The following is a 462,785-nucleotide window of genomic DNA, read 5'->3' on the forward strand; positions in this document are numbered from 1 at the left end:
CTGGGGCGGAGCCCCAGCCGCCGGAGGCAGCGAGGGAAAGCAGGAAATACCGTCTATAAATAGGATTTAATGTCTACCCGACCGCTCTTTATCGTCGTCTACGAGGTCGTATGCCGGCCGGAATGTGGGTTTGCCGGACTCGTCGACCTGGCCCGTTTCTAGATATGGGTTCTTAGCTGTGTTGTTGGTCCCTCCAAGGGAGGTATATCCCTGGTCGTACAGGGGACAGTAGGGGATCTCCAGAGAGCGAAGGAAGTCCCAGACTTCAACAAAATGCCATTCAAGGACTGGGTGTACTCGAACAAAATCGGGCCATCCGTGGTCCGTGCGTTGAATGTATTTCAGCTCACTGCCGTACGGGTCGGCTCTTCTGATGCCTACTAAAATGCTCTTTATGGTGGGTCTGTCTCGTAGATACCCTTCGAAAGCCTGTTTCATAGCCATCTGTGTACACACAGACTCGAGACCGTATCTTTGGCTACATTCAGCCACAAACTGATCCACCTCTGGGAATGAGTTCTCCGAATGGACGTATACTGAGGGGATATGCTTTAGTGACTTCAATGGTGGCGTGGTACCATCTGTCTTCTTATATGAGTAGTAAAGAGTAGCCAGGAATATCACCAGCATCACCAGACAGTCTTTACCACCGTTGAAAGATAATGCAATTTCGTTTATACTGAGGTTTGTTAGTTAAAAACGTTCGCATGAAAAAATATTGGGTACCCTGTGATTGGGAGACTTTCCATAGTCAATTTCACGACTTCGTTTTGTAATCAAGTAGCATAGGCTCTAAACAGAGAGCACCCGAGAGGAATATTCGAGATAGACTTACTCATGTTGCCTGAGAGCATCCTCGACTATGGATATGCTGAGTCGAACCTGCTTTTGGCCCGAGATACGGGTCTCAGGATGCTTTGATTTCGAGGGATCACTGGCCAGATATTTATCAACTAGAGAAGCAGCTTGCTCACAAATTGATACCATCCCGGACTCAAGTACTTCTGAAGCTATGGTTCGGGTTGATCCAGCTGGTAATTCTTTGATGGCTGAGGAGGCAGCTGTTACACTGGCGCTATCTGTAGTCATCCTCTTAATCTAAATCAGACCAGGTCGGATCTGAAAACAAGACAAAATTCTCAAAAATAAATGAATAATAGTTGGATCCACGTATCTATCTATCTGGGTATTCGGGTTCCGGGTCAAAGTGGCGGTCCTAAAGCTGGCTGACAGTTTATCCGAGACTCGCAGCGGAATAGTTGCAGTGGTCTTGGTCTGAGTATAAGCAATATATATATATTTAGTGAAAGGACCAAGTTTGAAATTGAGAAATGAACAATAAATTCATCTACCAAGTGGGATGGATTTGATAGTATATGGTTGCAGATCTGGGGAAAGATTACGAGATGTAACTCGGTTAAATGCCGGTGATGGCTCGGTATATGGTGCCGTATGTGAACAGATATCTCGGAAGCTGCATGAACATGACATTAGTCTGGATCAGTAAGCCGTATGGAGTAAACGTTTAGCCGAGATTAATTATTATATACATAATTATTTTATCTGATCTGGAAAGGTAGAAATTGAGTTCTAGGATTAGAATTCTGTTTTCTTGTCATTTCATGGGCAGTAGGTGGTGTGACATTCTTCACACTAAGAAGTTGCTTTATAGTGGGGGGTACCCACATTCCAGGGGAATCTAATTATGAATATGTTTATATATATATATATATTAAATATGGAAAATGTTTATCACACGAAGCTATCCGAAGATCAAAAAAAATTGAATTGTAAACAGGTCATTATCATTAAATATTATATACAAAGGCCATCAGAAGTAGAATCAGCTTGAAAACGTCATCATGCCAAGCTATAAATAAATTAGCTTTAGACTAGCTAAAATCGTATCATACCGCCCAGCTTAGATTACATATTGGCATGCCCATTTATTGCAAGATTTCATCAAGCTACAAATGGCAAGGTAAAACCTTCGAGGGAAGCAAGCGTTGCCGTGATACGTAGTCGATACTGGTTTAATTTACGAACACGTTCATCGTCTTCTTCTGTCCAAAGAGGAACACCATTAATACCGAGGATACCATGCTTAGCATCAATAGAGTCTCTAGATATGTTGCCAAGAATGTCGACGGTACGATTGTTGCCTTGGACAGCATTGACGTGCATCTCGGACACAAGCGATTCTACAGCATACAAGTCTCGGAAAAACTCCCAGCGAATTTGAAGCATCTCATTGTATACATCTACTGAGCATGCACAGGCGTAAAATTCTATGCCCACTCTTTTCGAAAGTTCAAAAAGACAAATGGCTTCTGAGGGGTCGTCAAATGAGGAGCATAGAACAGACATGCATTTGACAAGATAAAACGGTAGGTACTCTTTAGTTAATGGTGGTTCTAGTGGATTCACTGGGGATGTTAAGTTAGTTGATGCAGTAATTTGAGACGTACTGGCATCGGCAGCTTCTGATGATGAGTTGCTGCCAAGCCCATTCGATATAGACTCTGGGGTAAATCTTTCTGTAATGTGTTTAACATAATAATCGACCACTTCCTGATCGGTTTCCAAACTGTCAATATAGTCAAGCACAGGTGAAATATGCGATAATAGTCGTTCTTTTTCTTGTTGTTGAATTTGCAAGCTCTTCGATTGATTTCGTTCACCGGCATCTTTTTGAATCAAGGATCCATATGAGAGAGGCATTTTACGAACGTCTTCAGTAGCAATTTCTAGTTTGACATTTGGCAGATGTCTAGAGCCACCAAATAATGGAGAGCTATTTTCATGAGCTGTGCTAGAAGTCGATGCTGAAGATGCCAATTTTTCCAGATTATCGTTACTTTCAAAAAGAGCTTGAAGACTGGATGTGACTGATTTAGTAGATCCTTCCGAAGAAGTTCCAACGCTACCTTTTCGTCGTTGTTGTTTAGAATTATTCCTGTCTCGTTGGTAGAGAATTGAATCGAGGATCTTGGTAAATATCAATCTTTCCTTTTCAGTTGTGGTTGTGCCATCGTTTTCCGACTGAAATGGTCTTTGAACATGGAATGTATTTTCAGAAACATGAGTATCTCCATCTACGCCATTGCTAGGATTATTCAACGGTTCTGAAAATAAATCCACCGTACCTTTAGATTTACTAGTTGAAGAAGTTCTGTTGTAATCCCATGGCTTGGCGGTTTCTTCCTCTTCGTCTTCAAGAGAATTCTTCAAACTTTTCCATGGTACACTTCGCGGGTATAAGCGTGACGGCCCCGAATGGATGAAGCGGGTTACTCCACATCCACCAAGACAAAAATTAAAAGCAGTTCTCGAGAGAAACGGCCGATGTAATGACATTAGAGATCAAATCAGAGATAATTGACTAACTTTCGAAAATATAAAATTCTAGATCTACTCTCTGATCTGAAAATAGCCTAACCCTATTCATCCTGCATGTTCGTGCAAGTTCAGAATCTTGCAAATGCAAAATATATTCTTAATATTAGCTCTTTTTCTGTAAAAATGCTACATTTATGATTGTTGAACTAAGCTGGAGACTTGAAATGTGCATCAGATGGTTCAGCTAGTTTTCTGGTCCATTTTAAATTCACAGAAAAAATCAATATCATCCATATCAATTTATGCAGTGACATGTAGGACACATGCATTATATGTTAACGAAAAGTCCATATGTTTTTAAAAAAGTTCAGGCTTGTAATTAATTCCTGTGCCATGAAGGTTGTCATTGGCTGGTTATAGCTCAGCTAATTTCATCACCCTTTTTAACTGTTCTTCTCTTTAGCTACACAACTCTAATGTTAATCAGGAGATGGGTGGTGAATTTTGAAATGTTAGAGAGCTCTAACTCTGGATAGTGGAACTAAACGTTACGTAAAACAAACTGAAGCAAGTATCAAGAATACAGTTTGAATAAGTTTTATTTTAGGTAAAGTTAATCATCAAGCCAGACATTTGAGGCTGATCCCATTGAAGGCATTATTCATGTGTCTCGTCAACTACAGCGGGCCAAACCTACTTCACAACAGAGTCCACTGGTCTAATTTGTACGTCATAAACTATTAAATATATTACTTGCAATTTTTGGAAATTTATAATTGACCTTAAATATTAATTTTTGGGGACTAGCAACAGGAGCATCAGCGATTTACAACAATTATCAGGGGAGACAATTATGCATGAACCCATGCAGGGTCAGAGGATCTCTGCATTTGAAAATTGCACCAGATATGGGCACTGTGCTAATTGTTTTTTACCATATATTATCAACCTGGAAACCTTCTTCCAGACCGAAAGCAAGCGATTAATACTTACAAGAGATCTCGGGGGCAGAAATTCGTCTGTCGTTCTAAGATATACAGTCTCAGTGACTGTGCTACACAGACAACACCTGGGTTAGCAGGTCCCCAGCTTTCGATAATTTAGGATATATGGCTGTTTTTTATTGCTTAATAAATGAATTTATTTTCATTATGACGATGATGATGCAGAGGTTGCTGCGAGCTGCCAAGCAGGAATTCCAGGTCTGGTAGTTCCGGCGACCGGAGAAGTTCCTACGGTTGACGGGGATGATGCACTGGGCTGTTCAGAGGAAGGTGCTCTTGTATGACCACTGGAACTCGGAATTGGAGGTACAGGGAAAGAAGGAGGAACCGAAGGAGCTGCAGAAGATGCTAATGGTTTCTGTACTGGCGATGTTGAAGAGGATGCTCCTGCTGGTAAAGGCGACGATGCTGTAATTGGTTTGGATATAAAGGAGGGCACTGATGATGCTGGAGGTGGTCCACTTGAGCTACCAGTGGTCTTTATGCGATTGGAAATCAGTTGTTTCAATGATTTGAGCTCGTCTTGTAGTTCCTGGAGCGCTTTGTCCTGCAATTCTCTGTGTTTATCAACGGCTTTAGGAAGCGATTCTTTGATGCTATAAACATGAGACTTGATTAGATCAACATCTGACTCGATATTCTGTGCTTGGCCCTTTACAGTTTCAATTGCGTCGTGAGCCTCTTGGATCATAGATGAAAATTGTTCTTTTCGTTTAGCCTCCTCTTCCTTGATCTCGTTTGTGTCCTTCTGTAGCTGTTCCAGCAGGGTTTCTGTTCTGGCAAATTCAACTTCTAATGCTGACTTGTCTGCTTCTAGAGAAGAGGGAGTAGCTGGCAATATCATTGGCAAAATGTATCGTTTCGAAACTTCGTAAATGCCATAAGCTACTCCCACGCTTACAGTAGCCATGATAAAATGGTCTTTCCAGTCTCTTTCTGGGATTGAAGGTGGAAGAGACAATGGCGGCGGTAGTTGAGGACCATTTGAATATGACACTGGACTGTTACTGTTTGTTGAAGTTGTTTTCTGTGATCCTGCTTGTTCGTTCTGGCGAAGCGCTTCTTCGATCTCTTCCTTGGTCAGCCCTTTGGACTCTAAAAACTCGACCCGTTTGGCCAGACTGGCACCAGCCACTTCCGGGTCATTCAGAAACGTAATCGCGGATCTCACTAACTCGTCTCTCATTTCCTACAAAATTCGATGAGAAACTATTGACCCGTTATCGCAAAATCGCTAGCGAGAGATTATGTCTGCCGCCAGTCATTTCTGTACATTTTGAGAAAGTGCATGCGACCGTTAGACGGCTAGCGAGATCGCCCTTTCTCCAATCTGGATCTGATCTGATCTGGATCGTGAAATTTAATTTAAAAACAGCAGACATATTCAAATCTTCCGCTAAAAACTTCTTCTTAGTAGATTCCGCGTTACGATGGTAGTCAAATTTTTCTTACCATTTCAGTTTCCTTATATAAACCAATGGGTTCCTACCTCCCATAGCACGTTTGCGACACATTTAACCGCTTCATGCACTGTCGAGACATGGTCTCCTTCCACGCACTCTCTGTCCTACCGTGACATTGTGATTTGAAATTGCGCCTCCGGCGGCTGGGGCTCCGCCCCAGACCCCAATGCTCCTCTCGCTCCGCTCGAGTCGGGTGTCGGGAGCAGGCAATTCGCGGTCAGAACTCCCCAGCACCATCCAAACCGTCTCCCCAAACAAACCCCGTCCCAGACGCCCGACTCGAGCGAAGCGAGAGGAGCAGCGGGGTCTGGGGCGGAGCCCCAGCCGCCGGAGGCATCGCCACGACTACAATTGGACCCTGAATAAAGGCCGATTTGGCGGTGGCTAGCATCCAACGAGGTTTCATAGTGTAGCTGGTTATCACTGCGGTCTCTGAAACATTCAAGAAATCCGCCGACCCGAGTTCGAATCTCGGTGAGACCTTTTTTGCCGTCCAGGACTTGGTAACGGTCTATTTTTTATCACTTTGGCTTTTATAAATACTATAATTACAGGAGCTGACGGCCGGGGGCCTGCCTCCGGCGGCTGGGGCTCCGCCCCAGACCCCGCTGCTCCTCTCGCTTCGCTCGAGTCGGGCGTGGGGCCGGAAGTGACAGGGGAGATGAGAAGTTCTATTGGGGACAAGCAAGGTTCTCTATTCGAAGCACGCCTGAACTGAGTCCCGCGACGTACCAGGAGCCAGCGATTTGGTTCTGATTCCACTCTACACTTGAAACAACTGCTGTTCGAGGATATATGAACTGTCGCTCGATGGCAGGTGCTTTGGGGAGATCTTTTGCCTGGAGAATGTCCACGAACTTGCATGTATCAGGGAACTTTTCTGGAGCATCGAATTCCCAGAGTATGGTCTCTTTATAAATAGCGTTCGTCTGACGTTTGCTTACTGTCGACCGCCGAATGGCATTACCGATATGTAGCGTGCCATCAGCACCTCCAGAGATGATCATGGGATGCAAATAGGAGCCAGACACACTGGATACCGACGCTTCGTGCCTAGTAATGTTCGTGGCTCCTTGAAGAATGTTTAATCTCCGTATGGGCGTGATTTTGGTGGTGAAAGTGTCCTCCAGTGACACAAACGAACTAAGTTGAGCGCAGTAGGAAGCACACGTGGTGTATCCTTTGAATCGGGTGGAAATCGTTCTACTTCGCTGAATGTCCCGGACATCTACTAACCTCGTGAATCCGTCTGCAGAAGATGTGAATACTAGGTTCTCATAGAACGGAAAACACGTAACTATCAGATTGATGAACGAGTCGTGCACTGGAATATAGAATGATGGGTAGATGCCGTCTATGGAAGTATCACTCACATCAAATTCGGCTATGAACCCATCCGCTGTGCCCAATACTATTGTATTCAGAGTTCGCCATGCTATACAAGTGATTTTCGAGTCTAGTGAGTACTCACGAAGAAACTTGTCTACTTTCACATACAGTGGTTCCCGACTCTTAGAGCCAGATGGTCCTGAAGGCGGCGCGTTTACTTTAACATCCAATAAACGGGCTTTACCATCTTGGAAACCTGCTGCCAGAACTCCAATATGGGTGATATTATTTGCTACTCCTTTTCCCTTCGTCTTGGATGTTTTATTTGTCTTCGTTTGAGCCAATTCAGTGTCAGGTGCAGAGGGAGATGGACCCAGGGGTCTCCAAGCAAGTTTGGTGATCGGACCCGATTCGGTTGCAAACACTGCTACAAGTTGGAAATAGTCTTCTGGAGAAGTACTTCCGTCTGGGATGTTGGTATTCAAGCGATATACTTGAATTGAAGTTGGTGATGGCTGGGTTGCAAACGCTGAGATTTGTGGATAGATGGATGTGGCCTCGCCTGAGCTATTCTCAGGCAAAGTGGCCACTGCTAGATATTGGTATTCACCATCAAATCCAGGTGCCCAAGAAGATGCACATATAAACGAACCGGCATTTGCTATAATACCAGCTTGGGGGTGTGATTTGTGAATGAAAGTTGGTTCGAAACATGGTAATTGAACTGGTACATCGCACGCCTTATCTGTGAATATTTTCATAGTTTTCAAGCTACCAGGCACATAACTTGCCATTTCCTGGGAATTTATGTGAATAAGCACTTGCTTCTCTGATACTTCTTCTTCAGTAAACAGATAAACATCGTCCTCTGGCTCTGAATCACTATCAGTTGAGGTTTCAACATTTCCAACACCAGCGTTGATATATTTTTGATGCAATCGTGTCACTCTTTTGGGGACTTCAAACAACTCCGGTTCAGGAATAAATGGCCGCATTCCCCATTTAATTCTCTGGTTAATCCCATATACAAAAGCTGAATCATTATTGCCATAAAAGAGCTGAAATCGCTCTTTTAAACTCTCTGCGCGAACCCCCGGGGCTTTCGACGGTCGCAGAGCCACAGGTTTTGGCATTTTATTTGATTTCAGAGCATTCCGATTGCCATTGACATATGTACCATTCTCGAGGTATGTGTCTTCATCTTCCGATCTCGGCTTACTCTTCTTCGTCTTGGCCTTAGTGGTAGTTCTTATAATATCTACGTCATCAAGATCCTCTTCAGCTTCTCCATTATGATCATCATCTTCTTCATCTTCGGCTGCGAGATCTATTTCTTCGTCGTCATCCTCTTCAGCATTCTCGTCATTCTTGTCATCGAGTTCAAACTCGTCCGACTCGGACTCTACTTCATGTCTCTTTTGTTTTCCGGCCAATTCATCATCAGATATCCCATCAATATCGCCAATCTTCGAATAGTCGATCTGCTTTTTGGTTCGTCGCGAGCTCCTTCGAGTCGACATTGCTTTTAATGAACTGACAATTCGATACTTGTTGCCGTTAATTTATTTATTTTCATGTACCTTATTTGGCGCGTCTGGTTTCCTACTGTACCTTATCGCATTAGATTAGGGCAGGGGTTGTTTTGAACCCTGCGTGCTCATTGTAGATTATTTCCCAGTCATTAGGTCATTTAAGGATTGAATTAAATTCGGGATGGAGTCCAGTATATTTTATCTGTTGGATTCACTTGATAGTACTATAATACATTAGCAGTTACAAAAATAACCCATGAATGTCAGGCTTGTAATTTCTGGTCGAGAAGTGCCCATGAACCCAATCGAAGTCAACGCAAAACATTTTTTTACGAAGAGATTGAAATTTAAACTGAGTTACAGCTAGCTAGATAGTAGTGTGGTCAATTTGTCTCTTGATGGTCAATAAATACCTTTGATAAAAGAAATCGAGGACAGCGACACAAAAGCATGCTGATTCCACAATATGGTACTCGTTATCAATAGCGAGGAAAATCTGTGTCGATTTGCAGACTCCAAGAGTTGAGGCCGCCAATAATGTCTTTCACATCCTTCACATTATACTTCTTCTTGATGAGCTCTACTCCACCCTGCGAATCATTGCCATACCGACATACCACATATACAGGTTCCTTGATATCAGAATCAGTGAGATCAACAGTTCCAGCCTTGAGCTCCAAGTATGGAGCGTCTAAACAGCGTTAGTATCCCAGTACCACGACCCGACGTTTCGACTCGAGCGCAGCGAGAGGAGCAGTGGGGTCTGGGGCGAAGCCCCAGCCGCCGGAGGCAGCATCACCAACTTACTAATCGATCCCGGTAACGAACAGATATCAAATTGAGACGATTCACGGACGTCTATCAGAGTGTGTGGCATGTCCCGTTCTTTTGAATATGTCTCGACAGTCACTCTCTCTTCTGGTTTCAGATACACCTGACTGGCTCGACCACAGAACTCTTCGTAAGAGTACTCGCCAAACTCTATTCCCTGCCGAGTTATCGAGGGATTCGATCCACAAACCGCACAAGTGTCCTTTTTGCCTCTCATCCTGATATATCTCCACTGAGGAGCCGAGTAAGCGCTGAACAGCGTCATCGAGGGAGTGTATTTGCTGAACTCGTACGCACCAGTTATCACCTTAATAGCTTCAATAGACTGTAAAACGCCCATAATTCCCACCACAGGGCCCAAAATTCCACCATCGCCACAAGACAAGACGCTATCTGGAGGAGGTGGGATGGGAAACAGGCATCGGTAGCATGGTCCTGACAGGTAGTTCAAAACCAGCAGCTGACCCTCGGTCTTCAGAGCAGATGCTGAAACTAATGGGATATTCAGCAGAACTGCAGTGTCGTTAATAAGATACCGGGTCGAAGGTGTATCAGTACAATCCAAAACAAGATCATACCCCGTGAAAATGTCAAACGCATTATCTCCAGTCAACCGAGTTTTATATGTAACAGTGTTTACTTTAGGATTCAGGTCCCGAATAAATTTCGCAGCCGAATGGCATTTCGGCCAGTCGACTCGTGGTGTGTTGTGAATAATCTGTCTTTGTAAATTTGACGACTCGACAGTATCATCGTCCACGATACCGATGGTGCCAACACCAGCTCCTGCTAAATAAGCCAGTGCAGAACTTCCCAGACCACCAGCGCCAACTACTAGGATTTTGGCTTTTTTGAGTCGCAGCTGTCCTCTGAGTCCTATTTCTGGTACTATCAGCTGTCGTCCATAGCGTAAATACTCGTCCAACTCCAGTTTTGTGTTATCAACATCGCCAGACCCCCTGGATCCACTCTCAGACCTATTCTCTGTGATCTCAGAAAATCCTATTGTATCAGCCTTATCATCGCCAAAATTCTGCCTCTTTAAACTGGCATTCTCTATCCGCAGTCTCTCGACCTCTTTCCGCAGCTCTTCCAACTCCCGATCGCTATCGGAAGCCATATTCACCGTCTTTCAACCGTTTACAACTGCTGACAAAAGATTCAAAGTGATCGGCACAAACTTTCTGGCTATTATTCCACTGCCGTTTCCGGGAACTTACCCCTACCTGCATCAGGACTCAGGGTCCGGGGATTGTGCCTCCGGCGGCTGGGGCGCTGCCCCAGACCCCGTTGTGCTCGCTTCGCGAGCGTCTAAATGATGATATGGTCCAGATGTCAGGGGATTTTTTTTACACCTGTGCGGTACTTTTCGCTCGGGTTGATTAGCCGGCATCGTTATGGAACGGGTAATGTGTTCTAGAGCATACTTAATTAATTAACTATAATGTCATGTTTCTGCATGATTTTACCCTGAATAGTTAAAACTTTTTTGGCCATTGAGTTAGCATGTGACAGGCTATTGTAAAGTATACATTTGTCCAACATTCCCATATGCATTCTGGTAGTCTAGGCTTTGGAACATTCTGTCTACCCCACGAAAATGAAAGCGGGTTCTGACATATGCAGGCGAGCCAATATTGACATCAGGCTTTTTAGGTCCCAGTTGAAGAAAATTAGGCCTTCACTGCGAGCAGTAACGTGGGATAATACCGATGTTCGGGTGGGGTGAGCAGATGCCAATGCATGTTCTTTCTGCAAGTCGACTGTTAGTAAAAAATTCAAAAATGCTTCAATCTATAAATCTGGTTTATCGACTGTCGTTCTATCCATATATATACCATTTAACATCTTCTTGGTTAAACTATAATTATATTATCATCCGACATCTGATAATATGGTACACAATTTGTATTTAGATTATAGTGTATTATAGACATCTATGCATATGCCGATCATGTTTTAAAGATAGCTAGTCAACCGTCAGATCCCCGCATTTACCCCCACCTGAACATGGTGGGGAATGGAATCCCCAATATCAGCTTCAGATTCTCAGGCACGGCATCGCATGCTGAACAATTGAGATATTGATCCAATTTAACCGGGGATTCTTGCTTCCCAGCGAAAGAACCAATTAAGCACGAACATGGGGTACATAGCAATGCGTCAAAAATTCACATACATCAGACACTCACGCAGCTACTTCCTACTTCACCAGACTCAATTCTAGTCTCAATTCTGGTCTCATTCTGGTTTTAGTTTCTCTCTACCATCCCTAAAAACCGCAAACCAACCACAACCACACACTCCCGGGACCCCAATGCCCGACTCGAGCGAAGCGAGAGGAGCTACGGGGTCTGGGGCAGAGCCCCAGCCGCCGGAGGCAGGCCCCACCACGCCCTATAAACCCCGGGTAAGGGCAGCTGCAAGGTCCAGGAGATCCCTGGCGATCGCAGCCGGTTTGGGGAGGACGCAGAATTTGCTTATTTAACCGGTCGGGTATGGGGTTCGATGGTTGGTGAAGTGGGCCGGGATACGGGAAGTCCAGGAGCCGATAGATATCAAATATTATCCAAATATGGGGGACGGACGGGGGAGGGGATGTTAATGATCAACGGATCAGCCGGTCATTTCAGCCGATTGACTGGAGAACGGTCCAACGTTGGATGGATTGTCCATGTTTACTACCCCACGGTTCGGAAGATCTCCTTCGAGACTGATTGTATATAAAGTGAGCCATGTTTCTGATACGGATTTGTACTTGTTTTCTTCTTTGTTCTATAGCAGTTTCTCTAGTTTTTCTTGAGTATCTACATCGATCAAAGTAGAAAATGAAGCTGTCTTTGACTTTCTTGACTTTGCTGTCTACAGCATTGGCATCTGCCCCGGCCCCAGTGGCAGTAGACATCAACCTCGCTCAAACCTACCAGGAAATCGATGGTTTCGGATTCTCTGAGGCTTTCCAGCGTGCCAATGATCTCTATCATATGCCAGAAGCTGGTAGACGCAAGGCTTTGGATTTACTCTTCCATCCTACCAAGGGTGCTGGTTTCTCCATTATCAGAAATGGTATTGGATCGTCTCCCAACTCGTCCAGTAACTGGATGAACTCAATTGAACCTGTTAGTCCTGGTGGTCCTAACAGTCCTCCTCACTATGTGTGGGATCGTAATGACAGTAGTCAATTCTGGTTTGCTCAACAGGCAGTATCGTATGGAGTCAAGACCATCTATGCCGATGCCTGGAGTGCTCCTGGTTTCATGAAGACAAACGACAATGAAAATTACGGAGGATATTTGTGTGGTGTTAGAGACACCAACTGTGCCAGCGGTGATTGGAGACAAGCTTATGCCAATTACCTTGTGCAATACATTAAATTCTACAAGGAGTCAGGTATTGATATCACTCATGTGGGATTCCTTAATGAACCCGAATACAACCCCGGTGGATACGCTGGTATGTTGAGTTCCGGTTTCCAAGCAGCAGACTTCATTAAGGTTCTCTACCCAACTATCCAACGTGCCGGATTGTCTACTCAAGTCAAGATCGCCTGTTGCGATTCTGAAGGTTGGGACAACCAAGTCAACATGACTGCCGAGATCCAACAAGAAAATGTTGAGGATCTTCTTGGAATAATCACATCTCACTCGTACACGAGCTGGCCCACTTACCCCATCAACACTAAGAAGAACGTCTGGATTACTGAGAGCGCCGACCTCAACGGTCTGTTTGCTGCTCCCTGGTACAATAACAGCGACGCGGCCGAGGGTCTTACCTGGGCTCAGAATTTGCACACTGCTATTGTTGACGGTCACGTCAGTGCTTACCTTTACTGGGAAGGTGTTGAGGTTGCCAGTTCGTCGTCTTCTCACTTCATCAATGTTGCCAACGGCCAGCCCGTCACCTCTAGCATTTACTGGGCCCTGGCTCAATTCAGTCGTTTCATCCGACCCGGTGCTGTCAGAGTAGGAACCTCGAGCGGATCCTCGTCACTCAGCACCAGTGCCTACCAGAACAAGGATGGCTCTCTCAGTGTCCAAATCGTCAACAACGGAGCCGCCACGCCCATCCAGCTCCAAGTCAGCTCCAGATTCGGAAAGAACAACCTCGGCCTCAACTTCAAGGCCTACGTCACAGACAACTCGCAAAACATTGCTCCTCTCGCTATCAAAAGAAACTTTGACGGCACTCTCACCGTCAACGTCCCCGACCACTCCCTGGTCACCGTCACTGACCTGTGTTAAACAATTCACTACTTATGAATATATTTCTTTACGCTCAACTCCACCTGCCTCCGGCGGCTGGGGCTTCGCCCCAGACCCCGTTGCTCCTCTCGCTTCGCTCGAGTCGGGCGTGGGGATTCCCCACTGGCTGCTTTCTCTCAAAATAGACCCCCATCCCGACGCCCGACTCGAGCGAAGCGAGAGGAGCAGCGGGGTCTGGGGCGCAGCCCCAGCCGCTGGAGGCACATGGCACGTTCACAACGGATATATTAAACACTAAACTAATTTTTGTTTCATGAAGAAACCACGGAGGTGGTTCAGTTGCCAGGCACAGGTGATGCCGAGGACAAACAGTTGGATGAACGTCCAGCGCACCACACGGGCATTAGTCGACTCACTCTGGTCTCTAAAACTGGCCTCGCGGTCTCTCATGAGCGACTGTTCACGGCGGACAAGAACGAGTTTCTGGTTCAAGTTACGAACACGCTCGGCCAGGCTGCTGATCTTGTGCTCGTTTCTGCTGTCGAAAGTCTGGCCCTCGCCAACAGCGAAATCAATGTCCATCTTCACCTTCTTCTGGTGGTACCACGATCCCGATAGGGCTCGGTAGCAGATTCGGTGCTCGCCGCTGTCGGCAGCAGTGAAAATGAAGTCTCCTTGGGCATTCAGTTTCTGGAACAGCACTCGGTGGTCGTTATCAAATGTCTCCTACAGACTGTGTTAGTACTGGGATGGGGGAACATGCCTCCGGCGGCTGGGGCTCTGCCCCAGACCCCGTGGCTCCTCTCGCTTCGCTCGAGTCGGTAACGTCGGTGTCTCGGTGTCTCCAGAGGTTTTTAAACCTATTTTTCCGGATTGTAGGACTGGGAAAGCACTGGCTGGAGCGAACGTGAGAAGAACTAAGTGGTCTGGGTCTTGGTCTGACCGCAAGAGAGGGTGTAGGTTCAACATACTTCAATAGAGATTTGAATGGCAAGAGAGTCGGATCTGACCCAGTTGTTGGTAGCTTCTTCTAATTCCCATGCACTGTGTTTAGCTGTTCACTGTTAGTCAACTGTAAAATGTGGGATGTGTTTTTTAAATCAATAGATTCTAAATTCTGGATATGAATTGTCATGAACTTAGTACCACTGAATGGCCCATGGCCGCGACAGAGTCCACATTTTTGATCCAGAGATAGAATAAAATCATTGGAATACGATTGGGTACCTGAAACCGTATGTCTGTCGTTTACTCACCTGCTAGAATCGTGGTTTGCTGTAAATCCTGGTAGAAACACTTTTGCTTGTCACCGTCTCCCAGGTAGAAATGCAGGGCCGAGACATGGCTCATGAGAACCGCCAGGAGCGCAATGAACCCAATTTTGTTCACAAACATTCTGTTTTGATATATTTTTCTGGTGCCAAACCTGTTTCCTCGATATCTGGTTCTTATGAGGTCTTTTTCTACACCTTTGGCTCAGCAGATCTCGTTTGGCGCGTATGAAATGTACAAGTGTTCGGTGGGATCTGGAGATGCAGAAAACGCGAGGTGTTCATTTTTCACGCTATCGCCAGTTGCCGAAGCGCGTAGCCGTGTAACTACCTACCGCAAGTATGCTCTAAACGGGGTTTACAACGTATTTCTGATTAGTGTTCCCGGAAATAATGCTTTTACCGGGCGATGATTTTCGACCGAGAGGGAATGAGAAGTGTTGATCCTGTTCTCAGGGGTGGTTCATCCCCGGGTCGGGTCCTGCCTCCGGCGGCTGGGGCTCTGCCCCAGACCCCGTTGCTCCTCTCGCTGTGCTCGAGTCGTTGCATGGGGACCCCTCGTTATCTCCTGCGAAGCAGGAGCTACGGGGTCTGGGGCGGAGCCCCAGCCGCCGGAGGCATGACCCGAGCCTGTAAGAGTCCAGTCTATGAAACAAAAGAATTACAGAATCCAGAATTTAAAGTGTATCCGAGTTGATTTATGTCATTCGGGGTCGTTTGGGCTGGCGGTGGGTGTGTGAAGAGGAATTATCTGGTCCGCATGGCGAAGGTGGCCGGTCTAGTAGTGTGGAGGATGTGGAGTTGACGGATGGAACTGGGGAGGAGGGCCGTTTCGCCGGTCGAGTGTATATGGGATCTAAGGCGTCGATGATAGAGATGCAAGACAATCGTACCCCGGGTGTGGTTTTGGCTATAAGTTTGTGGGTGTGCATGTTGTAGATGCGAATGCAATTGTCAACACCGGATGTTGTATAGATAGGAATGGTCGGTAAGTGCACTGATGTTGTAGCAGGTGTTGGTGCTGTTGTATTTTCTAGTTCGGAAGTTGTGACCTGTCTGTTGGAATCTTGTGCGATAGTTGCAGATTGAGGGGTTATAATGGATGTAGTGGTTGTGGTGACGGTATCTACTGTTATGTCAGCTTCTGGAAGAGAAGTGGTGGTTGCTGTTTCCGGCTCAAAAGTCGGCGATAGCGAAATCGTTTCGTTTGATAAACCATCTATTGCAGCTGAAGTCACTGTGGACTGAGACGCTGTATCACTTGCATTCACCAACCGTGACTCCGAGTCCGAAAGTACTGGGGTTGAAGTTTCTAGTGGAGAAGGCAAGACGGAAGACGTAGCAGATGGTGGTTCTAATGAGTCTATTAAAGTGAAGTTGGACTCTTCGCCACCTTCTTGTTCAATGGCGCCATAGTCGTTGAATCCAACAATGTCTTCCTCTACTTCTCCATCACTGCTGCTCGAAGAACTGTCACTGTCGTTTTTATCTTCTTCCTCGCTGTCTATATCCATGTCAACAGTTGCATCTCTCGTAACTCTACTACGAGTAACATGATTTATACCTCGTACTCGATCTGTTTGCTCATGTCCAGATGGTCTATTATCTCTTACCTCCTGTTGGTAATTTCCTGTTTCTGCTGCACAGACCCACGCTGTTCCCGGTGTACACTTATTAACTTGTTGAAACTGACCAGTCCGCGTGTTAATCATACCTATTGTATCTTGACTGTTCGTATACAATATGCTATTGGCGCTGCCCAGACCGTAGCATAAGCTCGTTACCGGACTAGGGCCCACCTGGACATTAATTATTGCTCGAGAGCTGAACGCTGTATCATATATTCGGATTTCGCCATATTTTGTACCAACAGCCACCTTCCATCCCCGACCAATGGGTCTATCAAGGTCCAAAAACCGAATGTCACTGATCCATACAGGTACTCTGCTACCCCTTCCCGTGTACCAACTACTGCTACGGGCAGCTTTAGCATGCCACATTCTTCGCAGCATTCCGTGTGGGCCTGGATGTCCTATCGTTTGTAAAACTAGCTCGCGACATTCCATGAGTTCATAGGCTCTTTCAGGTGCCTGTCCTGGTAGAGGGAATGGGTAAACCCATGAAACTTCGAGCTCTCTATCTTTCCCGCCATAAGCTGCAATTCCTGACTGTCTTGGATGCAGTCGAAACACTGATATCGGTTCATAGACTGACTTAGAAGCTGTTAGAATAATTCTAGACAAGAAGCTATTTACTAGCAAATTGATATCAAAGTTCAATCCAAGAGAGAAGTACTCACACTAAGCCAATAACTGGATTCAAGATTATTGTCTTCTAAATCCCGAATTATGAGGTTTCCTAAAAATGTACAAATGTATAAAAGGCCCGACACAAATTCTAATCCCACCACTGGATGGGTAAACGAATGAGATACTGGCTTCCATTCTTTGTGCAGTTGGTACGTATCAGCATCATACATCTGAACAAGTCCTCCGCGTCGTGCCACTACAATCTGTAAAACCATGCGTTAGGTAAAAGGAATCCATCTGGTCTCTTTAAGCAGAACCTACGTATTTCTTTTTATTTCGTAATTCAATAATGATCATTTTCTGGACATAAGATGCCCTGCTTTCATTCGCAAACTGAATTTCTTCAGGAGCCCCATCTCTGTCGAAGTTGAGAACTGACATATTGTTAGCACGATCAAATTTCTCATGGCTCGGTCCATGTAGTTTACAAGGCACCAACGGTCTATCAAAAATACAAACTCGAGTCACAAACACTCGTCTCGAAATAGCTACTTACCACTCAGACTACCAGTATCGATTGTCGCCGTAAGTATCTTCATGGTGATAACGTGATAATGTGATAATTTGTAAATTGTGAGGCCAAACAAATATACAATTGGAGTTCTATCCCAGTGACAACGAAAAGTCACCACCTTAAGTGTTAAAACTCCGGTAGGAGCTAAAAAAAGAATAACCACAATAATCTAAGGGGTAATTGAGATATATGGTGACCTGGGCAAGCTGCCCCTTGAAAAGCAGGATTTATAGCAACCGAAAATTTCGACTAGCACGTGTCACGCTGCCACCAGCATAAGCCAATTTGAATCACTTCTGCAAACGTCCTTAAGCCTGGTTCGTGAAAATATTCTTGACGTTGTCCCAGCAAAGTCTTGCACTAGAATGTAATTAAGTTTATATCTCAGAACTATGAACCTAAATTAATACCTATCTTATCGTGCATATAAGCCGTGCGAGATATTTTAATAACGCATACCGTAACGGCGATCACGCAGGGACTCATCCTGTCCAGTCTGTAATATTTTATTGTTAAGAATTCGCTTTTTTCACATATAAAGGTTTGAAGACTCTTTTTCGAGAGGAAAGAGGAGAGATATGTTGGGGTCGACTTTCGTTAATTTTAAGGGCCGAAATTGCAAAGTTGCCAGCCTGGTTGGACTATTGACGCTAAGCTCTTTTTTTTTTGTTACTTTTCTATTTTGAAAAATCACTCAAAATGGCAATCTCATGGTGGCAGTGTTGGATGTCTCGATCTTCTGATCCCTTGTGTTAGTCAGCTCGTTCAATTGAAAGATATCGCTCATTTAACCAGAGACCAGGTTCACGGTTGACTTGTGTGCGGCTAATTTTCACGTCTCACAGATTCCATAGCAGCAGAAATATATCGCATCGCAGATACTACAGAATAATCTGCTGCAGAATTCACCTACTTTCTGTTTATATATTTATTGTTGGGGATTGGATTTAACCATGCCCGAGTCAACAAAATCAGATTTGGCTTCAGCATCGCCACAAACAGCTCAGGGAGCTGATAAAGACTCTGGAAATGGCGCAGAAGCCAGTTCTTCGAATGGCGCTCCCGCAGGAACTATTATCCCACCTCCAGATGTCCGAGCAGTTGTGGAAAAGACAGTAGACTACATTGCTCGTAGAGGTGATGCATTTTTAGAAAGAATCAGGAACAGTAATGACAGTGCGAGGTTTAGTTTTGTCAAAGAAAATGATCCTTACTATAACTACTATAACTGGAGACTGGAGCAGCACAAATCCGGTCAAGTCAAGGCTCAAACTTCCAATGGAAAAGATGGTGATTCAACAGAAGATTCTGGTTCTACGGTTGCTACTAAATCAACAACTCCAAAAGAACCGTATAAATTCGAATTTTCGACACCACTTCCGCCTATTTCAGCACAAGATCTTGAAATTATCAAGATAACTGCTCGATATGCTGCTAAAGCTGGTAAACAGTTTATTACATCTCTTTCTCATAAAGAGAGGTCGAATTTCCAATATGATTTTCTTAAGCCAACGCATTCACTTTATCCATTATTCACAGGTTTAATAGACCAGTACCGACTTGTCATGAACCCAACTGAAGAATTAAAATCCCGTATCAGTGCTGGCGCTGTCAACAAATATCAAGTACTTGAAAATGCGAAACAGAGGGCTGAATACTTGGCTTATCAAGAAGAACATAACAAGAAAACAGCTGAAGAAGCTGAGAAAGAGAGAATTGCATATGCCCAGATTGACTGGCATGACTTCACTGTCGTCGAGACCATCCTTTTCACCCAGGCTGATCTTGACACAGAGTTGCCACCTCCAATCACTCTTTCTCAACTTCAGTTTGCTTCTCTTGAACAGAAAAGAACCGGCAAATATCGCATCGAAGAAGCTGCTCCTGACTACGTTCCCGAACCTCCAACCAATCCGGTTAATAATAAATCCAGACCCAGTCCTCCTCCTACGACAGAAGACGACAAAACCAAATCAATCACTGTACCAGGTGTGGGCACCATCGACCTGTCATCCATTCCTGGTCTCAGTACGAACACAGACTCGGACTCTACAAACATATCTACAACACCAGCTGCCCGTCCTACTCCTCCTGCCTCTGCTCCTGTTCCCGGTATGAAAATCCGACCTGCTGGTGCAAGTGTGAGAACCAGACTACTGAACAAAAAAGAAGAGCCTACCATTCAATCCCCCTATACAGGAGAAGCAATTCCCCAATCGAAATATGACGAGCATATGCGTATCATGAGTCTCGATCCACAATGGAAAGAGCAACGTGCTATTGAACAGGAACGTCAGTCCACAACCAACCTTTCTACAAGCGAAGTGAGCATAAATCTCAAACGGTTTGCCAGCAGTCGTAGCGATCTTTTCGACACTGATAATGTGCCCCAAACCGAGGAAGAACGTGACCGTATCAAACGTGCTGCTCGCGAACCCCAGTGGGACGGCCGCCAATCCACTAAACAGGCTGCTATCTCTCAGGCTGATGCTAATCGTGCTGCCGACGAACGTGATCGCAGAAACAAATCTTCTTCCCATAGACGCGGTGGTCCTTAATTAAATTATTTACAATTACTTCTCTATCCCGGTCATCTGCCTCCGGCGGCTGGGGCTCCGCCCCAGACCCCATGGCTCCTCTCGCTTCGCTCGAGTCGTGAGTCGACTGTCCCTCAATTTGAATATTCGGATTAGAGCAATTCAGATGTAATTCACAGTCGCTATAATTGGTTCTTCTGTGAAGAATGACTCCGGAGGAGTATAATCAGATTCATGCTTGACCAGTATGGGCAGAGCCCAGTCTGGAAACATGTCAACTGATACTGCTTTCAAACTCGTAGTCAAACTTTCCTGTTTTATGAGCCTCAGATAGTTAAATTTGTGAATGGGGTTCTACACTGAGCAGATTCGCGACCCTATAATTGATTCCATCGAGCCATCCCGAGAGATGGCTGGCCCGGAACCGCGGGTGCAAATACCGCATATTCAGATTTGCAGAATTTATAACTTCATCAACGGCAGAACAGGAAATTATCACCATTAGTTCGCTAGCAAAGTATTGTCAGTATCGTCGAGTCTGATTGGAGTGTTAATTCATAAAATTGTCATTAGGATTTCATAACAGATAGTTAGTTGGTCTTGTGTATGGTATGCATGTAGAAAAGGAACCCATCCCATTTACCTGGTCAAATTCAAAATTGGGGGAAAAAGGAGGCAAAAAATTGATTCTAAGCCAATCTAATCTATTCAGAGCCAGCGTTGCCACCCGAGCCAGCTCCACCCATAAAATTACGGGCCATATCTTGCAAAGAAGGATCAGACATGAGCTCACTCAGGTTTGGCATTTGACCGCTCTGAGCTCTTTCACGCATTCTTTGAAGAGAGGGGTTATTCATGAGTCCAGCAAGAGCAGATGGGTTCGACATGAGGTTTTGTGCCATTTGGCTGATAGTAGGATCACTCATAAGCTGACTGAGATTGGGCATACCGCCGCCACCGCCAAACATATTGCCAAGAGCCGAAAGATCAGGCAGACCACCGGCACCAGCACTGGCACTGGCTCCACCAGCAGAGGCTGTGGCAGCTGATGAGGCATCAACCGATCTTGAATTTGACGTGGAGTCTGAAGATCCGCCAGGAACTGAAGCTTCAAGCTCTTCCTCAACTCTCTTTTTAGCAGTCTCATAACCCTTCTTCATACCATCACTAGGAGAATCACCCTCGCTCTTGATACCGTTAGCATATGCTTCCATAGCACCTTGAGCATCGCCTAGACTATATAAAGCCAGACCAAGTCTAGAATATGCCTTGGAATAGGTGGGATCAATCTCAAGAGCCTTTCTAGCATCATCTGCAGCCTCGGTAGATTTCCTCAGTGAGCTGTAAGCAGCTGATCTGTTTGAAAAATATACCGCATTACGAGGTTCTTTGGCAATTGCTTTAGTATAAGCCTCGACTGCTTCCTCGAATTTCTGTTGAGCCATGAATCGGTTACCTTCAACCTTCAACTTTTGAGCTTCTTTCAAGTCCTCTTCAGAAGGTGTGGATGGAGACGAACTGGACACCGAAACTGAGATAGGTGTTCCATCCTTAGAAGAAGCTGCCGCCGCCACACTGACACCTCCAGGACCTTTATTTGTGCTAGTAGTAGCTGAAACACCTGATTGAAACTTTTCAACAATCGAAGTTAACGACTCATCTCCGAGAAGTTCTTTCTTATCGTCGAGGCTGACGTTAAATACCTCGGAAACGCATTCTAAAGCCACTTGAACTGAATCAGCATCTTCTGAAGAAACTGTGCCATTGGCAATGGACTTTGTCAAAAAATCAAGAATACCAACCGCAACAGTGCGACTCGTTTTGCTGGATGACATCCTGTAATTTCTATATTCTGTATGGATGGAAGGATAAATAACTTGCCAAGTTTTCAAAACGCAGATGTGGTCTATTTTATAGGCACATGCACTTTCCCCCTACCATGCTTCTCAACTGTTCTATTTGATTGGAGTTTAGGGTTTTCCCATCTCTAGTGGCTCTTCACCCCGCAACTTGCATACTCAGGGGGATCAACCTGTAGTCCTGGCGGGGTCTATGAGGGGGGTCTTGGTGGGGCTCCAAGCGGAGGGGTATTCTCTCGAACCAGGGGTAAATTATTTTTTGATGGGTGTTTGCCTCCGGTGGCTGGGGCGTTGCCTCAGACTTCTTTGCTCTTCTCGCTTCGTTCAACTCGGTCGTAAAAGATTATTCGCTTACCCGAGGTAGTCGTATTAATCTCCCTCTGCTATCAACCCAAACATAACCCATTTTCTTTCTCTTTATAGATAGTTATATAAGTGTGTGTTTGGACTTCAAATTCTGATTCTCTTACTTTCGTGAAGGGGATTAAACAGCATTTTTTTGTTAAATTTCTATTTTTTTTTTGGTACCATTTACATATTCTTCAGATTCTCGCTTTGTGATGCTAAACTGACACTCGCATAATTAGCTACTGGTCACTGAAAAGACTTCAATTGATTTCCAAAACTTTTTGCTTTCACGAGAAGGGAAATAACAAATATCAGAACAAAAGAAAATGACTATTAGTGAATATTGGATAAAGAATAAAAGATATAAATAAAATAAAAACTATGGTCGGCTGAGAGACCCATCAAGGACCCAGATAGCTCCGTTATCGACTTGCTTGACTTGAGTAACATTCACGACGATTGGCGACTCTTGGTCCGAGCTTCCAATGGTAACTGTAAAAACTTTGTCATCAGGTGATTCAACAGACTGGCGTTTAACTATCAGGTCATCTCCACTCTCGGCAAGAAGATGAAACTCGTCATCATCAGTAGACAGAATTCGGTCTTTACTGGTGGCATCGTTCTCATCACCACTTCGGACAAGGTTCAAATGGTGGGCAATAAATGACATGACATTATGTCTTGCAATCCTGTCTTTTTCTTCCTCGGGTGTATTATGGTCATTGCTCACAGGAGTGGGGAATTCCCATGGTTTGGATGATAATGATGAAATAGCAGCGTTGGATGGTGCGAGAACCAACGAGAATTCACTGTTATCGTTGAATCGAGCTTCAAGAGAAGCAAAGTCACGAACATATGAGGCGAAAATGGAAATGTCCCGGTTGACTGCTAGCTGCGTTCTCAGCAGAGTAGGTCCGGCTTGAGGTGACTCTCCATTTGGCATGTCTTCAACAATCTGGGGTGTAGGAAAGTCTTGGAACAACAGAGGATGGGCAACAACGTCCTTTTTAGAAGCAGCAGGTTCACTGACTACAAGTGCAGCAGATACAGCGATGGAGAGCAGACCACAAGCAATATATGAAGCACGTTTCATGAGAGCGGTTCAGTAATTAAAGAATCAGTGGCAACACAGGCACTGGTACCAACTATGGTTCAATACCAGAAGTAAGCAACAGTACGTAAAAAAAAAACCCAACTAGTTCAAAACACTAGAAGGAAATAATAAAAAGACAAGTAGTGACTAGAAAGTCGAGAAACAAATTGATATTTCAATAGAAAAAATACCGTCTCGATGATGGAACCTCGAAGTGGGACCTGTCGTGCGGCCAGGTATTTTATTTCAAAGAAAAGGTAGCTGAAATTAGCAGAAATGCGAATCTAACAGCCAGTTTTTGATAAGATAAGCCCAATTAAGCAAACAATTCAACTGAAATGCAGATGATCAAGCGGGTAGAAGCAGCAGGTTTGGTGCGAAGCAGCAAAATCAGGCGGCAGAATTATTATCATTCTCTGCTCATCTGCACCTGATCATCTGCGTCTGTGAACTCTATGCTGCGACTCGGCTGCACCATCCGGCTCCCTACGGAACGACGAGCCGAAGGGTAAGATCATCACGTGACACTATAAACCTGAATCCTTTGAAACTTCGACTCAGATGGTATAGATACTGGTCTATAAATTCATAAATATAAAGAGAAGACTCTAGATATTGAGTATGATAGACTGGAATAACTTATAAGCTCGAGCAGGGTGCACAAAACGGCCTGAGGCGTGATCTTACGCCCGTTATCAGCAGAACGAGACCCACTTATAACCGATTCGGCTCTGAGTGGTCCCCGTCCCAACGCTTGCTTCTCGTACCCACCAAAAAATGTCAAGTATCTTATGAGCCGGTTAGAATCAAAAAAGACGTAATAGGAGATTCAATTGGGTTTAAAAACTAGAACGAGTGTACACTCTTGATACCGTCCAGGAAGGTGGGGCGTGCGGCGCGCGGCGTTGGACCTGTTTCATCGAGGTGCTTGTTTGATAAGGGTATATGATTTTGTTCGGTTTGATTGTGTTATTCTAAACGTTTTGATATTTCTGTTTCTTTTTTGATTTTTTTTGTTGGTAGGTGTGGAGCTCGCGAATAAATGGGCTTAATACGTTGTTAATCGCAGCGACATCCTGTTTAGGGTCCAGATTCGTTTGATTTATTTTCGACTGTGAAAGTTAGTGAAGATAGCAACACGGAAGAGGATAAGCAAGCACGCGAGCAGTAGCGACATTTGGATTTTGAAAGTTTTGTTAATTGGTTGATTTTTTTTGGTTTGATTTGTTCTGTATACGTTGATGAACCTGTTGTTGAATCAGATGTGGGATTTATATTGAAAAAAAAAAATTCTAAATATCATCAATCAAGTTTCAAATATATCGACATGGACCGCAGGCGGATAGCGTTGGGGCTCCAACAAGGGCTTGGTTTCGAGCCAGAATTCAACGGGTTACAAAATACCTCGAGGGGAATGCCAGTTAATGAATCTGGTCAATCTACAAATGCTGTTGGTATGGTTCCATCGGGAAATATTGGTAGCAATGGCCAGTTTTTGAGGAGGTCATCAAGGAAGTCTATGTCTCGTGGCAGCCTTGGCTCAGGATCAGGGGCTGGTTCCGCCGGTAATGGGGTCATAGGACCAAGTAGTTTTGACACTGATCTAAATTTTGCAGACGACGGAATTTACCTCAGTGATTTAGAAATGGCTAATATCACTTCAGAACTAGAAGAAAGTGAGAATCGTCGACAAGCTGGTGTAGGTGTTGGTAGACCCTCTCCGCTCGACCGGAATGGCTTAGAAATGGCAATGAGTCTTGGTCAACAGGGGCCCATAACTCGAGGAAGAGCATCTATCTCTCGATCGAATGCAAATTCTTCTCAATACTTGGATACTACTGGTAGTGGAAGAATGTCCATTGACAGGTTAGAATCACCTGATACTCAACCAGTTACTTCTCAGCCCCTGTGGTCTTTATCATATGATCCTGTTACAACACTTGATAACAGCAGCCGAAGATCATTTGGTCGGACAAGTGATAGCAGTGCTAGTGGCTCGAGAGTGCAACCTATTATCGGCGGCAGTGGTGGTGCTGTTTCTGGCGGCCGTAGTAACTCTGGAGGTGAGAACTTGACCCGTGCGTCTGGAGGAAGTGTTTCTAATACACCTGGTGGTGGCCATGAAACAGATTCGTCAAATGATGAGTTTCTGTCCTTTGCTGGGGAATCTCAGCAGCAACGAAGGTCACTTCTGTTACAGCAACAGATGACTCCTTATGATAACCAGCCTCAACAAATACGTTTTCCCACGTCGAACTCTGTTATGAACTACGACCAACCTAGGGGTCGCTCAAGAGTGAGTAACTCGTCAATGGCCCAACAGCAACAGCAGCAGCAACAGCAGCAACAAAGACAGCAAAATGCTTTACTTCAGCAGCTTGATCCATTACAATCACATATGCCACATCAGTCTTTAACTCAGTCCCATCTACAAAACCAGAACCAGAGGATTGTTCAACCACAGTACCAACGAGTTCAACCTTTAATATCTGTGCCTGTAAGGTCGTCATCTGTTGATTCCCGAAATCAGAGACCTCATAATATGATATCAGCTGGTCATATCCACCAGCGACAACCTAGATACCCTTCTCATCCTCACACTGAGCAACACTCCCACTCGACTCCATATTATGACAGGGAAGGATCTGGGTCTGGCGACGAGCAAACCCAGCAAGTTCGCCCCGAAGACCCTATTTCTATTAGACGGAAAAAGTACAAGCCCAAGTCATCTATACCTCCGGATCTTAGTAGCTCGAACTATGCTGAACAATGTGCAGCAGCAGCCATCTCTTCACGACTTAATCCCTACCGATTACATGTTGATGAGTATAATATTCTGCGATCTCATTTGAGCTACGTACATGTCACTACTTATCTGAACATTCGTAATGGAATCCTTCGATTATGGCTTTCGAACCCAATTGTCAAGGTGACTATGTTCGAGGCAGCAGGATGCGCGAGAGATGAGCGATTTTATGGACTTGCTGAATTTGCGTATGAATGGCTCGTTCGAAATGGCTATATTAATTTTGGCTGTTTAGAGTACCCACTAAGTAACATCGAGCAATCTGTGGACTACGAACATCCTTTGAAACCTCGACCTACCATTGTTATTATTGGAGCGGGTATTGCTGGTTTAGGATGTGCTCGCCAGCTTGATAGTTTGCTTAATAGATACGCTCAGAACTTCACTGGTGAGTACGAAGACATCCCTCGAATTATTGTGTTAGAAGGTAGAAGACGAATCGGAGGGCGTATATACTCCGCCCCACTTAAAAGCGATCATAATTGCATGGTTGATCTCGGCGCACAAATTATCATGGGTTATGGTGATGGTAACCCACTTGGAGTTCTAGTTCGTCGGCAGCTGGGTCTTCCTATTCTGCCAATGGACCCACCTTCCGGTTTATGCGACAGTGTCAACAATGAACAGGTACCTGAAGAAATAGAAGACAGAGCCCATAGATTATACGGGCATTTGCTAAAAAAGATGGCTCAGTTCAAGAACGGTATGCCTGAACCAAGTACTGTTCAGGGTGATGAGGTACTGATGAATGCAGCTAAGGACCCTAGTACCCGAGACGAATTCCAGGAAAGCCAAACAATTGCAAAATTAGAGGAAAACGGCGAATTACCTAAACCATATGAGGATCCTGGATTTATTGACGAGGGCAGTAAATATGGAACTGATGAACAAGAAACACAGGAAGAGTTCAAATTTCTAAAAAGCATTGGAATTGATTCAAAAAAGATATCATCTCGCAAGACGATTCATGTTGCACCTGAACCTCAAGGCGAAATGTACCCGTCTCTCGGTGAGACTTTGACTGGTCTCCTTGGTCAACTCAACGAACTGGCTCAACTGACTCCTCAAGATATCCGTCTTGTTAATTGGTATCTCGCTAATCTCGAATACTCTACAGGAACTAATTTGAATAATTTGAGTCTTTCCAGTTGGAATCAAGACGATGGACATGATTTTTCGGGCCGCCACTCGGTGATTCGTAACGGATACATGTCTCTTCCGCGTGGTCTATACGTTTACCCAGAGAAACTTGACGTAAGATTTAAAACCAGTGTGAAAGTGATTGAGTATCATGACGACTACTCAGATGTGTTCTTGGAAAATGGTGAAAAGATTCAAGCTGACAGAGTTATTGTAACTGTGCCGCTAGGTATTTTAAAGGATAGAACGATCCAGTTTATTCCAGACTTGCCTCAATGGAAAACTGATAGTATTGAGCGATTGGGATTTGGTGTTACAAACAAGGTATGTATACTGAAAGAAGGAATCAAGATTGGAAGTAAACGATACTAACAGAATTACAGGTGTGTTTGGTATTTGATGAAGCGTTTTGGGACGAGTCGAGAGATATATTTTGCGTTGCACAAGGACCAGAGACTCTTGATAGCATGAATCAAGAAGACTTTGAAAATATCAGAGGAGAATTTTATATGTTCTGGAATTGCTCGAAGGCTGTAGGTAAGCCATGTTTGGTTGGTCTACTCACGGGAAACGCTGCAGTTGCAGCGACCAATGAGCCTGATGATATCATAGTAGAAAAAGCCCGAGCAGCTGCTAGTCGTTTGGCATCCAAAGCTTATCGGGGATCAGTAAAAATCGTGGAATCGGTAGTTACGAGATGGCAAATTGATCAGTTTTCTCGTGGATCCTATTCTTATGTTGGATTGGAAGCTACTGGTGCTGATTTCGATGTCTTGGCTAGACCTATTGGCCACTCTTTGTTTTTTGCAGGTGAAGCTACTTGTCGTACTCACCCTGGTACTGTACATGGTGCATATATTTCTGGATTAAGAGCTGCTAGTGAGACATTAACAAGTCTAATCGGTGAGATTGAAATTCCTTATCCATTGATTCCATCTAAGGACGGATCAGGCAGTAGAAGTCACTATGCTACAGCTGCGTCAAGTCAAGTTGGCTCATCAATGGTGACTCCAATTCCACCTATATCTAAGAACCTGTCGCCTTTAGGCCCCCAATATGGAATCAGAAGTGGCGGAGATCATAATCACCACTCATCATCATTAAGAAGTTCAACTGTTCCAGACTTGCCACATAGTGATGTTCCTCATGACGAGTACTACGACGACAGTAGTGACAGCGGTGCTCCCAGCAAACATGTGGACCATAGTAAGCTTGACCTAGTGGAAAGTGCTTTAATGAAACTGCGCGAAGAAAGAATAAGCCACGACAACGAAAGAATGCGCCATGATTTGGTCATGGAGCTCGGGGAGAGACCTGTTAAGCCAGAAAGACTTGGCGCTAATCCGTTCTTGATTTTCCAAAAGGATTTTTGGGAAAAATGCCGTCAGGAAACCGATCTTGCTAAGCAGAAAGCTAGCGGTGATGCCAATGCCAAAGCAGCACGTAACGAGGTTCGCGCTGCTCTGGGTAAGATGTGGAGAGAATTTCCCGAGGAAAAGAAAATCCCTTATCTGGAAGCAACTAAAAATATTAAGGACGAGAACAATAAAAAGTCCGATGAGTTCCGTAAAAAGCTACGACAATATGATTCTGAGGCAGAGGATTTCCGTCGTAGATGGAAGGAAGAGAATGCCACTGAGCCGTCAAGTGAAGAACGAAGATTGGAACGCATTTTGGACGATGCTAATTATCATAACCGCACTAAAAAGAGGAAGCGATAATAAGTTCTTACCTTATTTCTACCCTGTATAATTACTAATTAATTTATTTCATTTATCATTCTTCAGTAATTACCACGATCAGTTGGTCAGAAACATTGATGTGACAATCTATTTATTTAACGTTTGCTAGACTATCTTATAGTATTTAACACGAATTATTGACATGCGCACAATCTTACCAGGCAATAGTGGTCTTGTCAAAGTTGTAGAACTTACCGTTGTCCTCCTTGGTCAAACCCTCAGCAAGCTTAACAATAGCTTCGGCACTTTGGTCGGGAGTGATAAGAACATTCTTAACGAGATGGTCAGCAACACCGGGGTTAACCTTTCTAATGGTTTCAACCAAACCATTACCCAACTCGCTGCTGACCAAACCAGGGTGGAAGGGAACGACAATGAAATTCTGCTCAGCGAGTTCAACACTAAGCTCCTTAGCAGTGTAGTTAAGTGCAGCCTTTGATTGACCATAAGCGTTGCTGCTGACAGTCTCAAGGTAGTCTCCCTTGGATCCAAGAGTACTGCTGGTAAAGAGAACCTTACGAGTAGAGCGCTTGAGCAACAAAGGATAGAAAGCATTGAACAGAAGAATTGGGCCAAGAACATTAATTTTGTAAAGGCTGGTCCAATTAGCCACAGGAGTATCAATCACAGTACCCAAAGTCTCACCAGCACCAGCGTTGGCAATCAAAACATCAACACCATCAGCGACTTTCGAGACTTCATTGGCGAAAGTAGCAGCATCGCTTTCGACAGTGGCATCGTACTTGAAGAGATGAACGTTGTTGTGAGTCTTGATCCACTCTTGAAGTTCAGTTGCTTGCTCAACATTACGAGCAGATGCAATGACAACGTTATTGGAGGAAGAAGAGAGCTTCTTAACGACAGCAAGGCCAATGCCTCTATTACCACCGGAAACAACGTATACTGTAGACATAGTGTAAAAGTTAATTAGTCGAGATTGTATCAATTAACGAGGATGATTGTGATGAGAACGAAGATGGTGAATAGGTCAGGGAATGCTCCATTTTATAGTGTTTTGCAAAGCAAGGCGTCAAAAAACTGCTCTTCTACAGACTTCTTCTCCGCGGACAAAATTCTATCAAGCAAGAACATGCTATTGATTGGAAACGGAAAATGAATGTCAAGCTGTGCATGCCCTTGTTTACTTTTTATTTAAAGTTGCATTACACGTCCGCGGGTTAACACGGCTGGCTAGCCTTAATAGGCAATAATTTACCTATCGGCGATGAAAATAGGATGATAATTCGCTGACCATAGCTTGCTAAGGAATTCGGTTATTGATTATAAATTTAGTTACTAGCCTGATGAAGCGTTTGTAGGCGGGGTAGAGGTGGCATTCGTAGATTACTAAGAGACGGGGGCGCTGACGTCAGACAACTAAACACACGTTTACGGTTAGAAGGATCTAATGGAACACTCATACCTAAGCAGTGTGTAAGCGATTTAAATTAGAGCCTATACACGAGATTACCAGAAGGGTTATGAACTATCGTAATCATCCCAAGTCGCCACAAAAGGATTATCATCCTACCATACCCACAACAGATTAGAGTGATTTTAGAGCAGCTACAAAAATTTTTGCTTTCGCTCCCTAACATAGCTAGATTCCGATACTAATTTACCGCAGACTTACCTTACCTTAATAGTACTACAATGCTGTGCTGCAAGAGTGGTGATGACTATAGTCTAATAAACACGTATGTCCGCCAGCTCAACAATCTCTTGACATTTTGAGCCTTGCCAAATCACTCGTAAAAAACATGTGAATTTGATACTGATTCTCTTGAAAACAAAACATTTATTGAAAATTAAAAATACCTTATTCTAAATTACTCGTAGAACAAGCAGGATCTGGAAAAAGTACAAAATCAGATAATAACACGACTACCACTCGATAGGGGTCTTATCATAGTTGTAGAATTTACCATTATCCTCCTTGGTCAATCCATCAGCAAGCTTTGCAATGGCATTGGCACTTTCTTCAGTACTGATCAAAATACTGTTGAAGAACTTTCCAATATCAGGGTTTGTCTTGTTCACGACCTCCACAAGTCCGTTGCCAAGATCACTGGCAACCAAACCAGGGTGGAAAGGAACGATAATGAAGTCCTGGGAGGCCAACTCAACGCTAAGTTCCTTGGCAGTGTAGTTGAGAGCAGCTTTGGATTGACCATAGGCATTGCTGCTAACAGGAATGTAACTACCTTTGGATCCAAGGGCAGTACTAGTGAACAAGACCTTACGAGTAGAACGCTTCAGCAACAATGGATAAAACGCATTGAAAAGAAGAATAGGACCAAGCGTATTAAGTTGATAGAGACTAAGCCAGTTGGCGGTAGGGGTTTCAACTACAGGTCCAAGCGTTTCTCCAGCTCCAGAATTGGCAATCAAAACATCAACACCATCGGAAATCTTAGAGACCTCTCTTGCAAGCTCCGCAGCATCAGTTTCTACGGTAGCATCATATTTGAAAACGTGAACATTGCTGTGTGATTTGACCCAATTTTGCAACTCTGTAGCTTGATCGGGCTTTCTGGCAGTGGTGATAACAATATTGGTAGGGACAGAGGAGAGCTTCTTGACTACTGCAAGACCAATACCCCTATTACCACCGGAAATAACATAGACTGTAGACATAGTAGATGGAAGCTTAGATGAAATGTTTCTAGTGTTTCTTCGAAAGACGCTTTTAATTGCTGATGAGAATGAAGGCATTTCAGGAAGTTTGCTGAGTATTTATAGTTAATCTTCGTGGAAAAGTTTATAGAGTAATAGAATTGATCACAAATACAACTGCAAAGCCGGGGTATTTAATAATCAATAAATTTCGCCAAAATATGACAAACTTTGTTCATAGGGCCCTGGGTTTCTTTTCTTTTTGCTTAAAGTTGCATGCGCCCGCGGTGATGCACGGCTCTTTGCACTATGAAAATAAACAAACGAGTTCGTAGATAGTGTTTTGTGGTTACGTTCGAAAGATTACGAGATACTTGTCAAGCGTGAGATTGATGACGTCCAATCTTGCCACTCTTAGTCAGATAGGGCAGTGTTTTGGATTAGTAAGTAATTTTTTGATAAATTAATAATCTGATAGCAAAATTCGATGAAGTAGTTTTTAATTTCGATATTTTAGCTACGCTACAAAAAACTTCGTATCCGCGGAGATGAAAACATATCAAATCATGATCAGGTAAGCAAAACGCCCCCGTCTTAGAAGCTCTCAACTTGGGGCCAACTGGGGTCAAACTAATTCCCCCAGGCTTGACATGCGAGTCCAAACTCAATAGTTCAAGTAGTAAACATGTTTAAAATATAATAATAAATTAAATAATGCAAATTATAAATTAGTCGTTAAATCATTAATCAGAGTCCTCATCATCATTCGACATGTCAATGTCAGAATCAGACTCATCAGAATCAGTATCGTTTTCGGCTTCATCGTCTTCATCACTGCTACCATCAGAAAAGTCTTCTGCAACCTCTTCCCACTCTACATATAATCCATCTAGGTAGTGACGAGCCTTAGGCAACATAAGAGGATCAAACGGAAAGTAGCCTTCAAGAGCAACAAACTCTTGGCTCTTTGTCCAAAAAGTATTACCAGCCCCGAAATAAGAATTGGAACTATAGTTACTAAGGGGACTTGGGAGAGCACCGCTATCACTGATGTTGCCGCTACTGATACTGCTTGAAGATCTGAACCCACCTAATCTGTTCTGTTCTATAATAGTGAAACAGTAGGCGGCATTCTCTTTTTGAGCAATCTGTGCAAACATAGCAACAACAGTGTGTTTACAATAACGAAGAGGATTGAACTTGGTAAGAATGACTCTTTGGAAAAGATGATCCAAATCACACTCCCATTCTGAAGAAGGAGAAACAGCCCGTTTCGTGGAGGGAGCTGGAGTGGCAACAGAGGAGCTTTCTACATCATCAGTTTTGCGCAAAATAGAATGGCGAAAGCAGAAAATGTAGAACAGGGCCTGGCTTACTGAGTAGAACATTTTGAATCTACCCATTCCTCCCACGGCGTTGTCAACTTCTATTTCTCTTTCACGTATGTATCTGTCTAACCAGCCAGTCAAGAAAGAGACCACAAAGATGATCTGTGCTCTTGAAAGACCCTTGGCACGAGCAATGAAAGATGAAATGTATTGCATGGCCTTTTGACGTCTCTCGACATTTTCCGAAGGAGACAAAGCCAGCTCAATCATAGACACAAGGAAAGCATCAAGAAGGTCTGGATGAGCATGGCAAGTACGAAAGATAATGTACTGTACAGATCTTGTACGATGGGTTGAAAGAATAAAGGCTTTGAAAAGATCTACAAGTGTGGTGAATAGCTGAACAGTTTGTGGGGAATTGAGCTTCTCTGCATTAAACTTAGTATCAAGATAGTCGAATAAAAGTGTAATTATTGAGTCAAGCTTACGCTTAAGGCTCTTGACATCAGTAGTGATATGGTCTTCAACATCGTATTCCGACATATCAGACGCATTATCATCCCAGTCATCACCGTCATCCTCATCATCACTAGACTCTTCTTCAAGCTTAACGGCCAATTCACTTGTATAGCTAGTACCGTTTTCATCCTTATCTTGATCGAGATCAACATCATCGTCATCATCATATTCATCATCATCGTCATCTATGTCGTCGTCTTCATCTTCCAATTCTTCATACAGCTCAACATCAAGTTGGACAGTTCTCTCAAAAATCAGGGCCCACACTGATCTTTCGAGTTCGTCACAATATTCAACAGTTTTAAGTAAATTCTTCACATAGCAGACTAAATGCTTGCTAGTGTCTGACTTGTGAGGAAAGTTTTTAATAAATATACCGCTCACGGTGCTAGATGCAGTGGGAATAATTTTTAGGATGTAACTAAGCACAGAATGATGGGCAGTGGTTTCCTTCATAGTAAACTCAGAAATAACTTTATTGGCCACTTCGGTCCACCATTTAGGAATGGAACTGACTAGTACACCTAGAAACCGCACATAAGCACTAACAAAGTCGGCATTTTTGTTTGTCCATTTCATTTTTAGAATGGCATTGATCAAAGGTGCACATGAAGGAGAATCCAATCTGGAAACTTCGCTCGTTAAAGCTTTCACCAAATAAAGAGACTTTTCAGGAGTTAATGATTCACTAGAGTTACTAGGAATCTCCAACTGAGCAACCAAATGGTTAATGGGGTTTGCATTTTTGTGAAACGTAAGCTGGTCCAAGGCATCTTGAACTCGAGCCTTGTAGACCGTTTCCGAGAAGTTCAGGTTGTTCGACGACATTAAAGAGCCATCACTACCAATCGAGGAAGATTTCTTCAAAGCAGACTTTATCGTTTTAATCGAAGGGGACGAAGCCCTAGAAAGAGGCGGAGTTGGGGTACGATTGCTATTCGAGTCGATTACCGTCATTGAGGGGACAACAGCAGGCATTTTTAAGGGCACATTAGCTGCAAAATGATAAAAAACAGAATATAAAAGTAGACAGCACTAAACAGTCATCAAATCGAACAATCCAGAAAGTGTATTGATTGTTCTGATAAGGGGGCTTGCAAACCTCTTTGGTACGATCCAGTCGTACAAAGTATACCCTAGATAAGCCAAATACTAAGTATAAATATAATCTAACTGGTGAGAAAGAGTGAAACCAAAACCTTGATACCAGATTTCGGACCAACTGCTCAAACTCTCTACACCGTATACAGCACACCTCGTAAACAATGCTCGGTGTACTACCACAATCAACAAATGAAATTCTAATTTTCTGTAAATCGGGTGGATACCAAAGAGAAGTATCGTTTACTTCCAAAAAACAACGGACTTTTTAGTGTGTTGAACAGAATCCAGTTGTTCGTTGAAGGATACCCAAAAGTAGTTGTGTGTCGAAAGTTAATATAATACGCTACTGTGGAAAATTTGGAGGGGCTAAGAAAAAAAAAAAAAAAAGACGGTACCCCAACCCTTATACATAATAGATGCATATCCCACACGAGAGATTGCCATACAAGGGCAGTATATCGCAATAGAGCACGTCATATGTGTGAAAGTCAATTGGAAAGGGAGTTATGATCAATCGAACAAAGAATAGAGTAAAATATCCATGAAATAACTTGATCCTTGTCAAAATTGTCTGGAGAGAAATTGATTTCTTTTTAAATTTCACCAGCACTTATATAGCGCGCGCGCGGATGGCCCCTCCAATTGAGATCTCTGCACTCTCGCCGGTGGTGCTCGCATATCCCACTGCATGACCAACGGTTTGGTTTAGTGCTCGGTTTCATATCCCGAGGGTGGGGCCTAATGGCGGGGTGCGGGGCACCTGCCAGCTCAGATAAAGCTCTGCTAATTATATACCATAAATCACTTTATGTCGGTGAATGAGGTTGACCAGCTCGATCAATGGTGCTATAACCTCCTGCCAAGCCGAAGCCATGGGGTTTGGGACATGCAAGGACGTGATGAGCCCGGAACTCAACTCTGACTGGCTGGTCTACAGTCCAGAGTCCACAACTTTTAGTAAAATTTTATAGAAGTAAAGAGAACTGGGCGAGAGGACTCTGGAAACATCAACTCAACGCATTAGAATTGATGATCGTGAGTTGTGAATTATCAGATAATATCGGAAATAAATGCAGTAACTGAGCTTGCAGATAGCTTCCATGATTTCTGAACATGTGCACTGAGAGGATATAGACTCTCCAAGGATATGAGAATATAGGAATTACTCTTTGAAACCAAACCAATCAAAAAGGCCAGTTTAGCCAATTGAGCTGAAAAGTGAAATAAATAATATTTACAGTATAGTACACTTCCGATTCCAGACACCAGTCCAACCACAGAAATCTGCGATCCCCGCAGACGACTCGAGCGTAGCGAGAGGAGCCACAGGGTCTGGGACGGAGTCCCAGCCGCCGGAGGCATGTCAACCATATAACAAATCAGTCTGCCCGTAAAAAGAGGCAGCCACCGAACTGATAATGTCTGCAGTGAACTTGGTAGCAGCATCAGGCGATCGTTGCTGGTCATTTCTAGCAATGTGAGTTTTTCTAGCAGCTTCTCGTAACAAAGATATATCATCGCCGTTAAGAACTGGTGGGAGACGAGTCAGAAGAGCAAACACCCACCTTGACAATTCAGGTGCCAGATTAGGTGTCATCCACTTGTGGCAATGACTTAATATGAATAGTGCGTCTGGAAGACTGACAGACCGCACATTCAAGGGAGTAGGAAGACAGTTCATCAAATACAGTCTCCATTCTTTCAAAGACTGTGGTTTCGCAGTTGTCGATGCAGCAGTCTTTCCACCTGCCTGACCCTCACGAGACTCGTCAGCAGACCATACCTCTCGTATCGATTTCATTTTCTCACTAAATTCAGTATGCCATTCCAGATCAATCCCTACCGGAGATACAACTGATACAGCGCTGGTTTTCTCAACGTCCACCACAGCTTCCACCACACTCCCATGACTGATATGATCAGTCGTTGGATCAAGCTCTTCACACTCCATTCCATTGATCTCCATGTTCTCTACCGACTCCAAATCATCACCAACAGCAGCCGGTACCACGCTCACAACCGACGGCCTTGATCTCGCCTCGAACCTCACGCTCTGAATATACTCCAGAGCACTCAGCGGCGGTCCTCCAGCACTCGGAGCACTGATATTCTGCGGTATTCCCGGAAACACAGATCTCTGACCTGCATCCAGATCAATCTCTCCAGCAGTATTAGCACCTTCAGACTTGTCATCAAACCCATTTGCCCCTTTCTTCCTCTTCCTACTCTTCTTTTCACTCCCTCGCCCACCCCGACCAGAGTCTCCTGTCGCCAATTCCTCCTCAACCCGATCACTCCCACCTTCTTCCTCATCGTCGTAATTCAGCTGAACACTCCCACTATCATATCTTCCCCTACTACCACGCTCATCATACCGGTTTTCCCGAAACCGCTTTGACATAGAATTTCTGTTTAACCTCAATTCTCCAACATGCCAAACCTGCCGATCTCAAGTCACTTCACACATCACGTGACCCAGACCCTGGGGTGGTTCATTGCCTCCGGCGGCTGGGGCTCCGCCCCAGACCCTGGTTGCTCCTGCTTCGCAGGAGATCCTGTAACCGGCGACGAAACGACTCGAGCGAAGCGAGAGGAGCCGGGGGGTCTGGGGCGCAGCCCCAGCCGCCGGAGGCAGCGCCCGACCCCCTAACCAGAACCGGAACCCCCCGAGCCCTTCTCCGTGGACCCTGGAAGCCCCCGGTATCAGTAGACTCCCGTTTGGAGGAGTTTGGAGGGTGAAAGGGTTCGAGAGATGGATCCCTGCAGGGTGCGGCCCCTGAAAGGGATTGGCCAACGGTTTAAACGTGCAGCATGCACGGCTGCCACTCTTAATTGTTCTGTGAAAAAAAGTTTAAATATCGCATGCTTGGAGGGGGTGATTTTTTTTTTTTTCTTTTCTTTCCGCAAGTTCACAACTTTTTTCGCATTTTCAGTTTGGATCACAGAAAGACCACTTTGGTGATTTTGGGTCTTTTTGTCGCACGAAAAATCCCCGTTGTAGACTATCTTAAAATACTTGCTGCCAGATCATTTACCAGTGCCAGAATCACTTTGCCAGAGCTTGAAATTCATGGAATCTATTCTCAGTATGGACCAATCTAATTATAAAACTATGGACGAAACGTCCAAGGACCCTTCGTCGCCGACCTATGATGTCGAGGATCTCACTCCAGTGGGATCAGAATCGCAATCAGTGGCTCCAACTGGTACACGAAGATTGCTTCGTCCGTTCCAGTTCTTACTGACTCCTCATTTCTGGATCATTTTCATCCATGGCCAGATCCTGTCGATGAGTATTGTGTCCACCAACACTCTGTCGTCGTTTTTGGCTAATGGAGGTAATAGTATTCCTGCTTTTCAAACTCTGTTCAATTATGTGATTCTGGCACTTATTTTCATTCCGTTCTGCATGTACAAGTACGGAATCCGCAAATGGTTCACCACTTTGTGGAAAGATAGTTGGAAATATTTCATTTTCGCTTTTGCCGATGTCGAAGGTAACTACTTTGTCGTCAAAGCTTATGCTTATACCAACATTCTAAGTGCTGCTTTATTAGATAACTTTGCCATTGTAGTAGTTATCATCCTTTCGTTTTGCTTGCTGAAGGTCCGTTATCACTGGACCCAGCTTCTTGGTGTTGTTGTTTGTATTGGTGGTATGGCACTTCTAGTTGTGTCTGATTTCATCACCGATAAAGACTACCCTGCTGTCAATATGGTTAAAGGAGACTTGTTTGTGCTATTAGGAGCTGCTTTCTACGGAGTATCCAACACTGCTCAAGAGTACTTTGTTTCCAAACGTCCTGTGTACGAAGTTCTAGGATTTCTAGGATTCTGGGCCGTGATTATCAACGGTGTCCAAGTAGCCATTTTCGAGCGTACCAGTATCCAAGAAGCTGCCTGGAGCGGTCCTGTTGCCGGATACTTTGTCGGATACACCCTGTCACTGCTACTTCTGTACATGACATGTCCCATTCTGCTGCGAATGTCGTCTGCCGCCTTCTACAACCTGTCACTGCTGACCAGCGACTTCTGGTCCCTTCTCATCGGAATCCGCGTGTTCGGTTACTACGTCTACTGGCTGTACCCCGTCGGATTCGTCTTCACAGTCCTCGGCATGATCATCTACTACGCGGCTCCCCAAACGGCCCTTGGCGAAGCCATCAAACCCTGGCTCGGCGAGAACCAATCCAAGGGCATTGTCGGCCTCGGAACCGCCCGAAAACACGTCGACGGCGAGATAGAAGAGCCCTCCGACCTCTAATCCTCCAAAATCCTGCAATTTAATAATTAATACTTATAATTTTCTTTCTGCGGCACTGCCTCCGGCGGCTGGGGCTCCGCCCCAGACCCCGCTGCTCCTCTCGCTGCGCTCGAGTCGGTTCGTCTAGGTCCCGACCATCTCCTGCGAAGCAGGAGCAACCAGGGTCTGGGGCGGAGCCCCAGCCGCCGGAGGCATGTCCCCTCCCGGAGTTTACAGTTTTTCCACGGGAGTGAGCTCCACGATCTGGTCGAGTCCTTTGTACGCTGGCACGTCGAAGCCGTATTTTTCGGCGAATTTCTTGTCGATGAAGCGGCCGCCAACGAAGTGTCGGCCCGTGAAGAAGCGTGAGCATGGTTTGGGTGCCGTGAGACTGATGAGATTGTCCGGGTGGAACTTGATTTCGGGGTTCGGACCGTTGTCGACGTCCCAGGAGGACGGGATATCGACGCTGGTGACGGGGATTTTCGATTGGATCATGAGCTCGATGGCGGCGGGAAACGGGTCTCGTACAGGCGGTTTGAACGAGAACCCGAACAGAGCGTCTACAACGTGATCCTGTTTCGGGTATACTTTATCCACATCTTCGACAAATGGGATATCGAGATTCTTTAATTGAGTTTCCAATCGACTGAACAGCTCGCCTTTCGACTTCTTCGGTTGCCAGACCGTGAGGTTATATCCCAGCAGATGCAGATGACGCGCTGCTACCAGTCCGTCTCCTCCTGATCTCGTTAGTATCACACCTCTCCACACCAAATTAACGGTGTTTCCGAGTTCATTAACCCATAAACCGTCTCAAAACTTACCGTTATTGCCAGGACCAACCAAAACCAGCACATTTGGGCCCTTCTCGAGTGGATGCGCTCTATACACAGCCTGAGCTACCGACAGTCCTGCCAGCTCCATCAGCTGGTCAATCGAGAACCCGCCCGACGACATCAGCTCCTTATCCACTGCAGCAGCCAATTCGGCACTGAGAGTCTACTTTGTTAGGGGAATTCGGGGGAATTGGGTCTGCCTCCGGCGGCTGGGGCTCCGCCCCAGACCCCGCTGCTCCTCTCGCTGCGCTCGAGTCGGGCGTCGGGGGTTGCCAGGGGCGCAAATTTCGGGGGTGGGGCTGCTACGGGGGCAGGGAGGAGGGTACTCACTCGCACGACTGAGTTCATTTTGCGTTTTGTGTGAATGGGATCAAGTGAAGTTGTGGTCTGATGTCAGTTGCAGTTTGCTATATATTTATGCACCGTTCAATTTAACCAAATAGGCTGCCAAAAGATAAGATAACCCACGCCGCCGATCCACATCAATCTCGGAGATCTAACTCCGAAACCACCCTTTTCCCCTGAAAATCCAAACTTCCACCCACACAACCAACAGTCGCGACCGCCCACGCAACGACTCGAGCGCAGCGAGAGGAGCCGGGGGGTCTGGGGCGCAGCCCCAGCCGCCGGAGGCAGTCTGACACGCAAAAAATAGGTTACTTTTCGTTAAATAAAGGAAAAAGAGAGCTGTTTAGAGCTTTCTGGGAGCACCGCCGGCTTTGGCGGACTCGAGGAGCTCTTCGACGATTTGGAGATCGCTGAGAGCCTCTTCGGGAGCTTGAGCAGCGTCGAGTTTGCCGGCGTGGATGCCCTTGGCGAAAGCGTCGACCTCTTCGTGGACTCCGTTGCCGGTGTACTCGACAGAGTCGACTTGCTTGCCATCAATGACAATCTCGGCCTTACTTGGAGTAACAGAAACATAACCGTTTTGGTATTGGACAGTGTTGTCGTATCCACCCTTGATATCGGCAAATGACATGGTGATAGTACCAGTGGTACCGTCTTCAGTCACACCAACACCGTTGACAGTGTCGACAGGAGCCAAGTAATCGTAGTTGAGTCTGGAAAAGGCAGAAACAGTGGTAATTTTGTTATCACCGAGCAGCTTACGAAGACCGGCAATGAAATGAACACCTCCATCAAGCAAGAAACCTCCTTGGTAGTCGGGGACCTTACGCCACGAGGTCTCGTAGTACTTGTCACCGGGCTTGACGAATCCACCCATTTGAAGTCTGAAAGAAAGGGGCTTGCCGAGCTTCTCTCTGTACTCAACAGCCTTGGTCCAGGTGGGGTAGTAACGGAAGTTCTCAGCAACTCCCCATAGAGCACCGGTCTTAACACCCTTGGCATAGGAAATCAGCTCCTTGGCAGCAGCAATATCCTTGGCAATGGGCTTCTCAGAAAGAACGTGCTTACCAGCATCAAGCGATTTCTTGATAATAGTGGGTTGAATGGGGATAGGAAGAGCCACAATGACAGCATCGATATCCTTTCTAGCCAACAAATCGTCTAAGCCCTTGCCAGAACCAGAATCGTCGGAGTAAGTATCAACCTTGGAGCTGATAGTAGCACCCTCTAAAACAGCTTTGACCGACTTGATGGATCGCGAGTAGATGGCCTTCAATTCTGAGTTGGGCGATGCCAAAACGGCAGGAAGGTGCTCTAAACCTCTGTTAGTACCGACTTATTCCACTGACTGTGTATTGTGTCAATTTGATCAGACTACAATCAAACTACCAGTTCCTCGAACAGACAGAATGCAAAATCCAAACCTAGCAATAACAGTATCAAAAGTAATATCCACAGCCAAAAAAATCTTTTCGCCCTTTCCACAACCAATTGAATAACATACCTTCCTTGACAAAAATACCTGCACCGAGAATAGCAAATCTAACAGGAGAAGACATTGTTGTATGTGTAATAATAAATATAAATCTATCTAACTTTTTCAGTCTAATAAAGTATAATGGGCCAAACACAAAACTTGGCGACCCGAGCCCTTTTTATAGGGCCCTGACGATGGTGCACCCCCGCTGGCACACCCCTCGTCCCCAGGTTACCAAATTTCACCGGTGGGGTAACCAGGTGGGGGTGGCTACATATGTAAATAGAACCAGACGCACCATGCACCTCTACCGGGACAATGGCCCGTTTGCAGCCTAGCACAATGCACGGATAATTCCTCGGGTACCAGCCGGGAACGGGGTTTTCTGGAGAAGCGGTTGTGCCTCCGGCGGCTGGGGCTCCGCCCCAGACCCCGTGGCTCCTCTCGCTGCGCTCGAGTCGGGTATGGGGTGACGGGCTGGCGTTGGGAGGGGTGGATGGCGTGGTTTGTGGGTAGTGGGAGAAGGAGAGACTGGGGAGACTGGGAAACGGTCAGGGTGGGGGTGATGTGCCCCCAATATGGGTTGAATCTTATAACAATCGTAGTGAATAACCAGAATAATTATAATTGGCGGTTATTGCCGCCATCCCAGCATAGGTATGGTCCTTCTCTTTTGCTTGTTACGCAGCTGCTATGTCTCGGATGATGAATTGGCTGAGAATATTATGTGTACGATGACCCCCTCAGATCCATATGACCCCCACGCGGAGATTAGAGCGGAGTTTTTTTCCCACCTCGTTCACACACCCAGCAATACACGCTCATTATCACCACCAATTTCCACACCAAACAGCTACTGAGTGCCCCCCTCAACCACACTCTCCACCCCCAACACCCCGAACACCACCGACCCCCCAGCCAGCCCACACCCCCAAGCCCGACTCGAGCGAAGCGAGAGGAGCCACGGGGTCTGGGGCAGAGCCCCAGCCGCCGGAGGCACATTCACTCCCCCGGAAGAACCCCCCCTCGTGGAATGGCGCAAACGGTGTTATCACGTTACCAGCAGGCACGCGGGAAGATAGATATGCATCACGCATAATCAGGCTAAATCGCGGAAATGCAGTATTCACCCGACGCTGCAGTGTTGATGCTTGACAAACGGCGGTCTGCTGCAGACTCTGAAAGTCACAGGTCGGGGGGTCAAGTCCGGGCTTTTCATATATATAGGCCGATTCCTTCGCATTGGGGTTTTGTCGTCCTTTTGCTTTTACCCCAGATCTTGGCTGGATTCGACCTGTATTCACAGCAACAGCAGTAGCAGCAGCCAACTGACAAAATTGACTGAGAATTTGTCACGGTCCACTTCGCTCCGGTCCTGTTTTTAAGAACCAGAACACACTCAGTAGGACCAGTTTTTCCCTTTTTTAAGAAGCTATTACAGCACCACCGGCAAATTGTCTTCATCAGTTAAATTACAGGCGTTCCAGCCGCCTTCGCTGGTGTTACTTGTTAACGCGCCAGTCAGTATGATAGTGGTATTTGGCAAGTCGGTGTTTGGAGTAGCCCGGTCACTGATCAATTTCGCTTTCGCGCTCATGGTAGGTCATTTTGTGGGAATGTTTTTACAGGTGTGTTTTTTCGACCGGTTTTCGGTGTTTCAGGGCTGATCTGGTTGGGTTGTGTCAGATTATGCTGCGACTTCTGCCCTGAGAATGAATGGCGTACCTTAATCTTTCATTCTATTATTTTTTTTTGGAAGTCGTGCATCTCGGGATACGCCCGACACTCCGCAGCATCGAAATGCGGAGACATGCATGGACGCATCTCGCATATATGATCCGGCTCTTTTGTCCGGACGACGCCATCCTCACCCTACAGCAACAACAGCCCTACAGCCACCCCCAAACTGCCACATCCAGCATCCCAGCTTCCTCATCCATTTCATACGACCACGACTGGGTATCAGACTTCGACTACCGAAATGGACCCGGACCACAATCATCGCTGGTGCTGGACGAGCATTTCGACCCCCGACCTCCAGCATCCGCGAAAATAGACCCCCGCATTCTCGGTCCCCGTCGCCCGGTCCACCGCAGCCACGACTATATTTATCTCAAAAGTTAATAAATTGCATTTCCTGGACACTGACGGCTGGGACGTGCCTCCGGCGGCTGGGCTCCGCCCAGACCTGGTTGTGCTCGCTTCGCGAGCTTTGTCGCGTGCCCACTGCTGTGGGGTAGGCCTGCCGACAGTTGGGGACCGCCCCCAAACCATCTCAACTGAACCGTGAGTGTACTCTGAACCCCCGGACAGAGCTCCTGGACACCCCGCGCCGCTCGCGAAGCGAGCACAACCAGGTCTGGGCGGAGCCCAGCCGCCGGAGGCAGGACCCCCCTGGCGCAGGTGGGGGTACCATAAGCGGCCGTTTTTGCGCTTCGCGACCGGTGATGCAGGGGCCGGTGATTGTCATCTCGGGAGTGGAAAGCTTGGGGGTAGAGAGAGACAGAGATGATTTCGGCAATAATTGTGTATAATCAGAAGGGCGAGGTGCTGATATCGCGGCTGTACCGCGACGGGCTTCGACGGACTATCGCGGATGTGTTCCGGATCCAGGTCATATCCAATCCAGAGGTACGTGGCATTTGTCGCGGAGTCACCGGTTGACGGGAGGAAGACTGCCTCCGGCGGCTGGGGCTCTGCCCCAGACCCCGTGGCTCCTGCTTCGCAGGAGTTGTTTGGGGAGTTGGGTAGAATGGGGTATTGGGATTCTAACTCTGGGACAGGCAAAGTCTCCGGTGCTGACGCTGGGGTCGACTTCGTTTTTGCATGTTAAACATGAGAACTTGTACATTGTAGGCATCACTCGGTCGAATGTCGATGCAGGTCTGGTTTTCGAGTTTCTTTATAAATTTGTTGCATTGGGGACGAGCTATTTCAATAAGTTCGATGAAAATGCTGTGAAGAACAATTTCACTCTGATTTATGAGCTTTTAGACGAGATCATTGACTTTGGTTATCCTCAGAATACTGAAACTGATACCTTGAAACAGTATATTACAACAGAAGGCATCAAATCTGTTAATTCGTCGAGTAGTGCTGATTCTAAGATTACTATGCAAGCTACTGGAGCTATTTCGTGGAGAAGACCCGATATCAAGTATAGGAAGAACGAGGTGTTTGTGGATGTTTATGAAGATGTCAATTTGCTATTAAGTGCATCAGGTGCTATTTTGAAAGCTGATGTTAATGGCCATATTCAATTGAAAACTCAATTGTCAGGCTTACCAGAGTGTAAATTTGGTCTTAATGACAGTCTGCTGCTGGATACTGGTGCGGATGATGACGATTATTATGGATTGGATAACAGTGACAGCAGTAGTTCTAGTAATTCGGGTGGTGGTGGAAGTAGACTGTCTAGAAGAGGCAGTAGAATCGGTTCTTTTGGTAATGGAGGTAGTAGTAATGGATCGAGTGGCAGTAATGGCAGTAGTGCCTTGTCGAATCGATCTACTAGTGGCCGAGCAGCTGCTGGGTCAGTTACTTTGGAAGACTGTCAATTCCACCAGTGTGTTAAACTGGGTTCGTTTGACGAGAACAGAATTATATCATTTATTCCTCCTGATGGAGAATTTGAACTTATGAGATACAGAGCAGTTGAGAATATCAATCTGCCCTTCAAACTAGTACCTCAAGTGACAGAAATCGGTCAGACAAAGGTCGAATACGAAATTGTCGTCAAAGCCAATTTTGGATCAAAACTCTATGCCACTGACGTGGTCATCAAAATCCCCACTCCCTTGAACACTGCATCCACATCGCAATCATGCTCTAACGGCCGAGTCAAGTACGACCCATCTGAAAACCAGCTCGTATGGCGCATCAACCGATTCACCGGCGGCAATGAGTGTTCACTGACTGCTCAAGTCGAGCTCACCCCGACCACCAATCGCAAGCCCTGGTCACGGCCTCCCATCTCCATGGACTTCTCGCTCAACATGTTCACCAGCTCGGGCATCGTCGTGCGATACCTCAAGATATTTGAGAAATCTAACTACACTACCCTCAAGTGGGTCCGATATATAGTTCGGGCCGGGTCTTACGAGATCCGGTTCTAAATACGTGATTTTGCACTACTGACGGCTGCCTCCGGCGGCTGGGGCTCCGCCCCAGACCCCGTTGCTCCTCTCGCTGCGCTCGAGTCGTAGCGTGGAGGGCCCTCGCAATCTCTTGCGAAGCAGGAGCCACGGGGACTGGGACGCGATCAGCTGGAGACCCTACTTCGTTATATTATTCGAGATATTTATTCTGGACAGCTTATTGAGTGATCCAATTCATACTGTCCTCTGGAATTACTGATATCAAGGTCGACTCAACTTTATCAATGCCAGATCCTCTGCACGATCAGATATTAGTCGGGCAAACTTGTATCGAGTCATCTACATCCATGCCAGACCCTCTGCACGATTAGATATTTGTCGGACAAGCCCATGTTGAATTATCTACATCCCTCGCCAGATCCTCTGCACGATCAGATATTAGTCGGACAAGCCCATGTCGAGTTGTCTACATCCCATGCCAGATCCTCTGCACGATCAAATATTAGTCGTCGAGTCATCTACATCTATATCAGATCCTCTGCACGATCCATCAACATGTATTTTCTTATTTGTGGAGATTTGTTTTCATTTCTATTTCCGTTTTCTAATTTTTCTTTTTCTTTTAGACGAATTCAAGGATTTTCAAGAATATTCCAATGAGATAATAATTGGAAAGCTAGGAATACTAACAATGAACCTAAAAGTAATCTAAAGAGGAACAGGAAAAATGTTCATGAGAAAGTACTTAAACATACATGTACATGAAATAATGGTTTATGCATCGAAAGCACTGAAGCAGAATGTCAAGGCAATACACTGGCCAATTGTGCTCAGTTATAAGCTGATCCGGTATATCGAGTCTTGGTCATTCACAGTCACCTTCCAAACCGCTATACATGGTGATATGGCGTAATTTCTAGTGATCAGAGGTGAATATAAGCAACTCCAGGTTAAAGCTTAAGTGGTTGGATTACTTTATTGATTCTCCTGGATTGATACCAAGACTTGTATATCCAACTACTTGTGCCAAACTAGTGTTCACTTCCTGTCCCAAGGGCTGTCTCGTGTAGGCATTTAACGAACTAATATTTCCAGATATTCGAACTTTACTTGACGGATAGAAGTCAGAGTCATTCAAATTCTCAAGTTGATATTAGAGGTATCTTATCAGATAGTAGTTAGTCAATAGAGCTCAGTGTCCATCTAAAGTATTTATTGTGCCCCTGAAATTACTAGATGCATCACTATGCAACGACCTTGCATGATAACTTTATATCGTGCATTGTTGTGTTTCAGTGAGTAGCTATTTCTTGTCCATAAAATTTACCACATCACTTTGTATTTAGCATATTTTGATATGCATATGGTTTATTTATTAGTTCCTCCCTCAAATGTCTTGGGATAGGCTGCTCTCTGTTATATTTGACCTATATCTGGTTCATGCATATTGAGCCCTCTTCAGATTCTTAGTCTTAACCGCTTTTTTGACTCTTCTCAGTAAGAAACAGTCTCGAAAAAGAACCTCAAAATTGAGCAAAGTTGCAGAGACACGTTAACAAACCCTCCTTCTAGCTTGAATTAACCAGCTCTTATATCTGTCAGGGCCATATATCCCAAAATCATAGAACATGTGATCTTAGTGTGCATGTTTTGTCACGTGATGCTTTCACGTCGACGAGGTTCGTGAAGTGAACTGTAAACATTCCCCTGAGATTGACTTTTATGTAGCACTTCCGGTTATTTTAGTAGTCTGACTGTTCGTCTTCAAGTTTTTTCGAACAAATAAATACCCAAAAGCCAAAGAAGTATCAACCAAAATGTTATCCCCCTCTTAAAAACTAAAAGTTATGGGGGCTGTGCAACCCAGCTTAAAAATTATGGGACTCTGGGCTTGGTCTATATAAGCAACAGGAGTCGCTGCAGACTTCTCTTCCTCTTCTTCTTTTCTCTTCGTCTATTCGAACAATTCTGCCTGCTAAGTCTGCACACCAGTATTGTTTTAAGATCTTTTTAACCAGCGTTTTTCAACTCGATTATTCTTTTATTTTATTACTGCCTGTTTTTATTTACAAAATGGGCAGTTTCGGTCAACTTGATTCCACCTTTCGCTTCCCTCTTGAGCAGGGTTAGCTTGAGTCTAAAAGACCGGTTCGCAAGTTTCCTCGTCGCCCTGTTTTGAATGACGTTCGCCGTCCTGGTTCTGGCACTTATTATGGTAACTTGGGTGAGATAGAGAATCGTCGTCCTGCTAGACGTTCTGCTTTTGCTTACCACAAGACTATTCAATTTCCTATTGGTTATGACTTTTCCGCTGAATCAAGCAAGCCCCTCACAGTATCTACCCAGGTTGTCGAAGATGATGAAGAGACTGATTGTGAAGAGCTTTTGTTGAACTTTGCTCCTGATGATTATTCCGCGTCTAAAGACTCTAAAGGCTTCCTTTGTGGTGAGGTGCCCACTTTGCTTCCTGACGATCCATTTTTTACTGGCATCCCTGATTGTGCTAAAGAAGACGATGACGCTTATTTAAACCGTGTGTTTATTAATGCCTCTGACGACATTGAAACTATTAATTCTATGAATGCTCCTGATGCCCCTATTGCTTCAGTTGAGCTAGAGCTCGAATGTGCTCTTACCCGGGTCGACAAAACTTTCGAGAACTTGGGAATTATTATTGAAGAGATATTGTTTGATATGCCAGAGAAAGTATCCAAAATGGCTTCTTTTAAATCCAAGTTGGCATTTGGCAAACGCCCCTCTATTTCTGGATCCACTCTATTTACTGGAATCCTTACTGGTCTTTGTGCCAACCCTCCATTGTATGCTCCTGGGGTACCTCATTCTTCCGTCTATGAAGTTAAGAAGTACCAACTTCAGAGTGGTGCCATTCTTGGAGTTCATTCGCCCGTTGTTTACAATCAAATCCGGGCCGTCTGTGGAGTTGACCACGACGAATTGATGAGTTCATTTGATTTACAGTCTTTGGATGCTGCTATTACCGAGAGAACTGGCTCCGAATTTGTTACTACTGATGGAAAATTCAATATTAAGACGCTCAAGCGCAAGGAGTACCAGATGATCTCTGATTTTAAGTTTCTCGATGACTACTACACCCATGTCAGAGACTTATTGACACGACTTCCTCCCTACCTGGGACACTACACTATTTGGGAGAATGGAAAGGAAACACATTTTGTTGTCACGAAAAGTTTAGTTGACAAGAACAATGACACTTTGTTCAAACTCAGGGCATCGACTGATGGCGACCTTAATGGATTCCCTCGTGTGGTTATCAAGGATCTCAATCGCCTTAATGACAAGTATTTTCATTTGCCAGAGAATGTGCGAGAGCATATCGTTGGTCAGGTTCGTGGTGATGCCAAGATGTTGAAGAGACACAATATTCTAGATTATTCATTACTGGTTGGGCTTGAGTGTGACCCTCTTACTGGTGAAGAAAGATCCTCAGTTGGCCTTAGTATTGCCCTCTGCCCCTCTAGTCGGGTCAAGAGAGTGGTTGGTAGTATCAGATCACTAATTTCTGGACACTCCACTTTCAAGGATCTTCGCCAGTTTGCCTCGGTCAATGGACCGAGCAGACCTGTGGTCACACGCTGTTGAGTTCATTCTTTCAATATTTGCGGTCAGCTGGTCAGTTTAGCATTATCCAAGGCACCCAATGCCTTGTTTGTCATTTCATTTCTTTATGGTACTATTGGATTGGTAGTCACTTTGATTTCCTTTCGGATTTGCGATTTCGGTCGAGGTCATCCCGAGTCCCGGCTATTTCGCACGTCATTCATTGGTTCACAGGCTCCTTGTCTTGCAATTCGCTCATCGTCCCTTGTTGTTCACTACATCAGTCGCCTCGCACACCGCGAGCAGACGACGATTTAGACCGTTAGACTATTGTAGACCTGGCTCCTTGCCAGTTTACTCCTGGAGATTCTTGATCCTTCCAATTGCGGCGCTTCCTTAGCGACATTTTGGAACTGGAGTCAAGGCTCAAATTTCTATGGACGGACGATAAGCAGAACAGACATTGAGCCCTTGGTGTTGACACTGGCACCTGATCAATGAACTTTGAATAGTACCCCTTACAATGACATGGCATTATCCAACATTCTACACTTACTGGTGGTAACCGCACTCGAGATTGATTGAACTTGACAGCCCATTTTTTATTTTATTTTTATGATTGTGATGACTTTGTATGAATTTGGAGTTTGGGTTTATTGTAATTATGTCTATGTTAATAATTAATATTAATTTTTGTCTTACTTTCTGCCTCACCATAATATCAAGGTGCTCAGACCCCTCCCTGCCATCGGCGGCAGGGGCTTCGCCCCAGACCCCACTGCTCCTCTCGCTGCGCTCGAGTCGTTGCGTTGAGGGTCCTCGCGTTATCCTGCGAAGCAGGAGCTACGGGGTCTGGGGCAGAGCCCCGGCCGCCGGAGGCACTAGCCCAGCTTTGAAGTATGTACAAATGGTCTATGGAGTCTATGCAAAAAAATATCCGGCATCGTAGTTTTTGTCAGCAAAAGTTGTCATCCAGAGCAGCAATTTGGTGCGAAGCTCGTCGTCTGTCTTGCCGGTGATGGAGACTCCTCGTGCGTGACAGGCCAATCGGAGCTCGCGACTGTCAAGAGCCCTGGTGCTTCCGAATCGGCTAAGAAGGATGTTGTCGGCCCGAATTTCATCGATTTGGGCCTTGATTAACAAACGCAATTTGGTGTCAGAGTACAGTTTCTGGAGTGGTATGGAGGATGTAGGAAATACTAAGGCACTAGATAGTGACTCTAGTTCCGCACGAGAAAGCATATAAACAGATCTTGAGTACATCTTGTCCAAATCTAAATTTGAAATAGTGGATTCTGCATCAGCAGTACTTTCGGTTGTACCTGTAGTATTCTCTGTCAAAGTGGAGGTATTACTAGTAGATGGCTTGAGAGAGATAATCTTATCCTCGGTCTTCTTGATCTCCTTTTCTATATATGAAGGAGACATACACGTGGATGGAGCTAGTTTTGGAAACAACATCAACAGTAGCGGGGTTGTTTCAAAGAATACTGCAAATACTACAGCAAAAAGTGGCACTTTGCGAATGTCGCGAGCGGTTCGCTGAAGGATCATATACTCAGAGCGAGTTATATGAGTCTCAGATACTGATAGTGGCTTGACTGGTTCCTTTTCTATCGACTTGGTTTTGGATTGAACATCTTGGGCAAACCCGCTATCAATGATATACTTCGTGAGTTCTGGAAGATTTTTGAATTTGTACTTCATTTTCAGTGCTCGACATGTCTTGTGGTTCTTATATACATTTGTAATACCTGACTTGTACAACTTGACGAATCTCTTTCCCGAAGCCAATATCTTGCCAATAACATTGTTATGTTTATTTGCAGCAATTTCCTCTACCGATTCAATGAGTGCTAAACTCTCTGGGGCATTGACTTTAGAAGGGTGGCTTGGACTGTTGACATGCTGTTGATAGATCCAACTATGAATTACACTAGCATTTGCAGTGACTTTCGAATCGTTCGCAGCTGCAACTATGCTTGTATGAAGATTCCTCAAGCGAAGAGCTGTATTGAGCGTCCCTGGTACCATTATCGTTCTGGATCGTGCTAATCCATATTCAAAAGTAGTTCCAAACATTGAATTAAGCCGGATGTTTACAAGATGAACCAGCTGCAGGTCACGTATTTTTCACTTCTGATCCGATTATCCCAGCGAACTTACTTTCCAATAACCCGATAATCACCCTCTTATCATATCCATATAAACAGAATAAACTATGAAAAAAATATATAATATGGTTACCAAAACTCTAATGTCATTTGTGATAGAAATTTAGCTTGAACTCACTTGAGAGCTAATAATTTTGTTCGCAGGTTCAGGGATGCTGGTTTCGTAAGGGTCCATGCAGGGTCTCGGAAGCCGCATGACAAAAATTCATGCAGGCTGTGATCTGATCAAAGATATTTAGCAATCTTAGAAGCATTCGTTAAAGTAAACAAAAAAGAAACCAATAATTACGATGAAGTATATCATTGAGCATATGGAAGAAGGATTCTCTGAGTGGACTCGTCTTGAGTACCTCGCAATTGCCAGAGATATTGGCGGAGAAAATCTGTTCCTCACCTCTATCGCCCAGTCGGTCGAAGTACCTCAAGAGTTAATTGCCGCAGGTATTCAATGGACGCATCACGATATTACGAAATTTGCCAATATTGACCCAGCTTTCACTGCCGAAAGAGTGTGTTTGCTTGATCCAGCCGCTACTCAAGAATTGGTTCCCGAGGATAATGAAAAATTCGATTACTTCCTGTTTGGAGGAATTCTAGGAGACCATCCTCCACGAGACAGAACTGGTGAACTAAGGAAGCATGGTTATGTTGGTCGTCACCTCGGCAAGACCCAAATGACCACCGATACTGCCGTCCGAGTGACCAATATTGTTCTCAGCGAGCAAAGTACGTATTTATGATTCTATTGAATGGTTAACATTATCCATGTCATGTCCAACAGTTCACTAACATCTGACAGAACCACTTGACGACATTGACTATATCGATTTCCCCGAGTTGAAATTCAACAAGCACGAGTCGACTGAGATGCCATTCAGATATGTCAAAGATAAGACGACCGGCCAGCCAATCCTGCCCAAAGTAAGTCCAACCCCCAAAAAGCACCTTCACCAAACTAAATATATATGGCCTTTCCCGACGCACGACTCGAGCGAAGCGAGAGGAGCAGCGGGGTCTGGGCGGAGCCCCAGCCACCGGAGGCATATTTGGCAAGACCAAAAGTATTAACATTAGCAGGGAATGTTTGAAGTCATCAAAAGAGACTCGCAAAAGTCTTTGGATGATCTTCTTTAAATGAGAGACGGTTTTTTGTTTATAGTACATTATTTACATTATTATTTTGCATGCTTGTATAGAATCTGTAGAACGAAGTTGGCGATGTCCTCGGTCTCGAAGTATGATACATGGCTGGCAATTGCCGATAGGATCGAGATATCCAGCACGCCCTCTTGTAGCACATAGTCTAATCTGCCCGCAGGGTTTAGAGCTTTTAGTTTCGTGTTGACCACATCCAGTTGTTCTGAAGGTAGGTCCTTTTGTCGTTGTTGGGTATCGGATTTAGCAGAAGAGTCGTCCGAGTCTTCTTTCGATTCGGCCTTTGCACGTAGAGCGGCGGCAGCAGCAGCGACGGCTGCCTCTTCTTCGTCTGTCTTTTTGATTTGTTCAAGGAGATCCGACTTTGTCAGCGAAGATGTGATATTGCTCCACATCATTGATGCACTTTGGCTAATTTTAGATCCCAGTTCACTTAGTTCCTGGATTTGCGTCGTCAATCCTCCTTTGGTGAATGGTATTGGCACAGGTTTCAGTTTCGCAGCATATGGTGTAACTAGAGGTTCTACTCGGTAACTAATAGGGTCAGATGGATGAAACAAATTGTACATGGCCCCGATATTGAGTTCTTCTGGTCTAATGGTACTACCTCCAATCAGCAGGAACAGTCCTAGTGGACTGCCAATGGTGATATAATTTGATACTTGAAACTCAAGATATGTGCTTGATGGAGGTGCTGGCGGTAATGACGAGTCCTTAGAGCTGCTGCTGGTAGTGAAACTGCTGGGCGGTGGTTGTTTACGCTGTTTCTGGACTTTGTGGGCAGCTCGCAGTGCTTCGTAGCCAATGACTGATCCAAGTGAGTGTGCTATTATGGACACCTTGGGATTCTTTGCAAATATCGGGTTGTGTTTGCAAAATTCGCGATAGATTCTATTAAGTTGGTAGGTGACGATTTCCAGCATTTGTTTCTTGTGAACAGGCTCGCTGAACAGTAAGAAATCTGCTATTACGTCACTGAACAAGGTTCGTATAGCTGGAATGCCTTCTACATTGATGTCCTGAACTGACAAGAACTCTTTTTGATCCGAGCTTGCTTTTCGTCCAAAGCTCATGTCATGTCTCCAGAGCACCGGAAGAACCTGAACGCGATTCCGCTTCCGTTTAGAGTTCCCCGTACTGGTTTTAGTAGGATTATCTTTTGAGTTTTGGGAAGAACCATGTTGTTTTTCTGGGTCTTCTTTCTGCTTAGTTGAATTAAAAGTTTCGTCTGCTTTCTGACCTGCTTCACTGTTATCAGCATTCTGGTGGACATCTCCATCTTCCCCATCCTCTTCTTCGCCCGTTATTGGGGACGAAAAGTTGATTGGAGAATCACCTGACTGTAGCGTCTTAGTGAGTTTACGGAACATGTTTATATCGTGAACAAAATTCACAGAGTCGACTTTCTGACTGAGTTTCTGGCCAATACCATGGATACATAAAACCAAATGATCAACTGGACCCTCAGGGCCATTTTCGTGGCCATCATTTGACTCATCATAGTCGTTTTTCATCTGCTCTTCCATTTTTGACTCTGAACTTTTCGCTGACCAAGGAAGAAAAGTGTCTTCGATTTTCGAAATTGTGTTAGTTGAAGCTCCCGAATTAGCCATGGCAGTCAACAGGGGTGAGGAATATGTAGTAGTTTTAGGCTCATCAGCAAGAGACTGTGGCTCTTTCTCTTTGTCTCGCTCATCTCCCTTTGACCGGTATCCTCGTAACAACTTCGTCGACGATCCTCCTAAAGTGGATGCTATTTTTTGAAGCACGCCGGACGACAATGATTTGTAACCGTATGCAACAGATGGCGACTCATCAGAGAACTTTACAACATCGATTTGTGGATCTTCATTACACTCGATAGCATACGAACCCTTTGCCTTTTCACTTTTTAGATCTGAACTGAGCTTGGAAATTACCAGTTTCCCAGACGTACCTGTTTCAACAGGTTCGACATTGTCATTATCTTTCGCGACATCATCATTCTGATCTCCTTGGCTATTCTTTGTCTTTAATTTTTCTGCGTTCGCTAATTGGGTTTCTAGAACCTTGAGTCTCTTCAACCGACCGAGTTCTTTCTGGTACGCAGATTCTAAATCAGCAGCCAGATTTTCTGGACACGGTACAAGTTTCGACCCTGAGTAAAACCAAGTACCTCGGCGAACATCGTACACAGGACCATCCCAATAGCATGGCCGTAGCTCGCGTTTGTCCAGATCCACTAGAAACAATCCATCTTCCTTAACCGGTACAGGAGGATGGTCAATTGGTCGAGAAGTTGGCGTTGCTGACCCAATAGACTGTTTATCTACAAACTCATCATCTTCATCCATATTAATATCTAAGAGTTTTGGATCTAATTTCGAGTCTTCGGCCCGTTTTCGTTCGAGCTTGATCCGCTGATACGCTGCCTCTAAGCGCGCGGAATCCTTTTCTGAAAACACGCTAAATTTCGAAGCAGTAGTCGTTGGAGTCCAATTGAAATATTCTGGCTTGGACTTCGGCACATCTGTGGCATAATACCAGGCCACCTTGAGCACATCTTTGTCATCTGAAGTTAACCTCGGCCCTGATCCACTCAGTCCACGGCGGTCGAAAAGACGAACACAGACTGGAATCACACGATTGGCTCCAGTCCTCGTCGTCTTTCGCACAACCCGAGTTGCTGAAGTCACCAGTATTCCCATTGGCGCGATATCATAAATACAGGGACCTACCCTACACCAGTAGAAAATTAAACGTCGACCAGTCCTATCTGATGAGATGAGATGATCTCACTTCTCCCCGCATATATCACATACCTTCCGCCAGCGCGGCCCAACGAATTACCCCTGGGTTCAACAACAGCTGGTTCAGGGGGTTGATGCCTCCGGCGGCTGGGGCTACGCCCCAGACCCCGTGCTCCTGCTTCGCAGGAGATGGCTGGGATCGTAGAGGTAACGACACGAGCGTAGCGAGTGGAGCAACGGGGTCTTGGGCACAGCCCCAGCCGCCGGAGGAAGGCCCAGACCCCGAGAAGTGTTGTTGTTATTATTATTATTTTATTTCAATGAAACGTGCTCTTTAAAACATTTGAATTCGTTAAAATAATTAAATACAGGACATAAAACAAAAAAAAGCTTTTATTTTTTGGGGTTCATGATATACATAAACTAAACAATCGGTAGTTGGCGATTAATTTAGTAAACGAAACCAAGGATCTTACCGGCAACGTGCTTTCTACGAGCCTCCTCGTGGTCCATGATACCAGCAGAGGTGGTCAAGATGATGTAACCGAATTGTCTGGAGGGTAGGAGGTTGGTGACCCACTTCTCAATGTCGTCGATACGGACGTTGAAACGGGGGGAGATGACACCGACCTTGTTAAGACGTCCGTTAAGTTGGACAACGATCTTACCGGAACGGTGGTCGTCAACGAACTCGAAGTCGTCAATGTATCCTATCTCTTGTTAGTATTGCTGACCAGTATTGAACTAATTATTTGGTGATCGAAATCCATCCACATTCACCATCAAACAAGATGAACCAGAAATGATAAGGGAGATACCAGAAGAGAAAAAAAAATAAAAAAGCAAAAAAGATGTCAAGAGAAAGTAAACGTCCAAGCCGCTAGGAGAGCAGCATCAACGTGTAAGAAGCATTCTCCCAAATTATTATTTCGAGCACTTAAAAGACAGAGAGAGATGGTCAACTGACAATCCATCCAGTTATCAGCTCGAGTGGAACAATACAATCAATACATAGAAAAAATTTTCTCTTCTGATAAATCCCTCTTTCAATTTTGAAACCACATTCAACAGTAAAATGGATAAACCTAGAAACACCAAAACTCATCAGAAAAAACTTACCGTGCTTTTGGATGACAGTGAGGAACTTGATGATGACCTTGGAGGAAGGTCTGAGGAGAACTTGTCTCTTACCAGCCTTCTCGGCGTTGGTGATGGTCTTAAGAGCGTCAGCGAGAACGGAAGTACGGGTCATTCTTATTAGTTAGTATTGCATTCTACCAAAGGTAGTTGGCTGGACAGCCAAGCTCCGTTAACACATTAGGCCAATCAAAGTATCAAATCAACCTTGCACTCGTCTTAAAACTATAATCCACTGATATTCCACAAGTATTTCTAACAAGTTCGTACAAAGAGTGTCTACAAATCTTTCATTGTAGAGTCTTTGCACTTGGCTAGTATAACCTAGGGATACCGGTGTATCAAAGCCTCTTGATCTATAAATTGATAAAACATCGAGCAGTCACTATTAAACTGAATGCTCCACATCTCATCACCTGAATATATCAAGTGCAGAGAGACCGATACCTATCATTGCCTACCGTGTTCAGTCTGTCGAGTCGACTTACTTTCGGTATATGAAGGACTTTGTCGATGAGAAGAGAAAGAAACTGAGAACCTGAAGAATATAACTGTTTATGCACTCTGTAAATTTCACTTGCCTCGTGCATCATTGAGTCTATTGCGTGACTTCAAATTACCTATTTAGGAAATACTTAGTTTTCATCAATGTCACGTGATATAAGATCTATGTGACCCCTTAGGACCCCTTTTTTGAGGGTGGCAGCAGCCTCCGGTGGGTGGGGCTCTGCCCCAGACCCCGTAGCTCCTCTCGCTTCGCTCGAGTCGTCCTTCGTCCCGTCCCAAAATATCTTCTACCCGGGACATAGGTACTCTAAGTTTATATAGAGATTCCTTTTCAAAGCAATCGGAGCTGACCTGCCGTGATCTTTTTTTTAATTCGTATAGCCAGTGGGAGATGTAGTAGCCACCATCGAGAGAGCTCTTGAGGTAGCCAAACTTATTCATTTCAAAATCGAGGACTTTAACCTCTCCCGCTTCCAAAATTATAGCTCCCTGGCTTCGAGTTACGAAGCGTAAGTACTCACTAACAAGACGCACTTGGTAAAATGGATCATGTTCTTTGTTCATATTGGGCTTTGAAATTGAAGTTTAGAAAATGAACGATTCTCTCACAACAGATATGCATATCTATATAGATAATGTATTAAAATATGTGGTAGGCCTGACTTATCATTTCCAGTGTTTATCGGGCTATGGGTGAATTTTGCCTCATATAAACGGCGTGGTCCCTGCAGATAGCCAATATGCATGCAGTATTTAAATTGCATCCTAGTACGTAGTGCTTAACTGAGATTGGAAAGGATCGGAGCTAAGTTTAGTGGAGTGGTCTTACTTGGGCCCGGAGTTATCCGAATAGCTCCTAATCTACAGCCGTTCATATCCGCTTTAAACCTCCCTTGCATGTACTATTTTGAGGTAACTCTCTTATCGGTCAGTTTTGACATCCTGCACTATGTGAGACTGTTTTGATTATGTGCCCCAATAAGTAAATCATCGTCGCTTTTGTGCATTACTATTATTTGATCCAATAGGGTAGTTGTTGCCATTGCTTATAAATTGAATGGCGGGAATTTCATAAATAATATATGGGATTACTCTCGAAGTGTATACTATACTGGTCGAATCAATAATATTCTATATCTACATGACTCATACATTGGTTCGAATTCTTCTCAGATAGTACATTTCTCTCTATAATACATCTGGGCCAGCTGCACTCTCTTGTGACGCATCTTTTGTAACTGGAATTGTAGGTAAGGATAACGTTTTGCTGTTGATATCATTCCAGTCTAATTTTCATTGCGCATAAGCTATAGTTCTTTAGTTTCTCGATACCAATAACATGTAATAATAGTCTCGGACAGCATATTAGTTACAAGTCTCATTGCTATTCCGTTAGACTCTGTTATCTTTGGCTTGTATGCTATTGCTCCTTTCCGTAAACATCTTATAAGCTCTCTAACAGCCACGTGTTGAATTATGTGCAGCTCACTATGGTATTTAAATTACTATAGCGTTAGCCTCATTTATATAGACTATATACGTCCTCTGAGAGAAATAGTTCAATTTCTAAACATCAACTTCAAGGCCCAATATGAACAACCAAGATGATCCATTTTACCAACTGGGTCCCGTTAGAAAGTACTTAGGCTTGGTAGCTAAATCGTATCAAAATAACCTTGGGAGTTGGAAGAAGAACCGATTGCAAGAGCTCTGCGAGAATTTGTATAAATTTGGCTACGTCCAAAATCTAAGCAACATGACCTACGTTATCACCCTCAATGTATCTGAGAACGCATTACCAAACGACCCCGATACTTCAGCTTTGGATATTTTGAAAAGGAATTTCTATATAAACTTAGACTTCCTATGTCCCTATGTGGAGTTAATTCCTTGCATACTAGAGTTCTTGACTTCTCAGCGGCCCGAACTGCAACCATACCGGGGCAGGAATATCACTGCTGTGATAAAAGACATCTGTCATAGAAATAATGTACAAGTTGATAATAACTGGCAAGCAGATAGACCGTACAGCAATTTTAAAGACATTGTGGAATTTTTTGTATCGGCAAATGGCCCTCCCCGGATTCAACAGAAATTAGCTCAATTGTTTGAAGTGAGACACATGGGCCCATCGTCTCAGCCTGTTTTCAACTTCATTAAAGAGACAATTCGGAACGTATCTGAGGGTTTCCCCCGTGTATATTCGCCTTGTGTTTATATCGTTCAAAGCAGTATGTACGGTAAGTCTAGATTGATCAAGGATCTAGCTTGTCATCACGTTTACATAAGTTATATGTGCTTTCGCGAGGAATTGATTTCTGGCTATCCTAGGGCTTGTTTTGCTCGCAGCATTGACAGAGGCAATACATCGGGATATTTCAGATATTCAAATGATTCCGCCTTCGCTTGTGATGTTGTGCTATTCCTTATTTGCACGCTTGAAGTGATCGTCGAAGGACTTGAACGGAATGATGATGACTTTACAACAGTTGAGAAATTTTGGAATTTACAGGAAACATCATTAGTCTTTGAGCAAAATGTAGAGATGAGGTTTTTAGAAAAGAGAGATTCGATAGATTATATATGGGAGACCATCCGTGATCAAAGCGCGGTCAGAATTACAGAAGACTCTGTGGAAATATCTGAAGATGTAAAAGACCTACTACGAACAGGATGGCACAAATACTGTTCGGCACTGAAGAGGAACAAGGACCCGAAAATTAAAGAGTACTTCGTGCTCGCCATAGATGAAGCTAGATCACTGGGCATCCAAAGTAAGCCTGATACAATGAGTGAACCTTTCCTAAAAATATTCAAGAGAGTGGCGCGTTTCCTTAATACTGAAATCTTATGGAGGGGTTTTGCTATAATTTTTGCCGGTACGCCAGAAGCTATTAGTGATATATCTCCAGGGCAGGGAGATGATAGTACTTTAATAGCTACGGATACAATCGACGCTTATCCCTGGTACGACCTAGGCACCTTCGATTTGCATGTAAGATGGGGTGAAACACCGCTTACATTAGACTTCACCGAGATCGGAACTTTGAGATCCTATGCCAAGTTTGGTAGACCCAGTTGGAAGCTGTACACTGACAGTGGGCATGAAAACGAACTTCTGGCAGACGCCACTGCTAAGCTCGTGGGAAGACATATTGACAGGCTATCAAAGCATCAACTCCTTTACGTAGTATACGCTCCACTCACGAGTTACGATTACCGTATAGCGAAAAGCTCTGTAGAATTACGAATGGCCACGCTCCAATGGGTGTCTGATTACCATGATAAAATCGAGGTGGTATACCCTAGTGAGCCCATTCTGGCATTAGCAGCCCATAGGCTTTTGGAAGGCGAACGCGACGATTATCTTGTCTTCGCTTTGCTTGCAGAAAGGGGAGGTTTGCCTAGTGGGGATGCTGGTAAATTTATTGTTAGATGGATGTTGCTTGATGCTTTGAAAACCGCAGGTCTGCGAGATGGCGTGCAGAGCAATTACTGTCGTGTTCGGGATCTTTTCAATGGCCTTCAGGAAAAATATCTCGTCACATGTAGTTCCAATCATCCAAATCAACATCCCTTACTTAATGGGAGAATACATATCAACCACTGGAAAAAACTTGAATCTACGTGTACTCTCAATGACTTGGCTGAAGGATTCTTGAGAGGCTGTGGATTTTGCTTCCAAGAAAACCGACTGGCTTTTAATCTCGTTATCCCCATATATTTGGAAAGCGAACACGTAGATCTTACGAACATCAGACTTTTTGAAGGGGACAAGAATAGAGAATGGGAGAAAGAAGAGAAGGATGCAGTACGGCAAGCATTTAGCGTTATCGTCATTCAAGTTCGTAACAATCAAAATTCGCGTGACGGTAAATACAAAACAGTTCACGGCCGTATGGTTCGCCACAGTCAACAAATCTTTGAAAAGAAAAGGCCGTATATAATTACGGCCTATTTCCAACTAGGCGAAACACCACCTGTTGGTTATAGAAAAAAGCCTAGTTATAAAACGAATTTGGCAAGATTCTTTTCAATTCAAAAAGATAGTGGTTATATCGCTCATCCAGAAGGAAGTGCTGTGCTCAATCCAGACTTCGCTCTTGCCTACGACATTCGAGTCACAGTCACCAATACAAACAAGGAGTTCATTGACAGGTATCGGGGAGTTACTAGTTATAGTAAAGAGAGAAAGGGATAGTAGCTGCGGTGAAATCAATGCTAGTCAAGAGGCTCTTAATGTTCGTGCAGATGATGCGGATGGCGGTGAGCAATCTGAAGGGGTTGAAGAGCGGGAAATTCCCGACGCTCCTAATGTTCTTCTACAACCTCAAGTTGCAAATGAAGACCAGGGACATGAAGGAATAGAATGAGAAGTTCCCTCCGTTCTAACACGACTACGTCCCTGGCCAGCGATCCGCCCTAAATAAATATTTAATAAAATTATTTTTTGACTATTTATACATTACTCCAGCATCATGTTGGACTACTGGTCTACTCTGCCGTAACCACAAAATTGTCCAAACCTATAGGGTCTTTTCTACTATCTCTATTTGATGCCCTTGTGGGAATAGCTACTTCTATCAAACTCTTAAACTACCTTCAAAGGCATCAGAGTATTAGTTATGATATTCTGACCATAGGACTAGAAAATTAATAATAAAACTTTAAAAGGTTCATAGGTATCAAGTTTGACCATTGGAAATGCTTTCTTCATCACTATGTTAAACATCTCGGTAGGAGTTTAGTGCACTTCTGGCAATTACAAGTTGCAATGTGTTTCTGATCACTTTTCCATCTTCGTCGTAGATGGGTCCCAATGAAGCGAGCATGCTTCATAAAAGATCCTTAGTGTTTCTCTGAAAAGCTGAAGAAAAGATCCAGAAGAAAGCTTTAGTATTTCGTGGACCCTAATCTCATTCCCGGAGAGAAGGGAGTCGACGTAATTATGCTTGCCAAAAAGGTCACATTGACAGATTCTATTTTGGCTTGGTGCTTCAGCCAGTTGAAGTGCAACCCCAAGCGCCAGAAGTATGGTCAAACCATTGGCACCACCAAGAAGATCGACAGTCTGGTTACTGAGGTTTAATAGAATGACCGAACCTTCCGTGGGAATTCATTTTCCAAATTTCCCAGACCTCCACAATAACGTTGAGATCTGCTACCACGTATTATTCATCTGTATGCACAGCAGTCTTCCCACGCTTTTTTAGAAGCCGCCGGAGGCACACTCGTGAACTGGAGTTTGATTGGTTGAGTTATATTACCTGTCAAATAAGCTAATAATTAACTTTTATTTAGTCATCGCTGTCATATCTTACTTCTTGATTGTGTCTTTTTTTTTCTGACATTTCTCTCATATTCCATACTATATAGCTCGTAATTACGGTCCCTAGGTATAAGTCTGTCTTATTAGTTATTTACTTTTATAGATAATTGAAATCAGTTCATTGTATTGGAAACGATACTCCTTCAGACTCTAACGATACTGGGACCTGATAATTTGGTCCAAGAATCACTTCTTATTTTCCGGTACTTAATTGTTCCTCTCACCTTCTCCGATCATGTCCGCATTTGCGGATATGAACCTGCAGCGTATCTTGGGACACAAGACTAGCAGCCCTAACCGCTATCAGTACCGGATAGGGGGATGCAGTCTCGTCATGTAGACAGCCACCTGATAATATTTTTGTTTAACCAAAATAATAATATTGAATACAGTATTCTGTGATCTGGATGATTCTGTGATTTTTAGTATAGTTCGTAAACTGATTTGGTCGAAGCTTTGAGTAGGCTGAGTGAATAATAGCCGGCTGTGGCATGATGACCAAGAAGACAGACTTGCCTCCCCTGCCGATTGCTGGAAGTGAAGGTGGTGGCCGTGAACGTGACTATAACCTGATTAATCCATTCTTGGACATTGTATTTGCCAGAAAAGCCAATGGAAACAATTTTACAAATGGTGTCAAGGCACCACTGTCTGCCAGGTTGAAGGAACTTCGACATAGCCTGGTAATGTCGAATAGCTACACATTTGTAGTCCCAACTACTAAGATCCTAGAATGGTCTGTAGATAGAGAGACATTGTTGCCATATCGTGATCTATTTCTACAGGATGATTGTATTTTCTCACATATAATCCAGATTCCTCCAATGTCTAGAAACAATCAGAGGGCTCGGTATTATCCAACAGTCAACGGTAAAACTATTATTATCAAAGATGGTTATGTTCATACTCATAAGGGATTCAACAGATATGTTAGATCGGCTATTGTCAGTGAATATGTATTTTATCCAGCTTGCGACTTTTTACCACCGGGAGCAGAATTCCTGGTATATGAAGTAGAAGTGCCATTAATTGGAACGCCGATGTTGAGTGCTGAGATCAGCCCGACTATAGCCACCAAATATGAGATGGCCGTGCCAGCTAAAAACACATTCACTAAAAATTCGGAGGATAATCCGTCTTATTTGCTGAAAAATACAGCTCCAGCCGATCTAGAACGAATGCTGTCGGCATATCCACAGCTAAACCGTCAGGTTCTAGGACCGATGCTGATACTAATAGAAGAGTTTGACTGCTCTAATTGTACATCAGAAGACGAGGTTTTATCGCTTTTTGATTCAGTAACTGAAGAATCTATGCAGAAGTTTAAACAAGGAGACGCCTCCTCAATACAATCTCTGGCAAGAGATAACGATCTCAATGGAGATGATATTACAGACAGTATATATCGGTTTGTGGAGAACAGTCTCAGTGATCAGATCTGGCAGAAACTGATTGAAATTCGTGAAGAAGCAGATTCGAATCTCACGAAAACAATTAGTACTATTGAGAATATCGATATATCGCAGATCGGACTCCCTGAAGACTTTTCCACGGAAGAACTTTTTACATTGGATAGGAAGGTTTGGAAAGCTGCAAAAGAACTAGGGACATTAAGTGAACTATCGTCAGCAGAAGATAAAATAGAAGTCATCCTCAAAGTCATTCATATTCTGAGTAGTTCAGAACCTGATGAAAGTATGAAAGCAAAAACACTACACGAACATGGAATCACTGGCACTCTCCAGTCTACAGTTTCTTCAGTTAATGGAGGTGGGGGAAATGGCCGTGGTACCAGCGATACTGGCAGTACTCAGGGCCAAGCAATTACCGTTGAACCGAAAATGCCTGTAATGCAGGGTCCTAATGTTAATGCCGATATCCTGGTGAGCCTTCTGCTGGTAGTTGTTTGTCGGTCAGGGCTGAAATATCTCGATACAGACCTATTCTACGTCAGAAACTTTACATATCGCGATTCGGAATCTGGTCAACTTGGATATGCGCTGTTGACTTTAGAAGGCGTCTTGTTTCACATTGTCAACGAGCACAAGCAGATCTCTCCGTTGTCAGATCAGAACCTGAGACTATGGCAGTTCATCAAACAGCCACCTAATGCATCTACCTGTACCGAGACATATCTTCGCACGCTGTCAAAAGAGCAGACCTCGTGGAAGACTATTGTTCGAAGCCGATCACCTACTGGCGAATCGAGTCTCATGTTAGCTATCCAGAACAAACATATGGGTGCTTTTCAGGCACTTCTATCAATAGACGAGTCAGGTAACTCTATTGATTTTAAAGATCGCAAGAAAGGCGATACGAAGATGGTGTTTTCTAAGGAGTATTTATTAAACGACACAACTGACAGTGGCACTACGTTACTCATGGCTGCTGTTCACACTGAAGACAAGTCTATCATCAACCAAGTTCTCGAGGTATTTCTTGAACTGGAAGAGCAGGACATCAAGCGATACCTGTCGTTATCAGACAGCTGGAGCCGGTCAGTTAGCCACTACTTTTTTAATGCCCCTTGGTTAATCGAGAGAATCGGACATCTGATATGTTGGGAGCAAAGAGATCAGAACGGGCAAACACCACTGTTTGCACTCTGTAGAAGCTACGACCATGCCGATTACAACTATCTCATGACAGCCGGATTCAGAGCCTGGAGCGAAAGTGTTCAAAAGTTGCGACCTGACGAGCAACCCAGCATCCTCGACCATATGGACAACAAAGGCAACACTCTCCTCCACATAGTCAAAGACCGGCACGCAGTAGAACAGGTGCTGAAGTACGACGTAGCCATCAACTGGCCCAACGAAAAGGGACTCACACCACTCATGGTCTACAGCAAATACTCGCGACTCAGTGCCATCTTGTCACTATCCCAACAACCGCTCATCGACCTCGAACGAACCGACTTCCGCGGTCTCAATGCCCTGGATCTCGCCAAAGAAATCCAGACCCTGAACATTCTCGACGGTAAGTGCTGTGGACTTGCTTCCGGCGGCTGGGGCTCCGCTCCAGACCCTGGTTGCTCCTGTTTCGCAGGATATGGCGGGTCCGAGACGCAACGACTCGAGCGTAGCGAGAGGAGCCGGGGGGTCTGGGGCGCAGCCCCAGCCGCCGGAGGCAGTGGTACTAACAGAAGTAGAAATCTTGGCGTTTTCGAAAGATCCTATCAACGGACGGGTGACGTTGATCACGCGAGTGTCGTTTGTTAATGGCCAGTTGCACTACGTGATCAAGTCGGGAACGCCGCCAAATTCGGCCAGTATGAGCACGGTGAGGAGGACGGTGGAAGATTTCATGTTTTTGCACAAGTGGCTGGCGTATGAGAACCCGAACTCGTGGATACCGCACCTGCTTCTGCCAAGGAACCCGTTCTCGTTGCCGACAATGGCGTCGCGGCAGATGATTCATGAGATGGAGGTCAGACTCAATACTTTTCTTCGCACGCTGATTTCTCATCCTACTTTCGGGCAACACGAGTTGCTATGGGAGTTTATTCTCATTCAGGATATGTCGCAGCACCAGTGTATTGAACGGAGTCGTCGTAAGCTCGAGAGCCGTAAAGAGTTCCAGTACGAGGACTTCACTTTGTATGGACCAGCTGATTTAGAGTCCATTGAAGTGTTTTTTGATCACGCTCGTCAAGAGACACAGAAAATATCGTCTTCTTTAGAGAGGCTGGCGAGGATTATTGGCCAGCTCAGAAACAAGTATCTTAATCTGGCAGAAGCAGTTAAGATTTTTGACGAGAGGTTCTCGCAAGTGCAGTTCTTGCGACCCATTTATGACCAGGTGTTGAAACGAGACTATGTTCTATCACAGAGTATCCAGCCATTGGGATTCTCAGTGTTCTCATTAGAAATACTAGCAGCGGCCAGTACCTCAGATTCAGTTCTATCTGCTCTAGACAGACCAGTAGCGATGATCCAGCAATTGAAACAACAGGACTCGATTCTCATTAATAGTCGAGCTCTGTTAGCCAAATTGACAGCCAAATCTGGCTGGCCATTGGGTATGTTTGAGGAGAAACGAGAGCGAGATATCAATGCAGTTCGAGACCGCATCTACCATACCCAGAACGAGGTTGAGCGACTGAGCAACGATGTAAAATACGCACACATATCACTGGCATCCGAGCTAGGAGGGTTCCACACGTCCCAAGGAGCCGAACTCCACCGACTCATCCAGACATTCACCCAACGAATGATCGAGCACGAAAAAGAGCGTCTCAACTACCTCGAACGACTCGCTGCCACTACACGTCGGTTCACGGCCAGCCACCACCCGTAGCTCGGGTGTTCTCTGTACTTTTATTTATTATATTATCTCTCACGAGTGGGGACGGGACTGCCTCCGGCGGCTGGGGCTCCGCCCCAGACCCTGGTTGCTCCTGCTTCGCAGGAGGTGGCGGGGACCGAAGACGAAGCGACTCGAACCTTCTGTAACAACGGAATCATGGTAACGTATCTGGAGAAATTATCTGTAACAGTCAAGAACAACTGTCCGGATTTAAAAGGGCTAAAACTTGTTAAAATGAGAACATGGTTGGCTCAGCTATAAAAATTTTTATTATAAGAATGAATTTGTTCGTTAAGAGCTGGAATCACCGATACCCCCTTGGACATGAGCGTGTGAAGCTTAGATCACACCACTTCTGGTGTAGTTTCAAATTTTCCTTATCCTTCCTTGCTAACCACTGTAGAACTAACCTCAACGATTTCATCGTTATTATAATCCGTCCACAATTCAACAGTTGAATTACTGTCAGTCAGACTCAGTATGTCCAGCTTAGTATTTCTGACCATAACGAAAATTTCAAGTTACCTTGAATCTTAGTGATTTTCATGAGACAGGTGTAATTAGTGAACTTCTTACTAGAGATCAAGTATTTCTTGGCTTTAAGAATGTTAACTAAAGAGTACTTGGGCATTTGACTTTTCTAGCCTTTCGACAACACGCCTACCATCATCTGGGACACCAATCCTGTCACAAAATGGCTCAACAAAATCCCGTAGCATATCTCTCGACAGTACAACATGTTTAGTGTGAGCATCATACAGTTCATAAAAACACGATCTAGGATATAAGCATCACCATTCGTATCTCAGGTGGCCTTCCCAGGTTTCTCACGACTTTTCACAGAATTAAGACAAATATTCTTCTTGTCTTCTTGAGATTCACGTCTGTTGACATGACCTGTACCAGGCTTAGAATAAATTACCTTTTGGAAAAGATAACGAGAAGCTACATTTCTCCCACTTCGTAGGAGATTGTGCGGACCGTCGACGAAACGACTCGAGCGTAGCGAGAGGAGCAGCCAGGGTCTGGGGCGGAGCCCCAGCCGCCGGAGGCAGGCCAGAAAGGTATTAGAAAGTCGTCTGTTAGCTACAGAAGGGGGATTATTGGTGGCCGATGATGATTTTGGGCTCGTAGGGCTCGTCGATGTAACTGATCTCCTCGTCAGTGAGCTTGAGGTGGAGAGCGGCAATAGCATCGTCGATACGAGAAGGTTTGCTGAATCCAACAATGGGCACAGTACCCTTAGCAATAGCCCAGGCGGTAGCGACAGTAGCCATGCTGGTGTTGTGCTTCTTAGCGAGCTCCTCGACTCGGTCAATAGTAGTCTTGTCGGCTTGAGAAACACCGAATCTCCTTTGAGGACTGTCGGCCTCCTTCTTTCCTCTAGCAGTAGCAGCCAGATCCTTATGAGGACGGGTCAACACACCAGCAGCAACAGGTCCCCAAGGAATCAAACCAACTCCGGTCTCCTTACAGTAAGGAATCATTTCACGCTCCTCCTCACGGTAGATAGCCGAATAGTGGTTTTGCATGGAGATGAACTTGGTCCAGCCATTTCTCTCGGCAGCAAATTGGTATTGGGCAAACTGATAGGCGAACATAGACGAAGCTCCAATATAACGAACATCGCCAGACTTGATAACGTCATGAAGAGCTTCCATAGTCTCGGCATAAGGAGTGCTCTTATCACAACGGTGGATCTGAAGAACATCGATATAAGTACCCAGACGCTTGACAGAAGCAGCGACAGAGTCGAAAATGTGTTTACGAGACAATCCGTGTCTGTTAATACGATTAATATCATCAGGACCCGAGTCAGGAAGTTCAGGATCAGCATTAGTAAACCCGAAAACCTTGGTCAGAATCACCACAGTCGAACGAGGAATATTATATTTCTTCAAGAACTTGCCAATAAGAATCTCCGACTCACCTGCCGAGTAAACATTAGCAGTATCCCAGGTTCTCAAACCTGAGTCATAAGCCTTCTTCAAAATAGCGAAAATCTCCTCCTCGTCATCAATAACCCAGTCAGCCCAAGTGGACTTGCCAAAAGACATACCACCAAGAATGATATTGGACACTGGACCCTGGTTAGTAGTGTCTACGTGGGGGCCGGGTGGGGGCCATGGGTTGTGCCTCCGGCGGCTGGGGCGCTGCCCCAGACCCCGTAGCTCCTGCTTCGCAGGAGATTGCTAGAATCGTTGACGGCGAATCGACTCGAGCGAAGCGAGAGGAGCAACCAGGGTCTGGGGCGGAGCCCCAGCCGCCGGAGGCAGTCCCCGTCCCCGGAAAAAGTCAGACATACCCTTGAGGCCAGAGTTGCCGAGATTGCTGAAAGTGATGGACATTTTGCGACGGTTTTGTGTTGTTCGAGATTACCAGTGATCAATTGAGTTGAGTCAAAAGCAATTGAAGAAAGAAAGAAGAGAAAAAGGACCGGAGGTGGTCTGGCGTGGGGTAGTGCCCCCTTTTATAAACTTTCCAGTGAGCCAGCCAGCGGAGCAGTCGCTGGCTGATAGCGGGGGGTGCTGCAGGACTGCTGCAATGCACGGATCGATAGATTATTATCTCCGAAATTTCATTCAAACCGGACGGGTTTCTGATTGTCTTTACAGCAGGCAGACGGAGGGCTCGTTGGATTGGTAACCCGTCGGACTTTACTGATCGGCGCGGCAGGACCTTGCTGCGTCATCCCCTCCCCCTCCACAACCACCACCCACAGATATCTTACGATGTGCGGAGATCTGGCTTGTTTCCCCGATACCACCCAAACAGCCTAAACTACCCCCCTTTTCTGCCATTTTTTTTTTGACTGTAACGGCCGGTGGGGCATTGAAGGTGGGCGGCGTGTCACCAGCAGCAACGGCAATTGAGTCGTTAGCAGGAGCACACTGACAAAATTAAAGGGAGGAGAGGGGGTTCGACTGTAGTTTTTGCGAGCCAAAGATAGTTCTCCATCGTTCAAGCGCACAGTCGTATTTAGCGGGGTGATTGGCAAATTTCAGCGGCCGATTACCCCACCACTGGTAGCTTAGCATGCATGCATATCTGACATGCTTGTATCGCATTACTAATTCGACCAAAGGGTAAAATCCGTCGTGCCACTCCTGCCACCCGAGTGGGATGTGGGTTATCCACCGCCGCTGATTGGGGGTTCATACCCCGTCGACCCCCACGCACGCTATCGGCCCCAGCAACCACGGCAAAATAGACGGGAAAAACAGGGTCTGCGGATTGTTGGCCTGCCTCCGGCGGCTGGGGCTCCGCCCCAGACCCTGGTTGCTCCTCTCGCTGCGCTCGAGTCGGGCGTCGGCGGGGCCAGTGCGTGCTGTGATGCCCTGAGGGCCAGAAAATTCGCTGTTCGGCGCGAAATACGCACACAGGGGCCCCACGCCCGACTCGAGCGCAGCAGCGAGAGGAGCTACCAGGGTCTGGGGCGGAGCCCCAGCCGCCGGAGGCAGCTCCGACCCCCAAACACTTTGGGGGTGACAAGCGCCGATCGCAGCCGCAAATGGTGATATCAGGGGTTGTATGAAGTACAGGGAAATTATTTGCCGAAGAGGACGTTTTCGGGGCCGGCGGGGACTCCCGTAGATGGAGGGAGGCCAGTGACGTAGGCACGGGTGAGTCCGCCGTCGACAAGGAAGTCTTGACCGGTGACGTATGAGGCGTCGTCCGAGGCCAGGAACACGGCCGCCTTGGCCTGTTCAATGGCCTCGCCAAATCGGCCCATGGGGAGATGGACGGTACGGCGAGTCTTCTTCTCTTCGGTGTCGAGGAATGCTTGCAGAAGAGGCGTGTTAAGAGGTCCAGGGCAGAGAGAGTTGACTCGGATCCCGGACTGGGCGTAGCATACGGCCAGTTCACGGGTGATAGCAAGAACTGCTCCTTTAGAAGCGGTGTATGCGATTTGAGGAGTAGCTGCTCCCATGAGTCCGACAAACGATCCTGTGTTGATGATTGAACCCTTTTTCTTGTTGGCGAGAAGCGAGGCAATGGCGTGTTTACAGCCGTAGAAAACACCCTTGACGTTGATGTTCTGGGTCAAGTCCCAGATACTGTCTTCGGTGTTGAGAGCTCCGTCGTCTTTAGGGTGCATGATTCCGGCGTTGTTGAACATGATATCAACACCTCCCCACGACTCGACATGGTCAACAAGGGCCTTGACATCAGTTTCTTTGGATACATCTGCTTTCTTGTACTCGAGCTTGATTGCCGAGACAAGCTTGTCACCGACTGCTCCCTTGACCTGTTCAATGGCTTTCTTCAGCCCGTCTTCGTTGATATCCGACATGAGCACATTGGCCCCTTCCAACGCAAACTGGACGGCCGATTCAAGACCGATGCCTCTGGTTTTGTTAGTTTTATGGCTGGAGGGTCGTGCCTCCGGCGGCTGGGGCTCCGCCCCAGACCCCGTGGCTCCTCTCGCTTCGCTCGAGTCGGGCGTGGGAGGTGTGACTGCTCGTGGGGATTCAATTGCAAGATGGTTCCACTGGCCAATTGGGCAGTGGTCTTTGAACAATTGCACAAATCATGCTTCACACACACTCAACTTCAACATAGAACCAATTGGATGTTGCGACTTACCCAGCAGCTCCTGTGATAATAGCGTTCTTTCCTTCAAGACGACCAACCATTGTGTACTATGTATACTATGATGTTTGTGATTCTGACTGCGAATGTGAGACTGATTCTGATGGTGAATGTGATGTAGAATGTGAGAAATTGAAATGATTCAATTCAACAGATGGATTGTGTGAGTTGTTCTGTTTATAAAATCTAGACAGATTCCCAGATCGTTAACAAAAAATGTCCAAATACAACTGATCAATCGTGGACGGATGGTGCTACTTTTCTATGCCAATCAGTGGATATCTTTCGAGCGGCAGCGATACCCGAGTTGGGTTTGACCGATGGGTTACGTGTCTGGCATGGAGCACGATAAAGCGCGGCTAATGCTGCTTTTGGCGGGTTATCAGCACCAATCTGCGACACATCGCATCTCCTGCTGCGAGGCCGGTGTAAGCGCGGTAGGTGACCTGGGTCAACTGTGTTCAGATCTCGTTTTCGTTTTGGTGATGTGTAACTCAGGTCACCATAATCCTACTCATATGACTTCATTTGTTCTAGTTCAGATCATTTGATCGAGCTGACTTACTCAGTTCCTCGGGTACTGGTTCCTATTTGATGGTTCTGAATACTCGATAAGAACCGGGCTCGCAGCTCTAGCTTTATCGGCTATCTGTATTGGGTCCTGGGTCCTGGGTCCTGGGTCAACAGGTCAACTTATCGAGATCTATCTAATGTGGCTGACCGATGGCCCATGAATGTGGGCGATAAGCATATATCGTCACTACTGACGTATGTATTTGAGGGGTTAGATCTTCCAGGTACATAGTACATGTATGACAGTTGAACTCAGGACCCTGAAGAAGGGGTTACAGAGCATTGGCGTTGGCCCGAGTCAAATGTACTGGGTTAGAGCTGCCTAAAATCACCGCCATGCATTATCTCGCCCATTATCTTACATGATAGGGTTTCTGGGTTTCTATATTTACAGAACCGGAAACTGATCCCGTGTCAATCATTAATTGACTTTTTTTCTATACCCTGGCTGAGAGATAGTCTGCTGGCTGACTGGCTGGCTGGCTGACTGACTGACTGACTGGCTGCCTTTTTTATAATCCGGCCAATTGCCCTGGCCAATTTCAAAGTCATATATCTTACACAGCTTAAAATTATGTTGTTCTATTACCCTCCGATGATAATTAGTTCGTAGCTCAGTTTATAGAAGTCAATTGTCTAAAGGAGCTAGTCAGGGGTGGGGGTAGCATTGAGCAGTCTCTTTTCGAATTACCAATTATCTCCTTATCACTTGAATACCAGCGACAATAAAGCTGGACGCCCGAGTTAGTAACGGAGTCCCCTGCCACGATAGGTGACATCTGTCTGTATTAGGTTGACAACATATCAGCTTATAAGTTAATCAGTTTATTAGTTTATTAGTTAGTATTTTAAATAGTTAATTAGTTTACTAATTTTAGTTAATTACAAGTAGCAGAAGTAACTTTTATTCATAACAGCGGCTATAGATACTGGCAAACCCGGGCTGAAATGAGAGAGACCCTGGCCAGACTAGTTCCCGCCAGCTGCTACCCCGGGCCAGGTACCAAGCCCCACTTTGACTGAGACAGATGCAGACCGGGCTGCAGCAGACCTGCCCATTTCTGGTGACGATGCGATCTGCATAGTTAAGACTCGGTTCGCAGCTCAGCTCATTGCACGGATCCTGCTGACTTGGGTCACTGAATAACGATCTTCTACATCTCACTCTTATCTCGACATTGGCATTTATAGATAGACTTTGCCAACCACTGATCCCGTTATCCGACTGCTTCGATAAGAATTTCACCCTATCAATCAGCAATCATTCACTCAATTCTGTTAGATCATTGGCGATAACTGACCAATCTCTACTTATCACTATCACTATCGGAACAGCACAAGCATGACATCCTCAGTGAGAGCAGAGTGGACAAGAACGCTCGAGCACGACCACGCTGTCAAAGTGGCGGGAATCGATGCCGACGGCATTGTCCGCGGCAAAATCATCTCCAAAAAGAAGTTCCTCAGCGTCATTGAAGAGGGATTTGGCTTCTGCAGGTGAGTGTACACGTCCTGACGAGGGTCCTGCCTCCGGCGGCTGGGGCTTCGCCCCAGATCCCACGGCTCCTCTCGCTTCGCTCGAGTCGTCACGTCCACGGTCCCAGCCAACTCCTGCGAAGCAGGAGCAACCAGGGTCTGGGGCGGAGCCCCAGCCGCCGGAGGCAGCACCTCCACCTGTGAACATGAACTAACAGTAGACAGTGTCATTTTCGGATGGGACATGCACGATAGGACTTATAGCAAGGAATTGACGGTGTCGAATGCCGAGAATGGATATAGGGACTTAATTGCCAAGATAGATTTGACTAGTTTTAGGCGGATTCCTTGGGAGGACCAGATGCCGTTCTTTTTGGTGGAGTACTACGACTCGGAGACTAATGAACCTATTGCTCCGTGTCCAAGAGCTCTTTTGAAAAGAGTGTCGGATCAGTATAAGAAAGTGCTTAATGCTCTGCCAACGGCAGGTGCCGAGCTCGAGTTTTTCCAGTATAAAGAGACAGCTCAGTCGATGCACGACAAGAACGGGGTAAATTTGACTCCTCTGACCCCGGGTATGTTTGGGTACTCGGTGCAACGACCAGTGCTCAATCAGGAGTATTACTACGATATTCTCAATAAATGCCGCGAGTTTGATGTCGAGCTTGAAGGCTGGCATACTGAGACTGGTCCTGGTGTGTTTGAGGCGGCTATTGCGTATGGATCTGCTGTGGATATGGCCGATAAAGCAGTTCTGTTTAAACTCATTTGTAAATCAATTGCTCCTAAATATGGAATTCTGCCTTGTTTTATGGCCAAACCGACTCAGGGCTTGCCAGGTAACTCGGGTCATATTCATTTGTCGCTTATTGATATCAAAACTGGCAAGAATCTTTTCTCCCGAGACACTCGTGATGAGAACGCGCCATGGCCAGATGTAGTTTATTTCAGCGAACTTGGTCAGTCGTTTCTGGCCGGTGTACTTGACGGCTTGGCTGATATTATGCCGTTATTAGCTCCTAATATCAATTCATATAAGCGATTAGTGGAGAATTTCTGGGCTCCTGTGTCGGTGAGTTGGGGTCTGGAGCACCGAATTGCGTCGATTCGACTGATTTCGCCTGCCGAGCCGTCTTCAAAAAGTACCCGTCTTGAGATTCGTACTCCCGGTGCCGATGTACACACCCATTATGCCATGGCAGCCATTCTGGCTCTTGGATTCAGAGGCATTGAGAAGAATCTCAAGCTGACCATTCCACCCATGTCGAAAGAAATGACTACCACCGAGGGTCTTGAAAAGCTACCCCGGTCATTACATGAAGCCACCACACGGTTCGCGGCTCCAAAAAGTCTCGCCAGAGAAGTGCTCGGCGATGCGTTCGTCGACCACTTTGCCGGTACCAGATTCGAGGAGATTAATCTCTGGAACGATGCCGTCACCAATTGGGAGGTCACGAGATATATTGAAACGGCCTGATCTCACTGCCTGTACACGTTATCTAATTGCCTTTTTACACACGTGTTGTGCGCAATCTGCCTCCGGCGGCTGGGGCTCCGCCCCAGACCCCGTGGCTCCTCTCGCTGCGCTCTAGTCGTGACACTGATTGAATTCAACCATCTGGGAGATATTAATTGGGAAAGCTAAAACGGCGCTTTAGCGCACTCAGTCAGTGCTCCTGGATTTACGAGTCAGAGCCCTAGCAACGGGACGCAAATAGTAGTTGGACACAACTAACTGAATTTTTTAATCTCAATATTCATCCTAGACTGGTTACCGCGCGATCAAGTCCGTGATCTCTGCTATAAATGGGAAACTTAATGTCTGCACTGGAGGCAACACGTGTTACCCGGCGAATAAAAACTCGCCAGTTCGCGAAAGGCCGCCGTCGACCCCCAAATTTTTCTTGGTCGTTCCTTTTTATAGCTCATTTAAGCAAATATCAAATGTTATACTATCAAGGCGGGATTTACTGGCAATATATTCCGATATATTTATACCACCAGTCACTAGATTTTTAGGGTTACCCGGCATAGATCTGTGTAAAGTCCGGTCGCATGTCGTGAAATATTGCATTTTGTGAACGAAAACATGGCGTTGATATCGTGGACTAGAAAAAAACAAACATTAATCAAATAAAATCATGAAGGTATTGGTTTAGTAAGTGACCCCATAACCATTTTCTATTTCGCTTTTAATTTGCTTTACGCAAACCTTAAATTCAGGACTTTACCGGAGAGTAAAGATATGAATTTTAAGTCCGGGTAACAGAGAGTAAAAGTAATTTCTTAACGGCTGGTAACAAGTGTTGGGCTCTACTCGCATTAGTCACAGGCCCTAGTTGTAATGGAGTTTCAGTTGGAGATATACTCCGATTGAGCTGCAGGACAAGTCAGAAAACGGAACAACTGAAATTACGGATAACGGCCCGGTCGAATAGTAGAGTTGAAATCTGAATCAAATTATGTTTCTGATAATTATGACACTATCTCGTCCCAGCTTCGATGGTGTCTATCATCCGATACCTTTGTCGTATTTATCAACCTTGTTACCGTCACCGGCCGTCTTCTCACTACCAGTACTAGTGGTATTTAATTCTCTCACCATTTTTTTCGAGTGGAACTCGTGGTTCTAGTCTCGATTATCTCATCCTACACGGTCTACCTTAATTGCCAATGCTTATGCTCTAAGTGCGACTTCCAGTAAGCAGTTGTCATTGGCAAAACTCGTCTGATGTTTTTAATCTATTGCATTGCCATTACTGCTCATTCTTGTAGCCCGTAATTGACGAACCCAGATCGGAGCTGGTACCTGGCGATCGTCGATTAGATGACCGGACCCTGCAGCTGCGCTAGTCTCCACTGGTTTCAGAAAAATAGCCATGAGACCTAGGAGACAGTTTAATTTCATCTAAAATATTCTGAATGACAAATTTATCTGTACTTCTGGCCCGCTGAAAACTTTGCTGCCAATGGAGTCCGCCAGGGATCCTCATCAATCGCTGCTACTGTCCAAGTAGTTTTTAATTCTATTCTCTCTCTATGTACTAAATGCTATACATCTGTTCTAATATAACTTATTTTTTTGCATCTGTACCATTCTCCTATCCTTTACGAAATCTTCAGTTTAGTCAAGGAATTCTGCTTAATACCCAGATACTTTTAGTGAGGCCCAACCGTCTACAGATCTGACTTTTGCAGCACTGGATTGAAGCTTTGACCCAGTATCCCTTTAGCGATTTGGGAGCTCAGCAATATCCTTAGATTGGATGCTAATGAATTAAAATAGAGCTTCAAACCCCATCTGAACTGCATTGGGCTCTAGATCCCACTGGTACCCGGTGCTCTGTCAGACGGAAAGGAACATCGCTATGTGGAGTTATTTCCTTTCACAACAGAGTTCTTGATTTCTCAGCGGCCCGAACCGCAACCATACCGGGGCATAAATATCACTACTGTAATAATAGACATCTGTCGTACAGACTCTGGACTGTGGCAGATGCATAATTAGTGCGTATACTGAACCGTCCAGACTGAACTTCCAAATGATCACAGTTAACCGGAGATATTAGCCTGGGTACTGATCCTAGATAGTTTACTGAATCAAGTCCACATAGAGTGTTATACAAGCAAACAATCTCTTGTTTTCAGTATTCCGACAGATTTTGCAGTCTAAGCTGTGTTACCCGGTGTTTCTGCACAGCTATACTCCGGGTAACCCCTGAATGTTACAGTGGGAAACATATTTTTTGGTAATTTTTTAATTCAATTTTTCCTTTCATAGATGATGTGCTAGTGAATTGTTAAGAAAGCTGCAATTAAATGGATACCTAGAATGAGAAGTAATTCAAGCACATATCACTAGCCTGGCGCACCAGGACTGGCGATATATATGATTTAACGAATATCGAACCATTAGAATCGAGGGAGAATTCATCCATATCTAACTTACTCATGGCTTTGAATGCATGTAATATTAGTCAGTAGAAGGTAACTGATCTCACTTGTCTAGAGGAGCCAGCTTTTACGACTACATGAGCCAGAGTCGGACCCACCACGACCGGAATATTAGCTGAGAAAATTACCCGGTGTTCCATGCATATGTCGATAGGGTAAAAAAAGTAAATAAACGTCGCGTATGCATAATCAGTTCTTTCATGGCCCTGCCCTGTAAAACGTATATCGTGCTCATAAAATATGGGATTACTTGCCAGGTATATACTATACCGGTCAAGTTGATAACGTTATGTGTATATGACTCATGCATAGTTCAGTACACGTTGTCAGATAACATGCTTCACTTTACAATGCATATGGACCAAGTTCTCATATCATATCTTATCTCGTGAGGCATCTTTTTTTGTAAGTAAAACTCTAGGCAAGGATCATTGTTTGCACTTGATACCAGATTAATTCTCTCTGAGTAGCTCAGTAGCTTATGGTCATACTACCTCTATAGTTATATTTTATCTCTCCCAGAATACTATTGGGTGCTCCAAGTAAAAATGTCTCATTGCTATTCCACTAGACTCCATCATCTTGGGTTTCTTATGCTATTTTTCCATTTTCGTAAACATTTTTTAACCCCTCCAATAGTCACGTGTTGATTTATGTGCAAACTCACTATGGTATTTAATTGCGATAGGTTAGCCTCATATATTTATTTACATATCACCTGTGAGAATAGTTCATCTTTTAAGTACCAATCTCAAAAACGCAATATGACTGAACCAGATGATCCGTTTTACCTACTGGGTCCTGTTAGAGACTATTTGATCTTCGTGGCTCAATTTGATGATAATTCGCGTCCCGATGAGTTGGAGGCAAGGTTGGAAGGGATCATTGAACTATGTGACGACTTGTCTCAGTTTGGCTACCTCAATTGCGAACACGACGGTATCTACAAACTCCCCCGTGGGATTCACGAATTACGAAAGGATCGTGGCAAATCATCTCTGGCTATTTTAAAGAAGTATTTCTACATGAACCTAGAGGACCTCTGTCCCGATGAGGAGTTTTTTCCTTGCATATTCGAATTCCTGATATCTAGCCGTCCTGAACGGCAACGAGTCCGGTTTATGAACAGCCTCTGTAGGAAACATAAGGTGCGAACAATTAAGAGCTGGAAAATAGATGAACCATACGACAATTTTAGAAAGATCGTGGAATTGATTATAAAACAACATCGCCCTCCACTAGTCCAAGAAGAGTTAGCCCAATTGTCTGAAGAGCGACACATGGGTCCATCGCCTCAGTCCTTCTTCAGCATTATTAAAGAGACGATTCGGAAAGTAAAAGATGGATTCCCCTGTATATATTCACCTTGTGTCCACATCCTTCAAAGTAGCATGTACGGTAAGTCTAGATTGATCAAGGATCTAGCTTGTCATCACGCTTACTTGAGCTATATTAACTTAGGCGAGAAATTGAGTTCTGGAAATCCTAGTACTCTTTTCAGTCGAAATGTTGATAGGGGCTTTGCACCGGGATACATAACTTCAGCAGCCGATCCCAAGATTGCTCAAGATGTTCTGCTATTCCTTATTTGCACACTTGAAGCAATCGTCAAAGGACTAGAACACAATGAAAGTAGCTATACAACAGTTGAGAAGTTTTGGACTTTCCAGAGACCGACATCAGTCTTCGATCGAATTGTAGAGGAGAGTTTTGCGGATAACGTACGAGGGGAAACTGATATATGGAAAATCCTCTCATTTCCCGATGCGATTACTGTTATGAAGGATACTGTGCTACTATCTCTAGAAATAAAAGAGCTACTAAGAGGAGAATGGAAAAAATACCGTTTGGCACTAAAGAAGAATAAGGATGCAAATATAGAACAATACTTTATCCTCGCCATCGATGAAGCTGGAGTCCTAAATATGAAATATACGCGAGGTGCCATGAACTTCCCATACTTTCAGACGCTCAAAAAGGTGGCCCGTTGCCTTGTGGCCGAGGAGCTATGGAGAGGGTTTGCTATAGTTCTTGCGAGTACATCTGGTATTCGTGATTATGAATTTTTTTTTGAGTGAGACCGGTGTAATCGACGTTGAGCCCTGGTACGACCTAGGTACCTTCGACTATCACGTACGATGGAATGAAAGACCGCTTACATTAAACTTCAGCGACATCGGAACCTTGAGATTTTATGCAAAGTTTGGTAGACCCGCGTGGAAGGAGTACATTGACAGTGGCCGTGAGGATAAACTTCTAGCGGACGCCAGTGCCAAGCTTAGGGGAAGAATCAATGATGGGCTATCAAAGCATCATACCCTTCTCGTGATATACGCAGTACCCATGAATTTCGGTTTCCGTACAAAGGGAAGATTAGTAGAATCACGCATGGCCACACTCCTATCTATGTCTGATAAACGTCATGATCTCAAAGTAGGGTATCCTAGTGAGCCAATTCTGGTCATGGCAGCCCATAGGCTCTTGCAAGAGGAAAATGACCTTGATCTTATCTCACTTCTTCTTAGGGAAAATGTTATGTCTCCTGGGGAAGCTAGTGAGCTAATCGCGAGATGGATGTTGCTTGATGTTCTGAAAAGCGTAGGTTTGCGCAATGGCTTACAGAGCAATTACTGTCGTGTTCGGGATCTTTTCAATGGTCTTGAGAAAAAATATCTCGTCACCTGTAATTGCGACCATCCAAATCAACATCACTTGTTTAACGAGAGGATTCACATCAACCACTGGATGACCCTTGAATCTGAGTGTACGATTCAGATGTTGGCGCTCGGATTCTTGAGAGGCTGTGGATTTTGCTTCGAAAGAAGAGACAGAGATTTTGATATCATTATTCCCATATATTTGGAAAGCAGAAATGTTGACCTTACGAACATCAGATTCTTCGAACGGGGTGAGGATAGTAAATGGGGGTTAGCAGAGTTGGATTCAGTATCCCAAGCATTTAGTGTTATTCTCATTCACGTCAGCAACAACGAGAGTTCTCATGAGGGTCACAACGCTGCCATTCATGATAGAATGGCAGAAGAAGTACAACTGATCTTTGGCCGATTCAAGTCATTTATCGGTTTGCATATCATACTGGGAGGAAAACCACCTACCGATTACGAAGAGAGACCCAGGTATAATAAGGATTGGGCAAATGTCTTTACAAGTCAAGAAGATTGGGCTGATATCCATCCGCTAGAAAGGGAGGCTGGGTTAGCCCAGGACTTTAATCTTGCCTATGACCTTAGTGTCGTAGGCAACAAAACTTCGAATAGCGACTTCATTGATAATTTGCAGCAAGTTGTTCATTTGGCTAGAGAAGGTAGTGGGAATCCTCCAAAGACTGTTATGTTGCAGAGGTATGCTTCGGCACCTTATCTTAATCAGAAGATTATTTCGGAAGCTCATCAAAGAAATAGACAACAGCAGTTGCAGCACAATCAAAAAGAAGCTAATGAAGGCCAGCAACATGAGACACAAGGATTGGAAGTTCCTTCTATTCAAAGGCGACTACGCCCTCGCCCCGCAACCCTATTGGATAAGCCCAGCTCTCTAGATGAGTCAGACGTACCATGGGCTCCCGATCTCTCGAAAAGCAAAGAACCGGCCAACGCTACGAAAAGGCTTAAGCGAAAAGCAACTCCAGTAAACCGTCCTAGAAGACGTCGAGGTCCCGGTCCTAGTTAAATGTTTACAATTTATAGTACACATTTAGTATCTGTTATCTTAGTTGTTTGTTTAACACTCAAGAATACTTAGTCGATTATTTACCGATTTTCGGACAATACTATTAACGTATATGTCTTGTTCATCGTTATCATATGGATCGCAAAGGAATCAAATTGCTATGCTCATCGAGCATGCGCAGGGAACTTTGCAAGCGATTTTTGGATTCATCTGCGCTCAGCATCTGACATGTTCCCCCTGGCAGGTGACGAGGCTATTGAATCCCAGATCCAGGGATGTATCAACAATCCTTTTGCTGCTATAATGTTCCGAGTGAATCATCTGTCTTGCTGTTGACTCCTAGATCGGCATAATATATTTAGGTCGGCCTCCTTTGGCAAAATCCAGCAATTTTGCTAGGTGTGAATGACGCAGCATTGACTACATCAATGAAGAGGTGATTTGTTCTGCGGCTAGATTTTGTAGGCATCTGGTGTAGTCATTTGGAGCTCGTTAACTAATAAAAGGCGGTCTGAAACAGATCTTGTAGCTTCTTCCAACCAGTTGATGTTCACCGCGATTTTCATTATCCTCAAATATATAGTATAATATAGTAACTATACTCATTGAGCCTTACGGTGAAACTATACAAACTACACCTCTCGTCTTCACTTATCTTATTCTTGATCCGAGTAATATATCTCATATTATTATCAGTCGCGATCACCCAATAGTTGTCTAAATCTGAATTGATAAAACAAAATAAAATAAAATCAGAATCGGAGGTGAGCGGAGTAATATCTCGCACGCCTCACATATATTTATATATCCACGTTAGGGGTACGTCAACATTGATCTTATTTCAGTTTGAGCCACAACCTCCTTAGAGGTCACTGCGAGTTACATATATACATATTAATATAATAGGGTTAGGTAATAGTGTCCTGGGAGCCCTTGCTTGTGCCTTTGCCTGTGTCTAACACTCATACCAAGGCATCTAGATGATTCCTTCCTCAAAAGCGTGGGAAGACTGCTGGGCATACAGATGAATAATACGTGGTAGCACATCTCAACGTTATTGTTGAGGTCTGGGAAAAAAATGGAAAATGAATTCCCACGGAAGGTTTGGTCATTCTATTAAACCTCAGTAACCAGATTGTCGATCTTCTTGGTGGCGCCTGTGGTTTGACCATACCTCTGGCGCTTGGGGTTGCACTTCAACTGGCCGAAGCACCAAGCCAAAATGGAATCTGTCAATGTGACCTTTTTTGGCAAGCATAATTTCGTGGACTCCCTTCTTCCTGGGAATGAGATTAGGGTCCACGAAATACTAAAGCTTTCTTCTGGATCGTTTCTTCAGCTTTTCAGAGAAACACTAAGGATCTTTTATGAAGCATGCTCGCTTCATTGGGACCCATCTACGACAAAGATGGAAAAGTCATCAGAAAATTAACACATTGCAACTTGTAATTGCCAGAAGTGCACTAAACTCCTACCGAGATGTTTAACATAGTGATGAAGAAAGCATTTCCAATGGTTAATACTTAATACCTATGAACCTTTTAAAGTTTTATTATTAATTTTCTAGTCCTACTTGGTCAGAATATCATAACTAATACTCTGATGCCTTTGAAGGTAGTTTAAGAGTTTGATAGAAGTAGCTATTCCCACAAGGGCATCAAATAGAGATAGTAGAAAAGACCCTATAGGTTTAGACAATTTTGTGGTTACGGCAGAGTAGACCAGTAGTCCAACATGATGCTGGAGTAATGTATAAATAGTCAAAAAATAATTTTATTAAATATATATTTAGGGCGGATCGCTGGCCAGGGGCGTAGTCGTGTTAGAACGGAGGGAACTTCTCATTCTATTCCTTCATGTCCCTGGTCTTCATCTGCATCTTGAGGTTGTAGAAGAACATTAGGAGCGTCGGGAATTTCCGGCTCTTCAACCCCTTCAGATTGCTCACCGCCATCCGCATCATCTGCACGAACATTAAGAGCCTCTTGACTAGCATTGATTTCACCGCAGCTACTATCCCTTTCTCTCTTTACTATACCTAGTAACTCCCCGATACCTGTCAATGAACTCCTTGTTTGTATTGGTGACTGTGACTCGAATGTCGTAGGCAAGAGCGAAGTCTGGATTGAGCACAGCACTTCCTTCTGGATGAGCGATATAACCACTATCTTTTTGAATTGAAAAGAATCTTGCCAAATTCTTTTTATAACTAGGCTTATTTCTATAACCAACAGGTGGTGTTTCACCTAGTTGGAAATATGCCGTAATTATATACGGCCTTTTCTTTTCAAAGATTTGTTGACTGTGGCGAACCATACGGCCGTGAACTGTTTTGTATTTACCGTCACGCGAGTTTTGATTGTTACGAACTTGAATGACGATAACGCTAAATGCTTGACGTACTGCATCCTTCTCTTCTTTCTCCCATTCTCTATTCTTGTCCCCTTCAAAGAGTCTGATGTTCGTCAGATCTACGTGTTCGCTTTCCAAATATATGGGGATAACGAGATTAAAAGCCAGTTTGTTTTCTTTGAAGCAAAATCCACAGCCTCTCAAGAATCCTTCAGCCAAGTCATTGAGAGTACACGTAGATCCAAGAGTTTTCCAGTGGTTGATATGTATTCTCCCATTAAGTAAGGGATGTTGATTTGGATGATTGGAACTACATGTGACGAGATATTTTTCCTCAAGGCCATTGAAAAGATCCCGAACACGACAGTAATTGCTCTGCACGCCATCTCGCAGACCTGCGGTTTTCAAAGCATCAAGCAACATCCATCTAACAATAAATTTACCAGCATCCCCACTAGGCAAACCTCCCCTTTCTGCAAGCAAAGCGAAGACAAGATAATCGTCGCGTTCGCCTTCCAAAAGCCTATGGGCTGCTAATGCCAGAATGGGCTCACTAGGGTATACCACCTCGATTTTATCATGGTAATCAGACACCCATTGGAGTGTGGCCATTCGTGATTCTACAAAACGTTCCGCTACACGGTAATCGTGACTCATGAGCGGAGCGTATACTACGTAAAGGAGTTGATCCTTTGATAGCCTGTCAATATGTCTTCCCGCAAGCTTAGCAGTGGCGTCTGCCAGAAGTTCGTTTTCATGCCCACTGTCAGTGTACAGCTTCCAACTGGGTCTACCAAACTTGGCATAGGATCTCAAAGTTCCGATCTCGGAGAAGTCTAATGTAAGCGGTGTTTCAGCCCATCTTACATGCAAATCGAAGGTGCCTAGGTCGTGCCAGGGATAAGCGTCGGTTGTATCCGTAGCTATTAAAGAACTATCATCTTCAGGCGGTGGAGATAAATCACTAATAGCTGCTGGCGTACCGGCAAAAATTATAGCAAAACCCCTCCATAGGATTGCAGTATTAAGAAAACGTGCCACCCTCTTGAATATTTTTAGGAAAGGTTCACTCATTGTATCAGGCTTACTTTGGATGCCCAGTGATCTAGCTTCATCTATGGCGAGCACAAAGCACTCTTCTATTTTCGGGTCCTTGTTTCTTTTCAGTGCCGAGCGGTATTTGTGCCATCCTGTTCGTAGTAGGTCTTTTACATCTTCAGATATTACCACAGAATCTTCTGTAATTCTTACCGCGCTTTGATCACGGATGGTCTCCCATATATAACCTATCGAGTCTCTCTTTTCTAAAAACCTCATCTCTACATTTTGCTCAAAAACTAATGATGTTTCCTGTAAATTCCAAAATTTCTCAACTGTTGTAAAGTCATCATCATTCCGTTCAAGTCCTTCGACGATCACTTCAAGCGTGCAAATAAGGAATAGCACAACATCACAAGCGAAGGCGGAATCATTTGAATATCTGAAATATCCCGATGTATTGCCTCTGTCAATGCTGCGAGCAAAACAAGCCCTAGGATAGCCAGAAATCAATTCCTCGCGAAAGCACATATAACTTATGTAAACGTGATGACAAGCTAGATCCTTGATCAATCTAGACTTACCGTACATACTGCTTTGAACGATATAAACACAAGGCGAATATACACGGGGGAAACCCTCAGATACGTTCCGAATTGTCTTTTTAATGAAGTTGAAAAAGGGCTGAGACGATGGACCCATGTGTCTCACTTCAAACAATTGAGCTAATTTCTGTTGAATCCGGGGAGGGCCATTTGCCGATACAAAAAATTCCACAATGTCTTTAAAATTGCTGTACGGTCTATCTGCTTGCCAGTTATTATCAACTTGTACATTATTTCTACGACAGATGTCTTTTATCACAGCGGTGATATTCCTGCCCCGGTATGGTCGCAGTTCGGGCCGCTGAGAAGTCAAGAACTCTAGTATGCAAGGAATTAACTCCACATAGGGACATAGGAAGTCTAAGTTTATATAGAAATTCCTTTTCAAAATATCCAAAGCTGAAGTATCGGGGTCGTTTGATAATGCGTTCTCAGATACATTGAGGGTGATAACGTAGGTCATGTTGCTTAGATTTTGGACGTAGCCAAATTTATACAAATTCTCGCAAAGCTCTTGCAATAGGCTCTTCTTCCAACTCCCAAGATTATTTTGATACGATTTAGCTACCAAGCCTAAGTACTTTCTAACGGGACCCAGTTGGTAAAATGGATCATCTTGGTTGTTCATATTGGGCCTTGAAATTGATGTTTAGGAAATAAACTATTTCTCTCAGAGGACGTATATAGTCTATATAAATGAGGCTAACGCTATAGTAATTTAAATACCGTAGTGAGCTGCGCATAATTCAACACGTGGCTGTTAGAGGGCTTATAAGATGTTTACGGAAAGGAGCAATAGTATACAAACCAAAGATAACAGAGTCCAACGGAATAGCAATGAGACTTGTAACTAATATGCTGTCCGAGACTATTATTACATGTTATTGGTATCGAGAAACTAAAGAACTATAGCTTATGCGCAATGAAAATTAGACTGGAATGATATCAACAGCAAAACGTTATCCTTACCTACAATTCCAGTTACAAAAGATGCCTCACAAGAGAGTGCAGCTGGCCCAGATGTATTATAGAGAGAAATGTACTATCTGAGAAGAATTCGAACCAATGTATGAGTCATGTAGATATAGAATATTATTGATTCGACCAGTATAGTATACACTTCGAAAGTAATCCCATATATTATTTATGAAATTCCCGTCATTCAATTTATAAGCAATGGCAACAACTACCCTATTGGATCATATAACAGTAATGCACAAAAGCGACGATGATTTACTTATTGGGGCACATAATCAAAACAGTCTCACATAGTGCAGGATGTCAAAACTGACCGATAAGAGAGTTACCTCAAAATAGTACATGCAAGGGAGGTTTAAAGCGGATATGAACGGCTGTAGATTAGGAGCTATTCGGATAACTCCGGGCCCAAGTAAGACCACTCCACTAAACTTAGCTCCGATCCTTTCCACTCTCAGTTAAGCACTACGCACTAGGATGCAACTTAAATACTGCATGCATATTGGCTATCTGCAGGGACCACGTCGTTTATATGAGGCACAATTCACCCATAGCCCGATAAACACTGGAAATGATAAGTCAGGCCTACCACATATTTTAATACATTATCTATATAGATATGCATATCTGTTGTGAGACAATTGTTCATCTTCTAAACTTCAATTTCAAAGCCCAATATGAACAAAGAACATGATCCATTTTACCAAGTGCGTCTTGTTAGTGAGTACTTACGCTTCGTAACTCGAAGCCAGGGAGCTATAATTTTGGATGAGAAGCGGGAGAGGTTAAAGTCCTCGATTTTGAAATGAATAAGTTTGGCTACCTTAAAAGCTCTCTCGATGGTGGCTACTACATCTCCCACTGGCTATACGAATTAAAAAAAAGATCACGGCAGGTCAGCTCCGATTGCTTTGAAAAGGAATTTCTATAGAAACTTAGAGTACCTATGTCCCGATGTGGAGTTATTTCCTTTCACAACAGAGTTCTTGATTTCTCAGCGGCCCGAACTGCAACCATACAGTGATAGCAAGAGTGTTAAACCTGTCGGAATTATAACTTTGACTCGTAATGGGATTGTGGCAAGTTAGCGTGTCTTCGTAGAAGTGTATAAGTTTAGAGGGTTTTGTCAGGATTTGTTTTCGTTAACTAGACTTCATGTGAAGTCATACTTTTCCCTCATATTATATTGATTAAGTAGCCACCTTTAGAACTGGGGATCACTATGTCCACAAATGTAGTCCTGCGATGGCGATCGAAGAACCCCAGCCCCACACTATGTGAGCTCAGTTGATGCTGAAATGCAAAAGCTGTTTAGACAGATATGCGGAAAACTAGGAATCACATGACTTAGCTGGAACAAGCAACATATGTCTGTGAGTTATTCCTGTCTATTGCAACATCTTAAGATTGCACTTATAAGATTACGACTTGATAAGGTTGATAACCAACTATTATAAGAGAAGGTCAATGTCCCTGAAGTTCACAGCTAATGAACTAATGAACTAGTAGAGGTAACATAATTCTACTAGAAACAATTATCTATCCACTTTCACCTCTTTATAAAATATTATTCTGCTCTTCTTCTCTTATACATCAAAAATCTCCGCCAGTCACACTGCGGATGATTTTGCCCGAGCCTAAACTATTGAGAGGCTGAAGAGCAGTATGGAAGATACTACACCACTCACCTCCGATTCGTTTTATTTTATTTAGTTTCATCAGTCCAGACTGTACTGGTCAGGAATAATGATATTGAAATAATGTTTTAATAGGATGAGAGGTTTTGTGTTCGCGACTGATAATAATATGATATAACTGTGTAAACCGGATAAAAAGTACGATAAGTGAGAGACTAGAAGTGTAGTTCTATAGTTTATTTCACCTTAAAAAAACTTAGCCCCCGTCGATCAATGAGAATGCTTTGGAGCAATGTTTTAGTTATGATGCTAAGGTTGCCAGGAAATAATTATCATACGATTTTGGTCAATTACAAACTTGAGATAAGATGGCGCCAGACACTGTCAGGTGTGGTTTCCCAAGATGCACGGCTGTTTCATGTCCGAGATTATCGGAATACTTTATCCATGTGGTTTGCGAAACCATTATCTAGAAATAAAAATTATGAGAATAATCAGGTTAACCTTTAAGAGATTCATATATCTTTGCCCTAAGATAAAGTTATATGACAGTTGGTTAAGTACTGGGACAAATCGCAATTGAAGGAGCTTTATAAGGATAGCAGATGTTTAATATCTAAAGAATTAAAATGAAAGAGCAAAATAGTACCCTTTATATAATAATTAAGAACAAGAGGAAAAAATAGAAAAGAATCCTATGAGAAGAAGAAGAAAATGAAGAAAAGAAAATGAGGCGAAATTATTAGATGAAACAAAACGTGGGTCAAATGACCAAGGAGAAGCGAGTGCGAAACGAGCTAAGGCAAACTGGGAACGAAGGAAGCGGAGCAGATGACATTAGCTTCAACATGAACTAATCAAGAAGAAGTTATAAAGAGAGAAGTCGGCGAAATCGATATGAGATGCAGAAGTATGCATTAGGAGTGTTGGAGAGCGGCAGGAAGACGGCTCACCTGCGGAAGTAGTCGGTAGACGTCGGGAGATAGCGAATAAGCTATCGGGAAGCCGGAGTCGTGAGAATTTCTGGTTATCTTGTCTCGTATAGTAAATGAGTTGTCATTGGTTGCAGATTAACTGATTGAGCCTTACTGTGAAACTATATAAACTACACCTCTTGTCTTCACTTATCTTATTCTTGATCCGGCTTACATATTAATATATCTCATATTATTATTAGTCGCGATCACCCAATAGTTATCTAAATCTGAATTGATAAAACTAAATAAAATAAAATCAGAATCGGAGTGAGCGGAGTAATATCTCGCACTGCTCCTCGGCCTCACATATATTTAATATACATCCACGTTAGGGGTACGTCAATATTGGTCCGAGATGTTAACATAGTGATGAAGAAAGCATTTCCAATGGTTAAAACTTGATACCTATGAACCTTTTAAAGTTTGATTATTAATTGTATAGTCCTATGTCAGAATATCATAACTAACACTCTGATGCCTTTGAAGGTAGACTTCCCATTTGTTAAGAGTTTGATAGAAGTAGATATTTCCACAAGGGCATCAAAGAGAGATAGTGAAAAGACCCTATAGGTTTGGACAATTTTGTGGTTACGGCAGAGTAGACAAGTAGTCTAACAGGATGCTGTGTAAATAGTCAAAAATAAGTATTTTACTAAGTATATTTAGGGCGGGTCGCTGACCGGGGGTATAATCGTGTTAGAATGGAGGGAACTTCTAATTCTATTCCTTCATGTCCCTGGTCTTCATTAGCATCTTGAGGTTGTACAATAATATTAGGAGCGTCGGGTATTTCCCGCTCTTCAACCCCTTCAGATTGCTCACCGCCATTCCCATCATCCGCATGAAAATTAAGAGCCTTTTGAGTGGCACCCCTTTGATTTCGCCGCAGCTTCTCTAGCTTTTCCGGTTGACAAGAAAGAGCAACTCTCCGATATTTGTGAATGAACTCCTTGTTTACATTGGTGACAGTGACTCGAATGTCGTAGGCAAGAGCGAAGTCTGGACTGAGCACAGCATCTCCTTCTGAACGAGTGATATCACCACTATCTTTTCGAATTGAAAAAAATCTTGTCCATTTCGTTTTATAACTAGGCTTATTTCTATAACCAACAGGTGGTGTTTCACCTAGTTGGAAATATGCCGTTATTATATACGGCCTTTTCCTTTCAAAGATTTTTTGACTGTGGCGAACCATATGGTCGTGAATTTTTTTGTATTTAGCGTCACGCGAGTTTTGATTGTTACGAACTTGAATGACGATAACACTAAATGCTTGATGTACTGCATCCTTCTCTTCTTTCTCCCATTCTCTATTCTTGTCCCCTTCAAAGAGTCTGATGTTCGTAAGATCTACGTGTTCGCTTTCCAAATATACGGGGATGAGGAGATTAAAAGCCTGTTGGTTTCTTCCAAAGCAAAATCCACAGCCTCTCAAGAATCCTTCAGCCAAGTCATTGAGAGTACACGTAGATTCAAGAGTTTTCCAGTGGTTGATATGTATTCTCCCATTAAGTAAGTGATGTTCATTTGGATGGTCTGAACTACATGTGACGAGATATTTTTCCTGAAGGCCATTGAAAAGATCCCGAACACGACAGTAATTGCTCTGCACGCCATCTCGCAGACCTGTGGTTTTCAGAGCATCAAGCAACATCCATCTGGCGATAAATTCACCAGCATCCCCAATACACAGAGCCCTTTCTATAATCAAATGGGAGACAAGAATATCGTCACGTTCGCCTTCCAAAAGCCTATGGGCTGCTAATGCCAGAATGGGCTCACTAGGGTATCCTACCTCGATCTGGCCATGGTTATCAGACACCCATTCGAGTGTGGCCATTTGTGATTCTACTAATCTTTCCGCTGTACGGTAATCGTGATTCATGAGCGGAGCGTATACTGCGTAAAGGAGTTGTTGCTTTGATAGGCTGTCAATATCTCTTCCCCTAAGCCTAGCAGTGGCGTCTGCCAGAAGTTCGTTTTCATGCCCACTGTCAGTGTAAAGCTTCCAACTCGGTCTACCAAACTTGGCATAGTATCTCAAAGTTCCGATCTCGGTGAAGTCTAATGTAAGCGGTGTTTCACCCCATCTCACATGTAAATCGAAGGTGCCGAGGTTGTACCAGGGATGAGCGTCGATTGTATCTGTAGCTATTAAAGAACTATCATCTTCAGGCGGTGGAGATAAATCACTAATAGCTGCTGGCGTACCGGCAAAAATTATAGCAAAACCCCTCCATAGGATTGCAGTATTAAAGAAACGTGCCACCCTCTTGAATATTTTTAGGAAAGGTTCACTCATTGTATCAGGCTTACTTTGGATGCCCAGTGATCTAGCTTCATCTATGGCGAGCACAAAGCACTCCTCTATTTTCGGGTCCTTGTTTCTTTTCAGTGCCGAGCAGTATTTGTGCCATCCTGTTCGTAGTAGGTCTTTTACATCTTCAGATATTACCACAGAATCTTCTGTAATTCTGACCGCGCTTTGATCACGGATGGTCTCCCATATATAACCTATGGAATCTCTCTTTTCTAAAAACCTCATCTCTACATTTTGCTCAAAAACTAATGATGTTTCCTGTAAATTCCAAAATTTCTCAACTGTTGTAAAGTCATCATCATTCCGTTCAAGTCCTTCGACAATTACTTCAAGCGTGCAAATAAGGAATAGCACAACATCACAAGCGAAGGCGGAATCATTTGAATATCTGAAATATCCCAACGTCTTGCCTCTGTCAATACTGCGGCCAAAACAAGCTCTAGGATAGCCAGAAATAAATCCCTCGCGAAAGCACATATAACTTGCGTAAACGTGATGACAAGCTAGATTCTTGATCAATCTAGACTTACCGTACATACTGCTTTGAACGATATAAACACAAGGCGAATATACACGGGGGAAACCCTCAGATACGTTCCGAATTGTCTCTTTAATGAAGTTGAAAAAGGGCCGAGACGATGGACCCATGTGTCTCACTTCAAACAATTGAGCTAATTTTTGTTGGATCCGGGGAGGGCCATTTGCCGATACAAAAAATTCCACAATGTCTTTAAAATTGCTGTACGGTCTATCTGCTTGCCAGATATTATCAACTCGCACATTATTTCTAAGAAAGATGTCTTTTATCACAGCAGTGATATTCCTGCCCCGGTATGGTTGCACTTCGGGCCGCTGAGAAATCAAGAACTCTAGTATGCAAGGAATTAACTCCACATAGGGACATAGGAAGTCTAAGTTTATATAGAAATTCCTTTTCAAAATATCCAAAGCTGAAGTATCGGGGTCGTTTGGTAATGCGTTCTCAGATACATTGAGGGTGATAACGTAGGTCATGTTGCTTAGATTTTGGACGTAGCCAAATTTATACAAATTCTCGCAGAGCTCTTGCAATAGGCTCTTCTTCCAACTCCCAAGGTTATTTTGATACGATTTAGCTACCAAGCCTAAGTACTTTCTAACAGGACCCAGTTGGTAAAATGGATCATCTCGGTTGTTCATATTGGGCTTTGAAATTGATGTTTAGAAATTGAACTATTTCTCTCAGAGGACGTACATAGTCTATATAAATGAGGCTAACGCTATAGGAATTTAAATACCATAGTGAGCTGCACATAATTCAACACGTGGCTGTTAGAGAGCTTATAAGATGTTTACTGAAAGGAGCAATAGCATACAAACCATAGATAGCAGAGTCTAACGGAATAGCAATGAGACTTGTAACTAATATATGCTGTCCGAGAATATTATTACATGTTATTGGTATCGAGAAACTAAAGAACTATAATTTACCTACAATTCCAGTTATAAAAGATGCCTCACAAGAAAGTGCAGCTGCCCCAGATATTTATAGAGAGAAATGTACTATCTGAGAAGAATTCGAAGCAATATATGAGTCATGTAGATGTAGAATATTATTGATTCGACCAGTATAGTATTCACTTCGAAATTAATCCCATATATCATTTATGCGATGTATGTTTTGTTTTACAGGGATCATATAACAGTATGCACAAAAGCGACGATGATTTACTTATTGGGGCACATAATCAAAACAGTCTCACATAGTGCATGTCAAAACTGACCGATAAGAGGGTTAGTTACCTCAAAATAGTACATGCAAGGGAAATTTAAGGCTGACATGAACGGCCGTAGATGAGGAACTATTCGGATAACTCCGGGCCCAAGTAAGACCACTCCACTAAACTTAGCTCCGATCCTTGCCAATCTCAGTTAAGCACTACGCAGTAGGATGCAACTTAAATACTGCATGCGTATTGGCTATCTGCAAGGACCACGCCGTTTATATGAGGCAAAATTCACCCAAAGCCCGATAACCACTAGAAATGACAAGTCAGGGCCACCACATATTTTAATACATTATCTATATACATATGCGTATCCGTCGTAAGAAAAATAGTTCATCTTTTCTAACTTCAATTTCAAAGCCAAGTAAGAACGAACAAGATGATTTTACCGTACAAGCAAACAATCTTTTGTTTTCAGTATTCCGACAGATTTTACTGTCTAATCTGTGTTACCCGGTGTCTCTGCACAGCTGTATTCCGGGTAACCCCTGAATGTTACAATGGGAAACATATGTTTTGGTAATTTGTTAATTTAAGTTTTCTCTTTTCTTAGAGGATGTTAATGATTTGTTGAGAAAGCTGTTAATTAAATGGATGCCTAGAATGAGAAGTAATTCAAGCAGATAGCACTAGCCTGGCACACCAAGACGTGCGATATATATGATTTAATGAATATCGAACCATTAGAATCGAGGAAGAATTCATTCATATCTAACTTACTCATGGCCTTGAATGCATGTATTATTAGTCAGTAGAAGGTAACTGATCTCACTTGTCTAGAGGAGCCAGCTTTTACGATCACATGTGCTAGAGCCGGACCCATCACGACCGGAATATTAGCGGAGATAATTACCCGGTGTTACATGGATGTCTAAATGAAACTTAGTGTGCTATGTCGTTTATATTGCAAATTCATGCACTATGAAATAATACTATACTCACTATTAAACTTGATTTTTATTATTAATACTTCAATAGCTGGTTTTACGTAACTAGAAAGACTACAATTTTCGAAACACGGCTTTGATGTCGTGGACCGGATAGATAAAGCGAAATTGAGGAGTTTAATTAACGAAGCTTTAAGGATGAATTGGCCGAATAAGTGACCCAGAGCCATTTTCCGACAAAAATCTGTTCCATACCATCACTACGCCTCGCAAGAACCGAATTGTAGAATTTACCTCGTAGTTTTGTTTTCCTCGCGCTATAAAAAAATCTACTATGGAGGAAAGAGGTGGTCACCTGTAAGAACGGACTCCCTTTGCACCTTCAGTATAACTCAGCCATCTTCTCCGTATCTGTAAGCTTCTCGAGATCAACAATGCCTCCGGCGGCTGGGGCTGCGCCTCAGACCTCGTTGCTCCTGCTTCGGGAGATGACTTGAACCGCTGGGAACCGTCTTGGCAGTAAAAAGGGTACGGTAGGGACAAGTTTTGTGATTTTGAGCAGCTATCAAAAAATATCTGAGGTTCGATATTTTTATCCGATTTTTTTATATATAGATATTTGAGATCACTGCCACTGATATCTTCGTGCGAGTGGCGTATTACGCTGTTTTTCCTTATTATACCATAGAGCAGTTGGGACAAGGTTCAAAAAGCCATCCTTGAGTGGGATGTCGGGCCACTGAGTGGGTGCCAGCCCGACCAATTGTTTACCAGTTAATCGTACTTGGCCCTACTACAAATCAAGGAGCAATTAAGTTTTAGGCAAACTCCCCTATGGACGTCACAACAATCATTAGAGCTTCTGAGAGTCTATTAAGATAACTGTAATTTGGATGCATTGCCTTCTGGAATGAGCAATAAGCAGTTAATATCCATTCATAGCTTCATGACAGAGACCATTTCCACGCACAATCCTAGTAAAGAATAAGGTACTGGCCGTAAACACACTTTCCTACACTGATATGAATGTATTAAGTTTGTGCATTATGTACATTGGGTAAAAAAAGGATGCAAAGGGGTGAAATAGAACAACAACAGAGGAAGTATCGATCCAAATGTGGTGCAAGGCCATGAAACTCCGAGGATAGCATTTATATTACAGTGCAATCTAATCCTCACGAGAAGGCTCATAAACAGATTCGTTATATGCTTTAATGTAAGATCCAGGTTTGGTAGAAAAGGATCCACACTTGTCGGCAAGTAAATGACATGAGTTTTCACGAACGATAGACTCGATAGAAAGTTCTTGGTCGACCCACTCACGAATTGCATCCTCTGCAGATTCAGGTGATTTCCCAAAGTCTCTTGCTCGATAAGCATCAATTCGAGGGTCAGGTGGTACTCGTAGCGACTCGGAAAGTCCTGGTGGCAACACAGCAGTTGCGCTTCTCGAGTCCAAATCGCCATTGCTATTGCTATTGCTCAAACCACTATTTCTCACAGCCTTCCGACCCTGATCCGAGACTCTTCCACAATAATCTAGCAAAGTATCACGAGCCAACCAAGCTGGGAACAGAACAGTTGAGATGTGTTCAGCGCATGATCCAGTTCTCGGCAGATGAGTAGGAAGACTGTCGTCCGATTGTCTACGGGAATACCTCAAAAACGCGCGAATGGCCTCCGGAGAATAACACGACCCCGGATTCAGCAACTCCCGAATCTCCATAGGAGGAAACGGCTTGCCATTATTTATTGTCCCTGTCATGTTACTGGTTGAAATACTTTTGCTCCGCCATGATCCGTACTTCACTCCTCTGCATAACTGGCGGATATTGGCTCAGGGGTGATGTGTGGGGGGGGCCTCCGGGGGCTGGGGCTCCGCCCCTGACCCCGCTGCTCCTCTCGCTTCGCTCGAGTGCGGCTTGGGGGTCCCAGAGTTTGCCGGGGATGGTCTGACGATACTGGTAGGGGACCCTCACGCCCCACTCGAGCGAAGCGAGAGGAGCAGCGGGGTCTGGGGCGGAGCCCCAGCCGCCGGAGGCAGTCCCTCAAGCCGAGAAAGAATTCGAAGAATATAAATAAGTTGAGAGTGGCTCGTGTGTCTAGAGAGCGTCTATGAACTCGCCAGTCGGTGTGGAGGAGTCGGTTTTATGACCTATAGAGAATTGGTGCTTGGCTCTGAGGTCGAGACCCAACCGTTGTCCCTTGGTTAGAGCAGCTGCGAGATAGGCTGTTAGTGCTTCAAATTGCTGTTTGTCGAGAGCATTTCCTAGTTCTTGGTAGTTGGGGTCATGGTCTGTGTTTCGTGAGAGCTGGATTATACAGGCATTGATCTGCCGTAGAAGAGAGTGGTCGGCCTGGATCTCGCCTGCTCGTACTGATTTTATGTAATCGCGAACGATAACTAGTCGGTTACGGAACATTTCGACTGCGTTCGTTTGTTCTGTGATACGATTGGCAAACTCTGATTTACCAATTGCCTGGGATTTAGAGACTCTCGTTGCCGATGATGTACCAACATCAGCTTGTGAGTCAGAGTGATCATTTATATCATCGCTCTGGTGGCTTTTACCATGTTTCATAATATCTTCCACACCGATTCTTTCAGCCTCCTCAGACTCAATTTTAATATTAACGATCTCGACAAACGATGCCACAGCCACGTTTGTTTCAACAGTTCCGGTAGTAGGGATATCTCCAGCACCTCTATAGACCACTTCGTATGCTTTCATCGGCAATTGCGACATGATCTCATTCTTGCGAATTACTGGATCAAAAACCATCAGCGTGCCTACATCGTATATTTCAGTGATCTGCTGCTGGATTTTCAGCAGAGTGAAATCTGGTGCCAGTGATGTCAGTGATCTGTTGATATAAAACAGACCCAATAAACTATGATCAGGGAAGTTGACTTTGTCTAATAATCAGTTAAAATTTGCAACTAAAACAGTAATAAGCCCGATCAATAGAGCCAACGAAGCTCAATGGGTTGTAACTGAAACTCTGAACATGCGACCATGGGACATAAAAATGGCAACTTACATAGTTCGATCTTTCTGTTCAAATAGGACATATCGACATTCACTGTGGATGATCCAGATTCCCCACCTGTCAGGACATTTATCACCAATTCACTGGCGTTGTGAATAGTGACATCTCGACCCGTTCTGGTTCCAAATAGCGCTCCTAGAACTGCAATTGTTAGAATCCACCAATCAACTGCTCAACTGATACCTCAGCATTCGTTCATACACCACCAAAAACCCCGAAAACAGGGCACCCCTACGCCGGACTCGAGCGAAGCGAGAGGACCCACGGGGTCTGGGGCGGAGCCCCAGCCGCCGGAGGTACTCTGACCAGCACTTACAGATATCCTGACCCCTCAATCTTCCTCGTGTGCAGTAGTCCGAGATATTGAGAAGAGGCAGAGGATGGACAATCAGCGTTGATTCGCTGAACTCTGTAGCTGGTGCAACCATTGGACCGTCTCTAGAGAAGATACAAGTCGACGTCGGTTCACAACTGTCTCCATTGCCATGTTCAGCCGTGTGGAGATCGAATCATGATACGAAGTTCTCAAGTACCGGGGACTAAGATTCAAATTGTAACGGATTTTTTTGGGATTAGAAAAATATACTCACTAGACACTGGCAATGCCCTTTTACGGTGTACACTTTGCATTCCTCATTGGGGTTACTGCTGGACCCTCTACAGGTGCTCCTGCAGGGTCTAACTTGTGGAATCAGACTGCCTCCGGCGGCTGGGGCGCTGCCCCAGACCCCGTGGCTCCTCTCGCTGCGCTCGAGTCGGATGTCGAGCGTCCAGAGGCTCGGCGAAGCGGAGCACAACGGGAACTGGGGCAGCGCCCCAGCCGCCGGAGGCTGTCCGATTCCTGCAGGGTCTGATATGCAGGGTCCGACATTTGCCAGTGCCTGAGGTGGATCCGCTAATATTCAATTTGTTGGAGTGGTGCTAAAATAGTGAGAGTAGTACTGTTGACTACACCCAAGTGGCGAGTGAGAGGAATGTTTCTCTCATGCAACGAATGTTTAACTCTGCAATTACATGTCGCTATGAATTCAAACACCCAGCCTGGCAATAAACTCCCCACTACTAGAATTAACTAGTGCTGTTAGTGGTTATTGATATAGTCTCTCTATATTTCGTCACCATTCAAACTGTTCATAATGGGACTGGCAGAAACAGGTACACGGTAGCTCAATCACCTGTATCACATTCTGACCTTGTGTATAGATACGGAACGAATAATCCTTAAGATAGATTCCGTTCATTTTCTTACTCCCAATCGCTAATTTCTGTTTAGATCTTGCAATAAGATTAAATAACTATCTATTAGCAAAATACACGGCATACTCTTCTTGTTGTCGAGGATATGTCAAAAATATCGATTACTGAAAGTTGGTTCTGGCAACATGTATAAAGTGAAGGCAGAGTTGTGGGCGATTTGTTAGAGGTATTTCGATCACAACCCCGAGAAAAATTTCTATTCTATTTGTTTAGCGCACCTGTTGAACAAATAGACAAATAGGCTTGCTCACAAGTAATATCTTTTGTAGTGTATTACTCCGATCACTCAGACCTTCACCCTCCGCCGAGAACATAGTCAGATTTCGATCGCCGATTTTAGTAGTCAGAGCTGTTAACTTCCTCAAAATTATATGTGAAGTTATATTTCCAGTTGATAGTGATTAGAACTCAGATTCCATCTACAGAATTTTTAATTGTGCCCCTGGAATTACTCGATCCATCGCAATGCAATTCACACTGCATGATAGCCCCCTTTGATAGTTTATCGTGCATTTAGGGCCTCTGTGGTTACTTTCAGCCTCTGGCAGTCATCATTACGCAGTAAATCTTGTGTATTTTCACATGGGTACAGCTTTGTTTGAACTCTGTTTTAACTTTACTTATCGGACGAGTCACGATTTATTATTTCGATTAACGTCTAGTTATCCCAACTGTGGTCTTTTTGGGTGTTAGTTTGGACTGCTATTGACTACTGTTTGTGAGAAACGGTAAGAGACAGAGTCCCAGACTTAGCAAAAGTTGAAGGAACAGATTACATATCGTATTTTAGGCTCGAATCATCCAGCTCTTAAATTTCTGACAACTGAAGGGTCCCAAATTAACAAAACAAGGCGTTAATAGTTAGATAGGCATTGTCACGTGATGCATTAACCTCGCGCGGAGTTCGTGAAGTAGCTTCTAAACATTCCCCTGAAATCAACTTTTGTGGTGCACTTCAACTCATTTTAGCAACCTGACACTTCTTATTGGACTATTTTTGAACAAATAAATACCAAAAATCTCAAAAGCATCACCCGAAATGTTACCCACATTTAAAAAATTTAAAAGTTATGGGGGCTGTGCAACCCAGCTTAAAAGTTATGGGACTGTGGGCTTGGTCTATATAAGCAACAGCAGTCGCTGCAGACTTCTCTTCCTCTTCTTCTTTTCTCTTCGTCTATTCGAACAATTCTGCCTGCTAAGTCTGCACACCAGTATTGTTTTAAGATCTTTTTTAACCAGCGTTTTTCAACTCGATTATTTTTTTTATTTTATTACTGCCGATTTTTATTTACAAAATGGGCAGTTTCGGTCAACTTGATTCCACCTTTTGCTTCCCTCTTGAGCAGGGTGAGTTTGAGTCTCAAAGACAGCTTTGCAAGTTTCCTCGTCGCCCTGTTTTGAATGACGTTCGCCGTCCTGGTTCTGGGACTTATTATGGTAACTTGGGTGAGATAGAGAACCGTCGTCCTGCTAGACGTTCTGCTTTTGCTTATCACAAGACTATTCAAGTTCCTATTGGTTATGATTTTTCCGTTCAACCAAACAAGCACCTCGCAGTATCCACCGAGGTAGTCGAAGCTGATGAAGAGACTGATTGCGAAGAGCTTTTGTTGAACTTTGCTCCTGATGATTATTCCGGCTCTAGAGACTCTAAAGGCTTCCTTTGTGGTGAGGTTCCCACTTTGCTTCCTGATGATCCATTGTTTACTGGCATCCCTGATTGTGCTAGAGAAGACGATGACGCTTATTTGCACCGTGAGTTTATTAATGCCTCAGACGACATTGAAACAATTAATTCTATGAATGCTCCTGATGCCTCAATGGGTCCAGTTGAGCTAGAGCTCGAATGTGCTCTTACCAGGGTCGACAAAAGGTTCGAGAACTTGGGAATTATTATTGAAGAGATATTATTCGATATGCCAGAGAAAGTATCCAAAATGGCTTCTCTTAAATCCAAGTTGGCATTTGGCAAACGCCCCTCTATTTCTGGATCCACTCTATTTACTGGAATCCTTACCGGTCTTTGTGCCAACCCTCCATTGTATGCTCCTGGGGTACCTCATTCTTCCATCTATGAAGTTAAAAAGTACCAACTTCAAAGTGGTGCAATCCTTGGAGTTCATTCGCCCGTTGTTTACAATCAAATCCGGGCCGTCTGTGGAGTTGACCACGACGAATTGATGAGTTCATTTGATTTACAGTCTTTGGATGCTGCTATTACCGAGAGAACTGGCTCCGAATTTGTTACTCCTGATGGGAAATTCAATATTAAGACGCTCAAGCGCAAGGAGTACCAGATGATCTCTGATTTTAAGTTTCTCGATGACTACTACACCCATGTCAGAGACTTATTGACACGACTTCCTCCCTACCTGGGACACTACACTATTTGGGAGAATGGAAAGGAAACACATTTTGTTGTTACGAAAAGTTTAGTTGACAAGAACAATGACACTTTGTTCAAACTCAGGGCATCGACTGATGGCGACCTTAATGGATTCCCTCGTGTGGTTATCAAGGATCTCAATCGCCTCAATGACAAGTATTTTCATTTGCCAGAGAATGTGCGAGACCATATCATTGGTCAGGTTAGAACCGATGCCAAGATGTTAAAGAGGCACAATATTCTGGATTATTCATTATTGGTTGGGCTTGAGTGTGACCCTCTAACTGGTGAAGAAACATCCTCAGTTGGCCTTAGTATTGCCCTCTGCCCCTCTAGTCGGGTCAAGAGAGTGGTTAGTTGTATCAGATCACTAATTTCTGGACACTCCACTTTCAAGGATCTTCGCCAGTCTGCCTCGGCCAATGGACCGAGCAGACCTGTGGTCACACGCTGTTGAGTTCATTCTTTCAATCTTTGCGGTCAGCTGGTCAGTCTAGCATTATCCAAGGTACCCAATGCCTTGTTTGTCATTTCATTTCCTTATGGTACTATTGGATTGGTAGTCACTTTGATTTCCTTTCGGATTTTGCGATTTCAGTCGAGGTCATCCCGAGTCCCGGCTATTTCGCACGTCATTCATTGGTTCACGGGCCTTGTTTTGCAATTCGCTCATCGTCCCTTGTTGTTCACTACATCAGTCGCCTCGCAAACCGCGAGCAGACGACGATTTAGACCGTTAGACTATTGTAGACCTGGCTCCTTGCCAGTTTACTCCTGGAGATTCTTGAATCCTTCCAATTGCGGCGCTTCCTTAGCGACATTTTGGAGCTGGAGTTCAAGGCTCAAATTTCTATGGACGGACGATGAGCAGAGTAGACATGGAACCCTTGGTGTTGACACTGGCACCTGATCAATGAACTTTGAATAGTACCCCTTACACATGACATGGCTTTCTCCAACAAGATACACCGACTGGTGGTAACCGCACTCGAGATTGATCGAACTTGACAGCCCATTTTTTATTTTATTGTTTACGATTGTGATGACTGTGTATGAATTTTGGAGTTTGGGTTTATTGTAATTATGTCTAATGTAATAATTAATATTACTTTTTATCTTATTTTCTGCCTTACCATAATCTCAAGGTGCTCCGACCTCTCTCTGCCTCCGGCGGCTGGGCTCCGCCCACACGCCCGCTGCTCCTCTCGCTGCAGTCGAGTCGGTTCGTCGACGGTCCCAGTCGGGCTGTTGATACTGTCGAGGGTTTTATGAAACATCGACTTAGCAAGTAAGCCCATATTTTAGTTTACTCCCAGTTCATAAATGATTAATCAAGCAGAAGATGGGTGCCGACCCACTAAGAATTAAGATGGTAATTAATCTGGCAGCTTGCCGAAGAAATGCCTCTGAGGGGAGAACATGTATCTGTTCTTGCTAAAAGAGTCACAAGCCCATGAATTACTCACAGAGAAGTTATCACAGAACTCCGAGTGATTTTTGTTATTTAATTTAGATGCTTAAAAGTCCATGAAAAGTTCACTGGGTAGTTGTCTCGCTATACACAGCTTTTTCGACTCGTTTTACTGACTGGTTACTGGCTGTCAGAAACCTGCTGCCAATGTATTCCATTTCTCCCGCGTCAAACAGCTGAAAGACAAGCTCCTTTTCTATCATCCCAGACGGTTGGCAACCGTCTGGGATGTCCAGACAACTCCGCGAAGCGGAGCACAACGGGGTCTGGGGCAACGCCCCAGCCGCCGGAGGCAGTCCCTCTCACCCGAGAGACGGGGACACTGCCGTAAACACACGTTAATAAATAGAGGAACGAGGCTAATGGACCCGTTTCGAGGTCAGACCCGTCGGAAACTGCTCGTCGGGTTCGCGTTGTCGTTTGGGTTGTACGCTGGACGGCGACTGGACGGCATTTTGGGCCGAACAGAGTGATTCGTAGGCTTGGAGATAGTAGATCGTTTGTGAATCGGAGTGAACCGAGAATCGTGATGAATGTACATGTTGAATGGCCTGGACGGCTGTGAACCCACGAGTCGAGATAAGATGAGCAGCCACAGCAGCAGCAGCCTTTTCGTTGCCGGTCTCACAAAATACAAGACTCGAGACATGATCAGCTCTTGCGAGATTGATTTCCTGTGACACCAGCATAAATTCGTCCATACTGATTTGAGCACTTAGCGACGAAGCTGGCTCGGTATGAACATACACTACTTTTAATGCCGGACCTAGGTCCAGCTGGGCGGATCTCTTATCGACAATATTAAACAATCTGGGATCCACCAGCGATATCAGCACTCTAATGTTGTTCTTTATTATAAACTGCTTGTCTCTCAAAACCGACATGGGTCCTAAATATAAGTTGTCGGCCACAAGCTGGGCTCTATTCCGGTCCTCGTGCTGCCAATTCTCTAAAGAACTGTACTCTCCATTCGATGAAATTTTAATATCAACCCGTGGAAACGACACTTGCCCACCATCTCCACAAGACACAGTCCGGTCGCTAGCAATTCCCGTCATCGCATGCTGAAACGACCACTGTACAACAATCTACGACCTGTTCACGACTCCGAGATCACCCCCATCCACTTTCCAACATTTCTCAGCGCACGTGACTAAATGCTATTTTCACTCAAAACTCAGAATTATCTCTTGACTGACTTCGAAAATAGTCCACAGTGAATTAGGTCGTCGGGTCGACTGGTTTCACCTTTGACTGTCCTAAAACCACAAACTTTGGGCCATATCTGAAACCGTTCACACTCTGAAACTGCAGACGCAGGGACTGGACCCTGCGTGCCTCCGGGGACTGGGGCTACGCCCCAGACCCCGTGGCTCCTGCTTTGCAGGAGTTGGCTGGGACCGTCGGCGGAACAACCGACTCGAGAGAAGCGAGAGGAGCAGCGGGGTCTGGGGCGGAGCCCCAGCCGCCGGAGGCAGGACACCCCCCCCCCCCCATCCCCCTTTCTATTCCGTGCATGCTATCTTCGGACATGAACTTCCAGATCCGGGTAACCGCACCCTCACATAAAGCTTTAAACTCCTGGAAGCACCGCTGAGTCAACTGTAGACCCTGAATTGAAAGCTACAGTGGCAAAATTGAGTTCTTCCACTGCATTTCGGCCGGCTCAGCTGACCTAGAAACAGCTGCCCGGCGAACCACGAGGGACCCTGAATTGAGACATGCGGCATGATATTTCAGGTGGGGGTCTGCGAGGCTGACTCACGAAGTTGGCTAGGAGAAAACCTGCGAGAGGAGCAACCAGGGTCTGGGGTGGAGCCCCAGCCGCCGGAGGCAGACCCCTCACCCCTGGTAATTTGGTGGTGAGAACGGAGATTTGACGGCCGGTGTTACCAGGGTGACCATTAAATTAGCCCTAACCCATTTATAGCAGAAGCTGCCCTGAAGAAGACCTAGCCCTTAAAACCCGTGCCCTGAGAAACCTGCGTGGTAAATTTTTCTTTTATCTTGAGATGCATTTTTTCCTCTTCTTTTTTTCTCTTCTTCTCTTGATAACCAACTTCCCCCCCTTTTTCCTTTTTTTTTAATTTATCTTTTCTACCAGAACCGTATCGTCCGTGGTATCGATTCTGTGGGAGGATTCTTTGATAAAGTCGAATTAAAAAACTCTTAAAAGGAAAACAAGTGTTCAGCACTATAAACATCATTCACAATGGGTAAGTTTTTTTTGCCAAGTTTTGCTTGGTCAGACAGTAGTGATCTGGTTCTGGTTTTCAGTTTTTGTCATCATTTCCGAGACCAATCGCTTTAACAATGAATAATTACTAACAAATTTGATAGTTAACTTCACTGTTGATGTAAGTTTACGATCTGGTTGGGTCTTTGGATTAGTAATTGGCCAGTCGCCGATGCTGGTTTAGTCCTGCGTATTGTGTGTCTATTTTGCAGTTCAGGATCTACTGAATGCGCTTTCAAACAAATGGCAGTGGCAATTTTTGGCATGAATACAATAGCTACGTAATACGATGGCACCAACACTGTTCGAATCTACTGGCAATCTGACTATCTGGACTGCGGTATGGGGTTTATTTCTGTCTCGAACATTTGGTTTGCATCGTCAATTGCAGAATTTCATGACGATTGAGTGGAATTGAAAATCATGAATGGCATTTGAAACGATTGTAAATCCAATTGCGAAATCCAGGTTGTCCAGTTTGTTCGTTCGACCGATGCTGGTGCCATTGTTTGCGTTCTGTTTGGTGGGGTTTTGGCACGGCTTACTCCATGGGGACGAAAAAAATTTGTCAAGATCGGGATCAGCCGCATGTCCTTACCCTAGCCAACAAAGATAAGGATCGAGGAAAAACCAGGGGTACCTAAGGGTTACTTCGGGGTTATCTCAGGGGTGCTCATCTGACGGACAATGGTCCACTCCAGAACCTGTCTTCTCTCAATTCTTCGAGTTTCAGTCGCCATCGACGTCCCGACTCGAGCGAAGCGAGAGGAGCCACGGGGTCTGGGGCGAAGCCCCAGCCGCCGGAGGCAGTACTTCCCCCTCCCCCTGTCCTCTGAACTCCGTTGCTGTTTTCTGAACCCATTAAAAATTTTAAAAAAATTTGAAGAAGTGAGAACTAACAAAAACTAGCAAATGCGCGCCCTCATGGACAAGGTCACTAACGTCCGTAACATGTCGGTTATCGCCCACGTCGATCACGGTAAATCTACTTTGACCGATTCTCTTGTCCAACGTGCCGGTATTATTTCCGCTGCCAAGGCCGGTGAAGCTCGTTTCACTGATACCAGAAAGGATGAGCAAGAGCGTGGTATTACTATCAAGTCTACTGCCATTTCTCTTTACGGTGAGATGACTGAGGAGGATACTAAGGAGATCAAGCAAAAGACTCAAGGTACCGAGTTCTTGGTCAACTTGATCGATTCGCCCGGTCACGTTGATTTCTCTTCAGAAGTCACTGCTGCTTTGCGTGTTACCGATGGTGCTTTGGTTGTCGTCGACACTGTTGAGGGTGTTTGTGTTCAAACCGAGACCGTTTTGAGACAAGCTCTTGCCGAGCGTATCAAGCCTGTTGTTGTTATTAACAAGGTTGATCGTGCTTTGCTCGAGTTGCAAACCACCAAGGAGGATTTGTACCAATCTTTTGCCAGAACTGTCGAGTCTGTTAACGTCGTTATCTCTACTTACTTTGACAAGTCTCTTGGTGATGTCCAAGTTTACCCTGAGAAGGGTACTGTTGCCTTTGCCTCTGGTTTGCACGGATGGGCTTTCACCATCCGTCAATTCGCCATCCGTTACTCCAAGAAGTTCGGTGTTGACAGAGAAAAGATGATGGAGAGATTGTGGGGAGACTCGTTCTTCAACCCCAAGACCAAGAAGTGGACCAACAAGGAGAAGGATGCTGATGGAAAGGTTCTTGAGCGTGCTTTCAACATGTTTGTTTTGGATCCTATTTTCAAGATCTTCAATGCTATCATGAACTACAAGAAGGAGGAGATCCCCGTTTTGCTCGAGAAGCTTGAGATTAACCTCAAGTCGGACGAGAAGGAGCTCGAGGGTAAGGCTCTTCTTAAGATTGTCATGAGAAAGTTCTTGCCTGCTGCTGATGCTCTTATGGAGATGATTGTTATCCACTTGCCTTCTCCTGTCACTGCTCAAGCTTACCGTGCTGAGACTCTTTACGAGGGTCCTTCTGACGACCCAGCTTGTCTTGCTATCAAGGAGTGTGATCCTAAATCCGACCTCATGCTCTACGTCTCCAAGATGGTCCCCACCTCTGATAAGGGTCGTTTCTACGCTTTCGGCCGTGTTTTCGCCGGTACCGTCCGTTCGGGTCAAAAGGTCCGTATTCAAGGACCTAACTACATTCCTGGTAAGAAGGATGATTTGTTCATCAAGGCCATTCAACGTACTGTTTTGATGATGGGACGTTTTGTCGAGCCTATTGATGACGTTCCTGCCGGTAACATTGTCGGTTTGGTCGGTGTTGACCAGTTCTTGCTCAAGTCTGGTACTTTGACCACTTACGAGAACGCCCACAACTTGAAGGTCATGAAGTTCTCTGTCTCTCCTGTCGTTCAAGTCGCTGTTGATGTCAAGAACGCCAACGATTTGCCCAAGCTTGTCGAGGGTCTTAAGCGTTTGTCCAAGTCTGATCCTTGTGTTCTTACTACCATGTCTGAGTCTGGTGAGCACATTGTCGCCTGTACTGGTGAGTTGCACTTGGAGATTTGTTTGAAGGATCTTGAGGAAGACCACGCCGGTATTCCCTTGAAGATCTCTCCTCCTGTCGTTTCTTACCGTGAGACTGTTGAGGCTGAGTCGTCTATGACTGCTCTTTCCAAGTCTCCTAACAAGCACAACCGTATCTACGTCAAGGCCCAACCCATTGATGAGGAGCTTGCTTTGGCCATTGAGAACGGTACTGTTAACCCCAGAGACGATTTCAAGGTCCGTGCCCGTATCATGGCCGACGACTACGGTTGGGATGTCACTGATGCCCGTAAGATCTGGTGTTTCGGACCTGACGGTTCCGGTGCTAACTTGGTTGTCGACCAAACCAAGGCCGTTCAATACTTGCACGAAATCAAGGACTCTGTTGTCGCTGCCTTCCAATGGGCTACTAAGGAGGGTCCTATCTTCGGTGAGAACATGCGTGCTGTCCGTGTCAACATTTTGGACGTCACTCTCCACCCTGATGCTATCCACAGAGGAGGTGGTCAACTTATCCCCACCATGAGACGTGTCACTTACGCCGCCACTCTTTTGGCCGAGCCCCGTATCCAAGAGCCCGTCTTCCTTGTCGAGATCCAATGTCCTGAGAATGCCATTGGTGGTATCTACTCTGTTCTTAACAAGAAGCGTGGTCAAGTTCTTTCTGAGGAGCAACGTCCTGGTACCCCTCTTTTCACCGTCAAGGCACACTTGCCCGTTAACGAGTCGTTCGGTTTCACCGGTGAGCTCAGACAAGCCACTGGTGGTCAAGCCTTCCCTCAGATGGTCTTCGACCACTGGCAAGTCATGGGTGGTGACCCACTCGACCCCTCTTCCAAGCCCGGTCAAATCGTTGCCGATGCCCGTACTCGTCGTGGTATGAAGCAAGAGGTCCCCGGTTACGAGGAGTACTACGACAAGCTCTAAACGGCCTGTCCCGCTTGTTCTTAATGTGTGTATTTGATGTCTGGGCCCTTATCCCTATCAAAGTCTTTAAAAATAGTTTCAAGTTATATACAAAAAATATAAACTCATAAAATTAACTCCCATCTCCGGGACGGGCTCTGCTGGAGATAACGGACCTGCCTCCGGCGGCTGGGGCTCTGCCCCAGACCCCGTAGCTCCCGCTTCGCGGGAGTTACCGGACGACACTGGCCCCGCCGGGATTACAGGACACTCTGGAAGCCCGACTAAGCAGAGCCCAAGGACCCTCGATGCCCGACTCGAGCAAAGCGAGAGGAGCCGGGGGGTCTGGGGCGCAGCCCCAGCCGCCAGAGGCATGAGGAGATACCGGAGTTACCGGGGCTCTCGACATCCGAGTCGAGCGGAGCGAGAGGAGCCTGGGGGTCTGGGGCACAGCCCCAGCCGCCGGAGGCCCGAGGGGACACGAGAAAAGAAGAGGTGATTCATTAGAGATATGTTCAGTTGACTTTCTTGTCATCGCCGTAGGAGCGCGAGGCGTAGTGGCCGTCGATGACGATGATGTCTTCGGGACGGTAGTCTTTTTTGCCGCTGATGTACGAGGCCAGGATGTTCTTGGCTCCTTGGGCGTAGCGTTGTTGGGCGTCGAGTGAGGTGCCGGAGATATGTGGTGTCATGGCATTACCGGCTCCGTACTTGTTAGCCATCTTTCTCCAGGGGTGGTCTTTAGGAGCAGCTGCGAGGTGTTAGTGTCAGATTGTGGGGAGGGGAGTATGCCTCCGGCGGCTGGGGCTCTGCCCCAGACCCCGTGGCTCCTCGAGCTTTGCTCGAGGAGTGCGTGGGTGTGGGTGTGACTTACGTTGGGGGTAGGAGACGTCTCCTCCGTATCCTCGGAGTTGGCCGGACTTGACAGCGTCGGCAACGTCTTCGGCGACACAGATGGCGCCACGAGCAGTGTTGACGAGCCAGGCTCCTTGCTTCATCTTAGAGATCAACTCTTTGTTGAAGAGACCGCGAGTGCTCTCGTGAAGAGGACAGTTGATGGTGACAATGTCACATTGAGCAAGCATGTCTTCGAGCTTGTCAACTCGTCTGGCACCAATTTGCTTCTCAAGTTCAGGTGCAAGTGGTTGGTAATCAAAGTACAACAACTCCTTGGGATCAAAGGGCTTGAGTCTTTGAAGAACTCTGGATCCAATTCGGCCGACTCCGACGGTACCAATGACTTTACCCTCGATATCATAAGAATCCTTAGCAACAGCAGCGACATCCCAGCCACCATTGACATATTGGTCGTGAGCAGGAACAAAATTTCTCACCAAAACCAAGATAGTCATGACGACGTGCTCAGCAACTGAAGTGACATTGGATCCAGTGACTTCCAAAACAGCGATCTTGTGCTCATTAGCAGCAGTCAAGTCAATGTGGTCTGATCCAACACCGGCTGTGATACAAAGTTTCAAGTTCTTGGCTTTCTCAATTCTCTCTCTGCTGATATAACCAGGGTGGAAGGGGGTAGTGATGATAACCTCAGCATCCACAATGTGCTTATCAAGCTCTGAATTGGGTCCTTCCTTGTCAGAAGTAGTGACAAGTTCGTGACCCTGGTCTTCTAACCACTTGCGAATACCAAGCTCGTTCTCAGTACATCCAAGAAGTTTGGGCTCGTCTTGAGCATGGCTGCCAGCATCATATAACACGAGTAAGACCTTCATTTTGTGATTGTGATTTTGATTTGTGAATAATATTCTTTTCTTCTGATAGATCAATAAATCAAGTGATCAATGAAATTTCAGACCAAGTTCTCAATTCAATTCAGAAAGTAATAAAAACAGAACCTAATGAAAACAGAACTGAAAAAAAAGAGAAAAGAGAAAAAGAATACAACTTAAAACGAGATCGATGCCATTTATATAGATTTCCAAGTCCACTGCCCCGCACCATCGGATATCTGTTGCTACCGGAGCGACGCTGCGTTCGTATTAGGTGGGGTATCCAACAAGGTAACAAAATAACCCAATCTGCGATGATCATCATCGACACCTGCATCAATATGTGGGGTTGACCTGCGATTAAACCTAATGCTTATCGACGCCGCGCATATCCCACCCGTCCCACTTCCGGACCACTCTATTTTCCGGATCATGTGCGACCCCTGGTGCGGCTCCTGTTTACCCCTGACCGGACCTGTTGCTGTTGGGTCGCACATACGAATTTCCGAGAGGCTAATTCTGACTCAGGCCTGTTGGGGAGTTTCCGGTTGCGGGCCAATGCCTCCGGCGGCTGGGGCACCGCCACAGACCCTGCTGTTCCTCTCGCTCCGCTCGAGGCGATATCGGCGAAGCGGGAGCTACCGGACTTCTGTCGACCTGCCCGTGGTTTGGTTCGAGGATTGTTTCTGGACTGGGGCTGTGCCTCCGGCGGCTGGGGCTCCGCCCCAGACCCCGCTGCTCCTCTCGCTCCGCTCGAGTCGTTGCATGGAGGGTCGCTGGCCATCTCCACCGACCCAGGAGCTACCGGACGTCGGCCCCCGTAGTTCCCAGTCTGATCCGGGTTCTCCTGCGAAGCAGGAGCTACGGGGTCTGGGGCAGAGCCCCAGCCGCCGGAGGCATCTGTCAGGCCACGGAGATATGACCCCCAGAGAGAGGAGGGGTAGTATACACCAATTCTAGATTACATAAATAGAGGGGAGGGGAGGGGCGTTAGAAGCTCGTGGTGAAGATGGCGTCGCATTTGTCGATGAGGAGCTGGGTGCTGTCATTGCGGGCTTGCATGTCGATGATTTCGCGTTGGCCACTGAGGTCGCGAGCGAGGGTTGGTGCGAAGACGACGGCGATGTTTCGCGTGGTCATGAGGTTTTGGGACGCGAATTGCGACACTTTGAGCAGGTGACGAACCACGAACTCGAGACAGTCACGGTGAGAAGGTGGCAGTGAAGTCACTACTGACCGTAGAGCATCGATTTTCTTGTCGTCAGAACTGGCAAAAGGGGCTTTAATGTACTCGTCATAGGCATCAAACGTGATTAATGGCACGGGGAGGTAACGAAGATACTGCTTGAGTGCACTGGTGACTCCGCTGATATCTCCAGAAAGCTCCTCGTTGAAATCGCCTTCGATGGTTTTGGCGAAGGCTTCTTCAATAGCAGTCACTTGCGATTTGGCTCCGGATTTACGGTAGATTCCTTCAAAAGTCATACCTCGAGCCTCGACTTCTTCGATACATCGGGTGACAATAACGGGTATTTTGTTTCCTTCAAAGGCCACTCGCCATTCAATTGATGCTCCCATCAACTCTGGTTCACCGTTGACATTGGTGTTGGTGGTGGTAGAACCAGCAGTGTTGGTGAGATGTGCACTTCCATTGCCGACAACAGTGGATCCAGAAGAGAGTGACGAGTTAGATCCTCGGAGATGGGCATTGTTACCGCCTGGCTGACCAAGTGTAGCAGTGGCAGCAAGAGCGACTGCGGCAATAGCACTTCCTCCTGATGACGATTCGCTGTTCTTGAACCATCCGTTTCTAGAATTCTTGGTCACAGTAGCAGTAGCTGATGATGACCCGTTGCTGTTTAGACCACCATCGGTGCTGGAGTTGTTATGACCTTCATAGAATTCCGGTCCTGCTTCAAAATCGTTGGCAAATACTTTGTTGAGTCCCTTGGCAACAACAGCTCCAGGACGTTTCCAGAACTTTCGTGCTGTAACTCGGTCTTTACGAGTATCTACTACTTGACCTGCGTCAAGAACTGTGACCATTGGCTCGTCAAAACCCATATCACGTTCCTTTTCCCGTTCTCGCTCGCGTTCTCGTTCTCGTTCTCGTTCAAGTGCACGATCTCGACCGCTGTCTTTGGGAGGAATTTCCACTTTGATGTTACGAGAGGGTGATTGTGGAACCTCTTTACGACGTACTGTATGACTAGGTGGAGCCTTATGACCATGATGGGGGAAAGCATATGGACCAAACTTATCAATCATTTGTTTCGATAGTTCATTATTCATATCAGCCAGTTGTGAGTTTTTAATGTTCAATAGACTGCTTTCTTCGACAGCTTTGTCTCTGATTTGGGTCAGTTTAGCAGTCTCGGCTTTGAGATTGTCTCGTTGGATGACGAGATCAGTGATTTCTGCCATGAGTGAAGATTTCATTGTCGCCATCTCGCTTGTAAACTCGTCGAGAAGTTGACTTTGTGATTCAACCGTGCCAGCGTCTTTAGCGTTTTCTAGAACCAATATCTCTTTTCGTACTACTTCACCATGTGCTTCTAATCCAGCAATAGTCTTGCGTTTCTCCTGAATATCGGACTCGAGATTTTGTAAATGAGGTGCAGCCGCTGCTCCTGCCTCGTCTTTCTCTTTTAACAATCGTTCGAGTTCGACAATTCGCTTGTTTGCTTGAACTAGTTCTCTTGTCAGACTGTCGACATTGGAAGTGATGATAACAGGTGGTGTAACAATTGGCGAATCAGAAGCGGTGATATTAGCAGCTGCTTCGAGGGGCAGTCGAGTGGTAGGACGACGGGTGTCACTAATAGACCGTCTATGGCCAACAATTGGAGAACTAGCTGATCCCAAACTTGGCGAGGTGATATCTGGAACAAACGAGTCGATAGCTGGATAACCATCTAATCCAATATTAAGCAGGGGAGACGAAGCAGCCACTGCTGCGAGACTTGGGGGTGATACAGGCGACGCACCAGGCGATAGTTTATTCAGCGACAGTCGAGGAGGCATGTTGTTTCTAGGGGTAACAGTATGTGTAGAATTGTCGTAAGCATCTGCTATGGATGAAAAAGTATCGTCACCAGATGATTTGGGTGTTACAGGAAGTTCAGTGTTGCTAGCAGGACTAGAAGGTCTGTTATTGTCTGAGTTCATTTTTTGTTGTTGACGAAAAACAGCACTTGGACTAGCAGTTCTGCCTGACGAATCGCCCATTGGCGGTCGTGGAGAGATGGATCTTAAAGCTGATCTGTCGGGTACCACGACTTCAGGACGAAGGGTCGAACGAGACTGTCGCAATGGCTCTTCTTCAATCTTTGATTTGGCTACATAATCAGTTGGCGAGGGGATTTCTGGGGACGTTGTAGCAGTGTTTTCAGTGTCATCAGTAGTATACTCTCCCAAAGACCAGCTTGACGGGAGGTTAGAATCGCTTAAATAAATGGCGTTTCGGGGAGAAACCGACTCATGAGGAGGCTCATGATATCCCTCGACCGATTTGTATAGTTTGTCTAGTGGTTGAGGTAGAAGCTGTTGAGAAGCAGCAGCAGGCGACGGTGAAGATAATGGTACACTAGTGGTTTGCGATTGCGATTGTGACTGTGATTGCGAATGTGGTAGTGATTGTGATTGAGAAGTTCCGTGAGTTGCAGTATCTGGAGATACAGCACTGGAAGACGACAACGTACCAGCACTGGAAATCGATGAAGACGACTTAGTAGGAAGCATTGAGTTTCTTGTTGCCACAGGCTTTCTCCTTGTGAGTTCGGGGGACGCCAGGCTATTATTATTGCTATTCTGCTGACTCGAACTACCAACACTGCTTCCCAGACTGGTGGAATCACCAGTAAAACTGGCCGAGGCACCAGTAAAACCGGTTAACTCACCTTGACTAGGACTGGTATTGGTACTGGTAATTTCAAGAGGATTCAACAGCGGAAGTGACGAAGTGTCCAGTTTTATCGGGACAAATCCAGAGTCTGGCGATGCAGCAGAGAAATAATCGTCCAAATCAGTTGCTCCATAAGACCCAGCTGAACCGAGTCCAGATGGAGACTTATCATTTGAACTTCTCGCAGCACTGGCTATAGACATAGGACGAGTATTCGACCGAGTACTTCCTGTGCTATTGGAATGAGTATGACCATGGCCAGTGCCAGTACCATTTGATCGGGAACTTCCGGTACTAGTATTAGCAGCTTTATCCTTCAAAGACGACATGGACGAACTGCTCGACAGTCTACCGCCATGAGAATGTCCTTTTGTCTGATAAAATGGAGGTGGAGGTGGAGGAGGTCCTGAAGTCGATGAATTCGATGCCGATGGCGTAGTAACCGCCGAAGACCCACCTGACGAACCTACATGAGCTTCGCCAGGAATCGACGGCAGCGATTTGTCTTTATTATACGCCAAATACGACATTCTGTTGCTGTGATGGCCGCCCTTGGCACTGTCAAGAGACTGCACCGACGACGAAGACGGCAGACGGCCCATTTCTGGGAATGCCTGTGACAGCGAGCTCTTTTTATAGCTCTGCGAGTGGCGATTCGAGTTCGAGTGAGAATGCGAGTGGCCATGAGAATGAGAATGAGAATGCGAATGCGAATGCGAATGGCCATTCCCGGTTTCTAAACCAGTTCCACTGATGCCATTAGTACCAGTAGCACCAGTAGAACCAATAGCACCGCCATTAGTAGCTGCAGCGGCCGCGGCAGCAGCAGCAGCAGCAGCTTTTTCACGTCTGGCGGCACTTCTCTTCTTCTTAGCGAGCATCATATCATGACACGACATACAGAAAATGCCCTGTGAAGTTCGCGCATACTTCAAATCACTGATCTTCTTCTTACAATTGCGACACACAAAACAGCTCGAGCAAAATGCCTGGTCGCCCGTCAAAATGGCCAAATCCTCGATCTTCTTCTCGCAAATATGGCAATGATACGAGCAATTATTGCATATCAAATCGCCGTTCGCCAGCACCAGCAGATTCGTGTCCGCGTCCAGCTGCTCGTCACACGTCGAGCACCTAAAACACTCCACGTGCCACCTGTTTCCCGCTGTTTCTGTTAGTACTCTGCGGTCCTCCTGGGGTCGCTTCCGGGGGGACACATGCCTCCGGCGGCTGGGGCTCCGCCCCAGACCCTGGTTGCTCCTGCTTCGCAGGAGTCTGCTAAGATCTGCTAAGACCGTCACGCAACGACTCGAGCGCAGCGAGAGGAGCAACCAGGGTCTGGGGCGGAGCCCCAGCCGCCGGAGGCACACCCCGTCCGGGAGTGGTACCTACCCAGTTCAAAGGCACGGCCTTCTTCTAGTATCTGGAGCAGTTAGTGGGGGGAACGGAGGAGACAGGGGAGAGGGGGGACTTACTTTGTCGCAGCGGCGGCAAGAGATGGTCTCGTCGTCGTCGGCGGTGATGACCGAGTTTCGGGAGGACGGTTCGGTCAGCGTCGTGGTTGTCATGGCTGTATCTATGTCGTGACGTCGTGAAGTTGTGCGGTCGTTGAGGTCGTGGAGGTCGTTAGAGCGAGAGTACGGTTGTTAGTACCGTTAGTAAGGAGTGACTGGTGTTAGTTGCTTGTCCTATAGCTGGGTGGTGGGTCCTGTCGTGAAGGGCTGAAAGTTGCGACGTCACGAATACTATTACGGTGCGGGATCCAGGTTCTTCCAAGTTCGGGGTATGGTGGTGACGGCAGCAGCTACAGTATCATTCGAGCTTCTTTGGGTGGCCACTGTATCGGTGTTGGTATTGGAACTGGAATGGATTTGGTAGATGGTGGAGACTCTTCTTCTTCTTCTTCTTCTTCTTCTTCTTCTTCTTCTCCTGTATTGGAATTGGAAGGGATTCGGTAGATGGTGGTGGAGATTCTTCTTCTCCTTTCTCTCCTTCTCCTTATTCTTATTCTTAGTTCACCAAGCTAGTCTCAGGTCTCGGGTCTCGAGGTAGTCGACAACAGACAAGTACCGAACCAGTTGCTGGTCTGTGTTTCCAGAGGAAGATTGTATTCACAAACACCACAGCCAAGTGGTTTGGTATGGTTGTTTCGTCTGAAAAACGACGAAAAAAGACAAGAAAAAGTTCCGAAGTAGAATCAAACGACTGAAAAATCTAAAACAAAGTAAAAAGTAAACGAAAGCAGTCGGATGTCTCTGGAGCACCGTCTGATACTACCGTTTTGGAGTAGCAACCGGTGAATAAAACAAGCTTGGAAAAATGGTCAGTAAACAATAATCAGAAGTGACAGTGAATGAGAACAGTCAGCAGCTGAAAATGAAATGCGGATAAAATGCGGTGTACGAACCAGGTACCAAATTGGCGGGTTGCCTTGTTCTGGTTCAAGTGCGACGCTTGTTCGGTCGGTAGATAACGATTTAGGACTGACTGACAGAGTGAAATGGTGTCCAACTGAAAGAGAACCGACTGACTTTTGTCTGTATAGAACTGGGTTTACACACACACACGCACCAGCTGGTTGGTGGTTCTTCCTGGGATTCTCACTGTACGTACCGTGCCTGGTTAAGCTTTTGACTTTTGGGGCCGACTTTGCTTTTTCCGACGATTCAAGGTTTTAGCTGGGTTATCCCTTGCCAAAGTTCGATCTGGGCGGTTGGCCGGCTGGTATTTTGTTGTTCAGCTGGCCCTGTCGACTGTTGTTTATTGTATGAAGAGGATTGGTTTATTTTTGGGGTACAGATATTTTTATTATTTATTTGACGTGATAATCGGCCTCTCGCGCCCACCCACAGGCAGGCCGGCAGGCCAAGCTAATTACGTCCAAAAGGGACTTTGGCAGGGTTAGTACTAGCAGCCCCACGGGCTGACTGCCCTGACCGCCACGGACTAACCCTGCCAAACGGGTCACCAAACGTGATTTTCTGGCTGCCGCTGACGCTGCCGCTGCTCCTGCCGATGCTCCTGTCGCTGGCTGCTGCTGGCGGTGCTCTTGAAAGGGAAAATAATATTTTTCTCCCCTTTGAGCCTGGTACGGGGGTCCAGGATTTAAAGTTAGACTCCGATCTCACTCCCCGCTAGCCCCAACCGGCCACATGCGTTCCGCAGCTTGTCAGAGCTGCAGCAGCCACGCTCGACGCGCTTGAGCCTCGTGAGTGGGGTCAGGGGCCAGCCTCCGGCGGCTGGGGCTCTGCCCCAGACCCCGTGGCTCCTCTCGCTGCGCTCGAGTCGGGCTTCGGGGGTCCCTGACCGGCTTGAAAACTCCTACCAAGCAGGAGCAACCAGGGTCTGGGGCGGAGCCCCAGCCGCCAGAGGCACATGCCCCGCTGCCATCGCCGAGACAACGCAGCCTCGCGCGTCGAGGCGGGCCTCGTTCGCCGCACGGCGGTGTCTGGCCGCGAGACAGGCAGTCGGGGGGGGGGGGGGGGGGGTGTGTGCTGGCAGTTTTCAGATGGGAGATGTGGAAATGGCCCGTGGTTTTTGAGTTCCAGGTTCGTTTGGTATCAATTGTGGCGCTGGTCCCTCCCCCTGGTGCCCCTCGTCGACGCTCTTGAGCTTCTCCTGAGCCCCTCCCCCTGAATCTGCGATCACCCAAACCAACGCCCATGCACGCACGACGAGGGGCACCAGGGCCTCGGGAGATAGACCCGCAGCCTGCGTCTGCCGCTGATGCCACTCTTCGCAGCCACCGGTCGCTGCTGCAGTTAGCAAAACGGCCGCTTCTGACCGGCTATATCTCGAGCTGGGTCGCCTCTGCCTCCGGCAGCTGGGGCTCCGCCCCAGACCCTGGTTGCTCCTCTCGCTCTGCTCGAGTCGTTGATAGACGGTCCCAGCAGTCTCCTGCGAAGCAGGAGCTGCGGGGTCTCGGGCAGCGCCCCAGCCGCCTGTAGGCTGTCCTCATCCCCTAGCGGGTTAGCGAAAGGGGAGGAAGTGGGAGAGGTGAACTCTGTTTAGGGGGTTCGGGTGGATCGCCCTGACAACTACAGACAGCGTTAGTGACGCCGCCGATCGATCTGGTTGTATGTAGTCAGTAATTAACGGTTGAGGGCTAGCGCTGTTTTACAGGTGTGGCGTCAGGGGTGCGGTTGTGGGTTCTGGTGGGCGGACGGACGGGAGGAAAAGTGCCATAGATTCCAGCCCGTTCTTTGACGGTGCGGGCGCTGGTGGTGGGGGCCGCGCGACACCCGACTCGAGCGAAGCGAGAGGAGCAGCGGGGTCTGGGGCGGAGCCCCAGCCGCCGGAGGCACCAGCACCCACTCATCCAAGGACAGATGAAACAGCGAGTCACCGATCCACCGGCGGCCCAGTGGCCGTCTGAGACAGCAGCAGCAGCAGCAGCTAAAATACCGGCGTCAGAGCGTGGACCAGGGGCTGCACCGTCGTTGTCTTCGTATGGTTAGACTCGTACCAGGTGAGTCTGTCTGTGACCCCCTCGCCGCAGAAGAGGGTTTGACAACTGTAAAAGAGGTAAAGGAGAGAGACGAACACGACGACGTAGGCCCAGGACGCGACCGACGACGCTGGTGGCCCGTTTGGGTGATGAGGCGACTTTTATCGCTCGTTTATAGTTTGCATGCCTGTAAGAGCGCTTGTTGCTGCTGCTGACAGGCAGGTATCGCGTGTCTGGCGAGCGAACATTCGTTCAGGTCATAGGACTTGACAGAGAAAATACGGATAACAAAATAATGTCTGCCACTGGCGTGGTTTTCCCAGGTCGTCCTGGCACCGGCCGTGCGTTTGCTGTGCGTTAGACGTTTCAGATTGTAATTAGCCCAAACAGGCTAGCCAGGTCGCTGATGCCCCGATCGGCGCTTCGTGCCAGATTAGAGTGACTGGTCAGGGGCTTCTGGCCGGGGTTCTGCCTCCGGGGTCTGGGGCGGAGCCCGTGGTGCTCGCTTTGCGAGCGGTGGAGGAGGGGGGGGGTGCCTGGTTTGCGTGTCGCGTGGTGGAGGGGGGGGTTTTACGGGTATAGTTCGTTGGACGGATGGCGGTGGGGGCGTGGCGCAAGCAAAAGCTATGAAAGACGACGAATGCATCCCTGAAAGGCGTGCTCTGTTGATCGTTAATGTATGACACTCTTTCCTGCTTTCGTTTGAGCGTTTCTGGGATGTTATTATTAGTCTTGCTTCAGTCCTGAGTCTATTGTCGCACCCCTCCTCCAGTTGGTGCGCTCACCCAATCCCCACGGTCCCAGCAATCTCCTGCGAAGCAGGAGCCACGGGGTCTGGGGCAGAGCCCCAGCCGCCGGAGGCAGCGCCACCACCAACACCACCACCACGGGACCCAGTCAAGCTAGGATATTATATCATGAAACAGATCTGCGGTGCTGCTGCTGGTCTATGCATGCTGCTGCTGCGATAAAAGATAAGAGAATTCAGGGGTTCAGGGGGTGGGTGGTGTGCCTCCGGCGGCTGGGGCTGCGCCCCAGACCCCGCTGCTCCTCTCGCTGCTGCGCTCGAGTCGGGCATAGGGGTCCCAGCGTGACTGGGATTCGCGGGTGTTGGGGTGTTGATGGTGCAATTGTGGTCAATTGTAAATTTATACAGTTTTAATGCCATCGATTCCAAGGACCATTGTGGTAGTTGCTTGACTGCAGGCTGTAGTATCTTAATGTATTGCCGATACTGGATTCCCTTGTCGTTTTATTTATCGCCAGTAGGACTATCCTCTAGCAATTATCTGATTGCACGCTGTTTGTTTAGCTATATAGAATTCCCTGTTAAAGAACAAGTATGCCACCTGGAGATCACCTGGAGACCACGCTTATATTCACCTGACGACTGGCTGTTTGCTGTGGCTAGATTTCAGCATGTTTTATGCCCGTGCACTTCCATACTTTATATATCAACAGGAGGACCCCCTGTTGTAGTTGCACGATTTCGGGCAGTTTGTTGTGGCTTATAAATTTCAACATATTTGACAATTCTAAATTCACGTCTTTATATACCACGAGGAAGGTTACTTGACTGTAGGTTGCTTGCTCTTCTATATTGTATGTCAACATATTTCATGCCAGTAAAACGTATAGATCCTAAAAATGAATATTTGCTATTAGTACTTCAACCTGATAATAATGGATTCTCATCTTTGTATATGATCAGATTTACCAGATTGCAGGATATTTGCTATTAAGTTCAATATATTTGACATGGCTGTACTCCTTAAATGTCAGGTATAGAGCTTAGGTAAAATTATCGACTAAGTTGCAAAATTTTGCTCGGCAACTTAGATGGGGTCTCAGAGTCTCTGATCCGCTTCCGTCCTTGCGATCAGGATAAATAAGACAAATCGTCGGATAGTAATGCTCGAAAATCGGCAAAAACTCAACTGCCGAGTTATTCTTGCGTGACGAATAAGTAAAACTCCTAAGATCAAAAATAACTAATTTCGTACTATAAATTGTAAACTTGTATCTAAAAGCGGGCACTCAACGTCTTCTACGACGTTTTACTGGAGTTGCCCTTCGCTCAAGCGGGTTTCCACCGTCTGTCGGTCCTTTGCTTCCTGAGTTCTCGGGTACCGATGATACACCTGATTCATCCGGAGAACTGAACTTATCCGACAGTTCGTTTGCGGGCCTAGGGTGCAATTGCCTTTCAACAGATAGAACTTCCAATACTTGTGCCTCATGCCGCTGGTCATCAATAACATCTTGCTGTTGTAGACAAACATCATGACCCTCAACGTTTTCCCGTTCACCGCCAACCTCATCATCTGCAAGTAGATTAAGAGCCCTTTCATTCTCTAGTAATTCTACATTACCGGATGATTCTTTAGCTCCTCTTTGATGGTGTTTTCTTTTACGAGCTTCTTCAATCACTTCCATCTGTTTGAGATAAGCACCTCTAGAATACTTCTGCAACGTGACATTCCCTGAAGGATCCTCGCTATCTTCTTCAGCCAAATGGACAACTTGTTGTAATCTATCAATGAAGTCGCTGTTCGAAGTTTTGTTTCCTGTGACACGAAGGTCATAGGCAAGATTAAAGCCCTGAGCTGACGCAGCCTCCCTTTCATGCAAATATATATCAGCCGAATCCTCTTGATTTGCGAAGACATTCTCAATATACGTGGGTGTCTGATCATAACCGGTAGGTGGCTCCGCTCCCAACTTCATATGCAAACTGATAAATGGCTTGTATCTGCCGAAGATCAACTGCTCTGCGTCTACCATTCTATCATGAATGGCGGTGTTATGACCCTCATGCGAATTTTCGGTGTTAGTGACGTGAATGAGGATAACACTAAATGCTTGGGATACTGAATCCAACTCTGCTAACCCCCATTTACTATCCTCACCCCGTTCGAAGAATCTGATGTTCGTAAGGTCAACATTTCTGCTTTCCAAATATATGGGAATAATGAGATCAAAATCTCTGTCTCTTCTTTCGAAGCAAAATCCACAGCCTCTCAAGAATCCGAGCGCCAACATCTGAATCGTACACTCAGATTCAAGAGTCATCCAGTGGTTGATGTGAATCCTTTCGTTAAATAACTGATGTTGATTTGGATGTTCCCAATTACAGGTGACGAGATATTTTTTCTCAAGACCATTGAAAAGATCCCGAACACGACAGTAATTGCTCTGTAAGCCATTGCGCAAACCTACGCTTTTCAGAACATCAAGCAACATCCATCTCGCGATAAGCTCACTAGCTTCCCCAGGAGACATAACATTTTCCCTAAGGAGGAGTGAGATAAGATCAAGGTCATTTTCCTCTTGCAAGAGCCTATGGGCTGCCATGACCAGAATTGGCTCACTTAGATATCCTACCTTGAGAATATCACGTTGATAAGACACACTTAGGACTGTAGCCATTCTTGATTCTACCAAGTTTTCCGCTGTACAAAAATCGAGATTCATGACCGGAGCGTATATTACGAAAAGGGTATGATGCTTTGATAGCCCATCAGCGTGTCTTCCCCTGAGTTTAGCACTGGCGTCCGCTAGCAGTTTGTTCTCGAGCTTACTATCGATATACAGCTTCCAAATGGGCCTACCAAACTTGGCATAGAATCTCAAAGTTCCGATCTCGGCGAAGTCTAATGTAAGCGGTCTTTCACCCCATCGTACGTGATAGTCGAAGGTATCTAGGTCGTACCAGGTAACAACGTCGATTAATCCGGAATCACTCAAGGAAACATCATAATCACGAAGGCCGGACCTACTCGCAAGAACTATAGCAAACCCTTTCCATAGGTTATTAGCCACAAGGCAATGTGCCACCCTTTTGAAAACCTGAAAATGTGAGAAACTCATGATTTTTTGGCTATTTTTCAAATTCAGAATTTCCGCTTCATCTATGGCGAGAACAAAGTAGTTTTCTATATTCATGTCCTTACTCTTTTTCAATGCTGAGCAGTATTTGTCCCATTCGCTTCGGAGTAGCTGTTGTACTTTTTGAGATAGACACAAAGTATCTTGTGTAATAATTACCGCCCCTTTCGATGTGATGGTCTGCCATATACCACTTTTCGAATCTTGCTTGTCTCCAAAACACATCTCAACAGTTTGATAGAAGGCTGATGACCTTTCCTGGAAATCCCAAAATTCCTCGACCTTCATATAGTTATCATCGTTGCATTCGAGCCCTCTGGTGATCACTTGAAGGGTGCAAATAAGGAATAGCAAGACGTGTTCAGCAAAAAAGCCTTCATCCTCAGAGTACAAATATCCTTGCGTCGTGCCGCTATCAATGCTGTAACTAAAACGAGGCCCGGGATAGCCAGAATTGTCGTTTTTGCGTAAGCACATATAACTCAGGTAAACGTGATGAGAAGCTAGATCCTTGATCAATCTAGACTTACCGTACATGCTGCTTTGAAAGATGTGCACACAAGGCGAGTATACACGGGGGGATCCCTCAGATACGTTCCGAATTGTCTCTTTAATGAAGTTGAAAAAGGGCTGAGACGATGGACCTATGTATCTCTCTTCAAACAATTGAGCTAAATTTTGTTGGATTCGGGGAGGGCCATGCGCTGCTACAAACAATGCCACGATGTCTTCAAAATTGTTGAACGGTCCATTCGTCTGCCAATCATCATCAACTTGCACATTATTTCTGCGACAGATGTCTTTTATCACAGCTGTGATATTTATGCCCCGGTATGGTTGCAGTTCGGGCCGCTGAGAAATCAAGAACTCTAATATACAGGGAAATAACTCCACATCGGGACATAGGTACTCTAAGTTCATATAGAAATTCCTTTTCAAAGGAATCAGAGCTGACCTGCCGTGATCTTTTTTCAATTCGTATAGGGTGTGCGAGATGTAGTAGCCACCATCGAGAGAGCTATTGAGGTAGCCAAACTTATTCATTTCAAAATCGAGGGCTTTAAACCTCTCCCGCCTCTGATCCAAAATCACAGATCCCTGGCTTCGAGTTACGAAGCGTAAGTACTCGCTGACAAGACGTACTTGGTAAAATGGATCATCTTGTTTGTTCATATTGGGCTCTGAAATTGACGTTTAGAAATTGAACTATTTCTCTCAGAGGAGATATGTAGTCTATATAAATGAGGCTAACGCTATAGGAATTGAAATACCATAGTGAGCTGCACAGAATTCAACACGTGACTGTTAGAGGGCTTATAAGATGTTTACGAAAAGGAACAATAGCAGAAGAAATCAAAGAAAACGGAGTCTAAAGCAATAGCACTGAGACGTGTTTACTTGGAGCACCAAATAATATTCTGTCCGAGACTAGTATTTACATGTTGTTGTTATTGGTATCGAGAAACTAAAGAATTATAGCTTGTGCACAAAGAAAATTAGACTGGAATCATATCAAGAGCAAAACGTTATCCTTGCCTACAATTCCAGTTACAAAAGATGCCTCACAAGAAAGTGCAGCTGCCCTAGATGCATTATAGAGAGAAACGTACCATCTGAGAAGATTCGAACCAATGTATGAGTCATGCAGATATATAATATTATTGACTTGACCATGACCAGTATAGATACACTTCGAAAGTAATCCTATATATCATTTATGCGAAGGTATGTTTTGTTTTACAGGGATCCTATAACAGTATGCAGAAAAGCGACGATGATTTACTTATTGGGACACATAATCAAAACAGTCTCACATAGTGCAGGATGTCAAAACTGAACCAATAAGAGGATTACCTCAAAATAGTACATGCAAGGGAGATTTAAAGCGGACATGAACGGCTGTAGATGAGGAACTATTGGGATAACTCCAACCCCAAGTAAGACCAGCCCGCTAACTTAGCTCCGATCCTTGCCAATCTTAGTTACACACTACGCACTAGGATGCAACTCAAATACTGCATGCATATTGGCTATCTGCAGGGACCACGTCGTTTTTTATTTGAGGCATTCCCCCCATAGCCGGATAACCACTAGAAAAATGTGACAGGTCAGGGCCGCCATATTTCTTAATGCATTATATTTGGATATACATATCTCTTGTGAGAGAAATAGTTCATTTTCTAAACATCAATTTCAAAGCCCAATATGAACAACCAAGATGATCCATTTTACCAACTGGGTCCTGTTAGAAAGTACTTGGACTCGGTAGATAAATGGGATCAAAATAGTTCTGGGGTTTGGAAGAAGAACCTATTGCAAAAGCTCTGCCGGAATTTGTATAAATTTGGCTACGTCCAAAATTTAAGCAACATGACTTACGTTATCACCCTCAATGTATCTGAGAACGCATTATCAAACGACCCCGATACTTCAGATTTGGATATTTTGAAAAGGAATTTCTATATAAACTTAGACTTCCTATGTCCCAATGTGGAGTTAATTCCTTCCATATTAGAGTTCTTGACTTCTCGGCGGCCCGAACGTCAACGAGACCAGGGCGAGAATATCTCTGTTGAGATAAAAGACATCTGTCGTAGAAATAATGTGCGAGTTGATGATAACTGGCAAGCAGATAGACCGTACAGCAATTTTAAAGACATTGTGGAATTTTTTGTATCGGCAAATGGCCCTCCCCGGATCCAGCAAAATTTAGCTCAATTGTTTGAAGAGAGACACATAGGTCCATCGTCTCAGCCCTTTTTCAACTTCATTAAAGAGACAATTCGGAATGTATCTGAGGGATCCCCCCGTGTATACTCGCCTTGTGTTTCCATCGTTCAAAGCAGCATGTACGGTAAGTCTAGATTGATCAAGGATCTAGCTTGTCATCACGTTTACATAAGTTATATGTGCCTACGCCAGGAATTGGCTTCTGGCTATCCGAGGGCTTGTTTTGGTCGCAGTATTGACAGAAGAGAGACATCGGGATATTTTAGATATTCAAATGATTCCGCTTTTGCTTGTGACGTTGTACTATTCCTAATTTGCACGCTTGAAGTGATCGTCGAAGGACTTGAACGGAATGATGATGACTTTACAACACTTGAAAGATTTTGGAATTTACAGGAAACATCATTGGTCTTTGAGCAAAATGTAGAGATGAGGTTTTTAGAAAAGAGAGATTCGATAGGTTATATATGGGGTTCTATCCGTGATGAAAGCGCGGTCACAATTACGGAAGATTCTGTGGTAATATCTGAAGGTGTAAAAGATCTACTACGAACAGGATGGCGCAAATACTGCTCGGCACTGAAGAGGAACAAGGACCCGAAAATAGAAGAGTGCTTTGTGCTCGCCATAGATGAAGCTAGATCACTGGGCATCCAAAGTAAGCCTGATACAATGAGTGAACCTTTCCTAAAAATATTCAAGAGGGTGGCACGTTTCTTTAATACTGCAATCCTATGGAGGGGTTTTGCTATAATTTTTGCCGGTACGCCAGCAGCTATTAGTGATTTATCTCCACCGCCTGAAGATGATAGTTCTTTAATAGCTACAGATACAATCGACGCTCATCCCTGGTACAACCTCGGCACCTTCGATTTACATGTGAGATGGGGTGAAACACCGCTTACATTAGACTTCACCGAGATCGGAACTTTGAGATACTATGCCAAGTTTGGTAGACCGAGTTGGAAGCTGTACACTGACAGTGGGCATGAAAACGAACTTCTGCCAGTCGCCAGTGCTAAGCTTAGGGGAAGACATATTGACAACCTATCAAAGTATCAACTCCTTTACCCAGTATACGCTCCGTCCATGAGTCACGATTACCGTATAGCGGAAAGCTTAGTAGAATCACGAATGGCCACACTCCAATGGGTGTCTGATCACCGTGATAAAATCGAGGTAGTATACCCTAGTGAGCCCATTCTGGCATTAGCAGCCCATAGGCTCTTGGAAGGCGAAAATGACTGTGAGCTTGTCACCGATTTGATTACAGACAGGCCTATGCCTAGTGGGGATGCTGGTGAGCTTATCGCCAGATGGATGTTGCTTGATGCTTTGAAAACCGCAGGTCTGCGAGATGGCATGCAGAGCAATTACTGTCGTGTTCGGGATCTTTTCAATGGCCTTCAGGAAAACTATCTCGTCACATCCAACCACCCAGATGAACATCACTTACTTAATGGGAGAATACATATCAACCATTGGAAAATACTTGACTCTAAGTGTACTCTCAATGATTTGGCTGAAGGATTCTTGAGAGGCTGTGGATTTTGCTTCAAAACAAACCAGCCGGCTTTTGATCTCGTCATCCCCATATATTTGGAAAGCGAACACGTAGATCTTACGAACATCAGACTCTTTGAAGGGGACAAGAATATAGAATGGGCAAAAGAAGAGAAGGATGCAGTACGTCAAGCATTTAGTGTTATCGTCATTCAAGTTCGTAACAATCAAAATTCGAGTGACGATAAATACGAAAAAATTCACGACCAGATGGTTCACCACAGTCAACAAATCTTCGAAAGGAAAAGGCCGTATATAATTACGGCCTATTTCCAACTAGGTGAATCACCACCTGTTGGTTATAGAAATGAGCCTAGTTATAAAATGAATTTGGCAAATTTCTTTTCAATTCAAGAAGATAGTGGTGATACCACTCGTCCAGAAGGAGATGCTGTGCTCAATCAAGACTTCGCTCTTGCCTACGACATTCGAGTCACTGCTACAAATGCAAACAAGGAGTTCATTGACAAATATCGGGAAGTTGTTCTTTATGGTCGAAAGCGAAGGCAGCTGCGGCGAAATCAAAGGGGTGCTAGACCAGAGACTCTTACTGTTCGTGCGGATGATGGGGATGGCGGTGAGCAATCAGAAGGGGTTGGAGAGCGGGAAATTCCCGACGCTCCTAACGTTCTTCCACAACCTCAAGATGCTAATGAAGACCAGAGACAGGTAATTCCCGACGCTCCTAACGTTCTTCCACAACCTCAAGATGCTAATGAAGACCAGAGACAGGTAATTCCCGACGCTCCTAACGTTCTTCCACAACCTCAAGATGCTAATGAAGACCAGAGACAGGTATTACAGATTCCCTCCATTCTAAGCCGATTACGCCCCCGGTCAGCGATCCGCCCTAAATATACTTAATAAAATTATTTTTGACTATTTACACATTACTCCAGCATCATGTTGGACTACTTGTCTACTCTGCCGTAGCCACAAAATTGTCCAAACTTATAGGGTCTTTTGCACTATCTCTCTTCGAATCCCTTGTGGAAATATCTACTTCTATCAAACTCTTAACAAATGGGAAGTCTACCTTCAAAGGCATCAGAGTGTTAGTTATGATATTCTGACCATAGGACTATACAAACAATAATAAAACTTTTAAAAGGTTCATAGGTATTAAGTTTTGACCATTGGAAATGCTTTCTTGATCACTATGTTAAACATCTCGGTAGGAGTTTAGTGCACGTCTGGCAATTACGAGTTGCAATGTATTTTTTTATGATGACTTTTTCCATCTTCGTCGTAGATGGATCCCAATGAACTGAGCATGCTTCATAAAAGATACTTAGTGATTCTCTAAAAAGCTGAAGAAAAGATCCAGAAGAAAGCTTCAGTATTTCGTGGACCCTAATCTCATTCCCAGGGAGAAGGGAGTCCAAGTAATAATGTTTGTCAAAAAAGGTCAGGGTGACAGATTCTAATTTTGCTTGGTACTTCGGCCAGTTGAAGTACAATCCCAGGCGCCAGAGGTATGGTCAAACCACTGGGCCGCCAAGAAGATCGACAGTCTGGTTACTGAGGTTTAATAGAATTATCGAACCTTCCGTGGGAATTCATTTTCCAAATTTCCCAGACCTCCACAATAAGGTTGAGATCGGCTACCACGTATTATTCATCTGTATGCCCAGCAGTCTTCCCACGCTTTTGAGGAAGGAATGATCTAGATGCCTTGGTATGGGTGTTAGACACAGGCAAAGCAAAGGCAGGCAAAGGCTCCTAGGACACAATATCACCTAACCCTACTATATGTGAGCTCTGCGAGCTACCCGCGGATGAAGAGTCCCTAACCCATATTATTTCCTTCCCCGCTCTCAACAAATTATTTTCTTCCCCTCTTTCTCAACAAATTATTTTATTCTCTAGTGCCAGAAGACCGGAAAGATGGCGAAATTTAGAATTCACCATTGAATTATAAATACGACTCTTTCTCCCTACTGGACATATATATATTATGGAATTTTCTGTCACAACTATTATCAATATATTTTTATTACCTATTGTTTCGTCACTTGCATATTAACGTCTTCCGAAAGTAGTAAATCATCAGAGAACCAGATAAACAAAAACCCGAATCGGAAGTGAGTGCCGCTCAATAAACGCTTATTGCGAGGAGTCAGCCTCACATATTAATATATATAGATGTATATCGCAGAGACCTCTAAGGAGGTTGGGATTCTATCTGAAATAAGATCAATATTGACGTACCCCCAACGTGGATATATATTAAATATATGTGGGGCCGAGGAGCAGTGCGAGATTACTCCGCTCACCTCCGATTCTGATTTTATTTTATTTAGTTTTATCAATTCAGATTTAGATAACTATTGGGTGATCGCGACTAATAATAATATGAGATATATTACTATGTAAGCCGGATCAAGAATAAGATAAGTGAAGACAAGAGGTTTAGTTTATATAGTTTCACCGTAAGGCTCAATGAGTATAGTTGCTATATTATATTATATATTTGAGGATAATGAAAATCGCGGTGAACATCAAACTGATTGGAAGAAGGTACAAGATCTGTTTCAGACCGTCTTTTATTAGTTAACGAGCTCCAAATGACTACACCAGGTGCCTGCAAAATCTAGCCGCAGAACAAATCACCTCTTCATTGACGTAGTCAATGCTGCGTTCTTCACACCTAGCAAAATTGCAGGATTTTGGCAATGGAGGCCGACCTAAATATATTATGCCGATCTCTAGGAGTCATCAGCAAGACAGATGATTCACTCGGAACATTATAGCAGCAAAAGGATTGTTGATACATCCCTGGATCTGGGATTCAATAGCCTCGTCACCTGCCAGGGGGAACATGTCAGATGCAGAGCGCAGATGAATCCAAAATCGCTTGCAAAGTTCCCTGATAACGATGAACAAGACATATACGTTAATAGTATTGTCCGAAAATCGGTGAATAATCGACTAAGGAAGTATTCTTGAGTGCTAAACAAAAATCAAGATAACAGATACTAAATTTGTACTATAAATTGTAAACATTTAACTAGGACCGGGTCCTCGACGTCTTCTAGGACGGTTTACTGGAGTTGCTTTTCGCTTAAGCCTCTTCGTAGAATTGGCTGGTTCTTTGCTTTTCGAGAGATCGGGAGCCGATGGTACGTCTGACTCATCTGGAGAGCTGGGCTTATCCAATAGGGTTGCGGGGCGAGGGCGTAGTCGCCTTCTAATAGAAGCAACTTCAAATCCTTGTGTCTCATGTTGCTGGCCTTCATTACCTTCTTTTTGATTGTGCTGCAACTGCTGTTGTCTATTTCTTTGATGAGCTTCCCCAATAACCTTCTGATTAAGATAAGGTGCCGAAGCATACCTCTGCAACATGACAGTCTTTGACGGATTCCCACTACCTTCTCTAGCCAAATGAACAACTTGCTGCAAATTATCAATGAAGTCGCTATTCGAAGTTTTGTTGCCTATGACACTAAGGTCAAAGGCAAGATTAAATCCCTGAGCTAACCCAGGCTCCCTTTCTAGCGGATGGATATCAGCCCAATCTTCTTGACTTGTAAAGACACTTGCCCAATCCTTATTATACGTGGGTTTCTCTTCGTAATCGGTAGGTGGTTTTCCTCCCAGTATGATATGCAAACCGATAAATGACTTGAATCGGCCAAAGATCAGTTGTACTTCTTCTGCCATTCTATCATGAATGGCAGCGTTGTGACCGTCATGAGAACTCTCGTTGTTGCTGACGTGAATGAGGATAACACTAAATGCTTGGGATACTGAATCCAACTCTGCTAACCCCCATTTACTATCCTCACCCCGTTCGAAGAATCTGATGTTCGTAAGGTCAACATTTCTGCTTTCCAAATATATGGGAATAATGAGATCAAAATCTCTGTCTCTTCTTTCGAAGCAAAATCCACAGCCTCTCAAGAATCCGAGCGCCAACATCTGAATCGTACACTCAGATTTAAGAGTCATCCAGTGGTTGATGTGAATCCTCTCGTTAAATAAGTGATGTTGATTTGGATGGTCGCAATTACAGGTAACGAGATATTTTTTCTCAAGACCATTGAAAAGATCCCGAACACGACAGTAATTACTCTGTAAGCCATTGCGCAAACCTACGCTTTTCAGAACATCAAGCAACATCCATCTCGCGATGAGCTCACTAGCTTCCCCAGGAGACATAATATTTTCCCTAAGGAGAAGTGAGATAAGATCAAGGTCATTTTCCTCTTGCAAGAGCCTATGGGCTGCCATGACCAGAATTGGCTCACTAGGATACCCTACTTTGAGATCATGACGTTTATCAGACATAGATAGGAGTGTGGCCATGCGCGATTCTACTAATCTTCCCTTTGTACGGAAACCGAAGTTCATGGGTACTGCGTATATCACGAGAAGGGTATGATGCTTCGATAGCCCATCATTGATTCTTCCCCTAAGCTTGGAATTGGCATCGGCCAGAAGTTTATCCTCACGGCCACTGTCAATGTACTCCTTCCACGCGGGTCTACCAAACTTTGCATAGAATCTCAAGGTTCCGATGTCGCTGAAGTTTAATGTAAGCGGTCTTTCACCCCATCGTACGTGATAGTCGAAGGTACCTAGGTCGTACCAGGGCTCAACGTCAATTACACCGGTCTCACTCAAAAAAAAATCATAATCACGAATACCAGATGTGCTCGCAAGAACTATAGCAAAACCTCTCCATAGATCATCAGCCACAAGGCAACGGGCCACCTTTTTAAGCATCTGAAAGTATGGGAAGTTCATGGTACCTCGGGTATATTTCATATTCAGGACTCCAGCTTCATCGATGGCGAGGATAAAGTATTGTTCTATATTTGCATCCTTATTCTTCTTCAGTGCCAAACGGTATTTCTTCCATTCTTCTCTTAGTAGCTCTTTTATTTCTAGAGATAGTAGCACATTATCTTTTATAATAGTAATAGCATTGGGAAATGAGAGGATTTTCCATATATCAGTTTCCCCTCGTACCTTGTCGGCAAAACTCTCCTCTACAATTTTATCGAAGACTGATGTCGGTCTCTGGAAAGTCCAAAACTTCTCAACCGTTGTATAGTTACTTTCATTTTGTTCTAGTCCTTTGACGATTGTTTCAAGTGTGCAAATCAGGAATAGCAGAACATCTTGAGCAACCTCGGGATCGACTGCTGAGGTTAAGTATCCCGGTACCAAGCCCCTATCAACATTTCGACTGAAAAGAGTACTAGGATTTCCAGAACTCAATCTCTCGCCTAAGTTAATATAGCTCAAGTAAGCGTGATGAGAAGCTAGATCCTTGATCAATCTAGACTTACCGTACATGCTACTTTGAAGGATGTGAACACAAGGTGAATACATACGGGGGAATCCATCTTTTACTTTCCGAATCGTCTCTTTAATAATGCTGAAGAAGGTCTGAGGCGATGGACCCATGTATCGCTCTTCAGATAATGGAGTTAATTCTTCTTGCACTAGTGGAGGGTGATGCTGTTCTATAATCAATGTCACGATCTTTCTAAAATTGTCGTACGGTTCATCTATTTGCCAGCCCTCAGTTGTTCGCACCTTATGTTTCCTACATTGAGTGTCCATGAACCGGACTGGTTGTCGTTCGGGACGGCAAGAAATCAAGAATTCGAATATGCAAGGAAATAACTCCTCATCGGGACAGAGGTCCTCTAAGTTCATGTAGAAATACTTCTTTAAAGTAGCCAGAGATGATTTGCCGCGATCCTTTCGATATTCGTGAATCCCACGGGGGCGTTTGTAGATACCGTCGTGTTCGCAATTGAGGTAACCAAACTGAGACAAGTCGTTACATAGTCTAACGAGCCCTTCCACCCTTGCGTCCAACTCATCGGGACGCGAATTATCATCAAATTGAGCCACGAAGATCAAATAGTCTCTAACAGGACCCAGTTGATAAAATGGATCATCTGGTTCAGTCATATTGCGTTTCTGAGATTGATGCTTAAAAGATGAACTAGTTCTCACAGGTGATATGTAAATAAATATATGAGGCTAACGTTATCGCAATTAAATACCATAGTGAGTTTGCACATAAATCGACACGTGACTATTGGAGGGGTTAAAAAATGTTTACGAAAATGGAAAAATAGCATAAGAAACCAAAGGTGATGGAGTCTAGTGAAATAGCAATGAGACATGTTAACTTGGAGCACCCAATAGTATTCTGGGAGAGATAACATATAACATAGAGGTAATATGACCATAAGCTATTGAGCTACGCAGATACAACTAAGCGGGAATCAAGTGCAAACAATTATCCTTGCCTAGAATTTTAGTTACAAAAAAAGATGCCTCACGAGATAAGATATGATATGAAAACTTGGTCCATATGCATTGTAGAGTGAAGCATGTTATCTGAGAACGTGTACTGAACTATGCATGAGTCATATACACATAACGTTATCAACTTTACCGGTATAGTATATATACCTGGGAAGGAATCCCATATTTTATGAGCACGATATACGTTTTACAGGGCAGGGCCATGGAACATATGATTATGCATAACGCGACGTTTATTTACTTTTTTTACCCGATCAGCATCTCGGCGATCCTGCACCTGCTGGGTCGGAGGCCCATAAGGACGACCCCTTTTTATTTTCTTATTGGAGGAAGCTTACTTTGGATGTTCCAGATTTCAGAATATTTTGCCAGTTGTTTCCCTATTTCAATATATTATCAGAATGACCACTCTTTAATTTAACTGGATGCAGGCTGTTTCCTTTGGCTATTGTATTTTTAGCAGATTTGATGGTAGTCGGTTCTTCACCAATTATATTACCGGGAATAGCACTTTTGTAACTGTAGTCGGACAGCTCACATCGTTCATTGCCTGTACGAGAGCCAGACCCCCGCCACCGAACATAAATGACAGCTGAGGTCGATTAGTTAGGACACTAGTCTGAATTCATCTCCTGGATAGTTTCTTGCATGCCCATCATGTCTGCTGGAAATAATAATATTTATGAGGGAACCGGACTTTCGTCTGTTACCCGGTTTTGAGAATCAACCTTGTCCAAATGTTCTCAGCTGGCTGCTTACTTTTGTTTTTTTTATATGTTCTTTTTCCGATGCATTTAGCCAAGTCGACGTTAAGTGCTTGACGACCAAACGGACTTTGTTTTAATATTCTGACAAAATGTTTCTACTTTCCAAGCTTTTAGTGGTACTTGGCATAGTGATCTCGGCTTACATTTCATTGAAACCGGTGTTACCCGGAGTTCAGCCGCTAAATTCCTGCAACTTTGCCAAATTATCCGGGTAACCCCCAATTTCACTATTGGGGAAATGTTTTTGGTGCTTCTACACCTTCAGTTGACCAGTAGTATAATCCGGCTACGTTCTGTAAGCTTGTCGAGGTCATTAGTGCCTCCGGCGGCTGGGGCTGTGCCCCAGACCCCGTTGCTCCTGCTTCGCAGGAGATTGGCTAGGACCGTATGGGACGATCAGTAAGGTCAATTTTTGGCTTTTTGAGCAACTATCAGGAAGCGAGAGTTATTAGCAATCTACAATTAACCCATGCTAAGGATGAGTATTGCTCACAGCTTAATTATCCAAAATATGGATGTTCCATACAACAAAAATACCTTAGATCTCATTTAGAAAAATGTATTGAGCGATATAACGATATAACAATTTGGCTACAATCCCTTGGTCCTAGGATACTACAGCGGCCATTCCAAGATGAGATGAGCTGTCCAGGCTAATCTTCTGGACTGTTAAATTTGGCTGGTTGTTGTAGATTCAACGTGTACCATCGTCACTTACCTGATTGCAGGTTGTTCACTATCTGCTCTATATCTCAGATATTTGATTGATACTGAACTTCATTCGTTTATACATCGCCAGGACATTGATGCCAGTGCACTTCACATTATTTCCATTGACTGACAGTCCATACTTCAACCTAGAATATCTCCCATGGGGCGCCAACTGTCAACTCATTCTGCCGCCAGGCTCCAACAGTGAGCGCAGATCCTTTGCTGCGTGCCTCCGGCGGCTGAGGCTCTGCCCCAGACCCAGGTTGCTCCTGCTTCGCAGGATATTGCGGGGACCCGTCGACGAAACGACGCGAGCGAAGCGAGAGGAGCAACCAGGGTCTGGGGCGGAGCCCCAGCCCCTGGAGGCAGTCCCCACCCCCAGAATTCAAAGGCGGTTCTAATAAAGACTATGTACATGGGGTGTATAGAGGTTAGAGGACAGAGAGCATATCGTTGACGGAGGTGAACTTGGCGCGGGGCTTGCCTTGGGCGGCACCACGACTGGTTTCCTCCTGGTCGATTTTCAGCCAGTCGGTCCAGGAGACGGGCTGCGATTTGATTTCGGGGAGAACGCCCTCATAGCCGGGTTTGGACGAGGTGTCGAGTTTGTGGGAGTAGAGGTCTTCGAGCACGGTCTCGGCTACTTCGAATGCATCCCACATGGTCTTGGCGATGACACCCGTAGGCCCGTTTTTAACCCATCCGCTGACGTAGAATCCAGGCACCCCGGCAATACGACCGAGCTCGTTCGGAATCCGGCCGCTTTGTTCGTCAAATGGAATTCCCAGTTCTGCACTGCCAGGAAGGGGAAGTGATTTGTATCCGATACTTCGGAATGCCAACTCCGTTTTAAACGATTTAGTTTCACCGGTTCCGCGGCAGACAGAGGGTGATTTAATATCTTTCTGTAAAAGTGTGTTCACTTCAAACAGGGTTGAGGAGAGGATATTGGGATTCGATGAAGAAGCATAGAACCGTTGTGGAGACAGTAGGTACTCCAAGGACCATTGTTTGGACGGAAGTGAACCCTGTCCTTGATTAGCTTTAGCAATTTGATCATTGCTGTTCGTCCTGGCTTTTTCAACGATTTGTACAAGTCTTTTTATTGGCCTCTCCAAAAACGGCACAAATGGTTTATAGTGGTTAATATACACATCTGCCAAGGGTTTCATCATCGTTCCTGGCTCGTTTATAAGTTCACGGATCTCTTTATTAGTGAATGCACTTTGTAACAGACCTCTTCTGCCGACGATTCGAACATTTTTGACTTTGCTTTTTCTTAACACATCATAAGCATGTTCACCAATATCGGTTGATTTGAGTCTAGTCGGGTCAGCAAGAAGAATTCTCGCTACATCCAGAGCCACATTTCCATTACCAACAATAACAACATCTTCTGCATCTTGTAATGGCGGGTTCAAAGCTCTTAATTCAGGAACGCCATTATACCATCCCACAAACTCTCTTGCCGAAAACACTCCTGGCAGCTCTTCTCCAGGTACATTCAGCAGTCTATCCTGACTTGATCCATACGCAAACACAACTGAATTATAATTGTCTTTCAACGACTTCAAAGTCAAGTCTCTACCAATACACACATTCCCCACAAACCGAAAATGAGGCGCCTCCGCCACCTGAACAAACTTATCCTGACAATTCTTCACCTCCGGATGGTCAGGTGCCACCCCGAACCGACTCAACCCAAAAGGCACCGGCAACGCCTCATACATATCCACCACGGCATTCGGCACCTTCTCCAGTAGCCTGCTCGCCGTATAAAACCCGGCAGGCCCCGATCCTACTATTGCCAACTTCAACGGTACCATTGCTCACTGGACGTTCATTTCCAACATGACTCTCACTCGATCTCACTTCATGGGTTAGGGTCACGTGACCGGTGGGGTGCTGCCTCCGGCGGCTGGGGCGCTGCCCCAGACCCCGTTGTGCTCGCTTCGTGAGCTGGCAGGGACCGAGGTAGGGCCGGGAGAGTTGTTTTAGTAGAGTTAGAGCTGTATTACCGCTTCTCAGTTTCTTTTATACCCCCGTATCAGCAAGAGAAGTGCATATGACTGATAATTTGCAGTTATATAAACCCCCGAAACGCCAATTCTGTCCCCAGCTCCCTTGAGCCGACACCCCCAAGCCCGACTCGAGCGTAGCGAGAGGAGCAGCGGGGTCTGGGGCGGAGCCCCAGCCGCCGGAGGCCGACCCCCGCCAGCGCCAGGGTCCAGATGCAGGGACCGACAATAAACCGGAGCAGCTGCTGGCGCCAACGGCGGGCGAGGCGAGATCTCTGCAGGAACAAGCCGGAGCCTGTGGTGGGATTGGGACCAGTGGTTGGGAGACGCACGGCTGGGTGGGATGGCCCGAAAGGGCGGATCCATCGTGTGAGCCTTTTGGGGAAATCATAAATGCTGCTGGCAGGAGAGGCAACAGGAGCATCAAAAGCCAGATTCAAGCCGGTTGCGTGAAAAAAAATCAAAAAGAATCAAAAGTATCCTGGTCGGACCAGTTTCGCTGATACCTTTGTTCACTGGCAGGGCTTGATCCGCATCTGCGATAGCCCTTAAATACAGCCAAGAAAGGAATTCTCCAAGGGCTGGATTCTCCTGAAAAAAGAGCCGACCTGTGAACTGACCGGCTGCTGCTGCTTCACCTTTGTACAGCAGTAAACGACGTCGACACCGGTGCAACGGTTTTGATTTCTGTTTCATATCCCAGAGAATATTGGCATTCCCTGGAATTTATTACTGATATCTGTCAATTGACTGGTTTGTGCTGTTATTGACCTCGCTGACGGCGGCTACTCGGAACTCTGAATCAGTCAGTCAGTCGAGCTCTCCAGATCATACAAATAACAACAATCGGTTGTTGTTTTTTTGAGCGGTAACTGCAATTGAAAACGGTCTACAATGAGCGCTACAGATACTGGCACGGGCATCACGCCTGATCTGAGTCGCGTGTCCCGCGAGTCCAGTGCCGAGGCCCGCTTGTCGGACGGAGAAAAAAAGGTATGCTTCAATGGAGCCAAGGTCTGAGGTATTGGGGTGTTGCCTCCGGCGGCTGGGGCGCTGCCCCAGACCCCGTTGTGCTCCGCTTCGCGGAGATTTGCCGGTTGTGGTTGGTTTGAGGGTTTCTGAAGGTGCTCGATCCCGGTCGGTCGTGGAGTTGGGGTCTGTTGAACGATATTTCTGGGTCCATTGCCTTGGAATCGACTGGCGGCTCTTTTGCGAGCTGAATGAGGTCCCTCCGAGGGGTTTTGGGAAGGTGAATGAGGACTAACTCGGTGACAGGACGACCAGACGACGGTCAAGAAGACATTTAAATCGCAGTCGTTGAACTCGCTGTTCAGGAAAGCCGACTCGCCCACACCCACAAGCCCACCTGTGAGTGTCACTCCCAAACTCATGAAGGGTGAAAAGGTGTCGTTAAGTATGTGTGCCCACGACCTGCCTCCGGCGGCTGGGGCTCCGCCCCAGACCCCGCTGCTCCTCTCGCTGCGCTCGAGTCGACCGTCGACGATCCCAGCGACCTCCTGCGTAGCAGGAGCTACGGGGTCTGGGGCGGAGCCCCAGCCGCCGGAGGCAAAAGCCACCCTGGTGAAATACTAATCGGTGTTGCAGGTAAGAAACCCAGTCCGAGCCCGTCAATTGTGGCTCCCGTGAAAGCGAAAGCATCGGTGACCTCGTTGGAGACCGCTACGGGTGCCTTTAAGCTGGGGACCATGAAACGGGATGCTCGCCACGGCAGCAGCGAGCCTTCGAGCTCGAATAATAGCCCGCGGCCCGAATTTGCCACGGTTTGGAAGAAACCTGCGACCACAGCAGCTCCAGCGTCTGCAGCTTCTGCTGCGGGTACAGTTGGTGGTGGAAGTAGAGAGGACCAGATGTCGCAAGCAGCGGCAGAAACAGCTGTTCCAGCTGGACCAGCGACGACTGGTTCAGCAGATGTTGCGAACCCGTCGCCATCGGCACCAGCACCAGCTCCAGAGCCGGTCTCTGAGGAGGAGCTGTTGAAGAGTGGGATTGCAATGGCCCATCGCCTGTCGACTGCCGAAATTTCACAAAGGCAGTTTAACTGGGATGACGACGATGATGAGGACCAGTGGCAGAAAGAACTTGAGTCAATGGTTGCTCCGATGATTCGCAAACAACATGAACAGCAACAGCATTCAGAAGAACAGAAGCGTGCCAGAAGTGAGCTTGAACATCAGCAGGCGTCGCAGTCTCAGCAGCATAATCTTACTAATAACAGGTCTCAGGACCACCAGCATCAACAGACATCGTCTCAGTCTTCATTATTTAAACCCAAGGCTTTGCTGTCAGGAGCCACCACTCTGGGTGGTGGTTCGCCGTCTTCAGCGAATGCCGCTCTTAATAGAGGATCTAATGGCGACTCGTCATCATCGAACAGCTCTGGTCCAAGTCTGGCTCCCTGGTCAATGGCTGCTAGTACCCAGCAGTCTAATGTCGTGCCAATTGGAGAACAGATTAAAGAATTATCAGAAAGAAAGCTAAAAGAACAACAACGTCAGCAAAGGCAGTCAAATACTCCACATTACAGCTATAGATTAAGTGAGCACCAGAACTTTCCTGGTCCTGGTGGAGGAGGTGGACCTGGAGGTGGTGGTTATGGTGGATACCACAATATGGACCCTCGATATGGGGGTCCTTCTGATGATGGTAGGTATCGGTATCACGACTACGAGCGTAGGTATCGCTCGGATGCTCCTCCTCGACAGGAGCTGTATAATGCGAATAATGGCAATTTTGAACCTGTGCCAATGAGAGGAGGTCCTGGGGGAGGTCCTGGAGGCGGTCCTGGACCTATGGGTGGTGATTTCCATGGTCCACATGGTCCACATGGGCCACACGATCTTCATGGTCCTCATGGTCCTCATGGGCCACACGATCCTCATGGTCCTCATGGCCCACATGGACCAGGAGACATTGGCGGTGGTCCAGGATATGGTGGAGGTAGAATGCAATATCATGGCCATCCAGATGATGATTTCATGGGTGGTCCTAGAAGGAGAGGACCTCCCTTTGAAAGATCTCGTTCTCCAATACATAATATGCCTCCACCAGGACCATATGGAAGGAGGAGACTGTCTATTGATCGGTATTCGGGACCTGAACCAAGGAGATTGAGTGTAGGCGGTCCAGGAATGGGTCAAGAACCGGGTCCTCCCTCTGCAGCCAGTCAGGATGCTCGCATGGATGGTACTGGAAGAGGACTTAGTCCTGGCAGACCTGGTCCGGTTGCAGGACCAGGACCAGGACCAGGACCAGGACCAGGACGCTCCCCCGTACCCGGACCAAGATCAAACAGACAGGGAACTTCACCACTTCCTTCACAAGACCGACGGTCAAGCACAGTGTCAAGCACATCAGCTTCAAGCCAGCCTCAAGGAAAGTCTATTTTAGAAGAGCAAGAAGAAATCATGAGACAAACAAGAGAAAGGGCACGTAAGAGAAAAGAAGAAGAACTTCAGCGTGAAAAAGAGCGAGAACAGCATGCTAAAACAAGGGCTGAAGAACTGGCAAAGAAGATGGAAGAAAAAGAACGCCAGGAAAAAGAACGTCTGGAGAAGGAACGAAAAGAAAGACAAGAAAGACAGGAGCGACACAGGAAAGAACAGGCTGAAAAGAAACAGCACAAGCAACAGCAACAACATACTTCGCATGCGCAAGTGGCCAACAAGACTACACCTAATACTAATATAAGCAACGCCGATGATGGAAGTCATGAGTTGCTGACTGAACGACATGTGTTGAACTCGCTCAATTCTATTATTAATGATGACGATACCAAACAGGACAATTCTATTAAAACTTCTTCTAATAATCTATGGGATAACAGGACATCTACAGCCAGCGCCTCGTCGCCGTCTTCTGGTACTACTTCAAGCAGTACAGATAAAGTATGGGGCAAATTCGCTCCATCATCACCAACATCTAGTGCCCACGGACAATCTGGTGCACCAGGCGATAGTCGCAATAACCTGTGGGGTCCTGTTCGTAGCACCAGTAGTGGATCTACAAGCAGATTTTCAAGCGGCATTTATCCTCGTGACGGAAGTACAAATGGTCTATTTGATGATAATAGCAGTATATTTTTGTCGGGAGCCAATCAACGGCAGGATAAGTCGAACACAAGTACTTCGGTAGTAGGTGGTGGTCCATCAAGACGAATCATGCAGAGGGAAAACGACCAACAACCAGTTAATAAGTGGACTGATAGTAGACCGTCATGGCGATCTGTTTCAGCAGGTTCATCTATCGATACATCTTCTACTTCAAAAGGTATTACAGCTTCATCAGCTCCCGTTGGATCGAGGATCAAAGATGCAAATAGCTCTGGTCAACAGTCTCAAAGCACCCCACTATCACCAGTCACTGGGTCATCGCCATTTGGTACTCATGAGACAACTCCAAATGGTAGCAGTAGAGAGATGTCAAGGTTTTTCCCGTCGTCTCAACAAGATAGTCACCCTGACAATTTCCTACTTGCATCGCCAAAAGCTAGCTCTAAGGCCAAGTCATTGCCATATTTAACCAGCATCAGCGGCGGTCCTGCTACTAGCAGTAATAGAGAGACTAGTGGAAGCAACGGTAGTGGTGATTTATTTAATGGCTACAGTGAAAGAGGAACCCATGGCAAGAGGTCGTCTCCACCGCGGGTAGTTTTCCCAGCAGCTCATAGTAATGGAAGCTCTGACGAAGATCTGAATTCGTTTAAACATCCTCCATCGCTTAATTCTATCGAGGCTGTACAGACTAGCATTGCTCAAAAGTTGGGTCCCAAGATGCGATTCTCCTCAAATGCTGTTGGGGGACCATCTAACTCGCTGCCAGTTCCGAAATCCCCTGTAATTTCTAGTCTGCCTGTCGAGGATAATATTGAGATTCCTACATTATTAAGAGAAAAGCATCGCTCCGAAGCTCTTACCAAACAACAGGAAAATCTCGATTACACTACTCTTACCAGTGGATTATGCACTCAAACATATGATGAACCTAAAGTCGACGATTCATCATCACCAGCAGTCAGAACATCAAAAATTAAGCTTGGCACACTCACTAATACAGGACCAGCTTCAAACTACAAAAACGATTTAAGCATATTTTCGACGGTGATAATCCCACGGCGAGAGTTCTCCACATCAGCATATTATAGAGACTCGTATGGATACATTCACCGAAGAGAGTTCGAGGCCGACGAAATAGCAACAACCCAGTACACACTAGTTCAGCTACCTGGACATGATAAGATTACTATATCTAACTGGCCGCATGGCGGCGGACGTAGCTACGTGGGGAACCGACATCCACATTCGCATTCTCATTCTCATTCCCACCCTCACTCATCACACTCGTATTACCAATCTCGAGGCTGGTCTCGTCCTAGTACAACCCGCCGAGTGGTTAGATAGACCGGAGACTTCATATAACTTTGTTAAATCCTGCTATACTATAAATAAAAGTATACGTATTCTAAGTAACCGGAATCGCGTTTCCCGATTACGCTGCAATGCGTGTCGGGGAGACTAGGACTTAATATGCATCATTGCTGCAGCTATTTTAGTCTGCATGGTAATGGCTGATCGCGAAGAGACCTAATGGACTACTAAAACATAAACAGAGGGGTAAAGGCCAGATGGGGGTATTTATCATTTCCGCAAATGTTTTTTATTTTCTTCTCAATTAATTTCTACAATTATATACTATACCGTCGGGAAGTTGTTTCCAGGAAGTAAAGACCTAAGACCTTCTTTTATCTGACAGTAGATTATTGAATGTGAAGCATTTTAGACTACCTTGATAGTTGTTTGATATCTGGTTGAGAATAAGCACATTTATCCAAGTAATACCTGAATCTGATAATACCAATCGGTAACAAATACATTGCGAAACAAACTCATTTATCAGAGAATATCTGGAAATTTGATGCCTACTGATTCACAAAGAACTTAGCGGGAAAGACACAGTACCACACTGATCTTGGCAATAGAATGTTACCCATTAAAACAAAATATAGTTTTCTAGGTTAACGGAATGACAAGATTAGTATCTGACATATGATATGATATGATATGATATGATGAAGTATGATACCCATAGACTATTGAGACTTGATTTAATACCGGAAAAAAGATGTTAGCTACTATCCACTATTGAACACTATAAGATCAGGAACAGATACACAATTGATATTTGTTCACTCTTCGTCTTGGAGTCATTGACTTCATTCACTTGTAATATTTACAATCAATATAGTATGATGTTGAATCAAGTATGGATGACGGTGGATGAATATCTCACCGACTCTAACGCAAGAGAGAGCAGTCTATACCTGAAGAATAAATAGCTAGTTACAAAACGTGACATAGGACTTCTTCAATGGCCCATATCCAGAGCCTTGAATACCAGATTGTGATATTCTACCATGGCGCCAGTGACTGCCAAAGAAACATGATATCCATATCTTATTCTTCAGTCAAACTTGAAGTTTGGAAGGGAGTTATTCTGGAAATGATGTAAGAAAACATTCTGACCTCCGTGAAGTTATAACGCAGCTTTTACCGTGGTGAGTTCCAAGAGATAAGTTACCGTATTGTTGGAAGATTATTTTGCGATGTCTTTACTTTGATAATGAAGTAGAGAGTTCTGACTCTTATGACCAAATTACGACGCTGTTTCTAATGTAAGTGCCAAGACATAGGATATGATATTCTTCAATCAAGGATGAGGTTTGAAGGGAATAATTGTGAGAATGTAGTTGGACAGTACTCTGAGCCTTATGACTAAGTTGTGACACTGATTTTGACGCCAATGTAGGGGCCGAAGAGATAGGATGGCGGAGAACTTATACTTCAATAAAAGACTAAACTTCTAATATAATAGAGAACAATGAAGACCGTTAATGACCAAATTATATCGGTGATTTTGGCCATAGAGTGGAAACCAGAGAGAGAGAGCCTTGTTTTTTTAAGCGCAAACTTTGTAATAGCATTTTGGCGAAAGTGATGTTTAGACAGTTCTCTCGCTCTTATAATTGACCGGCAAAACCTTGGTTACAGAGTAGGACAAAGTTTATGTGGAGTTCGTATCTCTGACACAGAGGCTAATTTATCTTAAAGAATATACCAGCAGTTTTACAGGAATAGTTTCTTTGGAGTGCATCTTGATTCTCTAATATGATTTATTGGGTAATGTATGGAAAATGATTCGTACAAAACTTTAAGATATTCTTCAGAGTTAGCCCTCGACTTCGAACGACTAGCTTTATCTTTTAAGAACTAAACTTCTGGACAAGCAAATTATTGTCCAATGTCAATGCCATGTTTAGCTTCTTGCCAATAGTTGGAAACACATGTGAGCATCTGGCTTTGAGCTTATTTTAGGGGTTGCTCTTTTCTTTAAAAAGTTGAAACGGATATTGAACGTATTGAGACAAGATTTCGCATTTTGAGAAGAGTGACGGTAACCACGAATATGTCATAAGGGGGCCAGACAGTCTAGAACATATTTCTAGATATTATATAGTGTTACGGTAAAACTATATCATATATTAAAACCAGACTGAGTTCGTCATTTAAGTCTCAGAATGGCAGGATACTTGCTTAAGGGAAAAAAGAAGACATCAAAATTAGAATAGATATATCCCTTAATTTCATACTTTGGTTCTTGAAACTGAGGGGACTTTATAAATGACAATACATCGATAATGCTATTGGAGAGAACCAGCTTCAGGCTGTCTCAAACCATTGAAATTTTAATTTTAATTTTAATTAAAAGATTCTGGGGGTGCCGAGCGGAACCCGAGCGAAGCGAGGGCAACGGGGTCTGGGGCGGAGCCCCAGCCGCCGGAGGCAGATCCACCCGGGGAGTTGAGATCCACACCGGCGCTGCTGCCACCTGACCAGGTAAAATTCGGTACGTGCTCGTAGAAAGGATGCATGTCGGTGATGTGGTGGGGTGACCCTTCAGGGGCGGTAAGTCGGTCAGTTCTATTTACCGTTCTGGAAATCTTGCATAGACCAGAGGTACCCCGGGAAGATGCCCGAGCTAGGTAGTGATGGATGTACGTGCTAGTGGCAGGAAGATCCTGATACGTCCCCGCAGGCTGTGGCTCGTCATGTATAGTCCATTTCAAATAGTCCGCAAGTTATTCCGACATCAACGTGAAGAATTTGAGACCATATGGCTGAGACTGGAGATTTTTAAGAAAGAATAATGGCCAGTTTGTACTTCTTGATCTTTCACATGTAAAGTAATAATTTGAAGCGTTAAAATATTGCTTCAGTGGGACCAGAACACCCGGATGCTATTGCTAATATTACTTGGTGGGTGGCCCATTTTTTGATCAGTCTAGTCTGGGATTTTCCCACACTTTTCCCCTTTCTTTATTTTCTTTTGCTATACATGTATAATTAGTGCTGACAACAAACTTTCGTTTAAATTTAAATTGCATCTGACATTTTCATCTATGCTAGATTCGTGGTTAATAGCGACCGCTCCCCGTTGAGATCGCTTAGAATCTGCAGGTGGTAGGAGATTTTGTGACGATATGCTCATGGGTTCAACAGATTCATCTACCCCGCACTACTAGTTAGAGGATCAATTAACTCCTTGTTCCAGACAATTGTTTCTCATCACGTTCGGTCGATGAATCGTATATCTGGTAATTGTTGCATTTCGTCGGGGCTATAGACTACTTTCGAAGCTAGGATGCATACTGCATCGCGGAAAGAAGGCACTTTCTTTTGCAGGTAGCTGCAGCAGGTCATGCAGCGAGATACGATACCTTAGAAACCAGAGTTTTGAATTGTAGGTTAATCATGACCAGTACAGTATAGATCACCAGATCTAATTTGCAATCTAACGTTGAAAAATGGGGTTTTTCTGGAGACAGGTCCAGCGTGATATCTTACAGGAGAGGGTGTGGGACATTTGCCGGATATTGCACCACGGTTAGATTAGGTCAAGCGGATAATTGCCGGATCAATAAATCCAAAACCCCCACTCGAAATATTGCATTTTTATACACACAAATGAAATGACAAAACGAAAATATCAACAGAACAACAGACCCTTTGATAAAGGGAAAGGTTTAAGGTTCATAAAGAAATATAAGCTTCTGTGCCTTTGCTGGATACCGGCAAAAAAAAAAATTAGGCGTTCGAGTGTACAGAGTAGAGCCCAGACCCCCACAAAGGAGGGGCATGCATATTTTTCCAGTACAGGGGCGCACACCCCACATCGCAATTTTGACATGCGTCTGGAGTGCATATTAGGAAGGATTGGCGTATCACAGTTCGGGGAAATGTATTTTTGACCCCCTAACCATTTGCATACGGAGATATCCCAGTAGTAGAGAAGAGATGCATATGCAAATCGGGGACCTTTCGCTACAACTTGTGATCCCGTTATGCATGTACTGCAGGGGGATGACCAGTTTTGAGCATTACCCCTCCATGCTTCTGTACGCGGGTAACCCCAGTTGTTAGTTGATTTGGACCTGGTTCTGGTCTTGAATTCCGGCTCATGGTGGGGTTTCATTTGGGGGATTATTTTGGGATCTTGATTGAGTTCTTTCCAGGTTTTTCAATTATATAGCGGAAGTTTTAGGTTTTTAAAAGTACTTTTAGATACTCAATGAGATTCAATAGGTATGAAGGGACACCTGATTCTCGTAGCTATATAGAGAATGTCTCAACTAAAGACCTTATCGGAAGACAGACCCTTGATTGTTTCGCTTCGCCCATATGATCCGGTCATAAGAAGCAAATAAAACAGAAAGCAAGCACATATTGTTGACTGCCCCACTCCGCCCGTCAACGGCGTTTCTTTCCATTTCCTTACTAGTGAAATGCCAGTTGCGAGATGCAGCGACCAATTTTTGTTTTTTTTTAAGCGTTTACATAAATGAAGGTGATCGACTAAAAAGTACCCCGCATCACCTTTTACGGACGCATACTGTGGTTCATCATCTCCAGGTGCCGTTCACCATGCAACACAAAAGTCCATGACCAACGTCCGAAAAATATAAAAGGGGACTGAAATTCCCCAGATTTATTCCATATCAGATCACCAGACAATCAAAGAATTTTTTATTCACCGAAAATTCTTTTCGAATAACTTGGACATCTTCATTAATAATGTCTGCTAAGGAAGATCAAACCGCAGTTCACTCTGAGCCCGTCGAGCTCGACCACGGTCCTACTCTACTTGATGTTGCTCCCAAGCTTGAGAAGCCTTGGTTCATGTACCCAAGACTTCTTCAACTTAACTTTCTTCTTTTAGGAAGTTTATTAGCTCAAGTTACATGTGGTTATGATGGATCCAGTTTAAACGGTCTTCAATCGGTCTCTTCTTGGAATAAGTTCTTTAATAACCCAGCTGGTTCCAAGTTGGGAACTATCGTTAATGGTATGACTATTGGTAGTTTGATCATGACTCCTTTCGTTACTTATATTGTTGATTACCTTGGACGTCGTTGGTCCAACATCATTGGTTGTTTCATTATTGTTATTGGTGCTCTTATTCAAGGTTTGGCTAAGAATGTTGGTATGTTCATGGGTGGTAGAATCCTTCTTGGTGTTGGTGGTATTATTTCTCTTACTGCTTGTCCTCCTCTTATTACCGAGTGTGGTTTCCCCTCTCAAAGACCAGTTCTTACTGCTCTTCTCATGCCCTCTTGGCCCTTTGGTGCCTTGATTGCCGCTTTGGTCACCTGGGCTCCTTACATGTCTATGCAAAACAACAACTGGGCTTGGAGAATTCCTTCTTTGATCCAGTTGGCTCTTCCTTGTGTCCAAATCGTTCTTGCTTTTTTCGGTCCTGAGAGTCCTCGTTATTTGATTTCTATTGGTCGTGAATCTGAAGCCAGAGACTTCTTCATCAAGTACCACGCTTTTGGCGATGCCACTCACCCTATTGTCGAGTACGAGATGGCTGAGATCACTGCTGCTATCGAGGAAGAGAAATTGAACAAGGTCGGTTCTTGGTTGACTTGGTTCAGTTCCAGATCTTTCATCCACATCTTCTGTTTGTGTATCATCGTCCCCTCTTTCCAACAATTGGCCGGTAACTCTGTCATTTCGGTAAGTATTTTTTTACCTCCTCCACATGTGCTTGGGGGCACATACCTTCCCCCCACTCTGCACAGATATGCATACTGTACTGCAATGCTTGCCCCGCTTGATCTGTTTAACCGGATCAATTATCGTGATCTTTATTTTTTTTTCGAATGATGTTTACTAACAAATTTCCTAGTACTATCTTGCCAAGGTTTTGGATGGTGCTGGTATCACCGACCCTGTTTCCCAACTTAAGATTAACTTGGGTCTTTCTGCCTGGACTCTTATCTGTTCCATTGCCGGATCTATTTTGGTTGGTCAGTTCCGTCGTAGACGTCTGTTCTTGACCGGTTATGCATGCATGTTCGTCGTTTACATCTGTTTCACTGGTGTTTCTGGCGCCAATGTTAACCAAGACTTCAAGAACGTTCCCCTGCGTAACTCAATTGTGTTCTTCATTTTCTTGTACAACATGGTCTACCAAATCTGTTCTCCCATTGCTTTCACTTATACTATGGAGATCTGTCCTTTCTCTCTTAGAAGTAAGGGTTCTTTCTTGTACCAATTCTCCGGTGCTATTGTTGGTTTCTTGTAAGTATCTGTCACTGCAGCAAGTCTATGATAGCAGGAATAGGGGATTGTGCAGCAGCAGTATGTGTGTTGCGGGCGGAAAGCTTCTCCGATGTCGCTCCTGCCCGATTACTCATGCAATCTCTTGTCTCTCTCTATTCTTTACTATTCTCATCATGGCTTCACTGTCTGTTCTGTATGATTTCGAAGTCCAATACTAACTATTTCCAGCAACAACTACGTCAACCCTATTGCCCTTCAAAACATCGCTTGGAAGTACTACATTGTAAGTTTTCAGTCTAAAACATGGGGTTCTGGGGGATCTCGAGCACCCATTGTCTATCATCTGAATGCAGTAGTTTACCCTATTGCATCAAAGTGCCGTAGCTCGTCCCCCATATTACCTAAATCAACACTACAATCCCCCAACCATTTACTAACAGATTCCAGGTCTACATTGTCGCTCTTGCTGCCGAGTTCACTACCGTCTGGTTCTTCTTCCCCGAGACCTCTGGTTACGACTTGGAGTCTATCTCCGGTGCTGTCTTCGGTGAGAAGACTGGTCAAGCCGCTATCAACAAGTTCCAACACAAGTTGGAGGAGAAGGGAGGTGTTGAACATAGCGAATTTGCTGTTTAGTTATTTCTTATAGTTTGCGTTATTGAATATATTTGATTCCTGTTAATAATTTAACGAGTAGGGGGATGCCTCCGGCGGCTGGGGCGCCGCCCCAGACCCCGTTGTGCTCGCTTCGCGAGCTTGAAAACTTTGTTCATTGGTTTATAGCTTTTTTTTTATAACTCTTTTTTATTTGAAATATCTGCTTCAAATCACGAAGGACCTGGTAAAAGCGGTTTCGATGCACATGAAAACGGGGTTGAAAAATGGGCGACGGTAGTGCACGGCGTAGTATATATATTAAGATTCCAAGATACGGCATTTGCAAAGCAATTTGATATAAATTCGTGACAGAATGGGATATGGAACTTTACGTTATTTATTTTATTTTTAGATCATATATTAGTATATAATAAATAAATAAATAATAATAATAATAATAATAATAATAATAATAATAATAGTAATATATAATAATAATATATAATAATAATATATAATAATACATAATAAATTAATCACGATGTATACAGCGACCAAGCCGTGCACTGCACAAATGCAAAAACAGCTGCTGCATAGAAAATTACTGGCCAACCAAATTGTTGATTGAAAAGCCTTGCAGTGGTAAACCGAGACGCAGTTAGAGGTCCTTGAAAACTTGGAGGTTCGTCTCGAATAACGAAATAAATATACAAAATGGGTAGCTTTTTAAGACCACAGGTGGCTCTCGCTATCCGAAGACCATTAGCCAATAGCAATGTTCGTCTGTTATCGACCAGCCGGATAGCTTTTCAAGAGGCCAAGACCTCTGCTGTTACCGAAGCTGAGAAGACTGAGGAGGTTCAAGAATTCGAAACTATCAGTGGAGCTCCAGCCGATTTGACCACCAATAGAATTGTCAGAATTTTCCAAGAAAGTAAAGCGGCAACTCAGAGTGGTACCTGGGGTACTGGCGTTTGGAGAATTGACTGGGATATTGTCCCACGCGCCAACAGATGGGAGAACGACTTGATGGGTTGGGCTTCCAGTGGTGATTATATGTATGTATTAGAGGATGTGGAAGAGAGTGGGGAGTGAAGACATGTAGGGAGTTTAGATTTTGATTTCCAGGTTGAAAGAGGTAAAGAGTATGTTCGCGATCGTATCGAGATAATCCAACAAGAATTGAGTTACGAGAAGATTAAAAATCGATATGGAATCCAAATGGAATCGAATTGAAGAAGTTTGGGCTGGAATTTTCTGAATTCAACTGAAGGTTTTGAGAATATTTCATATACAACTGGCATTTGATAAGATTTCGAACTCAGTTTTGGAAAGTATATCTTTGGCATACGCCAAGAACTCAGATACAATACCAGTCGAAAGCTATTTCAAGTAACAGGAGAGTGAAAGAGCCAACAAAGCAACAACTATAATTTCGGCAAAAGAGTATAATTATCTTATGTCCGCTCACTTTAGTCTATCGCGTCCTATTTTCTGGATCTACTTAGATCAATCTACTGATATCATTATTGGTATCCTCCAATTACTTTATTGTGGAACCTCGCTCTTGTCATGTGGTTATAATTCTCGAGAAACTGTCAAGCTCTTGCACTCACTGTCATTCTAAACTCCTGATTCATGATTCATGATTCCTGGTTCATGGTTCAATTTATCTGATAACATACCCACTGCACTGCAATATTTCTTATACTAACTTTTCACAGGCAAGCCACCCAAATGAAGTTCAGAACCAAGGACGACGCCATCAGATTTGCTCTTAACCAGGGCTGGAACACAGTGGTCCACGAGACCAACAAGAGAGACTTCAAGGTCAAGGTATACGCCGACAACTTTTTCCACAGCTCCGGCAAGCTCAAGCATATTCGTACTAAATAAGTAGCCAGTCTTCTTACCTGTACGATCTATTTACATTATATTATAATAAGACCATTTTTTTGTCCGTAAAGTTACATGGCACTGTTCTCTGTCAGCTGAGACTCATCTCCAACCCATCAAGACCCATTATCCCAGCCGAAGTTCGAATATTTTAGTCTTGCGGGACTCAACACGCCCGACTCGAGCGAAGCGAGAGGAGCAGCGGGGTCTGGGGCGCAGCCCCAGCCGCCGGAGGCATCCTAGTCCAACTATTTTATTTATATTTTGGATCAGATCATAAATATATCATACTGGAGAAGCGATGGTGCGGCTCTTGCGGAGGAGAAGCGGGGCTGAAAGTCGCGATGCCAGTGCAGTATATCGATGCAAGATATTGTTGAAACCGGAGGGGTGAATAATTGGCATCATACATTTTTCGGCCATAGATTTCGTTTTCCTGCTTGTTTTGGACGGTACCTGCAAGCCTGCCGAGAGACTGGTTGTAAGTAGAGAGGACCTTTAAAATGGGTATTGTTTTGAAGTTGGAAGTTGTAGGTTTGGAGTCAGATCAGATTTGCGGCTGGAGGAGTGAATGTGGAGCGAGACCCAAACTTGCGAGTTGCAACTTTCGTCAGTTTTACAGAACCTGCTTTTATTGGTTTGGAAAGAGGTACTATCATTTGCTGAAGAGCTGGTAGTTGAGATTCTTTTAGCTAGTAAAGTGGCAGAAAGAGTGAATGCTGTTGGATGATATTTTTTTGATTTCGACATGTTTATTCAGCTGAGTACAGTTGATAGTATCGTTGATGCTAACTAAAGGTTTGTAGAGTTTAACAAAGTCGCATCAAGGAAAATGAACGGCCATAGCAAGTCATCTATGGCGGTGTTTTTCCCTGATCGCGTGGTGCGGGACCGAGAACGGGACCGAGAGCGTGACCGCCATGGTTACGACCGGGCGGGCAGCTCTAATCGCGATGGAATAAACCGTAGCCATGAAGATAGGCTGAATGGTGAGTCTGTGTCCGATTATGATAGACATGGATCCCGTTCGAGAGATATAGACAGTCGTGACACACGTTCGAGCAGAGATAGCAGAGATAGTGGATGGCACCACCATAGTTCTAGTAGTAGAAACTCAGCAAGTGAGCGAGATTATAGACGAGATCATGATCTTGACTACAGAACTGAATACAGTAGTAGTCGAAGAGGATATGATGAGATCAGTGAACGAGAGAGATCAAGTGACTGGGGTCGCAGCAGCGACCGAACCCGAGATCGCGATTACAGAAGTAGTGACAGATATCCTAGCCACCAATCTCGTGAACATGGATCAAGGCATGAAAGAGATGGAGAAAGAGACAGAGACCGGGACCGGGACAGAGAGAGGGATAGGGACAGAGACAGGGACAGAGATAGGGAGAGAGACAGGGAGAGAGAAAGAGATAGAGGTAGAGACAGAGAGAGAGACGGGGACAGAGACAGAGAGAGAGACAGAGATAGACACAGAGCGAGGGACAAAGACTCATCGCCTTTTTCAACTCGAAGCTATGACTCTCACCCTGATTCAGCGCATTCTCATCATAGGGATTACCGAGGTCGGGACAGAGACTATGATCGGGGTTGGGATCGTGACAACAGTCGTACACATAGTCGGGTTCAGAGTCCGCATGGTCACAGCAACAATTCTCACTCGACTAGATCAACTTCTGCTACTCCTAGCAAAGCTGTAAAAAGTTCAATCGTATCGAAATCAACTGTCCCCTCTTCTAGCATCTCTAGCACTAGCATACCAAGTAATGATTCATCAACAAAACGGCATTCAGAAAATGGCTCTGTTGAAGTAAATGGCAAGATGCATGAAGAGCACAAAGTCGAAAAAGCATACAGTACATATTTAGCATCATCATCCGGTTCTTCTAGCGTGTCATCTACAACAACTAGCATTGTATCATCTTCACCTGCTACCAGTCCTGACACGGTCATTAGTGTATCCCCTCTGCAGGGCGACAAGCCAGGCATCACATCTATTAATGATACTACATCTACGGTTGCTACTGAAAGACCTCCACCACCACCAAAATCACCGCCAGTTTCGAACCTCAATGGTCCTTCTCGTCAACCTCCTCCACCACCTCCCCCGTCTATTGCTGGTATGAAAGGAGCTTCGCATTCTTTACCGCCCCAACCAGCTACTGGCGCACCAGGATTAACACTTAACTCAGTCAGAGAACACACACCACAACCACTCCCTGCCTGCTTAATTCCAAAAGAAAAAGACCCCCAAGCTGTTTTCAGCAAACGAAAAGAATTCAGAATTGTATATGATCCCGAGCTCAGTAAAGACAAATCAAAAGGTAAACAACCAATTTACAAGTACCGGTCCAAGGACGAATCAGACGAAAAAGAACGAAAACCTGTTAATGACCCTCGAAAGCGTGAAAAGTACCATAAATATGCATCAGTTGGTAAGCGCTCTCCTTTTAACAGTCTGCCAGTTCCCAGGTTTATATATGACGAGAACTGGCTTGGTAAGCCACCAGCCACTCGGATTCTTGTTTCTGGTTTGTCCACTCTTACTTCTAAATCATCCGTAGCTGCGGAATTCAAGATCTTTGGTGAGATTGAGTCTTGCGAATTGATCTTAAATCCTGACACGGCAGCATCTTTGGGGTTGTGTCACTTGCGATTCAAGGGCTCTCTTGACAAAGCGCATAAAATAGCTGAGCGCGCTATTTCAGAGTCTAAGAAAACAAAAATAGATTTCCGCCAGATCAAGGTTGATTTTGATGATAACGGCTCTAAAGCACAGGAAATTGTCGACAAAGTCATTGCTGAGCAGAGGAAAAAGGCCGACGAAGCTGCTAAACAAGCTGCCAAGGCCGCTGCAATCGCAGCTAAAGAGGCTCAGGCTGCGAAAGCTAAGCTCAAGCTGCAAAAGCCGTCTAGCAGGGTATCCACCCCACAGCCAGCATCAACTGCGTCTTCAAGTACACCAACAGCGCCACCTGCATTGGTTGCTGGTGCCCCATTGTCTTCATTTCCATTAATAAAACCAGCTATTATGAAAATCATAGACCGAAGGCCGTACATTATGATTTGTCATGAATTCTTACCGACAGATGATGTTTATCCGTCAGATATCAAGCGAGTTCTTCGCAATTACGACTGGGTTCGTGTGTTGTGTGATGATAATGGGTTCTATATAATTTTCGAGAACGCGAAAGAAGCTCGTCTGTGTCATAATGAAATGGATGGCAAGAAATTGTTTGAATTCAAATTGGCAATGGATTTATATTTAGAAGGTTTTGCCCCCAGAGTCAAAGGTGCAAGTGCTTTATCATCTTTCAGAAGTGACAAGGGCTGGTCTAAGAAGGCTGCTGAGAAGAAACCACGAGATCCTATCAAGGATGCCACTGAAAGGGTTATCAAAGATCTTCGTGACCTGCTTTGGAAAGATGTCAAGGAACGAATAGTCGCGCCAAAAATCTTTGAATCGCTTGATCCTAGCAGATTCGGTCATATCAAGCGTGAAGTTGCCGCCAAACCCACTCCGAACTCGGTGGCTCCGTCATTCACGAATGGTGCTGCTGCTGATAGCAATGAAGCCTTTTCAGTTGTGGAGAGAATATCTTTTAATAAGCTTCCTACACTTCCAAGATTCAAGAAAAAGACAGTTGCTGTTGGTGACGATTCAGCCAAAGTTGCAATGAAAAAATTCAGAAAAGATGCTAGACCTATGAACCATCGGTTGAATTTTGATGAGTCTGATGACGAGAAAGACAGTGAAGTTTCGACTAGGAAACCATCTCCCATTGCAGAGTCAATAACACCTAGTGTTGAACCTGAACCAGTGCCCAAGAAGAAGAAATCTAAATTAATAAAGAAGAGAGATTTCGACTTTGAGAGCTCTGGTGAAGATGATGAGACTGGAAATGAACAGACATTTGCTGTGAAGCTTCTGGACGAAACTATCCCTCCTCCTGAGAAGAAGGTGAAAGTCTCAAGAAAGAAGGCTGTTAAAGCTATACCTTCACCTGTTAAGAAGAAGGGACGACCAAAGAAGGCAGATGAGGAAGAGCTCGTTGATGAAGACACTGGAACGAAGCCTGCTGAGGAGTTGGTTGCTGAATACGAAGAAAAGACTATGGATCAAGGCATTTCTGATTCGGAAATCAACATACCCCATATTGTAGACGCCAAGAGCGGTGTTGACTGGAGTCCCACGGAGACTCCCGGACCATTGACGGTTTGCGGCAAGGAAGATCTAACTGAAGAGGTTGAGTTGCCTGAATTCAAATCTTTTATAAAAGATGATGAGGACTACGGATTACTTCAAGAAGTTCTACGCGATACTGAACCTGATCCATCAATTGGAAATGCCCAGTACTGGGCATGGAAAAATCTCCAGATCAAGAAAATTGAATACGAGAGCAGGCAAAAGCTGGATACAGTTTCTGGTACACCGCCAGATATGTTGGTTGGAAAATGGGATGCGAATTCTAATGACAGCCGTAGAAGTATTGGCTATTATGAAATCCCCGAGACTGATAAATTCGAATACCTCGAGCACAGACGTAAAATCTCGAAGCCAATTGATACATTACAGCGATATGATCGAGATACATCTCTGGCTGGTGCTGGTGGATCGTCTCGTATGAATCGTGTAAATAACAGACGACTGGCGGCTGATATCACTATTCAAAAGCAAATGCTCAGCAGTGAGACGGATATTCTCAATTTCAATCAACTCAAAAAGCGAAAGAAGCCCGTTAAGTTTGCTCGGTCTGCCATCCACAATTGGGGATTGTATGCAGTGGAGCCTATTGCTGCTAATGAGATGATTATCGAATATGTGGGTGAAGTCATTCGTCAGCAATTGGCTGATTTGCGAGAACGAAATTATATTCAATCGGGAATTGGATCTAGTTATTTATTCCGTATCGACGAAACTACAGTGGTTGATGCTACTAAAAAGGGTGGTATTGCAAGAGTAAGTAGACTCTTTTCTTCAAACTTTTCTCATTGGAATCTTTACTAACAGATTAGTTTATAAATCACTGTTGCACCCCCAGTTGTACAGCAAAAATTATAAAAGTAGAAGGGCAAAAAAGAATTGTCATTTATGCATTGCGTGATATAGCAGCTGGTAAGTTTAGCGATTTGGAGGTATAAAGGCGAGATTCTAACTATTTTAAAGACGAAGAATTGACTTATGACTATAAATTTGAAAGAGAAGTTAATGGCGAAGAGCGAATCCCTTGTTTATGTGGCTCAGCTGGCTGCAAAGGGTTCCTCAATTAATGTGTATATTTATATATGATAATGGTATGACTTTATATATATAAACGGGAAATGACGAGTCACTCTCTGAAACGCGGGTTGACCACCAAATCGCGAGTGTCACGTGAGAACTTGATGTACTAGTTAATTAATAATTGCCATGGAAAACTTGAAGAACCAAAGCTAATAGAAAGAATATAATAATTTGTTTTATAGTAGAAAAATGTGAATATTCTTCTCGGTCTGGACTTCAATAATCTTCCTGAACAATTTATTTTCAAGTGTGATTTGGTATTCACCACTTCAGCTATATCCGCTCTAGCGGCTTCAAGATCATTTGTCAACAATAACTGTGAACCTTGATTCCACCCGGCTGTTAGGCAGTCATGCTATCTAGGTTATTTGGGAATAGTCGATCAAATCCCAAGTTTCCGAAGTACCAAGCTGGTGTCTTGACCTTTCGGAGGAGCATTTCTTGTTCTTTTACGAGCCATGCTCGGCGACAACTTTTAACTCTCTCGGAATTTGACACCGAGAGTAAGAAGAACATCAAAAATGTGGCACCCCTGAATTTAGAATCTTTAAAACAGGAGCTAGGTTTTGATCCCAAAACCAAGGCTGTTAGTAAACCAAAGGCGAAGGCTGGTGATATGATCACGTATATTTATTCGGTAATGCAACAATATCCAGAAGCTGTCATTCTCACAAGGGTGGGTTCATTCTATGAGCTTTATTTTCATCAGGCTATTGAACTCGGACCAGTTCTAAACTTAAGAATCGGTCGAAAAAACCAACTTTCGCCTATAAATGGCGAATCATTTGTTCCTATGGCTGGATTCCCTTTCTACCAATTGCAGACATATTTAAAAATGATGGTGGGAGATTTGAAGAAAACCGTAGTCTTACTGGATCAAGTTCCCACTGAAGTTGCTGCTGGTTCAACTGAAGCAGACAAAAGACCAGTTACACGAATCATTACAGCTGGTACTCTCGTGAGTGAATCGTTCTTAAACTCTTCGGAGAACAGCTTTATTGCTGCCATTCATTTTTCGAATTCTCATTTGGAATCTATTGAAACAGCTCCAGCCAATTCTCCTGTAGGAGTGGCATGGCTTGATATCTCAGTAGGCAGTTTTTATTATCAACTGACTACGGTGTCGGAATTGATGAATGAAATCGTTCGTATTAACCCTAAAGAAGTTTTATTGGACTCTGCTGCCAAAAAACTCAATGTCGTTGGTGGGGACTGGGCCCCTCAACTAAGTGAATTATCCAACTTCATGATCACATACAAGAAATTCCCTTCATCGACTAGTTTTGTGGACTATATGTCTCGGTTTAATCAACCTCCAGCAGAAGTGCTATACTCAGTCAAAGATGCAGATGAGAAGAGTATAAGTGCAATGTGTGTATTACTTAAATACATGACAGAGAATCTGCCTGGGTCAATCATCAAACTGAAAACCCCAGAGCACCAAACTACATCAGAATACATGAAAATCGATAGCACGACAAGAAAGAGTTTAGAGTTATTTGAGTCCACTCAGAATAGTGAATCAGTTCGGGGGACATTGTACAACGTCATTGATCGAACGGTAACCCAATCAGGAGCAAGGCTCTTACGATCGTGGCTTTCTTCTCCATTACTATCAGTTGAGAAAATAAAGACAAGACAAGATTATGTCGAATACTTTCTGGAGCGTCCTACGCTCACTGCCAGATTGATACACAGCATTGAAAAGCTAGATGATTGCCAAAGAACTGTTCAAAAATTAGGAATGCAAAAATTTGACGTAATGGACTTGGTAGCTGTATCTAGGTCCATCTCAACGATAGCAGATATACACCGGCTAGTGACTGGGGAGATTAAGGCAGCCGAAAAGGATACGTCAATTTCGATTTTGAAAGAATGGTACCATATTCTGGATAAAAGACTGCCTGCCCTTCAGAAATTGAGTAAAAGCATAGACAAAAGTATAAATATCGAAGTTCTTGAAGCCGATTCCAACGACGAAGGTTTGGTGGAGGGAGAGCCAGGCTATGGCGCAATATCACCAGAGCTATTGGAGTTACAACGTGGCCGGAAAGCCAAGCGCGAGGCTGCGGAATTCAGATCAATTCTCAAGCCCACGGCAAGTAAAAAACTTGAGAAACTGGATTTGATGCAGGGAGAGTACTTATCAGAGATGGAACAGTTAGACCAAAAGTTTAAAACTCTACATGACAACTTAAAAGTCTCACTGAAATGGGCTCCCCAGTATGGTTACCATGTTCACATCTCAGGAACTGAATCTAAATTAGGATCTATTTCGAACTTAATGATTGATGGCCATCGAATCAAACCTACAAAAAAAACAATCGTCATTCAAAATGAAGAGTGGATCCAATTGGGCCTAAAGAAAGATTACATTCAAAGTAAAAGGGAAGCAGAGGAGCAGACTATTTTGAATAAACTGCGAGAATCGGCTCTTCTTTTAGCAGATTCACTGCGTGAATGCTGCGTTGCTATAGATGAGATGGATGTGACGAGCTCGTTCTCGATTTTAGCTCGAGAGCGATCGCTTGTGAGGCCTACTATAACAGATGATGATGCATTGTGTATCACCAGTGGACGTCATATGACGGTGGAAGCTGGATTATACTCAACAGGATCTCAGTTTGTGGCAAACGACTGTGACTTGGGAGGAAAAGAAAATCCCGTATGGATGATCACGGGTCCCAACATGGGTGGAAAAAGTACATTCATTCGTCAAGTGGCTCTTATTACTGTTCTTGCTCAAATTGGATGCTACGTCCCAGCATCATCAGCAACAATAGGAATTGTTGACAGGCTCTTTTGTAGAATTGGAGCTGGGGATGATCTTTATAGAGGAAGGAGTACGTTCATGGTAGAGATGTTAGAAACAGGCAACATTCTGAAACACGCCACGAGTAGATCATTGGCTATTTTGGATGAAGTTGGAAGAGGAACTAGCGGTCGTGATGGATTGGCAGTTTCTTATGCCACAATTGCACATTTACTTGACGTAAGCAAGTGCCGTTGTCTCTATGCTACTCATTTTGGCATCGAGCTTGCCGATTTGTTAGCGAAAAACAGCAAGGGTCATAATATCAGCTTCTACCGCACTTCAATTAGGTCTGATTTTGAGGAACAATTTGCTAATGCGAAGAACGGTATGGATTTCTTGTTTGATCACAAGTTGGAAAAAGGCATTTCGCAGAACTCTCACGGTCTAAGGATTGCGGCATTGGCTGGCTTTCCGGCATCCGCTCTGGCCGTTGCAAACTCAGTATGGGATGGTCTTGGTAATCCTAATAATCAATAAATAAATACGTACGTATACTATGTAGAATACTACTTTTGCATCTTGAAATAAATAATGATTACTCTAGACGGACTGGTTTTCAGGCCATGTTAGAGTTATGGTACATAAGGTTCGTCGTATCCATAGGGAAGACCACTCGTGTTTCCTGATGGGCGATTCTGATTGTCCGAAGGACGTGGTCTCTGTTGTCCCTGCTGTCCTTGCTGTGCTTGATATTGATTAGAAAGGTGCGACATCATAGGGGGCATCATTGGTACATTGGTCATATTTGGCATGCCTGGCATGTTTGGCATACCTGGCATACTTGGCATACCTGGCATTCCTGGCATACCTGGCAAACCTGGCATACCTGGCATTCCTGGTAGTGGTGGCGGAACAGGGAATCCGTAATTGAACTGATGCGGAGCATACTGGTTGGGTAGCCATGGCATAGGTGGAAAATATTGTTGTGACGGTGCTTGAGGATATGGGGGCATGTGTCCAGGATATGAATTTCCATGACTAGAGTTCTGATGTGGTGGATTTCTACGATTCTGCCAATTATGCTGAGTATTATTTGGCTTGAAATCTCTTGACCGGTGGCCAGATTCTCCGCTATGATTCTTTGGAGAAGGAGGTGCATTTTCATCACGCTCCTTCGCTTTATGCTGTCTCTTTCTCTTCTTTTTATTTTGCTGTTTGCTTTCTTGCTCCTTCTCGTCATCGGAGAAATCTCGCTCACGTTCCGAAACTTCTTCGTCATGCCAATTACTTGCATCTGAACCCTTTACAGCCCGTACGGTTTCAGTCAGGACAAATGATGAGGCAGGAACAACATAGTAAACCTTTTGACCTTTTCTTGGCAAGAGTGACTTTACCTCTTCTTCAGAATTGAACTTTACCGAATACACAGGTGCTTGTACACGTCCAAAAGTTTCGAACAAAACTCCCAGAAGTTGTCGATCTTCAAAGCAAAATATCGAATCGTCGCCAAGGATACGAAACTCTCCGGACATCGCTGCTTTGATGATTGCTGTTTTTTCTACCACCTGTGTCAGTTCACCAACATACTGGATAGGCATGTCAGCAGTCAGATGAAAATCAGTCGGGACTGTGGGTGCTGGTACGTCCAATATCTCATTCTTCGTTTTTAAAGGGCCACTCTGATCATTATCTTCCTCATCGCTGAGATCAATATTAGCATCCTTCTTTTGTTTTGAGGCGTTGTCATTATCGTCATCCGAGTCAGATTCGGAATCTGAGCCTGAAGATGAGCTGGATTGGCTTTCCGAGTCTTCTTCCGACTCCGATTGTTCATCCATTTCCGAGGCTGTATCAGAATCAGCTGATTTAAGCTCTGAGCTTAGACTATCGGCTGTTTTGCTTTCCTGCTCCTCGTCAGAAGAGAATGCCAAGTCTTCTCCTGCCAATGCACGGTCAAGGAAATCGGTAGTTTTGGTCGAGTCCACAGTTTCCACTGGAACAGGGTCTACATTGCTAGCCACAGGTAATGCAAGATCAACACTTGGGGTTGACTCTGGCTGAGTTTTATCTTCTTCCACTGTTGGGGGTACAGTATCCAAGTTTTCTGTATTATCTGATACTGGAGGCACTTGCGCTTTTAAAAGTCCATTATTTTCAGCTATTAAATTAGTGCTTGCATCAATTTGTTGTTCAGTTGTGGACATTCCCTTGTCAGATTGTTCAGAAAGCTGTACATCAGTAGATTCCGTTGGAAGCACTTCGGAGAAAACAGAATTAGGACCGGAAATAATATTTGCCTTGTTCTTGTCACAGCTGACCGTTTCTGTCATTTTTTCGCTCGACGAATGAATCTAAATCACTGAGCACTGGAAGATGGAACGGTGTTATGGTTTTAGGTGCCAGGGTTCAAATAATTTTTCGAATGGAGATCCAGACTTGCATATATGTGATTTTCCCTAAAAGGAAACGTTAACTGACGATCCAACGTATTGTCACTGTCAGCACAATGAATTCAATTTGTATTTACAAGTCACATTTACTAATAATATACTTCTAAATATAAGACAAACCAAATTTGAATTTGTGAAGCTTGGCACCTTGAGACATTTGGCTATACCAATTTAGCTTTGCTATTGAGAGTGAGCTTACAAAAGTCGTCGATGGAAATCCATTTCCGACTCATTTCTTTGCTTCGAAAACCAGCCGGGGGTCGGTTAAAACCCTCTATAATGGTATCAAATAGTAGCTTGACGGAATGGCAATATTCAAGCAGATTCTTTTTTAACATTTTATTGTATCCTCTAAAAGGATATTAGACTTCATATATTAATAGGTAGACAGATGATCTTCTTTCTGAAACAATTATTCGACAATGGTTGCTTACGTTGTTCAGAAGCAATGGCGTTACAAACTAACAATTTAAGTATATATATAGCCAGATAATGAAAACATGAACGTATGTGACTAGATAAAACAATAGGATAGAAACAATTCTTATCGACAAAGTATGAAATTTTTAAGCCCATTAGCGGTGGCCTTCCTGGCTGCTACTCCATGTTTAGGAGAGCAGTTCTCGACTTCACTCTCTCCATATGCTCAATCTGTTTTGAACCGACTGGGACAAGACGCTAAGATCAGTTCCTTGGTTAAAGTCTATTATACTGCTACTGGCCTTGAGGCCAGCGCAATATACACTCAGGTTCTTAAACAAGCTAACAAAGTTGTTCCTGGAGCTGCAGATATTATCGGAGAAAACCCCACTGCTACTCTTCAACCTCAAGTCAACCAAGGTAAGTGAAAACTGGCCAGCTATGTGCTTTGTCCGCGAAGAAAACTAACGATGATCTCCTTAGATAATGTCCAGCAAGGTAATAATGCTCAGCAGCCTCCTACATACCATATCGTTCAGGCAAGTAATGACAACAATCATCTCAACTCCGAGCATGATGACCAATATCAACAACACGATAGACAACCTCAAGGATATCAAGTAGCTCAGGGTCAACAGGATCAGCAGTCTCAGGAAAACAACCACCAGCGTCAAAACAGCCAAGGACAATATAATGCACAATATCAGTCAAATCAGAACAATCAACAGGGTCAGAATGGGCAGGTACAGCATCTGCCACAAGCTCAAGCTATTGATGTCAATGAAAAGGTTTACGTCACGGAAAACTTGGGCTCTCTATCTACATCTACTTCTGACGACCAACAATCTAGTCAGACAGATTCCCAGCACCCTATTCAAACTGGTGGTCAACCATCACAACAAGGTCAACAATCACAAGGCAATCAGGGTCAGCAGTCAGGACAGCAAACTAACCAACAATTTGGTCAGTCTCAAGCAGGACCGTCTATGGATCCTCAAATGGCAGCAGCTGTCAGTAAACTGGAAGTGGATCCAGTTATTGTATCCCTCATCAATGAGTATAATACAGTTGATGCTGCCGCTGCTAGTTCCATCTACACTGAAGTTTTGTCTCGTGCTAATCATGTTGTCAGTGGAGCTGCTACTTTGATCCAGCAAGCTGCAGTATACACCGGAAGTGCATCCGATAACTCGTCTCCATCATCTACTGATTCTTCAGGCGATAGTATGCAAACCAATCAAAATGGCCAATTGCAACAGGGAATACAAGGCCAACCTACTCAGATCCAACAACAACAGGGCCAGCAGGGTCAACAAACTCAGCAATCTCAGCAAGGTCAACAAGACCAACAGACACAGCAAGCCCAGCAGACAGAACAGGGTGGGCAGACACAAACAAAACAGACTGATCAGAGCCAGCCGCAAACACAGCAGGGCCAACAGACTCAACAGGGTCAGCAAACTCAACAAAGCCAGCAAACTGATCAGAGTCAGCAAACTCAGCAGGGTCACCAGACACAACAGGGTCAACAGACAGATCAGAATCAGACTCAACAAGGTCACCAAACACAACAGAGTCAACAAACTCAGCAAGGACACCAAACTCAGCCGGGCCATCAGACACAACAAGGATCACAAACCCAGGGAAGTGACTCTATCCCAGGCTCTGACATGGCCAGTTCTATGCTTATGCCCGCAACTGAAACACAAGTAAGTAACTTTCTCAGCTTTAGGACAAAAATTGCTAACAAAAAACAGTCAGGATCAGGTGGCAACGATGCCGCTGGCACCAGCGTCGGTGAGAACTCTACGGGAGTATCAGGATACTCTCCAAGTGATGCAGCCGCTGCTAGTAATGGTAACTTGAGACCCCCCTTCGCTCTCTTTTCTTTCTCTTTCTCAGCGTTATTTACTATGATTCTCTTCGTTGTTCTGTTCTAAACTATTGTTAGGTTCGACTCCAATTAAGGACTAGATTAGATTTTATTTTTATTTTCTCCCAAGAGAATATCAATAAATACTGATCATTGTTTCACCAATTCTTTCTTGTGTATAAGGATATAAAATGAAATCAAATACGTAACACGTACTTTTAGCTGCTATGGTCGTCATAACTCCAGTAATAAAAGGACTATGTGCTTCACTGAGCACTTTTGGAGATATCTCGGTCCATGTTGGCAGCATCAATATAAGTTTTCTCGTACTCATCGCTGCTTTTGGCAGATTCCGCTTTATTGAAATACTGCAATGCAGTTACAACTTGCGAAGCACATGAATCTGCACTGACCCTCCCGACTCCAGTACCTAATCCCGGCAATAAAACACGATTAATTTTAGTCTCTGAAACGACATTATTCTGTTTAATGGAGCAAATAATATTCCACATACAATCGAAAATAACTCGCGATCCTGGCGGAATTACAGTAGGTAGGGCCATAGTAGGGGTATGTATCAATTGTGGAATGGAATTTTTCAATTGACCAGCTGCTTCCATAGTCTTTGGAAAAGATTTGAGAGCATCACTCATGTTCACCACTAATGCGTGAGATACTGGGTTATATCCGCCCATCTTTTCCAGTAAAACGTCCTGAAGACATAATGTGATGTCGTTGGCGGTGATGGAGATATTACCGCCCGAAACCTCACCACTATAATAGGACGATATAGCAGCATCAAATCCCCCATTTAAAAACCCATATGAGTTTCCTGGAGATATAATAGCATCAATTGAGTTCTCCCTTATAACTTGTGCAAGGTCTTTGTCTGAGCTATATGGCAAGATATCTATAGTGAGCTGATTAGTGCCCCTATTTACCTGAGGTAAGAGAGATCTCAGGCTATCTGCCACTTTTCCTGATCTATCATATACCAGAAATTTTACCAGAACACCACTAGCTGAGGCCATTTTCAAAAATTTGAATAATTAGAAGGATGGTCCCAAAAAACCACTTATTTATTTTGTTTCAAAATGTGGGGTACTTAATGCGCGATAACTTTCCGACCAGCTATGAACTTGGCAGCTTTGACGCCGTTCAAATAGTCTACTAAATGTCTTTTGTGAAACCATATCTGTTCATATAAGCATCTTTGTCAAAGACGAGGAAGTAGGACGATTGAAATTCTTCTGTCAAGCCCAGATTCCTATCGGAACTTAACCATCTGCATTGCATCATAACTGCCGGAAACGGAAAATGAACAATAGCGTATGTAATTTAAAAGTTGCACACAACTGATGCACGATACTTTAATATAGAACCGGATATCGGTAAACCATTTTGCTGCCACGAGATTCCTCTAATAATTCCAATTGTAGAGCCGTTAGTAATCTATTTCCTAATCTTCTAGTGAATATACCAAAGTTACTTCCCTTGCTGTCGCATATAGCAATCGTATATAGCTTACATACGAAGCCCTCAATCCATTATAAAAACCTCACTTGAAAAAAAAAATAAAGAGCTTCCTACTAAGCCTTAAATAATGATTATTGAACATTTAAAACCTTAACTACTAAGGAATTGGACTTAGAGATTTTAAAATAAATAATAATCGTAATATATGTGACATTTTTCAACGTTTTCGGTTAGCCTGCTGATTGTCCATTTACTTTTTGCTTATCATGCAGGCGGGGATCGCCCTTTGTATTCTTTGTGCGCAAACTTATCGAGGCGGATAATTGACGATTAGATTTTCCGATGATTTGAAGCTTCTCAAATCTCTTGTTATTTGGATTCATAAGGTGAAAGCTCTAGCATTGGTTAATTCGTAAAGGGGGGGGCCCATAGTGGATTATTTGTTTCAGTCACTCGAGATTTGGCAGTGTCCGTTTCCACCAGATTATTCCGACAGAACCGGCATTTCTATGTCGTATACGCCATCCAGCTTATTTCATGACACTTGGTAGAATGATAATGCACTGGGCTTCCATTGGGGCGTTAGCTGTACAAATCCTTGGAACAGCAACTGCTGCAGTTACCAACCCCTCGCCGAAATATGTCAACTTTGACATCAAAGGCTCAAAATACTACCCCGGCGAAGTGAACTCCAATCCTCTGATTTCCAGGGAATACGGGCTATTTTCACGGTCTGTGATAAATGAAAGTGTCGGTACTGCTCTCATGAACGATTTTTCATCGTACCTAGTGTCGGTATCGATTGGAACCCCTCCGCAAACCTTCGTGGCTGCAATTGACACAGGATCCTCCGACTTATGGGTTAGTTCATCCAATAACCCGTATTGTGCAGTGAACTCGACTGAAATAAGACAGGGTCTACTCAATTGTAGCAATAGCATCTTCGACCAAAACAGTTCTTCTACATTCCAAGTGAACAATTCTGACTTTCTCGTTAACTATGCAGACTATACCTTTGCTCAGGGTCTTTGGGGATCCGATGTTTTGGACCTTGGAGGCGCAGTACTTCAGAATTCTACGTTTGCAGTGGCTCAAGAAGCCAACACAACAAGTACATTTGGCATTGGTTTCCCGGCTATAGAGGGAACCGAAGGTAACGACACATCATCCAATACCTACCAAAACATTCCAATGATCCTCAAAAGCCAAGGATTCATAGAGAGCGTAGCTTATTCCCTTTGGCTTAATGACCTTAGATCCAAGACGGGACAGCTTTTGTTTGGAGCTATTGATACTGCCAAATTTCATGGACCACTATACACTGTTCCTTTAGTGTCATCAATTCTAAGCATACAACACCCCTCTAGTATGACAGTTGTTCTTAGTGGCTTGTCCTTGACAGGGTCGAATGGGGACAACTCTTCGGTAACTTCAGGGTCCATACTGGCATTGCTAGACTCAGGTACAACTTATACCTACCTTCCGAGTAATATATTTGACTCAATTTCCTTCAGTCTCAATGCACAATTGAACAATGAGCTAGGAATTTACCTTGTTCCGTGCTCTGTTCGAGATGGTCAAAGTGCGCTTGTATATAGCTTCAGTGGAGCAAACATCACTTCCAATTTATCCGATATTCTTGAAGAAGCCACCGACGGGAGCAACAATGTAATAACAGATTCAAGTAATAACCCACTTTGCGTCCTACCAATTCTTCCATCGGATGATATGACAATTTTAGGAGATTCGTTTTTGAGGAGCGCATATGTTGTATACGATTTGGAGAACTTTGAGATTTCGATCGCCAACACCAATTTCAACGCAAGTTCTAGCAGCATAGAGACTATTAACTCAGCAGTTCCAGGTGCGATTAAAGCACCAAATTATAATTCTACTGAAGTTGCGACTTCAGTTCAGGCTCTTACTGCCACGGCGTCCTTCTCAGGGGTGAAACTTATCACAGCCACTCGTGAGTATTTAGTAGAGATCTGATATTTTCTCTGTTATTTGGCTCCTAACATATCATTTTAGCTACTTCATCTCAAGCTAGCTCTTCCACAGCTGCATCTACTACGACGGGGCATGCCAAATCAGCAGCGTCAAGTCTCAGGGGTAAGTTATTGTATGCGAAAAAACGACTGACGTTTGATTCTAACCGCCGCAGGCGAATATTACATTATTTCATATGCATGTGTTATTAGCATTTTTCTGTTTATAATATAGTCTTTTAATATATAGGGAAGAAATATATAGACATCATATTCTAAGAAAAATTGCTAAAAATCGCTTAGAATACTCATCATTTAAGACCCTAAACCTGGAAATAATTTTGAGTCATGTGCCAATACAGCGTTCGTATTTCAATAAACCAGCGACATGGCGCAATGGAAGCGCGCAGGGCTCATAACCCTGAGGTTCCAGGATCGAAACCTGGTGTCGCTAGACTTTTTTGTGGCTCAGTGAAAAAACCATGAACCAAATCTTTTTTCTATAATTCCTTTTCTTTTTGAAGACTAGACAGACATTCACTTCTACATGTAGATGTATATTTATTCATATAATCATATCGACATTACATAATCATTAAATTAAATCCTAATACAAAATAAAATAAAAATAGAGTTTATAAATAAGTTAATTTCCTGCACCAGACAGGAACTTTGATGGGTTCGACTTGAGGGTCCGCTGCCAGTTAGTCAGGCTGAGAATGCTGCTTTTACGATGAATTTTCAGTCGTTCCTTCGAGGACGACACCGTAACAGTAGATAACATTGGCGCCAAAGACAGTCGATCTTGGGCATCACTGGTTGACTCAGAATCTGAAGTGCTGCTATTACTAAGAGCAACATCATCTCCACCATAAAACGATTCTCTACAAATACCCAACTCAAGAGCTTTGTTTCTTATAGCTTCTGTTTCCCTGAACTTTGCGACAATTGGGTCATGATCTAATCTTCCCTCTGCATCTTGAATATCGTTGACTTTCAGATTGAAGACAGTGGCCATAGAATCGACTGTCATTCTGAACCACTGTCGCTGGATTTCGATATACTTTGCAAAGCAACATTCTACCATTCTATCAGTCAATCTGAACAAGTCAGGTAGACCGTCTTTCAGACTGTTATGATACTTGAAAAACAGGTCCGCTCTTTGGCGATCTAAAGCCGAGAAAGAATGGTGCTCTCCCGTACTAGTGGGACTAACAACATATGGAAGGTCACTCTTAGAAGCAACATATTTTGCATAAAATACATGGAATCTAAGACGATCTGCTGCCAATAGTTCGGTTCTTTCATACATTGCCCACACCTTCTCCAGCGGAACCAAGACTTCTTTTTCAATCTTGCGGGACAACTTTGCTGTAGATAATTGAGTTGAAGATGTGGAAGTAAATGGTGTCGAGAACAGAGCATAGTGCTTGTATCTACGCATCTTGCTTGAATCTTCCTCATCGATTCCAATTGCCATGCTCCAAGTTAACCAAGCTTTGGCCAGTGCAGAATTGCTATTAAATTGATGCTGAATGTCCGCTGAGTTAGTGGCAATAGATTGAATCAAAGACCGAATATTTCTCCTCTTCTGATAGAAATTAGACAGCAATTGCTGCAAACCGACGTCAGCAGTGGGTGTGGTCTTTAGCTGACGTAAATTAGCTGATTCTTCTTCAAATTCTTTTTGCCGCAATGCCTTTTTTGATAGTGATACCTCAGTATCGTCAGACTTATCTGAGTTGATATGATCAGCACATTTTCGCATCTGCTCAGCAGCCATTTCCAAGCTAGCATAATCGGGGTGTCCTTCATTAGTGGCTTTAAGTAAAGAGTCCATAAGCAAAGGATACTTCAACAATCTTTGAACCGGCTTGATCAGTAACGAGTCAAGAGTCCACGCAGTGGTTATTGTCTTTGATGCATCAAAACATTCAGTTAACCATGCGTCTAGATTTGGACATGCCATAGAACGAAGTCTATAGAAAGTATCCATTTGCCACTTATTGGCATCACAGTAAGTTTGGAAAGCTCCCTCAATCAAAGGAATAAAGTCCAGCACAGCTGAACCGATTCTGGTCTCGACATCAGAGAGTGATTTGTCATTTAGTTGGACCTTTGAATCAAAAACATAAGGGTTTATCGTGTCTTTTAGAGTGATGACAAATTGCCGAGAAAGCAAAAGAACTTGGTCAACATTGGAGAATAGGCGTGTGATATCAGCCTTACAAATGTAACCAAAATATTGCTCGGAGCGTAACTTTCGACTGTAAATGTCAACGAGCACGCCCATGTCTGTAGCAAAAACTTCCTCTGTGTCAACGAGCTCTCGAATAAGATTGAATTTTCTTCTCAATCGGGCCTGATCTTCATCAGAGCTGGGAATTAGCTTTTCCGTAGGAGTCACTTGTTCGTGGATAGACGCAGTACCTATACAAGTTAGTAATGGACTCTATGTCCAATTCATTGATATACTTACTCCTTAATCTGTTCACATAATTGGATCCCGGTAGAGAGTCGGATCGAGAAGCGACCACAATCGGCGATAGTTTCAAACTGGCTGATCGTCTATTCATCTTACGATCGAAAACAGATTCACTTATCAAATCACTGACAATACTCGAAGTTGATGATAATGTCGACTGCACTCGGTCGCTGGCATCAAGTCCAGTTGACTCCCGCAGTAGCGAGTCAGACGAAACCGAAGTCCTGGGTGTTTCGAACGATTTATTAACAGGAACTTCGGACGGAAAACTTTCAGGAGATAGGGGCGCAGCTGGATGAGTTGATCTAGGCGATAGTCCGATAGCGACTTCAGAAGTGGCGTCTAGAAACTCATCATCTACACTTGCAACTGTTGGGCTCTTGGGGTACTGACCAGAATCGGGAACCGATGCTATACTTGAGTCCTTACTTGACTTCTCTTTAATAGTATCTGGTGTCGAGGCCGTTTTATGTATATTGAGAGGCAGAGTACTGCATTCGAAATCAGTTACGGCAGCCTGATAAGCAAGTTCATTCTCAGCGAGGAATTCTGGTGATTTGGGAGGTGTAACTGCAATGTGTGGTGTTTCAGACACAAATATGTTTGTATCATCTGCTCTTGCTCTCTCGGAAAGGACATAGTTGGAGTCTGAGGTAGCATTAACATCAGCTGGAGACACATCAGACGAAATCGAAAAGGGTCGAATAGGTGGGGATAGCTTTATTGTGTCGTCGTTATCATCATTTTTTATAGTCGGAAGTGATTTACCAGATTTGCTGGATTTTGGTGACGAACCGGGTGATTTTAGACTCGATGTTCGGTTAGAGCTTGAATTGCTTCCGCTAGATTTGTGCTTCTTAATGGTGAATCTATCTTTTGGTAATGGTGCCGGTGGCTTATTTTCATCGATACTTAGCTTTCGTGTTGACACTTTGGGAAGCTTCTCTTCATTCTTACCAATTGGGGAGCCGAGCTTGGCCTTTATACTTGATTTCCGCTCCGGACTGATGTACACAATTTGTTCTTTCTCATCTTGTTCTACTGTCGAATCTTTGGTGGCCAAATTTTCTTGTAAATTATTCATACTATCGTCCATCACCTTTTCCAGATCAGTATTCACATTTTGAGCAGTGTCTCCTTCAGAGACATCCACTGGCTTGGTGGGTGCCGAGACAATTGTGAGTTGTGGGGATGAAGTCGTAAGTTCAGGTGTCCTCGAGACAAGTGTCTCTTGAGGAGAAGCTGTGATATCAAGCTTACTTGTAGAAGTCTTGCTTGGTAGAGGAGGAAGGTCTTTCTGTAGATCACGACCTCTCTCAGCAGTAGATCCGAATAAGGAGGCTTTTCGATGTGATATCTTGGCCCCAACTACTGGAGGGGTCCGTGGTCGCTCAAATGCGGAGCCAGATGGGATTCTTGGGGAAAGCGATTTTCCAACTGGGGCTGCAGCGGCCTCATCAGTCAAAAAGCTATAACGAGAAGCGTCTAAAGTTCCAACCTGAGGCATAGCGATGGGAAGTAGGGGGTTCAAACGGACAACTCTGGGCACGCGTCTTTCTGGAATATGACGAACTACGGGATTGACAGTGATGACAGGTTTGGCTGGAAAAAGTTCTTCATTCAATGGCCTATTAGACCGACGTCTTGAATTGAACTCACGATTTACCTTCTGCTCAGCTGATATTAGACGTCCACCAGGACGGGATCGATTAGCATTCAGACCAAGTTTACTATGGCGCTTCGAAGACACAGAATATATCGACTGACGACGGCTTCCTGCTCGTGAAGAAGACCGAGATGGTGGTTTTGTAGTTAATAATATCGACGAATTGGACGATTTTCGTTCTAAAGAACCCAGGTAGAATACAGATTGATCAGTTGAGCTTAATGAGCTTCCATACTTTTTCTCACTAGGTAGCGGAGGTAATGGCAAATTGAGGTCCCTTTTTCTTATTCGTTTTCTAGCGGTGTTGCTACGTTGAAGTGAGTTGTCAAGCTCTGCTGTGAAAGATAGTTTGTTAACAGAAACACCATTACTCCTGCCGTCATCTTTAACGTGAATATAATTATGGGGAGACGTAATTCGCGGTCTTTCACCCCTTTCGGTTTGATGCATGTGCATCGTCGATCAGCTATAGATTCTAGGGTTAAGTGGCAGAAAAAAGTAAACTACTGCGTTGTGAAGATCGATGCAGAGGGGTAAAAAGGGGTCTAACAAAACGCAGACTTAAAGGGGCAGAAAAACTGCGGAGCCCTAAGTCTGGGTGATGGTGGTGAGAGGTGTGATTTATGAGAGGAGCTAATGAGCAGCTAGCTGCAGCACAACACGTTAGTGATCTTGAACTAATGATGCTCCTACGGGGATAAAATTAATTGACCTATTATGGGTAGCCCCCTTTTTCAGGAGCAGCGTAACAAAGTGGGTAAGAGTCGAATGCCCGATTTACTAACTTACGTGGTTTGAAAGAGGGAGGGCACAGACACATGGAACAGTGAGGGTTGTCGACTGAGATAACAAGCAGATTGATAACTCCAATAGAGCAACCTTGATACCAAAGAGCCAGGTTTCGGCTGGATATGCGACTTTTACTGCACTTGATTCTCTCTTAGTGATCCCTCTTTCGCCTGTTTATTCCGAACACTGGCCTGGTGTGATGGGGCTCGGCAATTGCCGACCTATTGATTCCAATTACTCAAGTACTATTGTAGGTACACTGGCAACAGGAGGGGGTTGATTTCTGCCAGGTTGAAGATCTTCTGCAAGAAGTGTAGGATCCTATTGCTTCTCGTATGCCGGTGACGTTCAATACTCCCGTTATCCGAAAAGACGCTTCCCAGCTGGTTTGGTGAATTGAAAAATAACGACACTAGCAAAAACCTAGGAAGATAGGAAAAGATAAAGAGGAATTAAAGTACAAAACTTTTAAGGAATCGTAGGAGTATAAAGATAAAATGGGCAAGATTATTTGGCCCCAAGCTTTAGTCTTCTGTTTGTATGAACGGGTGTCAATGCATTGGGATTGCTGCAGCTAGTGAAACAGTATATAACCGTGCTTTTTATTTTTTTTTCTTCTTCTTTTCGTACCAAGAAAACTAAAGCAGATAGTGGTATAACAAAAGTGCCCGTACGGAAGCAGACTAATCTCGAGTACAAATGTGGAGGTAGGTAAGTACCTTGCGATAAAACTAGTTAATTGATGCTAATTCTTAGAATAATACCTACTAATATAAGTATAACAGAATAAAATAGCATCTCTAAAAAGGCAGGATATATGTGTGTTCTAATAATAAACAGCGGCTGAGTGTCCTTGTCAGACATTACCGCAATACAAACCAAACCAGCGGCGGTCCTCATGACCACCAGTGCAAACAGCAGCTTGTTTCATTAAAATCAGCTCAATGCGGTTTACCAGATGTATAAAAAAAAGTCAGTAGCCTCAATGTGAGTGAAACATTGTACAAATCTTTCCTGCCCTGTTAACTCTGGTGCGTGTTTGATCACCTTGTTAGAGTTCAGCCTGAGGTCAACTTCCGGTCAGTATGTTTATGTTATTTTCTTTTACTGCAGAAAATGGCATGCAGTAAGATGGATTTGGAAGTTGTACAGGTACAACAAAATGCGTCTGCATAATTAAACCAGGTGCGTGAGGCTCTTAGATCAACTGCATTTGCACCGGTAGTGAAGTGAGTATGCGAGAGAAGCAGAAGACGGGACATGGTTGTGCAGTAATTTGAATGGCTTATCCGTTTAACTGCCAGCGGTTACAGTAAAGTGCTTAATGTGAGAAGCCTGATTGGTCTTAGGTGGGGGCAATTGCAGTGTACCGGTGGATATGGACTGCCGTGGGGCCACTCTTATTGTTCATTATAATAGTCAAAATATTAAGTAGATAAATGGATATATTATGATATATTATATAATGTATGCTGCCGCCTCCTTAAGCCCCGTAATATATAGGTAATTATACGAACGAAAATGGGGTTGGTAATGGATAGCGTGATGTACATTTTCTGGGGAGACACTTGAAGATAATAAGGGAAAGTTATCAGCGGGTTAGAGGGTCTGCCAGGTTGAGAGACGCGGGTACAGGGTGACTAGATTATCAGTCAAGTAACAATGGAAGAGGTAATTGGGGGCAATTCGGCAAGAACTAAAACGGGATAGTCAATCAGGGGCCAGGAACACGAGGAGACTAACTTAAAGGCCCCAGTTTGGGCATGGATCATTCGATTTGTACCTCAATAAACGGCCCCTCGCGTCTCGGTGGAGATCTGCTCCGTTAAAGATCTGCGTTGATCATATAGTGAATTTTTTCCGAATAGATCCAGATCTGCACGAGAAATCCTTTTATCAGTAAGGGTGAACAAGATCTGGTGTAATGATAGGAGATAATATACTGCAAAGAGGAGTTGGATTTCGATCGATCGAGGACTTGGCCTCAAGGGATGAATCCCGTTGATAATTATCGTGAGATTATGTGATCTAGAGACAGATAAGTAATTGAGACGCGTTACAGCTCGTGAAGCTCGGCGCCGTCGTTTTCGTCCCTACTGGTAATTACATCATGCAGCAGCATTTCGCCCAACAAAGTTGTGGAATAGATTCATATATAAATTAGCGCTGCAGCATCGCCTCTTGTCGGGCATGACTTAATATTGCTGCGACGCTAGGTGTACAACAAATAATATTGTTTATGACCCGAATAGGCAAACTCTCTGGCTAGAAGGTATTAAAAAGTCCGATATGCCCTGCCAAGGACTGGTCAAAGCACATTGCAGGGTCTAAGCATAGCTTCAGTTAAATTAGATACCGACAACTCGGGAATTACGTCCTCTTTAGTGAAAGTTACCGAAATATCTAAATATTTTATCAAGTAGGCATTCGACTCCGTATAGACTATAGCAGATCATGAGAGGCCGTTGGGACCCCAGATACGGCAGGACTATTATCTCTCGTATTAAGGTTGGTTCAGTAGCAGTAGTAGCAGTAGTAGCAGTAGATAGTTAGAACCTTAAATAAACTCAGCACTAGGACATGTTGTGTTCCTGTGCCTTACGCTGCAGCTGTCAGAAATCGGTATCAGAAAAATCTAGTTTAGCACGACACAGTGAGTTTCCCAGTGATAGTAGATCAGCCATGTGGAATATGGTTGTTTCATGTCGCTAATGCGACAGCCTGCTTCATGTCAGGATGTCTCTTACTTGAGTGGTGTTGGAAGTAACAAAGACAACAACATTTGCAATTAAAAGTGTGATTTTGAGCTTCGCATGGCAATGCCGAGGAACCTTCAAATTTTATGGTACAATGTACAATACCCCGCAGTAGTATATTAATTAATAACTATCAGGCTACTTGGTTAAACTCTGAGTACGAATTGCAAGAGGCCAAAAATAACATACAACATAATAATTCCATATATACAGCAAAAAAAAACGTGCCTTAGTCGGCCCGTCTTACCTAAGCATGTGTCTATTCCTGGCAATCAATTTCCTATGTATCATCATACCCAGTGTGCTTTGATTAAGCTGAGTCTTTTGTTTGGACCGACCGCTATCTGTGGTCTCAGCCCGATGTTGATCAAAAAACCGGTGGACTTCCGCTAAATATTGTCCTGACCAATTATTGCCCATTGCTCTGGCTTGAGTATCAAAGAACTTGTCCGAAAGCATGTGGATGCTATCTCCTCTGATGGCTGGTCCCTCTGGCATATTGATAAAACTACTTGTATAGATAGGGTCGCCTCTTGAGTCAGTATCAACAATCAGAGTATTGTTCACTGCTGCAGCCACCCGCTGGTAAGCTTTAGTTCTATCTTGATGGAAATAAAGCTGTCGGTTGGATCCAAAACCCATACGCCCTCTAGAGTCTAAAGGCTTATCAAATGTAGAGGACGTGGCGTTCTGAACTGTTGCAATTGACGCCCCAGTTATGCTATTTGTATGCTCGTAACCATGAGTCAACTCTGTGTCAGTACGGCCATTCATCTGATCATAAGTAGCTTGAATAGCTAGAGGGTACTGATACATTTTCTGCCAGGTCCGACGTCTGCTCGGGCCGTCGTTATCTGGTCTTTCCATCGTAATATTCTCCGCACACAACGTACTCTGAGCTACACTGTGAAACTCATAACGGTTCGACAAATATTGGATATTATCATACATGCAGGCTTGCTGCCATTCAAGGTGGATATTATGTCCATTAAAGTTTAACCTCGCGCTTCTTGTCAGCCCCTTTAATATTGATACCACTTCAAACACACTAGAGTTACTCGGCAAGAACCCGCCAACCGACTTATTATCCAAGTCTTTGTCATCAGCACTAGTTCCATTGATTGTAGTGTTGCTATTGTTTAGCACCATGTAGCCTTGACCATTGACTGAAGGAGTTTCCCATGTCAGAATATTGGCATTTATTAGCCATCCATCATTTATTTGGGTCGAATTGTAGCCATTCATAACCCGGACATCGATCCTGGCATCCGTCTCCCAAAGGACAGGTAGAAATGCGCTGATATCTATCTCGTAGACGGGAGTATCAAAAGCATGGATACCAACTATAGGGCTCCACATATACGAGGATATCCCACCTGTAAATATCACCGGATATGGGAACACAAATCCGGCAACTCGATTATTTATCGACACCTCTATTACTCGTGACGGACCCCCTCCTACGCCGTTAAGAGCACCGGCATATTCGTCAAGTAGATGGCTGTACCAGAATTCTTCACTATCGTAACCAGTTGCGGAAATGGCAATTACTGCTCTAGTGACATTTCGTGCAATTGGTTCAATTTGTTTGGAGACTAGCGGCGAGGGCCTGACATAGTCTCGTTTGGCTAGTTTAGCTGGACGTGGTTCGATTGATTGCCCTGATGGGATAGCAATGATATGATCAGGTGGCAGTTGTCCCGAGTATTGCTGCCATAAAAGATCACCATCACCATCAGCGAGTCCCTGGTCGTGATCCACATCTAACTCTGGATAGTAAAATCGGGCAGTAAGAGTGGTGGAGATTGGTCCATTAAGCGTTCCATCAAGGACATTTTCCAGTTTTATTGTCAATTCCTGTTGTCTCTTGAAAAGAGTAATATAATTTGACATGTCTTTGGTGAATGTCGAGCTGATATTGTGGGCACCTGGTTGGGCAGTAGACGACAGCCAGATCTCGCTTTCTCCCATAAATATGTGTATAAGTCTCTCATCTTGGACTCCATGGATTCTCGTCTTGAGTGTGAGTGTTGCTTTAGTGAAATTTAAGGCCGGGGGGTTATACTGGATTTTCAAAGGCTTAGAAACAGAGTTTGCAAATACATGCTCAGCAAGAATCTCGGTATGAATAATAGGGCCATAGTCAGGAGGTGGTCCAGTGACTTGAATCACTTCAGCAGGACTTAGAGCAGAGCCTGAGTACAAAGAGTTTTCTGCTTTGCCCTTTGTCCATAGCGCTGAAGGAGCTCCCAAACATGCAGTAAGCAGACAAACCGTTTGCGCTGCCAAAAAGACATTGACTTTCATTGGAATTCACACCTATTTGAATTCAATTTGCTAGCTTATAGCAAAGCTTATTGAAAACTACACGCATTTTATTACCACGGGAGCAATGATATATATAGCTAGTGGGTATCTTAGATCTGCATTATTTTAGTAGATAAAATGGCAGCGCTGTAATAGGCATTATTAATGCTGGCATGAACAGGCTGCTAAGCTTGAACAACGCGCCACTTATTTAGCATATACGAAAAGACTCTTTGTTACTGGAATTCGTTTTGTAAGAGTCAAACATGGCTAGTTTCTTATTTACGGGCCCTCAATAAAATGACCCAAGAACATGGTTAACTTATAGGCATGAAGTACAGAAGCATAGCCGCGCATTCGCCTAGTTATAACGAGCTGAAAGTCACGATCCGAGTAACTATCCTGACCTTACTGAACCAAAGAATGGTAAGTATAATACCCGATTTTTAAATATTGATGGATAGCTTCTAATTATTTCAGGCTCTACCAAATTTAAGAAGGATCTTTGCGTCGTTTCGTACCGAGGAAGAAGAAAGAGAATATTCTCGAGCAGCGTTTTTCAACCTCATCGGGTTTCTTGGCTCTTGTGTGGTGTTTAGCTTGATTGCACAAAAACTTTCTGGATCTAAGGGCCCTGCAGCATGAGACATTCATGGGAGTATGTTCACGTTCGTGGCCGATGGCTTCTAGATAGCAGGAAGAAATGCGGACATAATTATGTTCGTCTGCACTCTCAAAAGACTGGGAAGCGGCGATATCAAACGGCCCATCAAACAGCCCATCAAACGGTCCATCGTCAGTCTGTACCTTCTCGTGATATGAGATTAACATCAAAATCTACATTGGATGGTATCAAGACGGGTTATCTACCACGGAAGCTGACTTCAATTGATAATCCAGAGCCGTTGGTAGGTGCACGGCCCCCAACTCCTCTATCATTATATCGCAACAACAAAAAACTCAATGTAACCGATATTTCCACAAAGTACTGCGAATTGCTTGATTTCTATGATCTTCGAAGTGGTAAGAAAGTAGAAACTGCGGCAATGGCTGCCGGAACAGTGGTACATTTAGCTCTTGAAAAAGAAGCAGAGAAGCATCTGGTTAAAGTTACACTGCCTGACACATTAAAATTATCAAGAGAGGAAGAAATGGCGAAAAAGTTTCTTGATCTTATTGCTCGACTAAATGCGATGCTGGCTGGACATGCGGTGAGAGAATTCTACACCTTTGGCCTTGTGGATGACTGTCTGATTACTGGCTATATTGATGAGCTTGGACGGGGTCCAGATAATAGTTTAATTATATCAGATACAAAATCACGAGTCAAAGGCACTCTTCCGCCAGTCTCACAGAGACTATCTGCATATCACCAGCTATTGGTGTACCATAAGCTTTTGCTGTCGATGCTGCATGACAGTGAACTTGCCCAATCACTTCCTCGTCTTTATGAAGCATTTGAAGTTGATCCAAACAGGCCCTTTTCAAATGAATTTGTCATTGCTCTTGAGAACAAGTATTCATCCTTGAGTCTAATAGAATCAAGGCTTAGAGAACTCCTGCATAAGGTAGCATTTAAGCTTAACGTTTCGGATGAGATTCAGGTATCTTATCGCAGGTCTACAGGTACAAATGCTGGTGCATTAATTGACACATGTCGGTATATTTATGACGAACAGGCATTTCAAGAATTGAAAGAGTTCTCACTTCAATTCTGGCGAGGCGAAAGAGACGCCATTGGAGTCGACCCAGCAGAGCGCAATAAATGTCGTACTTGTCAATGGTTTGACCGCTGCGAGTGGCGTGCTACTATGGATGCTGCCATGCTTTAGATCATAGTTTTGATCGCCTCAGACCCACTGTTCTCTGTTGTTTTGACTGGGTCATGGGCTTGCTAGTTACCATCTATGTTGCACTGATCAATACAACACTCAATCGTTCTGCATTTCACCAGTCATTTGTTTAGCTTGCGTTTGTGTTAGCTTAATTAGGCTTGTATTCTATGTACAAAATTTATTATATTAACACCACAGGGTGAAGAAAATCACCAAAAAATAATGCAAAGTGATATAGATGGCTTATTACGGACGTCTAGGCTGGAAAAGATCCCAATGAACTTGAATGTGAATTATTAGTTTTTATGTCACTTCAAGCACCTTGTTATCTTCGTTTCTTCATTGTGAGGTTGAAATTTTTTTTTGTCTTGTCTTGTTCTTGTTCGTGAGTTACCATTTCATTTCGGCTTGCTAAAAACCAAATCTAGTCAAACTTCTTGGTTGCAAAGTGACTTGATTTATACAAGTAGAACTTGGCCATTTCATAGGAAGTCCAACTAATGGCAGTTGATGGCATGTTGGACACCACACGTGGTCGTAGACCCTTCCAGAATCCACGCAACCCATCGTGCTTGTAAATATAAGAAGCGGCATCTTTGAAAGAATTCAATTGGCGGACGCTGACATCATAATTGAGTCCTTTGGTCTGTAAAAGAGTTTTAATAACATCCAAGGGAGTTGTAATTGCTGCAGCACTGGCACCAGCAATACCACCGGCCACACAGTGAACCAGTGGGTCGTGCACTTTATTTGGGTTCAAAAATTTCGATGCAGACTCATATACAGTAAAGTTAACGGCTGTAAAAGGAATGTTCATCATCAACGTGGTCGGGTATGAAACATAAAAAGCACCAAATCCTTCTTTCTTGTAGATGTCAAGGGCACAGTGGAAAAAACCACTGTATTTCGCACCTCGAAGTTGCATTCGCTGCTTGATCACATCGAAAGGGTTCATTAACGCATCAGAAGTGGTGGTGGCACTAGCACCAGCAATCGAGGTAACAATTGGATGGTGGTGCTTGTCGGCGTTACCACCAAGAGAGTTCTTGACCGATTCGTAAACTGCGAAATAAACGGCGTGAGCGGGACCAGCGCCAATAACCACCGAAGTCATACCTCTCCACAGACTTCTAGCCCCCTCAGCGGCCGAGATTCGGGTCACGGCACTAACAATTCCGGAATATTTGTTGCCTGCACCAGTAACTACCTGCATACGGGTCTTAATAGCATCAACTGGGTACATGACTGTATGTTCCATGATACCAGCAGCTGCACCAGCAACCAAATTGGCAGCTAATGAAGTATTTTGAGGAAGGGATTCATAATCGTCATAATCTTCGTCATCGTCGTCATTTTGTTCTTTGTTAAGTTTGGTTTCAGTACCGGAACTGGCACCAGCACCAGAATCAGCACCAGAACCACTCACACTAGTAGTGGGATTGATATCGGTGTTATCATTGTTGCTAACACCTCCACCGCCTCCACTATCGCCAAGAACCTTATGAGTTGTGCTTGAAATGACCAACCCGCTATTTGGAAGGGTAATTGCAGGAGTCTGCTGTGTTAAAGAAGCTACCAATTCGGTATTATTATTAGAGGTGCCGAGGTCGTTCGTCATGGCCATTTTATGAATCAGAGGTGAATTAATGGTATTTTGATCGGACAGAGCGGGCATAATTGTACAATGACTAGAGTCTAAGAGTGTTTAATCGAAAACTTTGGCTGCAAAGCAACCAAAAGATGATAATGACAGACTGTCTAAGAGCAGGCAATTACTGTCAAACTGAATCGACAGCAAGGAAAAAGATGATCGAAAACCGAAATCAATCTCCACAGTTAGAAACTTGAGAAAACTGAATTATGACTTGGATTCCACAAACACTCTCAGTACTAGTTGCAGAAGTTGAATATGAATAATAGTTCTAAAAAGAATCTGAGTTGCGGTCTGAGTTGCGGTCGGATTCTTATCACAGATTGACTACACCAAACTAACGGAAGGGAAACAAAACCGAGCCACAACAGAAACGAAACAGAAAAAAGTCAGTGCAAAATAGAGGGTCTCCGAAATTCTATAAAACTCTAAATTCAGTCAAGCAGGGCAGCAGCTTAGCTACAGCAAGACTATACGCAAATTTTTCACAAGATCAAACCAAAGAATACAATAAAAAATAATGGCAGTTTTATAAACCGTGACAGAGTTTAAACTGCTTTCAATAATAAAATCCAATCCAAAGATGATAACCGATGAAGTTAAACAATCAGTGAAAAATACACTAAATCGATGGACAAAGCCCTAATTAGGTATTAAAGTTCCAGCCAGCCTCTTTTGCGGGTCTGCGATATCAACCCAGCAGAAAATAAATACAAGAAAAATTGGCGACAAAAAAGCAGTCCTGCGAATTAAATGTGTAAAAATAGCACTCGATACCAAAGCTATATTACAATTTCGTAATAATTTTTACCTTTCAAAAGATAACAAATGGCTGTTAGTCCGATATTTACAAAGTCCACAGTTTCGGCTGTGTTAATATATTAGCTCCCACGATGCAGCGAAGTAGGTGAAATTTCAGCCTTTTTATGGGTCTAGACCGATCTTTTATGATAAATGGAGTCAAGCCTTTTCCTCCTGCCTAGGCTCAGCGCTTTCACAGGTCTCACAGTCGGAGCCGTTCGTCGTTCGCTATTGGGAGTTTGGATTTTTCAGTGGGCGGCGTATGCACAATGTGCTTTTCTGTACTTTTACTGTACTGTTTCCTCTACTTCTGATTTCTCTATCGCCAGTGAGAGCTGTGGCAACCCCAATATATCTTTGAGCGCGGACGCGGCAAGTTAAATGTGATCAAACAGGGTTCGGTTTTGTTAGCGATGAAACGCTTGTGGACTTTTTTTATTCCGGTTGAAGATTATCGAGCAATCAACTGACGACTTTCTCAGGTCGATAGAAGAAAATCTGAGCACAAGATTAGCTTTGCGAATTTATCACCCAATTTCTAATAAAGAATTCGAAACCTCTCAAGAAATGCAAAGTCCGAGCAAACAGCAATGGAAGCAGTCCCCACGGATTTGTTATATTTTTTTTGTAGCAATCTTAGCAGTAACAACTGTATCAGCAGTGGCAGTGGCAAAGAAGTAAAAGAGAAAGAGAAAACTAAAACTACGGATGATGAGTTCAGCTAAGACATAAATAACTAACCGGACGCAGAAAAGCAGCAAAAAGCCGAGTCGGCCCTGACTGTCAGACCAGTCGGGTTCCTGTCTTGGCAGCATCCGCTCCGAGCGCCGTTGACAAGATGCATGGGTCAATCGGTGCATGACGCATCTCGTATATAAAATTTTATCAGATGGCGGTTTTATCAGATTTTACCCAATCCGGAAGCTCTACTTCACCTGTCCCTGAACAAAAACCGTGGGTCTGGGGGGTGTGGTTACGGGTCTTAGGCTCCGCCCCAGACCCCGTGACTCCTCTCGCTGCGCTCGGATCGGGGCGGTGGCGTCTTGGTGCCAGTGGCTGCTGTGAGACGGATTTTTCCGGATTCTGTGCTCGGAAGAGACCCCTGGACGGTCCGAACAGTCTCCTGCGAAGTAAGAGCTATGAGGTCTGGCGCAGAGCCCCAGATCCCGTAGACAACGCCACTGTAGAACAAAGTTAAATGCAATTAATTAAATAGGATGATAATGTAACAGTTGGGGTCTAGTGCTTGTTTTTCTTTTGCTTCTTCTTTTTGGATCCGCCCATCTCACTTTCGTAGATTTCTTCGGCGGTTTCTTTGCGTTTGGTTTCTTTGGTTGATTTGAGACTGACGGTTCCCTTGGTTGATCCCGAGGCTGCTTTCTTGACAGACTCGGAACCCCACTCGGCGTCTTGCGAGATGGCAAACTTCTGCAGGTCAAGAGCGTTGATGAGCTCACGTTGCTTCTCTTTGAGTGCCTTTTTGTTGTCGTCAGCAGTGTCGTCGATTTCTTCGTCGGCTTCGGGAACGTTGGCAGCATTTCCGTTGACACCGTCCATCTCGTCCAACTCCTGGTCTCTGATTTCAGGCAACTCCTCGTTAATAGCCTTGGCAAGGGTCTCACGGAAGTAATTGGACACTTTACGGGTGGTCTTGGCAAACATGGCCAGTGTTTGGTTGACGGGCAGGTTAAGTTCGGCTGCAACTGTGTCAATGTCCTTCTTCTGCAGACCGATACCAAGAAGGATGGCTTGTTGAACACTGGAAAGTGAAACATCGCTAGAGAACTTGTTGGCAAAGTACAGAGTAGCAATCTTGGGCAGTAGGTCAACAATGACGTGGTAGTCAAGTCGGTTGTTGGCATACGACTCTAATCTCTTGAGATCGAATGGCGTGAACTCTCTGTCTAGAGCATCCTTGTCGAATACGCTGTTGGTATGGTACTTGGCAGTGGCATTCTTAGTTGCCTCGATGATACTTAGAGATTGTGCACTGGTGAACGATCTGAACTCATAAGCTAATAAAGCCAAGAAACGACGGTGGAAATCGCCACTGAACTCAGACAACCACTTGTCTTCATGGCCACTGAGAACCTTCAACATGATGGCAGTGTGCTCACCAGTCAGTTCGTTGGCAGTCTGACGAAGATATACAGGGGCGAACTTAGCTCTCTTCCAGAACTTGTTGAGCTGATTAGTCAAACCGAAAGAAACACCTAGGTAGTGGAGAGCCTCAGGACGTCTCTCGGACAGCTTGAGAAGTAGTGGTGGCATGGTTCGAGGATCCTTGGTCTTGATAACGTCGGTTGCAAGAGTAGCCTTTTCAAGGTCTTTGTCCGATACTCGTTGAGCCTGGTGAGTCTCACTAAGGGTGTTGGCCTTTTCGGAGATATCAGCAAATTTGCCTTCATAGTAGTCGGTAAGGAGTTCCAAAGCACGAGATCCGTATCCCATGCCCATGTACTCAGGACTGGTAGCAATACGAATAACGCGAGCACCGGAAAGACCAGCAAATTCTTCATCTTGGAACTGCTGAGAAACGACCCATGGGATCAAGTCACCTCCACCTCTCTTTCCACTGGCCAAACTGTTAAGAATACTGGACTTTGAGATCTGACCTTCTAAAGCAAGCTGAACAACACACAATGGTTCAGGGAGACGAGAATCGTTCTCATCAACTGGTGGTAATAACACAAACAACTGATGAGCTGGACCATCACTTAATAGCTGTAAATCGTTGGGCGAGTTCTTATAGTGACTGGCAACATAAAGAGCCCATACTTTGTGAAGGAAAGCTTCTGAAACGGGGTGAAAAGAGAATAGAGTGTCACGGTTGATGTAGAACAAGTTACACTCGGATGGATGCGGGAATCCCTTAGTAGCCAGACGAGATGAAGAACCGATAGTAGCATCTAAACACAAGACCTTGTTGAGCCATTTTTCAACAGGGTCTCCAGAAGCATATCTAATAGGCTCATTTAATGACACTTCGCGAAGAGTACGAACACCCGAAGAGGCTGTAGTTGTGCTGTTCTTGATAGCACTCGAACCAGCTTGCTCTCGTAGTTGTTGGATCAGTTTAAGTGACAATGAACGACCAGTACCTTCATAACCGTTGATAGTAGAAGCCATGAATACAAGATATGGACCAATCAACTTTTTAACAAGAGGCAGAGGAATTGCTGCAGCCTCATCAATAACAACCAGCTCAGCTTGTCCCAAAACATGAGCATCTGAAGGCTGGATATATTGGATAGTTTGTCTATGACTCTTGAAAACATTAACTCTGACAATAGCATTATTGAAAGCAGGGTTAGTGGACTGAATAATATCGTAATCCAAGTGTTCTTCATAATTCAAAGCATCAAATCCCTTGAAAATGAACTCAAACAACGTCTTCAAGTTCTCAGGACTTGGAGAAGTGATGAAAATATTAGAGTAGCCATGGCCAATAGCAGCGGCAATGGCGATACCCAAAGCAGCAGATTTACCTCTACCTCTACCAGCAGTCAGAGTAACAGTACTACGAAGAGTTTTTTCAGCAATAGCATCAACGAAAGTCAAAGTTGCCTTGGCCTGGTCAACAGTCTTGGCAAGATTAACTAATGCACCAGCTGGTTGAACGTCTTGTAACGACTCCTTAAGCTCTCGTAGTTCAATGACACTGGCAGGAGTATCTTCCTCTTCGTCAAATGGAGGAAGAGGTTTAATATGTTTACCACCGGAAATTGGCAGAACGTTCAACTCGTCATCAACTACTAAACAATTTTCACAAGATCCAAGAGAAAGAATAAAACGTTCATTGAAACGTGCCACAACATCGTTGTGAGCCTCAGTACGATATCTCGCATGGATATCCATAGTCATAGTGTACAATTGTTTTAGTGAAGTCATAGACTTGAGCAGAATGACCACAATACCACCACCCTCGACAGTTTCGATAGTACGGGCTAAAATATTCGGAGTAATAGCTTCAAAATCCTGTAAAATACACATTCCATAGGTGTTACCTAGAATATTCTCAGTCTCCTTATAGTAGACATAACGAATGTTCTGAAGAGACACAAACAACTCAAAGGGGTCCTCAGAATTGGCCTCTCTAATTCCTCGTTTCACATCACGTTTGATCTTGTTCTCTCTCTTCTTACGATGACTGGTGAAACCAAGCAATTTGTGCTTATAAGCCCACAGAACAGACTTGTTCATTTTAATATCAACCGACGACATCAGATAGTGAAGATTAGGAAGCTGGTTACGAGCTTTGTCGCCGACAATGACGAAAAAACTCCGCTTCTTCTCCTGAACACCATTTCTGATGAGCGTAGGAATACGCGAGTCGATAGCCTTCTTAACCATCTTGACTATCAATTAGCAAAATTAGTCGTCTCTTCTATGGAAACAGACTTTTCTACTAATTCAAACAGAAGTTTTTTGGATCGACAAATTTCAAGGTGCGGCGATAAATATTTTTTTAGATCGACGAAGATTAACACCTGCATAAAAATCTGTATCCGCCAGCGCGGCAATATCCAAACCAGCCCTACAGAATCGAAATAGCTTCACCAATATCAGACCTGTTCTACGATACCTTCCATCATACAAAACAGACAGTATGGCTGATTCAACTGACCAAAACACGACTCCTCCTGTCGAGGCTGTCGCCGCACCTGACGCCTCGTCCTCATTCCTCAGCGAGATCACGGGAAACCCCGTCGTCGTCAAGCTCAACTCCGGGCTCGAATATCACGGTAAGTCCTCCTTCGATGCCCTGGACATTCTTCCGTTCTCTTTCTCTCTCTTTAACTTGCTCACGTAGATTCAATCGCTTGCCAGAACGTGAAATATTAACAAAGCTTGGTCCGAGACGCAACGACTCGAGCGCAGCGAGAGGAGCAGCGGGGTCTGGGGCGGAGCCCCAGCCGCCGGAGGCACAATCCGAATCTACAATTACCAGCGAGTAAGTACTAACATAACAGGCAACTTACAGTCGGTTGACGGGTTCATGAACATCGCTCTGGAGGGCACTCGCGAGTTTGTGAATAATAAAGAGACCAACAAGTACGGCGATGTTTTCATCCGAGGAAACAATGGTAAGTGTGGTTCCAGGAACCAGATCTTTAAACGAGCCGAGTTACTAACCGCTGACAGTTCTTTATATCTCTGCTGCTTAATGACCGAATAATAATTGACATGAGTAATGATAGACACAGACTGCCTAGACGTTTTGATCCCTGATACCGAACTCGGTCCAAACAGACGTAATGACCGGTGGGACTGCCTCCGGCGGCTGGGGCTCCGCCCCAGACCCCGCTGCTCCTCTCGCTGCGCTCGAGTCGTTCCGTCTACGGCCCAAGCAACTTCTGCGAAGCAGAAGCTACGGGGTCTGGGGGGAAGCCCCTGCTACCGGAGGCCTCTCCGTCCTCGGGGTTTGATGCCAGTTGTAGCGGGTTCCGGAGAATTTGAGTCTTTCAGGTCAATTTGAATGAGCTATAATATGTTTTCCATGGAATATTTTCCAAATTTAAGAGATCGTACTTATGCGTATGTTGAACCAGGCTTTATATGTGATTCGTATATATCTGTCGTAATTTGGTGACAGTTTCAAGAAGTCAGAAAGAAACTGCGTATATTGTAAGAAAAATAGGGAAATACCACTTCCAGGAGAGACACTCCAATTATTAAAGAAGAAGAGAGGATGGAGCTCTGGTCCGCGTGCAGGGAAATAGATGCAAGAGCACAGGATCTACAGGCAACAGTGCATGAGTTTATAGGTTAAATCAGCCCTGCTTCTGACATGCTTCTGGTAAACAAACACCTGCAACTCATGCCATGAGTGAGTTGTTATTGGCCAGTAGCTCGCTGGAATGGAGTGTTCTGAAATTTAAAGGTGACGATACTAATTTGTCGTCTCAAGGGAAACTACTATATGCTTTTGATACTCGGCAATCAGGCGGGTATACGTTCTATTTGACTGACCTTGCCACCATTTGGCATGAAGAGGAGAGTGTTGATGGTGTAATAAGACGAGCTCGTGATGCTTGTCCTTTCGATGTTGATAATCCTGGTCAAATACAGTTTTTACTTGACACTGTGAAAACTAGTCTCGATGATGGACGGGATGTAGACCTGAAATGGTCGGACCATGAAACTAGGACCCTAACTGTCACAAAAGACCTCTCGCCTATTCCAACTCCAATCGAGTGGACATTTTCTTTAAAACGTAAAGACAGTCGTTCGTCTATTGCAATTCTCGGAGGGTTTTCTCTCAGTCTTCTCGCTACAATCATGTCACTTAATGCAAAAGTTCAATCACTGGAAGGACTATTGTATGGTAAAGATTATCATATTGATGAATTAAAGGAACTGGCTTCCCGAAAATATATCCCTCGTAAACATGCCCCTGCTTATAAACACTACGACAAGGCTAATAGTATGACTCCTGCCGCCAATCCAGGAGGTATACCCTCAATTTTGAAGAGTGGGCTGCAACTGGCTCAAGAATACCGTGTCGCAGTTCATGATTCGACCGCAAACCAAGACGAACTGCAAACCAATGGCTCATCTAAACCTGTGAGTACAGCCATGATCAGTACCTGTTGATTGGATACCTGCCTCCGGCGGCTGGGGCTGCGCCCCAGACCCCCCGGCTCCTCTCGCTGCGCTCGAGTAGTTACTCCCGGATCCCACCAGATAAAATTCGGTGCAGTAGTCATGGGATTAGAGAATTGGAGCCTTAGCTCGGCGTATGTGAAAGGTATAACTAACTTATAGACTAAGATAGAGTCCCAGAGTGGGTTTATGGACGATATTCTGGGTGACAGAAGCACCCCGCTTACCACCCCACTAAGTACCCCTCGAAAAGTAGTCACCAAATCGAGTCACGAGGTGAGTCCTATTAATGCGCCAGCTGCTGTGGCTAATAATGACACTGATGCAAGTACAGACAGCAACAGTGATAGTGACAGTGACAGCGATCGCGGGGGTAACGACAGCGACAGCGATAACGAGCATAGAAGATTTTCTCGACACTCGTCTCCGGTGAGATCCAAACAACACCAGAAAACACCCGAAAAATTGCCAACGTCGAGCCAATCGTCACCCCAACCTCAGTCTGTAACACATTCATTACCATCCTCGCAATCTCAACTGTCATCACAGAAACAAAAGAATCAAAAACAAGCGCCAGTCTCCAGCATATCTAAAGAAGAAGAATCGACTCAGCAAAGTCAGTCGCCTGAACAGGATCGGGTTGCCAGACGAAGGAAACTCGAAGAAGACCTGGCCGCCAAACGGGCCAAAAAGAAAACCCGAAGGTTTTGAATATCACATGTTCCTTTGCAATGGGATGGGTGCAGTACACATATCTACCATTGTCAGCCACCAATTATTTCCCAGATCTTGGGTAAAACTTTAGCCATTGACCATGATCACGAAGCTAATACGTTTGAAATATCTCCCCCACGATTGCAAAGTGGGGCACGGCGTCTTTACCCCTGCCGATCGTTACTTCAATAGGTCAGGGGTAAATAGCCAAGTTTCGTGGGGGATACAGCAAAATGCATCGACTTTTATTTGTGACGCCCTGTGAGGTCCTGTGAGGTCCTGTGAGGTCCTGTGAGCGTCCGCATAGTTAAGATAATTATGCACATTATCTTTTATTTATGTGGTTTGGCCCGGAAATCATTCCACTCTTCCCCGCCATTTGGGTCTCGTTAGAGGGGACAATAAACAGGCAAATTGCAATCATAGGCAATGCTAAATTATATAAAGTAGCTTAAGTTTGCGCTTGGCCATTATCAAATCATCTCTATTCTATACTCACAATGGTAAAATTGAACCTTCTACTAGCCTTGTTGGCTACAGCACAGGCCAATGCTGCTTCATTGGGCTGGCCCTGGTCTCCACCTCCGACTGACAGAAGCAATGTGGATTACCCCAAGACTTGTCTGGTAAAGCCTAATGGACATGGTAAAGATGATGCTCAGTCAATCTTGAATGCCATGAAAACTTGTAACAATGGTGGTGCTGTTGTATTCCAAAAGAACAACCTGTATACTATCGGCTCACCTTTGGATCTGACGTTTTTGAGGGATATTGATATTTACATTGATGGTACTATTCAATTTACGAATGATATTCCCTACTGGACTGAGCACAGTTTTAAATTTGCTTATCAGAATGGCTCGGCATTTTGGAAATTTGGTGGTTCTGGAGTCAATATTATTGGCGGTGAAGAGGGTGTGATTGATGGACAAGGCGGTAATTGGTGGACCGAGTTCCAAACTAATAGCCAACTTCAACGACCAGTACTTCTATTGCTAGATGGTCTTGAGAAGTCGTCTGTAACTAATCTAAAGATGATCCAGCCTCCTTCTTATTTCAATTTTGTTGCCAATTCTTCTCAAATCAATTACAATGGACTTACATTGAACGTCACTCCTATCGGTGACTTCACTCCTAAAAACACTGACGGATGGGATACGTATAAATCCGACTTGATCTCGATCCAGAACTCTTATATTAACAACAACGACGACTGTGTGTCCTTCAAGCCCAATACCACCAATGTGATTGTTCAGAACTTGGCATGCAATGGTTCTCATGGTATCTCCGTCGGTTCTTTGGGCCAATACGTTGGCGAGTATGACATTGTTCAGAACGTCTTGGTTACCAATGTTTCCATGAGCAATGCTCAGAACGGCGCTAGAATTAAAGCATATCCAGGTCGTCCTGCCGGTAGCACCGTGTTGGATAACGGCGGTGGTTCTGGTATTGTTGAGAATATTATGTTCAAGGACTTCCATGTTGACAATGTAGACTATGCTATCGACTTAACGCAGTGCTATGGTGGTTCTTCGACCATTGCTCCTGAAATCTGTCAACAAAATCCTGCCGATGTTATAATCAAGGACATATTCTTTGTGAATGTTACTGGAACAACTTCCAAGAAGATTAATCCATACAGTGGTGAACTAACCTGTAGTAGCCCTAACGTAAGTATTTCACACGAGGATTCAGATATTGGTAGACAACTAACTAACTAACTTCACAGGTCTGTTACAATATCTATGGATACGATATTGACCTTGTCTCGCCATCTGGAGATGAGTCTTGGTTCGTTTGTAATGATATTGACACGAGCAACGTTAATGTGACTTGCAAGGCAAATACCATTTAGTTCATGTCCTCAAAGTAAGACCAAAAAGGTTTTTTATTGTTAAATAAATAATTTTAAGAGCAACCACAACCTATTTCATTTTGCAGAGTCTATTTGCCTTGTTCCTCTAAACAGATATGGCTCGTAAAAGGTCATCAATAGACTTTTCAACACTCTTCTTGTCAAAAACACCGTCACTTAGAGCCAGCCAGACCTGGCCCCAGCTCTTTATTAGCTGGACTAGTTCTTTATTAGTTGTAATCCGTTTTTCCATCATTCTCGGAGTGATTTTGCTACGAAGTGACCAAGGAATTATAGGGCCGAAGACCGAGACTCGGAAATTGTCGATTATCTCGGCCAACGCTCTGAACCCATCCCTCCCAGTTGGTTTACTGTATTGTAAATAGCTCAATTCTTCTGGTTTGTAGTTTTTAGTCATTAGTCGGTCTATGCAATCAGCAATCTGTTTGCACAAATATTCTTCTATTTTATCCAGTTTGGGTCTTCCATTTGAAGCTATATCCGGCAATGTGGTGTGTAACTGAGGTAGCGATTCTTTCTGATCAGGAGCATGCCGTGAAGTTAGTCGGAATGAGGATCTACCTGTTATACTTTTAGCTACCAGCTTTTTTCTTGACGAATCCGGACTTCCCAGCTCACCACTACTTTTAATTTTGGAATGTTCTTCAATGGCACTTAAATCAGTTGTGTGACTAGTAAGTGGGAGTGATCCATTCTGTGATGTTTTCCTCTTCTGACTGCGGCCTATTTCAAGATCTTCTAGCTGATGATTTATGTTTTTGTCCAGTCCTACTGACTCGTTTAGCTCTTCAAGTGTCATTTTTCGCTTCTTGCCATTTTTTCGCAGTGGTGGGCTTTTTCTTGATTTAGAGCCCAATGATGAAGCTTCAAGAGGAGCTCGTGAAATAGCTTCGTCTAGACCATCTTTCAAACTAGATTCATCCTCTTTCATGGCAATATCGACCATGGCATCTGTGTCTGGAATATAAGTATCACCACCATTGGCTGAACTATTGACTATCTGGGCAATCTGGGTAGCAGTCATTCCTGGAACAAACGTCACAGTACGAATGTTATTGACAAGTGCTTTAGTACACAGAATACGATCATTGCTCAACAATACAGTAAAGACATTGTGCATCTGGTGATAGTACCTACAACAGTCGAGAATCGCGTCGTCACCATCCAAGCCCGAAGTCAGAGTATCATCAATCCCCTGTCCTACCACACAAGGAGTACTATTAGCCAGCTTCTCGTAAAGCCAATTAGCACCTGATCGAGCTTTAAACGACTTACTACTGTCAAAACTGGATTTCAGTCCGTCGAGTTCCTGGAGAACTTGATACGGAACCACAATTGCATGGCTATAGGTAACCGCCAGTTCACATAACTTTTCCACAATGTCAAGATTTGACATTAAAAAGTTCGTATCAACCACAATAGCTGATACCGGACTATACATCTCAATGATACGATCCACCCATTAACCTCCAGTTCTTCCTGGCAATTTCCGAGACTGCTTGTTCGAGATCAAATTTCGTTATTGTTTACATTCGCGCTTAACTGCATATGCGGGGCTCACTTAACTGTTACGGCTGAGGTGGGCCTGCCTCCGGCGGCTGGGGCTCTGCCCCAGACCCCCTAGCTCCTCTCGCTTCGCTCGAGTCGGGCCGTGGGGTGGGGTCAAAGATGAAGTTGCTGGTTAGTATGGATTGTGTATGATGTGTGATGTACATCTGCCGTTAGGTGTCAGACCCTGATCGCCAGTGCATCACCCCCTGCAGCTTGTCCCTCTTCCCGACGCACGACTCGAGCGAAGTGAGAGGAACCACGGGTCTGGGGCGGAGCCCCAGCCGCCGGAGGCAGGTACTACCCGCTAAAAATCAAAAATGCAAAAATATATGAGGCTGGCTAGGTATTACTTGGACAGCTTGCCAACGGACTGCAGCTTGTCGAGGTTGAGACTGGCGCGGAAAGACCGTTTGCTGTCGAGTCGTTGGCAATATGAGACAGCCATGCTGAGGCCGATGACCGCTTTCATCATGTACTGGGGGTAGGGATGTTCTTGTGCCCTGTCGTATGCGTAGAGCCAGCCAATTTTCTCCTCGTCGGCGTCATCGTCTTCTTCCTTATCGGCGTCTTTTTTTCCTAATTGCATGACCCGCTTTTTGATAGGTATTCTCCGTCGGACCATACCAAGTATCACGTTGGGATCAGCCTTTAAACTGAAGAATACTTTGGACTTCGACACCTTCACAAGATCCCCTTTAGTGAGGTGATGTCTGTTGCCAATCAGCCATTCTCGTTTGTCAGTGTCGACAAATAAATACTGCTCGCATCTGATGCCCTTGGGATTTGTACTATTCGGAGAGTATATCATCTCGCTAGCATCATGGATATCGAAAGAAAGGGGACGGTACACGTCTGAGAATACAGTCATCTGGAAAGGAGCAGGGCCCCGTCGTTTTCGAGCAATAGTCAATGCAAGGTTACCATTTTGATGGAAGTTGAGCTCAAAATCGCCATTGGACGTGGTAATATCGACGTAGTAGCTGGGTCCAACTCGCATGTCAAGGTGCTGAGAGTCGGGATTGGTGGTCAAGTACAAATCTTTGGAATACTTGAGAATGTGGTATTTTAGGTGCTGGGCACTGGAGACAGGAAATGGGTCACTTTCCTCATCCCCGTCGAATTCATCAGTTTCGAAGTTAACACGGCCGAGATCTGCTGAAGTAACTTGCAAGCTGAGTGGTCTCGAAGAGCCCACTGACTTTCTAACAGGAGGAGCTTGTGAATTGGACGAAATCTGGGAAGTCAGAATTGGTGAATGCTGAGAGTAGCCGTAGCTGTCAGACGGATATTCTGCTGGTTGGTACCCAGAAAACGGTTGTGCTGACCATCTGGGAGAAGAAGAGTCTTGTGACGACACCATTGGAGGTGAGGATTTTGGTGGTGACAAAAGCGGCGGGGAAGATATAGGTGGAGTTAATCCCCGGCGTCCAACTCTGATGGGTGATGCTATTTTTTTATCCATTGTGCCTGTACTAGGTGAATGACTACGATTTCGTTCAGATGCTGTTACGGGAGTTGGCACCTGCTGTTGGTTCTTAGTAGTATTTGACTCTTGGAGAAATGTAAATGTCTCCTCATCCCCACTATAGCGAAGAGGTCGAGATACAGGAGATAAGTTGTGTAAAGAGGACTCGGTATCCGGGTTTGGACTACAGTCACGGCTAATCCGTGGGGCATCTTTGTGCGAAAAGTTGGGCACTTTTTCCTTTGAGGCTGGACTATTCATATCACGGATAGGACTTTGATGAGTGTCATCTGGAATTCCCACTGTTTGACAAGAGGAAGTAGAAACCCGAGAACTATTTTCGGCAGGATTAGGAGAAAGACCTCTAGGAGATAGGAAGGTGGGCGAGTTAGATGTAGCATCAAGAGTAGTATTCAGATCTGAACTGAGTTTACCCGGACTACCTGACCTCAAACCCCTCTTACCAGGACTCCTAGACCTTGCTCTAGCCGAACTTCTTGCCAAATCAACTGGACCCTTAGGAGGTGTATCGGGAATTGACTTTTGGGTCAAACCTGGACTTTTAATGATTGGTTCTGGTGAAACTGCAGATGGGCTATTAGCGGCAATGACAGAGTGTGTGACTACGGAGGGACTACCATTGCTTGCCTGACTCGATGCAATAGAAGCAAGAGAACTGCTCGAACCAACAGGCTTTCTTGGAACCGAATACACTGGGTATCCAGCTTTAGCCATATCAGTAGCTATTGGCTTGACAGCCAGCGATTTCATTTCCAAAACTGGTGGCTCTGCCGAAACTACTACCTCTGGAGAGGGCGAGCGAGACGAGTCCGTCTGTAAAGGCTTTGTAGGATATTGGAGATTTGGAAACAATGGATTGCTCAGACTGTGTGAGTATGCATGACGGATAATATGCTTGAAAGAACGGTGAGTAGGTTGTTGCTCGGTAGATGTATTTGACGTAGAATGCAGACCCAAATTGCCAGACTGTTCCAAATGTTCACTGGAGAAATATGTTTGAGGATGTGATTGTGAATGTGACCGCTGACGTTGAGGGTGAGCGTGATGATGATGGTGATGGTGAGATTGGTGCTGATGGGTATGCTGAGAATGCTGTGAATAATGCGAATGGTGACAATGAGCGATTGATTTAGATGCTTGACCATGGTCATGAGAATTTCCATGAGCATTACCATGAGTACTACCATGTGCATGACCAATGGCATGACTGTTATCAAGACCTAAGAAATTTACATGCTCCCCCTGATTTTTACTCGGGTGGCTATGAACCTGATCCATATTATCACTGTATTGAGTAGATTGATGACCAGGTTGAGGCGATTGAATCGTCCGATTAAAACCATCTGAAACTGTAGCTTGTGAGGGATATCCTGAGGTACTGCTGCTATACAATGTTGGAGAAGGAGCAGGACTCCTGTCGCTACCACTTCCATTTGATTCACCCGAACTGGCTCTCACAGGTTTTCTGGCTACTTTCATAACAGGACTGGTTGTTCCCGTAACTGGTCTATACAGACCACTGGGATCACCAGTGGACCTAGGAATAGCCCCTGTTGTTGTACCATGTGTTGATATGTGAGGGAGTGATGGTTGGAGAGATTGGCGCTTAGCTCTTGCTGGTGATGGCGGTAATGCCACACTCTCAGAACTGAAGTTCTCATGAAACATTCCCGACTTGACAAAAAAACCAGTCTTTCTGTTATATGCACATGAATCTGAAAATAAACAAATAAATAAATCAGCTCTTGAAAGTACTCAAGTGGGTGAGACCTCTAAACAATAATACGCAAACGCACGAGGGCTCCCACTGCAGCTGGTGATCAATAATAAAGAGTAATAAAATGACCTGTACGATTTGTCACTTCGTACTGGACCCACTTTGAAAAAAATGAAAAACGATGTATCATCTAAAACGAAATTAAACTAGTCAGCCACCAATCTTAAGTAGAATTTCAGCCATTTATAATCGAATACCACAAAAAAACAAAACTCATTCCATTTCTTGCGTCCTACGTCATTTCATTACCCCAAGCCCACAGTTCTTAATTAACCGATAAGATAAATATAGTAACTGCACCGCATATCGCATGGCGCAGTTAAATCACAAGTCCGCCACAACAAAAACCACTCATTTGTGCTGTTAAGGGTACTTCAAGAGGCTAGACACTTAATTAAACTGGTGAACTTCCTTTCGGTGACCGAGTATTGCCTTGTCCTATGCCAACATTGCTCGAAGATGGAGTGAGACAAGTTGCAGGGACTGGCTGGATAAAATCAGTTCCTTGGTTATGGGTAATCTTTAGTAGAATTCTATCTCATCGGCCAGTTTAGCTCTTAATTTTTGAACTCTCTTTACTGATACCTCCAAGTTTCAAGTTTCAACTTTCAAGCTCAAATCTCCCTCCTAACTATCTCGGGCTATATAATCCCTGTTAAAGTTCTAAATTACCCTGCAATATGTTAAGAATGTTGGCCCGCTTTCTGCATGTTTGATAGACGGACCCTTGCATGGATTGTCGACCTCATATCCAATGAATTTGCAGATAGATGCTTACAGCGCATATGCACACCGAGTCTAAACCAATTTAGCGTTTACAGGGGTAACCCTGTCTATCTTGTCTATTTCTGGTGCTGGTCGATCTGACCAAGAGCATATTTCTACAAATATCAAATAATTATCCAAATAATTCTTATCCTGTATTTTGAGTTGACCAAATGCTTCCTGTGAGCAGGAGCTGCAATATACTTGATAGATACACACACGATTGACAATTGACCATGGAGATGAATCAAGCAGTGACAGTTTTTTCTTTTTGTATACATATCATTTTATTCAGAATGAAAGAATGGACTCTTCCAAGATTAAAAAGAACGATATTGACTCTATATTTTCGAAAGACGGAAGGTAACAACAGACCGGAAGTTTGAGGTAACAAATTACTCAGCCGCTTGGGAATGCGGCGGTGGTGGTAGATTCTGATGGCTTGGCAGATCCGGAGTTATTCGACCTGATCTGAGTTTGTGTTTCTATTATACAACCAAATCGAACTAGTGGGATCTTTAACACTACGTCAGCACACTACTTGTGGCGGAGAGAACCTGGTATTCCTAGTAATAGGGTCTTAGGTAGAGGCAACGAGGGTATAAGAAAACAAACAATCAGCTGTCACTGGTTTTTGTAGTACCTTCTTGCTTCATCTGTCTTCTACTATATATCAACCAGATTAGATAGAAACTGCTTTGAAACTCTGCAGATTTTTGTCAGGGAGCATTTTCTAGTGGGCAAAATGAGCTTCTCACAAATGTTCGCCATGATTAAGGGCGAGTCCGATAAGAACGGGGTTCCCAACTCTGTATCTCGTGGACCCTCATCTACCATAACCCAAGTCAAGGGCTCTGGGGTTGTAGGAAAACTTTCTACCTCAGTTGGAAGCAATAATTCTAATGGATCGAATGCAAGTAGCATTCAATTCAAGATTTCTGAAAGAGAGAGGCTTGAGCAGCAGGCCAAGATCCAGCGTCTGAAAGCAGCCCGACAAGCCGAGGAGGCAGCTAAAAATGCCAATAAAAGGAAACCAACACCCACCAAAAGTTCTTCCTCAGCTCCCAAAGCGACCAAAACCCCTAGCGTGACCAAATCAACAAAGCCGGCTGCTAAAAAGAACGGACCCACACAATCAAGAAATGCATTAAACTACCAGCCAGAGCCTGTAGAAACGAAGCCAAAGAAGAAGGTAAGTCTCCAACCGAGACGTAACGACTCGAGCGAAGCGAGAGGAGCCACGGGGTCTGGGGCGGAGCCCCAGCTGCCGGAGGTAATGCCACAACAGACAGAAACTAACAGATTCGGCAGCTCAACTTCCGGGATATTATGAAAGAGGCTGAGAACATAGACAGCGAGAAGCTTAAGATGACAGTCAAAGTTCGCAAAGAGCCGCCTCCTACGCCTGCGACGAGATCACGAGAGGGTCGTGATGACAGTCCTGCGGGTCTGACCAGAGGTGTTGCTGGCAGCGGACCAAGATCACAGTCTCCTCAGGCGAAACTGGGCTCACCGGGACCTGCGAATATCGGTATGAAGAAAATGACGAAGAGTGAGTCTCCTAAACCGTCATCCAAACCTAAGAGCGGTTCACAGTCACGACTGGGCTTGACTCCTTCTAACCGCAGTCCTGACATCGCTCATCGCCAGAGACCTAAACAGGGTTTCCCAGAAAAACGGAGACCAGCCAGACGACAGGACGATTATGATGAAAGCGACGACGATGGGTTTATCGTGGACGACGAAGAAGAGGAGGCCCGGTCTAGAGACGTGGGATACGACCGCGACGAGATCTGGAGCATTTTCAACAAAGGACGCAAGAGACAATATTATTCGGACGAAGACGATTTGTCGGATATGGAGGCCAGTGGATCACAGGTGTTTGCTGAGGAGCAACGCAGTGCCATCTACGGAAGGAGAGAGGACGACATGGAGGAGCAGGAACTGCAACGCCGCGCCGAAGAGAAGAGACGAAAGAAGTTCGGGAGATAGCTGGGGGGTTTTTTTTTGCCTCTGGCAGCTGGGGCGCTGCCCCAGACCCCGTTGTGCTCGCTTCGCGAGCTTTCGCGGTGGTCTGTTACGATCATGCTAGGATGATTGTTTATATTTATTAACACTTTATACACTAATTAGCTAATTAAATGCATTTTTTCTTGATATTGTACATCATAAATTGAATAAATAAAATAGACTATAAATACATGTCTGGCTGTCAGGACGAGTCCATTTCCTCGTCTAGTTCAGCGAGAAGCTCGGACTCGCTCATTGACTCGGCCATGAACCCTCCACTGCTGTCGTCGTCGCTTTTGGTCAGATCCTGTGTTTCTACAAAAGATGTCTGTTGAGTCTCCTCAGTAATCTGTGTTTCTACCAAAGACGTCAGTTGAGTCTCTTCTGTCAACTGTGTTTCGTCAGCAACAGTTGCCATTGAAAACTGGTTAGATGTTGAAAACTTGGCATCCTGTACACCACCATTGTAAAAATTCGTGGATTTGGGGGAATCTGAAAGTCGCTCAGCATTCTGAGGTATTTCAGTTACTGGCTGAGTTTCAGTGTCATCTTCCAGCTGTTGAGTTTCAGAAGCGCTGACAACCTCACCGTTCGAGCGACTGACCATATTTGTGGAACGTACGTGAGAAGTTGGTTCCGCTTCAACTGAGTTTTCCCGGCTAGACACCACAATTGCACTTTCAATATTATTGCCATCTAACTGATGTAATACAGTAAATGAAAATTCATTACTGCTCTCATTGTCTACCGATGAGCTTGCAGGGGCAAGCCTCCCAGTAGCAAGAAGCTTCTCGACATCAATATCGGATAGGTCAAATCTACCTTTTGGCGCCGGTGTGGTGTTTACTTCTGAAACAACGACATCGCTATCAGATCCACTACCATCGGCCTTTGGTATCGACTCTTCTTCTAACTTTCCGTGGACTCTATTCAACCTGCTCTTTATCTGTAATGCAATCAGGTACCGCTTCCATCTCAGCAATGCTTTGGCTTCAACTACCTTTTTATCCTCTTCTTCCTTCTCATACACCAGATGGTTATAGACTTCCATTACAGCTTCTTCAAACTCGGCTGCAATGACTATCCCCTCGATTCTCGGATTCATTTTTCTACGAGCAAAGTCAAACCCGCAAACAGCATCAGCATAGTCAACCCCAAGGATTTTAGCCGCCAAGTTAATATTGGGATACCTTAAATGTCGGCCTCCCTCTGGTATCATAGATGGCACGTAAACGTCGATGTTGCGAAATGCATTTCTCGGCACTTTCCCATCTACAATTGGTGGAGGTACGTACTTGGTGGTCTGATCAAGTGAATACATTCCGACATTTGCCTCCTCTTCACCTGCATCTTCTGTATCGCTATATTTAGAGCTGAGACTCTTCCTGGCTTTTGTATGTTTAAGAGGCTGACTGCCAGCTTTGACTACACGACCAAGTCTATACCAGGATTGGGCTGAACGAACTATTTTAACATGCTTCCTATGATAAACAGGACATGTTTTTCCACCCACATACGCTTCAAAAGATCCTCTTTGGATTTTCTTGGTGTGTTTCAAGGCTAGTGTCCCACAAGGAACTTTCGGGTCGAGAACCTCATTTTGACGCAAGTGTTGTTCCAAAACATATATAGGATGACCCTTGAAGTCCTGTATATTCGTTGGTAGTCCTTCGGATGCTTCCCGTTTTTTAAGTTCCGCAATTTCAGCGATAGCTCTTGGGTCCAGCTGACGAGGTGTAAAGTATCGCATAACTCGCTCCCACCATACCGCACCTGATTCGGTATTTGTTATTCGCTTTTTCCTCGTTTTGGAGTTGTATTGATAGGCATAACGTCTTGTCACATCGCGAGCAGTGCCATCGCGTTCAAATGCAATGACATATCGGAGAGAGTTGTATGGGTCTGACAAAGCAGGTTCCAGTTTTGACCTTCCTCGAACAACTTCCACCGATTGTGTTACTGTTGGATCTACCGATACCCACCTTGAGCTGGCTGGATCCCATGCCTCTACCCAATAAATGGGGTAAGCACTGCCCTGATGAAATGTCGAGGGGTGCCTGGAACTAGGACTTCCAGCTCGAGAGGTATCCTTATCTGACGATTCTGCTGACTCTTCCATAGGTGTATTAGATGTAAAATCCAGTGGTTGAAGGGAGCAGACAAGCCTGGCATCCACATCCACTGATCTCAAAAGAGCACAAAATCCTTGAGCGGATAAATCACTAGACCCTCTAAATCTAGTCAATTGCCTTCTAAATTTTTCTATACCCATTCGGCTCTCAATCAGTCGAGACTTGTTAAATATTTCATCCCAGCCGAGCATTCTCAACCCCTTGTGTGTGATACGGAAACTGTTACTCCATGCCTTACAAGCATGGCGTAGCCCGTCTAGAAATTTTCGAGTTTTTAAAGTGGGAGATAAATGGTCTGGTGGAAATAGCTCCTGTAGAATATTATTACTTAATACCCTTTTGAAGTCCCTATGAAGGAGAAAATCATTGCACCAGTGATTACGGAGAGAGTTGTGGTGTAGGAGGCAGATAAGCTGGAGTTTATGAATCAAAATTCTGTCAGCTTTTTCCTCTTTTGTCAAATGATGTACTTTGCGACTTTTCGAAGTTAACTTGGTTTCTTTGGCATTCAAGGATATGGTAATTCCTTGAGTCGAACTTGCTTCCTTTGACGTGCCTACGACAGAATTATTCGCATCGCCACCATTGGAGTTTATTTCTGCTGTGTCTGCTACTCCCGTATCAGCATTCAAAAGATTTACATCGTCCCACTCAAATTCTTCTTCTTCATCTTCATCTTCATCTTCATCATCATCCTGATTACCTTCGATCAGTTGGATCGAATTTGTGTAGTAATGTTTCTGCGTTTCTGATGTCGGATGCCGTTCGTCTGGGTCTTCTAAAGAATCCGAGGAGATGTATACTACTTCAGAGTCATTAGCTGAATCCAAATCGACCCGATCCCCTACTTGGTCTCTTTGACGCTTTCTTTTTTTTACTGGCCTACTGTCGTCAATGCTTTTAACTTCGGTTTGGATATCTTTCATCATAGCAAGATATCCCTTTGGCACACTACTTAGTACCGATTGAGGCCCAAGCCTGGAAAGATTCGACCCTTTGGGCCTTACCGGAGCCTTTCCCTTTGACCTCTTCATGCTATCTGAGTCCTGCTAACATAGCTGGCCATGAACTTGCAAAACAGTGCCATGGAGGCGAATGGTAATGCAGATCCAGGGTCTTGAAATAAATTAATTATCACGTGAGATGGGACATGACGTCGATTGCCTGAATATATTTATCTGAGCAGGTCGAAATAAATTTGACACAAATAGATCGAATAGAAGACGAGATTAACGAATTTTGTATGAGTTCTCAATTAGTTTGACAGCTTCTTAGTGATTATTCATCAGTCGGGTAAATTTTTAGGTGGGGAAAAATACAACTAGAAACCATAATTGCTAGTGAAATCCCAGGAAGAAAAGATTCACATTATATTTATTTTTTAATTTAATCTAGATCTGGTCTTTAAATGAAAATAGTTCTAGTTCTTTTTGAATTTTAATCTAAAAGGAAGAAACTGGCGAGATCTGGTCATGTCGCGGCACCTGCAGGAAGAGACTGGAGATGACTGGTCATGTCGCATCAATTACAAGACTCTTGATCTATTGCATGATCTACAACCATCTTGCCAAATTCGATCCCCCCTGCATCTACTGGTAAAGAATACAGGTCGCTAAAAAACCAGGATAATAATTATTTAAACAACCAATGATAGTTTCAAAAATTTCAATATTCATTCTCTGGTTTCAGTTCGTGCTATTTCTATTAGTCCTTATACATTGTGAGAAGTTTGACAGTCTTACGTACCCAACTATACAAGCACTGGACTTGCTATCACCATCATCGACATGTGTCCAAGCTGCATTGAGTGACCTGCTTCCTTCATGTGTAGTAGACACTCTGACATCCAGTGAGCGTGTGTCCTATGCAATAAGGTTATCACTGTGTGAATTTCAAGCATCTGGAGTTGACTATCCTGATAATTGTTTAGCCAATGGGTTGTCGGAAAATAGGTTAGATGTGTGCACTAACGAGCTGGAGTCTAAACCACAATGGTGGACGACGTATAGTGGAAATTATAAGCTCATCAGTATGATTTGTCTTGAGAACCAGAGTAGTTATGAAAGATTGTCTACAATAAGGTTACACAAAAACCTTACAAATATATACACACATCTCTTCAATGATATTTATAATGCTTATAGCGAGATAGACCATCAAGGCAGCCAGGTGCAAGACCTACGTCGTACCATGGATCAACTAAGAGAAATTGCTGATATGCTCCAAGAATCCTGGGAAACGATTTCAAGAGATGCCCTTTGGCAGTTAAAAGAACTGCAAGAAAATCTTTTCAGTGTATGTCTGAAGTATAGTTTGGGGGGAGATACAGAAAAATCCTAACCAGAACAGATCCAGCAGTCGTCAAAAGAGATGGCGTCTGTCCAAAACAAGATGCAAGATTTGGCTATAGACAACTTCCAGCGACAATTAGATCTCACATGCTATTTAACTGACTCTGAGAAGAGTTCTAAAAATCTGCAAGTCGTAAGTTGGTGCCTGCTCAAACGTTGCCATTCTAACTTCACAGGAAATAGAAAGTGCTAAACTCAGCCTAGACAATCTGCGAGCCTCCCAGAGAGAGTTTGAGTTAGAAGTAGAATCTCACTTCGCTAGATTTGGAAAGGGGTTGGCTTGGTTTATGCAGTTATTTTCAATGGCCCGATACGTGGGCCTGAAAGTGATCTTTCTGTCACTTCTAATCTTCTGGATTTACAGTCAAAGAAAAATATCGCACCTTATAATCTTTAGCTTTGCCTCCTTCCTCCTGGTCTTTAAAGAACAAGAAATCTCATTCATACCCCTGGTAGCAATATTCATAGCGATACTCACACTGATAAGATATGCTCCACATCAACCCACAATACCTTCTCCGCAATCGCCAATGCTAGAATTACTCTACTAAGATATATTAATAATAAATAGTTATTTCGTCACATTAAAAATAAAAAGATGATAATAAAAAATGTATGGGGACAACTCAAGACCTCTTAGCAGCCTTATCAGAAGAAGTGAGTCTGATAAGTCGAGATGCCTCGTCAAAGAGAGATCGTGAACTTCCATTTCTGTGCATGAAACTGAGACCAGTTGATGATGAGCTGCGACTTATATTACCAGACCCATTAGAGCTGTGATGACCAGTATGATTACCACTATGACTAGCACTATGACTTCCACTGTGGTGTCCGTGAGCCAGGGTATTCAGAGCGAGTGAGCTAGAAGAATGTGAGTTGACATGCGAGCTTCCCGCAGAGCCAATACCACGACGCAGCGAGTTTCCAGGAGTAGACGACAGGTGTGCTAAACTTGGCATTGTCAATGGAGGTGAGGTTGACGAAGGGCCATTACCAGGCTCATAATCAGGAGCCCACTCTCCATCGCTGGCATTACCATCTCTCACAGCAGTCGAATAACTCGGCACCTTGGACAGCAGATTAATATCGATATCAGGTGTCCTAGGGGTAAGAACAGGAGTGCCAACTCGTGACAAATGAGATATTTCGGGACTGAAATGCGAGCCATGACTGAAGTAATCACTAGGACCAAAATGAGGGGTGTTCGCACCAGATGGAGTTCGAGAATTATCACCGCTCTGACTGGCAGACGAGTGATTAGTACCCACACCAGGAGTCTGAGAACCACTGCTGGCTTGTTGCTGTAACTCCAAAGCACGAAGACCCGCTGCTAATTGAGAACGTTGAGCAGGATCTAATGCAGTCATCATAAGATGGTCATGATCCAAAGAGTTACGACGAGACCGTAATCTTGGAGTCGAAGCAACACTCCCTTCTGGACTCTCTAAACTAGGAGTAGGAATACCATTCCATAGTCTGTCATAAACATGATCTTCATAGTTAGGAGGAGCACCACCATCTAAACTGTTAAGAGCAGTACTACTAGCTTCACGACTACTGGCATTTGAAAACAAAATTTCCTCTTCGGGCTGTCTGGAACTGCCAGGAATCTGTAAAATGGTAGGATCAAGTGACGAAATAGGGACGTTGGGAGAGATGAAAAGATAAATAGGAAGAGATGCTCGCAGCTCAGACACATGCCCATCCGGGTTAACCAAGCATACAGCAAACTTAATTTTATGAGCAACCTTAATGTATTGGCCGACCACGCAGTCCTGAGTACATTTGGATAAACTCGTAGGCAGTTGAATCATCTCGTTAACTTCCCATGAATCTTGTCCTTCTAAACCACCTTCCGGTGCAGGAATCACTAACTCATGACGAATTTTTTCAGAACTACTAGTACTGCCACTTGGTGTAGCTAGAGTAACAAACTCGACAAGCTGAGCTTTAATGTTACCTAGTTTCAGTCCCTTGAGCATCGGAACAAGTGTGAAATTGACGGGGAAACTGGATCCCACTGCAACTGCCTTCGATGGGATCTCTATAGTATAATCGATCTTACTGGGCCAGGTGTTTGAAATAGACACAGTCTGCGATAACTCGAAGTTATCGGAACCGATAGTTCGCACAATTCTGATATGTTTTCTTGCCACGAGATTATTCTGGAATCGGCCTCTCTCAACCACTGCCACTAATCTATAAACCATCTGAGCTCCTTCTAACCCTTCAATTGATTCTGGAGTATCTCCTGGGATGACCATTTCGAACGGCAGTTCGTGGTTACCGGCAGACAGTGTTTTAGCGTTATTATTGCTAGGAGTATTAGTACCACCGCTACCAGGACCATGACTACCAATACCCGCACTTCCACTTCCGCTTCCGCTGCCTCCAGCACTACCACTAGCACCAAAACTCGACGAAAGTGAAACACTCGAGCCGTTTCTAGACCTCGAAAGGCCACCACCGCCGTTTTCCAGATTATCCCACTCGTGATCAAACAGTACAGCCTCATATCTGACTGGTTTGCTGATAGTGCCTCTTCCCATCGCTCCATCGATCCAGTTCATCTTCAAAGTACCCGTAAGTCTAAGAGTGATCTTACGGATCGAAATAGAATCATTAATCGAAAACACCACTGATCCAGACAGCAGCACCGACGCTGCGTCCTCCGGAGACCCCCTGAGAACAATCACATTCCTCTCAGTGGACTTAATTCTGTTTCTGTTAGATCATGGGCCCACGAGCGAGACTGGTGTTGCCTCCGACTGCTGGGGCTGCGCCCCAGACCCCCCGGCTCCTCTCGCTTCGCTCGAGTCGAGCGTATACGATTCCTAGCAATCTCCTGCGAAGCAGGAGCTACGGGGTCTGGGGCGCAGCCCCAGCCGCCGGAGGCACAGGGCACCCCTCAGAAGGTCAAGTGAACTTACCGGATGTCGAACAGCGTGAGAAAGCTGCTTTGACTTCGCAGCAGAACCATGGTGACTATTAAGGTTTGACAGTGGTCAGCCTGGCGGAGTGTGCGATGGTCGCCAATAGGGGTTCAGACAGCTGGGTTTTCAGCTTGGCCGGCGTGAAGTGAATTTTGTGACCGGAGAAACCGAGAACTGGTGACTTTTTTATCAATTGCCGGACTTAGGTCTTATCGGGCGGGCTCGAGATCGGGCTGATGCAGTTCGTATAATATCTCCGAATATGCTAATAAGTGGGGGTCTATCTGGATAGCCGAGGATCTCAGTATGATGAGAAAGGAAATCTAAGCGGTCAGTTTACTGTGAGTCGAATGACTGCCAAGTCGTGATTGGCACTTGAATGCTGTGACTAGCACGCTAGGAGGTGACTCTAAAATGACTGTCCAAATTAGTCGTGTGAAGTTGGTTACGAAACAAAAAAATTGTTCGAGGCGTTGCTGGTTTATCAGTGAGTCCACGTTCCCTACTAAATTTTTCTGCACGTCAGTGATTGTCTATTATTCTCAGTGTGCAGAATTTGCGTATTGATAGGGTGCAGATGAGACAATCAGTAACGGAACCTTCTTTTCCGTGGATCGGATTTCCTGCGTATAATATGTATATGCGCTACTAAACTGTTAGCACAACCCTAGGATCAGACTGACTGTTGCTGCTGCTACTACTCTGCTTGCTGACTGTGAATTTAATGGCTCGGATGTGAACCTAAAAGGTGCTGTCGGTTGTGTCGGTTGTGTCAGTCGCTGTGGTTATTCTGGTACTCTGGCTGATGTCGTGATTATTATTTTTAGTGTAGTCGACTTGGTATTACGGGTGACTGGTGCAATGGTAACTCTGGTCCTGAATATAATATAGCGCAATATAGCAGAATCTAGCAAATCTCGCAGAATATAGTAGCACCAGTAGCTAGCTATAAATGTAACTTACTCTAGCAAATGATCCTGTGTACTTCGTCGTACTCGTGAACTATCTATATATAGATATTGTGTGAGCTTCGGTTCGATAACAATGTTAGCGCTGCGAATGTGTGCTCTGTACTGCTATTAAAAGCGATGGAAGCAAGTATTGTCGAGGCAATGAGAAGAGAAAGAACAAGAAACCAGGTACGACAGGCGACACTTCTGTTTATGTTGTGAAAGAGTGAGAAAAGAAAGATCGAATGTAACCGGAAAAAATACCAGTGAATCTAACGTGCGCACTATGCTGTAAATATCGTAAATCCTTGAAATTCTATAATAAGTTTGAAAAATACCAGAAATAGGAGCACTCAGAAATATAGAAAACCTGTAAAATCAAAAATACAGAAAAGCTACAACAACAGCAACCACAAATACCTCGAAATACTACCGTATATATGACAAAATCAACCCTGTCTGTAGTCTGAGCTTATCATGTAAATGTACGTTTTTAGCACGTAAGAGGATTTAATGACGTTTGCTTTTTCCCGTCGGGAAGAATATGCTTAGCTGATGATGCAACAGCAGCCTGGCAGTCTTCTGCAAACAATAGTAGTATAAAATAAATCGTACTGCGCCGTTGCGATGGACCTGCTAGATCCGGAATGCCTCTCACCATTTTCCGAACGTGTACGTCTCATGCACATCTGGTGGTTTCTGCTCTATCTAGAGATAACGTTTTTCCACGCCTGCAGGAGTTAGCTATTGCCTAATATGGCAGGGCATTTGCCGATGAATAAATAAAAAATAAATGGTAAGAAAATGAGATGATGATATCAATATAGATTATACGCAGCAATTGTATATACATACGGAAAAATTTTTATTATTATTCACAGGCAGTTGTTACTACCTATGCTGAGCAATGGTGTATGCCGAAAAAAGGTACAAGCGAAATGAAAGAAAAAATCAAGAAAGATAATACAGCAGCAGCAGCAGCAACGCAGTACAGTACTGCTAATACGGGTAGATAATAATAATAATAATTAAAAATTAAAATAATAAACGCAGTTGGATAAAACCGCACTTATGAATGAATAATTAGTAACAAAATTTATTAAATACAAAATCCTAATAGTTCGTTCAACTATCGACTGATAAGATGATGGGCAAAACTATGTCCAACCTTTTTGTTTTTGTTAGATCAGGGCACCACGTTGTCAGCTCTTACGTGCTGACGTCGGTTTCGGTTATTTTCTGAATCTGTAACCTCGATAGGCTCAAGCTTTTGACTCAAGCTTCGGATTTGACTAGATCAGGCATTGATTCCATTTCTAGCTTTAGCTCAACTTTGGCTCAGCTCTGGCTCAACATTTGGAACCTGGGAACTGGCTTCGAACCAAGCTTATTCCTTGGCCATGCAAATGCCCCTGACACATTCCGGCTGTATATGCTATTCCTTTTTCTTCTTCTGCCAGACCTTCTGTTTCTATTGGTGTCAGAGGTGCCTCACTGCCATCGCGATTGGCGTATCTCAAGCACCACCACGGGTGGTCTCGGCCGGCTCAGAACGGACCGTACAACGTGGCGTACGTACCTGTCTCTAAACAGGGCGATATGCGTCCGACCGTTGGAAAAACAAACGTTCCTGCGTCTAACTAAGTCTAGCTAATTTCAGATGCAACTTTCGGATATTTAACTTGTATCGAGTCGTCCTCAAGGAGCTAGGGGTAGTCTGGTATTTTGCCTCCGGCGGCTGGGGCTGCGCCCTAGACCCCGTTGTGGTCCGCTGTGCGGAGCTTTTTGGGGGTTTGGTAGCTGGCTTGCCAGCAATTGCACTTTTCTCAGGTTCTGTTCTAGGGGTGGTTGTGGTGAGAGGTGCTGAGAAGTGCTGAGTCTTCTCTGTATCATTCGGGAGCTCGGGCACCACTGCCAGCAATTAAACAAACAAACTAAGTCTCGCTTGGCTTTATTGCTCTTCACTGCCTGTTTCTGCTGAGAATCATTGCCTCATACTGCGACTAACACCGGACCTGAGACTGTGATCTTCTTCCCGCTGCCGTACAATTGGCAATCTGCATTGCCCCTGTCGTTTCCATGGGCCACTTACTGGGCGATAGCTGCTTGTTCTCTGTTCCTACCTGCCGGGTAGTATCGGCTCAAGCGTCTTTTACAGCTTCTGAGCTCCGCGCCGTCCGTATCTTGCTCGTTTCAATTGCTTCTGCTTCCATTTCTCAGTCACTCTAAGCCCTGAAACAACTCCCTCAATTCCAATTAAACCAGTCCCGTCACATCTCAAACCACACCCACCACGGTCTTAGCAAACTCCTGCGAAGCAGGAGCCACGGGGTCTGGGGCAGCGCCCCAGCCGCCGGAGGCACTGACTCCGGATAAATTCGGTTCACGGGTGCTTTATTTGTCAGCGCCCTGGTGGTCTGTCGCGATGAGGATCGCCTGCCAGCCATGCCCATTCGGGGCTTGTCCTTGTTGGCCCTGCTTCTAAACTATAACTTTGCTGCAAATAAAAAATTTTCCATCGCGTCACGCAGCAGCCGGAAAATTTAATTAATCCGATACACCCTAGCCTGTGGCGATTGGCATACATAATGCAAGATCGAGACCACGGAAACCTGACTGCCAAACTCAAAATTGTAACATCTCCCGTGTCCTCTTTTAGGGGTGGATGCTTGCCTCCGGCGGCTGGGTGTCAGGTGAGGCTTCCGAAGATGCACGGCTGTTTCATGTCCGAGATATTCGGAATACTTTATCCATGTGGCATGCGAAACCATTATCTAAAGATAAGAATTATCAGAATAACCAGGTTAACCTTTAAGATTCATATACACTTACTGTGAGATAAAGTTGTATGAAAGTCGGTTAAGTTCTGGGAGTAGTCGCACTTGAAGGAGGTTTTGAATAAGGATTAATATTAGTAACAGATGTTTTAATATCTAAAGAATAAAACTAATTGAAAGAGCAAAATAGTACCCTTTATATAATAATTGAGAACAAGATGAAAAAGTAGAAAAGAATCTTTGAGAAGAAAATAAAGAAAAGAGAATGAGGCGAAATTATTAGATGAAACAAAACATAGGTCAAATGACCAAGGAGAGGCGAGTGTGAAACGAGCCAAGACAAACTGGAGACGAAGGAAGTGGAGCAGACGGCATTAGCGTCAACATGAAACTTATCAAGGAGAAGTTATAGAGAGATAAGTCGGCGAAGACGACATGAGATGCAGAAGTATGCATTTGGAGTGATGTTGAAGAGAGGCAGGAAGACGGCTGACATGCGGAGGTAGTCGGTAGAGGTCGGAAGATAACGGATAAGCTATTGGGAAGCCGGAATCGTGACACTGGGGCTGCGCCCCAGACCCCGCGGCTCCTCTCGCTTCGCTCGAGTCGAGCGTCGGGTTTCAGATTGAGGGAGGAGGGTTTTGGCAGCGGGAGGGTAGCGGGTCGCGAAGCGACCACAACGGGGTCTGGGGCAGCGCCCCAGCCACCGGTGGCAGACCGGATACTGTATGCACTTACGGGTTCCCACTTCGGCAGGTGACAGCCAGACCCTGCCAGTGGTTATCGGTAGAGGGAGTCTTATCGGTCTTGAATTGGTAGTCAGGCTAGCTGCCAGTGTCAGAGAGATAAGACTGATTTGGCAGGCTTCAACGGTATCGTCCGAGAGCTCTCGATAAGGGCCAAACAGACCTATAAAGAGACGAGTAGTCTCGGTCTTGAATACATGCGAGGGTCAGTTGGTTACTGAGATCAACTGACTAAACTATGGACTCCAGTCACATTCTACATACTTTATACCCAAATTACCGCCGAGTTCGATCGATTGTCTCCACAGTTTCACATAGAGTTGAGAGCCAGCTCGCTACCGATTCAGGGGTAACGAATGAGGAACGGCTGGCTGGCTCTGATTTTTCTCCACTAAGGGACGTCAAGACCCCCACGCTGAAGTTGACTCGCACCAGTAGGCACGAGGTAGGCATCAGTGTGCTTTATCTGCGACCAGTGCATTGACCATAAGCTTGAAATTAGACCTGATTTATTGTCCTGACTCCGGGTTCTAACGTGTGATTCAATCTCGTGCTCTGGCTTATGGTACTAGACCATTGATCTTGCAATCGCACCCTTGAACAGGTCAAGTCCCGTTCCAGATCCCCTGGTCAATATATTGTCCCCATTAATTTCACTGACGGGCTACACAGGTTCTCAGTCGCTCGCGAAGCGAGCATAACGGGGTCTGGGGCAGCGCCCCAGCCGCCGGAGGCACAACCAGACCCCACAGTTTCCAGTGAAACCGTTGTAGCCCAGCGGCACCTCGAACAGGAGTGCCATTTTGGGCACCTTCTGGCGACGGATTGGAGATTCTCCAGAATTTTCCGGTGTGTAGCAGAGCTCTCCGAGGCGACGAGTGCGATTGAACGGATACACTTCCTACATTAGGAAGCTATCGGCAGCGAGGTGCAGTTTTTCTTCAGTGTGTATGCAAGATTATGCGGAAAATTCTAACAGGCTAGCGGAAACAGGCCTTAATCGGCAACCCAAGACGCAGTGGAATTTTTTGTCTTGTTCGAGGCAGACACAATTGCCTGGATTGGGTCTGCTGTAAGTGGCTGGTTTGTATGGTCTATATGCAACCTATCGGTTATTGTTTATTGAATCTGTATAAAAGTGAGGTTCCATTGAAAAATTAATTTTCAGCTGTTTTTTTAACCCTTTGCTGGTGTTGTGTTGGTTCTGTTTAAAAACACTCTGCTTTCCTTAATGGAATTTTTTTGTTGTTGCTGGGTCCTTCATTTACGTTAAATCTCTAACTGGTTTGGTTATAGTATTATATATGGGTAGGGCAATTTGCATCTTAATTGTCTAATCTCCTTTTTACTACGATAAGCATCGAACTTTAATTTTTTCAGGTCGCCTTGGCTTAGTTTGTCCCCACATAATCGTCATCATTTAACTCTGGTTTTTTCTTTCGGTAATTATATTTAAAGAGTATTTGTTAAACATGTCTACAGAAAGGTCTCCATTATTAGGAGCCACTGCTTCAGGTTCTGGTTCTGGTTCGGCTTCTGGGTCTGGGTCTGGTTCTGGTTCGACTCTTCGTCCTCAACCATATTTTATCGATGTTCCTGCCAATAGAGCATTTTCCAGCTCCACCAAACGACCGTCTCTTGTCAGTGGTTCAGTTGGCAGACAAGGTTTCGCTGATGCATTTTTGAGAAGCCAGTCACCATCTACTAATCACTCGTTTTTGACTGATGATAACAACGTGATGGACGAGGATGAAGTGGTGTTATCTGCTAGCGAGGCCACTTCTCTCGCCAGAGAGCAACAGGCTTTGTTGTTGGACAATAACATTCAATATACAGTCAACAAGTCTAGAAAAGGTTCAGTTACTGGACCTATTTTCCCAGTCACCAATGAAGCAATCGACGAGGCTGGTGAAGAGGTCCGTGATACTAACAAGGCTTGGGACGAGGCGGTGAATAATGGCCTTGTTAATACTACAGTTAGACGGGAGATCTCAGTTCTGGCTGTGAATGCTGCTCCCTTGATTGTTACATTTTCGTTACAATATTCACTTGTTGTTGCATCTATTTTCTCAGTTGGTCACCTTGGTAAGACCGAACTGGGTGCCGTGTCATTGGCTTCTATGACTGCCAGTATCACCGGTTTCGCCATGATCCAGGGTCTGGCTACTTGTTTGGATACCCTCTGTTCTCAAGCTTACGGTGCTGGAAACCTGTTTTTAGTTGGTGTCTACTTTCAAAAGTGTGTTCTTATGATTATGGTTCTGTTTATTCCTGTCGCTCTTCTCTGGTGTACTGCTGATACCCTTATTGCTGCAATTGTCCCCGAAAAAGACCTGGCTGTTCTGGCTGTGCAATATTTGAGAATTATTGTCTTTGGTGTGCCAGGATACATTCTATTTGAATGCGGTAAGAGATTCGTACAAGCTCAAGGCATTTTCCATGCCAGTACTATTGTATTGCTCATCTGTGCTCCTATTAACGTTGTTCTTAACTACGTTTTGGTATGGAACGAGACTATTGGTATGGGATTTAAGGGTGCTGCTGTAGCTGTGGCCACTACTGATTGGCTCATGGCCACTCTGCTCTTCTGTTATGTCTACTTCATTGATGGAAAGAAGTGCTGGAACGGATTCTCCATGGAGGCTTTTGCTAACTGGGGACCCATGCTCAAGTTAGCTATTCCTGGTGTCATCATGGTAGAAGCAGAATTCCTTGCTTTTGAAGTCTTGACTCTTGCTTCCTCTTACTTTGGAACCACCTCTCTTGCTGCGCAGTCTGTTCTTTCGACCCTGACATCTCTCTCTTACCAGATCCCCTTCGCAGTTTCGATTGCCTGTTCGACCCGAGTAGCCAATTTCATCGGTGCCACTCTTGGTCCGTCTGCCAAAATCGCCGGTAACGTTGCCATTGGCGCTTCATATCTGATTGCCATTTTTAACGGAATTGTCCTCTACACTTTCAGATACGAAGTAGGAGGACTTTTCAGCAGCGATGAGGAAGTCATTGAGCTCGTTGCCAAAGTTTTCCCTATCTGTGCCTTTATGCAATTGTTTGACGCTGCTGGAGCTGTTGCTGGCGGTGTTCTCAGAGGCCAGGGAATGCAACATCTTGGCGGATACCTCAACCTCTTCTTCTACTACGTTATCGCCCTCCCATTGGCATTCTACCTCGCCTTCACACTCGACTGGGAACTGTACGGCCTCTGGACCGGTGTCACTGTCGGCCTGATTTGCATTTCCATCGGCGAGACCTACTTCATTGGCATCGCTGACTGGGACAAGATAGTCGACGACGCCCGTGAGCGCACCCGTGAGGAGCGAATCATGGCCTGATCACCTCGTTTGTTATATTATTTTTGCATGATGACTGTGTTTTGCATCCTCCCCTCCTATAGTAACAGAATTTCATCTACGAATCTGACCTGTCCCTCCGGCGGCTGGGGCTTCGCCCCAGACCCCGTGGCTCCTGCTTCGCAGGAGATTTCTGGGACCGTAGACGTGACGACTCGAGCGCAGCGAGAGGAGCAGCGGGGTCTGGGGCGGAGCCCCAGCCGCCGGAGGCAGCACCAGTTCAGGTAGTTTGTTTATTACAACACTAAACGGCGGAGGCCGGATACCTCCCAGCCCTCTTTTTCGGGCGAGTATTTACATCCTAGGAGTCGCTGGCCCGTGACGGGACACCGGCCGCCGGTTTGGGCGTTGCCGCTTTCGAGATGGCGGTAGATGCAGAGGTAGCAGAAGACGGTACCTGTTTCGATGGCTGTGGGGTTGGTGAGGGGTTGGCTGCAGAGTGGACACAGGCCAGAGCCGGTGCGGGCTTGAGGGTAGTCAGGAACTGGCAGGTTCTCGTCTTCAGTGCCATTGCCTCGAGTCTTTTTCGACAATTGTCGCGCAAAGTCACTGGCATTCCACCACTCGAGAAACTTTAATAGGAACATGGATGTGGGAAGGGCAAATGACAGGCCGGAGAGCGTGATATCTTTTACTTTGACAAGTCCTTGAGTGGTCGTGATAAGGTCGACGAGTTTGTCGCCAAATGAATTGGCTACGTCGTTGTCGCCATCAGAATCCGCTATTAATGAGGGAACTACAGGCTTATCGTGAAGCTGGTAGTCATATTGGCTCATACGAGAATATTTCATGCCGAGAAGGAAGTCTGCTGGTCCAGATGAGCTGGTTTTGGAGAATAAATAAAATAGATAGAATGCTAGGGAGGCTGACGATTCCAACATTGTTACTGTAGGATACCATTTTAGAAGAATCTGGTCGAATTCAAATTGTACTTTTTGTTTCAATTGACCAGATTCATATGCTCTTATTCTGTCTTGCTCCGCACTACGGAACATATATCGACCTTTGAGCATCTCATGTCGTGCATCCAGTTTTTCCTTTATATATGGAAGAACCATCACAAAGAACAACGAGCCTAGAACCTGCTTTTTTGTGAGTCTTCTATGCTTCTCGAATTGAGCAGGAGCTGCTAATCTTGTGTTAAGTGATGCTCCAGTAGCCAGATTACGGGTCCGCTTGATACCATAGAACTTTTCTGTGAAAGATGAATTCCAATTCTTGAGATGATAGTATTCCACAAGTCCCATTAACAAAAGGTACAGCTCATCATATCGGTTCGCTATTTTCAATAAATACTGGGGATTCCTTTGAGCATAGAATGTGATAATATATCGAAGAGATGGCGAAATGAGATCCTGAAGCTGTTTGGCTGACAGCAGTTCAAAAATTGTAGGTGTATCAGGATCTAATGAGTTCGCATTAAGTGATGAGAAATAGTCCATTTCGCTTTACTGGCTTCTGGAGCCAAAGACTTAATATCTCAATGAACCAAATTGATTTTTCCAAGACACTTGATCCTCTCAGATATATTCTCGGTAGGTCTGATAAACGCTGACTGAGGGGATCAAAAGGTGGGGTTGCCTCGGTTAGGGGGGTATGTCGTGTATAGGGATAGCTCGACGTATATCTTATTATCGGCGTGCTCCTAACTAGTCGTTCGTTATCTTAACCGCCACTTTGGACGGCTGAAAAGATCTGCCCAGGTCTCAAGCCACGCATAAAATTTGCATTGATAACCGTTTAACGCACTGTAGGTCGACGTACAGAAACACTTGGCTATCGGCGGCCGAACATGGCAGGCTGCCATCATATGATCTTACACTCTATTTTAACGCCTCAACATATAAAACTCAAAGTTATCAATGAAAACATTTTGAAAAGGAGGGATTTTGAACAAGTGCGATATACATTTTCAACTCGCGAATTACTGACTGTATTATTATTAGGGATCACAACAGGATGAAGAAAATAAGATTCTCCTTACTCAACAGGTTAAAGACAAAAGGCCCCGATTATCAACTGGCGCTTGTAGCTTCGAGTGATAAGAAAAGTCCGTGTCTTGGTCCTGCAAATCTATCTGTTTTGCCGGTAGAGATTATTGAAAATATTCTAGAACAACTTGTTGCTGATAGGGAAGTTTGGGATTTTATTAGGGACTTATTTTCACTCTCGGCCACATGTAGATATTTGAACTCCATTTTGGCTGATGAAATTTTGTACGATAAAGTCGTAATCCGAAACAAACGCCAGGCTAAATCGTTTTATAAATGCATATGTTCAAGCAAGAGCTATAAAAAAAAGACCCCTTCGCTAACGAAACCGTCACTTTTGGTCAAGCATATTGTGTTCGTTCACCCCTATAAAGACTTTCAGCCTGATATGGGCCATATGGGCCATATGATGTCTACTTCTAGTACTCCTATCGAGAAATCATGGGCAGAATTAATTCTCGAGATTATTTCCAAACTCCCAAATTTGGAGCATATAGAGTTACGCGAAATATCGCCTAATTTTGAGTTCCCAGCATTTCTTATGAACATATTCCCAGCCAAAGTCCTACCTCAAAGGTTGATATCTTTATATATGTCATCTGAAGAAGGATGGAGAGTGGGTATTACTGAATCACAAATATGGCCCTTTGCCAACTTCCAAAAGTTATATCTCCATTCCATGACACTTATCGGCCTAAACCAACTTAAAGAATCAACACCGCCATACTCTGCCCGATCATCTCCTCCAACGTCGCCATTTTCATTCCCAGGTTTATCATCATCACCCAACAATGCATCAATAGAATCATCCTATTTCTCTTCTCAGTCCCCTGCCAGTACTTCACATAGCATATTCTTGTCACGCTGTAAAGTTCACCAAGGATCGAAACGATTTATGTTTGATCGATATGCTACATCATTATCGATTGATGCTCAATCTCTACAAACTTGTGATTTGAGCACCATGTTCCCCCATCTTGAAGCGCTTAATATTGGCTGTATCGACATGCTACCCCTCTCAGATCAAACTCTATCTCACCTGTATACACTCAATTCGGGGTCACCTCCTTCTCAGTTCTGTCGAAAACAATTTTCTCAATCCGGGAAAGCATCTACATTTGGGAATATCGAGTACCTATTGCAGACGATTGCTTCTTCTACTTCACTCCAGAACCTTCGAAGCCTATCAATTTTCTTATCATACAAGCTGCTGCCTAATCTTCTCGTAGCTCTTGGGGAAAGAGTGGTTAATAATGAAGCATTAATATCATGCACCATAGTTCTGACCACTAAAACAAGCTTACTCGCCTCTGAAGAGCTATCTCGATTAACTAATGTTATTGAAAGCTCCAGTTCACTAAGGAATTTGATCGAAAACTTTACGATTAAAGACGTTGCTGGCGTCAGTCTCATTAACTAGACGGCTGCATTTTTGCATGTTACCTTGATTATTTATTTATAGATTTTTTTAATCTGCTAATTACTTGTGTTAATCAAAGCATTCCATATACGATCCCAACGAATCCACAAGCTATAGCAGAAGCTAAAAGTGTTAAACTTTGTTTTTTACCCCCGCTATTAGTTGATTCAGTCACTTTAGAAGCTTTTGAGCTCGGGTACACACTGGCTGAAGATTCCGCAAAGCCACCATTCAACTTCTTGTGTTGATCAAGGTGTTTTCTTTCTTCTACTCTCCTGGCAATATTTGAGGGTAGAGTAGGTTGTGCTACCCCATCACTTACCGTAGCATACTCAATACCTGGATGTGTGGTGTTATTTATAGAATTGGAGGCATCAAACATACCGGCATTAGGAGTTCTGTCTGGGTTTTGGAGTGTCAAGGGTTGGAGAATCTTGATTTCCTTGTTGGTCATCTCCTCACCGTTTGTATTGTAAATACGGTGCATAGTGGCGTTGACCGTGACATGTACAAATGTTCCTCTACGAACCGGCAACCCATGTGCTATCATGTCAACACCAAAGCTACTGGGAATCGGGATTTCCAAGTTGATATTATCATACTCTTCTTTACATATAGTCGGTCTAGAGTTTTCTTGCGGGGTTCGAGGCTCAAAACCATTGACTTGGTTAAACTTTTCTTTGAGAGTATCGAACTCGCCTATTGTGTAAGCATTTCCTGACTGGTCAAGTTCTACCAACCCATAGTTGTTAGGCTCCTGTGTAAATTCGTAAACCAAGCCTCCACTAAATACTTCAGTCATCTCTGGAGTGTACAAAGCCAAAACCTCTTGGAACAGTCGAGGGTACACAGCATTACAACCGTACTCTGATAAGAAAATGGGCAACGAGTAGTCCTTATAATCTGCTACCAAGCTATCATATCCACTAGAGGTAAAACTTTGATGTCCACACCATTGATATGAATTAACGCCATAAAAGTCTGCAGACGTGAACTCATCGCCACATTCAAGGTAGTGAGCAAGAGATATACGGAATCGTAGGTCGTCAGCAGCCGAGTATCCAACAGGAATTTTTCTTGGAGAATGATTGCTGATATACATTTTGATATCTCGAATGACGGCTTTTATATAGTTGGGAGAAGCCTTGATATTTGTTAGACCTTTCACTCCCTTTTAATTCATTGTGAGTTAACTTACCATTGCAGATTGCTCATCATTAATTATTTCATTTCCAGCAAAGAAGCCCAAAGTGTTATTGTAACCCGAAAACTGCTCGACCACCTTGAGAATATGTTCAGTATACTCCTTGTTATAAGATGTCCAAGGTTCATATCTGTTCAATGATTCACCAATTCTTGGCGAGTTTACGTCTAATATTACATAGATTCCTGACTGTGCCAACAACGTCATACACTCGTCATGGTTGAGATCAGGGCTAACAGTATAAACTCTAATAGCCTTTGATGTTAGTTCACAAGAAGCTGGTTACTATATGTTAATTAATCTTACATTAATTCCAAGTTCTTGAAATAGGAAAATATCTCTAGTACATGACTCAATATCTGAGAGGGGGTCAGACGCGCCCATGTAGGCTGATGATCCACCTGGTTGATAATCAACTCCTTTGATATAGAACTACGAGAGTTGTTAGATTAAAATTTTTGATTCACAAATGCATGCAAAAGACTCACTGGCTCCTGTGTGACGGCATTTACAAATTGTCGTCCCTTGACCTCAATAGGGTGAATATCGGCTAGTGCTAAACCTACGAACGACAATAGCAGAAAGAAGAGACAGCGGGGATTTAAGACAGCCATTATTAGTCTGTTTGTAAATCTTCTGACTGACACCTACTCGCAGTTTACAGATTAAATAATTTATGACTATGACAGCAAAATCTCTCTATTTATAAATTATGTTACTATTAATGAACTGAATATGCAAACTGACGATAATGTAAATGCAGGGACTAATATGCATTGATTTTGAAGATCCATATCAATTCAACTGCTCGAGCTGCGTTCCAACCTTAGAGGTTTGTTTTAATCAAATTCAAGCCAAGGTACAATGTCTTGGGTCCTTTTTTCTTTGCGTCAGACCAATTTAGCGGCCCATCCAACCTCCATCGACAACTAGAATCTCCCCGCTGACATAATTTGATGCATTTGAAGCCAAGAAAACCACAGGACCGATGAAATCTTCAGGTTTTCCCCAGCGATTTGCAGGAATTCGTTCCAAGATCTGACGACTACGAGTAGGATCAGCAATTAAGGCTTCGTTCATGTCAGTGTTAATATAACCAGGAGCAATGGCATTAACATTGATACCTTTAGAAGCCCACTCATTTGACAGGGCTTTAGTGAGTTGGCCGACACCTCCCTTTGAAGCGGCATATGCAGGAACAGTGATTCCTCCTTGGTAAGTCAGAAGTGATGCAACGTTAATGATTTTTCCACGAACGCCAGCAGAATCAGGCTGTTTGGTCAAGTAATGAGCACCGACATCACGGGCAAGTCTAAATACAGTAGAGAGGTTAACTTGAATCACCTCATCCCAATCATTATCTGGAAATTGCTCTGCCTTGTGTCTTCTTTGAATACCAGCACAGTTCAGGAGAATGTCAATAGTGGGAACCACTTCTAGAGTTCTCTTGACAATAGTTGATACATCTTCTTTATCTGACAGGTCAGCAGTAATGATATGAGCTTTGCACCCCAGCTTTTCAATTGCTAGTTTGGTAGAATCATTGGTTGTATCTCTTTGCACCAACACCACATCAGCGCCATGCTCAGCCAGAGCAGTGGCCATAGTTGCACCAATACCACGGGTACCACCAGTGACCAAAGCCACTTTCCCCTTCAGTGAAAACACGCTAGACATCTTGAATTGCGAATAAAGTAATAATTAGTACTGTTTTTCGTAGTTAAAAGGTGTCAAATGAGTGAAATTTCACGTTGTATATTTCTCCGCATCTTACGGAGTGGGGGCGTGCTTATTGGTAGTGGGGGTCCCCTGTTTTCGCCTGTTTCGGTAGGTGGGGGTAAATCCCCCACAACCCGGCATACGGGATCGTCAGGTATTTTCAGGTTAACTTGACACTCCGTTTTCTTATTCTTCACGGCTTTTATTTTATTTATTTTTGTATATATATCCCCCTCTTTAGATTTCTCTACTGAAAAAATATTGGCATTTATCAGTAATTTGGTTCACATAATCTTTCGTAATGACTGTCAGCTCAATTAAAGCCAGTGTCCTGTATAAGGAGCATGAAATTGGTCTCGAAACTAGAGATATCGAAGCCCCTGGTACTGGTGAAGTCCAGGTTCAAGTAAAGTGCACAACTCTTTGCGGATCTGATTTACATTACTATAAGCATGGTAGAAATGGAGATTTTAAGGTTCGTCAACCACTTTCTTTAGGACATGAATCAGCTGGTATCGTGACAGCAGTGGGACCAAATGTTACAAATCTCAAGGTCGGTGACAAAGTCGCTCTTGAAGTTGGTCAACCATGTGGTGATTGTAAATTTTGCAAGAGTGGTAAATATAACCTTTGTGGAAATATGAAGTTCAGATCAAGTGCCAAATCATTCCCCCATTTCCAAGGAACTTTGCAGGAGAGAATCAACTGCTCGGCGTCATGGTGTTATAAGTTACCTGAATCCATTCCTCTTGAACAGGGTGCATTATTAGAACCTCTTGCAGTCGCCCTTAATGCCGGAACTAAAGCCCGAGTTTTCCCCGGTGCATCTGTTTTAATTATTGGTGCTGGTGCTATTGGCTTGCTCTGTGCTGCTGTCGCCAAGATCAGTGGTGCTACGACTATCGTGATTTACGACATCTCCCAGAAGAGAGTTGATTTTGCTCTTGAGAATGGATTAGCAACTCACGGCCATGTTGTTATTCCTAAGAGAGGTGAAACTATCGAAGAGAAGCTTGAAATTGCACAAACCATTGCTGATGACCTACTAAGCATTAATCCTGACAAGGGAGTTCCATTTGACATCACATTCGAATGTACCGGTGTTGAGCAAGGTGTTCAAGCTGGTCTTTATGCCACCATTGCTGGTGGACGCTTTGTGTTTGTTGGAATGGGCACTCCTATTCAAACTTTGCACCTGGGACCTGCCTTAATAAAAGAAATCAACATGATCGGAGTCTTCCGATACGCCAATAATTATGCTGCCGGTGTCAAGCTTCTAGAGGCTGGGGCCATTCCCGCTATTGACAAAATCATTACCCATAAAGTGAAGGGTCTTGAAAACGTCACTGAGGCATTTGATATTGCCTCGAAACCACAGGATAGCGATGGCAACCTTGTCATTAAAGTGGCTATTTTTGCGTAAATAATTTAATGCATTTATCTAACGATGTGTCTTTATCATTTTACCACAGGACTGCCTCCGGAAGCTGGGACTCCGCCCCAGACACCGTGGCTCCTCGCTTTGCTCGAGTCGGTGGCGTCGACGTTCCCAGCAATCTCCTGCGAAGCAGGAGCCACGGGGTCTGGGGCAGAGCCCCAGCCGCCGGAGGCAGGGCCCTATTGTTACTTCTTATGGAAGCGGAGACATTCCATTATAGTCGGAAGAAATAAGAAATTATTAATATTAAACATTAGACATAAAAGTAAGCCAAACTCCAAAGTTCATATAAAGTCATCACAGTCGTAAAAAAATGAAATGAGCTGTCAAGTTCAATCAATCTCGAGTTCGGTTACCACCAGTCAGCGTAGCTTGTTGATAATGCCATGTCATTGTAGGGGGTACTATTCGAAGTTCATTGATCAGGTGCCAGTATCAACACCAAGTGCTCCAAGTCTACTCTGTTCATCGGTCCGTCCATAGAAATTTGAGCCTTGAACTCCAGTTCCAAAATGTCGCTAAGGAAGCGCCGCAATTGGAAGGATTCAAGAATTTCTAAGAGTAGATTGGCAAGGAGCCAGCTCTACCGTAGTCGAACGGTCTAAATCGTCGTCTGCTCGCGGTGTGCGAGGCGACTGATGTAGTGAACAACAAGGGACGATGAGCGAATTGCCAGACAAGGAGCCCGTGAACCAATGAATGACGTGCAAAATAGCCGGGGCTCGGGATGACCTCGACTGAAATCACAAATCCGAAAGGAAATCAAAGTGACTACCAATCCAATAGTACGATAAAACTGAAATGAAAAACAAGGCATTGCGTGCCTTGAATAATGCTAGACTGACCAGCTGACCGCAAAGATGGAAAGAATGAACTCAACAGTGTGTGGCCACAGGTCTGCCCGGTCCATTGACCGAGGCAGACTGGCGAAGATCCTTGAAAGTGGAGTGTCCAGAAATTAGTGATCTGATACTACCAACCACTCTCTTGACCCGACTAGAGGGGCAGAGGGCAATACTAAGGCCAACTGAGGATGTTTCTTCACCAGTAAGAGGGTCACACTCAAGCCCAACCAATAATGAATAATCCAGAATATTGTGCCTCTTTAACATCTTGGCATCGGTTCTAACCTGACCAATGATATGGTCTCGCACATTCTCTGGCAAATGAAAATACTTGTCGTTGAGGTGATTGAGATCCTTGATAACCACACGAGGGAATCTATTAAGGTCGCCATCAGTCGATGCCTTGAGTTTGAACAGAGTGTCATTGTTCTTGTCAACTAAACTTTTCGTCACAACAAAATGTGTTTCCTTTCCATTCTCCCAAATAGTGTAGTGTCCCAGGTAGGGAGGAAGTCGTGTCAATAAGTCTCTGACATGGGTGTAGTAGTCATCTAGAAACTTAGAATCAGAGATCATCTGGTACTCCTTGCGCTTGAGCGTCTTAATATTGAATTTCCCATCAGGAGTAACAAATTCGGAGCCAGTTCTCTCGGTAATAGCAGCATCCAAAGACTGTAAATCAAATGAACTCATCAATTCGTCGTGGTCAACTCCACAGACGGCCCGGATTTGATTGTAAACAACGGGCGAATGAACTCCAAGAATGGCACCACTCTGAAGTTGGTACTTCTTAACTTCATAGATGGAAGTATGAGGTACTCCAGGAGCATACAATGGAGGGTTGGAACAAAGACCAGTAAGGATTCCAGTAAATAGAGTGGATCCAGAAATAGAGGGGCGTTTGCCAAATGCCAACTTGGATTTAAGAGAAGCCATTTTGGATGCTTTCTCTGGCATATCAAATAATATCTCTTCAATAATAATTCCCAAGTTCTCGAAACTTTTGTCGACCCTGGTAAGAGCACATTCGACAAGCTCAACTGAACCAATTGAGGCATCAGGAGCATTCATAGAATTAATAGTTTCAATGTCGTCTGAGGCATTAATAAACACACGGTTTAAATAAGCGTCATCGTCTTCTTTAGCACAATCAGGGATACCAGTAAACAATGGATCATCAGGAAGCAAAGTAGGCACCTCACCACAAAGGAAGCCTTTAGAGTCTCTAGACCCGGAATAATCATCAGGAGCAAAGTTCAACAAAAGCTCTTCACAATCAGTCTCCTCATCATCTTCGACAACCTGGGTGGATACTGCGAGGGGATTGTTTGATTCAACGGAAAAGTCATAAGCAATAGGAACTTGAATAGTCTTGTGATAAGCAAAAGCAGAACGTCTAGCAGGACGACGGTTCTCTATCTCTCCCAAGTTACCATAATAAGTCCCAGAACCAGGACGGCGAGCGTCATTCAAAACAGGGCGACGAGGAAACTTGCGAACCGGTCTTTGAGACTCAAACTCACCCTGCTCAAGAGGGAAGCGAAAGGTGGAATCAAGTTGACCAAAACTGCCCATTTTGTAAAAACAAATAGGCAGTAATAAAATAAAAAGAATAATTGGGTTGAAAAGCGCTGGTTAAAAAAATCTTAAAACAATACTGGTATGCAAACTTAGCAGGCAGAATTGTTAGGATAGACGAGGAGAAAAGAAGAAGAAGTGAAGTCTGCAGGGATTCCTGTTGCTTATATAGACCAAGCCCATCCCCCATAACTTTCGAGCTGGAGTTGCACAGCCCCCATAAGTTTTAATTTTTTATAAGATAGTAACATTTTGATTGATATTTATTCGGTTATTGGGTATTGATTTATTTAAAAACAGTCGGGAAAGAAGTGTCAAACTATTTAAATGAGGTGTAAGTTCCCCACAAAGTCAATCTCAGGGGATGTTTACATTGTACATCACGAAGTCGCCAAAATATGAGATGATCACGTGATTCTACGATAGCGATTGTTAGGATTCGGTTTGCAACCTGAAAGCTCTTGTTTTCCTGGAAGCCTCACTCGAAGATAGTTGTAAAAATGACCAAATCAATTGGTTCTGCTTTCTCGTTCATTTTCTCAGTATCCCGGAATATTAAAAGCCAGGAGAATCAAGAAAGATCAGCCTGGGTAATCTAGATTACCCACAAGGCCCAACCCGAACCTTTTTCAGGTAGAAATACTTCGACTCAAAAGTGGAAGTAGGCAAACACGACACAAGTTCATAGTACTATAATAAAACTGACATATTCTATTGATTTTGATGAAGGCCACTGAACCAGAGAAGCTTGATGTGCATACAGGGACCTTGCAGTACATGAGATTATGCAGGTCCAGTGCATATAAATGTTATCAATGAAGTCTAACCTAGCTATATAGGAATTAGATGCTTTATTAAACCGAAAGGTTTTTTTAATTTAGTGTTTATTTTTACTTACACAAAATCCGTACAAAACAGTCAACCCCCAGGGCTATGACGATATTTGTCCTATGGCTTAGTTCTAAATTAATTTGTCACCGGCCCCTGAAACTCCTGCGAAGCAGGAGCCAGGGGGTCTGGGGCGGAGTCCCAGCCGCCGGAGGCAAGCACACATCAACACAATAGAAAGGCTCGTATCTTCATAAATGCTATAAACAGAAAAGCAGAGGGATTACTTTTTGAGGATGGTGACAACGTCTTCGTCCATGAGAACATGGCTGAGACCCACGTGCTGAGGCTGGTGCTTGACACTACGACCGTAGACGACGGCGTTCTTGAACTCGTCGACGAGTGATTTGTGGATGGAGTTACAGAAGTCTTCGACACTGCATCTGTTTTGACGCAATACAATAGGCTGTTCATAATCGGGTTGTTGGCCTTTAGGTTTGGTGTATACTCTGACGAGATTCAATTTATCCCACATAACTTCGAGCAGTTCGTCCAGATTCCATCCGTTTTCAGATGAAATAGGTACAGCATTGGGAATACGAAATAACAGGTCCAGCTCTTCAATAGAGATGGAGTCGATCTTGTTCAGAACATACACCACAGGAATGTATCTTCTATTAGGAGCTTCAAGAATATCAATCAGATCGTCTACAGAAGCATCACATCGGAAAGCGATATCAGCTGAGGAAATGCGATATTCCGACATGACAGCTCTAATTTCGTCGTAATCGAGTTTTGTGAGTGGAACAGTGTTGGTGATATTAATACCGCCCTTATCCTTCTTACGGAAAACGATGTTTGGTGGTTCTTTATTAATTCTGATTCCGAATCCTTCTAATTCTCGTTCAATCACCTGTTTATGCTGTAATGGTTTATTAACGTCCAATACGATAAATATCAAGTTACAGGTACGGGCGACGGCGATGACCTGTTTACCACGACCCTTACCATCTTTAGCACCTTCAATAATACCAGGCAAATCAAGCATCTGGATCTTGGCACCACGGTACTGAATCACACCAGGAACTGTTGTCAATGTAGTGAACTCGTAGGCTGCAGACTCACTATGAGTACCGGTAATTTTACTCAGCAGGGTCGACTTTCCTACTGATGGAAATCCGATATATCCAACTGAAGCAACACCTGTTCTAGCAACATCAAAACCTACACCACCAGCACCACCTCCACTTCCACTGGGACCGGCTAACAGCTCACGCTTCAGCTTGGCAAGCTTGGCCTTTAACTGACCCAAGTGGAACGAGGTGGCCTTGTTTTTTTGGGTCTTGGCCATCTCATTTTCAATCTACACCTTCTGTTAGTCACTTATTGGGGTGTTTGCCTCCGGCGGCTGGGGCTCCGCCCCAGACCCCGTGGCTCCTGCTTCGCAGGAGATTGCGAGGACCGTCTACGGATCCACCGAGATAGGGTTGACTGGGTTTCATGAGCTCCAAGAATGCTGAAGATACTGAGAGTATTGTTCAGTGTTCGAGGTTATACTTACGTCTTTGATCTTATCTACGATAGTCGCCATTTTGTGCTGTGGACTTTTAGTGTCTTCGGTTAGTCAGTAGGTGAAAGAATATGTCAGATCAAAATAGATAACTGTATTTACTTGACCGGAATCATTTTTTCAGGGCCCTGATGTGAACCTCGCTAACAAAATTTCACGCCATGAATTTCTGTTGTCGAGGCAGATCTGCTGAAAAATCTAGAAGATGAAGCAACGGTACCTATGACGCAGTATCCAGGCGGCTGTTGCCAAATGTCAATTTGACACAATCAAACAAGCCCTTTATGATATTTTCGCGATTACTTATATAAACTACATATCAGAATGCAATCTCGTAGCTTAATATCTTTTTTGACTAGCCCTTTGGACTGTCAGACGGAATGAAAACATGCGGCTCATGGACGGCGTATGCGGCTCAAGGTTCACTGAATAGAAAAAACTCATCGCAGGCTGCCGCAGAAATAATTCAGACTCTTCTCACTCAGTATTAGGCTAGCTGCGGATTTTGACTACTCCCTGCTTCCGAACAGAAATTAACAACTTCTGTAGATACACAGATATAAGACAGTAATTTTTCCATCTGTCATTTGAGGAAAAAAACATACCACATTTTGGAGATCTGGTAGATAGTAGTATACGTCTACGGATCCAACTGACCCACTCGCTGCCTGTTTTCAACATTCACCATGGGTAAAAAGTGAGTACTTCGAGGTGCACTCGTGTCTTCCACGACTGTAGTTTCACCAGAAATCTCCTACTTTTTGCAATTTGCTCTACAATTCGGTCACCAGCCAGAGTTATGTCCTGCGAAGCAGGAGCATCGGGGCCTGGGGCGGAGCTCCAGCCGCCGGGGGGCAAAAACCCCCATCCACAAAGAAAGAAACACTAACAATCAACAGAGATAAGAAGTCCAAGAGTTACGATGATGAGGAAGACATGTACATGACCAACGAAGCTGAAGATTTCGGGTCGCCATCGCCTGCTCCCGAAGCTGAGGAGCCTGTTTCAAAAGAGCCAGAAGAGGGCAATTTGGCCGACGAGTTCGGAGACGGTGGTTTATTGGGAGCTTTGAAACGTTCTAGAAAGAGAAAGGACCAGAAGAAGGAGCAAGAGGAAGCTGAACAAGCCGAAAAGGCTGCTGCTGACGCTGCTGCTGCTGCCGTCACTGTCAAGAGTAAGAAGGAGAAGGAAAAGGAGAAGAAGGAGAGAGAAAAGGCTAAAAAGAAGGCCCAGGCTGAGCGTAAGAAGACTGCTCCTGCTGTTGAAAAGAAACCTAAAGCCAGCTCTCCTGGTCCTGAATCGACTACTTCGAGTACGACCTCGTCCACCACCACCAGCTCTGCCCCAGCTAAGAAGAAGACCGGTAAGAGTGCTATTGCAGCAGCTCTTCAAAAACAAATTGCTGCTAGAAAGGCTGCTGAAGAGGCTCAAAAATTGGCTGAAGAGGAAGAGCTGCGAAAGATTGAGGAGGAGGAGAAACGTCTAGCTGAAGAGGAGAGACTTAGAGAGGAAGCCAGACAAAAGAAGAAGGAGAAGGAAAAGGCCAAGCGTGAGGAGCTCAAGGCTGCCGGAAAGTTCTTGACTAAAAAGCAAAAGGAACAGATCGCTTTACAAGAGAAGCGTCGTCAGGATCTGCTTGCTTCAGGTGTCAAGGTCGAGGGTCTTTCGGGAGCTGTTGAAAAGCCTAAGAAGGTTGTATATGGCAAGAAGAAGAGCACTAAGAAGTCAGCCATTGAAGGTGTTGCCCAAGAGGCCACTCCTGAGGCTACTCCTGAAGCCACTCCTGAACCAGAATCTGTTTCTGCTACTGCTACTAAAGAAGTCGAGCCTGTTGCCGCTGCTACCCCAGAGGTTGAAGAGGAAGAGGCTTTGATTGACGATTGGGAGGCTGCTATTGATTCTGATGGTGAAGTTAAGGATAACTGGGAGGCTTTGGACGATGAAGAGGAAGAAAAGAAAGAGGCTGAGGAGGCCAAGGTTGAGGCTGCCAAGACTGAAACCAAGGCTGCTGAAGCTAAGAAGGGTAATGCTGCTGTTAAAGAGAATGGTACTTCTAAGGATGCCGGTGCCAGTGATGCAGCTGCCAAGGCTGCTCACGATGCCGCTGAAGCTGCTCATAATGCTGATGAGGACTCGCTTCAAAAGGCAGTTGCCAAGGCCAGTAAGAGACAAGCTCTTATTAACGAAAAGCGTGAAGAGCGTGAAAGAAAGGCTATAGCCGGAGCATCTGCTTCCAACCTTCGTTCTCCCATTTGCTGTATTCTTGGTCACGTCGATACCGGTAAGACAAAGCTTCTTGACAAGGTTCGTCAAACCAACGTTCAAGAGGGTGAAGCCGGTGGTATTACCCAACAAATCGGTGCTACCTACTTTCCTATCGATGCTATTGAGCAAAAGACTGCTGTTATGAAGCAGTTTGTCAATGTCCAATACAATGTTCCTGGTCTTTTGGTTATTGATACCCCAGGTCACGAGTCTTTCTCTAACTTGCGTTCGCGTGGTTCGTCTCTTTGTAATATTGCTATTTTGGTTGTCGATATCATGCACGGTTTGGAGCCTCAGACTATTGAATCAATCCGTTTGTTGCGTGACAGAAAGACTCCTTTCGTGGTTGCACTTAACAAGATTGATCGTTTGTACGACTGGGAATCGACTCCTAACAACTCATTCAGAGACTCATTTGCCAAGCAAAAGAGATCAGTTAAGAGCGAGTTCCAAGACCGTCTTGAGAAGACCAAGCTTGCATTTGCTGAACAAGGTTTCAACTCTGAACTTTACTTCCAAAATGACAATTTGTCCAAGACTTTGTCTTTGGTTCCTACATCTGCTATCACTGGTGAGGGTATCCCAGATCTTTTGTATCTGCTGTTAGAATTGACTCAATCCAGAATGAGCAAGCAGTTGATGTACTTGTCCCAACTTGAGGCCACTGTTTTGGAAGTCAAGGTCATTGAGGGTCTTGGTACCACTATCGATGTTGTTTTATCCAATGGTATTCTCCGTGAAGGTGACCGTATAGTTTTGTGTGGACAGAATGGACCTATTGCTACAAACGTACGTGCTCTGCTAACGCCTCAACCATTACGAGAATTGCGTCTCAAGTCAGCTTATGTGCATCACAAGGAAGTCAAGGCCGCTCTTGGTGTTAAGATTGCTGCTAATGATTTGGAGCACGCTGTTGCCGGTTCGCGACTTTTGTTGGTTGGTCCTGATGACGATGAAGAGGAGCTCATGGACGATGTCATGGACGATTTGACTGGATTGTTGGACTCTGTAGACAAGTCTGGTAGAGGTGTATGTGTCCAAGCATCGACTTTGGGTGCTTTGGAGGCTTTGTTGGATTTCTTGAAGGATATGAAGATTCCTGTCATGTCTATTGCCATTGGTCCTGTTTACAAGCGTGATGTTATGCGTGCCACTACCATGCTTGAAAAGGCCAAGGAATATGCTCTCATGTTATGTTTCGATGTAAAGATTGACAAGGAAGCTCAACAATATGCTGATGAGCAAGGAATCAAGATTTTCACTGCCGATATTATCTATCACTTGTTCGACGACTTTACTAAATACCAAAAGGAGTTGCTCGATCAGAGAAAGAAGGATCACATGCACGAGGCTATCTACCCATGTATTTTGAAAACCATCCAGGTCATCAACAATAGACACCCTATGATTGTGGGTGTTGATGTTGTTGAGGGAAGTATACGTGTTGGTACTCCTATTTCGGTTGTTAAGACCGATCCTGTCACGAACCAGAAGAATATTGTCAACCTTGGCACCGTGCAGTCGCTTGAGGTCAACCACAAGACTGTCGACATTGTGCGCAAGGGTCAAACCAATGCTGGTGTGGCTGTCAGACTTGAGGCTCCTTCTGGTATTCCCCCTACCTGGGGCCGTCACATGGACGAATCTGACCCTCTGTACTCTCACATCACCAGAAAGTCGATCGACATGCTCAAAGACCCTGCCTTCAGAAATGATGTGCCTCGTGAGGACTGGCTCCTTATCAAGCACCTCAAACCATTTTTTGATATCAAATAATTGCCTTGTTTGTCCTGTAGTTTAAAAGTTTCTTATGTCATTTGATCGATTCTGTGAGTTAGCCTCCGGCTAGCCTTCTCAGGGGGCTTAATCAATTATTTGTTAGACAGTGGATAGCTCAGGTGGTGTGGTTATACGTGGTGCAACGGTCTCATTCAAATAATTTCACGTCATATTTTCTTGTCTTTTTTTCTTCCCTGTCTCATATTAAACACGCGACTAACATATACCTCCCGTTAGAATCATATTAAATTGATTGTATTTCTAATTTACACGAATGTCAATACTGCCAGAGCAATGTTCTACATGCGGTGGATGGTATCATCAGCCATGGAGGCGGCACCATCGAGGTTGTCCCACCACTTGAAGAGGTGACTGTGGCAGATGAGCTTGAACCAAGGAGTGAATGCGAGTTCTGAAAGTGTTAGTATTATCTCCCAAGTAGTGACTGTCCCAGACCATATTTATCGCATACTAATCACCAGGATTATGATTCTTGACTGTGTACTTACCAGGATCTTTGAACATTTCCAAAAGTTCTGATTTGGAAACATATTTCGTGTCCTTCACCTCGTTGGGGTTGACATCGAGCTTAGGATCAGCACGGATGAATAAGATATAGTCAATTTCGTGCTCGCCCCAGGCACCGTTGGATGGAGCCTGGTAGTAGATTCGAGTCAAGTACTCGAACTTCTCCAGAGGAATCTGTTATACTAGTTAGTACCTCGTTTATAGTTGATCAAAGATCTTAACAGGTAAAGCTGCAATTTTGGACCAGTCTTCACGTGAAGATCTCGTAACTGAACTGTCCCGTTGACAACATCCTAGTTCAGTATTCAACCGTTCCAGTATTCAACTTACATATTCAGGCTTGATACCAAGCTCTTGATCCAGCTTTCTTTGAGCAGCCTGCTTGACACCAGCAATCGAAGTGGGCAGATCATGACCCAACTCTGAAGGAACTGCTAGAGGGTGAGAGCAACAGGTATTAGTCCACAGGCTGGGGAATGTGATTTTTTCGTCAGCTCTTTGTTGAAGAAGCAGTTCTCCCTTTGAATTAAACAGAAATACAGAGAATGCCCGGTGTAATAGACCCTTGTCGATGTTACTCATCAAATGGCACGTTTTCTTGCTGGCTCCACCAATAGGTTTATCATTCCAGTCCAAAACAATGCATACTTCATCCATGAGTTTGATCTGTTCTTCATCATGACCAGCAAAAAGATCACGGTCGTTATCTGAAGCAGACGAGCTTCCAGAACCAAGTCCAGAAATAGGGAATACATCTGGGAAGTGCTCACTGATATTATCATGATTCAAGGCTCGAACATTACGTTCGAGTTCAGGAGTATAACTGAGCTCCACAGTTCCATTGCTAGACCCAGTAGTCGAGACTACAAGCTCTTCTCTACCAGTGGTACTAATCGTTTGAGTAGCCATCTCGCGCCTGTTCGTTCGTTCCACAAGTTCGAAGTTCAAGAGAATCTCACAAGACAGATCTGTCTGTTACTCACTCACTTCAGACGTAATATCGTGCTCTATCTGCACCCCAAGCGCGATCAGCGTTAAATTTTGGTGCGGCTCCTCGTGTCTTTCTGGTACTTTTCAGGGGTAATCCAGATCTCGCATCTGCACGTCGGGGGCCTGCCTCCGGCGGCTGGGGCTCTGCCCCAGACCCCGTGGCTCCTCTCGCTCCGCTCGAGTCGTTAGTGGGGGGTTCAGAACTTTCTTATAAAAGGGACTTGGACCCCGGGATCAGATCTCTGGGCTTTGTGTTCCAATGAACAACCGGTCTTTACGATACCTCTATAGAATATAGTAATATGTTGTACATCTAGAGTGTTTGTAGAACCTCGGTGAGACCCTTCGTTGTGGCCATGGTCATCTTGGTCGGACGTCCACCATTGGATCCAGCAAGTACTCGTTCTTTTTCGTAAGGTGAGAGTGACGAGAACTTCTTAATGATGTCACTGTTGACAAAAGGAATGCTATTTGATGGCGAGTTTGACGACTTGCGATATCTAGTTCTAGAGTTAGTTGTTTGATTTTTTTCATGACTCAAGTGTCAGAAGCACAGTGGAATGAAATTCTTACTTACTCGCGATACAGATCAATGGCTTTCTTACCGCCATTTGGTGCATTGATGGTCTTGGTGTTGGCGAGAATATTGTCTTGTAGAATATCAAGTTGTTCATCGAGCGATGCGTCAGAAACTTCGCTGTAGAGATATACCCCACCAAACACTGTGGCTATTATAGCTTGTGGTTGGATATGGCTCTTGTAATCCACCGACTTTTGGAACCGTTGTTCCCATCTGTTGCCACGAGGTAATCTTACCGCTTTGTTGACCAGCTCTCCTAGTCTGTAAGTGTATATGACACTCAGATTAGAAGGTTCATTCTCTTGCTCACTACTGATTTCCAGTACTACCAAGTTGAGCTCGTTATCACATACCAGGACCCGATTTGACGATATGAGTTCAACGTTCGACTGCCAATAGCCTCCTACGCATGACGCTGTTTTATCTAATGCGTACGATGGCGAGTACTCTCCTGACGTAACTCTTTGCAATAGTTGGCCAACCACCACTTTATTGTTCAAGGACGAAATAAATAAAGGGGCTGTAGAACATTTCAGAGTTGACCCAGGAACAAGTTCAAGTGTGAAGGTATCATTGGATATTCTGTTCAGAAGAAGTTCTTTCACGTGCGACTGATATGTGTACAAGAGTCTCACTGTAGGAGCTGTCAGTTTCTCATCTATCAATTCAATGCTAAAAACGCTTGCTGCAAGCTTCATGTCCGTACAAAGCCTGAGTTTCCTATTTTCCCTATCCACAATAAGAAGAAGTATTCGCCCCTGGCCAGTAGACACTGCGGATTCATAATTGGCACTAGCACTATCATCGCAGCTTGTACCCACTATAAATCCCTCGAATTCAATCATTTCAGACGAAATGGATGTCACGTTTTCAACAATTTCTGATGGCTCTAACTTGAAAGTGTCAAGCGTTTCGAATGTAGATTGGTCCAGTAGGTGGATAGTACAGCTATCAGCAGTGTGATTTTGCGACCACAGCATCTGAGGTAATGTTCCTACAGCAGTGAGCCCCAGATTATAATTGTGAGCAATTCGCCTCGCGAAAGATTTTTCAAACCTCCTCTCCTGAGCACACATGTATCCTGGATTGGATGCAATTCTCGATACCACTAGAACACCATTATCTGAAGCTGACAAGATAGCTCCTTCTCCGTAAACTGATCTAGGCAACTGGCACCATGCCACCGGCGTCTCACAATGTATCCTGGTAACGAAAAATGTATGTCTCTGGAAAGACGACTCGGGTTGTCGTTCTATAAGACATACCTGAGTTGACACTGCCAGGACCTGACCACGGTATTCTTGGAGACTTACTGCCTGATCGCCAATGGAAAATCCTGCAATTTGTTCGTTTTTCAAAACATCAAACACAAGAACTGCACCATCTGCCATACCGATCATAATAATAATCTCATTTCCCGTCTCTTTTATAAACAACAAAGACCGAGGTGGCGAGTTACTACCCAAGTCTACAATGTATACTTTATCGCTTTGAACATCTACTACGCTTACTTTTGATGTGTTCCAAAAGCCAACTGCATAGTACGACCCATCGTCCTTAATATTTAATGCTGAAATAGAATCTTCAAATGACATTGAGTGTAATCTCTCTAGAGTTTCATCTAGAATTACGACTGATTGCTTGAGGATGCATAGAGCCAGATACTCGGCCCCTAAAGATGCAAATGCTATACTCTCATCGGACCACGATTTCTGAAGCTGTGGCATCCAAGCCCTATCTGACGTTACTTGGACTAAATTATCCGCTAATTTTCCCAGTAAGACTGTACTCATACCCAGATCAATACCCTGCCAGGATTTTAATTCAGAAAACTCTCCATCTTCATCCATGGATATAAGTCTGGTCCCCGAGAGGAAACTGGTGGCCGTCACATTGCCGACTTGCCACATGGATTGAACAGCTTCAATATCTTCTGACTCAGCATCAAGAGAAATCTCTGCCAGTCTATCAACTTGATATGCATATTCAATTCTTTTTAATGAGCTTCCAGTAACACCACCCGAGCATGTGGTTATAGTAGTATTGCCATTATCATCATTTTGTAGGTCGATATCAACTATAGGAGCCAGATTCTCAAGTTCCTCTATAATTCGAATGGAGAAGGAATTGTGCTCACTTTCAAGTTGAAAGAGAACTGGTAAGGAGGCGTGGCTTGATGCAAAAAAATAGTTTGAGGATAGGTGGACAAGCTGTGTGGCAGGTGAAGTCTGTCCCACAGGAACTAGATACGCCTGGATCTCTCTTCCCAAATCATCAACTGCCTTCAAGTATAACAGATACAAATGGCCAGTTTCAGTTCCTACCAGATATCGATTATAGTCGATCTCTGAATAGGTAGTAAATACTTGATCTTGTCCGATTCCACCTTCTCTAAAATCAACATGCTGGGTATCAAGTTTATCGCTTCCCGTTCCATTTCTTAACTTCTCTGATCCTCTGCAGTATATAAGACACTGTCCCCCTAATAAAATGAAGCCCCCTAGTGGTTCAGATATGGGAATGATAATATGAAACACCGTCAGATTAATATTATTTAGACTAGCCCTAGGGATCAATTTTGTTTTGGATGAATCAACATTGAAAAGGTTGACACTGTAAAGAGCGTCACCACTCATATTACCAGCAGTCCGTCGACCACCTTCCTGCTGCTTATGAAGAACTGCCAGAGTTGGTGACTTCATTCCTGCCAGGAAAGTCATGTTCTTGAGATCCACGAAATCTATAGGACTCACAATATGAGCCTGGCTGAAAATGCTCTCCAGATGTTTCTTGCCAACAGATGTAGGTTTCGTAATGGCCTCAAGAGCTCTTTTGGATATCTTGAACAAAGTAATGTACCCAACCGATCTATACAGAGCAATGAAAGACCCGGACGGATCCAAAACAGCTCTATGCACTAAACTGAATGTTGTTGAAGCTCTTCTATCTTCATTATCTCTTTCAGCGCTTTTAAAACAAACGAACTTTCCACTTGAATAGCAGAGAACATGCGTAGTGCCATCATTTAGACTAAAGAATATCCAATCCGTTGAGTTTGAATTTGAATTTGAATTTGAATTTGAATTGCCTTCGCTGCTACTCGCAAAATTATCGCTATCAGGTCTCTTCACTGGTTGGAATGCTAGAAGTGTTTCAATCTGTCCATATACCGGTAGCGATTCAATCAGAGCCAAGCCAGTCTCTGTGATGGAGTAAATATCGATGGAAGCATTCTTGGCTGTGACCAAGTGGTATTCTCGAGGTGAAACAATCCTCGCATAGACTACATGGAGAGTTGAATCTGGCTTAATAAGAGTAGTAATCAATGACATGGCCAGATGGCGACAATTGCCAGATAAAAAATAATACTAATAACAATAGTATGGGGGATCTCACAAGATGTTTATCTTTATAAGATAATAAGCGGTACTTATTGCAAGAGCATAATAATGCAGCAAAAAGATCGACCTCGGAGAGGATTGAACTCTCGATCTTGCGATTAACAGTCGCACGCCTTAACCAGCTTGGCCACGAAGTCATTATTGGGAGGTTAAGTTATTGATAGTATATCAGGAGATTTAATTGAAATTCTGCTTCTTGGACCCATGCTAATCTTTTTGATAATTTAAACTTATTTTTTAGATCATAGCGCTAATTCAGTCTGTGAGCTTTTTATCATTGCTATTAGTTTCGTTGTAAATCACGAAGATGTGGTATATGGTCTCTGTTTAAGCTCTATGCACGTGTTACTTACGAATGCAATTACTTTGGAAACCCCCCTGGGCTTCCAGAGACAGTGAAGCCATATCTAAGGCAAGCAGCCAGAAGAAATCTATACGCAAGGAAATTAGATCACAATGCTACCAAAAATGGGAGATAGAGTACACTCAGTCGCCGAAAGGAGCTTTTTACCGGTCCTTCACAGCTCCCCGGCTCTACTCTACAAAGCACGCGAATGCACTGCGACCTTTTCTTTATGAAAGTCCGCGAGGAGAACTAAGCAAGTTGGTTCAGTTAAGAACGGGTATGGGTGCAATGGGCTCGTTCTTTCAGAGATTTCGAATCAGTAATCGTAGATATGATTGCCGATGTGGAGTTGAAGAAACGGTGGAGCATATCCTCCGAGACTGTCCACTTACTGAACAACATCGACCGATCCTCCGCGACGCATCCCGTGAACTGGATCTACCATCTCTTCTTGATACCCGAAAGGGTCTCAAAGCGGTCGCCTCCTTCCTTAAGGCGAATCCGTCACTTTTAAGCTAAGATAGCACGTTCTCTGAGGAGAATTAGCTAGCAGCGGTTTCCCCTGACCACTGGAGTAAATACTAAGGTTACTCAAAGGTGTTCAGGTTTTCCACTGCTCGGAAAGGGAGGTTCTGGGGAATCCGGCCTATCTAGCGCACATGTTGAAACCAACACGAAGGTATAGCCCGTAGGGGGCCAAGAGTAGAATAGTCCTACTATCATATGAGAGTATAGTAATATTTTAATGTTGTTGTATAATTGTGTTAGGACTTTAATATTGATTATTATTATTATATTATTATTATTATTATTATTACGAATGCAATTCACTTTTTTCTTCATTTTTCGGGATGGAGATATTAAGAGAAGAAATTTTCTCATGGTTTTTCGTTATCATTCGTTAATTCTCCCTTCTTTTATATATTTTCATTTTATTTGTCGCATTTATTCAATTTTAGACTGAGAGTCTTACGATGGGGTCTGCTGAGAAGACAGGTTGGTTAGATAGAGGTTTCTCTGGACCCGACCAAGACGTAGCGACTCGAGCGCAGCGCGGTCTGGGGTGGAGACCCAGCCCCCGAAGCCAGAGTCCAGACTTGTGATAGCGGGTTTAGTAGCGTGGTCGGCATGAATAGTATTAATTACGTATAGTATAGGACTTTAAACAAGATTTATTCGTCCATTCGTAGTAAAGTAATTCAAGTGAGAGAATGGGGTAAAAAAAGCTGAGATTTACTCTTCAAAAAATTCAGTAAAATATAGAAACGGATAGGACAAGAAGCCTGGTTTATTAGTATTTGTCTGGCAGAATTACCCCAGATTTTAAATTAATAGGAACGGCTAACATGTTAAGATAAAACGCGTGAAGGAACGGCTCACTAATTAAAACCTGCAGGACGCGTCGGTGTGTATATTTACGTGAATCAGCAGGTCGATTGTGGGTTTTCGATCGGATCAATGATGTCGAAACCGGCTGTGCTGCCAATACAGCTGACTCCTTCACAAGTGAGGCCTGTGGCTTATAGAATACTATCAAAAAAGCATGGACTTAATCTGAAATCATCAGGTTTAGACGTTCTGACCGAGTTTCTGGGCCATACGTTCGGGGTTGACTGGCGTGGATCAAAAGCTGAAAAGTTCCTGGATGAGATTTCTCGACGTTGGAAAGATGAAGATAGAGGTTTATTTATAGAAGGTGCTCCCTTGAAAGAGATCATTCGTGACATTGTCAATTCTATCAAGGCAGCTGAAGATGTTAGTAAAGACTCGTCACCCGCTCTCGCAGATAGAACGCAAACTTTGGCGGATACGGGAGTTAGAGATAAACCTTCTAGCCAGTATTGGAAAGACTATTTTCAAGTGGTTAATGCACAAAGTCAACCATTTTATTCATATGACCCTATAAAGAAAAACTTCGATGCCCCAAAAGCCAAACCAACTCTGTTAGCCCCTGCCAAAGACCAGGCATCTGTGTTCACTTTAAGGTACAATCTCATCTATAATAGAATCCTCCGTAATGAAGCATTCCAAACACCATCATTTGGTGCCAGTATGAATAATACAGTGAGCATGGCAGGATCAAAGTTTTATTCTATCACCTTCATTCACAACATGTTAGGACGAAATAATAGCCAATTCTTATTATTTGGATTCATCTTCAAAGGACCAGATGGTGAATTATGGATACAAGATCTATCAGGAAAGGTGCAGCTGGATATATCACAAACAGTTCCTGCAGACGGATTATATTACACTCCAGGACAGTTTGTGCTGTGTGATGGAGTGTATTTTAATGAGAAGTTCTTGGTAGGATCATTAGGCCCACCTCCTGCTGAAAGACGAGAAGCAACTAAAGTAGCATATGGAAATATCGACTTTTTGGGTGTTCATACTGCGCTGCAAAATGGAGGTATAGTACGACGTGTGGAGCGAATAGACAACACACTAGAAAAGCAACTTCTTCTCCAAGAAAGACAACACCTGAATCATAAAATCGTGATCCTGGGAATGGATATATTTTTGGATCAGCTGAAATATATAGACGCATTACGGAAACTATTCAACCAGTTACAGCAGGAAGTAGATGCACTAGAACGGGCACAATTACCAATTTCGATAATCTTTCCAGGAAGTTTCAAATCGAGCCCCTTCCAAGCTAATGGAAACTCGACAAATTACAAAGAATCGTTTGACTTTCTTGCCCAACTATTAAGAGAACATCCGAAGATTGCTGTCGAATGTAAACTTGTATTTGTACCAGGGGATAATGACGCCTGGGCATCGACATTCTCATCTGGAGCTACTCCACTGTTTCCTTTACAGCCTCTACCGAGTTTATTTACCAACAGAATCAAACGTATATCGCCAGATGCATCTTTCGCCAGTAATCCCTGTCGCATGACATATCTCTCTCAAGAGATAGTTATTATGCGAGACGAGCTCGGATCGAGGTTCCGTCGTAACTCCATCCTGTTCCCCAATCAGACGCATGAAAACGGTGCTACAAACGGGTCTTCGCAAAATGGTGCTATGGATATTGATATAAAACAGGACCCAGACATGGATCTTTTCCAACATGAAGAAGATTCAGATTCAGAGGAAGCATTGTCTCAACAGCGAGCTCTCGATAGACTGATTAACGATTCGTCTAAAGTAATCAAACCCACAACCAAAGCATACATTCCCCCAGATACAGCCGAAGCCAGACAAGTTGTGAAAACAATACTTGACCAGGGTCACCTATCACCATTCCCGCTCTCTCTGCGGCCCGTATCCTGGAACTACGACCACTCGCTCTCACTCACACCACTGCCTTCCGTCATGATCCTCGCGGACTCCTCGACACCGCCATTCAGAGCCACATACGAGGGATGCCACGTCGTCAACCCCGGACCGTTTATCCAAGGCAACAAAATCTGCTGGATCGAATACACACCCAGCACCGGCATGTCCGAGCAGAAGTTCCTGTATATTTAATTCACAGTCACAGACTCCTCGCAATGCCTCCGGCGGCTGGGGCTCCGCCCCAGACCCCGCTGCTCCGCCCCAGACCCCGCTGCTCCTCTCGCTATGCTCGAGTCGGCTCGTATACGTTCCCAGTCATCTCCTGCGAAGCAGGAGCTACGGGGTCTGGGGCGGAGCCCCAGCCGCCGGAGGCGAATGCCCCGTCTCCACGAGTAAGTCTATAAATAAGCTAGTTCTTTCTGATCTTGTCAACGACACGCTGGGTCAGACAGTAGGTGGGGTTGATTTTTTTGAGGTTCTCATAGCCAAGGAGACTGAGTCCTGCGATGCCGAAAATTGTGTGAAAGACGTCGGGCATGTCGCCCTTGCGGTCAGCTATGCCTCCCGTCTCGAGGTCTTGGGCTTCTAAGATGAATTGTCGTAGTTTGCTGCCATCTATCCAGTCTAGTCTGTTTAATATTGAGAGTGCAGAGAGTACCCACCAGCTGTAGCATACGTCAGGGAGTTTTTCAGGCCGTCCGTTCAGACCACCGGAGGGAAGCTGACGTTCACAGAGCCACCACGAGACAAGGTCGACATTGACAATATCAAGACGTCCGAGAATATCTAGAGCCGCAATGGCAGTGAATATCTGACCAGCATGACTCTCGGCTCCAGGTACAAGACCAAAACCACCGTCAAAGTTCTGGCATCGTCGAATAAAGTCCACAGCCCCGTCAGTGTTGAATTTGTCCAGTTTCCCTAGAATTGACAGACATTGGGCTGCAATGTATATAAATCTAGTATCAATTTCGCCATACTCATCACCCATTACTTCGCCACCAGCTTTCTGAAGCGACAGAACGTACTGAGCGGTCTTATCAGCATCGATTTCGTCTAATGCATCTTCCATCAGCAGGATCTGAATTGCTGATAGAGTATATAGGATATGTGGGTCGTGGTTCGGGTGAGCACCAAACCCACCATTTTTATGCTGGCACTTCTTAACGAAGCTTATTACTTCATCTCTAGGTAGTGTATCCAGGGAATCCATCATATCTAGAGCAGTCAGGCCCCAGTAGAGTCCACTTATGCGAAGATGTTCACTGTACCAGTATTGCAGCTCATCGTGTTTAGTGTCCAGCGACTTGATATAGTCAATGTGTTTCTCACGCTGAAAAGAGAGCTGTGTCTCAGAAGCCATAGTGTATGAAGAACAACTATTTATCACTATTTATTCACACGGTTCGGATGCCAGGCCACGATTACGAGTATCTAGTGACGAGATCAATGCAGACAAAACTTGACCAAAAATAAACCAAATGTAAAATATCAATAGTCAGATACCGACTGCCAGCTGTAAATTGTTAGCACCCAATTTCCAAACAGCAATGGATTTCTTGTAATTGTTATTGGTATTTGTATAAGATAGTAAAGAAACCTATATTGAGATCACGAAGTACTTCCCCTGATGTGAGCAGCCGTGCGATCACCTGCCACCGTTCACCAGCAGTCTCGGCAATCTCCTGCGAAGCAGGAGCTACGGCGTCTGGGGCAGAGCCCTAGCCGCCGGAGGCAGGACCGGTTTCAACGCGTTCTAGATAAATATATTTGTACAGTGATACCGCCACAATACCAAGAAAGTTCCCATTATTATTTGTTGAGCAGGAGGTGGATGTTCTGGCTAACAAGCTCATCAGTGTAGAAGGACGAGTGTCGGGCTTCTTCTTCGTTGAAACCTTTGTCACTGGTGATTATCTTGAGGTCGCGAGCTTGAGAAGCAATCCACTTCTTAATGAACTCGGAAGGTTCCTGTGCCAATTGGGAAAAGAAGTCGCGTTTAAGTCGCGAAGTGTTGAGAGCCTGAACCGCCAGAGCGATGTGGTTATCGATATCGAGGATTTGTGGTTGGTCGTTATACCAAGTTTCAAGAGTTTTTGTCAGCTCTGCTCGTACTGGATCATCAACTTCGATCTCGATATCATAGGCAGTCTCACCAACTGGCTGGTCCCTGTCTACTCTTACTACGTAGTTGATCACAATTGGGTCTCTAGGACTCAAGTGAGGTGTAAGAAGATCCATTATGTGAGGGAACAGAATCATGTCACGGCCAAAGAGCTCTTTTAAAGCAGCATCGCACTTGATAAGTCGCTTTTCGTCGTTATCTTGTAGTTTATGGAATTTGATATAATGCCACAGAGCGACTACTACACCAGCTTTTGTTTCTTCCTTGATAGCTAATATCTTGGATAACTGTGGCGAAAGTTTGAAGGTATCTGGATACTCTTTCAACTGCATAGTAATCTTAGCATTGACATTTCTGTCACCCTTTCTTCGAATATCCAATACATCGAATTCAATACTCTGAGCAGCAGCCGCAGCAGCAGCAGGAGCTGGTTCGTGCCATTCAACGATATTATTCTCGATAACCACATCTGGGTCGTCAGCACACTCCATTTCAACGATAATACTGGTGAAGAACGAGTTGAATTTTTTCCTGGCTGGGTCGTCAGCAGGTGTCTAAACTGTTAGTATCAATTCCCATTCCACCTCAAAAAATGCACCTTTATGAAAGTTTTCTAACAAGAACAAAGTAATAGTAAGTGCAAGTGTAAAACAATTAGCAAGAAAAATATCAAAAGCCAAGATAGAAAAAGCTCAGTGAGGATACTGTGAATATCATATCATGCCTAACCTCACGAGCATGGGTAGAGTAACTTACATCGTCTACTAGCCGTCCTTCAATACGTAAATTCCATAGAGGAGTATTTTGAGAGTCCATGAAATCAAAAGAGTTTTCGTTCAATTGAGGAACAGTTTGCCATGGCTGGTCAGAGACCGAGCTAGAAATAAATACGCGTAACGTCTTGGTTTTCATGATGCTTCTTGCGATCGTGTCTTGCAGGTCCATCTTTTTTCGACTGATAGTAGCATCCAAACGACGCTCGGCATCCTGTAAATCAGTATACAATTTTGCCTCGGGAATCACGTTCTCAATCTTGTCTGGCAAATTAAGGTCTGTTGGTTTGCGAAGATAATGTTGGTCGACAGCAGGTCCAGGAGGAACTGGTACACCAGCATTAAATCCACCTGGTGGTGGCACTGCTACTTGTTGAGGAGGAATACCCATTCCAGGAGGTGGAGGACCTCCTCTTCCAGGTTGCTGTTTACCCCGATAAGACATGGCTTATTTCTATCAGAATGAAAATGTCAATATGCACCGAAACAGAGTTCGTGAAGTGTGTTTTCAATCTAGGAATGTTTAAATGGGTTAGGGCAAACACTCACGTGATCATGAACCCTGACGGTCTCTATTAGCCCTGGTTGTCTAATTTCTCCATTCTTGCGAGGATTCCGTACGTAACGACTCGAGCGAAGCGAGAGGAGCAGTGGGGTCTGGGGCACAGCCCCAGCCGCCGGAGGCAGGCCCAAATCCACACAAGTCTCACAGCCGCCAACAGTTATTTCGTGAAGCCATTCATTAAGTACATTATAGAGAACAGTATAAATTAAACACCAACCCGGAGAATATTACTTCGCTGGTGACGGAATTGAATAGTGTCGCGGCGTTCGAGAACGTCGAGAGCACGGTCGAGAGCATACTTCTGGTAGTTTTTAGGACCGTTGACAAACTCTCGAAGAAGAGTCTGGTACGAAGTGCTCCAGCCAACAGGTAGACGACGCTTGAGTTCTTCTTCGATCTTGGCTACTTCTTGGATGAGGTCTTGTCTGCTTTCTCCGTCTTGTCCAACAGCATCCATAGTGGAGGCATAGAACAGTCTGATAGCCTCGTCAACGTGTTGTTCATTAGCTACTGGTGACAGATGTAATTTGGCAATTGACTCTGTAATACGGATAACAGCTTCCAATTGACGAACTGTAATAGGAACCGAAGACCTCTCATTAACTTGCACTTCCTTCTGGTGAACCTGCTTTCGGATACCAACAAAATGACTGGCCAGCTTCTCAGAAGCCTCAGGTGAGAGTCGTGGTGCACATTTGGTTCGGCAGTATGAAATATATCTCTTCATTTTGTCAATAGGAATCTCACCCTCTACCTCGACAGCAGCAGAGTTTCCGTTGATATGTGTCTCAAGAACGTGCTTGGCAATGGTTCTATCCCTCGCTTGATCATGATCGTCCTTGACAATAAAAATCATATCGAAACGAGACAAAATGGTTGTTTGGAAATCGATGTTCTCACCCGGACTCTTCATGTCATCATAGCGGCCAAATACAGGATTGGCTGCTGCTAGCACACTTGTTCTGGAGTTGAGAATCGTGGTAATACCGGCCTTGGCAATGGAAATCGTTTGTTGTTCCATGGCTTCATGGATAGCTACTCTGTCTTCATCTCTCATCTTGTCGAACTCATCAATACAAACAACACCTCCATCAGCCAGTACCATGGCACCTCCTTCCAGATAAAACTCCCGAGACGAACTTTCTCTCTGAACAGAGGCAGTCAAACCGGCCGCAGAAGATCCTTTACCGGATGTATAAATTGCGATTGGAGACACTTTTTCGACGAATTTTAAAAGCTGTGATTTGGCTGTACCTGGATCACCGAGCAACAACACATTAATATCACCACGAAGTCTCATACCATCAGGCAAGAACTTCCGCGAACCACCCATCAGCAGACAAGTAATAGCCTTTTTAATATCAGTGGATCCATAAATAGACGGTGCGATACTCTGAGAAAACTTCTCATACAAGTCTGGAGTTCTGGACAGGGCCAGAAATTCCTCTTCTTCCTCCTCAGTGAACACAGAACTACTATGATCAATATCACGTTCCAAGTCGGTTTGAATGCCAACTACACGCACATATGGATTTCTGATGGCCACTGCACTCTGTCCTTTGACCTTATTCTGATAGATAGAGTAGATACCGTTGATAGTGCACCTGGTACCCGGGATGATTCTGTTGGTGAGATATCTGTCAGCCGACAACAGAATGTGACGAGGCATTTCTCCTACTGGAACCATATCAGGAGCCTCCTGTAGTTTAAGAACTTGTTGGTCGATAAAAGTAGATCTGTCATGGACAATCACATAAGGGTCCATAGGACATGTCTTGGGCTCACCACCAGGGGGAGCCGGACCAAGACAGTTACGCGGCAGTTGTAAACCGGAGAACCCGCCTCCGACATCCATCCTGTATACATGACGACAATTCCTGCAAATAAGCTGTAACTGTGTGGCTTTTGATGATAGTGTAGAAGCTCCAATGACAATACCCGGAATCCTCACCAGTTTAGAAATGTACTTAGCACTGAGATCTCGAATTGAAATAGGAGACGACGATGACGTGAGAATGATTTGACACATTGGGATAGAAGCCAAACTGTTCTGTCTGTTTTCATCAGCAGAATTTTCCGACTCTGCCACTTCCGAAGGATACACAATTCTCTTTGCAATCTCTCTAGCGGCGTTCTCAAATATAGGAAGCATCTCACCGGGCTCGTCAGTCAATTTCTGACCGAGGTCTTCATCAAAAGCCAATACATGGCCAACATCCACAGTAAGAGAATACTTTCTAATAAGAACATTCTCGCGCAACTGCTGACGATAGATATATCTGTTCTCGATCCAAAACTCTTGAATAAACTGTTTAAACAGGTTCAAGATCTCGAAACGGGGAGTAGTCTCCGACTCCTCACGAGGGTAAACACTCGTGGAATAGACACGAGCCTGATCATACGACATTTTGAACCACGAGAAGTACCGTCCAAAAACCGAATTCTAAAAAACTAGCTACTATGTCAAGTGTAATCAACAAACAGAAGAGAATCTGAATAAACGCACTTCTTAAATTAAAACCTGCAGCAAAACGCGTCCTCGCTTCGCGTCTCGACGCACCTCTTAATTAATGCCCTAATCAAGGGGGGTGCCGGTCGATCGATGGGGTCGCGACGTGCCTCCGGCGGCTGGGGCTGCGCCCCAGACCCCGCGGCTCCTCTCGCTTCGCTCGAGTCGGGCTTCGGGGATCCCAATATGATTGGGAATGGTGAGATATTGTTCGCGAACTTCGTCAAAGAAGTTCGTCAAAGAGCTACAGAGCAGTCTGAGGGTATGACTTCGCCACGAGGCTGTTCTGGTACCTTAGCAGGTTATCCAATCTCAATCACTACACAGCCCAGGTCACATGGTAAGAGAAACCACCTTCTCCAGAATACGACTTCAAATGACCTTGGGTGACCCAACGTTATCGACTCGAGCGAAGCGAGAGGAGCAGCGGGGCCCCAGCCGCCGGAGGCAGTGACTCACCGCCGCCACGTTGCCAAGACTAGTGTGCTTCCCCACTATCACGTTCCTGCAGTAAACTAGGTTAGTCGAGCACCTGGAAGGAGACGATGCTAGACGATATAAATAGTGTTCAGGAATCGGTTTCTCATCGAGTGGAAATACCAGGCGAGATAGAGAATTGGTCTGTGTGCAGCAATGGCGTCGTTATCGATCGATGATAGGCAGTTTAAATTCTATAAAGACTATGCGATTCCCCACACAGTGTCTTTGATCGAGAAGAAGATCAGACAAATATCGTTCAGCATTCGCTCGAAGGACTCGTGGTATACCAAATATAAAGACCCTGAGATCTCTGCGAAGTGGAAAGACGAGATTCGGAGAGATCTGGCTGCCCAGAACTCCACCAATATCGAAGATATAATCAAGTACGTGTTTGACGAACTGGAGTATTTTCACTCTGTAGAGTCTGCAGTCAAGTTCAGGTACCGTCTCGGATATAATGATCACGTTGTTACTGGCGACAACGTCATTTCTGACGAATTGAAACGGTCGTTTGTGAAAAATGCCAAGTTTTTAGAAGATAATGAAGAGACAGACTATCACCCTTCGTCCAATGAACAGGTAATTGACTTGGTCCACCCGTCGTTGTTTCCAGTGATTTTTGGAAGAACAGCTACAGAATCGGCTATTATCGAAAAGAAAGAAGTAGAGAAGAAGAAGGAGCATTCATGGCGTGATTACTCAATTCTCGATTCTAGTTATCAATGGCTGCCATGCGTATTCAAGGTGGATAGCAAAGGAAGTAGTTATAAGATTGACTCGTATATCAACAGTCTTCATCCTGTTAAATACAATGCATTGTATGGAGATATTGAGAATATCTTCAATTCTTTGGTTGACGGATTACAGCTAACATTGGGTCGGTCTCTTGGCAAAGACGGAGAGAGCGCTATTAAAATGCCATATGCTGATCGAGAAGTGGTGTACGATGAAGTGATGACAAAAGATTGGAAAGATATGGATCTTAGAAGTGATTCATGGGAAGTTGCTATGGATGCATTTGAGAAGAAATATGAATACGACCATCAAAAGCGTCTGCGACCACTCGAACCGTTTGAATATCCAGGACCCCCAGAAAGAGTAGAGCTGGATTTGAAAAGCCAGTTCCCAGAACTCAAGGTAATAGTGAAAATGGCTAATATTGAATTGACTCCCGAGCGTCCAGAATACCCAGGAGGCACATGGCATGTTGAAGGGTGTGATGTTGAGAGGATTATTGCCAGTGTTATTTACTATTATGAGTCTGATAATATTGGAGAGTCACGACTGAACTTCTCTGCTCCGATGGTCGAGTTGGAAGCTTATGGTCAAGATGAGGAATGGGCTGTACATGATCTATATGGATTGGAACGAGAAGATTCTTTAATGACCGACCAGGGATATATTGTGAGCCAACAAGATAGAGTGGTTATATTTCCAAATTTCCTCCATCACCAAGTTCAACCATTTTCACTCAAAGATGCTAGTAAGCCAGGGTCTAGAAAGATTCTTTGTTATTTTATCTGCGACCCCACAGGCAAGCACGAGCCAATCTGGTCTTCTAAAGATGTGCCACCTCAACAGAAGACATGGTGGGATGACCAGGATCTTGTTAGCAAAGAAGTCCGAGAAAAAGTAACTGCTTTAACCAAGGGAGCGAACCAAGATTTCGATGTGCCGATTACTCTCGAAGAAGCAAAGACAATTAGAGAGTCTTTGATGGCGGAACGGGGAACAAATAACAAGAATTACTTGCAATACAATTATACATTTTCACTGTGTGAACACTAGTAGTCCATTAGACTTTAGGATGTGGTTCGCAGTTTTTTAGTTGCTTTGGTCTTATCGATAGTATATACACCATTTGTAGTTGCTTTGACAATACATCGTATGTTTGTGTGAAAACTACTACCCTTCCAAGATTATTTATAGTTGCTTTGATAATACATTGTATGTTTGTGTGAAAACTGTACTACACTTCAAAATTGTTTGTACTGCTTTTATTAATATATATCGCATTCGATCATACAGATATTATAGAGATATTAAATAAGCAATTGTAAAAGACATGAACATCGTAGAAATTAACAGGTCGTAAAGAATTAAAATAGCGGCTTCAAGCCTTCGGTACACTCAAACAGCACCAATAAGTTTAAGCCAAGTGAATATAAATAGTAAAAATAGCACCAACTCTTTCTAATGGCCAGCCAGCCATCCTTTAATTGTTAACACAGCCATTACCCATGACATGATAAGTACAGCAAATCCAACATTAACATTGAGAGAAAACATGGAATCGAGACCCAGGTACATCATTGCTTCTACAGTTTGGCCGTTGGATTCAATAAATACCATACCTCCGCAGATAAGACAAAAGGATACCACGAGCTCAGTAAAGGGACGCGATGGTTGTGAACTGCTAGGAGGAACACAATAAAGCATCAGATATGTGAAGAGACGGAATATAGCCGCGACACAAAACAGAATGCCCCATTGAGCATGAATAGAAGTAGCAAGAGGAGTTTCTTGTTCATGCTGTGACATGAGAACACCAGTCCAGAACACAACAAATGCAGCAATAGGATTAAAACTGACGGTAGATCTTGCTTTGGCTTCTTCAGTGACGTTTAATCGGGCACTAGAAAGCAGATTCCGGAAAGAGCGTGACTCGACAATAAGACCACACAAACCTCCTCCAATGTACATAAATGCAATCGACACATGTTGGAGATCCTTGTGTGCCCAGGCTCCGTGAGGGTTCGCCAATCTTTCCAAAAATACATTAGTGATGCCGTAGAAGAAGATCAAAAAGCATTCAATAAACTCCATAGAAGGGATTCTTTCCACAAGAGCTGAAAAGAACCGAGAAACAATGTTCTCTTTAGGTACAAAGGGCCTTTTGAAAGGAGCCAAATACGAATCAGAAGGAGCTTCTCTCTTCCTGGCGAAGTTCATGTCAGGATCAGATTCAGAGCCAGGTCGGATGTTCCAAGCCATACCACGATTGGCAAAAGCACCACAGTATCTACCCAAAGTAAGAATACCAAATAAGAAAAATACACCACCTTTAATGAAATGAGCTAAAACAGGGAACACCTTGTTGGCCATTCCAAGTCTATAAAATACAGCCACGCCAGTTAATAAATAGACAAACGAAAACACAAACAGAGGCTTATTGATGAGCGTATAAATGATACCCGCCGACTGCTCGAGTCTCGACACCGAGCTCTTAACGAGGGGGTACTTGAATAGTCTAGCGAACAATCTCTCCTGAAGTCTGACTTCAAACATCACTGGCGTGGAGTGATTCAATGCAGAGTCTACATTGAGCGAATCTAACTCGTCCTCTTCTCCGTCCATATCATAAGCAGAAGCATCCACATCAGGGCGAAAGTTGCCAGATGTGGTTGCCGTATTAGCAGTAGGAGTAACAACCCCGTTAGATCCTGAACCATGACCACTATCATGCGAAGGACGACTCTCCTCGTCGTGATGCAAATTAGCTAGCATATACTCTGTGCCATCAATAGGACCACTAACAGAAGAATTAAGAGCCCATCTTGCCAATGCCTTGATCATCATCGACGTCCAATGAAGCACGACAATGAAAAACAAGATAATCGACATTCTACCATAGGCATTTTTTGGATAAAGATCAGGAGCTGTTGGGGCATACAGAGCCAGTAAAAACAGCGCTACAAGGGCCACTGTCGACTGTAAAGTCTGCAGAACAAGATACACCGACGAAGCGTTCTTTTCGGCCGAAATCGTAACAGTGACCGGATAAAGAAAGAACCAGGCAATAAAAGTAAGAGCCATATGAGCCACAAGCAGACCCTTTGCCGACTTGCCATTAGTGATCTCCTCATTCAGGTAGTTTGTAGTATTATACTGCTCCCAGTACGCTCTCTGCTGAGGTTCCAAATCCGGGTCGTCCAAAATGAACATCCCATGGTGATGATGGCCCTTCATACTAACCGGAGAAGGCGTCATGGACATTTCAGGAGCACTTATACTACTACTGCCCAAACCGGCCATACCGCCAGATGCATGATCCCCTGCAGGGTGCACCTGACCCTGCATGCCCGCGTCCACAGCCATATCCATCGAATGGCCCTCCTCATCACCGTGAGCTGACACGGCCGGCAGGGCACAAACCAGTATCAAAACGGACAGGGGCGATAAACTTCGAAGCAATTTCATTGTGACTGAAAGGGTTAGTACTTGTGGGTGTGGACATGCCTCCGGCGGCTGGGGCTTTGCCCCAGACCCCGTGGCTCGAGCTTCGCTCGAGATTTCGCTGGGTGACAGCTGATGAGGGGTTCCAGACGCCCGACTCGAGCGCAGCGAGAGGAGCCGGGGGGTCTGGGGCGCAGCCCCAGCCGCCGGAGGCACGACCCCCCGTCACGGCTGCCGGCATGAGGTGCATGCGATGCCGTTGTGACAGCTGCAGGAAGTGCTCGGGAAGCAGCTGGCTGGTGAAGGACGGAATATTGAGGCTGCCAGTTGTGGATTGTGGTGATGTAAGGACCGGCTGGGTAATAATGAAAGAACAAACGATCGATAGTCGAAAAGAGCCGGAAACGGGGGTCACAGTAATCGAATGGTCGTAATGGCCGTCCTGTTTCAAAAGTGGTGAAACAGAGTGATGTGATCAGAACGACGACAAATCCATTTAGCGAACACAATTAGACACCGGTTGCTTCGTGACCAGAACAGAAAACCCCTTGAGAATGAAATAGTAAGAAGTAGAAGTAGAATCAGTAGGTGGTAGCAGAGTGGGCATGCCACAGTTTAAATGTGATCCAATGTGCCGTTAATAGCGGTGATCCAGGTTGTAACGATAGTGAACATTCCAGAGGCTCCTGATTCTACAGTGTGGATAACCCCTTAACTACCAAAAGAGCCTCAAAAACTAATTCCGAACATTCCATAGCCAGCAGCAATCGAATCAATCCAGCTACAGCCCACCGCCAGCCCCAGAAGCACCCTTTAGCAGTGCCAGTACACTTACATTTTGTCAATAACACCAGTTGGAAATGGCAGAATTGGGAAATCCCGGTTCAACTCGAGTAACAGGATGAACGGTTGATTATATAGCATCCACAGATATACACGAGAATCCCTTTGACTAATAATCCTTTAATAATAATACTAGTACTATGTATGCAGGTCTGTATAAGATGAGTGGTTATTTTATTTTTTTTGGCCATACTAAGCACCATGTACCAAGTAATTTATTTTTTTGGTGGCTATAAGAGATCATATGCAACTGCACTTAGTAGGTCGCTGCAGATGGGCTGCAGAATTCGTGACAGCCCGTACCGGCTTAAAAAAAGTGGTTCTAACTCCGTGGGTGCCGGCCGGATATCGGAAAGAACTGACCTGATATTTCGGAACGTCAGAAGGTTGACACAAAGTCCGGAGACTGGGTTTGTTGCTATTAGCAAGTTCAAGGCGAGTGCAACTCAATTTGGTCTGAAAACCAACCACCAGCAAAAGCTGCTAGAGCAATGGCCGACCATCCGACCAGGATACGAGGTACCGAACTGGCGACAGAGCACTTCAGCCACTGTTTTTTTAGTCGATAGAATGAGGAGTATAATCACACTACAGAAATAACTGGCACTACAACAAAGCTACAGAATCTACTGGCACAACAACAATTACTTACAGTACTATAATTATATTACCGTATTGTCATTACTACACAAGCTCTCTACTACAATTACTGTACTACATGTTACAAGTACTTAGTGTATCAACTATGGACATCATAGACTCAGCAATTGAAGCTTAGCGAGTTAAGATTCGTAACTGATTTGACAGTTTCTGACACAGATAGGCGTTCAACTACAAGTATTAGACTACAGGCTCTAAAACAAGAGATAATATACAATACTCCATTGACTATTGTCTATTGTCTGTTGCCCACACTGCTCACTGACCACTACTAACTGAAAACTGCTGACACAGCCGATGATGCTCTGATATCTACGGCCAGCCGATAGCCAGCGAAGAGGTGAGGCAACCAGCTTCGGACAAAGTTAGCCAAGTAGCCAGACTTGGCAACTTGCCACTGCTAAGTGCAATCCAATCGACAATCACGAGACTTATTTTGTAGCCCATAAAAAACAACAAGAGACGAGCATAATATCACAACATCAGATCATACAATTTTCCAGCAAAAATATTTATTTTTGTCGATGCCAATTACGGCATCAAATAAACGGTGGTTCCGTATCGACTGACATAATCCCTACCAAATGGCCATAGATGGAAATGACAGATAAATGATTTGCTTATCCAGTATAAGCTTTCGAGAGCCCACCATCCCACTCCCAGAGGCAACTGGCCATAAACAGTCCTTTGTATCCTGCCAACCTTAGTAATCGTCGACAAACCGGAGTTTCTTTTTACAACCTTAATATCAGCGTCTCATGCACCCACCGTCCAAAAACTGACCTAGCTTCAGGACCATAAGCAGGGTGCATGTGCAGCTTAACTTTGCGGGCTGCGTCATCTGCAGTCAACCTAGCACATCACGCACGGACGTGCGATCAGCAAATATCGGCTATAACGCTTTCTTTGTTCAGTAGAACCTCGTAGAACCCTCAGGGGGTGGGGGATGCGGCATGCCTCCGGCGGCTGGGGCTCCGCCCCAGACCCGGGTTGCTCCTCTCGCTGCGCTCGAGTCGTTGCGTCCACGGTCCCAGCAGAATCTCCTGCGAAGCAGGAGCTACGGGGTCTGGGGCAGAGCCCCAGCCGCCGGAGGCAGGCCCCCACCCCACCCGGATGGGCTTATTTCCGACCACCGTCGGATTCCGGAAGCACGAGAACAGGACAAGTAAAAATAATTAGAATCTAAAAAAAGAATGACCGCAGCAGAACTAATTTCGCAATCAGTTGCGAGAAGAACGACTGGAACAGAGACGATTTCGCAATCTGGCCGAGTCAATTGTGAGAAGAACGACCGGAGCAAGATCGCAATCAATGCCGATTCATAGCGAGGGGCGAGATGATGCCAAGGACGGCGGATGGATAGAAGATAAACACAGCCACAAGTCAATCGATTGTTTTTGTTACTTTTGAACGTTTTTTGACTTATTTTTATACTGTGAGTCTTGCGGTTTGGCCGAATACGGTAGCAGGCGATGAAAATGGCGACAACACAATAAACTAGACCCATCCGGATTGTACAATGGAGAGCATGTGGTTTTCGATGGGCTGACCAGTTGAGCTAATTCAGTTCGAAGCTACAAACAGAGCCCTCAAAAAGGGTCACAAATAGGGTCACAAACAGGGCAACCATCAGCACCAACAGGGTCGGCCGGCTCCTCACTACGTTAAAAGACTCTTTAACCAGGACACAGCAAACACATCGAAAGAATGCGAGACAAGAATAGAGGTTGAGAAAAGAACCGTTGCAATTGACCAGTTTAAAAAACTGGCAGATGTCCACTGCTCAGGGGGTTGGTGCGGTATCAGTTAATGCCGTTTTTCATTTGTCCGACCCTGCGTGCTGCAGTTGTATCGTAATGTACGATTGACCGTACCCAGTGTCTATCAGACCTCCGCGCAGTCCGAGTTAGTCATGACACCATCATCGGCGACCCTGCCCCTCAGTCCCCCTCCTCCTTTCCTCTCTCCTTCCCCTCCCCCTGCACCATTACGCATCGTGCAGGTCAGTGAGACAGATTTCCACTAGCGACACCGTTAGCTCCGCAGAGAATAATAATATTTTTATTACCGAACAGACAGACCGACCGACTATCAAACATTCATGGTCAAAACCGGCAGTCGGCAGCCACAGAAGCATCATAAAAGCGTCTTCAGGAGCGCCGGGCTGCAACAGGCTGCACCATCTGGCAGCCATCTCATGAAATCTCATAATTAAAACACCCTGAACCAGTCCGTCTCATTAACCCCACTCTCCCTCATATCCCAGCTCTATTACCCCCCTCACCCATCCCCTCCTGATACTTCCTGACCCCTCCCCCCACGACCGACTCGAGCGAAGCGAGAGGAGCCACGGGGTCTGGGGCAGAGCCCCAGCCGCCGGAGGCAGCGTGGCATCCAATGAAAGTCAACCGGTTAATTATTACCCCCAACCTAACCGTAGCAGAATCAGCTGGACGCCCGCCTCCTGGTCAGACCAGACCCGTGCACCCACTAAGCCTAAACAGAAGAGGTTTAGAAAATAATAATAGGAACGAGCCTTGCGATTGCACCGATTCTGGTGAACAGAAGGACACCGACATCCCTTGCAGCAATGCAAAGGTACGGCCCGTCCTGATCACAAAAAAGCAATGATCCCAGCCTCGCGGCTTGATGCAGGAAAAATAGTATATTTAAAAAAAGCAACGCCTCTATTCGGATCTGCCGGATTCAAAAATTACCGACCATTCTACACGGGCTGGTGGCCAGGGGTTGGCGGGTGTGCCTCCGGCGGCTGGGGCTCTGCCCCAGACCCCGCTGCTCCTCTCGCTTCGCTCGAGTCGGGGCTTGGGGGTTTTATTGGTTGTTTTGTTTGGAGGGTCTCTCAATAATTGGTTAGCGGTTGTTGTTGTTGCGGTTGCTGTTGCGATTGTAAGAAAGAGCTATTGAATGAGCCTTTATTGAGAAAAAAACTGCTCGGGTCGATCACTGCGAGTGGAGACCCCGGCGGCTGGCCCGGAACGGCAATCTATAAACTCGGACCCATCAAAGTAGCCCGTATCGCCGGCCTCTTCGTCATGAACGCCCATGTCTGTGAAGCTTGGCAACTTTCACTTGACCCGAAATGTTCCGACTAAATTTATATCCCCGAGCAATTGCATTTCCCCGCTTTACCCCACTCGTTTCCACTCTGGTCTCTCTCCTAAGGTTCGGGCAAGATGCCTCCGGCGGCTGGGGCTCTGCCCCAGACCCTGGTTGTGCTCTGCTTCGCGGAGCGAACTGGGACCTGGCGTAGAAACGACTCGAGCGAAGCCAGAGGAGCCAGGGGTCTGGGGCGCAGCCTCAGCCTCAACCACCGGAGGCAGCCGGCAATCGATAGGGGAAATAAAAAAAAAAAAGTAACTCCTTCTAGGGGGGTCGAACCCCTGACATTTCGGTCACATGATTCTCAACCGACTGTAAAGTCCTCTTAAATCCTTGTAAAAGCCGAACGCTCTACCAACTGAGCTAAGAAGGATGTCGGTTGTACGATCGAAAGCTTATTTTGTTTTGATGGGCCGTGGAGAGAGATGTGTTACGTTTATTGTGAGCCAAATTTGGGCTAATTGGCACTATATTGGGAGCTTTCTCGGCTTGAAAATGCTCTGGTTATAGGTTAGGGGTTGTATTATCCTTGCTTAATCGATTTTAGTCTGAAATTGCAGTAATTCGTGTGTTTCGGGACATGCAGCAAAGCAGCGTTTTTAACCTTTTAAGTTGAATTAATCTCCTGGTGGTAATCGGTAGGTAGAAGTTCCTTTGAGAAATTCCAATCTACAATAATATTATCGTAATAATAATTAGAAGGTGGCAATAACGGCATTAGCAGCTGAGCACAAATTTATATTCTTGTTGTGACCAGCTTCAACCCGCATTCTTGACTGTTCGACACAGAACTTTAATTTGCCGGAAGCCATTGACCTCACCATTTACTGCGGTCTCTCGTCACTTTTAAACTTGTCCACCGTATCATTGACAAATGACATAGCGGGACCGGAGCCGAACCAACCATAGAGTATGACATCTTTCCTGGACCAAGGGATATATTGCTTTTCTTCTTTATGCCTTGACTGATTTCATGCCGCCAGACCCTTGGTAAATGACATGACGAAGTTGGCCCTCGAACTCGACAATACTATTATTATCATCAGCCTTTATGCCAAACTGAATCAATTCGGTTTCCACCTCCTGCCAACTGCCGGACACATGCCCATTACACCACTCGCTATTTGATCCAGCTTCAATTGCTCCCATTCACCCAAACATTCTTCTCGTATCCTACCGTACACTGATGCTACCGGATCTCAGATTCGTCCTGCTTATTGATATAATTTTCGCATCGGTAGGACGACTCCTCATCGCAATCAGGCAAGGATCATGATGAAATGAAGATGTGTCTTTCTTATATGCTATTATCTCGGCATCACAGCCGTTCACATGCCGATTCAGGTAGATCGTATATAGTAGTAACTCTCGATATTAAATATCATATTTAGACTCAGTCATTTGAGAAAACTCAATTATTGTCCAATTGTAGCCATTTTTCTTGGTAGGTTCTCAGTTTGTGTCCTTTCTCACTCTATAGCCCCCTACACCCTACTTGCATGTTTATGCAGGGCCGTTATCGTTATCGCACCACCTGACCGATTACATCCGAGATACATATAAAGAAGGTTGGTCGTATAGAGAGGTTGGTCCTAGAAGAACTCGTTCAAATATTGTTAGATCTGTGAAATACGAGGATAAGTAGACGAAGTCAATAGTGGTTATCCAGGAAATAAAAGGTGCAAAGGGATCATGCCCGTGTCATCGAAGCTTCAAAGGCGTCGAGGGAGAGGCAATATGCCAGGCTATTTCACAAGTACCATTTTGTGGTTCGTTCGGCGATGGTTCGAGGTGATTTTCGAGGTTACGCTTTTCTGGAGAGATGTAAGTAGAGTTGATTCTTGATTTGGCAGATTCTGGAGTATTTCTAACTGAAATTTATAGAAAATATTTATCTATTTCACTTCGAAAAGCGAACGGTCCATTCTTAAAGCAGAGCTGGAAGGAGCTCGATCGCTTCAAGAATGGGAGCATACGGCCGAGCAACTTGATACATTACTGGGGAATGATATATGGTAGGTTTAGAGGTTACTATAATTTTACGGATGTACTGGATAGTTGTCTTATGATTATAATGGATTGCTAACATGAACAGGCGCCAGAACCCAAAGAGCAAGAATTACGATTATAAACTTATTGCAGTCAGGCTGAAGAAACTAATACAGGCTAGAAATGATGGCGACGTTTCAGTTCTGATAAACCTTCTTCGTTCAGATCTACTACGGAATCTCGGTAGTATTGGAACGACATGTTTGTACAATAGAGCATATTCAGGTACCAAACTTTTGATTGAAGATTATATAAATGAGGTAATTATGGCATTGGAATATATCGACGATCAGCCTCTAGATGTTATTAGAGATCAACAACGACGAGATTTCTTCCACGACACAAGACAATCATTTGGGCTGTCTGCTCTAGTTCTTCATGGTGGGTCGCTGTTTGGACTGTGTCATATTGGTACAGTCAAAGTTCTTCACAACTCTGGTCTGTTACCAGGGATTATCTGTGGATCGACTGTAGGTGCCATAGTGGGTGCTCTTGTGTGTAGTTGTACAGAAGACGAATTACCAAAAGTCATCGATAACATTGCCAAAGAGCTACCACCCTTAAGTCAGGAATATGAAGATCTGAAATATGGAAGTGTATTTGAAGGGGTGTTAAGCTCGTTTTATCCTCCTGAAATCATCTTATTTGAACAATATGTGAGAAACAAGTTGGGAAATCTTACTTTTGAAGAGGCATATCTGAGAAGTGGAAAAGTTCTGAACATTACCATTACTCCAGTGGCAGACGACTCATACAACGATAATGGTACGAACAATGCCGGTGATGAGAGTGATGTTCAAGCGAGTCATGGCGATTACAGTGGTTGTCAACAAGGAACAACCCCAAAGATAAGAAAAGAGAGGAAGTCGCAACCGGGAAAAAATGCAAAATATATATTATCAGAAGTTCCAAGGCTACTGAATTATTTATCAACTCCAAATGTAATTATATGGTCGGCTGTTCGGGCTAGCATTGGTTCAGGCATTTTGCAAGGAAAAACTGAGCTTCTTGTTAAAAATCATTTAGGAGAGATTGAGCAGTTTTTGCAGCACGAAGTTAAATTCGCACCGTCTAACCAGACTGTATATTTGAACAGAAGAGAGTCTCCATATACACGACTAGCAGAACTTTTTAATGTCAATAACTTTATTGTGTCGCTTGCTCGACCATATTTGGCACCAATCTTGTTGTCAGATTTTAGGCATCGTGGACATCGAGGATGGGGCCTGCGACTAGTTCGTCTGGCGCGACTGGAATTTCAACATCGCTTGCAACAGCTAACACAATTGGGTATTCTTCCGGGTGTATTCCAACGAGTGTTTGTAGATGAAAACATTCCTGGTGGGTTTCAAGTAACGATCGTGCCAGAGCTGTCTTCGGTACGAGATTTTGCCAAAGTTTTTGATGGACACAACATTGCTGATAAAGTCAACTACTGGATTTGGATTGGTGAGAGAAGTGTGTGGCCGATGATGGCAATTATCTGGGCCCGAAGTGCTGTTGAGATTGTGCTTAATAGCGTTTATACTCGTAAAGGCAGAGAACTGCGATCAGATGCAACCTGATATATATGATACGATATTCATATCATATCCCAAGTCTGTGGTTGTCGCAACTAAAATTGTGACTAATATTAAAATCAGAATCTATTTAGAATCCAGTCAGAAACCTGTTGGACTTGTCATGGCTCATATTTATATTAAACAATTTTTTTGTCTAGTACGCTTGTTAATAAATAAATAAATATACAATGGAGGACAAGCTAGCGGTACATAAGCTTGACTGTATCAGATACATGGTAAAGATACTCGTTTTCGACAACGACCTTTGTTTCGTTGACACGAGGTCCACGAGTGATTCGAAAGATACCCGTAACATCATCAGCCCGACCTGTTTCAAATGGACGCAATGATATCAGTAAACTCGAGGTATGAATCAATTGTGTTAAGAATTTGACTTGGTTTTCTCCAATTGGAGACACTGGCTGAATAAGTGGTTCATCAGCATTAGCAAATACAAATGTTTGAGAGCTTAGCTGACGCAAGTCATAAATGAATCGGCTTACTTGATCCCATGTATAGAGACCGGTAGCAAGTAAGACGTCTGGTTCTTCGATGATAATCAGAGGTTTTAGTTGAGATCCATCCTGTGCCCCTCTGGAGGTGGTGATAGACTTTGCAACTATCTCAACTAGACTGTCTAGATTAGTTGGCACAAACTTGTCACCACTAGTCTTGCTGCCATTTGCAAACAAACTGCTTGAAAGATCAACAATTGAAAATACAGATTTAGGGACATGGGAAACATCTGAACCTGAATATCGCTTTATTCCTTTGATATGAATATTCGACCGTTCTGTAAAGGTAATGAGCACGGTTGGGCTGGTTTTGTTGCTTACGTGCCTACCACACACAGTATCGACAAGCCAGGTTGGAGCAACCTCGAGACTCGAAGTTACCAGGCATAAATCAGAGCCTTCTCCCGAACTCAGTTCAATGCTTCCATCTTCAAAAAATGCCAAATCTCGAACTGACAAGAATTTTTGGGCCATATTTACGTCCACCCTGCTACGAAGATCATGTCAAGACAGTTGCAACTTTAAATAAAAAATAAGTGTTCCTGCATCCACAACACGTGACTAGTTGTTCACAATTCCACAAAATGAACCACTGATATATTAATTGAACACTCAATTTCAAATTTATTTTTACGTAGAAGTTGTGAATTTTGGGATTATGGTTTTATTGATTAGTCTATTGTTGGTTTAATGGTTTTTGAAAATGATTTGTGTCTTCAACGAAAAACTTCCATATGTGTAGCAAGTAATTAGCTTATACTGAATGATAATTGAAGAGTTTCTGATAACAAGATGACCTAACTAAGTTATTTTCAGCCAAACGTAAACCATTACTTAATAAAACTAAGTTATAAATGACAACCCCGTTTATCAATGATAATTCATCAAGTGATAATATAACTGCAATACCCAGGGGTTAATAAAATAAATATATCGAGATGCAAGAAGTTGGTGCATATCAGCCGCACTGAAAAATTATAGATAGGCTGTGAAAAAAATAGAAAAGCACCACACTTGATACTTTCACCCTTCAAGCTATAAACCAAACTACAGCAATGGTTTCTACTTTGCCACAATTACCTGCTGATTGGAGCGCTCCTGAGGGATTCAGCGCCACTGCTACTTTCAGCTCGCCTGTTAAGAGACAGGTCGAACCTGTTGGTCCTGGCTTCTTGGCCCATGCTCGTCGTACTTTGAGAGGCCGTACCTGGTCCGAGGATGAAAAGATTCAAGCTCAACAAAACGTTAAAAAGGTCGAGGATGATAACAACGATGATCTTGTTGAAGATGAGCCTGAAGATCCTGAAATGTTGAAGAGAGATCCTAAAGACTGGAAGAAGCAAGATCACTACGCCGTGTTGGGTCTGTCCAAGTACAGATACAAGGCTACTGAGGAGCAAATCCGTATTGCCCACCGTAGAAAGGTTCTCAAGCACCACCCTGATAAGAAGGCTGCTGAGGGTCAACTCAATGAAGATGGCTTTTTCAAGTGTATCCAAAAGGCTTTCGAGATTCTTCTTGATTCTAACAAGAGAAGACAATGGGACTCTGTTGATCCTAAGGCCAATGTTCTTCCTCCTAAGAACAAGGGTGGTGATTTCTTTGAAGATTGGACCAAGGTCTTTGATGCTGAGGGCCGTTTCTCTAACAAGCAACCTGTTCCTTCTTTGGGTACTTTGGAGACCGAGAAGCCTGAGGTCGATGCCTTTTATGCTTTCTTTTACAATTTTGACTCTTGGAGAACCTTTGAGTACTTGGATGAGGATGTTCCAGATGACACTTCTAACAGAGATAATAAGCGTTATATTGAGAAGAAGAATAAGGCTGCTCGTCAAAAGCACAAGACCGATGATATTGCTAGATTAAGAAAGCTTGTCGATACTGCTCTTAAGCTTGACCCTCGTATTCAACTTTTCAAGGAGAAGGAGCGCAAAGCTAAGGAGCAACGTAAGTGGGAGAGAGAAGCTGGTGCACGTGAGGCTGCCGAGGCTGAGAAGAAGGCCAAGGAAGAAGCTGAGAAGAAACGTGCTGAGGAGGAGTCAGCTTCCAAGGCTGCTAAGGAAAATTCCAAAAAGGCTAAGGAAGCCGCCAAGAATGCTAAGAAGAAGAACAAGAGAACTATCCGTGGAAGTGTTAAGGACGTCAATTACTTTGCTGCTGCTGGTTCTGAGCCCTCTGCTGCTGATATTGATGCCATCTTGAATGATGTTGATGCTATCATCGACAAGCTTGACGATGTTAAGCTTCAAGACCTTGCTAACAAGCTTTCAAACAACCCCGATGCTGACACCGTCAAGGCTGCCTTTACTGAATCCAAGGATGTCGTTTCGGGTCTTAAGTACTTTTAGGTTTTGTCATCTATGTAGGAATATAGAGTTATTTTTAAGTTTAGATCTCGTTTACCAGAAAGCTCAACTGCTATCTTGAGCCTCAATATATTCTGAGCCGAGGATGACAGAGTCATGATATCATTTGCTGCCACAATGTTGTGAACTTAGCTCAGGTAGATCTATCCTTCATTGTTATGGTGTCATAAATTTAACTTTAAAATTCAAACTAAAGATGTTCCTGAACAGTGTCAAAATCATCAAAATATTAGAGCAGAAATCCTATGGACTGACCGTCCGGGGTGTTTCATCAATTAAGTATTGATCATATAAGCCAAAGTCATACGCGCCCGGCAAAACAAGTAGTTAGTTAATTGCATGATATCAAGTCATTACCCAGATTTAGACTTATCCGGGTAACCGCAAAAAAGGTCTTGTTTCCCAAATTCATTTTATCTTTTTGCCCCAGAGGAAATCTCCATGGTTTATGAGAACGGTTGGCGACACTTGTAGAGAACGACCCGCTCCACATATTGAATTGATTCGCTCACCTTGGAGGATTCATTTTTTTCCTATTTGCACCCTCTGGAAATATTAGTTAAATAGATATTGACTACAAAAGCCAAAGTCTCCCCACCTAGCAAAGACGTAGTTAAGCCGAATTAGTAGGAGATATTAGTCTTGATGTTATGCCTGAATAGTTTAGTACTTGATTTAAATCATATTGTAGCTTTGAATTGGTAATATTTTCAAAAGAATTCGGGGCACCAGTTTTGGTGTTCCCAATATATGCGGCATTAGAACTACGCATGGTCAGATTTAACAACTGTTACCCGGTTTTTAAAGTTTCAATTGGGAAAAAGTCATTTTCCATACTTTCATTTTATATTTTGTGTCTCAGAGGAGATCTGCCATTTTCATCCAAAAGATTGGAGATATTTGTAGAAAACGATCCGCTTGACACACTAGTTTGGTTCTTTATCTTGGAGAGTTTATTATACGCTTATTTGCACACTCTGGAAAAATTAGTCAGAAAAATACTAACCCCAAAAGTCAAAGGTATCCCATACGGAAAAGATGTAGTTAATGGAAATTAGTTGAAGAAATCATTTAATATATTAATTATGAACAGTTTAGTTCACGATCCAAGTGCTACTGTGTCCTTGAACTGCATATATTTACAACAGACCTGGGGGTGGCATTTTGATGGTCTCATGTATTACCCGGCATTTACGGTAAAAATTACCGGTCAACCCTATTGTAAGATCTCTTGCATCAGGCCAGATCTCCTTCATCCATCCAGGCCAGATCTCTTTCATCCAGGCCAGATCTCTTGCATCCAGGCCCGATCTGCTTCATCCAGGCCAGATCTCCTTCATCCATCTAAGCCAGATCACCTGCATCCGTGGGCCAAAGTTTGTGTGACCGGACGGAAATTCTAATATTACAGGGTCAAACTTTAGTTATCTTTCTTGTAGAATTTATTGTATGAGCTGAGCCCGGAAATATCATTTGAATCCGACGGTCTGGATATGACGGGAAAACTCTGCAGTCTTTCCTAAATGAGTCAGGGCCAATGATACCAAATGAAAAACTTGGCATGAATGATCTGAACATATTACTCTAAATGCTCATTCTGGACCGTTAATTGTATGGTTTAAACCTATGATGTCGACTGTAGATGCTAAAATAAATGCCAGAACTGGTTGCTTCACTTGTTACCCGGTGTTTAGAAAAGCACCATATGGAGGTATTCTGTGGTGCTTTTGCCTTTTCATTTTCACTTTCTCCTTCTTAATATGCTTGACTAACGTTATATTAACTGGTGTATTACAAGAGATGCTCTTCTTCTCAGTGTTACGACAAATGTTCCCACTTTCCGAAACTAGTTTTACCCAGCATTGAATTCCATGTAAAAAAACAAGGCGCTGCATGCCGTAGACCTTAATTAGTGAAGCTGGCCACAAGTCTTTCCCGTACACTATTACTTGTCAGATTTGACCCAACGACAGTAACTTAACATGGACAGATAATCTGCACAGATATTGAACTAATTTCTTTCTTATCTCACTGGCTTCAAGTAGCTTCAAAGCTCACCACTCTAGATGCTAAAAGCTCAAATGTACTGGATGGCCATAATCACTGAATAAGACAACCCTCAATTTACTTGAAACTGGGTTCTCTCCCTGTCAGTTTGAATTCAAGTGGTAGCTCATGGTCTCTTCTTGAAACAGTTTTTTCAACATAAACTGATCAATCTAGAGTCTCCAGCTGACCCCTCCAATTTGTATTTCCGCCGCATAGGCTTTGCCCATTACAACTGAAATAGAGGGCTCGGCCCGGGTCTTGCATTCGCAAGAGATATTAGACTAGATCACCGTCAAGATAATTTGTAATTCTACAGGCTAGATTATTATCATTGTTTGACTTTTCTTCCTAATTAATTCTATATAAGTCCGTCTATATACCTGTGCAGCTGTCTCTCAATTGATCGCCTTTAATTCTCTCTAATAATGGCAACATCGCTTTTTAAAAGGCAATCAATTGAATCATGGTGATAAAAGAAGCATAGTCATACTCATCTTAGATAATACTTTTAGAAAACTTGGAGCTTCGGATCTTATTATCATCCGCTCGATGCTTCGATATTAAATCAGACTAATGCGCATAAGTGGAATATTTTGATAAATATACTATCAAGGCGATTGAAGCCAGAACGGAGAATGCCAAATTGTATTTAACTGATATAAATATGGCGAAATCCAAGGACAAGGGAGAAGTGTTTTTCTCGCGGGGTATTGCGTATAACTACATTGTAGTGATTGATGCAGGTTCATCAGGATCGCGAATTCATATTTATCACTATCCAGCGACAAACGATGTTGCCAAGTTAGAAGAACTTCACAATAAGGGTGACCATTTGGCTCATGATGAAAACGACCCATTATCGAAATGGACTACTTTCCCAAGGGTTTCGAAATCGGGGAACAAATGGCATAAGAAAATTAATCCAGGAATGTCCTCTTTTGCCAACAATCCTCAAGACATTGGTAAGGAGCATATCAAAAAGCTCGTCAAGTACGCAGAAGAAATCATTCCGAAGGCGCAAATCCCTAGAACTCCTGTTTTTGTATATGCCACGGGTGGACTTAGGCTCCTAGAGAACAGTCAATCGCATGCTATATTAAGCAATGCTTGTGAATATATTCAAAAGGAGACAAAGTTCTTTCTGCCAGATTGTGCCAGTCATCTGAAAGTGATTGACGGTGCCACTGAGGGACTGTTTGGTTGGCTTGGTCTAAATTATCTGATTGGAGGTATTGAAGACCCACAAAGTCATTCGCATGGCAAGGATCATAGTACATATGGATTCTTAGATATGGGTGGTGCTTCAATGCAGATAGCATTTGTACCGAATGCTACTGAGATTGAGGAGAACAAGGCTGAGCTGTACAGAATTGCTCTTGCTAGTCTTGATGGGACTCAAGACAGAATGTATGATATCTACTCGAAAAGCTTTCTTGGTGCTGGTGTTAACGAAGCCCGCAAGACTTATTTAAAATCGTTGACTACTGTAAACAAGGATGGAGATATCGAGGACCCCTGTGCACCAGTTGGTTTGAAGCATAGTGAAATCGTCAAACGAGATTTACAAAAGGTTGATGTCGAAGAGGAGGATGAGCGTGATGATGATGAAGACGAAGATGACGATGACGATGACGACGATGATCTGGAGGACGACGACGACGATGACGAGGATGATGAGGAGGAGGATCAAGACGATGAGAAGAACGATAAAAGCGACAAGGGAGACAAGAGACCCAAGAAAGACGATAAAGAAAATAAGAACAAAAGTGACAAGAAGATAGAAGACACTAAGGATGATAGTGACAAGAGTGGAGATCAAAGTGATAAACTGCCTCCAAATGCAAATACCAAATCGTATATTGGTACTGGTAATTATGAAGCTTGCAGGAAGCAAATATCACCTATTTTATCAAGTATCAAGAACAGTGGTAGCCCAGATTTTGATTTTGAAATTAATCACTTCGTCGGAGTCTCTGAATACTTTGACACTCCTGATAAGGGCTTTAGCTTGGGAGGTTCATTTGATTACGACTCTTTGAACACCAAAGTCGAGCAGTTCTGTGGTAGCAAGTGGGACTCGATCAACCCAGAAGAATATCCCCAGTTATCTAAAGAAAACCTGGAACTGCTTTGTTTCAAGTCCAGCTATCTGTTAGGTGTAGTAGATGAAGGCTTCCAATTCCCCCAGCTTGCTGACAAGCCGTCACCTGCTGACGGCGAAGTAAACGACAAAGTTGATAACAACAATCTCACGACCTATCTCGACCCATTGCAAAGTGCAGAAGATATCAACGGAGTGGAGTTCTCATGGACTCTTGGACCTGCTTTATTATATGCAGCTGGAGAGCTCAGCATGCACAAACGATCCGAACACAACGGTATCCAGCTGAACTCGGGATCGAGTTCCTGGCAGTACGGTGGTGAAGTGAATGGGTACACTCGACCTGAACTTCGTCGACAGGATCTCGATGACGATGACGATGAAGCCAGTTGGGGCGAGTATTTCGACGAGCACTCACACCGTTTGTACGGCTCCATCATCTTCTTGCTCATTCTCGTCGTAGCAGTCTATCTCCTTCTCGGCCGTCAACGACGCAAACTGATCCTCCAGTCCCTAGTATCTCGATTCAAGAACTTTCCAGCCAAAGGCGGCCAATACTCCCTCGTATCAGGACCCACGCGGCGCAACCCGTCTCCACAACCAGAAGACTTCGAGCTCCAGGACGTCGAAGACGGTTTCGACATCGCATCCGACGACGAAGAAGCCAATGTCCGTGGCCAGTCTCCTCATGTAGAAGTATAAATAAAAATTTAGGGTATGTCACCTTGTGCCTCCGGCGGCTGGGCTCCGCCCAGACCCGTTGTGCTCGCTTCGCGAGCTTTTCTCGGGGCTCGACCGTGAAATTTGGGGGGATACACGCCCGACTCGAGCGGAGCGAGAGGAGCCGCGGGGTCTGGGGCACAGCCCCAGCCGCCGGAGGCATCCTGTCCCTTCGATTCAAATTTGAGCCGAAATATGAGCAAAAGGTGATGTGAAGGGAGGTCAGACGACCCCTGATCCCGGGTCGGAAATGCACCCTGGCGATCTATCTTAATCTTATCTTTTGACAAATCTCAGATATCCCTTACCCGAGGCGAAATATGTCTGCTGCACCACCCGATCCCGAGAAAGAGTCCGGAGATTTCAGTCAGATCAAGGTTCCTGAAATTATTTATATCTACTAAAAATGGCATCTTCTGCTGCTGGAACTAAAAAGGTACGTCCTAATCAAGCAGTTACTACCAAATTTGAGTTGCAGATGCGATATGAGATACTTAGCTACGAGAGAATCCCGCTATTGACTCATATTTCATGTGACTCTCTAGACAGGTACCATAAGGTCGACTTCAGGTAACTTTAAGATCCTATTTCAATTCTTGGTTCACATTTGAAGTTTTGTGACTATTAAATCTGAACTGCTGCTGGAACAACAGGATTCCAAGAGATCTCGGTTTCAGGATCTATGACCTGATCCTCTCAGCCAAATGCTACTGAATATGAAAAGCTGGCGAGAATTTTACTAACATTTTGTAGCCAGAAGCCTGGAAATCTTTTGTCGCAGGTGCCTCTGCCGGGGCTATTGAAGGATTCATCACTGTAAGTATTGAGAATGGATACCCTACAGGCCATTGCTCACAGTCACCTCTCACACAGGACCTGATATCTAACGATACATTCTAGTATCCATTTGAGTTTGCCAAAACAAGACTCCAGCTCGTGGACAAGTCATCAACTGTAAGTAACCACCTTTGGAACAGTCTCCTATAAGACTTTCATTTCATCTCTCAGCCCAAAATCTGTCATATCACCCCACGCCCGACTCGAGCGAAGCGAGAGGAGCCACGGGGTCTGGGGCGGAGCCCCAGCCGCCGGAGGCAAAGCTCCCTCCACTACAAGTCTAACAAGCCAGACGTCCAGAAACCCATTGAAATTGATTGCTAATACAGCTCGTCAGCAGGGAATCAAGTCGTTATATACAGGATGTGGAGCATTTGTGATTGGCAACACGGCCAAGGCCGGTGTGCGGTTCCTGGGATTCGACTCGATTAAACAGCTTCTTCGTGACGAAGAGGGAAATCTGTCGAAAACCAGAGGAGCACTTGCAGGACTTGGAGCAGGTGTAATTGAGTCGGTTGTTGCAGTGACGCCTTTTGAAACGATTAAAACCGCCATGATCGATGACAAGCAGTCGAAGAACCCTAAATACCAAGGACTTGTTTCCGGAACACGAAGACTTATTCAAGACAAAGGCATTTCTGGAATCTACCGAGGAGTAGTCCCCGTGACGATGAGACAGGCCGCTAATCAAATGGTGCGCCTGGGTTCGTATAATGCCATGAAGACAGTCATTCAGTCATATAAAGAGGACCCCAATCTCCCCCTGTCATCTCTTGAAACCTTCGCAGTTGGGGCTGTTGCCGGTATCATCACAGTCTACACGACAATGCCGCTGGACACCGTCAAAACGCGAATGCAGAGTCTGGAAGCCAAGTCGCAATATTCCGGCACTCTCAACTGTTTCTACAAAGTAGCCAAGCACGAGGGCGTCGTCACCTTCTGGAAGGGCGCCACACCGCGTCTCGGCCGTCTCATCCTCAGCGGCGGTATCGTGTTCACCATCTATGAAAAAATCATGACCATCCTGGCCTAATAGAACTGTACAAATCACTCTGGGAGCCGGTGTGCCTCCGGCGGCTGGGGCTCCGCCCCAGACCCTGGTTGCTCCTGCTTCGCAGGAGTTTGCCTGGACCGTCGACGAAACCGACTCGAGCGAAGCGAGAGGAGCCGCGGGGTCTGGGGCAGAGCCCCAGCCGCCGGAGGCAGGCAGGGGACGGGGAGAAATCGGACTGAAATGAATAAATAAAGAAGCTATAATTAAACAATGGATTCTGACGCAGTGGCAGCGGCAGGCGTCTCATCAGCAGGGGTGGACGAGGTGTCGCTGGCGTTGTTGCTTCGGATGATGGCAATTTCCATTCGGCGGGCCTGGATGTAGTCGGCCAGACTCTTGAGAATGAGGATCGAGCCTACCACCATGAGCAGGGTCGAGATCCAGCCGGCCGCGGCACCGGGATTGTGGGGTGGAGATGCGATTGTGGCCACGACCGGGTGGTGTGATTCGGAAACGGTGCCGGGGATGTTGGTAGTAGTACCGCCAAAATCATTGGGATTCGATGGCTCAAATTCACCGGGGTTGTTGATGTTGTTATTGTTTCCTCCGTGGTTACTGCCTGGCAGTGGCTCGGGTTGTAGGTAGAATCCACACTGGAGAAGAGTGATACCTAGTCCGGCTCGTGATCCTTGTTTGGCAGCATGCGATGTGTGTAAAAGATAGGTCAAGAAGAACCCGACAAACTGGAATGCTGATGATACAATCATGTTCCAGGCAAAGTTGACTGGGCTGCCAACAGGAAGTCCTTCAATGAACAGCTCGTCCGTCAGACCAGGGGCCATAATTGTTGTTTCCCAGTATGGTGGAGTGGCATCAGCAGCTGCTTCTTCATATGAAGGAGGTTCCTGTTCAGCATCATCTGGTTTCTCTTCACCATTGGTTCTGGCAGTTAAATTAGCAAACACCCCGTCGTTATTATGAGACGCTCTACGAGGTCCTCGTGGCCAAAAAGACGACAAAAACCCTCCTCCTGTACTTCTTGATGGTGAAACAGGTGTGCTGACCCCGCTCCTGTTTCCACTGCTACTTCCACTAGAATCGAAATCACCCTCTCCTGGAGCTGGTGAGCTGGTACCACTGCGAATATTTCTAGTCACCACGACCCCTGTTTCAAAATCTTCGTACTGTCTAGTTTCCGATGTCGAAGCGCCATCCTCGGCATCGAAAAGAACCTCACTACCATGTCCAGTATTACCACGCTGGTTCTGACGCTGGTGCTGATGGTCTTGATGCTGGTGGCGGCCAGAAAAGTTCCGGTCATCACCCTCCACATCATCGTCATCGCTCTCATCAAAAGCATCAACTAAACGGTCTGTTTCTCCTCGGCCATTTGCATTTCCATCGTCATCGCTGAAACTGCCTGATCTGTATGAAGGAGGTCCTGAAGGCACCTGGCTTTGTTCAAGCTATTTCTCTGTTAGTTTCATATTCTCCATCAACCAAACTCCTTGTATCCTCATCTCCTTGGTTTTTCCCCTCACTTTCCAAACAAACAAGCTGATCCAGACAAACAACCAACTTCGTTTGTTTTTGTTCTCAAACAAGCGACGTGTGAACTCTACCAACTTACCCTCGAGTATGCTTGGTTGGCCATGATTCGGCTATTGCGGTGACGGTTTCTGTGACTAGAGCTCCTCCTAACTTGAAACCTCTAATGGTCTTTCTCCCTTCAAAATCGAATCTCGGCTCTCGCTTGCCAAATATCGGTCGAGAAATTCGGCTGGTCTCTGTATAAATACTGAGTTTCTCGCAAATTAAACCGGCTTATATCGCTCGTCGGACGTTATTATTAGTAAACAGAGGCGATTGCCGCTGCTGCTGCACATTACACTACTGGGACATCTCGGATCCAATAGTGGCAGTGCCGCTATCGCACCGCATCTCGAATATTCTTTTACCGGAGGTCACGTGCCTCCGGCGGCTGGGGCTCTGCCCCAGACCCCGTAGCTCCTCTCGCTTCGCTCGAGTCGTTCTTTCGGGGGGAGAGCGGAGGGTTTCAAGGGTTGCGGGGACGTAGACGGAACCGACTCGAGCGCAGCGAGAGGAGCCACGGGGTCTGGGGCAGAGCCCCAGCCGCCGGAGGCATGCCTGCACCCCGCCAGTCAGCGACAGCGTATGTGGCTCGTGGATCAGGAGGCGAGGAGGCAGCAGGATCGCGATGGGCTGGATGGTGGGGTAGATTGGACGGTGGGGTAGATTGGACGAGTTGCGGTGAGAAAGGAGACGGACGCTTGGCAGACGATCTGTGATCTGGCAGAGCAGCAGACGAGAGCGCAGCAGTGGATTTTGAAAGGGGATACAAATAAAAAAATTAGGGGATAGAAAAGGACAGAAGAGTGTGTTGAGGACGAACTGGGTAGAGAAGAGGTCTTATTTTATATTTTTTTTGTGTTTTTTCGCCTGTATTTTGGCATTACCCCTGAATTCTTCATATCTCCATATATCCCCTACCCACAGGGACGATCGTGCATCATAACATCATGCAGGACTAATCAGGAATGCTGGTCCATGCGTGAGATCCTCCGTTTGATGCTGCTTGTGTGTATATCAGATCAGACGCACTCAGACGCCGGGCGTGAGGGTGTGTTCGGACTATATATAATCCCACTGTTTCGCTGTCGTTTTATTGCAAATTTTTGGTTTGTTTTGTTCTGCTCATTTGCTGATACGTGTGGCATTCAGTGACTCTGGTTTGAATCCTGGTTACTTGCTTCGTCTGTGCCGTATCGCCAGGTGTATCTTTTTCTCTACCTTAGTGGTTCAAGGGTCTTGAAACCGACCGATTTGATTCGGTTGATTGCTGTTTCGTAGCTGTTGGCTACTGTGAATTGGATTTGTGAAGAGAAGTTTATTTGTTGGTTTATTTGTGGTTGGTTTATTTCTTGGTTTGTGTCCTGTTTTATACGATTTGTACAGATATCAGTTACGTCATCCTCAACTATAATCATATCTGTCTGTCTGTCTACAGGTCTATCTATCTACGGGTCTGTCTGTCTACAGGTCTATCTATCTACAGGTCTATCTGTCGGTTAACTGGTCTATCAATCTATTCACAGGTTTGTCAATACCTACACTTGATCATGGCGTTTGGAATTCTGGAACCTAATGATTATCAGGGGCCGGTCACTGGTACCGTGATCATGATGACTGACTCGGGCCACAACCGTCGACGGTCGTCTGCAACTGAGACTGTGGATGAACCATCTGTTTCGGAAACTCCGTCGTCAATACAGTCTGCTGTTTTGGACGGTGATCATGATGTAGATTTGGAAAAGTCGACTCATCATGACGACGGCCTCAAACGTACTGCTAATGGCATTGTATTGAACCCACAGCCTCATAATGACCCTAATGACCCATTAAATTGGCCTATATGGAAACGAGATATCGCTTTGGGTGTGATAGGATTCCAATCGTTCATTATTGGTGGTATGAGTCCACTACTTGCTGCTGCTTTTACTATTATGTCTATTGAATTTGATGTTCCTCAGACTACTCTGGCTTATTTAGTCGGTGCTTATATGCTGGCTATGGGTGTGGGATCTGTTTTTTTTGCACCAACTGCTGTCCTTTATGGTAAACGTCTGGTATATATCGTAGCGTTGGTTGTATTTCTAGTCGGTTGTTTAGTGGGTGGTGCCAGTAATTCTTTTCGAATGCTGCTAGGAGCAAGAATTATCATGGGTATTGGAGGATCTCCAACTGAGTCTTTACCATCGGCATCGATTGCTGAAATTTATTTTTTACATGAGCGTGCCTACCGTCTGGGTATTTATACTTTATTGATGTTGGGTGGTAAGAACCTTATTCCCATGGTGTCTGGATTTGTAGTGGGTACGGTGGGATGGCACTGGATCTTCTGGATTCTTTCCATGATTGCTGGAATGAATCTTTTATTGACTTTTTTCTTTGTTCCAGAGACATGGTGGGATAGAACTCCTATTCCAAATAAACAGAGTATCAAGGAAACAAAGCTAGCACGGGAAGCTCGTGCTAATTCATTACGATCTCGTGCGTCATCGTTGGGTCATGTTAATGAACAAGAATTGCCAATGTCCACACCAGATGCACTAAGAATTCGTACTCAAATGTCTCGAAACCCTTCATATGCCAATCCTATTACCTCACATACCACTCCCACTAGAAGGTCATCAAGAGTGTTCCACAAAGACGGAGATATAGCAACTCCTAATAACACCGATCCTAGTGAGCATTCTACTGCAACCACTTCGGCAGTAGAACCAACTGTTAGTGCCACCACCAAAGCTGCCAATACCAGTGCGTCCACGACTGGAACCTCGTCAAATCACATACGAGATCCTGATTCTCCATCGCCAGAACAAAGACAGGGCCAACTTCATACCAAGTTTCAAATCGACGATAATCTCACTCATCATGATCGTGAAGGTAACACCAGCGGTGCGAATGATTACTTTTCCAACTTTTCATCTACTCATAACTATAACTCAAACGAGGTGCCAACGACACCTCAGAACCCTCGAACTCACACTGTGCGAAAACCGACATTCGCCGATACTGTCGAAATAGCTCCTAGTCCACCATCAGCAGATGCTTTATCACGACCGTCACTCCCTCGTGGTATTAGTGCCAGCTCAGCACTCAATCCCCGGAAACCATTTATGAAAGAACTGGCTCTAATTAATGGACGGTTCACCAACGATAAATGGTGGATGGTCGCTCTTCGCCCATTTTTCCTGTATGCATATCCCGGGATCCTATTTTCAACATTTATCTACTCGTTCAGCGTGGTTTGGCTTATTGTAATCTCAGAGACCATATCAAAGATCTTCTCGGCTAGCCCTTACAATTTCCCCATCACACCAGTCGGTCTGTTATATATTGCTACGTTTCTTGGCGGATGTATGGGTTCTGCCGTTGCTGGTAAGGCATCTGACCTGATTGTCCGGACCCTGTCCAAGCGCAACCACGGTGTTTACGAGCCGGAATTCAGAATTCTCATGATCGGCCCCGTGCTGATTGCTGTTACAATTGGCATGATGGGATTTGGATGGTCTTCTTTTGACAAGGATCTCTGGATAGTTCCTGCTATATTTTTGTTTGTCATCGGCTTCGGCTGTTCACTCGGCTCGACCACCGCCATCACCTACGCAGTAGACTCTTACAAAATGTTTGCTGCCGAGGCTCTAGTCACATTCAATCTAACCAAGAACGTTCTTGGATTCATCTTCTCGCTCTTTGTGCCGAAGTTCCTCGAGACCTCCGGTGCACGCACCACTTTCGTGGTTTTTGGCAGTGTTCAGATATTTGTTTGTTTATTTGGAATTCCCATCTACATCTTTGGCAAGCGTATGCGCCATTGGACCGACAGGGTCGACATGATCCGGTCTCTCTATGTCCTGGACGACGACGAACCCGCCAACCATCACGACCCTACTGACTAGTTTGGTTTTATTTATTAATTATGACCTTTTGTACCGTGTACCGGTGACCATGCCTCCGGCGGCTGGGGCTTCGCCCCAGACCCCGTGGCTCCTGCTTCGCAGGAGATTGCTGGGACCGTAGGCAGAACGACTCGAGCGTAGCGAGAGGAGCAGCGGGGTCTGGGGCGGAGCCCCAGCCGCCGGAGGCAGTCAAAGCCGTAAAAGAGTGAGCCCGTTAAGTGAACCCGAGTTAGGAGTCGGAAGGGCCGCGGATAGATAAGGGCAAGGGTAGGTATTTTTTTTTTGAGTGGTCTCACGTGCCGTTAGCTAGCTGAAAGGGTCAACAGGCCATATGCACATATATTATTATAAATACGGCTAGTGGTATGACTATTCAGGGAGGAGGCTCAGTGCCAAACAGTGTGATTAGTAACGGAATCGCTGGAAGTTAAAAGTGCTGTGAATTATTTATTTGGTTCGTTTGTTGTGACCTATTAAATAAGCGGTGTTAAACTATAGTTTCTAGAAGATTTTAGAACCATTTTTGCGTGGTTTTATCTCTGAGCAGGTGGTCTGTTTGTCAGCTCTGTACCGAGGATTACGTACATACGTCGAGCGTGCAGACCTGGTTACGTTATTGTCCCCGATAATCCCTGTCTGGTTGAACCTTATTCTTATTTGCTTGAGGTGCGTGTAATAGGAAGGCATAGCAGGAAGAAACCGGAAGATCCAGTTGTAAGATCCAGTTGTCTGGTTAATCAGTCTTTGTTTATTTCGTGGTACATTTTGCTTTAGCTGATTTAGCTACTGCTGTAGTGTACTTTTATTGGTTCATTAGGTTCTCAGAGTGGGCTTTCTGAGATTACTTAATTAAAGTTATTGTTAGCTGACTTCGGGAGTTGTCTCAGTTGTTTAACAAAGGTGACTTAAGAACCGTAAGAATCCTGTAAGCAAGATTCAGGTATTTTTACAGACCAATATCGCTTGGACAGCTGATTTGAGATTATAGCAGCGAAAATGCTTCCTGAAATTCCCCGTTTAGAAGACTACGATATCTCGCCTTTGACAGGGTTCCTACCGGAAACGGTTCCTTTGGCAAGACTTCCGTCGTATTTTGATGCATGGGAGAACCTTGTAGAGAACCTTCCGGCTCTTATTCTCACAAAACGATTGCGAACTCTGGTTGACAAGATCCCAGTTTTGTCTACTGATAATTTAACGACAGAACCCGAATGGCGCCGAGCTTGTGTGATTCTGGGATTCTTATCACATGGATACGTATGGGCTTCAAGTGACGAGCCTTCAGAACACTTGCCGAAGCAGTTGGCTGAGCCATGGTTGAAGGTCAGTGACCATTTTGAACTGCCTCCTATTAACACATATGCTGGTGTCTGTCTCTGGAACTTCAAGACTGTTCTGCCAGCAGAACCGCAAGAGTGGGGTCTAGACAATCTCGCTACTTTAAACACATTCACAGGATGCATTGACGAGTCGTGGTTCTACCTTGTCAGCACCGCTATTGAGCGACAGGGAGCACCTTGTTTGGTTGCTGGTCTTGAAGCTATTCGTGCTTGTAGAGATTATGACTCTGACAAAGTGGTCCGAAACTTGCAGTTTCTCGCTGAATCCATTGATGCTATCAATACCAGTTTGGGTAGAATGTATGAGATGTGTGATCCTCATACATTCTATTACCGTATCCGACCATTTTTGGCTGGTTGGAAGAATATGAAGGACGCTGGTCTGCCACATGGAGTACGATATGGCGATGAGACCGAGTATAGAGCATACTCTGGAGGCAGTAATGCCCAGAGCTCACTTATTCAAGCATTAGACATTCTATTAAATGTAGAGCATCATCCGACCGGAGAACATCAGCATCGACCACCACCAACTGTACTGCTCTCGAAAGTGACTGAAGCTGGTATTTCGACACCTAAAAAGAATAACTTCATTGAAGAAATGAGACGATACATGCCAGGACCACATCGAAGATTCCTCGAGTCACTGACCCAAGTAGCAGAGATTCGTGATTATGTCGTTGCTAATAGTGAAAAGACGCCAGCATTGACTCTGTCTTATGATGCTTGTCTAGCAATGCTGCGTACTTTCCGTGACAAGCATATTCAGATTGTGTCTCGATATATCATTCTCCAGGCACAAGCCAAAAATAATGCTGGTCCACGTCCTATTGCTGATACACGTCGTCACGGACTCGCTGCTGCATCTAAAGCCAGCAGAGGAACTGGAGGTACTGCTTTATTGCCCTTCCTCAAACAAGCTCGAGACGAGACTGGTGACAGTGCTGCTGGAACCTGGGGCAAGCGTTTACTGACTGAAAACCGCAATCTCCTCAGCAAACTCACTGCCAAGCGCAATATCACCTTCAGCTCTGAAAGCGAGCCTGAAGAAAACTCGACCTCGACCAGCTCGGCCTCGAAATCTAGCAAACGCCTTAAGACTGCCCCGGACACCAGCGAGCTCCGTGGCCTCGCAACGTCATGGCAGGTCGGTGCTGACGACAATAGCGGCGTCACCCACTGGTAATTGTAATGTGTAATGAATGATGTGAATTTCTTTCTACTTCTTTATCAGACAGCCTCCGGCTGCTGGAGCTCCCAGATCCCGCTGCTCCTCTCGCTGCGCTCGAGTCGGATTCGCGGTCCGCATCCAACGTAAAAAACAGATCAGCATTTGCAACTGATAATGGTCCTTCAACTCATCTGAGCAATACAACTGTGGAAACTTTTATTTTCAGCTAGTCGTACACCATGAGTTAGTTCTTAGAATTATATGCTCGCTGCTATTATAATTGTTATGCAAAGTTATACTGGAGTTACAATGACTACAATCTAATGAGATAGATCATGTCTTGATTCCTTTGAGCATACAAGAGTATTGCTCAACGTATGTTGCTGCTTTATCTCTAGCTATCCTTATTTTTAGGGAATGCTCATAAGAGTTGAAATCTTGGCAATCAGACAAGCTATACCCAAGAATTTTATATTCTTATGCCGGAGAGCTCGCTTCTGCACAATCGGTTACTGTAGCCAACGCATATGACCTGACGGAACTACTGGTTTACAATGATTAAATGGAGATAATAATCTGGATTTTTATTCATCCTAGTTAATTGCATGATCCCTATCGAATTGCTAGTATCAACAAGTAAAATGGGGCCATTAAGTGTGTTGCCCATTGTGTATGTTACCCGGAATAAGATCTAAATAAATGCCTCTGTGCAATGCATTTCAGACAAAAGCACATTCGAGATTTGCAAATGTACAAAAAACGAAACCGGATGTCACGGGTCGCAACATGTATAAAATTTGAAGTTGGACACCGTAGACCGGAATTATAAATCATACTTTTTTAGTTGAATGAAGCTCCAGCAATAAGCTTGTGATTCTGTTGGCAGACTAAAGAACCATGGCCCTTTTCTTGTCTGCAGCATCATACTCCGGGTAACTACTAGATTCTTACGCATTGGGATATTTTTTGTTTTAAAAGTTTATTGTTTCCAATGTTTTTATTTTACTTTCCCTCTTTTTATAGCAATTATTAAAAAGAATACGTAGATGGTAATTCCAAATAGTTAAACGGAAAGGTGGAAATACTAGACAGAACAGATCTTGATACGAGATGGTACTTGACCCGGCAGACCAAAAGGTACCGACTACTTAATTGCTTAAATCTCTGGCCATGACAATCAAATAAAGTCAATATATATTATTTTATTTTATAATGCCTTGCTCACTCACGATACTATCTCCCATAATAATGGGATAGAAATAGGGAGAGTGTTTCCACCCTTGCAAAACCCCTTAATCACTGTCCTAGTCATCAAACTACAAATTTTTTCCAAGAGCCCATGCCGCCCATGGGATCAAACGGAGATACCAGTAGCACACATAATCTTTACAATTTAGTTTTGTCAGTTCATTTGGCGCTCTAGATTCTAGGGAAACCTTGGCGTTGTCTGGAAATCTTGAGGTTGTAGAAGAACATTAGAATCGCCGGGAGTTTCCCGCTCTTCAACCCCTTCTGATTAGTCACCGCCATCCCCATCATCCGCATGAACATTAAAAACCTTTTGACTAGCACCCCTTTGATTTAGCCGCAGTTTCTCTTGCTTTTTCGCTTCACCAGAACGAACAACTCCCCGATATTTGTGAATGAACTCCTTGTTTGCATCGGTGGCTGTGACTCGAATGTCGTATGCAAGAGCGAAGTCTGGATTGAGCACAGCATCTCCTTTTGTACGAGTGATATCATCACTATCTTTTTGAATTGAAAAGAATCTTGCCCAATGCGTTTTATAACTAGGCTTATTTCTATAACCAACAGGTGGTGTTTCACCTAGTTGGAAATATGCCGTTATTATATACGGCCTTTTCCTTTCGAAGATTTTTTGACTGTGGCGAACCATATGATCGTGAATTTTTTTGTATTTGCTGTCACGCGAATTTTGATTGTTACGAACTTGAATAACGATAACACTAAATGCTTGACGTACTGCATCCTTCTCTTTTTTCTCCCATTCTCTATTCTTATCCCCTTCAAAGAGTCTGATGTTCGTAAGATCTACGTTTTCGCTTTCCAAATATATGGGGATGACGAGATTAAAAGCCGGTTGGTTTTTTTGTAAGCAAAATCCACAGCCTCTCAAGAATCCTTCAGCCAAGTCATTGAGAGTACACGTAGATTCAAGAGTTTTCCAGTGGTTGATATGTATTCTCCCATTAAGTAAGTGATGTTCATTTGGGTGGTTAGAACTACATGTGACGTGAAATGTTTTCTCAAGGCCATTGAAAAGATCCCGAACACGACAGTAATTGCTCTGCATGCCATCTCTCAGACCTGCGGTTTTTAGAACATCAAGCAACATCCATCTGGCGATAAATTCACCAGCAGCCCCAGTAGACCTAAATCCTAGAACCAATTCGGAGACAAGCTCATCGTCACTTTCGCCTTCCAAGAGCCTATGGGCTGCCAATGCCAGAATGGGTTCACTAGGGTATTCTACCTCGATCTCGTTACGTTGCTCGGACACCCATTGGAGTGTGGCCATTCGTGATTCCACTAAGGTTTCCGCTCCACGGTAATCGTCATTCATGGCCGGAGCGTATACTACGTAAAGGAGTTGATACTTTGATAGCCTGTCAATATGTCTTCCCCTAAGCTTAGCACTGGCGTCTGCTAGAAGTTGGTTTTCATGCCCACTGTCAGTGTACAGCTTCCAGCCAGGTCTACCAAACTTGGCATAGTATCTCAAAGTTCCGATCTCGGTGAAGTCTAATGTAAGCGGTGTTTCACCCCATCTCACATGTAAATCGAAGGTGCCGAGGTTGTACCAGGGATGAGCGTCGATTGTATCTGTAGCTATTAAAGAACTATCATTTCGATGCCGTGGAGATAAATCACTAATAGCAGCTGACGTACCGGCAACAATTATAGCAAAACCCCTCCATAGGCTTCTAGTATTAAGGAAACGTGCCACTCTCTGGAATATTTTCAGGAAAGGTTCACGCATTGTATCAGGCTTACTTTGGATGCCCAGTGATCTAGCTTCATCTATGGCGAGCACAAAGCACTCTTCTATTTTCGGGTCCTTGTTCCTCTTAAGTGCCGAGCAGTATTTTTGCCATCCTGTTTGTAGTAGGTCTTTTACATCTTTAGATATTACCACAGAGTCTTCTGTAATTCTGACCGCGCTTTGATCACGGATGGTCTCCCATATATGACCTATCGAACCTCTCTTTTCTAAAAACCTCATCTCTACATTTTGCTCAAAGACTAATGATGTTTCCTGTAAATTCCAAAATTTCTCAACTGTTGTAAAGTCATCATCATTCCGTTCCAGTCCTTCGACGATCACTTCAAGCGTGCAAATAAGGAATAGCACAACATCACAAGCAAAGGCGGAATCATTTGAATATCTAAAATATCCTGATGTCTTGCCTCTGTCAATACTGCGAGCAAAACAAGCCCTAGGATAGCCAGAAATCAATTCCTCGCGAAAGCACATATAACTGATGTAAACGTGATGACAAGCTAGATCCTTGATCAATCTAGACTTACCGTACATACTGCTTTGAATGATGGAAACACAAGGCGAGTATACACGGGGGAACCCCTCAGATACGTTCCGAATTGTCTCTTTAATGAAGTTGAAAAAGGGCTGAGACGATGGACCTATATGTCTCACTTCAAACAATTGAGCTAATTTTTGTTGGATTCGGGGAGGGCCATTTGCCGATACAAAAAATTCCACAATGTCTTTAAAATTGTTGTACGGTCTATCTGCTTGCCAGTTATCATCAACTCGCACATTATTTCTACGACAGATGTCTTTTATCACAGCAGTGATAAACCTGCCCTGGTATGGCTGCAGTTCGGGCCGCTGAGAAGTCAACAACTCTAGTATGCAAGGAATTAACTCCACATAGGGACATAGGAAGTCTAAGTTTATATAGAAAGTCCTTTTCAAATATCCAAAGCTGAAGTATCGGGGTCGTTTGGTAATGCGTTCTCAGATACATTGAGGGTGATAACGTAGGTCATGTTGCTTAGATTTTGTACGTAGCCAAATTTATACAAATTCTCGCAGAGCTCTTGCAATAGGTTCTTCTTCCAACTCCCAGGATTATTTTGATACGATTTAGCTACCAAGCCTAAGTACTTTCTAACAGGACCCAGTTGGTAAAATGGATCATCTTGGTTGTTCATATTGGGCTTTGAAATTGAGGTTTAGTAATTGAACTATTTCTCTCAAAGGACATAAATAGTCTATATAAATGAGGCTAACGCTATAGGAATTTAAATACCATAGTGAGCTGCACATAATTCAACACGTGGCTGTTAGAGGCTTATAAGATGTGACGGAAAGGAGCAATAGTATTCAAACCAAAGATAACAGAGTCTAACGGAATAGCAATGACACTTGTAACTAATATGTGCTGTCCGAAACTATTGTTACATGTTATTGGTATCGAGAAACTAAAGAACTATAGCTTGTGCGCAAAAGAAATTAGACTAGAATGATACCAAGAGCAAAACGTTATCCTTGCCTATAATTCCAGTTACAAAAGATGCCTCGCAAGAAAATGCGGCTGGCCCAGATGTATTATAGAGAGAAGCGTACCATCTGAGAAGAATTCGAACCAATGTATGAGTCATGTAGATATATAATATTCTTGACTCAACCAGTATAGTATACACCTCGAAAGTAATCCCATATATCATTTATGCGATGTATGTTTTGTTTTACAGCGATCATATAACAGTATGCACAAAGCGACGATGATTTACTTATTGGGACACATAATCAAAACAGTCTCACATAGTGCGGGATGTCAAAACTGACTGATAAGAGGGTTACCTCAAAATACGACATGCAAGGGAGACCTAAAGTGGGCATGAACGGCTGTAAATGAGGAATTATTCGGATAACTTGGGGCCCGCTTAACTTAGCTCCGATCCTTGCCAATCTCAGTTACACCCTACGCGCACTAGGATGCAACTTAAATATTGCATGCATATTGACTATCTGCAGGGACCACTTCGTTTATATGCGACAAAATCCACCCATAGGCCGATAACCACTAGAAATATGTGAGAGGTCAGGGCTACCACATTTCTTAATAAATTATCTATATAGATATACATATCTCTTGTGAGAGAAATAGTTCATTTTCTAAACATCAATTTCAAAGCCCAACATGAAAGAACAAGATGATCCATTTTACCAAGTGGGTCTTGTTAGTGTGAGTACTTAGGATTCGTAGCTCGAAGCCAGGGAGCTGTGATTTTGGATGAGACGGGGGAGAGGCCTAAAGTCCTCAATTTTGAAATGAATAAGTTCGACTACCTCAGCAGTTCTCTCGATGATGGCTACTACATCTCCCACAGGCTATAAAAATTAAAAAAAGATCACGGCAGATCCGCTCTGAATCTTTTGAAAAGGAATTTCTATATAAACTTAGAGTACCTATATCCCGATGTGGAGTTATTTCCTTGTATATTAGAGTTTTGATTTCTCAGCGGCCCGAACTGCAACCATACCGGGGCATAAATATCACTGCTGTGATAAGACATCTGTCGTAGAAATAATGTGCAAGTTGATGATGATTGGCAGACGAATGCACCGTTCGACAATTTTGAAGACATCGTGGCATTGTTTGTAGCAGCGCATGACCTTCCCCGAATCCAACGAACATAAGCTCTTTTTTTTGACGAGAGACACATGGGTCCATCGTCTCAGCCCTTTTTCAACTTCATTAAAGAGACAATTCGGAACGTGTCTGAGAGATTCCCCAGTGTATATTCGTGTATATTCACCTTGTGTGTACATCTTTCAAAGCAGCATGTACGGTAAGTCTAGATTGATCAAGAATCTAGCTTGTCATCACATTTACCTGAGTTATATGTACTTACGCAAAACACCAATTCTAGCTATCCCGGGGCTCGTTTTAGTTACAGCATTGATAACGGCAAGACGCCAGGATATTTGAGCTCTGTAAATGAAGGCCATTTTGCTAAAGACATTTTGCTATTCCTTGTTTGCACCCTTCAAGCGATCTCCAAAGGGCTCGAATGCAACGATGATAGCTATACAAAGGTTGAGGAATTTTGGGATTTCCAGGAAGGTCGTCTGCCTCCAATCAAACTGTTGAGATGTGTTTTAGGACAAGAAAGATTCGAAAAGTGATATATGGCAGACCCTCATATTGAAGGTGGCGGTATCTCCAACAGTACAACAGCTACTACGAAGCGAATGGGACAAATACTACTCGGCTTTGAAGAAGAATAAGGACATGAATATAGAAAACTACTTTGTTCTCGCCATCGATGAAGCGGAAATTGTGAATTTGAAAAATAGTCGAAAAATAATGAGTTTCTCACATTTTCATGTCTTCAAAAGGGTGGCACATTTCCTTGTGGCTAATAGCCTAGGGAGAGGGTTTGCCATAGTTCTTGCGAGTAGATGTAGCCTACGTGATTATGATGTTTCTTTGAGTGATTCCGGATTAATCGACGTTGTTACTTGGTACGAGCTAGGTACCTTTGATTTGCGCGTAAGGTGGGGTGAAACACCGCTTTCATTAGACTTCACCGAGATCGGAACTTTGAGGTTCTAAGCCAAGTTTGGTAGGTCCATTTAGAAGCTGTATATCGACAGTAATCTCGAGAACAAACTGCTAGCGGACGCCAGTGCTAAACTCAGGTAAGGCACGCTGGTACGTTATCAAAGCGTCATACCCTTTTTCGTAATATAGGCTCCGGTCATGAATCTCGATTTTTGTACAGCGGAAAACTTGGTAGAATCACGAATGGCCACATTCTTGAGTGTGTCTGATCAACGTGATATTCTCAAAGTAGGATATCTAATTGAGCCAATTCTGGTCATGACAGCCCATAGGCTCTTGCAAGACGAAAATGACCTTGATCTCATCTCACTTCTCCTTAGGGAGAATGTTATGTCTCCTGGGGATGCTAGTGAGCTTATCGTGAGATGGATATTACTTGATGTTCTGAAAAGCGTAGGTTTTGCGCGATGGTTTACAGAGCAATTACTGTCGTGTTCGGGATCTTTTCAATGGCCTTGAAGAACTATCTCGTCATCTGTAGTTCCGACCATCCCAATCAACATCACTTCTTTAACAAAAGAATTCACAACCACTGGATGACTCTTGAATATGAGTGTATAATTCAGATGTTGGCGATGGGGTTGAGAGGCTGTGGATTTTGCTTCGAAAGAAGGGACAGAGATTTTGATGACTAAAGCTGTCTGTAGTTTTCAGGGCGATCCACCCGAACCCCTTAACAGAGTTCAACTCTCCCTCTTTCTCCCTTTGGCTAACCAGCCGGGGGGTGGGGACAGCCTCCGGCGGCTGGGGCGCTGCCCCAGACCCCGTAGCTCCTGCTTCGCAGGAGACCCTTGTGACCTTCTAGCAACGACTCGAGTGGAGCGAGAGAAGCAACCAGGGTCTGGGGCGGAGCCCCAGCCGCCGGAGGCAGAGGCGAAACGGCTCGGGAAATAGCCGGTTAGAAGCGGCCGTTTTGTCAACAGCAGCAGGATTTATGGCCAGAACCAGCAGACAGAACTATTTGCAGGGTCACAACCCTGCATAGAAGTGATCGACAAGATCAATTAACGCGTGCATTTCGCATATTAGAACGTGAAGTTTTCGAACTTGATATCAAATTACAACAAGTAAAAAAAGGCTATACAATGCCCGAGTTAGGAGAAATTGCCCATGCCACGTCGATTTTGCGGAAATTTTTGGTTGGTAAAACCATCAGATCCGCGATTGCCAATGAAGACGAGCTGGTTTTTGTAAAACCATTGACGGCGGGTTCATTCCAGTCATTTGTGGGTGGCAAGTCGGTGTCAGAAGTTAATCGACATGGAAAATATTTTTGGGTCCGGTTTGACAAATCACCAGCAGTGCTGCTTCTTCATTTTGGAATGACAGGTTGGATCAATGTTAAGGGAGTCAAGACCCACTTTATTGTCATGGAGAACGGTGGAGACAAGAAAGCCCGTGAAAAGCTTAAACAGCAGACCAAAACAGAACCCGACGCTATTGTCGAAGTTGAGTCCAAAGAGGTTTCTAAAGACTCAGTTTCAAATTCTGGGTCGACGTTGACCACTGTAGGATATGTAAAAGACCCAGATATGGTGTGGCCACCGAAATTCACGAAGTTCATAGTCACAGCGGACGACGATACCGAGATCGCCTTCACTGACCCGCGACGTCTGGGCCGTGTGAGACTGATCGAGGACGCAGCTACCGACCAAGACCTGTTTAAACTTGAGCCATTGAGCAAACTGGGCATTGACTTCTCAAAAACCGACGGTAGATGGACCAAAGACACGTTTATAACCCAGGTGTCGAACCGCAAGGTGCCTATCAAGTCACTCATCATGGACCAGGCACTGTTTTCAGGGGTCGGAAACTGGATAGCGTATGTGAGGGACTGTGCCTCCGGCGGCTGGGCTCCGCCCAGACCCGTTGTGCTTGATTTTTGATGGCCATTACTAACGAATCACAGCGACGAGATACTCTACCAAGCCAGAATTCAGTAAGTGCTCTCTGAAATTTTGCTAATGAAACCCGACTAAGGAGGGACCCCGAGCCCGACTCGAGCGCAGCGAGAGGAGCAGTGGGGTCTGGGGCGAAGCCCCAGCCGCCGGAGGCAGCACCAGTTCCCGAATCTAACACCGACAGTCCCGAGATATACTCCAACACGCTGGATACAGAGCAATTGAGCAAGCTGTATGAGAAGCTCGTTGGGATTTGCGAGTTTGTCGTCGAAGTTGAGGGTATGTATGAAGTGAGATTAGACGTCGAAGATAAGATACTAACAGGAGGAATAGGAAACACTGAGGCGTTTCCGAAGGACTGGCTGATGCTGTACCGGTGGGGAAAACGTCGGAAGGGCGAGAAACAGAAGACGGCAGACGGCTACGAGGTCGACCATGTAACTGTTGGGGGCCGAACAGCCTGTTATGTCCCTGCTCTTCAGAAGAAATCAGCCTCGTCTCTTAGCGAGTCTACTGCTTCGAAACTGTCAAAAACCAAAGTGAAATCAGAAACCTCAGAACCTGCTAAACCCACGAAAGCCAAGTCTCCCAAGAGCCGAGCCAAGAAACCCAAAGTCGAAGAAGAGTCGGGCGACAACCTCGACGACGACGGCGAAGAAGCACATCCGCCAGCTAAAAAGGGCAGAACCACCCGACGAAGCCAGCGAAACAATTTATAAACAGTTCACCTGATTTCTGGAGGAGGGGCACATGCCTCCGGCGGCTGGGGCTCTGCCCCAGACCCCGTGGCTCCTGCTGCGCAGGAGATTTTGCTGGGATCGTGGACGAAAACGACTCGAGCGAAGCGAGAGGAGCAACCAGGGTCTGGGGCGGAGCCCCAGCCGCCGGAGGCAGACCCCGACCCCTGAAATAGCAGTTTATCCGGGCGGTTGTTTTGCCTGGGGAAGAGTTTACCCGCCGTGGGTGGTCTGCCGCATGCATTAGTGTTGAGACAACCGGCTGCAGCGACCCATTGTTCATGCTAGCTAAGAGAACATGTTTTTCCGCCCTGCATGAATCCCTTCCAGAAGCAGATCGGCGGTTATACGTACGACGCACGTTTGTTGATTAGGTCTGCGGGCTGTCAGCTGGCGTTTCTTGCTGTATAGAGACTTTATCGCTATTGAGAGGTGTTTACTTCCTGGATTTCTGCTGCAAGAAGTATTCCATCCGCCAATTGAGCCCCGAAACCTATTTTTAGCGTCACCGCCCGGTTCATATTCGCTCTCAGTCGGCCATCGGCTATCAAAATTACCGGTTCCTAGCTGCAGAAGCGTGATTCGTTCCATCTTCGACAGATTCAGAAAACCTTTTCATCCGACTCTTTTTTGGCTCTTTTTTTGCAATGCTGAGATCAGTTGAGAGATCACGAGGCTCGCGAGCTCTGTTCGACCTTCCTCGAAGCCTGGCTCTCTCACGAGTCCGTTACAACAGCTCGGCTGCCAGCGAATCAAAAGCCACGAACACTCGTCTGACCCGGCAACCGGTCATTGACTGTCCATACACGGTAAGTGGACACTGCCTCCGGTGGCTGGGGCTCTGCCACAGACCCTCTGGCTCCTGCTTTGCAGGAGTTTGCTAGGACCGTGGATGCCCGACTCGAGCGAAGCGAGAGGAGCATCCAGGGTCTGGGGCGGAGCCCCAGCCGCCGGAGGCAGCACCGGCTCAGGAGTGTCCGGTTCTAACTGTTTAGGGCATTCGTCTTCTTAATTCGCCTCAGTTTAATAAGGGAAGTGCATTTACTCTTAAGGAGAGAGAGACGTTTAAATTGCAGGGTTTGCTGCCTTCGGCAGTGAATACTTTGGATGACCAGGTTAAGAGAGCGTATTCGCAGTATCAGACATGTCCTACTGATCTGGCCAAGAACGTGTTCTGTGAGAGTATGAAGGTACAGAACGAGGTCCTGTTCTATCGTTTGATCCATGATCATATCAAGGAGATGTTCAGCATCATTTATACCCCTACTCAGGGAGAGGCTATTGAACGTTATTCACGGTTGTTTAGAAAACCCAGTGGTGTGTTTTTGGATATCGACGAGACTAAGGATATCGAGCAGATCTTGTTACACTACGGTAATAATGAGGATATCGATTATATCGTTGTCACGGACTCGGAAGGCATTTTGGGTATTGGAGACCAGGGTGTAGGAGGTATTGGTATTTCCATTGCCAAGCTTGCTTTGATGACTGTGTGTGCTGGTATTAATCCTAATAGAACTCTTGCTGTGGTTTTGGATGTTGGTACTGATAACGAGGAGAAGCTTAAAGATCCTCTGTATCTCGGTAATCGAAGACCTCGTGTCCGTGGTGAACGTTATGACCAGTTTGTAGACAAGTTCGTCAAGGCTGTGCAGAAACTGTACCCCAAGGCCATGCTCCATTTCGAGGATTTTGGAACCAAAAACGCATTGAACATTCTGAACAAATACCGTCCTCAGATGTCCTGTTTCAACGACGATATCCAGGGCACCGGTGCTGTCACCTGTAGCACACTGTCTGCCGCTGCTAAACACCTGCAAAAGGATCTCACCGAGTGCCGAATCCTTCTTTACGGTGCTGGAAGTGCTGGTACTGTAAGTGGCCTGTTTGCCTCCGGCGGCTGGGGCGCTGCCCCAGACCCCGCAGCTCTTCTCGCTTGCCTCGAGTCGGTGTTTGGGGAGTGAGTTTGTTTACTAACACGTTGTTTTAGGGTATTGCTACTCAGATGGTTTCACACTTTGTTGCCAAAGGACGAACTGAGGAAGAAGCCAAGAAGAATATGTTTTTGATGGACAGATACGGTTTGTTGAAGGAGTCGCTCGCTGATAAGATGACTCTGGGTCAGAAAAGTTTCATGGTGCCAGATGCTGATTGGGAAGGCGTCGACACCACTTCTTTGCTCGAAGTTGTTAAAGCTATTAAGCCCCATATCCTCATTGGCTGTTCGACTAGAGCTGGCGCCTTTACGGAAGACATTGTAAAGGAGATGGCCAAGCATGTAGAGCGTCCCATCATTCTCCCTCTCAGTAACCCCACCAGACTGCACGAGGCAGTTCCTGCTGATTTGATCAAATGGACAGACGGCAAGGCCCTTGTAGCCACCGGTTCGCCATTCCCACCCGTCGACGGAGTAAGTTACACCCGACCCCCCACGCAACGACTTGAGCGAAGCGAGAGGAGCCACGGGGTCTGGGGCAGAGCCCCAGCCGCCGGAGGCACTTCCACCCCAGCAAGTTTACTAACCATGAAAGCGTGTCATTTCCGAGAACAATAACTGTTTTATTTTCCCCGGTATCGGTCTAGGCGTTGTGCTGTCGCGTGCTAGCAGGTTGAATGACTCGATGATTGCTGCTGCTGTTGAGGCTCTTGCCAACCAGTCGCCATTGCTGTCTGATCCTAATGGCGGGCTTCTTCCTGATGTGACTGATATTATGGAGATTTCTGCTCATGTTGCTACTGCAGTTGTTCTGGAAGCTGTTAAACAAGGATTGGCTGAGGTTCTCAATGAGACCAGACCAGGTACAGACGATAAGGTCAGTATTCCCACTGACTTTGACGAGTGTTTGCAATGGGTTAAGGCCCAGATGTGGAGACCTGAGTACAGACCATTGCGTCTTGTCGAGGAGAAGGAGCCAAGAACGGTTTGATGTCTACGACTTTTCGGAAATATTTGATAATAAAATTGTTATAGAGTGTATCAATAAATATAGGCAGTAAATAGACAATTTAGCGTGATGCTATTTTTATTGGAGCAAGCGACTCGTGCGGTGGAGTTGGTGGTTTAGCAGAACCCATCATTAAGCACTCTATCCACACGGCGTCTCCGTTGATTTTTTCAAGTTGATATTTGAGACCCTTGGTTTGTTCAAGATCAAAATAGCGAGAAAACGTCGACAGAATGTCTTCAAAGAGGTCGTCCGGCACTGGTGTATTAGCTAAGATCATTTCTAGACTGTTGACGAGAGCAGTCAACAGACGAAGTTCGGGTGAGAACTTGAGGCTTCTCTTTTTTGATGCAAAGGGAGCCGTCAGACTTTTGAGTTTGGGCCATAGTGCTACTACACGTTTCGTCATGAAGTCACCAGCTTTTTCACAGGCAATTCCTATGCATTTCAGAGCCGCTTCGAGAACAAATGTGTCGGAGTCATCGAGCCGTGATGTGATGACAGGCCAGATCTTGTTCACCAGAGGCAGAAAATCTGTCTGACTAGAAGCCATTATCGTCATAGAAGAGGAGATAAGTTCTAGCAGATTGTATCTGAGGGTCGATGAGGTGTGAGTTAGATACCTGTCAGAGTAGTTGACTATGTGTTCAATAACTTTGTAGGTAGATTTGGGCACGATGGATGTCCATTCTTGTTGTAGCTTCTCGTCTGGGTTTTCAAGAGGTTTTGATTCTAAATCAGCATCTTCTTGCATATTATCTTGTGAGTCTTCCTTAAATCTGTTTTCGACTTCTGCTAATCGCTCAGAAAATGGCTTGTTATTATGACTATTGTCATCATCTTCATCGTCGCTATCCACTTCTAGTTGAGGTAATTCAGGTTTTCGAGAAAGTTCAGCCAACAATTCAGTCAAATTACTCAAATGAGGTGTTTGACTTACAATTGCTCCTGTGCTATCAAAAGTCACTTTACTCCCTTCTAGTAGGAGTGCTTCAGAATACCCCTTTTCGGTTTCTGCGACAAGTGCTTTGAAAACTGAAAAGATCCCTTCGGTTAATGTGGTGTAGCCATGATAATTATCGAGAATGACAAACATTGTTGACACCAAGTCATCTAGATAAGGCGTAATTTTAGGACCCGCTAAGTTTATTAATGTGGTCAAAATCACTGTTGTTCTTGGTGATATATCTAGAGTGTTTAGTTTGATGGACATACCATCAACCAGATAATCAGCATTGTCGACAATTAAAGACTGGACAGTGTCGTATTCGCAGCTTTGTGTAATTTGAAGGATAGCACGCTGAGACTGGGCCACTATGAGTGGGTTTGAATGACCCAGCATTTCCACCAGCGGGTATAGTGTATCAACCAGTTCGTCACGGAATCCCACTCCTAGAAATTCCGCTACTAATGCAATTCCCTGGAGTGACAGACAAACCATAGGGTCGGTCTCCTTATTAAATCGCACAGATGTAGCCTGTTGAACTAGTTCTCGACAGTAATATAACGCATCCAAAATAGTGCCTGCATCATCTGGTGATGCTGGAGTAGCTTCATCAGTAATAATCCACGAGTCGATTTCTTCAGCCTCTGCTTTGTTTGAAATGCATACACCTTTTAGAAGGTTCATTGTCATCCAGAAATAGGTTACTTTAAGCTCGGAACCAGGAGGTTCACTCTCTACTCTATCTAGTAAAGTACCCAATACTATGCTCCCATTACGGGATGAACCGATAGATGTCAGCACCTTAGACAGGTTCAATTGACTTTCTGAAGATAGCAGCGAGGTAATTCCAAAGTCTGCAAAGGAAAGTTGCCTCTTTGATGCTGAAATGCTATTTGTTTGTACGAGTTCTTTGGAATTTAGACTAAAACCGGTAACTGGAAGAGGCTGTTTGGTGACTGGTTTTAAATTGACGACATCACCCACTGTCCTAATCAGCGAGTCACTTAAAACTGTTTCTGATGCTGTATCTTTTAGTAGTTCGAGTGACGTTTGAATTGCATTCAAGATTCTGATTGATTGTTGGTCATCGTGAGATACCAACAATCGTGAGAGTGATTCGACCCAGTTGAATGCTCGTTTCTCGAAAATGTTCTTTACGACAGAATAATTAGAAACATGGAATTTTAGTGCATTTTCAGCCTTAGTTCGAAGGTCTCCATCAGTGATGTTGTTGTTAGAAGATGCAAAGAAGACGATTGTGTCTAGAACAGTAGGCAGACAGTTGGATAAGGCTTGAGAGGAGCGTTCTAGGATGCTTAAACTTAAACGAAGTATCGCGTTCTGAGGTTCTCGTTTGCTATGATTCCGGATAGTAATTATTGAGTCGAGCGCAAGCTTAACTTGCTCTCGAGATGCTTTAAGCCATGGTTTTGTTCTCACAACATTACCCATATTCGGCTCTATAGCGACAGGAGAAATAGACTGGGTTTCATCATCTGACACACTTACCACCTTGCTATCGCTGTCATCTAATATTCCTTCTAACTCAATATCATTCATCACACTCACAAGAATATCTGAAAGGAGATCAATACTGCTGGCAATTACAAGATAATTAGTGCGACCACCGAATTTCCCAGTAACCAATTTGACTATTCTTGACACAATTCCTGGAAGTACCAAAGATAACTCGTCACCTGAGCGTATTATTTGGAAAAGTAGTACGCCCATAGCTCTCAACGCTACTAATTGGAGTTCCACCAGCTCAAACCCATATTCCAAACAGTCTAGAAATACAGTGATATTATGTGCGAATGTAGGCATGGAAGCAAGCTTTCCGGAAGTCCCACCATCCCTATCAAGGCCATCAAGGCCATGCTGTAATCCATTCTGTGATGTATGGTACAGTAAAAACAAAGCTTCTAGAGCTTCACACCCAGCCTTCCAAAGCTCCTTGGGTTTTTGAAGAAACTCAGGGGTCGGCAGAGCATCGTGGCTGCCATCAATCATTGGTGGTGGCCCACTCATTAAGTACAAACACACGGCATACAGCTGCTTCTGAGTACTTATTGGCAGTCCTACTGTCCAGCAATAAGTGAATAAAAACGTGAATATGTTGAGGATCGACTCACTAATCCCATCACCAAGAACATCTTTACTAAGCAAATGGCTCAATGGATAGTATATGTAGTCGCCAATGACTTTATCACAGCTGTTTTTTTGATCCGTATTTAGCTTTTCTAGCACATTGACCAGATCTTTCAAAGCTAAAATCAGATCTGGATTATTGGGATTGAAATATTGTGGTGGAACCAACGCTAGCTTGGATATCGCTATGCATGGAAGTTTGATCTAACGGTTAATATCCATTCAAAAATTGATCTAAATTGATTTCAAAAAAAACATAAATGTACTTACCTTGTCGAAGACCTGCTTCTTAATTGGCGCATCGCTTTCCAATGCCGCCATGCTCCACTCACCAATTGGCCTGGATATATATATCACTCAACTAGAATAATGTCTTATCCAGAACTCTTGAGATCCACTGCGACATGAAATGTCAAAGTTCACCCTTGCCCTTATCTTATCACTAACCTAGGGGGAGGAGCTATTCTTCCGTTTTTCTCATATTTTTGCTTTGAAAAGTTCAATTGATCTTAATATTTTGAAATATTCAATAAGAAGATCGCCTGTGGATTACGGTGTCATGAAATTACGTCAAACACACAGTCTAAGCCCTGCCAGACAGTATGACTATTTCACGATTATTCTGCTAGTAACCGAAGAAAACCTATTTTTCGAATCATCTCCATTATCAACTACAAAAGAATGGAGAACAACTCAAAATCGAGCCTAGCCAATGCCAATTACCTTTATTTTTTTTTCGTTACAATAGTTGTGTTAAATATATATAGAGACATAAAGAGAGAAATCACCACTCGGATTCGCCAGATCCTCTTGAAAATACATAATCTTTGCCGTTAATGTTGGCCACTCCATCCTTGAGCACGTATTTCCACTTGTTTTTCACTCTCTGTACCTTGTCATAAAGACAGAGCATAATCATTCCCCCGTCGTCATCTTCATCTTCGGCAGCAGAGTTCAACCCGTCATCCGAATCGTCTAAATCTGAGTTGATTCCATCAGGGTCACTATCTCCAAGACCATCGTCATCTCCTGGCCCATCGGCTTGGGTTATATGGCCTCCTCCAGGAAGAACTAACCCACCGCCATTTGGCCGTGGCAAGTCATTGGACCGTATCCTTGCGTCGACATTAGACGATGTTGGCAGCATAATTCCAGGAGGCGCTGTGGTTGTTGGTTGTGAGGGTTCTATTTTGACTCGTACTGGATTATTTGCTGCTGGTACTGTTGGCTGAGGGGGGATTTCCAGCGCTGGCTCGGCAATAGGCAATGGTGGTAAAACCTCTTCTTCAATATCCCAAGGCAGTTTAGCCACGCCAAACGAGCTCAACCGCTGTTGCCAGATGTCCTTGAGTTCCATCAGAGTAGCTTCATCGATGCCCGAGTCTTCAAAATCCGGACGAGAATCGGCCACAACGCCCTCGATCACCTCGGCATATAACTTTCCCACGATGTCGTTCGACATTCTGTAAAATGCAAATGTCTGTTTGTTGCTGTGTCTGTGTCTGTTTCGAAGTTACAGATATCTGTTGATACTCAATACTCGATATTCGATTTTCTCCTGATTCGATACTCGATTCTCGATACTCTGTTGTAACTATCGTACGTTACTTTCGATAGCCTGCCTGTTGCTAGCCCGTTCGTGTGTTTTTTCCCCCGAAACGAAAGCCCTAGTAACAAGTGAATAATTTTAATAATAAATATGAGATGTGAGAAAAGACCGCCACACTCTCGTTTTCCGTTCTATTTTATGATTTTGGAGCGATATTATGATTTATGTCAGCCAACTTCGTATGTGCTTATTAATCGCAATTCGGCCGTCACCAGATCGAACCTTCCTGATACTTCTAAAGTCTCCTGCAAACAAGTCCCTCCTGAACAACTTTCCGATGTAACTGCCGTCTGGTCGACCTTTTAATTCCAGAACTAGGGTGCTCTGAGTTACTAATCGCTTCTCTCCAGTCACTGGTAGGCGGGAAAGTTCAGTTCACGAGCTATTACTTCAAACCCTATCCGTGCGGCATGCGGCGCATTTCCTGCGGCTCGCATCCTACCTCCCACCGAACGGTACCAGTCGAAACCGACTGGAATCTGTCTATAAACGAGTCGAATAAACGGTATCGGGCGATGGTGGGGGTACCACCGGCGGCTGGGGCTCCTCCCCAGACTCTGGTTGCTCCTATCGCTTCGCTTGAGTCGATTTCGTCCACGATCCTAGCAAAATCTCCTGCGAAGCAGGAGCCACGGGGTCTGGGGCAGAGCCCCAGCCGCCGGAGGCATGTGCCCCCTCCCAGAAAATGCCCGTGCTCACCAGGAGTCGATGGAGTTGAGTGTGCGATCTCCCGCAGACTGATCATCGCGCCGTCCCTGCATGGTCGGTCGTGGGCATTGTGATCCCTTTTATATGCCGCGGTGGTGGGTGGGTTTCAAGGGATTAGTGGGTTTTGTGGGATATATTGGGCCGGTGAGACAGGTGTTAAGGTATTTATATGGTGGTGCTGAACGCAGGTTGAAGCAAGAGGTTTCAGGGGTAACCCAGCTGCAGTCGGTGTTTTCGAATTTCCTCATTTAATCGTGCATTACCCCTAGATCGAGGTGGTGAAATAAATAAATTAATTGGCAACTGGTCAAATGCATGCTTATATTAGCAGTAAGCCCGGATAATTTTTGGCTGGTATTATCAGATCTGGCTCGTGGTGTTTAAATTTTTTTTTTTTTGCTTCGTAGGTAACTCGAGCAATTGACGTTGATGGATAGTCTAATCAAGGTTTAAGTACTCTTTACAAGGTTTTGATTCAGGGTTGTATTTCTTTTAGGTTTAATCTCTCGTGTGGTAGATCCACCCATTTGAAAGATATTGTTGGCTCATCTGAGACTTCTGAGAGACTGTCCGGTATTTTTTGTCTGATTCAAGGCTTCTGGTTATTTGCAGGTTGATTAATATTCGCTAGGGCCATTTTTCAGACAATGTCTCATTCTGGCAGCGATTCAGTGGGCTCATCACACTCTACTACTGGTACTGGTGTTATTACCGGTGCTAGTGCTGGTATTAGTACTTCGGGTGTGTCGTCTCTGGTATACATTTCTCTGCTACAAGTGGTATCAATACTGGTTCTGTTGGCTTTTTATGTGTGTGTTTACTCTAAAGAAGTGGGCAATAAGAGAATTGAGGTGTCTCCAGCATCAAAATCTCCTACTAAAGTCAAATATCTCAGACGACCTGTCTATACTCGAAGGTCAGTACCCTCGTCTCCATCTAAAAAACGTCAGGATGGAAAAAAGTCAGTCGACCTGACGCCAATTGCATTTAATCAGGATATGTTTTTCACCCAGTCAAGCTCTCGAGATGTGTTACTGGAGTCGGCAAACTCTTTCGTCCACTCGGTATATAACGAGAGCTGCAGAGAGATGAACCAGCTGTCATACGCTTCATTCACAGACGAAGGTGAATATAAAACCGATTTACACACTATTGAGGCTACTATCGATGAATACTGGTCCAATGACGACAATGTCTCAAGTGCAAAACAAACTTCTAATCTAAATCCCAGCAACAGCACTCTTACAGCTCTCACTCTAGTAAGACTAACGACCCTGTCTCGGTCGTTCTCTTCAGACACTCATCGACTGTTTTCACCCTGTTCATATATTGATCTGTGTCACAAGATTCTATCCAAAGACTCGTTTCTATCAATGATAGAGTCGGCCCATCTCCCTTCAACAGACTCGAATCTAGCAGTCACCCTGGTCTGTCTCCAACTGATTCGATGTCTAGCATTTCATTATCCACAAGATTTCGAGTCTCAACTCGCTACACAAATTCTTCCCCGCCTTTTCAGATCGTTAAACCACGACTCGTCAGCCCAACACTGGTCGACAATCGAGACCACCATCATCCTCATCACCATTCAACTGCGGACAGAATTCGACTTTGTCCTCGACCTGTTCAAACGGACCCTCTTCAACGACGACCTATCAATTAACTCACGCCGATTCCTCGCCAGCACCGCATTCTACTCCTTCCTGGCCTCCAACATTCTCACCCTCTCGCGCGACCAGATCGAAAACACCCGCCAAATTGTCGACGCCGGCACCTCGTCGCCCCACTCTGCATCCTCCTTCCAGCTCTCTCACCAGCTCCTCCACTACACCAGTGTACTCTAATTGCGTTCTTCTCCTACTTCCCTCGCTGCCTCCGGCGGCTGGGGCTCTGCCCCAGACCCCGTGGCTCCTCTCGCTGCGCTCGAGTCGGGCGTGGGGGTCGCCAGCGGTTCATGGAACGCCAGAGCAGCCAGGGCACCCCGAATCCCGACTCGAGCGCAGCGAGAGGAGCTACGGGGTCTGGGGCGGAGCCCCAGCCGCCGGAGGCAGGCCCGTCACAGAGTCGTTGCAATTAATCATATTATTTATACATGAAAGCATAAGAGAGAAGGCATAAAAACATTAATTTCATTTTGTTAGTCGTCGCGGCCGCCGTGATTGGACACATCATCGGGGTCGATGGGCTCGTGCTCGATGCCGGCGTCGTCAGCAATATGCTCGAGCATTCTGACCTCGGACAGCGACAGGTCACTGAGTCCGTACCACACAATGGCGCCCATGCCGAGGAAGGCACTGATACACGAGAACACGAGGGCCACGATACCTCTGGCGGTGAATCCGTTGGGCAGGTCGGGCACTTGCTTGTTCTGGCCAGACAGGTCAAAGAAATCGATCGAGTTGCCAGCTGCGTTACCCTTGGATGACACGTTGACTTTGTCACAGACGGCGTAGTGGTCGTCGGGGATTTGAAGCGTCTGTTGAAGTTGAACAGGAGCCTCAACAAGAACCAGAGCAAGACCCTGGAACAAATGCCACTCAATGTGACAGTGGAAAAGCCACACACCGGGGTTGTTGGCGGCGAATCGAATGACAAAGTTACCGTTGGGGTGGGCAACCAAAACGTCTCTTCTGATAGGAGGATCGTTGAAATCAGTGTGGTTGTTAGGGTCGAAAGGAGTGAAGTCGTCGTATTCGGGAGATCGGGACAAAACTTGGAAAGTGTGTCCGTGCAAGTGGAAGGGGTGAGAACCACCGTCATTATTGTTAACAACAAGTTGCACAACCTCATTGTGCTTAAGAACAAAAGTATGGGTAAAATCTCCGTAAATAGCATCGTCCTCAACAACAGACTCGTTGGCAGACATGACAGTGAACAAAGTAGGAACCTTGGGAGCGGTGTAGGTGATGTTGTTGAAGAAAGCATAGTTAATACCGTTGAGCAAGTTGTTCATCGACACATTAACAGTAATCTCGTAATCGGGGTCAGGAAGAAGCTCCTGGTGATCATAGGGGATCAAAGTAGAATCGTCGAAGGCATCGAGATCGTCTGAAGTATCAACAGTGATGTTGGCCTCATTGAAAGGAGCCTTCGAGTCGTACTCAAGCCAATTGGTATGGTTCAAAGTAAGATTAGGAGGAATGGTATCCAACAAATCAGAGTCGGCAACAGTGACAATGGCATAGTTGGTATCAGTAGTGTCCTTAGTAGTGAACAAGACAGTGTATCTCTGAGCAACGTGCACATAAAGAATATCAGCAGGAGTGGGTTCAGTGTAAACACCATCAACCTCGACAATAGTCATGTTGTGGCCCTCAATGTAAAAGTATTGAGCAACAAAAGCACCAATGTTGATGATTCTCAACATATAAGTGGTATTGGGCTTAACAGGGATCTTGGAGTTTTGAGTATCATTGAACAAAAACGAGTCGGGAATAGGCTCGGCTCCAGAAGGATTATACAAAGACAAGAAACTAGGGTCGATGCTCTCAATAGTCTCATGGTACCAATCAGACAAGGTAACAAAGATATCTTCATCATAGTCAAAGGGGAAAGTCTTATCATGAACAATAAGAGCTTGACGGTAACCATCGGGATATTGCGAATCGACGTGAGAGTGGTACCAGTAAGTACCGTTTTGATCCACAGTGAAGTTATAAGTGATGTCTCCACCAGGAGCAACAGGACATTGAGTGACCATGACAGGACCGTCCATCTCAGTACTTCCGTTCTGGAAGATACCGTGGAAATGGATCGAGGCATTACGATCAGGCAATCCATTGTGCATATTCACGATAATACGGTCACCCTTGTCAACTTCAATGACAGGCAATGGCCATTGGCCATTGATACCAACCACCTGACGTTCATGAAGACCATCGGGGTTGGCATTGACCCATGTAACGTTGAAATCATAGGTGCGGACTGCTGCGCTAACCGACGAAACAAGCAGCGACAAACCTGCTGTCAGCAAAGGCAAAGCAGAGCTGGCTTTCATTGTGGATCTGAATGATGACGTTGAATGATTATTCAAAATCAATAAACGAGATTCGAAAATCAAAAATCAAAATCAAAAAATCAAAATTTGGAAACGATTGAAATCAAGCGATAATTAACTCAAAAACAATCGAAATCAAGCAACAAACAACTCGAGAACTTGTCACTTGTATGCTAAATATCCAAAAGAGTCGAGATATCTGACCACTACTGTGCTATATATAAACTGTTCGACGATATTCGACAGTTTAACAACAGTGAAGATAAGTAAAAAAGACGCTCAGCAAGACCCAGATGCGAAAAAGATTAGCGAGGCTCGACCAGCGAAGGTGTAGAAATCAGCCTTTTAACGAAGTTCAAAAAAAGTGCCGAAATCAACAACCAGGAAATTTTTGCAGCCACGAAAAACAAGGCAATGGACGAGGTAGATATATAGTTTCCTATCCAGTCAAAGTGCGATAGGGGTTGGAGGATACAGGTCAGGCTTCGCAACAGGAAAAGGGCCGAAACAGAAATAAAATAAATTATCGACCTTAGTTCTGTTCTGGGTGCTGTATGTTAGGTTACAGCGATGTGCATGCAGATAAAATTTCCACATCTTCCCCTCGCCCCAGTGCACCACCCTTGTGTTTTCTTTTTCCAATATTTCCCGAAACGGCAATGCACGAAGTTATCCGATTGACCAACGGGACAGCACGGGTGCCCCTCGGTGGGCACTTGGGGGTTGCGGGGGTGTGCCTCCGGCGGCTGGGGCTCTGCCCCAGACCCCGTGGCTCCTGCTTCGCAGGAGATGACTGGGATCGTGGACGCAATCGACTCGAGCGAAGCGAGAGGAGCCACGGGGTCTGGGGCAGAGCCCCAGCCGCCGGAGGCACACCCCCAACCCCCCTGTGGCCTGACCTGTGGACTAAAGAGGAAAGAGGAGGAGGAGGATGAAAATTTTATCTGATTGAAAGCCGCTATGCAGAAGCGGGTTTCTGTAAGGCACCTGGGTGGTGAAATCATTGCTGGATCCAGAAGGAGGGGCTGCGAAGACCGGTGCGCTGCGCGCCTGTGCAGCCAGCAGAGCCAGCAGGCCAGCAGAACTTGTGCCAGTAGCGCCGACGATCGGTGCAGGCACCAATCGCTGCTGTTTTGAGTGGTGGTTGGTTAAATTATCAGATTTTTTATCTGATCCGACGCTGCTGGTGCTGCTGCTGGAGTGGTGGTGTTCGATGCATGTCGTTGGTGACGCAATATTATTTTGATGCCCACGGTTATTTTATTTTTCTCGCAGTAGTTGGTCGCCCGTTTTCTACCGTTTGGCCAAGCATTGCTCGCTCCTGCTCGCTTTTTAAAACCCGTTCGTTTTCGGACACCGGAACTCCCTCCCAATCTGGTATCGACAGGCCCCATCTTGTCATTCCAGTAGATCTTTTTGATCTAAAAGATCAATCTGATAAAAATCAGTCGACTTCTCAAAAGGGACCAGCCAAGCGTTCGCGAAGTCCATTCGGTGATGTACTCGTAGTTTGAAATATTAGGAAAAAATACAAATAAATAAAGTAGCTTGCTAGGGTGAATTTTTCCATTTCTATGGAACCACTTGCAGGTGTAGCCGTTTATCAGTGGTTCGTCATGCCACGACTCATCCGACCGTTAGTGTTAGTGTTTGAATGGGTTTCATCAGAGACAATCCGTCTATCAACTCAACCAACTCAGCTCAGGATCAGCGATGGGAGTGTGAATGTGTGAAATGTTAAACTGCGTATATCACAGTGGTTGCGAAACTATATAGAGAAAATGATGAAGTAAGAAACTGTATATAGAAGTATCTCCAGCAACAACCACGGAGCTACCCTTTGTTTGGAGCAATTGAGCTAGTGTAGCTAGCTTGTAGTTAGCTTGTTTGTGTGCTTGTGTGTTTTGTTATTGAGCGACAGCTCGTACATAGTTAGAGACGAATGTACTACGTCTACCCTCAATTGTACTATGTTACCTTGCAATTGTATTACGTTAACCTACTACAGAAGCTCCACTAACAGCTGAGACACAACTTCTGACATCAGATATCAGACATCCAACATCCATCATCAGACAACAGCCAAGACTAAATAACCAAACCAATCAGACATCGCGTTCCACCTCCAGTTCGGCCTCCGGTTCGGATCCAACATTCTATACAAAGTAAGAGCTCCAGTGATCACATGCAACTCTATCGACAGTTGAGGTAGACGTAGAATAGACAGTAAAAATATTGCACCACCAACAAACTCTAATAGAACCGGGACGAACTCGGCTAAATACTTGGCATACAGCCCTCTAACTACACGAGGTAATACGGATGTGTTAATCCGACCACGCCCGAACGAACCCCTGACAAGACAAGCCAAGACCACGACAAGATGACGACAAGCCACGACAAGCCACAACCGGACATGAAAAACCAGGTATAACCTACATCACATATCAACATCATCGTCATAAATAAACATTAACCGTAGTAGGAGTCCATTTTATCTGATCTATAAAGTTCCTGTTCGAGCCAGATGCATGAAAATGCCAAGGATCGTCAAAGTCTGGCAGCATGCAGACGTGTTAAGCTAGGCCGCCGCCAACGTTAAAAATATCAATCAACCACATATTACGGCATTGGGAAAATTTTTCAATCTGATAAAAAAATCGTTCTTTTAATATGCCATGCATGCATCCCCCCATGCGGAGCGAGACCCAACCGAGCTAGATCCGGGCAGCGAATCAGCTTCTCACATTCACCGGTCCGCCAACTGCCATAGATCTACCACCACCCCTCCATCTGGCTATGAAACATTCTCGCCGAGGCGGATCTCGCAGCCGGGCGACTATCGCCGTTGCGACTCTGGCAGATCCGCCAGCGGGAGTCGGGCTCTGCCTCCGGCGGCTGGGGCTCCGCCCCAGACCCTGGTTGCTCCTCTCGCTTCGCTCGAGTCGGGCGTCGAGGTCCAATCCACTCCAGGGTCCTCGCAAAATCTCCTGCGAAGCAGGAGCCACGGGGTCTGGGGCAGAGCCCCAGCCGCCGGAGGCAGTAGGCCCCCCTCCCAGTTATCAGATTTGTCCTAAACGAGGGAGGGGTCTGGAGCAGCACGTTCCTTTGTGGGACGGGTGCAGGGATCTCAACCGCCAATTGTGGTGGTATGCAAAGTGCCAATCATCAGTGGGAGCAGAAAAACAAAAAAAAAACATTCGTGGTGCTTCCCCACCGTTGCTGCTGTGATGCCAGATGGTAGTCGAACGTTCCTTGTTTTCAGATGCATGTCCAAGACTTCTCTTGTTTCGTGAGATCGGCCGGTCCAGTCTGGTGCTGCTTCCGCTCACTTTAACCATAAATCATTCTACGCCCTGAGAATCCAGAGCTTCTGCTATGGTGTGTGGGGGCTGTCACCCAGCCAGAAGCCCCTCCTTTTGTCCCCTCACCCCTCCCCCATAGTCCTCCCGGCTCGCCCCCCCTCCACCAGCAGCTCCTCCACCAGCCGCTGCCCCTGCTGCTCTCCCATTGTCGACCCGTGTAATACTCCATAGCCAGCCCTTGAATGAAGCGAGATGGTCGGCCGGGCATGAGCAGTCCGTCAGAAATATCCCAGCCTGAGAATCAGCATCAGCCTCTCAGCGGCAGAAGCATCAGCAATGGAAGCAGCTCTTACAGCAGGGTTCCAAATGTGTTTCAGCTGGCACAGGCTGGTTTGACGTCAATGGGTGCGATGCTGCAGCCGTTTTTTCCCTACGGCAAACCCGACCAGCAGCCATTCCTGTTTCCTCTCCCACAGACCGAACTCACCACCCACACACACACTCAAAGTCAGACTTCGCACCACCGCCAACCCCCAACTCAACTCAATCCCGAGTCTAACTCTCCTGCGAAGCAGGAGCAACCAGGGTCTGGGGCGGAGCCCCAGCCGCCGGAGGCACACCCCGTCCCCCCCAGTAATTGACTCCCCTCCCACCGCCCAACGACCCCGAGTAAAGTTGATCCCGGTCGTTATCGTGGGAGAGAGTAGGGTGAGAATGGTTTGCCAGTTTGGGCGTGAGACATGGTTGCTTTTTTGGGAAGCATTGCTTTTTGTTCAGAGATTGACCTTGGACTTGCATAGTTTAGGTTTAACGAGCATCACTGCCTAAAAAGGAACATTACTATTACCAGCAGGGCAGATCCTCAAGCACTGATCGGAACCTTTCAGTAACGTTGATGATAAAAAAAAAGTCCACCCGTCTCCTGTACACCATAACCAGAAAGGGGCAGGCATCAGGTCTTAGTTGTATCGTCCCGACTTGTATATAATTAGACGCTCATCCCAGCCAGCATCCGTGGAGATTAGATCTGATAAAAATTTTGTGTTGTTTGTTGTTAGTGAAAAGGTTGGTTTGGTCGATCGGATTATAACCTACTTAGCTACAATCGGGTCTTCTATCATATCAATCAATCAATCAATCATATCAATCTGATCAGATAAGTCTGTTTTTGGTTGTGTTTGGTATTTGATATTTTCGTTGATATTAGAACTGTTCAAACATTGAGAGGACATTGACTGTTCAGAACTCCGACAGGACATTTACAGTTCAGACTTTGACAGGACATTGACTGACGGAAGACATAAACCTACGGCACAATGACCAACGTCTTCTCGGTGGAAATCTTTTTCATCACATTCAGAGAGTCTCTTGAGGCATCTGTGATTATCTCAGTGTTGTTGGCATTCATCAAGCAGGGTCTTGGTGGTCCCAACAATGACCCGAAACTGTATCGGAAACTGATTTGGCAGGTATGGATAGGTGCGTTCTTGGGTCTGTTCATCTGTTTGGCCATCGGTGGTGGTTTTATCGGTGCTTTCTACTCTCTTGGTAAGGATATCTGGTCGTCTTCTGAAGATTTGTGGGAAGGTATCTTCTCTCTGATTGCTACTATTATGATCACATTCATGGGTTTGGCTATGTTGAGAGTCAACAAGATGAAGGAGAAGTGGAGACTCAAGATTGCTCAAGCTATTTTGAGTAGTGAAGAGGGCTCCAAGTTCAAGATCAAGAGATGGTTCCAAAAGTATGCTTTGGCTCTTCTTCCTTTTGTCACCACTTTGCGTGAAGGTGTTGAAGCCATTGTTTTCATTGGTGGTGTTTCTCTTGGTACTCCTGCTACTGCTTTCCCCCTGGCTGTTATCTGTGGTCTTATCTGTGGATGTGGCATTGGTTACATTATCTACCGTGGTGGTAACATCATGTCTATTCAATATTTCTTGATTGCCTCTACCTGTTTCTTGTATTTGATTGCTGCTGGTCTGTTCTCCAAGGCCGTTTGGTACCTGCAATTCCACCACTTCTCATCGATTGTCGGAGGAGACGTTGCCGAGGCCGGTGACGGTCCTGGTTCATACAACATCAAACAGTCTGTTTGGCACGTCAACTGCTGTAACCCCGAGACTTCTGGTGGTTGGGAAATCTTCAACGCCCTTTTCGGTTGGCAAAATTCAGCCACTTATGGCTCGGTCATCTCATACAACGTGTACTGGATCTTCATCATCGTGGTGGTGCTGGCCCTTCTGTACCAAGAGAAGCGAGGCTCGCTGCCCATCATCTCGCGCTTCAGCAAGAAGAAGGTCGACCACACCGAGAGAGACGACATCATCCAAAGAGCCGAGCAACTTGCCAGCAAGAAGTACACAGAAAAGGCCCCCGTCTCTGCCACCCCCACCGACTCGGTCTAATCCTCTCTCCTTTCTATACCAAAAGATGTATTAATGATGACGCTGATGATATTTTCACGCCCTATATACTAATGTAATGTAATGACTCTATTTCTTTCGGGAGAGGACACTGCCTCCGGCGGCTGGGGCTCCACCCCAGACCCCGTGGCTCCTCTCGCTTCGCTCGAGTCGTTGCGTCGACAGTCCCAGCACTCTCTTGCGAAGCAAGAGCCACGGGGTCTGGGGCGCAGCCCCAGCCGCCGGAGGCACAGGGGGGACTCACAGTTTGCGGGCCACCCAGTATTCGCAGCGGTAGAGGAAGCCGCCCATGGCGTCGCTGCTGCCCGAGGTGTAGCGGGTAGGGATGTCGGAGCGGCGTTTGACGAGCTCGAGGCCGAAGTTCGGGATCAGGGCGATGAGGTCCGAGAGTGAGAGCTCGAATCCGCAGCTGCGGTCGTCGTCGTCGTCGAGAGAGGTTGCCACATCCTCGTAGTGCCAGAGAAGAGGCCCGAAATTGATCCACAGTCCGCCCGGAACAAGTGTGTCGGAGATGGCTTTGAGAGTCTGGAAAATGTTGGGCGCCGTGTCTATGAAGAAGACGGTGGTTATGACGTTGAATAGCGATCCGTCTTTGCTGGGGTATATCTCGTCGAAGGAGCCTGCTGTCATGGAGAGAAGCCCTTCTTCGGGGATGGTAGGATCCATTTGTCTGTGTTCTGCGAGAACATGTGGACTGATATCAGGAACAAGCACTTCTTTGATCTGGTTATCTCGAGTGCGATGGTGTGAAAACGAGTGGATATATGGGTGAATTCGGAACATGTTGCGGGAATCACACATGTTCATGATGAGGTTGGATGTGAATAGCATATGAAACGAGAACTCGTTACCCTGAGCCTCGAATCCTAGAGCCGCCAGATCAAACGGTAGTCGTCCAAGACCACATCCAGGCACGAGAACCCGGATTTTATGCCGGTCTTCAATATTGGGATATAACTGTTGTAACTCTTCTAGAATGACTCCATAACTTTGAGCCCGCTCTTCTGCACCTTCGGTCGACCATTCTCGGGCCACCTGACGTAGCGTCGACTGTACTTTATCCATATCAGTCGACGAACAGCCTGACCAGGTCGCCGGATCCTGAACCGTTTCATCCTCACTGAATGCAAATACAGCTGTATCTTTGACTTGGCTGAGGAAAAAAGCATTGTCTTCAATAGCGTTCTCAATCTTGTCTAGATGGGCGAGGAAGAACGAGTCGATGTAGCTCCTGTACTTGTCGTCCAAACGAGCATATCTAGCACGTCGGGGCTCTACCAAATTGCGATGAGCCGCTTTTCCATACACCTTGAATGCGTTTCTAGCGAGGTTAGCGAGGTCAGCTTCCAAACACCCTCCTCCATCTCCCATTTGTCTCCCATCTGTATCTCACTGTATGCCGCTGCTGCTGCTGACAGCCGACTGCCACTTACAAAGTCGCCGTCAGTACTCGACGCTCCTCCGGATCCATCCTCTTTCCGCTGTTGTTTCTGTCCTCTTAACAGAATAATTTCGATACCAGAACGTCGAAATTCGCAACTGTCAGTTCACAGATCAAACTGCAGTTCACGTCTCTATGCTGTGTATTCGAGGTATATATACTACATATCCGGCAGACATATCCTGCTGCAGGGCGAACAGCCTGCAGTCACACCAACTTTCTGGAACCACACCCCCTCCTCCAACTACCACAATTATTTCTAAAAACAAATAAAACCGGTCACGGAGGACCCATAACTGCCGGGGGAGGGTTCTGCCTCCGGCGGCTGGGGCTCCGCCCCAGACCCCGTGGTTCCCGCTTCGCGGGAAAGAACGTGGGTCTCCCAGCGCTAGAAGGGACCCCAACGCCCGACTCGAGCGTAGCGAGAGAAGCCACGGGGTCTGGGGCGGAGCCCCAGCCGCCGGAGGCAGCGGGGGACCAAGTACCCCTGAATTTCCCCATTCCAGAGATGGTGTGTCGAGGAAAGTGAAAAATGGGCCCTAGCCCTGGGAAGTCGCATAGGCGCATGGCATGCGTGTAAGTTCGGCCAATTAGAGCCGTGTTATTCCAATAAACTGGTGAAAATCGTACCTGTCGTGAACCTACATTGCGAATCGAATCTTCGACGACAATACCGTGGGCAGCGCTCGAGATATAGCACAGTCCGAACAGAATGTCAGCAGCCATTGATAACAAGAGGATTGTGACCTCGTTGTACAGACAGTCGCTTAGACTGTCCAAGAGTTGGATTAACCGACGCGACATTTGGAGAGCAAAGGCATTGGAGATCCGACAGGAGTTCGACAACAACAAAGATATTTCCGACGTTCGTCAGGCACAGGTAAGCATATCTCCACTTCACGACTTAAAAGAATCAGAGTTGGGTACTGGTTTTTTTTCAGTGTTTGTACTGGAAAAAAGCTGGATGCCAGTATGCGATGCTGGTTACCCCAGACCCTGGTCTTACTTCTGAGTTCATGTCATTCATCACCTAAAATGAACTTTAATATCATTTTGTGTTTCAGTTCTATGGATTTAGCACTGGTGTGCACAGTACAGATGCTAACAAGGCTGCAGAATCTCATCAACACTACACAATCGCTGCTGAAAAGATACACCCACCCAGATCCCATCATCCCCCCCTGTCGACCAGGCGGTACCAAGTTCGAGAGAAACATCCCTCCTCCTCCATTGCATTATCAATGTAAGTATTTTATCTCTCCAACCGTACCAGGGAACCACCACTAACAGCACAGACCGCGAGGGCCAAGACTAAACCACGTCGCCCGCTGGTATGTAATTATTAAAATAGATTTTCACGAGCACTTTTCCCGGGGTCTTTGCCTCCGGCGGCTGGGGCTCCGCCCCAGACCCCGTAGCTCTTGCTTCGCAAGAGATTGCTGGGACCGTGGAGTAACGACTCGAGCGTAGCGAGAGGAGCAGCGGGGTCTGTGGCGGAGCCCCAGCCGCCGGAGGCATGACCCCCAGAAAAGTAGTACAGTAAATAAATAGTATACGTTAAGTGCTAGTGTTACATGGCAGGAGGTCTATGTAGCGGTGGCGAGTGTTTGCACGACTTTGGTGAGGACCGTGCCAACTTCGTCGGGTGGACAGACTGCTCCGTCTGAGAGCGGGACGATCGAGGGGTGTGAGAACCGCTCTTTCCAGATGCCAGCTGTTTTTAGGGGCGAGGCCCAGTCTGGTTCGGGGACAGATGTAGCGGTATCGGCGAGCTCTTTGACGTAGACAACGTCGGTTTTGTGTCTTTTCATGAGTCGAAGTTCGAGACTGGTCCGGCGATTGGGGAACATTATACGGATATCAACCACCGAACGTGCGACTATGAGAACCCGGACAGGAGAGGTCTGTTCGAGCTGTTTGAGGGATTGGTAGATGGGAAGTGATGTTCGCAGCAGCCACACAACAGGGAGTAGCCCTCGTTCGTCTAATAGAGCCTGTAAATGAGGTGCTACAATGTTATGAGGACTGTTGGAACTCAGTTTGAAGGTAATTTTGGGCGGTGTAGTACTGTCAACCGGATCACTGTCGTGGAGAAGAACAGTGGCCGTCAGGTCGGGTCCATATTCGAAAGAGATCTTCGTCATCGACGCTTCACGCAGTTGAAGTGACATGGACTTGATAAGCTCAACATAGCTCACCATTCGCTCGATTTTTGATAGTTTAGAGACCACAGTCGAGATGAATTTACCCTCTTCAGTCGACAGGGGAATGTGAAGAAGAAACCGGCCAGTAGACGGGTCGATATTCACACTGCCAGTTGCCGAGACTGTTTGAGATGAACTCGTTGGGTCAACTGTGACTGAAGAAGAAGATGTGGTGGTAGGGTCTGCTGGTTCAGATGTGTCAAGAATAGGATCGAATGAGAGTGGGTTCTTAGTTCGTCCTTGAAGAACAGCTACACCCTTCGTAGGGTCTAATACAATCAAGAGAGAAGAATGAGCCCATGAGTTTTTGGTTAATGTGCTGAGATTAACAAGAATAGCCGGCCGTTTATTTCCAGAGTCGTCGGTACCCTGTAGCAAGCTGTACTTGGCCTTTTTGCTGTCGAGATCATGACAAATGCCATTTATCATGAAACGTGAAGTGATGAATTTGGACAACTGGTCAAATAGACGGTAGTCTGGAACGGCCAGAGCATCTTCTAGGTTGACGTTTAATGTTTCGAGGAACAGCACAGTCCATAGTTTGTCTTTAGACTCAAGTCGACTCATGTACCATTTGGGATGTCTGTTGCGTCCCAGTGACACAAGTAAAAACCAAGATGGAGCCCATTGGGGCAGTCGAAGTGGGAAAACACTCACGGTATTAGGATCCTTGTCGTAAAAGTGACGTTTCATGTCATCAGATGAGATATTAATGTTGTTATTAGCGACCCAGCCAGCGGCTTTAGCGCGTTGTGTAATTTCTTCTTGTAGAGAGATGTATCGTAGTTTGAAAAAGATGTCAGGACCCTGGCTCACTACATCAGCAAGCTCATTGAGGTTCTTTTCGGCCGAAAGAATAAGTTGTGTAGGTGTTTGAAGCACGCATTTACCTCCTAATGGGTCAATTGAAAAGGTGATGTATTTTAATCCACACAGTTGGATCTTGATCTTGTCTGGAGACAACACCACGACAGATGCAGTCTCAGACTGGTCTTCACTTCGATCAGTAGTATTGGCAGGTCCACTCGAAGCACTGACGTCGTTACTTTGATTGGTGTTATGCCCAGATGCAGTAGAAATGCCCGTGCTGCTCACATTGCCAGCTCCAGATCTGCTAGATGTTGTTAATCCAGAACTACTATCAGCCTCTTCGAGAGCATTGTAAATGTGTTCAATGATATAATGAATATGAAGAGAAATGATCTCGTTTAGCAGTGCCTCGACATTCAGATCATATTGGCCAAAAGAAGAAACCACAGGTGAGCTTTGAAGTAATGAATCGGCCACATCTCGACCCTCTCTTTGCCAACAGACCATGATTTTGTGTGCCTTAGAAAGACCAATGCGAATAATGTTTCTAGGCCCCGGTCTGCCAGTCCAGTAATTAACAATTAGCAGTGATTTATCAGGATAAAACTGGTGAGTAAGAACTCCACTCCAAAGACCCCGTTCTAAAGTAGCCAACTGATCATTAACAATGCTGAGTTTATAGTTCAAGGTAAACCGTAGAAGCCAATGGAAAACATCGGTCAAGGATTTCGTTTTATCAGCCAACATTGAATTAACAATCTTCTCCAATCTCGAGCTCACATTCAGAGGCGGTACAATCTTATTAGTGCCTTCAAAAGAGAACCGGAAATCAATAAAGAAAAACTGTGCATCTACACTATCATCGGCAACACCCAATCCCACTATAAACGAATCACCAATAGTAAACTTGACCCTGCCATCGGAAATTTCATAATTCCTATACTCGCTAGGCAAGTCCTCACTCAAAGCCAGACGAATGGATAATAACACATTCAAATCATGAAGCGTACTTAATACCAATTTTGGAGATAATGGTTTTAAAGGAACGAAATCATGATAGCCTTTTTGTAGAGGTTTACCGAATTTCAGCACTTCTAAAGCGGTTTCGATGTCTGGGTCTCTCATTTTCGCACCTCCCAGACCTCGTTCTATGGTGTAAAGCACGTTGACGACATTATTAAAACAGTTTTGTTGGCCTGTTAACCACGATACCACATCAATACACTGGGAAATATCTTTACTAACATTAGTCCATTTCGACAGAACATAGAGTTTTACAAACTCCCTTCGCGATTTGACCAGATAATCCAGCAGTCGGCGTTTTTTGGCGTGATCCGACTTGACTGACGGGAGGGTTTCCAAGACATTCTGCAATTCAGCATGTGAATGAATAGTCAGACTGGCAATTATCTGGGACAATGGGACATAATTCGAGGTGATATGAGGGATTTCAGGAGGGCCGGCCTGTTTATGATTGAGATTCTGGTCAACGAGAGCATGGTCTGTTGAGTCGCCCGGGACAATGCCGTTCTTTTTGAGCGGCGAAACCACCGAATCCGGTTCAGTCATTGGAATCAGTAATACCAACAGACAACTAAAAACCCCAACAGATCATACAAACGGCACCCAAAAATAAAATCAAAATACAATTTTCTGACCTAAACCGAACACAGCAGATTTAAATAAAACAGTCGAAGATGACGAGAGAATGAATTCAGCCCAAAACAGATCAACGAGACCCAAAATAAGCCGGACGAGTAAGTTAATATCAAGCACAAAACCACAAATGCAAAAATCGAAGTTTAAAGAGACCTAGCCGGACAGATCTCAGAGTCGAGAGTTAGAGTATCGGCACGGAATGGGTTATCCGTTGTCGAAAAAGACCGTCGAAACTGCCAATTACAATAAAAAAACCCGCAATAAAAAACAAGCAAGCGATACCGCAGGCGATATACGCGCAAAAAAACTGTACAGTTGGACCCGTCCAAACGAACAAGCGTGCAATAAACAAATACAAACCCACCTCAGCGGTAGACGACCAGCAATAACATTACCGAGCGAGCGCCATAGTAAATTAATGGTCATTTGGCGAACCGACTTGCATACAGCCGTGCCAAATAGCCGTGCCGCATCTCATCCCACCACCACCACCCCCAGCGGCATCCTCTCGGATCCCTCCCTCACCTCCTCATCTTTTCCGAAACACTCCACGGTCCCAGCAATCTCCTGCGAAGCAGGAGCCACGGGGTCTGGGGCGGAGCCCCAGCCGCCGGAGGCCGGGCCAGGAGTGGGGGTGTGCCTCCGGCGGCTGGGGCTGCGCCCCAGACCCCGCGGCTCCTCTCGCTTCGCTCGAGTCGGTGCGTGTGGGGTGTGTGGAGGTTGGGGAGGTGGGCAGGAGGAGGAGTGGGTGGGAGGAGGGGGGAGAGTTGGTGGACCCTGGATGGACAGGGGCGTGCGGCTATGGGGTTTTAAAGTTACACTGCAGGGGAGGTGACAGATAGGGGATGCGGGGCTGGTGATTTAACATGGAGGCCCTAAACCTGTAATTAATTTCGAGATTACTGGAGTGTCTCAGAGGAGTTGTTGATAGAGTTCATTGTGCAATTGAGACGGATGTCGTGTGCTGCGGCGTAGAGACAAACTGACCAGCTCGAAACACGCCTTGGATTTCAGCCACCAGGTTTTTTTAAACGCCTGTATCTGCCAGCAGGATCCACCAATGCTGGTATCAGCACCAGCCACCAGATTACCTCGTTGAGTGCCGTAGATTACAAACCTTTTTGGGAACTGATTGAGATAAGGAGTTGTAGAGACCTCGAGAATTGGTTACTGGAGCTCTTGAATGATTTTTTTGGTTTATTTATGGATTTTTTTGTGCTCATTTTGTTGTCAATTTATAGACAGCCCTACAGCATATATCAGTAGAGTTACCCCACTGTGCATATTACATTTGATACACATATTATAAGAGCAGGTGTGGCTTTCTCACTGAGTAGTTTTACTGTCGCTGACCTGACAGACAATTTTGTTTTTTCTTTGGTCTGTGACCCTGGTTGAGTTTTTTTGTTTTTGGTAGAGTTGATTGTTAAGAGTCGGTTGTTGGAGTATTGGCTGCCATTTCATCAACAGTAGCGAGCAGTAATCTTCCTTGCTTTTTCAGTATGCACAACAAACCGAAGTAATAAAATCCAGATATTATACTGCATCACTGAGGGAATCGTCAGCTTTATCAACCCAACTTTTTATTAACTCCAACGTTCATACGATAGATATTGTTTGAACTAGCAAATACAGAAAGAGATTTTAGGGCCAATAGTGCTAGATTCAATTGTCAAATCAGATTGTGAAGTCGACTGGTCACTGGCATATCAGTGCCTGCTATAGATCATTTGCAGCCATTGTGAGCGATATATTATCTCATCACCTCGATCTCTCTCCGATTCACGCGTGGATCTCTTTGATCTGATCTCGGTTTGTATGGCGTTCAGTGGTGATATATTATTTATTTCGACAGTGTGTCGACTTCTAAATCATTCCTGGACAACATATTTGTCAAGTATCCATTGAACCGGGTCATCGCGTCCTCTTACGTGAGGTATATTTCATTTGACATCCGAACATCGCTACTAGAGCTCTTCGTATCACAGGTTTAACTTTTTCACCACGTTCTTCTATTAGTCAGTCGTATTTGTTAGTTCTGGATCGGGTGCCATCCCGTGTATCCAATCTAACCTCACCCTTCTCATGTCGAACGTTCACTATAGTGGTACTGGGGCCTATGAACGGCAAAAGAATCCACCACTGACCCAGTCAGACTTGAATTCAGATAATGCCACGAAAGTTGAAAGTAGTGGAAGCGCTGAGAGTGCTGGGAGCACTCTCAGCATTGACGGCACTGACAGCAGTGTAGAACGAGATAGCCATAGTTCAAGCGCTCATGATGGTACAGGTACGGGTTCCACTGTCGATACTACTGGTCAGTTTCTAAGTAATGTTTCTGGAAAACACGAAATGGACACTGCTGAGCCTGTTTCTGATGTTGAGATGGATGAAGCAGATGATACCAGCTCTATTCAATCAACTCCTCCATCATACAGTACCAACAAATTTGTGTCTGATTCGATAACAGCCAACTCTGGGTCTGATCCGCTTTCAAACCTCATTTCGTCATTATCTACCGATTCATCACCCATAGCCCCGTTTCCAGGTCGAGGTCCTGCACCAACAAACCCCATAATACCTACAACTGTGCCGCCAAGCACTCTTGGAGAAGACACCAACCTGTCTCATACTGTTAACCAGATTCCCATACAATACTCTAATGAACCCAACATTGTCTTTACCTCTTCATCTCAATCTTCTGATAATACTAATAACTATGCAGGAAAAAAATCTGTTCGAGAACCGCTCAAACTGCAGATTCCTCCAACCTCATCCACCTCATCCTACCCATCATCCTCTACATCATCATATTGGGACCAACAGTTAGCCAGTCCATTTGAAGTGGTACCTTTTCCATCGCCATTAATTGGTCCTTCGGAAGGTGAAGACTATGATTCAATGGCCCTCTTTCGTGCCTTTAATGGCAGAAGCTCACCCATGTCAGCAACTGTATCAAGAGCTTCTTCTATTCGTAGACCGACAAGTATGTCTCCACAAGATAAATTGTCTATATCCAGCCCTTCTCCAATTGCTCCCATAACAATTGCAGCCGCTAGTGCTGCCCTGTCGTCACTAAAACGACAGCAGTCGTTGTCAAAGGGCCAGCTGTCGTCATCGATACAATCACAAGACGGACTAATCCCGTCAGCTACAATCAACACACCAAGTACCCCTCGTGAGAAGCGTATAGTGAGTGAATACGTACCTGTAGCGAATAACCCAGCCAACAACATCTTACCGCCGCGACTACCTGGAATCCTAGCTGACAAACCAAGTCGACTGCTTCCACCAGCAGATATGACGTCTTCTCTTACTGGTACTCTTCTCCCACAACCACCGCATCAGTCGCCAATTCCACTTCCTTTATACACGACCCACGGAGACCAGCCAATAATTATAAAGAAACGAGATGACCAGCAACAGCAGGATAATGTTAACAGATCTCGTTCAAACAGTGATCTTAAAACTCCACCTCTTCGTCCTCTATACGGTCGTTCATCTTCGAGCGAGCATGTCCGTCTTATCGAAAAACTTCACCGAGAACGGATTCCGAACCTTGCTCTTCATACGGCCACTAGTTCCTCTAGTTCGTCGGGCCAAAGTTCAAATTTGAATGCTGGCTCTGGACTTGTGAGTTTGTTGCCAACAAGTTATGAAAAAACGAGTCCTCTTTCAAAGTCATCTTCCACTGCTTCTGAGGCAAGCCGTCTTTATTCATCTGCCTCTTCAACCTCTAGTCAAGAACTTGATCGTGACGTAGACTCTGAGGAAACAATTAGCACGGTGGGTCATAAACAACGTACTTCAGAAGTGAAAATCGAAGACACGACATCAACCGGAACCAAAGAGACAACTTTAACTGTTCCGAACCAACTTTCAGAAACTGTTACCAGTCCACCAGCAACTGGAAGAATTTATGAAGCATATGATATCAAGAAAAGAAGGTCGACTTGGCGAGAAATATCGCTACTTGGTCGAGGAGCTTTCAGCAGGGTCGTGCTTGCGAAGCCCGTTGAACGATTTGTCATTCCCTCTTACCGTGAGAAAGTCGACTCAATTCTTGTGGCCATCAAAATTGTAGAGCTCGGAGCTGCTGGAGGAGGATCCCGCGAACGGATCGAGTCTGGTCTTGGCAGAGAAATCGAAATATTAAAGGTTTGTATACCATCATTATTATCTTAACCCTGTATGGAACTAACTGTGAACTATAGACTGTGAACCACCCATCCCTGATATCACTCTATGGGTTTAATATGGACCAAAGCAAGGCGCTGATGGTATTATCCTACTGTCGCGGAGGAGATTTATTTGATCTCGCAGCCAAGCACCGAGACAAGCTGCGACCACAGATGGTGCGTCGAATCTTCGCCGAGCTGGTCAATGCCGTAGCGTACCTCCACAACAACAACATAGTCCACCGAGACATCAAACTGGAAAGTAAGTTCTACAGTTCTCGCCACGACTCGACTCGAGCGCAGCGAGAGGAGCAGCGGGGTCTGGGGCGGAGCCCCAGCCGCCGGAGGCAGGACCCCCAAAACCAGGACCTAACAAATCCCAGATGTGCTGTTGAACATGCCAGTTGAAGAACTGCTGTCGCTGGACGACCCAGCACACTATAAACGGCCTCTGGCTACCTTGACAGATCTCGGTCTGTCGAGAAAGATCGATCCCGAGAACCCTCAACTTGTGACGAGATGTGGGTCGGAAGACTACGTACCGCCAGAGCTGCTGATGGGCCAGCCATATGACGGGAGACAGACAGACTCATGGGCTCTTGGAGTGCTGCTTTACGCTGTAATGGAAGGACGCCTGCCTTTTGACCCGCCGAAGAACGTGGGTGGAGGACGGTCGCGAGGACGGACCGCGCATAGAATCGCCCGTGTCGAGTGGTCGTGGATCGCGTTTAAAAACGATCCACCCCAGGAGAAGCTGCCATACAGCGAGGAATGGGTCGGCGGAATGGAAATTGTTGAGGGGTGTCTACAAAAGCGAGACCTCCGTTTGCGAGCAGTGGATATAGCCGAGATGCCCTGGGTCAAAAAAGCAGTCTGCGAACTCGAACGCAGCGATTTATTGCCCGTCAGCGACATCTTCGTTGACGGTGACTAAGGCTGACAACGATACCCTCTGGCTACGAGGACTTGATGATGTGATGAATATAATGATGTGTACTATGAATTACTAACTAGAAACTAATTACTCTTTTGATATACGAACGGGACCTGCCTCCGGCGGCTGGGGCTCCGCCCCAGACCCTGGTTGCTCCTGCTTCGCAGGAGATTCCGGACGGGATATAGACTGGGGTCCGTGTCAGGATCAAAATTTACCGTCACGGACAGTGAAGTTCTGAATTCTGCTTCATCAGATTCACTCCTTTCAACAGGAATGGACAGCTCTAAAGTGTATTGGACTGAGCCCATACACTTTCACCAGATATACACTAGAACATACGCAAAATCATCGTATTAATAAATAAATTACATCAATCTATGCAGAGAACCTAACAGAACAGAGCACTCACTGCCGTTTCCAGCTCGGCAGTGGGTCGTATTCTTTAGCAATCCGCATGTCGTCCGTAATACCCACAAATCGTGGATGGCCCATACTACAAGTAGGACCTTCGGGACAGAATCCTGTCAGGTATTTAGGACAGAAAACCCTGGTAACGTGCCTTCGAGGACACTCGGGACCCAGTCTACAGAAACCACGGTCGTAATTAGGACATGGCGGGATCTTGCTCTGTGGATCAATATGAAGATAGAGACAATCGGGTGATTGTGTACAGTATCCATTTCTGAAAAGCCTGTTAGTAACTGATCTGATCATTCTCTGTGATGGCAGCCATGCCTCCGGCGGCAACCTCGAGCTTCGCTCGAGGAGTTCTGCCATGATTATCTCATCATCTCTTGTGAAGATAGTGTCTCGGTACTTACTTAGAAAAGAACGTGCACTCGGGCATCTTTCTTAAATTGTATTCGTGGAGAAACTCACAGGCATCTCCCTTTTTACAAAGACCTCTCAGCCAATGCTTACAAACAATCTTGTTTGAATAGTTGGGTAGAATGTGTTTGTCTGGACATGTCTTGCCTCGTGGACATTGACCCGCCGCGAAATATCGGCAAATGGGAGCATTAGGGTCAATTCCAAATCGAAACTCATCCTTCAGGAACTTATCGAACTTGAACTTCACGTCCGAAGTATCTGGGTGCACGATATCTACCGGCATCTTGTGCTATATTTCAGTCCAAGTTGTTCTGATGTTCTATCTTCCTACTCTCCTCCTATATATACATCTATATATGCGTGAGGCGCTGAGCCCATTACTAAGCGGCTCAAAAAGGGTCACATGACTGCTCTGCTTTATCAGCGTCGATCATTCGAATCAGGAGACTTCAGGGGTCGGTTCTGCCTCCGGCGGCTGGGGCTCTGCCCCAGACCCCGTGGCTCTGCCCCAGACCCCGTGGCTCCTGCTTCGCAGGAGTTACTCCGGGTGTCGAGGTCACTGTTGTACTCTGAATTATGTCTCACAAAAGCCAAAAAATGAAAAAATTTCACCTCAGAGTGAAGTGTCAAATTCTGTTCCAGGGTAGAACAAAAAACGGCCTTTCAGCGATTATTGAAACAAATCTAGTTGAATTTATTCAGTTTCATTACATTACATACTCATTATCAGTCATAACATCGCGAAACGCGCAAGTAATTACAGCCCCGTCCATCTTCATCATCATTGCACAGTACAGCTGCTTGTCGTCTCTTGAACGGGGTTCTGCTGTCTCTCAATTTCTGCTAATAAAAGCTCAAATGCTCGATCTGGCCCTAGTTAGTACCCACAATCTCTACGGGAACACTTCTGCCTCCGGCGGCTGGGGCTCCGCCCCAGACCTCGCTGCTCCTCTCGCTGCGCTCGAGTCGAGCTTGGATAGTGCAGCAGCATTTTAAAGACGACAAAGCTACTTACTGACGTTCTCGTTGTGCCGAGCCGACGCCTCGACAAACCCGCAACCGAGATCTTTCGCGAGCTTGCGGCCCTCTTCCTCGCTGACCTGTCGCTGGATATGCAAATCTGACTTGTTTCCCACAATCACCGCTGGCACTTTATCCGTCCCCTACTCTCGTTAGTCACCACATCCTCCAGGGCATACCGACGCAACGACTCGAGCGCAGCGAGAGGAGCAACCAAGGTCTGGGGCGGAGCCCCAGCCGCCGGAGGCACACCCCTCTCCCCCAGAACACTTACCATGTTATTGAGAATCTTGTCGAGCACGATGCGGATCATTTCGAACGTCGACCGCGATGCCACTGAGTACACTAACAGGTACCCGTGGATGCCAATCAGATGTTTCTGGTTGATGATGCTGAACTCGTCCTGGCCGGCGGTGTCGAGGATCTCTATCGAGAACTCCTGGCCCCGGTATCGAATGGTTTTCGAGAACTGGTTCTCAATGGTCGGGTAATAACTCTCTACAAAGTGGTCTTCCACGTACTGCAGTGTCATCGACGACTTGCCTGTGTAAAGCGGTTAGTGGGTACAAACGGGGGTGGGGTGTGCCTCCGGCGGCTGGGGCTCCGCCCCAGACCCTGGTTGCTCCTCGAGCTTCGCTCGAGGAGATGCTTGGGGAAGGCCATTTCACTTACCTACGGCTCGGGATCCGACGACCGCTACTTTTCGCACTCGGGGTGGTCCTGCCATTCTGTGTTCGGTGTTTTTGGGTGTTTTAAACTCTGTTGCCTGTGTAGTTCACTTTGTAACAGTTAACAGGAGTATTTTGAACAAAGTAATTTTGGGCTCGGAAAGTGGGTGTGAATGTGTCTTTAATATGTGCGATTTTTCTGGTCGTGTGCCTGTTTTCACTGCTTATATGGCTCTTATCACCTGTGAAGTAGTGTCGTCTTCTCGAAAATCAAGTAACTAAGACTGATATGAAATCAATAATCTTTTCCGCACCAAAATAGCTCTAGTGAGACCTTATCAGTAGCGCAAGTTCAATGGCGATATCAAGGTTTCACGCGACGTTGTAGATACCCAATTCTAATGCTAGATTTATTGACAACAGGGTCCTTATCTTTTAGATCCTCGATTGTCGGTGTGGACTGGCTGTGAAATTATGTTCAGTGGCTTCGGCAAAATACTTTTGTTTTCTCACAAACAAAATTTTTTCATTAAACTTCACTGATAACTGTTGTTGATATGTTGCTGGATTTAACCTTTAATGAAGATGGCAGTGGTGGTGACAATGCGTTTTGTCCTTATCCCCGCAGCTCAGTTATATTTACCTATCGTAGCCTCGTCTCTTATCTACTGAGGGTTGCTTCTGCGGCGTCATGATATCACTGCGCGTCTGTCAGGCACTTAATATTTTACAGCTTACAAACATAAACAGCTAGCGTGGCTCATTTAAAGTTAAGCATACAATAAGCGCGTCGATCCACTGCAGTAAAACAAGTCCTTTATGACTGTCCATTGTTAGTGGGGGTATTGTCGTGTATCGAATAGGTTAGTATGACTCGAACAAACCAATTGTAATCTGCTTAAAGTTAATGGTTTAATAGCAATTGGATTTAATTGGTTTCATAAGCAATGCTTTAAACATCGTACTCAGACTCAGAACCTGACTTAGAGCGCACAACAGAGAACCTGAACTCAGAACTCAGAACCAAACACAGCACTCAAACCTTACAGCTGTCCCTAGTTTTTTTCTCGGCTTTAGAAGGAAAACAATCCGTACTCCTCCCAACAGCTTTTTCAAACCACTCTAATCCTACCACTCGAAAATAACCGGTTCAAAAAATGCATCGAGCATGCACCTCCGATTGTCTGTAATTAGGCCCGTGTCTCTCAACAGTCACCCAATACCACCTGTATCGCCCAACGGCGTGTTTAATTGGCTGTCGATCCACAAACAGATCTCTTTCCCCGACACTCTTCGCAGCTGTGCCCGGGATTCTCCGCTAATCAGTGTTCTTTCGACGGTGGGAGACATCCACTGATAATGCACCAGCCGGAACAATTGAAGGACGGGTGTGCCTCCGGCGTCTGGGGCTCCGCCCTAGACCCTGGTTGCTCCTCTCGCTGCGCTCGAGTCGTTGCGTCCGCGATCCTAGGAGAACCGATATGGCCCCGATACCGAGAAACTGGAGCACAGCTTCCACCTCGGAAGAATCACGGCCGCAGAACGGACTTCAAAAGCACCAAATGCTCTGAACACGGAGAAGACATCTGACCAACCGAAGAACTGGCTGTGGAACCACAACCACCTCCAGCAGTACCCATGAGCACTCGGATGGCCGTTTATTTATTTCCTGACAGAAGCACCCTCATCTCAGAACAGATATTTCACCTCCCCTCACTCACTCCCCCAGCTGCCGGCACCCCCACGCCGGACTCGAGCGAAGCGAGAGGAGCCGCGGGGTCTGGGGCGGAGCCCCAGCCGCCGGAGGCACACCCCCCTCCAAAGAAACCCCCGTCCAGAAAAAAACCTGAGGACAAACTCAGGGGTAGCGGGTCCATGAGAGAGAGATGCATACCCGCGGCTGAGCGGGTGCCGGCAGTTTGTACATCCGGGCGGTGGGTGGGAGAGGGAAGACACCGAGATTAGATTAGATTGGGATCAGGGTCAGGAGGGGTGCTGCATGAGTCCGTCCGGGAAAGTCGGCATTAAAAGTAAGTTCTTGGCAGAACGAATACCCCTGTAAACGAGGGTTTATGGGTGAAATTTGAATTATTTTGTACCCCGGATGTCCATTTCTCACAGTGTCTTGGTTTTTGATTGAACTTGAAGTTAAATGGGACTGAATGAGTCAGGCGGAGGTCGAGACAGCCGACTCTCGAGGGCAGGGGTAGAGTTCCTATCGCACACCAGAAGCAGGAATCAATTAGATCTTGCAGACATCCTAACCGGAACAAGCAGACGGCAGCAGAAAAGTCACTTAACCCACCTCCTGATTTGACTTGACAAGGCCCTTCTCCGCATGGATCTTTAGACTTTGAGCTGACTGATGATTATTCATTGACCCTTGATCGCTGGCTGGCGCCAATTTTCAGGTTTGATCAGTTCGTATTCCGCAAACGAACGCACTCGAACATGTGAAAGCCATTCTTCGAGCCGACTGATCTGGTCTACACGAGGTCTCGTCTCTACCGGCCAACCATTCACCCATCCACCAACTGACACCAGTCTATCAAACCTCGAGTCTATAAACGATTCCTGTATTGAGTTTAGACAACAAAGAGCCCTGCTCGCCAGACCACACCGGCATCGGATAAACCGGAGCCGTTCATCGATGCGCAAGTCATAACAGCGACCACGAAATCTTAAACGTCGTCAACCGAAAAGTGCTCACTCTCACTCACTGACGCACGGGTCGATGGGTGTGCCTCCGGCGGCTGGGGCTCCGCCCCAGACCCTGGTTGCTCCTGCTTCGCAGGAGAGGATGGTGGGGCCCCCGACGAAACGACTCGAGCGAAGCGAGAGGAGCCACCAGGGTCTGGGGCGGAGCCCCAGCCGCCGGAGGCACACCCCGACCCGTACGTCGAGCCCTGGTGTCATGTGTGAGGGTGACAGTTGCTCGCTCAGTAGAGTTTGGATGTCATGGGCGTGGTTTTTTGCATGTAATTTCTGGACAAGGTTTGGGGGACACTGATTAAAGTTTTACAGCAAGCCATGGGAATAAACCTTGGTTAACTAGCAGCTTTTGGATAGTGTTGAAGGTGTGATGGTTTCCGTTACAGCCGTAAAAGAAATATATGCTGATCGCCAGATTAGTAAATGCACCATAAGGACCGATGGCGGAGAAAATGTATCCATGAGTATATAAACTAGCACATATGTATATTATCGAATTTGATCTGTCTTGTTTTTTTTGTTCACCATCACTTATTGCTATTAGTTATCAACAGATATATCAGTGGTTTGATTCTGGTTGATCTCGATATTACTTGTATACAGTCGTCTTGATCTGTCGGTTAGCAGATTATCGTTATCGATCGCATCGGTTACTTATTGTCGCATACAGTGTGTTTATTACGAGCTAGACTATATATCGCTATATCAAGTACTAGGTGGACTTGATTCGGAGATAACGGGTTAGCAGGCAGCGGGATTTGTCAACTGATAATTTGTCATCTTGAACAGGAATAGTCAAGTAGTGACTGGATTTGCTTGATTTGTCATTTTTGTTTGCCAGGAAGATCAACTGGCGACGTACTGGTCTGGTTGGCTGGCTGACTGGCTGACTGACACATTGATTTAGTCCCGTTACTTTTTCCCACTTTTATACATAAGAAGACTTCACTGTCACGATCCCTTGGGGGTGTGTTTTTAGCTGTATCTCGTGTGATCAGTAGGGTTTCGGGGTTGTTCATTAGCTTTTTAATTCAGTGTTTTAATTGGTTTTAATTGGTGATTAGTTGGTTATTGATTTGGTTGTTAATTGGCAATTAGTTGGTAGTTGATTCGTTCTTGTAGTCAGATTGATTCACCAGCAGACGAATCGCAAAATGAAATCCCTCTTTGCTGGATGGAGGGCTTGCCTGTGCCAATGTCTGATAGCTATTTGCTTGTTTGATCTGGCGGCATGTGTTGTTCAGGAGCATATGAGTACAGACTCGGGCGGGTCGCTGAGTCCTATAATCTCGACCCGTGTTGGCGTGGAGGGCCCTATTAATCATCGTGGCTTACTTACAGTCATGGCCAGCCATAAAACTACTCTCAAATCACATAAAACAAAACAGATTGTATCACAAGCTGTCACGAACTTTTATTTCACGTACGACATTCTCGCTTCTGCTGATGTCACCACTCTTCCAGGCCTACCATTAAAACTATATCCATCCGGGGAGTCTAAACAATCAATGTTTGCAACTTTTCTACCTCAGGAGGCAATTGGATACTTCAGTGCTGCTGAAGGTACCAGTTCAAATGAAGACGACGATGAACATGTAGAGCCTCTACTTTGGGATGGACACCAACAAAACTTTGAAGCTAAGTCCGAGGCTTTAGTAGAATCTCGTCCTGAAGATGATTTCCACGAGGCCGTAATAAAAGTATGGATCAATTCTGTAGAGCTACAGGAGCTAAGGATCAAACTCCCCAGTCTACCAAGAGAGGAACAAGCCCCGACAGAATCAGAAAAGGTCTTGCTACCAGCATCAGCTGAATCCTCAGCGGCTTCTGAATCTTCGATCAAAAACGTCATGCTTCACTACTACCGCGGTCACAAACTCGAAGGCTCGCGCTACACTGCTCTTCAGGAACTCTACGACTACTTCCGCACCATGTTGGTTTCTGTTCTGTCTCCATTTGTTCTTCTCGGCATTTTACTCATCTCTACTGCTGTATGTGTGTTCGTCTGGCTCCATGTGCTATATAACCTGGACGAATCCGAGGCAGAGGAGGACGAGAATAACGTGCCTTACAACGAGAAGGGCGCCATTTTCCTGGTCTAAACCCGACCCTTGTTTATCTATTTGCTTTGTGTTTTCTTTACGATGTTATTTATTTAATGCCTATTTATCTCATTTCCTCTCTGCCTCCGGCGGCTGGGGCTCCGCCCCAGACCCTGGTTGTGCTTCGCTTCGCGAAGCTGATGGGGTGTATAACGGACTCGGGGGTTGTGTGAAATACGAGATAGAGTAACCCTCCGTTTACTATTAGCATTGGCCAGCTGCTGAACTTGCTACTTGCGTTGATATCAATTAACATATATAGGGCAGATCTAACAGTATGAGTGGACTGACGTATGCTTTCACTGCCGCAGTATTCTAGATAGAAGTATAGCACTTTATACGACTGATTCGTAGGTTCGTATGGCAGAGCTCTTAGATTGTTTGATGTTAAGACAGTATCTGTCCAGCTTAAATCTCATGGCAGTACTTTTAGAGTGCCATCAATGGTCATCCGATACCGGATCTTGAAGTTACCCAGGTCTTAGCTGAAATTTCATTCGATTGGTCTACGTTGCCAACCTTTCGTCCCCTAACTGAGCAGAAGCTTGTCAGCTGATAATTTATCTCACCATATTGAACTCCCTACTTGTCTGGTTACCCTTTTGACAGTTTTAGCTTTCTCGATCACATGCTCCGTGGACAAAGGTTTAGAGTAGCATTTGCAGCACTTGGCACCAAAGTCAATTTATTATTCATCAAATTAGATATTTAATTAGCGTGATGAACGAAATGTTAGAGATCATCATTCTAATGACCCCAGGCTACGAAGAGGGGTCTCTATTCTGAATAACTCGGTCTACAAAATGCACTGATCCTCGGCGGGTACATTGCATTGCATGAACATGATCATTAAACCTGATTCTGCTGGAATATTTCCTGTATAATCAGCTGTAAAACGTATTATCATCACTACAGAAACCAGGCTCGGGGATATACCATAGGGAGATTCCAAGATGGCAACGTGAGAGACTGGCCATTGAGGGGGCCAAGAACGTGGGATAGCTTTCAATTAATGGTAAAAGGTCGGTTCATAGCTAGCTGTATAAATCTTTACCAATATGCAATTGTACAGAGACTGATAACTGTATTTCAGGTTATAATGATCCTGATTCTCAAAAAGATAATTATTACTCACTCTAACATTTAGAACCATCTTTGCAGAGAGATGCAGGTGATCTATGCCTTTTGATGCAGAGTAATGTTAAGATCTGAGATGGACGAGAGGCAGGCGTTGGACCTTGCATGCAGAAGTATGGGCATGATTGCAAGTGTACCTGGATGACACTTGTGATGAACTGCTGAGCTATACAAAGCAAAATCCATATGATATATTTACATCAATTATTTAAATCGGGTTTCAACTTTTATATCTTAGAGATCGATGTCCCGATGCAATAATATTTCCAGTTATTCTATATTGAGTATAGAGATAAGATAACGGATTGATAGAGTCATTTCAGGAACTATAGCTAGGTTCAGTTAGAAGTCATATACCAAGCGACCATCGCATGTTATTTATAAGATCCTTTCAAATAAGCAATGTTTTTAATACTAATGTCATAGTTGATTGTAATAAGTGTCATGCGAGTAATAGTTAGCGGAATTTTATATTCTTCGAATGCCCCTACCTAGTAGTACCTATAAGACCAAGAGGGTATGGAATTCCACTGAGTACTAACAAAATCATCAGGCCGCGAGTTAAAAAAAGGTGCTATGAAGAATATACCAAACAATTTATATTTCAAAGAATAGCTACATTTAACTAAGTAGATAAAGCAGACGTGGTATGCTCAGACGTTGCCACACGCTAACTAAACTCATTTCTATACACTAGAAGTGAATGGCCGAGTGTCACTCACATACTCTAATCAAGAATACTGGTTCATTCGACAATTGGAACGACAATCTTCACACCCGAGTTCTTACCCGCCTTGACAAGTTCCAGACCCTCGGGTATGGCGTCAATGCCACCTTTAAGAATCTTTACGGGCATGTGTTGCAAATATTGGGGATTTTTAGCCCAATTGTCGTTGACAGTTTTAATAGCCTGAATAGTACTTTCAAAGAGACCGTCAGGAGAGTGCTGAATACCTTCAATGTCCTTCTTCTTATCAATAGCCAAGTAAGCCAAAGGAAACTTTATCGAAACTTTGGGATTGGGTTCTTTAACAGTAGACGCATCAAAAGGTAGCGAAATAAACAAAGTGCTCTCACGGTCCTTAGGCAAGACAGAGTAGACATTAATAGTAGTTGGAGGGGCGGTGATAGTGTCATAAGCATAAGCAAGCTTGCCACCAGTGTACTTCTTAATCTGATCAAGAACATCGTCATCGTGGTAGTCAAAACACTTTTCAACAAACAGCTTGTCCAAAGTTTCAAAATTGTGTTTAGAAGCAGTGGCAATGACTTTGAAACCCACTTTTCTAGCAATCTGAATGACCGCTTGGCCCAGCGATGATGAGCCTCCCCAGACAAGAAAGTATTCATCATGAAACTCTGGATGGTCTTCAATTGAGATCTTACCATAATAGTTAAAGGCCATAAGAGCAGTATACAATCCAACAGGTAACGAAGCAGCACCCTCCCAGTTAATAACAGGACCCACAGGAAGGTCAGATCCAGAATGAGTGAACTTGACACTGGCCTTCAAAGTGCGATTGGCAATGAGTCGAGCATACTCAGCAAACGCTCCATTATCAGGGGAGAACCTATTAGCACCAGAAACAAGTCCAAAAACCTGGTCGCCAGCCTTAAAATCACGAACGTCATCTGCAACGTCTACAACCGTACCGGCAACATCGCAGCCAACCACAGCTTCCTCACCAATATCAAACCCAATGTGCTTCCAATCGGTAGGATTAATAGCTACAGCCTCTACCTTGATGAGAATCTCACCAGCACCAATCTTGGGAACAGGAATTGTCTTGAACACACCTTTGGTGCCTTGAACGACGTAAGCTTTGTGAAAAGTGGGAATTGACGGCATGACTGAACCTAACAAATGTTAACCAAATAAATCTTATAGAGGTAAGAAAGAACTCAACTGAATTGAACAACGAGCTCTTGAATTGTAGAATAAAACACCAAAAAAACATCTCAACTCTGCCAACTTAAGTGATATTTATACACATCAGAATAACAGACGGTTGCTCGGTAGTCGAGCAACCGATTTGTGATCAACGGTCACACACGACCCTGTCACAATGGACCGGATCACCGACGGCTAGCATCTCACCCGTTGCTTACCTACACTCTGGACCATGAGCGGCCTCGACCACCGCCGTGACAACCTCTCATTTGCTAGTTTCTCCGGATCAGGCACATAAGCCCAGCAAATTTCACCCCTGCAGCGATCTCCCGACGTTGGCACCCGCAGCTCGATTAGCTAATTATGCAGCTACTGACTAAAGAAATCCGGTTCATATCCGGGGGCCGGCGTGCCTCCGGCGGCTGGGGCTCTGCCCCAGACCCCGTGGCTCGTCTCGCTCCGCTCGACTCGGACCGTGTCGGGACTCTAACAGTAGGGGTCCCAGCGAATCGACTCGAGCGAAGCGAGAGGAGCAGCGGGGTCTGGGGCGGAGCCCCAGCCGCCGGAGGCAGACCGGCCCCCGGAGATGAACCTGCCACTGTTCGGAGACGTGTGGTTGATTTGATAAGCAGCCCGCGTCGATGCCGATGACCAATAGAAGCATCTGTAGGGGATGCTTCGATGCGGGCTGGTGCCGTTTTAGGAAGCTTCTCGGTGTGGAACCTAGGTAAGCACGGGCCTTTAGCACACTGACTGAGTAGAAGGATTGGTAATAGGGTTCATTTGCTTGTCACAGCGTGGAAAACGGGTTTGAAAACCACATATTAATTGCTCACATTTCCGCTCATCGGCCGGCCAGCCAACCTATTACCAAATCATAAGATAAGCATCACGTGACCATCAACATACTTCCCTGTAAACCTTTTTTCCGACCTCTAAAACCTCACTACCGGCACCCCAGTCGCTCGCGAAGCGAGCACCACGGGGTCTGGGGCGGAGCCCCAGCCGCCGGAGGCACATCTGACCCCTCCAAGAGCCCCCCTCCAATAGGGCCCTGATTGCTGAAAGATCTCGTCGCTATCTTTGTGCAGAACCCTAGCCCACAGATAACTACGTAATCTGGTAAGTACCTGGATCTACACTCCCAACAGTAGAAATGAGAATGATAAAGCGCTTGATAACAATCTCTTTATCGCAGCTTTAAAAATCTTTTCAAATCTGATTGCAGCATTTGCAGTCGGACGACTATCGACACCACCCGACAGACATTCGATTATCAGGTGAAAAATCTGGTTGACCTTTACTTGGCCAGTTGCGTGTTACACAATAACCAAAAAAAATTATATTCAATTTTTTTTATTTTATATCCAGTGACTCGAAATTTTGTTGATTTTATTTTATTTTTATTTCCTGTTTGGTGAGAAGATTGTGATATATTGGGCTTCGGCTGATTGTTAAAAGATAAAGCCACACACTACTCTCACTATCTTTCAGTACGCGACATTTTTACCATCGACAAGGTTTAAGACTGAGAATTTGTTGAAAACTTTTTGTTTATATCTTTTAATTGTGTCGACTGATACTTGAGATATTCACGGGTTGTTTTTGATTTGTGGATTTTTTGTCTCAGTGCAACTCGTTTTGAGGTAATTTTGGCTGATTAGATATCGCTTTTTCCAAAAGATAAGATAAAGAAGAAAAAAAGAAAAAGCCCCTCAAAATTTTTGCAAAGGTAATAACATTGGTATATGTTTAATGTCTTTGTAATCGATCGATTTGTGCCGACTGAACTGATTAATTTGAACGATAATTAAATCTCATTGAAAAGGTATCTTGACCAATGTCGGATAGTAAAGGTGACGTTCTGCTGCGCAAGCCGCAGGTTCAAGATGTCCTCGGAGATGACAAGATGAACGTTGATATTAGTAGTGGAGTGAGTTCTACTGTTAATGAGGTTCTTGATTCTGGTGTTGAGGATTCTGGTGAAGTTGCTGTTGACAGTACAGATGCTGTCGACAGTACAGATGCTGGTGCTGATGTTAGTGAAGCAGGTGCAGCTAGTGAAGTCCGTACTGTAGCCGGCTCTGAAAATGCCGCTACCTCAGGCGATAACACTGGTGATGTTTCTGAAAGCGTCGTGGCTTCCGATTCTGGTGCTGTTGAAGGTACCAGAGATGTCACTGCTGTAACTTCGTCTGTAGACGATGTGGCCGATATTGTAGCGACCGCTGCTGCTGCTACTGCTGCTGCTGCTGCTACTGATGCTGGTCTTGTGGACTCTGCTAGTAAAGACGATAAGGACAATTCCCAGATTCCACAGTTGCCTCATTTCAGTTCTCTTGCTCAAGGAGTCAACCAGCCCGATCAGCCGAATCATGACCAGTACCAGTTTGCTGGACAGCACCAACAACAGCAACAACATACATCTGCTACTCGTGACGAGTATCCTTCTAAATCTCTTCATATCCACGGACCAGGTTCTGGTTCCGGGAATGGCAGACATCATGGCAGTCATCATGGAACTGGTACTCAGTGTCAGAACTGTCACACTGAAAACACTCCTCTTTGGAGAAGAGATGAATCTGGTCAGGTTTTGTGTAATGCCTGTGGTCTTTTTCTCAAACTTCACGGCCGCTCACGTCCTATCTCCCTGAAAACTGATGTTATCAAGTCACGAAACAGAGTGCGAATCAGTGTCACTCCTAATGGCGCTACAGTTACACCAGTCGGTGGGTTGGATGCTAATGGGTATTCTCAGGGATCTCCTATGGGATATCCCGGTCAAGTTACTGAAAACGGTATTAAACGTAAGAGATCAGGCAAATCTCGTGGATCATCAAGAAACGCTTCACCAGCTTTCACTGCTCAAGGAGAACCTTTGTATGGCGGTAGTTTACCTCCTATGGTCGACCCCAATTACGGCAGTTTACCTCCTCCACATCCTCGTCAGTACATGGGATATCCTCCATCTGGTGTACCACCCGGTTACATTCCCGGTACTCCTCAGTACAACGGAAACGGTGGTGTGATTCCCATGACGAGTCCACTTATGACGCCAAACAACCCTTCGGGTCAACCACATACTGGGTACCGAAACGGGTCAACTGGCTCTGTTGATGGAAAAGACGGTGGTCTGTCGGTTCTAGACCAGCTTTCTGCTGCTGCTTCTGCCTCGCCATACCTAGCAGCTGGTCAAGAGGGCAAGAAACCCAGTGGTTCAAGCACCTCGTCTCCTACCAAGTCCAACTCCAATAGCGAGCCTTCTTCACCCCATGTACTCCAATCGATCTCGGCCAAGGCACTTGAAGACGCGTCAGCTCGGGCCCGAGCTGCTGCTGCTGCCACTCCTGCTCCTAAAGACCCACTTGCCGAACTTCAATTATTACGGACAAGGGTTTCTGAACTAGAACTTGTCAACGATCTGTATAGAGGAAAGATTGGTGAGCTGGAAGCGTTAGAAGTGTCACGCCGGAAGTCTGAGGAGTCGCTACAGAAGAAAAACCATCTCCTGAGCAAGCAATTAGAAGAAATGAAGTCGCTGAACAAGGAGTCTGAAGACGGTACCTTAAAGCCCAAGACTAAAACTGCCGAAGTCAAGAAAGAAACCGCTACAACCGACAAACCAGCGACCACCCGAGAAACCCGCTCTTCCAAAAAAGACACCCACGACGACGAGTCCGACGACAGCGAAAACAAGAGAAAGAAACTCAAAGTTTCCGACCTCTTATAATCCCGCACCCGACACACCTCCGGACCACGGAATAATGAACTACAAGGAAAAGAGAAAAAACGTTGTCATTTCTAAAACATTTTCTTCACAAGAAAACATTATTTATTTTTTTCTGTTACCAAATGACTTTGTTATACATGACTATCTATCGTGTCCTATAATGTAATATTACTGAATGTGTTTCTAACTCTCGCGGCCCTGCTGCCTCCGGCGGCTGGGGCTCTGCCCCAGACCCCGTGGCTCCTCTCGCTTCGCTCGAGTCGTTGCGCCGACGTTCCCAGTAGCTTCGTGGACCCTCTGACCACACGATCCAAGCAACTCCTGCGAAGCAGGAGCCACGGGGTCTGGGGCGGAGCCCCAGGATACAGGGTGTCCTGTAAATAATTTATTCGCTACAGTTTACTCGAGGAGGATCTCGTTGGCCACTTCGTATATGGCGTTGCCAGTGGTGTCGTAGGGGACACCGTCGAGAAGTCCCATGGCTCGGCGGCCGGTGACGATATCGGCGTCGGTGGAGTGGCCGGTGAAGTTCTTTTCGCCGTCTCCGCCAGGGAAGTCGGGGGGTGGAACGAGTTCGCGGAAAGTAGCTCGTTGGCGGGAAAGATACTCGAGATTAAGGCGGGTCATGGGTGTTGCTGGAATGTACATCACAGAAGAGTCTCCCTGGCCATCATGTTTGCTCTCAACAGCATGGATTCCATCACAGTGCCAGACGACGTAGTCTCCAGGGTTGACAGTGGGCATCGAGATCATGGTTTTGTCGAGTTGAAGATGTGGATGTGTATGGGTATTCAGTTCTTGGCATCCACCCATGGTGGCATTGGGGAACACATGAGCAGGTCCTACAAACTCCCATGGCTCGCTGAGGTTGTCAACTGTCTCATCATAAAACGTTTCAGACTTGATAGCAGATTTGGGTGCGAAAAAAGGTCTCAGAATTAGATACGCAGTTGCGTGTTTAATCATAGGACACACTTTCAAAGTCCCTTCTCCAGGTCCAGTATGCGACATGGCTACCCATCCTTGAAACATTCGCATCATCGAACAAGCACTTGCTCCTTGATACAAATCATACACAGCATCCAATCGATGGGTATAATCAAAGGGATCATAATCACGCCAGTTTCCTCCGAGAATTGCATCGTACACTTTGGCATAGACAGGATCTTCCCATCTCTCGACGGACCCGCCGTCAACATGAGGACCCAGTGCGAACTTGGCATCACCAGGAGGTCTGATTCGAAATCGGTCGGCATATGACAGAGGGTCTTTAGTAGAAATAAGACCCTTTCCATGCCACATTTGCATTAAAGCAGACTGTGTTTTCAACAAGTTAGGGTGACTACGAGCTCGTAACTGGCTTTTGGACCAGTAAAGTTCATAAACAGAGGGCTTGTCATTAGGGAATCCTTTGACATCGGGGTTTTTGGCAATAAACTCGTCTAAATCGTATTTATACTGACGAGCTTCTTTCTCCGGGATGACATTCTTAATTACAGCAGCACCTGTTTTCTTGATCAATTCTTCAGTTTTTGAAGAGAACCTGCCAGTTGCAGACGAGATCTCTGAGTAGTCAATCTCCGGAATCACCTTTGGATTATTAGCGATATTTTCCACTTCTTTCTCGAGATCCACCAGCAGACTGTTCCAAGATGTTTTAATCGCCTCCTCTCTTCCAGAAATCAGTTTCCTCTGAACATCAGTGAACCTCTCTGGCAGCGGGACAAATGGCACTCCACTAAGAGACGGGAACACCGACGAAATATCCCCCGCTGCCTTGGCTTTCATAGCAGTAGCACCACTACGGACCGCTGATGCTGCTGGCTGTTTAAACATTCTTGCCCAAATCAATCAGTCAATCACTTTGACCTCTTTTTTTTAGCTTTCAAACCAGTCAGGCCATGGCATTTATATATTTCTGGAAACGGAAAACCTCGTGGGGGAACCGACACTCCCCGGCGCCATCTGATGCAAGCCGATCTCAGATTAAGTTCGTGGGGTACATCTGCCGTCAGGTACCACTTCCAGTTTCGGAAACACGTCGCCTCAGTTTCTCCGTACACTCTCGGGTCCGGTTAATCGGAGGTTGTCGGACTGCCTCCGGCGGCTGGGGCTCCGCCCCAGACCCTGGTTGTGCTCCGCTTCGCGGAGCTCCTCACACGCCCGGAGAAACGACTCGAGCGGAGCGAGAGGAGCAGCGGGGTCTGGGGCGGAGCCCCAGCCGCCGGAGGCAGCGAGGGGATCAAAGATTGAGGTGTATTTTTAGCGGTCTACACGGATTTGACGGGCCCGTTGACGGTCCGAGTCGGACAGGATCCAGTCGATGTCGTCCTGTTCGTCGTCGATGTCGTCGAACCCGACGATGGTGACGATTTGGGCCACTCGCACGAACTTGTCGCGCACTTTGTATCGGCCGTCGGTTAGAATGCCGATGATTTTGGAGATGTCGCGGTCGAGACGGATGGCCCCGAGTTCGTTGACTTTGCCTTCGAGCGACCAGATCCATTTCTCGATGGTTCGTGATAATGACGTGGCCACGAGTGCGATGAGTTTGTTGTAGTTGTCCGGTGATAATGTGTGTGCATACCCTGCCATGAGCGAGTTCCAGTCGTAGGCAAAGTTGGCACTGATGGAATGGTTTCGAGATGAACTGCGATGACTGCTGCTGGTGTAGTCGTCTTCGGTATCAGTTTCTTCGGGTGATAACATGTAATCAGCGTCGCGGAACATGGCCGAACAAATAGTTCGTAGTCGGGGGTTGATGACAGTGGTGAACACTACTTGTACTCCGTCGTTGATGAGATCGTTACAACGGGCTCGGAAGTTGGTGCTCAGTGATTCAAGTGTATCGGTAACAAGCTGGGCATCGTCGTCAAAATGCAATTGTCCTTCCACATCCATTGATCGCAGAATACGGTTCGTGTAATCAGCTGTTACTGATAGTGTGTTGAGATAGATGAGAAAGATTCGCAACTTGCGTTCTTCCATAATGGGAATACCAAAAGATGGAGCCACGGTGGTGCTGGAGCCTAGAGCTGGGTTGCCAAGTCCTGAACTAGTCGATGGATTGGCGGATGATGTGCTCATGCTCATGTTGGCAGTAGGTTTTCTGGCTAGTGGTGTAGCGACTCTAGCAGGTGTAGATGTCGCTAGTTGTTGTTTAGGTGCTTCGTCTCGAAGTTTTCGTTGTATAATACCTACAAAATCCGACTCAAGAATCCGTCGGAAACTGCTGATAACTGTTTTGATGAAATCAGTTTGTCCTGTTGATAGCACTTGTTGAGTTAGGGTGTTTAAAATGTACATGACATCGTCTACAACAGACGTCACGACAGGAATCTCTGGAGTGAATTTTTGTGTCAAATCAGGAAGGTCTTCCAGTTGAAAAGCCTTTTCAACAGACCGTCTAAACACAAATACTGCTAGCGACTCCATTGCCGGGTTGACTATAGTGTCGACTTTTTTCTTGAGTTGAGATGACACAATCACACTTGGTACGTGAAGAGTACTCGAAGTTGTTGTTTGTTCATCGGATACTGGAATAACTGTACCAGACGAGGACGACGAAGACCCAGGTATGGTATTTATGCTGCCATTGTGGCTGGTACCTGGAATCAGACTACCAGGAGTAATGATATGAGTTGAAGATCTTGATGGTGTTGGTGTAGCTGTTGGAGTCGATGCTGATGCTGGTGTCGATGCTGTTGTTGATGCTGAAGCTGATACTGATGCTGATGCTGATGCTGATACTGACGCAGGAGCCTGGTCTATTAGCGAAAAGCTGTCCCAACGAACAGCCAGGAAATTACAATAAAGATTCCATCTGTTCAACATAACCGACATCTCATTCACAAATCCAGCCACCTGTTTCAAATCAACACCCTCATCTTCACTTCTTCGAGGCTGATATTGTGCATCTAGAGACGGACTGCCACTTCTAGCGGCACCAGCCATTCGTCCTGAACTAGTAAAACTGCTTACAAGATACGAATAAGCATACGACTTGACTTCCGATACAACTTTATTAATCCGTTGTTCGTCCCAAAACGTATCAATAATAAGTCCACCCTGACTATCAGCCACATTCTGAATACTGTCCACCACTCTAGCCATTCGTCCTGTACCGTAATGCTTCTCAACTATCGGAGTATGCTTTTCTACAATTGACGCAATATTCTCAAAAAGTCTCGACATTGCAAATCCATAGATCATAGATCCATCAGACGGCCGAGATTGGATCAATTGTCTGCTCTGAGTAGTGATAATTCCACACACAAACTTGCCGTAGACATCCAGACCCTGAGTCTCTTCTCCGATCAAAGGAAACAGTCGAAAGTACCGACTAACATTATCCATATCTCTAATTTTTGTAGCTTTATCGAATTCTCGTAAAAACAGCTGACATAGCGAGTCACAGGCTTCAGTGAGACTCTCTTGAGGGTAGTTAGGCACCTCACTAGTCGGGATCATGAGCTTGGCAAATTGACCATTAATCAGTTCTTTCGGCAACTGGCGAGCTTTACTAGCATAATTCGCCGCCCGTTCCCAGTCCCGTGTATCCATTGCATCTCTAATTCCGAGAATACTCGATTTCAGCAGTTGAATATCCTGGACATATTTCAGAGCCTGTTTAACCCTACTATGCTCATTATCAATACTCCTGACTTTCGACGAAATCCTAAGTGCTACAAACGACGCACCAGCCAAACTCGACCCCAGTTCTCGCGAACTACCTAAAGCAGTAGCCAACTGGCCCCTCAACGATTCAAGCCGTTTCAAACTATGATTCTGAGCAGCCCTTCCACCAGCCACAACCTCGTCCAATTCAACACTAACCTCGTCACTCGCATGTTTAACCCTCCTCAACACCTCTACCAGCTCTCCCTCACTCCCACACTGCCTCAATTCCTTCCACAGCTCGTCCCCTGACATCACTGACCGCTCTACTACTTCTCACTCCCTCGAACATCACCCGTCCCCTACTTCACCACCTCTACGTGTCACCCGCCCCCGCGGCTACCAGGGTCGACATGCCTCCGGCGGCTGGGGCTGCGCCCCAGACCCCGCGGCTCCTCTCGCTTCGCTCGAGTCGTTTTTCGAGGGTTCCCGACGCCGCTCCGCGAAGCGGAGCACAACCAGGGTCTGGGGCGGAGCCCCAGCCGCCGGAGGCAGACCCCCAGAGCGTGGTGGACCCTGGTGCGGCGTAGATAAGATAAGGAAAAAATGTGCATATGCAGAGAGTCCGAACGAATTGCACGAAGAGAGTCATCAGAACACAGACTGGGTGAAAAATATGGCTGGTAAAAAGAAGATTCTGGTTCTGATTTCGGGGTCGGGCACGAATTTACAGGCCCTGATCGATGCGTGTGCTGCTGGCAAAATCGATGGGGAGATTGTGAAAGTGGTTTCGTCGTCACCCGATGCGTATGGCTTGACTCGGGCCAGTAATAGCTCGATTCCGACTCATGTTCACGATCTCCAAGGTCAATATTATAAGAATATCCCCAAAGAAGACAAAAAGGCTCGAAAGCAAGCTCGCGATAAGTTCAATTTAGACCTTGCTGAGTACATTGTGCGTCCAGAGAACAAACCCGATTTGATTGTATGTGCGGGTTGGATGCTGATTTTATCACGAGATTTCCTTCTGGAACTCGAGAAACACAAGGTTCCTATTATCAATCTCCATCCAGCACTTCCTGGTGCATTTGCAGGAATCAATGCCATTGAACGGGCATGGCAAGCAGGCCAGAACGGCGAAATCTCCACTGCTGGAGTCATGATTCATAAAGTTATCACCGAGGTCGACGAAGGTGAACCACTCGTCGTCAAAGAGTTCCCACTCATCCGCACCGAGTCGCTCGAACAATACACCGACCGCGTGCACTCGGTCGAACATATCGCCATCGTCGAGGGTACCCAAAAGGCCCTCCAAACGCTCGTCCTGTAAATAACCGTCTCACACACCCGATGTTCGCTGCCTCCGGCGGCTGGGGCTCCGCCCCAGACCCTGGTTGTGCTCGCTTCGCGAGCTTCTGGGGCTGTCAGCAGCTGTTTTTCCCGTGGAAAATGGACTCTGGCAGCGAATTCGACCCCTCCATACGGTCCAAGCCGCTCGCGAAGCGAGCACAACCAGGGTCTGGGGCGGAGCCCCAGCCGCCGGAGGCAGACCACCCTCCACACGTGAGTCAGTAAATATAATATTAAAAGCTGGAAAACTAAGCATCGACTTCCATAGATTGGGGAGTGGTTTCGATGACATCGACCAGGGACCGCACCGATTGTGCGAGAACGGCCGTAGTGCCGCGGGGGAAACGGTACGACTTTTCTTTCTGGGCCCGCTCGTTGGGTTTGCGGTAGTTTCTGTACATTTTAGCGGGCTTGTCTTGCTCCATAACACACATGTCAACATTGGATCCCGATCCCAGATCGTTCCAAATACCAGACTCAATGGCATCAGCACACAGTTGCATGGCCTCTTCTTTAGTCAAGTCTTTTTTCCAGCGTGATTCTAAAACAGCCATAGCAGCCATGGATCCCGATCCCAATGAGAGGTAGAATCCAACATCAGTAGATCCGTGAGCATGGATTGAGAAAAGTTTAGGACCGGTAGGGTCGACTCCCGCCACAATCAGATACGCTCCAATATGGCCCTGGTACTTGAATAAATGCTGTTTCAAATGAGTCAATACAGCAACCACACGTGGTTGACGACCTGTACTAAGAGCATGGAGCTCGACATTCGACGATTCTAGTTGCGTGACCATCTCGGTGTCGGCAGCAGTGCCTGCTCCAGCACACCAGATATTGGGCGAGATCCGGTGTAATTTCTCGCAATTCTTGTCAGCAACAATATCTCCGGCCGTGGCTCGTGTATCTGCAGCAATTACAACCCCGCCATTGAACCGACAACCCACAATTGTCGTACCAGTCGAGGTGGCGGTCGGCATAGGCACTCCATGGTCCGCCAAATATTGGTTCCGTTTATAATTATCGAATCCCAGTCCCGGCATTCTTCTTTCTTCTTCTTTCTTCTGTTTCTAGTCTCTATAGAATTGGTCCTTCTGTGGTCTGCAAACTGTATAAAAACCTGCAAAATCCCCGTCAAAACTCCTGTAAACAAACGAACCGCTGTCTGATCTCCACTGGTACTTGTCTACATCGCACCTCTCCCACTGCTTATTGATATCTTCGCCATCTACACAGCCGCACCTCATCTACCACCCCGCTAACACGATACACTCACCTAACGGGGTTGGCTCTTCAGGGGAAATTAAGGGATCAGGGGGATTTTCCAGGGGGCCCTGCCTCCGGCGGCTGGGGCTCCGCCCCAGACCCCGCTGCTCCTCTCGCTCCGCTCGAGTCGGGCATGGGGGTCCCTGGCAGCGGGTTTTCCTCCAACAACCCCGGTATCTCCGTCCCATCCCCACGCCGCTCCGCGAAGCGGAGCACAACCAGGGTCTGGGGCGGAGCCCCAGCCGCCGGAGGCAGACCCCCGACCCGCAGATAGACAGATATATTCGTGACTACAAGCTATAGACAGCGACAGGTCACTGTAGAGAGGACACGGTCCTAACGGGAGAAAAGAGTGGCCTTCTCGAGAACGGTGTCGTAAGCCACTTCAGAGAAATCGGTTCCTTGGACCTCGGCAGCAACTCCGTTGAGTGCACGACGAAGTGCCTCTTTAGACGAGGCAATCAACATACGGCCCTTGACAGAAGCAGAGTCGGGAGCCCAGATGAAAAACAGGATCTTAGATCGCTTGCCCTCGCCCGACTTGAGTTCGTACTCGAAGTCGTAGACAGCGTAACGGCATTCGTTTTCAGGCAGCTCGGCAACAAAGTCCTCGTAGTTGGCAGAATCAGAAGTCTTCAGCACCTCGATCTTGGTGGCGTCCTTGCTGATGCCATAGATGATGTATTTGTACGACTTGCCAAGCTTAAGCTTCTCAAAAGCAGGGACAACTTCGTCATCCAAAGCAACTCTGTTCCGGGTTAGTAATGTGGTGGGGGTCTGCCTCCGGCGGCTGGGGCTCTGCCCCAGACCCCGTGGCTCCTCTCGCTTCGCTCGAGTCGGGCGTCGACGGTCCCGGTCTCTCCTGCGAAGCAGGAGCAACCAGGGTCTGGGGCGGAGCCCCAGCCGCCGGAGGCAAAACACGTGGCACGGGTGTCAACGTACCCAGATCTAGACTGTCAGGACGTTAGTTGCTGTTTCGTGCGAGGTTGGCGGCTGTAGAGGGAGGAGGGCAGGGGAACGATTGGGCGGTTTGCGGGTGTTGGGTGGGTAACAAAACGGTCCTGGGACAGAGATTGAGCTCAATTGAGAGGATTGAAAGCTCTCGTGGAGTGTCCAACTCGTGTCACTGGTGAAGTTCTGTGTACTGAACTAGAGAGGGGGTTCGTGTTTGGTTGTCGTTGATGATGACATACCTGTTGGTTGTCAACTGTTTTCAATGTTTTCAATGCTCAATTGCTATTAAAATCGCAAATTCGAGCCTAGAATTCAATTGCCAGAACCACTTCTTTATTCAATCAGACAGTAAAACAGGTTCGGACTTGTTCACCGTCAATTGCTGTCCTTAGACCTCGGAGATGTCATGAGACTTTTGTTCGATGCCAAATTTTCTAATCATTTCATTTCCTCTCATTGCCTCTTTGCAAACAGCTGATTCAGTTGCTGCTTGATTGAAATCGCCCAATCGCCCCTTGATTTCTGTCGCGAGTCGACCGAGTCACTTGTAGCTTGCCATGGTCCGCTCGGTGTCTGCTCTCCGACTCAACTCCCTCTCTATCAGCCTGTTTCTTCGCTTTTTCACTATACTAACCATTTTTTTTTCGTGTGGAAATCTTCAAAATAATGGGAAGGATAAAAATAAACCCTTTTCACAATAGAAACTTCAATTTAAATTCACCCGTCAAAAGCGAACTTATACGTGCGTACGTGAGTGTGTTCAAACCAAGTGGCTATGAGCCCGATTCGAAATCGCTGCTGCTGCAACACCACCTGCCAACCCGCGTTTGCCACGCCGTGCCTCTCGACTCTGCCCCCATTCCTCGCAGCCGCTTGCGGTAGGGTAACTCTTCTACAGATGTTAGGGTCACAGGTCTTATTTATAGGTTTTTGGGGTCGTTTTATTTGCTGGGTGGCCATTTTGGTTCCAGCGGCTGGGGCGCTGCCCCAGATCCCATTTTACTCCGCTTCGTGGAACCTTTTTGGGGGGCCAATGGCCGGTTTCTGGTGGTGCCGTGTGATGCTACGGCTGACGAGACCTCTGACAGGCCACGAACGAGGATCACCACTGGACCTGACTCAGACTGACTCAGTGAGACTCTAAGGAGGCAATTGCACTTGTTTTCTCTCTCGAGGGGCTATTTTACGGCTCGTGTGCACTCTTGGCACGGTTTTGCCACCGCCACGGGCTTGGCACCTGCTTCCTCCGGCGGCTGGGGCTCCGCCCCAGACCCTGGTTGTGCTCCGCTACGCGGAGCGACGTGGCGAACCCCCCAAAAGCCGACTCGAGCGAAGCGAGAGGAGCAGCGGGGTCTGGGGCGGAGCCCCAGCCGCCGGAGGCACAACACCTGACGCCCCGAAAAACCGACTCGAGCGGAGCGAGAGGAGCAGCGGGGTCTGGGGCGGAGCCCCAGCCGCCGGAGGCACGACCCGCTCCCCTGAAAAAATAAGGGAAGGTGATTATAAATACATTAGAAAAGTGGTGGGGGCTAGAAGTCCAGCATGTGTTTGGTGGGGAACGGTTTGATGACGGGTAGTGGGAGAGGGTCGAGGTAGTAGACGTTGCCGTCGTCGTCGTAGCGTTCGCGGTCTTTTTCTGAGAGGGTGAATATTTCTTCGACCACGTCGGAAACGTCTTGGAGCACTTGTACGAACATGGCTTGGACTTGGTAGGCGTGACTGCGCATTTTGCGTCGGATCAGTCCTTCAATGAGTCGGGTGGCTTCAGGTTGGGTCTCGTGAAGTCGGTCAATCAGTCGACCCATGGAATTCACGAGATACTCTTCTTCATAGACACTGCCCTTCTTACCACGAGCTCGCTTCCGTTCTTCACGACGTTTGTTTTTAGCAGTTCGTCGAGATGCTCCTGTTTGCGCGGTTCCAGCTGTCTTACCGGTATATCTGGTGAAGAATGATGGTGCTGTAGACGACTCGGTAGGTGCGATTGATACGTTATCAGGGGTATCATCTTCAGGGCCACCGCCGAAAAATCCTAGTGGATCAGCGGCTTTTTTAGTTCGAAGTTCTCGGATTCGGTTGACTTGTGACTTGACTTGTGATTTACAATCAGACACAAGCTCCGAGATCTGTCCGAATCCTTCTAACAGACCAGAATCAATAATCAACTCGAGATACTCAGGGTGGTTATGAAGTGTCACTACTCGTATAGCTTCGTCGTATAAATGTCCTTTACAGAGGATTCGTGCTGCTTCCTTTATATCTTTAAGATAGTCGAGCTGGATTGTAGCTGCGGCTTGGTACTGATGAGCGTCATAGGCCAGTTCTCCCAGGTGTTGAGCCGTCTCAATGAGCTTGTCTTCATTAAACAGAGACTTGTGTTCGCTCAAAATAGCCAATGCTGCACTCCAGTCTCCGGATAATTGATACACGTCTACGGCATCTTCGAATTTGCCAAGTGCTTCATATGCCAGAGCTGCTTCTGAGTAGTTGGTTTGTCCTTGAAGGAATGAAGCGTACAATTCGAGGATTTGGTCTTGTTTGCCCGCGTCGTATTTGTAGATGGATAACGCTGGCTTGTATAGCTGGTGTTCAACAACGTAGTCCAGTAACTCGTCAAATGCTTCTTCACCTAGTTGAGAAAGGTGCAGCAAGGCTTTTTCATAGCGCTTGAGATGTGTATCAATAAGGAATTTACCTCGTAATGGTGTTTGTAACTGGATGTTTTGTAAGAATGGCAGGTATTCTTTAGGATCCTTTTGAGACTGTTGTGCAACCAAAAGAGTCAATTCAAGGTCATAAAGACCGAGGGCAGTTCTGTAAAGAAGTTCGACGTCTTGTAAGAAACATAGGTGCTGAACAGCTGTTTCGGCCAAGTTGGTTGTTGAAGACTTAACTTCAGAGCCGGAGTTAGGTTTCTTGCTTGGGAATAGTTCCTTTGCAAGAAGCAATGCCGCCTCAAGATCAGGTGGTGATTTACATGCGTGGGCTGTGAGGATGCTTTGCAAGTATGTAGTTCTGCGATCAGGCGTATCCAAGACCGATATCAATGCGTCACAAATACGGTTGACTTTGTTGGACTCACCAGTAGCACTGGATCCAGTGGCATTGGGACCACCAGAAACAACTGGAGCTGCTGTTTCGGCTTCTTGATCATCAAGCTTGAGTTTGGCAATTCCCTCAGTGATAGTCTCTTTGTACATTGTTTGAGACACATCTGCCTCTTTGAGTCCTGATAGAAACAAATCGATATACTCGACACTAGCCAGTTGGTCAACAAATGTATCGAGATTATCGTAAAAGGTTTGAGGAGAATAGTCATGAAGCAAGTTGAGATCGATCCGGTGAACTCGACATGACTTGAATGCAAGGTCGTAACGGATAGCGTCGATGTTCCTACGGACCTCACTCAAAACCATGATACGAGGATGAATAGTCTCTAAATTGCCCCGTGGAGCTTGCAAAATGAGAGCTGTTTTGGATGGAATAACCGAAACAATTAAAGAACCACGTTCAATTGACCGGCATCGCTCATCTGACTGTTGGTCTTCATCAGATGGAACGGTGATTTCATCAACGTCGGCACTCAAATGACAGAATTTGAGATAATGCTGAGCCGTTGTAAAGATGACATGGCTCTCACTGATAGTCAATGAGGTAACTGATCCTGAAAGCTGTTTTTGATTGGCATATAATCGACCCTTGCCAGAAAGACCATAAGCAGTGGGTGTTGCAAACACAGCAACTGGACCTGAAGCTTCAATATCATCATTTTCATAGTCAACTGCCTTTTGCTCAACCTCAATAGCCTCGCTAACTCCACTGTCAACCTCAAATGCAATACAGCGCTCTGGGAATCGGGCAATATCAGCTTCAATCACTTCCAAATCATACGGAGACAACCGATGAACCTTGGCATCGACCGTCTCAAAAACAAATGCACCGTAGTCGGATTGAGTCTTCAAAATAAATACATCTGGAACAATATTGTGCACAGCAGCCACTGAATACTCCAGCTGTGTCTCGTCGTTCTCATCGATTTCATTCACCAGCTCTAATACTACCATTGTCGAGCCGACAACTTCATCTACTACAATAGCAACCAAGTTGTTAATAAATGCTAACTGCTTGGGAACCGTATCATCCGGTAGAACTGCTAATAATGGAATCTCTTTTACAATCTGTGGAGTCTTTACTTTTCTTCCTTCTGCAGACAAATTCCATTCAGCAATAAGAATCCTCGACCTTGTCAAAATAGCCAGTGTATCATTAGTATTGTTCACGGCAGCATGCAAAACTGTCTCGTTCTTATCAATAGTACAAGTTCTAAATGCCATTGGAGGTGGTGTATTGGCGATTTTTAGTGGTGTAATTTTGATATCTGACCCATCCAGAATAACTGTCGTACCCAAATCATTGGGTTGTTGTGAAGGTCCTGATATCAGTGACCACAGTAAAGTATGTGTTTCTAATCGGAAAACACAACCTGATTCGATTTCATAGCACACAAGCAAACTCAATGGCTTCTCAGGATGCCATCTGATCCACTTTATATGCCCTTCATGGCCACCTCGAGGCAGGATCTCCTGCTTCAAATGCCAAGCATAGTTGCTAACTGTCCACAACTGAACTGTATTCTCAAACACCACTGCCAACACATCTGAATCAATATTCCACGCAAGCCCTTTAACAGCAGGCGCATGTGATATTTCTGTTGGAGGAGCAGTACTTGTATGTTCGCCAGAACTAGCTCCACCCACGGCCGTGAGATTCTCTCTTCTCAATGAGAACTCTCCTCTTCTCAAACCATTTCTCTCAAAAAATACTAGATCCTGACCAGACGGCTTATTCTGTACACCTGCGATAAGATTTCCTGATGGTCTCCAAGAAATCTCCCCCTCGAGCCAGTCCACTGGCTCTGAGACGCTATTTAATGATCCATCCCGGCCATAAACTCGAACAGTACGTCTTCTTAAACCACCTTCAACCTCATCAATGGTGCTAACTGCCACAAATTCACCATCGCCTCTCCAACTTATCCTCGTGAACTGACCAGAGTCACTCTCTACAGCAACACCAGAGTCAACCTTGGCCGGCATGGTGGGATCTCGCAAAGCCTTGGCTCCCTTTCCCTCAAACTGGGTCTCCTTTTTACCCCATCCAACTGACACATGCTTTGAAATCTTTAAATCGTCTTTTTGAATCGAAGCCTCTGCAATTGACTCGAAAACACGACTTAGCAGAATCACTGACTTGCTTGTCACAATACTGAGAATCTCCTCATCAGGACTCCAAGCGGCATCAGTCACTCCATCGTCAATTGACCCTACAATCTCCACAATGGCTTCTTCACCACTGTCAATTCCTGGTGTAACACTCTCACCATCAGCAGCTGATGAGTAGCTAGCAACTCCAGTCACATTAATCAAATCGCCATTAGATAGCACCAAAACCACGTTATCCGTATCGGAAAAATACTTGGAAGAAAGCACTTTAATCACCTCCTCATTCTCATTTTCTTCTTGTGGAAGTTCCCAAGATGCAAATACTGATACCTGGCCAGATTTCTGACTCCGTTAGTTCTCGTTCGGGAAGTAGACAATGCCTCCGGCGGCTGGGGCTCCGCCCCAGACCCCGTTGCTCCTCTCGCTACGCTCGAGTCGTTACGTCTACGTTTTCACCAATTTCTCATCGGAGACCAGACTTTTCGTAGGAGATCAAACCATCCGTGCTATTACTAAACTCATAGCAAACTTACCGATATCTTCTGGATCTCCACATTTCGGAAGTCAGCACTTGGACCGTAGGTGCAAATCATGGTGTCAGCGAATGGATCGAATTCGGACCATGCTAGCGGAAGGTCGGGCACGGTTTCCGAGCGTACGGTGAGTACTCCACGGTGCGCCGTCACTAAATTGCGCATTTTGGCCTTTCTATAGTCTTCAAATCCTCACCTGGTGCTCTGGTTCTCCTTTGCTTGATCTCACGGTCACCTGCCGCTAAAATAAAAAATCTCACCCTGCGTCTCCACACCGCCAGCCGTGCGACCTAACCCGATGACTTTTGGGTCTTTCAGGGGAAGGCTGTTTAATCCGGCTTTTTGCAAGTCAATTACTAATAAATATTTCTTATATCATAAAAATGAAGTACTAGATTATAACCTCAGTTATACTTCATTTAAGATGCTTTAATAATTCAATTTTTTATCGTTGAATCAACATATCACTAGTGCGCTATATAAGTTGATAGTATATCAGTCTAGATCAAAAGTAAAGACTAATTATCTTCCGTGTTTGTTTCGTAATATTGATGCGATGGTTATATTTAATTATCAATGTTTAAGTAATAGAGTGAGAAAAGCGTTTACAAAGGCTTCCCACTGCATAATACGGTATTTACGTGAATTTACGCAACCTGAGAACCCAACTTCACATCTATCGGGCGGCTTCACTGTTCTGCAATATTCTTAAAAGAGAGATCTTAATCTGAGTTCACTAGAGCTCCTTTGGCCTAATTCCATTAAAGATTAACTATTAAAGTCAGTCTCGTCAGTAGTACGATATTTTACCGAGGAAGGCAGGGTAATTGAGACTGGATTCTTCATCATTTGCCAAAAACGCAGCGTCAGTCAACCGAGCTATTATTATCTGTAGCTGGGACGGAAAGTATTCATATAATTTCAATTATTCAGCAAATATCCTTACTGAAATGGTGCAGCGTTGTTAAACTCATCAATTTTTTCGGCCACATTCAAAGCCATTTTGTAATATTGTATGAAATGGCCCACGAATTGCAAACTAATATTATTTTATAATAAATCTAAGCCGGGTAATTTTAAATTATTAAGTATGTTAAGAACGAAATTCGCAGAGTCAGTATATGCAGTAGAGGATCCAGGATGAAACATTCAAACCGATATCTCCAGCTAATAGCGCACTCAACTAGTATACCGTCAGCTCGCATAAGTTTAGCTCGTGTAGTTATGTGTGTCAACGAGACAACTGAACTTTGGCCTGATTAAACTGTATACAATGTCATGTTCATGGTGTATATTCCTAGCTTACCCTACATAACTCTGTATCTTGAAGTAAAGTGACATAAATCGATTATTCAAGAAGTTTGAGGTAGACAATCTTGAGAACTGGTTCACTAATACAAACTTTTATTCCCCGGTGACAGTGATACTGCGACGTTCTCTCAACAGGCTAAGAAGCGAACACACTCTATGAGGGCTATAATAGGCGTCTAATTGGCCCGCATTCCGATGTAACCGAAGAAATATCCTTGTTAAACTCATCCCATCAAGAAATAAAACACTTAATATATATATTTAGTCCTTTGTTTACGAGCACTCTCTTCAGCTAACATAGGCAAGTCTTTGTTATTGTAGAAAGAATTACCGGTAGCACTCAATGACAGAATTTAGCGACGGACTTCCATCTCTATCCTGGTTCTTACATTATTGCGAGTTTGAACTGGTTGCCAACACAGCCGGGCTGCTGTAACAGTTTTTCAGCTACGTCAATAGGTATCCATCCATAGTGGTGCACCAGTCTCGGAAACTACCATAGAAGAAATAAGCAGTATCATTAGTATCATTAAATTGTTTTTATATATCATGCCGAACGCTGTTTCATGCGTGAATATTTTGCCCGTTCCGAGTCCGACACACTGGCACGGACTTTCGAAAAGGCTTCTTCAAAATGAGCAGCGGTTACACGGACATCGGCTGGACCGTCTTCGAAGTTCCCTAACTTTTTACGTGCCTGAATGACAGTACGAAGGGCCAGACCAGCAGCTTCTCGAGTAAGATTGGCCAAGTCGGCACCCGAGAAGTTTCGGCATCGCTCATCATGACCAATAATTGCGAGATCGACGTCTTCGTGTGTAGGAGTCGTTCTGGTAACAGTCTTGAGGATTTCTACTCGCTCATCGGCAGTCGGAAGTTCGACATAAAGCTGTTTATCGAGACGACCAGGACGGAGCATGGCACTATCAATCATATCTGGTCTATTCGTTGCAGCAATGACATAAACGCCTTTGCGGTCTCCGACACCGTCAAGTTCAGTAAGGAGGGTGTTGACTACACGTGATGAGGATTCTGAGTTCGAATCGTCACGGCGGGGTACAAGTGCATCCAGCTCGTCGAAAAAGATCACACATGGCTCGGAAGCTCTTGCTCGAACGAATACTTGTCGAACTGCTCTTTCGGACTCACCCACATATTTGTTGAGGAGTTCAGGACCACGAACCGAGATAAAGTTGGCTTGTGATTCATTTGCAACAGCCTTGGCAAGAAGAGTCTTACCACAACCTGGTGGTCCCCAAAGCAAAACGCCTGATGGTGCCCGGATACCAGCAGCAGCATACAGTTCAGGATTTTTAATCGATTCCACGATAGAGTATTCAAGCTCCTCACGAATGGTGCTCATGGCACCGACGTCATCCCAAGTGACATCTGGAACTGTGGTAAAACCTTCACGCTTGGAAGATGGTTGAACAGATGGAAGAGCTGTAAGGAAATCTTCAAAAGTGATAGCTACTTCAGAAAGTTGTTCAGGAGTCAGGGGATCAGGGTGTGCAGTTAAAAATGATTTAATTTCGTTTGGAGGAATTGAAGTGGTAGATGCAGTATTGCTAATTGTTACCTCGGTAGTTACAGGAGGGTTAGCTTGCTCATCTGAAACTTGAGTAATGGTGATATCAATTTGACCAGTGCTACTGTCAACTGAGTCAGGTTCCATATGAGATCCATTTGCAGTAACTTCTAGTCTCTGCTCTTCGACATCATCCACTTCCATATCATTGACAACGGTATTAGTTTCAGCAACAGTATCCAAACTAGTCTTAATATCGTCTTCTTTTGATTGTTCTCCTGGAAGCTTGCTCAAAACTCTCTTAATAGCACATGCACCAGCAGCAGTCACCAGGGCATTCAAGTCAGCACCAACATAACCAGGGGTGAGTTTAGCAAGACGTTTGAAATTGAAGTTTTCTCCTCCTTGAAGCTTCAACTTTCTGGACATGGTTTCCAAAATCTTTTGTCTTGCTTCCTGGTCAGGAACACTCATGCAAATCTCACGATCAAACCGTCCACCACGTCGTAGAGCCGAGTCAATAGCATCGGGTCGATTTGTAGCGCCAATAATCATAACAGGCTTTCCACCAGTCTTCTCCATTGAAACATCGTCCATACAGGTGAGCAGCTGAGCAACAATTCGCCTTTCCATTTCTCTTTGAGCACTTTCACGTTTAGGTGTAATGGCATCAATTTCATCAATAAATAGTAAACATGGAGCCAAAGTTTTGGCTTCATCGAAAATCTCTCGCAGCTTCTTTTCTGACTCACCTGACATGCCCGAAACCACAGATGGAGCAGACACATTGATAAAAGCTACCCCAAGATCATTAGCCAATGCGTTAGCGAGCATTGTCTTACCACAGCCAGGAGGTCCATGAAGAAGGACACCACGAGGAATATCAGATCCAATCTCAGTATACACTTCAGGGTGTGATAATGGCCAAGCTACCATTTCCAACAGCTGCTTGATTACTCTGTCCACACCACCAATATCCGACAGTGAGATATTGATTGCTGGACGGCGGTCGATCTTATCTTTACGCTTCTTATCACTCTCCTTTTTGGCTTTCTTCTTTTCAGGAGGAAGGTCAGAGCGTGAAGTAGCTACTACTGGAGTTGCTGTTCCACTTCCAGGAAGAGAACTAGCAGCCAGCTTGGAACCAAGCTCATTCACACCATCTCCTTTTGAGACTGATTTTGATTCATCTTCTTCACCAGTCTTCAAGCGGGCAATTCTAGCTATTGGTTCTGCTGGAGGAATGTCCCATAAGTTGATTACGTTTTTGTTCATCTGGTTGGTATCTTTAACGTCCATAAGAGAATCGATATCAACACCTTCAAAATCACTATCAAGCTGTTGTTCTTCTTTAAGAGCAGCTTGTTTCTCTCTCTCTTCTTTTCGAATCAATTCAAAAGCCTTTCCTACGGATTCTTCTAAAGCTACTCTCTTAACACGGCGAAGGCTCAATTCGGCCCTCTGACAAATATCAATAGCTTCAGTAACACGCAACTTCCTCAAGTTGAGCAATAAATTAAGTTCAGCTTCTCGTTTAGCTAACAAGCTATCATCATCTTCATTGTCTTCTTCATCATCTTCGCCTGTCAACTCCAGTTGACCCTTCTTTCTAGCGTCATCCAAAGCCTGTTCCTCGAGATATTCCTTCACCAGTCGGTAAACGGTCTTATCAAGAGACGAGTTGGCAGACCCGGGATTTTTCCGAGGTCTTGGTCTCATAGTGGCTTGCTGAATTTCTATGCAAATGCGAATGCAGAATAAATAAATATAAAGCCCGAGCTCACACCTCTAAAGTGTAATGTTGACAGATCCAAAATATTTTCATGATCGACATACCTGTGCTTATCTTATCAACCAGAAGCCCTAACCTCTATCAAACTCAGGGGGTGGACTGATTCAAATAGTATCTTTCACTCCTTCTGTCAAAATAGAAATACCATTGTATTAATTATCACAGAAATCCTAGCAGGCCCACCATGTCGAAATTTATCTGGTCAGCGTGAATCACGGGTTCCCGATGGTGAAATCTCCTGCGAAGCAGGAGCAACGGGGTCTGGGGCGGAGCCCCAGCCGCCGGAGGCAAAACCCCGATCAGGATTTAACTCTGGATAACCCATTTAGTCTCCCAAATTTTATCTAGCAGAACTAGCAAAAGATTGTAGGAAGTGTCCTGGCTCGGTGTAGCGCCGCAGGGTCGCCTCGCGCCGTAATCGGCAATGGTGCATCATGTCTGATAGTAGATAACGGCCGACCTGTGGACTTGTAGACGGAACCAAACCAGACATTAGAAACCAAGAAACAGAGTTGAGTGCTTGAGAAATCCAGTATGGGGAATAACTCAAGCAAAGCGACGGCCCAAGATAGGGCGATACTGGATATGAAGATCCAGCGAGACCAACTGCGAAAGTACCAGAAACAGATCACAGTCATCCTGAACCGAGAGCAGGAGATTGCGAAAGAGTGTCTTCGCAAAGGCGACAAGAGACGAGCATTATTGGCATTACGGAAGAAAAAGTATCAAGAACAGCTACTGATAAAAACAGACGGGCAGTTAGAAACACTGGAACAGCTGACCCGTAGCATAGAGTTTGCATTGGTCCAGAAAGACGTTCTATACGGACTTCAGCAGGGCAACCAAGTGCTCAAGACACTAAACCAAGAAATGTCCATAGAGAAAGTCGAGAAGATCATGGACGAATCAGCCGAGGGCATTGCATACCAACAGGAAGTCACCGACATGCTCTCACAAACCATCACCAACCAAGACGAGGCCGAAGTCCAAGAAGAACTCGACCGACTGGAACAAGAAGAACTGGCCAAAAAGATGCCAGCCATGCCCGAAGTGTCAACCGACCAACCTGTACCCGAACTGCCAAACGTCCCCGATACCAAACTCAAGAACCCGCAGTCCGAAGATTCACACAAACAACCGGTGCTGGCGTAGCGCTCTTCCTGTATATTTAACTGAATATTAGCATGAATCGGACTGCCTCCGGCGGCTGGGGCGCTGCCCCAGACCCCGTTGTGCTCGCTTCGCGAGCAGCTTGGACCGTCGAGCCCGCTGAAAACTCCTGCGAAGCAGGAGCCACGGGGTCTGGGGCAGAGCCCCAGCCGCCGGAGGCAGACTGGTACGTCGAAGGTTTAGAGTGGAGACATGCTTTTGAGTATTTAATCGAGCCAATCGAGGAACTCGGGTGTAAAGTAGGAGATGAGAAGGTTGGCGCCTGCTCGGAGAGAGCCTTGAGCAGCCTCGAAGGCCATTTGTTTAAGGTCGACAACGCCCTTTTCGGCTGCGGCGTGGATCATGGCGAATTCTCCGCTGACTTGGTAGGTGGCAATGGGGTAGTCACGACAAATTTCAGCGGCATCGCTGACAATGTCGAGGTAGAATGTCGAGGGTTTGATGATGAATGCGTCGGCACCTTCGTTGATGTCTCTTTGAAGAGCACGTCGGGCTAGACCTCGGCCGCCAGGTGGAAGTTGGTACGCTTTACGGTCGCCGTGAGATGGTGCACTTCCAGCTGCGTCTCTGAATGGTCCGTACAGGTTACCAGCAAACTTGGCAGAGTATGACATTAAGAGAGTACGATGAGCCAGTCCGTTGTCAATAAGTCCCTGCTTGATCTCACGAATACGGCCATCAATCATATCAGAAGGAGCAACAGCATGAGCCCCAGCTTTGGCGTAATTGACTGCTACAGCAGCAAGTCTTTGAACAGACTTTTCACGGATAATCGATCCATCTTCTCTCAGTACACCACAGTGACCATGAGAAGTGTATTCACACAAACAAACGTCACACATGACAAACAGATCAGGGAACCTGCTACGAAGTGCTTTAATAGTGCGAATAACTGGACCTTCTGGATCATCAGCTGCCGTTCCAAATTCATCTTTAACACCTTCCTTCAAAGGAACTCCAAATAAAATCACTGATGTTAATCCCTTTTTCACTAGTGTCTCAACATATGGTAATACTTTGTTGATACCCCATCGTTTTTGATTGGGTAATGAAGCAATCTCCGATTCTTCGTCATCGTTATCAGTAATAAACAGAGGATAGATGAACATATTCTTATTCAACTGTGATTTGTTCTGCCAGGCCCGCGATAGTGGGTGGTTATACCCGCCGGACAGAATCGAAGAGATCTGGGTCTCTGTGGGTTTTAAATACTCGGCCGTGTGCATTTTTTCAGTTCCAAATCACCCACTTTGTAAACTGAGATATTCAACTAGAATTAGCTGTTTATCCAAGAGTGTTATATTTAATCAAAACAGTATATGTTCAAGGGTAGAAAGGCTAAAATGAATGGAAAATAAGGTCCAAGAGCAAGCACACCTGATATTTTACAGGAATGGAACTGTTTGAGAAACTGCCGTAAATTCCAATCAGCAGATAACGAAATAAAGCCAAAAATAATGCGAAATCGATGCTATTTAACAGAAATCAAGTAAATCAGAGCCGAACCGATTCTTGACTAATTTCCTAACCCATCTGAATATGGTGCATTACGGCATAGTTCGAGCCGTGAACCTCGTTTACCACCTCGTTTACCTCGTAATACCCAGGTGCTCAGATAATGACCCGGGTCGTGCTACCAGTAAAATTTGAACACCACAACCCACATAAATCTACGATCTAAACCCATTGGAACGATTTCTAGGAATATTATCTTGTTTTTTTGGTGAATTTGGGAGACCAGGAAAACTGCCCATAGCAAGCGACCCCGTTGTTACGATATTCTCCTCTACTGCGTATAGGCGGGGTCATGGCTCTGAGTTCTCTTTCCAGAGCCAAACCTGCCTCCGGCGGCTGGGGCTCCGCCCCAGACCCTGGTTGCTCCTGCTTCGCAGGAGATTTTTAAAGTAAAAATATTTGGCTCAATAGTAAATCGTCCTTTAGACTTGATATCCATTCCAACATTTCATTGAATACCAAAACTTACGTCCACTCTCCATTCATTCACTAACTCAACTCGGCCAAAAGTAATCGCTTGTCAAGTATTCAATCAATAGTTTCACCGTTTTATTGTGGAGCTTTGTTAAACTCTTCAATTTTTTATTTATGACTTCGGTCCAGGCATCAACGCCATGTTTTTTTAGGTGAACCAAGGCCATGAATAGTTCACATAATGCATTAATAAGTGATACATGCCGGGTAACGACTTATGGCCCCCAGTTCAGAGAGCAATATTATTTATTCCAAGTGATAGAAGGAGTCAGATTGTGCCATGAATTGTTCAGGATAAGTATCTAGACCACTAGGTCCAGCTGATAACGCTATTATTGAGCCCCGGTTCTGTCGGTGTTCTGGGGCTTTCTCTCCAGTTAAATGTGTAGAATGAGCTTCCCTTATTAATATCCCCAGACGAGGAAGTTCAAGTAGTATATCCATACCAGATCCTCCGCACGATTCGATATTTAGTCGGGTAAACCCATGTCGAGTCAATTACATCCATGCCAGATCCTACACACCTTCAGATAAGCCCATGGCGAATCATATACATCCATGCCAGATCCTCCGCACGATTAGATATTAGTCGGATAAGCCCATGTCGAGTCAACTACTCCCATGCCAAATTCTCTGCACGATGTCGAGTCATCTACACCCATGCCAGATCCTCTGCACAATCAGCTGGAGATAGTAGTCCGGATATTCGTCCTGGATCCATACTGCCAGCTGGAACTATAACAATATTAAGGGTGGACTGGGGGACGTCACGTGGTCCTTGCCAGCAGGAAGTGGGTGGTGATTGGGAACTTAAAACTCAATGTCCAGAGTAAACTTCATAGACCAGTATCTGAAAATAATACGAGTAAGGAAGTATTTTGTGTGTTGTCGTATGAATCTGGCTCGAGTGGTCGCACACGCACACGTTTGTCTCATGCAGGCAAGTACTTACCAGGCTAATACCTCAGAAGATACATTTTACAATTCAATTAGTATTTCTGGCTTTAGTATATGTATCAGAATCTCTAAGATAAACAACCAAACTGACTTCTTGAGAGTTCTGCGTTCGGCCACTATTTGTCTGCTGCTAGCAATCTGGACTTTCGATACTCGCATCTTCTCCTGAGATTAGCCAAATTACTATGTACTAAATCTGCCCTGATAATAAGATGACTATCATATATTCTTTCCCAATTTATTGGGAGAGGGGTTCACCAGGATTGCCCTGGGCCATATTCAATCGACGTTGGTAAACAGCCAACCTGTCCTTCTCTACCAATCGTTTTCGCAGCTGGTTGGCTGGTTCTGGTGTAGCAGATCAAGTGACCTGTCAAGTTTAGGACTGCTTGGCGTCGTCAATGCTATACTACCAGGACTGCCTTTCTTCATGAATGACTTTGACCCTGCCCACTCGGCATTGGGCAAATTGATGCTTCCCCTTTAAAATATGTCTACCCTTGATATCACCAAGTGAGTTCGTCTACTTATCTGCGGAAAAACCAGGACAAAAACCTGATGTAACAAAATGTCAAGGTTGGTACCAGAACCACAGGTCAAGTCAAGGGCCCATGGGTATAATAGTAACACTATAGAAAATAGAATAATTTATTTGTCAGCATAATAAAATTAACTGTTATTGGTGAAATAGCTCCTAAAACAAACATAGGGAACAGATCCGAAACGAAAATAATGAAACACAAAAGGAAAAACTCAGCTGCGAGCATTCACTGAATGGTGATTTTCTAAACACCGGGTAACAGGTCATTTTTGTGATCACGGAGTCATATTGTCGCTGGTTTTCATGTCTACCCCGTTCCTTCAGTATTTCTAAGTTTCGGTTTAATTCTTTGGCATTTAATTTCCAATATTCCCTGTAAAGGTTGCTGAGTTTTTCTGAAGAAAGAGTAAAAAAAACTGAAAAAAAATGCATTTCCAAACAGCAAATGGGGTTACCCGGAAACTTGCGTTGACGTTGATGCGCCCGGAAAATTAAATTTGATATACTAAAATTTTAAAGACCATTTATGAGCTGAAACCCGAAGGGCCCTAATATTCGCATTCCCAGCTGACAGGGAGCCCGAGACGCCCCCCAGTTCAGGTTTCAATATTGTTATTTCCAGCTGGCAGTATGGGTCCAGGGCGAATATCCAGACTCCTATCTCCAGCTGATCGCGCAGAGGATCAGAGGATCTGGCATGGGAGTAGTTGACACGACAGATGGTCGAATTCAATCAGTATTTCCTTGAATATCAGACTCTCGATATTTCTTGACAAATCGCTGAATTTCTCTGAGCAATGAAATTAAATAAAATAAATTTGTTGAATAAAAAGATAAAATATTTCCCAAATCGTAAAATTGAGGGGTTACCCGGAGTATAAATCAGTAGCTGAGAGTAGTAATACTGAAAACAGAAGTCGCATTGATAGTATGGCACTTAATATAACTTGGATAAGCGCATCCAAAAGGAATTAGTAGAAATCTGAGAGTAGCAGCTCAGCGGCGAGCATTCGCGGTATCGTGGTTTCTAAACCCGGGGAACAGGTGGTCCACTACCCAACTAATTAGCAATATATAGCAATATATAGCTATATGTATATATATATAGATTTATAGCGCTTCCGTACAGACGAGTGCTGGCTAGAATATTAGTTTTCGGACTTCTGATGATGACAAGCGAGTTAGAGCTTAGTTTTAATATCATTTAGCTATGAATTACGAGAAATTCTTTGAACTCCTCATGTCGGTTCACTTGCTTGCATAAGCGAATCATCTGCATCCAACTGTTTTGGCCTGTCTCAGGGGTCCTCCCCTCACGAGTATTATGCCACAGTGTACTGCACTAACTCGTATTTCTGTGATTCAGCTCTCTCAATCGACTCTCCAAGAGGAATTGTATCACCCAATACCTCCATTAGATAACCCCCAGATACTATTTCCTTTAATCAGTCCGTTTATATTCTATATACCATAGCTACAATTTTACCAGGTAATTGTCAAAAAATTCAACCCACAAACCAGCTTACATTACCGCTGATAATCCACAGCCTGCCAATTTATACACAATTGGTTACTGAGGTTATCTGAAGATTCACCAGAAAGAAAATACCCCAACCACAAGTAAACGATTTCCCACGACTGAAAACCGTTCATTCTCCAGACCAGCTATCCCGAAAAGAACTTTCTGGCGAGCAATTGGTCCACAACACTTTCATAATCCTCCGCGAGGCATTTTCAGTTCCCAGGAGGTGTGCCTCCGGCGGCCGGGCTCCGCCCGGACCTGGTTGTGCTCGCTTCGCGAGCTCTCGCTCGGCCTACCGCCCCTTACTCCGCCCCCCACTCCCTCCGCGAAGCGGAGGACAACCAGGTCCGGGCGGAGCCCGGCCGCCGGAGGCACAACCCCCCTCCCCCAGTGAGATTACAATAAATTAATAAAACGAGACTAATAAATTAGAAGGTTCTGGCTCTCAGCCAGTGAGGAGCCGGAAAAAGTTTAGCCGAGCTTCGTCGGCTCGCACGCCCGCGTTTGCCCGAGTCGGACCACAGCCGTGCGGACCGGATCAATCCTGACGCAGTCGGCTCGTAGGGGTTGGGGCACATGGGCCAGGTGCGGTGGTAAAAGGATCGGATCGCAGCAGCTATCGCAGTTCGTGGGTAAGGAATCAAAAGAACAATATTTTCTGAGGCCCGTTTGTTACTTCCTGTACATTTCGCTTTCTTGTATCCCAACAACCAGCGAAAAAGCGACAGTTCAAGACTTTTTTCCGTCGATTTTTGTCAATTTTTGTAAGTCTCCAGTGCAATTGAGCTTTCATTTCCCAGCCATCACCGCCGTGACCCTGGTTCTCGTGGCTATCGCGGGGTTCTCCTGTGTTTTCACGGGTTTGTCATTGTCGGCTGGTGGTCGTGCCTCCGGCGGCCGGGCTCCGCCCGGACCTGGTTGTGCTCGCTTCGCGAGCGGTTTGGGGGCTGTGAGAGATGTTTTTTTAGGGGGTTGTGTGAAGAATTGAGGTGGTTCGCGTGAATTTTAAGGTGAATCGCGATCGCGACCGTAGCGGTCCGTCCGAGCCCAAACTGGCGATTTTAAGTCAGTTTCAACTCGGTTTCAACACGATTTCAAATCAATCTCCCTCCAATATCCAATCCTGAATCACCCTCAAACCGCATCCAAGAACCCCACGCCGCTCGCGAAGCGAGCACAACCAGGTCCGGGCGGAGCCCGGCCGCCGGAGGCAGCACCCCTCCCCCCAAGTCCAGTACTAACACCCCCAGACACAGATGTTTAACGCTACAGTTCGTCGGGCAGTGGCCCGGGCTGGCCGTCCCGTGGCTGTGCCTAAGAGAAACCTCTCATTACACGAGTACCGTTCGGCCCAGATTTTGAAGGATTACGGCATTGCTGTTCCTAGAGGAGCAGCCTCGACTACTGCCGAGGGTGCTGAGAAGATTGCTAAGGATTTGGGTCTTGAGGATATGGTTATTAAGGCTCAGGTTCTTGCTGGTGGTAGAGGTAAAGGTACTTTCGACAGTGGTTTAAAGGGAGGTGTCAAGTTGATTTCTTCTCCTTATGAGGCCAAGATGTATGCTGAGCAGATGCTCGGTCACAAGCTTATTACCAAGCAAACTGGTGCTGCTGGTAAAGAAGTCACTGCTGTTTATGTCGTTGAACGTGAGTTTGTTCGTAGAGAAGCTTATCTCGCTGTTCTTATGGACAGAGCTACTCAAGGACCTGTTATTGTCGCCTCTTCTCAAGGTGGTATGGATATTGAGGGTGTTGCTAAGGAGACTCCTGATGCTATTCATTCCTTCAAGGTCGATATCCACGAGGGAGTTACTGACGAATTGGCTTTAAAGGTTGCTAATTCGCTTGGATTCTCTGCCAAGGCTGTTCCTGAGGCTGCTGAGACTGTTAAGAAGCTTTATAAGGTGTTCAAGGAGAAGGATGCCACTCAAATCGAGATCAACCCTCTTTCCGAGACTGTTGAGAACAAGGTTTTGGCTATGGATGCCAAGCTTGGTTTTGATGACAATGCCTCTTTCCGTCAAGAGGAGGTTTGGGGATGGAGAGATTTCACTCAAGAAGATCCTGATGAGGTCGAGGCTTCGAAGTCTAACTTGAACTTTATCAAGCTCGATGGTAACATTGGATGTCTTGTTAATGGTGCTGGTCTTGCTATGGCCACTATGGATATTATCAAGCTCTATGGAGGAGACCCAGCTAACTTTTTGGACTGTGGTGGTGGTGCTACTGCCAAGGCTATTGAGAAGGCTTTCGAGCTCATTACCTCTGAGTCTAAGGTCACTGCTATCTTCGTCAACATTTTCGGTGGTATCGTGAGATGTGACAACATCGCCAAGGGTCTGATTGCCACCACCCAGAACATGAGTCTCAACATCCCCATCGTGGTCCGTCTGCAAGGAACCAACCTCGAGGAGGCCCAACGTCTGATCTCCGAGTCCGGTCTCAAGATCTTCTCGTTCACCGACCTCGACGAGGCTGCTCAAAAGGTCTGTCAACTGTCCAAGGTCGTCCAAATGGCCCGTGACATCGACGTCAACGTCTCCTTTGAACTCCCCTTGTAATTAATTACCTTTTATAAATAAATTTTTCTTACTTTCGGGTGGGGGTGGATGCCTCCGGCGGCTGGGGCTGCGCCCCAGACCCCCCAGCTCCTCTCGCTTCGCTCGAGTCGGGCGTCGGGGTGCCATGAGGTTGAAGGAGGCAGGGTCTGATCCAGGGTCCTGTTCCTAACCCAGTGAAAAATGCCGATCCTGCTTCACGGCTTTGCGAGATGTCGCATTTCAGACATATTTCGACATCAAAAGACTGATCTAAGAGTAAAGAAGCTGTAAAGAAACCGCGGAATGGTGTACTACTTTGAGTCTACGGGCGTGTCGGGCGAGGTCGACCCCCCTGTGCAGCTTTTTATGGGCAAACACAAGGAAGAGAGTGAGTACGCCCGAGCCATGAACCACATCAGCCAGTCACTAACAAATCGCAGATGAGGATCTGATCAAATACGGTCTTGACAACGATGTCTGGTAAGTCCTACTCCAGCACACACATCCCTCCCCTCGGCCCACGCAAAATCTCCTGCGAAGCAGGAGCAACCAGGGTCTGGGGCGGAGCCCCAGCCGCCGGAGGCACTACCCCCCACTAACACACCAGGTTCCACGTCGACAACCTCAGTTCGGCACACGTGTACTTGAGACTGCCCGAGGACTGGGAATGGGACCAGATCCCGGACGAGATTTTGAACGACTGTGCGCAGTTGACGAAAGCGAACTCGATTCAGGGCAATAAAAAGGATAATATCACTGTTATTTATACTCCATGGAAGAATCTGCACAAAACAGGGGCCATGGCAGTGGGCCAAGTCGGGTTCAAGAAAGACAAACAGGTGAAAAAAGTGCATGTTGAGACCCGGGTCAACGCTATTATTAATCGTTTGAACAAAACGAAAACAGAGTCGTTTCCCGATCTCCAGAAAGAACGGGCCGATTACGATAAAGAACAGGCACGAACCGAGGTCGAACGACGACAACAGCGATTAAAGAAAGAAGCCAAATTGGCCCGTGAAAGAAAAGAGCTTGCTCACCAGAAAAAGCACGCCTATGACAGCATGTTCGACGAGGAACAGGTGCGCCACTCGTCGAACCAGTTCCGACCCGACGACTGGGAAGACGATTTCATGTAACTCTATAACTTATTTGTTCCTTTTTACGGGAAGAGGTGTGCCTCCGGCGGCTGGGGCTCCGCCCCAGACCCTGGTTGCTCCTGCTTCGCAGGAGACTGGGACCGTTGAGCAACGACTCGAGCGCAGCGAGAGGAGCAACCAGGGTCTGGGGCGGAGCCCCAGCCGCCGGAGGCAGACCTCGAGGCAGACCCCCACACCGGGATAAATGACAGGTTGGATTGGTGTATACGATAAATATATCAATCGCTTAAATACGGGCAGGGAAGTTGCCGGCAGCTCTTTGGTCGTCCCAGGACTCGGTCATGAAGGTGGGGCACAACGAGCTGTAGGCACGGTAGAAGACTTGACAGGGAGCGAAGTCCTCACCCTTGGCCTTGATGCACTTGTGGTAGTCCACATAGTTTTGCCAACAGTGCTTGGTCTGGTTCTGTTGGGGGAACCTGCTCGAGTTAGTACGATGCTGGGACTCTGGTATGGGGCTATACAGATGGAATCGAGTATTCTTTGACCAGACAGTTTGTTAAAAGTTTGAAGAATGTTGATTCAGAGGAGTTTTCTGTTGATATCACATGTTGGTGGTGGTTGCAGCTGCTGACGAGGTATGTTGAACGTGTATTTCAGAGTAGTATTATTGTGGTCGACTTATGTCGTAAGTTTATCGATTGTGGTTAATGAGTTTGCAGGTCGTGTATATTTATTGGCCGGGTGGTGTTTAATCGAGAAGTAGGTGGCCTGTCGTATAATAGTGTTTGAATTGTCGCTCGGAGTATCAATCGTAAGAGTAGTCGAGATATAGGCTGTAATATCGCTGGTATTATCGTCGTAAAAACCCGTCATACACTTGTGTGTTGAATAGTCTATAGGATAAGTTGTAGCATTGTTCGTATTATTCTAGGTACTATTACTGTTCACTCAGGGTTGATTTTGGTTTACTGATACTTGGTCGTGATCGTGATCGGGTGACTACTACTGTCGTCGAATTTACTCAATTCCCTGTATAACCTTGTAACAATGACTTTTAAAACAAATAATCTTTGATTTGATGCCTTCTCAATCAAGAGATCTGACATTGGCTCTTCAACAACTTACAGAGGGTTGCCTTGGACTGGTATCGTTAGTATCTAGCTTCAGTCAAAACTTCGTGAGATAACAATATCTATAACCGTTCTCCTTTCACGAGAAAATCCTATTCAAAGGATTCATATCTCAGCCATAGTTCACTATTGGCAACCATACATCCGTACGATTCCAATATCGATATTGACAAGCGCGACACCTCACGACAGAACCATCAATCAATGGCCACGCTATCAACCGAGGAATTCGACAGGTTATCACACAATACACTTCCAGAATAACTTACCAGTCTTTAAAGGAGTCTCCTTGATTTCTTCGGACATCTTTATGGTTGATATTCGGTAAGGTGTATATCTCTGTGTACTAATGCGTGAACCAAGATCGCTATATAATACGGTGAAATTTCATACCTGCAATGTGATTGGCCCACTGTCCCACATCACACCACTCAAAATTTCGTCTCTCTAAATTCAGCCGTGACCTCAGGCACAAAAAATATTTCAGCCGTACGTATATACTGGGTATGTCGATCTGAAAAATAAATATATTCAACGGTCTATAAAAATATATATTTATTTATATTATCAGTATTTGGCAGATTGTGATCATAAGTTATAAGTTGAAACAAAACAATTGAAAACTGTGGCACTGCTCTGAAAATCTGTAATTTAAAGTGCAAGCTTGGAAAAATGAAGAGAAAGTCGGCAGTTAGTGCTCTGCTAGCTACGAGGAAGAATAAGAATATTAAGCTTGATGATACCGCTTCTTCTACAGCTTCTCCTTCTGAAGGTAGTGAACCTAGTGAACTAGCTAATCCAGATGTGTCTGTTATTGAACTGGAAGACAATAGTAATATTGAAGATGAAAATGGTCTGAATCAACAGAGCACCGACGTTGCTGTAGAAGCCACAGTAGTTATTGATGAGAATGACGTGAATGCTGGTAATGAGGAAGATGAAGAAATCGACGACGAAGTAGAATTCGCTTCTTTTCCTCCTTCTGGACTCTCGTCTAGACAAAGATCTAAATCAATTGAGGCTGCAGTCGAGTTCCCCGAAGATTTTATTACTGTTAGCACCTTTAAACAAAATTCACACAACACCGTTAAACTGACGACCGGTAGTGAAGTTTATGGAATGGTCAAGGGTGAGACGTTGGCTTTTAATGGAGAGTATCAGCTCACGATTCAAAAAGGAGCTGTCCGTATTATGGGAGCTATTCTACATGCCAGCAAAAGATCTTACCATATTTCATCGCCCTGTAATGGTACGCATGCCCTACCAGTAATTGAGTGTGTTCAAGTTGAGAACCTCGAGCTGGTTGAACAGACAACTACAGACTATAACGAGCAACTGATTGATTCATACAGAGCGGTTATTAAAGTTGAATCGGCTCCTACAGGATTGCGCAATGTCGTTAACTTGGCACCTAATTTCAAGAACCTCTGGGGACTATCTGAGGGCCCTAATGAAGACTCTCAAACTGATCTTGAAGATGACAAAGAAGAAATACCATTATTTGAAGACGACGAAGTTAAAAGTATATCAACTGGTAGTACGACACCAGCAAAACCCAGCTTCCAAATAATATACAGAGCGCCAGCCTCGATAGCGCTATTCAAACCATTCAGATCATGGTATGATATGGCTGCTAAGACTGTAGCCCTTGGATTTGATAATGATCCACCAAAGGTTCTTGTACTAGGACCCAAGTCATCTGGCAAAAGTTCTTTCTGTCGATTTCTCACAAACTATTTCCTCGCTTCAGAAATAAATCAATGCCATTATCTTGAATTGGACCCTGGTCAGCCCGAATACTGTCCTCCTGGAACAGTTTCTTTACACTCACCAGAGTTTAACTTTAGCCCATCATTTTCGCATTCTAACTTTCGGAACTCCATCCGTGCCCACACTATTGGCTCCACATCACCCAAAGATCATCCCAACGTCTACCTGTCTTACTGCCGTGATCTGTATAGAACCTACGAAAAGACTCAAGTAAAAAGTCAATCTCCACTTATCATCAATACTCCTGGTTGGACTCGTGGTCTTGGCGTAGACTTACTTGCTGATATCACCTCTATCGTTCAACCTAATATTATAATCAGTCTTGGACCCGACGATTCGCAGACCGAGATTCGTGCTGTTCTCTCCCGTCGTACTGACATTCCCGTCACATCCCTTGAATCAGTCCTCTCATACAACTCCAATGCATACTTATCTGCTCCCTCATCAGCTGCTAAATACTCAGCCTCTGAACTCCGAGTCCTTCAGACATTAACCTATTTCCACTCTGCATCTTCCCCTATTCATTCACTAAAGTTCAACTCAACCCACTTAACCGAAACTGTACCATATTCTGTTCCCTACGGTGAAGAATCATCTTCAAACCCATTAGCAATCCAAGGAATAGCTATAACTGCTAGTGAAGGAATTAATCCTGAAGATGTTTCTCTCTGTGTCAATGGCGCAGTTGTAGCTGTTATTTCTGTCGACCACGAAACATCTCCTATTCCAATCCAGCGTACCCCCGACGAATCTCTTCCTTATATTGATCCCAACGATCTGCAATCTGTTCTCATCCCCGACACTTGTAAATGCCTTGGCTACGCTGTCGTCCAATCCATCGATGTTGCTGACAACACCATTCGTCTCTTAACACCGATCCCACCAAGTGTCATATCGCAAAACGACCGCCAAAAGCTAGTCCTTCTCCGAGGCAGACTACAACTGCCTCTATGGGAGCTCTGGAACCCCTCTCTCGACGACGCGTCCTCCCCGGCCCCATACCTCTCCAAAAGCGGTCCTGGATCCGCCCCCGGATCACACCGCTGGCGCGTCCGTCGAAACGTCCTCCGCAGAGGCTACGCATGACATATTTCTCGTATCTTTTATTTATTTATTTTTATCTTGCCTTCTGCCTCCGGCGGCCGGGCTCCGCCCGGACCTGGTTGTGCTCGCTTCGCGAGCATCCTCAACGCTGTGCTGGATTGCACAACCGGGACTAAATCACTGTCTGAAAGCTTTGTGCATTGTTCATCGCTATTTCCAGCAAAGTGTTCACTCAATTAGTTTTGACTTTGAAACAAAAAATATTGTATTACCTCCAGTTTCACTTCCAACTTCAACACTACTTCGCTTCGTAATTCGAAGATCCACATCGGAGGACTTGCTTTTATTGTTTGAAAACCACCTCGAATAACACTTCCCGGCAATCTTTCTATAACATACCAAAAAACACAATTCTTCTTAAATTACGGTATATTCATGGAAAGTAAGTTGCTGCTCAACTCAGGAAGAGAAAAAATCTGTTCTGAAACTAATCGTCAAGGCAAAATGTGTTCAGTGCCCTGTTCAATTTGGACCAACAAAATCAACTGCTTTCTTGTCATTCTGAGTGCAATAAATAGGAACCAACCTGAGCTGACTGTTGTAATGGTACTCTACAGTAGGTAAATACCTACCGATAATTTATTAACCTATCTAACACCAGTTGAACTCATTACGGCACTGAAGACGCATAGATGCCTTGTAGCTCAAGATATGCCTCTACCTTAAGTTAATCTCGTCGGGCCAGAAACTGCTCTAGAGGTTTATATTCCAATACCAGTGTGCTCCGAGAACTGGAGAGCTGAAGCCCGACTCAAGCGGAGCGAGAGGAGCAACCAGGGTCTGGGGCGGAGCCCCAGCCGCTGGAAGCAGATAACCGTATAGCAGTAGTGTTTAGTACCCGTATTGGAAGCATCTCTCGAATATGGGAGGTAGAAGAACTTATCTGGTATTACAGGGAAGAAAGAAATAGTCATGCTATAAGCATCCTGGTGTAATTCAAGCCAGGTTTTTGTAGACTTGCCAGGACCTGTGTAGGGGATTTAGGATGGCCATCATGTGACGACACCTGCAAAGTCCCCCTGAGTTCCCCTGAGTTCGCCTATTAGAGGCATAAAGTTGCGCGGCTGACATATATCTGAGGAGTAGTTCTGTGTTCAGGCTCTAAACAACCCTGGAAGTTGGGTGGGACTATTTTTCGAATTTAAATTCGTTATTTTTATAAGATGGAGTAGGGGACTGTTAAGTCAGAGGTATCTCGAACGAAAACTAGCTCAGTCTACCGGCTAGAGTGGTAGAGAAGGCAGAGTTGCTGAGGTGACTGGACTTAATCCAACCGTAGCATCAGTCAACACAGTTCTGAAAGAAAAAGTAGTGAAAGTGGGTCTTAATTCAGCTTTCTTTAAACTTAACTGTTCGAAAAATGGCATTCGTAGACCTAGTGAAGCATATCAGCCTAACTACTTGCACTGTTAATCTGCCATGGCTGACAACCGATTATCTTCCTATAAACTTGTCCTTTCCTCTTAACATATAAAATACTAGTCTTGTCACAACCCAGTATACCTATTTTATTATAAATACTATATTTCCATAATAATTATATTCCAGTGAATGACACAGTAACCTCTAGCGACGAAGCTGCTGAAACATAGGCACATGCGGCGGTGGTGGTGATGGAGCTGCAGGTCTTCATGAAGTGCATACTTTAAAGTTTCACTTCCTGTCAGCAGATGAGCAGTGAATCTGATGAATGTTAAAGAGGTTGACAAACTGTCAGCACAGTTTGCCGTGTCTCTCAGTGAAGCTACTGGACTCATCGCATCTTGGTTAGATGATGATGATGATGTAACCAACCCGTCAAACGGAGCCAGCAGAGCCGCTGGCAACGATAGCGACGATGAAATCTACGAATCACTTGGCCTCAAACAACTGCGGAACTCACGAGCTGGTCTTGGATCCGTCAACACCAGCTCAATCCCGTTCCGCCGAGACCCTGTTTTCGACCTCAACAGCCGTGGAACCAGCACCACCGGCCTGGGTTCACGACCGGGCCAGCCAAACTCCAACCTCAGCAGCTCCCAGAAAGCACTCCAGGCCATAAAAAAGAAACACCCTCACACCAGTACCGCCCAAACCACATCACAACCCACCCCCACCACCTCCCTAAAACCCCATAACCCGGACTCGGACTCAGACTCCGACGGCCGGTCCTCACTCCGCACGACCGCCAAACGCACCTCGACCTCGTTCCTCGACAGCTACAAAAAGAACAAAAAAAGCCGCCGGTGAGGCTACGGGGGTTCATGCGCCTCCGGCGCCTGGGGCTCTGCCCCAGACCCCGTAGCTCCTCTCGCTTCGCTCGAGTCGTTTTCGTGGGGATCCCCAGTCAACTCCTGCGAAGCAGGAGCAACCAGGGTCTGGGGCGGAGCCCCAGCCGCCGGAGGCAGGCCGGCACGTGTACGGTCATAGCCCGAAGGCTTTAATTATTAATATATAAAGTAAAATAAAAAAGAGGGGGTGATGCGACGGACGTTAGAGCACCTCGGCGCGCTGTCGTTTGACCTGGCGGTCGTCGGGGTCGTCCGACGACGAGGCTGGGTTGAGAAGCGATTGTACGCTGCTGGACGTGGTTTGGCGGAGATTGGGGGTTGGTACGGGCGGTGGAATGCCGGTGATGGACCCGTTGCTCGTGCGGTGTTTCATAGGGGGACTCGTGGGGCCTGGTTTGTGGAGGTAAGTGGCTCCTGGCGAACTGGCTACCGAGCTGATGCTCGAGATACTGCCAATACTGCCTTTAGAGGTCCCTATGCTGCTGCTGCTTCCTTGGCGCATGTATGTCAGTGGCTGGTTGGTGGGTTGGAACTCGCTCGTGTATACTTCGTCCGACGTGTGTCTGCGGAAATTAGTGATGGGACGCTGGTTTATTTGGGGGAGTTGCGAGTGTGGTGGAATGTGTGAAGGGTGTTGCGAGTGTGGGGGTTGTTGTTGGATTGGATGTAATGATTGTGGTTGTTGTTGTGTTTGATGGGTGTGTGGTGGTGGTTGTTGTTGTTGAGATGGTGCTTGGGTAGATTGTGATGGTGCTTGTTGATTTGCTGGTGGTTGTGATTGAGTAGGTGGTTGGTTGGTTGGTGTTTGTGTTTGTGTTTGTGGTTGTGGTTGTTGGTTGGTGGGTGGTGGTTTGATGGTGACAGAGGATTGTGGTGTTGATGCTGTACTGCTGAATTGCGACGCCGTGGGGTTTGGACTGATGGGTCCGTTAGGAGGAATCGAGTCGGGAAGACTGTTCATACGGTGGTATGAAGTTGACGAGGTTGCTAGTGGGAACGATCCAGGTCGTTGGTCTCGTGATGGTGGCATGTATCCTCCATTACTAGACGTCGATTCATTAACGTAATTAAAGTATCCTTGCTGTTGTTGTTGCTGTTGATACAGGTGTGGAGGGAATCGTTGGTATGAACCGTGTGGTTGTGAATGTGAATAGAAATGCGAATTACCAGTCTCATTCGATGGTTCGTTGTGACTTTGTTGTTGAGATTGTGATTGGCCAGCTGATGGTCGTGGTGGTGCAGGTGCAGGTGCTGGTGCTGGCGCTAGGGGATCATAAATAACTGATTGTGCCCTTTCTCGACTCGATTCTTTAAAATGGCTGTACAGATTGTGTTGGAATGGTGTTTGTTGATGGTTTCCTAATGGTTGTGGCCGTCCTTGGGGCGGTGGTGGAGGTGGGATTTGTGAATATCCTGGTCCAGATCCGCCAATACTGCCAAGTCCTCCTGTACTTCCAGTGACTGACGAACCTGTTAATGGTCCTCCTTGTACTGGTGGTTGAATGGCATATCCTGGATCGTCGAGTTGGTTCAGTATTAAACTGGCGGTGTGTAATTGTTGACGGATTCGATCCAACTCTACTACCACATCTTCTTCAGAAGTAGATCTAGGCGATGTGGTCCGTGATGCTTCGGTGACTGGATTACCAGAGTTATTGCTGGATGGTGTAGGAGCTGTACTAGCACCATTAGACGTTGCTGCTCCTGGTGCTGTTTTAATACTATTGCCAACACGAGAAATGCTATCAATACACGATGCAAGACAGTGATTTGTCTTTCTCAGCACATCGCTGAACCCGTTACTTCGAGCATGAAGTCGCTGATTCGAGTCCTGTAAATGATACACCGCCTGTTCTAACGATGCAATCCGGTACTCCCAATCAGCTGAGCTCGATGTCGACTGACTATAATGCGCTACACTTGCCGGACTGTGAAGACCCGACATATGAGGACCTCCTGGACCTCCTGGGCCACTGGCTCCCGGACTGGCTCCTGGTGTATGATGCGATCGAGATGCTGGCATCGACAATGATGTCATTTCCATTCCTGGACCTAATCCTGGACCTCCTCCATTCGCCTGCTGTTGCTGCTGTTGCTGCTGCTGTTGTTGTTGTAATGCTTGGCTGGGTTGATGATGGCCACTTGGCGGCGGTGTCGATGGGACTGACAGCGAAATCGACTTTACACTGACTCCGTCTCGATTCGAAGTCGTCGACTGCCGCGATGCTCGTCGTTTAATCGCTCTTAAACTTTCAACATCGCCTCGTTTAAACGCCCCGCCGCCATGTCGAAACTCCCACTGCACATTATCCGTACCAGCAGCACCTGATCCACTTCCAGAACCACTGCCACTGGCACCAGCACTGGCTCCACTGGCTCCTCCACTACTATTACTACTGGATCCGTGAAAGGTATCGTTGACCTTGTGAAACCCGTACATGTTCAACTGGCGAACAAAACTCGACACATTTGTATGCTTAAAATACTGACTTAGCACCTTGGAAAACTCCTCTCCCGGCGTGATCACAAAACTGTCGTTTGTCGGTGTCCACGAGATCAGATGGACGATGGACGAATCCTCGAGCATGCTGGAATGGGTTAGTTTAGGGGGGTGGGGTGTGCCTCCGGCGGCTGGGGCTCCGCCCCAGACCCTGGTTGCTCCTGCTTCGCAGGAGAATGTGGGTGCTTACCTGTAGAGTTTGTGGATGAAGGCTGTTTGGTTCACTTTCAGACCGGACCACGAGTGTGGTTGTTGGGTCGGTGGTTTTGTGTCTGATGATGAAGGTTGGTTGCTTTGTGTTGTCGTACTGGCTGGGTTCGATGCTTGTGATGGGTTGATGGTTTGTTGGCCAGAGTTTGACGAAGCTGAGCCGTTACGACTGGATCGGCCTGACGAGTTGGCTGAGTTCGTGGCGGTCGTTTCATCGTGCGCTAGACCGTCGTGAGGTGCCATGACTGTCGAAGCGGTGGCCACACCGCCACTGGTGCCTCCGTTTGCTAGCATGCTAAACGATGACAGTTGTGGACTGGTTGTGGGTTGTGAAATGGTCGTCTTGTTCCAGACGTGGAATCAATCTGTTGTTCGAACCAGGATCAAAGTATCTACCCAAAATGAAATAGAAAAGAAGCTGCTGTTCACCTGCTTTCAAGTATGTACTTGCAGACAGTTATGTACCAGTTCTTCTTTTACTTTTTCCGCACTTTTTGTTTGTCGGGCTGTCTGTTCTATGATGTGATCCTTCCACTTCAAAATGAATTCGAATAGTGGTGATGTTGATGTTGAATGTCGTGGCCTGTTGTTTTCTTGCTGATTTCTAAACGGTTCACTGTTGACTGTCCGCTCGTTGCACTGTAAATAAAGTGGGGTCGCCGTTATGGTTGGTATCTATACAAATTAACTCTCGATACAGCAGAAATGTGTCAGAGGCTGTCAAAGACGGGGTGTAACTAGTGTTGCAGGGTTATTGTTGTAGTCCCAAATCCATGAAGTGTGATTAATAGTATAACTGAAAAGCACCAACAAGACAAAAAAAAAAATTAACCCAAACTGATCTGGTCGGACAAGAGGCACAGGCAGAGCAGATCGCTGTTAATCAAAGATCAAAGGTAAAAAGGCTAAAAATGAAGAGAAAGGGTTAGTGAGAGGAGCACCGAAAAGGAAATTCAGAAAAAGGCTCTTAAAAATCCCAAAAAAAAAATTGAGAACCAAACTTTAATCACCAAAAAACACAAATAATAAACTTTTAATAGTTAGGTAGGTTGCAGATTTGGAACAATAGTCGAACCACTTGGTTGTGTACAAAAAAATACAATCAATATAAGGAAGCGACAGAAATTCCAATACTGTAGTGATTCTGATTCAAAGTCGACTGCACGTTTAACGTTGAAACAGTGGTTTAGAGCAATCAATCCAACTAAGAATACGACCAAGGGAATAAAAAAATAAAAAATAAAATAAAAATTACTGTCGAAAGGTCGAAATATTAATTACCCAACACAGAGCCAGACTTGACATACAATAGACAGAAAGAGAATAGACAAAATAGACGGTAGTCACAAATAGCCACAATAACCTCTGTAGACTTGGTAGACTGTAGACTGTAGACTGTAGACAGTACCCTCTGTAGTGTATAAACCCAGTAAACTTTATGAGACACTAACGTTGATACTGACAGACTCTGACACTGATTCTGTGACTAGAGTTACCAAATGGTAGTTACTTGCTATGTAGTAATAACCAGCTGGTTTGTCGTACAAGAAATAAAATAAAAAAATTAGCTGCAAAATAAAAGGAACAAAAAAAAAACCACTCAACGAGAAGCCGGTATCAGATGACCAGTCCAACAGAGTAAGCGAAATATTCAGTCAAACCTTAAAAAGTGGTGGAATAGACCAGGAAAAAGAACGAGTATATCCAGATTAGTGGGCAGCGCGGACAAAGTCGAATATATTTGGGTAGCCGCGGCTGAGCCAAAAGAAGAAAATCACTAAATAGCCGGCCGGCAAGTCGAAAAGAAGGGTGAGGTGAGAGAGACTAGCTCTTGTAAATATTAAAACCGAAATGGTTTGTTAATTTTTTTATTTTATTGACCCGCGAGTTTGTCGGTTTTTTTTAGTGGTGCCGATATATTAGTTTGGGTGTACAGATGGAATTTGCATCAACAATGGATCGAGGCTCTTGATATATAATGTTGCGTTGCACAATAGTGAGCGGCGTAACAGTAAGTAGCAGTACTAAGTATTAGACTGAATGCGAAGAAGATACGAACTTGTCAAGAAAAAGTAAACCCATCAAGCAATGCTAAGCACGACGTAATAATACCAGACACCAGTTGCTTATTAGTGAAACAGCAAAGCAGAAGCAGTAAATAGTGAATAGCAAAATATAGTGGAAAAACAATATTGTCGTAGCTGTGTGGAAAATATTTGATTGTGAAATAGCACTCACCACCTAATATAAATAAAATAGCAAGCAGCCACTAGCTAGAGATGTTTTAAGATAAACAGACAAGTGGACCAAGTCGAGGCAGAAAATGGAACATATAAACCAGTGGGATGAGAGACTGATAAAGGGCCACTAAAAAAACAAATTAACATAAATAAAATAAAATAAAAAGTAAAACAAAATAAATTGCGTCTGCAAAAGCAAATACGCTACACAACCCACTACCACAACATACATTCAGCGACAACTAACAGCATACAATCAATGTATAATTAACAGCATACAACTAACGACAACAACAGCGACAGCGACGACGTCAACTAACGACCTACAATGTACATCTAGTAAATAAAATAAAAAAAATCTAACTGGCTCTAGAAAGGTTCCAGACAGGCCCTAGACTAGACAGGACAAGCAGCGACGTCGGATATTCAAGTCTTGGCCGTCGGAAGATGGAGACGAAATAAAAAACCAACCTCAAAAGCAAATGCAAATAAAAATAAAAAATCAAAAAATCAAGCTAGAGAAAAACGGAAATGGCTACTACTGCCTGGTGTGGTGAGGGAGCGCGAGCAGCACCTGCTGCCGACACCTGGTGCTGGCGACTAGCGTTGAGCGTCCAGTAGTAAAAATAAAAAGCAACGCGCCTTCCTGCACACCACGCACTAACCTGAATATGTACCATATAAAACGGTTTACCTGACGTCGGTAAAAATATCCTTACCGCTCGTCACTGCACCTTGCTTTTTGCACCATCTGGCCATGCAGCGGGACCTATTCCCTAGGGCTAGGGCCGCCAACAATCTGGCTAGTGGGCACCCCTCCAAAAGCAACAAGCAGCAGCATCGGGACCTAGGAGGGGGCCCGGGTGTGCCTCCGGCGGCTGGGGCTCCGCCCCAGACCCTGGTGGCTCCTCTCGCTACGCTCGAGTCGTTCCGTATGGGGCTCCGTTCCACTAACCCCCCGGGCAAACTCCTGCGAAGCAGGAGCAACCAGGGGCTGGGGCGGAGCCCCAGCCGCCGGAGGCATACCCCTTCCCCCAATGTCTCGCATGAATAGAGGGGTATGCATCTCCCGGTGAGGAGTGCCGTGAGGAGTGAAGGTGGGGGTGGTGGGGGGTTTGCCTCCGGCGGCTGGGGCTCCGCCCCAGACCCTGGTAGCTCCTCTCGCTTCGCTCGAGTCGAGCAGTGGGATTCACCAGCTCAAAAAACTCCTGCGAAGCAGGAGCCACGGGGTCTGGGGCAGCGCCCCAGCCGCCGGAGGCACATCCACCCCCGCCGCCGGGCCCCTACTGTGGGGACCGACCCGTTTGAGTTTGGGTTTTGAGTTTGGAAGAAACTTGGCCTGACCGTTCGGCCGGTTGCAACTGTGTGCAGCAGCGGCAGCTGGCGGGGCCGATGCTGCGCACACCTGTCATGCACGCTGCACATGCCAGCCTGCCGCCGGCTGCCCACTGGCACCTGTCCAACCTCATCAAACTCTCAGTGGAGAGGGCCCTTCGAATCAGGCCATGATTCTCAAAGGGGCACGGGCAGTGCCTCCGGCGGCTGGGGCTCCGCCCCAGACCCTGGCTGCTCCTCTCGCTTCGCTCGAGTCGGGCTGGGGGAGTCACCAGCTCAAAAAACTCCTGCGAAGCAGGAGCAACCAGGGTCTGGGGCGAAGCCCCAGCCGCCGGAGGCAGACCCTCCTCCCGCTTGTGAGTGAGGTGCCAAGATTGCAACCACGTCGGTTGAGGTTAGTTTGGCCCCGGCAAATCTGGACTTCCGTTCCTGTCCGGGGTTAGCATGGCCCGGCGAGCACTCGAATCTTGCAGAAACGGTGGGCGCAGGGATGTTGTGCCTGTTCGGGGTAGCTTCTGGGTGCCCTGTTTGGGCGGGGTGGAGGTAAGTGCCTCCGGCGGCTGGGGCTCCGCCCCAGACCCCGCTGCTCCTCTCGCTTCGCTCGAGTCGGCTTGCGAGGGGTCCCCCGCGCTTGTTCTCCTGCGAAGCAGGAGCCACGGGGTCTGGGGCAGCGCCCCAGCCGCCGGAGGCAGTCGGGAGCCCCGAGTAAACTCCTGCGAAGCAGGAGCAACCAGGGTCTGGGGCGGAGCCCCAGCCGCCGGAGGCACACCACCGCACCTGGGTTGAAGTCACCCCGCGGTCAGTCGGGGGTGCAAAGGGCCGACATGCCGACGGAGGGGCTTGGCTGGCAAAACAATTGTCCGGGATGGGGGTCAGACCGAGTCGGGCGAGCGAGAGAATGAGAGAGTGATGCCAGGGCCGCTGGAATAGGAAGTGTTTGGCGCCGCCGGAAAGGTTTGTTTCGTTCGATTCCACGAGAACAGGTGCGGTGCTGTGCGTTCAGACGAGGACGACGAAGACGGAGACAGTCCACGATCACCGGCATCGCCAGCGGCAGGAGCAGCAGCAGGAGCGGCATCAGCAGCAGATGTCAAATCAGGCCGAGGTCGATGGCGGCACGAGAATAAACAGGAGTGCCAAGAAAGAGAGTTGCACAATCAATCAGGCAGCAGACAGGCAGCCTGGAGACAAAGAAGATCAGACTGACAGCTGACAGTAAACGGCCAACAGCCAATTGCCAAAATTGAATTGCCGCAGTAACTGTAAATACACTTCGGTTTTAGCGAGTCATTGCACGGGTCGAACTCCTCCCTGTGAGATGGAAGCTCAGCAGGGGCCCCGCTGGTCGCTGGATCGGGCCTGCCGCGAATCACGCCAAGCCAGATCCCGGCCAATCGCGCTGACAGCAGCATCGACAGGGGTTTCAACTGCTGCTGTCACTCTCTGACTCAATCGCCCACTCAATCGCCCACTCAATTGCCCACAAACGACCAGCAGCAGCAGAAACACGGGCCCCAGTGCCTGAACAGGACCACGATCTGACGGACGCAGGCCCTGATCTGCTGCCCACCTGCTTGCTTCACTCGCCAGATGCATAACATGCCCCTGCCGCTCGATCGCACGCTCCCCCTCCGATCCACCACTCTCCCCAACGTCGCTCCCCCTCTCTGGCCATCGAGCGACAGGCACGGGCTCGATCGCGGCCTGGCGGGGGAGGGGGTGGTCTGCCTCCGGCGGCTGGGGCTCCGCCCCAGACCCTGGTTGCTCCTCTCGCTGCGCTCGAGTCGTCTCTGGGGGGCCCCAGCACCAGCTGGCGAAACTCCTGCGAAGCAGGAGCAACCAGGGTCTGGGGCGGAGCCCCAGCCGCCGGAGGCACACCCGGATCGAACACAAGGAGAAGGACTGATCCCAACGCGGAATTATTGCACGATTGGCGCTACCATCCTGGCGGCGGTTGTTGGTGGTTGTTGGCGTTTCAGGGGTTGGCTCGCTAGCAACTGACGTCTGTCGCTGCTGCTGCTGCTGCTGCTGCTGCTGAGCTGGAGATGCCAGCCCGAAGTCGGGGGTGCAGCGGTGGACACGCTAGTCTTGAGCCAGCTAGTGGCGGGGGTCACCTGCTGCTGCTGCTGCTGCTGCTGCTGCTAGTGTCTACCCCTCCTTGCGAGGCCGCTACTTTCCTGTCTTCTCCCCGGGTCAGCCTCGGGGAGGGGGGACTGCCTCCGGCGGCTGGGGCTCCGCCCCAGACCCTGGTTGCTCCTGCTTCGCAGGAGTTTCGCCAGCTGGTTGGTGCTTGCGCTGGTACCCCCGACGCAACGACTCGAGCGAAGCGAGAGGAGCTACCAGGGTCTGGGGCGGAGCCCCAGCCGCCAGAGGCAAACACCCCACCCGTAGCGCCAGGGTGAGACAGCCGGTGTTTCAGCGGCCATTGCTTTTTGTCGGGAGGTTTTTCACAGCTATGCACCATTCCTGGTTGGAACAATATAATATATCTGGCAGCGGTGCAGGCTGCTAGCGCCCGTGAAAAGCAATGTGATGGGCAGCGGCAGCAGCTGCGGCAGGAGGGGGATGGGCTCGGTGAGAGATGGCATGGCATGGCATGGCATGACATGGCATGGCGGCAGCGGGCCCAGCTGCCGGCAGCAGCATCAACGTCCCGTTTGGGGCGGGGCCTTGATTAGAGGTAGTGAGAGGGGCCTTGGCATGGACGACAACCAAGCTGGCAGGTAGGGGGTGTTTGCGGCATGCCCGCGACGTAACACCGACGTGCTTCCAATGTGCGTACGACGCTGGTCGAGCCAAGCCAAGCCAAGCCAAGCTCAGTCGGTCAGCCAAGCGAGGGCTAACCAGGCCAAGCCTGTGCCGCAGCAACTGTGTCTGCCCCTGCTCTCTTGTTTCGTCGCTATTGTTCCCCCAAATGGCAGTCGTTGTAATCCGGATTCATTCGCTGCTGCTGCTGTCTCTGCTCTTGTTCCTGCTCCTGTTGCTGCTGCCGCTGCTACCAGCCTGGCTGCCTGACTGCCTGCCTCATGTGCTTATCTGATTGACATTGACAGCTGATCTCACTGGCTGACGGGCTGCTGACCGGCTGCTGACCGGCTGCTGACTGGCTGCCTGCCTGCCTGCCTGCCTGCCTGCCTGCCTGCCTGCCTGCCTGATTGGCGGACCAGCTGATTGACTGGCTTTCTGGCAGTTGAAAATTGTGTCTGCCTGACAGGTCAGACAGTCTTTTTTTTCTCAGCCTACTCCCTCACCAACTCACAGACTCACTCGTCCCACGAAGCCAGTATCAACTGAGGCCCCCTGAATCACCCCCGTGGACGCTGTTGGACGCTGCTACCCTTCTGGCGGGACTCCACTGCCAGAAACCCAACAGGGCCTATTCCACCGCTGCTGCTCCTTCTGCTGCTGCTGCTGCTGCTGCTGCCGCTGCCAGGCCCAAACAAGCCAAGCCAAGCCAGCCAGCTAACCAGTCCTTATCCGGCGATTCGACTGCTCCTTCTCCTGCCAGTGCATCTGGCGCTAACCCCAACAGACTGGTAGAACAAAGTTCTGGAAATGGAACACTGGCCCCACATATCCCACCACTACCACCACCGGCCGCCTGCCTCCGGCGGCTGGGGCTCCGCCCCAGACCCTGGTTGCTCCTCTCGCTGCGCTCGAGTCGTTGCTCCACGGTCCCAGTCTCCTGCGAAGCAGGAGCAACCAGGGTCTGGGGCGGAGCCCCAGCCGCCGGAGGCAGACCCCCTTCTCACCCCCACCAGTGGTGGCCCAACTAGGCCGGATAGACTATATTACATGGTGCATCCAGCAGCCAACAGCAACATGCACGATATCGCCAGATTGATAATATCTCACCAGCGTGCAGCGGCGGCACCAGCAGCAGACCTAATTATTATACTGTAAAAACCAGCTACGGACGACAGGGTGCTATTCGACGTGGGGTGGTGGTGGGGTGGAGGTGAGAGTAACGCTAGAGAAACTAGCTCTAGCTGCGTCAAACCCGGGTAGGGACGGACAGTCCGAGCACGACCCCGAGCCAGCAGTTGTGACTGGCCAGTCTCAAACACCACACTCCACCTCACTGCCAAGTGCCACTCCTGCTGCGAAGCACTGACATTCACTTCCGAGCTTCACAATCCGAACCAAAAGAAACCAACCATCCAAACTGCACACCCCATTCCTCCGAATCCCAACACATTTTTCCGTCCCGGAATCACTCCGGCACCCTCGTTCTGGCATTTATATTCCGGCGCATGCCCCACCACGCGTCGTCGCTCCTTCATCTAGCGGTTCCCTGACACCCGCCCGTCCATCCGTGTATCCGCTGTCATCCGTCCTCTCTGGGGAGGGGTCTGCCTCCGACGGCTGGGGCTCCGCCCCAGACCCTGGTTGCTCCTGCTTCGCAGGAGTTTTCCCAGGGGGAGTAGTGGGCACTGGGCAGCCCCACGCAACGACTCGAGCGCAGCGAGAGGAGCAACCCGGGTCTGGGGCGGAGCCCCAGCCGCCGGAGGCAACCCCCCTTCCCAGAGATCCCAGCCGGTGCATAGCGTCGTTGCTTTTTCTTGAAACTTTGGTGCAGCTCAACGGTTTTTTATAAGGTTCGGGTCGGCATCGGGCCAGCCGCGCACCAGCAGCAGCAGGCCACAAATTTTTCCAGTGCCCCGCTCTCAGGCGGACGGGCGGCTGGGGACCCTAATGCGGTTCCGCCTGGAACCGGTGTGTAAACGGCCCAATCCGGCCCCAATGTATAACCATAACCTTAACCGTAAATTCAACGGGGGTGAGAGGGGTGTGCCTCCGGCGGCTGGGGCTCCGCCCCAGACCCGGGTTGCTCCTCTCGCTGCGCTCGAGTCGTTGCGTGGGGTGCCCGGAGCGCGCTGGGGAGTCTCCTGCGAAGCAGGAGCAACCAGGGTCTGGGGCGGAGCCCCAGCCGCCGGAGGCTGCGCACGGTGCTGGTGCTGCCGGTTTCCACCAGGTACCTGCGTACCGTTCTTTCCGGTAAACTTAAAACTCTAAAATGGATATGTGGTGTAACAGGGGCCAGCAGCCGCCGTTGACCCGGCCCACACCTCACCCCCGCAGCTGCCATTTTCTGAGCCCTCTCCGGCCCGTTACAGACCACCAGAGCCCAACCGGCTCAACCCGTCCCCCCAAGTCTCTCCTGCGAAGCAGGAGCAACGGGGTCTGGGGCAGCGCCCCAGCCGCCGGAGGCAGGCCCGGACCACCCCCCCTCCTGACGCGATGCAAGGTTCCCCGATCGACTGGTGTGCCCCTCTGGCGATCGGGCTTTTCTGGGACTGGTTTGCTGCTGGCTAGGGCCAAGGATCAGACGTTCTTTGGTTTCCACGCGCGCCCCTAGCTCACTAAGCTTTTCTGGTTTGGGCTCTGTTCCTAGCCATCTCTAACTAACCTTTCTCGACCATCACCCACCGGATCTGCAAGATCTTTGTCCTCGCTCCCCCCCCCTCTCAACCGGTCAACCGGGCCTGAGTCTCGGGGAGCGGGGTCTGCCTCCGGCGGCTGGGGCTCCGCCCCAGACCCGGGTTGCTCCTCTCGCTTCGCTCGAGTCGGGCGTGGCGGTTCCGCGCACTGAGGGGGTGGAGGGGGTGGAGGGGGTGAGGAGACGGTGGTGCTCGGGTAATCTTATACCCCCAGTCCCTCCTGCGAAGCAGGAGCAACGGGGTCTGGGGCAGCGCCCCAGCCCCCGGAGGCCAGACCTGACCCCTGGACCCCGTCTTTGTACGCGTGGAGAAGCACCTGTTTAGGGACTAGCATGGAAGGGTCAGCAGTAGCGGTTTATACGGCGTCAGATCAGGTCTTCGATCTCAGGTGTGATCTGGAATTGGTTTGCAGTTGTAAATCTAGCACCAATCTGACCGGCGTCTGCAGGCAAGTGTATGCACAAGACCTACCGGTTGTGGTAGCCGCGACGGCGCGGAATAGTAGTTCGCCGACTGGTACCGCTACTGATGCCCGAATATGGCTAGTTTGATAGTCAGAAAAAGCAAACCAGCGATTCCTAGTCGCGTTAAAAGTAAGACATTCTGTCGGTCACTAATGCATGTTTGATATATGTCTTCGGATCTATAGTGTGGTTAGTCTGGATAAATAGCTGCAAGATGCAAATATCCTTCTTCTAAAATAATATCTTTTTGTATCTATGCATGTAGTTTGAAGTTTGCTTTGGATTGGATTGTCTGTGATTAGCGGGATATAGTTAGTTAACTTACCACAACCATGGTGCGTCATATGCGATGGGTCCCAAATGGGAAATAAATGCTCCTAGCTCCTGCTAGTCTCCTGTATATCTGTTTGTCTGCCATCACTCTGGTGTTTTGTGTGATTCAGCCAGGTTCTGTTTTTGGGTTTTTTTGGGTCGGTTAATTGTGCGTGGGTTTTTATCTGGCTAAGATTATTTTTCGCTTTCTAATGGCGGGTGTTAGTTGCAGTTTAGTGTTGTTGTAGTATTTATTTGGTTGAGTTTTTATAAACTAAATGTGCCTAGTGTGGGTGTAATGCAAGTAGTACCTAGTTCCGCATCATCGCTCCTGTCAGAGGCAGTGAGGGTGTTTAGTGCACTGTCGAGTGTCAGTCAGCGGAAAGGGCCCTGTTTTATATTGAAAAAAGGTGGAAAATAAAATATATAGAATGTGAGACTGGGCGGCAGTTTTGATAAGTGTGGTGTAAGAAATCGAGTTGCCAGGGGTTTTTCCTTGGGAGTGCTGTTCCGCAAGACAGACCGCTTTACCCCAGTCTGCTTATTATGAGGGAGTGTCATAGGAATTGAGAGTAATTGTCAGTGTTTTTTTTTCGTGCTGGGTAAAAATTGTGTAGAAATAACTGGAGTATCTCATCTGATATACCCAAGCAATAAATCAGTGAGTTGTATCGACCATTTTATTCGGTGAGAGTTATTTCGTCGTTTCGCTAGTACTGGCCCAGAGAACAAACAGAAATATTTACCCCAGTGGAATAACTATACCCGTTAAATAATCAATTCGATTAACCAACTTGTTGGCTAGGTTTTTTATTCAGTAGAACAATTTTACTTCAATGACGAGATGTTCTTCTGGAATAATTATCCCTAGTGTAACCCAATTACCCAATAAAATATCTTAGTTGATTAACTAAAGTGTGAAGGTTTCATTTTTTCAAAAATTTCATTTTTCCATTCAATGACAAATCCTGGCTCTGCAACGTATTTCCACGTACTCAATACATCCATCCATTAGCTCAATTGCAAATATATTTCTTTCGTAAGTATTCTATTCAGTCCAGCGAGGTGGTAATACTTGTATTGATCTTGGACCAGATACCTTCAGCTTGGAATAACAGTGTTATCTGATTATATTTTTTTTAAAAAAGTGGAAACATACTTAAAAGCCTGCTCTTACCAAATTATCTGGGTCAATCTAGTTAGATCCTAAACTTACCACCTAACAACGTAATGAGCAGTTGAAATCAAGTTAGACATTTGAGTTAAAACATAAACTACTATCTAACATAGCTTCATATTTAGATATGAATACCAAGAAGTCTGGCCCTGTTTCTGACAGTTGAATAACTACTAGTCGATACTTGTGCAAAGTAAGCTTTATTCACTCAAGCTAGTTCAAACCCAGATGTGCTCTTCTTAATTTGAAATATCTGAAATATTTCTAAAATAATTGTAGTCTTATAGAGTTTAGCGTTTGACTGCCATCGGCTCTAGCAATTAACTCACATGAATGACCCACTAGGTTTTAATTAGTAAAGCTGTAATCACCATATAAAACTTTTCTCTGCTTGTTAATTTTCTGAAGCGTCTTATCTTTAGCTAGCTAGATTAGCTTACAGTTTTAAACGTTCTTGATTTTATCTACCAAGAACAGATATGAAAAATTGAGTAGCAGACAAACGAGTGATCACTATAGGCATTTTAGATCTCTAAATTGAATTCAGTTTGAGCTATAGCATCTACTCTCTCTCTTGGAGTTTTTAAACTGAATTTTCCAGAGCTAGTAAATCATCTAGTGAATGAAGCATTTAAATATCGTCTTGTATTCCAATTCAAATAAAGTGTTTGCAGGAAGTCTGAAAAGGTTTAGTATTTTTCTAGAACTTTATGGTATTAGCATCGCAATTCTTACTATTCATATGACTAAAAACAACTCTTCCAATCAATTGCTGAATAAAAATTCAAAATCAATGGTTTTTCCTGTCTCAAGTCTCAAACCCAATTTCAATGTGGTATCAGCTTGTCAACTGGCGTATTGTGAGTAGTATAATTTGGCAAAGAAGCGGAATCATTGTACAATTTCCAAAGTAATGGTAAATTTACCTCCAGCGAGCACGAGCAACAAGATAATTACTCATGATGGTGGCAGTACTCATTCTTTACCCATAACGGGCAATTCAATCAGGTAAATTCTGGTATCCACCTCCATATGGATACTTTTGCTCAAAGTAAATACCATTGCCGTATTACCAAGCAACCTTATTAATTGAAACTCTTAACCTCATTTCCACGTAGATATCCTACCATCTGGTTGTGTTTTCCGTGTACATGGAATCAGATACGAGCCAGGTATTATACTTTGCTACCTGTAGTTGGTATCACATCATGCTCACGGCCTCTCGTCCACGACAAAACCAGATTTCAATAGAAACTCTATAATTACTTTATTTGTATCATTAGTTGAATGCAATGAGAGACGAAGCAGGTATTATTTTTTTATGCGTCTTGAGATTGGTCTCACAGGGAATTCACGAGCTACTCCACCTCTAATCCAGTAACAAACACTTGTCAATAAAACTCTCTGGTACCTAAATCAATACAGCTGTCACTTCATTCTACCATTGATAATAATTTTTACGATATCCCTCTTTCCAGTCAGAGAGGAGGAAGTATTATATCCGCCTGTTGTGCCCGGTACCAATAAGCATCCATGACCCATTCAACCTTTCGTCCAATTGACCAACAATTGCTATAACAGCTCTTGTGAGCAAGCAAGCATAGTTGTCACTTCATTTCAGATAATGATTTTACGTTCTTCATGGGTATCTTACACCTGGCTATAGAGGAGGCATGATATTATATTAGGCGTCTAGAGACTGATATCAGAACGTCATATCCACGACCAGATTCCACCACTCGTCTAAATCACTAACAGTTGTTACAAAGGCTTTTCTAACCAAACCAACACAGCTACCACCTAGTATTGGTTGTATGTTGTTCACAGGTACCTAGTTTCAATCATAGAGACAACATTTCAATGCCTAGTGACCTTTATCAAATGGCACAGACCTATCCACCACCTTGGTCCAATTCAAAAACAGTTGTCCATGAAAACATTGTTAACCAAACCAAGACAGCTGCCACTTCATTTCTTACCTGACTGTTTTTTGCGGATATCTTACTTGCAGTTATAGACGAGGCAAAATATTAATTCTGCTTCTAGCGTCTGGTATCAAACGGCATCATGACTTATGCGACAATTCGATCTTCGTCCAAGACGGTAACACTTGTGGAAGGTCTGCTGACAAAAGAAAAATAGCCGTGACTTCATTTCACCCATTGGGTGCATTTGTTTACAGCTATCTTACTTTCAATCAGAGATAATTTAGGTATTACGGTATGTGTTCAGTAATTGGTATCAAACGGCTTTATGAGTCCTTGGAAAAATGACCTCTCGTCCAAAACAATAATATTTGTCGATTGAAACTCTGTGACAAAATACCAACGTAGCTTAGCTTCATTCACTGATTAAATATGTTGGAACTCGTGTATCTTACTTCCAGGAAAGGACGAGTTAGGTATAATATTATGCGTCTTGAACTGGTATCAACTCCATCCGCGACCTAGTCGACTCCTTTGCCAAGACAACTACACTTCTGATAAGAACTCTGGTAACTAAACAAACATAGATGTTACTTCAATTCCTTCGCCCCTTCGAATGTTCTTTGAACATGGGTATCTCACTTGCAGTAGTTTTATAGACTAGACACGGTATTATATTCATCCTCTAGCAACCGGTATCTAACGGCATCCATGACCTACTCTTCCATCCAACCCCTCCCCAACACCAAAACACCTGCCGATATAAAAATCTGTTAACGTTAACGAAACCAACAAACCAAATCAACGTCTTCTTTGCTTCTACTCGAATTTTTCACCGTCAGAATAAAACCAATCGAAACGAACCATTCCAAGTAACACACACATCTGCAGAGCTGTCTTACCTCTTCACTCCTACATAGCACACATTACTTCACATCGTAAACCCCTCACATCCACCTACCTCACAAAATCTACTTCTCTATCACTGGACATTTCTTTAAAACTACAAAAAAAATTCTCCTTCGATTATTCCCCATCTTTCTAATTCCTCAGCTTACCTTTCAATTTAATGCCCCTTAGCAGGCTTTCTTTTTTCTTACTATATATTTTAACCGTTGTCTTGGATGTCTGAGGTCCACTGCAGGTTTCTTTTTATAGCATCGATTGTAACCTTGTTTTTGCATCCATACAATCTAAGTTTAAAACTAATAAACAAAAAAAATAAATATCTGCATTTGCCAACGCTAAGACCCAGAACTTTAAATGTTTTATAAAATCATTTTACAAGAATTTTCATCTGATCCGATATAATCTCATCTTTCACGAACCAAGTCCAGTCAGATGTCGCGAAAAGTCAGACCACTTTTCTAGGGCCTAATTAGGCACTATATTTCAACCGGTGATCTTCGGATCTCGGGATTTTCCCCACATATCCGACCAGTTATCCGATTATGTCTATCCGACCAAGATGAAAATGATTTTACGCCATAGCCAACCCTAAATCTAGATATTAGCCTCTTCTCTGATCTGATTTTTTCTTTTCTTCCTTTGGTCTGCTGCTGCCGCCTTCTGGTGCTGCCGCCGCTCACCCTCTCACTCAAACCTACCACCTGCGTATCTGCTAGTCCACCAATGTGCTAGTGGTTTCAGAACCCAACCAACATCAGCTGTCGCGGTCACTTGGCTCTTTTTCCCACACTAAAACCGTCGAGCCTTGCCGCTACCGCCCCAACGGTCTCAAAACTACTCTCACTACGCAGTGGGTACCCACCTGACATGAATTCCCGCTGTGAATCACGGGAGGGGGTCTGCCTCCGGCGGCCGGGCTCCGCCCGGACCTGGTTGTGCTCGCTTCTCGAGCTTACTGGGGGGTCCACTGCTGGAATAAACTCAGACAAGGTATCTGTCAAGTAATTAATGACGAGCAAACTCATTTACAGCTCATCTCCCGAAACTGCTCTCTCAAGTCTACGAATAACTCATCTCATTCGAACGCACGTTAATAGTTTACCACTTGAAACTCCAAATCCAGAATGAACTCTCAACTATCACTACTGATCTGGCTTGGCTTTGAGTCTGTCGCATATTTTTTCACTCTCTCCTGTAACTAATTAAATTTATCCACATGCAACTTTCCCTATGTGGATAACTCAGGGGAAAATACACCTTGCTGCTTGGCTATTGCACATAAGAACTGATACAATGATTTATTCAGCAGTCTCAATACGGTATTTTCTGGCTCTTTAATAGTTAAAAAGAAAAACTACCTCAACTTGAAATACCTATCATCCACTCGAATTACCAATTCACTTCTAAGTGCCTACTATTCACTCACCACATACGTGAAAACATACAAGCTCACTCTCTATTTTAATTCTCTGTATCTGAATATTCAAATCAAAGCTACTAACACCCCAAACAACCTCAAAATTCCCCATAAATCAAAAAAAAAACTAAGAATAAAACAGATCACAATATTTATTCTATTTAATTATCCAACTTTCAACTGCCAGTCACTTTTCTATCAGCCTCCTGCTCAATGTAAACAGATGTGCCGCAGTGGTTTCCCTAATCTTCTTATCTGCTTATCTTATCACGATACCCCAACCCGCAGAAACCAGTCGAACTGGCCCCTTTAAATTCTCTCTCGACACACCAATCAACGACAACACCCTCCAAAACCAACTCCAACCACTTCTCAAACCATCCAGTGAATTTTTCAACTCCCAATCCCACATCTGCCACTCGTCTGATACAAATACGAGTGTCGCTAGTCACAGGAACAGCGGTCAGATCCAGCCTAATCAGGCTGCCAGCGACCGGGCAATCTCCCAACCGTCCCACGCGGCTGAACAAGATTCACGAGACTAGCGGCGACCCTCGCATTTCGCTTCTGTAGAGATAACATAACAAACAAGTTTACGTTCCCCTTACTTCTCTTCACCGACCGGCCAGTTGCTACCAAAAAGCCAACGCCACCTCCCAACAATGAAGTTATTTTACATCGGAGTCATCCGCAACACCGACGACAAGGGTCTCGAGCTGTCCAGTGCTCGCGACCTGTCCACCTTCAGTTATTTCGAGAGATCAGGGTACGTTCTCCTCCAGTCTGGTGTCCTCAAAACCCCCGAAAACTAACCAGTGATCCAGAGTCGGCCAGTTCATGAGCTTCTTCAGTCTCACAGTGGCCTCACGAACAAAACCAGGACAACGTCAATCCGTCGAAGAAGGAGGTACGTGCTGACTTGAGCCTGCCTCCGGCGGCTGGGGCTCCGCCCCAGACCCTGGTTGCTCCTCTCGCTTCGCTCGAGTCGTTGCGTGGAGTATCCCCTCTAACCACGCCATCTCCTGCGAAGCAGGAACAACCAGGGTCTGGGGCGGAGCCCCAGCCGCCGGAGGCACACCCCACCCCCCAGTAAACTAACACGGAACAGCTTATATTGGCCATGTGTACGCCCGAAGCGAGGGTCTGGCGGCCGTGATTATTAGTGATAAGGAGTATCCGGTGCGAGTGGCGTTTTCGCTGCTGAATAAGGTGCTGGATGAGTATCTGATCAAGTTTCCTCCCACCAGATGGACTGGCGTGACCAGTAACCAGGGGCTCGAGTACGCTGCTCTGGAAGAGTATCTCAAGAAGTACCAGGACCCTCAGCAGGCAGATACCATTCTCAAGGTGCAACAGGAGCTCGACGAGACCAAGATTGTTCTTCATAAGACCATTGAAAGCGTGCTGGCGCGAGGCGAGAAACTCGACTCGCTCGTCGACAAGTCCGAGGCCCTGTCGGCCAGCTCGCGAATGTTCTACAAACAGGCCAAGAAAACCAACTCGTGCTGCATCATCTCATAGACGTTACCCGTTATTCTCTCATCTGTGACAGTGTTTTTTTTATTCTTTAGTGTTTGGCGGGGTGGTAATGCCTCCGGCGGCTGGGGCTCTGCCCCAGACCCCGTGGCTCCTCTCGCTTCGCTCGAGTCGGGCGTCGACGGTCCCAGCCATCTCCTGCGAAGCAGGAGCCACGGGGTCTGGGGCAGAGCCCCAGCCGCCGGAGGCACTGTGGCCGTCAGGAAAAATGTGTGTTTTAGGGGGGGGGGTTACAGTTTGGAGGCGGTCTTGAATTTGGGCACCGTCATGGGCTCGTAGACCGTGAGGGACAGGTGGTCGGCGGGGATGCTGTTGTGGGCGCTGAGACTGCGCACGTCGACGAAGGTGGGGTTGAGCTGGGTCAGGTCGGTGACTCCCAGAAGGCGCATGTTCATTTCAAGCTCGTCTTTCAACAGCTGGATCGCTTTGGACACGCCCTCGACTCCGTACGTCGACATCGCGTACAGGAATGGTCGGCCAATTCCAACGCCTTTGGCACCGAGAGCAATGCATTTGAGAATGTCAGTAGCTCGTTTGACTCCACCATCGACGTACACTTCGATTCGGTCTTGCCAGCCACGGGCTCGTAAAGCAGCCATGGTCTCCACGAGCACTTCAATTGACGAACGTGAAAACTCGAGTTGTCGTCCTCCGTGGTTCGAAAGGACTACTCCTTCAACTCCATGCTCAACTGCTAGTAATACATCCTCGTATCTTTGTACTCCTTTTAATACAATTGGCATTTTAGTGATACTCTTGAACCAGGCAATGTCTTTCCAGGACAACGAAACATCGATAAACGACGAAATGGCACGGGCTGCTCCTTGCGATCGGTCGACTTCACCGCCATCTTCGTCCTGAACATCGGCCACTTCTTCATCATACTTGGATCGCATATCTTTCTCACGACGTCCGAGCTGGGGTGCGTCTACTGTGATCCATAAACCTTTGATTCCACGCTTTTCCGCATGCTGAACAATTTGTTTCGTGGTCTCGCGATCTGAGTTAACGTATAATTGCATCCATTGAGTCTGTTTGTCAGTGGCAGCATCGATAATCTCATCAAAAGAGCACGATGCCAGGGTCGGAATCATCTGGATCACGCCATGTTTACCGGCAGCCTGTGTTAATACCGTCTCGCCGTCCGGATGACCCAATCGACCCAGAGCCGTAGCAGTGATATAAAAAGGTACAGACGATTTGGATCCTAGCATTGTAGTCGAGAAATCGACATTCGTGACATCGATCAGAATCTTAGGACGGAACCACACTCGATGGAATGCATGATGGTTTTCCCGTAATGTGATCTCGTCGTCAGCTCCGGATGAATAGTAAGCCCAGCCTGCTTTCTCCATAGTGTTTCTGGCCACATGCTCGAAATCCAGCAAATTATAAATCTGGCTGAGAGGAGGTTTATTCTTGATGTTCTCGAGTCTCTGAGCCTCCTGTTCATCGACCTCCTCTTCCTTATCGCCATCAGCTGATTCCTTAGCTTCTTCAACACCAGTCACTGGACCCAGATTCTTAGATCCGGGCAAAAACTTGGCAATAATATCTTCTGGATGAATAGTCTTGAACTTATCCGTGGCATCCTTCCCTGCGTATCGCAGAATAATCTTCTGACCGCCGGGATGGTTAGGCAGGAACTCCGTCAAATCATACACATTTCCGTGAATAATGACCCAACAGTCCTCCTTCGTATTATGTTTAGCAACTGTTCTTGTTAGTACTACTACTACCACGGGGCATGCCTCCGGCGGCTGGGGCTCCGCCCCAGACCCTGGTTGCTCCTGCTTCGCAGGAGTTGGCGGGGAAATCCCAGACGTAACGACTCGAGCGTAGCGAGAGGAGCAACCAGGGTCTGGGGCGGAGCCCCAGCCGCCGGAGGCAGCGGGGGAAACCCACCTTCAGTAGCGTGAGGCATTGTTTTCGGGGTGGTTGAGTGTGGTGGTGGTGCCAGGGGTTTTATAGTAGTTCGGTCGAATCATGTTCAGGCAGTTACGAAGCCCCCAACTCGGCAGAACATCGCGCGGCTTAGTGTGGGGGTAATGCATGTGAAAGCGGGTAATAATACTTCCCTGACGATCAGTTTATGCAGGTGAGTGAGATCGCATGAATGGGAACGCACTTGGAACCTCGTTTGGCAGGGCCTCGATGGGAATCTGGGTAGGACTCTGGGATGGGAGAGTTTCAAGAAGGGAGCAAGGAAGAGGGGGGGGGGGGGGGGAGACGGGGGAGCTGGTTGGATGACGTGCGTTACGACAGTTTTGGGAAGTAGTGAATACGAGCAAGCACTTGGGAGTCTCGTATAACGGGTGCGAGAGGATGCGAGAGGCTGAGTGAAAGACAGTGGTGTGAGTTCTGGACAAAATTAGACCGACAGAGCAGGGAATCAGTAGAGTTGGCGTTGAGAAAAGAAAGAATAGCTTGAGTTAAATTGGGTTTTGACGGAGTTCATTGCTCAGAATAGAGATCTGCATCAGTCGCTGCAGGGCCGCTATCAGGCATGCCAGTGCTTTAGGACTGGCCATCAGTGGAGCTAACTTCCTCGGTCCATACGCCCCAAATTAACTTGTACTGGATCAAAAAAGTTTATAGTTTTGCTGGTTGTAATGGCTATGGGAGAAAGTTGATTATGGGAGAAATTTGAACACCTTCTAGAATGACGAGGTGAATGACGGTACCCTGCAGCTGCAATTACAGAGAGAAACATGAGCCGAGTGTATTAACACAGCTCTGATCTAAACTTTTAGTAGCGTGAGAGGAAATTTAATGGTGAATCTGTCAAGTCATCTGGCTCAATGTCTAATAGCTCAAGTAAATTTACAATTTATGGGCCGTTTAATCGGTATTAGCAAGGGCCCAGTGTCGGCAATATAAAATCGTAGAACTATTCAGAAGATATTATTACCCCGTAATGTTCGACAAATCTGCGACTGGTTAAAAAAGCTGTCTGGTAATTGGACTTGTATACTGCTATTGTTGGAGGATGAGCTGAGAGAGTACTATGCAATCCTAACAGGATCATTATGCTTTATACTCGAAAAGCTTTCTTGTTGAATTTATAAGAATTGGTAGTAGGTTATTGTGAAGGGCACTTCCGTTGTTTATCTTAAACCAATTAGGAAAAGTATCCACAATTTGGGCTCGACCAATTTTTTAATGGCTGTTATAAGGCATGTTGATCGATTGGATGAAGCTAAGAACACTTTTCTGACAACGTCTTCAACAGTGAATAATAGAATCTAAAGATTGCTAATGGCCAGTGGTGAGGTTCAGAAGTAGGTTGATAAGTATCAACTATTAGACTCATGAACTGCTCACCTCATATTACTAGAATACGAAGTATCATGTATGAGAGGGCTGTCTAAGCGACTTCCAGGACATATTGAGCATATTGACTTTATTGGTTTTTGCGAAGAACAATATCTCTGGATATTCCAGTAACTATCTTGCTGATAGTTTGAGTGATGGGAAATGGTACTCGTCTACGCACCAAAAACGACTGGCAATTGTCACGCACGAGTAGACCGAAGGAGTCAGCTCCTCAGACTACCAAGTTCTCAATTTGCCGTAACTTTTGGTAATATCGATGTTCCAGAAGATATTTTGCACTTTGACCGAACTCCAGATGGACTTACAACTGCAGGCTGGTCAATGACAGGGGCCCATTATGTGTGCTCATAGAGTGGCCAGAAAATATTTGTTAGGGCAAGAATGGGCCAATGCTGTACGCTCTGCTCGTTGAAATCCCGTGTAAAGTTGGCGAATTTCTGATGTCAAATAGATAGATAGCACGACAGGGTCTATCGAGTGTGTACTTTCGAAATCTGCGCACCTCGATGTTAATATATTTTATGAGAGAAGAGTCAACAAAAAGGTGATTCGACATCATCGCCTGATATAGAGAGTTATGGCACTTTTCAAAGACCTGCGAGCTCAAACTTATACTGAAGTTGAAGCTGATGGTGTATACAGTTTCTGCGATCAAGAACCGGATATGTTAAACTTCCAAAATGGATCGTAGTCGATTAGGGAGAACAACTTATTTTTGTACTGCTCATTGTTGAATTTAGACCGCCATGTTGAGGAGCTGTCGGTGTAGTAACAAATATATTCTTGCTAACAATTGCCCCACTAGGGCATCGTGCTGAGTTTTTATTGGTTAGGTCAGCTCACCGAGATATTGCAGTGATCCAACCAAGATGTAAAGCGGTTATTAATCACTAGGTAGAGAAACACCATTATATCAAAAAGTAAACTGGCAGAGTGCCCTATTCACTCGCAAGAGCCACCTCCTCGTAGCTCCTGGTCCACCAACCCATAATATGATGGTTTTGGTGCTTTGGCTAGAGTTGTAACTTCATAAGCGCTAGAAGGTTAGTTTACTATTGTCTTTTCAGTGGTTCGACCGCCGTAGCTAACTCCTGCGAAGCAGGAGCAACCAGGGTCTGGGGCGGAGCCCCAGCCGCCGGAGGCATTTGACCCTCCCGGAAGGGTATTCCAGAGCGAAACGGTATTTAAATAATATTAAATTGATTAGGAAAGATGCTACTAAGTTTTGTTGTGCTTGCGCTCGAGACGGTCGTCGTTCCACTGGCGCACACGCTCACCGTAGAAATAGATTATAATGGGGAACGGGATGCCCAGAATGAACATGAGGATGCCGCAGATGGTATTCGCCCATCCGTAGCCCAGTCGGTTGTACATGGCGGTGCCGAAGAGTGGGAACCCGAAACCAAAGGTGGATCGGAACACAGCAGCAGCGCCGACAGCCGAGGCCGAGTATCTTGGGTTCATGTCGATGAGATAGTTTTGAATACACTGGAACACAGGGAACAGTGCAAACCCAAAAATGCCAGTACCCACCACGGGCATGATCCACACGAGCTTGGCCTCAGCACTCCATCCGTACCACAACAGTCCGCAGCCGAGAATGACAGCAGTGGGACTGACCAGGAAAATACGGAACTCGGGTTTTGGAATACCGCCATTACGAGCAGTCAGCCTCAGATAGGTGTACTGGGTCAGCGGGGTCCACGACGCAACACTGAAAATCGAGCCGACTCCGAGTCCCAAATACATTAATCCAGCAATGCCGGGTTTAAAGTGGTACACATTATACCACAGATCAGGGTAGGTTACCAACATGAGATACATGAATCCGTAAACAAATGCCATGTACAGACCAAGTCCCATAATAATCGGGTTGGTGAACAACATGACAATGGGTCTGGTGATACCGGTAAGAAATCTCTCCATAAAAGGAGTACGGGCGATTTCAAACACAGTATGAAGGTTGTCGTTACCAGACTCTTTTCTCAACTTCTTGGCTTTGCGAGAAAGTAGAGTAGGTGCATAAGTCTCCTTGTAGGTGATTAAACCGACAAAAGCTACAACTCCATTAATAATAGACAGAGTCCATAGAACCCATCTCCATGAAGAAGTATACTCGACAAGGAAACCAGCAATAATGGGAGCAATAACAGGACCGAGATTAGGGCCTAAACTGTATAAAGCCAGAGGAGTGTTACGATCCTTGTCATTAAACATATCAGCCAAAGTACCAGCACCCACGGAAATAGGGGCAGCACCGGCCATGCCCGCCAGAAAACGGAAAATTAAGAGTTGGCCAGTGTTACGGGCCAATGCACATGCAATATTGAAAATTAATAATAAAACAATCGAGACGTTGAGAACCACCTGTCTGCCAAACAGTTCGGAAAGGCCTCCAATAAATAAAGGGCAAATAGCAAATGCCAAAACAAAAATACTAACAGTGAGGTTCTGCATAGTAGACGATTCAATGTGTAGCTGCTCGGCAATAGCAGGCACAGCAGGTGTCAAAATAGACGACGACAGAGGTGCAATCATCGTATAAACACTAACCACAACTGTAGTGACCCATTTACGAAATGGGGACCAGTTTCTAGGATTCTCAGGGTCATCAGGACCTTCCCAAGTAACAAGTTCAGGATCAATATCCTTGAATTCAGACCCATCTCTATTAACAGTATCACCACCATCGGCCGGGAAATAGTTTTCTGAATACACAGTAGAAATCCGAGACTTGATAGTTTCCATGGTCAATTGACGAGTGACTCTGATATTCTCAGGAGCAGCATCTCCATAAATCTCCTCGACACTATACCCACTAGCCAGCGACCTGCCACTAGCATTCGAAGCACGAGACATAGATTGGGAAATGCCTGGCCCAATGGCCGAACCAGAGTCGGCCTTATACTGCTGTTTCTCCACATCCTCGACACTACAAGAATTATCGACCAGCTTTACGGGAAGCGGATAATCAGACTCGGAGTTAGACGAGCCCGACCCACTGCCGCGACGATGATACTGAAAATGAGCGTCTTCAGCGAGCGACATGGTAGACAAAAAAGAGATGTCGATATTATAGCATAAATGATGACAGACCCAAATAACAAGAAAAAGCAGTTGGGTTCATCTAAATAGCACAAAAAGGCGAGCGACTTGCGTATAAAATATTTCGTTCACCTTTGAATTTTTCTTTTATCTTGATATTTTTTATTTTTCAAATTATCTCTGAATCTGTTTAATTTTTTAAAAATTTCTGATCCTGGACACCACAAGAGGAACAAAACGCATATAAATACTTGTTCCATACTTCGAATATGTAGGAATATAAAATTTCGATGTCCGACACATGCAGCGATCGCCATGAAAAACTAGCGAAAAAGCAAACGGTGCATGAAATTCAAGTACCAAGGCAAACTTTCGGCAATTCAATTTGCCTAATCCAGCAGTCGCTAGCTTACAAATCCGTGTGGGGGCACACGACACCAACGCGGAACTTGAACAGCGGAATTTCGCCTGTCTGCCTCCGGCGGCTGGGGCTCCGCCCCAGACCCTGGTTGCTCCTGCTTCGCAGGAGTTCGCCAGTTGCTCAGGCATCCCGAGCCCCGACTCGAGCGAAGCGAGAGGAGCAACCAGGGTCTGGGGCGGAGCCCCAGCCGCCGGAGGCACGTCCCCACCCCCAGAAAAGAGACAAAGACCGTCTGCAGGTGGCCATCGACGGAAAACCCCACTCAGTAGACCCCACAAACCCATCACCAGCACGCTTCAACATCACCTGCTATCGTGCTTCTCGTCAGCCATGACTCAGTCCCCACCTCAACCCCAAACAGGCAAAACCTCCGGACATACCAACGGTCATGCACCCCTCTAGCCGATCACCACGCGGCTCACCCGCGACCCCCACCCAGGGGGTGGACCCTGCGTGCCTCCGGCGGCTGGGGCTCTGCCCCAGACCCCGTGGCTCCTCTCGCTTCGCTCGAGTCGGGGTTCGGGGGTGCCACAACCCCCAGAAAACTCCTGCGGAGCAGGAGCTGCCAGGGTCTGGGGCGGAGCCCCAGCCGCCGGAGGCAGATCCGGGTCACAGATGTCAGCACGGGGCTCTATTATGGGAAAATATTTACTTTAGATACGCGGGGATGAGGGGGTTTTGCGGGGTTTACAAGAGATCGTTCTTGACGAATTGGTCGTAGAGGGTCTTACCGAGTCTGGCGGGAGAACGCTCGACAGCGACACCGGCGGCCTCGAGAGCCTTGATCTTGGACTCGGCACCACCCTTGCCGCCGGAGATGATGGCTCCGGCGTGGCCCATACGACGGCCGGGAGGAGCAGAGATACCGGCAATGAACGAGCACACGGGCTTGGGTTGGGCTCGGGTTTGGTTGAATTCCTTAAGGAACTCGGCAGCGTCTTCCTCGGCAGAACCACCGATCTCTCCGATCATGATGATACCGTCGGTTTGCTCGTCTTCCAAGAATACCTTAAGAGCATCAATGAAATTGGTACCGGAGAATGGATCACCACCAATACCAATGACAAGAGATTGACCAAGACCGACATTAGTGGTTTGGTTGACAGCCTCGTAGGTAAGAGTACCGGAACGAGAGACAATACCGATTCTACCACGCTTGTGGATAGAAGAAGGCATGATACCGATCTTACATTGATCAGGAGCAATGATACCAGGACAGTTGGGTCCGACTAATCTGGTCTTGCTCTGGGTCTTTAAAGCATCAACGACCTTGACCATATCGTGTTGAGGAATACCCTCGGTGATACAAACAACAAGAGGAATCTCGGCCTCAATGGCCTCCATAATACCAGCAGCAGCAGCCGAAGGAGGGACAAAAATAGCCGAAGCACTGGCGCCAGTCTCCTTAATACCCTCAGCAAGAGTGCCGAAAATAGGAAGACCCAAATGAGTCTGACCGGCCTTCTTAGGATTGGTACCACCGACAATCTTGGTACCGTAGTCAAGAGCCTGTTGGGCGTGGAAAGTGCCCTGCTTACCGGTGAAACCCTGGAACAACACCTTGGTCTCCGAGTTGATCTTGAGGTTGTTGATGGTCTGCGAGTAGTTGGATGCCTGCTTCGAGGTGGAAAAGGCCCTGCGATACGTTAGCTTCTGGTGGGGTGTGCCTCCGGCGGCTGGGGCTCCGCCCCAGACCCTGGTTGCTCCTGCTTCGCAGGAGTTGAGGGGGTCCATGGGAACGACTCGAGCGGAGCGAGAGGAGCAATGGGGTCTGGGGCGCAGCCCCAGCCGCCGGAGGCATGGGGGGGCACCCCAGCGTGGGGGAGGTGCAACGGGAGAGAGAAAGAGAGCTGACAGTGTCCTCAGTATGATCAGAAGACCGTCTTATGAGACTGACAGACTAGCAAGTGAGAACCTGATCACAAAGTCGACAGAGAGTGTGAAAGTACAAGAAGAGAGAAGAGAGAAAGTTGGACACAGTACTTTGACTGCAGAGACCAGATAGAATGGATCAGGAGATGGAGAGACGAGACCCATCATAGATCGTAATGTGGGATCCAGATGTATCACGATGTGTGGATCTCAAGGACGACAGTGTCTATCTGTTTCTGATCTGGAACCGTAATCTGTAAAAGAGTATCAATCAAGACAGGTGTACTCTTGGCAATTTTGTCTTGTGTTTAATCAATCAGCTCCGAGAGGTTGAAATCCCAACGAGACCCCGATGTGAGAGCTATTGTTTCGTTTGTTACAGATCTGAAAACTGATTCTCTAGCCAAGATCACTATTCGCGATCTCCCCTTTTGGGTCCCTATTTCAATTCTTGTTTCTCGTCATTTTTCAATCTCCGACCAATAACATGGAAGGCTTGGTTGCTCAGATGTCCGACTGACAGCCTGACTATCTTAGCATAAGTAGCTTCTCGGGTATATTCTACCCATTTGTGATCATCACTGTCTCAGCTTGTTTCATAATTTCTTGTCTTTTCTCGATTTGTCTCGTCTTTTCTTGTCTTCATTTGTTCTTTCTCGTCTCTAGAACGTTGTTATCAAAGCATCTGAGCTCTTATATCATTGGCCAGCAATGTGTATTTGCTCTTCCGATGATGTCTTAGTCTCAGAGTTGATGCTTTTTCTCCTATAGTTTTTCTCTAAATCCTTCCTTGTCTTTGTCTCTGCCATTGCTTTCTCTTCTCATAACACTCAATGTCCATCTCTTGTCGTTGTTTCTTCTCTCTCTCATAAGTTCAATCTTAATCTTTCACTTCACTTTATGATTGATAAGAGATACAGTCAATTGACCCGAATAACTCCTTTTCGCGACTTAAACTTTCTCATCAGCTCATTCGCAATTCCTCTCACAATTGAACCCAATTGAAAGAAAAAAAACACTCCAATCTTCCCGTGACACCTCACACCCGCGTACTTCGGGTCTTGCACCCGATAAACCGCATCACTCTCCAAACAGAAACAGCCATTCCCTGTTAAAAACTCACCTTCTGACAGGTCCAGAGACTCTTTGAATGTTACGGGACAGCATTTTTATCCTTCTTTGCTTGTGTCTTTAGAACTACAAAAAAAAATCTGTGTGCAATTGAAGACAGCTGGTGGTTAGTTACTGAGAATGCAAGCGGGCCAGGTCAAAATTTTGGGTCCTTTTCCCACGATCGTCTCTGGCTCTTAGGGGAAGGGTGCGTGTGGGTTGTGCGGCATTTGGCTGGCGCTTCTGCCCTCATCTGCCGACTGGGCTCCCGATGACAGGCGGAAAAACTTCCCTCAGGGCAAGGGTTACAGTCTCCTCTCCCGAGCCAGCCCGGCATTTGGGGCCGAGTCCGGCTTTATCTGCTACCGAACTGCAGCTCAGGGGGTGGTCGTGCCTCCGGCGGCCGGGCTCCGCCCGGACCTGGTTGTCCTCCGCTTCGCGGAGGGCCTAAGGGGTGGGTGTGAGTGGGGTGGGAGGAGTGGGAGGGGGGAGAAGGGGGAGAAAGCTTGCGAAGCGAGCACAACCAGGTCCGGGGGGCGGAGCCCGGCCGCCGGAGGCATGTCCGGGAATACCGGAGTTAGCGGACACCCGGAGGGGAGAAAAGCTCGCGTAGCGAGCACAACCAGGTCCGGGCGGAGCCCGGCCGCCGGAGGCTCGCCCGGGAAAGAGGTAGAGGCAGAGCCCGGAGCGTAGTGGACCGCCTGAGAACCAGAGCATAGGTTGGTGTGCGGCGTTGAGCCGCACGGTGGAGTATGTTAGGGAGAGATGCAGGTTCGTGAAACGGTGGAAAACATTTGCTATAGAAAGGAAGCGATTCGAGTTAGTTTCGGAGCTGCTGGTTAGAATAACACGAGTAGATCTGAGTGCTTGATTGCTGGAGTGTGTTTGATATACGCAGACGGACGAAACAGATACGAAGAAAAAATAGAAAGATTTGACGCGCGCGTGGAGACTTTTCTTCAGTCAGAGTCGATTTGGTACCTGCTTACGTTTGTGGTGAGACTGTTCTACTGTGACAGTTTTAGTCGTCTGACCTAGAGAATATTGTTTCCCAAAACACAACAGAGTGCTAGAGAATAGAACGAAGAAGATAGGACTCGAGAAAAGAAGAGAAGAAGTCGAGAATAGAAGACAGGCGGTCAAGTTTCAGGTGGTTTCATACTGGATTGTGTCTGGTTATATATTACTTAGTCAGAGTTTATTGGTTAGATTTGTGATTAGAGTGTGAAGTGAGAGAAGACTAAAAAGAGAAAGGAAACACCGAAATAAGAAAATAAGAAGAGTAGTCAGGAATCCACGAATCCAAAATGGCGCCAAGAGTGTGTCCTAATAAATCGTGTAAAGGCACGTCGTTTGCATACGAGATCCAGTCTGGTGAGTACTGTTGTACCAACTGTGGTACAGTCGTTGAGGAATCGAATATCGTTTCTGAAATCACTTTTGGCGAGAGCTCTGCTGGTGCTATTACCGTCACTGGTTCGTTTGTAGGAGCCGATCAGGCCCATGCTGGTTCAGGCGGTCTACACGGCCATCAGGGCGAGAGTCGTCTTCAGACTATCGAAAAAACTAAACGTCGAATCAACGCTTTGGCTGCTAAACTTCAGATCCAAGAACACATTTCTGGCAATGCCATGCAACATTTCAAGCTGGCATTGTCTCATAACTTTGTCAAGGGTCGGAAATCACACTATGTGGTATCGGCTTGTCTCTATTTGTCGTGTAGAATCTACAAGACTGATCATATGTTAATGGATTTTGCCGAGGCTATTTTTGTGAATGTGTTCAGTATTGGATCTACTTATTTACAGCTACTTAAATGTCTGGGAATCTATCAGATTCCAACTATGGACCCGGTTTTTTTCATTCAACGATTCATTTCCAAACTGGCACTGAGTCCTAGTGACTCGAATACGGTGAAAAACGATGCTTCAAGACTGACTCAGCGTATGGGTAAAGACTGGCTGACTATTGGAAGACGTCCTACCGGTGTAGCGGCCGCTTGTGTGTTGTTGGCGTGTAGAATGAACAACATCCGAGTGTCAAAAGCTCAAATCGTTCAAATAGCCAAAGTTGGTGAGACCACTGTTCAGAGAAGACTGGATGAGTTTAGTAATACTAGTGCTGGTGGTTTGGCGGTGGGTACTTTCCGAGCTACCATGATTGAATCGTCAGCAGACCCCCCTTCGTTCACAAGACGCCAGGAACTGAATAGAAAGGCATCTGAGAAGTTGGCCAAAGAGCAAGAAGCTCTTGAACGAGGTGATATTATCGATAGCGATTTGATGAAAATGGCCAGAGAAATCGACGAGAACTTGAGTGAGGTGGGTCAGGCTTTAGGAAAAGAGGTCCAAGCTGCAGAAGAGGCCGAGGGCACTAATTCTCAGACTGCAACTGGTGAAGATAACGCCGATGCTGAGGGTGAAGCTAATGCTGAAGTCGAAACTACTGTGGAAGCTAATACTGAAACTACATCTGAAGCTGATGCTACTACTGAAGCTACATCTGAAGCTGATGCTGCTACTGAGGCTACATCTGAAGCTGATGCTGCTACTGAGGCTACATCTGAAGCTGATGCTGCTACTGAGGCTACATCTGAAGCTGTTGCTGCTACTGAAGCTACATCTGAAGCTGTTGCTGCTACTGAAGCTTCTGGCGAAGTTGACGCTGAAGCTGATAAAGGCAACGAAGAGGACAAAAACGAGTCGGAGAACGAGTTTTCTGACAGTCCGCAACAAAAGAGCAAAAACAAGGGTAAAGAAAAGATCACAGATGCAGCTGCTGCCACCAGTGAAACCGGTTCAACTGGCAATTCAACTGCCACTACACAACCCAAAAAACAGCCATCACGAGCTGTGTCGTTCTTAGAACGATATCGAGCTCAGAAAGCCGAAGCTATTGCTGCAGCGCTTGCTGCCGGCAACGAAGACATCGATTTGAGCGGGATTGGCGGCGGTATCATTGGCCGGGTGCGAGAAAACGAGGGACCTAAATGGGTTTCTGAAGTGCCCGACGACCCATTATGTCTTTCCGATGTTGACGACGACGAAGTCAATGCGAGTGTGCTGACGGCGTCTGAAATCGAGATCAAGACTCAGGTCTGGATGACCATGAACCGCGACTACCTCATTGAGCAAGAGAACAAACGACTCAAACTCGAGGCTGATGCTGCTGCTGGAATCATCCGAGCACCCAAAAAACGCAAGAAGAATGCAGCAGCCCGAGTCAAGACCTCGACGTACAAACTCCAAGACGGAGCACTACCTTCAGCAGCCGAAACTGCCCAGCAAGTGCTCAAACAAAAAGCGTTCTCCAAAAAACTCAACTACGAGGCCGTATCAACCTTCCTCTTCAAAACCGGCCGCCAGCACTAACCAGGCTCACCCTTCATTCACGAGTTACGATTTTCACGATAGTATTTAGGAACTTTTTTAATTTATTTTATATTTTCTCTCTGGGATGACACTGCCTCCGCCGGCTGGGGCTCCGCCCCAGACCCTGGTTGCTCCTGCTTCGCAGGAGATTTCCAGCAGCTCAGGGACCCCCGAAGCCCGACTCGAGCGAAGCGAGAGGAGCAGCGGGGTCTGGGGCGGAGCCCCAGCCGCCGGAGGCAGTGCCCCCAAAACAATCAATTGGCTAGAAAACGAAGTAGAAGGTGTAGAGGGCCAGGAGGAGAAGGCCGCCGAGCGCTGAGTAGACGTGGCCACGGGGGGTGGTGGAAAGGAAGAGGCCCCAGCCGATGGAGGTGTCGGCGTAGTAGCTGAGGAGCGAGTTGTTTCGCGAGCGGGAGGGCGTGAGAGCGAGGTTGATGGATGTGGGATCGGTGGCAGATCGGGGGAGGACGAGGTCGGGGTGGTTGCGAAGGGATGGTGGCGGGGAAGAGGGGATTTGGATCGAGAGGTAGACCGGTTTGTGGTCGGAAATAGTGCAGTTCGGTAGCGAATCGTAGCGGTATACGGTTTCTGAACGTGAAGACAGGGTTGTGTTGTTGTCGCTGTCGCTGTCGGAGTATGTGAGATAGAGAATACGGTCGCACCAGGACGGGATTCGTTTGCGGTTGTACGTCTGGCGGTTCTCGAAAAACTTGAATGTCGGGGGAAAGGTGATAGGTGGTTCAGAAAACCCTACAAAAGCATCGCCCTGACGTCGTGCAATTGTCAGTTCGTCGACTTGTTTATATCGTGATACTGCATTAGACGAGGACCCGAGTTCAGAAAGAAGACTGGTTTCTTCTTCAGACCGATCTGTGTTATGAGTAGTAGTTGATGCTGTGTTGCTGGCGGTATTACTTCCTGGAACGCCAAAAGGGTCTTCTATGGAACGATAGTTGAGATCGCCCATGAAAAAAAGATGCGATTGTGGATGGTACGCACCGTAGCCATCGCCGAAATCCAGCATCGTGACGATGTCGAGAAAGTCTCTGTTGCGGTAGTACACCATTCCTTCATTTGCAGTGAGATGAGCTGCTACAAAAGTCAGAATGGTTTTAGTGGTTGACTCTGAACCAGATGCTCCAGCTTCACTAGGCGCTCTAACAGACTCAATAGTCGAGTGAGCAGTAGAAATGGCGCCTGAATCAGTTACTGAATCAGTAACTGAAATGTCAGTAGCTATATCAGGAGCAAAACTATCAGCAACTGGGTTCGCGAGTTCGATTCGAATGCCGACTCCACCCTTCAGACTGGACCGTAAGTAACCTACACCGGTCGACGCAGTGAGCACTTTGAGCACCGGAGTCTGAGCTCCTTCTGGCACAAACACATATAAAAGCAGAGCAATGGCACCGTAGCTATGAACAGCCACTCTTATGTATCTCCCATGGTGAACAATACCACTTCCAGCACCGGTAGACTCGATTCGCTGCTGAATGTACCTGTCCAGAGCAGTCTCTACACCCTTCAAAATGGGACTTAAGTACTCGTCGAGGTCGCCAAAACACCCGTTCATGATCGGACCCACTTCCTCGAGTGCAATTGCCACGATTTCTGGCTCAGTCTCGGAACTTCCACTACTACTAACTCCATTCTCAGTTGAGTCTGCTGATACTGACCCACCAGACCCAATTCCCGTTTCCGTGCCATTTCCATCCGTTTCCCCACCAAAACCGCTAACTCCCAAACCAGAACCAGTACCAGAACCAGTTCCAGCTCCAAAAACACTACCAGAACTTCTACTGGCACCCGGCAACTGACTCCCCCGGCCTACCAGCGCCGGCAGCAACACCTCCTCAGCGAAGTACTTCGGCTCGAGTCTCGTCTTCCCGAGATTATACGTCAGCAGCAGCAAATTCACCGCGTCTTTGCTCATCCTAACACTTTTTTTTTCTTTTCTTTCTCAGTTTTCTTTCTCTCTTCGCAGTTCTCACTTCCACTGAGCTTCTGATCACCAGTTTCTCTGATCTCTCATTTCATTCCCCCTCGTCGATCACCGCTTCTCCTGCACGACCCTGCGTGTGCACGGCTGACTCAGGGGGTGGTCGCCTCGTGCCTCCGGCGGCTGGGGCTCCGCCCCAGACCCTGGTTGTGCTCGCTTCGCGAGCGGCTGGGACCGTCTCCGGGGCCTCTCGAGCCATTTCCCCCGTTCCATCGACCCTCCTGGCCCCCACCTCTCGCCACAGGGCCCCCACGCCGCTCGCGAAGCGAGCACAACCAGGGTCTGGGGCGGAGCCCCAGCCGCCGGAGGCACACCCCCCCCCCTCCCCAGAGATTACTAACCCAGTTTGCCACCAGCGAGCTCCGCCTGAGTGCCAGGGTCCAGCAGTGGATCCGCGGAGGTGCGTTCGTTCCAGGACCTTCTTCAGCCGTGCGGGCGGGTGTTACCCGGGGTGGGTTTATAAGCCCCGAGCCCGGAGAGGCAGATCTGGTGGAGAGCGGCAGGAGCGAGAGAGTGAGAGAGAGGGGAGTATTTATTACACAAGCAAGCAGCATCGACGTACTTCGTTCAGTACATGCCACAGTTGACCGCACGAACATCGGATTTGCCACATTTTTATAATTAAAGTCGGTGAAAAAAGTCGAGAATTCGCGAGAGTCGAGTCAATTGAACGGTTAACGCTAATAAATTCAGTTCACAGGAACACGAATCCACGAATCAACGAATCACACAGAAAAACAGCTGTTCACTGCCACTGCTGACTACTGACTACTGCCATTAGATTCTGATACTAATCATAAACATCAGTCGGTAGACCAACATTGGAATTTCAGTAGAATTAACTTCAGTGGAACAAGAACGCAAATCTGAGAATTGATTAATAAATAGTTCATTAACGAGATACAGAAGAGACTGAATACGAAAAGACCATGTCAGAAGACGCATCACACGCCCACCACCACGACAAGAAACCCAATCTTGTCGATGCCTCTGGCAAAGAGGAGTCGAAAGAAGATGCCACAGCCACGGCCATTTTGCGCCGCAAGAAGAAAGACAACGCTCTTGTCGTCGAAGATGCCACCAACGACGACAATTCGGTGATCTCGCTGTCGCCCAACACCATGGACCTGCTGCAACTGTTCCGCGGCGACACTGTCCTCGTCAAGGGCAAGAAGCGCAAGGACACAGTTCTCATTGTCCTTGCCGACGAAGAGCTCGAAGACGGACTCGTCCGTATCAACAGAGTCGTGCGTAACAACCTCCGCGTGCGTCTCGGCGACGTCATCACTGTCCATCCCTGTCCGGATATCAAATACGTAAGTACACTGGAGGGGCCGTGTGCCTCCGGCGGCTGGGGCTCCGCCCCAGACCCTGGTTGCTCCTGCTTCGCAGGAGTTGGCGGGGGCTGGAGACGCAATCGACTCGAGCGGAGCGAGAGGAGCCGGGGGGTCTGGGGCGCAGCCCCAGCCGCCGGAGGCAGGTGGGGAACCGTGACTAACAAGGGAAACAGGCTAAGAGAATCTCGTGTTTGCCCATTGCTGATACGGTAGAGGGACTCACTGGATCGCTTTTTGATGTTTATTTGAAGCCTTACTTTGTGGAGGCTTATAGACCGGTGAGAAAGGGCGATTTGTTCACGGTACGCGGTGGTATGAGACAGGTGGAGTTCAAGGTTGTGGATGTGGATCCCGCTGAGTACGCTATTGTGGCTCAGGATACCATTATTCACTGCGAGGGCGAGCCTATTAACCGCGAGGACGAGGAGAATAACCTGAATGAGGTTGGTTATGACGATATTGGAGGATGTAGAAAGCAGATGGCTCAGATCCGTGAGCTTGTTGAACTGCCTCTGCGTCATCCTCAACTGTTTAAGAGTATCGGTATTAAACCTCCTAGAGGTATTCTGATGTTTGGTCCTCCTGGTACTGGTAAGACTTTGATGGCCCGTGCCGTGGCTAATGAGACTGGAGCATTTTTCTTTTTGATTAATGGTCCAGAGATTATGAGTAAAATGGCCGGTGAGTCGGAGAGTAATCTGCGAAAGGCATTTGAAGAGGCCGAGAAAAACGCTCCCGCCATTATTTTCATTGATGAGATCGATTCCATTGCTCCTAAGAGAGACAAGACTAATGGAGAGGTCGAGCGAAGAGTCGTTTCGCAATTGCTGACTTTGATGGACGGAATGAAGGCCCGTGCTAATGTGGTGGTGATTGCTGCTACTAACCGACCCAACTCGATTGATCCTGCTCTTCGTAGATTTGGCCGTTTTGATCGTGAGGTCGATATTGGTATTCCCGATCCAACTGGCCGTTTGGAGATTCTGAGAATTCATACCAAGAACATGAAACTGGCTGATGATGTCGATTTGGAGGCTATTGCCAGTGAGACTCACGGTTATGTGGGTTCGGATTTGGCCTCGTTGTGTTCAGAAGCCGCTATGCAACAGATTCGTGAGAAGATGGATCTGATTGATTTGGAGGAGGAGACGATTGATGCCGAGGTGTTGGATAGTCTGGGAGTTACAATGGAGAATTTCCGATTTGCACTTGGTATTTCGAACCCATCGGCCCTTCGTGAGACTGTGGTTCAAAGTGTCAATGTCACTTGGGACGATGTTGGAGGTCTTGATAAGATCAAGCAGGAGCTCAAGGAGACTGTCGAGTATCCAGTTTTGCACCCCGAGATGTATACCAAGTTTGGTTTGTCTCCATCAAAGGGAGTTCTCTTTTACGGACCTCCTGGTACTGGTAAGACCTTGCTTGCCAAGGCCGTGGCCACTGAGGTGTCTGCCAATTTCATTTCCGTTAAAGGACCCGAGTTGTTATCCATGTGGTTTGGAGAGTCGGAGTCCAATATTCGAGATATCTTTGACAAGGCCCGTGCTGCTGCTCCATGTGTTGTTTTCCTTGATGAGTTGGATTCCATTGCCAAGTCGAGAGGTGGATCCGTGGGCGATTCCGGCGGTGCTGACCGTGTTGTGAACCAATTGCTGACCGAGATGGACGGTATGAATGCCAAGAAGAACGTGTTTGTGATTGGTGCTACCAACCGACCTGATCAAATCGACCCTGCTTTGTTGAGACCCGGTCGTTTGGACCAGTTGATTTACGTTCCTCTTCCTGATGAAGAGGGTCGTTTGTCGATTCTGTCTGCTCAACTCCGTAAGACTCCTTTGGAGCCTGGTCTTGATTTGCGGGAAATCGCCCGTTCTACCAACGGATTCTCGGGTGCCGATTTGTCGTATATTGTTCAAAGATCGGCCAAGTTTGCCATTAAAGACAGTATCGAGGCCAGTATTGCTGCCAGTCGTAACGGAGGCGACGAGTCCGGTGCTGCTGATGCCGGTGCTGAAGACGATGTCGCTATGGAGGACCCCGTTCCATTCATCACCAGAGAGCACTTTGAGGAGGCCATGAAGACCGCCTCGCGTTCTGTCAGCGACTCGGAACTCCGCCGTTACGAAGCCTATGCTCAACAACTCCGTACCTCCAGAGGAACTGCCACTTTCCGATTTAGCGGTGCCGCTGCCGACTCTTCAAGCGGTGCTCCCGGTGGTGCTGCTGTCGGTGCCGAAGGTGAGGATGACGACCTCTACAGCTAAACTACTTCGCCCCATCTGATTTACTACACCTTTGTTTTGTTTATCCTATATAAATATAATCAACTAGAATTTAACCTTTCTCTCCGGGGGGAGACATGCCTCCGGCGGCTGGGGCTCCGCCCCAGACCCTGGTTGCTCCTGCTTCGCAGGAGATGGCTCGAGCGAATCAACCCGAGATCCTTCACTTCTGAACCTTCTACTTGAGAAGTACTCGTAAACAGGCAGGTGAATCTAGTGTCGCCAGCAGCGACCGTTACACTTCATTCACTCCTGGTCGGTTTCTTTTATTATGGTCACTACACTAGAACATCGTCTGAAGTGATACGCGGTTGTAGCACTTCTTCCGTGCACCCTCTCTCGACAGTTGCATCACCTCGATCATGGAAAGCTCCACTACGAGGTTGTCATATTATGACTGCCAAGTGCTGACAACTGGTACAATACAATTCTCACAACATCGTCAACGCTGTATTGATTAGATGAAATCATATTATCGAGAATGTCACAGAACATTATATTTGTGACCTTCAGTTGTCAACAAGTTCTGTGTTAGAATCTCTGACATAGAATTGGCCAGAATCTCATTTGAATTCTGACTCTGTCCGGGTCGCATTTTCCAGGACTTCTAGGGTCCGTGACGGACCATTTGTTGGATTGAGCCTGAGTGATAGGACATATAATAATAATTTATAACAATGATCCTTGCAGTTCTAAATACAAAACCAGTAAGGCGTAATCAGATGATTTATAAAATTTATTAACTGGAAATGTAAGCTCGTCGACCCCAGCGATATTCGCTATAGACATCTTCATGACAGCATTCCTCTAACTAATTATACTTATCGCTTATTGGGGCTGAGCAAACTGCAGTCCTCGCTGCTGCTCTGAGGGTGATCGAGTCGGTTCTGGGGCCCCGGGCCGCTCCGCGAAGCGGAGCACAACCAGGGTCTGGGGCGGAGCCCCAGCCGCCGGAGGCAGCGTCGTCAAGGCAAATTTAGAGAATAATAATATTATTAATTACAACAATAACCATTAAACCCATCTCAGTTTTTGTAAAGTAGTAGAGTCAAGTTCAATCGATCAGGTGTGCGGTCTAGCCAGTCTAGCTTCTGTTCCTGAATAAGTGTCTGCCAGCTCCGTGAGAGGTGAGGGATCTTTCCGTCAATACAAGGAATCCCGTTAGAACAGAGTCAACTAGGCCATTGATTATCTCATTCGTTGAACTCGATCCCAGAGTCCGTGTCATGGTTATGGGAGGTACTATTAAGAGTCCATTGGCCAGGTGGGTGAGTAGGGGGTATCCACCTAAGGCGCCAAGTCTAAGAGTGCTCATCGTCCGTCCATAGAGATTGTGAGCCTTGATCTAATTCCAAAATGTCGCTAAGGAAGCGCCGTAATTGGAACGATTCAAGAATGTCCAGGAGTAGACTGGCGAGCCAGCTCTACCTAGTCGAACGGTCTAAATCGTCGTCTGCTCGCGGTGTGCGAGGCGACTGATGAAGTGAACAACAAGAGACGATGAGCAATTGTCGGGCTTGGAACCTGTGGGCCAATGAATGATAGCAGATGTCAGCCGAGACTCGGGATGCCGCCGACTGAAGATCGCTAATCCGAAAGGAAATTGTGTTGATAACCAGTCCAATAGTACCAAATGTGAAACCATGACAAGGGAGCCTAAGGGAGCCTCTGAAGATCAAATAAAAAGATAGTGTGACCATGAACTAATAGTCATAGCTAGTATTGGTCCCTCGAGGTAAGGGAGCAACAGACAAGGCCAGACCGACCAGATAATCGCACATCGTGAAAGAAGAACTTAACAATGAGTAGACACTGATCTGCTGGGTCCAGGGACCACGGCAGATTGAACGAAATTAAGGAATCTCGCTCCATACTTCTTAGGGTTAACAACATCTACAGCGGATCTGCCAAACATCAGTCCTTTGACAGTAGTTTCCGCTCTCTTGCGCCAACTAAAGGGGCAAAGGGTATCAATCATACCAATAACAGGCTGTTGTTCACAAGTTCGAGTGTCACTCTGGAGTCCTACCAACAATGAGTAATCCATGATATTATGTCGCTTCAAGAAATCGACATCCTTTGAAACTTGAACCATTAACTTGTCTCTGTCCTCTTGAGTCATGGAGAGAGCCTCGTGTTTGTCAGTCCAGTCAAGATCCTTGAACACTACACGGCCACGATTGTCTTTTCTGGGCCCGGCACGTCGGTCATGGCTCGATCCCTTGAGATCGTAAATCAAATCAGTCTCCTTCTGAAGCAAATTCTTCATAATGATAAAGTGAGTCTTCTGTCCGTCAGCAACAAGGGTGTAGTTCCCAAGGTAGAAAGGAAGCTGAGTGCTAGGGTGGGCCTTGATATGATTGTAATAGTCGGCCAAAAATTCCGCATTAGCAATGACGTTGTGCTCCTTGCGCTTGATGGTCTTAATAATGTACTTGCCATTAGGAGTAAACAAGAAATCGGATCCAGATTTGCCAGGAGATTTAGTCTTGGTCAAGTCAGACTGCAAAACAAACGAATTCAAAAACTCATGATAGTCGATTCCACAAAGAGTGCGGATGTTCTGATAAACAATTGGCGAATGGGCCTTAATAATGGCACCTCCATCAAGTCTGTATTTCTTGTTCTCCATGAGGGCTTCCTGGCTGCAAGGGGGAGTAGCATAGACGGCTGTTTGAACTCCATTAAACATGAGAGTGGATTTCGTAATAGGGGCAGCGCGTCCAGTAAAAGAATTCAGCTTTGCTTTGGCTCTTGTCATCAACAATGGTGTCTTGGGCTTGTTGACTTCCTCAACCTGAATGACCAAATTGTCAGAGGGAGTTTGAGCAATAGGTTTAGATGGAGCCAGTGGAGCTGTAGTGGGAAGCTCGGTGTATGGTTCAGCTTGAACTCCACCAGAAACAATCAATTGTGGCAAACCCTTGAATAAGTTTGCAACGGCAATAATCTCAGCAACAAGGCTGTCAATGGAACAACTGCCCTCGATGGCAGGGGCAAGGGCGTCGGCAATAGTGCAAGGGGTTTCATCATCCACCTTGGCAGGAGTGATTTCCTCAGATTCAGCCAAATCGCTGGTGGAGGTTTCCAAAGGCGACTCATTCAATGTCACTTCGTCATGGGACTCAGGAGTAGAGTCATTCTCATCAATTTCAATAGGGCAATCAGATAGAGCCCAAGAGGCAGCAGGGGTAGTCCAGGTAGCTTCAGTGTTCTCTTCGGACCAATTAGTTTGAATTTGGCGGGTGGTAAAGGCAGCCTCGTCTCCAGCCTCAAAAGACCACTCGGAGGAGTTGTCATCATCATTATCTTTATCAATGGGAGCAGAGTTTTCACGATAAGCTTGTTCGGCAACAATATCAATGGGTTTCCAAATGGTGGGTTCATTGAGGGTCTCATCAGATCCAACCGAGACACCAGAGTCATCGGGGGAACATTCAAGGATCAAAACCTTGTGATAAGCAAAAGCAGAACGTCTGGCAGGACGACGGTTCTCTTGTTGTACACAAGCACCATACTTGGGCACAGAAATACCGCAACGGACCTCACTCAAAACAGGACGACGAGGGACCTTGTGGGCTCCATTAGAAGGAAGATAATCACCGTTGGAAAAGAAAAATGCACCCATTTTATCAATTAAAACGGGTGACAGTAAAACAGTAGTAAAAAATAGTGTTGAAAGCGCTGGTTAATAATTCACAGAACAAAACTTGAGTGTAAAAACAGCTGGAGGTTTATTCTGAGGAGAAAAAAGAAAAAGAGAAGAAAAAAAGACCATTGCTGCGGATTTCCCATCATATATATACACAGGGCTCTAAAGATTATGCTGATGTCTGATGTCTGCCTTGACCACATAATCTTGGATCACGGGCCCGACAGGCCTGCAGACTGCAGCCCCCCTGCAAGAACCCGCTACAGTACCGGCTGGAGCACCCAAGCACAGCTCGAACACCCTCTAAAGACCAGCCGATGTTCACTACCAACTTTAAAGCATTAGTAGGAGTCTAATATCGATCGGATTCTATTCATTTACCGCTCCATGGCTCCGTTTGTATCTAGCTTCAAACAGATAAAGTTCGACTCCGATCGACTTTACTCGGTATGGAAATGCCAGGGGTAATCTCATCGCATCCCAGCCGAACAAGCCCATATGCAAGATAACGAACGGGCTGCACCAGAACTGCACCAGGGAATGCATGCCCGTTGGGAGAACTGGGGGCGGGCCCGGCTGCCTCCGGCGGCTGGGGCTCTGCCCCAGACCCCGTAGCTCGCTGCGCTCGTTACACCGGGGGTATCCCTCAGGGGTTGGTTGGGCTTGGAAAATGCGGACTCCGGGGGTACGGCATTGCATAGGGAGATTTGAACACGAACTTTAACGTCGTTCAGTATTCACAGTCTAAAAACGAGAAATATAACAGGTTGAAAAATAATTATTATTTTAATGACTACTATAAATTATGTTAAATAAATAATACAGGATCATGGGGGTTAACTTGGACAATCCAGGATTCGCTACGTCACAAATACCAGTCGGGTGCTAAGTACTTGATTACAGCTCGATTCCGGCCATGACACGGTGGAGAAACAGTTCCAACGGTTTCAAATCAAGGTTGCTGAACAACCGTGTCGTTACGGCAGTCTAGAGAGTATCTCTCATATTATGGACGAGTGCCCACTCTTACAAGAGGCCCACAATGAACTAGGTGACGAACTGCCCAGTTTTAACGACCATGTGGTATTTGGAACTACTCAAGGGAATCAAATTGTCACATAATATTTGTTGAAGAATCAAATGCAATGCACCGTCGTGTAATTATCTGGCGTTGATGCCACTGAATGTCAGAAGTTTACCAACTCCAAAAACTGCAAGTGAGTTCTCGGGATAATTCGCTCAATTCAAAGCAATCAAATGATAGTAAAATGTAACAGCGTCGCTGGTTTATCTATGTAAGACAAAAAATTAATATTAATCAATAAATTAATTACATAACATGTATCATCCCTCTGATGAATATTTTATCAATACTAGTTGCATTTACTAGTTATCACCTTCATTCGCTGCTGACCGAGTAATTGCATCATATTGTATAACTTACAAGACATGCGCCACGAGCTTCAAATCAGGAACGGCGTCTTCGAGGTCGTTGCTAGTCTTGAATGTTCAGTCATTGATTCAATCTCCTGCGAAGCAGGAGCAACCAGGGTCTGGGGCGGAGCCCCAGCCGCCGGAGGCATTGAACCCCCCCCCCAAGTAGAGTCCCCAGACGGAGGCAGTACACGTGTAACGGTTAGTTGATAAATACAGTTAAATAGAGAGGTTATATGAGCCCTTGTTTCTTGAGACTAGACATGTTAGTAGGGGTACGGTAGTGAGAGGTAGGGGAGGGGATACTTACTCGTTGTAGACTTTTTCGGACATGACGTTGCCCTCGTCGTCTTCCATTTCGACGGCCACTTCGTTTGTGGTTTCTAATTGGCGGTTGTCTTTTTTGATTTTTTCCCAGAGACTCATGACGTCGGCTAGTTTAGTGATGCCTTTGAAAAGTGGACCGGGTTGCACACCGAGACATCGCAATCCATGGACATGGCGTGGTTCCAGAAAATGTTTGTCGAATGCTTTGCGACCGGCATAGGAAGCATTTCCACATACTTCGCAATCGAACTCGATTCCTAGACCTTGGTATTTATACAGCCAGAATGGAATGGGTCGACCGTCCCAGCCCAATGGCAGTTTCAGTGGGTTGTATACCACTTCATCTTCACTATCGTCATCGTCGTTGTTGTTGTTATTGTCGTTTTCAGCATCGCTGTTGTCAGAATACCCATTTCCATTCGCTTCTAGTTCCAGTGCTTCGATTTCAGCCTGTCGTTCTCGGTCGGTAAGGGCCTGTCGTCGTTCAACATTGGATTTGGTGTCGGTAATGACTTTGGCCAGCAGGTCAGCCAGACAGTAGATATGGTACTCGTGCGAGGCAAGTGCTCTTAATTTCAGGTCTTCTCCAATAGGGATATTAGCGCTGATGTTGGAGCTAGGGGAGTTATTCGCTCCTGAACCGTCTGTACTGGAAGTACCAGCGGCAGCAGTAGCAGCAGCGGCATTCCGTTTGTGTTTTCTTCCTGGCAGATGGTTATTAAAAAGTGCTTCGTTTGTGAATCTTTTGTTACAGGGCACGCAGAACAGCGGGTCAGAGGATCCTGATTCGCCATCTGTGCTCCCAGCACCAGCACCAGCTTCGCCTTCACCCTTGATTTGACCACCATTTCTCGACTCTTTATCTTCTCGGATCCAGCTGGGATACTTTTGAGACTGCCAGAGAGAGTCGAAATCCGATTCGATACTAGCAAGACTCGATTCCGGATGCGCCAAAATCCGAGTTTTCCGAAAAAAGGTCTCGAGATACTTGTGTAGCTCGACAATGTACTCGAAATAGTGTGAACTGTTGAGTCGCTGTGAGCTGTAGATAGATTTGTCTGAGAAATCAGACATTTTGTCCAGATATTGCGTATATGATAGCTGGTGTTGTACAAAATGAAGGTTCAAAAACTGTTCATGCAGACCGACCATGTCCACGAACCGACCGTAATATTCTTCTCCCGAGAATTCGGTATCCACACTAACATTTTCTGCCACTGCAAATGTCGATAGCACACCTCCATCTGTCAAACCGACGGACTGGTCTGTCTGCTCAACATCTTTGTCCAGACCGTTATTATTATTATTTGCCAAGTTCCTCTTCTTCAGAGTTCGAGCCATAGCATACGTCGCAGCCAAATCGTCCACATCCTGGTTGGGATACTTTCTATAAAACTCTTTAATCGAGCTGACTTCTTTACTATACTGATCAAGAAGCTGTTGAGACGCTCCCGAAAACTCTCCTAATGCCTTAACTTCTTTAATGTGTTGATCTGCTAGCACCAGAGCTCCACCATCAGTCGCATCGACTTCATCGCCCTTCTTCTGTCGTCGTCTCTTCACTCCTGAAATCACCGAGTTCATGTATTTACATTGTTCCTGATATCTCTCGAGAAACTTGGCCACCTCCAACTGGCTCAAAGTCGTTTCCCTGACTGGTCTTTTCCTCTTCCCGTTCAATGACGAGCTCGTCGACAGCTGAAGGGTATCCGGAAGAATCCACGGGTTATGCACTATCCGGTCCGTCACGGCCTGCTCAATCCGCTCCAACTCTTCTAGAGCCGACCTCTCTATCTCCAGTATCTCTCCACTCATGGCGTTTCTGTTCCTGCTGTCTCCTACTCCAACTTTCTCACTACTTCACGAACTTACCTGCAGAATTTACTGGTCACGTGACTACGGACCCCAGGGGTCTTCCCGGGTCCATTCTGTTTCCTTGGGGGGTTGGGTCTGCCTCCGGCGGCTGGGGCTCCGCCCCAGACCCTGGTTGCTCCTGCTTCGCAGGAGTTTTGTGGGGGAGGATGCTGAATTTCGAGGTTTCATTCGCTACTCACACATTCTGTCTGTACTCGAACTCCGAAATTTTATCAAAAAAAAAAAAGGTGAGTTTACTGAATCATATCCCCAGTCAGAGCTCTATCAAAAAAAATAACGTCACGGAGTCGAAGAGTTCGCTGTGGAGTAAAAAAATGAAAACTCAAAAATTACAGCACCTTCTGTTCACGCCTGGTCTCCCACGGCATTACTGATCAAGGCTCTTAGAGGCTTGAATATGATTGATCGGACGGGAAATCTTATTTTACTCTAGATATGGCCGTAACTGAACAAAGACTTTCTCGCCTGCCCCTGAACCCCCGAATTACGGCAAATTCCCGCCCCTTAAACTCGCCAAAATGACCCTTCGAAAGTTTATTCACCCTCAAATCAGCAGTCCCAGAACCCCCTGCATGCCAGGGTCGGTAGACACAACGACTCGAGCGAAGCGAGAGGAGCAGCGGGGTCTGGGGCGGAGCCCCAGCCGCCGGAGGCACACTCCGCGGCCCAAAACCCCCCTCTGATAACGAAGAAGCGAGTTTTGTGACTGAGTTAGCAGAAAAACAGGGAAAAAAGAGAGAGGTAGAACCCGGTTTTAGAGAGGGGGATCAACCAGGCAGTGTTCTCAGGGGTAAAGGGGGTATGCACAGCCTCGCGTGATGACCCCATGTTTAGAAACAGTCGCATCTCGCTTGAGTGATGCACAGGTGGCTCACAGTTTGATTACACAGAGCAGGAGCGAGATCTGGCAAGATGGCTTCTAATAAGTACGTGACGTGGGGATTGCATGTGGTTGGGTGTTGACAGAGTCGGTTTTGGTATTGGAAAGGCGGTTTTTTGATGGTTTTTTGATGGTTTTTCGAGAGTTTTTCGAGGGTGGTTGCTAACAGGAAAACAGCGTACAGAGAGCTAAATCAGCCCGGTGGTTACAGCCGAATGTATCATATGACGGTGGTGGCTATGGTGATGATGATTATGACGATTGGGTCGACGACGAAAACGGCGGAAATTACAATTATAACGATGATAACGAGGTACCTCCTTTGCCTCCGGTGATTCCCAGTATACCAGCCATTCCACAGGAGTATCTGCAAAATGCGGCAACACCACTTGGAAATGGTTCGGGATCTGATTCACAGGGCTCAACAAAGTTGGCTAGTGGGCCTGAAGTGGGTTCAGGTCGTGTGGGAATATCGAATAGTTCGGATTTTGGGACTGATTCGGGACGGCCAGTGGTTCCAACTATCAACGCACCAGAACCGGGATCAGCATCTCCAGAGCTCAGTCACACGAAATCGAATGCTTCAACTGCCTCAAGAACTTTTGTAGAGGCTGGAGTTACTAAATATTCACTTTCAGATGGAACACCATCGCAACAACCCGGTTCAGAGTCTGTAGAGGGTACAGGAGATTCGGCAAATGAGACTGCCAAGTCTGCAGTGGGTACAGTTGGTGCTGCTGGAGGAGCTGTTGCTGGTGCTGCAGTTGGTGCAGTTGCTAGTCTGGCTGGAGCTGTAGGATTGACAAATGCTCCAAGTTCATCTTCAACTAAAGCTCCAGTTCAAGGTTCGGGTCCGAGTTCAGAACATCTGCCGGGAGCCTGGCCAGGAGCATGGCCTTCAGCAACTCCTACACCCACTCCACCCGTTAATGTCGGTACTAGTACGACTGGTAGTTCAGTTCCTGTTGAAACTGTAAATTCTGGTTCTGATGCCAATGCTAATGTGTCAAAATCTCTGGCTGCTGGCTCTACAGACGAGCAAGGTGCAGGTGCCAATGGAGATGCAGAGTCATATGACGACCATGAGGAAATCTATGACCAGTACTACGACGATGAGAATGAAGCTGATGATGACGAGGTAGTAGAGCCATTGCCTAGTACACTACCTCAGAAACTGCCATCAGCACTTCCTGATATTCTCACGCCTCGAGCACCACAAACTACCCAGCTACAATCATCCTCACAACCAGCTTCTCAACTACTGCCACCTCACTTACAATCTCAGACAATTCAACCTTTGGGAACTCAATTTAATCCATTGACAGAGTCTCATTTAAACAACCCATACTCGCGTTCGCCAGAAGATGCCCACAATGGTTACTTGAGTCATGCCCAAAAATCAGACGACTTTTATGGAGAAACAGACTCGACTGCTTCATTGTCAACTGGTCGAAGATCATTAGACAGCACATCAGTAGCTGGTAGACTATCTCTTGATGAACGACCTGCTTTACACGGCAGACCAATCTCCGAATCAGTTCGTAGTCATCCTGTAATGGAAGACTCGGAGGAAGATGCTGACCGAAATGCTGTTGATCCTGATATTACTAATATCAATGACCAGATGAATGCAATGGGGTTGAAACATCGTCCTCAGGTTATTGATTCCGACTCATCCGATTCGTCTGATAGCGATTCATCAGATTCTGATTCAGAGTCTGATCTCAAAACACCTCGTGGGGCAGTTGCTGGCAGATGGAAACCTGATCCAATTGTAGGGTTGAATCCATCATCTAACAACGAGCAGTCACAAGTTGATGCTGTCAGTGAACCAGAAAAACAGCTACCATCATCATTACAGCAACAACAACAACAACCAGACCAAACTCGTGATATATTGGCTAGTGAACTCAGCTCGTCGAATATTCCCTCGTTGCAAGTAGAAGGAGAAACGTATGATAATACGGATCAGAACAATCTAGAAGCTGAGATAATGAGTTCTATTAACGGCAGTCACCATGGCTCGCCAGTTTCACCAGAGCGCAATGCACCATCTCCATCCCGTGTAGAAGAGTACTCACCAGATCCAGAACTAGTACAGCTTGTTCAAAACACCCGATTTTCTCAACACGGGTTCCCAGAAATCAAGCCACTGAACACAGGTCGTTCAAAAGGCAGTGATAGTGATGACGACAACCACTGGGGAGAATCGAGCGATGACGACAATGTCATTCAAGAAGAAGACGAAGATGTCCACTCTGGTCAAGAGAGTCATGTCGCAGACTCCAACACTTCAACACTGACACCCTTAGACGGAGCTGACGCTTCACTCCCGTCCAAATCACCCAGTGCTGTTACTCCTGCTGTGTTCCCTGATAGCTCTAATACTGAGTCAACTGCTACTTCTCACGCTCCACAAAGTAGTACTAGTACAGGTCTTGACTCCGGTATCGGGTTTGCTGGTGGTGCTGCTCTGGCAGGAGCTGCTCTTGCTGGAACTGGAGCTGCTGCTGCTGCTACTGCTGCTGGTTCTGTTGGTGCCACAGCTGACACACCAATAAGTTCTAGTCTTCGAGGACCAGTTATCCCTCCAAAAGACGAGGGTGAGAAACTGCACATTACCAAATCTCGACCCGACCGACTCAGCATCTCGTCTCTCGGCACTGACGCCTCTTCAGTCGGAACAGGGGTGTCAGAAGTCGATGCTATGGACGCCATATCTCCTATTTCCACTCGCGAACCATCGAACCTAGCTCCAGTCTCCACTGGAGTGACTATTCCATTAGACTCGACAACGGATCCACGACCGAGACAAATGTCGCAAGCCACGAGTGTCATGGCTAACCCAATAGCAGCCAAGCTCAACAAACAGCCTACATTCGACTTCACGGCAGCATTAGCACGACCGAATCCTGCCGAACGCAAGACACTCTTCGACAACGCACGAGCCCAACAAGCCGAATACTCACCCAACCTTCAAAGCTGGCTTCACGCGGTAACCGCGAGCCACGACGGCCGAGGACTCTACCCGAATGGCAACCCACCTAAACCCACACAAAACGAGGCTCGCGAAGAAGCCAACGCGCAACGAACCGTGTCAGCGACCTTCATCAAACCTGCCAAAAACATCGTCACGAACCTGTCGTCCAAAGACACCTTCGGCAAAGTCAGCGAAAAGTCCACCAAGCGGGCCAAAGGCCTCTTCGCCATGGGCAAAAAGTTCATCGGCGGCAATTCCGGTAACTAGCAGACTCTTTATTCTTAACAGGGTTATTTATCTGAGTCCTGTGCTGCCTCCGGCGGCTGGGGCTCCGCCCCAGACCCTGGTTGTGCTCGCTTCGCGAGCGGCTTGGACCGTCGAGGTTGAGGTCTCTCGCGAAGCGAGAGCAACCAGGGTCTGGGGCGGAGCCCCAGCCGCCGGAGGCATGCCCCCATCTCGCAAAATAATAAATTAAAGAAAACTATGTACAAGTGAGGGGAGAGTGAGTTATGAGAAGCGGTCACCGCCCTTGCGGCCCTGGAGAAGTTAGTAGGGTTCCTGGTGGAGTGTGAGGGGGGTACTTACGAGGTAGGAGCTGCCGCCGCCTTCGTATTTGCTCTTTCGGGTGACAGTGGACTCGCCAACGAACTCGCCGGGAGTGACGTATTCGGCCGGCTGGTCTGTCAGCCGCTGGCTGCCTCGGTAGCTGGGAGGGAAGTTAGAGGGGGGTTTCTGGGGAAGAAAAGGGGTCGGGGGGACTCTTACAGTTTAGTACCGATGGCTATAGACAGCGCGGCTACGGTAATTATGCCCCAGCCTCGATTGACTTTGAAAATGGGGTCCATTTGTGCGGTCGTATTGTGGTTCTGATCCAGGGGAATCAGTTCATGGATGGTCAGATCAGATCGCAATGGGAGTGCGGCCTATGCGGCGCGTGTGGTGCGGCGTGTGTGGCGCAGGTGGTGAAGTACGATGTGTGGAGAATCGGTTTGCGGTGAGAATATAGGATCATTGTCGAGCCAGGGGCTGGAAGTAATAGGGCATAAATTGGCCCGATTTGACAGAAATACACACTCAAAAGATATAGAACTAAACGGTAGTGTCGAAGTGAACAAACAACGAGGCTTTTTTTGGTCGCAATTATCACGTAATTACAAATTGATTCCGGTGCGGTCGGTGTTGAGATTGTATTTTTGATTCGGGCAAGCTGAGCTGGTGGCTTCAGTTTCTTCGTTTTTTGCCAGGATGTCCTCATCGTCGAATCCGCTGATTAGCAGGGTCAAACGACGACCACCTCCTCCTAATCCTCTTCGTCGTCCGAATGCCAATCCGCTTGTCAAACGTGAACCTCGGGACAGCGCCAATGGAGTCAAACCGGCGGTTCAGGTCAAGCGTGAGAAAGATGATACCAAACCAATTATTGCATCAGCATCGTCAGGATCTGGTGTGAAATCGTCATCATCTTCTTCTTCGTCGACATCGTCGTCAGCAACAGAGTCGTATACCGACTTTACTTTACGTAGTTGCTCTGCTGAAGAAGTCAAGGTGGCTCGTCACCATATTATTAAATTCCATTCACGAACTCCTGTTAATCCAGCTACTGATTTTACACCTCCTGTTCGGTTTCATAGAAAGGACCCGCGAAATCTACAGTTTCAACTGACTCTTAGTGAACTTGAACAGAGACAGAAAGATATCGAACAGAGCAATGCTCAGCTTGAACAGAGTTTGAAAGACCAGGAAGCCAAAGCTAAAGAAGCAGCTGCTGCATCGCTAGCAGCTGGTGTAGCTCCTGAACCGGCTCCAAAGGCAGATATGTCGGTAGTGGCTCCAGATGGAGGTGCTCGTAGAAGTGCTAGACCGTTTGAAAAGAAGACTCGTCAGGTTATTTTGGGAGATGAACAGAGTCGAAAGTTGCGATATGAAGAGTATTATCCGTGGATTATGGAGGATTTTGATGGTAAAAACACCTGGGTCGGCAACTATGAAGCAGCTCAGTCGGATTCATATGTGTTGTTTGTGTTTGATAAGGACGGGTTTAAGATGGTTCCCGCTGAAAAGTGGTATAAAATGACTCCTCGTAACAAGTACACGACATTGACGGTTGAAGAAGCCGAGCAACGAATGGAGAAAAAGTCGAATGTCCCCAGATGGATTATGAAACATATTGCTGAAGAACAACAAACTCAGGCTCAAGATAGATCATATAATGCACGAAGAAGATTCCGGACTGTTGATGGAGCAACTTCTGGGACATCTCCGACTAGAGGACGAGACGATGACCATGACGAGATCGATTTCGACGAAGAGTTTGCTGACGACGAAGAGGCTCCTATCATGGATGGTAATGAAGAAGATGTTAAAGAAGTAGAAGAGAAGATCAAACGTGAACAACGGAATGCCAATACCATTGGCGTAGCTCCTGATGACGACAACGAAGATTTGTTTAATAACCCCGACGAGCCCAAGATGGGTAAGGAGGGTCGAAAACTCAAGAAATACCTCCGATCGCTAGAAAAGAACGCTTATTACGAGAGTGACGATGAAGAAAACCCATATGCTTCATCCTCTGAAGACACAGATGACGACGAAATATCCAGTGCCACTACTCCTGCTGTCAAAGAAGAGCCAGATGCCGCTTCATCTGCTGCTAATGGCAATATAAATGGCGTCACTGTCAAGCGTGAAGACTCTGCCAACCCGTCTTCACGACCCAGTTCACAATCACCTCCACCAATCCCACTTCCCCGTAAGGTCACTGCCAAAAAGAAGTATAAAAACCTGCCTCCAGGAATGGTCGTCTTACATCTGTCACCCAGTTCGCTTTCAAATTTCCCACCCGATCTGTGGAATCCCAATGCCAAACGCCGTCGCGAAGTGTCTCCTGACAGCAACAGTTCCGAAACCGGCGGCGAGATCAAAAAGATCAAACTTCGGTCGCCATCACCTCCACAACCCTCTGCTGTTGCCACTTCTTCATCAGTCCCATCTGCCAGCGTCAGTCCAGCTGCCACAACCACAACCAGCGACCCCGGCAACTCAGACGACCTTCTGACTGCCGACGACGTTCGTTCGGTCATCACCGCCAACCGAGTCAACGCCAAACAGCTCCTCGGCATCCTCAAACCCAAATTGCGCCGACACCCGCAAAACCACGAGCGTCTCAAACAGCTCCTTCGCGAGATGGCCAAAATCCACAATGGCGTGCTCGTGCTCAAGGGCTCTTCCAACTAGCAAACAAACACTGTATAATTTATTGTAACTGTGGGGAGGGGGGTGTGCCTCCGGCGGCTGGGGCTCCGCCCCAGACCCTGGCTGCTCCTCTCGCTGCGCTCGAGTCGTTTCGTCGACGGTCCCAGCAGTCTCCTGCGAAGCAGGAGCCACGGGGTCTGGGGCAGAGCCCCAGCCGCCGGAGGCACAAAGCCCCCAAGAAGAAAAAAAAAGTGTCCTGGAAGAGGGACTGTCGACACCAGCAGGATTCGAACCTGCGCGGGAAATCCCAAAAGATGCCCAAACTTTAGAAGATTCGAGTCTTTCGCCTTAACCGCTCGGCCATAGTGCCTTGTTGACTGGGGGTGCCGAGCCCTGTTGTGGCCTATGAATTGTCACTATCAGAGATAAGATTGTGCAAAAAAATGTCGACAGCAGCAGGATTCGAACCTGCGCGGGAAATCCCAAAAGATGCCCAAACATTTGAAGATTCGAGTCTTTCGCCTTAACCGCTCGGCCATACTGCCTAGTTGTTGCAGTTTCCTTTTTGGTCTCCCTTCTCAATTAAGCACTAAACCCCTTGCCCACGTCAGCCACTTGGGAGTTTACAGCACAATATTCATCAAATCTACTGCTCAGAACTCCGATTTTCAACCCATTTTACTTTGATAATCACTGAACCACTGGACTGAAAGTCTGGATGTTCAAGAAATCATTCAGAAGGCCCAGTTATGAACCATTTGGAGCGGCACGGTGCCTCATCTCACTTGAACTTCAATTTCACGGATACAACTCATAGCCATAAGTCATAAATGGAATTTCTATGATCCCACTACAGAATATATCCCTTTTCTGATTCTTTCATGTTAAAAAGAGGTGTTTGAGGCAGTGAATTTGCCACTTTAAACCCCCTGACCCCTTGAACTTAATCAGGGTTAGGTCTCTTTTGGCCACATGTAAGCTTCAGGGCTGTGTAGAGTGTAGTATATCTCCACACGGATCAGAGAACCGCTGAACTCCGAACATTGAAATTTGACACTGAACAGTATAAATTCGGCTTGAACAAAAATTAATTCAATCATAAACTGAAAATGGCGGAGAATGCGTTCCGAGCGCAGATGAATTCATGGCGAAATGCCCCAGGAACCAGTGCTGGAACGGTGCCAGCAGCAGCAGCCAGCGACTCGGTTCTGGACAGAGTCAAGTCCTGGAACCCATTCGGACCAGATGGAGCCCTTGCCAACAACAGATACATTAGACTACCACTTTCAGAACGAGAGGAGCCTGAAGTCGTAGTAGAAGAGCCCGCGTGGTTCACATGTAAGTCTGGTGGCCCAAGCCATTATTACCCCTGGAGTAACCCTCATGTCTCCAGGGGCCCTCTCTTTAACGAAAACTAACAATCAAACCAGTATCGCGATGGGACCGGTTACTCGTTTTCGGCGTTTGTTTACTAGGAGCTGTGGCGTGCTTTGCACTATGTTTCGCGATCCTGCCCATTCTGGCGCTGAAACCACGCAAGTTCGCGGTCTTGTAAGTGCCAGGACCTGCCTCCGGCGGCTGGGGCGCTGCCCCAGACCCCGTTGCTCCTGCTTCGCAGGAGTTTGCTGGGACCGTCGACGAAACCGACTCGAGCGAAGCGAGAGGAGCAGCGGGGTCTGGGGCGGAGCCCCAGCCGCCGGAGGCAAAACCCCACCCCCTGGAAAAGTGAGACTAACCTCGTGGCAGGTGGACGTTAGGATCCGTGTTGTTTGTGATCTCGTTTGGCGTTCTTCAGGGACCGATGGCTTATTTGATGCATTTGATCTCGCCCAACCGACTGCTGTTCACGGTGTCGTATTTCGGGTCGATTGTGGCTACGTTGGTGTTTAGTATTGGAATGAGGTCGACGCTGCTAACTATTTTGGCGGTTATTGTTCAGGTGATAGCGGCTGTGTGGTACGCCATCAGTTACTTTCCTATGGGCACTCAGTCGCTGAAGTTTGCGTCTCGCATCGGTGCTCGCCAGATGACCTCGTGGGTCAACTCGTGAGGAGAGAAAATAGTGTTGCTGCTGGTTTATATCGGTGTAATTGAATGACGGTGATGATGACTCGTATGATAATAATAATAATAATAATAATAATAGTAATAATCTTGAAAGTATGTTGATAACGAATGTGAATATCTGCAGGATAGGTATTCAGAAATCAATGACTGGCTGATAACAGGAGTGAATGAGATCCATCAGAGACAACTAAATAGATAAAAAAAATGAGACTATTAAACGATTCAGACCATAACCAAGTCCAATTATTCACTATATTGTTAATTGTTATATATTGTATCTTTCAGCAGTGAATTGTCGTGAATACTGGACGGACCCAGCATGACTCTAGACCTAGCTATGTCTACCCAAAATAAGCACGCTCTACTTTTCCAGAATTATCAGTCAAAACATTGAGTCTGTCTGGTTGAAAGTCGCGAGTCATCATTTGAGATGGTCCTACCACTCGATTTGGCGTTGGAAGGCTTGTTTTTGCTACGTGATGTGGCTCTGTCTGCCATGGTCAGTCAGTGGTCATAATTCTTGTCACCAGATCTTGTTATTTACCCATTTCTTTCTGTAATTGAAATAAAGTCGCTAAATTACTTACCACATGACTTTCAGATTCTACAATTGTTTTCCCAGAGAGCTTTGTTGTCCATTCCTGGGACCTGGCTTCCATTTCCTCGGCTGACATGGTTGCTTGTAATGATAATCGATCGACCAAGTGTTGAGAAGATAAGATAAGCTGCAGCTGGGATGAGTGAGTGCATTTGAGGGGCATGGATACAGGTCTGACTGACAGTGATCCTGAAAAGTTGACTTGAATTTGCGAATTTTTTTTTTTTCTTGATCTCTTCTTTTAAGCTGTATTTTTAATGGAAGCTAGTCTGATTTTATTTTTTAACATCGAATACTTGACAATTGGTATTCTGTATAACATGTTAGAGATAATGTGTTGTAGTTACCATTCATATAACATAGGCAGTGTAGAAAGATGAGAGAAAGAGAAACCGTAGTGAAATTGATATAGGAAATAGAAAATTGAGATCTAGAAGAAATTGAGGGTTAAAAGAGGTATAAAATGTGAATTAATACAATTTATAGGAGTTGAACGAGCTGGGTAGAAACTTGAATATTTCAGGTCATTCACGTGACGAGTTGAGACGACGGAAATAATTCAGGATCAGCCGAAAGTTTCATGACCCCACATTGCACTTGTTGATTCGATACAGACTCTCATTCGCCAGTCAAAATGTCGTCTTCTGCTGCTTGTATTTTCTGCAAAATCATCAAAGGTAAGCAATCAGCCCGTACTCGACCCGAATATGCTTGCGAAGCAAGCACAACGGGGTCTGGGGCAACGCCCCAGCCGCCGGAGGCACAACCCCCATCCTCCAAACTAACACCTGACAGGCGAGATCCCATCGCTGAAATTGGTTGATACTGCCAAAACCCTGGCATTTATGGACATTGGACCAACAGCTCCTGGTCATGTTCTTGTGATTCCCAAGTATCATGGAGGAAAACTTCATGAGATCCCTGATGAGTACCTTCAAGAATTGCTTCCTGTAGCCAAGAAGATTGTCGTCGCTTCAGGACTGGACAAGTCCGGTTTAGAGGGTGCTGGTTACAACATTTTACAAAATAACGGGTCAATTGCTCATCAGGTGGTCGACCATGTTCATGTCCACATGATTCCTAAGAGAAATTCCGAGTCCGGTCTTATTGTTGGCTGGCCTCAGGACGCCGAGGCTGCCAAGTCTGTTAAGGACGTTCATGCTAAGCTTCTCGAGAAGCTTGGTGGTGTGCAGTCGTCTTTGTAAGAACCGGATGGTTGTTCTTTTCAGGAGGATACTGGATTCGTAGTTGAACCGGTAGGTTCGGTTTAAACAACAAAGTAACTTTTATATATGTAAAATATATACAGTGTGGACACATTGAGGGGTTGCAGTAGGTTTTACCGGTGATATATATATAGCACCGGTTACTTTTGGTGATGTGAATTTGGATTGGTAGTGTGCGGAAGAGATAAAGACATCGTTGTTTAGGCAGATTCCGAAAAGACGGTGGCTCGTGGCCACAGTTGGGATGCTTTAGATCTATACTCGGCGAGACGTGGACTACGCCATGACCTGAGAAGGTTATACGCTTCAGTAGCATCTTCTAACGAAGTGGTAGGCGATGGAACTGTCAAGAGACGGGTTTCGACATCAGTTTGCACTTCGTTCAGACCCTGGATGGCTATTTTGGTATTGGCCCAGTCTACTATCGAGATAGGTTTCTCTGAATCGATAATATACTTGTCAGCAAATAGCTTCAAATCATCCTCAACAATGTTACCATCAGTGACAATAGTTGGTAGGGTTCTGCTAGACACAAGTTTGAGTGCTGCTGGAACTGCCTCGTCTGCTTCTAGATCATGTTTGGCTCGGAGAGCAGATCCAACCACCCACGAATGTCTGGCTCCACAAGCTTTGGCTTTAGAAAGAGCTTGTAAAGCAAGAACATACTTCTTCTGTGCAAGATAAACGTCAAATCCAAGCTGCCAAGTCTTGTAATTATCAGGAGCAGCTTCGGAAAGTGGCTTCCAGATCTTGAATGCCTCTTGTAATGGGGTGCTAGTAGCTAGTAACTGTTTACCAAACATGTCAGGGTCGGCATTTACCGCCTTTTCACGTTCCTCATGCTCTTTCTTGAGCTCCTTAGCTCTCTCTTTCTTGGCCTTTTTAATAGCCTTTTTCTTTTCTGCCTCGTCCATGCCAAGGTACTCGTCATCATCTTCAGGAGCTTCGCCAGCCTCCCTCCTGGCTTGCTTGACGGCAAGTTTGAGATAAATTTTAATAGCTCCTGCAGCAGCTCGTTGATATGGAACGTTTCCGTCGACGTTTTTGGACCAATTGATCATATTGAGATAGGCCCGAATAGTGCCTCTTCTAGGACAGTAGAAATGAAAGTCAAACTGGTCATTCTTGGCATCTTCGTAAATGAAAAAAACAGCATGGAATCGTTTAAGTGCCATACCATCGTTGCCAATACGAGCATATGCCTCAGCTTGTTCACCCAAGAACCACAGACCCTGCATATCGTGCATGTCCTGAACTCCTTTACCATTAGCATCGTTCTTGGTGAACATAGAAATGGTTGTAATAGCCTCGTCGATTTTGTTAGCACGAAGAAGGTATTTGGCGGTTTTGGTGTTGATGAATCTATCCGATAAATCTAATTTTCTAGCCTCGTCCATGACATTGGCCGCTCCCTCGATATCACCAGCACGCTTGAGAATATGTGCTTTGGTCATAAGAAGTTCAAGCAACTTTGGTGACATGTTGATAGCCTCGTCTATAGTTTTCAAGGCAAGCTCATGCTTGGAAAGATATGAATAGTGTTGAGCCAAGTAGTATAATCCCCAAAGTAGAGGTGATGAAGAGCTGTCATCGTTCTCTTGCGTCTTGGCGCCATTAGCAGAGTCAGCAGCGTCTCCATTAGTAACAGAAGATTCCCCATTCACAGCAGTAACGCCATTAGAAGACGCATTACCATCAACACTAGCAGCTCTCTGATTTTGAATTAGCTCATGAATGAATTCATCGATAATAGCCCGCTTTTCTAAATCTTTATACAGCGGTTTGACAATGACAAATGTCGATGGCACCTGTCGTACTAAATAGTTGCTGATATACTCGGCAACATTCTTTTTGAACTCGGCACTATTACCAGCCAAGAATCCCAAAGGAATAGATCTTGGCAAGTCGGCCTTAGGGTATTTCTCTGCTAGTCGGTGGTACAAGGCAGTACGAACAGGAATGTCATCTTCCTTGATATTTAAAGCCTTTTCCAAACCCAAATAGTACTCTCGGCACTCAGGATTACGTTTAATCAGCATTCTATACTGTTTTTCAGCATCTTTAGCTCTGCCAAGTTCAAGCAGATACTTGGCACGCCATTCATTTAGACACTTGACGTCGAGCACTTTGTCGGAAATGGACTCTAAATCTTCCAAAGCTCTTGCCACATCCCCACTTTCATAGATAATGAGATTTTTGTATAAAAGAATCTCCGAGTTCTCAGCATCGTCTTTAGCCAATGTTTCGTTAGCAGTCACTTGTTCAAAGTTGAGAAGCGTCTTTTCAGCACCAGCATAATCTCCTGACAAATGTTGGGCAATGGCCAAAGCATTCCAATTCTGACGGAATCCTGGTTGATGAGACAACATCTTGCTTCTGGTACTGACCAGAGCATCATATTGACGGACTTGCATCTGCAAGATACCCAAATCTCTAATTACATTTTGGTTCTCTGGATCATACTGCAATGCCTTGGAATAGCTCTTAGTGGCCTCTTCATAGTCTTTCTCTTGACGATGATACAAACCATAGATATGCCAACACACATAACTGGTGCTGTCCTTCTCCAAACCCTTTTTAATCGATTCATGGCCCTCTTCCTTCTTGCCTAAATGATAAAGTACTAGACCCTTCAAAGCCAAAGATTCGCCATGATTAGGACTTTTCTTGAGTACACCTTCTACTCCCTTGAGCGCCTTTTTATACTGCTTGGCTTCATAGAGTTTTAATGCAGCGCGGAAATTCGAAGCATCCTTCGGCGCTAGGATTCGGTTCTTCGGAATCGCAGTTGCCATGATCTAGGATCTGCTCACCGAGTTAGTCTCCGTATTAGTACAACATGTCCCGAGGCCGTTTTTCGAATACAATCATCCCAAATTCACAAACCCGATTCTTTCAAAATCACCGGGAATATTCAACTTTTAACAGATCACGAGTCAGGGGACGAAACTTCGTGCCACAGTTTCAGCGTCTGAAAGTGCCGTCCCGCCCCTAACTTTCAAAACTGGTCATCCAAAGTCAAATCCAATCTATATACAAAACCATTCACCACTCTAATCACCGTACAAACCCCGTTACTCACCTGTTACTGTTGTCTCTTGAGTGATCTGTCCTGTCTGTATGGTCGTATGACTCCACCCGCTAATACACCGCTCCGGCTGAAAAATCTAAACGCACCGGGGCGGCGTGAGCCGCACATGAAGCGCAGGGTCCACTGTGGAGAAGTGCACTTTCCCGAACGCTGGTGGGTGTTGAATTGGCAAGATCTAACTCGGATCTTATATAGCGGCCAATAAAATTTTAATCACTCTAGTCTTGAAACATGCTTTCGCTGGGGCTATAGCGTGCTGTGTACCGGCGGCTCTGAAAAATAAAAGACTGACCCACTTGAACTTTCGAAATTCCAATCAATTCGTTAACTACCAACTTCATAAAAGAGATTAATAGAGCCTAGAAATATTAAGGATTGGTGCGGCCTCCGGCGGCTGGGGCTCCGCCCCAGACCCTGGCTGCTCCTCTCGCTTCGCTCGAGTCGGGCGTCGGGAACTGGTGAGAACCAATTTCCCAGCAGGATACATGGAAACATTTGGACTTTTTTTATTCGACTGTTTGTTTTTCTTCAAGATTTAGCCATTGTAATAACAGCTTTTCGCAAGTTGATGAGTTGATGAGTTGATAAGCTCAGAACCGAAGGAGCAGGCAGCCAGCTAAGTCGACAATTTTATGGCAATGCAGTGTAGAGTCCATGGCATGCAATGTTGCATAGGGAAATTTGTCAGAATACTGAAAACAATGGACGACAGGTAACTAAGCCCTTAATATAAGCTTGAATAAGCAAATCAACAAAGGAAGAGAAGGAGAAATTAATGGAACAATCTGGAAATGATTGGTAGTATATTGGTGACTCTGAACGCCGGGTAACTCGTGATGGCACCTTGTTTACGTCTTAATATTGGCAATTCCAGGCGCCAGCGGAATTTGTTCATGGAATAAACTGTCCAGAATCAATACCCAAACTAATATGTCCGTCCAGTTCCGCTCAACGGGTAGTTATGTCGGGGTTCCATGGGCTTTGGGTCAAAGCCCCATGAGAGCTTATTGGCGGCTCAAGACAGCAGTTCTTGTATATTTTCAGACGGTCCAATTCAATTAGTATTTCCGGATTCAGATCATGCAATGAGCTTTCCAAGATGAATTGACCACATTAAGAGCCTGCAGCTCACTGTTTTTAACAAGTTTTTTCATCCACCGTTCCGTCAAACTTTTCGACTACATTCCCCTGTTTATGACATCCCAAACAACGAGTGATTTAGATACAAATAAAATAATTTTGTTAATGTCCATTCTCATGGCCAGAGATTAAAGAGATCATATTGTCGCCAGGTTTTCATAATATCCCCAGGTTTCGTCAGCCGGGTAAGTGGTATAATTAAGATCTTTCTTATTTGCATTTTCTTATTCCTTTTCTTCTGTTCACTGTTTCTCAGTTTCCATTTAGTTATATAGTATTAGACTATTTTAAGGATTCTCAACTTTCTTAGAAAATCACTAAGTTCCCTTGAGAAAAGAAAATAAAAAAAAGACTTGACAGGGGAGCTTTCACTCGTGGAAAAAATTTAGTGGCCATCCCTTCTCAGCCCTTGCCGTAAACTCAGCATTTAGCAATGCCAGATTTAATCTGACTCAAATTGCCCAGTGTTTTTAATTTCCCTTTAATCTATAGAGACCGATGATGGTTGGAGCGAGGAGAACTTCTGCTGCAATGAGAGGACGGAGTCCGTGGTCCAGTATGCGATAATGCCCACATGCCTTATCGCTGCGGCCTGCATGTCCGATTGCGCTATCAAGATCAGCCCTCATCGCCGATCTCTAACTCTAATCCCTTTTAAAAGTGATCGAGCCCACGATAGATTTGCATTTATCGAGTCAAATCTTCTGACCAGAGTGATAATAATTGATATTTCTCCTCAGCTTTGATACCCTCCATAACCGTTTCTTGGTCGGTTATCACGTGCCTGGGGCCATAATGCACGCGTCTGCCTCCTGTCCCTGCATTTATTACCCAACCCTATTTCAAGCATAATCTTTCCTACTTCTGCATAATCTTTCACACAACAATATATATGGGCCGCTTCGCTCACATCCTCTTTTCTTCTTAGTTATCACTTATTCAAATTCTCTCTGCTGACCACAATTGTTGAAGACTGACTAAACGCTAGTTTTCTGAATTCTTTTTATTATTTGATTTTACTATTTTCTTTGAAGTAAAATCCGTGTTTCGGTTAAATTCGAATCGATCTTATTAATTCTAATTAATCTGGGGTTTTTTACTATGTTTCATTCTCACTGGAACAAGATCAAGTCTTTGGGCAATTTGCTCCTACCTATTACTTACGTCTCGTTTCTCTTTGGTAAATATGATGAAGAGCCGGTTCCCAAGGAGGAACAAATGGAACAACCAAAGGAGAGAATTATTATGAACGACTACAGATGGTCGGTTCAAACCACTGAGATTTGGACACCTCCCCCTCCACCCCCCTCAAAGATGAAACGGAGACTGGCCAATATCAAAGAAAAGATAGAAATTACTGCTCTCGTGGTCGTACTGGTTGGCATAATATTCTGCCCCATTCGAGAGAAGGAAAACAGAGAGGAGAAACAGAGAGAGAGAAAGAAAGCCGAACTGGCTGCCACCAAGAGATATGTCTGGGAGAAAAAGACAACCGAAACAAAATTTACTTCATCAGGATCCACCAAACAGAAAGGATCCACCGAATCATTCAAGGCATTTGGAGTCCCAAAGAAAACTGTTAAACCTCCCACTACTGATCTACCATCTACTCTAGACTCAGTGGGGAATGAAAAGAAACAAACCACAGTCAAGAAGATTTTCAAGAAACTTTGGGTAAAGAAGAAGAAATCTCAACCTGTTACCAATACTCCTCCAGTATCTACTAAACCAACTCATTGTAGTCCCACAGCTACAGAGAATCGGTTCAAAGTACCAAGAAAACCAGTTGGAACTCCACCATGCCCCCCTCCAAGGTACCACATGGTCGTCTGGTGAATCAGTCATACAGTTGGACCAAACATTCTTTTCTCCACACACGGTTAGAATCAGGACATTGACTAGTATCTCTTGCGTCTCAGATCTAGGATAGTCGGTAGCTGCACTTCGCGCTTGATATCCTTAACATGAGATGCTCTAGTATTGGCATCCCGAGTCATACTGGGATATCTAGTCTTGTCATCCTTTGTCCAACGCCACTCACAGACTTATTCCAGCTGAATGCCATTCCCACTTCAAATCATTCAGGCTTCACTTCTTTCCTCTTTTTTTATTATTATTATTAGCCTCTTGTCAAGGCTGGCGGCGAAGGGAGCTGCCGGAGTGAGCACAAATTGCATCGTGCCCTCCAAATTTCAAGGCTCATGGACCAAGGCTGCTGGAGCGAACACAGAATGCATCGTGTCCTCCCCTATTCTCTACCAGAGGATCTTCCATCAATGAGAGTTTGCATCATCCACTATTCTGCATTACCTCTCACCATCTGTTAGATCCTCTGGTAAGAATTTGTATTATTAATCGCAGCAACTGTCCATGCTTTTTATTAACTTGTTGTCTCCATGTACTCTCTGCTCTTGTTTTAATATTACTCTATTTGTTTACTATTCAACTATATTTCTCTGGATCCTCCAGTTTAATCAAAGAATCCTTTTCCCTAGATAGAAGAAGTCTGACTACTGCCTGTCAGTATCAAGCTCATAGGCATGATTTTCTATACTCTCGCAAATAGGGAAACAGTTTCCTTATTGTAGAAGAGTAATAGTGTGGGTGATGTACGGTTGGCTCACAATTGTGTCAAAACTAAGGAAGCAAATGGCCGTTTTATGAGCGGTAGTAGCCAGGAGTCTTTCACGTCCCTGAGGTGTGTTCTGCTGTATTAATCATAAGCACTTCGGCACGAATGGTCCTGATATTCACAAGAATCCTAACCTAATTAATGAAGGGAGACGGAAAGAGGCACATGTGCGACAATCCAGGCACCTCGGCATGAATGTAACAGACTCGAGATGGGCTCGCCCGACTAATATCTGATGGGGCAGAGGATCTGGCATGGATGTGGATGACTCAACATGGGCCTTTTCTATGGTGCAGAGGATTTGGCATGGATGTAATTGACTCGACATGGGCTTATTTTGATGGTGCAGAGGATCTGCCATGGATGTACTACTTGAACTTGAGCGAGAATCCTGGCACCTCTCCCGCCTCTTCTTGTTAACTCGTCAAAACTCTAATTTCAAACCAAGTTTTCATATAATACAAGTTCTAAACCGTTATTTCTAGCCCTAGAAGGATGGCGGTGACTTGTAGTTAAGTGTCCAATGGGAACTCAGAGATCGACCTCTTCAGTAAGGTGGAATTGGCTCTTTCTGTATAATACTTTCTGCTTGTCTTCTACGAGCATTTTCGATGTACTGCTTAATAGTAGAGGCTTCAACCAGGTCTCTGGCTAGCATTGAAGTGTCCACGACGTTTTTGGGCTTTCAATGGGTCTAGAATATAGATGACTGAATATTCCAACAAGTGCAATAATTGCAAATCAAGTCATTAAGCATATACAGAACATTGACATTAGGTCAACTGGAATTTCATTAAAACTTTAGGAAACCGTCCCAGTTTTAGAAATTAAGGCAGCTACCGCAGCGACACCGAATCAACTGCCTTGCCGGTATATTTTTATTGTTTAATGTCCGAACATCGTTATAGAATAGCCGACATTAACGTGCATTTCTACTTGACCGTAGATGAAAATAGCCACAGCTCGATTAGAGGAACGATTGCTACTTCTCTATATGGTGAGCATTCTGTTGAATATTATAAGTACCATAGCAAATATGCAAATATATTAGAAGGCTTGTAGCTCGGCCCCAGACTCTGGAACCTGGATAGTCTACCCTTTAAAGGGCATTGGTCCATATCAGATGCTGGCAGCACAACGGTTTATAAAAATACCTAATAGTCAATGTTGAAATGCACATAGTCGTATATATATATGTAAATTGCACTATCAGAGGTAGCACTGAGTAGACTTGCCAGTTAGACGTGAGACAGAGAGACGGTTATGCAGTTGGAACGGGAGGGTGACCCTTCGTGGCAGCCTTGATGGCCTCCTCTTCGATACCAGTGATAGGAATGTACTCGATTTTCTTCTCAGTCAGTTTGGCTAAGCCTGTGTTTTTCTTGACAAACGTGTCAGGTTCTACTACACCAACAAATACGGTCTTGATGGACGTCTTCAAAATACGGTCCACGCAAGGAAGGTTCCCACTGAGACGCTCAGAACAAGGTTCCATAGTTGTGTAGATAACTGTTCCTGCAGGTACATCAGTCGTTCCGTGCTTAGCATAGTATTTTTCGAGTGCACATTGTTCAGCATGCGTATTTCCAGGAAGCTCGCGGGAGTAGCCAGTTTCAAGGACTTTTCCATCCTTGACAAGCACCGCACCAACAGAAAACGCAGTTTCTGTAGGTTCGCATTTCTTGGCCTCTTCAAGTGCCATTTTCATGAATGGCAAATGAACCTCATTGACCCAATAGGGAATAGGAGTTTCGTAACTCCATGGATTGCTTTCATCGATAGAGTAGTATTTAAGGGCATGCAACCAAAGATCAAGATCGTTAGGACCTGGGTCTGTGTAGAGGGCAGTAGCACAGACTGAGCAATTCTCACCAGTGAGCATTTCACCTTCGCCATTGGATTGATTCTTTGGATGGATATATGTCTCAGCAACAGTGGTTTTACCAATTTCATTTAGTTTTGCAGCAATTACCAGTGGGTCACCAGAACCTGATTTACCGAGATCCGGTCCCCAAACATTTACATTCGAATATAATGGATCGTTGGCAATAGGATGTCCCAGATACTGGAGATGAACTCTGATCTGGTGAGTTCGGCCAGTCAAAGGACGGCATCGTACAATACTCGTTTGACCATCGTAGCTAATTCTGTTAAATATAGTTGTAGCTTCTTTGCCAGTGCCGTCTTTTACCACCATGTTTAAGGCAACTTTGGGATCCACTGTTAGCAGGGGTTCATTACAGGTGATTTCACCTAGAGGGAACTCGCCAACTACTCTAGCCAGATATTCTTTTCGAACCTCTCGTCCTCGTAGTTGTGCACCCATCTGGTCAGCACCCTTGGCATTCTTGGCTAAAAACATGAGTCCTGATGTCAATCTATCAAGACGATTACAAGCTGGATATGTTAGAGTCTACACAGGACGAGTACAATTTGAGATCAGATAAAACTTACGATGAGCAATCTTGCCGTGCTCATGTTTAAGGACCATAATTACAGAGTTAAACCTAAATCGTCCTGTGGGATGAACCTTATCTGAGTTAGTGGAACCTGTCCCGCTGTTGAGATATACCTTGAGGGAATTATATGACAACCCTAGTATTGCGAATTATTGGCAAAAATATTGCACAAACTGTCGACAACAGTGACTTCAGACGCTGGGAAGCCTAGACTGTCGAGACCACAATAGGTTGTTAGGTTGTTACTTACGGGAATTCCAGAGGGCTTGTCAATAACGATAAGTTGATCATCTTCGTGAACAATGCCAATGGGTCTCGAGGTCACAGGTTGCTCGTGTTTGTGTGTACGGTGAGAGATCAGGTCTCCATTACGAACCACTGTAGCCATAGTAGCAATCTGGTTGTTAACGTATACTTGTCCACTCTCTATAGCTTGTCTCTGTCAGAGTTAGTAAGAGAAATAACACACAATCCAATTGGTATTAGATCCACCACAACTTACATAATAGTCCTTGTCCCTATCCCGGAATTCGGTTACAAATATATCGTACAACAGACGGTCTCTCCATCGCAGTTTGCAGTATGTCAAGTATGTGAAGTAATACGGTGGAACGCGACGTAATGGACCATCGATAATATATTGTGCACCTTGAGCTACTTCGTCATTAATAGATACCACGGCGCCTTTGCCAATAGGGCTTTGTGATTCAATTTGCTGTCTCTTGATTCGGAATCCACCCTCATCACGTTTACGGCCATCACGTAGCTGTTTGGCACTATTAGTACTGCTGGTAACAGATGATGAACTATTACTTCGACTTCTATTTCGCCTAGTTTTTAATAGAACATTTTCTGGTGCTTCTGATTCAGATACTGGTCCTGGTGTAGGAGTATCACTGATACTTGGACTGGGTGAAGCCATGCTACCAACCGTCGAAAATGCCCTTGAAAGGATGCTAGTACGGGATCTAAGAATGAAAGCCAACTTGACGAAAGCTTGGAGAACAACTAATACAGTGAAGCAAACGATTCAAAAAGATGAATTTGCGAATTAACAAAATCTACCACACTAATTGTTCAAATAATGCAGCTAAAATCAACAGATCAGTAGACCTATTTAGGGTGAAATTTTAATAGCCGCATCATATCTATCTCGTTTTCACTTGGTGTCTAAATCCTCAAAATAGTTAAGATTAAGGTATGAAATCTATATTTATGGGATAATCTAGCTATTTAAATTAATTCAAACCCCATAGACCACTTGCTTTTCTTGCAGAGTTGTAAGTTGTAGCTGCTGACAGCAACCGTTGACAGCACCCTGATCTACAGGAGATCACTTGCCATGTACTAGATCATCTGCATGCAACTTTAACGCAGAATTTTTTTCTTCCCAAACTGGCAGATACGGACTGAAATTCACCTGCACTGAAATATTCAGACGGTCGACCTCAACTTCCACAGTAGTCACTCACACATTAACACTTGTTTCTAACGGTTATATCAACTGTCAGTGTCTGAGTAACAGATTTTGAAGGTCTTATAGAACAGAAGAAAATGGTGAAACGAAAGAGAGCAGCTTTGCTGCCAACCAACATTGCTTTGCTGCAAAATTTGATTAGAAGAGACCCTCCTTCATACAAAGAAGAGTTTTTACTTCAATATAGACACTATGAATCACTTCGAGACATCTTTCTGGAGAATACTGGAGCTGAACAAGGATCTGAAGAGTTTTCAGATCTTATCGGATTTGTGTCTCAAATGTGTACATGCTTTCCTGAAGAGACTAAGACTTTTCCAGATACTCTTTTCCAGATTCTGGCTCAACGCCATCATGAGTTGCCATCTGATTTGAGAGAGAAAATCGTTCAGAGTCTTACAATGTTGCGTAACAAAGGTGTTATTACTTCAGAAGCTCTTATTCAAAATCTATTTCCTATTCTTGTCTCGACAGACTCGAAACAATTACGATCCCAAGTATATTCATCTATCATTACTCTAATCAAAAGCGTCAACCAAGGTGCTAAGAATCAAAAAGTCAATAGAAGTGTACAGGCTTTACTGTTTAATCTGTTGACAGATGCCGAGTCCAACGGTCTATGGGCTACCAAGATCACTCGAGAGTTATGGAGAAGAGGTATCTGGGACGATTCACGAACAGTTGAAATCATGACCCAAGCGGCCCAACACTCGAATATCAAGGTATCTATTTCGGCAGCGAAGTTTTTCTTGGGTGCTGATAAGGAAAGAGAAGAGGCACAACAGTCGGACGACGAAGACGACTCTGTCGACATGACTGCTCTACGTCACAAGATGTCTATCAATAAGAAGACGAGTAAGCGTGGTAAGAAACTGGAACAGGCACTCAAGGCAGTCAAGAAGAAGGGTCAAGCTCATCACAGTGCTACCTATCTCAACTTCTCTGCTATTCATTTATTACGAGATCCTCAAGGATTTGCCGATAATTTATTCTCCGTGCACTTGTCCCGTGGCGGATCTAGACTCAAGTTAGAACAGAAAATCATCTTCATGAACCTTATTTCACGACTAGTGGGTGTACACAAACTGACAGTTCTTGGATTATACTCTTTTTTCCTCAAGTACCTAACGCCCAAGCAACAGGACGTCACTCAGATCATGGCTGCTGCTGCACAGGCTTCGCACGACTTGGTTCCACCAGATGTGATTAGTCCTGTTATCCGTAAAGTGGCTGATGAATTTGTAAGTGATGGTGTTGCCGCTGAAGTTGCTGCTGCTGGTATCAATACGATCCGAGAGATCCTTAGTCGAGCACCTCTTGCTATTGACAAGACACTGCTCCACGATCTTATTGAGTACAAGGGATCTAAATCCAAGCCTGTAATGATGGCCGCCAGAGGTTTGGTTGGTTTGTACCGAGAAATCGACCCCTCGATGCTTCATACCAGAGACAGAGGCAAGGTAGCTGCCATGGCATTAAAGGATGGAGATGCTGCTACTGCCGGACCCAAGTTTGGTGTTGAGAGTGGTACTGTCAACGGTATTGAGGGTCTTGAGCTGTTCAGAAAATGGCGTGAAGAACAAGGAATCGACGAGAATGCCAATGAAGACGGCAATGATGGATGGGAGGTTGCCACTGATGAAGAAGAAGAGTCTGACGACGAGTCGGATGATGGCTGGATTCAAGTTGAGAGTGACCAAGAGTACGAGATCTCTGATTCAGAAGACGAGGACGGTGAGAAAAAGCCCGATGCCAAGAAATCGAAACTGGACGAGGCTACTGCCGTCAATGCTGCTGCTGACGCCGACGCATTCATGAAACTAGCATCTACCACTGTTTTAACCCCTGCCGACTTTGCCAAAATCGACGAACTCAAGCTTGCTGCTGGTGTTGAGAAAGCTATGGGTAAGCACCGCGGTCTGCGAAACGAGGACCAGGTCGAAGCCAGCACGCTTGTTGGACCCATGAAATTCAAGCAACTGCGTGAAGAGAAGATTGCTGCTGCCAGAGAAGGCAAAGAAGACCGAGAATTCGGATCCAAGAAGAGCAAACATCTTCAAAAGGCACACAGTACTACCAACAAGGACAAGGCCCGTAAGAAGAATTTCATGATGATGATCCACAAAAAAGACGTCCAAGGCAAAGCAAAACGCAGTCTTCGCGACAAACAAAAAGTCCTCCAAGCCCACATCACCAAACAGAAGAAAAAGGGCTTCTAAAAACACATTTATAGATTTCAATTGCATTTTCATTTTACCTACATTCCTCCGGAGGGGGGCAGGTGCCTCCGGCGGCTGGGGCTCCGCCCCAGACCCCGCTGCTTCTCTCGCTTCGCTCGAGTCGTTCCGTCGACGGTCCCAGCCATCTCCTGCGAAGCAGGAGCCACGGGGTCTGGGGCAGAGCCCCAGCCGCCGGAGGCAGGCCCCTGGATGCACGGCTGTGCACAGATGTCGTGAAGCAAGTCAAGGTTCACGGTTTCATGTTGAAAGGGTGTCGTCAATGTCCGAGATCGATATCGGGGATAAAGACGCCTGGGATGACTCGAAACTGGTCCGATCGTGGGACAGTCTGTACAATGAGTACAAGGTAGGTTTACAGTGTCGAAATTGTGAGGAAAGAAGACTAACTGGCGCAGAAATACCACAGTCTAGAGACAGAAGAAGCCCGAGCAAGGGCAGGTGGAGATGGTGATAAAGAGTCGAAGATGGATCAGGACTCACAGGATGAAGCAAAGAATCAAGAGGATGAATCTGGTCTGGAAGGAAAAGTTGAGGACCAGGAAGTGGCCATATCAGAGGTGCCTGCTGCTGTCCCACAACCTGAACTCAATGCCACACAACCCCAAGAACACCAACAACAGACCATTGAAGCAGTCTCTGGAGACGGGTCCACACCCAATCCATTTGACGGACTGCCGCCATCGGTTCGTGAGCTCGTTATGGCCTGGTACTGGGCCGGCTACTACCAAGGTCTTCATAAGGGTCGCTCCGAACGGGCAGGTAATTCGAGCAGCTGATGGTTTCTTGGGAAATGAGCATTTGCCTCCGGCGGCTGGGGCGCTGCCCCAGACCCCGTTGCTCCTGCTTCGCAGGAGGTACTGAGTAGAGTGCAAAAAATAAATTAAAAAATTACATATGCTTTCGTTGCGAGCGTTTGGACACGAATGAGGCTTTCTTCTCTTTCTGAATACGTTTTCGTTCTCCAAAGTTCTCTTTGTCCATGTCCATGCCAGCTTCACGCTTGGCAGTGGAGATTTTCTTGAGAGATGTCTCGATGACTTGGGTATCGGTGACCTTCTCGTACTTGTCCATTTTACTGCCGACTCGTTTCTCGATGTTCTCAATACGACTCACATCACGTTCTGTGACGAGAGATATACTCTCACCAGCTCTACCAGCACGAGCGGTACGACCTACTCGGTGAACATAGTCGTCAGCATCAGCAGGAATGTCAAAGTTAATGACCATTTCTACCACTGGAATATCCAGACCTCTACCAGCAACATCAGTGGCTACAAGAACTCGTGCAGCTTCAGCTCGGAATCTACCAAGAGCATTGATTCGTTCGGATTGTGGCATTTGCGAATGTAAAGAGGTGGCTCGCACTTCTAAGCTTTGCAGCACTCGTCGCAACAGTTCTGCCGTTTTGGTTCTATTAACAAAAACAATAGCCGATTTGTTTTTGTTATCTTCATGAGTGAGAATGCTGAATAAATAAGCCTCTTTGACATAAGAGGGAACTAAAAGGAATGACTGTGACAGAGAAGCGGGAATAGCCACTGCATCATCAGTAACTACTTCATGCATAAATGGTCGCTTCTTACCAGGCTTAACTGGAGCATCCTGAAGCGATCTCACAGCATCTGTGATAGTAGCAGTGAATAGTAATGTCTGGCGTTTCTCAGGAGGAGGAAGGATATTAATACATTCCTCCAAGTCCTCTGCAAAACTGCTACTCAGCAATCTATCAGCTTCATCGAGAACAAGATATTGAACTCTTTTCAATCCATTCATGGCTTCAGGACCACTACTTTTAATATGATCTGCCAGTCTACCAGGCGTAGCAATAACAAAATGAGGTCTTCTTTGAAGCTCGAGAGTCTGGTTCACCATATCTACACCACCCACAATCACGGCAGTTCGCACGTTCATGTTTGCACCCAGAGCAGCAAACTGTTCAGCGATCTGAATAGCCAGTTCCCTTGTGGGTGTCAAAATAAGACCACAAATCCCAAACGGATCCAAAGACCATTTCGTCAACATCGGAGCAGCAAAAGCGATAGTCTTACCCGAACCAGTCTTGGCTCCTCCAATACAGTCACGTCCGTCTAATATAGCAGGAATACAGGCACTCTGAATAGCGGACGGCGAATGGATAGCCATCACATTCAGCGCCTCCACCAGCCATTTCGACACACCCAGCGACTCAAACGACATCTCACCACCAGCAAAATATCTTGTCTCATGAACCATATCCCTCTCGCATGTTCATAAATGGATCGGCGAAAAAAAATTTTCAGCCGTGCAAGGGTCCGGGACCCTGGCATGCCTCCGGCGGCTGGGGCTGCGCCCCAGACCCCACTGCTCCTCTCGCTTCACTCGAGTCGTTTTTGCCGGCGGTCCCAGCCAACTCCTGCGGAGCAGGAGCCACGGGGTCTGGGGCGCAGCCCCAGCCGCCGGAGGCATTCCACGACCCAAACCAACTCCTGTGAAGGAGGAGTCACGGGGGTCTGGGGACGGAGCCCCAGACGCCGGAGGCAGTGGCCCAGTCACAAGCGTCTGTAGTCATTAGCGAGGTCATTAGCAGAATAAAAAAAGTAGTACAGGAGCTATTCGGAGCGTTTGGTGATGCGTAAGTGGCCGTGCTTGCGGACTTGACGGTCCATTTGGTCGCGAAGGGAATGACAGCCCGAGATAGTGACAGCAATGAGCGATTCTAGACGGTCGAGTGGTACTTTGCTTTCGAGGAGAAGCATAGATACTTTTTCGGTCTTGCCGATAGTGGCTACAGTGAGGAAAGGCAGATCTGACTCTTCGGCATTGTTAGGGTCCAGAAGAGGACTGATTGAGTCGTATAAAGCAGTCGAACATGCGCTGACATAGTCGTACATGGGAACACCAGCATCTATCAATGCTAAACTGGTGGCATTTATACACGCAGCAAAGAACCCGCCGTCTTGTGCCAGAACATGAAGCGAGATCACAATCTCGGTCCGAGAATGTAAATGACCCATAATAGCCTCTTGAAACGTCCGTTGAATAGACATGGCACATTCCTGGATTCTTCTATCATTACGTGGCCGTTTCTTACGGTCCACTGTACTGAATGGAGACACTGAGATATTCACCGACAAAAAGGTCGAATCCAAATTCATATGACTTCTAAGCTCTGGCTCCTTCGGTCCTTGAACGAGACAGATCACTTTGGTCTCACCAACCTCGACAAACGACGACCCATCGGAACTGTTGGCGTGGGTGTTCAACCCGCACGAGAACTGTCGCAGCTCGTTCCACCGTCTTCCGTCTGCCAATTGCGTTAGAATCTTTATGGATGGGTGTGCCTCCGGCGGCTGGAGCTGCGCCCCAGACCCCACTGCTCCTCTCGCTTCGCTCGAGTCGTTTCGTCGACGGTCCCAGTCATCTCCTGCGAAGCAGGAGCCACGGGGTCTGGGGCAGAGCCCCAGCCGCCGGAGGCATTATGGCCACTTCAGGTATCTACTTACCCACTCTGAGCCCCTCGGGGGAGTATAATTCGAACCGCGACATTGCAAGTCTGTGTATAGCAAGTTTCAGAGGGTGTCGGATTTGTTTTTCGAACTCGATGTTGAAGATCGTCAGGTCGAAATATTTATTTATGCTCTGAAAGCAGTCTGCGGTTGATCCGCATCACGTGATGGTAGGCTGGTACCGGTATTTTTCCTGGATCCCGCGGTCAATTTTAGCTTATTTTTGCTCACTGTATTATAATGATGAGGTGAGAAGGGAAGTAGTATGATTTAAAGGCATAGAATGGACATAGAATGAGTTGTGGCTGTGTGAAACTGGCCCGCCAAGTGCTGTAAAGAGGTTTTTCAGTGAAAATTTCAGCCCTACGTCTACTCTGAATATCTTCACGAACATCAGATATCAGATACTCAGTGAGCAGCATCAACGCCAGTACTATATTAGTGTGGGTTGATTAAAAGATTGATACTGAAAAAAAAATGAGTACGATTGTGTATTGTGGAGTGTGTAGCTTTCCACCCGAGTACTGTGAATTTGGCGGTGTTGCCAAGAGATGCAGAGAATGGCTTGAGAAGGAACATCCCGACATGTACCAGAAGCTGTATTCAGTAGAGTCGCTGGAACAGGCGACTTCTGGACTTTCTCTTGAGAAACAAGAAGAAATCGAACGTAAAATACAAAAACAACAGGCCAAAGAAGAAGCTAAAGCCGAAAGAGAGCTGCAGAAAAAGATGGCTACTAAAGTGACTATCAAGCGAATTGAGAGATCAAAGAGAAAGCACGTCGTCTCCATTACCGGTTTAGAAGTATTCGGCATTGATCTGAAGAAGCTGGCCAAGACATTTGCCTCGAAGTTCGCAACAGGAGCCAGTGTGACGAAAACACCTGACGGAAGAGACGAGATCATCATCCAAGGAGACGTTGCCGACGAGGTCGAGGAGTACGTGCAAGAGCTGCTAGAAGAAAAGGGTCTTGACGAAGTCAAGGTCGAGCAAATCGAAGACAAGCCCAAAAAGAAGAAGCAGCAGCAGCCCGGCACTGCCTAACGACCTCCTTTGTTGCATATATGTATTTAATAATAATGACCTTCTCTCGTGTCTTTGGGGGTGGGTGTGCCTCCGGCGGCTGGGCTCCGCCCAGACCTGGTTGTGCTCGCTTCGCGAGCGCTTGGACCGTGGAGCAGAGTCGGTTCTGGATTCCCGACGCCCGACTCGAGCGAAGCGAGAGGAGCAGCGGGGTCTGGGGCGGAGCCCCAGCCGCCGGAGGCAGCGTGGCATGGTGTACAAGTCTATAAATATTTATTTTTGAATCCCTTGAGATTCTCGTAGACAAGAAAGATGACGGCGCTGGAGGGTGCTGCTCGTGCAAGGGTGATGCCACAGCCCCGGTACAGAGCGGAGATACCTCCTTGGCGGTAGATAGTGGCTCCGGTAGCAAAAAAGCCCTTGGAGGTACTGTTTACTGCGTTTGTGGTGGTGGTGGTGTTGAGAATTTGTTCGGTTTGCATGCGGGATTTAATGGTGTCAGCAGGGAATAGTGACAGATTGTACGAGATACCGGCAGCAGCTCCAGCCAGCATCGAATCAGTGTTGTTGCTGGCAGCAGCGGCTTCTTTGCCTCGAACTGTTTTCATAAGCGCACTGACGTATTCATAGGCGCCAAACCAGGCTGCCGAGCCACCAGATTCACGAATCAGGGTTCCGGTTTGACCTCGCCAGAATCCTCGAATACCGTCTGCTTTATAAATAGAAAGGATGGTTTTGAAAGCACCCACTCGAGGCCCGGTCTGCTGCATCATCTGGACTTGGATTCGACACTTGACGAGCTCTATAGGGGTGAGAATGAACGATGCAAATACTCCACTTCCTGCTCCACAGACGAGAGAAGCCGAGGAGGTGCTGAGTTGAATGTTATTGTCCTTAATGAAATTTTGAAGTATGTTGTATGCAAAAAAGAGCGCTGCGTTCTCAGCAGCTGCTCCTACAATAGGAGACGAAATGCCTCGATATAGTCCTCGAATACCTTCTGACTGTATACTCTTGCGAAAACAGTCTAAAGGTCCTCGAAACTGAGTGTGTTGAGAATCCACTGGCTGACTCTGTAATCGTACCTTGACTGTATCAAATGGATACTCTATAAGTTTGCCTGTAGCACCTGCTAGCGAACCACAGATGATATCGGAAATCGGGTCGCCAACCTCTTCTTTAACGTCTTTAACAGCATTTGCCAACGATGTTGTAGACGATGTGGATATGGTTGTGGATGTGGCCGTGGTAGTACCAGTTGAAATGGAATTCTCTGGATCAACTGGAACGTTTGATGCTGTGCTCCCTGGCTGATTATTCAGCTCAGGTATTAATCTAATGGGTTCAAGCCCACTGCCGGATCGAACTGTCGAGTCCATATTCAGTTTTCTGGCTGTTTCTATAATTCTTTTATCTGAATCTTCCTAACGAAGTGTGAGTCAGCTGGCTGATGGGGTGAATAATGACCGTGAGACGGGGTGGACCGAGGCTCTATTTATACTGCAAAACGAAAGAAAGTCTCCAATACCTCTAGGCTATACAATATAAATACCGCTTTCTCCAATCTCATAAACCTGGGACCATATTGTGCATAAATCACTCAAATCACGAATATCCCGAAGTTGTTTCAGAACCAAAAAAAATAATTTCCTGACTCAACTCCTGACCCTTGCTGCATCTGCATGGAAAATCACTAGCGGGAAAAAAAAAAAGACGGTCACGTGATCATTTTGAATCTTCTAGGGGGGTCAGTGCCTCCGGCGGCTGGGGCTCTGCCCCAGACCCCGTGGCTCCTGCTTCGCAGGAGATTCCGGGACCGTCGACGGAACGACTCGAGCGCAGCGAGAGGAGCAGCGGGGTCTGGGGCGGAGCCCCAGCCGCCGGAGGCGCAGACAGCCGTTGGAATGATCGCTCGGGACCTGCATGATGCGAGACATGCAACGGCTTTTTTTAGCTTGGCTAGTGTTTAATCTCAGATTAGATTACGAGACCGAAAGAATACGGACTCCGGCTGCAGAGTTCGATAAGAGGACTGGGTTTGTTTAAAGTTTATTAGAGGTTAGTTAGATAAATAAGTCTAGATAGGTTGTTGACTAATCCCACTTGGTCGGGTCCCAGGCGGTGCCCTCAGCGAGCTCGTAGGCATTTTTGTCACCCAGGGTGTCCACGTCTTCCTGCGACAGCTCGAAATCATAAGCTGTAAAGTTGCTCTTTATACGAGAGGCAGTGGCTGATTTTGGTAAAGGAAGATATCCCTTTTGGAGATTCCAGCGGATCAGGATTTGTGCACTGTCAACTTTGTATTTCTTAGCCAGGTCCACCAACTCGGGTTTATTGAGCCCGTCTCCTCGAAGTAGAGGGGAATACGACTCGATTAAAATATCGTTTTTCGCACAGTAGTCAACAATGTCGTTATGTTGCAACCATGGGTTGATCTGGATTTGATTGACCACAGGTTTGATTTTAAATTCCGGCCATTCAAACAGCTCCTTAAGATGGGATACTCCGTAGTTGGAAACACCGATATTCTTGACTTTTCCTTCTTCCACAGCCTCTTGGAGTGCCTTATATGCTCCTAGACGGGCTGTAGCTGGTCGTTCAGGTGCATGTAGCAATAAGAGATCAATGTAGCCAATAGATGATGCGGCCTCCAGCGCTTTCTCTATAGCCTTTTTGGTCTTTTCATGGCCGAAGTCATCAGTAAAAATCTTGGTCGTATAGAAAATATCCTCTCTAGAGACATCCTTATTCTCCTTGAGGAACTTTGCAATTGCATCTGCTGCCTCTTTCTCGTTCTCATATGCCTTTGCAGTGTCAATGTGTCTGTATCCGAAACCCAGGGCCAGTTCTACTACCGTATCAGTGATATTTGGAGGTGTTTTCCAAACACCAAATCCAATACTAGGGATTTTCGTTCCATTGTTGAGAGTATAAGTTTGCGACATTATTAATTGTTTGTTAGTTGACAGAGAGTTATTTGTTGTTGATGCTTCACAGAGAGATAATAATCGTTATTACAGTTCGTACAGTAACAAAATAAAAACAGAATAAAAGTAGCTAGGTGTCAATGGCTGCTTTTATAATTTCCTACATGTTGCTTGTTTTGCTTAGCGATACATGTTCTTGCTTCGATTAGAAGCAAGGGTTCCGAGTCTGTACTACATGCAGCAACCCTTGCTTGCATGCAGCGGAAGGGTCTGCTGTAGTAGGCCCTGCATGGAAAACAATGATAAGCAGCCGGTCTACCGAGTCTAGACCTGATTCTCGTGTGAGATGAGAAATTGCTGACGGATACTGAGAGAAACTTCCTATGAGTTAATTTTCAAATCTTTTGTTGAATAGGCAAAAAAATTTGTGAAAAAAAAAACCAGAATTAATACTATCTTCAAGTTCTTCGGGGGGATGCCGAGTAGCTTAAATGCTGATCGGGCCAGTAACTGTAGCTTGCGCTGCAGAGTTACTGCTACCTAGAATCATCCTACCTAATAACAGCCCACTCGTTCACAGCCAACTTTTCCGATTTATAATACCCTCAACCTAATATTTTTGCCCTCCATATAGGTTGCTGTTTAATTATGCAATGCAAACTGTAATCACATCGTTAGTACTTTAAATGATGACATACAACGTTTACCTTCTGAAAGTGCGAGTTTTTCAGGATAATTCTTTTAATTCAAAGCAAACAAATGAAAATATTAATAAAATGATACTAAAATGTAACTGTGTCGCTGGTTTATTCCTATACAAACAAGTGAATATCAATCAATCAGCATGCAATGCGGGTATATCCTAACTACTGCTGAAATGGAATATCAAATCCAATACATTTGGCAAATTGAATCTCCGAACGGACATATCCAATATCTCCTTCCTTGACTACTGGTACCAGATATTTAGCTTAATATAATATCGAGTGATAAACTGGCCGGTTTCTACCACTAGGAAATAGTCCGGGTAACACTATTAGCTTAGGACGTAGGATACTTGTTACAATCCTGATATAAGTTGGTTCCGTGATATAGCAGTTAAGATGGCCCTGGATAGAATATACCCGAGTAAGAAATGAAAAGCCAGGAAAACCATTAAACCAGAAATATTCTCCTTATGGTGATATTCACAACGCTACGTAGCGTTGATAGCATTTCCAGCCCACGTACAGGTTGATTCATGCAATAATAAAAAAATGTACCGGACAAATATCCAGACATTGAGACTTTTTATCTAATTTTTTGTTATTAGACTGTAGCATCTTAAAATACAGCTGGATTTGTCCAAGGGAAAGGGAAAAAAGTAAAAAAAAAATTAAAAACAATTGGAGTGGTCACCGAATTGTAAGGATAATAATTCAAACAATAATGCCGGGTAACAACCATAAATATTATGGCGTGAAATTTAAGCCGTCACTTCCGTGAATGTGGCATGATGAACTGTTCCCTTTTTTTTAGTTTTATTTCCTTTTGGGTAAGCTTATCCAACCTTTTTCTTTTTTTTATGAAGTGCTATACGGTCATAGCGTTGTTTTAGTATTCATACAACTTATCAGGTTTAAAAGTTGGGTTACCCGGTATTGATATGCAATTCCAGTCTATATTTCAATAAAAAAACATGGCGTTGATATCGTGTACAGGAAATATTAAAAAAAACATTGATCAGATAAACTGAACTCCACCCATAACCTAGTGAAGTAAATGACTGAATAGATGAGCTATGGCCACTTGTTGACCCACTACTACTATGTTCTAGTGAATAGGCAATTCAATGTCGGAATTTGTCGTCAAGCCAATGCATGCTTGCCAACAGCACTGACTGTGAGAGTCTCCTGCGAAGCAGGAGCAACCAGGGTCTGGGGCGGAGCCCCAGCCGCCGGAGGCAGCTTCTGGCTCTCATGACCATTAAGCAGTAGAGGAAAAAACCAGTTTTCAAGAGGATATTTAGAAGACATTGCGACCCGTGTGCTTAAAGACACAATGGTCTATGATGGAGAAACATTAGTCGAGCGGTGGCAATAAATAAATTGTTTACATAAATGCTAATGCTTGCTATGCTATTCTCATATGTTTGGGAGAGTGAACGGGTTGGGTTCCCCGTTTGGTCGACCAAGGTTAGCACCAAATCTTCTGTTCAGAACAGGTTCGTTCTCTGGGTGACCACCAGCATCATCCCTATGATTCTCTGTAGCTGGACGAGGCACTGGTTCGGGTTCAGGCTGACGGGCTTGTGGTTGATCTGGAGCTCGCTGTTGTCGAGCTGCTTCATCTCGCCTTTGCTTCCACCATAAGAACAAAATTATAGCAGAAAAGAAACCTACAATTACAAGAGAATCCACCAAATCACCCTCTGCATCTATCCAGTCGAGGTTAGAGATATTGAACTCGCCCGCTTCTTCAGCGTATTCGTTCCAGATCTTGAACTCCATCTCTTTCCATCTCACCCAGAACTGGTCCCATTGTTCTTTGAATGACAGCTTTGGCTTCGCCTCGGGGATAATGTCTCGTATTTTCCCACCAGTCAAGGTGTTCCAATATGCTTTTAGATGCAGCTGCAATAGTGATAGCTTTACAGGTAAATACGCTTCTGGTGAAGATACTAAAGCATGGTCGTAATATCGTTTCGCTAGGTGGTAGTCGTTTTCGTGGCCAATACCATTCTCATACATCCATCCCAGATTCCAGCTGGCCATTCCATTACCTCGATCTGACGCAGCGCTATAACAAGCAGCTGCCTTTTCGGGATTAGCAGTTGTACCAATTCCTTTCAAATAATAGTCACCCATTTTGACCTGGGCATCAGTATTTACTTGCTTGGATGCTCGAGTCCAGTAAATAAGACTCGTCAACGAAGAGTTAGGAAATATGCTTTTCACACCAGCACTGCCATTTGTCATGTCGATATAACCAGGAGACTCGTCTAGAATATATGCCACATTGACCTGAGCAGATTCGTATCCCTGTTCAGCAGCAATAAGAAATCCCAACAGTGCTGACACAGTGTCTCCTTCCCTATACATTTTCTGGGCCCACCTGAGAGGAGAATGGTAATCTTCAACTCTTTCAGTTAGCTGCTTCAACAAGAGCACTGATTCTTCATATGTAATACCTCTTCCGCTGCCGTCATCTTTTTCGGCATGCTTTTGGCTTGAAATAAGATGGTCAGAGTAAATAAACAAAGCCTCTAGATGATTTGCGTTGGCAGCGTTTGTAACAAACTCCATTTCGCTAACCTTGTCACCTCGAGCTCTGTAAATACGTGCTAGGTTCATTTGAGCTCCAGGAAGGTTCTTAGCAGCAGCTATCTTCAAATGTTCCAAAGCTTGGTCAACATCTCTTGGTACTTCTACTCCGTATAAAAACATAAGCCCAAGGCCGTCATGCGAGATCGCATCACCATTGGCAACTCCTCTTCGAAACCACTCCAGCGCTTTGGTGGTATTCTGAGCCACACCTTCACCTCGAAGATACCGTTGGCCCAAGAACCCAGCACACCTTGTAGCAAAATGCATCGAATCTTTGTCAAGTTTTGCAGTAGCTCCTCGGATAGGCTCCACACTTGAGCTGTTAATGTCCCAGACTTGACCCGCGCCTCGTAGCGCATGACCAACGGCTCTTTTATAATCGGGTTCTGAGTATATGCCACCCTCGTAAAATAGAGCTGCCAGTGCAAATTGAACAATTAATGACTCATCAGATACAAATTCGTCAAATTCTAAAATACCTTCAATTGGTCCTAAACCATACAACTGGTTCCTATTAAACCTAGCTAATCCACTACCAGAGGAGGTATCACTAGCACCTTGACCAAAAATACCGCCGTAAAACTCGTCAGCAATAATAAACGAGTTATGGCCCAAATGACGTTTGCCTAGAGTTGCAGGAACACCACTGTTCAAGTAATAATCTAAACTCTTCTCAGCAGCAGACCTATAAAATCCGTATGCCGCCTCATAGTTGGTAGGTCCAGCAATAGCTGCTAGGTGACGAAATCCCATGGCCATCTTAGCTCTGACATCTCCTCCATATGCTGCAAATGTATAATACAATGAAGCCTTGGCTTGATCCACAGGTACCGTATTAAACAAGCCGGTAGAGTAGGCAAGACCAATCATGAACTGAGCAGTAGAGTTACCACGATCCGCTAATTGCTCGTAGTACTCAATTGCCTTGGGGAAGTCTCTTTCACAAGTATAATTTCCATAGAAATGCATATCAGCCAACATATATAAACCGTCGGCCGAACCAACCTGGGCTGATTCTTCTAGTAAGCTTATTGCTTCAGATAGCTTTTCTGAAATTTCGTGATTTCTGTTTTCGAGATCGATTTCATAATCAGTTTGTTCTTGAAGAGATGGACCCAGCAGGTTGGTTATTGATTTTTTAATCAACTCTTTCGGGTGCCGCAATTTTTGTACGAGATATCGTCTAATTTGAGCTGGACCAGACCGTGCTCTTAGTGGCAAGGGCATGTTAGAAGAAGTCAGAATTGCATGCGATGGAAGAGATGGTGTTACCGTAGCCTTTGAATCAGATAATAGCTGCTGAATTGAATCCAAGATAGCCATGGCTTCCGAAAATAGTAAATTGCCTTTTGCTGCATCGGCTGCGTTTACGCTCGTGGTTTCAGCCCCTGTTTCGACAATTGAAGAAGATGAATCTTTGATATCCGTTACGTGAGCCTGCTCAACATCACCAACATGTTCATCATATTTTTGAAATTCTTCACCACTATCAGTATAATCATAATTGTCCTCAACGATCACATGCTCATTATTAATGCTATGAACATAGTCACTATCAATTGCCTCCCCAACGAAAACCTCAGATTCATCAGAATCTAATTCAATTTCATGGTCAGAGAATCCTTGGCTATTGTCATCTGCTTCCTGAAATACCAAATTATTTTGTTCATTTTCCGTAGTGGCAATCTCAATCTCAGGTTCAGCATTTATAGGTTCGACATTAGCAACAGCATGCACATGGTTTTGAACATTCCCGCTCTGAACATCATTTGCGTTCACATATGCAATTAGTCCTGCTATCACAGTGACAACAAAATAAGCTGTGTCCACACGGAATAGCCTCATTTTAATTGAAGAGGAAAGTGTGTTTCATCCCTGGACTATATAACTTGAGATTCAATCTGAAGTGACATGTCATTTGCATACTGAGTGTTAATCGGTAGCCGCCCAAGCGCATTTACGTATGATTACTACTATTAATCCTGAAACAAACGAGTCAGTATCGCAAGAACCACTAGAAAATATAGGATAAAAATCTGTTGAAATCAGACATGGCTCTCAAAACCAGTTTATAAAATAAAAGTTTAAAAACCATAGAGAACAACCGGGTTTATATTATAAAAGCTGCTAACTCTGTACCCCAACTCGAATCACTGTTGATAGCGCCGTGTGAATCAATATTATCGTGCATAGATAAGATATTGCTGAAAAATTCGATCCGGAAGACACAAATTGCCCAGCTCCAGCCAAAATGAGCACGATCCATCATAAATTCATGAAATATGCCTTGGAAATGGTTAGTACTGACTCATAGAAACTCTGACTTGATTAGAAAATGTTGGAGAAGATACTAACAGATCCCAGGCCGAGCTAGCATTCGAGGCAGACGAAGTTCCAGTGGGATGCGTTTATGTCTACAAAGGAACAGTTATTGCCAAAGGCATGAACGATACTAATAGATCTCTCTGTGGTCATAGGCATGCGGAGTTTTTAGGGGTGGAGACTATTCTTAAACAGTATCCTCCTGAAGTTTTTGAAGAAACAGATCTCTACGTAACCGTGGAGCCCTGTGTAATGTGCGCATCAGCGCTCCGCCAGCTCAAAATCCGAACTGTTTATTTTGGATGTGCTAACGATCGATTTGGAGGTTGTGGAAGCGTACTCCAAGTAAATTCTGAGTAAGTTTTTCATGTGCCTCCGGCGGCTGGGGCTCCGCCCCAGACCCTGGTTGCTCCTGCTTCGCAGGAGATCTCATTTGACAGAGTGAACTCCAACTAACAAGAATAGTCCAGCAGTCGAGCGGCCATACAAGTGCTATCCAGGGTTTTATAGGGAGGAAGCGATTATGCTTCTGAGGAGGTTCTATATCCAAGAGAATGAAAAGGCTCCAGTGCCAAAAACGAAGAAAAGTAGAGAGCTCAAGACAGAGTTTATGCCTCTTGATTACTCGAAGTACATTGCATCAGAAGAAGAGTTTATTGAGCTATATGGTGAAGACCAGTTATTCATCTATCGAGCTTCACTCAGTGCGTCACAAGACAGTGCGATAGCACAGCCAGACGAAGACGACGACTCAGAGCTGAGCGAGGAGTACGATCTACACCCCAAGAAACGGAAAATGTCCATCGAAGTCAAGGGCATAGAGCTTCCAGAGACATATGCAGTGAAAATATGAACGATTGTAATCAATACCTTCACCCGCCAGCATTGAGCATGTAATTTATTTGTAACGATAATGATAAGATGAATAGACCAGAATTTTTTTATTCCCCTGGATTTGGTCTACTCTCGCTTCTCTCGAGTAGCAACGGGGTCTGGGGCGGAGCCCCAGCCGCCGGAGGCAGACCACAGTCCAGTAATTAATTAATCATAAAAATATATAGCTAGATAGATAGGTAGAGGATCGTTAGGCATCAGGTTGGGCACCGATGGTTTTGGCGATGGAGGACCATTCCTTGATCATGTTCTGATAGAACTCGATGTGTCCGTCAGCAAGGCCAGCAAGAGTGTCTTTCATTTCGAGCGATTTAATGCTTTCAAAGATGGCGACTTCGTTAAGAGTAACCTCCTCGAACTTTTCCGAGGTGATTTTAGCGCCAGACACTTCTTGTTGAAGATCTTTAATCTTCGATTCCAGTTTATTGAGTCGCTCTTTACGAGCGACTTCATGATTGATTCCTCGCAAGTCCTCGACCTTGTTACGTAGGAAATTGCTACCTCCACCAGAAAGTAGTGTATTCCTATCAGATTCGGCTTTAGTGAGATAGTCTGAAAGACCCTCGAAGTCTAATTGTTTCTGGTCACGCGCTCGAATAAGGCCCTTGATGGATGCTACATAGTTCTCCATGTCCCGTAACGACACAATATAATCGTTATCGACTTGTTCGCGAAGAATATTGGCATTTTGCGAAAAGTACTCAACACCTCTAGCGAATTCTTGAAATTCCCGTCCCAACTGTGGTTCTAAAGTGGACAGCTTCTTCATCTGCTGAGAAAACTCGTCTAAATCATGAACGAGATCTGACTGGCGGCGAACAACTCGAGAAAACGTCTTGATAATCGCACCAAGGTTATCATCGAGTTTGTCAGCTCTTTCTTTGACTTCTATGAGCTCTTGAGACTGGTTGTTGACTTTGGCGAATGCATTTAGGAAGGTATCAGAGATACCATCAAGGACAGAAACCACTTCAGGAGCAGTATTTGGGTTGACCAAGTCAGTACCACCGCCACTGGCACTAGATAACCTTGAACCGCCTTTATGCTTTTTATAGGCGTTCCAATCATCACTCTCAAGAAAAGTGTAAAGAGATCTAGACTTCTTAAGCAGAGGATGGTGAGTGACTCTGGAGAGAAAGCGAGTTAATGAAGTTGCTCTTTTAAGGGTGAATTCACTAGCAAATCTGTCTCCTTTAATATACTCTAATCGAGATTTGTCTGGTAGAGGAGGTACAGCCACTGCCGGGTACTGGTTCAGCAGTGTGTTATACAAATACACAAAGTCTGAAAACCGTCGTCGCACCCTTGCCGTGGCATTCTGGAAACTAGGACTATTGGTTTCTGTGGACACACAGTATGTGATATAGGCGTTCTGGCCGTCTTGTTCTTTCTGAGGATCATTCACTAAACAATTGAAATAAATATCGGATTTGGTAGATGCAAAGAGATGGGATGATGAAGATGGACCTGCTTCAGAACTAGACCCGATTCCACCTTCATCACCATTCGACACATAATCCGTATCTGTAGGATGAAATGTATCGTCGTTATATGCACTCGATGGTCCAGCGGCATTGTGAGAAGATTCACTCGCCGCTGCTTCATCAGCATCTGCTGAGTCCCAAGTGACGTTTGTGAAGTCAGACATTACCCCACCCTTTTTCTATCTTTTATCGTTTGTTTCAGTATCTTCTACTTATTGATTCGTTGCTTTGTTGCACCCAATCAGAACAGATTATTCCAATATAACAACCAGAATTCTTCTAACCAGTTTCTTCTATTCAATATCTCAGTGGTACAGTTTATGTTGTTTGCTGACAATGCTCGAACCAGCAGCAGTCTCTAAAAATCTTCTCCGTTGCTAATCCAAACAAAATCAGTTTACAACTCTCAAATCCACTGAACAATATCAATTCAGAAAGTAGGAAAATCAAAAAATCTCAGTCTCAATTCGCGCAATTCAAAAACCGACTCTGGATCTCGTGGCAAAGGGACAATGGTGAAGTGCAGCATCAGCCCCCGCGATAGCAATCTGTGGGGCTGAACCGACCGAACTGCAGGAACGGTGGAGCATGCCGATAAGCAGTCAGATAAATAAAACAAAAAAATTAGATATAATACAAATCCTAAACATTTCTTATAATCAGAATCTAGCATGCATTCGGGGGTCGGAGTGTGCCTCCGGCGGCTGGGGCTCCGCCCCAGACCCTGGTTGCTCCTGCTTCGCAGGAGATAAGGGACCGGAGACGGAACGACTCGAGCGAAGCGAGAGGAGCAGCGGGGTCTGGGGCGCAGCCCCAGCCGCCGGAGGCATGTAGCCTGACAGTTATTCCAGGAGATAGGGCCGTTTGTTCCAGAAATCGTCGCCAATGATGTCTGTATGCAGGGTCGAAATAGTGGCCTTCGACTTCTTTTTCAGCCGTCGTTGGAGTTGTCTCTGTGTCAATGGTGCTGGGGGAGTTGATGGCTGTGTTGGGGTGGGTGTGGAGACGGGAGATGGGCCGTCTGTGTTGGGGGTTTCGTACTCACGCACAATCACTGTCCCTTTTTTGAATATTTCGGGCTCTTTATTGTAATTAATTCCGAACTGGCTGAACAGAATCTCATTTTTATCGCTTGATAGAGTGCCTTTTAGTTTTTCTTCAGCTTCTTTCGTTGTCAGACCTCCATCTTGGACCAGTGTCCAGAATGTTGTGTTGTAGAGGTTGTTGATATGGCAGTCGGCTTGTCGCCATGCTAAGTAGTCCCTGACAATGGTCTTGGATGGATATACCACGGCACGACCGTCAAAAGTAGGCAGATGATTAAGTTCCAGTTTGCGTCCTGGGAAAAACTCGTCCCATAAGCTTATGTAGTGAGCAGTAAAAGTGCTGACAACAGTGGATACAAGTTTGCTTTCACGTCTCTCAAATAATTGACAGTCTTTATCTAGCACAAATGAGTACTCGTCACTGTCTCCGTATGCAATAAATATATCAGGGAGAGCAGTCATGACAGCTTTAGCAGCACCGTTCATGACATCCAGAGCTCTCCTGTCATTTGGCTTCTTGAATTCGTACTTGGCTGAGAATCTGGCTCGGTGTTAGATATGTATTGATGTATCTCTGTCTCTTGACACTAGACTCTAATCGACAAAACCCCATTAGGGACAAAAATCGAAACGGAGAGGGTCCTGTGTCTATGCCAAAAACTGTAGATATGATCTGAAGTAGCTGCTAAAGATACCAATCGAGCAAAGAGAAAAAGCTGGAGTATCCAGAACATATTCCATAGACATGATCATCATCAGAAAATACGGGACCAAAATAAATAGAGAACACTTACAAATGAAAGCCTCTGCCATCCACACGGATGACAATCCAGGTCTCAGGGAGCAGGTGATTCTCGCGCTCAAAGCCTTTGACATACTCGAACCTGTGACTTTGTTAGTAAAATGATTAAAAAGATCCACCGGAGATGACATTTTCCCTATACAATAAAGAAAGTGTACTCACCTGGAGTTGGCCATTATTTCACAGGTCGATGTCAGGAATCTGAGATTTCTAGCATGAAATTTTCGTAGATCAATATTAATATGCAGGGCTTAAAGTTTATATGCAAGAAGGAGAACGATTCTTTTTCAAACTTTATCCATTGGAATAGGAAGATTCCAGTAAGTAATTATTTGACAGAAGGGTTCAAATGCCATTGAGTGAAAATTATACTTTGCGTATTTTCAATTGTATTTCCAGAGCAATTGCTGACTCTGTGAGGCTTGTTAAGGCTTGATAAGCTGAGAACCAAGATTGAACAGCAAAGTCGATGTTGAGCTGGAATAATCCAAAAAACGAAATACCATTGTCATTAACACCCTGCCAATTAGTAAATTCCTTTTTGGTGTGCTATCAGAAAAATCCAGTCGTTTATATACTATTTTCATGAAAATACAAGAGGTAATCTACAGATCTTAGACCCTGCAGGTGTACTATAACTGGGTCAATTTTACAACCAATCCGCTTAAATCCACCAAAACTCAATAGCAATAGAAAACAACTCCTCAAAACACGATCTGGACACGCCCATGCCCGACTCGAGCGAAGCGAGAGGAGCAGCGGGGTCTGGGGCGGAGCCCCAGCCGCCGGAGGCCTAGCCATCCCCGACCAATTCCCACGCCGCACCCGCCGCATGAGTGAGACTTGCGTGGAGGCCTGGAGACCGGTTCGTAATCAACAGGTGAAGAAGCAGACAGCAGGTTGCCTCTGTGTACGTGACAAGAGAAAATTCGAACCAATTCGATCGATTCGCCATGACTGAAGATATAAATATGAGTGATAAGCCAGCAGTGGATGTAGAGACCAGTGGAGGACTGGCAGAGGGAGAAAATGTTGAGGCTGGAGAGCCCAGTACCCTGCTGGTGATTGATGACATAAAACACAACTTTGCGTATCTGGAGAAGGCAGTTTCCAACTTCGATCCGCGGTTCACACTTCGTGTTCTTCGAGGACTTCCGGCATTGCGAAAGAGAGTTGATTCCGGCTCACTTTTAAAAGTGATTGAATCGACATATCCAGCCACCGACTCTTCAAAAGAGATCCTTCTAGCATCAGTTCAGAAGTATCACAAAGAAGATGCCGAGGGAGCTGCTGGTGGTGCTGATTCCGAGTCAATGGCAGTTGATGAGGTTGCCAGTGATAACGAACCTCCATCAACGATTCTTCCTGAAGTGGATATTTTCTTGCAATTGCTGGTGATTGTGTGGTTGTTGAACCAGGAAGGTGCTACCGAACCCGCCAATCTACAATACATCCAGTCGGTGGCAGAACATTCAATTAACAAACTACGTCATTATAACCGTCGTTCTTTGGATTACTTGGCTGCTAAACTATGGTTTTACTACTCGCGTATTGCCGAATTGCAGGGATCCAGCTCGTTCACTAGTATCACTTCTACTCTGCTTCAGGCATTGCGTACCGCCACTTTGCGCCACGATTTAGAGACTCAAGCTTCATTAATCACTTTGATTTTGCGAAACTATCTTGCTTCTCATAAAGTATCTCAAGCTGCTAATCTTGTAGCCAAGACCAGTTTCCCCGAGTCGGCAGCATCCAACGCTCTGGGTGCCCGATACTTGTATTATTTGGCACGAATCAACGCTATCCAGCTCAATTACTCGTCTGCTTTTGAGCAGGTAACTGCTGCTATTCGTAAGGCTCCACAAACATCACTTGCAGTTGGGTTTTTACAGGCAGCTAATAAACTGAGCATTGTTGTGGAACTGCTGATGGGCGACATTCCCGACAGATCGATTTTCTTCCAACCAACGCTGGAAAAGTCATTGGTTCCATATTTCGATGTAGCCAAGGCAGTACGAATCGGCGATCTGGCTCAATTCTCCGAGACGCTTAACAAGCACGAAAAGGCACTTAAAGCCGACGGAACATACACACTTGTTTTGCGACTACGCCAGAACGTGATTAAAACCGGCATTCGTATTATGAGTCTGACATACTCCAAGATCTCGTTGAAGGATATCTGTCTTCGCTTGAACCTTGGATCTGAGGAGTCGGCTGAATACGTGGTGGCTAAAGCGATCCGCGACGGAGTCATTGATGCCACTATCGACCACGAAAAGGGATACATGCAATCCAAAGAGGTTCTCGACATTTACTCGACAACCGAGCCGCAAAACACCTTCCACGACCGAATCAAGTTCTGCATCTCACTGCACAATGACTCGGTCAAATCCATGCGCTACCTCCTCAACCATCACCGAGTCGACCTCAAAACCGCCGAAGAAGCCCGCGAGCGCGAAAAAGAGCTTGCTACCGAGATCCAAGAAGGCACCGACGGTGACGACGACGACGACTTCGAACTCTAGACTCCTCCTCTCCGTAATATAATCTATTAGACCACGAACGGGGATATGCCTCCGGCGGCTGGGGCTCCGCCCCAGACCCCGCTGCTCCTCTCGCTTCGCTCGAGTCGGGCGTGGGGGAGTCACCGCATGCAGGGTCCACAGGGTCCAAGCTCTGCAAGGGTCCCCACGGCCGACTCGAGCGAAGCGAGAGGAGCAGCGGGGTCTGGGGCGGAGCCCCAGCCGCCGGAGGCACACCCCTCTCTGCGAAGCGAGGCGGAAAAACCCGACCCGAAACCACCTGGGAGTGGACCCTGGAGATCGCAGATCACGTGCCGAGGAGAGGCTGTCACAAAGCGATTCGAGGTCGGGCGGCGGTTGCCTGAAAGAGAGACAGTGGAAAGATTAAAACGGAAGTTTTCGACGTCGAGAAAAGGCCGTGGCTCGATCGTGCGGTGCTAATTGGGTTTTGCGGTTATTGATATTTGCCGAGTTTGAAAGAAAATTAATTTTTTTTATTGGTCGGTTTATGAACTGTATTTGGCAGGCGTATCTTCGTTATTAGGTTTTGCAGAAAATCCCACCGAATAAACGTGTGGGCCGTTTGCATTAGGTCTGAGACTGAGCGATTCCGGCGGTTGTCAAAAGCTGGGTATTCAAATTCGAGGAAAGTTTATTTTTTTTGTATTTATTGTGATTTTTTATTGTTGTTATTATTATTTCTAAACTTATTTGCTCCTCGATTCTTTCATTTCCGTTGGCTTTGTACCAGGTTTGGAGTGTGAATGTACTGGATTCTGGCTCTGTAGTAGCTCAAAATGTGCCTTCACTTAGGATCAATTCCAGGTCTGGATTCTGTCGAATGCAAGAGTCAGTCATGTAATATTTCTGGAGTGAAGAAAGAGAAGAGACCTTTTAATCTCGAGGAAGCTCCTGTATTGTATCCTACCATCGAAGAGTTCAAGGATCCGTACTCGTACATAAACTCATTGTATGAGTTGGGAGAGAAGTACGGAATTCTCAAGGTGGTTGCGCCAGAAAAATGGAATCCCAAATTTGCTATAGATATTGGTGGATTCAACTTCGAATGTCGTAAACAGACTTTGAATACTATGGGTGCCATGACCAGATCGACTATGGGTTGGGCTGATAGAATGGCTCATTTCCATCAGCTGTTCGGTAGTATAGGTAGTCATGCGGGTTCAAATAGTGAATTGTCCAGTGTGAATAAGATGCCGAATAAGATGTTCGATGAGGGGTCTAATGAGATGTCTACTGAAATGTCGGATATTGGGTCTAATGTGTCTAATATGAACTCGAATAAGCGGTCTATATACATGTCCAATGAGACGTCCATGGAAAAGTATCCTGCCGTAGGAAATGGAGTTTTGTACTATTATCACCTGAAAGAGATTGTTCATCGATTAGGTGGACATAAAGCTGTAGATGACGGCAATCTATGGCCGTTGGTATGTGCCAAGCTGGAACTTTCCACTACTGCAGATATCGCTACTGCCCAGTATGTCAAATCGCTGTATCATACATATCTGTTGCCTTATGAGCGCTATGTTGCTTATGTCGAGAGCACGAAAGCGAGGAAGACTGCTAAGGTGCGGTCGGGCTCTTTGGATTACCAGAAGGAAGAGGCTAATGCGTATATAAGCGAATGGAACTCGAAACAGAGATCAAGACTATCTACTCCAGTAGTTCCTAGTCGGAATCTTATTACTCCACCCTCTTCAACTGCTAGTATCATTACAGTTACGAGAGGTATTCCTCTAGAAGCGAGTATGGGCAATATTGCTAATATAGGAATCAAGATGAGCAGCAACATGAGCAACAACAGAAATTTGAATTCTGATACGGATACAGTCTTCCCTGTGGATGCTAGAGATAACAAGTATGGACTGAGTTATCAGGGTGGTCTGACGCCGGTAGTTGGACTGATGCCCTCTCCCGAAATTCATGTTAAACGAGAAAACTCGTCACTACTGGGCAACTCTACTGCTGGTGTTAATATAGCAGCTTCTAGACTACCGTTATCACCTCCTCCAGAAGCTTCTTCGAAACGACGACTGCGAGAAGTCAACACTGAGAATGGAAAGGATGACAACGAGGGAGAAATGCCTATTTCGAAACGCCGTCAGAGACGCTCAACTGCTACTGCTGTTAATTATAAAGATACTATTTACCACCATTCCCCTGGTTCAGTATCTACATCTAATTCCACGTCAATGTCTAATTCCACACCTCCACCACCAACAGGCAGAATGTTCCGCAGCTCTAAAACACGAACTCCAAAACAAAAATACAAAGAAGTTGATTTAGAAGAAGACGAAGATGGCCAAGACGATGAAGATGACGAAGTAGATATCTGTCCAGAGTGCGACGACGAAGTGATTGAAACCACATCTGCTCTTGTTTGCTTGGAATGCGACTGCCACTATCATGACAGGTGTCTCTCTCCACTGCTAGCAATCAACACCAAAGTGCTATCTTGGTACTGTCCTAAATGCCTTGTCGGAACCGGTGAGTTTTATTTTGATGTAGGAGGAGAATATGACCTGCCTGGTTTCCAGGAAATGGCTAATGATTTCAAGAACACATACATGGAGACAGAGTTACCAATCGTCGATCCGGAAGATAGAGCTGTAGTAGAGTGTCTGGTAGAACAGAACTTCTGGCACCATGTCAACGACCCTAAATGCAAAATCGCTGTAGAATACGGTGCAGATATCCCATGTGACACCAAAGGCTCGGGATTCCCCTCGATTGCTAAAGATCCGTTCAATAGATATGCCAAGCATCCATGGAACCTGAACAACTTCCCACTCAATAAAATGTCACTTTTCCGAGGACTCAAGTCGGATATATCTGGAGTTACAGTTCCCTGGGCATATGTGGGAATGATGTTTTCGGCATTCTGCTGGCACAGTGAAGACCATTATACATACTCAGTGAACTACCAGCATCTTGGTGATACCAAGACATGGTACGGTATACCAGGATGCCATGGTGATGAGTTTGAACAGGCCAGTAAAAAGCTTGTTCCCGAACTGTTTGAAAAGCAGCCAGATATCCTGTTCCAGCGAGCTACGATGATTTCTCCCGAAACGATAAAAAAGATGGGCATTCCCGTCTATGTTGTCGACCAACATCCAGGGGAGTTTGTTATTACATTCCCCAATGCTTATCACGCGGGGTTCAACCACGGTTTCAATTTCAACGAAGCAGTCAACTACGCACCTCCAGACTGGCTTGTTTACGGTAAAGCAGCCGTCAAGTCGTACAAATCACAAATGAAGTCACCCATCTTCTCACATGACGAGATCCTTATTCGCAATGCTGCAACCTGCACCCAACCAGAGACTGCCGAATGGTTATACCCTCAACTTCTCGAGCTGCTGAAGGAAGAAACTGAGAACCAGGCCAAACTAGCCGATCTGTCTTCATACACTATCGACCACAAAAAGCGAACCATCAACGGCTGCGACGAGGACAGCTACGAATGCTGTATCTGCTCATGTCTCTGCTACATATCACGACTGATACCAACAGACGACAAGTCCAAAGTATACTGCTACGACGACTTCCAAAAACACCAAGGCTCGTGCTTCGAGCTCGAACTCACCTTCACCGTCCAAGAGCTACAAACCATCTGCGACAACACTCGCCGCTACCTCGACGACTGATCCTGATACCCCCTTAACTTATTCAATATATATTACAACTGTCATGCCTCCGGCGGCTGGGCTACGCCCAGACCCGTAGCTCCTGCTTCGCAGGAGATCCTGGCACCGTAGACGCTTCGACTCGAGCGTAGCGAGAGGAGCAGCGGGGTCTGGGGCGGAGCCCCAGCCGCCAGAGGCACCGTGGCCCCATAGTGAAGTTCGTGAGTCTATTATCTACAGTTAGAAAACATTCCACAGGGCCGACTCGTCGAAGTAGTCGTGGTGAACGACAGAGACCAGGTGGTATGTTTTATAAATATGGTCTAGTAGGTCGTATGAGGCGGTCTTGGGTTTGTATAGGTTGCGCCACTCTTCCCAGATGCTGAAGGCCTCTTCTCGCCACGCGAGGAAGGACTCTTCTTCGATGATGGTGGACTGGAGGATTTCTCGGTTGGGGAATACGCCCCAGGTGACGGCATTGGACGAACCCGGTGTAAGGTTCGTGTGCTGGATCTTGTCGTGTTCGTAGGTTCCCTCGTAGTACGAAAGAGTACCGTCTCCGAGCGAGTCGAGCTTGGGCTTGAGTTTCTGCCACTCCTCGTCACTGACAAAGAACTCGACAAACGCTTTCTGGAACACCCTTCCGCCAGGAGGTCCCCATCCAAAGATTCGGTCGGTGCTCTTAATAGCGTTTCCAGCAGGTTGAGATGCTACAGTGAGGTATCCCTTGTTGATCAGTTGTAATAGCTCTTCTTGAATGAGAGCAGTCTCGGCACTTAGTGTTTGGTCTGAGAATGGTAGAATATCTAGTTCATTGCGGATATGACGTGCAAAGAGGTTGTTGATGTCACTGATATCGACTGGGTATCCCCATAGTTTAAGTGCCTTGGTGGGATCTACATGTAGTGTGGGACCATATCCGTCGATTTCTCCGTAGGCAGGTGACCTCGAGTCACCGAATCGACCGTTAGGAAAGTCGTCCCATGTAGCTTCACGACCGAGATCACCCTCTCCTGAAGAAATAGCCAAAACATCGTTGGTGGTGCTGCTTTGAGACGATTTGATTCCTGCTTCTTTCTCTGAAATAGAATCATCTTTCAACGATTCAGACGACTTTCCTGCTTTCAATGGGCCCGAAATAGCATCTGAATCAGCTGTAATAAGCCTGTTATGAGTCAGTAACGACGACCGACGACGAGATACAGATTTATGACCTGGGTGCAGATTAGCTACGGTCAGCTCTTCATCTTCTACAATAGCACTACCTCTACGAACAGCGTCATTAGAATCAACAGTCGAGCCGGTAGTGTGGCCAGACTCGTCTTCATCATCAACTTGAAGTAAGCCACTCTTCTCAAGAATAAGAGCTACCGACTTTTCCAGATTAAGGGTGTAAAAATGAAATCCACGGATTCTGCCATGAGATCCAATAATGAGATTCTGAATAATATCAGTAACCACATCAACACCGAATTGCTTGACCTGTTCATCGTCTCCAACTGGAATCTCATCAAGACGAGCTGTCAATTGAGGTGGGATACTGGCATGACTTAATTTGGCGGCTCGAACAAACGACGAGTACGTATTAATAGGCATCAGTCCTGGAATCAGAGGAATATTATCAAATACATGAGACGGATGGTCACGCAGTTTCTGTTCAAATAAAAGGAACTTCTGTGTATCATAGAACAACTGAGTAATGATGAAATCTGCTCCGGCCTTGACTTTCTCAACTAGAAATGGGATATCCTTATCGGGATTCTGGTCACTGCTATCAACACCATCGACATGGCCTTCAGGATATGCTGCTACTCCAATACAGAAATAGTCTCCATACTTGGCACGAATATACTTGACAAGATCGATGGCATACTTGAACTCCACCTCGTCATCCTCACCGCCTTCCTTTTCATGGTCAATTGACGAGTACTCCTTGCCTCGAGGAGGATCTCCTCGCAACGCTAAAATATTGCGAATGCCCATTTCCTTAGCACGCTCTAAAGCTCCATCCAGAATCGTTCGATCCATATTCGTACATGTCAAATGAATACAAGTGGGAATACCCAGTTCCTGTTGACACAGCCCTGCCAGCTCCAAACTCTTCTGTGCTGACGAACCACCGGCTCCCCATGTCACTGTCACAAACAGATTGCCTAACTTCGACATCCGCTGTAAACGGAGCGACAGGTTCTGCATTCCCTGGGGTTGTTAGTCGGGGATCGGGTGTGCCTCCGGCGGCTGGGGCTCTGCCCCAGACCCCGTGGCTCCTCGAGCGAAGCGAGAGGAGATTTCTTGGGGATCCGACAACTCGTTTTGAGGGAATCAACCGGAATTGGACCGATAATGGGATCGGACATGATTCATGCTCACTGAGGAAAGAACCAAGGAAGAACTACACTTACGCTCTTGGTTTTGGGTGGAAAGAATTCATACGAGAAGTAGCACTCGCCTGGCTTGATGCCCGCGATCAATTGCTTGATAGTGGCCATTTATGATCGAATATTCTTCCAGATCAATGTGTTTATGATGTGGTTCTGATGCTCGTGGATCTGGTGAAGCTCCTCTGTGACTGAGATATCGGTGGTCGGTCGCCAAGATGCACATCTAACCGCCAGCGCGGCAAATCGAAATGTATGATATATCTCAGGGCTATCAATTCTGTCAGATCATGTGATCATATCATTATCGTTAGATAGCGGTTGGGACCCCTTTATCTTGATCATATCATCTACATCAGTTTGATCTGCATCGCCACATCGATCTGATTTTAGTTATTTCTGGCTTCTCCTTTGGTTTATTCGCTTTTTTGGGTTCCAGAAGTTGCTACTGAATTTGGCAAAATCTGATTTGATCTGAATTTCATTTGATTTATTTGATTTGATTTGATTCAATCTGTTTTGATTTGATCTCACTTGACTTGGCTTGACAGACCTGATAAGATTTGATCTGACAGACCTGTTTTTTTTGACTATTTGATACACTATATTTGCTAATTGATTTGCAATTGCCATTGTTATTGCTATTGCTCTGCTATCACTATATTTCACTGCTAATTGCTAACTAAGAGTTTGATTGCACAATGGCTCCTTCTTCGTTGAATGTTATTGTTCTTGGCGCCACCGGCCTGGTTGGAAAGCTTTTTGTGAAGGAAAGTGCCGAATCCAAAGCCAGTTTCATTTCGTCTGTGAAAACCATTGGTAGACGTTCCACTGGTGTCGAGTCTGCTAAGGTGTCGGATATTCTCGACCCCGATACCTCGAAATGGCCTGACAAGATCGCTGAGCTGGAATCTACCCCTGACGTGATGTTTTCGGGTCTGGGTACCACTAAAGCTATTGCTGGCAGTTTTGAAAACCAGTACAAAATCGACCATGATCTCAATGTCGCTGCTGCCAAAGCTGCCAAAGAAAAGGGCGTCAAAACCTATGTCCTCATTTCCTCTGCCGGCTCGTCTGCTGGATCAATGATCCCTTATTTGAAGATGAAAGGCGAAATTGAACGAGACATTATTGCCCTTGAATTCCCACGAACCATTATCTTACGTCCCGGTGTGCTAATTGGCGAACGAGAAGTGTCTCACGGCATTGGCGAGGTGGTCATGCAGAAGTTCACAAGTCTCGTCTACGGCACCGTTTTCACCAAGATCTCGCCCATGAGCGCAGCCAAAGGCGTGGATGTCGCCAGATCCGCCCTGGAGCTCCTCAAAACTGACCCGCCCACCGACTCCAGCAAACCTGCTGTCGAAATCTACGAGAACAGCAAAATTCTCGACCTCGCCAAATCGTACTCTCACTAATCAAGACATTCTTTTTCTTTCCTGACACATGCCTCCGGCGGCTGGGGCTCCGCCCCAGACCCTGGTTGCTCCTGCTTCGCAGGAGATACGGGACCCTCGACGCACGACTCGAGCGAAGCGAGAGAGCCGTGGGGTCTGGGGCGAAGCCCCAGCCGCCGGAGGCACGCCCCCCTCCAGCCAGCCGGTTCAATTGTCGAAGAGACGAGGGTCTAGAACTGGAGGAGACGGTGCATGACAGGTGCCGTTGGGTATTCGGGGACCGGGAAATGTCAATGCCGGGTCTGGTTCCCCAGAAAACGGTGCAGTGAGTGTTATCTCGCTTGTTGTTCTTGTGGACTGATCTCCTCAGTGAGATATTATCCTTTTTATCCAGTGTTGATAGCCCTTGATATTTTTTCTTGGATCGCCGGTGCGGTAGCTACCCCGCTTCGTGCATGTCAATATGCAGCTAATCACAGTTGCCAGGAACGCCAGCACCTGCACGAGCTGCTGTTTCACCTGCTGGATTTAAAGCAACTGCCAGTTCTACGGCAGCCAGTCAGGCACATTCCGCTCTGTTTGCTGCTAACGCACTCGCTAATCGGCCCCTTCCACATCCACACCCACACCACACTGGCACTTGCGGTAACTTGTCACAAGACAAGCTATTATCGTGCATTTCACCACGATAATGTAAAATATACATCCAGTTTTTCTATTTTTTAAAAACAATTATGGTTGCAGTTGCTGTAGAGTGTGAGACTGCCATGAGAAACAAAGCCCGTGCTCCCGCCTTGTGAGAAACGGGCGAGAGCGATCTTTAAGACAGAAGGAGACTTAGCTTTCTTGGCATCTCCACGTCAAAATTGCTGCTGATGCCATACCCCACACATTGCTTTTGCCGGGTAAAATAAAATCAGGGGTGGTCCTGCATGCACGGTAGAATCGTCTGTCTAACCCGTTCTATCATACAGGGCCGTGAACCGATCCTGGGGTTTTGCCTCCGGCGGCTGGGGCTACGCCCCAGACCCCATTTGCTCCTCTCGCTACGCTCGAGTCGTTTCGTCGACGGTCCCAGCAATCTCCTGCGAAGCAGGAGCTAAGGGGTCTGGGGCACAGCCCCAGCCGCCGGAGGCACTCTGGTACCCCCAAAACCAGTTTAACAGCTCCTGATCTTCTGACATGTGCCATGTGAGAGAGTGGGTGTGACAGATCCCCGCTGTTGAGATTTCCCCACAGTTTAACGGGTGAATCCCGCAAGTTATGCAAGGTAAAAGTGTCTAGCAGTGGACAATCGCAGTTCTTGCCCGTTTTTCTGCGTTGATCTGGGCCGATTGAGACTGTTCTTTTGATCTTTGTCGGGTAAAATGTTCTTCTGGATCAGCTGTGATGGTCATGGATTTTCAAAGTATAAATATTGGTTGATTTCTTCTTGTTTTTCTCTCGTTCATCTTCTCATTTAACTTTGGTTAGCCAAGAAAACAAACAATGAAATTCGAAATCCTTACTGCTCTCTATTGCTTGGCCGGTCTGGCTACTGCCAATCCTATTCCTCGTCAACCTACCCTTAACGAGGCTGCTGTGGCCGCTGGTAAAATGTACTTCGGTACTGCTACCAACCAGGATCCTGAGTGGAGTAATAAGGAATATGTCAATATTATGCTCGAGCAGTTTGGTTCTCTTACTCCTGCTAATGTCCAGAAGTGGCAATTCACTGAACCTGAGCAAGGTGTGTTCAATTACACTCAGGGCGATCAATTTGCTGATTTTTCCTTGGAGCACAAGAAAGTTTTGTTGTGTGATACCCTCGTTTGGCATCAGGAGTATCCTGCTTGGTTGGACGAGAAGGAATGGACTAAAGAAGAACTTCTTCAGGTCATTGATCAACACGTCTTTAGTGAGGTCTCTCACTACAAGGGCAAGTGTTTCTCTTGGAACGTCGTTAATGAAGCATTGAATGACGACGGTACTTGGCGTGAAACCTTGTACTACAATGTTACTGGTACTGATTTCATTGAAACTGCTTTTGCTGCTGCCCGTAGAGCCGATCCTCACGCTCAATTGTACTACAATGATTACAATATTGAGTCTCCTGGTGCCAAGGCTACTGCTGCTGCTAACAATATTATTAAGCCTCTCAGAAAGAAGGGACTTATTGACGCTATTGGTCTTGAATCTCATTTCATTGTCGGTGAGACCCCTGATGAGGCCCAGCAACAGCAACAAATGCAAGCCTATATTGACTTAGGTGTTGATGTGGTCGTCTCTGAACTTGACGTCAGATTTTCTTCGCTTCCCCCCACTGCTGCTGGACAAGCTCAACAAGTCACTGACTACCTTTCGTCCATCAATGCCTGTATCGCTGTAGGCAAGAAATGTATGGGCATTTCCGTTTGGGACTTTGCTGACGAGTACTCTTGGATTCCATCCACTTTTGCTGGTCAAGGCGATGCTGACTTGTACGATCAAAACCTCAATCCCAAGGTTCCTCTTATCAATGGAATTATTTCTGCTCTTGAAAAGGCTTCCAAAAGATGGTAAACTTGGACGAACATGTAGTATATGTAAGAAATGAACTGTGTTTTAAACTAGATCAAGTTCTGGCTAACTGCTGCCTATGCATTTGAAGAATTATAGTAATACAACAGAGCAAGTAGCTTAGTAGCTTATTAGTTTGAACCTTCAACCTAAAAGCATGTTGTAAACGGCAGAAAGGATGTTTCTCAGTCATAAAAGTTGGCTTTATACAATTATCAATTGTAATGTCCCTACCGTATACCATACCTAGCGTAATTATTAAAGAGCTTATAGAAATATTGGTCTGGGTATAAATGGTTTTCGGTGGCCAGGAGGGATACCCCAGATGCAATTTACTGGCAGATCAGGTATTCAAACAATTAAGCTCAACGTAAGCAAATAGCTAATACAATTAAATGACCAGCACCTCACGTAGGATCTTAATTCTAGCATTTGCAACCAATAGCATGGGGCAATCTGGATTCTTTGATTAAACTGGAGGATCTAGAGAAGAATAGTTTAATAAAGAAATAGAGTATATTAGAACAACTGTAAGAGTACAAAGACACAACGACGCAATTAATTAAAAGAGGCTTAGACACTTGCTGCATTCAATAATACAAACTCTTACCAGAGGATCTAACTGATGGTGAGAGGCAATGCAGAATAGTGGATGATGCAAACTCTCATTAATGGAAGATCCTCTGGTAGAAAATAGGGGAGGGACACGATGCATTTTGTGTTCGCTCCAGCAGCCTTAGTCCATGAGCCGAAATTTGGAGGGCACGATGCAATTTGTGCTCACTCCGGCAGCTCCCTTCGCCGCCAGCCTTGACCCGAGAGGCTAATAATAATAATAAAAAGAGGAAAGAAGTGAATCCTGAATGAGTTGAAGTGGGAATGGAATTCAGCTGGAATATGTCTGTGAGTGGCGTGGACAGAGGATGACAAGACTAGATATCCCAGTATGACTCGGGATGCCAATACTAGAGCATCTCATGTTAAGGATATCAAGCGCGAAGTGCAGCTACCGACTATCCTAGATCTGAGACGCAAGAGATACTAGTCAATGTCCTGATTCTAACCGTGTGTGGAGGAAAGAATGTTTGGTCCAACTGTATGACTGATTCACCAGACGACCATGTGGTACCTTGGAGGGGGACATGGTGGAGTTCCAACTAGTTTTCTTGGTACTTTGAACCGATTCTCTGTAGGTGTGGGACTACAATGAATTGGTTTAGTAGATACTGGAGGAGTATTGGTAACAGGTTGAGATTTCTTCTTCTTTCCCCAAAGTTTCTTGAAAATCTTCTTGACTGTGGTTTGTTTCTTTTCATTCCCCACTGAGTCTAAAGTAGATTGTAAATCAGTAGTGGGAGGTTTGACAGTTTTCTTTGGGACTCCAAATGCCTTGAATGATTCGGTGGATCCTTTCTGTTTGGTGGATCCTGATGAAGTAAATTTTGTTTCGGTTGTCTTTTTCTCCCCGACATATCTCTTGGTGGCAGCCAGTTCGGCTTTCTTTCTCTCTCTCTGTTTTTCCTCTCTGTTTTCCTTCTCCCGAATGGGGCAGAATATGATGCCAACCAGTACGACCACGAGAGCAGTAATTTCTATCTTTTCTTTGATATTGGCCAGTCTCCGTTTCATCTTTGAGGGGGGTGGAGGGGGAGGTGTCCAAATCTCAGTGGTTTGAACCGACCATCTGTAGTCGTTCATAATAATTCTCTCCTTTGGTTGTTCCATTTGTTCCTCCTTGAGAACCGGCTCATCATCATATTTACCGAAGAAAA

The 462,785-nt window shown here is 45.5% G+C and overlaps 149 protein-coding genes and 6 non-coding genes across 155 annotated transcripts; 66 read left to right on the top strand and 89 right to left on the bottom strand.

The window, feature by feature from the left end:
- Nucleotides 1-1,962: 1,962 nt before the first annotated feature.
- On the bottom strand, nucleotides 1,963-3,357 carry AWJ20_563 (Cell division control protein 45-like protein; the record flags this gene model as incomplete). Its single annotated transcript, XM_018882510.1, has 1 exon — nucleotides 1,963-3,357. The coding sequence occupies one exon, from the start codon at nucleotides 3,355-3,357 to the stop codon at nucleotides 1,963-1,965; it is 1,395 nt and encodes a 464-aa protein (XP_018734791.1).
- A 1,131-nt stretch (nucleotides 3,358-4,488) lies between these two features.
- PEX14 (Pex14p) lies at nucleotides 4,489-5,529 on the bottom strand (the record flags this gene model as incomplete). Its single annotated transcript, XM_018882511.1, has 1 exon — nucleotides 4,489-5,529. The coding sequence occupies one exon, from the start codon at nucleotides 5,527-5,529 to the stop codon at nucleotides 4,489-4,491; it is 1,041 nt and encodes a 346-aa protein (XP_018734792.1).
- A 675-nt stretch (nucleotides 5,530-6,204) lies between these two features.
- On the top strand, nucleotides 6,205-6,289 carry AWJ20_565 (the record flags this gene model as incomplete). The annotated part of the gene is made up of 1 exon: nucleotides 6,205-6,289. It is a non-coding gene; the product is annotated as a tRNA-Gln (tRNA).
- Nucleotides 6,290-6,477: 188 nt separating this feature from the next.
- TFC6 (transcription factor TFIIIC subunit TFC6) lies at nucleotides 6,478-8,655 on the bottom strand (the record flags this gene model as incomplete). Its single annotated transcript, XM_018882512.1, has 1 exon — nucleotides 6,478-8,655. One exon carries the CDS (start codon nucleotides 8,653-8,655, stop codon nucleotides 6,478-6,480), a length of 2,178 nt encoding a protein of 725 aa, XP_018734793.1.
- Nucleotides 8,656-9,358: 703 nt separating this feature from the next.
- Nucleotides 9,359-10,618, bottom strand: UBA4 (Uba4p; the record flags this gene model as incomplete). The annotated part of the gene is made up of 1 exon (XM_018882513.1): nucleotides 9,359-10,618. The coding sequence occupies one exon, from the start codon at nucleotides 10,616-10,618 to the stop codon at nucleotides 9,359-9,361; it is 1,260 nt and encodes a 419-aa protein (XP_018734794.1).
- Nucleotides 10,619-12,326: 1,708 nt separating this feature from the next.
- Nucleotides 12,327-13,739, top strand: AWJ20_568 (beta-1,6-glucanase Neg1; the record flags this gene model as incomplete). The annotated part of the gene is made up of 1 exon (XM_018882514.1): nucleotides 12,327-13,739. One exon carries the CDS (start codon nucleotides 12,327-12,329, stop codon nucleotides 13,737-13,739), a length of 1,413 nt encoding a protein of 470 aa, XP_018734795.1.
- A 1,930-nt stretch (nucleotides 13,740-15,669) lies between these two features.
- Nucleotides 15,670-17,037, bottom strand: AWJ20_569 (uncharacterized protein; the record flags this gene model as incomplete). Its single annotated transcript, XM_018882515.1, has 1 exon — nucleotides 15,670-17,037. The coding sequence occupies one exon, from the start codon at nucleotides 17,035-17,037 to the stop codon at nucleotides 15,670-15,672; it is 1,368 nt and encodes a 455-aa protein (XP_018734796.1).
- Nucleotides 17,038-18,747: 1,710 nt separating this feature from the next.
- Nucleotides 18,748-20,352, top strand: PRP21 (Prp21p; the record flags this gene model as incomplete). The annotated part of the gene is made up of 1 exon (XM_018882517.1): nucleotides 18,748-20,352. The coding sequence occupies one exon, from the start codon at nucleotides 18,748-18,750 to the stop codon at nucleotides 20,350-20,352; it is 1,605 nt and encodes a 534-aa protein (XP_018734797.1).
- A 683-nt stretch (nucleotides 20,353-21,035) lies between these two features.
- SGT2 (Sgt2p) lies at nucleotides 21,036-22,166 on the bottom strand (the record flags this gene model as incomplete). Its single annotated transcript, XM_018882518.1, has 1 exon — nucleotides 21,036-22,166. One exon carries the CDS (start codon nucleotides 22,164-22,166, stop codon nucleotides 21,036-21,038), a length of 1,131 nt encoding a protein of 376 aa, XP_018734798.1.
- A 751-nt stretch (nucleotides 22,167-22,917) lies between these two features.
- AWJ20_572 (uncharacterized protein) lies at nucleotides 22,918-23,631 on the bottom strand (the record flags this gene model as incomplete). Its single annotated transcript, XM_018882519.1, has 1 exon — nucleotides 22,918-23,631. One exon carries the CDS (start codon nucleotides 23,629-23,631, stop codon nucleotides 22,918-22,920), a length of 714 nt encoding a protein of 237 aa, XP_018734799.1.
- Nucleotides 23,632-24,958: 1,327 nt separating this feature from the next.
- Nucleotides 24,959-27,949, top strand: AWJ20_573 (uncharacterized protein; the record flags this gene model as incomplete). The annotated part of the gene is made up of 1 exon (XM_018882520.1): nucleotides 24,959-27,949. One exon carries the CDS (start codon nucleotides 24,959-24,961, stop codon nucleotides 27,947-27,949), a length of 2,991 nt encoding a protein of 996 aa, XP_018734800.1.
- A 95-nt stretch (nucleotides 27,950-28,044) lies between these two features.
- On the top strand, nucleotides 28,045-29,298 carry AWJ20_574 (uncharacterized protein; the record flags this gene model as incomplete). The annotated part of the gene is made up of 1 exon (XM_018882521.1): nucleotides 28,045-29,298. The coding sequence occupies one exon, from the start codon at nucleotides 28,045-28,047 to the stop codon at nucleotides 29,296-29,298; it is 1,254 nt and encodes a 417-aa protein (XP_018734801.1).
- A 175-nt stretch (nucleotides 29,299-29,473) lies between these two features.
- On the bottom strand, nucleotides 29,474-30,232 carry AWJ20_575 (uncharacterized protein; the record flags this gene model as incomplete). Its single annotated transcript, XM_018882522.1, has 1 exon — nucleotides 29,474-30,232. The coding sequence occupies one exon, from the start codon at nucleotides 30,230-30,232 to the stop codon at nucleotides 29,474-29,476; it is 759 nt and encodes a 252-aa protein (XP_018734802.1).
- A 971-nt stretch (nucleotides 30,233-31,203) lies between these two features.
- Nucleotides 31,204-32,034, bottom strand: AWJ20_576 (uncharacterized protein; the record flags this gene model as incomplete). The annotated part of the gene is made up of 1 exon (XM_018882523.1): nucleotides 31,204-32,034. The coding sequence occupies one exon, from the start codon at nucleotides 32,032-32,034 to the stop codon at nucleotides 31,204-31,206; it is 831 nt and encodes a 276-aa protein (XP_018734803.1).
- Nucleotides 32,035-32,678: 644 nt separating this feature from the next.
- Nucleotides 32,679-34,760, bottom strand: RRN3 (Rrn3p; the record flags this gene model as incomplete). Its single annotated transcript, XM_018882524.1, has 1 exon — nucleotides 32,679-34,760. The coding sequence occupies one exon, from the start codon at nucleotides 34,758-34,760 to the stop codon at nucleotides 32,679-32,681; it is 2,082 nt and encodes a 693-aa protein (XP_018734804.1).
- Nucleotides 34,761-36,249: 1,489 nt separating this feature from the next.
- Nucleotides 36,250-37,287, bottom strand: yip11 (SMN family protein Yip11; the record flags this gene model as incomplete). Its single annotated transcript, XM_018882525.1, has 1 exon — nucleotides 36,250-37,287. One exon carries the CDS (start codon nucleotides 37,285-37,287, stop codon nucleotides 36,250-36,252), a length of 1,038 nt encoding a protein of 345 aa, XP_018734805.1.
- A 669-nt stretch (nucleotides 37,288-37,956) lies between these two features.
- AWJ20_579 (uncharacterized protein) lies at nucleotides 37,957-39,150 on the top strand (the record flags this gene model as incomplete). Its single annotated transcript, XM_018882526.1, has 1 exon — nucleotides 37,957-39,150. One exon carries the CDS (start codon nucleotides 37,957-37,959, stop codon nucleotides 39,148-39,150), a length of 1,194 nt encoding a protein of 397 aa, XP_018734806.1.
- A 1,509-nt stretch (nucleotides 39,151-40,659) lies between these two features.
- On the bottom strand, nucleotides 40,660-41,875 carry AWJ20_580 (uncharacterized protein; the record flags this gene model as incomplete). The annotated part of the gene is made up of 2 exons (XM_018882528.1): nucleotides 40,660-41,630; nucleotides 41,821-41,875. The coding sequence occupies 2 exons, from the start codon at nucleotides 41,873-41,875 to the stop codon at nucleotides 40,660-40,662; spliced, it is 1,026 nt and encodes a 341-aa protein (XP_018734807.1).
- A 3,031-nt stretch (nucleotides 41,876-44,906) lies between these two features.
- Nucleotides 44,907-49,511, top strand: APM4 (Apm4p; the record flags this gene model as incomplete). Its single annotated transcript, XM_018882529.1, has 2 exons — nucleotides 44,907-45,662; nucleotides 48,021-49,511. The coding sequence occupies 2 exons, from the start codon at nucleotides 44,907-44,909 to the stop codon at nucleotides 49,509-49,511; spliced, it is 2,247 nt and encodes a 748-aa protein (XP_018734808.1).
- Nucleotides 49,512-50,390: 879 nt separating this feature from the next.
- Nucleotides 50,391-51,551, bottom strand: AWJ20_582 (uncharacterized protein; the record flags this gene model as incomplete). Its single annotated transcript, XM_018882530.1, has 1 exon — nucleotides 50,391-51,551. The coding sequence occupies one exon, from the start codon at nucleotides 51,549-51,551 to the stop codon at nucleotides 50,391-50,393; it is 1,161 nt and encodes a 386-aa protein (XP_018734809.1).
- Nucleotides 51,552-51,954: 403 nt separating this feature from the next.
- SFM1 (Sfm1p) lies at nucleotides 51,955-52,383 on the top strand (the record flags this gene model as incomplete). The annotated part of the gene is made up of 1 exon (XM_018882531.1): nucleotides 51,955-52,383. The coding sequence occupies one exon, from the start codon at nucleotides 51,955-51,957 to the stop codon at nucleotides 52,381-52,383; it is 429 nt and encodes a 142-aa protein (XP_018734810.1).
- A 435-nt stretch (nucleotides 52,384-52,818) lies between these two features.
- AWJ20_584 (putative carboxylic ester hydrolase) lies at nucleotides 52,819-55,485 on the bottom strand (the record flags this gene model as incomplete). The annotated part of the gene is made up of 1 exon (XM_018882532.1): nucleotides 52,819-55,485. One exon carries the CDS (start codon nucleotides 55,483-55,485, stop codon nucleotides 52,819-52,821), a length of 2,667 nt encoding a protein of 888 aa, XP_018734811.1.
- Nucleotides 55,486-58,762: 3,277 nt separating this feature from the next.
- On the top strand, nucleotides 58,763-61,372 carry AWJ20_585 (uncharacterized protein; the record flags this gene model as incomplete). Its single annotated transcript, XM_018882533.1, has 1 exon — nucleotides 58,763-61,372. One exon carries the CDS (start codon nucleotides 58,763-58,765, stop codon nucleotides 61,370-61,372), a length of 2,610 nt encoding a protein of 869 aa, XP_018734812.1.
- Nucleotides 61,373-62,991: 1,619 nt separating this feature from the next.
- Nucleotides 62,992-65,721, top strand: AWJ20_586 (uncharacterized protein; the record flags this gene model as incomplete). Its single annotated transcript, XM_018882534.1, has 1 exon — nucleotides 62,992-65,721. One exon carries the CDS (start codon nucleotides 62,992-62,994, stop codon nucleotides 65,719-65,721), a length of 2,730 nt encoding a protein of 909 aa, XP_018734813.1.
- Nucleotides 65,722-65,896: 175 nt separating this feature from the next.
- On the top strand, nucleotides 65,897-66,799 carry AWJ20_587 (uncharacterized protein; the record flags this gene model as incomplete). The annotated part of the gene is made up of 1 exon (XM_018882535.1): nucleotides 65,897-66,799. The coding sequence occupies one exon, from the start codon at nucleotides 65,897-65,899 to the stop codon at nucleotides 66,797-66,799; it is 903 nt and encodes a 300-aa protein (XP_018734814.1).
- Nucleotides 66,800-67,908: 1,109 nt separating this feature from the next.
- Nucleotides 67,909-68,865, bottom strand: AWJ20_588 (aldo-keto reductase superfamily protein; the record flags this gene model as incomplete). Its single annotated transcript, XM_018882536.1, has 1 exon — nucleotides 67,909-68,865. The coding sequence occupies one exon, from the start codon at nucleotides 68,863-68,865 to the stop codon at nucleotides 67,909-67,911; it is 957 nt and encodes a 318-aa protein (XP_018734815.1).
- Nucleotides 68,866-70,355: 1,490 nt separating this feature from the next.
- AWJ20_589 (uncharacterized protein) lies at nucleotides 70,356-71,102 on the bottom strand (the record flags this gene model as incomplete). The annotated part of the gene is made up of 1 exon (XM_018882537.1): nucleotides 70,356-71,102. The coding sequence occupies one exon, from the start codon at nucleotides 71,100-71,102 to the stop codon at nucleotides 70,356-70,358; it is 747 nt and encodes a 248-aa protein (XP_018734816.1).
- A 2,592-nt stretch (nucleotides 71,103-73,694) lies between these two features.
- Nucleotides 73,695-74,927, top strand: AWJ20_590 (uncharacterized protein; the record flags this gene model as incomplete). The annotated part of the gene is made up of 1 exon (XM_018882539.1): nucleotides 73,695-74,927. One exon carries the CDS (start codon nucleotides 73,695-73,697, stop codon nucleotides 74,925-74,927), a length of 1,233 nt encoding a protein of 410 aa, XP_018734817.1.
- An 8,180-nt stretch (nucleotides 74,928-83,107) lies between these two features.
- AWJ20_591 (uncharacterized protein) lies at nucleotides 83,108-85,717 on the bottom strand (the record flags this gene model as incomplete). Its single annotated transcript, XM_018882540.1, has 1 exon — nucleotides 83,108-85,717. One exon carries the CDS (start codon nucleotides 85,715-85,717, stop codon nucleotides 83,108-83,110), a length of 2,610 nt encoding a protein of 869 aa, XP_018734818.1.
- Nucleotides 85,718-89,333: 3,616 nt separating this feature from the next.
- On the bottom strand, nucleotides 89,334-92,180 carry AWJ20_592 (uncharacterized protein; the record flags this gene model as incomplete). Its single annotated transcript, XM_018882541.1, has 1 exon — nucleotides 89,334-92,180. One exon carries the CDS (start codon nucleotides 92,178-92,180, stop codon nucleotides 89,334-89,336), a length of 2,847 nt encoding a protein of 948 aa, XP_018734819.1.
- A 2,642-nt stretch (nucleotides 92,181-94,822) lies between these two features.
- On the bottom strand, nucleotides 94,823-95,419 carry AWJ20_593 (uncharacterized protein; the record flags this gene model as incomplete). Its single annotated transcript, XM_018882542.1, has 1 exon — nucleotides 94,823-95,419. The coding sequence occupies one exon, from the start codon at nucleotides 95,417-95,419 to the stop codon at nucleotides 94,823-94,825; it is 597 nt and encodes a 198-aa protein (XP_018734820.1).
- Nucleotides 95,420-95,756: 337 nt separating this feature from the next.
- Nucleotides 95,757-96,401, bottom strand: AWJ20_594 (Mov34/MPN/PAD-1 family protein; the record flags this gene model as incomplete). The annotated part of the gene is made up of 1 exon (XM_018882543.1): nucleotides 95,757-96,401. The coding sequence occupies one exon, from the start codon at nucleotides 96,399-96,401 to the stop codon at nucleotides 95,757-95,759; it is 645 nt and encodes a 214-aa protein (XP_018734821.1).
- Nucleotides 96,402-99,260: 2,859 nt separating this feature from the next.
- Nucleotides 99,261-100,808, top strand: AWJ20_595 (phosphatidylinositol-4-phosphate 5-kinase its3; the record flags this gene model as incomplete). Its single annotated transcript, XM_018882544.1, has 1 exon — nucleotides 99,261-100,808. The coding sequence occupies one exon, from the start codon at nucleotides 99,261-99,263 to the stop codon at nucleotides 100,806-100,808; it is 1,548 nt and encodes a 515-aa protein (XP_018734822.1).
- A 1,373-nt stretch (nucleotides 100,809-102,181) lies between these two features.
- AWJ20_596 (uncharacterized protein) lies at nucleotides 102,182-102,880 on the bottom strand (the record flags this gene model as incomplete). Its single annotated transcript, XM_018882545.1, has 1 exon — nucleotides 102,182-102,880. One exon carries the CDS (start codon nucleotides 102,878-102,880, stop codon nucleotides 102,182-102,184), a length of 699 nt encoding a protein of 232 aa, XP_018734823.1.
- A 2,102-nt stretch (nucleotides 102,881-104,982) lies between these two features.
- EFT1 (elongation factor 2) lies at nucleotides 104,983-107,475 on the top strand (the record flags this gene model as incomplete). Its single annotated transcript, XM_018882546.1, has 1 exon — nucleotides 104,983-107,475. One exon carries the CDS (start codon nucleotides 104,983-104,985, stop codon nucleotides 107,473-107,475), a length of 2,493 nt encoding a protein of 830 aa, XP_018734824.1.
- Nucleotides 107,476-107,969: 494 nt separating this feature from the next.
- Nucleotides 107,970-108,176, bottom strand: FDH1 (formate dehydrogenase (NAD+); the record flags this gene model as incomplete). Its single annotated transcript, XM_018882547.1, has 1 exon — nucleotides 107,970-108,176. One exon carries the CDS (start codon nucleotides 108,174-108,176, stop codon nucleotides 107,970-107,972), a length of 207 nt encoding a protein of 68 aa, XP_018734825.1.
- A 45-nt stretch (nucleotides 108,177-108,221) lies between these two features.
- FDH1 (formate dehydrogenase (NAD+)) lies at nucleotides 108,222-109,184 on the bottom strand (the record flags this gene model as incomplete). The annotated part of the gene is made up of 1 exon (XM_018882548.1): nucleotides 108,222-109,184. One exon carries the CDS (start codon nucleotides 109,182-109,184, stop codon nucleotides 108,222-108,224), a length of 963 nt encoding a protein of 320 aa, XP_018734826.1.
- Nucleotides 109,185-110,171: 987 nt separating this feature from the next.
- RGA1 (Rga1p) lies at nucleotides 110,172-113,984 on the bottom strand (the record flags this gene model as incomplete). The annotated part of the gene is made up of 1 exon (XM_018882550.1): nucleotides 110,172-113,984. One exon carries the CDS (start codon nucleotides 113,982-113,984, stop codon nucleotides 110,172-110,174), a length of 3,813 nt encoding a protein of 1,270 aa, XP_018734827.1.
- Nucleotides 113,985-119,569: 5,585 nt separating this feature from the next.
- AWJ20_601 (uncharacterized protein) lies at nucleotides 119,570-121,957 on the bottom strand (the record flags this gene model as incomplete). The annotated part of the gene is made up of 1 exon (XM_018882551.1): nucleotides 119,570-121,957. The coding sequence occupies one exon, from the start codon at nucleotides 121,955-121,957 to the stop codon at nucleotides 119,570-119,572; it is 2,388 nt and encodes a 795-aa protein (XP_018734828.1).
- Nucleotides 121,958-123,625: 1,668 nt separating this feature from the next.
- On the top strand, nucleotides 123,626-126,577 carry AWJ20_602 (uncharacterized protein; the record flags this gene model as incomplete). Its single annotated transcript, XM_018882552.1, has 1 exon — nucleotides 123,626-126,577. One exon carries the CDS (start codon nucleotides 123,626-123,628, stop codon nucleotides 126,575-126,577), a length of 2,952 nt encoding a protein of 983 aa, XP_018734829.1.
- A 2,142-nt stretch (nucleotides 126,578-128,719) lies between these two features.
- AWJ20_603 (uncharacterized protein) lies at nucleotides 128,720-131,644 on the bottom strand (the record flags this gene model as incomplete). The annotated part of the gene is made up of 1 exon (XM_018882553.1): nucleotides 128,720-131,644. One exon carries the CDS (start codon nucleotides 131,642-131,644, stop codon nucleotides 128,720-128,722), a length of 2,925 nt encoding a protein of 974 aa, XP_018734830.1.
- A 2,272-nt stretch (nucleotides 131,645-133,916) lies between these two features.
- Nucleotides 133,917-135,311, bottom strand: ARH1 (Arh1p; the record flags this gene model as incomplete). The annotated part of the gene is made up of 1 exon (XM_018882554.1): nucleotides 133,917-135,311. One exon carries the CDS (start codon nucleotides 135,309-135,311, stop codon nucleotides 133,917-133,919), a length of 1,395 nt encoding a protein of 464 aa, XP_018734831.1.
- A 1,898-nt stretch (nucleotides 135,312-137,209) lies between these two features.
- pcf1 (CAF assembly factor (CAF-1) complex large subunit Pcf1) lies at nucleotides 137,210-140,920 on the top strand (the record flags this gene model as incomplete). Its single annotated transcript, XM_018882555.1, has 1 exon — nucleotides 137,210-140,920. One exon carries the CDS (start codon nucleotides 137,210-137,212, stop codon nucleotides 140,918-140,920), a length of 3,711 nt encoding a protein of 1,236 aa, XP_018734832.1.
- A 4,728-nt stretch (nucleotides 140,921-145,648) lies between these two features.
- HXT11 (hexose transporter HXT11) lies at nucleotides 145,649-146,743 on the top strand (the record flags this gene model as incomplete). The annotated part of the gene is made up of 1 exon (XM_018882556.1): nucleotides 145,649-146,743. One exon carries the CDS (start codon nucleotides 145,649-145,651, stop codon nucleotides 146,741-146,743), a length of 1,095 nt encoding a protein of 364 aa, XP_018734833.1.
- Nucleotides 146,744-148,453: 1,710 nt separating this feature from the next.
- Nucleotides 148,454-149,635, top strand: AWJ20_607 (uncharacterized protein; the record flags this gene model as incomplete). Its single annotated transcript, XM_018882557.1, has 2 exons — nucleotides 148,454-148,681; nucleotides 149,549-149,635. 2 exons carry the CDS (start codon nucleotides 148,454-148,456, stop codon nucleotides 149,633-149,635), a joined length of 315 nt encoding a protein of 104 aa, XP_018734834.1.
- Nucleotides 149,636-150,467: 832 nt separating this feature from the next.
- On the top strand, nucleotides 150,468-154,652 carry SET1 (histone methyltransferase SET1; the record flags this gene model as incomplete). Its single annotated transcript, XM_018882558.1, has 1 exon — nucleotides 150,468-154,652. The coding sequence occupies one exon, from the start codon at nucleotides 150,468-150,470 to the stop codon at nucleotides 154,650-154,652; it is 4,185 nt and encodes a 1,394-aa protein (XP_018734835.1).
- A 1,111-nt stretch (nucleotides 154,653-155,763) lies between these two features.
- On the top strand, nucleotides 155,764-158,220 carry MSH1 (mismatch repair ATPase MSH1; the record flags this gene model as incomplete). Its single annotated transcript, XM_018882559.1, has 1 exon — nucleotides 155,764-158,220. The coding sequence occupies one exon, from the start codon at nucleotides 155,764-155,766 to the stop codon at nucleotides 158,218-158,220; it is 2,457 nt and encodes an 818-aa protein (XP_018734836.1).
- Nucleotides 158,221-158,315: 95 nt separating this feature from the next.
- NAF1 (Naf1p) lies at nucleotides 158,316-160,013 on the bottom strand (the record flags this gene model as incomplete). Its single annotated transcript, XM_018882561.1, has 1 exon — nucleotides 158,316-160,013. One exon carries the CDS (start codon nucleotides 160,011-160,013, stop codon nucleotides 158,316-158,318), a length of 1,698 nt encoding a protein of 565 aa, XP_018734837.1.
- Nucleotides 160,014-162,692: 2,679 nt separating this feature from the next.
- AWJ20_611 (uncharacterized protein) lies at nucleotides 162,693-163,457 on the bottom strand (the record flags this gene model as incomplete). Its single annotated transcript, XM_018882562.1, has 1 exon — nucleotides 162,693-163,457. One exon carries the CDS (start codon nucleotides 163,455-163,457, stop codon nucleotides 162,693-162,695), a length of 765 nt encoding a protein of 254 aa, XP_018734838.1.
- Nucleotides 163,458-164,439: 982 nt separating this feature from the next.
- Nucleotides 164,440-165,894, top strand: YPS3 (Yps3p; the record flags this gene model as incomplete). The annotated part of the gene is made up of 1 exon (XM_018882563.1): nucleotides 164,440-165,894. One exon carries the CDS (start codon nucleotides 164,440-164,442, stop codon nucleotides 165,892-165,894), a length of 1,455 nt encoding a protein of 484 aa, XP_018734839.1.
- Nucleotides 165,895-166,272: 378 nt separating this feature from the next.
- AWJ20_613 lies at nucleotides 166,273-166,344 on the top strand (the record flags this gene model as incomplete). Its single annotated transcript has 1 exon — nucleotides 166,273-166,344. It is a non-coding gene; the product is annotated as a tRNA-Met (tRNA).
- A 192-nt stretch (nucleotides 166,345-166,536) lies between these two features.
- Nucleotides 166,537-167,886, bottom strand: AWJ20_614 (uncharacterized protein; the record flags this gene model as incomplete). The annotated part of the gene is made up of 1 exon (XM_018882564.1): nucleotides 166,537-167,886. The coding sequence occupies one exon, from the start codon at nucleotides 167,884-167,886 to the stop codon at nucleotides 166,537-166,539; it is 1,350 nt and encodes a 449-aa protein (XP_018734840.1).
- A 5,943-nt stretch (nucleotides 167,887-173,829) lies between these two features.
- On the bottom strand, nucleotides 173,830-175,893 carry AWJ20_615 (uncharacterized protein; the record flags this gene model as incomplete). The annotated part of the gene is made up of 1 exon (XM_018882565.1): nucleotides 173,830-175,893. The coding sequence occupies one exon, from the start codon at nucleotides 175,891-175,893 to the stop codon at nucleotides 173,830-173,832; it is 2,064 nt and encodes a 687-aa protein (XP_018734841.1).
- Nucleotides 175,894-176,711: 818 nt separating this feature from the next.
- Nucleotides 176,712-177,725, top strand: AWJ20_616 (uncharacterized protein; the record flags this gene model as incomplete). The annotated part of the gene is made up of 1 exon (XM_018882566.1): nucleotides 176,712-177,725. One exon carries the CDS (start codon nucleotides 176,712-176,714, stop codon nucleotides 177,723-177,725), a length of 1,014 nt encoding a protein of 337 aa, XP_018734842.1.
- A 427-nt stretch (nucleotides 177,726-178,152) lies between these two features.
- MRS3 (Mrs3p) lies at nucleotides 178,153-179,403 on the bottom strand (the record flags this gene model as incomplete). The annotated part of the gene is made up of 1 exon (XM_018882567.1): nucleotides 178,153-179,403. The coding sequence occupies one exon, from the start codon at nucleotides 179,401-179,403 to the stop codon at nucleotides 178,153-178,155; it is 1,251 nt and encodes a 416-aa protein (XP_018734843.1).
- A 2,016-nt stretch (nucleotides 179,404-181,419) lies between these two features.
- On the bottom strand, nucleotides 181,420-184,533 carry KRE33 (Kre33p; the record flags this gene model as incomplete). Its single annotated transcript, XM_018882568.1, has 1 exon — nucleotides 181,420-184,533. The coding sequence occupies one exon, from the start codon at nucleotides 184,531-184,533 to the stop codon at nucleotides 181,420-181,422; it is 3,114 nt and encodes a 1,037-aa protein (XP_018734844.1).
- A 1,473-nt stretch (nucleotides 184,534-186,006) lies between these two features.
- AWJ20_619 (uncharacterized protein) lies at nucleotides 186,007-186,777 on the top strand (the record flags this gene model as incomplete). Its single annotated transcript, XM_018882569.1, has 1 exon — nucleotides 186,007-186,777. The coding sequence occupies one exon, from the start codon at nucleotides 186,007-186,009 to the stop codon at nucleotides 186,775-186,777; it is 771 nt and encodes a 256-aa protein (XP_018734845.1).
- A 1,223-nt stretch (nucleotides 186,778-188,000) lies between these two features.
- Nucleotides 188,001-189,221, top strand: PGU1 (Pgu1p; the record flags this gene model as incomplete). Its single annotated transcript, XM_018882571.1, has 1 exon — nucleotides 188,001-189,221. The coding sequence occupies one exon, from the start codon at nucleotides 188,001-188,003 to the stop codon at nucleotides 189,219-189,221; it is 1,221 nt and encodes a 406-aa protein (XP_018734846.1).
- A 240-nt stretch (nucleotides 189,222-189,461) lies between these two features.
- SWT1 (Swt1p) lies at nucleotides 189,462-190,817 on the bottom strand (the record flags this gene model as incomplete). The annotated part of the gene is made up of 1 exon (XM_018882572.1): nucleotides 189,462-190,817. The coding sequence occupies one exon, from the start codon at nucleotides 190,815-190,817 to the stop codon at nucleotides 189,462-189,464; it is 1,356 nt and encodes a 451-aa protein (XP_018734847.1).
- Nucleotides 190,818-191,273: 456 nt separating this feature from the next.
- On the bottom strand, nucleotides 191,274-194,081 carry AWJ20_622 (uncharacterized protein; the record flags this gene model as incomplete). The annotated part of the gene is made up of 1 exon (XM_018882573.1): nucleotides 191,274-194,081. One exon carries the CDS (start codon nucleotides 194,079-194,081, stop codon nucleotides 191,274-191,276), a length of 2,808 nt encoding a protein of 935 aa, XP_018734848.1.
- A 2,242-nt stretch (nucleotides 194,082-196,323) lies between these two features.
- Nucleotides 196,324-196,947, top strand: AWJ20_623 (uncharacterized protein; the record flags this gene model as incomplete). The annotated part of the gene is made up of 1 exon (XM_018882574.1): nucleotides 196,324-196,947. The coding sequence occupies one exon, from the start codon at nucleotides 196,324-196,326 to the stop codon at nucleotides 196,945-196,947; it is 624 nt and encodes a 207-aa protein (XP_018734849.1).
- Nucleotides 196,948-197,167: 220 nt separating this feature from the next.
- On the bottom strand, nucleotides 197,168-200,131 carry RAD4 (Rad4p; the record flags this gene model as incomplete). The annotated part of the gene is made up of 1 exon (XM_018882575.1): nucleotides 197,168-200,131. The coding sequence occupies one exon, from the start codon at nucleotides 200,129-200,131 to the stop codon at nucleotides 197,168-197,170; it is 2,964 nt and encodes a 987-aa protein (XP_018734850.1).
- Nucleotides 200,132-202,074: 1,943 nt separating this feature from the next.
- On the bottom strand, nucleotides 202,075-204,018 carry ROD1 (Rod1p; the record flags this gene model as incomplete). The annotated part of the gene is made up of 1 exon (XM_018882576.1): nucleotides 202,075-204,018. One exon carries the CDS (start codon nucleotides 204,016-204,018, stop codon nucleotides 202,075-202,077), a length of 1,944 nt encoding a protein of 647 aa, XP_018734851.1.
- A 6,308-nt stretch (nucleotides 204,019-210,326) lies between these two features.
- On the top strand, nucleotides 210,327-212,186 carry ERC1 (Erc1p; the record flags this gene model as incomplete). Its single annotated transcript, XM_018882577.1, has 1 exon — nucleotides 210,327-212,186. The coding sequence occupies one exon, from the start codon at nucleotides 210,327-210,329 to the stop codon at nucleotides 212,184-212,186; it is 1,860 nt and encodes a 619-aa protein (XP_018734852.1).
- Nucleotides 212,187-212,440: 254 nt separating this feature from the next.
- On the bottom strand, nucleotides 212,441-213,646 carry PEX12 (ubiquitin-protein ligase peroxin 12; the record flags this gene model as incomplete). Its single annotated transcript, XM_018882578.1, has 1 exon — nucleotides 212,441-213,646. One exon carries the CDS (start codon nucleotides 213,644-213,646, stop codon nucleotides 212,441-212,443), a length of 1,206 nt encoding a protein of 401 aa, XP_018734853.1.
- A 517-nt stretch (nucleotides 213,647-214,163) lies between these two features.
- On the top strand, nucleotides 214,164-215,615 carry AWJ20_628 (uncharacterized protein; the record flags this gene model as incomplete). Its single annotated transcript, XM_018882579.1, has 1 exon — nucleotides 214,164-215,615. The coding sequence occupies one exon, from the start codon at nucleotides 214,164-214,166 to the stop codon at nucleotides 215,613-215,615; it is 1,452 nt and encodes a 483-aa protein (XP_018734854.1).
- Nucleotides 215,616-215,688: 73 nt separating this feature from the next.
- Nucleotides 215,689-216,717, bottom strand: GAS4 (Gas4p; the record flags this gene model as incomplete). The annotated part of the gene is made up of 1 exon (XM_018882580.1): nucleotides 215,689-216,717. The coding sequence occupies one exon, from the start codon at nucleotides 216,715-216,717 to the stop codon at nucleotides 215,689-215,691; it is 1,029 nt and encodes a 342-aa protein (XP_018734855.1).
- Nucleotides 216,718-217,719: 1,002 nt separating this feature from the next.
- On the bottom strand, nucleotides 217,720-218,496 carry SPS19 (Sps19p; the record flags this gene model as incomplete). Its single annotated transcript, XM_018882582.1, has 1 exon — nucleotides 217,720-218,496. The coding sequence occupies one exon, from the start codon at nucleotides 218,494-218,496 to the stop codon at nucleotides 217,720-217,722; it is 777 nt and encodes a 258-aa protein (XP_018734856.1).
- A 343-nt stretch (nucleotides 218,497-218,839) lies between these two features.
- XYL2 (D-xylulose reductase XYL2) lies at nucleotides 218,840-219,961 on the top strand (the record flags this gene model as incomplete). Its single annotated transcript, XM_018882583.1, has 1 exon — nucleotides 218,840-219,961. One exon carries the CDS (start codon nucleotides 218,840-218,842, stop codon nucleotides 219,959-219,961), a length of 1,122 nt encoding a protein of 373 aa, XP_018734857.1.
- An 890-nt stretch (nucleotides 219,962-220,851) lies between these two features.
- AWJ20_632 (phosphatidylinositol-4-phosphate 5-kinase its3) lies at nucleotides 220,852-222,396 on the bottom strand (the record flags this gene model as incomplete). Its single annotated transcript, XM_018882584.1, has 1 exon — nucleotides 220,852-222,396. The coding sequence occupies one exon, from the start codon at nucleotides 222,394-222,396 to the stop codon at nucleotides 220,852-220,854; it is 1,545 nt and encodes a 514-aa protein (XP_018734858.1).
- Nucleotides 222,397-223,510: 1,114 nt separating this feature from the next.
- Nucleotides 223,511-224,578, bottom strand: RBG1 (GTP-binding protein RBG1; the record flags this gene model as incomplete). The annotated part of the gene is made up of 1 exon (XM_018882585.1): nucleotides 223,511-224,578. One exon carries the CDS (start codon nucleotides 224,576-224,578, stop codon nucleotides 223,511-223,513), a length of 1,068 nt encoding a protein of 355 aa, XP_018734859.1.
- A 1,155-nt stretch (nucleotides 224,579-225,733) lies between these two features.
- FUN12 (translation initiation factor eIF5B) lies at nucleotides 225,734-228,838 on the top strand (the record flags this gene model as incomplete). Its single annotated transcript, XM_018882586.1, has 1 exon — nucleotides 225,734-228,838. The coding sequence occupies one exon, from the start codon at nucleotides 225,734-225,736 to the stop codon at nucleotides 228,836-228,838; it is 3,105 nt and encodes a 1,034-aa protein (XP_018734860.1).
- Nucleotides 227,914-228,180, bottom strand: AWJ20_635 (uncharacterized protein; the record flags this gene model as incomplete). The annotated part of the gene is made up of 1 exon (XM_018882587.1): nucleotides 227,914-228,180. The coding sequence occupies one exon, from the start codon at nucleotides 228,178-228,180 to the stop codon at nucleotides 227,914-227,916; it is 267 nt and encodes an 88-aa protein (XP_018734861.1).
- An 852-nt stretch (nucleotides 228,839-229,690) lies between the features above and the next one.
- Nucleotides 229,691-230,278, bottom strand: IDI1 (isopentenyl-diphosphate delta-isomerase IDI1; the record flags this gene model as incomplete). The annotated part of the gene is made up of 1 exon (XM_018882588.1): nucleotides 229,691-230,278. The coding sequence occupies one exon, from the start codon at nucleotides 230,276-230,278 to the stop codon at nucleotides 229,691-229,693; it is 588 nt and encodes a 195-aa protein (XP_018734862.1).
- A 654-nt stretch (nucleotides 230,279-230,932) lies between these two features.
- AWJ20_637 (uncharacterized protein) lies at nucleotides 230,933-234,271 on the bottom strand (the record flags this gene model as incomplete). Its single annotated transcript, XM_018882589.1, has 1 exon — nucleotides 230,933-234,271. One exon carries the CDS (start codon nucleotides 234,269-234,271, stop codon nucleotides 230,933-230,935), a length of 3,339 nt encoding a protein of 1,112 aa, XP_018734863.1.
- Nucleotides 234,272-234,403: 132 nt separating this feature from the next.
- AWJ20_638 lies at nucleotides 234,404-234,477 on the bottom strand (the record flags this gene model as incomplete). The annotated part of the gene is made up of 1 exon: nucleotides 234,404-234,477. It is a non-coding gene; the product is annotated as a tRNA-Asn (tRNA).
- Nucleotides 234,478-236,144: 1,667 nt separating this feature from the next.
- DPB2 (Dpb2p) lies at nucleotides 236,145-238,163 on the top strand (the record flags this gene model as incomplete). The annotated part of the gene is made up of 1 exon (XM_018882590.1): nucleotides 236,145-238,163. The coding sequence occupies one exon, from the start codon at nucleotides 236,145-236,147 to the stop codon at nucleotides 238,161-238,163; it is 2,019 nt and encodes a 672-aa protein (XP_018734864.1).
- Nucleotides 238,164-238,380: 217 nt separating this feature from the next.
- On the bottom strand, nucleotides 238,381-239,043 carry BET2 (Bet2p; the record flags this gene model as incomplete). The annotated part of the gene is made up of 1 exon (XM_018882592.1): nucleotides 238,381-239,043. The coding sequence occupies one exon, from the start codon at nucleotides 239,041-239,043 to the stop codon at nucleotides 238,381-238,383; it is 663 nt and encodes a 220-aa protein (XP_018734865.1).
- A 740-nt stretch (nucleotides 239,044-239,783) lies between these two features.
- On the bottom strand, nucleotides 239,784-240,587 carry SNF12 (Snf12p; the record flags this gene model as incomplete). The annotated part of the gene is made up of 1 exon (XM_018882593.1): nucleotides 239,784-240,587. The coding sequence occupies one exon, from the start codon at nucleotides 240,585-240,587 to the stop codon at nucleotides 239,784-239,786; it is 804 nt and encodes a 267-aa protein (XP_018734866.1).
- A 178-nt stretch (nucleotides 240,588-240,765) lies between these two features.
- SNF12 (Snf12p) lies at nucleotides 240,766-241,314 on the bottom strand (the record flags this gene model as incomplete). Its single annotated transcript, XM_018882594.1, has 1 exon — nucleotides 240,766-241,314. One exon carries the CDS (start codon nucleotides 241,312-241,314, stop codon nucleotides 240,766-240,768), a length of 549 nt encoding a protein of 182 aa, XP_018734867.1.
- Nucleotides 241,315-241,639: 325 nt separating this feature from the next.
- MCM5 (MCM DNA helicase complex subunit MCM5) lies at nucleotides 241,640-243,841 on the bottom strand (the record flags this gene model as incomplete). Its single annotated transcript, XM_018882595.1, has 1 exon — nucleotides 241,640-243,841. One exon carries the CDS (start codon nucleotides 243,839-243,841, stop codon nucleotides 241,640-241,642), a length of 2,202 nt encoding a protein of 733 aa, XP_018734868.1.
- Nucleotides 243,842-244,576: 735 nt separating this feature from the next.
- AWJ20_644 (uncharacterized protein) lies at nucleotides 244,577-246,211 on the top strand (the record flags this gene model as incomplete). Its single annotated transcript, XM_018882596.1, has 1 exon — nucleotides 244,577-246,211. One exon carries the CDS (start codon nucleotides 244,577-244,579, stop codon nucleotides 246,209-246,211), a length of 1,635 nt encoding a protein of 544 aa, XP_018734869.1.
- Nucleotides 246,212-246,616: 405 nt separating this feature from the next.
- On the bottom strand, nucleotides 246,617-248,623 carry AWJ20_645 (uncharacterized protein; the record flags this gene model as incomplete). The annotated part of the gene is made up of 1 exon (XM_018882597.1): nucleotides 246,617-248,623. The coding sequence occupies one exon, from the start codon at nucleotides 248,621-248,623 to the stop codon at nucleotides 246,617-246,619; it is 2,007 nt and encodes a 668-aa protein (XP_018734870.1).
- Nucleotides 248,624-253,480: 4,857 nt separating this feature from the next.
- Nucleotides 253,481-253,595, bottom strand: AWJ20_646 (the record flags this gene model as incomplete). The annotated part of the gene is made up of 1 exon: nucleotides 253,481-253,595. It is a non-coding gene; the product is annotated as a tRNA-Lys (tRNA).
- A 1,714-nt stretch (nucleotides 253,596-255,309) lies between these two features.
- Nucleotides 255,310-256,836, top strand: TGL3 (Tgl3p; the record flags this gene model as incomplete). Its single annotated transcript, XM_018882598.1, has 1 exon — nucleotides 255,310-256,836. One exon carries the CDS (start codon nucleotides 255,310-255,312, stop codon nucleotides 256,834-256,836), a length of 1,527 nt encoding a protein of 508 aa, XP_018734871.1.
- A 197-nt stretch (nucleotides 256,837-257,033) lies between these two features.
- On the bottom strand, nucleotides 257,034-257,822 carry ELP6 (Elongator subunit ELP6; the record flags this gene model as incomplete). Its single annotated transcript, XM_018882599.1, has 1 exon — nucleotides 257,034-257,822. The coding sequence occupies one exon, from the start codon at nucleotides 257,820-257,822 to the stop codon at nucleotides 257,034-257,036; it is 789 nt and encodes a 262-aa protein (XP_018734872.1).
- A 581-nt stretch (nucleotides 257,823-258,403) lies between these two features.
- Nucleotides 258,404-259,696, top strand: ZUO1 (zuotin; the record flags this gene model as incomplete). Its single annotated transcript, XM_018882600.1, has 1 exon — nucleotides 258,404-259,696. The coding sequence occupies one exon, from the start codon at nucleotides 258,404-258,406 to the stop codon at nucleotides 259,694-259,696; it is 1,293 nt and encodes a 430-aa protein (XP_018734873.1).
- Nucleotides 259,697-262,427: 2,731 nt separating this feature from the next.
- Nucleotides 262,428-264,566, top strand: YND1 (Ynd1p; the record flags this gene model as incomplete). The annotated part of the gene is made up of 1 exon (XM_018882602.1): nucleotides 262,428-264,566. The coding sequence occupies one exon, from the start codon at nucleotides 262,428-262,430 to the stop codon at nucleotides 264,564-264,566; it is 2,139 nt and encodes a 712-aa protein (XP_018734874.1).
- A 2,112-nt stretch (nucleotides 264,567-266,678) lies between these two features.
- On the bottom strand, nucleotides 266,679-268,069 carry BSD2 (Bsd2p; the record flags this gene model as incomplete). Its single annotated transcript, XM_018882603.1, has 2 exons — nucleotides 266,679-267,866; nucleotides 268,046-268,069. The coding sequence occupies 2 exons, from the start codon at nucleotides 268,067-268,069 to the stop codon at nucleotides 266,679-266,681; spliced, it is 1,212 nt and encodes a 403-aa protein (XP_018734875.1).
- A 1,486-nt stretch (nucleotides 268,070-269,555) lies between these two features.
- HOL1 (Hol1p) lies at nucleotides 269,556-271,898 on the top strand (the record flags this gene model as incomplete). The annotated part of the gene is made up of 1 exon (XM_018882604.1): nucleotides 269,556-271,898. One exon carries the CDS (start codon nucleotides 269,556-269,558, stop codon nucleotides 271,896-271,898), a length of 2,343 nt encoding a protein of 780 aa, XP_018734876.1.
- A 996-nt stretch (nucleotides 271,899-272,894) lies between these two features.
- BNA2 (dioxygenase BNA2) lies at nucleotides 272,895-274,424 on the top strand (the record flags this gene model as incomplete). Its single annotated transcript, XM_018882605.1, has 1 exon — nucleotides 272,895-274,424. One exon carries the CDS (start codon nucleotides 272,895-272,897, stop codon nucleotides 274,422-274,424), a length of 1,530 nt encoding a protein of 509 aa, XP_018734877.1.
- A 1,501-nt stretch (nucleotides 274,425-275,925) lies between these two features.
- AWJ20_654 (uncharacterized protein) lies at nucleotides 275,926-277,965 on the bottom strand (the record flags this gene model as incomplete). Its single annotated transcript, XM_018882606.1, has 1 exon — nucleotides 275,926-277,965. The coding sequence occupies one exon, from the start codon at nucleotides 277,963-277,965 to the stop codon at nucleotides 275,926-275,928; it is 2,040 nt and encodes a 679-aa protein (XP_018734878.1).
- A 4,146-nt stretch (nucleotides 277,966-282,111) lies between these two features.
- On the top strand, nucleotides 282,112-282,912 carry AWJ20_655 (uncharacterized protein; the record flags this gene model as incomplete). Its single annotated transcript, XM_018882607.1, has 1 exon — nucleotides 282,112-282,912. The coding sequence occupies one exon, from the start codon at nucleotides 282,112-282,114 to the stop codon at nucleotides 282,910-282,912; it is 801 nt and encodes a 266-aa protein (XP_018734879.1).
- A 296-nt stretch (nucleotides 282,913-283,208) lies between these two features.
- On the top strand, nucleotides 283,209-283,646 carry AWJ20_656 (uncharacterized protein; the record flags this gene model as incomplete). The annotated part of the gene is made up of 1 exon (XM_018882608.1): nucleotides 283,209-283,646. The coding sequence occupies one exon, from the start codon at nucleotides 283,209-283,211 to the stop codon at nucleotides 283,644-283,646; it is 438 nt and encodes a 145-aa protein (XP_018734880.1).
- Nucleotides 283,647-284,905: 1,259 nt separating this feature from the next.
- On the top strand, nucleotides 284,906-285,628 carry MAE1 (malate dehydrogenase (oxaloacetate-decarboxylating); the record flags this gene model as incomplete). The annotated part of the gene is made up of 1 exon (XM_018882609.1): nucleotides 284,906-285,628. The coding sequence occupies one exon, from the start codon at nucleotides 284,906-284,908 to the stop codon at nucleotides 285,626-285,628; it is 723 nt and encodes a 240-aa protein (XP_018734881.1).
- A 41-nt stretch (nucleotides 285,629-285,669) lies between these two features.
- Nucleotides 285,670-286,218, top strand: MAE1 (malate dehydrogenase (oxaloacetate-decarboxylating); the record flags this gene model as incomplete). Its single annotated transcript, XM_018882610.1, has 1 exon — nucleotides 285,670-286,218. One exon carries the CDS (start codon nucleotides 285,670-285,672, stop codon nucleotides 286,216-286,218), a length of 549 nt encoding a protein of 182 aa, XP_018734882.1.
- A 67-nt stretch (nucleotides 286,219-286,285) lies between these two features.
- MAE1 (malate dehydrogenase (oxaloacetate-decarboxylating)) lies at nucleotides 286,286-286,591 on the top strand (the record flags this gene model as incomplete). Its single annotated transcript, XM_018882611.1, has 1 exon — nucleotides 286,286-286,591. The coding sequence occupies one exon, from the start codon at nucleotides 286,286-286,288 to the stop codon at nucleotides 286,589-286,591; it is 306 nt and encodes a 101-aa protein (XP_018734883.1).
- A 79-nt stretch (nucleotides 286,592-286,670) lies between these two features.
- Nucleotides 286,671-289,583, bottom strand: TTI1 (Tti1p; the record flags this gene model as incomplete). Its single annotated transcript, XM_018882613.1, has 1 exon — nucleotides 286,671-289,583. One exon carries the CDS (start codon nucleotides 289,581-289,583, stop codon nucleotides 286,671-286,673), a length of 2,913 nt encoding a protein of 970 aa, XP_018734884.1.
- A 904-nt stretch (nucleotides 289,584-290,487) lies between these two features.
- On the bottom strand, nucleotides 290,488-291,165 carry TOA1 (Toa1p; the record flags this gene model as incomplete). The annotated part of the gene is made up of 1 exon (XM_018882614.1): nucleotides 290,488-291,165. One exon carries the CDS (start codon nucleotides 291,163-291,165, stop codon nucleotides 290,488-290,490), a length of 678 nt encoding a protein of 225 aa, XP_018734885.1.
- Nucleotides 291,166-294,157: 2,992 nt separating this feature from the next.
- On the bottom strand, nucleotides 294,158-296,017 carry FET3 (ferroxidase FET3; the record flags this gene model as incomplete). Its single annotated transcript, XM_018882615.1, has 1 exon — nucleotides 294,158-296,017. One exon carries the CDS (start codon nucleotides 296,015-296,017, stop codon nucleotides 294,158-294,160), a length of 1,860 nt encoding a protein of 619 aa, XP_018734886.1.
- AWJ20_663 (uncharacterized protein) lies at nucleotides 295,136-296,032 on the top strand (the record flags this gene model as incomplete). Its single annotated transcript, XM_018882616.1, has 1 exon — nucleotides 295,136-296,032. One exon carries the CDS (start codon nucleotides 295,136-295,138, stop codon nucleotides 296,030-296,032), a length of 897 nt encoding a protein of 298 aa, XP_018734887.1.
- A 4,606-nt stretch (nucleotides 296,033-300,638) lies between these two features.
- On the top strand, nucleotides 300,639-301,727 carry FTR1 (high-affinity iron permease FTR1; the record flags this gene model as incomplete). The annotated part of the gene is made up of 1 exon (XM_018882617.1): nucleotides 300,639-301,727. The coding sequence occupies one exon, from the start codon at nucleotides 300,639-300,641 to the stop codon at nucleotides 301,725-301,727; it is 1,089 nt and encodes a 362-aa protein (XP_018734888.1).
- Nucleotides 301,728-301,985: 258 nt separating this feature from the next.
- Nucleotides 301,986-303,116, bottom strand: AWJ20_665 (uncharacterized protein; the record flags this gene model as incomplete). The annotated part of the gene is made up of 1 exon (XM_018882618.1): nucleotides 301,986-303,116. One exon carries the CDS (start codon nucleotides 303,114-303,116, stop codon nucleotides 301,986-301,988), a length of 1,131 nt encoding a protein of 376 aa, XP_018734889.1.
- A 1,656-nt stretch (nucleotides 303,117-304,772) lies between these two features.
- On the bottom strand, nucleotides 304,773-305,819 carry AWJ20_666 (uncharacterized protein; the record flags this gene model as incomplete). The annotated part of the gene is made up of 1 exon (XM_018882619.1): nucleotides 304,773-305,819. The coding sequence occupies one exon, from the start codon at nucleotides 305,817-305,819 to the stop codon at nucleotides 304,773-304,775; it is 1,047 nt and encodes a 348-aa protein (XP_018734890.1).
- Nucleotides 305,820-305,850: 31 nt separating this feature from the next.
- Nucleotides 305,851-307,769, bottom strand: RGR1 (Rgr1p; the record flags this gene model as incomplete). The annotated part of the gene is made up of 2 exons (XM_018882620.1): nucleotides 305,851-305,884; nucleotides 305,944-307,769. The coding sequence occupies 2 exons, from the start codon at nucleotides 307,767-307,769 to the stop codon at nucleotides 305,851-305,853; spliced, it is 1,860 nt and encodes a 619-aa protein (XP_018734891.1).
- Nucleotides 307,770-309,944: 2,175 nt separating this feature from the next.
- On the top strand, nucleotides 309,945-312,044 carry AWJ20_668 (uncharacterized protein; the record flags this gene model as incomplete). The annotated part of the gene is made up of 1 exon (XM_018882621.1): nucleotides 309,945-312,044. The coding sequence occupies one exon, from the start codon at nucleotides 309,945-309,947 to the stop codon at nucleotides 312,042-312,044; it is 2,100 nt and encodes a 699-aa protein (XP_018734892.1).
- Nucleotides 312,045-312,434: 390 nt separating this feature from the next.
- On the top strand, nucleotides 312,435-312,971 carry PRR1 (serine/threonine protein kinase PRR1; the record flags this gene model as incomplete). The annotated part of the gene is made up of 1 exon (XM_018882622.1): nucleotides 312,435-312,971. The coding sequence occupies one exon, from the start codon at nucleotides 312,435-312,437 to the stop codon at nucleotides 312,969-312,971; it is 537 nt and encodes a 178-aa protein (XP_018734893.1).
- A 408-nt stretch (nucleotides 312,972-313,379) lies between these two features.
- On the bottom strand, nucleotides 313,380-313,751 carry YTH1 (Yth1p; the record flags this gene model as incomplete). Its single annotated transcript, XM_018882624.1, has 1 exon — nucleotides 313,380-313,751. The coding sequence occupies one exon, from the start codon at nucleotides 313,749-313,751 to the stop codon at nucleotides 313,380-313,382; it is 372 nt and encodes a 123-aa protein (XP_018734894.1).
- An 8,438-nt stretch (nucleotides 313,752-322,189) lies between these two features.
- On the bottom strand, nucleotides 322,190-323,293 carry AWJ20_671 (uncharacterized protein; the record flags this gene model as incomplete). Its single annotated transcript, XM_018882625.1, has 1 exon — nucleotides 322,190-323,293. The coding sequence occupies one exon, from the start codon at nucleotides 323,291-323,293 to the stop codon at nucleotides 322,190-322,192; it is 1,104 nt and encodes a 367-aa protein (XP_018734895.1).
- Nucleotides 323,294-325,175: 1,882 nt separating this feature from the next.
- Nucleotides 325,176-327,065, top strand: GZF3 (Gzf3p; the record flags this gene model as incomplete). Its single annotated transcript, XM_018882626.1, has 1 exon — nucleotides 325,176-327,065. The coding sequence occupies one exon, from the start codon at nucleotides 325,176-325,178 to the stop codon at nucleotides 327,063-327,065; it is 1,890 nt and encodes a 629-aa protein (XP_018734896.1).
- A 399-nt stretch (nucleotides 327,066-327,464) lies between these two features.
- On the bottom strand, nucleotides 327,465-328,901 carry AWJ20_673 (uncharacterized protein; the record flags this gene model as incomplete). The annotated part of the gene is made up of 1 exon (XM_018882627.1): nucleotides 327,465-328,901. The coding sequence occupies one exon, from the start codon at nucleotides 328,899-328,901 to the stop codon at nucleotides 327,465-327,467; it is 1,437 nt and encodes a 478-aa protein (XP_018734897.1).
- Nucleotides 328,902-329,327: 426 nt separating this feature from the next.
- Nucleotides 329,328-331,997, bottom strand: COG4 (Cog4p; the record flags this gene model as incomplete). The annotated part of the gene is made up of 1 exon (XM_018882628.1): nucleotides 329,328-331,997. One exon carries the CDS (start codon nucleotides 331,995-331,997, stop codon nucleotides 329,328-329,330), a length of 2,670 nt encoding a protein of 889 aa, XP_018734898.1.
- A 361-nt stretch (nucleotides 331,998-332,358) lies between these two features.
- Nucleotides 332,359-333,012, top strand: ADE8 (phosphoribosylglycinamide formyltransferase; the record flags this gene model as incomplete). The annotated part of the gene is made up of 1 exon (XM_018882629.1): nucleotides 332,359-333,012. The coding sequence occupies one exon, from the start codon at nucleotides 332,359-332,361 to the stop codon at nucleotides 333,010-333,012; it is 654 nt and encodes a 217-aa protein (XP_018734899.1).
- A 268-nt stretch (nucleotides 333,013-333,280) lies between these two features.
- Nucleotides 333,281-334,075, bottom strand: PUP1 (proteasome core particle subunit beta 2; the record flags this gene model as incomplete). Its single annotated transcript, XM_018882630.1, has 1 exon — nucleotides 333,281-334,075. One exon carries the CDS (start codon nucleotides 334,073-334,075, stop codon nucleotides 333,281-333,283), a length of 795 nt encoding a protein of 264 aa, XP_018734900.1.
- Nucleotides 334,076-336,781: 2,706 nt separating this feature from the next.
- IKI3 (Elongator subunit IKI3) lies at nucleotides 336,782-341,172 on the bottom strand (the record flags this gene model as incomplete). Its single annotated transcript, XM_018882631.1, has 2 exons — nucleotides 336,782-340,804; nucleotides 341,029-341,172. The coding sequence occupies 2 exons, from the start codon at nucleotides 341,170-341,172 to the stop codon at nucleotides 336,782-336,784; spliced, it is 4,167 nt and encodes a 1,388-aa protein (XP_018734901.1).
- Nucleotides 341,173-342,865: 1,693 nt separating this feature from the next.
- On the bottom strand, nucleotides 342,866-345,565 carry RIX7 (putative AAA family ATPase RIX7; the record flags this gene model as incomplete). Its single annotated transcript, XM_018882632.1, has 1 exon — nucleotides 342,866-345,565. The coding sequence occupies one exon, from the start codon at nucleotides 345,563-345,565 to the stop codon at nucleotides 342,866-342,868; it is 2,700 nt and encodes an 899-aa protein (XP_018734902.1).
- A 607-nt stretch (nucleotides 345,566-346,172) lies between these two features.
- Nucleotides 346,173-346,790, top strand: VPS20 (ESCRT-III subunit protein VPS20; the record flags this gene model as incomplete). The annotated part of the gene is made up of 1 exon (XM_018882633.1): nucleotides 346,173-346,790. One exon carries the CDS (start codon nucleotides 346,173-346,175, stop codon nucleotides 346,788-346,790), a length of 618 nt encoding a protein of 205 aa, XP_018734903.1.
- Nucleotides 346,791-347,014: 224 nt separating this feature from the next.
- On the bottom strand, nucleotides 347,015-347,917 carry HEM2 (porphobilinogen synthase HEM2; the record flags this gene model as incomplete). Its single annotated transcript, XM_018882635.1, has 1 exon — nucleotides 347,015-347,917. The coding sequence occupies one exon, from the start codon at nucleotides 347,915-347,917 to the stop codon at nucleotides 347,015-347,017; it is 903 nt and encodes a 300-aa protein (XP_018734904.1).
- Nucleotides 347,918-353,073: 5,156 nt separating this feature from the next.
- On the top strand, nucleotides 353,074-354,378 carry LSC2 (succinate--CoA ligase (GDP-forming) subunit beta; the record flags this gene model as incomplete). The annotated part of the gene is made up of 1 exon (XM_018882636.1): nucleotides 353,074-354,378. The coding sequence occupies one exon, from the start codon at nucleotides 353,074-353,076 to the stop codon at nucleotides 354,376-354,378; it is 1,305 nt and encodes a 434-aa protein (XP_018734905.1).
- Nucleotides 354,379-355,157: 779 nt separating this feature from the next.
- Nucleotides 355,158-355,493, top strand: AWJ20_682 (uncharacterized protein; the record flags this gene model as incomplete). Its single annotated transcript, XM_018882637.1, has 1 exon — nucleotides 355,158-355,493. The coding sequence occupies one exon, from the start codon at nucleotides 355,158-355,160 to the stop codon at nucleotides 355,491-355,493; it is 336 nt and encodes a 111-aa protein (XP_018734906.1).
- Nucleotides 355,494-357,259: 1,766 nt separating this feature from the next.
- GRC3 (Grc3p) lies at nucleotides 357,260-359,443 on the top strand (the record flags this gene model as incomplete). Its single annotated transcript, XM_018882638.1, has 1 exon — nucleotides 357,260-359,443. The coding sequence occupies one exon, from the start codon at nucleotides 357,260-357,262 to the stop codon at nucleotides 359,441-359,443; it is 2,184 nt and encodes a 727-aa protein (XP_018734907.1).
- Nucleotides 359,444-361,147: 1,704 nt separating this feature from the next.
- AWJ20_684 (uncharacterized protein) lies at nucleotides 361,148-361,690 on the top strand (the record flags this gene model as incomplete). The annotated part of the gene is made up of 1 exon (XM_018882639.1): nucleotides 361,148-361,690. The coding sequence occupies one exon, from the start codon at nucleotides 361,148-361,150 to the stop codon at nucleotides 361,688-361,690; it is 543 nt and encodes a 180-aa protein (XP_018734908.1).
- Nucleotides 361,691-361,933: 243 nt separating this feature from the next.
- Nucleotides 361,934-364,318, bottom strand: SFL1 (Sfl1p; the record flags this gene model as incomplete). The annotated part of the gene is made up of 1 exon (XM_018882640.1): nucleotides 361,934-364,318. One exon carries the CDS (start codon nucleotides 364,316-364,318, stop codon nucleotides 361,934-361,936), a length of 2,385 nt encoding a protein of 794 aa, XP_018734909.1.
- A 17,109-nt stretch (nucleotides 364,319-381,427) lies between these two features.
- On the bottom strand, nucleotides 381,428-382,552 carry CYB2 (Cyb2p; the record flags this gene model as incomplete). Its single annotated transcript, XM_018882641.1, has 1 exon — nucleotides 381,428-382,552. The coding sequence occupies one exon, from the start codon at nucleotides 382,550-382,552 to the stop codon at nucleotides 381,428-381,430; it is 1,125 nt and encodes a 374-aa protein (XP_018734910.1).
- Nucleotides 382,553-385,751: 3,199 nt separating this feature from the next.
- TPO3 (Tpo3p) lies at nucleotides 385,752-387,581 on the bottom strand (the record flags this gene model as incomplete). The annotated part of the gene is made up of 1 exon (XM_018882642.1): nucleotides 385,752-387,581. One exon carries the CDS (start codon nucleotides 387,579-387,581, stop codon nucleotides 385,752-385,754), a length of 1,830 nt encoding a protein of 609 aa, XP_018734911.1.
- Nucleotides 387,582-388,686: 1,105 nt separating this feature from the next.
- On the bottom strand, nucleotides 388,687-389,733 carry LSC1 (succinate--CoA ligase (GDP-forming) subunit alpha; the record flags this gene model as incomplete). Its single annotated transcript, XM_018882643.1, has 1 exon — nucleotides 388,687-389,733. One exon carries the CDS (start codon nucleotides 389,731-389,733, stop codon nucleotides 388,687-388,689), a length of 1,047 nt encoding a protein of 348 aa, XP_018734912.1.
- A 2,555-nt stretch (nucleotides 389,734-392,288) lies between these two features.
- BRF1 (transcription factor TFIIIB subunit BRF1) lies at nucleotides 392,289-394,352 on the top strand (the record flags this gene model as incomplete). The annotated part of the gene is made up of 1 exon (XM_018882644.1): nucleotides 392,289-394,352. One exon carries the CDS (start codon nucleotides 392,289-392,291, stop codon nucleotides 394,350-394,352), a length of 2,064 nt encoding a protein of 687 aa, XP_018734913.1.
- On the bottom strand, nucleotides 393,362-396,285 carry AWJ20_690 (uncharacterized protein; the record flags this gene model as incomplete). Its single annotated transcript, XM_018882646.1, has 2 exons — nucleotides 393,362-393,841; nucleotides 395,107-396,285. 2 exons carry the CDS (start codon nucleotides 396,283-396,285, stop codon nucleotides 393,362-393,364), a joined length of 1,659 nt encoding a protein of 552 aa, XP_018734914.1.
- A 995-nt stretch (nucleotides 396,286-397,280) lies between these two features.
- On the top strand, nucleotides 397,281-398,046 carry CDC48 (AAA family ATPase CDC48; the record flags this gene model as incomplete). Its single annotated transcript, XM_018882647.1, has 2 exons — nucleotides 397,281-397,553; nucleotides 397,972-398,046. The coding sequence occupies 2 exons, from the start codon at nucleotides 397,281-397,283 to the stop codon at nucleotides 398,044-398,046; spliced, it is 348 nt and encodes a 115-aa protein (XP_018734915.1).
- Nucleotides 398,047-398,167: 121 nt separating this feature from the next.
- On the top strand, nucleotides 398,168-399,952 carry CDC48 (AAA family ATPase CDC48; the record flags this gene model as incomplete). Its single annotated transcript, XM_018882648.1, has 1 exon — nucleotides 398,168-399,952. One exon carries the CDS (start codon nucleotides 398,168-398,170, stop codon nucleotides 399,950-399,952), a length of 1,785 nt encoding a protein of 594 aa, XP_018734916.1.
- A 1,813-nt stretch (nucleotides 399,953-401,765) lies between these two features.
- On the bottom strand, nucleotides 401,766-403,598 carry MSS4 (1-phosphatidylinositol-4-phosphate 5-kinase; the record flags this gene model as incomplete). The annotated part of the gene is made up of 1 exon (XM_018882649.1): nucleotides 401,766-403,598. The coding sequence occupies one exon, from the start codon at nucleotides 403,596-403,598 to the stop codon at nucleotides 401,766-401,768; it is 1,833 nt and encodes a 610-aa protein (XP_018734917.1).
- Nucleotides 403,599-405,362: 1,764 nt separating this feature from the next.
- Nucleotides 405,363-407,198, bottom strand: PRP9 (Prp9p; the record flags this gene model as incomplete). The annotated part of the gene is made up of 1 exon (XM_018882650.1): nucleotides 405,363-407,198. The coding sequence occupies one exon, from the start codon at nucleotides 407,196-407,198 to the stop codon at nucleotides 405,363-405,365; it is 1,836 nt and encodes a 611-aa protein (XP_018734918.1).
- Nucleotides 407,199-412,363: 5,165 nt separating this feature from the next.
- On the top strand, nucleotides 412,364-414,352 carry TFG1 (transcription factor IIF subunit TFG1; the record flags this gene model as incomplete). The annotated part of the gene is made up of 1 exon (XM_018882651.1): nucleotides 412,364-414,352. The coding sequence occupies one exon, from the start codon at nucleotides 412,364-412,366 to the stop codon at nucleotides 414,350-414,352; it is 1,989 nt and encodes a 662-aa protein (XP_018734919.1).
- Nucleotides 414,353-414,582: 230 nt separating this feature from the next.
- AWJ20_696 lies at nucleotides 414,583-414,680 on the bottom strand (the record flags this gene model as incomplete). Its single annotated transcript has 1 exon — nucleotides 414,583-414,680. It is a non-coding gene; the product is annotated as a tRNA-Ser (tRNA).
- Nucleotides 414,681-414,757: 77 nt separating this feature from the next.
- AWJ20_697 lies at nucleotides 414,758-414,855 on the bottom strand (the record flags this gene model as incomplete). Its single annotated transcript has 1 exon — nucleotides 414,758-414,855. It is a non-coding gene; the product is annotated as a tRNA-Ser (tRNA).
- A 2,965-nt stretch (nucleotides 414,856-417,820) lies between these two features.
- On the top strand, nucleotides 417,821-418,180 carry HNT1 (Hnt1p; the record flags this gene model as incomplete). Its single annotated transcript, XM_018882652.1, has 1 exon — nucleotides 417,821-418,180. The coding sequence occupies one exon, from the start codon at nucleotides 417,821-417,823 to the stop codon at nucleotides 418,178-418,180; it is 360 nt and encodes a 119-aa protein (XP_018734920.1).
- A 221-nt stretch (nucleotides 418,181-418,401) lies between these two features.
- On the bottom strand, nucleotides 418,402-420,996 carry NAT1 (Nat1p; the record flags this gene model as incomplete). Its single annotated transcript, XM_018882653.1, has 1 exon — nucleotides 418,402-420,996. One exon carries the CDS (start codon nucleotides 420,994-420,996, stop codon nucleotides 418,402-418,404), a length of 2,595 nt encoding a protein of 864 aa, XP_018734921.1.
- Nucleotides 420,997-426,325: 5,329 nt separating this feature from the next.
- RIB2 (bifunctional DRAP deaminase/tRNA pseudouridine synthase RIB2) lies at nucleotides 426,326-427,426 on the bottom strand (the record flags this gene model as incomplete). Its single annotated transcript, XM_018882656.1, has 1 exon — nucleotides 426,326-427,426. One exon carries the CDS (start codon nucleotides 427,424-427,426, stop codon nucleotides 426,326-426,328), a length of 1,101 nt encoding a protein of 366 aa, XP_018734922.1.
- Nucleotides 427,427-427,971: 545 nt separating this feature from the next.
- On the bottom strand, nucleotides 427,972-428,445 carry PUS9 (pseudouridine synthase PUS9; the record flags this gene model as incomplete). The annotated part of the gene is made up of 1 exon (XM_018882657.1): nucleotides 427,972-428,445. One exon carries the CDS (start codon nucleotides 428,443-428,445, stop codon nucleotides 427,972-427,974), a length of 474 nt encoding a protein of 157 aa, XP_018734923.1.
- A 632-nt stretch (nucleotides 428,446-429,077) lies between these two features.
- SDA1 (Sda1p) lies at nucleotides 429,078-431,219 on the top strand (the record flags this gene model as incomplete). Its single annotated transcript, XM_018882658.1, has 1 exon — nucleotides 429,078-431,219. The coding sequence occupies one exon, from the start codon at nucleotides 429,078-429,080 to the stop codon at nucleotides 431,217-431,219; it is 2,142 nt and encodes a 713-aa protein (XP_018734924.1).
- A 485-nt stretch (nucleotides 431,220-431,704) lies between these two features.
- Nucleotides 431,705-432,016, top strand: AWJ20_703 (uncharacterized protein; the record flags this gene model as incomplete). The annotated part of the gene is made up of 1 exon (XM_018882659.1): nucleotides 431,705-432,016. One exon carries the CDS (start codon nucleotides 431,705-431,707, stop codon nucleotides 432,014-432,016), a length of 312 nt encoding a protein of 103 aa, XP_018734925.1.
- A 112-nt stretch (nucleotides 432,017-432,128) lies between these two features.
- DBP8 (ATP-dependent RNA helicase DBP8) lies at nucleotides 432,129-433,472 on the bottom strand (the record flags this gene model as incomplete). The annotated part of the gene is made up of 1 exon (XM_018882660.1): nucleotides 432,129-433,472. One exon carries the CDS (start codon nucleotides 433,470-433,472, stop codon nucleotides 432,129-432,131), a length of 1,344 nt encoding a protein of 447 aa, XP_018734926.1.
- A 356-nt stretch (nucleotides 433,473-433,828) lies between these two features.
- SKI6 (Ski6p) lies at nucleotides 433,829-434,374 on the bottom strand (the record flags this gene model as incomplete). The annotated part of the gene is made up of 1 exon (XM_018882661.1): nucleotides 433,829-434,374. One exon carries the CDS (start codon nucleotides 434,372-434,374, stop codon nucleotides 433,829-433,831), a length of 546 nt encoding a protein of 181 aa, XP_018734927.1.
- An 828-nt stretch (nucleotides 434,375-435,202) lies between these two features.
- Nucleotides 435,203-435,769, top strand: TMA22 (Tma22p; the record flags this gene model as incomplete). The annotated part of the gene is made up of 1 exon (XM_018882662.1): nucleotides 435,203-435,769. One exon carries the CDS (start codon nucleotides 435,203-435,205, stop codon nucleotides 435,767-435,769), a length of 567 nt encoding a protein of 188 aa, XP_018734928.1.
- Nucleotides 435,770-436,011: 242 nt separating this feature from the next.
- ORT1 (Ort1p) lies at nucleotides 436,012-437,127 on the bottom strand (the record flags this gene model as incomplete). The annotated part of the gene is made up of 1 exon (XM_018882663.1): nucleotides 436,012-437,127. The coding sequence occupies one exon, from the start codon at nucleotides 437,125-437,127 to the stop codon at nucleotides 436,012-436,014; it is 1,116 nt and encodes a 371-aa protein (XP_018734929.1).
- A 714-nt stretch (nucleotides 437,128-437,841) lies between these two features.
- On the bottom strand, nucleotides 437,842-438,693 carry AWJ20_708 (aldo-keto reductase superfamily protein; the record flags this gene model as incomplete). Its single annotated transcript, XM_018882664.1, has 1 exon — nucleotides 437,842-438,693. The coding sequence occupies one exon, from the start codon at nucleotides 438,691-438,693 to the stop codon at nucleotides 437,842-437,844; it is 852 nt and encodes a 283-aa protein (XP_018734930.1).
- Nucleotides 438,694-440,798: 2,105 nt separating this feature from the next.
- HRD3 (ubiquitin ligase complex subunit HRD3) lies at nucleotides 440,799-443,825 on the bottom strand (the record flags this gene model as incomplete). The annotated part of the gene is made up of 1 exon (XM_018882665.1): nucleotides 440,799-443,825. One exon carries the CDS (start codon nucleotides 443,823-443,825, stop codon nucleotides 440,799-440,801), a length of 3,027 nt encoding a protein of 1,008 aa, XP_018734931.1.
- A 1,000-nt stretch (nucleotides 443,826-444,825) lies between these two features.
- Nucleotides 444,826-445,155, top strand: TAD2 (Tad2p; the record flags this gene model as incomplete). Its single annotated transcript, XM_018882667.1, has 1 exon — nucleotides 444,826-445,155. The coding sequence occupies one exon, from the start codon at nucleotides 444,826-444,828 to the stop codon at nucleotides 445,153-445,155; it is 330 nt and encodes a 109-aa protein (XP_018734932.1).
- Nucleotides 445,156-445,386: 231 nt separating this feature from the next.
- SNX4 (Snx4p) lies at nucleotides 445,387-446,844 on the bottom strand (the record flags this gene model as incomplete). Its single annotated transcript, XM_018882668.1, has 1 exon — nucleotides 445,387-446,844. One exon carries the CDS (start codon nucleotides 446,842-446,844, stop codon nucleotides 445,387-445,389), a length of 1,458 nt encoding a protein of 485 aa, XP_018734933.1.
- A 678-nt stretch (nucleotides 446,845-447,522) lies between these two features.
- THG1 (Thg1p) lies at nucleotides 447,523-448,212 on the bottom strand (the record flags this gene model as incomplete). Its single annotated transcript, XM_018882669.1, has 1 exon — nucleotides 447,523-448,212. One exon carries the CDS (start codon nucleotides 448,210-448,212, stop codon nucleotides 447,523-447,525), a length of 690 nt encoding a protein of 229 aa, XP_018734934.1.
- A 1,269-nt stretch (nucleotides 448,213-449,481) lies between these two features.
- On the top strand, nucleotides 449,482-451,053 carry RPN3 (proteasome regulatory particle lid subunit RPN3; the record flags this gene model as incomplete). Its single annotated transcript, XM_018882670.1, has 1 exon — nucleotides 449,482-451,053. One exon carries the CDS (start codon nucleotides 449,482-449,484, stop codon nucleotides 451,051-451,053), a length of 1,572 nt encoding a protein of 523 aa, XP_018734935.1.
- Nucleotides 451,054-451,847: 794 nt separating this feature from the next.
- On the top strand, nucleotides 451,848-454,721 carry JHD2 (Jhd2p; the record flags this gene model as incomplete). Its single annotated transcript, XM_018882671.1, has 1 exon — nucleotides 451,848-454,721. The coding sequence occupies one exon, from the start codon at nucleotides 451,848-451,850 to the stop codon at nucleotides 454,719-454,721; it is 2,874 nt and encodes a 957-aa protein (XP_018734936.1).
- A 219-nt stretch (nucleotides 454,722-454,940) lies between these two features.
- On the bottom strand, nucleotides 454,941-456,896 carry MET12 (methylenetetrahydrofolate reductase (NAD(P)H) MET12; the record flags this gene model as incomplete). Its single annotated transcript, XM_018882672.1, has 1 exon — nucleotides 454,941-456,896. The coding sequence occupies one exon, from the start codon at nucleotides 456,894-456,896 to the stop codon at nucleotides 454,941-454,943; it is 1,956 nt and encodes a 651-aa protein (XP_018734937.1).
- Nucleotides 456,897-457,779: 883 nt separating this feature from the next.
- FMP52 (Fmp52p) lies at nucleotides 457,780-458,496 on the top strand (the record flags this gene model as incomplete). The annotated part of the gene is made up of 1 exon (XM_018882673.1): nucleotides 457,780-458,496. The coding sequence occupies one exon, from the start codon at nucleotides 457,780-457,782 to the stop codon at nucleotides 458,494-458,496; it is 717 nt and encodes a 238-aa protein (XP_018734938.1).
- A 1,467-nt stretch (nucleotides 458,497-459,963) lies between these two features.
- On the top strand, nucleotides 459,964-461,016 carry AWJ20_717 (uncharacterized protein; the record flags this gene model as incomplete). Its single annotated transcript, XM_018882674.1, has 1 exon — nucleotides 459,964-461,016. One exon carries the CDS (start codon nucleotides 459,964-459,966, stop codon nucleotides 461,014-461,016), a length of 1,053 nt encoding a protein of 350 aa, XP_018734939.1.
- Between the last annotated feature and the right edge of the window lie 1,769 nt (nucleotides 461,017-462,785).

Source organism: Sugiyamaella lignohabitans, chromosome A (genome assembly GCF_001640025.1).
Source record: "Sugiyamaella lignohabitans strain CBS 10342 chromosome A, complete sequence".
Classification (NCBI taxonomy): Eukaryota; Fungi; Ascomycota; class Dipodascomycetes; order Dipodascales; family Trichomonascaceae; genus Sugiyamaella; species Sugiyamaella lignohabitans.